The sequence below is a fragment of the Geotrypetes seraphini genome, chromosome 2, assembly GCF_902459505.1.
Source record: "Geotrypetes seraphini chromosome 2, aGeoSer1.1, whole genome shotgun sequence".
Classification (NCBI taxonomy): Eukaryota; Metazoa; Chordata; class Amphibia; order Gymnophiona; family Dermophiidae; genus Geotrypetes; species Geotrypetes seraphini.
The window spans coordinates 486648929-487195538 of record NC_047085.1 but is presented as its reverse complement, the minus strand read 5'-3'; the positions used below and the strand labels follow the sequence as shown (position 1 = coordinate 487195538).

The following is a 546610-nucleotide window of genomic DNA, read 5'->3' as shown; positions in this document are numbered from 1 at the left end:
GTTAAGTCTGAAGCCGTATTGAAGAATGTCTAGACATGAGCCAGTCGGTAGGAGTTAACTGGGTAGCAACCATGTTTACATAGATAATGTCCACTGAATATCAACCCCCATAGAGTTTGATAGCCAAAGGGTGTATCTGGATAACTTTTGAAGCTAAACATACCCCCAGCATTTAAAATCCCTCCAACTGATCACTGGCTAAATTTTGCCAGAAAAGAAAAAATCGTTCATACAAAATTTATCCACATAAAAAGAAGCACCTCCAAGGCCTTTATTGCTGCCGACTCTAAAGCAGGTCTGCCCAAATCCGGTCCTCGAGACCTACCGGCAGGCCAGGTTTTCAGGATATCCACAATGCATATGCATGAGAGAGATTTGCCCTCACTGCCTTCTTGGTATGAAAATCTCTCTCATGCACGTTCATTGTGGATATCCTGAAAACCTGGCCTGGCAGTAGGTCTCGAAGACCAGACTTCAGCAGCCCTGCTCTAAAGTTATCCAAATGCCTGATCAGAAATATAGCTGTCCAATTGAAAGGTCTTTTGGGTAATTTACAAAATCTAAAGTTTAAAAGAAGTGAAAGGAACTCCAATTCTGGATAGGAGAGAAAAAGCTGTTAATAAAACAAACATACATACAGTAGAAGCAGATTTAGGGTCAACTCTCCATGTATTTCTTGATTTATCTAAAAGTACATAATCCAGGAAGAAAAAAAATTCTTGGAGTTAAAACCGAGGATGCTTGCTCTGGACGGGACTTTTTTTTTTTTTCTTTATTTCACAGTGGAAATAATTATGTATTTTTTGAAACTAAACAACTCTTAAAATTTGTTGGCTAGAGAGATATGTCCAGTAGAAGTTAATCCTTTCTTAATCTAATCTGCAATTTCTGGGTTCAAAGTGATTTACAGTTCTCGGGAAAAACAATAGGGTTTAACAATGTGCTTAGGGTTGTATAGTGATTGAATAGAATGAATATCAGACAAACTGCAGATCATATAGTGCTGGGGAATAGGTATTACAATGAAAACAAAGAGGGGATTGGTTAAAAAGAAGGGCCAACATTTAAAATCCCGTCTGGACCAGTGAAGACAAAACATAGGTCTATTTATGACTATGGGCTCCTTTTACTAAGGTTAGCGCACGCAGATGAGCGCACGCTAACCCTGCGCTATGCGGCTAGAACTAATGCCAGCTCAATGCTGGCACTAGCGTCCAGTGTGCGCAGCATTGTAGCGTGCGCTATTCCGTGCGTTAAAGGCCTAACACAGCTTAGTAAAAGGAGACCTATGTTTTCAAATGAATTGTCAATGGAATACATTTCTTCAAAGAGATTAGTTTTTAGTCCAAATCTAAGGTAGGTAGTCTCGGCTCTGACAGTATCAGTGCAATTCTGCTTAGATGTGATATTTTTTTTTCTCCTCTGTATAGTTTACTAATTTCCATTATTGTGAGCTTAAGTATTGATACTACATTTATACTCTTGAATGAATTTTCTTTCTTACGGTTATTACCTTATTTCCTTGACGTTCAAGATGTGTTCAATTGAATTATAATTAATTTTTTTAATCTAGTCTGCGATTAATGTTCTGCTTGCAACAACAGGGTTACATGATCAAATTTATTTGATATTGTTAATAGTTTCATGACCCTATATTAGATCATCTGTAGCTGTTTACCCCTAGATTCTATACATGGCATCCACAACTGTGCGCCCAAATTTGAGTGTATGACCAAGTTGTGGGTGCCCAATCAAACTACTAGGTAAAGAGTTTTAACACTATGTTCCCAAAACGCAGAATCACTCAACTAACAAAAAGCGGAACTGTGGAAAATATTAAAACCAAGGTGGTGCTCAGAACCATGAAATGGTAGGAAAATCACGATTCGTGGACTCCTCCCCTGTAGTGTTTTCAGTCATCTATCATTGTATCTTCCTTTGGTAGGAAGGTAATTAACTGTGTCTCATAAAACTTAGTGTTCGTTGCTGTGTTAATGAAATATAATCTTCAATTGATTGAACTAATAATTATCTTGTGAAGGAACTTAACTTAGCTTTAATAAGGTGGTTAGAAGTCATTTCACTCCAGCGGGTCCTGACCAACAGGAAGTGGTGTAGTTATGGGTGAAGAGTAAGGGAGAAATTTTACTCACTGATTACAGCCAGCAAGTGGGGGTTCTCTGAGGAAGCGGGTCCTGACCAACAGGAAGTGATGTAGTTATGGGTGAAGAGTAAGGGAGAAATTTTACTCACTGATTACAGCCAGCAAGTGGGGGTTCTCTGAGGAAGCCACTGGCGAAATGCGTCAGGACCCGCTGGAGTGAAACAACTTCCTAACCACCTTATTAAAGCTAAGTTAAATTCCTTCACAAGATAATTATTAGTTCAATCAATTGAAGATTATATTTCTTTAACACAGCAGCAAACACTTTTAAGTTTTTTGAGACATAGTTAATTACCTTTCTACCAAATGAAGATGGTGCAATGATAGATGACTGAAAACACTATAGGGGAGTGCCCCCGAATCGTGATTTTCCTACTATTTCATGGTTCCGAGCACCACCTTGGTTTTAATATTTTCCACAGTTCCCCTTTTTGTTAGTTGAGCAAGTTGTGGGTGCAGCATAATTGAGTAATGAGCCATTAACTAACGATAATTGGGTGCTAACAACCAATTATTGGCATTAATTGGCAACAAAATGGATTTGGGTGCACATCTTGCTAAGCGCTATTCTATAAATATTCGTGCACACATTTTTTAGTATGCAACTCTAAAGGGTTCCCATCCAATTCCAGGTAATAGAACCTAGAATGATACTAGAACCTAGAATTGTACATTATGGGCTGGATTCTATAAATGGCAACTAACAGCACTTACATTTTAGGCACCGCTCAACGCGATTGTCAATCAACAGCAAGGCGCCATTTATAGAACCACACCTAGCGGTACATAAGTGAACTTAAGCATCGGCAGGTGTCCTAGACATAGGCACCACTTCATTAGGCCAACTTTTCCCTCGTCTAATTTGGCAGCGCTTATGTCAGATGCCTAACTCAACCACACCTATTCTCCACCCCTGACCATGCCTACTTTTTCAGATAGGTATCATTAGATGACCTTAGGCATTGGAGGGCACCTCCACCTAGGTGTCACTAGGTGTCCTAAGAATCCGGCACCGATCTCTTAAATTGATTAATTAATTAATTTTTTTTTTGATTGGTTGAAAACCGACAATAAATTGTGTCCAAATTTCCACGTAATCCCGAGATCTGCAGACAATTAAGTCAGATAATGAGCCGCTATGAATAATTGGATGTTAAAAAGCAATTAATGATAGTTGACCCCAATACGGGATTTGGGCACAGATCTGGCTGCACATAATTCAAGATCCACACTCATATTCTCTCATGCACAGTCACACAACCTAAAAAGGAACCTCACCATGAGATAAAGCCTATAAAAAATTTTATAAAAAAGGCATGGATCCCAAACTCAGGCGTCACTAGGAATTATAAAGCCCAGTGGTGCCTAATATAGGCATTATAGAATCAGGGCCTGATTCTATATATAGTGCCAACTAGCCCCATCCTACAAGATGTGTATACCTTTTATAGAATCGTGTAAGAAAATACAATAAAACCTTCCGCCCTTGCATAATGCCTCTGTGTCACTCCATGGTGCGACCTCACCTGGACTAGTGCGTTCAGTTCTGGTCACCTTATCTCAAGAGAGATATAACGGAACTAGAAAAGGTTCAAAGAAGAGCGACCAAGATGATAAAGGGGATGGAACTCCTCTTGTATGAGGAAAGATTAAAGAGCATAGGGCTCTTCAGCTTGGAAAAGAGATGGCTGAGGGGAGATATGATTGAAGTCTACAAAATCCTGAGTGGAGTAGAATGGGTACAAGTGGATCGATTTTTCACTCCGTCAAAAATTACAAAGACAAGAGGACACTCGAAGTTACAGGGAAATATTTCCTCCTATTGGTTTTAAAAGTATTTTTTCACTCAGAGAATAGTTATGCTCTGGAACGCATTGCCAGAGATTGTGATAAGAGCAGATAGTGTAGCTGGTTTTAAGAAAGGTTTGGACAATTTCCTGGAGGCAAAGTCCATAGTTTGTTATTGAGACAGACCGGGGGAGGGGGGAAGCCACTGCTTGTCCCTGGATCGCCAGTATGGAATGTTGCTACTCTTTCGGTTTTTGCCAGGAACTAGTAACCTAGATTGGTCACTATGAGAACGGGCTACTGTGCTTGAAGGACCATTGGTCTGACCCAGTAAAGCTATTCTTATGTTCTGATGTACCTGTAAAATGAGGCTCGTCTGGTGTTTTTTGGGCGGAGTTGTCTTACCCAAGCTATGCAGGGTTTCCAAATGATATATTTCAGCTTAAGATGTGCTTGTTTTTACTTACCAAATGCAGTAAATGCTTTTAGGCCAGACATTTTTCAATTCCTGAGGTTTGGAGAGTTAAATCCCCCAAACCCTAACTTTACTCTTCTGTTTGTTGATCCTGTTCTTCTGTGCTGTTGTTAAGTGGAAGTGTTTGAGGTTTGCTATGCTAGGCCAAAAGAGAGCACGACAGGAACTTTTAAAGGGGGGGCTGCAGAGCCCCGTGCTTAATCTAGTTACAGTTAATTGCTAAAAGAAAGAGTATACTGGGAATTTAGCTGAAGGAAACCAGTTTGCTAATAAACTGCTGAAAGCTCTGAGCATTCCCAGGAGAGCCATTCTCATTTGTTTATGACATGACGGATCCCAGATTTAGGCATGAAAGTAATAAAGGCATCAGTGTGTATTACATACCTCATAAATATGTTGCTCACTGATTTTAGTAATAAATCTTCCGTTTTCCTTTTTTTTTTGCTCACAGTATTGGCGGATTCACTAATCGCGTACACGGGTTTACCGAAGACTGCTTTGCCTCACGTCTCCACGTTTCACGCAGACGGCGAGGTAAAGGGCGGGAATATTCAGCAAAGATGAATCCTTCCCATAAAGCCACCTATTGTGCCTACGAAAAAATGCAAAGTCTGTCACAGTTGCACTTCTGGCTGCGTGCCTCGCTGGCTATCAACTTGATCGAAGATCGTCTGTAAGGGGATAGCCTCGTGCGGTGTGCTGTTGACACTGGGAAGAAAGAATTTGTGGCTGGAGTGCCCCTCGGGTTACAGATGAGTTAGAAAATCCGCCCCTTCCTCGGGGTGGTGACAGCTTTGTTTACCAACTCTTAAGCGGTCATGATGTCTAGATTGCAGGGGGGAGGGGGGTGCTGCTGGCCATGTGAGGTTGACAGGCAGGATCTTGACAAGAAGCAACAGGGCAAATCACTAAGAATGGATGACTAAGTGGAGGTCAGGGAGAGGGAAGGCATCTCTTCATTACACTCCAACACTCCAGCCATAGACCATACAGGATATATTAGCAAAAGATATACCTAAAAGGAAATGTATCTTTCTTTGGCTCTATTCATCTTCTCGGTGCCCCTACCCCCTCCTTTACACCTGCTGGTGCAGCAGTTTCTAAATACAAGCTCTATACTCATTCCAATTATAGGTCAAATATGAAAAGCTTCTCAAGCACTGACTTTTAGGTAGTTTCGTTCTTCCAATGTGTCAGACTTTTGGGAAATCAAACAATAATGGCTTTAAAAAAAAAAAAAAAAAAATGCAACACATCAGTCTATTTTGGGGTTTTTGTTTGTTTGTTGCAAATTAACACCTGTCCCCCCCTACCCTTTTGCAAAACCCTAGCGCGGTTTTTAGCGCCGGCCATGGCGTTAACAGCTCCAGTGCTCATCGGAATTCTATTAGCGTCGGAGCTGTTACCGTCACGGGCGGCGCTAAAAACCGCGCTACGGTTTTGTAAAAGGATGGTGGGGGGAGGAGGGGGGTAAATCTTTTTCTTCAAGTCAGAACCTGCCTGGAGATTTGAAAGTGAAACGCCATTGATCATCATTCTTACTACTATTGTGTTTCCCTGAAAATAAGACCTTCCCCAAAAATAAGCCCTAGCATGATTTTCGGGGTAGGTCCTATGCTATTTTTTTACTTTGGACGACTTGCGACTTGGATGAAAATGGACTTAGATGTTCCTTTCGATTATGCCCCTCCACTTCATCACTCGCATCTTCATCTTTAACTTCATTATTAATTACAGAGAAGGCTTTCACAGAGTTGAAATAATTGTCTGTTATTCTAACAATTTTTCGTCTGATGGTAAACTCTGAATCTTCAAGAACGTCAAACGTGTGGGAACCCTTCAGGCTTAAGGCCAGACTCTACCAATCCAGTAGACAGTCGCCAAATGTAAAAGTCTCCATGGGATGACCAGCAGTTTGTTGCGATAAGGCGTGTGCTTGTTCACCAAGAATTGCATCCAGTTTCAGCTTCATCTCTGTTTTAAAGTGACCCAACTCCTTTTTGTCCTGTTTGGCTGGAGACCAGTAACAGTTCAACAAAAACAGGCAACTGAACTGTAAAATTTAGGATGAGATGGTCCACTGTTTGCGTGAGGAAGTTTGCATTAGCAAAATCCTGTTCCAGGTTTTACTCTTTCATGTGAGTTACTGAGGAATCATCATGTATACCTTGCTTCTGGCTTTACTGATTGCTTTTAACTGCAAGCATCAGTTGTAATTTAGTAAAAGTGGTAAAAATTGGCAAAATTATTACTTCAGTAAAAGTAACAAATGTTATCTTGTGCATCTTTACATGTAAAAGAGTCAAGACTTTTACTTAGGCCCTGTTTTACTAAGGTGCGCTAACTGACTAGCACGCGCTATATGCGAACGCGTGCATGTTACATAGAAACATAGAAGATAACGGCAGAAAAGGGCTACAGCCCATCAAGTCTGCCCACTCTGCTTACCCACCCCCTGTCTATGCCCTAATGACCCAATTTCCTTATCTTGACCCTCGTAGGGATCCCACATGGGTATCCCATTTATTCTTAAAGTCTGGCACGCTGTCTGCCTCGATCACCTGCACTGGAAGCTTGTTCCAATGATCAACCACTCTCTCTGTGAAGAAATACTTTCTGGTGTCGCCATGAAATTTTCCGCCCCTGAGTTTGAGCGGGTGACCTCTTGTGGCCGAGGGTCCCTTGAGAAAGAAAATATCATCTTCCACTTCGACACGTCCCGTGAGGTACTTAAATGTTTCGATCATGTCTCCCCTCTTCCTACGTTCCTCAAGAGTGTAGAGCTGCAATTTGTTCAGTCTCTCTTCGTACGAGAGACCCTTGAGCCCCGAGATCATCCTGGTGGCCGTCCGCTGAACCGATTCAATTCTGCGCACATCTTTACTGTAATGTGGCCTCCAGAATTGCACACAGTACTCCAGATGAGGTCTCACCATGGCCCTGTACAACGGCATTATGACTTCAGGCTTTCGGCTGACGAAACTTCTTTTGATACAACCCAATATCTGCCTTGCCTTAGATGAAGCCTTCTCCACTTGATTGGCATTTTTCATGTCTGCACTGATGATTACTCCTAAATCTCGTTCTGCTGAAGTCCTAGTTAAAGTTTCTCCGTTCAAGAAGTACGTCCTGCATGGATTTCCGCTTCCGAAGTGCATGACCTTACATTTCTTAGCATTGAAGCCTAGCTGCCAGGTTGAGGACCAACTTTCCTATGTAAGCAGGTCCTGCGCCATGTAATTCTGTAAACTGCATTCACTTACTATATTACATAGTTTGGCGTCATCGGCGAATAGTGTTTTAGTCTATGGATGCGTTAGCATTTAGCGTGCGCTAATCGGTTAGCGCACCTTACTAAAACAGGGGGTTAGTTACTATCTAAAAAAAAACTGCCCGCAGATAATTTTTTTTGGGGGGGGGGGAGGGGGAGGCAAGGTCTATCAGTTTTGGATGTTTAGTAGAGGTGGCATCTCTGGACCAATATGCCTGAAGACAATGTTTTATTTGTAAACATACAGATGACATTTAGGGCTTCTTTAACTATAGTGCGCTTGTGTTTTTAGCGCATGCACAAAATTACCATGTGCTAAACCGCACGCTATGCTTCTAGAATAACGCCATCTCAATGCTGGTGTTAAGGTCTAGCGCGCGTGGCAATTTGCGCGCACTATTCCACGTGTTAAGGCCCTAACCCGGCTTAGTAAAAGGAGCCCTAAGTCCAGACTTGTAAAAACTAAGAACTTAACACTGTAGATCTCTTACAAAATCCACATCGTCAACTCTAGAATTTTCAGATGTTCCACCTATTCATGGTAGGGAAGAAGAAAGGCTGCATCAGAAATCCAGCTGTAGTACATGGCTCCAAGTACTAAGTATAGATGTTTGGAGCAATAAATGGAAAAACAAGAGGCTATACTATAACGATTGTCCACATTTTTCTATAGCAGCAAGAAGGATCTCCTAAGTGAAAAATGGACTAGTGTTAAAAGGAAGTAGATGGAAGAAAAGTACAGGATGTCACACACACCCTCACCCCCCCAGCAAAATATTACACTAGTAGCAAAACTAAAAGAAGGCATCTTACCTCGCTCATCAACAACAAAGGGGAAGAGGAGGAGACCAGCATAAAAACCATACAACATCCAATTGAAAATAATAGGAAACAGCGTAAGAAATGACAAATCAAATGCAAAATGCTGATACAAACATGATGGCAGATAAAGGCCAAATGGCCCATCCTGTCTGCCCTTCTTCAGCATGCACTATCTCCTCCTCTCCCTATTGGCTAAGGATTCTTACATCTGCATTGTGATGTCATAGAGCTTTATAGTTGTGGAAACACAGAAACATGATGGCAGATAAAGGACAAATGGCCCATCCAGTCTGCCCTTCTTCAGCATCCACTATCTCCTCCTCTCCCTATTGGCTAAGGCTTCTTACATCTGCATTGTGATGTCATAGAGCTTTATAGTTGTGGAAACACAGAAACATGATGGCAGATAAAGGACAAATGGCCCATCCAGTCTGCCCTTCTTCAGCATCCACTATCTCCTCCTCTCCCTATTGGCTAAGGCTACTTACATCTGCATTGTGATGTCATAGAGCTTTATAGTTGTGGAAACATAGAAACATGATGGCAGATAAAGTCCAAATGGCCCATCCAGTCTGCCCGTCCTCAGCATCCACTATCTCCTCCTCTCCCTATTGGCTAAGGCTCCTTACATCTGCATTGTGATGTCATAGAGTTTATGGTAACAGAAACATAGAAACATGATGGCAGATAAAGGCCAACTGGCCCATCCAGTCTGCCCATCCGCAGAAACCATTATCTCTTCCTCTCTCTAAGAGATCCCACATGCCTATACAAGGTTTTCTTGAATTCAGACAGTCTCTGTCTCCACCACCTCTACTGGGAGACTGTTCCACACATCTACCACTCTTTCTGTAAAAAAAAAGTATTTCCTGAGATTACTCCTGATTACCTCTTAATTTCAGCCTATGCCCTCTCATTCCAGAGCTTCCTTTCAAATGAAAGAGACTCGACTCGTGCACATTTACACCATGTACGACGTCAAAGAGATTGCTTTGGAGGCAAAAACACATAATAAAAACTTATTTAAGTTTACTAAAAGCAAGAAGTCGGCAAAATAATCATTTGGACCCTTAGATAGATGAGGGATGAAAAAGGCATTCAGGGAGGTCAGGGCCTTAACAGATACAATAAATGAATTCCTTGCATTGGTCTTCACTGAGGAAGATGTGGGGGAAATATGCGTACGATATAAACTTAAACAGACCCCACTAGCAAATTGTGATGTCTTGGGGCTTACGTAGTTTTATTTCATTGCTTTTCTTTACGTTGCTCCCTATAGTTTATAACTCGTAACATAACTTGAGGGGTAAAAAAAAAGTCTGATCATATGGAACTATATACCCAGTCTGGGTTCAAAATGTGATAAATCACTTTGCTCCTAATAAAGTCATAGGCAAAAAAAAAAAAAAAGTTTAAGTTTAAGTCTTTTTTTTAATCTTTTCCGCTTTCTAATAAATCTTATTTCTTATTTTTCACAAGCAATGTTGTAACTTGGAACGGCTGCATTCCTATATCTTTAATGAGTTCTCACAGTCAAGATAAACGTAGCAATCTCAAACAAGTGCCATATTGTACTAATTGCAACCTCGAGAACTATCACTGCATACACAGCCGTCAGATTTCAGGTTTATTTAAAATCTGATAATGTCGCTTATAATACTTCTAAGTGATGCACATTTTAAAAACTGGAGCCAAATATTACAAGAATTAAAACATAAACCATATCAATTACTGATTAACATGATACAGAAGGATCAAGGGTAGAACTACAATAATTATAGGAAAGAAGACAAATATGGGGAGAAACAAATTGTTTACTGGGGGGAATGTCTGAAGCCTCCTATGGTTGATACTTCTTTAAAAAGAAACATCAGTTTAACAATGGTTTAACATCAAATTGCATACTTCTACATGCTCAACCTGCATATATAATTCACGTATAACTGTTTAACATACACATTTATCTCGTACAAGCTGCATGCTCTCTAACTAACATAACTACATATACAACTTATTTTAACTAACAACAATTAACTATTCAATCCTCAGCAACTCAACTTTTTGTTCTCTGATTCCTTTCTTTTTTTCTGTCTCCTAGCTTTCTCCTTATCCAATTGCTCCTCCAGTTGCCCCAAAAATAACAATTCGGCTCCAAGCTCCTGACTTAACTCTGTCAAAATTGACCCCCATCAAACCATAACTACAACAGTAGGACTTAGCCCCGACTCGATAGCGAGACTCTCCTGAATTCCTCTGACCCAACGCCTCAAACCCCCCTCCTACCATGCTTCCAACTCTTCAGGCCACCACCCTCCCCATCCCCCCTCCCATCACTTTACAAACCACCTCCCCGCCCTCCCCCACCCTCACCACTTCCCCTACACTCCTTACAACACTATACTTCACCATCCCCATTATTACAGGCCAAGGCAGATACGGTGATCTCTCCCCCCAACCTAAAAAAAGCCGTACCAGAAACCCTGCCAACCTCATCCCCATTCTTCCCTCCCCACAAGCCCCTTCACGCAATACACTCAAACTAGCACTCATCAATGCAAGATCAGTTAACAACAAATCCTTCATCCTACACGACCTCATCTGTGACAAGACTTGGGACGCCCTCATGATCACTGAAACCTGGCTCCAAGACAATGATGGGATAACACTAGGCGAACTATGTCCTCCAGGCTACCAAGCCCTCGCCTGCTCACGTACCTCTGGGAAAGGAGGTGGCGTGACTACCATTGTCAAGACCTCCGCCACACCAAAACTGATAAATTCCATTAATATTCCCTCCCTAGAAGCAATTGCGTTCACCATAGGTCACAAACAAAAAATCGCCCTCATACTCCTCTACAGAACTCCCAACTCTCCAGCAGATACCCTAGAGACCCTCCTCGAATTCATCACCGAACTATCTATCTCACACAAACACGTGACAATCCTGGGAGATTTCAATTTCCCAGACTACCCCAACACTTCAGGACAAATTGACAACTTCCTCTCCTCCCTCTCTGACCTGGGATTCCACCAAGCTATTACCACCCCCACACACTCAGCAGGCAACATCTTAGACTTGCTCTTCACCCTCAGAGACCCAACTGCAGAGCCCCGACAAACTTATACCACCACACCTGTCCCATGGTCAGACCACCACCTCATTGAATTCGAACTCCCACTCGAAAATACCATAACCCTGCGTAAAGATCCTACCCCCCCCACCCTACGTCAACTCCCTAATTCGGTCAGCCCTCAAACCATGGCCGCGGGTATTCGCACCCTAAATGAAACCTGCACCCAACATCCCCACTCCATTGACCTGGCTGCCTCCACATGGCACTCCAACATTCAATCCCTCTATAATAGCCTTGTCCAGACAAAAACAACCCAAAAAATCACCAACAAAGCACCTGCCCCCTGGTACACTAATGACCTCCGATCCATAAAACGATCACTGAGAAAAGCAGAAAGGATCTGGATCAAACACCCGTGCACAGAAACCAAAGCCCACTGGAATAACATATCCATCACCTACAAAGCAGCCATTCTAGAAACAAAAAAGACCTACTACTCTCGCCTCCTACAACTAGCCCCTTCTAGATCTAAACAACTGTTCACCCTCACAAACCAACTCTTCACTAACGCCCAAAGAAAAAATCACAGCAACCAAACAGAACTCGATAGCGAGACTCTCTCGAACTTCTTCCAATCCAAAATACAAACCATTCGAGATAACCTTGACGCCAACACCAAACCCGCTCCTACTCAGCCCCAGCCGACTCCAAATACCACCTCTTCCGCTGCTCTCTCCCAATTTCATATAGCCACTCATACTGAAGTTCTTGAAACACTGAGAGAACTCAAACCCTCCAACACCATCCTCGACCCCTGCCCGTCCAGCCTCCTGTTATCCACAGAAGATGCCATGGCAGAATCCATCCTCCCCATCATTAACACCTCTCTAACCACTGGGACTGTTCCCCTCAGCTGGAAGTCAGCTATTATCAAACCCACTCTCAAAAAACCCACCCTTGATCCTAACGAACCTGGCAACTATCGCCCAGTCTCCAACCTCCCATTTGTCTCCAAACTCCTTGAACGAATTGTACTCCACCGACTACACCCGTTCATTGAAGAACAAGCTGCTCTATCTCCAGCCCAATCCGGCTTCCGAAAAGGCCACAGCACAGAATCAGTACTCCTCGATATCATGGATGACAGCTGGTCTATACTCGACAAAGGCAGTGATGCCCTACTAGTCCTACTAGACCTCAGCGCTGCCTTTGACACAGTCGACCACAATCTCCTCACATCCAGACTTTACGACATCGGAATCAAGGACACAGCCCTCCAATGGATCACCTCCTTCCTCCATCAAAGGACCCAGACCGTCCTACTAGGAACACATAAATCTAACCCCAAGCCTATCAAATATGGTGTTCCTCAAGGCGCCCTTCTATCCCCCCTCCTATTCAACCTCTACGTCAGGCCTGTCATCGATATAGCGAAGAAATATAACATTAAAATCCACTCTTATGCAGATGACATCCAGCTACTCCTCCCTCTAGGCGAGAACCGGTCGTCCCAAATTGCTAACCTCCAACACTGCCTCTCTGACATGAAAACTTGGATGTCAAACAACAAACTTCAACTTAACACCTCTAAAACCGAACTCTTATGGATCAGGAAAAAAAACACCAAATACCCACGTCCTACACTAGCATGGGACTCCACTCTACTAACGGCAACAGATCAGGTTCGCAGCCTAGGAGTAACCCTAGACGGACACCTATCCCTATCTGCCCACATATCCCAAGTAATCTCCACCTCTTTCTACTACCTTCGCCAACTGAAAAGGATCAAACCCTACATCTCCACACCGGACCTCGCCCAACTCCTCTACGCATATGTTCTCTCCAGAATGGATTATTGTAACTCCCTATTTAATGGACTAACCAAAAATAATCTCAAACGCCTTCAACGGGTCCAAAATGCAGCTATCCGCCTCCTACACAACCTCAACTACCACGATCCCATCTCCCCAGCACTCCGTGCTGAACACTGGCTCCCAATTAGCCAGCGCTGTGCCTTCAAGGCCCTGACAATTGCCCACAAGACAATTTATTCCTCCACCCCCTCCTACATAAAATCCAAGCTTCCCATCTACACCCCCACTCGCACCCTCCGCTCAAAATCGGAGATACGCCTATGCACCCCCCCCCCGGAAGGTCCCTCCTCACAGAAACTGCCCGCAAACGGTCCTACAGCCACTTCATTCCACACCTCTGGAACCAACTCCCCCCTCAACTCAGACAACAGAACTCATTATTAACATTCCGCAAATTGATAAAGACCCTCCTCTTCAACTAAAGATCACCCTCTGTCTTCTCCCCCCCTTAAACCCCCTCTCTCCTCTCTCCCCTGCCTATCTTCTCCCTAAATTTCAATATAGTCCTCTCCTAGTCCTTACACTGACAAACTGTATCTAAACTCATAGAACTGTTCTTAAACTAAACTACTTATATGTAAAGTCTACTCTTAATTTGCTTATTCTCCTTTTATTTAAATTACATCACATTCTTATAGTCCAAACATTTAAACCTGTTGTACTTCTTATATGTCAAATTACTCTCCATTGTGTATGTTCACTTGTAGACCGTTCTGAGCTACTGGGAGGACGGGATAAAAATCTAAATAAATAAATAAATAAATAAATAAATTAAAGCATATATCCCTCATAGCAAAAATCAAAAGGAGGAACTTACCTGAAGTCTTCTCTGCCGGATACTCAGTTATCTTCTCTGTTCTTTTTTTAATGGCTGCGTTGTGACTCTTTCGCCGCTACGCTGTTACCTCCGCGGCCGGCGTTTCGCAGAAATTCTTTCAGTTCTTCTCCATCAGGGTAAATGTCTAGCGGCAACCTCCATTTCAGCGGCGGTAACGGGGAATGAACTGCCCAGTTCCCGTTCAGCAAAGCCCCTCCCTTTCTAAGGCGCTGGCATGTTTTCGTGGGCGCCATGCCAGAAATGGTACCTAATGGTGATGAGGTGAAAGAAATGAAACAAATCTCTGTGAACTTGGAAGACGTAATGAGCCAATTTGCATGAGTCGAGTCTCTTTCATTTGAAAGGAAACTCTGCAATGAGAGGACATAGGATGAAGTTAAGAGGTGATAGGCTTCGGAGTTATCTGAGGAAATACTTTTTTTTACAGAAAGGGTGGTAGATGCTTGGAACAGTCTCCTGGAAGAGTTTCAAGTTTCAAGTTTTATTGAATTTGATAAATCGCTTATTGCATACTAAGCGAGTAACATTTAAAAATATATTGTATACAACCTTAAAAGGGGGGAAAGAAAACACTAACTGACAATACAGACGAACTTAGATACATAAGGATAGGGCAAAGGTGGGCAAAAAGTTACAAAATTGCTGTTTTTCAAGAGAAAAGAGAGCAAAAGCCGAGTAGAGGAAAAAACATTAGGATTAGGATAAAATGGATAAAAAGAGTTATATTAAAGATTAAAAGAAGCTTTGAAAAGAAGAGTTTTAAAATTGGTTTTAAATAAATTAAGATCTTTAACTTCTCTTATGTATAAGGGGAGAGTATTCCAGGTAAAAGGGGCCATAACCGAAAATATGTCATGACGTCTGGCTCCAATGATTTTCAAGGAAGGAATCATAAGCAGCCCTTGTGTTGTAGACCTCAGGGAACGAGTCGAGTTATATGGAACTAGAAACCGGTGGTGAAAAAACAGATGCTGTATCTGAATTCAAGAGGGTCTGGGATAGGGACATGGGATCTCTCAGAGAGAGAAAGAGATAATGGTTACTGCGGATGGGCAGACTAGGTGGGCCATTTGGCCTTTATCTGCCGTCATGTTTCTATGTTTCAATAATGCCATTAAGTACGTTAAAACTGTTTCTTATGGCATGTTTACAGAAAATTTGACTGTGTCCTATAGTTAGTGAAGGACCATGTTACACCTCATTAAAGATGGAAGCATTAATACAAACACGGCTTGTCAACTCAATTGGTGACATAATTGTTATTTAACATACTCCTGCTTGACTTCATGCTTAAAGTTAGCGGCAAGAAACATTGTTTCAGCTCATAAGGAATGAAAACATTGAAACAAAAGCTGCTTATGATCTCAATTAATAACATAATAGCTTTAAAAATATATCAGCGGCTTGGCTTCATGCCCGCCAATCACTATGATAAACATTGTTTCGACTTGTAAACAGAGAGAACGTTGATATTAAAGCAGCTTATGGACTCCATCGAAAAGAACATGAGAATAGCCTTACTGAAAACCTCTGAAAAAAAATGACACTGTTAGTTGTGTTGGTATTTGAACAAGACGTAAATGCAATTTTTCGTCTATACTTTTGATTTCCACAAATATTGTTCTATGGGGGGGGGAAAAGGTTTTCATGTACCCCAATGTTGCTAGACAAACAGGAACGTAGGAAATTGTTTCTTGTAATGAGGCCTGAAACAGTCTCTTTGGGAGCTACATTTCTATTAGCCTACCCCTGCAAATGTCTAGTTAAATATTTAGGGGTTAAATATGTGTTCTGTTCTCCTGAACAACTGCGAGCCTTCTTAGATTTGAAGAAATTGGCCGCAGAGAATGTTTAGTTGTAGTGAACAGCATTTAGTTAAAATGGGATTCATTGCTATTAAGCCTATTCCTTGACTGATTATTTGAAATAACAAGTTTCACTTATTTAGAATTCCTCCTCCGTTTAGTGGTCTAAGGAGCTTTAAAAAAATTTCTTTCAATATTACGTTGATATTGTATAAAACATTTTTTCCTTGTATATTCTATGCTGTATTACTGTAGCAAGAGTTTATTCTTCTAATATAATTTGAAAATTGAGAAATAAAATAACAACAACAACAACAACAAAAATGGTCCATCAAGCCCAGTAGTCCATTCTCACGGTGGCCAATCCAGGTCCCTAGTACCTGGCCAAAACCCAGGGAGTAGCAAAATTCCATATTTCTGATCCAGGGCAAGCAGTGGCTTCCCCCGTGTCTTTCTCAATAACAGACTATGGACTTTTCCTCCAAGAAATTGGCCAAACCCTTCTTAAAACCAGCTACGTTATCCGCTCTTACCACAACCTCTGGCAATGTGTTTCAGAGCTTGACTATTCTCTGAGTGAAAAAATATTTCATCTTGTTAGTTTTAAAAGTATTTCCCTGTTAACTTCATTGAGTGTCCCTTAGTCTTTGTAATTTTTTGATGGAGTGAAAAATCAATCCACTTGTAGCTGTTCTACTCCACTCAGGATTTTGTAGACTTCAATCATATCTCCCCTCAGCCGTCTCTTTTCCAAGCTGAAGAGCCCTAACCTTTCTAGTCTTTCCTCATATGAGCGGATTTCCATCCCCTGTACCATCTTGGTCGCTCTTCTGTGAACCTTTTCTCGTGCCGCTATATCTTTCGTGAGATAAGGAGATCGGAATTGAATGCAATACACCAGACGAGGTCGTACCTTGGTTGCTTTATCAGATCGTAACAATTAACTGCATTCTAGCATCTCACTGTTGAGAGACTCAACAAAGGTTCATTTAGACTACCAATTCTTATTCTACTTATTTTGAATGTTATGAACCATATTCCCCTCAATAACACATACTGTACATTCTCATATAAGCCATTCTATTTGGCCCCTTACTTTTTTCACCACTCTTTTATGATTTTTTACTGAAGCTTCCTACTGCAATGGCATCCTGGTTTAAACGGACACTGCGCATACACTTTTAAAGAGAAAATCATTCACCTTTCAGATGCATCTGGTGCATTAGCGCTCATAAAACGTACACAGTCACATGAACTTCATTGATCTCACCACTCAACCAAAAACTACTTCTGATGCCACGCTATGAAGTCAAAAAAAAAATTTTTTATTTTTTTTTTGGGGGTGGGGGGGGGTATAAACCATCAACAATGTTTAACAAGAGGTTCAGATAACCTCTTCGACTTTAGACTAGATTTATGTTCATATATACGTACCCTAAAGGATCGTGATGACAGTCCCACCTACACTTTTATTCTACAGGGACATTGTATGATATACACAATAAAACTATCTTTAGATAGTTGTCAATGGGCGTCCATATACGACTCTTTGAATGAATGGAAAGTGGATTAAGTTTTTCTATGGCATGTAGTTCATATTTTTTGAATAAACAAACCTAGTTCCACCAGAAAGTGTAGTCCAGAAGAGAAGCAGTTTTCCAATTTTGTAATATTTGTTGGATACCAATAGAAATTAAAGTGTCAATTAGTTATGGGCCGCATAAGCAATATTCTTTTCTAATGTGGGCTCCACTTAGTGACTTGCCACGAGATGAAAAAGATAATGGCTGAGGCAGAGCTGTGCAATTCTGAACTTTCTGTGCTACAGGAGAAAATTAAAGGCTGTCCTTTTTAACATTTTAATAAGCGATATTGCTGAAGAGCTGTCAGGTAAAATTTGCCTCTTTGAGGATGATACCAAAATCTGTAATAGAGTAGACACCCCGGATGGTGTGAATAACATGAAGAAAGACCTAGCAAAGCTTGAAGAATAGTTTAAAATTTGACAGCTAAAATTTATTACTAAGAAATACAAGATCGTGCATTTGGGCTGCAAAAACCTGAAGGAACTATATAGTTTAGGGGTTGAAGAACTTATGTGCATGACAGAAGAGCGGGACTTGGGTGTGATTGTATGTGATGATCTTAAGGTGGCCAAACAGGGTGAAAAGGTGACGGTGAAAGCTGGAAGGATGCTAGGGTACATAGGAAGAGGTAAGGCCAGTAGGAAAAAGGAGGTATTGGTATAAGTATAAGGTTCTCCATCAACCGTCAAAATTGCTCGATCTTTTTCCTTCCTATTGACTGCACTATTTATTTATTTCTTCCATTTGTGCGTTACACATACCTATACAAGCTCTAGGCGACATTACAGAGGAAGGGGTTAGAAAAGGGAAGGGAGGACTATGGAGGGCAGGAAGGAGTGGAGAGGAGAGAAGCATGTAGAATATTTCATAGAAATTCCTAACTTTACAGATTGGAGCACCATCTATGTAAATGATATCTAAATGAATTAAAGTAATATGTAAAAAGGAATAGAAGGGAGGAACCGTTAAACAATAGAATTCAGTGGTAAAAACAATGGAATAAAATTTAAAATAATTTATAAACTGGAAAAAAAAATTGAAAAACAAAATCATGCATTTCTTGTCAGGTTTTCTGTAAATTTTTAAAACTACAATGTTTCAACATTTTTTAGAATGTAATTTCTAATAATCTATCTTAAAATCAACACATCTTTGTAAACATATTTTTATTGTAAACCGAGTCAAGCCCTATATCTTTAAGAATGATCCAGTATATAAATTTAAGATTTAGAGCTCCTTTTACGAAGGTGCGCTAAGCGTTTTAGCGTGCACACCAGATTAGCGTGCGCTAGCCAAAAATCTACCACCTGCTCAAAAGGAAGCGGTAGCGGCTAGTGCACGGGGCAATTTAGCGTGCGCTATTCCACGCATTAAGGCCCTAGCGCGCCTTTGTAAAAGGAGCCCTTAGATTAGATTAGATAGACTTCATTTAGAATATTGTGTACAATTCTGGAGACCGCACCTTCAAGAAGATATAAGAAAGATGGAGTCAATCCAGAGGAAGGCTACTAAAATGATGCGTGGTCTTCATCATAGGGCTTATGGGGACAGACTTAAAGATCTCAATATGTATATATTGGAGGAAAGACAGGAGAGGGGAGATATGATAGAGACATTTAAATACCTACGTGATGTAAATGCGCATGAGACGAGTCTCTTTCATTTGAAAGGACTCTGGAATGAGAAGGCATAGGATGAAGTTAAGAGGTGATAGGCTCAGGAGTAATCTAAGGAAATACTTTTTTACAGAAAGGGTGGTAGATGCATGGGACAGTCTCCCGGAAGAGGTGGTGGAGATAGAGACTGTGTCTGAATTCACGAAAGCCTGGGATAGTCACGTGGGATCTCTTAGAGAGAGGAAGAGATAATGGTTAATGTGGATAGTCAGACTAGATGGGCCATTTGGCCTTTATCTGCCATCCTCAATTCAGAGAAAACTCAATTCAGAGAAAACCAAATTCTTCCTGGCGAATCCGAACGACAAAATCAAAGATTCATCAATTTCCTTGAATGGTCAAGTCTTTCCCATTACAGATTCCATAAAAATTCTGGGAGTGACTCTGGACCGCTACCTTACCCTTGAAGTTCACACCAACTCACTGGTCAGAAAAGGCTTCTCAACATTATGGAAACTAAGAACCATCAGGAAGTACTTCATTCCGATTACTGGTGCAATCCTCCATTCTAAGCTTACTCGACTACTGTAACATCATTTATCTGGGGTCTTTCAACAAAACCATCCAAAGACTCCGAATAATCCAAAATTCGGCAATCCGATTGATCTTTGGGTTAAAAAAATGGGAACCCATAACTCCCTACTACCAAAAACTCCACTGGCTGCCACTGGAAGCAAGAGTGCTATTCAAATTTGCCTGTCTCTCTTTCAAATCCTCTCTTGGTTCAGCCCGCACGTACTTGGTTCCCCATTTTAACTTAGATTGCCCATCCAGACCCACACGCAAAGTACATCTGTTCAACCATCCAACACTAAAGGCCTGCCATTACAAAAGATACCTGAACAGAACACTTGCCTTCCAAGCAGGTCAACTGAATGACTGGCTGTATAATATTATCACGCACTCCTCTTCCTACCTAAATTTCAGAAAATTAGTAAAAACAAACTTGTTTAACCGATTTGTAACCTAAGACCTCTTAAGCCTTATCTCTTCAACTCTAACTGAATTGTTTCCCAAGATCTCTTATTCCTTATCTCTGTATCCTACTCACCTGTATTTTGATGACTTTACATTGTACCTATATTCGCTGATTGTCCAGCCCTTCTTTGTTGTAAACCGCCTCGAACTACCACGGCTTTGGCGGTATATAAGAATAAAATTATTATTATTATTATTATTATCCTATTTTTATGTTTCTAAGTGCATAAGCCATTAGTAAGATGGACTTGGGGAAATCCATTGCTTATTCCTAGGATAAGCAGTATAAATCTTTTTTAGTCTTCGGGATTTTGCCAGGTACTTGTGATCTGGGTTGGCCACTGATGGAAACAGAATACTGGGCTTGGTGGAGATGAGCTCGGTCCCAGCATTGCAACTCTTATATTCTTGCGTTGTTTTTGGAAGCAGTGGCGTAATCATACAAATAACTTTGAAAATTATCCTCAAAATCACATTTTGCAACTGTTTTTCATTTCCTATTAGAAATTTTCATCTTGGGCTTCTACAGTGGCACTGTCTGACACCAGGCAAGAGCAAAAGTGGAAATGTCCAATCAGAACGGTGCACAAAAAAAAGTGTCTTTCAACTCATCTGATAAATCCAATGGTCTTTATTCATCCAAAGAAACTCAATGACTCGACATGATCATGTTTCGGCCACCCGGCCTGCATCAGGAGTCTTAGGAGTCTCTGGGCATCTAGTAGTCTTTGGGTATCAAATGTTTTAAAGCCAAACGATCATACCATTACTCCGAGTCTGTGGCGCTCTAAAACAACGCGGCCTTGTTTCTTTGGATGTATGAGTTATTTTGGATGAATAAAGACCATTGGATTTATCAGATGAGTTGAAAGACACTTTTTTTGTGCACCATTCTGATTGGACATTTCCACTTTTGCTCTTGCCTGTTTGATTTTTGTGGAATTGTTTCCCCTGTTTTATTGTTGGCTGTCTGACACCAGACAAGTCTACTGAAGTCCAAAACAACTTTTGACTTTATCTTTTAAGATGCTCCTTTAATCATGTCATTTTACATTACATTACGTTGTTGTTTTGCCTTCCAGTTCTCTGCGGTTTACAACTAGAAGACGCTGAGACAGTCTTAGGAAGTACAGATTAACAAATTATCCAGTTCTAATTTTTATTAAAAAAATTATCAAATAGATGTGTTTTCAGAAGTTTTCTAAAATGTGTATAAGACGCAGCTTTGACTATAGCCGGCTAAGTTCCTTGTCTCTAATTGCTGCCTGAAAAGAGATTAGCTTATCAAAGTATCTTTCTATAGTGACAGTTCTTAACAGAAGGAAAGGAAAAATATGTCTTTCGTGTTTTCTTGCGTGTGCATGTGTGCACGTGCCTGACCATTTCATTGCAAGATGTCTTTTCATTCTGACTTTTGACATAGTGCATGGGCGTGACTGAATTTTCACAGATTATGGAAACCAAACGTCTCCTCCTTTCAGGTCAACCACTATGAAGCGAACTTTGCAAAACGGATTCATTCTCCCTGCTCCTATGCATTCTCTTGCCATCAGAATTTGGAAGATTCCGGATCACAAGGTATCGGTGTGATTTTGCTTCTTATTCCCTTAATAAACCAACTAAAAACAGCAGTACGACATCTGTCTTTCAGTGACGTGCAAAGCCGATTTAACTGCCGCGGTGCTTGCCATCTGTAAGAATTATTCCCAGGAGGAATTGAATGGAGCCATTATATCTAGTGTGCCGTTGGCCGTGTAATTCCTACTGAGGTGAAACAGTAGACTGTAATAGGAAAACATAATACTTGTGTGACCAGTCTGCCACTGACTGACTGAAGCTGTGTGTACCTTGTTCACGAAATGAGGAGTCAGGCAGACAGCTTAAGGGGTGACAGCTAATATTCGAAATGCTTCCAAGGAATCAACTGCTGTAATTAAAGAACTCTGTGGAACAGAGAACTGTCTCAGGGAACAAGTTAAAGGTTCATTACTGATGGCTGAGACTATACAGAAACCAATGGCTAACCAAATATTTGTTAGGATCAAACTCTAATAAATTGTTGTTTTTTTTAAATTCTTTATTCATTTTTAATACTTTCATTAAGTGAATACAAGGAAAAGAATACATTTTACACTTTATACATCACCTAAAGTCTTTACAATATATAGTGAGATCAACATATTTCCCCCGTAAAAATTATTATATATGGTCAAATATATTTTTATTGAGCAAACAAGAGAGCAAAAAGCAACAGAGCAAAATACAAAACCAGCTCAATTGAGTATACAATAACCCCAAAACAGATTCCACCCCCCCCTAAACCACCCAAACCAAAATCCCCCCCTTTCTCTCCCACCCCCAATCCCACCCCTGGGTCCTCCTTCAAATACAATATAGCAAAGAACATGAGAAAAGAAATAAAAACACCGAGCAAACCAAAAGGGTAAATACAATCAAGAGCATCAATTGAGTATTCGGCTACGAGCCAAAGGGGGCAAAGTAGACCAAAAAGGTTCCCAAGTAGTCTGGAAAAGACGGCCCTGGTGAGAAGACATATCAGTCACATCCCTCCGCTCCCACATCAAAAGGGAAATCATTCGGCATCTCCAAAGGGAATAGTCCGGGGCGTCGGCCTCAAGCCACTGCAACAAGATGCATTTCAGTGCAATCAGTAGAGACCACTTAAGGAAGGCTGCAAGTCCTTTAGAGCGTGGGAAATAGTGGGGAACAGTCCCAAACAAAACCAAAGGGGAGCTGCGAATTTGGACATGCCAAAGATTCTCCACAAAGTCAAATATAGCAATCCAAAAAAGCTGCACCTTAGGGCAAGTCCAGAACATGTGTCCCAAGCTTGCTTCTGGAGCCTGACAACGAGGGCAGGTCGCATCAGGACGAAAGTGAGATAAGTAAGCCCTTCTAGGAGAGATATATAAACGAAAAATCAATTTAAAATGTTGTTCCCAAAATGTGGTATATTTACGCAAAGTAGACAGACGGCGAACCGCCTGATGGAGTAAATCGGGAGGCAAATCAACAGCAAGATCACCAGACCAAGCTTGCATCCCAAAGCCTGGAATGGTCAAACAAGGGGCATTCATCCTTCAAGTGGCGATGATGGAACTTAAGAGGGACCGGTTGTTGGGAACCAATAGTGAAAGCCGTGGATAACGACTCATGACAGGAGGCCTACAAGGAGCTAGAAGGCAAGGAAGAAAGGTAATGATGGACTTGCATATAAGCAAAATAGTCAGTAGAGGGAAGAGCAAAGTCTATTTGCAACTGAGCAAAGGGCTTAGGAGTACCATCAACAGCAACCAATTGGAATATATAATGAATGCCCCTGGTTTCCCACTGAGCAAAGCTCGGTCCATCAATCCCAGGCAGGAAAGACCCATTAAAGCGAAGAGGCAGAAAGGGAGAGACAGAGGGAGAAAGAGCGTGAAATTGGCAAACCCAGCGCCAAACCTTCTGCAAGGGTCCATGCAGTGTTTTCACAGAAAGAGACACAGGTTCAAGAGACGGGATAGAGTGCAGATAGGCACTAAAGTGAGCAGAACAATAACAAGAAAGTTCCAGGAAAGTGTTAGTGAACGCTGAAGTACCCCTAAAGAGGTCATTGATATGCCTCATGCCACAACTAACCGTTAAGTATCTAAGATTCAATAAACCTAAACCCCCTCGATACCAGGGAGTCGCCGCCCGCTTATAAGACAAACAAGGTCTTTTACCAGCCCAAAGAAACTTCTGGACCAGCCGCTCCAGTCGCCGCTCGTCACGAGAAGTCAAATAAAGGGGAAGAACCTGAAAAACATAAAGCCAACAGGGAACCAGGAGCATGTTATATAGGTGCACTTGACCCAGAAGCGAAAAAGGAAGATTTTCCCAAAGGAGTAATTTATTTTGTAGAACCTGGAACAAGGGCGTCACATTCAACCGGTAAAGACTAGATAAATCCAGTGGAATGGTAACCCCCAGGTATCGCAAAGCGGAATCAGCCCAACGGAGAGGGAAAGCACCCCTCCACGCAGTTCGTAAAGCCGGCGGAAAGGGTAAAGCCAGGGACTTATCTAAATTGAGAGACAGCCCTGAATAGAAACCAATTTCAGAAATGAGATCCAGAGCTGCCGGGAGAGAGTCCTCGGGTTGGGTGAGAATTAAGAACAAGTCGTCCGCATACGCCAGAGTCTTAAGTTCGCGGGCGCCAACCGAAAGACCTCGGACCTCCGCAAACCCCCGAAGAGTGCATAATAAGGGTTCCAAAGAAAGAAGAAACAGAAGGGAGGAAAGTGGGCAACCCTGCCGGGTACCCCGAAGAATAGGAAAAGAGTCAGAGCAAGTCCCATTGACAAGCAGTGAAGCCTGGGGATTGGAGTAGAGGGAACGCACAGCATCCAGAAAAAATCCCCCGAGCCCCACATACTCCAAGGTGCAAAATAAAAAGGACCAGTGAATGCTATCAAATGCCTTAGAAGCATCGAGACTAACAAACAGAGTTGGAATTTGGCGAGATTGACACTGAGCAAGAGCAAGAAGTACCTTGCGGACATTGTGGACAGACTGGCAACCCCGAACAAAGCCAACCTGATCCTCATGTATAAGCTTTGGTAAATGAGGAGCCAGACGATCAGCCAGCATACGTGCAAAAATTTTGAGGTCAACATTTATTAAAGAAATGGGGCGATATGACCCTGGTAAATCAGCAGCCTTACCCGGCTTCAAAAGCAATGTAATAAGAGCCTCATTCGCAAAGCGCGGAAAGGAACCACAAGCAGTAGCTGCATTATAATATGCCAACAAAGGACCATAGAGAGTATGGGAAAGAAGCCGGTAGAAGTCGCCCGAGAACCCATCCGGGCCAGGAGCCCGATCCGAATGGAGCGTTTTAATGGCAGCCTCCAGTTCAACCGCCCGAAATGGACTGTTAAGAGAAGAAATCACATCAGCCGAAAAACGAGGAAGACCAGAAGAATGAAGATAGTCCGTCAACAGGTCCGGTGAGGCATCATCCGGAGCATCATATAACCAGCGGAAAAAGTCAAACAGGACTCCAGATACTTCAGAAGTCTGGGACACCACCCCACCCGTCCGGGTCCGCAAAGATAGTATCGGCTTCCTGCCAGTCGTAGCAGAAACTAAACGGGCCATAAGGCGTCCAGGCTTGTTCCCATAACGAAGAAATATATGCTGATAGAAGGCTTTACATTTTTGAGAACGAGAGTGAAGAAGAGAATTCAAGGCAGCCTGAGTGGAAAGATAATATTCTCGAGTCTCCCGGGAAGGATGGAGAGAGAAGGCCCTCTTCGCCGAACGCAAGGCTCGTTCTAAAGTAACTATGCCTTGATTGATGCATTTGTTACGGGCGCACAAGAAAGAGATAATATGCCCCCGGATCACCGCCTTCCCAGCCTCCCAAAACAAGGTTGGGTCGTCCATGTGAGAAGCATTATTGGTAGAATAGTCATCCCATTGAGTCTGGAGAAAGGTCCGAAATTCCTCATCCCGTGCAAGAAAAAAGGGAAACCTCCAGGATGAAAGCCGGTAATATGTTGGGTCTAGGACAACATCCACCCAGATCGGAGCGTGGTCGGAAATGGATAGGGGGCCGATCTCAGCTGACCTAACAGAAGGAAACAAAGAAGAAGTAAGAAAAATATAGTCTAAACGAGACCAGGTGCCATTGGCACGAGAAAGATGAGTGTAGTCACGGACTTCAGGGTGAAGAAGACGCCAAGGGTCCACTACAGAAAGAGTATCACAGAAGTCAGAAAGAAGACGACCCTTAGCGCCAGAAGAAGAAACTGGGGAACTAGATTTATCCACATCAGGGTTCAGAACCAAATTAAAATCTCCCATAAGAAGAAGGGGATCCCGAGGAAACTGAGAACAAAGAGTAAGCAGGCGGCGTATGAAGGCCGACTCCCCGGAATTGGGGCCATAGACCACAAGAAGAAGATAGGAACAGTCCCCCAAGGTAAGGCGCAAAAGCAGGGATCTCCCATCAGGGGCCTTATCAAGAACTTGCACCCCAAGCGGAGAAGACTTCCAAACCAACACTGCAACTCCACCATGATGACCCTGAGAAGAAGCAAAGTATGCCTCCCCAACCCAGGAACGACGCAACTTAAGATGTTCCGCGTCAGTTAGACGAGTTTCCTGTAAACAAGCAACATCCGAGTGACCACGCTGCAAGGCAGCCAGGATTTTAGACCGCTTCTCGGGGGAAGTAACACCCCCAACATTCCAAGAGGTAAGTCTAAACGGGGTACTCAGGTCTGAAAATTAGAAAAAGGCATAGAGAAGAATAGAAAAAAGGCTGAAAAACTACCCCAAGGGCCCAGCCACCCCCCAGAGCAGGAACACACAATAGCATAAATCAAGGAGAGAACCTGTGATAGCATTCCAAACAGTAACAGAATAAAAACAAACGGAAGGAGGATCCCCCACCCCCAAATCCAACCCAACCCACCCTATCCCAGTACCCCTTCACCACCCAACCCATCCCAACCCCACTCAACCCCAAGAAAGAAAACCGCTCCACAGAAGTGGAACAGAAAGGAACCACACAAAGATGGAAACGGGGCCCCAAATCCCCAAACCCACTTCCCACACACACACCCCAGGCACCACTACACGCATCCAATCAATCAGACAAACCTCAGCAAAATCAGGAGAAACAAGTGCCACAAATGTGGCAGGGCAGCAAACCATAGAAACAGAGAATCCCTCAAATTGCCAGTAGAATAGCACCCCCCCCCCCACATCCAGTCAGCACGCCAGAGCCCCAACAAACAAAAGCTGAAAAGCGACCCCCAAACCATGCAAAGTCCAGTCAAACCAAGAAACAAGCAGTCTGTTCCCCCCTGCAGACACCCCAGTCAAACACACTCACAACAGGACCAAAGCCATACAAGACCCCACAAGCAGCCCAATCAGACAGGATCAGCATCCGTGCAGAAACAAGCAGGGAGCTAGAACCCAAAGGCCCACTAGAAAGGGGAAATGGTGAGCAGGCGGCTCGGGAAAGCCCTCCAAAAACCGATCCCACCACAGGGCAGGCCTGGGAGAGGTCAACCAGTGTAAGGAGGTATCGGGAACAAAGGTACGGCATTCGCCCCTTCAGGCCCCGTACCCGGGCAGGCGGCCCGCAAAAGCCCCAAGGAAACCCAATAGCATAGCAACCAACCAAACAAGGGGAATCGGGTCTGCCAAAAGTGCAGGGCTGGGGATACCAGGAGGCGACAACAGCAAATGACAAAGGGGCAGGGTAAATGCCATAATATGTAGCGACCCAAAAAATCACCAAACAAACAAGGGGGTAGACACACTCCAACAAGGGCCAGAGTGCCAATGGGTACAAAGGGAAGCAGGGAGCCATCCCTTAGTCACAAAGCGGAGACTCTCAATCAAGAGGAGAAGCGCTCCACAGATGAGGGCTAGGTCAGCGCAGCAGCCAGGACCGGAAACTCAGGGGGCCGAAGAAGGCCCTGCTTCCCCAGGTAGCGCATCAAGATAGGTTTGCGCAGCTTCAGCAGAGTGGAACATCCGCCATCCCGAAGGAGTCCAAATCTTGAGCTGCGCCGGGTAGAGAAGCTGGAATCTCTGTTTTCGTTCGTAGAGAGCCGAACACACAGGAGAGAAGCGCCTCCGGCGTTCCTGCAGTGCAGGGGAGTAGTCCTGGAACAGGCGCACAGGGGCGTCTTCAAACGACAAGGTATTCCTCTTCAGCCTGTACTGCCTCATTAACTCAGCTTTAACAGCCGAGTTATGGATTTTGAAAATAGTGACACGAGCCCGCTCTCGATCATCAGAGCGCCGGCCCAGGCGGTGCACGCGGTCCAACCGCAACGGTCCCACGCCAGTCGGGAGCGGCAGCGCCGCTTGGAGCCAGGATTCCAAAGTAGAAAGGAGTCGGGCGTCAGGGACCGTCTCCGGGAGACCCACCAGGCGCAAGTTGTCCCTCCTCGAGCGATTCTCGAGGTCCTCCAGCTTGTCGGCCTGACGCTGAAGCTGCGTCTTCAGGGATACTAAATCGGCAGCGGAGGCCGAACACGTGTCCTCAACTCCCGAGACGCGGCTCTCTAACTCGCCCGTGCGCCTGGTGGTCTCCCCCAATAGGGCTTCAAGCGAGGTTAACTGGCTCGAGAGGTGATCAAATCGGGAGTCAAGAGCTCGCACTACCGAAGCCGAGAGCGCAGCAATATGTGCCTCAGACAGGGGGAGCGCGGAACCCAAATCCCCCGCCGCCATTTTAGGATCAGGCCGCGCAGAACGAGTCTCCCTGTCTTTGGTGGCACAACTCGGTTTGCTACTCATGACCGGGCTAGTCTGCTGCACAAACCGGTCCATGCACGATCCCAGAGGTCCTGAAATGCGCGGGCCAACAAAAGCAAGTAATTCCAGGGTATGAGAGATTCGGGGCCCCGGAGCACGAGTAAGGCACGTCTCACTCGGCTCAGCACATCACGTGACCTCCAAAAATTATTATATATAAAGTTATTGATAAAGTAAATTCATACGCTTCCAAATATGCAAATATTTAATTGTGCAAACCCCAACCCAATCCTTCCCACCCACCCAACCCATCCCCTCTGGATGTGCAATTGATATAACAACAAATTCAAAACTATAATAGATCTACAAATGACATCAATGGGCCCCATATTAATTTAAAAATTTTTATGTTTCCAGACAAAGTTTTTGGAAGTCGATTTGGGGACATATTAATAATATCTTAGAAGCTGAGATTCCTTTATCTTATGAAGTTGTGATTTGTGGGACAATATTGTATGTTAAAGATCCCCTAGATAAATATAGAAAGAGATTATTTTTAATTATGACAGGAACAGCTATACAATTAATTATGAGAAACTGGAAAAATTTGGACCATTTAAATTTCACATTCTGGTGGGCAAATTTATGACTCTAATAAATTGTTATTGCTAAGAGTGTAGGGAGCTAACAACAGGTTAAAATGTCAGTATTGTATTATTCTTCATAAATTCAATAATTTATTTTTTTTTTTAAACCCAAAGCTAAATTGATTTGATAAACATCAGGATTCGAATCCTAACATAGGAGGAGAAACTGTCTTTGTTCTCAGTATCCTGCCTAACTAAATAGTCTAAATCTCTTTCCTTTATGAAGCAAATTGGGGAAAATTCTACAGTATAACTGGGCACCTCTTATTAGGCAACTGGAGGGTGCCCAGTAGGAACCAATATTATAGTGGAAAGTAGGCACTTACTTTCCATTATATGAGGAGGTACTGAAAAGTTCTCAGCCCAACCAACCAACGTCCTAAATTCTGAGCGTTATTTTGCCACTGTAGCTGAAAAGAGTGTTATCTTACTTCGTTAAGTACCAATTTACAGAAACAAAATATTTTTTTTTTTTTCCACATTTTTTCAGATCATTGATTGAACCATATCCACATCCTTCTCTTCTTGGTTGGGCTGAGAACTTTTCAACACTTTCTCGTAGTGTGAAGACTTTCAGTCTCTGGTAACCAGAGCTGATACTGTGATGTCATAATGCCTCATTCAACCAATAAATGCCAACCTCATCAGTGATGTCCTATACTCGGCTCACTTTAATTACATATGAGGGGCTGCTAAAAAGTTCTCAGCCCAACCTACCAACTTCCTAAATTCTGAGCGTTATTTTGCCACTGTACCTGAAAAGAGTGTTATCATTAAGTGCTAATTTGCAGAAACAAAATTCTATGTTTTTTATATTGTTTCAGATCATTCATTGAACCATATCCATGTCATTCTCGTCTTGGTTGGGCTGAGTACTTTTCAGCACCACCTCACAGATTACTGGTGTAGCTGGATATCCTTATGCCTATCACTTAGGTGCCCATATTTCCATCAGCCATAGAGTTGGTACAAATGTAAACACCTAAATGCAGAAAGGATGCATGTAAGTGGGAGCTCCTCCTATGTCCTGTTCCTGTGTATGCCCCCCCCATTCAAATGTGCTATGTACAATAAGTATAGCAGGTGTTTGCAGAAATACACTTAGAAACCATATATAGATACAAACATTCATGCATAAGTAGTGTAGACAGAGTAGTGAAGATACAGGGGGATTGCGAAGATCTACAACGTGACATAATCGGGCTCGAGGAATGGGCATCGACAAGGCAGATGAGGTTCAACGTGGATAAGTGTAAAGTGATGCATGTCGGTAACAAAAATCTCATGCACGAATACAGGATGTCCGGAGCGGTACTTGGAGAGACCTTCCAGGAAAGAGACTTGGAAGTTCTGATCGACAAGTCGATGAAGCCATCCACTCAATGTGTGGCCAGGGTGAAAAGGGTGAACAGAATGCTAGGAATGATTAAGAAGGGGATCACAAACAGATCGGAGAAGGGCCATGATGCCCTCTCACCTGGAGTACTGTGTCCAGCACTGGTCGCCGTACATGAAGAAGGACACAGTACTACTCGAAAGGATCCAGAGAAGAGCGACTAAGATGGTTAAGGGACTGGAGGAGTTGTCGTACAGCGAAAGATTAGAGAAACTGGGACTCTTCTCCCTTGAACAGAGGAGATTGAGAGGGGACATGATCGAAACATTCAAGGTACTGAAGGGAATAGACTTGGTAGATAAGAACAGGTTGTTCACCCTCTCCAAGGTAGGGAGAACGAGAGGGCACTCTCTAAAATTGAAAGGGGATAGATTCTGTACAAACGTAAGGAAGTTCTTCTTCACCCAGAGAATGGTGGAAACTGGAACGCTCTTCCAGAGTCAGTCATAGGGGAAAACTCCCTCCAGGGATTCAAGACAAAGTTAGACAAGATCCTGCTGAACTGGAACGTACGCAGAGAGGGCTAGTCTCAGTTAGGGCGCTGGTCTTTGACCAGAGGGCCGCCGCGTGAGCAGATTTCTGGGCATGATGGACCACTGGTCTGACTCAGCAGTGGCAATTCTTATGTTCTTAAATGTTAGAATTCTAAAAACTTACATGTATACTGTAATGACTAGGGTTAAGACATCCAGGAAAACCTGGACATGTCCTCTTTTTAAAAGACTGTGGGTGCCCGGACAGTCTTTCCAAAAGCTAGTATTTTGTCTGGGTTTTGGAAAGCCCGACCTCCTGGCCGCGTCTGGAGGGCCTCTGAGCATCCACGTATGTTCAGAGGCCCTCCAGACGTGACCCGGAAGTCAGAAAAGAAAGATGAGGCTTTGTGGGGTCGGGGCTAGAGGCAGAACGGGGCAAGGCTGGAGGTGGAATGAGGTGGGGCTCGGGGGCAGAACAAGGCAGGTTGGGGGCAGAATGGGGCGAAGCCATGTGTCCAGGTTTCACCGTGGAAAAATCTGGTAACCCTAATAATGACCATGTAAATGTGAGCAGTTGGGTTATAGACTTGCCTCAATTATGTGGGAAAAATGGACATAAGAACATATGAGTTGCAATATTGGGACAGACTGAAGGTTCATCAAGCCCAGTATCCTGTTTGCAACAGTGGCCAGTCCAGGTTACAAATACCTGGAAAGATCCTAGAAATAAGCAGTGCTTTTTCCCAAGTCCATCTTAATAATAGCATATGAAATTTTGCCAAATTTTGGAAATTAGCCAAACCATTTTTAAACCCTGCTAAGCTAACTGCTTTTACCACATTCTCTGGCAAAGAATTCCAGAGGTTAATTACACATTGGGTGAAGAAATATTTTCTCCAGTTTGTTCTAAATTTTCTACTTAGTAGCTTTATTGCTTGCCCCATAGTCCTAGTATTTTTGGAAAGAGTAAATACCTGTTCCAATTCATTCTGTATTGTATAGACCTCTATCATATCTCCCTAAGCTTTCTTTTCTCCAAGCTGAAGAGTCCTAGCCTTTCTTCAAAGGGAGGCCATCCCATCCCTTTTATCATTTTTGTCACCCTTTTCTGTACTTTTTCTATTTCTGCTATATATGTTTTGTGATTTGATGACCAGAATTGCACACTGAATTTGAGGTGCAGTCACACCATGGACAATACAAAGACATTATAACTCTCTCATTTCTATTTTCCATTCCTTTCCTAATAATACCTAACATTCTGTTTGCTTTCATAGCTATTGCTGCACACTGAGCAGAGGGTTTCAAAGTATCATCAGCAATGATATCTAGATTTTTTTTTCCTAGGCAGTAACTCCTAACGTGAAACCGTGCATTACGTGGCTATAGTTCCGGTTCCTCTTTTCCACATGCATCATTTTGCACTTGCTCAGTTTAAACATCATCTGCCATTTTGATGCCCAGTCTCACAAGGTCCTCCTGCAATTTTTCAAAACCCTCTTGCAATTTAACAACTTTGAATAACTTTGTGTCGTCAGCAAATTTATCACCTTACTAGTTATTCTTATAAGAACATAAGAATAGCCTTACTGGTCCATCAAGCCCAGTAGCCCGTTCTCATGGTGGCCAATCCAGGTCGCTAGTACCTGGCCAAACCCCAAGGTGTAGCAATATTCCAGCATCGCAAAGATAGCAAGGTTCTGGAATCCCAGAGAGTAACAAGATTGTAGAATCTCAAAGAGTAGCAACATTCCATGCTACAGATCCAGGGTAAGCAGTGGCTTCCCCCATGTCTTTCTCAATAACAAGTTCCTCCAGGAACTTGTCCAAAGCTTTCTTAAAACGAGCTACGCTATCCGCTCTTACCACAACCTCTGGCAACACGTTCCAGAGCTTAACTATTCTCTGAAAAATCGATCCACTTGTACCCGTTCTACTCCACTCAGGATTTTGTAGACTTCAATCATATCTCCCTCCTCAGCTGTCTCTTTTCTAACCTTTTTAGTCTTTCCTCATACAAGAAGAGTTCCATCCCCTTTATCATTTTGGTCGCTCTTCTTTGAACCTTTTCTAGTGCTGCTATCTACCCTTCTTCTTTGAGAATATTGACCATTTAACCCTATTCTTTCTTTTCTTTTAACCAGTTCTTAATTCACAATAGGATATTTCCTCCTATCCCTGGACTTTCTAATTTCCTTAAGCGTCTTTCTTGAGGTACTTCATCAAATGTCTTTTGAATCCAGATACACAATGGAGCTCATTTTCAAAACAGAAAGATGTTCAAAAAACAGTATAAACCGGCACTTGGGACATTTTTCACATCATTGAAATCAATTTTCTGGATGTCTTACTAGGCTTCTTGTCCACTGAGCATCAAAAGTTCAAATGGGTGTGTTATGGGTAGGCTGTGGTTGGATTTAGCACTTGCTACTCAAAGGCAATGGTATCAAGTTTAGCACTTGGACATCAAATCTTTCCCAAGACATCCAGGATGCAACTTAGCTGTCCAGAGCTAGATCTGCTTTAAAAGCTTTTAAGTGCCAAAAGGTTCCCAGACTGACCAGATGACTGCTGGAGGGATTAAGTAATGAGCCTCTGCACACACTCACCCAGTTGTGTGGGGGCTCATTACTTAATCTTGGATTTCTGAAGGGATGGGCTAGTGGCAGTAGCTACACTCCCAATGAAGTTTTAAGCTCTGCTTTTGGTGCCAAAATTGTCTTTTGGATCTTCTCCTGCCATCTGAGTATGTAAGCTGAAGGAGAGCCTCTTCATGATGCCTATTGCCTGGAGCTGAACAACTGAGAAAAGTACCGTAGAGATTCAAGCCTTTCTATACCACCCAGGTTAGACAATATAGGTACAGTCAAACCTCAGTTTGTGAGTAACGTGGTTTGAGAGTGTTTTGCAAGACGAGCAAAACACTCCCGCAAACCTTAACTTGCAAAACGAGCACTGTCCCGATAAATGAGCGTGCTTATATGTGATGCGTGCGTACATGATTGTTTAACAGAAGGTGCTCATTTCAAACTGCCCGCCCACCGTGTTGTATCAGAAGACCCCCCTCGCAATCCTCCATCGCCTCCATGCCCGCCTACCCCTTCCCGAGGGCAGCACCCTACCGGCACTCTGCCTTCATGCCAACCCCGAGGAGTGTTTGCCCGATGGCTACAGCAAGATGTGGGCCAGCCCCAAACTCATCTGTGGAGAGCAACGAACATGTCCCTGGCCAGCAGCTCCACGAACAGCACCCCTCCTGATTGCTACCTAAACCCGGCTGACGACCCGCACAAGCCCGTCCCTGTCTACTCCTACTTCTCCCTTTCCCGCTCCTTCAAGCACGTCCACCACCCTCTCCAGCCGCCTGATCTTCACTGAGGACTCCTCTTCCTCCTCCACCAGCAGCTATATGGGGACCCTGAGACAGGTACAGGTTGTGGAACGAATTGTCTGCATTGCCATTATTTTCTATGGGGAAATGTGCTTTGATATACGAGTGCTTTGGATTACAAGCATGTTTCTGGAGTGAATTATGCTCGTAAACCAATGTACCACTGTACTTGCCTTCTGAGTAAGGAACTTTAGTTGGAGGCAAGTAACAGAACTGAAACTCAGTGCTGATTTGCCAGGGTGGGAAGGTTTGGGGAACCCTTCACACATCCTTGGATTTAAAGTTCCTATATGCTTTTCCACCAATTCCTCTCATTCTCAATACCCTTGTTAAGCTCAAACAAGAGTTAGCCACCATGGTTCTCATAGCTCCTCGATGGCTCAGACAACACTGGTTCAATGGCCCAACAACACTGGTTCTCCCTTCATCAGTTCAATGTCAAGGATCCAGTACTCCTGCAAATTTTTCTTTCTCTTCTCAATCAGAGTCAAAGATCTCTTCTGCATCCCAATCTTCACTCATTGCACCTGACAGCTTGGTACCTCTCGGGATGACATCAGCTAATAGTCATCTTTCCGATCTTGTCCGACTTTATCCTGGAAGCATCAAGAAAATTGTCTACACAACAGTGCTACCAACAGAAATATACACGGTTTTCCATGTGCTTCTACCACTATATCTTCAGTATTGGATTACCTTCTACATTTAACCAACTCAGGTCTTAAGACCACTTCTATTAGAGTTCATCTCAGTGCTATCAATGCTTTTCACAGGAAAGTTGAGGGTAAACCTTTCACTGCTCATCTTCTCAAAGGCAAATTTATGAAAGGACTTTTCAGTGTCAAACCACCTCTCAAACTGCCTCTAGTGGTTTGGAATCTTAATGTAGTTCTTGCTAAACTCATAAAGCCTCCCTTTGAACCAATGTCTTCAGCTCATCTTAAATATCTCACTTGGAAAGTGGTCTTCCTCATCTCCCTTATATCTGCTCATCGAGTGAGCGAGCTTCAAGCATTGGTGGTGCACCCGCCTTTCACTCTTAAAGCTCCATGGATGACATCACCCACATGTGAGAATATTTGCCTGCTGTCCCTGGATAACACCCGTTACGGTAAGTAAATGTGCTTTACCTCCTATCCCATTACTTTCCAATTTCCTCATCCGATTTATCAGTTTCATTATCCTTCTATGTACCTTTTCTAATTCCACTATATCTTTTTTGAGATGTGATGACCTGAATTGTACATGGCATTCAAGATGCTATCACACCATGGAGTGATGTCAGTAGCAGGGACATTATTCTTTCATATTTTGACACCCTATAAATCACCCTTGCTGAAATATTTTTAGCTGTTGGAAGTTTTCTTAAAAAATTCTATTGACACCCTAAATAAACAATATTACAGTAATCTGTATTAGCTAGAACCAAGGTTTGAACCAGTAAAAATGATAGGTATTGATTGAAAAATAAGCTCTAATACGTCTTAATTTCTATAGCATTCTAAAAATTGTAGTGGTAGAAGCTACAGCTTGTTGTTCAAAAGACAAATGGTTATCAATCACAACCCCAAGTATTTTTAAGTTTCAGGTTTTAAGTTTATTTCTATTTAATATACCGCCTATCTTGAAGTCTAAGAGGTTTACAATAAAATTTAAAATATATACGGTATATTAAAAGGGTAATAAAAACAGAGACTAATACAAACCACAGAAGAACAATATAAGATACAAAAGGGATAAGGACAATAACTTTAAAATATTTAAAATAAAAGAGAGAGAGAGAAAAAAAAAAGGAAAACAGGAGAGGACAATGGGGAGAATGGGATAATAAAAGAGATTCCGGGTAAGCTAATTGACATCTATTTCATAATTGACTTTATCAATTGTAAAACCATCAATTGGTTTAAAATCAAAGGAGCCATTCACGACCAAGAATTTTGTTTTTCTCCCTATTGAGTTTCAGCCTAAACGATGCGGCCCACATTTACAAAGTATCCAGCCTCTCATTCCTTTTCCTTAAGTCTTCCATAATCAGTTATAATTCTACATATTTCATGGTCAGCCAAATATGTTTTCCAATTCTCTGCATAATGATAGGTTTTTGCTAACTTTTACTTCCAAATGGCCTTCTACGTAATCCAAACAAACCAAAAATGTGCGTAGATAACAAAAGCAAAGTTAATCCCTTGAGGGACAGCTCCCATTTTCCTCCTGAAGATAGAAACCGCGGGCTTTTCGAAAGTGTATGTTTACATTTCTAGGTATTTTTGTCCTGGTGTTTAAAAAAAAGAAGAAAAAAAAAAGACATCTTGGATGGACCAAGACATGTTGCCATCATGCTGGGAAGAAAATGAATTGTACACAATCACTTTTAAGAACATAAGAATTGCTGCTGCTGGGTCAGACCAGTGGTCCATCCTGCCCAGCAGTCCGCTCACGTGGCAGCCCTCAGGTCAGTGCTCTAAAATGAGTCCAGCCTCACTTGTGTATGTCCCAGTTTAGCAGGAACTTGTCCAGCTTAGTCTTGAAACCCTGGAGGGTGTTTTCCCCTACAACAGACTCCGGAAGAGCATTCCAGCTCTCCACCACTCTCTGGGTGAAGAAGAACTTCCTTATGTTTGTACGGAATCTTTCACTGAGGGACATAATCAATACCATTTTATCATTATTTTATAAACAACAAAAGTATTAATAATCAGCAGGAAATTTCAAAAAGACCCATCCTTAAGGGTATGGAAAACCTTTCATACGCAGACAGGCTAGAGAAACTGGGGCTTTTCTCCCTGGAGAAGCGGAGACTCAGAGGAGACATGATAGTGACATATAAGAATGTGGAGAGGGACAGATTATTCAGTCTATGGGGAACTACAAGAACAAGAGGGCACTCAGAGAAACTAAAAGGGGACAGGTTTAGAACCAATGCTAGGAAGTACTTCTTCACTCACAGGGTGGTGGATACCTGGTATGCGCTTCTGGAGGGTGTGATAGGACAGAGTACTTTACAGGGTTTTAAAGAGAAATTGGATAAATTCCAGAAAGTAAAAGTTATTGAATGATATAGATAGGGAAGATATAGGATAAAGAAGGGTACAGTTAGAAGGATATAGATAAGGAAGGATAAAAGGGATTGAAGGATTTAAAGGATCACTTACAAGTCATGGACCTGATGGGCCGCCGTGGGAGAAGAGTGCTGGGCGCGATGGACCTCTGGTCTGACCCAGCGGAGGCAAATTCTTATGTTCTTATATTATGTCAGATAGAGATGTGACCCCCCCAAATGACTCATGTGACCCCTAATCTCATGGTACTACCTCTGCAGGTCAGGATTATGAGCGTCAGCGTTAAATCATTTCTTCTATATAGGAAAGTGAGTTATTGTTTTTAATGTTAATGACTGACACCTACTGGTTTTAAAAAAATGGTTTGGACAAGTTCCTGGAGGAAAAGTCCATAGTCTGCTATTGAGACAGATTTGGGAGGAGCCACTGCTTGCCCTGGATTGGTAGCAAGGAATGCTGCTACTATTTGGCATTTTGCCAGGTACATGTGCCTTGGATTGGCCTTAGAGCTCATCTTACAATATAAGCTAGTTATAGTGATATCTTTACCTGGGACTTTTAATATGACATTCACTGAAGTAATCCTTAGAGTTCCCCTCTGCTTAGCTGTCTATGACAGTTTGCTAAGAATGCTGGCTGCTTGGATATCCAAAAAGATTGCTTCTGTGCGTTTTTCAGGTGGACGTCTTTATATTTGAGAATAGCCCAAAAAGATAGAAGCACTTCGAGCAGTGGAAAAGGAGGACAGAGAGGCAGAAAACTTCATGACATAGGAAACCGTTGAGGAAGAAGTCATGGAGTTAGAGAAGTTCATCGAGGAGGCATACATGGAGGCTATGGAAAATCACCAACAACAGTGGAACTGTCAAGATACACCTTACTCACCTACAGTGAGTGAGGAGCACCTGGAGGACAACCACAAGGACGGAATAGGTGACACAGCAGCGAGACCTGGAAACAGCGGAGAGAACCCACAGGAAGACGAGACTGGTGCAAGCTAACATCAGGATGAGGGAAGATGGAAGTGCACAGAGGACACAGACCTACGGCTGGAGAGATGGACATACACCGGGGACACGGACCTGCGGCTAGAGAGGCAAGAGAAGATAGAGAGGACAGCAATCATCGTTGGGGACTCCATCATCAGACAAGTTGACAACCACATAGCTGAAGAAAGAAAGGATTGGCTTGTGACCTACCAGGAGCCAAGGTAGAAGATATAGTGAGCCGCATCGACAGGATCATCGACAGTGTGGAAGAGGGAGCTATGGCGGTGGTGATCCATGTGGGGACAAACAACGTGAGCAACAGGAACTTCAGCAGGGAAGCACTGAAGGACAAGTTCCAGATGCTAGGAAGGATGCTGAAGACCAAAACGCCGAGGGTAGCCTTCTCAGAGATCCTGCCGGTACCCAGGGCTGACGAGAAGAGGCAGACGGAGCTGCAAGCAGTCAACACGTAGATGAGGCGCTGGTGTGAGGAAGAAGGATTCCACTTTGTGCACAACTGGACAATGTTCTGGGGGAAGAGCAAACTATACAGGAAGGATTGACTCTACCTCAGCAGAGATGGAATGAGGCTACTTGCAAGCAACATCAAGTGAGAAATTGAGAAGTTTTTAAACTAGGAAAAAGGGGAGAGCCAACAGTCAACCAAGAGTCGATGGTTCGGGAAACGGTATACCCAGAGGATACCATGCAAGAAGATTGTGGGGAAGACTCACCGGATCATAGGCAAGATAGAAATCCTGACGGATCGAAAGGGACACAAAAGGGAAGGAAATGCAAGAAAGTAACAGGCTGCAAACTCAAGTGTATGTTCATGAACGCAAGGAGCCTAAGGAATAAGATGGGGGAATTGGAAGCTATGGCACAAAAAGATAACCTTGGCATCATCGGCATCACGGAAATATGGTGGAAAAAGGAAATTGTCTGGAACACTGTACTACCGGGATACATGCTATACCGCAGAGACAGAGTAGGACAAAAAGGTGGGGGTATTGCCCTATATATCAAAGAGGGAATCGAGTCTACCGGAGAGAACACGCTGGAAACGAAAAATAAGGTAGAGTGTCTATGGGCCAAAATTCCAGGAACAAATGGAACGGAAACGAAGGTCGGCATCTACTACCGACCCCCAGGGCAGTCCGAAGAAACTGATGGAGAAATGACGGATGAGATTAAACTCAATTGCAAGGGAGGCAACGCAGTTATTATGGGCGACTTCAATTATCCAGGGATATACTGGAATCTAGGCACCTCTGGGGAGACCAAGTTCCTGGATGCTGTAGGCAATTGCAAGGGTACTAGATCCTTGATAGTAAGCTGAAGAAGGGAGACCAGTGTTGTCTGGGCCACCTAACCGGAAGACTGGAAAGTGGCAAATGTTAAGCCGATCTTCAGGAAAGGTTCAAGGGGAGATCCAGGAAACTACATACTGTTGAGTCTGACCTCGGTACTGGGAAAGATGGTAAAGGCACTGATAAAGGACCGCATCATTGATCACCTTGATGGACACGATCTGACGAGGACCAGCCAGCACGGCTTCAGCAAAGGAAGATCTTGATTGATGAACTTACTGCACTTCTTCAAAGGAGTATACAAGCAGATAGACAAGGGTGACCCGGTCGACATTGTATATCTGGATTTTCAGAAGGTGTTTGACAAGATCCTGCATGAACGACTACTTCGAATAATTGCAAGCTATGGAATCGAGAGTAAAATACTCACGTGGATTAAAAACTGGTTGGCGGATAGGAAACAGAGAGTGGGGGTAAATGGACAATAATCGGATTGGAAAAGCATCACGAGTGGAGTGCCGCGAGGTTTGGTGCTTGGACCTGTGCTCCTCAACATATTTATAGACGACCTGGAAATTGGTACGACGAGTGAGGTGATTAAATTTGCAGTCGATACAAAGTTATTCAGAGTAGTGAAGACACAGATGGATTGTGAAGACATGCTCGAGAAATGGGCCCCAACATGGTAAATGAGGTTTAAAGTGGATAAGTGTAGGGTGATGAATGTTGGTAACAAAAATCTTATACACAAATACAGGATGTCCGGTGCAGTATTCGGAGAGACCCCCCCAGGAAAGAGACTCAGGAGTACTGGTAGACAAGTCAATGAAGCCATCCACGCAATGCGCGGCAGTAGCAAAAAGGGCAAACAGAATGGTAGGAATGATTAAGAAGGGGATCACAAACAGATCGGAGAAGGTTATCATGCTGCTGTACTGGGCCATGGTTCGCCCTCATCTGGGATACTGCGTCCAGCACTGGTCGCCGTACATGAAAAAGGAAATAGTACTACTCGAAAGGATCCAGAGAAGAGTGACTAAAATAGGGGCTGGAGGAGTTGCCATACAGTGAGAGATTAGAGAAACTGGGCCTCTTCTTCCTTGAAAAGAGGAGACTGAGAGGGGACATGATCGAAACATTCATGATAATGAAGGGAAAAGACTTGTTCATCCTCTCCAAGGTAGAGGGAATGAATGGGCACTCTGTAAAGTTAAAAGGGGATAGATTCTGTATGAACGTAAGGAAGTTCTTCTTCACCCAGAGAGTGGTAGAAATCTGGAACGCTCTTCCGGAGTCTGTTATAGGGGAAAACACCCTCCAGGGATTCAAGACAAAGTTAGACAAGCTCCTGCTGAACCAGAACGTATGCAGGTAAGGCTAGACTCAGTTAGGGCACTGATCTTTGACCTAAGGGCTGCCACGGGAAAGGACTGCTGGGCACGATGGACCACTGGTCTGACCCAGCAGTGGCAATTATTATGTTCTTATAGATGAACTAAGGACCCAAACGTCTAGATAAGTTATTTTTTAAAAAAGATCGATGTCTTGCAGTTTTGAAAATGAACATTTTCTCTGCTGGATTTCTTGATGTATTTCCCCAAATGTCCAAAATCAGACTTAGATGTCCTAATGAAAATGCCCCTCCATGTGTACAGCCAGTTCAAAAGGCTTTGAACTTGTAGGTCATACCGGATCAAAATAGTGACTGATTTTTCAGATGGTTGTAATAATCTTTGTGGGGTATCTCAAAATTCGAAATCACTACTGTATATCCAAAGGTTATGGAGCACAATCTAATTAAACCCCTACCCAGCTCCACTCACCATCTAAAAAGGATATGTACATACTAGCATGAAGTACATCCTATATAATAAAACTATAAGCGCACATGCGCACTTAGGGTTTCGTGTTCCCTGCCGCCGTGGAGTGTGATCCGTGGCTGTGTTCCATTTTAGAACCCCTCCTCCTGCCCAAACTCACTATTTGGCCAGGCAAGCTCTGTCCCCGCCCGCGTTCATGGCAGGGAACACACCTCCTGCCCTCACTCGCCGCTGCCGCCGATCCTCCTCTTCAGAGCAGCCTGTCCTGCCCTCACTCACCACCACCGCTGCTGCCGCTGCTGCTCTTCTAGCCTGCAATCATGGTGGCCGGCTTTAGCGAACCTCACAGGCCGCTCTCCAACCTCGGTAGCACGTTCCCTCTGACGTATGGGATTGCGTCAGAGGGAACGTGCTACCGAGTTGGAGAGCGGCCTGCGAGGTTCGCTAAAGCCGGCCAACACGATCGCAGGCTGCTTTGAAGAGGAGCAGGCCAGAAGACGCCGGGATGGAGGGAAGGTAAGAAGCGGATCAATACCGGGGGCCAGGGGGAGAGGGAAAGGGAAAGGGGGCTTCTTTGGGGGGAGAGGTGTGCTGGGGGGGGAGACAGAAGGGGCCATGGAGAGATAGGGAGAGGGAAAGGGTGCTGCTTTGGGGGGGGGGTGTTAGGGACAGACAGCTTTGCTCTGGGGTAGAAGACAGAAGGGGCCATGGAGAGACAGGGAGAGGGAAAGGGGGCTGCTTTGGGGGGAGGGGTGTGCTTGGGGCAAACAGCTTTGCTCTGGGGGGGAAGACAGAAGAGGGCCATGGAGAGACAGGGAGAGGGAAAGGGGGCTGCTTTGGGGGGAGGTGTGTGCTGGGGGCAGACAGCTTTGCTCGGGGGGGGGGGGAGAGACAGAAGGACACAGACAGCGGCCAAGGAGAGAGAGATAAAGAAACACAGACAGACAGACACATCTATTCTAGCACCAGTTAATGTAACGGGCTTAAAGACTAGTAATACATAAACAGAGAAACATGATGGCAGATAAAGGCCAAATGGCCAATCTAGTTTGCCCATCAGCAGTAACCATTATCTCTTTCTCTCTTCAAGAGATCCCACATACCTATCCCAGGCCCTTTTGAATTCAGACACAGTCTCTGTCTCCACCACCTCTTCTGGGAGACTGTTCCATGCATCTAACACCCTTTACGTAAAAAAGTATTTCCCACCCTTTCTGTAAAAAAGTATTTTCTTAGATTACTCAGGCGCCTATCACCTCTTAACTTCATCCTATGCCATCTCATTGCAGAGTTTCCTTTCAAATTAGAGACTCGACTCATGCGCATTTACATTACATAGGTATTTAAACGTCTCTATCATATCTCCTCTCGCCAACCTTAGAAACAACAGTAGACCGCTCAAAAAACTTAACAGAAGTGCCCCACAATACTCGGGGTGGAGAAAAGGCTGAAGTTATAAAAATGTAGGTCTTGTATCTGTTAATAATTTTAAAAAATATATCGTGGAGGGATTTTAGCATTTATTCTTAAGTTTCTAGTGTATACTAAACTTTTCCTTGTCAGTTACCAATGAAAATAGAAATGCAACAGTGGAGATGGAAAGAGAACAGGCACTGAACAAATGGCCACCATTAAAAATATTCTCTCTGAAATTACTCAGCAGCTTTGCATGACCCATCAACGTGACTAACCTCAATCAGGCAATAAGAATAAACTGCATTTAACTGGTTAGTCTGAAGCAGATAAACAGAATTTCTTTGTGCCCATAAAAACATATTACAAATGTCAATGCTCTGAAAAAAAAAAGTTCTCTCTCTTTATTCAAATATTGTATATACTGTTTCTGGGCTTCCATTCAACAGTTCCTCAAAGTGTCTGGAAAACCAAAAGGCCAATTCTAATTTCCAGCAAATGGGTTCCAAAGTTGTCTGAAAGTTAACTCACTACTGAATCTCCTGATGACAAGGTGACCTGTTCAGTATGTTCTGAGAATTTGCCTTGCTTCATTCAGGGATTCCCTTTGGAGCAAATTGGTTCTTGAGGAAAGTTCATGGAATATTATTTGAGCCAAGAAAAGACCTAGTACTGTAATTTTATGCTGTCTGATTTTTTCTCTCTCTCACTCTTCCAAAAAGCATACAACTCAACGAGCACTGAAATTGACTGTCTGCAAAAAGTTGTCATAAATATCCTGGTACCCGTAGGCATCGGAATGGAGGAAGCCACAGGGGCCATGGCCTCCTTAAAAATTGGCGTTCTTAAGAGTCAGTTATGGCTCCACTCCCTACAGCAATGCTACACAGCAGATGCTCGCAGATTTAAAATTACCGCAGTCGGGAGGAGGTGATCCTCCCGACCGCTGTCATTTTAAATCTGCCTATACTCACATGTAAATGGACTCTTATATGGTTTATGGTCTATTTAAAACTTTTTATACTGCCTAATCTGGAAACACACGTCTATGCAGTCAACAAAACTAAAATCAATGTTTGAAAAGGAACACCATGAGTAATCACATACTAATGGAAAGGAGACCATGGCGCTCATTTTCAAAGCACAAGGATATCCGAATAGGGCCAAGGAAAAATTATTCTGCTGAAAACATCCAGAATAAATCACGATTTTCAAAAAGGTAGAATTTGGATGTTTTCCTCCGAGTTCATCCAAATAGCAAGGGGGTATGTTGGAGGTATGTTTGGGTGAGACTAGGGTGGGCCCAAAATTAGAATATCTTTCAGCAATAATGGAATGGGAAGAAAAGTCCAAGTCTGAAAAGAAGTGTGTTTTTATTTAGATCTGTTTCAATCACGTCCAAGTTGGGGGGGAAAAAAAAGAGATGTTCTGACTGACCAGTTGACCACCAAAGGGATTAAGGTTTGGTCCATCCTTAATTATTCAGTGGATGATCTCCCCTTCCCACCTCCTTAAGAACTGAAACTGAAAAGGGACGCCAGGCGCTGTAACAGCATCAGGTATTATGGGCATATCCAACAGAACAGGCAACCAGCTCCTAGGAGTAGCCCAGTGGTCTGTATACAAGGGGAGCCAGGTCCAAATCTCATTGTAAATAGCTCTCTTTTGTGGAAATCATGAGCACTCCAAACATGAAAAAATACCTAGTGTACTTATATATAGGAGACACCTGCAGTCTTGAAGGCTATTGTAGCATAAGGGTAATGTAAGCACTGAAATTTCTATTAGGTAGATCTACAAGACTGATTATGTGGAGGGCCAGTAATCAAAAGAAACGTCTAAGTCCGATTTGGATGTAGAGAGCTAGTTGGCTTTTCGGGGATTGAGTTCATTCCTTTCCAGATTTCGGCCCCATGTTGGTATGGGGAGCCAGTAACAGAGTCCTTCCCTGAGTAAGACCTTTCTCGAAACTCGAGTCGGGGGGACATGGACATAATAAGGAGGAGTAACAGCAGTTATTTTTAGTACATCACAAGCACGATAATTTATTCACCGCTGAGGATCATTACTGGGATCAAACCATCCGATTGACAGATAAGTTTCTTCAATCTGTATCTATATAACAATATCTAGTTGGATGGTAAGGCGACAGTGAAAAACGATGATGGTCCCCCAATGAACCCCAGTTTGGTGATATCACCAGTCACGGGTTTAGGGTCTGAGATTTTCACAAAAAATTCTTTAGTGAATGCAACTGTGACTATAGTATGCATTTGTTTGATTATATTATCACAGTTTATTAAGTAATTTATCTCTCCATATAAAAGTGATTATTGAGTACGTGAGAGCTAGTTGCCCAAAATCAGCACCGGTAAAATGTACATTCTTGAAAAGTACGTCTAGACTATTCTGTTTTTTGAAAATCATCTATCTCTACGTCCAGGCATTTGATCGTCTAGCAACCTGGATAGGCCACCGTGACCTAGTAAAGCTATTCTTATGTTCTTATTTTTATACCACATTCTCAGCCAAAAATTTGTCCAAGTCCCAAACTCCCAGAACGAGACCTTTTGGATGTGGGAGGGGCCAGTATTGTGATGGACTGGCCACCCGGACATAGCAATAGAACAGTGAGGCACCTTACAGGGCACTGCTGTGAACTTCACAAAAAGTGTGCCACAGAAACATCTCACCAGAACTCCCTTATAGGTTATGATGAGCCTCCCCACCCACCCCAAACCCACTATACAACCCCAATAGCCCTTATGGCTGCAGGTGGCACCTATATGGCAGTACAGTAGGGATTTGGGGTTTTTTGGTGGGCTCACATTTTCCACCATGAATGTAGTGGTTAGAGTGGCTTATAGGCCTGGGTCCTCCTCTCTATGGTTTACTAGCCCAGCCCCGAGACTTCTTAAGCCACCTATGTGCAGCTTTCCTAAGCTTTCCTATGCCAGGTGCTGATGTTCCGAAGGCAGGTATGTACGTTTTTATTCTGAACTTTGTGGGGATGCAACAGGGTATTTGTGGGGGGGGGGTGTCTTTACTTTGTCCCTGCAGTGGTTATCTGGTCACTTTGGATACCTTTTGGACACTTATATGTGTCTGTACATCATCTAAGTCACAGTTCTTCAACCGCCGGTCCGCGGACCGGTGACGGTCCGCAAAAAAATCTTGCCGGTCCACGAAAGATTCAGGACCCCGCCGCAGCAAAAGGTGCCGGCGTCAGCTGACGTGCAACTTCCTGTTGCCTTCGCTATGCCGGCACTCCTGCCTGCCACAACGGACTCCTGCCGCGTATGTCTTCGCACCCCCATTAAAGCAGCTTTTAACTTCGGCACACAGCTGCCCCTAGGCAGTATTTTAGCGTGGTTTCATGAGGCAGCCTCGGGGCCTTTGGTAGGCCGGCCCACATCGCATCATCGAAGCGGGCCGGCCTACCAAAGGCCCCGAGGCTGCCTCATGAAACCGCGCTAAAATACTGCTTAGGGGCAGCTGTGTGCCGAAGTTAAAAGCACACAGAGCTGCTGCTAGCCTACATCGAGGAAACATTTGCTGGAGAGGGAAGGAGGGAAGGGAGTAGAGGTGCTCCTAGACAAGGGAGGGGAAGGGGCTACTGCTGGCAGGGGAGAAGGGAAAGGGAAGGGATTAGAATTATTGTTGGATAAGGGGAGAAGGAAAGGGAGAAGGGGTACTCCTGGACAAGGGAGGGGAAGGGGCTACTGCTGACAGGGGAGAAGGGGAAGGGAAAGGGAAGAGAGTTACTGTTGGATAAGGGGAGGAAGAAAGGGAGAAGGTACTGCTGGAACATTGGAAGGAAACAGCTGGCAGGGAGATTAGAGGAGGGGAAGGAGTCAGGATGGAATGGAGAGATCAGATGAGGGAAAGGGGAGAGACAGAGGAATGACAAGGTAGAGAGAGATTGATGCTGGGAAGGGGGGTCAGATGAAAAATAAGGAAAGAGGGACAAAGTTGCTAGATCTGGTGTAGGAGAGAGGAGCATAGAAAGAACGCAGATACCATATGGGAGGGGGAGGGGGAGGGGTAGAGGGCAGACAGTGGATGGAAGAGGCAGATGCTGGATTGAAGAGACAGAGGGCAGACGCTGAATGGAAGAGAGTGAAAAGACGATGAAAGCAGAAACCAGAGACGACAAAAGGTAGAAAAAAATAATTTTATTTCTATCTTGTGATTAGAATATATCAGATTTAAAATATGTATCCTGCTAGAGCTGATGTTAGACATAACTGGGGAGTGCAAAGCCCAGGCAGTGCATCTTTAGCTTCCAGCTGGCTTAGGGCTTTCTCTGACCAGGAGGCAGTTGCCCTAGTTGCACTCCCCCTAACACCATTCCTGCCATGTGTGACTGCGGTATTCTGTTAGCATGATATTTGTGTAGCATTCTGTAATAATTTGGCTTATTCAGTTTTGATAGTAAAGGGGATATATGTGAAGGGGAGGGGAGACGGGGGTTTTGTTGATCCTTGCCCTGTATTATTTATATTTATAAAATGACAATTGTACAGAATATTGTTTCTTTTTATACTTTAATAAAATATGTTCAGTATAAAATCATAACTATTTGAGGCTTGTGCGGATGGGATCATATGGTTAACAGGACCGAGCTCGCGAGGACAGGGCGGCAATGGGGTTTTTTAAAATTTCAGTCTTATTAGTTTGCCGGTCCACGAAATAATTATTTTATTTCCGCCGGTCCATAGGTGTAAAAAGGTTGAAGAACACTGATCTAAGTCACAAAGTATAAGTTCTGTCTAGGCAGTCTTATCAAACCTTTGATTATCCTATGACTAAGTCTAGGCCGGCCCACATCCCGCCCTTACAATTACTTCAAAAACGCCCCTTTCAGCTCTGGGCACACAGTGGCATTCAGAGGCATTAAAGTCCCTAGATACATCTAAAAAGCCGTTTTGATTATTGGCACTTGGACAACCTGTCTTTTAGACGTCTTTTAGAGCTTGGTGCAGTGGTTAAAGCTACAGCCTCAACACCCTAGGGTTGTGGGTTCAAACCCATGCTGCTCCTTGTGACCGTCACTTAATCCCCCCATTGCCCCAGGTACATTAGATAGATTGTAAGACAGGGAAAATGCTTGAGTACCTGAATAAACTCATGTAAACCTTTCTGAGCTTTCCTTCGGAGAACGGTATAGAAAATTGAATGAATAAATAGATCATCCAAGTACCAACTTGGGCTGGTTTTCAGACGTATTTCAGTTTCGATTATGAGCTCATAAACATGCCATGGAGAGGAAAGGAACAAATAACAGTCTTTATTAGCAAAAGGCGATAATAAGCTGTGAAACTCTGGGGAAACCCCAAGCAACTATATACAGACAATATACAATGTTTTCCAATTTACAATATCTGTCAGAAAAGTCAGAGATGGAGCCTTCAAGTAGCATGCCATTCCTATCTACTGGAAAAGATATTATCAAGGAAAGAACCTAATCTCTTTTTCCAGGGCAATAGGAATGGTATACTGAACCAAGGGATGAACCTAAGCAGTTCTAGAAACACCGGGTGGGAAAGACAAGCCTGCCCTCAAAACTGAGGCTCCAAAGGAGGAGTCCTCATGAGCTGCTGCGTTTATCCTATGAAATCTGGTGAAAGTGTGAAGGGACGACCAAGTCGCCGCCTGGCAAATATCATTCGGAGGAATCATCCTGGCTTCACTCTAGGGAAGTTCCTCTCGTCGAATACGCTCGAAAAGCAAAGGGAGGCTGCCTCCTGCAGACAATGTAGCAGGACGAAATAACCAAGGCAGGGGGCAGCGGAAAGGAGGAGGAGGAGGTACTGAGAACAGTGATCAGCATCTCCTGGAACAAGACCCTTGGCTCAGCATACCATCCCTATTGCACTGGAATGTGGCTTTCTGCTAGTATTTTTTAACTGCTTAGGAGTTAAGCCGCTCTAGAATTGATGCATGCCCCTTTGTTGCACCTAAAATAAGGTGCCAATTTATAGATTCGCCATCCTAGTCTCTATGGGCATTCATAACTTCAGATACTAAAGGAGTCGGGGGGGGGGGGTAAGAGGGTTGTTTGTTTTAGAATGTATTTTCCAATATAGAGATTGCTTTCATTTTCATACAAACAGGGGTTCATTTAAATGAATCCTAAACCGTAATAGGATTTTGCTAAAATATGGAAAACGGTTCTCTTTCTACAGTCTGAAATGGGTCGAAGGGCTTCTTCTGATCATTTGATTTTATAATCACTTTGGGGGAGGGAACTGCTTGAGGTTAACTTTACGACTATCATTCTCATGGGAGATTAAAGCTTAAACCTCTGTGACAGCTCTGAAGAGCCCACATCCACATTTTTGCACTGTTTCCCATATTTCACCTCACAGAGCAATACATTCGAGGTCTGAGTCATAAAAAAAATAATCTTCTCTCTTTCCCACGGGATTCTTGCATACTTTAGTTAGGCACAAACATCATTTCCCCTCCACTGTCTGTATAAATCACACTACCTACAGTGTGTCAAAAAGTAAAGGCAGCCTCCTCCGTGTCTTCATGCTCCGGGACAAGTTGATATTTATTGGGATTTATTAACAGCCGTTATGAAGAGATTCATCCAAGGTGGTGTACAGCAGGTACCATAGACAAAGTGCACAGCACTGTGAGGGTAATCCCATAAGGAGTCGCGCTGATTCAGGCAGCAAGTGCACACACAAAAATCCAATATTCCAATCATTTCTGATGCATGTGAACAGGGCGGGATTAAGGCCCAGGCCAGGCATGGGCAACGAGGGCCGGAATCCAGTCGGGTTTTCAGGATTTCCCCAATGAATATGCATGAGATCTATTTGCATGCACTGCCTCCCATTGTATGCAAATGGATCTCATGCATATTCATTGGGGAAATCCTGAAAACCCGACTGGATTCCAGCTCTCGTTGCCCTTCCCTGGCCTGGGCAAACTAGGCACATGCTTAGCGCCTAAACATTTAGAAGTTGTCCCCTAAGATGCGCTAATTCAATGGCTCCCAAGGCAACCTTTTATTTTATTTATTTATATGTCGCCTATAAGGTTATCTAAGCCAGTGTTTTTCAGCTTGGTCCCGGGGTACCCACCCTTGCCAGTCAAGTTTTCAGGATATCCACAATGAATATGCATAAACTTGATTTGCATACACTGCCTCCATTGTATGCAGATTTCTTTCATTTATATTCATTGTGGATATCCTGAAAACATGACTGGCAAGGGGGGGGGGTACCCCAGGGCCAAATTGAGTAACACTGATCTAAGCGGTTTACAATCAGGTGCTCTGTCATTTGTCTCTATCTGTCCCGGTATCTAAAACCTTTTGTCCTGGTAAATCAACTTCTGGCAGAAAGAAGACTAGGGGAAGGGCCGATGGCGTAGCGAGGGCGAGAGGCGTCCGAGGCTGTGGCACCCCTCCCCCGCCCTCTCCTCTGCCCCCTCACATCCGCTCCTTCCCTGCCCCCTCCTGCCCTTCTCCCGTACCTCTTAAACGTTCCCGGCGTGAACATCAACCCCAACACGCTGCTCGTGCCGGCATCGGCTCTTTCTGGACCCGCGCCTAAGAAGTGGCGTCAGAGGAAGAGCCGACACTGCCGCGAACAGCGGGTTGGGGGTTGCTGCTCGCGCAGCGAATGTTAAAGAGGTACGTGGGAAGGGGCGTGCACGCGTAGTAGCGGGGAATAAGCAAGGGGGGCGGAGAGGAGGATGGGTGCTGGCACCCCCACCAAAATGGTGCTCAGAATGGGCTTTCCCCCTCCCCCCCCCCCACACACACACCTTACTTCGCCACTGGGAAAGTCCTTCTGCCCTTAGAGGTCTCTCTATTATCCCCTGTGCATTACCCTTCAGTGGATAAGAGGAGTCGGTGCTTTCACCCTGTTTTTTTTAGGGAAAATTACTGTTTGCTCTGTAATAGGGGAGGGGAGGTCCCCCCCCAACGGGAGCGTCAACATTTCTAAGTAAAGTGCGGGGGTTCCCCCCACCCACTCAGAGTGCTTTAAAATAGTGTTGAAATCCAGTGCGCTGACGTCCTGCGTGCGATTGACTGGGCGGGTTTGTCCGTGCTGCGATCGTCTCGCGCGCTTTTGACTGGACACCCTCCTCTGCTGGTTTTACCCTGCAGCAAGATCCAGGCCAAGCCCCATTAATGGGCATTTTAATGTGTACTAATTTTACAATTGGAGGCCTAACACGCTTATTGGCCTAGGGACCATAAAAATATAAGAGCAGAAGAATGGCCATACTGAATCATACCAATGGACCATCTAGCCCTGTATCCTGTTTCCACAGTGATCGATCGATGTTACAAGTACCTGGCAGAAACTCAAAACAGTAGCAACATTCCCTGAATCTCAAAGTGTAATCAAGATTCCGGAATGCCAAATAGGAGCAACATTCCCTGAATCTCAAAGTGTAATCAAGATTCCGGAATGCCAAATAGGAGCAACGTTCCATGCGGAATCTCCAAATAGCGGCAACATTCCATGCTACCCATCCCAGGGCGAGCTGTGGCTTCCCCTCTGTCTGTCTCAATAGCAGACTGTGGACTTTTCATTCAGGAACATGGCCAAAACCATGTAAACCCAGACACACTAACCACTATTACCACATCCCCCTGGCTGAGAGTTCTGGAGCTTAATTGTGCTTTGGATGAAAAAAAAATAATAAAATTTCCTCGAATTGGTTTTAAAGGCATTTCTATATAACTTCATTGAGTGTCCCCCTAGTCTTTGTAATCCTGCCCCCTATGTAAACACATATGTTCATAAATGCAATAAACCACCTATTCTGTAATAAAGTACCTATTGTACTGTGCAGGCAGGCATTCATATTGGATGGAGAATGGTCAGGGCACACATATGTTAATTATAACATAATATGGGGCTCATTTTCAAAAGAAAAAATGTCTAAAAAGTGTCAAAAAATGGGGCAGATGCATGTTTTTCTTGCCAAACCCTTTCAATTTGCCATTTTTGAAACATATATTCTAGACGGATCGGATATCTATGCTGTTGATCAGTAGTTTAGCTAAATCTCAAGGGGAGGTGTTAGAGGTGTGGTGTGGGCGGGACTAGGGCAGTCTTACGACTTGGATATTTTTATGACAAAAATAACAGCAATCAAGTTGAATACTCCTTATAATAAATCAAACAACAATGTATTCAGGAACACCCTGGTACATGAAGAAATGAATTGCAGTTCTCATTAGCCAGTGGCGAAAAGACCTCAGTGTCACCGTTGGATCAAAACTCAAAATCCTCTGGACATAGCATCTTCAAATATGAAATCATAATGTCGTTGTACAGGGCCATGGTGAGACCTCATTTGGAGTACTGTGTGCAATTCTGGAGGCCACATTACAGTAAAGATGTGCACAGAATTGAATCGGTTCAGTGGACGGCCACCAGGACGATCTCGGGGCTCAAGGGTCTCTTGTACAAAGAGAGACTGAACAAATTGCAGCTCTACACTCTCGAGGAATGTAGGGAGAGGGGAGACATGATCGAAACATTTAAGTACCTCACGGGACGTGTCGAAGTGGAAGATGATATTTTCTTTCTCAAGGGACCCTCGGCCACAAGAGGGCACCCGCTCAAACTCAGGGGCGGAAAATTTCCTGGCGACACCAGAAAGTATTTCTTCACAGAGAGAGTGGTTGATCATTGGAACAAGCTTCCAGTGCAGGTGATCGAGGCAGACAGCGTGCCAGACTTTAAGAATAAATGGGATACCCATGTGGGATCCCTACGAGGGTCAAGATAAGGAAATTGGGTCATTAGGGCATAGACAGGGGGTGGGTAAGCAGAGTGGGCAGACTTGATGGGCTGTAGCCCTTTTCTGCCGTCATCTTCTATGTTTCTATGTCTTAAAAACTCCGCATTAATTCATTCAACGTTTGAGCAAAAATATTGCATTAATCAACTAGTTTTCAAATTAGCTGGTTAGCAAAAGCATACATAAGAACATAAGAACATAAGAGTTGCCTCCGCCGGGTCAGACCAGAGGTCCATCGCGCCCAGCTGCCCGCACCCGCGGCGGCCCATCAGGTCCATGACCTGTTGAGTGTCCCTGCCTTTCCTATACCTATCTCTGTGTCTCCCTCTCTTTTCTATTGTTGTGTTCTTCCCTTCCCCATTAATGGTTGGAGGGAAAGAGAGATGTTGCATCTCTCCCTTCTTTCCATCCCCAGGTCCACCATCTCTCCCTTTCTCTTCAAGTATCTTTCCCCTTCCTGCACTCCACATCCAACTTCTCTGTTTCTCTTCTCTCCTTTCAGATCACCTCCCCCCCTCCTCTGTTTCCATCCCCTACTCTCACACTCAATCTGTCCCTTCTTTTAACGCCCTCCCCCAGTAACCCCTTTCCTCACATACAAAACTCAAAACAAAGAAACACATTGAAAAACTTATCTGCTGCAAAGATCTTCTTAGTATAGTGTGTAGGCAGAAGCTAAAGGTAATGGAAGGTCTGTAATTTATTCCATCTTCAATGATGTTTATCCAACGGACCCTTTCTAATATTTCAATAATATCCCGACAGGGGTCCTGGCTAATGAGAACTGCAATTCATTTCTTCATGTACTAGCGTGTTCCTGAATACATTGTTGTATGATTTGGATATTTTTATGCCATAATCGGACATTTAAGAATATGTACAGGACACAATTTGGACATCTGGGGCCGAAAAGGTAGACAGTCTGACCATCATGATCCCCCCCCACCACTCCCCAAAGATGTAAATGAAATAGTGCATGCCTCCCTGTATTACAGCTGCAGATGGTATTGCCCGTCCTAATAGAACAGCAAGCATGTTTATGGAGTAGCCTGGTGGGCGATGTAGTGACCAAACCAAAGAAATTGTCCCTGAGATATCCACAGAGATTCAGAAGAAACCAAAAATACACTGTGTAGTGACGATGTTCCTGAAATGGACTTTATTGAAAATTAAAAGTTCCGCAAGTCAGTGTAACCAATCCACCTAGAAATAAAACAATCCACCTAAAAACCCTGCGAACCTAATCCGCCGAGAGCTTGGGACCCAACACGGTCCGTGTTTCGACAAGATAGTCTTCTGATAATCCTAAGGTAGTAGATGCGTGGAATAAACAGTCCAAAAAATACAAATGCATGGCCCATACCTAGTGTGACCATATGGCTACAGAAAAAAGGGGACGGATTGAGACATCCGGGTTTTACTTCCATTGAAAGCAACCAAGATGTCTCAATCTGTTCTCCTTACTTCCATTGCTTTCAATGGAAGTAAAACCCGGATGTCTCAATCCGTCCCCTTTTTTCTGGAACCATATGGTCACACTAGCCATACCACACTCTAACGATTACACTTATGGTGGAATCTGAGTGATTTCCAAAATCTACCCAGATCCCATTATACCTACATATAGGTGACCCTTGCAGGCATATGAGCTATTGGTGGGGGTGTACAGTTGGGCCCAGTAGGTTTTTGGGTGGGTTTTGGAGGGCTCCCCATACATTATAAGGGGGTTACGGTGAGGTGTGTATCTGGGACCTTTTATGTGAAGTTCACTGCAGTGCCCCCCTGAGGTGCCTCGCTGCTCTGCTGGAATGTCTGTGTGGCCAGTCTAGTAAAAATTCTGGCCCCTCCTACATCCCAATGGTTTGTTTTGTGTGTTTTTTCTATTGGACATGTTTTGTTTTGTTTTTTCAGTGGTTCACAACGATAGATAACACCTCTGAGAAATGGCCATTTTAGAAAAAAAACAAGCTCAATATTTATTTATTTATTTGGTTTGTTTTATATTCCATCCTCCCTGACAAGCTCAGAACGGGTTACAAGTTAACATGCATAATGTGCAGACAGATTTATTATGTAGCAGTTTTGAAAATGGGCATGCTTGATACTGGATTTTTGTGCATCTTCCGCAAAATGTCTAAATTCAGATTTAGACGTCATATCAAAAATGGCCCGCCACATAACTTAAGGCTCCCTTTACAAAGCCGCAGTAGAGGTTTTTACCACAGGATGGCAAGGTAAATGTTCCGATGCTCATAATAATTCTATGAGCATCGGAGCATTTACCTCGCCATCCCGTGGTAGAAACCTCTACCACAGCTTTGTAAATTCTAGCTTTAGGCATTTATCTCCCCAATTTAGCCAAGGAGATTTGCACTTAGGCGCTATTTTATAATCTTACCAGTTAAGTTTTATAGTGTATAACTGCAATGGGGGGTGTTAACATGGGACATGGAGGTGGGAGGGACATGGACGGGTCAAGGGCGAGTCAAGGGCATTTCAGGCATTTATGTTCTGCGTTTATAGAATACTGTTGGTTACATGTGCAATTGACAGTATTTATGTGCGAGTATTTACACTAGACTTTGACATGGCATAAATACTTGTGCCTAAGTTAGACAATAAGGCTCGGATTCTATAAATGGCACTTTAGTTTGGTGCCACTAGGCACCTTTTTTTTAAAATAATAATAATTTATATTCCGCATATCCTACAATTCTATGCGGATTACAAATTATTCAGTTACTCAAGCATTATTCCCTAACTGTCCCAGCGGGCTCCCACTCTATCTAATGTACTTGGGGTAATGGGGATTAAGTGACTTGCCCCGGATCACAAGGATCAGTGCAGGATTCAAACCTTTAATTTAAGTCACCTAACTTCAATTAGCTTACATGGCGTTCACAGTAGTTATAAGTACCATAAAAAAATACTTCAATGACACCTCCTTCCGCCTACTAGTACAATCTTCCATTCTCAGCATTCTGGACTACTGCAATATTATCTACCTGAGCTCCATGAAGAAAACTACCAGGAGACTAAAAATGATCCAAAACACCACCATTCGTCTCATCTGTGGCCTGAAGAAATGGGAACACATCAACCCCGTTCTACCACCAACTTCACTGGCTGCCATTCGAATCCAGAGTTCTTTACAAGTTCGCATGCTTCTGCTACAAATCGGTAAATGGCCTTTCGCCAAGATACATCATTCCCCACTTTAACCTTTACTGCACCAACAAGAAACCCCACAGAATTCAGCTATTCGCCTTCCCTTCGCTAAAGCTAGATAAAACCCTCGCCTTCCAAGCAGCCAAGCTGAACCCATGGCTAGCCCAAATGATACTCGAGGCCCCCACCTACCTCGGCTTCAGAAAATTACTCAAAACCTACCTTTTCAGCAAACAAGACCCTTAACCGACCCTTCCGGTAATCTCCGGGCCCCTTGCTTGGCTCATCTCCTCCTTCATGATAGCTCCTATCTTCCCCTTCTTCTACCCTCTTCCTTCTTCATCTGCCAAGTTTGGCTAAATTTGTTGTAAATCCGATAAATTTGTTGTAAATCTACATGTCTTTGCGGATCCTAATCTAATTAATGTAAACCACCTAGAACTCGCGGGGTATGGCGGTATATAAGAATAAAATTATTATTATTATTTATTATTATTATAAGTGCTTTTTCAATCGAACATTAGCTTACCAAGCCGACCTCTAGGGTAAGAATTTTAGTAACTTAATATCTAATTTCTGTTCGTATCAAACTTTTCGAAGAATGCTCAAAACTCATCTATTTGCCAAATTTTATAGATATGTATCCTGTAATTTGAATATGTAATTTCCTGTGCAGGTACAGTTCTTGCATTTGTTAACCGCATCAAACCGAGAGGTTTTGCGGTATATAAATGGCTTGTTATGTTATGTCATGTAAATGATGATATAATAACATAGTAAATTATAGTAGATAAAGACCTGAATGGTCCATCTATTATAATTGTATTACTTTGAGTCTATTTTAGTATATTTTAGTATCTTCACCAACAGCAGATCCAATTATATTCAAATGCATTCAGTCTTACAAGTTATATTCACTTTTCAATTGTGTGGACCTTCTGACTGCAGCCGGGCACCACACTACCAGTTGCTAAACTTTTTGTCAGTCCAATCTTTATTAAAGTGCTTTATATAAAATGTACTATATCTAAAGTGTTTTATTTATATATTTTATCATTTCTCTTCTAATGGCACACAATGCACAACTGCAGTCATATGTCCAGGTTCAAACCAGTGTGTTGAAGAGTGAGGGCACTTATTATCTTACACCAGGGATAGGCAATTCCAGTCCTCGAGAGCCAGAGCCAGGTCAGGTTTTCAGGATATCCACAATAAATATGCATGAGATAGATTTGCATCTCAAGGAGGAAGTGCAAATCCATCTCATACATATTCATTGTGGATATCCTCAAAACTTGACCTGGCTACGAGTCTCGAGGACCGGAATTACCTACCCCTGGCTTACACTGACGACGTTCTCATTTATTCTACAGCTGAATCTATTCCATGTATACTGTACTAGATACCATTACTCACTACTCAAAAGTAGCTGGATACAGACTAAATCAATCCAAAACCTAAATTATGCCTCTTAATTGTCCTGAGATTGAGATAGAAATCTGTCAGTGCAACATTAAATGGGCTTCTACTAAACTTAAAGACTTGGGTATTTACTTTGGCCTCAGCATAGACGAGATGGTTCAATTAAATGAAGAAATACTGATCAAGACTGCTACAGAAATAACCACGAAATGGTCACCTCTGCGTTTATCCTGGTGGGGTAGACTGGATTCCATAACGATGAAGACCACACCCAAAGGGAAGTGTGTGGTGCAGTGGTTAAAGCTACAGCCTCAGCACCCTGAGGTTGTGGGTTCAAATTCACACTGCTCTTTGTGACCCTGGGCAAGTCACCTAATCCCCCCATTGCCCCAGGTGATTTAGACAGATTGTGAGTCCATCAAAACAGACAGGGAAAAATACTTGGGTACCTGAATAAATTCATGTAAACAGTTCTGAGCTCCCCTAGGAGAACAGTATAGAAAATTGAATAAATAAATAGTGTGAAAAGCTTCAGCCTCTGATAACCAGAGCTGGTATTGTGACATCATAATGTCTCATTCCACTAATGCCTATGAGCCAACCTCATCAGTGATGTCACAATGGCTTGATTGTCCCATACTTGGCTTACTTTTAGTAATTTTGATTTCTAGAGTGGTGCAGTGGTTAAAGCTACAACCTCAGCACTCTGAGGTTGTGGGTTCAAACCCACGCTGCTTCCTGTGACCCTGGGCAATTCATTTAACCCCCCCATTGCCCCAGGCACATTAGATAGATTGTGAGACCACCAGGACAGAGAGGGAAAAATGCTTGAGTACCTCAATAAATTCATGTAAACCGTTCTGAGCTCCCTGGGGAGAACGATATAGAAAATTGAATGAATAAATAATAGTGCTGTCAAACATATTGTACATCAGTAAAAGATCACATTTGAATATACATGGAATCCAGGGATGGTGCATCTAAGGTAAATTCAGATGTTAAGCAGGTACATTAGTAATACAATAACTGCAGTCAAAAACAAAAGTAGAATTCATTTGGGCTAGCTTACAGAGTTTAACTCAAAGGCTTCCATAGCCTATGCATAACAACGGGATCTGGATGGGCCCCTTTGTTCCCTATAATCCCACTCCCTTAACACCCTGATACTCGTCATGCCTATTCAACAAAAAAACACCAACTACTTTTTGGTAATTAGCCGCAGCTCAGTTTATTAATAATAAAATTAACATATTATAATTTCAATCACAACTTTAATTAACATAAAATCCAAGAGCTCCTCCCGAGCTACCAAAAACAAACATTCAGTGCCCTCGACCCTGTCACCTCAGCAAGGGTCAGAGGGGTGGCATGTCCCTCATACCCCTTTATCAGGGTCACCTGACCCCCCAGGCACGGCACCCCGCCGGCCCACCGCTCATCACCTGATGAGCCCCAATGACCCAGTAGCTTGGGAGATCCGCCCCCGAGCTACTCCCTAGAACAAGAAAAAACAAAGGGAGGGTGGGAGGGAAAAACGCCCTGGAGGACCCAAACGGTTGAGTCCTCCACTGCCTCCCCCCTTAAATCCCCTCGCCTCCGCGCGCACTCCGCCTTTCCTCCAATCAAATTTAAAGTTTGGCTCATGCCTTTTAGCAGGCCAATCAGCCACCAAGTGAATTCCTCCGCCCCCCCCAACCGCCCCGGCCGATGGGCGACACTAAGGCCCACCAGCCCCGTATTATATTTCGCCCATCGACACGGGGTCTCAGGCTCCCATTTATATCGCAAGGTCTAACCTTGTATGGCCCTTATGACTTACTGAATGTGATGGTAATATTTACTGGTGGTTATACTCCATAATATGCCTTGAACCGCAAGATAATGGCGGAATAGAAATCTCTAATGTAATGTAATATGCCACGTACACATGTATATTGTCTTCTGAGCCACTCGCTGAAGGAGCAAAATCTAAAGAAAAGGTGAATGGAAATACTGGAATCACTTTCAAATCTTTGCACAATTGGGTGAGTACCCACGCTGGGAAACGCCATTATATTTCAGCCCTCACACGGAGAAAGGAGGTGGAGGTATTTTGAGATTTTGTGGAAGTTTGTTACAGTTTAGAAAATTATTGCAGACACAAGTTTCAAGTTTATTAAAAAAAAAATATTTTTTTTTGAACCGCTTAATCGGGTTTCTAAGCGGTGTACAATATAAAATTTACATAAAAACAGATTAAAAATCAGGGCTACTAGATAAAACTCAAGTGGCTTAGTACACATAATAAGACATATGGACTTACTTCAAACAATAGGAAAGAAAGGGAAGAACTACAATTGTGAAAGAAAAAGCAAAACAAAAAAAGGAAAAAAACAATAGGTTAGGGTAACAAGTGATAAAATGTGTTTGTTTTTGTCCTTAAGAGGACAGTTATTGTCCAAAGGCATCCTGGAACAAAAATGTTTTTGCACAAGCATTGCACAAGCCTTTTTGCACAAGCATTGCACAAGCCTTTTTTGCTAGTAGTATTTTTCTCTGGTTACGATGACATAACTTTCCTTTCTGATATATATGGCAAGATGTACCCCTATTTTAACTTTGTTTTGTGTATTTAGTTTTGTTATTTAGCTATTTGTAGACCAAAAGGTTGACCCTGCTGATCCACAGATGAAAATCCAAAACAAACAACTGGAATAAAGTAGTCAATAAGACATCTACAACTTGATATATAGAACCCTACACGCTGGGCAGGATTAATTCATCGAGGGCCCCTAGGCACACAAGTACACTGGGCCCCCTGCCCCACCCCACCATACGCCCAGGCGGAAACAGAAAGCTGCGTCAGAGGTAAGCTTTGGGCAAGCAGCACCGCTTGCACAATTACAGTTCCTAATGCCTTTCTTACCTGCGTTGCTTGCTTGTCTTACTTTCCGTCAATGGGGGGGGGGCGCATTGCTGATCGGGGGGGGGGGGCGTGATGCCAATCGAAGCTGGAGGGCCCATCGCCGTTTGGAAAAAACAATGTTGACGCCCTCCTTCATCGGGCCCCCCTGACTATTTCGGGCCCTAGGCACGTGCCTACTTGGCCTATTGGTTAATCCTTCCCTTCCTACACGGATTGTATTTAGACATAAAAATCTTCCTCAAGGGTCCAAGTGTGGTTTCCTCACAAGTGTGTGGAAAAGCAAGAGGATATTTTGACCTACGCTCGGACTTAGCTTTTTCACATACTTGTGAGGAAACTATACTTGGACCCCTGAGGAAGACTTTTATGTCGAAACATGGTCCTTATAGCTGTGGATGTTTTATTGACTACTTTATTCCAATTAAATTTATATCAGGAACATCAGTCTCCACAATCGTTTGAGGCTGTGTGTGTCAATAGAGAGCCACTTTGATCAAAAAATGGATTAGAAATGTTTTAAATAAATAAATAAAATAAACCTGGAAACATCATAATCAAGCCTAACTCTTATGTGAAAAAGGTGGCTGAGGGAAGGCAAAGGGTGACTTTTGGGAAAGGAAAGAGATTTAAAGGGCTTCGGGGCCATTGCTGCCCAGCTTTGTTTTTTTTTTTTTTTAGTTCAATAATTTTATTGAATATTATAAGAATTATAAACAGAAAGCAGTTCAAACACATAGAATCATAATAAAAATCATGTATCAAATATTCGTATCTACAATCGTTTGAATAGAACTAGATTAATGAAAAGGATCGAGTATCTGGAACTGCTTAGAAAAGGAACAGAAAAAGACAGAGAAGCAGGAGGGATAAGAGAAAGAGAGAGAAAGATAAAGGAAGAGAGAGAGAAAGAGAAATAGAGAGAGATAGAGAGAGAGGCAGAAGTGTCTATAAAGCAGAACGAACATATGAATCTAAGAATGCCCAAGGTGATTTGTTTCGTGTCAAGTTTGTAGAGGATCGAGAAAACAATTTCTTCTCATAAGCATAAGATTCAAATTTGTGGTACATACTTTGGTACAGCTTTGTAAAAGAGGCAGATAGGTAGCAGGGGAGGAGATAATTAGGAAGCTGATAGGTTTTAAAAAGAAGAAAGAAAATGTATTTCCTAAACAGAAAATAAGAGACTGCTGCTAGGGGGGTCAGACTGCACCATTTTGAATCCATATGCTGGGGGTTTCATTAATGAAAATGTTGTTGATACAGGGAAGGTGGTTGGTGGGATGGTTCATTTTTAAGGCCTGGTCCCTTTAAGAGACTTTTGGGCTTGTCAGACTGCGCATCAAAGAACTGATTTTCCTAGGAAGAAAAAGTAACATCAGCTGAAAGCCGGCCTTATCTTTCCATGAATAACAGAGCTTACCACGTCAGACAGAAGCTGTGATATTCATTTTGTATGATAATGAACTGATTTGTAAGAATTTACGTGTTTGAGACATCTCATTATTATTCAACCTGCATTATGTGACGAAAGACTGTATCATGGGCAAATAATGCATGATTTTTTACCATTTAATTAACATGAATTATTTGGAAAAAGAAAATTATGCTTAAAATTATAGCCCTAAATGTGAAATTAATGGGTCATTAATTATATTGTATTGTGTCCAGTTGGAGCTGGAAGCTTCCCTTTAAGGCTTCTGCAAAGGTGCTTGTCCTCTGCCAGGTGAAGTGGGAGGGGGCACCCTCCTCCCCTTTTGGAAAAACCTCTAATACTTCAAGAGAAATTGAAAGTCCAAGAAATAGAAAAAAAAAAATAAATAACCCCAAAGGCTCCTGTGTGTCCAAGCAGGTCAGTCCCAGGTTCCCTTCTGAGAGTTAACACAATTCTCTGTCCCTTCTTCAGCACAGTCAGCATTTACAATTCTCCCCTTCTCCCCCACCCCCCTTTAATTCAGGTTTATTTCAAACTGCAGAAGCCCATAACAGTACCCTTTTCCTTCCAGATGCACAGTCGACTGAAAATGAGAGAAAAAAAACCAGGCAGAAAAAAAGCTGCTTGGTTGGAAGAGTGTGGCCATGCAGACTAGCAGACCCACCCTCAAATACTTCAAAAAGGGGAGGGTCTACCTTTGTAGTGCCCCTCCCCCCCCCCCCCCCCCCCCCCCCCCCGCTAGCAGCACCTGAGGCTTCTCTGTTTTTCTCTGCTCTCTGAATAGAGTTTGGAATCCAAAATAAAGCATAACCATCTCCTCTCCAGAAACATCCCCCCCCCCCAAAAACTCTGAGCTGAACTGTGAGGGTCTTTAAAACTGGACTTCCACAAGGTGGGCTTGTTGCCATTCCATGTCATCCAATTTCAGGGAAACATGGTTGGAACTCTCCTCAAAATCCATAATTTCTGTTTCTCTTTCTCTGACAGGACTTGCATTTGGCCACGGACTCCTCCTCTCCTGGGGAGATTCTATGACATACTGCCGGGTAAACCAGGGATTTTCAGAATCCCCCCCCCCCCTCGCTGTATAGCAACCCCATTTCCCCTGTGCGCGGCGCAGTGGATGGAGCTACAGCCTCAGCACCCTGGGGTGGTGGGTTCAAACCCTGCGCTGCTCCTTGTGACCCTGGGCAAGTCATTTAATCCTCCATATACCCAGGTACTTTAGATAGATTGTGAGCCCACCGGGACAGAGAGGGAAAATGCTTGAGTACCTGATTGTAGAACCACTTAGATAACCTTGATAGGCGGTATATAAAAACCTAATAAACTTGAATCTGTGTTTCTCCCTGCTTGCAACCTGATAACTAATAACAGGCTAGGTTCTGTCTCTTCCCCATGTCTGTTCCTAAAGGGGTCTGGTAGAAGGGAATTCTCAGCTCAGGAGGGTTGTATACAGACAAAGTTAATAATCCCCTGTGGTCTAGACCCTCCCTCTGAATAATCCCTGGCAGGTTCCTCACAATTGCTAATAAAATTAGGGAAGAACCTTTCTGTCTTTATTTGTGTGGGGGTGGGGGGGGGGTTAATATGAATATTATAAAACTATGTAGAAACCTATTAGTAACTACAGAAAAATCAGCACCAGAACCAGAAAGAAAAAAAAAAAATTACATCAGTCCTTCCTAAAAGGTATCATTCGTCTAAATACTAAGGGCTCCTTTTACTAAGCTGCGCTAGCGGTTTTAGCGTGCTTAGCGTGTGCTAAATTGCCGCGTGCGCTGGACGCTAATGCCTATCTTGAGCTGGTATTAAGTTTCCCCCTGTAGTGCGGGGGTTAGCGCGTGCTAATCTGCAGCCTACGCTAAAAACACTACCGCAGCTTTGTAAAAGGAGCCCCGAGTCTTCTTTGGGGGGGGGGGGGGTCAGGGGAAAGAGGAGTCTTTTCTGTTAATTATCCTTTCTGAAATATCAATTCCTTGACATCATAAAAGAGTTTACACTTTCAAAAAAGTAGTATTTAAATACATAGAATTTATTAAAATTCCAAAAGAATAAAGTAGCGTAACCCAGTGTTGAACGGTGTACACTAAGACCCATTATCAAAGCTGTCAAGGTTTGTCCTTTTTCAGATCTCCAGAGTTGATTTGGATGACAGTCACATCATGGTTTTCGCTATCTTCAGCTTACCAAATGTGTTCGAGCAGCCTTTGGTCCCTCCCTGACACACCTTGCATCTGCAAAAGCACCACTTATATTATTTTTGACTACTTTAGGACTTCAGCTTCATGCTTTATCTTCTGCATATAGACACTTACTCAATGTGAAATTCCGTAAACCACTTCAAGAATAATCATATTATGATTAGGGGAAAACCCTACCACTACCATCCACTATTAAAATCCTGGGAGTGACTCTAGATCAGTGGTTCCCAAACCTGTCCTGGGGGACCCCCAGCCAGTCAGGTTTTCAAGATATCCCTAATGAATATGCATGAGAGAGATTTGCATATAATGGAAGTGACAGGTATGCAAATCTCTCTCATGCATATTCATTAGGGATATCTTGAAAACCTGACTGGCTGGGGGGTCCCCCAGGACAGGTTTGGGAACCACTGCTCTAGATTGAAAGATGACCTTGGAAACCCAAGTAGCTGCTGTCGTTTGCAAAGGCTTTGTAGCACTCGTTCTTACTTTGACGCCCTTCCCTTCCAAATCCTATGCCAAGCCTTGACCATTAACGTGCTAGACTACTGCAATCTTATCTATTTTTCTTGCTCCCCCCCCCCCCCCGAAACTTTACAATAGACTCTGAACGATTCAGAATACAGCAGAGTACCTTATCTTCAATCTATGGAAACCCAACGATGTTACCCCTTACTACAAACAATTGCATTGGCTCCCCATCGAGGCCCGCTTATTGTTCAAACTCGGCTGCTTCATGTATAAGGCACTGTATGGCCTCCTACATGTCTGTTCTATGTCCAGTGGGACTTTCCTTACCTCTTACTATGGATCAGTCTTTATTCTGACATTATGATGACAGTGGCCATTAAGGCAGTTTTGCTATACAGTATTCCCCCGGTCATTCGCGGCTCTGGGTCATTCACGGTATTCTCCGACCGCCTCTTCCTGTACTAAAGTCGGGCTTCACCAATCAGGAGCTGCATGTCAAAGCAGCTTCTGATTGGTGAAGCCCGACTTTAGTACAGGAAGAGGTGGTCAGAGCATACCGCGAGCGATTTCCTTCACTTGCTGGCGCCCCAGCTGCCCTCTCCTGTTTCCCCAAGTGAAAAACCATATTTGCGATTTTTCGATATTCGATATATGCACTTCAGAAAGCTCCTACAAGCGTTCCTCTTTTTCAAACAGGACATCCCACCTTAAATTCTCCATGAAAAGACTCCCGGCCCTATGACATTCTACTCCATGTTGCTACTCTAAGACTATGAACCTCCTTACTTATTTATTTACCTCCCTTCTTACAAAATCCTGCATAAACTCTCTCTCTGTGATCTGTACAATTTTCAGTCCTTTCTCCATTGATGTAGCTCGCTGACTCTCAGCAATTTTTCCTGTGAATTGCCTCAAACAGAAGGCTTTTGCAGTATATCAATAAAGATTTATGTTATGTTATAGCTTTCCATATACATCTAGTGGTATTATTTGACTCACGTTGCATCGTTTGAATTCCATATGGCAGAGCAACATTTTTAGGTCTCCAAACATGATCGGATTTGGAATCCTTTTTATCCTTACATGTTATCTGATTGTGTGCATGATCTTCTAGTTCTTTTGATGTGGAAGGGCATTGTTGACTGACTTTGGATGTTTTTTTGAGAAAAACAACCAAAAATCAGGTGGAGAAAATGCCCATTTTCGAACCCGCAAGACATCTTTTTTTTTTCTTTCTAAAAATGGGTCAGCTAGACTCTTTGTCCAGCTACACTTCTAAATTTTTTTGCCATTATAAAAAAAAAAAAAATGTCCAAATTAAAAATGTCCTAAACAAGCCATTTGCATGTAGGAGGGGTCAGCATGACAGACATGCCATCAGAACTAGGGGATATTGCTGTGAACTTCACATTAAGGGTGCCATGTACACATCACACCATAAGCCCCATAAATTATATGGTGATCCCTCCATAACACCCCACAAACCTACTGTACTCCTGTCTACCACCCCAGTAGCCCTTATGCCTGCAGGTGCCACCTATATGGCAGCACAGTGGGTTTTTGGTGGGCTCACACTTTCCACCAGAAGTGTACTAGTTAGGGTGGCATATGGGCCTGGGTCCCCTTCTCTGCAGTCCACTGCACTGCCCACCAGGTTACTCCAGAGACCTGCTTGCAGCTCCGCTAGGACTGGCCATAGTATCTGCAGCTGTCATAGAGACAGATATGTACTGTTTAATGCAGATATTTGAGGGGTGGTAGGGAGTCAGTGACCACTGGGGGAATGTGTGCGGGCCATGTTTTCATTCCTCCAGTAGTCATCTGGTCAATTTGAGTAACCTTTTGGCCCCCATTCATTTTAAAAACAGGTCTAGCCCAAAACGTCCAAATTGTGCCCTGGATGTTTTGTAAAATGTTTACCACTGTAAAACATCCCAAGTGCTAATCCCACCCAAAACACGACTCTAACAAGTCCCCCCTATTGATTTAGACCTACTGGAGACAAAACGACCAGAAAGGCATCTAGAAAGTCAAGTTCAAAAATGCCCACTTGGATGTTTTGAGTAATAAGACGTCCAAGTGCCAGTTTATGCCGTCTTTTGGACGTCTATGTTTTTTGGAAAATGAGCCCCAAAGCGTTATTGCTCCACTGTGTTATCAACATTGTTACTGGTACTTTTGTGATACCTGAGCATTCCCTCTTGATGTGTATTGACAATAATGTACATTTGTAGTTTCTATAGGACCCAGTGGTGTAGTAAGGGTGGGTGCCGTGGGGGGGGGGGGGAGCAGACCGCCCTAGGCGTGGTCTTACTCGGGGCGCTGGCACTCGTCCCCCTGCTGCACACGCACCCCTTCCCTTCCCCTGTACCTTTTTTAGCTTTGGAGCGAGCAGCCACCAACTTGCTGCCCGCATCTGTGTCGGCGCTCTCTCTGACGTCAAGAGAGGGCGCCGAAGCTGACGCTGACAAGTGAGTGGCTGCTTATGCCGACGTTAAAAAAGATAGGAGAAAGGAGAGTGTGCGGCAGGGGGCACCACCGCCTCAGGCGCTGCTCACCCTCGCTAAGCCACTGATAGGACCTGTTGTACTTTTTCAAGGTTTAGATTTTTGTATTGCTTTATTACTGTGCATGTTCCAATAAAAATGATTGACCAACAACAACAACAACAAAAAAAAAATGCTTTCCTTGTTGGATTTACAATCCCAAATCCTCGTGTGAAATCCGCCATTAGTATTATAGCATCAGAGGCTTTTACAAAACTTGCTCCGAATACTGGTTGTCCAGTTAGTTCAGAAATTCAGTGAAACATCTCTAAGAAGGCAAAAGCTGAAATGAGCCCCTTTGTCTGAAACACTCTAGTAACCCTTCAGGAACCTTCTAAGTCTTTTCCTGAAAAGATGATGACAACCTCCCTTGTTAATTTTGGCAGGGTTAGCACAGTTGTCAAATTACCAAGTTCTAAAAAGGGAGATTTTAGGTCAGCTCTTGCTTCCTGATATGCTTTTAATGATGCATTATGGGAACATTCAAGGACTATCAATCCCACACTGCTTTGGAGTATAAATTCAGAAGCCCAGCAGCAGCCAGACTCTCGCTCCTAGAAATGGGTAACTTGATAGCGCTTACAGAAGAGGCCCAGGCAAGCTTAATTTTGCCCTGTTGGATGAAAACAGCCCACTTTTTTCGGTCTAGAAGACTGTAACTGCCATGATCCTCAGTTCTGCAGTGCCCTCGCCTGCTTTAAGCTGTGTTTCGCAGCCGTGTTCTTCCAAGATTCCAGCTCCTTGAAACCATTCCAGGTTATACCTACCTTTTCTTTATGTTTTCTGCTTCCAGAATTCCAGCTCCTGATATTCCCTATCTTTGCTCCCATGCAACGGAGCTGAGAGTGAAGGGGGGATTGCCCCTATCTTAACACTATAGTATTGGATATCCCTAGTAAGTGCAAGGGGAAATCAGCCTGTTGATGCAGGAGAGTGATGGGGGTCAGGGATAGGCTGCAGGTGTTTGGGATATAAAAAGGATGGAGTCGGTCCAGAGGAAGGCTATTAAAATGGCCGATAATCTTCATCATAAGGCGTTTAGGGATAGACTTGAAGATCTCAGCCTGTATACCTTGGAGGAAAGGTGGGAGAGGGGAGTTATGATAGAGACATTTAAATACCTATGTGCCATAAATGTGCATGAGTCGAGTCTCTTTCGTTTGATAGGAAGCTCTGGAAAGAGAGGGCGTAGGATGAAGTTAAGAGGTGATAGGCTCAGGAGTAATCTAAGGAAATACTTTTTTACAGAAAGGGTGGTAGATGCATGGAATAATCTACCAGAAGAGGTGGTGGAGACAGAGACTGTGTCTGAATTCAAGAAAGCCTGGGATAGGCACGTGGGATCTCTTAGACAGAGCAAGAGATAATGGTTACTGCAGATGGGCAGACTAGATGGGTCATTTGGCCTTTATCTGCCATCATATTTCTATGTTTTGAGTAGTTTGCCACAAACTGATTTTTTTTTTTTTTTTTAGATTTGTTTGAGGCAAAGCAAGAGGTGACGAGATGGATAATGGTCTTGGCAGCGTGATTAGAAAGGAAATTCTGGGTTGTATAATAGAATCAGTCCTAGATGTCATAAGAACATAATAGTCTTTCTGGGTCAGACCAATGGTCCATCAAGCCCAGTAGCCTGTTCTCATGGTGGCCAGTCCAGGTCACTAGTACCTGGCCAAAACGCAAGGTGTAATAATATTCTGTGCTACCAATACAGGGCAGAAATTCATTTCCTTAGAAACCCAGGGATCAAATGTTATGAGCAAGAAGTCAGAAAAATAACACTATCGTATACAAACAGACTGACTTCAATGAAACGTCTGAGGAATAATATTCCAGTGGGCCAGTTCTTACGTCTTCGACGATTGTGCACTACGGTCCAAGAATATATCAATAAAGCCAGCGATATGAAGCTTAGATTTCAAGAAAGGAGATACCCCTCGTCAGTTATACGTAAAGCCTACAAGAGGGCTTTGTATACTAATCGGTCTCTGTTGTTGCATTTTTCTCCTAGTCAAGAACAGCAAGAGTTAGTCTGTGTTCTCCCGTACTCCACTCTATCGTTCAAAATCAAGCGCGTCATTAAACAGCATTGGCACATCATGCAACTCCATCAAGAATTCCAGGATTTCCCAAGATTTGCATTTTCTAAGAGTCAGAATTTAAAACAGCGATTGGTGCGCTCTCAGTTTTTAAGTTATGATTCATCCTTACCCACAGGAGGGGAACACACTCCTTGCGGAAGCCGTAAAATGTGTGAATACAGCGTGAAGTTGCAACAGATGCATCTCACAGCTGCCATAGTAAATAAATCTAGATGTCCAGCTACGAATTGCAATTCACAGCAAGTAGTTTATATCGGTGTTTTTCAACCTTTTTTACACCTATAGACCGGCAGAAATAAAATAATTATTCTGTGGACCGGCATCGGTCCGTGGACCGGCGGGTTGAAGAACACGGGGCTAAGTCGTGGGCCAGACCCCGCCCATCTCTACCCAATCTCCACCCCAGACCCCGCCCCCATAATAGTACTAATTGCACCTTGCACGTCCCTTGCCTCATCTGACGTTGCAACATCAGAGAGAAGGCTTCCGGTTCAGGCGCAGGATGCCCGTAGGAGTCACTGCCCATGGCTTTGTGCACTGAATCAGTTAGGAAGAGGGAGCTGGCTCGAAGGTAACGCCGCATCGATTGCACCGTGGACCGGCGGTTGAAGAACACTGTTTTGGGTCTGATGTACGTGCTGGCCCTGTGGACCGGCAGGAAATTTCTGTGGACCGGCACTGGTCCATGGACCGGTGGTTGATGAACACTGGTTTATATTATTCAATGTCCTTGTGATCTTTTTTTTTTTATATAGGTTGCACTACTCGTAGTATTAAAATCAGGATAGGGGAACACATCTGCAGAATCCGATCTGGCATACAGGAAGCCTCTCTAGTATCTCACTGGCTTCAACAACATCATGATGTATCAGATCTGAAATTTTCAATTTTAGATACAGTTTTTAATACTAGGGGAGGCGATATCGCACACAGTTTATGGAAGAAAGAACAAAAAGTGGATTTACACCCGTAATACGCTTCATCCGCATGGTCTCAATAATGAAATCGAATGGCTAGCGTTCCTGCGAATCTTTTTGATTTGTCTCCTCGAGACCATCTCTGTAAGAGCAGGGTAGTAAACGTTTTCTCCTTCCTTTCACTATTGACCCGGTTTGACAGTTACAATAGCGTGTCACGCTATCTTCCATTTTGAGCTGATGTCATCACGCTTAAATTCACGTCAAGGGAGCCTCCTTTTGGATTGGGTTTAAATAAACCCCGCGAAAGTTCAGTGTCCCTTTGTCAGTTACGAACTTTAGAGTGAGAACGTATTACTTTAGCAGTGGTACGAACTTTAGCAGTGGTACGTATTACTTTAAACTAAACTAAACTAAATCTTGGGTTTATATACCGCGCCATCTCCACATTTGTGGAGCTCGGCATGGTTTACAGGAATTATAATGAGAAAGGAATTCCAAGGAAGGGTTGGGTGAAGATCGGAGAAGGAAGAGTGTTAACGGGCTAGGATGTCGGAAGAGGAGGGAGAGTTAGGTTTTTGAGAAAAGCCAGGTTTTCAGGTGTTTACGGAAGGGTTGGAGAGCACTCAGGTTCCGAAGAGGGGAGGTAAGGCTGTTCCAGAGCTCGATGAATCTGAAGAGGAGGGAAGTCCCCAGTTTTCCAGGGTAGGAAATGTATTTTAGTGAGGGGAAGGATAATTTCGATTTTTGGGTAGGTCTGGTGGTATTAAGATTTGAGGAATTCCAAGAAAGTGGAATTAATGGAGGAAGGATGCCGTGGAGGATCTTGAAAGTTAGGCAGATGCATTTGAAGTGAACTCTGGAGATTATTGGGAGCCAGTGAAGCTTGGAAAGGAGCGGTGAGACGTGGTCGAATTTACTTTTTGCAAAGATGAGCTTGGCCGCGGCATTTTGAATCCGTTGGAGTTTATGAAGGTTTTTCTTCGTTAGGCTTATGAAGATAGAATTGCAGTAGTCCAGTCTGGAGAGGATGATGGATTGGACGAGAACGGCAAAATGTTTTTGATGGAAACAGGATCTTACTTTCCTCAGCATGTGTAGGCTGAAGTAGCATTTTTTTTTACCATGGAGTTGAGGTGGTCATTGAAGGACAGTGTAGAGTCAATGATGACGCCCAGGACCCTGCTGGAGAATTCGAGCTGCAGAATGGAGCCAGAGGACAGTGGGATTGAGGTGGGTAGCTGAGCTAATTTTGGGCTGAGCCAAAGTAGTTTTGTCTTTACAGGATATGGGTTTCTTTTTTCTTCCCTTTTTTCCCCATGTAAGTTTTACAACATTGTTTGCAATGCAAGCAGCAAAACTTGATCCCTCCATTTCCAAACTATTAACCACTACATCAGACCTGAAAGCATTCCGAAAAGAAATCAAAACACTTCTATTCAAAAAGTACATTCAATCAACTTAATCTCCCCCTCATTCCCATCCCATTTTTATTATTTTTTTCTTCCCATGTATAGCTCTCTTCTTCAACATCCCAAAAAGTACCGGATACCCAAATAATCAACCAGTATCCTAATATCTCCAGATATCTACCAATATAAGGAAGCCGGATATTCATCAATGTAACGCAACCTGAAATTGTTTCCAATGTAATGCTAATCTGAATTATCTTTGTAATGTAGCCTGAAATTTTTCCAATGTAATATAATATGAATCCTCAATTTGTAACCTGTTCCTGCAATTTTCCAATGTAATGCAACCTCCTGGAAATGTCCAGTCCTCTTCCAATGTAATCCGCTTTGAACCGCAAGGTACAAGTGGAATATAAATCACTAATGTAATGTAATGTAATCCTTTTCTTCTTTTTTAGATCAAGTAATCATAGTTAGCACGGACATTTTGCAGTGACATGATTCCAAATCATCGATTGAAGTATTTTTGACAACTTATATCGGGTCTCCTGAAGCAGATTCCGAAACGGGGCCGCGTTGGGACCCCTTGAATCGATATCACAAGCTAAGTACTCTTTCATTACAACCAACTATCTCTGACACTACTATCCCTGCATACTATGGACTTTGATACATTCAAACTGAATGAAGACAATTAAGAGAGTTTGTTGAAAGATTTTTGAAACTATTTTGAAATTATTTATTGAACTATTAGATACATCGGTCCACCAAGTCTCAGAGAGTGATCTAACATCTAAATATTGCAATGACTGGAAGGTGAACTCTTATTGTAAGGGTGGCTTTTTAGCCTTCCTTTTGAGTTTCATATCTCTGAGCGGAGTATACATGTATTGATCACTCTCTGTAGATAGAATTTTTCATTGAAGTCAGTCTGTTTGTATACACCAATACAGGGCAAGCAGTAGCTTCTCCCATGTCTTTCTCAATAGCAGACTATGGACTTTTCCTCCAGATACTTGTCCAAATCTTTCAAATCAGAATGCGCTAGCTGGATAGCTCAGGCATGCTAACAATACAGGGTATATATAAATGAGAACTGACTATAATGTGAACCAGTAAAGAGAGAGTGAAAATTGCTTTGAAAAATATGCTCAGAAAAGTGAAACTCTGAAGAGGGGGTGAAAACCCTCTCTTAGGGTAAGAGTTTACCGTCCAGTCATTGCATGTCTTGTTTAAATGATCACTCTCTCTGAACACTGGTAAAAGTGTAAAACTTGTCTTGATATTTCAAAGTTGTTGATTCTAATATTTCAATAAATCTCGCTGGAACATTAATGCACTTATCTCATGGATATAACATGTAGATATGGATTTTCGATACTTTGATCTTTAAGGGGTCTCAACGTGGCCCCGTTTCGTGGTCTGTTTCAGGAGACCCAGGTCCACTCAATGGAATACGCTGTGACCTGTAGTACATTTCCATGCGATAATCAATTCCAATCTCCGTTCAAATGTTCCAAACCAAATGTTCCAAATGTTTATATATTCATAGATTTTTGCTGACTTTTTTGCTGAATTATTGTCCCTGTGTTTGGCCAAAACAATACAGGGTAAGCAGTAGCTTCCCCCATGTCTTTCTCAATAACAGATTATGGACTTTTCCTCCAGAAACTTGTCCAAATCTTTCTAATCAGAATGTGCTAGCTGGATAGCTCAGGCATGCTAACAATACATGGTAAGCAGTAGCTTCCCCCATGTTTTTCTCAATAACAGACTATGGACTTTTCCTCCAGAAACTTGTCCAAATCTTTCTAATCAGAATGTGCTAGCTGGATAGCTCAGGCATGCTAACAATACAGGGTAAGCAGTAGCGTCTTCCCCCATGTCTTTCTCAATAACAGACTATGGACTTTTCCTCCAGAAACTTATCCAAATCTTTCTAGTCAGAATGTGCTAGCTGGATAGCTCAGGAATGCCCACATTCCATGCCACATCCCCTTTACCAAAATATTTTTATTTGCCACAAAAAGCTTTAATCTGTTTTAGAATGGCAAACTTTTTCATATGTGCTAAATGTTCTTTAGAGCTTAACACCTTTCACAAAAGGGCATCTTAGTACATGTTAAATCAATTTAACACCCATTAACCTTCAACGTAAGATGTGTCCAAGTTAATGAGCACACATTAAAATGTGTTAATGCACACTGAAAATTTTTATTAAAATGAATTTGTGGAACAAAATGAGAACACGTTGGAAAATCAGGAAAAGGGCCAAGTAAAGCGAAAAACGAGCCAAAATCTTTTACCATGTGCTCATGCCTATGAAATACAACAGCCAGCATGAGGCCACATGAGGGATGCAGGACCTGCTCTGGATCTGAACGGTGAACTTTGGTTTCCAGGGTTGTCAATTAGCATTTTATTTTATTTTTTTTTAAGTCCACAAATAATCTTGCTGCCTTTAAACGGCCGTTCGCTGACATTGGAAAGTGCTTGTAACACAATAAAGGACAACAGATTTTTCACCTGTAATTTAAAATACATTTTATTGTTTTATTTTTTTTTTTCTTGCTTTTGTTATACAAAGGTGTTAAATAATTTAAATACATTCTCAACAGTCACTCAGAATCAGAATTTATACCTACAAGCTGTACACATGAGGTAGAGAAAAATAATTTAGGCTCCCATAAGACATTGAAATACAAAAAAATGCCTATCCTTCTTGTTAGTACTCACACTCCACCTCCTCTAGACAGGGCAGGATTAACCAATAGGCCCAGTAGGCACGTGCCTAGGGCCCGAAATGGTCAGGGGGGGGGGCCCGATGAAGGAGGGCAGCAACATTGTTTTTTCCAAACGGCGATGGGCCCCTCAAGCATCGATCGGCAATGCGGGCCCCCCCCCGATCGGCAATGCGCCCCCCCCACCCCCATCGACGAAAAGTAAGACAAGCAAGCAACGCGGGTAAGAAAGGCAACGGGAACTGTAATTGTGCAAGCGGTGCTGCTTGCCCAAAGCTTCCCTCTGACACAGCTTCCTGTTTCCGCCTGGGCACACGGTGGGGTGGGGCGGGGCAGGGGGGCCCAGTGTACTTGGGTGCCTAGGGGCCCTCGACGAATTAATCCTGCCCTGCCTCTAGATAGGAAAATGCTTTCTTAAGCAAATCCTAAAATTGGCCTTATTATATTTTAGGAGTTGCCTCTTTAGGCTTTAAGGCTATGCCCCTCTTTTACAAAGGTGCGCTATGCTTTTTAGCGTGCGCTTAATGCATGCTGAACGCTAAAGCGTGCATGTGGTCCTACAGATGCGTTAGTGGTCAGCGCACGCATCGATTTAGCGCGCGCTAAATCCACGCTAAGATGCTTAGCGCGCCTTTGTAAAAGAGGGCCTGTGGTGGCTTGCTGAGACTTGGCTTTTCTACACGTCGCTTCAGAGCCACCATTTTCAACCTGAGCGACAATGCGACAAGAACAGGGGCAGAAATACCCCTAAAGATCAGGTTGGACTGGGGGTGGGAGAGTGCAAGGAGGGTTTTTTTTTGTTTTTTTTTTTTACGCGATGGAAATTTTGATCAGAGGATGCTTTGCTCAGGGAATCAGGACATGGATCGAGGGTGGGTGATAACAATCGGGGGGAGGGGAAGCGTTTAGGATGGTTCATAGACAACGGCGCGAAAGACAAAGGCGCGCGCCGACAACTGAGCGCAAGACGGAGGCGCGCGCCGCTCAAAATTACAGTTTTTAGGGGCTCCGACGGGGGTTTTTGTTGGGGAACCCCCCCCCCCACTTTACTTAATAGACATCACGCCGGCGTTATGGGGGGTTTGGGGGGTTGTAACCCTCCACATTTTACTGTAAACTTAACTTTTCCCCTAAAAGCAGGGAAAAAGTTAAGTTTTCAGTAAAATGTGGGGGGTTACAACCCCCCACAACGCCCCCACAACGTGGCGCGATGTCTATTAAGTAAAGTGGGGGGGTTCCCCCCCACGCCCCCCGTCAGAGCCCTAAAAACAGTAATTTTGAGCGGCGCGCGCCTTCGCGCTGCGCTCAATTGTCTGGGTGCGCCTTTGTCCCGGTGCGCTTTTGACCTGACACCGTTTAGGATACCTTGCCAGCAATTAGCTTCTATATTGTTGGGGTTTTATGGAGACTGCCTGGCCTGGATTTGGAAGCCATTATAGTTATTTTTTTCTTGCTTTTGCTGTGGATGTTATGAGCTGGACTATGCTGCCTTTCGTTACATTCGCCCACTGCCTTTCATCTGTATTAGGCGTGCCGTTTCATACCACCTGGCAGGCTACTTTAGTTGCCTTGTTTTTGGACTATTTTTCAGCATTTACACATAAACAGATTAACAGCTTCTGTAGGAGTGGAGTTTTTTTTGGCCAGATAAAGCTGAACGGAGGCCTTATTCCCCACTTCTTTTCTTTTTACCCTTTTTCTTTGGGGAGTGTGAATGCTGTTGGTTGTATGTTTGAGGCCTTGTAGTGTTGCTGGGTGTGTGTATCGTTTGTCCGTGTGGGGCTTGTTTTGAGTTAATAGAGGAGCACTGACCCCACTTTAACGGTGTCAGGTGAAAAGCGCGCCGGGACAAAGGCGCGCCCAGACAATTGAGCGCAGCGCACGCCGCTGCGCCGCTCTAAATTACTGTTTTTAGCGCTCCGACGGGGGGGAGGCGTTGGGGGCCCCCCACTTTACTTAATAGATATTGCGCCGCGTTGTGGGGGTGTTGTGGGGGGTGTGGGGGGTTGTAACCCCCCACATTTTATTGAAAACTTCACTTTTTCCCTGTTTTTAGGGAAAAAATTCAGTTTACAGTAAAATGTGGAGGGTTATAACCCCCCAAACCCCCCATAACGCCGGCGCGATGTCTATTAAGTAAACTGGGGGGGGGTTCCCCAACAAAACCCCCCGTCGGAGCCCCTAAAAACTGTAATTTAGAGCGGCGCGCGCTGTGCTCAATTGTCGGCGCGCGCTTTTGTCTTTCGCGCCGTTGTCTATGAACCCACTTTAACGCATTGGCAGATATAGGCAGATAGCATGGATACAGTTCTATCTGCTGATGCATTTAACACCGGCCTGGATGATGTGTCTGTCCTATGTGGCAAATGCAGGGAAAATGCTTGCCATTACCCCTCGATATTTATGACATGCCCTGCTTTAGCAAACATCCCCCTTAGCTATGAATATAATTTAATATGAGCTGACCATCTTACTCACAATGAGAGAAACAGCTTCCATATAACTCAAATTAGCCCAATATACCGACCTTATATATATTTTTTAAAATTCCATATCTACAAAATGGGAGAATACCTTTAAAAGGTAAGTCTATACATTGGTGCCTCAGTCTAGGCACCCCAGCGCCATTATAAAAATACAGGCATACGGTCAGTTTACCAAGCTTCTCATCTAGAATACTAGCATGAGGTCGGCATTGGCAATGCCCATGTGTAGAGATGCCCTCCTATGCCATGCACACGATAGACAGAAGTCGGCACAAGTGCCATACGTAGTTTATAGCAATCATGCCCATGGTCTGCCTTGCTTCCACCCACTGGCAGACAGGTATTAGGTGCTACCTTGTCGAATAGCACCTCGTGCAAAAAGGTGCCTAACTGTCCATTTTAATGGTGCATGGGGGGCACTTACCTCTGGGCACCACTAGATAGAATTGCTCCCTTAGTAGATAGGCCCTTACGTCAAAAACTCTTGCCTGAATTCCAAGTCAACCGGTTGTCATTATTGTACAGTACCAGCCTCTTGTTGCCCGAGGAGTTACTATTTTCTTCACACCTAAAAGTTCCGTTTTCTGATGGCACCTGCACGGAGCATCTCCGCTCTTCACGCCTCCACCCTGTGGGACTCGACACATTGTAGCTATGGAAATGCCTTGCAGACTCGATGTGAGACTCGCACAACAACACTCGGCACTCGGAGACCTAACGCATTTGTTGCAAAATACTACTAAGGACGATGTCTAGGCTGGAAACCGCACTCTCTCTCTCTCTCGCAGTCTCATCCGCAGCTGTGTTGACATGCGATAAGACAGCCTGGTCAGGACAAGGCAATCAGCGTAACCAGAAATCGTCACGCCAGCTCAGTTTAAGGCGATGTCACGGGATATTGTGCAGCACGGCGCATTTTGGTACCAGTTAATTACAGTCATTTGGTCATTCGGAGCCGTCTGCCACAATGGCACCTTGCACACTCGCATGCTCGTGACCGTACTGTGCATGCTCAGTGTGAGACAGCGCAATTTCTATCTCTCGTTGATGCCTAGCAGCACCTCATACGCCTGCAAACACGCCATGCTTCACAGTCCCCAAAGTAGAAACATGATGGCAGATAAAGGCCAAATGGCCCATCTAGTCTGCCCATCCGCAGTAACTACTATCTCCTCCTCTCCCTATTGGCTAAGGCTCTTAACATTTGCATCTCCTCTCCCTATTGGCTAAGGCTCTTTACACCCGCATTGTGACATCATAGAACTTTAGCAACATAGAAATATGATGGCAGATAAAGGCCAAATGGCCCATCCGCAGTAACCATTATCTTTCTCTCTCCGAGAGATCCCACGTGTCTATCCCAAGCCCTCATAAATTCAGACACAGTCTCTGTCTGTTCCACGCATCTACCATCCTTTCTGTGAAAAAGTATTTCCTTAGATTACTCCTGAGCCTATCACCCTTTAACTTCATCCTATGCCCTCTCATTCCAGAGCTTCCTTTCAAATGAAAGAGCTCAACTCATGCGCATTTACATCACTTAGTTATTTAAACCTCTCTATCGTATCTCCCCTCTCCCGCCTTTCCTCCAAAGTGTACAGATTGAGATCTTTAAGTCTGTCCCCATACGCCTTAAGACGAAGACCACAAACCATTTTAGTAGCCTTTCTCTGGACTGACTCCATCGTTTTTATATCTTTTTCAAGATGCAGCCTCCAGAATTGTACACAATATTCTAAATGAGGTCGCACCAGTCTTATACAGAGGCATCAATACCTCCTTTTTCCTACTTGCCATGCCTCTTCCTAAGCCCTAAGTCATGGTAATTCTGCATCAAGAGTATACTGTATATGCCATATCAAGCCCTGTTACATTTATGTCTAGTTTCATTGTCATAGTTTTAAATCATTTCCCCCCACCATCCCCACCCCTCTAGTTAGGACCTGAAAAACATTCACAAATAAGAAGCAGGTAGGAGAAGTGGGGAAGGCATGCTGAAGGCTCTCCAGACGTGGCCTGGAGGTCAGGAAAAAGAGACAAAGCTTTGTCAGGTGTGGTTGGAGGTGGAACGGGACAGGTTGGAGGCAGATCTATGTGAGGCTGGGGGCAGAACTAAACAACCAAGATGGTAAAGGGGGTGGAACTTCTCTTGTATGAGGAAAGACTAAAATGGTTAGGGCTCTTCAGCTTGAAAAAGAGACGGCTGAGGGGAGATATGATTGAAGTCTACAAAATCCTGAGTGGAGTAGAATGGGTGCAAGTGGATTTTTCACTTTGTCAAAAATTACAATGATTTGGGGACACTCGATGAAGTTACAGGGAAATACTTTTAAAACCAATAGGAGGAAATATTTTTTCTCTCAGAGAATAGTTAAGCTCTGGAACGCGTTGCCAGAGGATGTGGTAAGAGCAGATAGCGTAGCTGGTTTTAAGAAAGGTTTGGACAAGTTCCTGGAGGAAAAGTCCATAGTCTGTTATCGAGAAAGACACGGGGGAAGCCACTGCTTGCCCTTTATTGGTAACATGGAATATTGCTACACCTTGGGTTCTGACCAGGTTCTAGTGACCTGGATTGGCCACCGTGAGAACGGGCTCCTGGGCTTGATGGACCATTGGTCTGACCCAGTGAGGCTATTCTTATGTCCCCCCCCATCTCTCATTCTCTCTCTCTGCTTTCCCCCACAGGTGACAGATGCTATCCCCAGTGAGCTTGGCTCATAGCCCCCGTTGAAGACCAGAAAATGTGGAAGAGGAGGCATACAGTCACCAATACAGGAGCGCCAGTGACATTGAGTGCCCCTTTGGTCATCTCAAGAACAGATTCTGATGTCTGGACAGTTCCGAGGGTGGGGGGGAGCTCCTCTATAGAACTGATAAGGTGGCCCAAATCTTCATGGCCTGCTGCATGTTGCACAGCATAGCCCAGAAAAGAAGGCAGACTCCGCCAGAGCCCCCTAAAGGAACAGCAACAACAGCAGTAGCCACCGGACCCAGAGGATGAGAAGCCCTACTGCCATGCGCTGACCAGGGTGCGTTCCGGTAGGGAGTCCAGGCCAGGCAACACCTAATACAGACCAACTTCACGTAAAGACGAGTGAACAGTTTATTTGTACGTTACAGCTCTCTCAAACCCCACCACCACTCCATCACTGGGCCTCCCCCCTTCCCCACACATAACCTCTCTATACCACAACATATACACATGCCCCTACCTCCTCCTATTCCCCAACACACAGAGATCCACATCTGGGGTTCTCTATCTACTTTGCCCTCCCCTTGGCCCCTTTCTCTCCCCTGTGATCTCTTTGCAGACTGCCCTGGGTGCCATCATCGCAGGGGCTCTAGTGCTTCTCCTCCTCTCTGCTCCCCCCCCCCCCCACCATGTACCTTTTTAAAGTTACTGGTGCAAGCAGCCTGGCCTCGGTGCCCTTCTGATGTTACTTCCTGGTGGCAGGACCAGGAAATGACATGAGAAGGGAGACAAGGCTGGCGCGATCGGCAGGTGGAAGACGCTGCTCGTGCTGGCAAACATTTCACAAGGTACATGGGGGGGAGGCAGAGGGACGCATGACATGGCAAAGAGTGGAGGGGGGTTGCATGGTGAGGCAATGCCGGGTGCCACCACCCCAGGCCCCCAACCTCCCTCATCATGCCACTGTCTCCTTGACCCCCCCTCTGTCACTGCGGAAGCTGGGGGGGGGCTACCCCTCCAGCCTCAGAGCCATGGTGCAAGGCCCCCCCCTGGTCTCCTGCGCCGCTGTCACAGATAATGCAGGGACCAGGTGCTGCCGCAGAATGGGGCTGCCCTTCTGAAATCAGATCATCTGGTGGCCCCTGCTGATGGCTAGCGTGGCCCTAGAGCCAGCCCCGACCCGGTTTGGCCAGTGGATGTCCCTTAGGAGGTGCTGGAAGCTGCGGATGGGTACTTGGCAGGTGGGTGGGGTGCCCCGCACATCCGTGTGTAGTCCCAGCAACTGGTGTCAGACACGACTCAGGCAACCCCCTCCCTCCCCCCCCCCCACCGGCTCAGTTGCCTAATAGTACAGCCACTGCAACTTGTTTTGTTGTAGGAGCTCCAGCGTCTGCTGCCTGTGGTCATCCAGGGACAGGTTGTAGCCCAGAAGCATCTGGGACAGGCAGATAAGCTACCACTTGTGCCACCGGGGCAACCCTTGCCAGCCTCATCTGGCTCCTCGCCTTGATCCAGCAGGAGAGGTGAAGAAAGGTGATGCTGCTGCTCCAGCTGTTTGGCCTCCCCTGTGACACCTGCTTCCTCCTCCTCCTCTGCAGGTGCTGCACAGAGCTCTTGCCCATCCTCTGGTGCCTGGCTTGCCTCCAGTTGCTGGGGGACTCTCCAACCCCCCCTCCATCCCCCGCTGCAGGTTGGGGCTGTGGCCTGGCCACCTGCAGGAGTGCGGGAACAACCAGGGAGCCGGATGACTAGATCCAATGTGGAAACAAAACAAGAAGCAGAACATATGAAGAAAAGGTGTTTTAGCCAATGACGTCAGGAAGTAGTGCCCGGTGTGGCTGGACTTCAACAACTCGGCTGCGTCAAGGGCATATAACCAGCTGATGACACACAACTTCCACCGGTACTGAAAGAAATGATCCCGGGTCCATTACACCACCAGAAGCCCAACAGGACACAAACACAAATTCATTGAAATCCCAAATACAGTGACCCCCGAAGCAGGTGGTTTGGCTCACCGAAATACAGCACTGTGTCGGGTCTACTTTGTTTTATCCTGCTGGCTCCCATAGATTTCACATTGTCTGTTCCCACTTCGTTCCTTGGGTTTTTTTCCTGGGTCCATTACAACAGACAACCCTCTCTGTCCTGCTATAGCTCACCAGCATTGCTTCTTTTGCTCCTTCAGGTACACTTCCAGTCCTCAGCTAAGCAGCAGTGCCAGAGCTATGCACCCCAAGGATGTCTGCCCCTATGCTCACACTCATGCCAGAGGCAAACGTGAAGGTGAACTGTGTCTCTATGATGGCAAGTGGCTGACAACAAAACACCAAGATGAGGGAAGACAGAAGGAATGTAATACGGTTCATAGTCAGTCGCGCGCGAGGCACCAGCGCGCCGACAATCGAACGCTGACAATTTGGCGCAAGAGAGAAGCGCGCCGTGGAAAAACTTAGTTTTAAAGAGCTCCAAAGTGGGGTGTGAGTGGGGACCCCCCCCTGACTTTACTGTATAGTGGTCGCACTACTGTTGGGGGGGTTTTGGGGGGTTGGAACCCTCCATTATAGAGAAAACGGAACACAGCAGAAAACACGGCAGCGCAAGCACTATGCACCTCCCTCCCTCCGTCGGAGCTCTTTAAAACTAAGTTTTCCCGCAGCGCACTTCTTTCTTGCGCCGAATTGTCAGCGCTCGATTGTCGGCGCACTAGTGTCTGGCGCGCAATTATCTTGTCATCATATAATATGGCTGCTAGGAACACAGAGGTGTTTGGGGAGGGGGAGAGAGGTGTTGGCTACCTATATAAGCCTCATCGACACACTGAGGGGAGGGACAGGTGGTGGTAGTACTTGAACCAGTGTCTGCTATAGCAGAGCATCAGGGCTTCAGTTTCCTGGGTGGAGTAGCTGGACTCCGTCCTGAACGACATGCTCCTATCTCTTGTCCCTCTCCTTCCTGCCTCTATCACCACTTCTCTCCGTCTTCCTTTCTCTGTCTCTCTCCTCTGTTTCTTCTGACCATCTGTCTTTATCTCTCCTCCTCTCTACAAGTCCGAACTCCCACAAATAAATGTTTCTCCACAGGTGGAGCTATATAAACATGTCCAGTACATCACAAGAGCATCGTTTCGCTGCGGCAGTACCATCCTGATGTCACTGGAGGGGCATTTTCAACGTGTGGCGACATTTATCGGCGAACAGCGACACAGTCCGTAGGTGCCAATTTTCCAGATGTTTGTTTTGGTGATCTTCGAAACACACCCTATACTTTAGGAGTTTTTTTCATTCGCGGTGTTAGATTTTGGACGTCTTCTGGGCGACGTCTAACTTCGGACTTAAGCATCATATTGAAAATACCCCATCCACATATTTTTGAAATAAAACTAAATCTCCGTGTCACAAAGGACAAGTGAAACCTCGACTGGCGTACCCTTCTGTACCTGCGTATAGGGTCTTCTTTAGGATATAGAGTTTGTAGTCAACCCTAAGTCAAAGTGGAAAGAAAAACTCAAGTAGGAATTTTTTTTTTCTGTTAAAATAGAACAAGATGGTCATGATAACAAGTTTGCTGTTAGTAGGTGTAGTTAGATCACTACACCCGACTATTTTCTGTGTTAACTCGTTCTAAGAAGCTACCGTACTTGCAATTCAGATAGTCTTACTGCATAAGCACTGAACTAATTGGCGTTACAATACCAACTCATATTCTCCATACTTAGGGCTCCTTTTACTGAGGTGCGTTAGCGTTTTAAGCGCACGCAGGAAATTACCCCGTGCCACACCGCGCGCTCCACTTCTAGAACTAATGCCAGCTCGCGGGGCAATGTAGCGTGCGCTGTTCCGCGCGTTAAAGCCCTAATGCGGCTTAGTAAAAGGAGCCTTTAAAGGAAACAACCTGCTCTCCTGATCTTCAAAGCTGTTGCCAAGGAAACCAAGCAGGAAATCTCTAGGTCACTACTACTAGTAATATGCAAAAATGAAAGTAAACTTGTCATGATAAAATTACCACATTGCCTCGGGCATAGATGCCATTTCAAAATGACTGGGGGGTGCCAAACGCAATACAAATTACCCCTCCCTGGACACAATAAAGGAACTTTCTTAATCTTGGGGGTGTTTAGGGAACTCCTAGAGCAGGGGTCTCAAACTCCTTCCTTGAGGGCCGCAATCCAGTCGGCTTTTCATGATTTCCACAATGAATATGCATGAGATCTGTGTGCATGCACTGCTTTCAATGCATATTCATTGGGGAAATCCTGAAAACCCGACTGGATTGCGGCCCTCAAGGAGGGACTTTGAGACCCCTGTACCTAGAGCATCAGTCAACATTATGATTTTAAGGTGGAATGAAAGTGATTTGGTCTGCATTTATATAACAGAAGCACGACAAACAGGAAAAACATGATATGGGTGCAACAATAATTATTTTTTAATAGAAAAAACTATTAGCATAGGTGACCTCATAAAAACAGTTTTTCTCTCTTCTAACATTGCTATAATGTACTCTCTGTTTAAAAAAAAATAATAATATAATCTTTTTCCCTCATTAAACCTTTTTTTTTTTTTTTTTTACAAATAGTGGTTGCACCTGCCTCTTAATTCGGAAAGAGGCTTCCATTTTCTGGGGAAAGGAGAAAAGAACAGAAGGTGGTTAAGAGGTGAACAGGTAGGGGGGCCACTGGCATTCCATTTCTGTCTGCTACCACCTCTCTTGTACCCAAAAACAATATTCTGCTTAGATTTGCTTATATTGTATGGGGGGGGGGCTGCTGAAAAGTTCTCAGCCCAGCCAACGCAGTTGCGACAGTCTCCATCGAAGGCTAAACACTTAGTCCAGCGATTTTCTGCTTTTTTTCGTTCCGTTGGAAAAATATGGAAGGAAAAAAAAAGCGGAAAATCGCTATATTAAGGGGTCCTTTTATCAAGCCGCGCTAGTGGGGTTAACGCGCGCGACGTTTTATCACACGTTAACCCCCACGCTGGCCTAAAAACTAACGCCTGCTCAAGGGAGGCGTTAGAGGCTAGCGCGGCTGGTGGTTTAGCACGCAGTAGTACACACGTTAAACCGCTAGTGCGGCTTGATAATAGGAGCCCTAAGGCGTGCTAGTGCATCTTAGCACGCGCTATAAATTAGCACGCACTAAATGCTAATGCGTCCATAGGATAATTTTTAGGCACTAGCGCACCTTCGTAAAAGGACCCTTAAGTGCCTGATGGAGAGTGCCCCAAATTTGTTGGTTGGTGCTAAGAATTTTTCAGCGGCCACTCGTAATAGCACTTCAGTGAGAGGTTTGAAGGTGTGCATATTTGTCAGACCATTTCCTTTCCAAAACAAGGATGCACAGAGAAATGACCTATGTGCATTATACCACCTGAAGTCTATAGAGAAGAGGACCCTGGAGATGTGGAAAATCACTTAAGAAAGACTTTCTATGTCCAAAAGCCTAAAAGTATAGAGAGTGAAAGGCCCATGTATACATTTATATATGTACAAATTAGGCATTCCTAGGGGTAGAACTGGGCCAGGTTTGGGATTTACTTGTACACGTATACCTGTATTTATATGTGCTCCAGGGCAGGCATAGATATAGATGTCTGCCTGCCGCCTCTCATTGCACGTGTAAGTGGAGATTTTAGAAGCCATGATTATATTCCCTTTCTAAAATCACCACTCTCTAGACATATTCTGGCCACATCCATTTATGCGGCTGGTTTTTAAAATTGCTTCCAATATGTAATTTAGCAGAATTACAGTTAGTGTTGAAAATGCAGCCTATACACTTCAAATATGTTCCTTACTATGATTTAATTTCAGTTTTTTTTTTTCCCTTTCTTTACCACAGGAGAATAAACCTTCCTATTTACAATATATATCAGAGAAGTAATATATCCATATCGTCATAAATACATTTTTAAATACTTACAGAAAGCATCCAGGCTTCAGTGCGTGAATTATAATACAGAGATGAGCTCGAGAGCTCTTTCACTCAGCAATTCATTCATCCTTTCCTTATTACATATGATGTTGCTCTTTCAGATCTCCCCAAAGATATCATACACCACGGGAAAGCTAATGTATCTGATTCAAACTACCATTCATCCAGTCCCCTGACACACTCACATCCAGAGATGCATCCTCATTATGTTTCATAAAGGCACAAAAATCTGTGTCCTACTCAAAAAAAAAAAAAAAAAAAATTCTTCATAAGAAATGATTATAAAAGGAGTTTTGAGACATTTATATTTGAACATTATACCACAATGAAACCATTAAAAAAATTTCTTTCAAAAATGCTTTAGAATAAATAAATGTTACGGTATATATTATTCAGTGTATATCCTTATATACAATGAATAATATAGTCTACCCTAGCTCGGGTCTTACAAACCAGTAACTAGTTACTGAATACTGGGTTTTGACATTATGCACACGAGTGTGTGAAATGCAAGGACTGTGTATTTGCTTACAATCATAGAAACATATTCTTGAATATGATGGTGAACAAGAGCTACGAGGTTTGACCAGTTTCTGAAGAGCATAATAGATGGTCGTATTTCCATTTTGCAAGAGATCTGAAAACATCCAAGAAAGTTCTGATGCTTTCAATTTGCACATGGACCAGTTTACAAATTAGTGGCTAATGCCTTCAAGAGAAATTTTGGCTTCTAACATTTGTCTATCCATGTTCCGTATGATGCAGCAAGGGTAGAGTTGCATCCTGCTTTCCACTTGCTGACGGCTTGAGTCTTGAGTTCATTGAGACATTCTAAAAGTGGCTCTGTGGCATATGGAAATGATGTTCAATACGAGCGGCATTCTCTTTCACGTGAATTCATCCTGTGATCCATTTAAATAAGACTGATGGCCTCGTTCAGTTCATGCCTTTGTGAGTTGACTGACTTTCCGGTTGCAGTTCATTTTAATGACAAATGCTGATGTTAATGCCGAAATCCAGAAGGATTTTTAAGAATAAAGTTTTAGATTCATCTTTTTTTTTCCCTTCAATATAGTGGTTTTAAGAGCATATACAGTATCTATGAGTATATCCTGGTAGGTATATAGTACAGTTAATGCATTCCTACCTAAGATTGACAGTAGATGGGATGACAACTTAGAAGCCATTGTCCAAGATGAAACATCTACTGTATTTGAAGCTCTAAGTTTGGAAGTGTGTCAGAATGTATGTTTAGTGTTAGCAGGATATTATACAAAGATATCGGCATCTGTTGTCATCAAGGTAAGTCTAAAAATATGATTTAGGGTAACCTCCACAGGCTGAAGAAAAAAAAAAAAAAAAGATTTTAAAAGGATATATACAACAACAAAAAAAACAATTTACACACGTTTTTAGTGGTTTTTAAGACAGTGATAGTGCTAAAATAAAAATAAATGAAGCCCAAACCTAATGCATAGGGAAATTGCTTTCATTGCTGTCTTGTTTCCTTCCTTCACCTGTTCTGCTGGCAACCGCACGGTGATCTGGACCCCTGCATTTCAGAAGCAACTTTTTGACTGTCTTTCCGATGCCTGCTAACGTGAACCTTCTTGCTTTTCCTTTCCTCTGTTAGAGCCATTGTTCTCGATGAGCAGAGAATGCTGCAAACACTCGTGTTCCTGCCGCACCCATTATCTCGTATTCAACTTGTCGGGTCTTCCACTTTGCGTCGGAGTCAAAAACATCCAGACACAGCAAAGCTAACAAACTCTAGATACCATCAATCTAAATTGCTCTCCGAGGTTGGCGAGGGTCAAGGGAAATATCAAACAGAATGGGCTAACCTGCGTCACTGATAAAAGTAACCTATTGCCCACTCAATCTGATAGGCATTTATTGTTTCCATGTTGTTGGACCTCTTGATTCAGCTTAGTTTATAGAGAAAAAAAAAAAAAAGAACACAGCTGGGTCGCCTGTACCCTACAAAGTGCTTACATATTAACATAGCTTTCAGATCCCATAATGTCAATCAAACCCTGTTTCTCTCCATATGCAGTTATGCCATAACGCATAATCTCTTGCCATTTTGGATATATGTGCCCTCTGTAGGCAAAGCATGGGTTAATCTTTACAGGTATACACCTCCTCTCTTTGAGTACACTGTTTGCAATCCACATAACAGCACCAGCGGACCTGACACTGACAAGATCTGGTCACCACCCTGCTTTGCGTATTATGGCCCCTCCCACAACAAATACTCTCACAGTTCTTGTCTTTGTAACATTTCCTCCCCGACGTGCCGGGTGAATACTTGCTCATGCGACAGAAGCTCGGGGAATCATCGATATAAATGAGATCTGTAGTCCTAGGGATTTGGTCACCGTGGCCAGGAATGGTTCTTTTGGGGGGTGAAATGTCTCCCTCTCCCGTAGCCTCATTGGTGGTGCTGCCCACTTTGAGTGACGTCTCGTACTTCTGCTTAAGCTGCTTGCCAATTTCGTGGAAAGGAGAGAGCTGCCTCCAACAGGTTCGCACCGTGCATGATCCAGATACACCGTGGCACTTGCAGGTCGTTTCCACTCCTGCTTTGATGACCTGAAAAATACAAATTGCATAAAAAAATTAGCTAAGATAGAAGTTGAAAGAGAAAGGCAGGTACATTTTATAAACATAGTACCATGTTTGATTGTTTATTTTCATACTTTTGCCCTAATATATTCCCTGCATTTATGAAATATTCATAATACGCTCAAGCCCCATATCTAAATGATATCTCAATAATTGTCAAAATGAGACAAAACTTTAGCTTTATTAATTTGCAAATAGCATCAATTCACATCATAACTGTGAAAACCTGCTCAAATTATCATGCTAGATGATATTGTAAAATTCTTTAATAATCAGCCTGCATGTCATAAGGTGGCCTCATATCCATGTCCCCATGATCCTTTTCCAGACCCAACCCCATTGGCTGAACAGGGGTGTCACCTGTGCTCGTTTTACTCACCACAAGCTAATATATGATATATAAGAACATAAGAATAGCCTTACTTGTACTTGACGTCCCTACAATGTGACTCTCACTCTCTCTCTTCCTCCCTATAAATATTCATGTATTCAAAGACTTCATTGTTATTTCTTCGCTGTTGCATTTTTTTTTTTTTAGTGTGTTCAAAAGTAATGGTAGCACCAAATAGTCATAGGCAACATTCGAAGGTAAATTTAACTCAATGGTGTACGGTGACGTCTATAGCAGGGGATTCAGTAGATGAGCTACACTAGGGGTAACCAACCTTGGCACTTGCCAAGTCAGGTTTTCAGGATTTCCCCAATGAATATGCGCGAGATCTATTTGCATATAATGGAGGCAGTGAATGCAAATGCCAGAGGCTGTGGTAAGAACAGATAGCGTAGCTGGTTTTAAGAAAGTTTTGGGCAAGTTCCTGGAGGAAAAGTCCATGGTCTGTTATTGAGAAAGACATGGGAGAAGCCACTGCTTGCCCTGGATCGGTAGCATGGAATATTGCTACTCCTTGGGTTTTGGCCAGGTACTAGTGACCTGGATTGGCCACCGTGAGAACGGGCTATTTGGCTTGATGGACCATTGGTCTGACCCAGTAAGGCTATTCTTATGTTCTTAATCTAATGTATATTCATTGGAGAAATCCTGAAACCCTGACTAGATCGAGGTTCTCGTCGACCGAGATTGTAAACTCCTGGGCTAAGCATGAATGCAATATGTACCCTTAAACAAGGCTAATGTGCTCATTGTTTGTGCTAACGATGTCACATCTTGGTCTCTTTCTGAGAATCACCAACTTCTCCTTTTGACTTCCACAATGATGTGAAGAAACTTAAGTTCTGTTTTACTACCACCATTCTGAAATCTGCCCTTCGGAGTAACACACAGACTAACATGTGGTGTAGAACTGCAGATACCAAACACAGAAGAGTAGAGATCGAGATGTTTCCACTGGGATCCTTTATTCATTGTAGTTCTGGGAACACAACTGAGTCAACACGGCCAGTGTTTCGGCATCAAAAGGTGCCTTCTTCAGGAGTCTCCAATGCTTAAATGTATACAGGTATAGGTAGAAAATTTCAGAACAAAGATCATCACCCAGAAATCACAAATTATAAACTATTATGGAGATAAACCAAGTGCATACAAGCAGTGTACCAGCAGTGTTCTCTTGCGAGCAGTTAAGAGATGACACCTTTTACACATGCTCATCCAGACTTTTAAAAAAGATGTAATGGTGGCACGCACTTGGTTTATCTCCATATAAGTTTATTTTATTTATTTTTTTAATTTTTATTTATAAATTTTTGCATTCTTACAATATTTCAATTGTACATATTATCTTCAATTAATACATGAAAATTGTGATTACAAATAATTCATCTTATCACATAAAATATAACCCTCCCCTTTTTTCATTTCTTAATTCCATATAATATACATTCCCCTCCCCATTCGAATATAGCTATTACTAATGTGCTATGAAATCTGATCATTGGAATAGCGAGTCAATGGTTCCCAAATTTTCTTAAAATTATGAATATTTCCCTGTTGTAATGCTATTGTTTTTTCCATTTTGTATATATGACAGACTGAATTCCACCAAAATGTAAGTTTATTTTAGATGTGGTGCAGGGTCATGTACTTGGGCTATAAAAAGTCAAGGGAGCGGTATTTCTAAACGACCTAGGCCTTTATAATAATAATAACAGTTTATATACCGCAGGACTGTGAAGTTCTTTGCGGTTTACAAAGATTAAAAGATGGTACAAATGGATTGAACTTAACTTAACAGAGGTGAAAGCTAGTGATTAACAGCTCAAGGGATCAGTTATTGAGGAGAGTTGTACGGGTCAGCTGTCTAGATACTTCAGGAACAGATATGTTTTTAGGTGTTTCCTGAATTCCTCATAAGTAGTAGGCGTAAGCAATTGTTCTAGATCTTTACCCCATAATGCTGCCTGATGTGAGAGAACGTGTTGATGGTGTTTTTTGAGTTTACATCCTCTAACTGGGGGGGGGGACACGAAATTCAAATGTGCCACTGAATGACCATAGTTAAACGGGGCATTTCAGGAGGAGTATCGAGGGCGGGATTTGGGTGGGACGTGGGAAGGCTTAGACTTAAGGCTCCTTTTACAAAGGTGCGCTAGCGTTTTTAGCTGCGTTACCCGAAAAACTACCGCCTGATAAAGAGGAGGCGGTAGCGGCTAGCACGCATGGCATTTTAGCGCACGCTAAATCCGCTAGCGCGCCTTTGTTAAAGGAGCCCTAAGTCGTACTGCATGTAAAACCGAAAGTTACACCGCACAGGATCGAAGGAACTTGGACGTTGTGACTTATACCATTTAAAACATGGTCTAGGTCACAAAAACCCACCTAATGTCATCAGAAAAGCACTGCAAACACATAAAACAGACCCCCACACACTACCCCAGTGATCACTGACACCCCCCACCCCTATAAAAATATTAATCACAACTTGAAAATTGTGCCTCCAGAACATCATCACCTGGCAGCCTGGCATAGGAAAGCATAGTCGTGCTGCACAGAGGCATCTTAAGCCGTCGTGGGGATGCCATGGAGAGGAGGCCCCATGCCCATAAGCCCCTGTAATCACTGCATTGATAATGAAACATGTGCACTCCCCTATACACCCCAAAACCCTTTTGTACCTCAGAATTCCCTCCACCAGCCAAAGCCCTAGCTGAGTTCTTCAACAGCAAAATCTCCACTCTGAGATCCTCCCTATCGGGCGCCACTGCCAACCATCTGAACTACCCAGTTGCTCAACCCTCTGATGTACCTAGAGCTGATCTTCTCTGGAACAACTTCACTATCCCAACCTGGCAACAATTCTGTACGCTCTACTCAAAATAAGCCAATTCCCACTGCAAACTATACGGTTGTCCACCTAACGTAATGAAAGTTGCTCCGGTCACCTTCAAAGCTAAGTTACACACCTGGCTCTCTTCCCTCCTACTATCAGGAACTTTTCCTGAGGACCTAGGCCAAATCCTTATTACCCCGATTGTAAAAAACCCCAAAGAACCCATTAACCCGACTTCAAACTACAGACCCATTGCGAGCATCCCCTTCTTTGCAAAACTAATGGAAGGTCTGGTCAATCAAGCCTTAGTAAACTATCTTGACAAATTCAACATCCTAAACGACAACCAGTCAGGATTCCGACCCGGTCACAGCACCAAAACCCTTATTGCCTCCCTACTAGACTCCCTCCATTCCCTGTTCAGCCAGGGCACAAGTGCACTAGTCCTTCAGTTCGACCTAAGTAGTGCCTTCGACTTAGTCAATCATTCCATCCTCTTAGACTGCTTGGAGTCAATCGGTCTCTCGGGCAATGTTTTAAAATGGTTCAAGGGTTTCCTAACTAAAAGATCATACCAAGTTTACAGCGACAACACACATTCCTCCAACTGGGTAAACGCATGTGGAGTCCCACAGGGCTCTCCCCTGTCCCCCACTCTGTTCAACATCTACCTGGCTGCACTAGGGAACCTATTGCAAAACCTGAAAATCAAATTCTTCATTTACGCTGATGACATTACCATAATCTTTCCCCTAACCAGCGTAACTCCTAGGACGAAAAGCCACCTGGCATCTATCCTCAAGCAAATCGAACTATGGATGTCCAACTTCAAATTGAAACTCATCTCAGATAAAACCAAATTCTTCCTGGCCAGTCCAAACGACAAAATCAAAGACTCATCAATCTCCTTGAACGGTCAAGTCTTTCCCATCACAGATTCCATAAAAATTATTGGAGTGACACTAGACTGCAACCTCACCTTTGAATCTTACACCGACCTAATAGTCAGAAAATGCTTCTCCGCCCTTTGGAAACTAAGAACCATCAGAAAATACTTTGATGCACCCTCATTCCGCTTACTGGTGCAATCCTTCATCCTGAGCGTACTCGGTTACTGCAACATTATCTACCTGGGATCCTTCAAAAAAACCATTCAAAGACTACGTATCATCAAAAATTCGGCAATTCGACTGATCTTTGGGCTGAAAAAATGGGAACACATAACTCCCTACTACCAAAAACTCCACTGGCTGCCCCTGGAGGCAAGAGTGCTGTTCAAGTTTGCCTGCCTCTGTTATAAATCCATCCATGGTTCGGCCCCCTTATACATGGTTCCCCATTTTACCTTAGATTGTCCATCCAGATCCACTCGCAGAGCTCATCTCTTCAGCCATCCAACTCTAAAGGCCTGCCGTTACAAAAGATACCTGAACAAAACTCTAGCCTTCTGTAAGTAGGTCATCTAAATGATTGGCTGAGCAATATTTTCTCGCGCTCCTCATCCTACCTAAACTGCAGAAAATTATTAAAAACTAATCTATTTAACCGATTTGTAGCCTAAGACACCTTACCCTACCCTTGCTCCCCAAGACCTCCCTCCGTACCTTCCTTCCCGATCTCCTTACTTTGACCCTTATTGTACCAGTTCCTTGCTTACATATATTAATTGTATCTGTATCTGCTGATTGTACACATTCGCTGACTGTATCTGCTGATTGTACCCTTTTGCTGATTGTCCAGCCCTTCTTTATTGTAAACCGCCTAGAACTATTACGGCTTTGGCGGTATATAAGAAATAAATTATTATTATTATTATATAAGTGGCTCCTGCAGCCATGAGGGCTATTGGGGTGGTAGATAAGTGGGTCTAGGGGATTCTGGAGGTGGTTTGGGGGGCTCACTTTGACCTACAAGGGAGCTGTAGTGAGATGATGACATGGCACCCTTTTTGTGAAGTTCACAGCAGTGCCCTGTAAGGTACCCCGCTATTTAGGTGCCATGTCTGAGTGTTCAGTTCTTCATTTTGTAGACCCCTCCCATGTCCAACAGGGCTTGTTCTAGGCGTTTTTGACTTGGACAAAAAGTTGGACAAAAATGTGGTATAAAAACGGATGATTTAGCGGTTTGGACGATCATATCAGCAGGATGTGTAGTTAGACGATTTTCGAAACGAAAAAAAATTTGGATGTATTTCTCGAAAATGTGTCCTAAGTTATTTTTTACTTTGGCAACTTGCAACTTGGACGACAATGGACTTAGACGTTCCTTTCGATTATGCCCCTCTATGTCCATCGATTTTCCACTTTTTTGGTTCTGTCAGAAAAATACGAAATGAAAAAAAAGTGGAAAATTGATGGATTAAGTGTATAGCCCTCGATGGAGACTGCCCCCAGCTTTATTGGTTGGGCTGAGAACTGTTCAGTGGTCGCCTGTAAATTAATTAGATACAATGACAGGAATCAATTAATGGAATAAAATTTCAATGACATGAAACGAAAAAAGTGTTAAGAAAAGTGTGGAATAACTTGTATGTTTCATGGCTCCACATCATTCTCTTTTTGGTTGGGCTGAGAACTTTTCAGCGGCCCTTTGTATTATGATGTCATAATATCTCATTCCACCAATGCTTAAGAGCCAGCCTCTGGTGATGTCACAATGGCTTGGTTTCCCTATACTTGTGCGCATTTGCTAGATGCATTTGCCTCATTGAAACGAAAAGTGTCAAGAAAAGTGTGGAATAACTTGTATGTTTCATGGCTCCACATCATTCTCTTTTTGGTTGGGCTGAGAACTTTTCAGCGGCCCTTTGTATTATGATGTCATAATATCTCATTCCACCAATGCTTAAGAGCCAGCCTCTGGTGATGTCACAATGGCTTGGTTTCCCTATACTTGTGCCCATTTGCTAGATGCATTTGCCTCATTGAAACGAAAAGTGTGGAATAACTTGTATGTTTCATGGCTCCACATCATTCTCTTTTTGGTTGGGCTGAGAACTTTTCAGCGGCCCTTTGTATTATGATGTCATAATAGCTCATTCCACCAATGCTTAAGAGCCAGCCTCTGGTGATGTCACAATGGCTTGGTTTCCCTATACTTGTGCCCATTTGCTAGATGCATTTGCCTCATTGAAACGAAAAGTGTCAAGAAAAGTGTGGAATAACTTGTATGTTTCATGGCTCCACATCATTCTCTTTTTGGTTGGGCTGAGAACTTTTCAGCGGCCCTTTGTATTATGATGTCATAATATCTCATTCCACCAATGCTTAAGAGCCAGCCTCTGGTGATGTCACAATGGCTTGGTTTCCCTATACTTGTGCCCATTTGCTAGATGCATTTGCCTCATTGAAACGAAAAGTGTCAAGAAAAGTGTGGAATAACTTGTATGTTTCATGGCTCCACATCATTCTCTTCTTGGTTGGGTTTGAGAACTTTTCAGCAGCCCCTCATAGTAAAAGAATATAAATAACCTGGCAAACAGCTGTAATAGACCTCGTGGGTTTAAACATCACCCAACAAGAAATAGGCAACCGATGAATGTTTTTTAAAAAAAGAGAAGTAATATGATCATATTTCTTATAGTTGCCTAATAAGTGGAGTGCTGTCTCCATTCAAGCTCCGCCCCAGCACTAACCAGACCATATCGCAGAGGTCAGAGACAATTTTCAGCAGCACCAACCACTTAACCACCACTGAATATTGTAGATGGCCAGCTGATGCATGAGCAGCCCAGGGAATCAATCCTTTTTGACTATCAGGCCTCATATTTTTATTTTTTCAAATTTTCTCACACCATTATGAATTGTAAAGAGCTTTGTTGTATTATTTTTAGGTACAGAGGTATAAAAAGCACCTGAAGAAAGGAAACGAAGCGTTGCTTTAATTTTTTTTTTTTTTTTTACATATGTAACTAAAACCATTTCAGAAACCCTCCGCTGTGAGTGAAAAGGTGCTTATTTAAAGGGGCCACTTCCCTGATACTGCTCCATAGTCATGGGACCTGACACTATGGGCTCCTTTTAGAAAGGCACGCTAGCAGTTTTAGCGCGTGCTAGCCTTTTAAGCAGGCAGTAATTTTTCGGCTAGCGAGCGCTAATCTTGTGCATGCGCTAAAAACGCTAGCGCACCTTAGTAAAAAGAGCCCTATGTTAATATACTGCTTTATGGGCCCCAAAATCTTGCATATTAATATAGAACATTTATATATATATATATATATATATAAATAAAGTGGTGAAGACCCTCCTCTTCAACTAAACTCCAACTGCAATCAATCCCTCCCTCCACCGCTAACTTCTATCCCTTAGAACCGTTTTTCTGCTCTCCCCCCAGGAATTCCCCCGAACACCCCCTCCCAAGCGGACCGGATGCCACTGCCCTTCTAAGCTTGGGTTCAAGATACTACATTGTCAACTTTTCAAGATACGTGGTTCCCTTAAATACCCCTTGCCAATCTGTCCTATATTCCCTGTTCTTCTAAACTTGTGCTAAGGTGCCGTATAGTCATTGTACCGTCCACAGGTATTCCACTGTGAATGCTGACTTGTAACCCATTCTGAGCTACTGGGAGGACAGGAAAGAAATCAAATTAAATAAATTAATAAAAGGATGGAGTTGGTCCAGAGGAAGGCTACTAAAATGGTATGTGGTCTTCATCATAAGGCGTGTGGGAACAGACTTAAAGATCTTAATCTGTATACTTTGGAGGAAAGGCGGGAGAGGGGAGATATGATTGAGACGTTTAGATACCTATGTAATGCACAGTAAGGCCCTGATTCTATAAAGGGCACCTAAGACATGCCTAAGTTAGATTGGACGCTTAAAGCATGCCTAAGCGGAGACAGAGACTGTGTCTGAATTCAAGAAAGCGTGAGATAGGCACATGGGAGCTCTTAGAGAGAGGAAGAGATCATGGCTACTGCGGATGGGCAGACTGGATGGGCCATTTGGCCTTTATCTGCTGTCATGTTTCTATAAGAGTTCCATAATAAATTCTGAAAACAAAAATTAGAAGAAAAAGCAAAAAAAATTCCCTTCCATTTTTTTGAGTAAAAATTTCCAAACATTTCCTGATGCTGTGCCTAGGAAGTCTGCTTGACTCGGGGCCCCTCTAGTGCTCTTTAATGAGTGACATCATGAAGCAGTCATGCATGAGAAGCAACTTTACATAATCCGTGATATATGAATCAAGGGGGAAAAATGTGTAATCAAGTTTCAAATTCACTATACAAACTAATGTATGAACAAAAACAAACAAAAAAAAATCCAGAACTGAAGCCAATCAGATATACAGTAATGAAATGACTCTACCAAATCTGATCAAGTGTGTAAGAGGAGAACCACAGTATGATCAAGTAACAGACGCTGGTCCAATGCAGCGTCAGACCATGTGCAGCAGCCCCTCCCCCCACCTCATTCCTCCTTCCTGATCATACGGCATGACTCCCAATTACCCAAAGGCTAAGAAAACGTATGATATAATATGTCTACCGAATGAAAGAAAAACTATACATACAGAGAGTCTAGAAAGAGTTCAGGGCACACAGTTGCTTAGCATGTAACCTTTTTTCATTTCCAAGCTGACCGGTACGACGTACAAGTGGCAGCCGGGAGGGACTCGGAGCGAGTCCTGGGATCGGCATGCCATGCTTTTGCTAGGGGGATTGCATTACTCTGTGCACATGTGTTTTTTAGGGATTGGTTTCTTTGGCACTGTGCCAGTTACACATGCTTAAACCCAAACCTCCCGCAGAGTCTGCTTCTTCTATTCTGCTGTAAAAGGTAAATATAATATAGTGATGCCACACAGAATTACCTACTGATTACTACGGAACAGAAATTTGATCGTTTTTCATCAGGAATCTGGAGCATTATAAAGTAGTGTTTTCATGATGAGAGTAACAAAATAACCCTTCTTCCTTTTTTTTTTTTTTACAAAACTGAAAAAAAAGCATTTTTTAGGGCAGGCCAGCGTGCTGAATGTTTTGCACTGTTCCCAAAACTCATGGAGTTCGGGAGCAGCACAGAGCATTGAACGCACTGGCCTGTGCTAAAAACCACTTCCACGGTTTTGTAATGGGGGGGAGGGGGGGGTATATGATGCAAAGTAAAACATGGGCTCTGAGTATGATAGCCAAAGACCTTTCTGAAAGATGCAGTAGAAAGGACAGTGCTATCAGGTATAATAATGAAATATAGTTTTCCTTATTAAAATATAGATCCTTTAGCTTTAGGGATGGACATTGGTTTGCAATGATGTGGGACATGTCAACGACTGTATTATATGATGGCTTAGGACACTGGATTTCAGTTGATTCTCATTGAGCTGGAGATAAAAAAATAAAGCACAAAAGTGGAAGTAAGGAAAAAATAGGGAATTACAGGCCGGTAAGTCTGACATCTGTGGTAAGCAAATTAAAGGAAACACTTTTAAAACAGAGAATGGTCAAGTTTCTGGAATCCTACGGATTACAGGACTGGAGGCAACATGGATTCACTAGAGGTAGGTCTTGTCAGACAAATCTGATCAATTTCTTTGACTGGGTGACCAGAGAATTGGATAGAGGACGTGCGCTGGATGTGGTGTATTTAGATTTTAGCAAAGCCTTTGACAGTGTACCACACAGACAGCTAATAAATAAACTGAGTGCCCTCGGGATGGGTCCCAAAGTGACGGGCTGGGTCAAGAACTGGTTGAGTGGAAGGCGAATTGGTTGAGTAGTGATCAACTCCCAACTCTACAGACTCTTTAAAAAGTCAGCGGAGCCACCAGAGCTTCCCTAAATTCCTTCAGCACCCTCGGATGTACACCATCACTTTGCCTACTCATGCACACCACTCTCTGAAAATCGATCAGGGTCTACCACTCCTCCATCCCTATTCATGTTTGTCTTCTGTGGATTTTATAATGGTGGCTACTCTTCCGCCTTTTTTGTCAATGTGCTTGATAGCCTGAGGGACATAGTACACCCAGAATAGAACCATCATTATCTTTTAGCCATGTTTCAGTGATCACAAAAATATCCCACTTCTTCTGTAAGGGCATCTGTTAGTGCAATATCCTTGTTATTCACTGATCTGGTATTGACCATAGCAGTTGAAAGTGTGTATGCCTAAGGCCTATAGGGATGGTAGGGATTTTTTGGAGGAATCTGGTTCTAGCTTTGGCTGAGGTCCTGTGGAGGGTATTTCCTAGGTCCCTACCCTAACCTGACCAAGAAGGGGAAACACATGGTGATTAATTTAAGTCCTATAATCAAGGAAATTACCTTTTGTTCCTTTGTTCGGTGCAGTCTCTGGGAGAATTTGGCATAGTGTCCAGCTTGGTCCTTATGAAGGGCCCACTGGTCCAGATACAGGCCCGCCGGCTCCCTGACCCTTTTAGGCCGTTGGGAGACTGAAAAATGAAGGGCAGGGCCTTGACCTGGCTGTGTGGTGTCCCGGATCCTTTCTCCTCTCCCTGCTGGGGCTTGGGTGCGGTGAGGGCCCGGAGGTAGTAGAGAAGCATTGAAAAGGCCACCCAGCATATTATGGACAAGCGGGGCGTATCATCACGAATCATAAGCGCTTCGGTCACGTTCAATCATCTATCAGTTAAATCACAAATTTTTTTTTTTTTTTTTTAAGTTCAAAAGTTTTTATTAGTTTTTTAGTACATAATGGTACAAACAGAAAAATAAGGAATATCAACAGGATAAATTTTGATCAGGAATTGATTGATGTATATAAGGCGTTAGTTACAGATTGATAGATCAAGAAACCGAGTACACAATCAGTGTTGATCAAAATCACTGAATAACTGATAGATGATTGAACGTGACCGAAGCGCTATATGAGTCGGAGGTGTGTTTTGACCTCCGCCGAACCCGCGAGACTGACTCACCAAATCCCTGGGGTTCGGTCGAACCCAGGTTAAGAACCACTGCCCTAGATGTAATGATAGGTGGTATATCAAATAAATAAGAAACTTGAAACTTGACAAGTTTCTGGATGAAAAGTCAACAGTTTGCAACTGAGACAGAGATAAGGGATGCTACTGGTTGCCCTGGATCGGTAGCATGGAAAGTTGCTACTATTTGAGTTTTTACCATAAGAACATAAGAATCGCCGCTGCTGGGTCAGACCAGTGGTCCATCGTGCTCAGCAGTCCGCACATGCGGCGGCCCTTGGTTTAAAGCTAGCTTTACCTGCGTACTTTCTGGTTCAGCAGGAACTTGTCCAACTTTATTTTGAATCCCTGGAGGGTGTTTTCCCCTATAACAGTCTCCGGAAGAGCGTTCCAGTTTTCTACCACTCTCTGGGTGAAGAAGAACTTCCTTACGTTTGTACGGAATCTATCCCCTTTTAACTTTAGAGAGTGTCCTCTCGTTCTCCCTACCTTAGAGAGGGCTGAACAACCTGTCTTTATCTACTAAGTCTATTCTCTTCATTATCTTGAATGTTTCGATCATGTCCCCCCTCAGTCTCCTCTTTTCAAGGGAGAAGAGGCCCAGTTTTTCTAATCTCTCACTGTAAGGCAACTCCTCCAGCCCCTTAACCATTTTAGTCGCTCTTCTCTGGACCCTTTCAAGTAGTACTGTGTTCTTCTTCATGTACAGTGACCAGCGCTAGACCCAGTATTCCAGGTAGGGGCGTACCATGGCCCCGTACAGTGGCATGATAACCTTCTCCGATCTGTTCGTGATCCCCTTCTTAATCATTTCTAGCATTCTGTTTGCTCTTTTCGCTGCCGCCACACATTGCGCGGACGGCTTCATTGACTTGTCGACCAGTACTCCCAAGTCTCTTTCCTAGGGGATCTCTCCGAGTACCGCACCGGACATCCTGTATTCGTATATAAGATTTTTATTACCGACATGCATCACCTTACACTTATCCACGTTAAACCTCAATTGCCATGTCGTGGCCCATTTCTCGAGCGTATTTATGTCTCTTTGTAGGTCTTCGCAATCCTTCTGCGTCCTCACTACTCTGAATAACTTTGTATCGTCTGCAAATTTAATCATCATCGTATGAATTTCCAGGTCATTTATACATATGTTGAAGAGCACAGGTCCAAGCACCGAACCCCGCAGCACTCCACTCGTGACGCTTTTACCAGTCTGAGTATTGTCCATTTACCCCCACTCTCTGTTTCCTATCCGCAACCAGTTTTTAATCTACGTGAGTATTTCACCCTCAATTCCATGGCTCGCAATTTTTCGAAGTCGTCGTTCATGCGGGACCTTGTCGAACATCCAGATATACAATGTCGACCGGGTCACCCTTGTCTATCTGCCTGTTTACTCCCTCGAAGAAGTGCAGCAAGTTCGTCAAGCAAGATCTTCCTTTGTCTCCTAAATATAGAACTTCAGGTGGGGAAGGAAGGTGTCATCATTCAGTTGCATAATGAATTGTGGGTATGCATCTACCTAAGATGAATGAATATCTACTGGAAACACTGGAAAGATAATTTTGCCCTTTATCTGCCATCGCTTACAGTTCTATATGCTACTATGGCCCAGTCAGGGCCAATGCTAGACATAACGAGGCCCAGGGCAGATGTTAAGGAAGGGGCCCCCACAACTTGCTTGCAGGCTATCTCTTTTTCAATTTCAAGCAGATCTGAGGCCCTTTGTAACATGGAGGCCTGGGGCATTTGCCCTGTTTGCCGACCTCTAACGCTGGTCCTGGATCCAGTCCGACTACTCTCCCTCCTGCCCAGTAGCTTCCAGTTTAAGTGTTTAGTGCCGCTGAATAGCATCGCAGATTTCTAAAGAGAACGCCAGCTATTTTGGTGGGCGGGCTGGAGATGGAGGCAGCACTTAAGCGCCAATATTTCAGCACTTAACCGACTAACCCCCTTGCTTTACAATGCCACACTAGCATCTTTAGCGCCGGCGGCAGCAGTAACAGCTCTGACGTTCACAGAACGCTTATGAGTGTCTGAGCTGTTACTGCCGCGGCCGGCGCTAAAAACGCTAACACGGCTTTGTAAAGGAGGGGGTGAGTTAAGCAGCCATATTGGATCACATAAAAGTCAGTCACTTAGGCAGTTAAATGCTGAATGTCTCACTTAACCACATAAAAGGTAGTCAGCTACATAAACCCAGATATTCAATGTCGATGTCCAGACATGGCCCAGCATTGAATATCCAGGAATAGCACAGTCAGCAACTAAAAGAACACTCACACCGCTGGCTGAATATCTACTCTTCTGTCTGGGGCATAGCTACTATTGAGCGAGCCTGGCAAGATGCCCAGAACTGCCCAACGGTAGGGACCACCTGCAGCTGAACCCTTCTTTCTGTGCACCAAGGCCCATCACCCCCCTCTCCCCATCGCTCAACTGCAGCTACAATATCGGAGACAACGCTAAAGGCTGCCTTCTCTGGTGGGTGAGACTTTTCCTCTGCTGATGCAACTTCCCATAGGTGAGACACGGCAGAGGAAAAGTCCCGTTAGCCAGAGAGGCAGCGTTTAATGATGTCTCTGATGCTGCTGCTCTGGAGGGCCTGGTAAAGGGGGAGGCGCTGAACCCGGAGAGGGGGAGGGGAGTGCACCTCAGACTGGGCTGGAGTTGCCGGGACCTGTGTGGGCACATAGCTCAGTCCTCCCGCCCAGGGCCCACTGAGTCCCAGTTACACCACTGCCTTCTGTGCTTTTTCTTTCTTGTGCAGGTCTCCTTCATTCGCCTTCTATACCCCTCTTTTTATATCTCCACAGTTCCACAGTTGTCACCAATGGTCGGCTCGGGGGCCCGTTCCAGCGGGGCACCCGACACTGTTTTCGCTCCTCCCCCATTCCAGCAGGGGAGAGCCGACGGAGGAGGGCTGCAGTCCGGCCATCGGACCAACGGTTGGCTCGGGGGCCCATTCAAGCTGGACTTCAGTTTTGACTGTTTTGATTTTATTTTCAATTCTTTTTAGTTTATGATATATTTTTTAATCTCACTTATTGTTTTACCACTTATTTTGTTTTATTTTATCATTCAAATTTCATTTAAATTTCCCCAGAATTCTATTGTTTCAACGGTTCTCCCTCTGCATCTATTCTTATCTCCCTTCTTTTTTCAACCTTTCAAAGTCCTTTAGATCATTGTAGTCTTATTAGAATGTTTATTTTCTTATTTTTCTCATCTATTCTCTATTTTATTTCTTCATTACTCTACTAATTGTCATTTTTCCAGGTACTTTAGTTAGATTGTGAGCCTTCGGGACAGTAAGGGAATTTATAAGTACCTATTTTACTTATAATTTTAATGCACCCTATTGTCTATTTTTCTGTAAACCGCTTAGAATCCTAACGGAATTTAGCGGTATATAAGAAATAAATTACATTACATTACATTACTTTGTCACAAACCAAAAGACCCCTTGGGGGGACGAGGGCATTGATCATGCTATGTACCCATAATCCCTTAGTCTGACCAGGTCAACATTGTACCACAGATAAAGGCTCCAAATTAGTATCAAATACACAGATCTGAAAGCAAAAGTGTTCCACTCACGTGTTAAAGGCATGCCGTCTCTATCCGTTCAATCAAAGCATTTACCCCCCTCTTTTACTAAGGTGCGCAAGCTATTTCAGTGCGCGCTAAACGCTAACGCATCCACAGAATATAATGGACGCGTTAGCGTTTAGCGCGTGCTAAAACGGCTAGCGTGCCTTAGGGCTTCTTTTACAAAGGCGTGTTAGGGCCTTAACGCGCGGAATAGCGCACGCTAAATCGTTGACCTGGTCAGACTATGGGATTATGGGTACATAGCATGATACATTATGGGATTATGGGTACATAGCATTAAGCTGGCGTTATTCCAGAAGCACACCGCGCGGTTTAGCACGCAGTAACTTTGTGCGTGCGCTAAAAACGCTAGCGCACCTTAGTTAAAAGGACCCCATAGTTTTCATGTCTTGTGCAACGGACAGACAAAATTAGCAAACTTCTGCATGGTGAGTATAATCTGTCATAATAGGACAGGGACAAGCAATGTAGTGGAAACGTCACATTCCCTGTGGCATCAGCCCTTGAAATCCGTCCTGCATTGCGCACTGCAAGCCGGAGGAAATACAACTGGATGCTACAAAGTTGTATCTTGCAGGGTAACTGCATCCCCTTCAAAGGCGCCCCTAAGATCTGTAAGACATGCTTGAGCAGACATACCTCAGAAACAAGGTCAGCCCCTCTGGGATTAAGAGAGTTAGCAATGCTCCCGCTAGAAAGTCATGTTTCATGATACTTTGCTGAGAAACATGTACAAATTTAATTAAAACATCACTTACTCCAGGCAAGCGGAACTAATTGAGCGCTTTCATATTCTGACTTTTCATTAATGGGTTACAAAAGACTTGTAGTTGGGGGAAGAGGACAGAGGAAGGAAGTTTGGATTTACTGCTTAATCATAACTCCGAGTCTCTCCTTTATGACCAGCCAATGGAATTGACTCGGATGGCGCTCTTTCCCCAAATAAATAACTGAATGGGCAAAAGCTGGTTTTGGCAGAGGAAGGGAAATTGATTTTTTAAATAAGTGCTCTATTCAAGACTCATGCAAAAAAGAGCCTGGAGAGGTTCTGACTCTAATTACCTCATCCTCACGCCAGAAGCTTGACCTTTCATTAGCCGCTGAGGTCATGTCAAGATTACTCAGCGAGACGTAATAGGCAGCACTAGATCAGTGCTAAATTTCATCACTGTGGTGGCAAGTTTGAGAAAATCATTCAGAGGACATGAATTATAAAAGGAAATGCCAAACCACTGAGAAAACTCAGAGAAAAAAACAAAACACCTAATGCCTCATCGGAACAATCATATCTTATATTTGTTCTGAAACCAACCCTACATCCAATTTTCTTATTTATGGAGGAGCATGTGGCGCAGTGATTGGAACTACGGCCTCAGCACCCTGGGTTTGTGGGTTCAAATCCCACGCTGCTCCTTGTGACCCTGGGCAAGTCACTCAGTCCTCCATAGCCCCCGGTACATTAGATAAATTGTGAGCCCACAGGGACAGATAGGGAAAATGCTTGAGTACCTGATTGTAAAACCACTTAGATAACCTTGATAGGCAGTATATGAACACCTAATGAACTTGAAACTTAAATCTCCGTGGATTGGCAAATTAGCAGGATGAAGACCAATGATACACAACTGAAAAATAATTTAAGGGGAAAAGAACATACTAATGTATCCGCTGCAGATAGAGATGGGGCAAAATAGTTTACCTTTTTGGAGATTGCATTCCGTTAGTGGGCCAAGCTACAGCCCCACAGTGTACCAACAGAGCAACGTATCTCAAACTGTGTGCCGCGGCACGCTGGGGAGAAGGAGAGGCACCGGCACTGGCTGACTGCCTACAGGGCGTGCCTCTCGTGGTGAGAGACACATCCCGTAGATAATCAGCCCGCAGCTCTGCTTCTCTCCGGCCATCTTTCTTGCTGGCAACCCCTTCTAGCGTTTCAGGACCCGTCTGGAGGGCCTTCGCAAGTGCACGGATGTCAACGTGATGGCATCACAGCATCGTCCATGCACTTCTGGATGCTTCGAGCCGCAGCCACTATGTTTAGCGTGCTGCGGCTCGAGAAAGTTTGCAGGACACTGCAATAGAGCTATCACTACCCTTAACTGGTCCAGTTGATAAGATGCATTGTTAATGCAGCACAAAGAGCTTGGCTAGCATGTCTTGAAGAACTATGTTTAAGTTTATTTGGAATTTGCTTTATTGCCTTCCTCTATTGGGTAGGCCAAAGCTTTTTGCAGAATGCCAGAAAAGGAAGCATGAGCTATGCTCCGAACACTGAACGAGCGAACAATGGTGAACGTGATAAGCGGCATTTCAACGAAAAAAGCAAGGCATTACCTTGATTCCTACATTGGTGTTATGCAGGTCGACTCTTGCCCGAAGGTCTTTGTTGGATTTCTTCCCGAGAAACTCCTTGACAAACTTGTTGCTGTATTTGAGGTTGTCGCCGCAGCCGCCCCACTGCCAGGCTTCCCGGTTTTCGAGATCAGGGGCCTCGTCGCAAGTGCAACGCTCCATACGTCCCGCACTGCATGCTTTTGCCATGGCATGGGTGAGCCCTGCTGAGGAGATGGCATACAGGAAGGCAGTTTCCTTAAAACCTAGAGGGGAAAAAGGAAAAAGAGCACCTTTAGATCCAGGGAAATGTGCTGCTTTTCTTGTGTTCATTTGGCAAAACAAATACACCATAGACTGCGCAAAAAAAGCATTCTTCCCACAGTGTATCAATGAAGAATTAACTGAAGGATAGGCGCTACTTTTAAGCTGAGTTTCCATCACAGAAAAGTGTTTTCATGGCTGCAAGGTGCTGAAATGAGCCAGAAATGATAGATCCATGTGAAAACACACATACCCATTGGTTGAATAACATCTAAGTGTTTCCGCATGAATCTGCAAAAGCGAGGGGCATAACGATGGTAGGCTTAGGGTTACCAGATTTTCCCGAAGGAAAATCCAGACCCATGACCACGCCCCCAAGCCCGCCCAGTTCTGCCTGTGTCACATCCTGTTCTACCCACAGCCCCACCCCCAGATGTCATTCATGCCCCTTCCCAATGCGATTTTGATGGAAGCTTTTCAAAACCCAGACAAAGTGCTGGGTTTTGAAATGCCGTCCAGACCCCCAGACATGTCCTCAAAAAGGAGGACACTGTATGCTTTTCAACATTCATTCCTACCAGAAAACAGATAACGCCATGCAAATGCAGGACTAAAAACTAAAAGTATTAATATTTACAAACAAACCCTAAGATGCAAGACTCTGCAAGCAGTACAACCCCAGAGGACAGTGGCGTACCTAGCATATGTGACACCCGGGGCCCATCATTTTTTGACACCCCCCCCCCATCTATATGAAAAATATGATTTTTAGTAACAATCCACATATCATACAACAAGAGTGTACCTAGGGAAAAGCAGCATCCCTGTAAGCTCGGTCCCCATCCCCGCAAACCACCTGATTCCATCCACACAAGCTTTGAATTGTTTATATAAGAGTATAAAAAGAAACAATATTCTGTACAATTGTCAATTTATAAATCAGCGTCTTCTCCCCACACTCTCTTCCCCGTTTCCCTTCAGCGTCCTCAGCCCACTCTCTCTCCACTTTCCTTCAGCGCACGCACATAAAAACAAGCAATTTCATTCTAGTCATTCATAGAAATTAAAGTCTAAATAATGCCAGTCATATAACAAAACATGATTTTACAAAAATAATTCCCTGCAGTCAAGCTTGCAAGGATTACTAGATATCTTTCAGCAGTTCCCCTCCTTCCCTCCCCCTTACCTTCGTGGCCAAGCCAAAATGATCTACCAACAATAAAATTTTTAAAACACAAAGCACACTGTACGCAGAGAAAATGTTAATTATCATTTATATTCCGTGGGTTTTCAAAGAGGTCAAGGCAGATGACTTTATGCAATGTTCACCTCAGTAACAACTATACAAAATAGTCAAATATACCTCCTCCCTTTTTACTAAACTGCGATAGAGGTTTTTAGCGCAGGGAGCTGCGCTGAATGCCCCAGGCTGTTCTCGACGCTCATAGGCTCCCTGCCTTAAAAACTGCTATTGCGGTTTAGTAAAAGGGAGCCATAGTGCAAAATTTAGACAGCATATATAAATTCTAAAAACGGACACACTTTGATCACTAAATTGAAAATAAAATTATTTTTCCTACTTTTGTTTGGTAATTTCATCAGTCTCTGGTTGCACTTTATTCTTCTGACTGTGCATCCAATATTTATTAATAATAATAATAATAACTTTATTCTTGTATACCACATTACCATGGAAGTTCTATGCAGTTAACAAATGAAGAGACTGTACATTTACAGCGAAGTTACAATTTCAGTAATGTTACATTTACATTTTAGACGATACATTTTCGGTAATGTTATATTTATATTTTAGACGATAAATTTATGGTGAAGTTGTTTTTTCAGCTAGGTTGACATATACTGAGTAGTTCTTTCTTCCCTTCTTTCAGCCTCCTGTATGCTTCCTCTCCTCCAAACCTCATTCCCTCCCCAAACTTTTTCTTTATTTCATCCTGCCCCCTTCTTTCTTTCTCTCTCCAGGCCCCCTTTCTTTCTGTATGTCTGTCTTTCTCTCTCTCTCTCTGAGCCCCATTTCTTTCTTTCTTTATTTCACCCTTCCCCCTTCTTTCTTTCTCTCTCCATGCCTCCTTTCTTTCTCTATGTCTGTCTTTCTCTCTCTCTCCTTGCCCTATTTCTCTCTTTCTTTCTTTCACCCTGCCTCCTTCTTTTTTTCTCTCTCCATGTCCCCTTTCTTTCTCTATGTCTGTCTTTCTCTCTCTCCTTGCCCCATTTCTTTCTTTGTTTCACCCTGCCCCCTTCTTTCTATCTCTCTCCATGCCCTTGATCGCACTGTGGACCGGCAACTGAAGAACGCTGTCTTGAGCCCGATGGACGTGCCGGCCCTGTGGACCGGCAGAAAATTTCTGTGGACCAGCACCGGTGGTTGAAGAACACCGTCTTAGATCCTTACAAGATTACAGAATGTTGCTACCCCATGTCTCAAGGGCACACTGGACAGCCACAAGGGAAAGGGAATTCCTTTGATTTGCATCCACCTTGTGGAATGATTTACCCAAAGAAATATTAAAAACCAACTTCTTTAAACATTTATTTATTTATTTATTTAAAATATTTCTTATTTGCCTAAAAACTAGGTAGCTTACAATGAAAAACTTCTACAATCACCAACAGACATATACAAAATTCAAAAACCATCAGTTACATCAATAAAATTAACAGAGCATCTTTAAGATTAATCTAATACACAAGTCTTCCTAGATTCAATCAACCCTTACTTCAATGAAATGCCTGGACATAAACAATTAAACATGTCTTCAATGTACAGCTTACAGAATGAGGGAGATTGCAATATCCACCAAGGGCCTATTTTTCTTTTAGCTTTGTTAAGGAAAGGGATTGGAACTTGTATGCCACCTTTTTTGTAGTGTCACAACCACACTCAAGCATTTTCCTTACCTGTCCTAGTGGGCTCACAATCTATCTAATGTACCTGAGGCAGTGGAGGATTAAGTGACTTGCCCAGGGTCACAAGGAGCAGCGCAGCACAGGATCAGCTTATCCGGCTGTAATGGGCATCCTGAGATGCACTGGGAGGGGGCCTAAGGCCCCTCCTATGGGCCAATCAGGGCCTTAGGCACCTTCCCAGTGCACCCTGGGATGCGATGGGAGTGAAATACTCATTTTAGTAATGACATGCGGTATTTTTGCTCACAGAACTTGAAGGCACTTTTGAATTATATGCAGCCCACATAAAGAGTGACCCCTGATGAAGTGGGTCAGTGAAACAGATCCCGTTGGGACTGGGCTGAGTACAGTGTAGTGCCAATTTGTTTGTATTTCAATTGGTGAGCAGAAAATGAAATAATTTGATGTTTAAAGTATATTCACTTTAATGCAGAAGATTTTAACTTTCAAAGCACACTGAGAATTGTTCAGTTTAAGTGCTTTATATTTATACAAGGTCTGACAATTAAGTTTGCGAATGCATCCTAGAAAAAGTGCTACATACCTTATTGCTGAATATCACTACGGTCACCTTCGAAGTACTCCCCTTGGGAAGCTTTGCACCGCCGTCAGTGCCTAGTCCAACCTTCAAAGCAATTTTGGAGCTCTTTTTCTGGAATGCTCATCAGAGCTAACGTCGTATTACCCTTGATGTCATGGAGGTCATCAAAATATCGTCCTTTCAATATTTCCTTTATCTTCGGGTTAAGAAAAAAGTCATTGGGGGCCAGATCAGGTGAGTAGGGAGGGTATTCCAATACGGTTATTTGTTTTCTGGCTATAAACTCCCTCACAGACTGTGCCATGTGAGCTGGTGCATTGTCATGATGCAAGAGCCATGAGTTGTTGGCGAAAAGTTTGTCCAGTTGGCACAAATTCTTAATGAACAATCCCTCCGATATCAAAAAAAGGTTAGCAACATCATTTGACACTTGATTTGGACTGGCGGAACTTATTTGGTCGTGGGGAATTGGCTGACTTCCATTGGGCACTTTGATGCTTTGTTTCAGGGTCACATTGGTACACCCGTGTTTCATCACCAGTGAAAACACAATCCAAAACATCGTCTTGCCTCTCCATAAGGTCTTGGGAAACTTCAACTCTCCTTTGCTTTTGTTCATCAGTGAGCTCCTTCAGGACTATTTTTGCACCCACCTTTCTCATGCCAAGATTTTCAGTTAAGATTTTCCTGTTTCTCCATTGATGTTTATTTTGTCGGCTATGCTTCTCACAGTCAACCGATGATTTTGACACACAATTTGACAAATGTTTTCAATGTTATCATCAGTTCTGCTCATTACCGGCCACCCTGCCCTTTCTTCATCAGTGACGCTTTCTCTCCCCTCAGAAAAAATGTTTGTAATTATGACAGGAACAGCTATACAATTAATTATGAGAAACTGGAAAAATTGGGACCATTTAAATTTCACATTCTGGTGGGTAAATTTATGTCTAATTTATAAATATGAGAAAGTGAATGTATGATTTGTCGGGAAACATAAAAAATTTTAAATTAATATGGGACCCGTTGATGTCATTTGTAGATCTATTATAGTTTTGAATTTGTTGTTATATCAATTGCACATCCAGAGGGGATGGATTGGGTGGGTGGGAAGGATTGGGTTGGGGTTTGCACAATTAAATATTTGCATATTTGGAAGCGTATGAATTTACTTTATCAATAACTTTATATATAATAATTTTTATGGGGGAAATATGTCGATCTCACTATATATTGTAAAGACTTTAGGTGATGTATAAAGTGTAAAATGTATTCTTTTCCTTGTATTCACTTAATGAAAGTATTAAAAATGAATAAAGATTTAAAAAAAAGGGAAAAATGTTAAATCCATTTGTGCATTGCTATTTTCTTCATGGCATTATCCCCATAAACTTGGACTAACGTGTCCCTGATTTCACTTCCACTCTTGCCAAGTTTAACAAGAAATGTAGGGCTTCTTTTAGGAAGGCGCGCTAGCGTTTTTAACGCACGCACCGGATTAACGTGCGCTATAGCGCACGCTAGCTGAAAAACTATCGCCTGCTCAAGAGGAGGCGGTAGCGCATATTCCGCGCGTTAAGACCCTAACACACCTTCGTAAAAGGAGTCCTTAATGTTTGTTCGCTCTAATTCAAGCTCCGGCATTCTCGCGACGGCACACCAAAAACACGCAACAACAATAATGAACACCACTCAGCAAGACCACCACACAGCGACATGAACACAGCTGTGAGACACCGATATACCAAGGTTAGGAAACCTTACCGAGCTGTTTGTACAGTGTTGCTAACATAAGCGCACGGAGGCAAGTTTGCAAACTTAATTGTCAGACCTCATATATGAAAGAGGTTTATCAGTGTCTATGATTGAGGTGTGTAACAAATAAGACAAGCTTTTGAATTTTTGGTTGGTTCTGAGACCCTTTTCCTCTCTTAAACTGATTATTTCAAATCAGGTACACAAGCATTTCCCCTATCTGTCCTGGTAGGTTCACATTCTATCTAATGTACCTGATGCAGCAGAGGATTAAGGGCCCTTTTAATCATGCTGTGTTAGTGGTTTTTAGCATGACCCGGCGTGATAAATGCTCTGACACTCATAGAATTCCTACGAGCATCAGAGCACTTACCTTACCGGCCTGCGCTAAACACCTCTAGTGCAGCTTGATACAAGAAGGTATGTAATCATTGTAAACTTTCTTTAGTTTTTATCTAATTGTTGTAAACCGAGTCGAGCTTCCTTAGGCTGATGACCCGATATATAAAGTTAAGCTTTAGTTTAGTAAGTGACTTGCCCAAGGTCACATGGAGCAGCGTGGGGTTTGAACCCACAACCTCATAGGGCTAAGGCTGTAGCTCTAACCGCTATGCCACACTCTCTGGGTTTCCCATGCACCGAGAGCACTTTTTAGCACAGCTCTAAAATGGTTGCAATTTCTAGTTTTAATTTTCAAGTTTATTTGTAGTTTGATATACCGACCATCACAAGTATCTGGTTGGTTTACAATAATAGAAATTAAGATATTTAAAATATTTAAAATTGCATAAAAATAAAAAAAATAGGGAAAGTTAAACACAAGACAAGGACATAATTGAGACGGGTGGGTGACGAGAGGGAGGTTTTTAATTACGTTATGAAAATAACTGAATAAAAGAAAATAAAAAATAATTTCTGTTTTTCAATTATGGCCATGTGCTAATGTCATTAGTGTGCAAGCCCTTACCATCACCTATTCTGTAGGCAAAAAGAGCTCTTGCACTAACCCCGCACTAATTGATCAATGGGCGGTGATTTACCCGCGCTACCCAATTAGCTCAGGGCATGCCTACTCCCTGTCTCCAAACATCCCCTTGTGCCAAAAAATCATTTCTATTTTTATTTTTGAATGGGGTTAGTGTTCCACAGAGAGGGGGCAATGACTGAAAAAATGGATTTGCGAGTGGTATCATAGAACAGTTCTTGTATTGATGGTATGGAAAGTAGGTTTTGGTTGTTAGATCGGAGGGCCCTGGATGATATACCACGGCCAGAACTCTTAGATCAACCCATCAAAAATCTTGAGGTTCCATCTATGCAACAAATAGTGTATGGCACTACAAAGAAAACAATTTTTGCTGTTGTTGCATCAACAATAATGAATGTCCTGTCCACCAACCTTAGGCACGAAGCTGACTTCCAAAATTTAAATCGGGTCTTAAAACCTTTCTTTTCAAAGATGCCTTTGGTACTTAAATTAGACCATCCTCATCTGAATCTTTGCAATTAACAATTCTTCTCTTCATTGCTTGTTTGCTCTCAGACCTTCTCTTTTATTTCTATCTTTTCGTGTTCCATTCCCTACCATACTCCATTTATGTTTGCACTTTCTCCCTTCCTTTTTTTATTTTTTTTATTTTTTACTATGTATCCATACCCTTCGTCTCCTACTGTGTCATGTTCCATGTCCCATGCTTGTTTATCCTTTGTCCTTCGTTGTTGTTTCAAAATACAAGCAAAAAACAAAAGGAATTGACCCCAAAATATCCACAAAGAAGAAAATCCAGAGAAAACAAAAAAACTCTGTGAAGTGACGATGTTCCTAAATGGACTTTATTTGAAAGTGTCAAAGTTCCACAGGTACACTGAAATCATTCACATAAAATAAATTCATCCACATAAAAATAAATTCATCCACATGAATGCCTTAAAGGACCTAGTCCGCTAGGGATACAGGAACCCCTGAAGAAGACTTTTTGTCGAAACGCGGACCTTGTTGGGTCCTGTATCCCTAGTGGACTAGGTCCTTTAAGGCTTTTATGTGGATGAATTTATTTTTATGTGGATTAATTTATTTTATGTGGATGATTTCAGTGTACCTTTGGAACTTTGACACTTTCAAATAAAGTCCATTTAGGAACATCATCACTCCACAGAGTTTTTTTGGGTTTCAAAATACAATGCATGCTCCCCGTATTAACCACATCTTTTACAAACGCACAGCACGGGTTTTAGCGCCGCCGGCGGTGGTAACTGCTCCGACGTTCATAGGAATTCTATCCCCCTCTTTTAATAAGGCGCACTAACCGATTGGCGTGCGCTAATCAATTTAGCGCACGCTAAACGCTAGCGCATGCATGTTAGTCTATGGACGCATTAGCGTTTAGCATGCGCTAATTCGATTAGCGCGCACTAATCATTTAGCGCACCTTAATAAAAAAAAGGAGGTATGAGCATCGAAGCAGTTACCGCCGCTAACGGCGCTAAAACTCACGCTATGCGCTCGTAAAAGTGGGGGGTACGTTTTTACTGTACATGTTGTTTTTCTCAGTTAATTATATGGAAACCGCTTAGGCTGTATAAGCGGTATATCAAATAAAAATAAACTTGAACCACTAGTGCTTACTGCAACTTAGTAAAAGGGTCTCTTTATTTCTGGGGGAAAAAAAAAAAAAAAAGATGTGTTAAAGCAGTGGTCTCAAACATGCGGCCCGGGGGCCACTTGCGGCCCACCAGGTCGTATTTTGAGGCCCTCGGTATGTTTATCATAATCATAAAAGTAAAATAAAACAGTTTCTTGCTCAAATGTCTCTTTAGCTATAAATTACAATATTATTATTAAGACTTAGCCAAAAGGAAATATGTATAAACTATAAAGAGTTTTACCTCATGCAAAATTATCATTTCTTTAATAAGACATTAACTATTTTTTTCTGAGGCCCTCTAAGTACCTACAAATCCAAAATGTGGCCCTGCAAAGGGTTTGAGTTTGAGACCACTGTGTTAAAGCATAAAAAAGTGAAGTACAAAGACAAGAAAAGAATGGTGAGCTATTGCATTCAAAGGAAGGGGTCATCATAGCCAAAAGGAGTTTCCTGGACGCTTCCCTACTCATAGCATTTCTTACATTCCTACGATTCCTGTATTAACAAAACATTGCAGAACAAGTGGTTTATTCAGCTAACCCTAGCAAGGTACACAAAATCTTCAACTCGCACGTGTTCCCATTTCACGGACTGTCTACGCAGAGCGAGCGTGGAATTCCAATTAGGCGGATTTCTTCTCCTGTTATGAATGGAGGTGAGTGGCGTATTTTCCAAGTAGTCACAATATTAGAGCTGACGTTTTATTAATGGTGCATACTCTGAAAAACTTGCCATATATGCAAAAGGAGAAGGAAGGTAACGGTATGGATTCAATTTATAAAAAAATAAATAAATTCAACTCAAACGTAAACCGCACAATGTTTTACTGTGTTCTTCAAGAAGGAGCAATAAGAATGATGTTTATAGTATTTAGTGGACAGATACCATCAATCTTTTTTTTCAGTGGGATAAAAGTCACTGCCCGATTCTTTCATGGCGTGTGAATTGTAAGACGGTTGGAGTATATTTGTATTGTTCATATTTATTGAATGCTTTTCCAAGGGCTGCCTGAAGTACGTTGCAACTCAATATAGCATACAGGGAAAAGAGAAACTATCCCCCTCTTTCACTAAGGCAACGCTAATCGTGCATGTTAGTCTATGGACGCGTTAGCGTTTAGCGCACGCTAATTGTTTAGCAAACCTTAGTAAAAGAGGGGATATAATGTTGAAGAATCCAACAGCATGGGAAGGAGCAACTCTTAATAGGTGATTTTTCAAAGCATCTCTCAACTTACTTACGATATCTTGGTAGGGCAATAACCCCCGCCTTTGCAAAGCCGCGCTAGCGTTTTTAGCGCCGGCCGCCACGATAACGGCTCCAACGCTCATGGAATCCCTATGAGCATCCGAGCTGTTACCGCCATGGCCTGCGCTAAAAACGCTAGCGCGCCTTTGTAAAGGCGGGGCTAAATAAGGATTCTCTCATTGCGCCGCTATGAGTAAAAGGCCATTCTGTGATACTCTGATAACAGGAAATGTACTTTAAAAAAATGCATTCTTTTCTTGCAAAAAGTATTACAGATGTGGAACCTGTTGCTGTATTTCTAAGAGGCCCTTTTAATAAAGTGCAGTAAAGTTTGGGGTTTAAAAAAAAATGTATTTTCTTATTAACTCCCCCATTTTACTAAGGCCCTCTTTTACAAAGATGCGCTAAGCGTTTTAGCGCGGATTTAGCAGGCGCTAAATCAACGCATGCGCTAAACGCTAACACGTCCATAGGATAACATGCACACATTAGCGTGTGTTTATCACGTGCTAATATTTATCGCACGATATAAAAAGCATTGCGCACCTTAGTAAAAGAGGGGGGAAGTCACGGTAGAGGTTTCTACCATAGCCCAAAGCTTTAAGGGGATGGATTCTGTATCCAACACCGATAATATCGGTGGCTGCCTTAAAAGAGGCCAATGGTCGGGTGTCAATCACACATTCACACATCGGTGCCGGTTTCAGAATCGCATCTAGGGGAAAGATAGGTACCAGAAATGTAGGCCAGGGTTTTCTGGGCCTACATTTTTGGTGCCTATCTTTGCATGAATCATGCCTAAATGAGTGCTTTAGGCCGCCTAATGCCACTTCCAGCATTGGCCAAGCCTATTTTGGCATTGGACGACCTAAAGCTCCTACACAGGCGTGATTCCAGCACTTTTATTGAGGCACCGGTAAGCACTTCAACCTTGTCATTTTTTTTTGTCATATCTAACAACATTCCTCAATTAACTTAGGCACCAGAAGGTCGTCCAGGGGTGTTATAAAGGGAGGCAAACCACCCCGGGCGCCATATTAAGAAGGGCGCTGTGCTCACCCATGGCCCGCCGCTCCAGTGCAAAAATCTAAACTTTTTTATGGCCGTGCCATGGCCCCGCACCTCCTCCAAGAGAAATACTCATCTCGCTCGCTCTGGCACGTGAAACTGTCAATGCCAAGCGTTATTAGTGGACTGGAGGCAGGGTAGGCACAGTGGGGTGGGGTGGGGAGAGAGAGCATGCAGGCGCCCAACCAAGAATCTTTAGTGGACTGGAGGCAGGGTAACTGGGTGGGGGGGGGGGGGAGAACATAGTGTGCGCATGTGCAGACTCAACAGGCCTGGCCTGCTGAGTATGCACATGCATTCTCTATCTCACCACCACCACCACCACCATGCCTGCCCTGACTCCAGTCCACTAATAAGACTTGGCTGCGGCGGATTTGCGCATACTAGAGAAAGCAAGATGAGTCTCTCTCCTGGGGCGGGACCATGGCAGTAAAAAAGTTTAATTTTTTACACTGGAGCGGCAGGCCACCTTTCCTAACATGGCCCAATGGGCCCAACCAAGAAAAGAGTCTTTAGTGGACAGAAGGCAGGGTAGGCATGGAGGGGGGGGGGGCGTGGAGTCAGTCAGAGGAAGAAAGGCCAGGCCCGCATGGAGAGGAGGGGACGGGGCAGAACTTAAGATATGGAATAAAAGAGAATTGCGCCAGGAGTACCGACCACTGACCAGCTTTCTCAAATGTAGGGGGAGGCGGTAAAGGGTGGCAGGCATGGGTCATGGGGGCGGTGCACATTTTCTTCCGCCCTGGGCGCCCTCTACCCTTCCTACGTTACTGAGGGTGCCAGCCGACACCTAAGTATAGGCGCCGGTTTTAGAATTCCCCCCCTAAATGCTCCAACGCTGCTCTAGTGCTCACAAAATTCCTATGAGCATCGGAGCAGCATTGTACTCAACCGTGGCTTAGTACAAGAGGGCCTAAATTTTGTCACAAGCCCAGCACTACAGCTAGCGTTGTTCCAGCTAGAAAGCATAGGAACTTAGCCCTGAAGCTGAAGAGAGCTGATCAGTGCAGCAGCTCTCCAACTAGCATGGAGCAGGACTTAGATTCTGGGGAGATTTCCCAAGAGCAGGAGCCCTGCGAGGAGTTGGGACATTATGAGAATAAAAACTCCTTTAAACCTAGGCCAGTCACTGGTAGGAACCAGCCTAAGAAACAGGCTCTAGCCCCTTTAGGCACACACCTGCTAAGACTAATTACAGAGCAGGAGAAAGCCCAGGGAAAGCTGAAGCCTGCCCATCCCCCACACAGTCTAGGGCGTGGCAAGAGCAAGAGTGAAGGATGTGTCCAACAGGATCTCCAGGATCATAGACAGCGCAGGGGGAGAGGACACTGCTGTGCTTATCCACGTGGGAACCAACGATGTGAGCGGACGGAAGTATGACAGGGAAGAGATGAAGGGCCAGCTCCGCTCACTCGGAAGAAAACTGAAGATCAGGGAGGTGAAGGTGGCTTTCTCCGAAATCCTCCCGGTACCAAGAGCGGATGGAAAGAGACAAGGGGAATTGCAAGCGATCAACGCCTGGATGAGACGATGGTGTGAAGAGGAAGGCTTTGACTGGACGCAACTGGACGGCGTTCTGGGGAAAAAGCAAGTACTAAAGAAAGGACGGATTACACCTCAACAAGGAAGGAGTAAGAGTATTGGCAGGCAATATGAAGAGGGCCATCAAGAAGGCTTTAAACTAAAGGACAGGGGAAAGCCGACAGTCGACCACCAGTCGATGGCCCGGGCGACAGGATGCCCCAAAGAAGGAACTACGGACAACTACTCAGACACGGGAGGGGAAGACCACAAAGCAAATAAGGGAGACGCAGGAGCAGAAAAGGTTACCATGAAAGAAACAGTAGAGACTGCTAAGCTTAGAAAGTCCAAGAAGGTAACACAAAGGGAACTCAAATGTATGTTTACGAATGCTAGAAGTCTGAGAAACAAAATAGGAGAATTAGAGACAATAGTAAGATACGATGAACTGGAAATCATTGGCATAAAGAAACATGGTGGAATGATGAAAACAAATGGGACACAGTACTACAGGGATACAAACTATACAGAAGAGATAGAGTAGGGCAGAAAGGTGGAGGTATTGCCCTATATGGTCAGGATGGAGTAGAAACTGTTAGAGAGGCTACGATGGAAAGGACAGAGAAGCTGGAGTCCCTCTGGATCAAGATTCCTAGACACAATGGTACAGACACAAAACTTGGCCTTTACTATCGACCTCTTGGACAGACGGAGGAGACAGACTCAGAAATGATAGAGGAAATTAAACAAGAATGTAAGACAGGTAATGTAATAATCATGGGAGACTTCAATTTCCCAGGGATAGACTGGAACCTGGGAACTGCGGCAAGGAGGCCAAGTTCCTGGAAGCGCTAGGGGACTGCTTCCTGGAACAAATGGTGGGAGAGCCGACGAGAGGAAACGTTACCTTGGACTTGGTCCTAAACGGCAATATGGGACCGACAAAAGAAGTAGAAGTCATGGTCCTGTTGGGGACGAGCGATCATAACATGATCAATTTTAAACTTGACATCGGGAAAGGGAAACGTACCAAAACCTTAACCACGACCTTAAACTTTAAAAAGGGAAGATACGATAGCATGAGAGCCATGGTGAAACAACGGCTCAAGAAAAAGATGGACAAAGTTAAAACGGTAGATGAGGCATGGTCCCTACTGAAAAATACTATCACAGAAGCACAAAATCTCTACATTCTGTGGATTTCCAAAGAAAGGAAAACTAAAGGCAAAGGAGAACCGTCATGGCTTACTAGAGAGGTGAAGGAAGCCATAAAAGAAAAGAAGGACTCCTTTAAAAAATGGAAATGCACGAAAACAACCGAAGCTTGGAACACACAAAGATGATCAGAAGAAATGTCACAAGGCGGTGAAGGATTCCAAAAAGGACTATGAGGAGAAAATAGCGCAAGAGGCCAAAAAATTTCAAGCCCTTCTTTAAATACGTAAAAGGAAAAAAACCTGCAAAAGAGGCGGTGGGACCACTGGATGACCAGGGAAGAAAAGGGTACATCAAGGAATACAAACAAATTGCAGACAGACTAAATTCCTTCTTTGCGTCTGTCTTTACGAAGGAGGACACCGCAATAATACCAGAAGCAGTGAAAGTGTTCAAAGGAGTAATAAAGGACAGCCTCACCACAGTAGAAATGGACTTGGACCAGATATACTACCAGATCGACAATCTTAAAAGCGACAAATCCCCTGGACCTGATGGAATTCACCCGAGAGTCTTAAAAGAACTGAAGGTTGATATTGTAGAGCTTTTGCAAAAACTTGCCAACCTGTCAATTAGAACTGGACAGATACCAGATGACTGGAAGATAGCGAACATCACGCCAATTTTCAAAAAAGGATCAAGAGGAGAACCGGGCAACTACAGACCTGTGAGTCTTACGTCTGTCCCTGGAAAGATGGTTGAAGCACTGATTAAAGATAGCATAGTCCGGCACTTGGATACACACGACCTGATGAGAGCCAGTCAACATGGCTTCAGGAAAGGGAAATCATGTTTGATGAATTTACTTCAATTTTCTGAGATAGTGAACAAACAAATTTATAGTGGAGAACCGGTGAACATAATATACTTGGACTTCCAGAAAGCGTTCGACAGGGTTCCACATGAAAGACTTCTCAGGAAACTACAAAGCCATGGAATAGAGGGAGATATACTAAGATGGATAGGCAAATGGCTGAAGAACAGAAAGCAGAAAGTGGGCATAAATGGGAAGTTCTCAGACTGGGACAAAGTGACTAGCAGTGTGCCCCAGGGCTCGGTACTTGGGCCCATCTTATTTAATATTTTCATCAATGACCTAGAAGAAGGAACATCTAGTAAGATCATCAAGTTTGCAGACAACACAAAGCTATGCTGGGCAATCAAATCGGAGAGGGATAGCGAGGAACTCCAGAGTGACTTGTGTCAGTTAGAGAAATGGGTGGAGAAATGGCAGATGAAGTTTAATGTGGAAAAGTGCAAAGTAATGCATTTAGGCAGAAAGAACAAGGTACACGAGTATAGAATGTCAGATGCAACTCTGGGTAAGGGCGAACAAGAAAAGGACCTGGGTGTACTGATAGATAGAACCCTGAAACCGTCGGCACAATGCGTGGCAGTGGAAAAGAAAGCAAATAGAATGTTAGGCATGATAAAGAAAGGAATCATGAGTAGATCGGAGAAAGTTATAATGCTGCTTTATAGAGCAATGGTCAGACCACACTTGGAATACTGTGTCCAACATTGGTCTCCCAACCTAAAGGATATAAAACTGCTTGAGAGGGTGCAGAGACGAGCAACGAAGCTAATAAAAGGTAAGGAGAACTTGGAATACGAGGAACGACTTAAGAGACTGGGATTGTTCTCCCTTGAGAAAAGGAGACTGCGAGGGGATATGATCGAGACTTTCAAAATACTGAAAGGAATCAACAAAATAGAGCAGGAAAAAAAATTATTTACAATGTCCAATGTGACACGGACTGAAGCTAAGGGGGGACAAGTCCAGGACAAATATCAGGAAGTTCTGCTTCACGCAACGAGTGGTAGACACCTGGAATGCTCTCCCAGAGGAGGTTATTGCAGAATCCACCATTCTAGGATTTAAAAGCAAACTAGATGCACATCTCCTTACAAGAGGGATATGGGTGACTAAAATTACGCCAGGTGTACACCTGGCTGGGCCTCCGCGTGTGTGGATCGCCGGACTTGATGGACCGAAGGTCCGATTACCTTTGATGGTAGTTCTTATGTGGCTCCCACAGAGAAAGGCAGTTGGAGCAGTGTAAGCCAGGGAGAGACAGGGCTGAGCAAGCAGAGGAAACAGACCCATGGCTAGGTGCTCCAGAGGTTAGGCAAGATAATGAAGTGGAAATGCAGGATTCAGAGGAATCTTTACTTGTAAACCAGCCAGACTGCCTGAGGCCGGAGGAAGCTATGCACATTGCACTGGAACCACTTTATGATCAGATGGATGTTTTTTTTTACTTGAAAGAAGCCAGTAAGGGAATTCCTGGACTTACCCTGAGGCAAGGGTGTGGCCAGCCATGTGCTGACCTGGCAGCCAGAAGGACTGCAGGGCTATTAGCCAGAACAGGTAAACTGTTTGGGGGTTTTTTTCCACCTGCAAGCAGAGACTGTGAAACCCTGATTTACAGGGAATGGAAGTAGCCAGGCCACTGGACTAATTCTAACTTTTGCTGTTATATGATTTGGACATTGGCTGAGTACACAAATAAAACCTATTTTATTTTCACATTGGCTGGACGGTAGCCTTATTGTGTTTGGGGAACTTTTGCCATTCTAACTATTATTTTCCCAATAGGACTTTCACCTTTTGAGGGCATGCCAGAATCAGCGACTGTGCTCAGCCTGGTACTCGCCTCAGGACCCGGTACCAGCTGCGCGACAATCTTATGTACATAAACAGGCTGTAGGAAGCAAAAACATCAAGTCCACATCATTGAGGAAAGAAGAGAAATTAAATAGAAACCAAATAAAGCTCTATCATAAATAATATATAGGTATAGTAACTGGGTTGATACAGCAAGAGTAAAACTATAGGCTTGTTCGAAATACCTCAGCCCCACCACTCCACCGCAATAATAATCTTTTCTAAAGCGAGAGAATTACGTGGTGCTTCATCATTGGTAAATCGTTTTTAGCGCTGTGATTGTATTTAATTTAATTTTTTATATAAGTTTATAAATTCAATAAATAAACAATTATGAATTGCATAAAATCGTATACTTAACGTCTATGCACAGCTAGACTTGGGAGTCCGACCCGACATGTTTCGCACTGATTGTGCTGTCTCAAGGGTCTCCCTGCATAACAGAATGAAAAAACATTTTTGAAAAAAACATTTTAGGGCAGTGATCATGATCTTTCTCAACCTATCACCGCTCCCATATTGAAGTTAAATTACAATGTAACTATCTCCTCTCATCAGGACTCACCAAGGAAGCCGCAGTCATCCGACTCACAAGTGTAGTGTCTGTGAAAGATGGCGGCGGCGTCCTCAGTACTGGTGTAAATAATCTTCTTAATGAGACACACCCCCCCCACGTGCAGCCGCCCATTGGTCCATTCACCCTCCAATCAATGTGATCCAATCAATCTCAACATTCAATCCCCGCGGTTCAACAGTGTCTAATGTAAAAATTGTTCTCTGTTCAATCTCATTCAATCTCCGTACGTCCTTCTCACCCTCCCTCCCCGTCACTCTCTGCACCACACGCCACCTCAATTGATCCACCCCATGTTTATATTTTTGCCAGTGGGTAACCAAGGGGGCCTGAACAACATTATCTCCCTATAGCACAGTTTCTACGCATTCGTAGGGTCTGTTCCTCTTTAGAAGAGTATAAAAAACAGGCGGATCTGTTAGCTAATAGATTCCGCAGGAGAGGTTACCCGGAAAAATCTATACGTCAGGCGTATTTAAGGGCTAGATATGCCCAGAGGGAGTTACTTTTGGGTATTCAAGAGGACGGTGAGGGGAGCACCCAAGACGTTCTGACATGTGTGCTTCCGTATTCGAAAGCCACTAGGATGCTGGTGGGATACATGCAGTATTACTGGCACATAGTACAGATTCATCCATCCCTTAGTGAATTTCCTCGTGTGGCATATTCTAGGGGTAGGACCCTGGGGCAGAGATGTGACCCTTTAAAATATGAGAAGAAGACTGTGAGGGAGGGAGGATCCCACAATCCTTGTGGGAGGTGCCAGTGGTGTTCTTTGACCATTATAGGGGATGTATGGAGACCTCCAGGCAGATCAGTATCATTATATTCAAACACTAATACAGATTGCACATCTGAGGATGTAATTTACGCGATTATATGTCCTTGTGAACTGATCTACATTGGCAGAACTAACCGTAAGATCAGGATCCGACTTAATGAACATAAATCACGGATCGTCAATAATGTTGTTCAGGCCCCCTTGGTTACCCACTGGCAAAAATATAAACATGGGGTGGATCAATTGAGGTGGCGTGTGGTGCAGAGAGTGACGGGGAGGGAGGGTGAGAAGGACGTACGGAGATTGAATGAGATTGAACAGAGAACAATTTTTACATTAGACACTGTTGAACCGCGGGGATTGAATGTTGAGATTGATTGGATCACATTGATTGGAGGGTGAATGGACCAATGGGCGGCTGCACGTGGGGGGGGGGTGTCTCATTAAGAAGATTATTTACACCAGTACTGAGGACGCCGCCGCCATCTTTCACAGACACTACACTTGTGAGTCGGATGACTGCGGCTTCCTTGGTGAGTCCTGATGAGAGGAGATAGTTACATTGTAATTTAACTTCAATATGGGAGCGGTGATAGGTTGAGAAAGATCATGATCACTGCCCTAAAATGTTTTTTCAAAAATGTTTTTTCATTCTGTTATGCAGGGAGACCCTTGAGACAGCACAATCAGTGCGAAACATGTCGGGTCGGACTCCCAAGTCTAGCTGTGCATAGACGTTAAGTATACGATTTTATGCAATTCATAATTGTTTATTTATTGAATTTATAAACTTATATAAAAAATTAAATTAAATACAATCACAGCGCTAAAAACGATTTACCAATGATGAAGCACCACGTAATTCTCTCGCTTTAGAAAAGATTATTATTGCGGTGGAGTGGTGGGGCTGAGGTATTTCGAACAAGCCTATAGTTTTACTCTTGCTGTATCAACCCAGTTACTATACCTATATATGACTTAATTGAGTGGGTTGACTACTAATCTACATAAAATACTGGTTTCTAACAAAACTATCATAAATAATGGCATTAATATAAAGTGATCATTAATTAAGGCCCATATAAGATCCCCCAAGCTGACTGACAATCGACATCAATATCAATTGGGAAAATGACTTAACTTCTTTTTCCATCAATAAACTCTCAATTGAATTGGTTCAAAGAAAACAAATAGAATCAGAAAATTTAGCTAAACACTTGCAGGAGAATTGCAAAAAGAAACTAGCTCCTGCCCCATAACTGAAGAAAAACTTTTCTATGTAGATGTGTAACACTAGCTACATCTGGAAATATCTGTACTTTAACACTACAGGAAAAGAAATCCGTTTTTATTTTTTAAGGTAAGCTTTCATTACCATAATTTTATCCTTTTTTCAGGTAAAAGAGACTAACCCCCTCTTTTACCTTTTTATTTGCTTTTTAGCGTGCAATAAATAGTAGCATGTACTAATCACACGCTAAAAGCTAACACATGCATGTTATCCTATGGACGCATTAGCAGTGGCGCCCAGCATTGCCGTGCCGCACACCCCTCCCCCACTCTTCCCTGCTGCTTGAGGGCCCCCTTCCTCCACGTACCTCATGAAATGTTAGCCAGCGCGAGAAGCATCTTCCGCCTGCTGCTTGCGCCGCCCTCAGCCCTCTTCTGACATCACGTCCTGGTCCTGCAACTAGGAGCTGAGACCGATGCAAGCAGCAAGTGGAAGATGCTGCTAGGCGCTGGAGAGCATTTCTAGAGGTACGCAGGTGGTGGGCGGAAAGGAGGAGAGGCACTCCCCAACCCCTCCTACTAGACCACTGCTCCTATGGGCCACTAATCTTAATTAGTTGGTTGTCTAGACTTCCTCAATAGTAACAATATTCTACAAAAGACATCATAGAAGACACAAGCAGTTCTGAGCCCAACATTACAGGGCAGAGGTAGGCAATTCCGGTCCTCGAGAGCCGGTGCCAGGTCAGGTTTTCAGGATATCCACAATGAATATGTATGAGATGGATTTGCATGCACTGCCTCCTTGAGATGCAAATCTATCTCATGCATATTTATTGTGGATATCCTGAAAACCTGACCTGGCTCCGGCTCTCGAGGACCGGAATTGCGTACCCTTGTTACAGGGTGTTCTTTCAGAGGGCTCAGATAACAGGGTGCTTTGGAAGTTAGAGGCAAAGTTGCAGTGGCTGAAACAGGTATGCACATCATGGAAATGATGGAGAAGAGGTAGAGGATAACAGAAGAAAGGATGAGGCAACAGAGGAAACACATCAACCTAGGATCTCACCAAAAAAACATCAGGAAATTGAGACTTATCCAGAACACAGCCATCCGACTAATCTTTGGCTTGAAAAAAATCTGACCATATCACACCCCAGATGACAAGAAACTCTACTGGCTACCTCTAGACTCTAGAGGCAAGAATAATTTTCAAATTTGGCTGCCTCTGCTTCAAGACTCTTGTCGACACCGCACTCACCTACCTCCTGAAACACCTCACCCTGCAGGACAAACTCCGCTTCTCACACAGAACACTGCTGTTCGCATTCCCTTCCCCCAATGGAAGCAAATTCAAGAGATTCCTCAACAGAACACTCTTCTTTCAAGCAGGGTTCTAGTCTAATCTAATCTAATCTAAGGCTTGACTTTATATACCGAGTCACCATTCTTTTTTTTTTTTTAATAATTTTTATTGAAAGAGCAGCCAGCACCGTAACAAGGAAACATAGGCTACAGCACTACAGTAGGAGTAAACAAAGAACAAATAACAAAACAGGCAGTCCCGGGAGGACGGCAGTAACGCTCAACCATAAAAGAACAGATGCAGTAACTCCAGCGAGTATATGCTGTGCAGAAATAATACAAACAGACAAGAACAATGCCGGGAGTAGCTTGAAATTGGCGTCCACCACAAGGATACAGGACAAAGGCAATTAGAAGACCTCCGTGGGGAACAAATCAAGGCTGCCTAACTTTTGGATAAATGGACTCCACGTCCCATGAATGCCTACCAGTCGTCCAACACATACCTTCCTGCAAGACACACCATACCAACCGCACCAGCCACACCCCATTCAAACCCCCCAAACTCACCCAAGTCATCATTCTAAGAAAGCTCGACTCGGTTTACAATAATTAACCTAACAAATAAAAACCATAAAAAATAAGACTAAATTTTGGGAAATTAATTTTCAAAGTGTTTAGCAAATAAAGTAGTTTTTAAAAATTTGCGAAAAAATTGAAGTGAGCCGGAACTCCTTAAAAGAAATGGAAGATCATTCCAAAGTTGAGAAAACTTAAAGATCAGAGATTGACTAAAAATCTTGACTCTTTAATCCCTTTTTTGGAAGGAAGAGAATTTAAATTGTTGGTTACCTCTTGCAAAATAAAAGTCTGTAAGCATTCCAAGATAAAGGAAGGAGAGGAGTAAAGATACCATATAGGATTTTAAAAAAGAACAGAAGCACATTTAAATTGAACTCTACAATAAACCGGGAGCCAATGGAGACTCTGGAGCAACGGAGTCACGTGATCAAATTTAGGTTTCCCAAAGATCAATTTCGCAGCAGTATTTTGAATCAGTTGCAATCTATAAAAACAAGTTTTTGTGGCACTGAGGTAGATAACATTGCAGTAATCAGGCGAGATAATTGACTGAACTAATATGGAAAAATGACGATGATGAAAGAGATGTCTGACCTTCCTCAACAAATGCAGGTAAAAAAAACATTTCTTGACCACAGAGTTAATTTGATACTTAAAAGAGAGAGAGAGGAGTCAAAGAGGACGCCCAAAACCTTGGCAGAAAACTCAATCTGTAAGGAGGATCCAGAAACCAAAGCTACAGAAAGGGGAAGACAATCCAATTTTGGGCCTAACCATAATAATTTGGTTTTAGTTGTATTAAGCTTCATCCAGTCCGACTGAGCCCAGGCTTGAAGTTTTGATATAGAGATTCACTTTAGATACTAGGTCAGTAGTATCCAGATCTATCTCTATAAATATGAAAATATCATCCGCATAAGTGAATAAAATTTCCCAGGATGACAGCTTAAGAATATTCAGGGTGGTCATGTAAAGATTGAATAAAATTGGAGAGAGTGGGGAACCCTGAGGAACTCCACAGGGAGGCTGCCAAGAGTTAGAAGTATTACCTTCAAAATTCACTGAATAGAAACGATACAAAAGAAATTTAGAGAACCAGTCCAAAACCACCTGGTGGAGACCAATATCTGAAAGCAACTGAAGGAAAATACCATGATGGACTACATCAATTGCTGCAGAAAGATCAAACTGGAGTAGAATAGAATATTTGTTTTGGAGAAGGATTTGTTGAATTTTTGAAAGAAGAGAAATCAGTAGGGTTTCAGTGCTAAAATTAGAGCGAAACTCATGTTAGAATGACTGAAGTAAAGAAAATTTCTCTAGATAGTCAGTAAGTTGACCGATCACAATTGATTCTAACAACACCTTAAGTGGAACAACACCTTAAGTGACCTAATCCTGAACTCTCTAACATACCACTCTTTCAGAAAATCACTAAAAACCCACCTATTCGACAAATTTACCTGATGTTTGAGCATTTCAAGCAATAAATCCACTCATGTGCATTTCAACACGCAAAATGTAGTCACAAGCAAAAGGTATATTTCTTTGTTTTTAATGCCATCATGCACTTCAAAATGCAGAAGACATAGCTGGATCAGGAATGAAAATAAAGGACAGTACCACAGTACATGTCCTTAGACATTGCTCTGACAATGCACAAACATTTCTCTGCATGTCTTTATATAGGATGCAGATGTTTCTGCTGCAGCAGTGACAAGGCTACAGAGATCAGGGGGAAACCACCAGTAGCCTTCTCCTACACCTCTGGTCCAGACCCTTCAGATATTACTGCCTGGGTGGCATAGATACAGTCCAAATAGCTTCTGTCTTGAGCTGCAAGATGCTGCTGGTGCCGAAGGTAAAACATTTCCTTACTGAAATATCATATAGGATAGGCTGTTGCCATTTGCATGCTTGGGTCACCTGATGCAATCAATGCTTGCCTGGATAGACCACATGATTAGGGTTACCAGATTTTCCATTTGGAAAATCCGGACCCCCTAGGCCCGCCCAGGTCCTCCCATCCCCACCCTGTTATGCCCAGTCCCGCTCCACCCCCCCTAGCTTCACTCCCCCACCCCTCCGCAGCCTGCTCGTATCGGGCAGGAGGGCATCCGTGCGTGCACAGATGCGACATGACGACATCGCACATGTGCGTGTGATGTCATCGCCTGGCATCCGCACATGCACGGATGCCCTTCTGCCCGACACGAGCAGACTGTGGGGGTGGAGCTAGGGTGGGATGGGGGCGGGACTGGGGCATAACAGGGTGGGGATGGGAGGACCTGGGCGGGCCTGGGGGGCAGGCCTAGGGGGTCCGGTGACATGTCCGGGGAAATCCAGACATCTGGTAACCCTGCACGTGATGCCTTTGGGGTTTGCCTGAAATGTATTTAATTTGTTTAAAAAATGTCTTACCCGCCTATTTCTAGGCAGTTTACAAGATACAGTCATACAATACGGGCACAAACAATAGTTACGCACAAACAAACATATACTCCAATTTCTTCAAAAAGATACATGGCCAACCCCATATATCAGTAAGAATATTCTCATAGATTGAGAGAAAACAATCGTTTAAATGCTTCCATGAGTAAAGTGTTTTTAAATACCTTCTTAAGTATGTTCATGGGTTGACTCTATCCAATGAACGTAGCAGGTGTTCAGAGACGTCTGCATTAGCAGCTGTCTGGGCATGTATGTCTTCTGTTAGAATGCCAGTTCCGAGTATTCTTTGGATTATTAAGTGCAGCTGTTTCTGTATTGTTCTAAAGCCCTCGTGGATGTTGGCGTTGTACTGTTGTTGCCCCAACCCCACAGGGTGGTCATAAAAAAGGCTACTCACATGGCACTGCCATCAAGCGTCGGGGGCTATCAGATTCCTGGCAGTCATGAAAGGCACAGACACATCATAGCCATAGGATCTACACCATTTGAGACTACCCCTATGCATCCTTCAAACTCTCTAGACTGGATGTCATCTGAGGGTTCAAGTTCAAGTTCACTTTATTTTTGATGAATCGCCTATTTAATACATTCTAAGCGATGTACATTTAAAAACAGCTTATAAGAGAACATACAATCCTATTAGTAAAACATTAAAAACAACAAAACAAATATTTGTTAGATAATTAAATAGTACATTAAAAACAAACATGAAAAGGGGGAAAAAGGGGGGAAAAGTTACAGGTTTTTCTAATGATGAAGAAAAAAAAAAAAAACATATATTAGGAAAAAACATAAATTGGGAAAAAAAAAAAAAAAGGGGAAGAAATTATTATTCGATAAAAGCATCATTAAATAAAAAAGTTTTTTAAAAGTTTTTTAAAAGAGATAAGATCTCTATCCTTTCTGATAAAAAGAGGCAAAGTGTTCCAGTTATGAGTCACGTTACCCCAACTGAATATGGTACACACTGTGGAACGAAACCCATCACCTGCCTGGTCCTATTTCTCTCCCTCTGCCTCTGCTGATATCCTGAAGCACACCCCCCCCCCCTATGTACACAGGAGTTCGGAATATTCTCAGAAAATATGTTGGCCCTGGCTACGCCTCATTTCTAAAAAAAGGCTAAAGCAGTGCACAACCTCAGATGACAAAAAAAGAGCGGAACTCCAAAAGGGAAAGTCTATTGGTCACAACTTTAAATTCTGGTGGGGGAAAAGAGGCTGGTTGGGCTGACTTGGGTGGGAGGAAGGAGAAGGGTTTTCTGAGGTCACATTCTAAAACTTCATGGGGGTAGAAGAAGGCAGAAGGCTAAGAAGACTCTTTAGCCTTTCCTCATGGGAGAGCCTTTATCATTTGGTAGCGCTTTCCTATCTTTCTTATAATTCAGTTATATATTTTTTTTTTTGATGTGGTGACCCAAATTCCATACAATTCTCAAGGTGCAGTCGGACAACAGAGTAATATGGAGGTGTTATGATCATTTTTTCCCCCCTCATAATTCTCAGCATTTTCATTTTTGGCCACTGCCTCACATTGAGCCTAAGATTTCAACTTACTCTCCATGATAACACTGATATCCTTTCTTGGGGTAAGGAATCTAAGAACATAAGAACATAAGAAGTTGCCCCCGCTGAGTCAGACCAGAGGTCCATCCTGCTCAGCGGTCCGCTCCCGTGGCGGCCCATCAGGCCTAGTGCCTGAACAGTGGTCCCTGATTAATTTTATAACTTACCTCTAATCCCGTCCCTATAATCTACCTCTACTCTTATCTGTACCCCTCAATCCCTTTGTCTTCCAAGTACCTATCCAAAGCTTCTTTGAACCCCTGTAGCTTGCTCCACATCCTCCGGTAGCGCGTTCCATGTATCCACCACCCTCTGTGTGAAAAAGAACTTCCTGGCGTTTGTTCTAAACCTCTCCCCTTTCAATTTCTCCGAGTGCCCCCTTGTACTTGTTGTTCCCCTTAATTTGAAAAATCTGTCCCTGTCTATTTTTTCTATGCCCTTCGTGATCTTGAAGGTTTCTATCATGTCTCCTCTAAGTCTCCGCTTAGAGGAGACATGATAGAAACCTTCAAGATCATGAAGGGCATAGAAAAAATAGACAGGGACAGATATATTTATTTATTTGAGTTATTTATATACCACTTATTAATTGTCTAAGTGGTTTACATTCAGGTACACAGTCATTTGTCTCTATCTGTCCCCGGTGGGCTCACATTCTATCTAACATACCTGGGGCAATGGAAGATTGAGTGACTTGCCCGGGGTCACAAGAGCAGTGCGGGGCTTGAACCTACAACCTCAGGGTGCCAAGGCTGTAGCTCTAACCACTAGACCACTCCTATGTTCATCACCTTTCTACTTATTAACATTAAACTTCACCTGCCATTTGGATATCCACTACTATTTATTATTTCTATAGCACCGAAAGGCGTACGCAGCGCTGTACTTTTTAACATACAATAGACAGACCCTGCTCAGAAGAGCTTACAATCTAATTTAGACAGGACATTTCAGGGTTGGGGAGATTATGGTAGAGGAAATGATACAGCAGTGAGTGGGAGTTAAGAGTTGAAAACAGATTCAAAAAAGTAGGCTTTTAGCTTGGATTTGAACACTGCTAGGTACTTCTGCAATTTCTTACCATCATTGGGGGGGGGGAGGGAGAGGGGGAGGAGGGGACCTGAAGAAAGAGCTCATGGGATGGAAGAACATGAGCGTGGTAGAGGGCTGTGGTTCAAACTGAGAGGAGCCATAAAATAGAAACATAGAAACATGATGGCAGATAAAGGCCAAATGGCCCATCCAGTCTGTCAATTTACAGCATCCACTATCTCCTCCTCTCCCTATTGGCTCAGGCTCCTTACATCTGCATTGTGATGTCATAGAGCTTTATGGTTACAGAAACATAGAAACATGATGGCAGATAAAGGCCAAATGGCCCATCCAGTCTGTCAATTTACAACATCCACTATCTCCTCCTCTCCCTATTGGCTAAGGCTCCTTACATCTGCATTGTGATGTCATAGAGCTTTATGGTTATAGAAACATGATGGCAGATAAAGGCCAAATGGCCCATCCAGTCTGCCCATCCGCAGTAACCATTATCGCTTCCTCTCTCTCCAAGAGATCCCACCTGCCTATCCTATGCTCTCTTGAATTCAGACACAATCTCTGTCTCCACCACCTCTTCCGGGAGACTGTTCCACCCTTTCTATACCACCCATCTACCACCCTTTCTATAAAAAAAGTATTTCCTTAGATTACTCCTGAGCCTATCAGCAACAGATCTTTTGTTATATGAGAAAAGTAAACAAGAACAAGAGAAAAAGGAAACTGATATGGTTCACCAAACAAGCCACTGACAAAATAAAGGCAAAAGAGGTGTCATTCGTTCAATACAAAAGAACACAAGAAGCAGAAATTGCCTATACATGTTTCGCCTTATGAATGCCAGAAAGAAGCTCTCTTCTGCACAATGCAAGCATTACAAGTACATTTCAGAGACAGAGATCATACTCCACATGCTCTGAATTAGGAGTGAGATTCATTCCTGTTATGGTATGCGCAAAACTAATTTATTTGGAGAAATTGCTCCTAAGAGGTTACTGGATAAGTCTGAAAGAAGTGAAGAGAGAAATACAGCTGGCAAAGGCTTTGGTGGAAGGACAAATGGCTAAAACCATAAAGAAGGGTGACAAGAAATGGGATTGTGAGAATGAAAGATTCTATGAACCACAATACCTGAATAATCCCTGACCCTGCGAACTTCGGATCAAATCTAAGACCTGCAATTAATTATTGTAATCTACTCTTCATCATGTAATTCACCTGGAAATGTCCAGATTACCTCTGTTGTAATCCACCTAGAATTGCAAGGTTACAGTGGAATAAAAGTCACTAATATAATGTAAAGTAATGAGCAGTGATACAAAACCAGATGTCCTTAACAAACACTTCTGTCTTCACCAAAATTCTGGAGTAGGACTTCCTTTGGCTGATAAAGGTACATAAAAAAATGAAATTGATATTGCATCGTTACAGAAAGCCTGGCAGGACAAGCTGTGCCTCAAGAACTGGGTTAAAAAAAAATATATATATATACATACTAGCCATGACATATGAAGCTGTCATACTGACTGGTATGTAATGTTTCTTTGGCATCTTAGGGGGGTTAAGAGGTGAGAGGGGGGTCAGGGACCACTGGGGGAGTAAGGAGGAGTCATGCCTTAATCCCTCCAGTTGTCATCTGATCAGATTTTGGGCACCTATTTGGCACGTGTTCATTATTGAAACAGGTCTAGCCTCAAACATCCAATTTTTGCCTTGGAGGTTTTCTACAATGTTTTATTATTGTAGAAAAAAACATACAGATCATAAGCCCACCCAAAATATACCCCCAACATGAAGACAAACAAGGTTTAATGAGACAGAGTCAACATGGGTTCAGCCAAAGCCTCACCAAATTGCTGCATTTTTTTGAAGGTGTGAACAAAGTGTAGAGTTAAATGACTATTTTTCTCATTAGAGGAGGGTAAATAGTAAATGAATATGATACCAATCCTTTTTTGGGAGGGTTGTTATAAACAGATTAATAGATTTCTTACCAAATTCATATGGTTGGGAAAGACACCTGCAATTGCTATGGCAAAATTACAAAAAGTTAAAGAATCAGGGGAGTCAACCTTCCTAATTTCAAACTATATCATCGTGCCTACATTTTAAGACGGTGATCAGGTGCCTGACTGGTTACAATTAGAATCTGCTCTGATGTTCCTACTATTTAGGTTTCTACCAGGTACTTGTGACCTGGATTGGCCAGTGTTGGAAACAGGATGCTGGGCTAGATGGACTATTGGCCTGACCCAGTATGGCTAATCTTATGTTATATTCTTACTAGTCTTATAGCCCGTTACATTAAAGGGTGCTAGAATATATGTGTGTGTGTGTCTCTTTATTTCTTTTTCTCTCTCTCTCTCCTTAGCCGCTTTCTTTCTTTTTGTCTTTCTTTTTCCTTGGCTGTCCATCACCACCCCTTGCCTGCTCCCCCTGCCCATTCTCCCTTCCTTTTACCTCCCCTGTGTCCACCACCACCCCTTCACAGCTCTCCTTATGCAGCAGCAGCCCTTCTCCCTTTGTTTTACCTCCCCCCTGTCCAGCAGCACCTTCCTTCTCCCCCTGTCCAACATAGGCCTCCATTCCTTTTTCTTCACCCCCCTGTCCATCAGCACCTCTTTACTTCTCCCCCTGTCCAGCAGTAGGCATCCCTTCCATTTTCTCCCCCTTCCTCCTTCTTATCCCTATGATACACTTACCTTGCTCTGCCCCTGATCAGAGGTTCCCGACAGCCACCCAGTTGCACCCATTGGAAAAGTTCCCTCTGCAGCATCCCGCACCCCTCCCGACGCGACTCCCGCTGTCTTTCTTTCTGTCTGTCTGTCTCTGTCCCTGACCCCCTTTGTCTGTTTGTCTTTCTGTATATCTCCCTGCACCTGTGTCTGTTCCCTGTGCACTTGCCCCTGTGTCTTTCTGTCTCCCTTCCTCCCTCTGTCTGTCTGTCCAAAGCAGCATTCCCTCCCCCTTCCATTTCCCTCCCCCCACACCAGTTCCCTGTGCAGCAGCATTATTGTTTCCTTTACCCCCTTTCCCTTCCCACAGTCGCGACTACAAACGCGGGCCCGAGTCCTTTGCCGCCCCCCCTTCCCTTCCCTTCCCGCGGGTCCGACTACACATGGCGATTCAAGCAGCGTGTCCAGCAGTCTTCACATGCTGCTTCGGGTCCTTCTACTGGTCTTATTTACTCTGGCACGTCCGGAGCAAATCAGGGCAGTAGAAGGGCCCGAAGCAGCGTGTGAAGACTGCTGGACACGCTGCTTAAATCGCCAGTCGGGGCCGCGGTAAGGGAGGGGGGGGGGCAGCAAAGGACTCGGGTGCCGGGCAGCGGAAATCTTCTTCTCCCTTGCCTCTCCTCCACCATCGGGAGTCAGCGCCAGGAGCTTTAACGGCTGGTGGTTCCGCGTTGAAACAATCCCGCGCCTCTTTGAAAACTGTCACGCCGCTGGAGCCGGGAGACGATGGAGAGGGCAGGGGGTGAGTCGCGCATGCGCACTTCCTAGCTACAGGGCTCACAATCTTTCTAATGTACCTGGGGTGATGGGGGGATTAAGTGACTTGCCCAGGGTCACAAGGAGCAGCATGTGTTTAAACCCACAACCTCAGGGTGCTGAGGCTGTAGCTTTAACCACTGCACCACTCTAGAAATCAAAATGTGGTAAAAGTGAGCAAATATAGGACAGTCAAGCCATTGTGACATCACTGATGAGGTTGGCTCAAAGGCATTAGTGGAATGAGGCATTATGATGTCACAATACCAGCTCTGGTTATCAGAGACTGAAGCTTTTTATACTATTTATTTATGCAATTTTCTATACTGTTCTCCCAGGGAAGCTCAGAACATTTTACATGAATTTATCCAGGTACTCAAGCAGTTTTCCCTGACTGTCCTGGTGGGCTCACAGTCTATCTAATGTACTTGGGCAATGGGGGGGGGGGATTAAGTGAGCTGCCCAGGGTCACAAGGAACAGTGTGGATTTGAACCCCCAACCTCAGGGTGCTGAGGCTGTAGCTTTAACCACTGCACCACAATCTACATATGCATCCATTCTGTTACCCTAGTATTCTACAAAGGGAGGTGCCAACTTTCCTTTAAAGAAAAAATTCCCTCTGTATGTATTTGCCCTTTAATGGACTTAATGCCATTAATTAGTATGGGCCCTTTTCTGTAACCGGTGCCGTTGTCGGCAGCCACCTTAAAAGCAGCCACCAATTGCGTGTCAATCATGTGACGGTACAGAATCGCACCTGCAGGAAAGAAAGGCGCCAGAAATGTTCTAGAATGTTGCCTGAGTAAGACCTGGGCTTCAGTGTCTCTCTCTTATATTTTTAAGTTTTTAGTTCTATTTAGTTTTATTTTGATGGTTTCTACTTTATTTTGTTCCTTTCATCTACCTTATTCATATTTTTACAGGGTTCTGTACTTTTTTCTTTTAATTTTCACTCGGGCGAGTCAGAAAACATCTTGGTAAGGAGGAGTTTGACAGTTATAGAATCACAGCATATCTGTCTACTAACCTAAAGGCCTGGAACGGTTCATTTTCAGCAGAGGCCCTTCCTCCCTGCGTGTGGTGACTGGAGATCGCTGCGGGGGAGATTTTTGCTGGAGGCGGGACCAGTGGAGGCATGGTTGATCGCTGCTGGTGGTTGCCTAGGATGGGGCGGCGTCTGCTCTCTCACTGGGGAGGAGCTGGTAGTGTCTCCGGATCCGTGGAGTGGGATCGTGCCGTGGACTCCTCCTTCTGGTTGTCCGATGGAGGCAGAGTGCTGTATTCTGGGCAAACCAGAACCATCCCTAACCAGGGCATCATGACCCTTCATTTTCATTTGCTCTGGGCTTTCCTTCATCTTTAATCGTGCTATTGCAAAAGCAATGATATGATAGAGACCTTCAAGATCATGAGGGGCATAGAGAGGGTGGATAGGGACAGATTCTTCAGACTGAAGGGGACAACAAGTACGAGGGGGCATTCGGAGAAACTGAAGGGAGATAGGTTCAAAACAAATGCAAGGAAGTTTTTTTTCACCCAAAGGGTCGTGGACACTTAGAATGCGCTACCGGAGGAAGTGATCAGGCAGAGTACGGTACAGGGATTCAAACAGGGATTGGACGGATTCCTGAGGAATAAAGGGATCGTGGGATACTGAGAGAGGTGCTGGGATGTAACACAGGTATAGAAAGCTAACCAGGTAATAAGTATAGAAACCCAACAGGTCGTGCATGTGCAAGACCGGAGGGTTAGGACTACGATGGGAAGATAGGACTTCAATGAGAAACCAAGGTGGCAAGGGAGCCCCTTCTGGTGATGCAGACAGGTCGTAACCTGTTTGGGCCGCCGCGGGAGCGGACTGCCGGGCAGGATGGACCTATGGTCTGACCCGGCGGAGGCACTGCTTATGTTCTTATGTTCAATCTTTGCAGTGGATTACAGATGTAGGGCTAGATTTATTAAAGCCTGTTAGTACATTAGCATACTTTGAGGCCGTTAATGTACAATATGAGTAAATAGTTCACCTAAGATGGGACCTGAAGTATATACTGCACGTTAACGTGTGTCAGCCCGAGCTAATGTAGTAGTGTCATTTGGTAGATCAAGTGCCCCTGCGCTATTTGGAATCTGCGGCAATTGGAATCATGCTACCCCTGCAAAATCTGAAGCCCTACTGTTCAGCTAAACAGAAACTGGGTGGTGATTAAACTGCTTCCACGTGGCAGACTGGCGGACCAACAATTGATGCTGTGCAAGAGTAGAATGGCTCATTTATCTTTACATCTCTAAGCAAGTAAACTTTTTTTTTTTTTTTTAGTTTAAAGAAACTTTATTTGAAGTTTGTGAGATTAACAATGAAACATAGGCCCTCTTTTACTAAGGTGCGCTAATCGATTTAGCGTGCACTAAACGCTAACGCTTGCATAATACCGCGCATTAAACCGCCTGCCGCGCTAGCCGCTAATGCCTGCATTGAGCAGGCGTTAGTTTTTTAGCCGGCCGCGGGGGTTAGCGAGTGATGAAATGTCCGACGCGGCTTGATAAAAGGACCCCACGGTGTTAGCAAGAAGATTATATGTTCAGTAGTATGACAATAGCTAAGTTTGTGTCAAATATTAGACTCAAGAGTTAAGTGAACTGTCTGACTAAATGAAGATTCCACAAGCTCTCAGAATGGAAGTGATTTTCTCCTGTCCCTGAGTCCTTTAAAGAAAGATAATCAAGCTCCAGGGTGAATGACATTCTTGGCATGTGCCCCGCTGTCCCAGAGGCTCTCAGCCAGTTCTACCAAGTCCATTTGACACTTGGCTTGGGCCGGAGTTAAAGCTGTCTCCAAAGTGTACTACTTGATTGCACAAGGTATTCTGTAACAAGATAATAAGATCTAAATCAATGCACGCATTCTAACCTCAGGTGTCTTGAAAGTCTGCCATCTATAAATATCTAGTTACAAGGGGGTTTTACATCAACTACCAGCTTGGATAATGAAACCACAGTGCTACGTTTTAATAGGCCACGCACTGGAACCCACAACCTATTGGCCTGTCTTAGTAGGGTTTGTGATCGCGGTAAGATAACACCGAATGCATGAAATGCAAGGTGGGCGGACGAGAACAGGCACGATTGGGAAAATAGCAAACTGTGCAAAAAGTGCACAGAAAATGGAGTGAGCTGAAGACACACCTTTTATAACAGTTGCTAAGCTGGGGCTTTTGTGATTTTTAGGTAAAGCAATACCCAGAAGCAGAGTTGCTCTCCTGCATGTATAAAGATCTTTCAATGTGGATAAATATAGTCAGGCGTAGGTGATGCAGTTACTAGAGATATAACGGTAGATAATCAACGTGATTGAAACATTCAGGAGAGGTTCTTGGCCATTGTAGTCATTTGGTCGAGGCTAAACGGGGATATTCAGCACTAATCGGACATAATACTCCGGCTAGTTTGTGAGCAGTACCAGAGAGAGAGTTAGGATGGAGAAGAAATTTAGCTGGTTAGTGTCAATTTTCAGTCTGCTAACCGGCTAAAAATCTGCATAACATTAGGACAGAAGAAAGACTAAACTGAATATTGGCTCGTGCCTGGTTAACTCTTCAGGTAGCAGTAGAGTTTAGAATACCCCCTTCCATCCCTCCATCTCACCCCAAGATTAGAGCACCCTCCCACCCCACCTCCCAAACTGTTCCTCTCTCCAACCCTCCAGGCTGTAACAACCTCCCCTCCAATTCCTTTTCCCACCCCCTAATACCTCCCATCCATCCTGATCTCTCTTCCCATAACCCCCCTTCCCCCCCACCCCACAAGAAAGATGAGGGCTGGTCTGAGCTCCCTCATCTCCCCCATACTTGTAGGCTCTCTCAGGCCTACCTTTAGGGTCCCTAATGGTCCAACAGGGTAAATGGGTGGGAGCGATGTCCACTCATCTGCCCAGTGCAGCAGCCTGTTCAAAATGGCTACCATGACCTCTAGAAACTTAGGTGTGCCCTAGCTGAATACCAGCTTGGACCCACATAAACAGCAGCATTCAGTATCTAAAGCAGGGGTGTCCAACCTTTTGGCTTCCCTGGGCCGCATTGGACGAAAAAAATGTTTCTGGGGCCACACAAACGCTGCAGCAAGACAGAGAGAGCGAGCAAGACGGTAAACACCCGGAAGCAGCAGAGGAAAACACTGCATCGCCCACCACCGGGGCTGCACAAAATACTTCACGGGGCTGCAGGTTGGACACCCCTGATCTAAGGTGTTAGTCATGGATACTCAAAGCTTAATATAACAATATAACTGAATATGGGCTGAATATAACAATTGGATAAGATCTAATGACCATCATTTAAAAAAAAAAAAGTTTATTTTAAAAATTTCTATACCGTTTTAAAACAAAACGGTGTACAAAAATGAATTTTGAAACCTAAGTCAATGCTTCTACAGTACCTGCAGTTTGTGCCCCTTTCCATGAGTCACTTCATACAAACCTCTGAGTATTTTCCTAACTGCATTTCCAACTATGTTTTTTCTATCTTTGGACCCCTTTTCCTAAAGTGTGCTAATGGATTTAGTGTGCACTAAATGGTAAGACTCCTATAGAAATAAAACAGGCATCTTAGCATTTAGTGCGTGCTAATCTTTTGCATATGCTAAATCAGTTAGCTCGCCTTATTATAAAAGCCCTTTATTATTGTTATTTTCCATCCTCTTTTGTTGTTATTACCTAATTCCCTGTGAGCTACAAATTTAATTCAAAACTACATTAATACTGTTGAGAAAGACAGTGTAGAAAAATGAAAATAAACAAACATTTTCCCTTCAATATTCCCTTCTTTCAAAGTTGTCATTTAATCTGGGTGTTACAAAAAGAATCAGCTCTATAGAATAATATCTTGTGAAATAGTTGGGTGGCAAAATTCATTTGGGGCTCCTTTTACAAAGGTGCGTTAGGGCCTTAGCACGCGGAATAGCGCGCGCTAAAATGCTGTGCCCGCTAGCCGCTACCGCCTCCTCTTGAGCAGGCGGTAGTTTTTCAGGTAGCGCTCTCTAAAAATGCTAGCGCATCTTTGTAAAAGGAGCCCTTTATTTATGAATTAGGATGTATTTACAACCTTTCTGAAGGTATTCACTCAAGGTGGTGTAGAGCAAGAATAAGAGAAACATAATAAAATTGTTTTCTATACAATTATTATTTAACTAGTCATTAAGCCCGTTACATTAACGGGTGCTAGAATATGTCTATCTGTCTTTCTTTCTTTCTATGTCTCTCCCTGCCCCTTTCTTCCTTCCTTTGTCTCTCCCTCCCACTGTCTGTCTTTCTTTCTGTCTGTCTCTCTTCCTGGCCCCCTTTGCCTGTCTGTGTTTCTTTCTTTCTTTCTGTGTGTGTGTTTTTCATTCTCGTGCGCTGCCTGCCTATCTTACTGTCTCTCTCCATGGCCCCCTTTTGTCTCCCCCCAAAGCAAACCAAGATTGCTCCCTGGCCCCCTTTCCCTTCCCCCCCTCCCCCACTTCCCTGTGCAGCAACAGCAGCATTCCCTCCTTCCCTGTGCAGCAGCATCCCCCCCTTCCCTGTGCACCCACCCCTTGCCTGCTCCCCCTGTTCCCTTCCTTTTCCCTCCCCCGTCCAGCAGCATTCGTTTCCTGCTCCCCCTGTGCATATGCCCCACAGAAATCTACTTGCCTCACAGAAAAGCCCTGCACCGCTGTTGCTGGCCTCGGTGTCTTCTCTACACTGCGGCCAAGCCAACCCTAGCGGAAACAGGAAGTTGTGAGAGGGCGGGCCGCAGTGGAGAGGAGATGGTGAGGCCAGTGGTAGCATAGCGCAGCGCTTTTCATTTAAACGCTGTGAGCATGCGAGAGGGAGGAGAAGGAAAAATAAATGCCGACAGGGAGGTTTGGAGGTCAGGGCGTGTGCGGCAAGCCGCCGCTCGCGCCTGAAGATTTTAAAAGGGCACTTGACGTTGGGGCACGTGCGGCAAGCCGCCGCTCGCACCTGAAGATTTTAAAAGCGATTCCAAGGTCGGCTGCGTGGGAGTTTAGGGGCAGAGCAAAGGGCGGATGGCTTGGCGTGGGTCCTGTGCAGCAGGAGCTGAAAGCAGCGCTGAGAGCTCGTGAGAGGAGCCGCCGCTGCTGACGGCCAAGGTAGGTGCTGGGAAGAAGGCTGGGGATTCGCGCATGGGCACTCCTGCGGCCACAGACCTACTGATCACAGAACACGCAGATAGGAGTGCGCATGCGCGACTAGCGTTTTATTATATATGATTATATTTTTTTTGTACTGAGCGGCCCGTGTTAATGTGGACTTGGCTTAAGTCTTAATTTGAATTTTAAGTTGTTTTCTTTGAATTGTTTTCTTTTTGCTTTTCTTGATTTTTGTTATTGATGTAACAAATATAAATTAAAATATAAATTAAAAAAAAGACAAACATAATAAATATACAATTACAGTAGTAAAAAAAATATTCAAATGACAATTCCAAGTATGATACAGTATGCTACATTGCAATGTCAACACAATACACAATAAAACATTTTAATCGACAATATAGAATACAAGCAGAGAGAGAACATATAGATGAGAAAACGGAATAACAGGAGTAAGAAAATAAGGGAACTAATTTAAAGACGCACACGAGGTCAGAAAGGTGCTTGAATATTATCTTAGCTAAGGTACTATTACTACTATTAATTATTTCTAAAGCGCTACCAGATGTACACAGTGCTTGGTGGTGTGAATAAACATGTGGATAAAGGTGAGCCGGTTGATGTAGGGCTCCTTTTACGAAGGTGCGCTAGTGTTTTTACCGCACGCACTGGATTAGCTTGCGCTGAAAAACTACCGCCTGCTCAAGAGGCGGTAGCGGCTAGTACGCACGGCATTTTAGCGTGCGCTATTCCGCACGTTAAGGCCCTAACGTACCTTCGTAAAAGGAGCCCGTAGTATATCTAGATTTTCAGAAAGCTTTTGATAAAGTTCCTCATGAGAGGCTCCTGAGAAAATTAAAGTGTCATGGGATAGATGGCATAGTTCAGTTGTGGATTAGGAATTGGTTATCGGACAAAAATGACAAAGACTAGGGGGCACTCGACGGAGTTACAGGGAAATGCTTTTGAAACTAATAGGAGGAAATATTTTTGCACTCGGAGAATAGTTAAGCTCTGGAACGCGTTGTCAGAGGTTGTGGTAAGAACGGAGAGCGTAGCTGGTTTTAAGAAAGGTTGGGACAAGTTCCTGGAGGAAAAGTCCATAGGCTGTTATTGAGAAAGACATGAGGGACGCCACTGCTTGCCCTGGATCGGTAGCATGGAATGTTGCTACTCCTTGGGTTTTGCCAAATTCAAGCACACAAAATTCTTCCAGCTTGAATATTCAAATATACAGCAATTTATAGTATATCACCACTTAGTGAATACTGGCTTTCATGCCGTATTTTCTTGGAACCTCAGAACACCACTCCGGGCTCACCACGTTAACAGCCCTAAGCTTAACGTGCACGTTCCTCACAGGTTCCAAATTTGCATTAAATGTAAACTTCAATTTTTTAAATATTAAATATTTTTTTTTATAGTGCAAAACAAGGCTTAATATTATTTTTATACCTATTTATTGCATATTGTGTTTCAACAGTAAAGAACTTAGCTTAGTGAGTGGTCTCAAGATATCGGGATCATTTTGGCCAGGCACTAGGAACCTGGATTGACCACTGTGAGAACGGGCTACTGGGCTTGATGGACCATTGGTCTGACCCAGTAAGGCGATGCTTATGTTCTTATGGTCCCTGCTTGAAGGAACTGACAACCTAAGCAGGCAAGCCAGACAAACAGAATGTCATGGATACAGTTAAGGGAAATGGTTGGCAGTGGAGGAGAAGGGTACAGCTAAGAGCAGCTGATCTGAGAAACGGAGTTCTCTGGGAGGTGTATAAGGAGAGAGGAGAGATATTAAGGGGCAGCAGAAGTAGAACCAGCGGGGAAATTTTTTAAACATCAGCACCGATACCAGCGGGCAGGAGAGAGAAGCAGGAGCCCAATCCTGCAGGCAAGCGAATTGATCCGCCCCTCGCCCCTCCCCCGAACTGGCGGGGAAATTTTTTAAACATCAGCACCAATACCAGCGGGCAGGAGAGAGAAGCAGGAGCCCAATCCTGCAGGCAAGCGAATTGATCCGCCCCTCCCCCGAACCAGCGGGGAAATTTTTTTAACATCAGCACCAATACCAGCGGGCAGGAGAGAGAAGCAGGAGCCCAATCCTGCAGGCAAGCGAATTGATCTGCCCCTCCCCCGAACCAGCGGGGAAATTTTTTAAACATCAGCACCGATACCAGCGGGCAGGAGAGAGAAGCAGGAGCCCAATCCTGCAGGCAAGCGAATTGATCTGCCCCTCCCCCGAACCAGCGGGGAAATTTTTTAAACATCAGCACCGATACCAGCGGGCAGGAGAGAGAAGCAGGAGCCCAATCCTGCAGGCAAGCGAATTGATCCGCCCCTCGCCCCTCCCCCGAACTGGCGGGGAAATTTTTTAAACATCAGCACCAATACCAGCGGGCAGGAGAGAGAAGCAGGAGCCCAATCCTGCAGGCAAGCGAATTGATCTGCCCCTCCCCCGAACCGGCGGGGAAACTTAAACATCAGCACCGATACCAGCGGGCAGGAGAGAGAAGCAGGAGCCCAATCCTACAGGCAAGCGAATTGATCCGCCCCTCTCCCGAACCAACGGCGAAACTTAATCATGAGCACCGATACCAGCAGGCAGGAAAGAGAAGCAGAAGCCCGATCCTGCAGGCAAGCAAATTGATCTGCCCCTCCCCTGAACCGGCGGGGAGACTTAAAATCAACACCGATACCAAATATCTGACTTTCTGCTATTTAACTAATTTAACTGTTAATTTACCTGTTGTTATTGAATCTGATCTAGGGCTATCTGATTCACTGCTAATTAATTATCCTAGAAACGGGAAGTAAAAGAAACATCAAATAGCAATTAGGACAAGAAGGAGTCAGTTTAACCTACAAGCATGCATCTCCTACTGATCTTACTAATCTATTTAATATGCAATAACATTAAGGATGTTAAGTCACTGTATCCACAGCCACACTCATCCCATTACCCCGATTTACTCATTAGGTTTATAATTAACCAACAGGAAGACAGACCAAACCATATTAAGGTAATCTCAAGCAACAGAAGACATCAACATACCCCCAAAAATAAAAGGATAAGGAAAGTTAAACCTATCAGAACCACTACTAGATTGGAATAACTACATCAAATTATATAACAAATACTCTAAATCAGTGTTTTTCAACCTTTTTTGGGCAAAGGCACACTTGTTTCATGAAAAAAATCACGAGGCACACCACCATTAGAAAATGTTAAAAAATTTAACTCTGTGCCTATATTGACTATATATAAAGTAATTCTCTTGAATAGGAATCAAATAAACACAAAGAAAGTATTTTATAATTACTTTATTATGAAATATTAAGTAAACAGAATAGTGAAAAATTATAAAATACTTTATTCAGTGCGAAACCTGGGCCTGTTTGGCTGAACACAAAGCTGATATTCTGTCTGGAATCGAAGAAAGACACACACGTAGCTCTTCGTCAACAGCTCTCAGTCTCTCTCTGTATTTGGTTTTTATAGCATACAAAAATAGACAAATATACCCTCCATCCTTTTTATTAAACCACAATAGCAGTTTTTAGCGCAGGGAGCTGCGCTGAATGCCCAGCGCTGCTCTTGACGCTCATAGGCTCCCTGCGCTAAAAACCACTATTGCGGTTTAGTAAAAGGTGACCATATTGTAAAATATAGACAGCAGATATAAATTCAGAACTGTGCATAGTAAGTGAAGGGAAGTTTTCATCTCTGGGAATTTACCCAGTTAACTATTAAGTTATTTGGGCAAATTCCTTTGAAAACTGTGGTAATACTGCCTCCAATTTGCTAAATTTAAAATAAAATCATTTTTCCTACCTTGTCTGGTGATTTCTGGTTGCACTTTCTTCTTCTGACTGTGCATCCAATCTTTCTTCCCTTCTATCAGCCTGTATGCTTTCTCTCCTCCACACCTCATTCCCTCCCCCAACTTTTTCTTCCTCTCTCCCTGACCTTTCTTTCTTTTTTTCTGTTTCTCTTCTTTCCTTCTGTTTCCCTGCCTGCCCCCTTTCTTTCTTTCTCCCTGCCGTTCCCCAAGCCACTGCCGCTGCCATCGGGGAACAGGACCCACCAATGGATAACAGGCCCCAAAGCCGACGTCGACGCATGCTCTCCCTGACGTCAATTCTGCAATCGGAGAGGAAGTTCCGCCCAGCCAGGCAGCGATTGGCTGGCCCGAACTTCCTCTCCGACTGCAGAATTGACGTCGGGGAGAAGAAGACTTATCGGCTCGATAGATTAGATCGCCAAGACAAAGTGAGTCCTGGGTGATCGACTCACTTTGCCTTGGCGAGCTACTGGCGCCCCTGCCTTAGAACACTGCCTAGGACCCTGGGGGAGCCCGGGCCCCCTGTCAGCTCCGGGCCCCTGAATGCAGGACTGGTAGTACTGCCCTGATGGCGGCCCTGCGGCACACCAGGCAACATCTCACGGCACACTAGTGTGCCGCGGAACAGCGGTTGAAAAACACTGCTCTAAATCATATTGTGTCCTGGACTCATGTCCCCCAGAGATTATGAAAGCAGTCCACTAGACTTTAAATCATCTCTATTGAATTATCTAACCAATAACCTAAACAATGGAAAATTCCTCACCAATAATGGTCATATTATAATAACCCCAATCCTAAAAAATTGTAAAGAATCAGCAACATCAATAACCAACTACAGACCAGTAGCATCTATCCCATTTATGGTAAAAATCATGGAAGGATTGGTACACACCCAACTAATGGAATATCTCAACCAATTCTCTCTTCTGCACGAAACTCAATCTGGTTTTAGGCCTCTGTTTAGCACTGAGGCAGTAATTGCGGCCATTCTGGACAACTTGCGTTACTTGTTCAGTAAGGGCCTCAACGCCCTAGTCATGCAATTTGACATGAGCTCTGCCTTTGACTTGGTGGACCATGGAAAACTCTTACAATGCCTAGATGCAATTGGAATCAGAGGAGTGGTACTGAACTGGTTTCGAGGTTTCCTTATATCACACACCTACCAAGTCCGTTTTAATCACGATCTCTCTGACACATGGAGCAATCCATCTGGCGTGCCAAAGGGATCACCACTATCCCCTTTGCTCTTCAATGTTTACATGTCCTCACTGGGTGCACAACTGTCCCAGCTGGGGATAAAACTATTTAGCTATTCTGACGACTTCACGATAATTATCTCATTCACCAACTCTGTCTCAGAAGTCACCCCCAAAGCAACAGAAGTTCTAAATCGGATGGAGCAATGGATGACCGAATTCAGACTAAAACTAAACTCAGAGAAAACAAAATTTTTCATAGCATCGCCACACCCACTTGACACTAAAGCACCAATGTGCATCAATATCCTTAGTTATCCCATTCAACCCACTATGAAGATATTGGGAGTAACACTGGACCAGAGCCTGACCATGAAAGACCAGATAGACTCCTTGATTAGAAAAGACTTTCTCACCCTCTGGAAGCTTCGGCTCATCAGAGCTTACTTCGATGTCTCATCATTTCAAATTCTGGTACAATCCCTTATACTGAGTCAACTTGATTATTGTAACATCGCCTACTTGGCACTCTCCCAGAAGAATATGCGGCGATTGCAACTAGTACAAAATGCAGCGGTTAGACTTCTTTCTGGACTGAAGAAGTTTGATCACATAACACCTTCCTACCGACTTCTACACTAGCTGCCGATGGAGGCACGTGTGAAATTCAAGTTTGGTTGTTTTTGCTTCAAGGTACTTTATGGCTTAGCCCCTAAATATATAACAGACCTTTTCTCTTTCACAGCCAACAGACACAAGAAAAGCTCTCACCCGAACTTTGTTTCTCCACCGGTTAGAGGTTGTAAATTTAAAAGTCATCACCAATATCTTTTCTCACATCAAGCAGCACTATGGGGTAAAGACCTGGAACAATTACTCGTGCCTATTACCTATAGGGAATTCAGGAAACGCCTAAAAACACATCTGTTCCTGAAATACTTAGGAAACCAACCTATACAATCTTAGTCCTCAACAAACGATCTCTAGAACTATCAATCACTAAGTCTGTACTTTGTTTATTCCATTCAATTTGTAATATTTCTAATCATTGTAAACCGCATAGAACTTCACGGTCCTGCGGTATATAAATTGTTATTATTATTAGATAGACATATCCTGCTTTTAGTATGTGTATCCTTATCATTCCTTGTGTGTGTGTGACTAGCAAGTTGGGAAGTATTACATATTGTGATGGTACCATAGCATACCACCATAGAGGTCTACTGTTACTGTGCATCAGAGCAATATAGCCTTTCCTATCATCATGATCACAACAGTTGCGTCTTCCATTCACTACACATTCTCCTTCAATGCAGTGAGCATCTCGAGGAAGTAATCAGATGTTAAGTATGGGACTTGCACATACCCCCAAAATTCTCTTCAGTGACCTTTGCTATTTCCTAGCCCATGGCTATGTGCTTCTTCATTTATATATGCAAATACTTCTTTTAAGTTACCTAGAGACTTTTGGAAATGTGCCCTTATGGGGTTGATTCTATAAAGCAGGCATTAAAATTGATGTGCCAGTGACATGGCAAATTGTTAGAATATTAGCACAAATATGAATATACATACTGGATAAGGGCCTCTACTATGTGTCAAAATGAATATACTTTATAATTCCTTTACTTATCCACCCTCTCCACCTCCAACTTTAAGGGTTTCTTTAGTGTCTAATGAACAAGGGAAGAATCAGTATTCATCCAGAAGAATGACCATGTGCTAATGATAATGTAGACTAGATCAGAGCAGTTTCATAATACCAGCCAAATGACCTGACTCTCCCCTTTCTGTGATCTGTTCATACACTGTCCAGGAAGAAACCAAATCCTAGGAGAAGAGCACAGATTTTGACAAGCTTGAATCCCTTACCTGACCTTGTGTTTTATGAACAGGGACAATAGAAACCTAGAAACATGATGGCAGATAACGGCCAAATGGCTCATCCAGTCTGCCCATTTGCCACATTCACTATCTACTCCTCTCCCTGTCCCACTCCCTGTCCCATGCTTTCTTGAATTCAGACACAGTTTTTGTCTCTACCACCTCTACTGGGAGACTATTCCATGCATCTACCACTCTTTCTGTAAAAAAAGTATTTCCTTAGACTCATCCTATGCCATCTCCTTCTGGAGTTTCCCCTCATTCAAAAAAAAAAAAAAAGACTCGTCTCCTGTACATTAATGACAAGGAGATATTTAAACGTCTCTATCATATCCCCTCTCACCTGTCTTTCTTCCTCAGGGTGGGGTTGAGTAAGTTTTATATATAGGGCTCCTTTTATAAACGCTAAAGCGTGCATGTTAGTCTATGGACGCGTTAGCAGTTAGCATGCATGTATATTTAGCATGTGCGAAATACGCGCTAAAACGCATAGCGCACCTTAGTAAAATAGGGGGATAGTTTACATATATTTAACATTAGATTTAATGCTTATAAGAACGTTTCGAGCTTGATATTGTTCAAAGGGGATCATTTATTTATTTTGCCGTTTTATTTTATTGTCGTGTCATAATATTCTGTAACCCCTCCTGAAGACGCCTATATGGGGAAACTCAGGTCTGGGTCGAGGGGAGCAAATAGAGCTTGCACTAACGAATGAGCATGGGGTGTGCACGGAGATGGGGGTTTTTCCTGCAGAGCCGCTTGGATTTCCAATGAGTATTATTTAGGAGCAGAGCTGGAGCGAGAAGTGACCATACACTTGCAGATAAGTGCTTCAGCCCTTTTTATTATGCATCAATAATATAATTTCAATGTGAAATCTGACTAAACAAAGGGACACTGAAGTGTGGTGATGGTCCCTAATTGATTCTTTTGTGCCCCAATGGCAGGAGAATTGGGTTCTGAACACTTTATACACATACCCCTTAAACCCCCCTCCCCTCTCCCCTCCCTTCTCCATTCTAAACGTCTACTTAAATTGCTGTATAGTCCTTGCATTTAAACTACTGTACTGTCTTAATATTGTCCAAATGTACTCCACTGTGAATGTTTGCTTGTAGGCCGTTCTGAGCTACTGGGAGGACGGGATAAAAATCTAAATAACATAAAATATACATTTGTACAATATTATTTATTATGGGACTATCCCATATTCTATTTTTTTATGTGATTTTCTTCCAGATTATACATTCTAAGGTCTCTAAGTCTGTCCCCATATGCTTTATGATAAAGGCCACTAGCCAGTTTTGTACTGGCCTTCTGGAAGGACTCTATCGTATTTATAGCTTTTTGAAGGTGGGGTCTCCAGAATTGCACACAGTATTCCAAATGGGGCCTCGCCAGAGACTTATTCAACAACACTATCACCTCATTTTCCTATTGGCCATTCCTCTTCCTATGCACCCGAGCATCCCCCTGGGTTTGGCCATCACCTTTTCGACCTGTTTTGCCACCTTAAGATCATTTGACACAATCACCCTCAAGTCCCTTTGTTCTTTCGTACACAGAAGTACTTTGCCTCCTATACTATACTGTTCTCCTGGATTTTTGCAGCCCAAGTGTAGGACCCCCGGCCAGGCTTAACATTGTATAAATTATAAAGATACCTAGAATTACGAGACTGTTTGGGTTGTGGCAGTTACAAGCAACGGGCCATGTCTTGCATCCTGTCAGCTACAGGCCTCTCTCAGAACATTTGGAACAAGAGACTGTTCTGTGTATGCCTGGCCCTGTGAAAAAACAGAGTGCAGGATTTTCCTTTCCTTTGAGTCAATAAAGAAGTTTCCTTTACCTTTTGTGCTTGTGTCTGGCTGTTTGTATACTGGCTCAGACCCAAACCCTGCTCACACTGTTATAGTCACCAAATGAGTTAGTTTTATACATTCCATGACAGGGATGAACTTTACTCCTATGCCAGGATATATTGGGAGATGATCTTAATCTCTCAGATTTACAACTAGTACTCTGCTTCTATGAGAGATTTTTAGTGCTTGAACACATTGGATCCGCTAATGCACTTAACATAAAACAGTTATTGATAACTAATTGCAAACCAGTAGAAATTCTCCTGTGCAATCACCATAAGTTAAATGATAAATGCAAAGTTCCACTGCCTTTGTTCTGCTACATGCTCAAACTGTGCCACCAACCTACCCCTCTTGAGCAAACTAGCTCTGTAGCGCCCCTCCAAGGTGCAGTTCCAGCGCTCAAAGCGAAACTGATATTGGCATTCTTCAGCGCTCATGCTTATGGCCTCCACGAGGGTCTCAGCAACACCTGGGTCTCTCCTGCACATCCTACGCTGCTTTCGCTCCAGCTTTAGCCGGTCACAAACTTTGTAATGGGCTTTAACTGCGGCTTCCTCCATTTCTGACGTCAGAGGGAGGATGGTCAAAGGTTCATTGCCCGTCAGCCTGAAGTAAAAGGGAATGGAAAGAAAAAAAAAACCTAGTGCTCAGTGTCATGTTAGCATGACATTCATGCACATTACCACTATGCATTACTTTTACAAAATCATTACAAACGGACATTGTTTTTCAGGCATTTTTAGAATATTACATTTGGACTAAATGGCATTTTACCTTCAGGCGGTGAGACCTCAAGGCCTGACTTTGAGGAAATCACTATGAAGGTAATTTTCCAAAGCATTTCTATGCATAGGAAATGGTTTCATGTGAAGAAATGCAATTGCTGAAAAACTTCTCATTTCCATAATGCAGATTTATTAATGTGTACGAGTCAACAGATATGTTACCGGTAATTGTACCTATGTATTAGAGAGACATTCCTAGGATGGGAGTTGGGCAGAGACTATACTTACCATCACTCATATTTATAACTTGATAAAAGAACCCAGAGAAGTAGTAGATGCCCATTTGTGCACACACATTATCCAATGCAATTTTTCCAAAACAGAAACTTTTCCCCTGTGAAAATTTGATATAAATTTTGTGGGTAAAAATTACCTAATGGACTTAGAGGGTGCTATGGAGGGGGAGTGGGGGGGGGGGGGGTTCTTTTACTTTGTAAGGAATGAGAAAAAAAAAATTCTCTTCAGTGACCTTTGCTATTTCCTATCCCATGGCTATGCGCTTCTTCATTTATATATGCAAATACTTCTTTTAAGTTACCTAGAGACTTTTGGAAATGTGCTCTTATGGGGTTGATTCTATAAAGCAGGCATTAAAATTGATGTGCCAGTGACATGGCAAATTGTTAGAATATTAGCACAAATATGAATATACATACTGGATAAGGGCCTCTACTATGTGTCCAGAATAGCACATATCTGAAAGGGAGAACTCTGGGCGCAGTAGGGAAGGGATACACACTCAAATGCATATTTTAGGTGGCCACATTTATGCCTGCTCTAAGATAGGCCTACATTACATGCGTGTATATCCCAGTTATTCGTGTGTTCTTTGAAAAATGCCCATCAGATGCCCTCTGGGTGTCTATATGTAGACTTACTGTTATAGAATTTTCTTCTATAAGGGCATTCTATAACACGCCTCCTATGAGGAACCTATTCAATAAAGGAAACTATGCACCTATGTTCCTTTATAGAAAACTAACTTAGCATGCCAGATGTGCATATATGTTACATAAGTAACATACTGTAGAAATTGACAGCAGATAAAGACCTGAACAGTCCATCCAGTCTACCTAATAGCACACACACACATTATGCATTCATGGTTAAATTGTATTTTTTTTCTTTAATATTGCTGGGCCTTAGACCATAGAAGTCCACCCGGTACCGTGTTTAGGGGGGAGGAGTTGGAAGGATAGAAAGAGAGAAGCACCTACAAAGGGGGGGGGGGGTAGAAGTACAGACAGAACCACTCTCTGGGGGGGGAGTGGAAGGATAGAAAGAGAGAAGCACCCATGGCTAGGGGGTAAGGAGAGATGCTACCACCACTGGTGAACTTTTGGGGAAAAGAGGGTGAAGACAAAGAAAGAAGCAGATGCTGCGATGAGGTGGGAGTGGAGATTGAGAAAGACGGTGGATCCAGGGAGGGCAAGAAAAATACAGTAACATGGGTTGGGGGTACAGGAGAAAGGGTAAAGAAGGAAGAGAATCTGGGTGGGGTGGAATATGGGGACAGGGATAGAAGAATGGCTTTGGAGGCAAGGGAGGAAAGGAGAGATAGGGATGGACCTGGGACTGAAAGGTGATGAGCTGCAGTGGAGGGTAGATGAGGGCAAAAAGGGTACTGAGGATGGGAAAGGGGACTAAGGAAATGGATGAAAGATGGAGGGGTGGAGCAGGAGTGGGACTAGCACTGGGACTGGTGGGAGGCGGGGTCGGGGGCAGGGTCATATGTCCTCTTTTTTTGTCCTCACAAATATGGTAACCCTAGATACAAAGATCTTTTTGCCTAAATTGTCCTTGCACTACCCTTGCTAGCATTAAATTGCTTCCTTCTCCCCCCGCAGCACATGCCTGGGGCACTTCATGTCAGGAGGGAGAGGATGACAGCTGTGCATGTGTTCTAGGACAGCATGATTGCTAAACCTGCTGCCTCAGGGAACAATGAGGGAGAGGGTGGAGAAAAGCTGGGAGGGGGCAGAGAAAGAAGGGAGACTGTAGTGGAGAAAAACCAGTCCAGGGAATGAGCTGGGAGAGGAGACATACACTATTTCTAAACGGATCCTTCCAATGGACGAGTTACTCTTCGCGTGTTCGTGCTGTGGTCATCCCTGCTTTCACTTCCGTGGTGTGAAGGAGTCCAGTACTTCAAGAAATAAAAGTGAAAAGGAACTGATCTGCAAACTTTTTTTTTTTTTTTTAATTTAATTTGGATAACTTTAGTGATGTTATTTTATTTATTTATTTTGGGGGGGGGGGGGTTATTTTATTTATAATCCACCTTTCCCAAGGCAGCTCACAATTTAAACGTACACAATAAAAAAAAATACATAAAACACATATAAAACACAAACAAATAAGCGACCAGCGCTTACACCATTGCAAATGCCTTAATGTCCATATTTCATGTTACAGAATAGATATCTCTTCAATGACTTCTTGAAAGCATCAAAATGACATTGCTTTCTAATGTACAAAGGTAGCCGATTCCATTCCTGGGGGACCCTGCAGGAAAACATGCTTACACGTGAGATTCAGTCTCAATTCCCTTACGGGTGGTACAAACAAGTCACCGTGATGGACAGAACATAACTTGGATAGCGGGACATAGGCCTGAATAATACCCACCAAACTTGCAGGAGCCAGACCGTGCATATGCAAATAAGCCATCACAAGCAGTCTACAGTATATATGGCCTTCTAACTTCTAAAAATAATAATTTTCTGTGACAACTAGACTCTATGAATTTTTAAGCATCTAGAAAAAAAAAAAAAAGAACGTGACTGTACAACAAAAGGACTTAAATAAAAACTATTGAAACAATTACGAGCAAATCCACAGAATCTCTCTTTCCTCAACAGAAAACCCCTATAGTCCTTTACAGACCCACATAAAATAAGAATGCCCTTCCTGTGGAACGAAAGGAGACACTGTCGTGGCATTTGTGTTTGTTTCAGATTTTTTAAAACTAAAGAAAAAGAAATGTTAACTTAAAAATAATTAAGCCAGTCTCTGCTACCCTACTCCCTCTTCAAGGGACAGGGGCGATCCTTGGTAGCTCCTGCGGTACTGTCCTATTGCAAATGTGCTAGGGTTAATATTTTATGGAGGGGAGGGGGTGGCATAGGGGTTAGAGCTGAGGATGTGGGTTCAAATCATTCGCAGCTCCTTGTGACCTTGGGCGAGTCACTTAGTCCCCTCATTGTCCCAGGTACACTAGATAGAGTTTGAGCCCACCAGGACAGATAGGGAAATATGATAGAGTACCTGAAAGTAAACCACTTACCCCCTCTTTTACTAAGGCGTGCTAACCGATTACCACACGCTAATCGAATTAGCGTGCGCTAAACACTAACATGCACACGTTAGCACACCTTAGTAAAAGAGGGCCTTAGGATATAGGTGATATATAAGTAATAAAAAATACATTTTCTGGACCCACCAAAGACTTCTAGGAAGAGGGTGTCTGGGAGAAATCTAGATAAAAATCCACGAGATATTTTTGCGGGGGCAAGATAAGTGGGGGGACCTGACCTTTTTTTGTTACTCTGTTTTGTCTTTTATTTAAACAATAAAAGAAACAAAAATCCTACCTATGCACCCCACTAACACAAACTCCATCTCTTTTGAAAGTAAAATGCCATGAAAACCGTCATCAAATCAACATGTCCACCGAGTAGAGCACTGCTTGTTTCTGAGATGCCATAAACATATGACTTGTCTACAATAAAAAAAAAAAAAAGAAAGAAATAATTCTGTTGAAAAATTGCAGGCTTTGCGATCCCCTCACAAAAGTCAAAGACTACAATTGACAGAAAATCAACGCTATAGGCTCTCTAATCCGTTGATTAAATGTAAAACCAGTTTGATCGCCTACTAGTGACATCATCTCCAAAAACTTCTACCACACATGACTGTTTAGTTTCAGCTGAAGAGAAGCTAAGAAAATGGATTTGGAAGAAAATCTTCTGGGTCTCAGTCAGGACCCCCCCCCCCCCACACACACACTTGCCTGGGATTAACATCTGGAAAGTCCGAAGACACTTGCAACGCTAGTGAACTTGAGCTCACATTCTTCGGCAGAGAGTTCAACTTGAGGAGGGTGTACCGAGGGCTGCCAGAACTGACAGCTGCGCTTTCTGATTCATCGCTGCGATGAACAGGACCAAATTGAGTGGGGTTAAACCACGCTCTCCATATTATTAGAACTGACAAGAATTTCTCCATTATAATTAGTATTGAGGGAGCAATAATCAAACATGCCTGGCGCTGGTGTAGAGTTTTCACTGATAGTCACAGTAACGTGATTACGAGGGGCTGCTGAAAAGGTCTCAGCCCGGCCAAGAAAAGAAGGATGTGGAACTCTGAAACTTACAAGTTATTCCACACTTTTTGTTTCATATCATCGACATGATAAGGATCAAGAAAAGTATGGAATAACATGTAAGTTTCATAGCTCCACATCATTCTTTCCTTGGTTGGGCTGAGAACATTTCAACAGCCCCTCATATTTCGAAAGCTTATTACGGTACTCGCAATATTGTACTTTGGCTTTCAATGGCATTTAATTTACGTTATTCGAAGTAGGGCATGCAGTTGCATAGCGAGGATGAGAGGTGCCTGGGGTGGTGGCACCCTCCCCCCCTCCACATGCTACTTCCCGGCCTCCTCCTGTTGCACGTGCCACTTCCCTTTCCCCATACCTATGTAACGTTCCTGGCACGAGCAGTAACCCCCAAGCTGCTGTCGTGCCAGCTTCGGCTCTTCCTCTGATGTCACTTCCTGGTAATGATTTATCAGCGCACAGTATTTTGTTTTGCATATTTGCAATCCATTGCTTGTGGTTTATAGAAGCACCGGACTCCGGAAGAAGGTATTTTGTGACCGAAACACGGCCCGTGTTGGGTCTATACCACAATCCATTTACTGGGTATTCTTATGTTGTTTTTTCTGGACTGCACCATGTACACTAAGATTGGTTTAATCATCAGTTCCACAGTTGTTCTCCTTGAATTTGCCTAAACGCAGCACAATAATCTGTAAGTTACATATATAAATGTTGAACACTCCTATGCCTTACCCATATGCCTCCCAACTGCATTCACATACTAAGGGAGTTGTGTGCTAAGCTATAGAAAACGGCTGAGTGACTTTAACAGTTCCATATAAGTGGTAGTATTGTATAAGTTTTGCGCACAGTTGGGCTCGAATTCTATGAATGGCGCTGCAATCGGCAGCTGCCCACAAAAGCAGTGCCAATTGTGTGTCAATCACAAGACAGGCGCGATTTATAGAATCGCAGGTGTGTCACAGATAGGCACTTGAAATATAGGCCAGGGTTTTTAAGGCCTACATTTCCAATGCCTACCTGTGATGAGAATGGTGACTATGGGCACTTCCTGTGTTAATCTATAGGGGACATGTTGTCTAGCTTGTTTTGCTACTATTATTATTCCCTATCAGGGCATATCCGGGAAAAGACCTCAAACGCCCGAGTGTTTGAAAAGTTCACTTTTGAAAAACACTTTAAAGGGGCTTGAACATCATCACTGGTCTAAAAACCCGGCAATCTTTTTTAGGCGTGAGATTTAAATCATTTTCATGTGCTTGTGCAAGCAGTGACGGTTGCAGTCATTGTACTAGCATTATATGGATATATCAATATTATTTCAATATTTCAAATTTGACCACTGTTTTTCTCAAAATATAATAAAGCATTTAGCTTGTGGCAGCCATTCAGGGAGCGACTCAAGGCCGGGCATGAGCGCAAAAAGCTTGCTCATGACCAGTACACTGCTGACTAGAGAATGACACGGTGACAAAATTCATCACCGTCCCCGTCCCCGCGGATAATCGTGGGAAACCATCTTCATGTCATTCTTTAAGGAGAGAGGGAAGAATCAGAGTATGAATGGCCACAACCACTGACCCGCAAGCTTTGCTTTGAAGAATGCTGGTGTAGAAGGACTGAGGTTGAAACAGACACTACAGAATGACAGTCTCTGGTATTCAGAGCAGATATTGTGATGTCATAATGCCTCATTCCACCAGTGCCTAAGAGCCAATCACATCAGTGATGTCACAATGGCTTTATTATCCTTGGCTCACATAAGAATCAGAGTATGAATGGCCACAACCACTGACCCGCAAGCTTTGCTTTGAAGAATGCTGGTGTAGAAGGACAGAGGATGAAATAGACACTAGAAAATGACATGGGTTTATTTCCCGCGGTTATCCGCGGGGACGGGAACGGTGAAGAATTTTGTCACCGTGTCATTCTCTACTGCTGACCCTTGCTGAAGCTGGTTGGGATCCCCGAGCACCGCCAGCTGAGGACCTCCTCCAAAGACAGCCAGAACTCCTCTCCACCAAGCGCAGCAGTCGTTGGCAGCATCCTTGAGCCACTGAGGTGCCAGCATCTGTGACTCGGAGACACTAATGTGCCTGCCAAGCTTGGCAAAAAGGACCTCCGGCCACCTTCATTGGCTGATTTACATTAGAGGCTCTGGCAGAGAGCCATTTACAAAGTATGTATTCTTCCCAATTAATATTTCCAAATTAATAAAGCGTCTTTGCTTATCTGTAAATGGGTCTCTACCAAAGCCTTTAATTCAGAAGCATAATTAAATGAAATAACTACTTCTGAAGTTTATAGGGGCGGGCGGGGACGGATTTGATTCCTTACAGCGATGGGCAGGGACATGTTTGATTTCCAGTGGGGACGGGTTTGATTTCAGCGGGGACGAGCTTGGTTTCTGTCCCCGCGCAACTCTTTATATTCTCTCTGAAAACAAAAACTTGATTCTTTTGGCACATACGTGACTGTCTCTGGGAATAAGTGACTAAAGTACCAAATCCAAAATGTTGAGAATGGCTGGTTTCTCACACCATATGTCCATATGCAGTTTGCAAAAATTGCATCTTTCAACTTCGGGGTAAAGACCTAGAACAACTCCTATTGCCCACCACTTATGAAATTCAGGAAACGCCTCAAACCCGAAAGACCTAGACAGCTGACCCACTTCCCTCTTTCCCCTCTCTTGTCCTTTCTCCCAATTGTTCCCCACATCCCTTAAGTTAATTCAACTTGTACGTCAACTCAACTTGTAAGCCACTAATCTTTTATAAACCGCATAGAACTTAACGGTATTGCGGTATATAAACTGTTATTATTATTATTATCTTTTTTATTTTTTTCACATAAAAGGGTGGGGTATGAATGGTTGTATTACAAATTGTTTTCGCTAATGAAATTCATTGAAACTTCATTTTTTGTTTCTAGTGACTTACACACCTTTTTCCTAGAGAAGATCACGTATGATTTTTGGAAGAAAAACAAAACACAAATCAAAGCATATAATTTTATCAGTTTTATGCCCCCCCCCCCCCCCGTGATCTCGGCTCATCAGACAAGCCCCTCTTATCTGTGCCCTTCTCTTCCACTGCCAACTCCAGACTCCGTCCCTTCTTTCTTGCGGCACCGTATTCCTGGAACAGGCTGACTGAATCAATACGTCGTGCTCCATCCCTGGCAGTGTTCAAATCCAAGCTAAAGGCCCACTTTTTCGAAACTGCTTTCAACTCTTAACTCCCACTCACTGCTGTCAGATACCTAGACCCACTGTATCATTTCCTCTACCATAATCTCCCCAACCCTGAAATGTCCTGTCTAAACTAGATTGTAAGCTCTTCTGAGCAGGGACTGTCTATTGTATATTAAAATGTACCGCGCTGTGTACGCCTTTTCAGCGCTATAGAAATAATAAATAGTAGTAGTAGAGTATATAGTGGGGGATTATCTTTAGAAAATGCATAAACTATAGCTTTTTATCCTATATATTTCTGAAACAAAGAGCTGATAGTAAAGTGATGAGGGTACATTCATGAATTAAGGTTTAACGCGTGCAGGTTATAGTTATCAAAGTCACGCAAGAAAAACCATAGAGCACAGCAGCTTTACAAACCAGCAGAAAGATTATTTATTCTTATCTTTAAAAAAAGAGCAAAATGTTTAAAGAAGCAAACGGTCGCTTTCCTAAAATATCTGCCACCTCTCCGTAAACAGAACTGGCCTAAATAGAGAAACAGTGAACATCCACAGAATAAAGATAAACTATTCTTCCCTATTGATATTCGTGTGATATTTATTTTTAGTACAACGATAGCAGTACAGTGCTGACAGATGAAAACGGCAGGAAGGATGACGGATCGGGAACTTTTGGGATGTTGCACTGAGGTAAATGTGCTGGAACTTCACCGCAATTTAAAATAAAAATTTATTAAAACATTGGGGGGGGGGGGGGGGAATGCAGTGCCTTTCATCATTAGGATACATGCGATGAAAGAAGTGTCAGTGTCGAAGCATTTTTACTTTCACTGAAGCTCATGTGGTCTGCAAGCATTATCCTTATTTACATTTCAGGACGATATCAAATGTTGAATAGAATTCTATCTAGATTTTTGTGGAGAAAGAACGGGGCCTCCTTGGAAAATGATGACTTCTGATACAGAAAGAGGATTTGCGTTCCCTAATGTCAAATTGTATAATATTTCTTTCTTATTAGGCATATTGGAGACTGGTAACTGAGCGACTCCGTTTCGGCAGCTTTGGAATCTGAGTTGGATCTAGCCCTGCTCGTTGAGTCAGAAGTTTATTTTACGTGTGTCTCAAGAGGACTCGCCAACTCACATACTTAATTGCTTTCAGCTAGAGAGACCTGATTTCTTATTGGGCTTTCTCCTCCTGTATCGCCGAACTTAAATCTAACTGGAAATTCCAACTTTGCTCAAACTTCCCTGCGTTCTCTGTTCAGTCTCTGCATTAAAATATTTAGAAGACGCCGCTTTGCAAAAGGTCGCTTAATTTTGAGAATTAGGCACCTAGATTTTTGATTTAAACATTTGGCATGCTTTTATTTACCCCAGGAAAATTATCTGCACGCATATTTACACCTGCTATTTAGGAGTGTATTTATCAACATGGCCTTTATTTTACTAACTCTGGCTCCTATTTTATTCCATAAGGCCTAGTTACACTGGGGTGAACAGTAAAATAACACATTTTAATGGCAGCCCATGTCTGATAACTCACCCCCCCTCCCTTTAATTAAAAGAAAAAAAAGAAAATATCTCTGGAAATTGAAATCACTGCTTTATGTAATACAGTTGAGTCAAGTATTGGACAATAAAGCCATTGTGACATCACTGATGAGATTGGTTCATTAGGCACTGATGAAATGAGGCATTATGACATCACAATATCAACTCTGGTTACCAGAGCCTGAGACTCTCCACAGTAAGCGGGGAAAGTTATCAATATGGACTACCATTAAAGATGTGTTATCTTACCACTACAATATCCCATCTTATCAGCAGCCCACATTGATAACTTCCCCTCCCCCTCTCAATGTGCATAATTTGTTTTATGTCATACTGGTATGACTTGTATTTATGCAGGGTCTTTATGCAATATGCAATGTTTGTTTATTATATGTCGAGACATGTTTTATAATATGTAGTTTTTTGGGAAACCGCTTAGATTCAGACAATATATACATTTTTAAAATAAATACTGTATAAGTGCAGACTTCAAACTCCTTTCTATGCCTATCTCTGGGAATAGCTCTTGAACCTTCAGGTAAAAATTCCATACCTGCAGTCTGTACATATATAACTTTGCCTGCTCAATGAGTAGACGATTATATAATAGCCCTTTTCCGCAGTTAAAACAAGAGGTGGGTGTAATGTTCAGGGCTAATGAGATAACTAGATATTTCCATGGGCGTTCTACATTAAGCAGCTTGTAAAGTGTGGAGAGAGGGGGCAGCAAAGGACAGCAAGAAGCAGCTGCAGTCAAAGCATTATAATAGATCCTGACAGCCAGACAAACTCGAAGAGCTGTCAGAGCAGAATATTACCTGTAGAAAAGGGGAGAGGAAGGGGGGGGGTGAAGAAGCAGTTTCACAGAGTCTATTTATTTGGGTAAATAACTTCTGGAAGTATCCTTTAATATAGATAAGGAACGACTACAGTAGTCTTTGGTTCATAGACAACGGAGCGAAAGATAAAGGCACGCCCAGACAATTGAGCGCAGCGCGGAGGCGCGCGCCGCTCAAAATTACTGTTTTTAGGGGCTCCGACGGGGGTTTTTGTTGGGGAACCCCCCCACTTTACTTAATAGACATCGCGCCAGCGTTATGGGGGGTTTGGGGGGTTGTAACCCTCCACATTTTACTGTAAACTTAACTTTTTCCCTAAAAACAGGGAAAAAGTGAAGTTTTCAGGAAAATGTGGGGGTTACAACCCCCCACACCCCTCACAACGCGGCGTGATGTCTATTAAGTAAAGTGGGGGGGTTCCCCCCCAAGCCCCCCCGTCAGAGCCCTAAAAACATAAATTTTGAGCGGCGCGCGCCTCCGCGCTGCGTTCAATTGTCTGGGCGCGCCTTTGTCCCGGCGCGCTTTTGACCTGACACCGTAGTCTTTGATGACAACCTCAATAGTTGGGAGGTTGGGCGGCTTCTATGGCCTGTGTTCTAAATTATACAACAAAAGTGAACTATCACCAAAACAGAACTTTGACGCTGTTTATGTTATATGTTGACTGTAAAATCGACTCTAGGGAGTTCCAATCAATGACGCTGTGAAATAACTAAAGTACTAGATAAGGACAGGCTGTTCACCCTCTGCAAGGTGGGGAGAACGAGAGGGCACTCTCTAAAATTGAAAGGGGATAGATTCTGTACAAACGTAAGGAAGTTCTTCTTCACCCAGATAGTGGTGGAGAGCTGGAAAACTCTTCCGGAGCCTATTATAGGGGAAAACACCCTCCAGGGACTCAAGACAAAGTTGGACAAGTTCCTGCTGAACAAGAACGTGTGCCGGTAGGGCTAGTCTCGGTTAGGGTGCTGGTCTTTAACCAGAGGGCCGCCGCGTAAGCGGACTGCTGGGCATGATGGAGCACTGGTCTGACCCAGCAGTGGCAATTCTAATGTACTATTTATGAAATCACAGTGGAGTTATACTAATATATTTAAAAGGGGGGTTTTCTTTGTGTAAAGTGCTCAGACCCGCAACCGTTTAGATTTAGGCCCTCTTTTACTATGGTGCGCTAACTGATTAGTGCGTGCTAATCGAATTAGCTCATGCTAAACACTAACGCGTGCATGTTAGTCTACGGACGCGTTAGCGTGTGCTAATTCGATTAGGGCGCACTAATCGGTTGGCGCACCTTAGTAAAAGAGGGGGTTAGTATAAAACCACACCGAAGTTGGCGCTGGGACCATCATTGCATCTCACTGTCCCGACGGCCATAACATTGAGCAAAATCAACAAAACAATGACGTGTAAAGCAGAACGCATCTGTGATTGTGTTGGCGGGCAGCTGGTCTGATGTACTTAGGCGAGAACTGAAGTTGTGAACTTACTCCCTCTTTTGCTAAGGTACGCTATGCTTTCTAGCGCGCGCTAAATATTAGCGCGTGCTAAACTCACTAAACGCAAACACGTGCATGTTATCCTATGGACTCGTTAGCGGTTAGCGCATGCATTGATCTAGAGGGCGCTACAAGTGCGCTAAAATGCTTAGCGCACCTTTGTAAAATGACTCCTTAAAGTGCAATGAAAATGGCTCCTATGGCCGAATATACCATACAGTCAACAAAGAGCTGTGGCACCCTGGAGGCCTCCCTCATCCACTACCCAAACTGTCCATCCACAGCTCACAGTTGGCTACTCAAGTCTATTGAGTGGGATCAGGACCCTTTTAAGATGTTACGCTGTTTTGACAGATTGTACATTTATGATAGTAAATATGATACGGAGGTGGGTTTATTTTTTTTTGGGGGGGAGGGGTTTGACTGAAGATTGAGGATATCCCACTCAATAGGCTTGCAAAGTCAACTGTGAGAGAGTTTGATGGGAGTCTGAGGTATTTTTTCCTCCTTTAAATACAGTCAACAAATAACAGACAGAGTCAAAGTTCTGTTTTGCTGCTACCTTACTTTTGTTGTATATTTTTATTATGTGGTCTGAGGTTTTCTCGTCTGTGTTCTAAAATGACACACAGATCACGATCCAGTTTATGAATTATTATATTATATTATATCCTTATCATATGCCATGAGTGCGGATGTCTTGTATCTCAGTTGGGAAGTTGTTGTTTTTTTTTAAATAATTTATATTCCGCATATCCTACAATTCTATGACGATTACAAATTATTGAGGTACTCAAGCATTATTCCCTAAGTGTCCCAGTGGGCTCCCACTCTATCTAATGTACCTGGGGCAATGGGAATTAAGTGACTTGCCCAGGGTCACAAGGAGCAGTGCGGGATTCAAACCCACAATCTCAGGGTGCCAAGGCTGTAGCTCTAACCACTGCACCGCACACTCCCACAAAGTTGAATCTAGCAAGTAAATAACATTCTTGGATTGCTAGTTCAGAGTTGACTTGGTAATGAATGTGATTGTTAGGTAGACCGGGTGGCCTACGCAGTTCTTTATCTGACATCATCTACTATGGTGCTTATTTTAGAAGTATTATTCATACTGTAGACATTCATAAACGGATTTTACAAAGCCAAGATGAGAACATCTAAAACTGGAAAATATGCATCTGGCAAGGGGGCAGATTCTGGGCAGGCTAAAAATATGGACCTTCATTCCCTATTGCAGAAGGTGAAAGAATGTCCGTGTCCATAAAGGTTGACATTGGGAGTTAAATCTGCTACCTGAAGCATACAATTACCCTGGGTTTTCTAAAAAAAGCATAGCTCAGGATAAGTGCAAAGCCTATGAGTTATGTATAGAGAGTGTACCCAGCATCTGTCCTACATGTACTGCATAAGGCATGTAGAGGGCTCCCAACCCTGTCCTGGAGGACCACCAGGCCAATCGGGTTTTCCTAATGAATATGCATGGAGCAGATTTGCATGCCTGTCACGTCCATTATATGCAAATCTCTCTCGTGCATATTCATTAGGGCTAGCCTGAAAACCTGATTGGCCTGGTGGTCCTCCAGGACAGGGCTGGGAACCACTGATGTAGAGCACCTATAACCCCACCAACTGTTCTGATCTCCACCCAACTCCCTTACATCCAATTTGTTTCCCAACTCTCCCCCTTAAGTTTGATCCCTCTACCGACCTCCCCTTTTGTCCGATTTCCTTCCCTACCCCATACCCCTCGGAACAAAGAACTGTGGCACCCTGGAGCCCTCCCTCATCCATTACCCAAACTGTCCATCCACAGCATCCACTCTCGATTACTCTCCCTAAGAGACCCCACGTGCCTGTCGCACACTTTCTTGAATTCAGATAGTCTTTGACACCACCACCTCTACTGGGAGACTGTTCCACGCATCTACCACCCTTTCTATAAAGAAGCATTTCCTTAGATTACACCTGAGCCTATCACCTCTTAATTTCAGCCTATGCCCTCTCATTCCACATGAGGCAAATCTCTTTCATTTGAACGAAAGCTCTGGAATGAGAGGGCATAGGATGAAGTTAAGAGGTGATAGGCTCAGGAGTAATCTAAGGAAATACTTTTTTTTACAGAAAAGGTGGTAGATGTGGTGGAGACAAAGACTGTGTCTGAATTCAAGAAAGCGTGAGACAGGTACATGGGATCTTTTAGGGGAGGGGAAGAGAGAGTGGATGCTGTAGATGGGCAGACTGGATGGGCCGTTTGGTCTTTATCTGCCGTCATGTTTCTGTATTGAATTATAAGTAAATTTAAAAAGTCAGTGCCTTCTCAAATGGGCATATTAGAAGCAGCAATACAGGATAATATCACATTTCAGAGGATGAGAACTGTTAGTCACCATACTGGAAAGTGCCCTGATGCCCTTAAGGTAGTCACAGAAGGCCAAATTCAGTAAATGGTGCTCAAATACAGGTACCATGAAAAATTGGCACCCAGTGCTATTCTATAAAGGGTGCTCCGGGATGAGTTACAAGATAAGTGCACTTTATAGAGCTCACCCTCTCCAAGGTGAAGAGAATGAGAGGGCACTCGCTAAAGTTAGAAGGGGATAGTTTCCTTACGAACGTAAGGAAGTTCTTCTTCACCCAGAGAGTGGTAGAAATCTGGGACACTCTTCCGGAGGCTGTTATAGGGGAAAGTACCCTTCAGGGATTCGTGATAAGGTTGGATAAGTTCCTGCTGGACCAGAACATACGCAGGTAAGGCTAGACTCAAACAGGGCACTGGTCTTTGACCTAAGGGCCACCATGTGAGCGGACTGCTGGGCACGATGGACCACTGGTCTGACCCAGCAACGGCAAATCTTATGTTCTTATGTTCATTGGTTGACAAATTTTGCATATAACTTTGGGCCCGAGGACTTGCAACCAACTGAAACCAGGTATAAATCCTGGCATGCAAGTTGGGCACAAATCTGCAATTATTCTATTATACTGTGGGCAATTTTCCAGAACAAGCACAGGAGCTCACTCAATCCAGTAACAAGCTGAGTGAGATGGAAGGGACGGATGGCGACCTCCAACCAACTACGCAAGCCTTGGCCACAGATCATTCTTTTCTACCTAGAAAAATGTAATATTTGGAAAATGCACTGCGATGTAACAATTTGCAATATTCGAACTGTCTCAGGCAGCACCTCTGGTTCTGATCAAGAGTATTGCACTGAGATAGATAAATTTTCATCTGACTCTTTGCCATCTACTACTTGGGCATAGTATTTGACTTTGGACAGGCCAAGCCCTATTGAAGGCCAAGGGGCAGAAAGGCCAAGTTTTTATTTGACTGGCTTTTTGGCATCCTCTTTGGATGTAATCACACAAACGCCTTTGTAGTTTCTTTTGCTCTAGAGATGGATCACAATAATGTTATGCGTCTTTATTATAGACATATATATGGCATGATCTCAGAAAAGTAAAACCTATTTTAAACCTTGCTATGCTAAGTGCTTTTACCACATTCTCTGGCAACAAATTCCAGAGCTTAATTACATATTCAGTGAAGAAATATTTTTCTGATTTGTTTAAATTTATTGTACTATGTAGTAGTTTCATGGCAACTCCCCCCCCCCCCATCCTGTTTTAAGAAAGAGGAAACATGTTCCTCTTCACTCAGGATTTTATAGATCTCTGTCACACATCCTCTCATCCATCTCTTCTCTAAGCTGTAAAGCCCCGTCTCATAGGGGAGTTGTCCCCTTCCCTTTATAATTTTCATTACCCTTCACTGTACCTTTTCTAATTCCGCCATTTTTTTATTTTTTATTTTTTAGATGCGGTGACCAGAATTCATCACAATATTCAAGGTGTGGTCACACCATAGAGAGATACAAAGGCACTGTGACATTCTCAGTTTTGTTTTCCGTTTCCTTTCCTAATAATTTCTAACATTCTACAGCATATGCTTTCTTGTGGGCCCTTTTACGAAGGCGCGCTAACTGATTTAGCACGCGCTAATCTAATTTCAGGAAGCAATCTTTCCTTAACTTCAAACAGCTACGTACAATTTGATCACAGATCATAATCATTCTGCTGAATTTAGTTCTTTTGTACCTTGACCTATCAATGATAGAAACCGTCTAATCTTAGAATAACGCTAATCTAGAACACTTCTGTCACTGCCCCAACATATCATGTTATTCTCATAATTTATCCAGAGCACTGGCTCCCCACTTTTTTTTTTACTGGATTCCGTTCAAAATTCTCTGTTTCATTCATCAAGCTTTTTTCACTGATAATTCCCCTTTTTTTCCAGCCTGTTCATACCCTACATGCCAGCTTGTTTACTTCAAATTAGAGAATGACCCGGGGACAAATTTTTCCCCGTCCCGTCCCCGCGAGTTTTGTCGATGTCCCCGTCCCCACCCCACTCCTGTAAGCTCTGCCTTAACCACACAAGCCTAGCACCCTTATAATTTTAAAGTGTTTGAGGCTTGTGCAGATGAAGACGGAACTTTCAGGAACGGGGCAGGGGCAGAAAAAGAACTAGCGGGCACGAGGAAAAATTTGTCCCCGTGTCATTCTCTACTTCAAATCTCTCAGCACAATCTTCTTGTTGTCTCAATTGCATATAGGCATTGGTTGTATTAGGCATTCCTGCTTCAACGTGCTCGCTCTCATTTTGGAATGTTCTACCTCTGGACATATGTCTCGAAGCTTCACCTAAAAACCTATTACTTTGCACAGATTATGTCACCTGTATTTTCACCCTGTAACTCAGTCCAGTTTGTAGTATTTGACATCGAGTCCAGAATCATTGTTGAAGTGTTCAGTTCCCTTTTCCTCCTTAACTTTTTCACTCATGTGTTACTTTTTATTTTTTTTGATTGAATGTTAAAAGGCTTGATCATGGCCTAGTTTCCTTATGTGATCTCTGGAGTCTGTTTTCAAACTGTAAACCATTTAGACTTATTTATATGACTGCGGCATAACAAATAAAGAAAAGACTTTCAAATTACATTAGCAAGCCAAGAGTAGTCGGGTATATCCGGAAGTATTTCAGAGATACAACAAGGCAGGAAGGAGTCAGAGAAATATATCAAAGAGATAGGTTTTAATTGATTTCCTGAAGGTTTGGTAGGAGGGTGAGTTTGAAATGAGGGTGGTTAGACATTTATTCCATTTGCCTGCTTGGAACGACAGTGATCTATCGAGGAATCTCTTGTAGATACAGCCCTTCAAGGATGGGAAGGCAAACAGACAGGCATTACGTGTGCGAGTGGTGCCTGGAAATTCAAAATGGTGCGACAGGTAGATTGGGGATGAACCTGTTATGGTTTTGAAGCAGAGGCAGGCAAACTTAGAGATGATCCTTGCCTCCATCGGCAGCCAGTGTAGTTTTCTGTAATAGGGGCTTACATGACTTTTTGAGACCATAAATGAGACGGACGGCAGCATTCTGAATGACTCTCAATCGTTTGATGGTTTTCTTAAAGGATCCCAAGTACATAATATTGCAGTAATTTAAGATGCTTAAGATTAGAGATTGAATCACTTCCTTTCAGCATCACTCTCGGGTTGCACAGCTTGCACTTCACCACCCTTTCATCACAGTTCCTTCACTCAAACAAATAATTTGTATTAATTGTACTGATTTGTGTTGATGTGGATGTATTTATTTCATGTAACAGTTTTAGTGGAAACGTTTTAGTAATGTTCGTTTCTTTGATGCTCTCAAGCTCTGCCAGTGACGGATCTGTGAAGTGGGCTGTGCTGGGAGTTGCATTAGGGCCTGCACTAAAATATGACTGTTTCCCATCAGGTCGCTTTAGAGACTTCTATTTCTTAAATTTGCTTTATTTTATTTTAAATTTTTTTTCTTCTTTCATTATTTCTATTTTCTATTTCTTTGATTTTTGATCTTGGAAATGTATTATATGTTGTTGTTACATATTTTTAGTTTATCAGGTACTTTAGCTAGATTGTGAGCCTTCGGGACTGATAGGATATTTTTTCTCAAGTACCTAATTTCAATTTAGTTTGATACATTGTAAACTGCTTGGGCCAGTAAAATGCAGGAGCGGTAGATCAAATCTTAAATAAACACAAACATATATATATAAAACAATTCACAAAAAATATATTCATCACTTTCACATACAAGTGTTTTAATCACTATTCGTCTTTTTTAGAAGATATTTTTGTATATTTACACTCTCACATATTTTCATAAGATCCCAGAAGAAGGTTATTCATAACTGAAACACGGACCATGTCAGGTCCATACCACTTTTATTTTACTGCGAGTTACATAGATTTGCCTATATTGCTTTTATTTGTGAAGACTTTTATTAAACTTTTAAATCAAGATCATCGTTTCCACAGTGTCCTTTGTTTTCTGCTTTCTCCTTTTTCCTGTGGACTAATTTGGTGAATTTTTTGTCTTGGATGATAAGAAAAAGGCAGAAACATCAAACAAATATTCTTGTTCAGTATTCAGAGGAAAAACCTGGAGAGGGGCTATGGATAACCAGCAAAGCACGTACCAAATAGTTTGGCACCATTTACGAAAAGATGTTTATGAAAATCTTGCAGGGCTGAAAGCGGACAAAACCATAAGACTAGGCAGAGCACATTCCAGGATAACCTTTGGCAAGCTCAGAAAAGTTTTGGTAGGACCCATGAAGGTTATGTTTGACAAATCCCTGGAATAGTAGAGGTTCCATCTGATTAAATAAAGGCAGATGTGGCTCCTGTTTACAAAAGTAGTAGCAAAGAACAGATGGGAAACCATAAGTCTGTAAGTCTCACTTCAGTGATAGGAAAAGTCAAGGAAATTCTGCTGAGGATAAGGATAGTGATATAGTCCAATGGGATGCAAGATCCAAAACAACTTGGTTTCACCCAAGGAAGATTTACTGGCTGACCAAGCAACTAGATAAACGGCATGTGTTGGATGTGGTGAACGAGAATGTGGTTCTTTAAAGGAAACTTATAAGCAAATTGACTAGCCTGTGGATGGGTTCAAGGTAGTCAACTGTATAAAAAATTGGTTGATTGACATACAGACAACAGATGGTAGTAGTAAATGGCACTCATTTAGAAATCTGCTTTAGCAGCATTTAATTTTCAAAATGCTAGTATTTTAAATTGGGAATAGATGTTATTTAAAAATGCTATCATGGAAGCCCAGACAAGATATATTCCATGTATTAACAAAGGTGAAAAGAAGAGTAAATGACAGTCAGCGTGGCTAAAAGATGAAAGAGGCTATTAGAACCAAAAGGACAACTTTCAAAGAATGGAAAAAAGATCTGAATGAAGCACTAGCAAGTTGGATGCAAGTTGATGGGGCGATTGTAGGGCGAGGGGATGAAATGGGACAATGGTTAGGCATGGGAGGAAAGAGAGAGAAGGACTGTTGGGGGAGAGATAAAGGTAATACTGGATGGAGAGGGGGTGAGAGACAGAGGGACAATGCACCCTAAAGATTTTAACTACCCCATATCGCCACAACCTAGCCCTAGCCCTGCCGCACTCCCACCCCACATTAGCTTTCTGAAAAATCTTAGTCACTGACTACCTATGAGCAAGGGAGAGACAGCATGAGAGAAATGCATAGAGAAAAGTAGAAAGAGAGGCAGCATTATTCTTTCTTTAGAAGAGCATGGGGACCCATGATTTCCATAATATATCACTGGAATTCATTATTCTAGATACAGTCATAGATTGCAGCTACCAGAAGTCAGCAGTAACTTAGAAACAGAGAAACATGATAGCAGATAAAGGCCAAATGGCCCATCCAGTCTGCCCATCCGCAGCATCCGCTTATCTCTTCCTCTCCCTAACGGATCACACGGGCCTGTCCCACATTTTCTTGAATTCAGACACCGTCTTTGTCTCCATCACCTCTATGGGCGACTATTCCACACACTCCCCTCATGTGCATTTATGCCACACAGGTATTTAAACGTTTCTATCATATCTCCCCCCTCCCACCTTTCCTCCAAAGTATACATATAGAGATCTTAAAGTTTGTCCCCATATGACTTATGACGAAGACCACTGACCATTTTAGTAGCCTTTCTCTGAACCAACTCCATCCTGTTTATATCTTTTTGAATGCGTGGTCTCCCGAATTCTACCCAATATTCTAAATGAGATCTCAACAGAGTCTTATACAGAGGGCATAAATACCTTTTCCTGCTTGCCATACCTCTCTCTATGCACCTTAACATTCTTCTAGGTTTCGCCGTCTCCTTTTCAACCTATTTGGCCACCTTAAGATTATTGCATGCTATCACACCCAAGTCCTGCTCCTCGTTCACGCACAAAAGTTCTTAACCCCTTAAACTGTACCATTCCCTTGTGTTTTTGCAGCCCAAATGCAAAGCCTTGCATTTCTTAGCATTAAATTTTAGCTGCCAAATTTCCAGACCATTCATCGAGCTTCATTAGGTCCTTCCTCATGTTATTCACACCATCAGCGATGTCTACTCTATTACAGATTTTGGTACCAATATTTCTTACAAAAATGTTAAAAAGAACAGGCTCATGAGCCAAACCTTGATGCATACCACTGATTAACATCCTTTTGCTCAGAGTGATCTCCATTGATCAATGCCCTCTGTCGCTTTCCACTTAACCAGTTCTTGACCCAGTGTGGGGCCCATACAGAGGGCACTCAGTTTTACACGCCTGTGTGGAACACTGCCAAAGGCTTTGCTAAAATCCACAGTAAATACACTACATCTAGTGCCCTCCATCTGTCCAATTCTCTGGTCGCTCAGTAAAAGAAATTAATCAGAGTTGTCTGACAAGATCTGCCTCAAGTGAATCCATGTTGCCTCGGGTCCTGTAATCCACTAGATTCGAGAAACATCATTATTCTCTATTTTAAAAATGTATTTACCACAGAAGTCATACTTACCAAGCTATTTCCCTATTCCTTCCTTACTTCCGTCCACTGTGCCTAACCATTTCATGTATTATCCCCTCCTCTCCCTTGCCCCCTCTTTTACAAAGGTGCGCTAAGCTTTTTAGCGCACACTAAACACGCACTAAACGCTAACGCGTGCATGTTATCCTATGGACGCGTTAGCGGTTAGTGCACGCGTTGATTTAGCGTGCAGTAAATCCATGCTAAAACGCTTAGCGCGCCTTTGTAAAAGAGGGCCTTAGTGATCTGATGTACTTGTCCCAAGCTTTCTTGAATTCAGATACACTTTTTGTCTCCACCGCCTCCACAAGGAGTTAATTCCACACATTCACTGCAAAGGTCCAATAGACAACCCATCAAATTACAGACCAATTGCTTCTATCCCATTATACGTCAAAATAATAGAAGGTCTAGTAGCACAACAACTCTCCGAGTACCTAGAAGCCCACAACATTCTTCATCCATCTCAATCCGGATTCAGAACAAATCACAGCACAGAAACTCTACTGGTATCTCTAATAGACATAGCCCGACAACACCTCAGCCTAGGAAAGAGGTCACTAATCATCCAACTCGATCTCTCAGCAGCATTCGATCTTGTGTACCACCCCATATTATTCCAGACACTAGACGCAATAGGAATCTCAGGTAAAGTTCACAACTGGTTCCAAGGATTCCTTAAAACAAGATCTTACAGAGTAAAGGCAAATGATCTTATATCTGAACCATGGTCAAACCCCTGCAGAGTCCCTCAAGGATCTCCCCTCTCACCCATACTATTCAACCTCTTCATAGCATCCCTAGGCACAACACTAGACGCCCTAAATATAACATCATTCAGTTATGCGGATGACATAATCATCCTCCTCCCCTTCGACATCCAAGACCCCATCTCCACTGGACGCCTGACAACAATTCTAGAAACAGCAGAAAAATGGATGGGGAACCACAAGTTGAAGCTGAACTCGGACAAAACTAAATTCCTGCTACTAGAGAAGGACAAAAAAACATCCATAACAGAACTGGAAGTAAAAACAATCAAGTACCCATTACAGAACTCCCTCAAAATTCTAGGAATACAACTAGATAAATGCTGCACTTTGCAAACACAAATCCACAAAATCATCCAAAAAGCATTCTTCACAATGCGAAACTTAAGAAAAATAAGAAAATTCTTTAACAAAGATCAATACAGGATCATTGTCCAATCGCTTGTACTTAGCATTGTAGACTATTGCAATAGTCTCTACCTACCATGCCCAATCAACATGATAAAACGGCTGCAGACCGTCCAGAACACAGCACTCAGACTCATCTACTCACTCAGCAAGTTTGACCACATTACCAATGCATACTTAGAATCTCACTGGCTACCGATAAAAGCAAGAACCCAATTCAAATTCTACTGTCTTCTATTCAAAATAATGCACGGAGTTGCACCCAGTTACCTGAACAACCGCCTACACCGTTACCTCCCACCTAGAAGAAGAAGAACTCAGAACCTCTTTACCTACCCTCCTCCCAACGGTACTAGATACAAGAAACTATACGACAACCTTCTAGCAACACAGGCAGCTAAAATAGACCCTTCCATCACCAAAATGCTAAACAAAACAACAGACATTAAAGAGTTCAGAAAAGAAAGCACAGTTACTTACCGTAACAGGTGTTATCCAGGGACAGCAGGCAGATATTCTTAACACATGGGTGACGTCACCGACGGAGCCCTCGGTACGGACCTTTTTAACTAGAAGTTTCTAGTTGGCCGCACCGCGCGTGCGCGAGTGCCTTCCCGCCCGACGGAGGAGTGCGTGGTCCCCAGTTAGTATAAGCCAGCTAAGAAGCCAACCCGGGGAGGTGGGTGGGACTTAAGAATATCTGCCTGCTGTCCCTGGATAACACCTGTTACGGTAAGTAACTGTGCTTTATCCCAGGACAAGCAGGCAGCATATTCTTAACACATGGGTGACCTCCAAGCTAACAAAGAGGGAGGGGGGATGGTTGGCCATTAGGAAAATAAATTTTGTAACACAGATTGGCCGAAGTGTCCATCCCGTCTGGAGAATGCATCCAGACAGTAGTGAGTAGTGAACGTGTGAACTGAGGACCAAGTGGCCGCCTTGCAGATTTCCTCGATGGGCGTGGAGCGGAGGAAAGCCACGGAAGCAGCCATAGCGCGGACTCTGTGGGCTGTGACAGTTCCTTCCAGTGAGAGACCGGCCCGAGCGTAGCAGAAAGCAATACAGGCAGCAAGCCAATTTGAAAGTGTCCGTTTGGAGACAGGACGACCCAAACGGTTGGGGTCGAAAGACAAAAAGAGCTGAGGGGCTGTTCGGTGAGCTCTGGTACGATCAAGATAGTAAGCAAGGGCACGCTTACAATCCAGCGTGTGCAACGCCTGTTCCCCAGAATGCGAGTGAGGCTTAGGGAAGAAGACGGGTAGCACAATGGACTGGTTGAGGTGAAAAGCTGAAACCACCTTGGGAAGGAATTTAGGGTGGGTACGCAGAACAACCTTGTCATGGTGAAAAACAGTGAAAGGTGGGTCGGCAACCAGTGCATGCAGTTCGCTAACTCTCCTGGCAGAGGTGATGGCAATTAGGAAAAGCACCTTCCAGGTAAGAAGCCTGAGAGAAGTTGTGGCAAGAGGCTCAAACGGAGGTTTCATGAGAGCTGAGAGAACCACATTCAGGTCCCAGACGACAGGAGGAGGCTTGAGAGGCGGTTTGATGTTGAAGAGTCCTCTCATGAATCTGGAAACCAGAGGATGAGCCGTGAGGGGTTTTCCGAGAATAGGCTCATGAAACGCAGTAATGGCACTGAGATGGACTCTGATGGAGGTAGTTTTGAGGCCAGCGTTGGACAGTGAGAGCAAATAGTCCAAGACAGTTTCCACCGCTAAGGAGGTGGGTTCTTGATGATGCCGGAGACACCAGGAGGAAAATCTGGTCCACTTCTGATGGTAACATTGGAGAGTGGCCGGTTTCCTGGAAGCGTCCAAAATGAGGCGGACCGGTGGAGATAGATTCTCCGGAGAGGTCAGCCCGAGAGAAACCAAGCTGTCAGGTGGAGCGAAGACAGATTGGGATGTAGCAGAGACTGATGCTGTTGCGTAAGTAGAGTAGGAAACACAGGAAGTAGAATGGGTTCTCTGGAGCTGAGCTGGAGCAGGAGTGAGAACCAGTGTTGGCGAGGCCACCGAGGTGCGATAAGAATCATGGTGGCGTGGTCTTTGCGGAGTTTGGACAAGGTCCGCAACATCAGAGGAAGTGGAGGGAAGGCATACAGGAACCGATCCCTCCAATCGAGCAGGAATGCATCCGGGGCCAGACGGTGAGGAGAGAAGAGTCTGGAGCAGAATAGGGGCAGCTGATGATTGTGAGGGGCTGCAAAGAGGTCCACCTGCGGAGTGCCCCATCGAGCAAAGACGGAGAGCAGAGTCGGGGGGTCCAACGTCCACTCGTGGGGTTGAAGGATGCGACTGAGATTGTCGGCCAGAGAGTTCTGCTCGCCCTGGATATAGACCGCTCTGAGAAAGAGATTGCGGTCCGTGGCCCAGGTCCAGATGCGCAGAGCCTCCAGACAGAGGGGGCGAGATCCGGTGCCGCCTTGCTTGTTTATGTAGTACATGGCGACTTGATTGTCCGTGCAGAGGAGGAGGACTTGAGGGCAGAGGAGATGTTGGAACGCCTTGAGGGCGTAGAACATGGCTCTGAGTTCCAGGAAATTGATGTGATGACGACGCTCCTGTGGGGTCCAAAGTCCCTGGGTGCGTAGATCTCCTAGGTGAGCTCCCCACGCATAGGGGGACGCATCCGTGGTGATGATCATAGAGTGAGGGGGTAGATGAAAAAGTAGACCCCTGGAAAGATTTGAGGAGTTCAACCACCATTGGAGAGATCGCTGAAGAGATGATGTCACAGAGATGGGATGAGAAAGAGGATCCGTAGTCTGCGACCACTGGTTGGCGAGAGTCCACTGAGGCGTGCGAAGGTGGAGACGTGCCAGAGGAAGGACATGCACCGTCGAGGCCATGTGACCCAGGAGGACCATCATCTGCCGGGCAGGAATGGAGGGATGCATGAGCACCTGACGACAGAGGTGGAGCAGGGTCCGCTGACGATCGGAGGGGAGAAAAGCCCTCATTAGTGTGGTGTCCAGAACTGCTCCAATGAATTGAAGTCGCTGGGTGGGAAGCAGATGCGACTTGGGGTAGTTGATCTCGAACCCCAGGAGGTGGAGGAGAGAGATGGTGTGATGAGTAGCCTGTAGCACAAGTTGAGACGTAGGTGCTTTCACCAACCAATCGTCCAAATAGGGGAACACCTGGAGTTTGTGAGACCTGAGGAAGGCCGCTACCACTATAAGGCACTTGGTGAAGACCCTGGGTGAGGAAGCGAGGCCGAACGGTAGCACCTTGTACTGATAGTGATGGTGCAGTACCTGGAACCGCAGGTAGCGGCGAGAATTTTGATTGATGGAGATGTGAGTGTAGGCCTCTTTGAGGTCCAGGGAACATAGCCAGTCGTGTTGAGAAAGAAGAGGGTAGAGCGTGGCAAGGGAGAGCATTCTGAACTTCTCCTTGACCAGACACTTGTTGAGGTCCCTGAGATCGAGGATGGGACGGAGGTCTCCCGTCTTTTTGGGTACCAGGAAGTAGCGGGAGTAGAATCCCTGCCCCCTTTGATCTGGAGGTACTTCTTCGATGGCATTGAGAAGGAGGAGGGATTGAACCTCCCTCAGGAGGAGGGGGGTTTGAGATGAGTTTGAAGCAGACTCTACGGGAAGGTTGTCCGGAGGAAGAGTCTGGAAGTTGAGAGAGTAGCCGTGGCGGATGATGTTGAGGACCCACTGGTCCGATGTAATGATTTCCCAACGGCTGGAGAAAATGGTGAGACGACCTCCGATGGGTTGTGGAAGAGGTAGCAAAGGTGGATGACTGGCTATGCCCTGGAGAGAAGAGTCAAAAGGGCTGAGTTTGTTTAGTAGGCTGAGGAGGCTTAGAGGGTTGAGAGGCCTGAGATCGAGCCTGAGCGTGATGTTGCTGTTGACGAGGCCGCCTAGATTGCTGGGGAGGCGGATTGAGTGGCCTGGCTGAGAATCTCCGTTGATAAGATGTTTGTGGCCGATAAGGTCGGGTAGGCGGTGCCTTCTTTTTCGGCTTGATCAGGGTGTCCCACCTGGTCTCATGGGCAGAGAGTTTCTGGGTGGTGGAATCCAGTGACTCTCCAAAAAGCTCATCCCCGAGACAGGGGGCGTTGGCCAGACGGTCCTGGTGGTTGATGTCCAGGTCGGAGACTCTGAGCCAGGCCAAGCGACGCATGGCTACAGCCATGGCAGAGGCCCGAGAGGTGAGCTCGAAGGAGTCGTATATCGAGCGGACCATATACTTGCGCATTTGGAGAAGGCCAGAGATGTGCTGTTGGAATAGCGGGACCTTGCGCTCAGGTAGGTACTTCTGGAGGGCAGACAGCTGTTGGACCAAGTGTTTGAGATAGAAGGAAAAATGGAAGGAATAGTTGTTTGCCCTGTTGGCAAGCATGGCATTTTGGTAAAGCCTCTTGCCAAACTTGTCCATGGTCTTACCTTCTCTGCCAGGAGGGGTAGAGGCATAGACACTGGAGCCCTGAGTCTTTTTTAAGGTGGATTCCACCAGAAGGGACTCATGGGGCAATTGAGATTTGTCGAATCCAGGAATAGGGATGACACAGTAAAGGTTGTCCAGTTTACGGGGAGCTCCCGGTACCGTGAGGGGATTTTCCAAGTTTTTGTAGAATGTCTCCCGTAGGATGTCATGCACGGGAAGTTTGAGGAACTCCTTAGGAGGTTGCTCAAAGTCTAAGGCTTCTAAAAAGGCTTGGGACTTTTTGGAGTCAGATTCCAGGGGAAGGGACAGAGCAGCAGACATTTCCCTCAGAAATTTAGAGAAAGAGGACTGTTCAGGTTTAGAGGTGGCATCAGGTGCCGATGGTTCCTCATCAGATGAGGAGGGATCCTCCTCGGTACCGAGAGGAGTCTCCTCCCATAAATCAGGATCCCTGACCTCTGGTGCATGTCGGGACACCGGGGTGGAGGGTGCGGTGTGGCGAGTCTTGGACAAAGATTTACCAGAGCGCACCGAAACGGTACCAGGGGAGGACGATCGGCGTCGTTCTCGGTCCCGAGAAGAGTGCCGTACCGCCTGGTGCCGAGGGGGATCCACTGTGGGTTGAGAATGAACCACAGGATCATCATGAAGTTGTTGGGCCGAAAGGATCGGCATCGAGGTGTTTACCGGTACCGAAGGAGTGGACACCGGGGGCTCGGTGCGGGGCTCGGGCCGGTCTGGTACCGGAAGGAGCGGTGCCAGGATAGAGGGTAGCAGTTGCTCAAGTTGTTTCTTCAACTGCTCCTGAAGCTGAGTTTGTAGAATGGCCGAGATACGGTCATCTAGGGGTGGCATCGGAACCGCTTTCTTTTTCTTCGGTTCCTTGGATGCCGCTCCACGCCCCGGCGATGAGGAGGCCGATGACGAGGCACTCACCGATATCGGGGCGGAGCGTTTACGGGACCGGTGCGATGCCGGTAGGGACGGTGTCGCCACCGTAGCAGGAGGGCGCTCGAGGGAAGAGGAAGGCTTCTTAGCCGGCTTACCTGGCGCCAGTGGCGCCGATGCGGGGTCGGTCGGTGTCGAGCTTGACGGTGCCGATTTTTGTGGTACCGCCGTTGAAGGTGAGGAATCCATCGCCGACTCGGTGCCGAAGAGAAGGGTTTGCTGGATTCTTCGGTTTTTAAGAGTTCGTTTTTGCAAAGTGGCACAGCGGGTGCAGGAGTCCGCCCGATGCTCCGGACCCAGGCACTGCAAACACCAATTGTGTGGGTCAGAAACGGAGATCGGGCGTGCACACCGCTGGCACTTCTTAAAACCGACCTGCGGGGGCATGAAGGGGAAGATAGCCTCCGCAAAATCGAAGTCCGAGGCCTGTATAATGGCAACAGGCCCCGCCGGGGCAAAAACGAAAGAAACAGGAAAAAATCAAAGTTTGTTGATTTTTTTTTTTTTTTTTTTTGCAATTCAAATAAAAAGGAAACCCGAAGGTAGAGGGAGAAAAATTTAGAACAAAAGCGCGAGCGGGAAGGCAAAAAGTGATTTCAACGGCCGTTGAAAAAATACACGCATCTTCTTCGCTCCGCGGAAACGAAGAAACTGGGGACCACGCACTCCTCCGTCGGGCGGGAAGGCACTCGCGCACGCGCGGTGCGGCCAACTAGAAACTTCTAGTTAAAAAGGTCCGTACCGAGGGCTCCGTCGGTGACGTCACCCATGTGTTAAGAATATGCTGCCTGCTTGTCCTGGGATAAATAAAAACACACCTATTCAAAAAATACTTCCCACCACACTAACCATTCTAACCTCCATAACATTATCTCAAGATTATACCCTCGGAAATACCACCCCTATTGTAACGCTAAATCAAAACCTCAAACTAATCTTCTCTTCAAACTATATCTCCAACTTATATTAAGAAATCCAAATAAATAATCTCCACCAGCAACCAGAGAATTCCTCCCTTAAAAGATGTATCACAAATTAAGAAACCTATGAGCTATCACCATCTGTAACCACTTCCATCAACATTATGTAACCATCTTCTGTAACCTGATATGTATCTCTAAACTGTAATATATTCACTTCCTTGTTATGTAATTCTACTGGAAATGTCCAGACATCTTCTAAATTGTAATCCGCCTAGAACCGCAAGGCACAGGCGGAATATAAATCACTAATGTAATGTAATGTAATGTAATGTAATTCACTACCCTTTTTTGTGAACAATAGCTAAATGAATAGTTAAATAAACCTGCAATAAAAATGTGTGATAACCGATTAGTGCGCACTAATGCACGCATGTTAGCCTATGGACGCATTAGCGTTTAGCATGTGCTAATTCAATTATCGCGCGCTTAATTGGTTAGCGCAACTTAGTAAAACGGGGTATATGTACTTTACTACTGCCTCACCACGCAGAAGTGCAATTTTGTAACTTCCACCAAACATGGCCGTCCTTGGATGCATTGACCCACATTATTATAATTCCATTAACACAAAGAACGACATTCTAGAAGCATGATTAAGACTGGCAAATGTGAAGTATGCTAATTGTAGGGCAATAGCAGACCTGAACCTTTTTTTTATCCATTTCCTATAAGCCCTGAGGCACAAAGGTCTAGGTTTAGAAGCTATTATTAGCCCACATTACAATGCGCTGCTAAAAGGTTACAGGCGAACTTTCAGGTAAAAAAAAACCAGGAGCAATATAAGAGACAGTGGACTTGTTCAGGATAGGGCAAAATGTCAAATGAAATAAATGTAGTAAATCTGTGTGCCTGAGGCAGGAAATTTCATTAACCTTTTAGTCAAGAATAATGGCAGGGTAGAGCGACCTGGAAACAGTCACAGACAGGGAAAGACACAGGAACAGTGAACTAAAGTTCTAAATATAACCCTGGCAAAATGGCTAAACTATAAGCAAAGGACAGAATGGGAGCAATACATGGGAATAACATAAAAACACAAAAACATAACAATATCCATACTGGGTCAGACCTTTGGTTCATCTAGCTCAGTATCTTGTTCCCAACAGTGGCCAATCCGGGTCAGAAGTACCTGGCAAAACCCCAAAAAGTAGCAGCATTCCATGCCACTGATCCAGGGCATGCAGTGTCTTAATAGCAGACTAAGAACATAAGAATAGCTTTACTGGGTCAGATCAATGGTCTATCAAGCCCAGTATCCCGTTCTCACTAATCCAGGTCACTAATATCTGGCCAAAACCCATCCAAAGAGTAGCAACATTCCATGCTACCAATCCAGGGCAAGCAGTGGCTTCCCCCATGTTTTTCTCAATAACGGACTATGGACTTTTCCTCCAGGAACTTGTCCAAACCTTTCTTAAAACCAGCTACGCTATCCGCTCTTACCACATCCTCTGGCAACACGTTCCAGAGCTTAACTATTCTCTGAGTGGAAAAAAAAATTTCTTCCTATTGGTTTTTAAAGTATTTCCCTGTAACTTCATCGAGTATCCCCCTAGTCTTTGTAATTTTTGACGGAGTGAAAAATCGATCCAATTGTACCCGTTCTACTCCACTCAGGATTTTGTAGACTTCAATCATATCTCCCGTCCAGGAACTCATCCAAACATTTTAAAAAAAAAAATCCAACTATGATAAAATCCTGGTACAACATCCTCTGGCAATGAGTTCTAGAGCTTAACTATTCATTTTTAAGTTTTTCAAGTTTTTATTCAAATTTGATAACATCGCTTATCCAACTTCTACGTGAGACAGAGATTAAAAATATACTGGGGAAGAGAAAGAAAAAAAATAAAATACGCCCCCTAGTTTTTGTAATTTTTGAACAAGTGAAAAATCAATTTATTTTTACATGTTCTATATCACTCTGGATTTTGTAGACCTCAATAATAACTCAGTCATCTCTTTTCGAAGCAGAAGAACTTAACCTCTTTAACCTTTTTTCACATGAAAGGAGTTCTGTCCCCTTTATAATTCTGGTTGCTCTTTGAACCTTTTCTAATTCTGCTATATATATTTTTTGAGGTATGACAACCAGAATTGAATGCAATATTCGCGATGAGATCACACACGGAGTGATATAGAGGCATTATAATATTCTTGGTCTTATTTACAATCACTTTCCTAATAATTCCTAGCACCCTGCTTGCCAGGTAGGATGATGTCAGTGTATTGTCTAAAATGACACCTAGATCTTCTTCTTGGGTGCTGACTCCTAAGGTGGACCCTAGCATCGGTGACTATAATTTGGATTATTAGCCCTAATGTGCATCACTTTGCATTTCTCCACATTAAGGGGTCCTTTTATTGAGGCGAGCTAACCGATTTAGAGCGTGGTAAATGTTAAGGCATGCATTATATTCTAGGGCGCCTAAGCATTTTATTATTATTATTTATTTATTCAATTTTAATTGAACATACAGCATATAAATGCATTAAGAAACAGAAATCACAGTGCCATGACAACAAGAAATCAATAAAGTATTTTCCCTTATGGAACCTAGCAAGAAATATATTTCATAGCAACTTTCTCTATAAGTCCTCAATTAAGAGTGGGGAAGAGGATAAGGAAAAAGAGTCACATCTCCAAAGAAAAAACTTATATAAAATAAATGATGACATCTCATCAGCTAATTAAACTACAATCTTCCATTCTCCTAATGATCAATTTCTACACCTGAACCTGTATTTTACGCTTATTCTCAAGAAAAGCCTCCGATTGTTTGGGATCAAAAAAAAAGATACCTATTTGACTCGTACAATATTAAACATTTACAAGGAAAACGTAAAAAGAAATGAGCACCCAGGGCTATCACCTGAGAACGTAGAGCCAAGAATTGCTTCCTTTTCTCCTGTGTATCTACCCAGACATCGGGAAAAACCCATACTTTTCCTCCCAAAAACAATTTATCAGAGTTACGAAAAAAACATTCTCATCACCCAGTCTTTGTCAGACTCAAAAACAAATGTAACTAAAAGTGTTGCTCTTATACACTCTTCTTCCAAAGATGTTTCTAACATTTGCGTTACATTCAAACTGTCCATAGATAGATCTTCCTGGGCAGAAGTTTGCCGTTTCTTCCCTGGCATAAAATAGACTCGAGAAAATGGGGGCACTGCTTCCTTTGGAACCCCCAGAACTTCCATCAGATATTTCTTAAGCAGTTCAATGGGGGCTATAGTCTTGGATTGAGGAAAGTTGATAAAACGCAGATTCAACCTAAGGGTATAATTCTCCATTTTTTCCACTTTATTTCTCAGTCCAACCATACCCTGACCATAGATTAGATTTTATCTCTTTAAGACTTTGTTGAGCATCCTCCACTCTTTTTTCGAGCTCAAAATTCTTTGCCTCCTGGGTGACAATACGTGTTTTACAGTCTTGTAAAGAATTATCCACCAAAACTTTATTTCCCATGAAAATCTTCTCCAAGCGCGCTACAGCATCCCAGATAGAATCTAAAGTTACATGGGGAGGTTTAACCAGTGGTGTAAAAGGCTGCTCACCAATATCCTGCCGATGGTCTAATTTCTCAGTCCTGAAGCTCTCTCCGTGCAACTCTTCTGCTCCTCCTACAGCACCTTCGAGCGCCAAGAGGAGCTCAGGATCCGCTCCCATATTGTCTCCCAGCTCTCTGGCTTCTCCTCGCATGCTCCGGACACTCCCCTCCTCCGTTGAAAAACCCGCCATGCCAATTGCAGCCTGCGGATTCATTGGTTGCTCCGGCCGCGTCACCATGCCTGGGTCAGTAGGTGGAAGTCTATCCTCCGGGCTTAGAGTGATGTTGAGCTCGGGTAAGGCCGTCCCTTCGCCAGCACCCGCTCCAGGGAAACGCATTGATCAGACCACAAACTTCTCAATGGTGGAGAGGGGAAGTGGTGAGGACTCGGAGGGGTAAGTCCTTACTTTTCCCTTTGTCTTACCCATCTTCTATACTTTTCAGAGCTATAAAGCAGACGAAAATAACTTCCAAATAATAGCCCTTCTCAGCATGACTGCTAACGAGGCGCCATCTTGAAACCCCTCGGCGCCTAAGCATTTAGGCCCCAATTCTGCAAACTGCGCCTAACTTTAGGCGTGGTTTAGACATCCGATTTAAGTGGTTAATGAGCGATTTAAGGGTCTTAACAAGAACTTAGACGGAATTAGGCATCAGGTAGGTGTTCTCAGAATATATAAACGTGAGTTTTTTGCAAAGTCATGTCCAAGTATGTAGATGTGGGCATGGGTGTAACGTGGGCGTGGTTAAGGATAGGCACCAGATAGATGCTAGTTGGGCGGCAGACTGCGTCTAACCATCGCGGAAATTGTAGGTGAATGACAAGCTGGTCTAAGTGTGGCTTCTGCTTGGGATGAACGCGAGTTTCTATGGGCAGAACATAGACGTGCTTTGGGCTTCCGAAATGATATTTTCTACATAGACTTCAGGAATCTGTTTTTTCCTCTTTTTTCCCCTCCTAATAGATTTAATAAGCCACCATATTAATAGGGCACATCAATACAAACATATTGCATGCAAAACATAGTACTTTTCTGCCTAAACAACAATATGATTTACTAATTACAGCACCTTTGGCTTTCCTGCTTAAAAAGAATCCCTTTTTTTCTCACCAAACTGTGCTTGCAATCCTGATATAATGAAGAAAAAGAATATGACAAGGCAGTAAGATGAAGCTTGTGTTGTCTCCTAGCATCTATCCTAGCAGAATTAACTGCCTATATGGAACAGTATAATAAAGCCAGAATTGCTATTCTTGTATGGCTCATTGTCTAACATAGCGGATTAGAATGAAGGTTAGTGTGTTAGCATGTCACATTTTTTTCAAGATTCACTCTGATGTTCCCAGTTCAAGTCCCACTGAAAATAATATATTATAAATATCCTTTTAAAGATGGTATATTGTGTTTATATTATGTTAAAGCTTACAATCCTGAAATAATGGAACAGAATCGGTAAAAAAACAACACATTTTTACATATAACTAAATACATTATAGCAGTGGTCTCAAACTCAAACCCTTTGCAGGGCCACATTTTGGATTTGTAGGTACTTGGAGGGCCTCAGAAAAAAACAGTTAATGTCAATTTTGCATGACAATTTTGCATGAGGTAAAACTCTTTATAATTTACAAATCTTTCCTTTTAGCTAAGTTTTAATAATAATATTGTTATTTATAGCTAAAGAGACATATGATCAAGAAATTGTTTTATTTTACTTTTATGATTATGATAAATATACCGAGGTCCTCAAAATAGTACCTGGCGGGTCGCATGTGGCCCCCGGGCCGCGTGTTTGAGACCACTGCATTATAGGGACGTCCACCTGGCGTCTAGAAGTGAAAAAACAATATTTTTGGAGATGCGTATCCGACGCCTATTTTACGTCTAAGTAACGTGGCATGCGAGTTGTGCTCCATGGACGTTTAAACCACACCTAAAGTTAGGCGCAGTTTGCAGAATCGGGGCCATCGTCTGCATACAGATGATATTGTAACTCCCAAAAGTTTAACAGTCTACATATTCATAAAGGGAAAGGGAAAATGTTAAACTATATAGGAGATAAATACGATCCCTGTGGAACTCCTGTATCACAACTAACTAATCCTGATTTTTGTCTTCCAAAGGAAACCTGGGATTGTCTCTCATTCAGAAAGGAGCCAAAACAATGCAGCACCATCCCCTAATGATTGTAAACAATTAAGCAATATTTTATGGTCCCACCATATCAAATGCTGACAAAATATCAAGAATCTAATATAATAAAAAGGTAAGCCGCACATGCGCACTTCCTATGTGTGCGCCAGTTTCCGTGAGCTGTAGCGACCCATAGGAAGTGTGCATGCGCGGCTTACGGTTCTGTTTTTCAGTCTGGCCTGCTCCCTGCCGTATTGCATTTTTCAGTTGAAAGACGCAGCGGTGGCTCCTCTCACGATCCCCGCCTGCGTCGGACTTCCGACGCAGGTGGGGATCATGAGAGGAGCCACCGCCGCGTCTTTCAACTAAAAAAAAAATACGGCAAGGCAAGCAGGCCAGACCAGACCAAAGCTCAAGGGAAGGGGGGGCCTACAAAGAAGAGGACTCCAGCCGCGAGGAGCTGAACGGAGCAGCCAGATCGCAGCAGGCCAGAACGCGGGGAAGGGGCCAAACGGAGCAGGCAAGATCGCGGTAAGAGAAGGGAAGGGGTGGGGGAAATGCTGCAACTGCTGCACAGGGACCTGGAGGGGAAGACAAATACCGCTGCTGCTGCACGGGGAAGTCGGGGGGGGGGAGGGGGAGGGAAATGCTGTTGCAGGGAAGTGGGGTGGAAATACTACTGCACAGGGAAATGGAGGGAAAGAATGACAGACAGACAGCAGGAGGGAGGGAGACAGACAGAAAGGAAGAAAGACACAGGGGCAGGGAGAGGGACAGAAAGACAGACAGAAAAAGGGAGCCAAGGAGAGATGGAGAGAGAGAGAGAGACAGAAAGAAAGACAGACAGACATGTCTGTAATGGGCTTAAAAGACTAGTTAACTAAGAAAAACCAGTAGTGTGGAAATGGGATCCTTAACTTTTTCCTACATATGAAATGTCACTGGTTCAGGGAACGTCATCGGTTTCTGATGAACACCTTCATGGAGCCCGGAAATATATAACCATTCTTTCCTCCATGAGGGAACAGCAGTGACCAAAGCTCTGGACAGCCTGTAAAAGTAAGCCTCCGGCAAGTAAGATGCTTGCCACATTATTCACCTTCAGATAAGTTTGACTGCATTTTATCTTTGGAGTCACCTGCCAAGGCATTAGTAACTGTATTTTCTGAAGGCAGGTGCCTATACATATACTCGATGACATGCTATTTTAGAGATGAGCGTATTGGTGTGGAATGCTTTCTTTCCTATTTGGTCTTGCATCCTTGTGTCTTTGCCCAGAGGCATATTAGAAAAATCTTTTGATCTGTTGACCTCATAGCCGACTCTACAATGACTGACTGATGTACAAGCTGAGGATTATTAGAACCAGGAGCCGGCTGTTCCCTGTATTTCATAACCAGTCCTCTGATACTGGGAGAATAGAAATTGGATTTTGCCGGTCTTCATTTTCAGATCTAATAGCAACATGTGACAAGGGACAGCAGACACTTCTATAGGGGCTTGAAGGTACTTGAGAAAGCCAAATGTGTCTGGTTTTGAGGGGGTTTTTTGGTTCAATTTCCTTCTGAATTGTGAAAACTATTTCCTTGGTAAATTTGGCAGTTATAATCTTTTTACAGACATGTTTTCAGAAGCAGAGTGGTGGAGTGGTCTCAAGGTTGGTGCAGTGGGTTGAGAACTTAGGGGACAGGGTTCACTTAACCCTCCAGTGCATTAAGTACAAAAACTTACCAACCCTCCCCCTTTTATGAAGCCGCATTAGGCTTTTTTTTTTTTTAAATCACCGGCCACAGCAGTATTAGCTCTGATGCTCATAGACGTCCTATGAGCATCAGAGCTAATACCACCGCAGCGGCAATAAAAAAAGCCTAATGCAGCTTTGTAAAAAAGGGGGGGGGGAGGGGAGTAAGAGTGTGAGCTCACTAGGGACAGAGAAAGTACAGGCATAAAAAAAATATAAATGTGTTGGTTGTATCACAGAAAATATAGTTGTTTTTTTTTTTGTATGAATGACTGATAGGTAAGAAAGAACAAAGGAATTCAAACAATAAAAAAATATTTATTGATAATGTATTAATTCAATTTGCTCGGAATAGTTTACATTAATTTATTCAGGTGCTCAAGCATTTTTACTTCTCTGTCCCTGTGGGCTTGCAATCTATCTAATCTACCTGGGGCAATGGGGGGATTAAGTGACTTAACCAGGGTCACAAGGAGTAGCATGGGTTTGAACCTACATCCTCGGGGTGCTGAGGCTTTAGCTTTAATCACCGTGCCACACTGTTTGGGTTCCTTTGTTCTTTCTTACCTATCAGCCATTCATACTTTAAAAAAAAAAACTCTATCTTTTTAGCTTCAGTGTTGGCATGTCAAAGAGCCTAATGCAGCCTGATTAAACTCAATGATGGCTAATGAAAGAAAAGACACAAAAGGATTAAAAAAAAAAAAAAAAAAAAAAGACATTTCTTTTAGAAAGACAAAAAAAAATTAAGAAAAATTAATGTTAAAAGATGCAGAGGATGAGAAAACTACAAAGAACATTCATTAGGCAGAGTGATAAGAAAACCACAGGGGTACAATGCCTGGCAAGGGACACACAGGTAAGAAGCCTTGTCTGTTTTTTTCTGAGCTCTGAGAGAACTGCTCCATTTCAGCACTCAGACAATTTCACCCACTTGTGTGGCTGATTCTTCCTACTCGCTTACAAAGAAGAATACTATAAGAAGCGACAATTTGTATTGTTTTTCCAATTTGAAGCATATTTTATTACGGCGATTATTATTTTGAATTGGGAATGTTTTTCAAGCTTCAAGTGTATTATAAATTTGATTAATCGCTTATTCAAAATTCTAAGCGATATGCAAAAATCAATAAGATTACAAATTTCTGGGGGAAACAAAACAAACGAATAGAACTAACCTGACAAAACGTAGTGAACAAAAGGAAAGGATGAGAAAAGAAATACAAGTTGTTGATAGTAAATAAGACACGTATGGGACAAAAACAATAGGAGGGGAGAGAGCAATGTGCTTCAAAAAAGTTTTTCTATCAAGGTTTATTAGATAAAATCCTAAAATCAGAAGTCTTAGCTATATTTTTCATTTTTCTCCTTGTACTATGAGGCATTTGCTAAGTGATACTGTAAGACATTTTCAAATTTATTCGTATTTATAATTTTAAATCCTCTCTCACTCCTCGCTAACATCCTATTTTACTAAAGGCGCGCTATGCAATTTAGCGTGTGCTAAATACTAACGCGTCCATAGACTAACATGCACGCGTTAGCATTTTAGCGCATGGTTAGCGCTCGCTAAAATGCTCAGTGCACCTTTGTAAAAGGAGCCTGTCTCTATCTATCCTCTGACTTCACTATTCTCCTCCATCTCCTCACTCCAGTAAAGAAACGTTTCTCCACATGTAGTGCTATATATACACATTAAGCAAGTCGCAGGAATGTCATTTTGCTACTGCGGTAATGTGTTGACATTATAGCTGATGTTTTCTACGTGTGGCAATAGTGAATATGTTTTCCATGGCGTACTTTCGACATGCAGCGACGTTTACGGGCAAACAGTGACACCGTCTCTAGACATTGATTTTGCAGCCATTTATCTCGCCGATTTTTAAAACACACCACATATTTACCCCTTTTACAAAACCACAAAAGTGGTTTTTGGCACAGGCCAGTGTGCCAAATGCTCTGTGCTGCTCCCGACACTCATATAGATCTATGAGCATCGGGAGAAGCGAATAGAATACACCGGCCTGTGCTAAAAAAAAAAAAAAACGCTTTCGCTGTTTTGTAAAAGGGGGGAAGGGGAGTTAGGGTTTTTTTCCCCTCCCTGATTATAGGTATTACATTTTGGACGTCATCTGGTGAACGTCTGTTCCCGTCCTTGGACATCATGTTGAAAATGTTGCTCTCTATCCCCTATTCAACACAGGAAAGCTGGAGATTCTTGGGTTAGTCAGCAGTGACCCTGAGATATCTATTCACTAAGGGCTCCTTTTACAAAGGTGCGCTAGTGGTTTTAGCACACGCTAAAATGCCGCACACACTAGCCGCTACCACCTCCTTTCAAGCAGGCGGTAGTTTACAAGCTAGCGCGCGTGATAATCATGTGCGTGCGCTAAAAACGCTAGCGCACCTTCGTAAAAGGAGCCCTGAAAGATGATTTAAAAAAACAACAACAAAAGCATTTAAAATTGGACCAGAGACAAATTTGTGGTATGTGGTATGATGAGATTTGGCTGGATGTGGTATGATGAGATTTTAGTAATCTTCCCTTAATTCAATTTTATATTCTTCTAGATTAAATAAAAGACCAAACATCCACTACAATAGCGCTGGACTTACTGTTTATCTTTTCTTATGCATAACAAGTAACATTAATACCATAGAGGAGTTCAAATCTCCGCCCGAGTAGTTTAACTCGATGTGGTTTTGTTCTTCATAATTCCCAGTATAGCATTATTTAGTTGTTAAATTTCCATATATATCTTTTTTTCTTTAGTTATATTCAATAAGTTAAATAACTTAGCTTTTTAGCAGGTTAGTCCCCTTGCCGACGCATTTCGCATGACTTTATCAAGGACGGGGGGAACTGCCAAAAAGGGAACAACAAACATATAATTTATGCATAACCATCTTATTCCAATAAGCATTATTTAAACCTTTATAATGAACCCCAAACCATTTTACCATTAACTCTAGTTATTAATAACTAGGACTCATTGCATCGAATTGGACCTGTGCTAAACTAGCATGTTAGTGGTACAATAACCTCCCATAATACTAGCCCACAATAATAACTGTGTCCCTTAGATAGGGTTACCGGAAGTCCAGATTCCCCCCCGGACATACCCTCCTTTTCAAGCGTTTTGAAAAGCTTCCCATGAAAATTGCGTCAGGAAGGGGGTATCCGCGCATGCGTGGACGCAATGTGGCGATGTCATGTCGTTTGGGGGAGGAAGGGAGCATGACATGGACGCAGTGGGGTGGGCCTGGGTCCGGATTTTCCTTCAGGAAAATCTGGTAACTCTACTGTTAGAGACGGTAAGATCTAAAAGAGAGCGTGGACGGTCAGAATGGTGTCGAAGAATGGAAAGATGATCTTAGACAGTTCAAGGGTTAGTCAAGAGTTTGGCAATGATGAGTAAAGTAATCCAGACAGCATTGTGGAAGGATAGTAGAACTGGAATGCACCAAACATGGACATTAGTAAAAATAGCCTAGATTCAAAAAAAAGGGAAAACAAAGATCAACCAAGATCTATCCAATATTTCTGCCAAATAACTTCTCAAGAGGACCACCTATATAGTATAGACTTATCAATAAGTATAGACTTAGGCCCTGTTTTACGAAGGTGCGCTAACTGATTAGTGTGGGCTAATCGATTTAGCACATGCTAAACAGTAACGTGTGCATGTTAGTCTATGGACTCGTTAGCGTTTACGCACACTAATTTGATTAGCACACGCTAATCAGTTAGTACACCTTAGTAAAGCAGGGGGTTAGTATAGTCTATATAGTATAGACTTATCAATAAGATGTCACTTAAGTCGCCACTTTTTTCCACCGAACCTCATTACACTGCTGTGAGCTTTACGTTTTAGTTCGTCATTGGTTCGTTTCCTTCTATCTTTCTTAATAATTATTTTCTATATTTTAAATATTTCGTAGGAGGAAACGAACCAATGACGAACTAACACGTAAAGCTCACAGCATTGAAATGATCGAGCTGTGAAGCGGTGTGGCTGAGGTTCGGTGGAAAAAAGTGTTGACTCAAGTGACATCTTATTGATACGTCTATACAGCCAAGATCTATGGTACTGTACCAGGAATGATACTGAGGAGATAGATGGAATCTACTGTCCTTATCGGTTCATAGTCAGTGGCGCACAAGACGTCAGCACGCCGACAATCCAGGGCCGACAATTTGGCGCAAGACAGAAGCGCGCGGGGGAAAAAGTAATTTTTAAAGAGCTCCGACGGGGGGTTTGGGGTGGCAACCCCCCCACTTTATTGGTTAGTCTTCGCGCTGCTGTTGGAGGGGAGTTCGGGGGGGTTGGAAACCTCCATTATAGAGAAAACGGAACTTTTTTCTGATTTTTTTCGGGAAAAGTTCCGTTTTCTCTATAATGTGGGGGGTTTCACCCCCCACATCCCCCCGCAACGGCAGCGCGAACACTAACCAATAAAGTGTGTGTGGGGGGGGGGGTTTGCCACCCCAAACCCCCAGTCGGAGCTCTTTAAAAATTATTTTTTCCCCCGCGCGCTTCTGTCTTGCGCCAAATTGTCAGCGCTGGATTGTCGGCGTGCAATTATCCCGTCACCGTCCTTATCTTCCTTCAGATTCACATTGTAAACCCTCCATTTTCAGGGAACTGCCATTCATGTAACATCTAAGCAAATTATCTCCTGTATAGCATGCTGAGGAGGCCTAGAACATGCCTATGTGTTTTATGTTGGTTTGCTTTATATGATGTATGTTGCCCTGCGAACTGCTTAGATTTAGGCGGTATATAGATTTTTAAATAAATAAATACCTACTCTATCTGAATATAGCTCACCTTGAGCTAGGATTGAAAAAAAAGCATGAATGAAATCCAAATCAGTCAATAAATATACATTCTGTGTTTCTAGGGGAGATATTTAAGGATGATGATCAAGGTTATCAAACAGTATGAAAAAGCAACTGAGAGACAGGTGGATGCTAGGGGGGCATAGAAAGGAGCCTAGGACGATCCATTGTGGCCAACTCAGTATGGCCAGTTTAGCACAGCCATTTTTGCGCTGAACTGGTCACGATGCTTGATCCTTTTCCTCTGTGCTTCTCTCTTCCGCTCTCCCTGGTCCAGCATATCTTTCCCTGAGTTCGCTCACCCCCCGTTCCCGCAGCTCGACTTCTCTTCCTCTCAGGCATCACATCGAAAGCTGCTACCACTGGGAGAGGGGGACAGCAGATGAATAGAAGATAACACCCCTCCCCCCCCAAAGAGGTTTCCATGCCCCCCACTCATCCCCAAAATTCTCAGTCTGCGCCAATTCAGCGTTTTGGGAGGGCGATGCCTCCTCACCCCCCAAAAAACTTCTACCCTCCCCCTCATCTCTTTGTGCCACGTCTCCTCTCAAAATGGGACAATTCAGCACTCTACTGCAGCTTCCCTTCTCCAGTGCTCATCCCCTCTTGAAATGGGATGATTTGTTGCGGCTGCGATGAAACATCCTGCAATGAACTGGCTGCGATAAATCATTTCATTCCGCATAGGGAGAGACATATAAGCAGAAAAAGAAATATAAGTGGGGTAAATACGCTTTACACAGCATTCACCTTCATCCCCTAATATGGTAAGAAGTAATAAATTAGGAAAGAATTATATATACTTGCTATAATCTTCCATGTTAAATACTACTATGACCTTTTGACTTCCAGAACTGAACCAGAGTGTATTTGTTGGCTGGCTGAAGAATGGGGGACAATGGCACATCTGGCTTATATTAAATAATTTTCCTGGAAAATCATATTTCGGTTGTTGGATGCTTTCCTGTCTTAACCTGGCACTCAGTCATCACCACTAATTAAATCAAAAACTCAAAAGAGCGATGTTAAGATACAAATCATTCATTATCAAGACAATGGAAACACGAGAGATCTACAGTATTAAATATACGTAAAACCGATATAGCGTTTGATTTATAGATCCAAAGGGTCCTCGCATAGTGAATCTAATAAAGTTTCTATGTTTCAGGGAATATTATCTTACATAGACCATGTAGGGAAGTAACTGATTCATAAGTAGTATGCTGGAAAGTTGAACAGTCATGACTGCTTGTTTACTCTGTTTGAAACTATTGTGTTCTTTTGTGCTCGCAAATTCCTGAGAAAACAGACAGCAGGGACTAAAGACAAAAATCACAAAACTGTCAGATATATGCGAAACCACCTTTTGCACATTTTATAAGAATATAAGAATAACCTTACTGGGTCAGAGCAATGGTCCATCAAACCCAGTAGCTCGTTCTCATGGTGGCCAATCCAGATCCCTAGTACCTGGCCAAAACCCAAAGAATAGCAGCATTCCATGCTACTGATCCAGGGCAAGAAGTGGCTTCCCCCGTGTCTGTCTCAATAACCGACTATGGATTTTTCCTCCAGGAAATTGTCCAAACCCTTCTTAAAACCAGCCACGCTATCCGCTTTTACCACAACCTCTGGCAATGCGTTCCAGAGCTTAACTATTCTCTGAGTGAAAAAATATTTCCTCCTATTCCTTGATTCCTATTCCCATAGTCTTTGTAATTTTTGACAAGAGTGAAAAATCGATCCACTTGTACCCGTTCTACTCCACTCAGGATTTTGTAGACTTCAATCATATCTCCCCTCAGCCATCTTGTTTCCAAGCTGAAGAGCCTCAACCGTTTTAGTCTTTCCTCATACGAGAGGAGTTCCATCCCTTTTACCATCTTGGTCGCTCTTCTTTGAACCTTTTCTAGTGCTGCTATATCTTTCTTGAGATAAGGAGACCAGAATGGAACGCAAAATTCCAGATGAGGTCGCACCATGGAGCAATACAGGGGCATTATAACATTCTTAGTCTTGTTAACCATCCCTTTTTAAAAATAATTCCTAGCATCCTGTTTGCTTTTTTGGTTTTATCGTATTGTCTACAATGAGACCCTGATCCTTTTCTTGGGCGCAAACCCCCACCGTGGACCCTAGCATCCGGTAACTGTGATTTGGATTATACTTCCCAATGTGCACCACTTTGCATTTCTCCACATTAAATTTCATCTGCCATTTGGACGTAGAGTCTTCCAATTTCCTAAGGTCTGTCTGCAATTTTTTTACAATCCGCATGCAATTTGACAACTTTGAACAGTTTAGTGTCATCTACAAATTTAATCACCTCACTCGTCGTTCCAATTTCCAGATCATTTATACATAAGTTAAATAGCACCGGTCCCAGTACAGATCCCTGTGGCACTCCATTGTTTACTCTCCTCCATTGAGAAAATTTACCATTTAACCATACCATCTATTTTCTATCCAATAACCAATTCCTAAGCCACAACTGAACTTTGCCACCTATCCCATGACTCTTTTCTAATAGTTGCTAGCATCCTGCTTGCTTTTTTAATCCCTATAGTGACTCCACTGTGAAAAAGTTGCTAAAAAATGACCTCACTGAGCGTTCAATTAACCCAGTTGGGGATAAAATTATTCAGTTACGCTGATGACTTCACAATTATTATCCCATTTGCCAACTTCATCTCGGAAACAATTCCAAAAGCATCAGAAGCCATAAACTTGATGGAACATTGGATGACAGACTTCAAACTCAAGCTCAATACTGAGAAGACAAAATTCTTTGTCGCTTCACCGCGCCCTCTTGACACCAAAACCCCACTAGACATCAACAAACATAACTACCCCATACAGCCCACCATTAAAATACTGGGTGTAACTCTGGACCAATGCCTCACCATGAAAGATCAGGTGGATTCCCTAATCAAAAATAGTTTTTTCACCCTCTGGAAACTTAAATCCATTAAAGCATACTTTGATAACTCTGCCTTCAGAATCTTGGTACAATCCCTCGTATTAAGTCAACTCGACTACTGTAACATCGCCTACTTAGCAATCACCCAAAAGAATATGCGACGATTACAACTAATGCAAAACACTGCGGTCAGACTAATCTTCGGTCTAAAGAAGTTCGATCACGTGACACCATACTTCAAACAGCTACACTGGCTGCCGATGGAAGCTCGTGTAAAGTTTAAGTTCGCCTGCCTCTGTTTTAAAGTTTTCTACGGTCTAACCCCTAAATACATCACTGACCTATTCTCCTTCTCAGCCAACAAACACAAGAGAAGCTCCCACTTGCACTTCGTTTCTCCCCCGGTTAGAGGATGCAAACTAAAAAAACACCATGAGCATCTTCTCTCACATCAGGCTGCTCTATGGGGTAAAGACCTAGAACAACTCCTATTGCCCACCACTTATGAGGTATTCAGGAAACGCCTCAAAACTCACCTATTCCTGAAATACCTAGACAGCTGACCCACTTCCCTCCTTCCCCTCTCTTGCCCTTTCTCCCCATTGTTCCCACATCCCTTAAGTTAACTCAATTTGTACGTCAACTCAACTTGTACCCCACTAATCTTCTGTAAACCGCATAGAACTTAACGGTATTGCGGTATATAAACTGTTATTATTATTATTTTTTATGGCATGTAGTCTACCATGACCCCCCATTTACTAATCCTGTTAGAATACAGGAATTTCCAAATTCTAATAATGGCTTGTGCTTACCATTGGTATGGTGCATCACACTGCATTCTGACTTAGTACTCATTTTACTAAGCTGCGATAGCGGTTTTAGCGCACGCTCAGGGCGTGCAGAATTGCCACGTGCGCTAGATGCTAATGCCAGCAATGAGCTGGCATCAGTTCTAGCCGCATAGTGCGGGTTTAGAGCGTGAGGCAATTCTGTGCATGCTAAAAACGCTATTGCAGCTTAGTAAAAGGAGCTCTTATTTTCCGCCAAAGCCCTTATGAGTTCAGGGCGGCGAATAATATATCTCTATTACTAGGAACAAACCTAGTTAAACATAACACAATGACAAATATTCAAACAGAACATTAAGGGCTCCTTTTACTAAGCTGTGGTAGCGGATTTAACGCACGCTGAATTGCCATGTGCGCTAGACCTTGATGTCAGCATTGAGCTGGCGTTAGTTCTAGCTGCTTAGTGCGGGTTTAGTGCGCGCTAAAATCCTGCGTGCGCTAAAAACGCTATCACAGCTTAGTAAAAGGAGCCCTAAAATTAGAAGACAATTCATGTCGGGAAAAAAAATTTTTTTTTAACAAGAATATCTTTAAATGTTTTCTAAAAACAATATACAGTGTTGCCTTGGAATCCGAACTTAATCTGTTCCAGAACCCCGTTCGAGTTTCAAAGCGTTCGACTTCCAAGACAATTATTCCCATTGAAAATAATAGAAACTGGATTAATCCATTCCTGGGTCCTACAAACTCAAATTTTAATAGTAAACACACTGGATTTTAAGGTAAAATATTAAATATTCCAAAGCAGCATTCAGATTCTGGGGCAGAAACACACACATACAATGTGCAGGGCGTTCGGATTCCAAAGCAGAGTTCGGATTTTGGGGAAAAATTTACTACAAAAATGAGTTCGGATTCCAAAGCGTTTGAGTTCTGGGGCGTTCGAATTCCGAGGTACCACTGTATTGACCTACTGATCTTATTAAGCCTTTTTGAATGATTTTATTATGCTTGTCTGTTATAATTTTATTGTGTATGTTTTATTGCACCCCCCTGTAGAATTGTTGGGCACTGCGGCTAACAACTTTTAAAATAAATACAAAATAAGATCATTCCAAATTAAAGGAGCCCGATAATTGTTAATGCATACTAATTCTCAGAGTCAGTAGTTACCCTGGGATTATATAAGGGCCCCTTTTAGAAAGCCGTGATTTTGATTCTTCTGCAGCAAATGTACCAGAGCCCATAGAAATTGAATGAACTTTGGTGCATTTGCCGTGGGGAATTACTACCGCAGCTTTGTAAAAGGGGCCCTATATGACACCCAATTTGGCCACCCAAAATCGTACGCGTTCCTGAGATCTGCATGCAATGAGCCATTAACATAATTGGCTAATTATAATTAACATAATTGACTGTTAACAATTATTGAGGCTGACAGGCTCTAATTTGGATCTGCATGCAGATCTGACTGCATGTGATTCTACAAAGCAGGGGTGCCCAATAGGTCGATCGCGATAGACTCCGTGATAGACTCACATTGCCTTGGCGATCTACCGGGCTGATCAGCCGTCCTCTCCCCAATGTCAATTCTGCCGTCGGAGAGGAAGTTCGGGCCAGCCAATCGCTGCCTGGCTGGGCCGGAACTTTCTCTTCGACAGCAGAATTGACGTCAGGGAGAGGAATGATGGCGGCGGCGGCTTGGGGGCCTGTTCCCCTATGGTGGCAGCAGTGGCTTGGTGGAGGGCAGGGAGAAAGAAGGAAAGAAGGGAAACAGAAAAAAAAAGGGGGCATGAAGAGAGAAAAAAAAGAAATGGAGGCAGGGAGAAAGAAAGGGCAGGGTGAAAGGAAGAAAAAGTTTGGGGAGGGAATGAGGTCTGGAGGAGAGGAAGCATACAGGCTGAAAGAAGGGAAGAAAGTTTGGATGCACAGTCAGAAGAAGAAAGTGCAATCAGAGACTCATGAAATCACCAGACAACAAAGGTAGGAAAAATAATTTTATTTTCAACTTAGTGATCAAAATGTGTCTGAATTTATATCTGCTGTCTATATTTTGCACTATGGCTCCCTTTTACTAAACCGCAATAGCGGTTTTTAGCACAGGGAGGCTATGAGCGTCGAGAGCAGCGCTGGGCAATCAGCGCAGCTCCCTGCGCTAAAAACTGCTACTGTGGTTTAGTAAAAAGGGAGGGGGGTATATTTGTCTATTTTTGTATGGTTGTTACTGAGGTGACAGTGCATAGAGTCATCTGCCTTTACCTCTTTGAAAAAAACCCGGAATAGGAATGATAATTAACATTTTCTCGGCGTACAGTGTGCTTTGTGTTTTTTAATTTTATTGTTGGTAGATCATTTTGACTTGATCATTTTAAAAGTAGCTCGGAAGCCCAAAAAGTGTGGGCACCCCTGCTATAAAGATTGGAGACCAAATCCTCTCATGTGACGTGAGCCAAAAGGTGTCCAATTGCAGGCGGTATAATAACCCTTCCTATTCAACTCAGATAGCAGGACTCCTTATCTAAATTCAAATCAGAACTTAAAAACCTTCTTATTCAAAGATGTTTATGATCATTAGGGTTCTGATGAGCTACTGTATATGAGACAGGCAAAAGAAGAACACCTCGCCTTCAGCAGGGCAGGATTAATTCGTCGAGAGCCCCTAGGCGCCCAAGTACACTGGGCCCCCTGCCCCGCCCCACCCCACCATGCGCCCAGAAACAGGAAGCTGCGTCAGAGGGAAGCTTTGGGCAAGCAGCACCGCTTGCACAATTACAGTTCCCGTTGCCTTTCTTAACCGCGTTGCTTGCATGTCTTACTTTTCGTCGATGGGGGGGGGCGCGTTGCCGATCGGGGGGGGGGGGGCCCTTGTTGCTGATCGATGCTGGAGGGGCCCATCGCCGTTTGGAAAAAATAATGTTGATGCCCTCCTTAATCGGGCCCCCCTGACTATTTCGGGCCCTAGGCATGTGACTACTTGCCCTATTGGTTAATCCTGCCCTGGCCTTCAGATACAGACAGTCCAACAAAAGGCAAGGGAGACGTCTTTTTCAACCAATGATAGAGTCTTTATTCAGCCAATGACAAGAGTCTTTTGCCCCAAAAAGGATCCTAGTTTTGGCGTAATCAAGACGCCTTCCTCAGAGGACAGTCTAATGGAGAACTTTGAAAAGCGCTGAGGAGTGGTCACTCGTGTAGTGGCTGAGAGGTGCGCTCTGAGCTGCAGTAAATGAAAGTAAAAAAAGACTGTCATTGGCTGAATAAAGACTCCATCATTCGTTGAAAAAGACGTCTCCCTTGCCTTTTGTGGGACAAACTACCATATATGGCATATTATATTTTCCCCTCCTTTTGTGTTTTCCTCTCCCCTTATCTTTTTTTATGCATACATTCCATTTCCTCCCCTTCTTCCCTTCCATCTCACGTGTAATGTTATTTTCTTATGTAATTAGGGGGTCCTTTTACCAAGGCGAATTAACCAATTTAGTGCACGCTAATCAATTTAGCAGGCACTACAGATTAGCTCCTCCCCATGATCTCCATTCATTGGGCAAGCCCCTCTTATCTGTACCCTTATCTGTGCCCTCTTATCTTCCACTGCCCTTCTTTCTTGCGGCGCCGTATGCCTGGAACAGGTTGCCTGAATCAATACGTCATGCTCTGACCCTGCCAGTGTTCAAATTAGAGAGTTGCGCGGGGACAGAAATCCCATCCATCCCCATCCGTCCCCACCAGGATCCTCTTAGTCCCCACCCATCCCTGCAAGGAATTACCTCCATCCCCGCCCGTCCCCATAAAAAGCAGCAATTACTTCTCAGAGGATCATCAATTCCAGTTTCTTTTGTGTTTGCGCTGCTGTTTTCCTTGTAGAATCTCTTTGGTGGAACCCTTTTTTTGTTTTCTGTTCAGGTAATTAACTTATAAACCCCCTCTTTTACTAAGGCTGACGTGTCCATTATATTATATGGACGAACCCTGCTTCCAAAGCCTTCCATCCCCGTGGGAGTCCCGTTGGCTAGAGGGGGGTCCCCGTGGGAGTCCCGTGGGCCAGAGGGGGGTCACCGTGGGAGTCCCGTGGCTTAGGGGGGATTCCCGCGGGACCCCCGCAGGACCCCCGCGGGATTCCCGTGATCCCCGTTCCCGTGCAGACCTCTAGTTCAAATCCAAGCTAAAGGCCCACTTTTTCGAAACTGCTTTCAACTCTTAACTCCCACTCACTGCTGTCAGATACCTAGACCCACTGTAACCTCCCCAACCCTGAAATGTCCTGTCTAATTTAGATTGTAAGCTCTTCTGAGCAGGGACTGTCTATTGTATGTTAAAATGTACAGCGCTGTGTATGCCTTTCAGTCCTATAGAAATAATAAATAGTAGTAGTAGCAGCAGCATTTAGCGCATGCTAACCTTTAGCGCACGCTAAATTGATTAGTGTGTGCTAAATCGGTTAGCGCACGCTGAATCGGTTAGCATGTCTTATCGCCAAGATTTTCTTAGATAAGCAGTTTATCAAAACCTATAATAAACATAAATAAAAATCAATTCTTAGACCGCATAACCTTGCAGTTCTATGCGGTTTACAAAAGACTAACCCTCTCTTTTACTAAGGTGCGCTATGTTTTTTAGCGCACGGTAAATATTAACGCACGCTAAACACGTGCTAAATGCTAACGTGTGCATGTTATCCTATGGACGCATTAGCGGTTAGCGCACACGTTGATTTAGCGCGAGCTAAAAATGCTTAGTGCACCTTAGTAAAAGAGGGCCTAAATAAGATGCAACAATTAGGGAATGAAGATGAAAACTAATTGCCTAAGAACCGAGAAAACAAATAGGTTTTAAAAGTGTCTCCTAAATTCTAAATAAGAAAATGAAACAGTAAGCAACTACTTAGGGCTCCTTATACAAAGGCGTGCTAGCGGTTTTAGCGCACGCTAAAATGCCGCACGCGTTAACCGCCACGCCTCCTTTTAAGCAGGCGGTAATTTTTCGGCGGGCGCTAAAAACACTAGCGTACCTTAGTAAAAGGAGCCCTTAATAAACTTGAAACTTAATAAACTTATAGTAGGTCATTTTCAGTGAAATTCACAACCATTTTTTGAATGCTTGTTTACACAGTTTAAAGAAAACCAAAAAAACTCTGTGGAGTGACGATGTTCCCAAATGGATTTTATTTGAAAGTGTCAAAGTTCCAAAGGTACACTGAAATCATCCACATAAAATAATTCCATCCACATAAAAGTTAATCATCCACATAAGAGCCTTAAAGGACCTAGTCCGCTAGGGATACAGGACCCAACACGGTCCGCGTTTCGACAAAAAGTCTTCTTCAGGGGTCCCTGGGAGTCCTATAAAGGTGAGTACGTGGGAAACAATTGTGTGGTGAACCGGAAGTGAGACACTGCTTGCATTTACACAGTTTTCCAGTGATAAAACAATACGAAACACTGACACACTTTTTTTGGTCCTTTTTAAATTTTCTACGGACTGAGAAAGAGAAGCGAAAGTGTTCACACAAGTTGTAAAATTCAGTTCTGTGCACTTACTTCACTTCTAGCTCAAAACATACCCCTGGGAACTCCCCTTTTTAATGAAGTTGAAAGTATGCTCGTTGTGAACCATATGTGCATTTTTTTAACCTTTGTGAGGGAACAATTTTCAGACCAGCCGGATTATAGAACTAACTTGCAATTTATAAATTTGTCCTCGGAGTACGAAGAAAAACTTAGCAAAACAGAGCACCTACATTTGACCAAGTTCTTTAATAAATTATTTTTCCACCTTAGACATAAGAATCTAAAAGAGACGAATATTCTTTCTGAGTCCGTGTGTGCCCTATTCTCAGGGCTGTTGGAGTTTCTGACGCCATAGAAAACAAAACGTGTGTTATTCATAGTGCAATAGTATTACTTTTTACCTATCTGAGCACCTTGAAATTGCTGGCCCCTCTCGTACTCGAAATACCTGCCTGTTTTCCTTTCCCTCCCCGAAGGGCTGCCTTTACAAAAAATTCCTCGACCGATCTCTAGCATTCCAAGCGGGCAAATGGAACAAATGCCTCTCTACTCTCATCTCCAATTCCCCCCCCCCCCCCCCCTATCAAACATTCAGGAAATTAATCAAAACCTACCTTTTTGACAAATTCCTCTGATCTACCCTCCCTCCTCCTTCCTCCTCCTTTGACCTCGACTCACCCCCAGACTCTTTACCTCCGTATGTAACACTGCCATTTGTAACACCGCTGTATGTAACTTATAGCGAATGTAACTCCTCCGAATATACAACCTAGCTGTAAAAATAACTTCACCGTAAAGTTATCGTCTAAAATGTAAATGTAACATGACTGAAAATGTATAGTCTATTAAGTAAATGTAACATTAACGAAATTGTAACTTCGCGGTAAATGTACAGTCTCTTCCATGGTAATGCGGTATACAAGAATAAAGTTATTCTTCTTATTATTATTTTACAGTGTCTGTCCTCAGAGTCCGATTTTTATGCTTCATCGTTATATGTATATTTGCTCAGGAACTAATCATGCATGAAATATTAATGTATCTTTTACCGTCAGGAGTTACTATTAGTTTTCCTTCTGTCAACGTGTTCAGAAAACAGGTTTGGATCCAGGATACAGATACGTGTGCTCTAAGTAGATTTTAACACACAATACCCAATTTCTGTTTTAAAAAGTCTCCTAAAAGTCTGCACCAACTTTCTTCGCACAACCTTGCGTGGGAAAAGCCGTACATGTGTGAGCATGCTGCTGCACGACTCATATTCCGCGAAGGTCGCCACGCTTACGTTACCCCTCTCCTCAAGTCACTTCACCGGCTCCCCATCCGTTTCCAAAGGTTCATAGTCATTTCCACGCAAGACAATTGTCGCTCACCAATTGTCCTGCGCTCAGTTGTCGCAGCGCGCAATTGTCATTCACGCAAATGTCCTGCGCTCAGTTGTTGCTGCGCGCAATTGTCGTTCATGCAATTGTCCTGCGCTCAATTGTCGCTGCGCGCAATTGTCGCTCGTGCAATTGTCCTGCGCTCAGTTGTCGCTGCACACAGTTGTCATTCGTGCAATTGTCCTGCGCTCAGTTGTCGCTGCGCGCAATTGTCGTTCACGGAATTGTCCTGCGCTCAGTTGTCGCTGTACACAATTGTCGCTCGCGCAATGGTCCTGCGCTCAGTTGTCGCTGCACGCAATTGTCGTTGGACTCATTTATCTGTGCGCAATTGTCTTGCACGCATTTGACTTACCACCATTTCCAAATACAGTTCAAATTCTTCTTAATGACTTACAAGTGCTTTCACTCTGTAGCCCCTCAATGTCTCTCCTCACTTAACTCCCCCTATGCTCCCCCCCATCGTGAACTATGTCTGTCAGGTAAGTCCCTCTTATCTGTACCCTTCTCCTCCACTGCCAACTCCAGACTCCGTCTCTTCTTTCTTGCCACGCCGTATGCCTGGAGCAGGCTGCCAGAGTCGATACATCATGCTCCGTCTCTAGCGGCATTCAAATCCAAGCTAAAAGGCCACTTTTTTAATATACTGCTTTCAACTACTAACTCACTCATCGTCCATTACCTCTACCCTCGGTATCATTCCTTCTGTTAGAAACACCCTAACTCCGAGTTGTCCTGTCTGTCCAAATTAGATTGTATGCTCTTCTGAGCAGGGACCATCTATTGAGTGGTAAATGTACCATGCTGCATACGCCTTTCGGTGCTAAATAGTGATAAATAGTAGTAGTAAAATCTGATAACCCTATTTGTTAGTATGCCTTTAATTAGCTTGCAATAAATCAGTTTAACATGTGATAACCTACAAATTGACATGTCATCAATTAGTATGTGATAAAAATACTGTTTTTTAAAATTTTATATTAAAACAAAGATTTATTTATTTTAAAAAAAAATTTATGCTGCCAAAAATCTCAGCGGTTTCCAAAATAGCATACATAAAAATGCACAGTAATCCAAAACTGTCATACATATAGCTACCTAAAATTACATACACGGATCAATTTATAAGTTGATGGAAATGAAATTAAGTCCTTCCTGATTTTTATTCTATTGTGCATATTATATCTATTTCTTTTTTTATCTATTTGTTTAGTTTTCATTTAAATTTCCTTAGAATGCTATTGTTTAACTGTTTCTCATTCCATTCTATTCATGTTCCTTCCTCTATCTTTTTTTCCTCACTTCTAATGTTTATTTTTATTTTTACATTTCTATATTTGATTTAATTCTTACAATTATTTTCTATTTAATTAGTTTCTTTCCATTATATTATTATTTTGGAATGTACATTTTGCTTTTAACAGTATGGTATTGAGAGTTCTATGTATTCTTGTTAGGATGCTTCATATCTCATTTTTTCCTCTATCTTTATTTTCCTCTCTATTATTTGCTAATTTGTTTGTTCTCAGGTACTTTAGTTAGATTGTGAGCCTTCGGGACAGTAAGGGAATTTCAAAGTACCTATTCTTTATTTATCTTATTTTTATTGTATCCTTTAATGTATATTTCTCTCTAAACCGCTTCGAACTTAACGGATTTAGCGGTATATAAGAAATAAAATTACATTACATTTAAATGTATACAGACTAGACAACAGGGATTTTTTTTTAAGGATAACTTGTAAATAGCTATATTCAACAATCTTATTTTAGCACATGCTTTAATTTTATTAAATAACTAATATATGGATTCATTTATATTGAACATGTGAACCATTACCTGATTCAGCAAATAGAACTCATCCCTATGATTAATAATGAGGTAGAAATATCATAGATATGCATAATTCGCAGTAAAGAGACCTCTTATAACCTAGATGTTATTTCAAGTCTTCATTCTGAATGCATGTGATGTAATCGTCTACTTCAAAACCTCCTCCCTACCCTAAAGTCTTTATTATTAATTTATTACTTTATTAGAAATAAAATAAAAAGAAAACAGAGGATATATATCTAGCTAGGGGAGTGCAATTTTCATTAATTGTGTGCAATTCTAAAAATATTGAGCACAAGAGCAACAACACTTATCTGAATGGCTTCTGAGCAAATGCAAGCAGTGTCTCACTTCCGGCTCACCACACAATTGTTTACCACGTACTCACCTTTATAGGACCACCAGGGACCCCTGAAGAAGACTTTTTGTCGAAACGCGGACCGTGTTGGGTCCTGTATCCCTAGCGGACTAGGTCTTTTAAGGCTCTTATGTGAATGATTTATTTTTATGTGGATGAAATTATTTTATGTGGATGATTTCAGTGTACCTTTGGAACTTTGACACTTTCAAATAAAGTCCATTTAGGAACATCGTCACTCCACAGAGTTTTTGTGGTTTTCTCTGGATTTTCTTCTTTGTGGATATTTCGGGGTCAATTCCTTTTGTTTTCTGAGCCAGAGCCAACGTTGGGAGACAATGTGCTAAAATAAGATTGTTGAATATAAGTATTTACAAGTTATACATATAGCTACTGCAACGGACGGCACAGCATTTGTGGTGTTTTTTGTTGAGCATTGTTGGGGCAGGTCGCGTCGGTTAGGATGGCCGAGTTGGAGCTGAAGGATGCGGGCAAGGAGATGCCCCCGGCGCAGTTGTTCACCCAGCCCCTCCACCCCATCATCGCCGTCACCCCCGTCACCGGGGAGAAGCTGGCAGCTGACCTGGTGCTCGCCCGCTGCTGGCGGCACCCGGCCCGGCCGCCAGCCTGGCTCTGCTGAGCAGCGTCGACCCAGAGAAGGCACTGCAGCTGCCAGCTTCGGCCATGAAGAGGAGCTACCCCCACGACCACCACCACCACCGTGAGGGGGAGGCCATTGTTGGCCCGGACAGCACGGTCGTCGAGGCGCCGCGCACGGTCAGAGAGGCGCGGTGCCTGTCCAGAAAGCAGACAGATTCATCGAATTTGGCATGCAGGAGGAGGGTGTGAATGTCTCAGACGAGTTGAGGACCGGAGACACTGGATCTAGGGCTTCCGGTATGCTGACTAGGATCGGATGACACCTGAAGAAGTTTGGCAGCCAAAGCAGTGAAGTCATTTCAAGCTGGACTTCAGTCTTGACTGTTTTGATTTTATTTTCACTTTCTTTTTAGTTTATGATATATTTTTTAATCTCATTCATTGTTTTGCCACTTGTTTTGGTTTTTATTTTATCATTTAAATTTCATTTAAATTTCCCCAGAATTCTATTGTTTCAACAGTTCTCCCTTCTGCATCTATTCCTATCACTCCTCTTTTCAACCTTTCAAAGTCCTTTAGATCATTGTAGTCTTATTGGAATGTTTATCTTCTTATTTTTCTCCTCTATCTCTATTTTTATTTCTTTATTACTCTACTAATTGTCATTTTTCCAGGTACTTTAGTTAGATTGTGAGCCTTCGGGACAGTAAGGGAATTTCTAAGTACCTATGTTACTTATAATTTTAATGCACCCTAATGTATATTTTCTGTAAACCGCTTAGAACCTAACGGAATTAGCGGTATATAAGAAATAAATTACATTACATAAGAAAATACCCTTAAAAATACTTTCAACAATTACTCATCAGCTACAGTAAAGGGAAAGCAGAACGATTTCAGGGGAATAATTGTCATGCCATATCATAGGTAAGCATCAACGAATAGCTTACCCCCCTTTTACAAAGGTACGCTAAGCTTTTTAGCGAGCACTAAATATTAGCGCACGCTAAACACACGCTAAACGCTAACGCGTGCATGTTATCCTATGGACGCGATAGCAGTTAGCGCACGTGCGCTAAATCTGTGCTAAAATGCTTAGCGCGCCTTTGTAAAAGAGGGCCTTAGTTTTAAGCAGTTTTTTTAAAAAAAAGAATGTTCCACACATAAGTCCTCTTTTACTAAGATGTGCTAATCGATTAGCGCGTGCTAAACATTAACGCATGCATGTTAGTCTATGGACGCGTTTAGCGTGTGCTAATTTGATTAGCGCGCTAATCGGTTAACGCGTGCTAAACATTAACACATGCATGTTAGTCTAGGGACGCATTTAGCGTGTGCTAACTTGATTAGCGCGCGCTAATAGGTTAACGCATGCTAAACATTAACGCATGCATGTCAGTCTATGGACGCGTTTAGCGTGTGCTAATTTGATTAGCGCGCGCTAATCGGTTAACGCACCTTAGTAACAGAGCGGGATAATCTTATTTGACCGGATAAGTTATTCCATAAAAACATCCCAGCAATCGTAAACATTTTTGTTTTTGTAGACACATATCTTACATTCACAGTTGATTGACATACTAACTTCGTACTACCAACCGATCCCAAAAACACGGTTCATAGTCAAAAGCGCGCACCGACAAAGGCGCGCCGAGACAACTGAGCGCAAGGCGGAAGCCCGCGCTGAAGAAAAACAGTGTTTTAAGGGGCTCCGAAGGGGGGTGATAGTGGGGAACCCCCACACACTTTACTGAATACAGATCGCGCCGGCGTTGTGTGGCATTGTGGGGGGGTTTGGGGGGTTGTAATCCCCCTCATTATACTGGAAACTTAACTTTTTCCCTGTTTTTTAGGGAAAAAGTGAAGTTTTCAGTATAATGTGGGGGGTTACAACCCCCCAATCCCCCCACAACGCTGGCGCGATCTGTATTCAGTAAAGTGGGGGGGTTCCCCCCACACTCCCGTTGGAGCCCCTTAAAACAGTGTTTTTCTTTGGCTCGAGCTTCAGCCTTGTGCTCAGTTGTCTCAGTGCGCCTTTGTCGGCACTCGCTTTTGACCTGTCACCCAGAAACACAGACAACATATACCCAAAAATGAGAAATAAGGGCCAAACAAATTGAACTGAAAATATCTGCCTTGTCCACAACCTAGCAGAGAGAGGAAACAGACCACCATGGGGCATTTTTTTTTTCTATTTAGAGAATGGAGGGAAGAAGAAAGAAGGAAGAGGACCAGAGCAGTTACCGTAGACCCAAATTCGCTAAACGATGCGGTAAGTTAGGTGGTGGCAAGCACCCAACCGCCGCCTAACTTGTTTTAATTGGGAGTAATCAGTGTGGTAATTGACCATGTTGTTTAAAACCAATTAAAAAGTCATTTTTAAAAATATAGGCACCCGTAGGCGCCTACAATAAAGGACACTGTGATGACGTCTAAAGAGGTGCCTAACAGCACCTAAGGTCAAACTAGGCATGGTTTACGCCAGACGTGACCTTAGGTGCTTTTGTAGACATGATTCTTGTGAAACATAGGGCGCCGGCAATATAGGCCTGCAAAACTCTGGCCTACATTACTGGCACCTATGTTAGACATTAGCCATGAATCTCTTAACAGCACCTAGGCATGACTGACACGTGGCCATTTTAACATAAGAACATAAGAATTGCCGCTGTCAGACCAGTGGTCCATTATGCCCAGCAGTCCGCTCACGCGGCGGCCCTCTAGTCAAAGACCAGCACCCTAATTGAGACTAGTCCTACCAGCGTATGTCCCTGTTCATTATGAACTTATCTAACTTTGTCTTGAATCCCTGGAGAGTGTTTTCCCCATATGACATACTCCGGAAGAGAGTTCCAGTTTTCTACCATTCTCTGGGTGAAGAAGAACTTCCTTACGTTCGTACGGAATTTATCTCCTTTCAATTTTAGAGAGTGCCCTCTCATTCTCCCTACCTTGGAGAGGGTAAATGTGTCTACTAAGTCTATTCCCTTCAGTACCTTGAATGTTTCGATCATGTCCTCTCTCAATCTCCTCTGTTCGAGGGAGAAAAGGCCCAGTTTCTCTAATCTTTCACTGTACGGCAACTCCTCCAGCCCCTTAACCATCTTAGTCGCTCTTATCTCGATGATAGAGGGTGTTACAATAGTCCAATCTCGATATCTCTCCCTCCCTTCTCCTCCCCCCCCCAGGTATTCAGGCACCTGTCAACTGCACCTCATTCCCCTTAATCGCCATACCATTTAATCCTTTCAGTTCTTTGCTGGTAGTGAACAGTGACTCATGCCTGCTGCTCACAGGTCCCTCTGCAGAGGCAGAACCAGGTCAGAGGGAAGGTTCAGGGCACTTTTCTTCTGTCTAAAACTAGGTAGTACCTTATAGAATTACTCCCTGTGTGCATTAACCTATGAATTAACATGTTAAATCAATGTGGCTAAAATGGTTAGAGCTCTTCAGCTTGGAAAAGAGACGGGTGAGGGGAGATATGATTGAAGTCTACAAAATCCTGAGTGGAGTAGCGCGGGTGCAAGTGGATCGATTTTTCACTCCGTCAAATATGACAAAGACTAGGGGGCACTCGATGAAATTACAGGGAAATACTTTTAAAACCAATTGGAGGGAATTTTTTTTCACTCAGAGAATAGTTAAGCTCTGGAACGCGTTGCCAGAGGATGTGGTAAGAGCAGATAGCGTAGCTGGTTTTAAGAAAGATTTGGATAAGTTCTTGGAGGATAAGTTCATAGTCTATTATTGAGAAAGACACAGGGAAAGCCACTGCTTGCCCTGGATTGGTAGCATGGAATATTGCTACTTCTTGGGTATTGGCCGGGTATTAGGGACCTGGATTGGCCAACATGAGAACAGGCTACCGGGCTTGATGGACCATTGGTCTGACCCAGTAAGGCTATTCTTATGTTCTTATTTAAATTAACTTTTGAAATGAACTGAAAAAGATGTTCAAAAATTGGGGAAAAGCCAAATAAACTGAAAATGAAACAAATTAAAAAAAAAAAAAAAAGTTTGCTCTAGGTACCTCCCTGCCTGGAAATAAATGAGTGTTTAGATGTTACGGTTTTCAATCCAATAATGCCGTTTTCTCAACATACTAGCATGACTCCTCTCAAACCTGTAGCTTTCGACTTTGCAGCAATGATTTATTCATGAATGTTTGACTCCCCTGGAAGTCTCAAATTTGCACAGGCTTATGGCCAAAAGACACATGTTGCTGCATTGAGTAAGACGGGCCAGAGGCATAGTTTGGAAAGCAGCAGCAACTCCCCTGTTTTACTGCAGACACCCTTTTAAAATCAGAGCCCGGGTGAACTGTCCTCCTCTGAAGAATTTCCTCAGCTGCACTACAGTGACAGGTCTGCTGAAAATAGCATTCCAGAGAGCTTCCTTCTCTGTATTTCAAAATGTTCTTATTGTTGTTGCTCATAATAATCACATTTCTTTTGCACAATTGCACAAAGCCCCACCTGTCATGAAAATAGTTTTGTATTTACTGAGGGTAGGACGTGTCGCAAATCTTTTGAGAGGTGATCTAAGCAAATTATTCTTTTGTTGCCACTGGAACCTCAGCTTCAAATCTGAGTTGGTTTAAATTATGGAAAATTATAAAAAAAAATTGCAGACTAGGGGACACTCGATGAAGTTACAGGGAAATTCAAAACCAATAGGTAAAAAATGTTTTCACTCAGAGAATAGTTAAGCTCTAGAACGCATTGCCAGAGGTTGTGGTAAGAGCGGATAGAATGGTTTGAACAAGTTCCTGGAGAAAAAGTCCATAGTCTGTTATTAAGACATGGGGGAAGCCTCTGCTTGCCCTGGATTGGTAGCATGGGTTATTGCTACTCCTTGAGTTTTGGCCAGGTACCAGTGACTTGGATTGGCCACCGTGAGAACGGGTTACTGGGCTTGATGGACCATTGGTCTGACCCAGTAAGGCTATTCTTATGTTTTTAAATTTGGTCTGATAGCCACCCCCTACTGCTCGGTGCCTATTCAGAACATGTCACACACTCGCTGCCACACATGAAGGGTCTGCGGTTCAGAAGCCAGGGCTTGCAGCTAGACCGGAAGTGGTTTTGCTGTTGCGGTTCAGGTATTAATTTTTTTCCCTCTAGCTAAACTGGACATAGCTACAGCAGTCTTTCAACCAGTAGGGGTACAGACAAAGGAACAGAGAAAAATGAAGGCAAATAAAGACCATATGGCCTATCTAATCTGCCTATCCACGCCTATCCCTTCCTCTTCCTTAGAGATCCAATTTACTTGTACCTAAGCTGTCTCAAATTCAGACCCATTTTTCATCTCCACCAGGAGGCTGTTCCAAGCAATCATCACCCTTTCCATGAAAATAATTTTTTGCGGTTACTTCTGACTCTGAGTCTGTCTCCTTTCACCTTCATCCCTTGCCCCCTCATTCCAGAGTTTCCTTTCAACTGAAAGAGACACGCCTCATATTCATTTATGCCAGGTGTTTGTGACCTTGGGTTGGCCACTATTGAAAGCAGGATACTGGGCTTGATGGACCTTTGGTCCATCCCAGTTACGCTTTTATATTCTTATGCCATATAAATATTTAAATGCCTCTTCCACCTTTCCTCCAAAATATGCATATTGAGATCTGTAATTCTATCCTCATAGGCTTTATGACGAAGCCCTTCGACCATTTTAGTAGCCTTCCTCTTGACCAGCTCCATCCTGTTAATATCTTTATGAAGGTGTGGTCACAAGAATTGTATAAAATATTGTAAATGAGGTCTCGCCAAAGTCTTATACAGGGGCGTCATTATCTCCTTTTTTCTAAGGCCTCTCCCTAAGCCCCCAAGTATCCTTCTAGCTTTTGCCCTCACCTTTTTAACCTGTTTGGCCACCATAAGATCATAAAACCCAAGACCCATTCCTCCACTTTTCTTCTCTGGAACCTAACACCTCAGTGCAAGTCAGAAGATGTCACTACAGAGTAATGGCTGGGTGGGGTTTTTTCCCCCCTTGGAGTTATGGCTGTCTTATATTACTGTTACTGTCATATTACAAATGTTAGAAGCCTAAAAAATGAAATAGGAGAGTTGGAGTATATAGCACTGAATGATGAGGTAGATACAATAGGCATCTCAGAGACCTGGAGTAAGAAGGTCAATCAATGAGACACTGTATTTTTACCTGGATAAAAATTAAATCACAAGGATAGAGTAGATCAAATTGGGGGGGGGGGGGAGGGGAGGAGCTATAAGTTAAAGAGGGAATTGAATCAAGCAAAATAAACATTCTGCATGATATAGATAACAGTGTGGAATCCATACAGATAGAAATTCCATGTGTGAAAGGAAGGGTAGGGTAGGGTCATTCTATTGTCCCCCGGAACAGAATGAGCAGACAGACGAAGAAATGTTTTAGAGATTAGGAAAGCTGGCAAATTGGGCAACAGCATAATAATTACCCCAACACTGACTGGTTAAATGTTACATCAGAGAGTGCTAGGGAGGTAAAATTCCTAGACATCATAAATGACTGTTTCTTGGAGCAACTGCTCCAGGAACCAAGAAGAGGGGGAGCTATTTTAGATTTGGTCTTTAGTGGAATGCAGGGCATAGGACAGAAGGTCTGCTGGGAAACAGTGATCATAATATGATCAAATTTGAGCTGATATCTGGAGTGATGTCACTAAAGAAATTTACCGCAGCAGCATTTAATTTTTGAAAGGGTGACTACGATAAAATGAGAAAAATGTTTAAAAAGAAGTTAAAAGGATTTCACATTAGAGAATGACACAGTGACAAAATTCATCACCATTCCTGTCCCCGTGGATAACCGCGGGAAAACAGCTCCATGTCATTCTTTAAGGAGAGAGGGAAGAATCAGAGTATGAATGGGCTCAGCCACTGACCCTCAAGCCTTGCATTGAAGAATGCTGGTGTAGAAGGAATGAGGTTGAGAAAGACACTAAAGAATGACAGTTTCTGGTATCCAGAGCAGATATTATGATGTCATAATGCCTCACTCCACCAATGCCTTAGAACCAACTTCATCAGTGATATCACAATGGATTCATTATCCCATACTTAGCTCACATAAGTCTGGAGTCTGGAAATCATTGCATTAGTTTTGGACGTAAAAGTGAATGGAAAATAAGTCCCTCAGAATGGCACAGGGACAGAATTTGTCCCCGTTCCCGTCCCCGCAGATAAACGCAGTAAACCATCTCCGTGTCATTCTTTAAGGAGAGAGGGAAGAATCAGAGTATGAATGGGCTCAGCCACTGACCTTCTAGCCTTGCATTGAAGAATGCTGGTGTAGAAGGACTGAGGTTGAGATAGACACTAAAGAATGACAGTTTCTGGTATCCAGAGCAGATATTATGATGTCATAATGCCTCACTCCACCAATGCCTTAGAACCAACTTCATCAGTGATATCACAATGGATTCATTATCCCATACTTAGCTCACATAAGTCTGGAGTCTGGAAATCATTGCATTAGTTTTGGACGTAAAAGTGAATGGAAAATAAGTCCCTCAGAATGGCACAGGGACAGAATTTGTCCCCGTTCCCGTCCCCGCAGATAAACGCAGTAAACCATCTCCGTGTCATTCTTTAAGGAGAGAGGGAAGAATCAGAGTATGAATGGGCACAGCCACTGACCCTCAAGCCTTGCATTGAAGAATGCTGGTGTAGAAGGACTGAGGTTGAGATAGACACTAAAGAATGACAGTTTCTGGTATCCAGAGCAGATATGATGATGTCATAATGCCTCACTCCACCAATGCCTTAGAACCAACTTCATCAGTGATATCACAATGGATTCATTATCCCATACTTGGCTCACATAAGAATCAGAGTATGAATGGGCTCATCCACTGACCCTCAAGCCTTGCTTTGAAGAATGCTGGTGTAGAAGGAATGAGGTTGAGAAAGACACTAAAGAATAACACAAGATTATTTCCCGTGATTATCCGCGAGAACAGGTTAACATACCTCATTTTAAGAAAGGTTTGGACAAGTTCCTGGAGGAAAAGTCCATAGTCTGTTACTGAGACAGAAACAGGGGAAGCCACTGCTTGACCTGGATCAGTAACATGGAATGTTGCTACTATTTGAGTTTTAGCCAGGTACTAGTGACCTGGATTGGCCACCGTGAGAACCGGCTACTGGGCTTGATGAACCTTTGGTCTGACCCAGTAAGGTTATTCTTATGTTCTTATGATCTACAGTAAGAAGTTGAGACCTGGTTTAAACTTTCAAATTTATATTTTTACTCTGATCATAGTTAGCTTGACAAGCATTAAAAGTTTAGTACTGCAATCAGAAAAATAATGGTTGGTCAATGAAAGGAATTTACAAATATATCAGTACTCATGAAGCCAGCCCAGCATCCAATAAAATTATAGCATTTTCTGAAAAAATATATGAGGAATAAATTAATCAAACCCTGTGCAATGACAGATACACACAGAACCATTTTCCTAAGCAACCAGGATAAAAAAAAATCTCTTCTAAGGATTACATGATCAGAATGATTTATACTGCACATACCTTCCAACATGCTGATTTAACAATAAAGAGAATTTGGTGATGTTCCAGGCAGAAATGAGAACCAACTGTAATGAATTAATTCTGCCATTAATGAAGGAGATAATAGACAAGTCCCCAGAGGCAGCAGAAATGCAAGACTCAAAGGACAACTTGTAGAAAGTATACCTACATGTAAAGTCTTTGAGTAATATTTACCAGCACATTGTGCATCAGTTTTCCAAAGGAAACATTTCCTTTTGAAAATGAGCTTATGCAAAGTGTGCACACAGAATCACACCAGCTATTTGTGAGGGTACTTTCTTAACAGAATTTAAATGCATATTTTTGGAAGTTGGGTATTTGGGGGAATTCGCTCCATAGGACGCACCCATTTTTCCACCCACTTTTTTGGGGTGAAAAAGTGCATCTTATGGAGTGAAAAATACGGTAATAACTGTCATTAACAGATATTTAATTGGCAGTCATTAGGAGTTACAAGCGGATCTACCTGCATATCTATAATAATAATACCTTAGTTATCGCATGCGCACTACGTGCCTCCGTGTTTCCGTGCCACATTAAAACGCAGGCGCAGTACAATAGAACCACCGAGCATGGAAGCGTCTCAGCGCACGATATGCTGTCAGGGGAAATGGAGAGGGAGTTCTATGGAGGTGAAAATAGGAAAGGTAAAAGGGGAAATGTGAGCCTGAGTACGGGGGTAAGACATAAGAAAAATAGTCATACTAGATTTCATTGGACCGATGGGTGCTGGACATAAGCAGAGAGGGACTTCAGAGGCAAAAGGGCTCAAATAGGAGAAAAAAAAACTAGGGGCTGAAAAAAAGGGGGTAGGTGGGAGAAGGGGGCTGGAGCTGGGGTCAGTATTGTAAAAAGGGAACATGTTAGAGAAAGGAGCTGGGAGCTGACAATGGGGCTGTGTAAGAGAAGGGGGCTGGAGGCAGAAAAGGGGACATGTGAGAAAAGGGGGTGGGGCTGGAGGCTGAAAGGGAAAATATGGGAGAAGGAGGCTGGGAGGCCAAAAAAGGGTTTGGAGTTGGGGCTGGGACTGAAACTGGGGGCTAAAAAGGGGGCATGTGTGAGAAACGGGCTGAAGATAGGAGCTGGAAGAATAAGTGAAGATGCAGAAGCAAAGGTTGATGGGGAAAGGGGGAAATGGAGAGGGAGTTCTATGGAGGTGAAGGACAGAGAAAGGGGACAGATTTTTAAGTTGGTGGAAATAGGGAAGGTAAAAGGGGAAATAGGAGCCTGAATATGGGGGTAAGACATAAGAATAATAGCCATACTGGTTCAGACTAATTTATTCTAGCACCCGTTAATGTAACAGACTTAAACACCTAGTTATTCTATAATACATGCAGCTAAATTTTGTAGCATTCAACTCCAAAGGGGTGTGGCTACGGGAGGGGCATGAGCAGGTCAGGGATGTTCCCAGAATTTAGACGCAGTGTTATAGAATACCTGCAGGTCCACGCCTAACTTTCATTCGTTGGATGCCAGCATTTAAACTAGGTTTTAGCAGGTCTAAGTGCTCACACCCAAAGTTAGTGGAAATTGCATACCATTAGACCGTACTTTGATACTCTTGCATGTAAAATCTTGGGGCAATCACTGTTACTAAGCACTAACGCGTCCATAGGATAACATGTACGCATTAGCATGTGTATAGTGCACGCTATTTATCGCGCGCTAAAAAGCATAGCGCACCTTAGTAAAAAGGGGGGGGGGGTAAGTCGGTCAGATTAATGCAACATCATTTATCTTGCTAATACCAAGAATAATATTACCACACTGAGACTTATTCAGACTACCATGGTAAGACTTATTTATGGATTAAAGAAGTTGGACCATGTAACTCCCTTTTATCGGGAGTTGCATTGGCTTCCTGTGGAGGCCCGTATAATTTTTAAACTGGGCTGTATATACCGTATTTTCGCGGATATAACGCGCACCTGTGTAAAACGCGCACAGGGGTATAGCGCGCAGAAATCACGATGATATGTACCAAAACTTTTCTATACCGCGCTCAGGCATATAACGCGCATGATGCCCGACGCTCCTTTCGCCCGCCCTGACTTTCCGTGCGCTGTCCCGACTCTCCGTTCACCCCCCTGACTTCCGTGCACTGCCCTGACTTTCCGTGCGCTGTCCCGACTCTCCGTTCACCCCCCCTGACTTTCCGTGCACTGTCCCCCCTTGAAGTCCTGTCCCCCTTGAAGGTCTGTCCCCATTCTGAAAGCCTGATGCCCCCCCCCCGACGTCCGATACATCCCCCCCCCCGGCAGGACCACTCGCACCCTCACCCCGAAGGACCGCCGACTCCCCAACAATATCGGGCCAGGAGGGAGCCCAAACCCTCCTGGCCACGGCGACCCCCTAACCCCACCCCGCACTACATTACGGGCAGGAGGGATCCCAGGCCCTCCTGCCCTCGACGCAAACCCCCTCCCCCCAACGACCGCCCCCCCCCAAGAACCTCCGCCCGTCCCCCAGCCGACCCGCGACCCCCCTGGCCGACCCCCACGACCCCCCCCACCCCCCTTCCCCGTACCTTTGGAAGTTGGCCGGACAGACGGGAGCCAAACCCGCCTGTCCGGCAGGCAGCCAACGAAGAAATGAGGCCGGATTGGCCCATCCGTCCTAAAGCTCCGCCTACTGGTGGGGCCTAAGGCGCGTGGGCCAATCAGAATAGGCCCTGGAGCCTTAGGTCCCACCTGGGGGCGCGGCCTGAGGCACATGGGCCAAACCCGACCATGTGTCTCAGGCCGCGCCCCCAGGTGGGACCTAAGGCTCCAGGGCCTATTCTGATTGGCCCACGCGCCTTAGGCCCCACCAGTAGGCGGAGCTTTAGGACGGATGGGCCAATCCGGCCTCATTTCTTCGTTGGCTGCCTGCCGGACAGGCGGGTTTGGCTCCCGTCTGTCCGGCCAACTTCCAAAGGTACGGGGAAGGGGGGTGGGGGGGTCGTGGGGGTCGGCCAGGGGGGTCGCGGGTCGGCTGGGGGGGCGGTCGGAGGGTCTTGGGGGCGGGCGGTCGTTGGAGGGAGGGGGGTTTGCGTCGAGGGCAGGAGGGCCTGGGATCCCTCCTGCCCGTAATGTAGTGCGGGGTGGGGGTAGGGGGGCGCCGTGGCCAGGAGGGTTTGGGCTCCCTCCTGGCCCGATATTGTCGGGAAGTCGGCGGTCCTTCGGGGTGGGGGTGCGAGTGGTCCTGCCGGGGGGGGGGGGGGATGTATCGGACGTCGGGGAGTCGGCCGGGCAAGAGGGCTTGGGCTCCCTCTTGCTCCGATCGTGGATGCGGGTGCGGGTGGGAGCGCGTGCGAGCGGTCGTTCGGGGTGGGGGTGCGAGCGGTCCTGCTGGGGGGGTGAATCGGGCGTCGGGCGGGGTGGGAACTATGTTTAAAAACTTTTCTATACCGCGCTCAGGCATATAACGCGCGAGGGGTATGCGCGGTACGTAAAATCACGTATAACGCGCGCGTTATATCCGCGAAAATACGGTACTATAAAGTTGCTTTTGGTCAGGTTCCTTTATATTTGGCTAACATATTCTTCATGACTTCTCAGAGAAATAGCAGAAGATCTCATGCCCTTTTTGCATTTCCGCCCATTAAGGGTTGCAAAAAGTAAGAAATACCGTAATCTCCATTCAAGCAGCCTCTCATGACAAGGTCTTCTGTCACTTTCTTCTTACATCACACTCCTACTTCCATTTCAGAAATCAACTAAAAACTTATCTCTTTTCAAAATTTATAATCAATTAGATTTTTTGGATTCCTTCTACTTTGTTAATTAATCTTTTGTAAACCGCATTGAACTCCGTGGTTATGTGGTATAGAAGCCTGATTTTATGTTATGTTATGTTAGATATGAGATGTGAGCTAAGATACTATGCTGTAAAAGTATAAATATGCATGTATAAATATGCATGTATCTTCCTAGCACCTAACGTTACTGAATTTCTCCCTTAGGTTTCAGGTTTTATTAGATCTGATTAATTGCCTAGAGACAAATTTCCAAGGCCGTCTACAAATAAAATATTAAGAAAGATCAGAGAGAACTCCAATCATAAAATCGGATAGGAAAGAATAAAAGTACTACCCACTCATATTCCCAATCCAATCAAGCCAAATGTGTAGGCAAATAGCAGTTCAAAGATCAACATTAAGGGCCTGATTCTCTAAAAGTGCGTCCCAATTTTAGGCAGCTGTAGGCGTCCTACAGCTGTCTAATCAGCCAATCGGGATGCACGTTTTTTAAAAAAAAAATGCTCCCCAGGCAGGCCGCCTATATTGAAGGCGAGGCCCGCAAGACACCTAGGCCCTGATTCTGAATAGGACGCCTATTCAGAATCGGCCTAAACTAAACCCCGATTCTGTAACTGGCGTCCATGTTACAGACGCGGGTTAGAGAAACGGGATAGATTAGACACGGCCCGCTACACTTATCGCAAGGGAGCTCTCTGCCGCTATAAGTCTAATCTAATCTAATCTAAACCTTAAGTTTATATACCGCATCATCTCCATGAGAATGGAGCTCGACACGGTTTACAAGAACTTAAAATAGTGGGTAGAGAAGAAGAAAAAGGATTACATGAACTTATGTGTAAAAGGGGGGAGAGAAAGGGGGGAAGGATAGAGCTACAATTTGCTGAAAAGCCAGGTTTTCAGTTGTTTGCGGAATAACTGAAGGGAGCTCAGGTTCCGCAGCGGGGTGGTGAGGTTGTTCCAAAGACCTGTGATTTTGAAGAGAAGGGATTTTCCCAGTTTGCCTGAATAGTGGATGCCGCGTGGAGATGGGAAGGCTAGTTTAAGCCTTTGGGCAGTTCTGGAGGAGTCGGGACTGGAGGAGTTGAAAGACAGTGGGATAAGAGGAAGCAGGATTCCGTGAATGATCTTGAAAGCCAGGCAGGAACATTTGAAATGGATTCTGGAGATTATTGGGAGCCAATGAAGTTTGGCAAGGAGTGGGGAGGCATGGTCAGACTTTCGTTTTGAGAAGATCAGTTTGGCTGCAGTATTCTGGATTAGCTGGAGTCTTAGAATACTTTTTTTTGATAGATTTAAGTAGATGGCGTTGCAGTAATCTAGTTTGGAGAGGATGATGGATTGGACAAGGATGGCAAAGTGTTGTTGGCTGAAGTAGGATGGGATGGGCGGACCCGCTATGCCTAAAGCCTGATTGGTCCAGGCTTCTAGAGCCTGGGCCAATCAGGCCTTAGGCTTCGGCGGGATGGGCCGGGAAGGGGCGGGCCCACTTCATTTCGACGAGGCGTGCCTGCCGGCTCAAGACATGCAAGACCCATCTAAGAACAGGTTTGGTGGAGTGGAGGTTTGGGGGTTGTTAGCGCCGGGGGGGGTGCGTCTTCGGGCAGGAGGGATTGGGCACCCTCCTGCCAGCTATCGATATTGTCGGGGGGGGGAGATTGGTAATGTCGGGGGGGCGGTCGGTAGTGTCGGGGGGGGTGCGTCTTCGGGCAGAGGGTTTGGGCACCCTCCTGGTCAGGGGGCCGCGGCCCGCTATACTTATAGCGGCAGAGAGATCCCTTGCTGCAATAAGTATAGCGGCCGCGTCTACTTACAATGTAGGCCAGCATTTTGCTGGCCTACATTTTAAGCTTCTCCTCTACTAGGGAGATGCATAGGGCCGCCTAGGTTCAGCCTAAGGCCCGCCTAAGGCCCTTAGACGAGCTTAGGCATCTTGCAGGTCTCTCTAGGCTCCCGGAGGCGCCTTCAGGCTTGCCTGGGGAGCATTTTTTTTTTTTAAAACGTGCATCCCGATTGGCTGATTAGACAGCTGTAGGACGCCTAAAATCGGGATGCACTTTGGAGAATCAGGGCCTAAATGCTTCCTGAAAATAGGTTTTAAGTACGGTGGTTTCTTAAAGGCAGGCAGAGAGAACTGTGACCGCAGGAAGCTGGTTCTACAGCTCAGAAGTCATCATGTTAAACAAGGACCTCCTATAAGTTGTCATAGGATATTTGGTGGAAGGACGGAACTGTTAACAAGAGCTGCTGGGCCATTAGGGCCTGCCATTGAAAGCAACACGCTTGTGGCAGCCCCATAACCTGCTCACTGCTTGTTTGCAGCAGAGCAAGATGCAGGAGTACTTTTGTAAAGGTTTTTTCAACTTGTAAAGACTTTTGTATATGCAGAAAAAGCTTTTTATAAAAATCAGCCACAATGCACACGCGTATAAATATGCATGGAAATAAAATGGTGTGCACTTATATGCCTGCTATGTTTAGAGATTCCAGGGGATAGAGTTTGGTCAGAGCAGAAGGAGAGAGGTGATATACCTGCGCATTTGATAAAATATGCAATCATACAAGTAGAGGAGCTGCCCATATTTGCACCTGTTTTCAAGGTAAACGAAAAGATGTGTCGGCATTTCTACTACTGGGACTAGATCTGGGAGGCACATAGGTGTCTGCGTTGCCTTACGGATTCAAGGCAAAGTTGGACAAGTTCCTGCCAAACTGGAACGTACGCAGGCGAGGCTGGACTCATTTAGAGCTCTAGGTCTTTGACCTGGGGGCCGCCGCGTGAGCAGCACGATGGACCACTGATCCGACCCAGCAGCGGCAATTCTTAAGCTCTCTTATGTATAAAGTGGTGGGCATAAATTCTAATGCAGGGATCTCAAAAGAGGCGCAGCCATGGGTGTTCCTAAAAATTACATGCAATGTCTTTTAAAACACTATCAACCAAATCACCGCAGTTTATTGAAAAACTACTTACTCCATATATGCCTGTTTGTTCCCTTAGATCTAGAGGCCAGCATTTACTTGCAGACCCTTCACTGAAGATAATTAGTACAAGACGTCAAGAAATCTTTTCTATTATCGGCCCACAACTTTGGATCGCTCTACCGTTTTACATAAGAGAGGAACAAAATTTAGACAGATTTAAAAGCAACCTGAAAAGTTTCCTTTTCAAGGATGCCTTCAGCTTAACAATTTGTGTTTACCTTATAAGTTCCTTTTCCTATAAAGATTGTGTTTCTACCCCCCTTGTCCTTCTGTTCCAGTTGGCCTGTTTAACGTCGCACCCTGTAAATTTTGATTTTTAATATTTTGGTACTTGTTTTTATGATTTTGTAATTCGCTTAGTAAAATTGTGGTAAGCGAATGAATCAAATTTTTAATAAAGCTTGAAACTCTTACAGAACATGCCAGATCTGCACTGAATTTAGACACAGGCATTTTACACCAGGTTTTAGTTGGCATAAATGGTCATGCCAACTACACCTATTCTATAAATGGCTGACCACTACACGCATTCTATACACCATACCTAACTTTAGATGGTTTATAGAATGGCGTTAAGCATGTATTTATTCCATGCCAATTTTTCCAGTGCCTTGTATAGAATATAGTTCATTATGTCTAAAAGTGGGCCGTTGCACGGGGAATTTCAACACTCGTAATCTCCCTCAAAATCAGATTGATCATCTTATCAAGTCTCAAAACCTCAACGAAAGTCATCATGGCATTCCCATCTCACCTCCAACCCCAAATCACAGCTTATCTAACATCAAGGAAACCCCATTCTGAAGGTGAGCCCCTGCAATATTCACAATAAATCTCCATAACATCAAGACAACCTTTACCCCCCCCCATGCAACATCCAGATCTATTCCTACTCCATCAAGATAACACCATAAGAACAGCCATACCTGGTCAGATCAAAGGTCCATCTCCTGTTTCTAACAGTGGCCGATCTAGGCCACAAGTACCTGGAAGAAACCCAAATAGTAGCAACATTCCATGCTACCGAACCCAGGGCAAGCAGTAGCTTCCGCTGTGTCTGACTGAATTGCAAACTATGGACTTTTCCTCCAGGAACTTGTCCAAGCATTTTTTTAAAAAATCCAGCTATGTTGACTGCACAACATTAAGCTATTTAACTAAGAATGTCACAAGCGAATTAAGAATGTCACGAGTTAAAAGTAAAAATTCAAAGAAGATTTAATTATCTCACCGGGCCACAAGGATCAATGAGGAGTGCTGTCACGCTGAGTTATATTACTTGGTTGGCATTCTGAAGATCCATTATAGCAGGGGTGTCCAACCTGTGGCCCGAGGGCCAAATGCGGCCCTGTGAAGTATTTTGTGCGGCCCCGGTCAAGGGCGATGCAGTGTTTTTCTCTGCTGCCTCCAGGTGTTTACCATCTTGCCGGCTCCATCCTCTGTCTTGCTGCAGAGTTTGTGCATTTGTGTAGCCCCTGAAACATTTTTTGGGGCCAATGCGGCCCAGGGAAGCCAAAAGGTTGGACACCCCTGCTTTATAGTGTGACATTTACACTGAGAATTCAGTGCTACTGATTAAAGATTTAGTGGCGTTTTTCATACCTACGTCAACATGCTTTCCAGTGGCATGTTCAAGCAATTCCAACATTTTTACAGTGACAGTCAAACTTCTCAGCAATGGTATCATTGAGGGGTTAGAGCTCACCATTGCCAAGAACATCTAAAAAATATAGTACCAATATATATTCAGGAGAGATATTAAAACCATACTCTTCAAAAAACACATAAAACCTATCCAGCACAACCAATCCCAACCCAATATCCAATATTTACCCGTAGATCTCTCTAATACTCTTCTATCTACCAAACGTTATCTAAAACTCATAATTTCACCCTATTCTTATCTCCTAAAGACCTCCACTTCCCTTTGGTAACTCTTTACCGAATATATATTACCTTAAAAATTCTATGTCATCGCTTATTCTATTCCTTCAAATTTTGAATGTAATTTTTGTTTTAGTTTGGATGTAATCCGCCTTGAACCGCAAGGTAATGGCGGAATATAAATCACTAATGTTTTTTAATAGAAGCATTTGGGGTCTTTAGGCAAGGCTTACAAAGTCATGGCTGCTAAAGAGAAAAACACAGTCAGCAGCAGTATAACAATGCTGCCATTTTTTGAGTACTAGGCAGTCTCTACATGATGATGTCACCAAGAGGTCAGAGCTCATTACTTTTCGCTGCATATTTTAACTATTGTATGCCACTTTGGGTATGTTGCCATTTGGAAAATCGGGATCAGAAATCAAACCAGACATTAGGGCTAGAGAGTGAGATGCTAAGCTCTGCATGTTCTGTCTGGAAAATGTCAACATTTATGGCAAATCAGACTGCGGGGGGGAAAGTTGATGAGGTCATGCCATTTTTACTTTATCTGGAAAAGGTATTCTGGCTAAAAGGTATTCTGGCTAAAAAAGGTATTCAGTTACAAAATCTAACCCCAGATTCATTACTAGTAATGGCAAACATGGACTGCTACCGGTCTCAAAACAGAAAGGAACTCTATTGCTTTCGAGAGGATAACATTTGATTTCTGTTTTTTTCAACTACACACAGCGCAGTTGATGGTCAAGATTTGTCAAATATATACCCAATTGTTTGCTTGATCTCCGAGAATGAACCTACCCTTTATCAAAGTTTAATATGTACGTTTATTTATTCTTCCGGATTCTAATATCTAAGAACAATACACTTAGCAGACTTGCACTGCTTCCAAAAGGGGTTTTTTTTCCTGCATGAACCAGGCTCCTCTTTAATTACTTTGTTCATGTATGGCCTTCCTAAAGTATGCATGAAACAAACCATTTGTTCATGTCAGTCTCATCTCTCTGCTTCAGTGCCAAGGAACACATATGACTGTAATGAATCATCCGTTTGTCTCTCTGACACCTCACACAGTCTTTTGTTAAATCTCACCTCCAAATTTAACTTCTCCCGTGATGGGCGTCATGTGTTACACGTTCATTTCGAAGACTAGTCCGTACAAGGGGGTGGCTGAAAAGTTCTCAGCCCAACCAAGAAGTGAATGACGTGGATATGGTTCAATCGATGATCTGAGACAATGCCAAAACAGAAATTGGCACTTAACGAACTAAGATAACGCTTTTTTTCAGCTAGAGTGGCAAAATAATGCTCAGAATTTAGGAAGTTGGTTGGTTGGGCTGAGAACTCTTCAGCACCCTCTCATATGGACAATCGAGCTATTGTGATATCGCTGACGAGGTTGGATTTTATTGGTTGAATGAGGCTTTATGACATCACAGTATCAGCTCTGGTTACGAGACTGAAAGTCTTCACACTTCGAGGGAGTGGTGAAAAGTTCTCAGCCCAACCAAGAAGAAAATGATGTAGATATAGCTCAATCAATGAGCTGAGACAATGTCAAAACAGAATTTCATTTCTGCAAATTGGCACTTAACAAAAATAAGATAACACTTTTTCAGCCACAGCAGCAAAATAATGCTCAGAATTTAGAAAGTTGGTTGGTTGGGCGGAGAACTTTTCAGCACCTTCTCGTATAATAAATATACTGTCCCATTCCTAAGCTCCCTAACAAGCTCTTTCTAATTAATACACAAGTAACAAAAAGAAACTTTGTAGTGGTTTAACCAAGCAGGAGAAGCTAAACCATGTTGTCAGGGTGTGAGTACTGTAGATATTTGCTCTGGCAGCCATAGCACTTTCTGGGCATTCCAGGGGTGCAGTTGGGGCAGATTTGGAAGTTATATAGGCACGGTAGATAACTAACCAGGCAATTAGTACTGTGTCAAATGCTGTCTGAACTCTGCCCAGTTGGTCTTCAGGGTACAGCACTGAATATATTGGCCTGGAGTGTGCAGCTTAAAATTTTTTATGCCATGTCGTTTCCTGTGTCATTTCAGAGAAGCAAGCACTATTCACAGCATACTAAATACCACAAAATATTGTGAGTTTTGTTGTTGTTTTTTCCAATGATATGGGAAATGTTGTTGGTGTGGTTTGTTGGTTGTTTTTTTTCCCAATGATATGGGAAATGTTGCTGATGTGGTTTGTTTTTTTCTGAGCGTCACACATTGTCGGAGCATTTGTGTATTGTTCCGAGTAGAAATCTGCGGCTTGACCAAGCACATTTACGATTGAGAATTGTTATTCACTATATGGTGCTTGTTGTGAATAAGCATTGATTTTTTAAAATTTTCATAGACCCCTGGTGCAGGCAGAGACACCGAAACATGTCCCGTGTCGGGTCTTATAATTAAAACACCTCCACTATCCAGAATTTGAAGGCCCTTTGTGCTTTATTCTTTTTGTTCTTGGATTGGAAATGTTGCGCGGTGCCCTAACCCATGTGCCCTTTTGTTTCATCCTTCCCCTTCTATATTTTAAAAAAAAATTTAGGCAATGTAATCCCACCCTTTTCCCTTTTATGTCTCGTGAAGTTGTCCTTTTTAAATATTTTAATCATGTATGTCTAATCCCTTTTTAATTTTCTTATAATTTTTAAAATTGCATTATGAAAACTTCTTAGGAAGGCCAGGCAGTATATCGAGACTTAGGGCTCCCTTTTACAAAGGTGTGCTAGCAATTTTAGCGCATAGCCGCTGCCGCCTCCTTTTAAGCGCACGCTAATCTTGTGCGTGCGCTAAAAACACCAGCGCACCTTAATAAAAGGAGCCCTTAATAAAACTTGAAGACATAGGGCTCCTTTAAAGTGCTCTAGCATTTTTAGCGCACGCACAAGATTAGCGTGTGCTATAGTGCGCGCTAGCTGAAAAATTACCGCCTGCTTAAAAGGAGGCGGTAGCGGCTAGCGCGCGCATTTGTAAAAGGAGCCCATACACTTGTCATTTCTCTTTGAATATGGCATAGATGGAGAGAAAGTGGAGCAGAATCCATCTGTAGGCTAGAAGTGGATGAAACAGACTGGTGCACGGGTGCTTTGATGGCCGTTACCGCTGCGCGGACACATTCAGACTTTGTTGGGCTTCAGGCAGCAGGTCTGAACTGGTGCCATCAAGCGATGAGGTCACCAATACGTGGCCGGCTTATCCTGCTGTCGACGGAGAATTATGGTCCGAGCATGTTTTAGGCAGGCCATAAAAATAGACATCCATTTCATACTTCATAACTCTGCATGAGTACGTCCAAAATGATCGATGACAGGATTTATACCTAGGTATGTCTAGGTTTTGGAAAAGGTCTCATTTTGTGCAGTGCTTCACTGGAGGGATTAAAGAAGGTCACTACCCTGGTACCTGTATGTAGACTGCTTTGAATGTGGTTGTAAAACTACAAAAAAGGCGGAATACAAGTCCCAATCCCTATCCTTAATTCCCCAGTGGTTGATATCCTTCTCCCCCCCCTCCCCCCCCGAATGTGTAACTGCCAAGGGATATCGGACTCCGAGACAGTTTAGGTACAGTAAATGTTTGTTTCTAGCATAAACATTTACGTTCTACCACATAAATGTGTATGTTGGGTTTCAGAGCTTAAAGGTTTCTATGCCCCTTTTGGCCTCATTGATATTTGCATCTTTATGATTCTACAATGGAAGCTCCTACTGCATTTAAGTAGTGCATAAATGTCCATTTCTCTATATATCTTAGAACAGGCTCTACATCGGCAGAAGCTGATCTAAAATGCTAGCTGAATGTGACACATCTTGACCTGGACTTCACATTTCCAATTTGTATGTTCTTTCTGAAATGCCGCTCAATTTGTTGTACAGTTAATAGCGGTTTCTGTGGCTTTGCTTCTATTAGAGAATGACACGAGGACAAATTTTCCCCGTCCCCGAGGGAACTCATTTTCTCATCCCCGTGAGTTCTTTTCCTGTCCTTGCCCTATTCCTGCAAGCGCTGTCCTCATCTGCACAAGGCTCAAACACTTTAAAATCATAAGTAGCGACATTCTAGAGCTCAGATTGTGATGTCATAATGCCTCATTCCACCAATGCCTAAGCTCCGTCCTCATCTGCACAAGCCTCAAACACTTTCAATCATAAGTAGCAACATTCTAGAACTCAGATTGTGATGTCATAATGCCTCATTCCACCAATGCCTCAGCTCCATCCTCATCTGCACAAGCCTCAAACACTTTAAAATCATAAGTAGCAACATTCTAGAGCTCAGATTGTGATGTCATAAAGCCTCATTCCACCAATGCCTAAGCTTCCTCCTCATCTGCACAAGTCTGAAACACTTTAAAATCATAAGTGCTCAAGGCTTGTGCAGTTAAGGCAGAGTTTACAGGAATGGGACAGGGACAGTGACAAAACTTGCGGGGACGGGACGGGGAAATTGAGTTCCTGCAGGGACGAATTTGTCCCCGTGTCATTCTCTAGCTTCTATAATTGCTTATATTTGATTTGAAGAAGAAGGATTACCTTTAAAAGTTAATCTAACCATGCTCTAGCTAGTCCAATATAAAAAGTGTCACTTGGATTCTTTTTGTTTTGCTTTATTTCTTTTAATTTCTACATATTATCTTTAAGAGTGGACTAACACGGCTGCCACACCATTTTAATAATTTGAAATCCTTGCTACAAAATAATACAAGACACCATCACAATATGAGGCTTTATGGAGATAAAATTTAAGAGAATTTGAAAATGCTACTTCCTAGTAAGGATGGTGGACGCATGACCTAGTCGCCTAGTGAAGGTGACAGAGGCAAAAGCAGTACCATGTTTAAGAAAGCCTGGGAAAAGTAAAAGCCAGAAATCTATCTGGGTCTTCAGCTCTGTGACAGGGAGTAATGTGAGCAGATTAGATGAGCTTCACAGTCCTCATCTGCCACGGTATTTTCTGTTTCGCTGTTAAGAGCAATTTCTCTGCATGGAATCTGAATTTGGACAGTGCAACTGTTTTTCTTCACCTATTTTAATAGACCTTCTTACTATTCCTCGACAAAACCTACGCCTTCCAAGCCGCCAAACTAAACCTTTGGCTGGCCCAAATGTCCTCAAAGCCCACAACTACCTTGACTTCAGAAAAGTACTTAAAACTCACCTATTCCGAGACCAAGACCCCTAATGCCCCTCCTTCGATCCTCCTCCTCCCCCCTACCGAAACTTCCCCCCTCCCCCGTCTCCCTCCTCTCCCCCCTTCTTCCTCCTTGCTGTTCGCAATTCTATGATCAATTTGGTACGTTAACACTTGTAACTACTTTCTCTTTGTTGTTCGCAACTCTATGATCAATTTTGGTCTCGTATCTTTTTTCTCCTTGCTGTTTGCAACTCTATGATCAATTTGGTATGTAACCACTTGTAACTTTGTCTAACTAATGTGAACCGCCTAGAACTCTTCTGGGTATGGCGGTATACAAAAATAAATTTATTATTATTATTATTTCAGCAACAGTCCTGAGGCGGGAGCCATGCATCAGGCCCCTATACTATGGGATCTACAAGCAGCCACCTTATGGATAACCATGACCCTTTCCTCTCCCAAGAGCTGAGAATGCTGCCTCCAGAGCATCCCATTTCCCAACCAACCTGGGGTACAGAAGACCTAATAAGGAATGAAACACCTGAAAGTAGGCCCCACTTGCCACTAAGTGTGAATGTTTTCAACCTTAGCACGTATAAAAACAGTATAACAAGTAGGAAGAAGTGGTGGAAACAGACTGTGTCTGAATTCATGAGGGCCTGGGATAGGCACGTGGGATCTCTCACAGTTCAGCACTCACACAGGAGAGTTTTACGCTTGTTTCGTTCAATTTTGTTTTTTCCAATCTGGTTTTTTTTTTAAATATTCTACATACCACCATCCTGGACCCCTGAGGAAGAAGTGTTTTTCGAAACACAGACCGTATCGGGTCCGGTACACAAGAATATTAGGACCAAGTTTTGGATTTTTTTTAATTGTATATATGTTATATATGTTTTTATGACTTTTTAATAAATTCCTGCTCCTTGTACGTTCCACTGCAGTTTTGGTTTTGTTTTGTGCACTTATACAATAGCATATGTGTTCAGAAACACACATAAATGACTAAATACAAGCATTTAATCATAACAAGCATGTAACATAATAGTAAATGACAACATGTGAAATGGTCCATCAAGTCTGTCCAATATTTCTACACATTATAAATTCATAATCAAATTTCTTAGTTATTTCTGGGCCATTAACTGTAAAGTCCTCCCTTAGGTTTCAGCTACTGGAGTTGCCATCAAAACTCAGTCCAGCCTATCCAAACCATCTCTTTGTTTGCGGGATACAGACTGTAGAGTCTGCCCAGCTCCGTCCTCGTGTTCCAGATTACTGTAGCTCCTGTCGAATCTCTCCCCAGCCCATCCCTTGCAGGCTGCCATTGGCCTGTGCAGCACGTTCCCTCTGCCATGGCCCGCCCCTCCTCTGATGTCAGGAGCAGGATCGCGGCAGAGGGAACGTGCTGCTGTGGACGACAGCAGCCTGCAATGATCGCTATAGTACCGGCAATCCTCCCTGCAGGCTGCGGTAATTTACTGAAGGTAAGAGCTGGAGGCCAGGGTGGAAACCGGACGATACTGCAAAGAACGGGCTGCACTAGTACAGACCGCGGGCCGCAAAATAGTACCTGGCGGGCCACATGTGGCCCCCAGGCCAAGAGTTTGAGATCACTGGTATAAATGGATGAACTAAGCAGTTTTCAAAACTGAGTTGCCCTATATGGGACACAGTCCCTGAATACCCTTTTCATCCCTCAGTTATCTAAGGGTCCAAATAATTATTTTGCCGACTTCTTGCTTTTAATAAACCTAAATAAGTTTTTTATTATGCGTTTTTGCCTCCAAAGCGATCTTCTTTTCAAAGTCTCTCTTTGCCTTCCTTATCAGCACTTTGCTTTTATTTATTTACTAGCTGATGACCCGGCGTTGCACGGGTATTTAATTATAGCAATAACACTGTAAATGGATTCAAATAAAGATACTTTATATTGGTGAATGAAATTATTGTTTTACAGCTTAATAAAAAGTACAATATTCAAATAATAATGTGAAATATTTGACAAAATGAATACAATACAACTAACGCAAAACGTGATTAAAACAACATTTTTAGTTTCACCTCCAGGAGCAAGAACATATAAATTGTTACCCACCCTTGAGCAAGCAACATAAAGTTGTGGGCCGAGAGACCCCCCAGAACATATCACCCCAGGTAGTGAGGGATCTGCATACCAAGTTTCGTTCAAATCGGTCAAGCCGTTTTTGAATTACTGTGAGAATGGCAGCTTTTTACATTTTTTCCATTGACATGAATGGGTGAAATCTGATTTTATGTTTGTAGCTCCGCCCACATGTGCAGGTGGGCCGCGAGACCCCCAGAACATATCATCCCGGGTAGTGAGGGATCAGCATACCAAGTTTCGTTCAAATCGGTCAAGCCGTTTTTGCGTGATCGCAGCATATACATACATACATCCGATTTTATATAAATACTGTAGATTAAAAAAAAAATTTGTAAACCGCCTAATTTCTAAGCGGTTTCCAAGCAGCAAACATTCATAAAATTAAATAACTTTCAGTCAGCTTATCCACATACACCATTCAGGATTCTCTACAACCTATATACAAGCAATAACAAACAGCTTGCGTAATAAAGTTTCCAAGAACTGAAACTTAATGCACCCTCTACATATAGGTTTTTAATAATTTCTTAAACTTAGGGCAGTCTGTGCATAGCCTTAATTGTCCAACCAGAGCATTCAATAAATTCACTCCGGCTACCGAAAACATTTTAGATTTTGTGCCCACATAGCGTACTCCTCTTTCCATGGTAGCTATTAATTTCATGGCTCCCACTGATCTCAAAAGCTCTTCCAGCCTTGTAAACCTCCCACAGTGATAGAAACCAGACAGGGGCAATCCCATAGAACACCTGGTGCACTAATGATAACACCTTGTATTGCACGCGTTGTTTTATGGGTAGACAATGTAGTTGTTTTAGAATTGGAGTATTGTGAGCCGTTCTTGGGGTGCCACTGATTTGCCGTTCCTTACACTCTTTCCTATGGTTCATAGACAACCCCGCAAAAGACAAAGGCGCGCGCCGACAACTGAGCGCAAGACGGAGGCGCACGCCGAAGAAAATTACAATTTTTAGGGGCTCCGACGGGGGGTTTTGTTGGGGAGCCCCCCCAGTTTACTTAATAGAGATCGCGCCGGCGTTGTGGGGGGTTTGGGGAGTTGTAACCCTCCACATTTTACTGTAAACTTAACTTTTTCCCTAAAAACAGGGAAAAAGTGAAGTTTTCAGTAAAATGTGGGGGGTTACAACCCTCCAAACCCCCCACAACGCCCCCACAACGCGGCACGATCTCTATTAAGTAAAGTGGGGGGTTCCCCCCCCCGCCCCCTCCCCGTCGGAGCCCTAAAAACAGTAATTTTCTGCGGCGCGCACCTTCGCGCTGCACTCAATTGTCTGCGCGCGCCTTTGTCCCAGCGCGCTTTTGACCTGACACCCTTTCCTATTATCTTCAGTTGTAACAAAGGGCTCCTTTTACTAAGCTGCGATAGCGTTTTTAGCGCGCACTTATCGTGCGCTAAATTGCCGCACGCGTGAGACGCTAATGCCAGCATTGAGCTTGCGTTAGTTCTAGCCGCGTAGCGCGGGTTTAGCGTGCGCTAAAATTCTGCGCGCGCTAAAAACGCTATCGCAGCTTAGTAAAAGGAGACCATAGTAAATGACAGCAGATAAGTAAATTTGACCACATCACCACTGCCTACCTAGACTCACACTGGTTACCAATACAAGTTTCAAGTTTCAAGTTTATTAAATTTTGATTTTACGCAATATCCAATATTTCAATGCGTATTACATAATTGTAAAAGCCAGGGATGACAAATACAAATACAAATAAGACTATTATACAGACTAATCATTATATTCTATTATTACAAACTGAAACAAGTAGGTAAAAGGGAGAAATATTATTTATACAATTTATAAAATTAATTAAAAAAAGAATTTAAAAAACAACAACAAAAAAAAACATTTAAGGTTTGTACATAAGGGTAGGGTCAATTTAGAAAAAAGAAAAAAAGTATGAACAAAATTAATTGATAGAAAGAGCTTCAATTATTTTAAAATGATTCATGGAAACAGGTAATGTTAGAGATAATTAATCTGTTTAAAAGTAGATAATTTTAATATAAAGAATAAATAAAGATCTTTGAATGAAGAGAAAAAGAGGATTAAGCACGAATTCAATTCAAATTATACTGTCTATTATTCAAAGCAATAAATGGCACTGCCCCCACTTACCTAAACAACCGCCTAAATCAAAACCTCACTACTAGACAAAGGAGAACCCAGACCCATAACATAAGAACATAAGAACATAAGCAGTGCCTCCGCCGGGTCAGACCATAGGTCCATCATGCCCAGCAGTCCGCTCCCGCGGCGGCCCAAACAGGTCACCTGTCTGAATCACCAGAAGGGGCCCCCTTGCCACCCTGGTTTCCCATTGAAGTCCTATCTTCCCATCGAAGTCCTAACCCTCCGGTTTTGCACATGCACGATCTGGTCGGGATTCTATACTTATTTCCTGGATACTTCTCTCAGACCCCATTTACCTTCCCCCCATTCAAAGGCACTCAGCGCAAGATGTTTGACAACCTACTAGCGACGCAAGCAGCGAAACTTGACCACACCATCTCCAACTTACTATTAACAACGAGCGACTTCAAATCATTTCGAAAAGAAACTAAAACCCTGCTATTCAAAAAATGTATCCAGATGTCTTAACTCTACCCCCTGTTCTCCTCCTTCCTTACAAATTCCCCCTCAAAGTCTCTCCCTCTCTGTAATTCTTTCTCCTCAAAGTCTCAACCATGTAAATAGCTCCCCAAACAGTAAATTTCCTGGAACTGTCCAGTCATCTTTTTGTAATCCAAAACCCTAAATTGTAATTTTCCTGGAAATGTCCAGCTAGTTTCTTTTGTAATCCGCCCAGAACTGCAAGGTACGGGTGGAATAGAAGTCATTAATGTAATGTAGAAACATAGAAACATAGAAAATGATGGCAGAAAAGGGCCACAGCCCATCAAGTCTGCCCACCCTAATGACCCACCCTCGTAGCTTCACTCCGCTAGAGATCCCACATGCGTATCCCATTTTTTCTTAAAATCTGGCACGCTGCTGGCCTTAATCACCTGCAGTGGAAGTTCATTCCAATGATCGACCACCCTTTCGGTGAAGAAGTACTACCTGGTGTCGCCATGAAATTGCCCGCCCCTGATTTTCAGCGGATGCCCTCTTGTGGTCGAGGGTCCTTTAAGAAAGAAGATATCGTCTTCCACCTCGATACGGCCCTTGATATATTTAAACATCTCAATCATGTCCCCCCTCTCTCTACATTCCTCGAGTGAGTATAGGTGCAATTTATTCAGTCTTTCCTCATATGGGAGATTCTTGAGCCCCAAGACCATCCTGGTGGCCATTCGTTGAACCGACTCAATTCTCAGTACATCTTTTTGATAATGTGGTCTCCAGAATTGTACACAATATTCCAGATGAGGTCTCACCATGGATCTGTACAAAGGCATTATGACTTCGGGCTTCCGGCTGACGAAACTTCTACAGATACAACCCATTATTTGTCTAACCCTGAATGGTCCATCCAGTCTGCCTGATAGTTACATGCTTTATAAACTCATGATTAAATTAAATTGTGGTTTTGTTTCTTTGATCTTTCTGGGCCATAGATTATAAAGTCTATCTGGTACTATCCTTACGTTCCAACTACTGGAGTTGCCTTTGAAGCGCACTCCAACCTATCCAAACCGTCCCTTTGTTTACAGGATACAGACCGTAAAAGTCTGCCCAGCATCGCCGTCATGTTCCAAATTACTGTAGTTCCCGTCAAAGCTCTCCTCAGCCCATTCTAAACCGAGTTGCCATACGGAATACAGAGCTGCCTGGCCTTAGTTCATCCATTTATACCATTCATTTTCTAATTAGAGATCCACTGTGTTCATCCCACTCTTTTTTGAATTCCATCACCGTTTTCCTTTCTACCACCTCCCTCGGGAGGGCATTCCGGGCATCTACCACCCTCTCCATGGAGAAGAATTTCCTAACATTGCTCCTAAGTCTTCCTCCCTGCACCCTCAGATTATGCCCTCTAATTTTTCCCTTCTCTGGAAAAGATGTGGTATTTAAATGTTTGCATCATATCTCCCCTATTCCTCCTCTCCTCTAGAATATGCATATTCAAGTCTTCCAATCTCTTCTTGTACATCTTTTGGTACAACCCCCTACTATTTTTGCCATTTTCCCTTGGACCATTCCAAGTCTTCTTATATCCTTCACCAGACAGGGCCACCAAAACTAAACACAATACTCCAATTGTGGCCTCATCCATGACCTGAACAGGAACATCAGCACCTCCTTGTCTGCTGATTACATCTCTCTATATATACAGCCCAGCATCCTTCTACTACAGCCATTACGTTGTCACACTGTTTCATTGCCTTCAAGTCCTCAGGTACTATCACTCCAAGGTCTCTCTCCCCTTCCGTGCATATCAGCTTCTCACCTCCCAGCACATATGGCTCCCTCAGATTTCTACTCCCCAAACGCATCACTCTGTACTTCTTTAATTTTAGTTGCCAGATGTTAGACCATTCTTCTAACTTTTGCAGATCATTTTTCATGTTTTCTGCTCCCTCCAGGGTGTCCACTCTGTTACAAATCTTGTTATCATCCGCAAAAATGCAAACCTTACCTTCTAACCCTTTAGCAATGTCGCTCACAAAAGTATTGAACAGAATCGGCCCCAGCATTGATCCTTGAGGAAGCGATTCCCCCTCAGTGCTGCCTTGGTGGTGCCCTCTAGCAAAATTATGTTATCTGACATGTGAGAGTAATTTTATAGTAGTATCACTAGAGGTCAGTATGTCAAAACTCTACTGCTAGGGGTGAGGTGGCACCATTTTGACAGAGGAGCAGACATAAGTGGGAATTGCTCCTCACCCCATCTTCCTCTGGACCAGTGTTTCTCAAGTCGGTCCTGGAGTATCCCATTGCCAGTCAGGATTTAAGGATATCCACAAGCTTATGCATAAACTTGATTTGCATATACTGACACCATTATATGCAATTTTTTTTCATGCATACTCATTGTGGATATCCTGAAAACCTGACTAGCAGAACCGAGTTGAGAAACACTGCCCTGGACCCTCTGGTTGAATTAGGATCCTGTGAAGGAAGTACAGCTAGCCCTTAGGTCTTGACAGATTAAGGGACAGGTCCCAGAGGAGGCGGGGTTTCCAAGAAAAATTTTTTTTAACATTTAGGGGGAAATTATCAAGGTATATAGTAAAAGGCGGGCTTTTACCACACCTTGATTCACCCCATTAGTCATTAACCTGCTGTACTTCAGAACCGCAGGTTGCTGACTCCCAGAGGAGCCAGGATTGGTACTGGGACTCCACTCACCCTTAAACTGAATAACTGGTATGCTACTCTGGAAGTGGAGGAGATGAGAGCATTCCAGGAAGAGGAAGGACCAAAGCTTGAAATCTCAAAAATTGCTGGATCCATGACCACTAGGAGGCGTAAGGTATTGATGGTTGGCGATTCCCATACAGAAGCGTCTATCTGCATGATGTCCCAGGAGGTATGATGTCTCCATGGTGCTAAAATCCAAGATGTTATGGAGAGATTGATCACCCTGACCCATCACGTCCAGTTTAAAGTCCTCTGCAGTAGATTAGCCAGTCTGCCGCTGAAGACACTTCTTCCCTTCTTTGATAGATGTATACCAGGGGTCTCAAAGTCCCTCCTTGAGGGCCGCAATCCATTCGGGTTTTCAGGATTTCCACAATGAATATGTACGAGATCTATGCGCATGCACTGCTTTCAATGCATGTTCATTTGGGAAATCCTGAAAACCCGACTGGATTGCGGCCCTCAAGGAGGGACTTTGAGACCCCTGATGTATACCATCCCTGCTCAGCAGCTCTTGGAAAACCCAAAACAAAGATCAGAGATTTCATCTTACTCCGTTTCTGGATAGACTTCTCACGAAAGAGCTTCAGGCAAGAATTTCAACGCATGCTGCTTCTTCCAGCCTTTCCAAGATGCTAGGATTTCACAAGCTCATTTCCATACAAGCATCCTACTATTATTAACTTTAGCCTGAAGCACCGGGATCATGATTCTCATTTTACCAGAACCAGCATTGGTATATCTTATTCGTACTTCAGAGATGTGACGCAGAGTAAAGCTCTGGGATTTTAAAGCTTGTGGCAGAGTTTTCCATGAAATGATTCTTCTTATTCCTTCTCGTAAGAATAGTTTTCCCCATAGCAGAAAGGAAAGGACAGCAGAAACATATTAAATAGGCCCAGAGAGTCTGATCAGGTACTTCTTTCTAATAATTCCTCCACATCCAATTTTATTTATTTGGATTTATATCCTGTCCTCCCATAAGAGCTCAGAATGGGTTACATAAGAAATAAGAGAGTATGCATAAGAAGGGATAACAGGGTTTACATAATAAGGTAGAACAGAGTATCTAATATAATAAAACCCTAAGCCGCGCATGCGCACTCCCACCTGCGTGCTCCCGTTTCTGTGAGCTGTAGGGCACCGCAGGTAGGAGTGCGCATGCGTGCAAATCTCTCTCTTTCTTCCCCCGAGGCGGATGTCGGCTGTGGCAGCTGTCGGTGGCTGCAGGCCGCGGTGGCTGTCGGCGGCTGCAGGCCATGGCGGCCGAGCACGGAGCCCGAGAAACCCCTGATCTACAGGCCGGGCTGAAGTTTAAAGTACTGAGTGTAGGAGGGGCAGGAGAAGCTAGACTGAGGGAAAAAATGATGATGCACAGGGAAATGGAAGGAGAGGGAATGCTGCGGCTGCTGCACAGGGAAGTAGGGAAGGAGATAGGAAGAGAGACAGTAAGACAGACAGACAAAGAGGGCCAGGGAGGGAGAGAGACAGAAAGAAAGACAGCGGGAGGAAGAGAGACAGAAAGAAAAAGACAGGGGTAGGGAGAGAAACAGAAAGAAAGACAGACATATATTCTAGCACCAGCGGGAGGAAGGGAGACAGAAAAAAAAGAAGAAAGACACAGGGACAGGGAGAGACACAGAAAGACAGACAGACAAAGGGGGCCAGGGAGAGAGACAGACAGAAAGAAAGACAGTGGGACAGAGAGAGAGACAGAAATAAAGACAGACAGACATATATTCTAGCACCCTTTAATGTAACGGGCTAAAATACTAGTAGTAATATAGAGCAGTGGTCCCCAACCCTGTCCTAGAGGACCACCAGGCCAATTGGGTTTTCAGGCTAGCCCTAATGAATATGCATGGAGCAGATCTGCATGCCTGCCACTTCCATTATATGCAAATCACTCTCATGCATATTCATTGGGGCTAGCCTGAAAACCTGATTGGCCTGGTGGTCCTCCAGGACAGGGTTGGGGGACCACTGATGTAGAGCATGACAGTACATTTTAGCTCATGACATGATAGGACAATACATAGGGGAGCATGATAGCAGTCAAAAAACATGGAAATACTTAATAGGATATGACAGGGCAAGACCTCAATCAGAAGGAGAAGAAAGACTGCAGAATTGATGTTCTTGATTGTAGCACACAAGGTTGCAGATGTTTCTGCAATCAACAGTATCCACGTTAACTTGAAAAAGATGGGACCCGACACGGGCTGTGTTTCAACTTGACCGTCTTCCTCAGAGGTCATAAGGCAGGTGGAAAGATAAGGGCAAATGTGGATGCTAGTAGAATTGGTAATCAAACTTGGTCTGTAGCGTCTCGAACAAAACAGAGTGACCCTAGCGATGCATAGGGTGAGTAAAGAGGACACGACCTTATACAGCATAGGGTGGTGATGTTCTAAGTTTGGTATGACATTGCGATAACTGATAGAGCTTGATAGTACTTTGTAGTGCCTAAAACTACGAAGCGTGGCGAGGCAGTACATAACAGAGAATGGCAGTGAATTAGGATGTGTGACAGTACATGTCATGGGCAGTACAACACATACTTTGAATGATGTGCTAGATGCGGTATAGCATGGAATGTCTGGCAACGGGTGGAAATATCAGCAATGACAGTGCATGGACATTATGTGGCATGGCACAATGGGGCATAACAGCGCAGGATAATACGTATGGCAGGGCACGGTAGTATCAGTGATGGTTGATCTTGTTGCGTAGACAGTGGTATCTAGATTGGGGCAATTTTATAGAAGGTTAGAGGAAGAGTTGAGTTTTTATTGCCTTCCTGAAGGTCAGTGGTCCTGCTGGTGATCTAATGTGAGGTGGTAGTTGCTTTTCCTCCCCCCCCCCCCCTACCACTGCATACTGAGCAGATTTCAATCCTATTGTCCATGGTGCCACCTGGATCTTTTTCCTGGGGGATAAAAACTAACATGAAACCTAGCCTCACGCAGCTATAATATGGGCCATTTTTTCCTAGCGCGCATGATTTCCACTTGTCCGCATTAAGGACTCCTTTTACGAAGGCGCGTTAGCGGGTTTAACGCGTTAGCGGCTTTTTATCACGCGCTAACCCCCCCCGCGCTGGCCGAAAAACTACCGCCTGCTCAAGAGGAGGCGGTAGCGGCTAGCGCGCACTATTACCCGCGTCAAACCTCTAGCGCGGCTTTGTAAAAGGAGCCCTAACACCTCATCTGCCATTTGAATGCCTTGTCTCCTAGTCTCACAAGGTCCTCCCTCATTTTATCCCCGTCCTCATATAATTCAACAACTGTGAATAATTTGCAGGAACGGCACGATCTTTTTAAAAAAAGAAGAAGAAAAGGCTTTCATAACCATTCTGTGGATGAGGAATAGCAGAGGCACCTTGCAAAAACAAGTTCTAACACACCACAATATATCATTTGCCTTTTGTGGTCAAGCAATGTTTCATGAATGTCAAATGTAACTTTAGGCCCGAGTTTAACATTTGCGTTCACAGCAGCTATAAGAAACCCTCTGATTATCGCTGCTTCCTTTTCCTTGTACTTCCACCTGGGGAACGAGGTGAGTTTTACGTATTATGCTAGTAAGGGAACAGAATGCCGAGTCCTTTATATTAATAAAAGAGTTACTGTAGTGTAACAGTATGCAAATAATATGCACTTTATGTATGTGTGCATATATTTCACATGTCTGCTCACAAACGATTTTGCTCATTATCAGTGCTGTGGTTCTTCTGCAGCCTTAGCTGTTTGCATCCCTAGTAACTCTTGTCTGTTTTGTTTCTGCTTGGAGGTCTAGTCTGCACTAGACGGCCCGATTCAGGGAAAAGTTTTTCAATTTGGGATTTGATTTTTCGGTTCGATTCACTTTCGGGCATTTTTTTTTTTTTTTTAATCAAACGACCTGGCAGGTTTATTTTGTAACCTCTTCATCCACTCCACCCCCCACCCCCCCTCTTTGCTCTTGCCAACCCTATGCCAGTGCTGTGATGTAAACAAAACAAAAAAGACTTTTCCTCCCTCTGTTAGGTCCTAGCTCATGCTCACTGTCTACCATCAGCTCTGGCAGGATACACATTGCAAATCTGACCTTCCCTTCCACTGCCATATCCAATATTTCTGTTTCTTTCCCACTGTCTACCATCTCTCGCCTCCCTGCCTTGTGCCCTGGGTCAAACCTCTCTTTTTCCCCGCATGCAGCATCTCTCCCTTCCTTCCCTCATTATCATGTGCAACATTTCTTTCCCTCTCTCAATGCACCATCTCTACCTGCCCTCCACCTCTATGTTCAACATTTCTCCCTCTCTCTTCTCCATGCATGTCTCCCTCCCCTCCACCATATGCAGGATTTCTCCGTCTCACCCCTTTCTACCTCTTTTGCATCTCCCCCTTCCTTTCCTTTATCTCATGTACAATAATTCTTCCTCCCCCCCCCCATGTACAGCAGCTTTCTTCCCTCCTATCTCCTTGTGCAACACCTCCCAATTGACCCCTCCCCCACCAACCATGAGATCGGACATATTTTCAGGCATTCCAAAGCAGCAGCAGTGATGGTGGTGTCTGGTGGGCAGAGGCAGCGCAGTGAACAATTTGCTTCTGGCCTGCCCCACCAGGGCTTCCCTCTGCTGCATCATCAGTGATGTCAGTGCCTTAGCAAAAAGAAGACCCCGGTGGGGCGGGGCAGGGCGGGCCAGGAGCAAGCAGCCTATTCACTGTGCTGCCTCTGCCCGCCAGACACCACCACCACTGCTGCTGCTTTAGCAGACCCAGAGGCATGCCAGGACTCACTGAATCGGTGAGTCTGATTTTTTTTTAGAAAACAAATCAATTCACCGAAGTGAATCAGTGAATCAATTCGAATCGGCGAATCGGGCAGCACTAGTCTGCAGCTCTTGAGCTGGGGCATTTCAAAGGAATTTGATACAATGTACAGACCTGTTGGATCCAGGAACTGATAAAGCCCAGGTCAACGGTTCTGGTAAATTCTACAGTAGAAGCAGATCCTAGTTAGAAGCCAAGGCCTCTCTTTGAGTTTCTAAATAGGTGGGCTAGCTGTAGCAGATACACCCTCCAAGAGGATTTAAGCTCTGTTTTTGGTGCCAAATTTGGCTTTTGGATTCCGTCCTGCAATCTGATCATCAAATCTGAAGGAGAGCCTTTTTCATTTGCCTCTACAGCCTGAAGCTGAAGACCCGAGAGGAGTATTAGAGGTTCAAGTCTGTCTATACCACCCAGGTTAGACATTATAGGCATTTGCCTCCTGAGCAAGAAATCTTAGTCTGGGCTAAAGTAACAGAACTGAAACCTGGTGCTGACTTGCTACAGTGGGAAGGATTGGGTCACCCTTCCCACACCGAAGAAAGCCTCAGGATTGTTAGTATACAGCACTACTAACCAGGTAGTCCATACTCCAGTCCTACATCTCAGGCAGAAAGGAGTAAACATCTGAAATTAGCCTACCCAGGTAGAGCTTCCTATCTCATAACATCTGGGTCTGGAAGTAACAGAATAAAGAAAATGGATGTATTCAAATCCAAGCTAAAAGCCTACTTTTTTGAAAGCGCTTTCAACTCTTAACTCCCACTAACAGCTGTCAGAAGCCTATAGCCAGTGTATCATTTCTTCTACCAGAATCTCTCTAACCCTGAGACGTCCTGTCTGTCTGTCCAAATTAGATTGTAGGCTCTTCTGAGCAGGGACCATCTATTCTATGTTAAATGTACAGCGCTGTGTACGCCTTTCAGTGCTACAGAAATGATAAATTGTAGTAGTTCAAGCCAATTGTACCTTTCATCACCTGAGAGAGTAAAGTTTAATAGTTTGGAGTTTAAAATCTGGGATGGCTTACCTTTTTTGGAGTGAGTGGACAGTCTGATCTATGCTTGCAACAGCCTACCAGCTTTAAAGTTGGTCCCGGCCTTGGTCCTGACAAATAAATTCTTTACGTACCTCTTCTGCCGCCATCCTGGCAGGGTCTAAGCAACTGCCTAGTACCCCATACAACTAAGGGGCTTACAGTAGCCTTTGCAGACCATACATTTACTTTTTAAGATATGTCTTTCATGATATCTCCTGGACTTATTTAATAGTAAAGATTCTTTTTAAAGCTCTTCAGGCTTTAATTTGTATATTTTCTTGTCTCATAGACTAAACAATCTTTTAAGCACACTGTCCGCAGAAACCAAGAGAGAGGAATAAAAGATTAAATTCTGCTCACTTTGGAAAGCCTGACTGTTATGAAAATTCATCACTGTTTCTGCTGTTTCACAGGGTGTGAATTTTTGTTTTATTTTAATGCACATTTTGACTTTGCAGAGGAGACCTGTCCAAAAAGTTCTGGATTCTGTCCAGCCAAGATTTTCTTTCATTTTGTTTTGATGGGAAAATTTCTCGCTGAATGAGTCCCATAGAGAATTGTTATTAGTGGCATTCAGCTCGTGAGCGGTGTGCAATAAAGTAGCACACCAGGGAAGCGCACTGTCAGAAAAGACGAAGGCGTGGAGCCAACTTCAGCCCTCCTCCCTCAGCAGCGACAGACAACAAGTTAATTCATGGCAAGACTAAGACACAAAAAAGCTAAACAATGCTGTTTGTTTTCCTTTACAGTAGATTATCCTAATAATATATCATATTTGGTGAGCATTACCGTAAACACAACAGTTTTCTAAAGACCACAAGCCTGTCCTGCTGGTTTCAATATTGGTCTGAATGAAAACTCCTCCTCCAAGGAACCCTTATTCTCTTTTAGTCTCTAGAGCAATGCCAAAAACATGCATTGGGCTAAAACTGGGATTAGCTATGAAAGGGTGGTCGCAACTTGACGTGAATTAATTTGGATCATGCCTGGTCAGCAGATCCTGTCCTGTGTCTTTCCTCATAAAAATTCATGAATAAAGTAAGATACTATAAAGATGAATAATTTAATTTATTATATAAACAAGGAACGTACACATCCTGGGGGAGGGGGGTAAGGGAATGGAATGGAATTTTATGATTTTTATGCATGGTTTCATGAAGGTTTGATTTATTGATTGTATATTTGTTTGGAGGGAGGAAGTTACTTTAGGCTCCTTTTACGAAGCCGCCTTAGCAGTTTAAGGCGCATAATAGCCCACACTAATATGCCGGCCGTGCCAGCCGCTACTGCCTCCTTTTGAGCAGGTGGTAGTTTTTCAGTTAGTGCGGGGGTTAGCGCGTGCTAAAAATGTGCTTGCGATATAAAGCCGCTAATGCGGCTTCGTAAAAGGAGCCCTTTGTTGCAGTAATATTTGAAAGTTCGCTGCGCTTATTTTACAATTGTACATATATGTAATTTATTTATGGCGCATTTGTAGTCTGAAAATCAATAAAGAATTTAAAAAATCAAGATTCTGTGGTTGCAGGGATAGTCGACTTGGATACACAGAATTAAAGGTCAACAATTATTTAGTTTTACATTTTTTGACGCACTACCACCGTTTGTTGTTTAAGGTGATGTATAGCATATTTAAACCAACATCGTTTTAAGTCATATTAAAAAAAAAAAAAATCAGATATCATTAGACTTCTTAGAAACCAAAATAGTCCATGCCTAACCGACTGTTATTTTTGATGAAAATAACGGAGCGAGCGCAGCACTGTTCCCTCTATGCTGAGCGGGAGTCCTCTACCTATAGTCCTGGCAGTGGGGGGGAGGGGTGGGTGCTATTTCATCATCACATATTCAGTAGTGAGGGACAGGTCAGATCTGCAGAGCTCCAGGGAATCTGCCTTTCCCTAGTGATTGCAAACATGATATCGAAACACCGCCCCCCGCTGGCAGCAACACAGTTGGAGGACTCCCGCTCAACTTAGAGGGAACAGTGGAGCACAGCATGGAAAATGCCATCATCAGTTTCCGTTTTAAAAGAAAAGGCATTCTGTGGCCATGTTTGGAAAACCCGGTGATGCTGTAAGAGCAACAGTGTGAACAAGCTGGCAAGTACTTGATTTTCTAAACTGGTTTTGCATGGATTACTGTTTTTTTAGCACAGACTTTAATTTGCACGTTTGTAAGTTTGGACATTGTATGTTATATTTATATATACTAGTCTTTAAACCCGTTACATTAACGGGTGCTAGAATAAATGTGAGTGTCTGTCTTTCTTTCTTTTTCTCTCTTTCCTTGGCACAAGCCCACCACCACTCCTTGCCTGCTCCTCCTGTCCAGCAGTAGCCCTTCTCTCTTCCTTTCCCCCCCTCCCCCGGTCCAGCAGCACCTCTTCCCTGCTCCCCCTGTCTAGCATCCGCTAGCCCGGGTAGCCTCGGGGCTTTTGCTAGGCCGGCCCACCTCGCATTATCGAAGTGGGCCGGCCTAGCAAATGCCCCACAGTTGCTGTGTTTGCTGGTTGGGGGGTGAGAAGAGGCATCCCGGCAGCGCAGGATTCAAACCGCCGCTGAAATCACCATCGCAAGCTGCCCCACACGCCGGAAATGGAATTTGGCACGGAGGGACACAGCATGGTGGCAGGGATCACAAAACCCTAACTGCGCATGTGCGCTTATGGCTTTATATATGTATATATTTTTATTATTGATCTGTGACACCGTGAAACAGTCATAGGCAAACCTATGGCCAGACTCAGTGGGATTTGCAGTTTTAACATTTTCAAGCACTTTGATTTTCTACCAGGTACTTGTGACCTGGATTGATCACTGTGAAAACAGATACTGGGCTAGTTGGACCATTGGTCTGACTCAGTCTGGCTATTCTTATGTTCTTGTATATTATTTTGTTAATTGAACCATTGCATTGTTTGTGAGTTACCAATAAATCTAATGCATTGCACATAGTTTTAATGGTTGGAATAGAGGATTTTTTTTATGCCTGTGACATGGTGAACCTTGAATAGAGTTACCATATGGCACCAGAAAAATGAGGACGGATTGAGACATCCGGATTTTACTTTGATTGAAAGCACTGGAAGTAAAACTCGGATGTCTCAATCTGTCCTCCTTTTTCTGGAGCCATATGGTCACCTTGAATTCTTATCACCACACAGAGTGAAGGTGAGGTTCTGAGGCTCCCTCACCCCCCAATAATATTATACTCTGTTGCTGTTTGTTTGCTATACAGTGTTCCCCCGCGAATTCGCGATTCGTGGACTCAGTTATTCGCAGTATTTTCCGACTGCCTCTTCCGGTCAGAAAATACATGGAATGAGTCCGCGATAGAGAGTTGCACGGGGACAGAAATCCCACCCATCCCCGCCAGGATCCTCTCCGTCCCCACCCATCCCCGCAAGGAATTACCTCCATCCCCGCCTGTCCCCATAAAAAGCAGCAATTACTTCTGACAGGATCATCAATTCCACAGTTTCTTTTGCTGTTTTCCTTGTGGAATCTCTTTGGTGGAACCCTTTTTTTGTTTTCTGTTCAGGTAATTAACTTATAAACCCCCTCTTTTACTAAGGCTGACGTGTCCATTATATTATGTGGACGAACCCTGTTTCCAAAGCCTTCCATCCCTGTGGGAGTCCCATTGGCTAAAGGGGGGTCCCCGTGGGAGTCCCGTGGGTTAGGGGGGGGTTTCCCGCAGGACCCCTGCGGGAACCGCGGGATTCCCGCAATCCCCGTTCCCGTGCCGACCTCTAGTCCGCGAATCAGCCTTCTGCACAGCCGATTCCTCCTCCTCTCCCTCCCGGAGCATACCGGATATGATTTACTGCACCCCCCCCCCCCCCCTCCCGGTACACCAGCTGCCCTCTCCTGCCTTTTTACAGACTCAAAACCACATCTGCGGTTTTTTTTAAATTCACAGGTGTTGCTGGAATGGAACTCCCGCAAATTTTAGGGGAGTACTGTATATCTAAAGTGGAATTTTGCCACAATTAAGAAGAATATGTATAATAGTTTTAGATAAATACCGATTTCAATAAAACGATAGCCTTAACATTTCATTAATGCCAAAATTACCGAGAATTGTCTTTCCTGAAAGAGCTGAAGTGCTTATGATAATGAAAACCTAACCTCTCAAAAATTCAAAGCTTTCTTGAAGTTCTAGATGACAAGCTGACTAGCTTTCAAGAGCTAGACTCTTTCCATCAGGTCAAAGCATGATGATTAGATGAACTCAAAGCAGGACAGGCCCGAATATACAAGTAAATCACAATTTGCATTACCATGGTGGTAGGATGGAAGTAGAGCAGTAGAAAGACCAACAAATTATATGTGGCAATGGGTAGGGTTACCAGACATCTGGCAAAACCCAGACATGTCCTCTTTTTAGAGGACTGTCCGATTGCCTAGACAGTTTTAAAAAAAATTGGGGAGTCTGTTTGGGTTCAGCCAGCTCTCCTGACTCCCCTACCTATCTCCTCCCCAGCTGCTGCATTGAATCTTTGGGCAGTCGATGGCAGCAGCAACAAGATGAGCCTGCTGCTGTCATCCTGACATGAAAGCCACTTCTCTGCAGCGACTTCCTCTTCCCACATAGGTGGGACTTGCAGAGAGGCTGTTTCTGGGGCAGGCCATGGCAGCAGGACTTGCAGAGAGGCTGTTTCTGGGGCAGGCTATGGCAGCAGGCTCATCTTGTTGCCGCTGCCATTGGCTGGCCGAAGATTCAATGCAGCAACTGGGAAGTCGGTAGGTGGGGGAGTTAGGAGGTGGAGAGAGAGAGGCCGATCTCGCTGTTGGGGAGTAGAAGGAGAAAGAGACACAGAAAGACAGAAGCACCTGCAGAAGCGGGTTGAAGGAGAGAGAGAGAAGCACCCATGGCTAGGGGGTAAGGAGAGATGCTATCATAGGAAGCTTTGGGGGAATAGATAGTAAAGAATTAGAAACAGGTAGATACTAGGATGGGGAGAGATTGAGAATGATGGATCTAGGGAGGGGGAGAGAGAAGCATTTTGGCAGAGGAGATAAGAGAGAGATATTGATCCTGGGGTGGGGGTACAGGAGAAAGGGTAAAAAAGAAAGAGAAGCCGGATGGGGGTGGAATATGGGGACAGGGATAGAAGAATGGCCTTGGATGCAAGGGAGGGAAGTAAGGAGAGATAGAGATGGATCTGGGACTGAAAAAGTGATGAGATACAGTGGAGGGCACATGAGGCTAAAAGGGTACAAAGGATGGGAAGGGAGACTAAGAAAATGGGGGAAAGGTACGGGTGGGGTAGGGCTGGGACCTTTGGAAGGCAGGGCATAAGGGGTGAGGTAGGGTGGGGCCAGGGTTTGGGTGGGGCTGGAGCTGGAGTCATGTGTCCTCTTTTGGGTCTGTGTCTTCACAAATATGGTAACCCTAGTAATGGGTGTAAACCCCCCCCCCCCACCATGGGAAAACGTCTTCAGTTCCAGATGGATGCGGGTTTTCCTGGGACTTACTGAATAGGCAGCCTCTCAAATAGACTGACTAGACTGAGATAATGGGAGTGATACGCTGCTAGGGAAGAACCCAGAGAACTTGGAGTTGGATATCTCCATCACTGAGGGGGTGAAGCTTTAGTTGAGTATCCAAATATGCCCTTAATAGACAAGGAAAATGATTTAAAATGAAAAGTTTCTGGCTGCCCATCCCTACCACATATAATATAATGGTGGATTTCACAAAACTAGATATCCAAGAGGAGATATACTGTATTTGGACCCAACATACAAAACTCTAGTTTTGGATTTTAAGGTGTTTCTGTTAAACACTAGAAGTATGCACAGTTACCCCGCAATTATTTCTCCAAAATCCAACTCCAAACAAGCAGTTAGTTTTGACACTTAAGTATGTTGAAACAGATATGGGACGGGAGCATGAAATGCTGCTACTATTTGGGTTTGTGCCAGGTACTTGTGACTTGGATTGGCCTCCACAAAGATGGGATACTGGGTTAGATGGACCATTGGTCTGACCCAGTAAGGCTATTTTTATGTTCTTAGGTGACTTGAACCAGGTATAAAATGCAGATGGCAAATTTTCATCTTCACACTAAGAGCGGCGCTCATCGCAGGCAGCGTCAGAAAGGCATTACTGGCTACCACTTGTTTTCCTTTACCATTTGGTGTATGCATATTTAAACACTGAAGACTGAATACCTACATAAATATCATCACATCATATATTCAAACTCCTGAGGCAGGCCCATTTGGGGCTGCAACACAAGTCTTTCTATCCAAATAAACGAGATTGAACACCATTCAGTCACCTTTGTTGTTTTGCTTCTGCCTTCAAATTTATTATAGTATACATGAAGCATTGTTTCAAATTAGGAAATACATGCATAATTTCCACCCTTTACTACTTTTGCTGCTTTGGTCCTTGCAATGTCTTTAATGCTCAGGAATGACCCACATAAGCAGTGGCATAGCAAGGGAAGGAGGCTCCTGGGGCGATGGCGCCCCCCTCTCCACCCCCTCCCCCATGCCACACTCGTGCCCTCTCCTCCCCCTGTACCTCTTTAAATCTTTGCCAGTGCAAGCAGCTTCCCTGACCTGCTCGCACTGGCATTGGCTTTTCCTTTGACATCACTTCCTGGCTCTGCGACCAGGAAGAGATTTCAGAGGGGAGCCAGGCCGGAGATGTTGCTTGTGCTGGCATAGATTTAAAGAAGTACAGGGGGATGGGAGGGTCAGAACATAGTGTGGGGGGGGGGCAGAGAGGTGCCAGCGCACCCACCAAGATGGCGCCCGGTAGGGTCCACCCTCACCGCCCCAACCTTACTACGTCACTGCACATAAGGATGCGCGAAGGCTACTTTTTACCACAGTTTGGTAAATGATCTCCAAAGATAAGACAGCAAAAAGGTTGTCCTAACTTTAGTCTGTTATCCAGGCACCAGTTTAAATATCAACCAGGACCTGTATAGCAGATTACACTTGGCAATGAATATTCAAGTTACAGATTCAGCTTCAGCTCTTTTAAATTCACTGACCGTCATGGGCTCTATACTGGGGGTTGAATATCCCACATTTTTCAACTTCCTTATATTACAATTTACATTCCTCAGCCATCACATCTAGTCTCCAAATGTGTGTGTGTGTGGAAGGGGGAGGGATGTTAACCAAATAAAGTATTTAATACCTGAAGTTATACATTTAAAAAAAAATCTCTTCATTGCATCTGTCAGACTGTACAGAATTGAAACGAGTACATCTCAGAGTCACAAAATCCCCAGACAGCTAAGAAAAATATCTCTATTAAAATAAATAAAAGGCAGAGCTGTCAAACACTGGTAATATAACAACAGAGCATACTTCCCTTTGTTGAAACTTCTTGGAATGCAAATAATCCACCCTAAAGTAATCGAAAAAGTGTTGTATCCCAGGGAAGACTGAACACGTGTGACTCCCAACCAGTAGCTGTCATATCTGAGCTCTTAAGCTTTATGCCAAAGTACAATAAATGTATTTGCTTTTCCATCTATCATTCATGAATTTTAAAGTCAGATTCCCCCCATTCAGTGCCTTTAGCCATTATCTTATTCAGTCAACAAGAAAAATCAACCAGATGTTGGAGTAAAAAAAAATTAGGAAAAGAAAGACATTTCATCTTGATCACCATCAATCAGTTCTGATCATTTCCCTAGATCTTTCCTCAGCATTTGACATGATAGACCATAAACTTCTATCGTATCTTCAAGAAAATGGTATCACAGATCAGGTCATGGACTGGTTATCCTTTTTTACAGAGTGGTCCTCTAAGGTAACTTTCAATGCAACATCCTCAGATTCCTTTAAAAAAGAATACGGCATTCCATAAGGGTTCAATTTTATCTTCATGACCCCTCTTCTGACTCTAGGTCAATTGATCAGCTTCATAATGTTCGCTTTTGCGGATGATGTTCAACTAATCCATCCCATTGACTTAAACAACCCAGATAAGATAAAACATTATAAATCAAAAATTTGAAAAAATTACATTCTGGTTAGATTCCAACATGTTGTCCCTCAACATTGAAAAGTCAAAATTAATGATATTTCCCTTCAAAGAGGGACTATCTATTCAGGCTCCACTTAAATTCAATTCTCTACCCATCAAAATCGTGTCCCCTTTAAAATTGCTGGACACCTTGGACAGCAAATTTACCTATCACCTTCACATCAGCACAGTGGTCAAATGTTGCTTCTATCACCTAAGAATGATCAGATCTCTCTCCAAATTATTTGACCCGTCCTCTTTGAATACGCTGATTCACTCATTAGTGATCTCCTGCATAGACTATTGCAACACCCTTTACAAGGACATAACAAAAAAAGAAATAAGACTCCTCCAGATCGTTCAGAATACTACAGTAAAAAATCATATTTAACACAAGAAAATTTGACCACGTCTCTCCCTTATTGCACAAAACGCACTGGCTTCCAGTAGAACATAGAATCAGTTATAAAATCTTGCTATTAACATTTAAAACTCGTCAAAATAATCAACCCGAATTTGTAGACAGACTCCTCATTCTACATAACTCCTCTAGAACTCTCCGCTCTACGACCAAGAATCTGCTCTCGGTCCCATCCCTGAAGCATATAAACCAGTGGTCTCAAACTCAAACCCTTTGCAGGACCTCATTTTGGATTTGTAGGTACTTGGAGGGCCTCATAAAAAATAGTTAATGTCTTATTAAAGAAATGACAATTTTGCTTGAGGTAAAAAACTCTTTATAGTTTATAAATCTTTCTATTTGGCTAAGTCTTAATAATAATATTGCAATTTATAGCTAAAGAGACATATGATCAAGAAACTATTTTATTTTACTTTTGTGATTATGATAAACATAAGAGTACCTTGTGGGCCGCATGTGGCCTCCAGGCCGCGAGTTTGAGACCACTGATATAAACACAATGAGATCAAGTATTTTCACATTGACTACTCTTTCCCTTTGGAATTCCATTCCTAACTATTTATGCGTAGAATCATCTCTAAATCAATTTAAAACAAAGTTAAGAACTTTTTTATTTCTCGATGTCTTTGAAACCTAACTGTCCTTGTAAGGGCGAAAGCACGCTGTCTTCCACCACAGCAACCCTTCTCAGTCTACATTCCTTTAAGTGTTCTTCTGTTCCTGTTTGTCCTTGGATAAAGCGTTCGTGGATATATTAACTACCCCTAAAGATGTCTAGTAATTTTAAGTTTGTATTATAGTCAATATATGTTTTTATTATTATTGTACACCGCCTAGAAGTCTGATTAGGCGGTATAAGAAATTTTAAATAAACTTGAAACTTGAAGGCCCAGTAGCGGTACAGTTGGCCTTTGTCCAATTCTTGCTGTACATTCCTGGTGGCACCATATTTAATGACAATGACATTTTTGTATTTTTAATTTCAGCATATTACCAGTTTAATTTATTTATATATTGCCTATCAGTAGAGGTTGTTTACATTCAGGTACTCAAGCAGTCTTCCCTATCAGTCCTGGTGGGCTCACAATCTATCTAATGTACCCGGGGCAATAGAGAATTAAGTGACTTACCCAGGGTCACAAGGAGCAGTGCAGGGCTTGAACCCACTACGTGAGGATGCTGAGGCTATAACTCTAACTACTAGGCCACTCTTCCCTCAATAGTATCATCCACATAAAAAGGTTATTAATGTCATGTGTCTAGTCTTTCTGTTAGATTCAATCTAAAAGAGGTGATTTAGTGGTTACAGTTACAGCCTCAACACACTGAGGTTGTGGGTTCAGATCCCATGCTGCTCCTTGTGACCCTGGGCAATGTCCCAGGTACATTAGATAGAGTGTGAGCCCACCGGCACAGGTAGTGAAAAATGCTTGAGTACCTTAATGTAAACCACTTAGGCTATAAGTGGTATATAAATACTAAAAACTAAATCAAATATTTTGCATCCTCCATCAGTCTGCCTTATGTGAGGTCAACTTCAAACCTTTGCAGTTTATGTATATTTTCTACAGAGCACTGTAACAGCAGGGATGCTCATGATCTTATGGCACCCCAGATTCACTTCTGTTTTGGCGTCTCCCATGCCCCGTCCCCCCCACTGTCCTCTCCCCCCTCCCCACTCCGAGGACATTTCCATCCTCCCTCCTCTGACGCTACTTCCCAGTCCTAACAGGAAGCAGCTTCATAGGCCACCTGTCAGGAGGGAGGGCCTAACAGGAAGCAGCTTCATAGGCCACCTGTCAGGAGGGAGGGCCTAACAGGAAGCAGCTTCATAGGCCACCTGTCAGGAGGGAGGGCCAGCATCAGTATCAAGCAGCAGAGTCAAGGGGGAGAAGTGTTGATGACCTTCTGTGGTAGCTGTTCCCAACAGGATGAAGCCCGCATTCTGTTGGGAACATGCAGAAGCATTGGAGTTGGGAGGAGAGAGTTCAAACTGCATCCTATAGCTTAACCTCTGGGCTGGTGACATCGTGATCCTGGGCGCTGGCACCCTTTAGCACCGGCGCCCTGGGTTAGAAGCTCACCTGGTCCACAGGTTAAACCAGCCCTGAGATACAGAAAAAAAAAAGTTCTTATCAAAACTGAACTATTTTGATCTGTTTAACCTGTTCTGGTGAGCTGCTTCCAGCTGCGGTTTGCCCTTACCCTGGATATTCAATGCAGGAACATGTGCAACTCCTGGCATTGAAGTTAACTAAGCATTGGCTGATATTTGGACTGATGTACGGTTAACTCACCACACAAAGCTAAGACAGCAGTTTTACTGTCCTGATTAGTTAGCCGGCTAGCAGACTGAAAATCTCCAATAACTGGCTAAATTTACATTAGAGAATGACACAGAGACAAATTTTTCCCCATCCCCATGGAAACTCATTTTCTCGTCCTGTCCCAGTGAGTTCTTTTTCTGTCCCTGCCACATGCCTGCAAGCTCCATCCTCATCTGCACAAGCCTCAAACACTTTAAAATCATAAGTGTTCGATGCTTGTGTGGTTAAGGCAGGAATGAGGCAGGGACAGGGACAGTGACAAAATGCACGGGGACGAGAGACAGAGAAATTGAGTTCCTGCGGGGATGGGGAGAAATTTGTCCCCGTGTCATTCTCTAATTTACATTCCGCCTGAACTTTGCCCCCAAACTCCTAGTGGAGGTATTGCTACAAACCGATTGCAGAGTCTAGTTACCATTGTTACTTTGAAATGTATTTGCAATACTTTGGAAATGTGGAGTTTTTTCTAACCAATGATGATATGAGCTTGTATGCTAAGGTTACCAGATTTTACCTTCGGAAAATCCAGACCCGCAGCCACGCCCTCAGGTCTGCCTGGTTCCATCTGGCCCCACCCTGGTCACGCCCCATTCTGCCCTAGCCCTGCCCCCAGGCCCCCTCCCTCAACCTAATCTCTTGCTTGGGAGCCGCTTTGGGAGGGCATCTACCCATGCACATGACATCACCGCATCACACCTGTGCATGCACTGATGCTCTCCCAATGCAGCTCCTGAGCTGGAAGCTTTTCAAAACCTAGGCAAAGTACCGGGTTTTGAAAAGCCATCCAGACGCCTGGAAATGTCCTGTATAAAGAGGACATGACCGGGTAAATCCAGACGTCTGGTAACCCTATCGTATGGTATCATTACCGATCAAGCGATTGCTTATATTAAGGTCCTTTTCTCCACTTAATAATATTATATAAACAGCCCACATCTCCTTACTTAGGGTGTTTGAGCTTTATGCCTGTGAACACTTTTTTTTTTCATTTTTGTTTTTTGAAGAGGAAGTGGGTATAGCTAATGTCTTATTAAGAACATAAGCCGTGCCTCTGCTGGGTCAGACCAGAGGTCCATCTTGCCCAGCAGTCCGCTCACAAGGCAGCCCATCAGGTCCAGGACCTGTATAGTAACCCTCTATCTATACCCTTATATCCCCTTTTCCTTCAGAAAATTGTCCAATCCCTTCTTGAACTCCAATACTGTACCCTGTCCTATCACACCCTCTGGAAGCGCATTCCAGGTGTTCACCACCCGTTGGGTGAAGAACTTCCTAGCATTGGTTCTAAATATGTCCCCTTTTAATTTTTCCGAATGCCCTCTCGTTCTTGTAGTTGTCGAAAGTTTGAAGAATCTGTCCCTCTCCACTTTCTCTATGCCCTTCGTGATCTTGTAAGTCTCTATCATATCCCCTCTAAGTCTCCGCTTCTCCAGCGAAGATAGCCCCAGTCTCTCTAATCTTTCAGTGTATGAAAGGTTTTCCATACCTTTTATCAAACGTGTCGCTCTCTTCTGAACCCTCTCGAGTATCGCCATATCCTTCTTTAGGTACGGCGACCAATATTGGACGCAGTACTCCAGATGCAGGCGCACCATCGCCCAATACAACGGCAGGATAACTTCTTTTGTTCTGCTTGCAATATCCTTCTTGATTATTCCCAGCATTCTATTCGCTTTCTTAGCGGCCGCTGTGCATTGTGCCGACGGCTTCATTGTCATGTCCACTATTACCCCCGAGTCTCTTTCTTGGGTACTCTCACTCAATAACAGCCCTCCCATCGTGTAACTGTACCTCGGGTTTCTGTTTCCTAGGTGTAAGACTTTACATTTCTCTACATTGAACTTCATCTGCAATCTCGTCGCCCACTCCCCTAGTTTGTTCAGGTCCCTTTGTAAATCTTCGCAGTCCTTGCATGAGGTAAAACTCTTTATAGTTTATAAATCTTTCCTTTTGGCTAAGTCTTAATAATAATATTGTCTTTTATAGCTAAAGAGACATATGATCAAGAAACTGTTTTATTTTACTTTTGTGATTATGATAAATATACCGAGGGCCTCAAAATAGTACCTGGCAGGCCGCATGTGTCTCCCCCCCCCCCCCTAGCTGCGAGTTTGAGACCACTGCCCTAAGGCGTATTGTCCCTGAACAATAGACACTTCTCCCTCCGTATTTGCGGTGGATGCGGGCGGAATATAGCCGCAAATACCGAAAAACCGCAAATAACTTTTCCTATGTTTTTGCGGGTTTCTGTCAAAAAGCCCTAATAAAGATTTAAAAAACCGCAAATAACCTGACCTGCAGCGCTGTAACTTAAAGCAGACTTAGCTTGCTGATGAAATCCAATAGCTAGAACACAAGGCACGTCAAGGTTTTGAAGTATTATCCGCTCCCTTCTGCTATCTAACACTCTTACCTCTAGACCGTTCCATGCGCGGTACCCTGAACACCCAAAGTATCGATCTAAATTGAACAGTTTTGCTGGCAGCTAGAGACAATCGGACAGTACAGGGGTTATGATTCAACAGTCTACTTCTCGGAACTTCAGTTGGGAGAAAGATGGCTGAGGGGAGCAGTGATGTAAATTTGGGGGCGGAGCCAGGGAACAAAAAAACCATGAATAATCGAACCCGTGGTTAACGAAACCGCGAATACAGAGGGGGAAGTGTAGTGGTTTCAAGGGGGTACTCTGGGACCAACTTGGGAGACACTAGGGCTAGAGCAAGGCAAGTCCTCTCTGTTAGGAGTTATGAGAGTAATGCTTTCCCCCCCCCCCGTTGTTGTTGTTTCTCTCTTGTTCTCTTTCTTTTCCATTCATCTTCTTTTCTTCTTTTTTCCCCACCCTCTTGGTTTGCTGCTTCCCCATCTCCTCTTATTTTAATATGATGTATCCTCTTATCATTTTCCCTTTTTGTGTCCAGTTTGTCCGCTAGTGAGTTTTAATAATCCTTGTAAGTTTTCCCTAATTTTATGTTTGTAAGAATTTGGATGGAAACCGCGTTAAGATTTAATAAGCGGTATATCAAAATATAATAGACTTAAAACTTGGAAGTGAAAATCATGGCCTGGTGCAAAAAACAGCTTGAAAAGGAAGGGGGGTGGTCTTGAAAAGAGATTTAAATTTGGTGTATATAATGTTTACATAACATAGTAACATAGTAGATGACGGCAGATAAAGACCCGAATGGTCCATCCAGTCTGCCCAATCTGATTCAATTTAAATTATTATTTTTTTATTTTTTTTTTTTCTTCTTAGCTATTTCTGGGCGAGAATCCAAAGCTTTACCCGGTACTGTGCTTGGGTTCCAACTGCCGAAATCTCTGTTAAGACTTACTCCAGCCCATCTACACCCTCCCAGCCATTGAAGCCCTCCCATGCCCATCCTCCTCCAAACGGCCATGCACAGACACAGACCGTACAAGTCTGCCCAGTAACTGGCCTAGTTCAATCTTTAATATTATTTTCTGATTCTAAATCTTCTGTGTTCATCCCACGCTTCTTTGAACTCAGTCACAGTTTTACTCTCCACTACCTCTCTCGGGAGCGCATTCCAGGCATCCACCACCCTCTCCGTAAAGTAGAATTTCCTAACATGGTAGAACATGCCTGGTCCTTTTTCAAGGACACGGTGAGCGAGGCGCAAAATCTATATATCCCCAGATTCAGAAAAGGGTGCAACAAGAGTCGAATAAAAGACCCGGCGTGGATAACTAAAATAGTGAAGGAAGCGATAAGCAATAAGAAAAATTCATTCAGAAAATGGAAAAGGGACAAAACTGAGGTAAACTGGAGAGAGCACAGGAAGTATCAAAAAGAATGTCACTGTGTGGTTCGAAAAGCCAAAAGAGAGTATGAAGAGAGACTAGCCAGGGAAGCACGAAATTTCAAACCGTTCTTTAGATATGTTAAAGGGAAACAGCCGGCTAGGGAGGAGGTGGGACCACTGGATGACGGAGACAGGAAGGGAGCGGTGAAGGAAGAGAAAGAGGTCGCAGAAAGACTTAACATGTTCTTTTCATCTGTATTCACAAACGAAGACACAACCAACATACCGGAACCTGAGCAATTCTTCAATGGAAATCAAGCACAAAAGTTAACATCCATAGAAGTGAGCCTTGATGATGTGCGCAGACAGATAGAAAAACTAAAAACTGACAAATCCCCGGGTCCGGATGGAATCCATCCAAGGGTGCTGAAGGAACTAAAGGAGGAAATAGCGGAACTACTACAGCAAATTTGCAACCTATCTCTGAAAACAGGTGTGATTCCGGAGGATTGAAAGATAGCCAACGTTACGCCCATCTTTAAAAAGGGATCAAGAGGAGACCCGGGAAACTACAGACCGGTGAGTCTGACCTCTGTTCTGGGGAAAATGGTGGAAGCACTAATAAAAGAAAAAATTGATGAACATTTTGAAAAACACGAACTTCTGATAACCAGCCAACATGGTTTCTGCAGGGGGAGATCGTGTCTGACCAACTTATTGCACTTCTTTGAGGGAATTAACAAACAGATGGACAAAGGAGACCCCATAGACATCATATACCTAGATTTCCAGAAAGCCTTTGACAACGTGCCTCATGAACGTCTAATCCGGAAACTGAAGAACCATGGGGTGGACGGAGACGTGCATAGATGGATCAGAAACTGGTTAGCGGGTAGGAAACAGAGGGTAGGGGTGAAGGGACACTACTCAGACTGGAGGAAGGTCACGAGTGGTGTTCCGCAGGGCTCAGTGCTCGGGCCGCTGCTATTTAATATATTCATAAATGATCTAGAAACAGGAACAAAGAGTGAGATAATAAAATTTGCGTACGACACCAAACTATTTAGTGGAGCTCGGACAAAGGAGGACTGTGAAAAATTGCAAAGGGACTTGGACAAATTGGGAGAATGGGCAGAGAGATGGCAGCTGAAGTTCAATGTTGAGAAATGTAAAGTATTGCATGTGGGAATCAGAAACCCGAGGCACAGCTATACAATGGGAGGGATGTTATTGAATGAGAGTACCCAAGAAAGAGACTTGGGGGTAATGGTGGACATGACAATGAAGCCGACGGCACAGTGCGCAGCGGCTGCCAAGAGAGCGAATAAAATGCTGGGGATAATCAAGAAGGGTATTACAACAAGAACGAAAGAAGTTATCCTGCCGCTGTACCGAGCAATGGTGCGTCTGCATCTTGAGTACTGCGTCCAGTATTGGTCACCATACCTTAAGAAGGATATGGTGTTACTCGAGAGAGTTCAGAGGAGAGCGACACGACTGATTAAGGGGATGGAAAGCCTTTCATACGCTGAGAGATTGGAGAAACTGGGTCTCTTTTCCCTGGAGAAGAGAAGACTTAGAGGGGATATGATAGAGACTTACAAGATCATGAAGGGCATAGAGAGAGTAGAGAGGGACAGATTCTTCAAACTTTCAGAACATAAAAAAACAAGAGGGCATTCGGAAAAGTTGAAAGGGGACAGATTCAAAACGAATGCTAGGAAGTTCTTCTTTACCCAACGTGTGGTGGACACCTGGAATGCGCTTCCAGAGGACGTTATAGGGCAGCGAACGGTACTGGGGTTTAAGAAAGGATTGGACAATTTCCTGCTGGAAAAGGGGATAGAGGGGTATAGATAAAAGATTACTGCACAGGTCCTGGACCTGATGGGCCGCCGCGTGAGCGGACTGCTGGGCGCAATGGACCTCAGGTCTGACCCAGCGGAGGCATTTCTTATGTTCTTATGTTCTTATTGCCCCTGAATCTACCACCCCTCAACCTCAAATTATGTCCTCTGGTTTTACCATTTTCCTTTCTCTGGAAAAGATTTTGTTCTACGTTAATACCCTTTAAGTATTTGAACGTCTGAATCATATCTCCCCTGTCTCTCCTTTCCTCTAGGGTATACATATTCAGGGCTTCCAGTCTCTCCTCATACGTCTTCTGGCGCAAGCCTCCTATCATTTTCGTCGCCCTCCTCTGGACCGCCTCAAGTCTTCTTACTTGTGATCTAGGCGCCTACCTTATAGGCATCTTATAGAATTCCTCAGTTAAGGCCTCTGAATTGCTATCCATAACATTGATTTGCATCCATTAAAGCATTTTACCTGATATGCTCAAATTCCCCCCCATTAATTTCTGAAACAAACTGAAAAAAGATTGACTAAGAATCCCCAAAGAGACACAAAAGTGAGCTGAATTTTTTTCCTGTAACTACTAGCTGACTAAAAATCGTACAAAGTTCAGCTATTCGTTTGATTTTTAATCTGAAAGAAACACGATCATATCAGTGTATATAATCAAAAGCTTCACTGGCTACCGTTTGAGGCTAGAGTGTTATTTAAATTTGGATGTGTTTGTTTTAAAATTTTATTTGGCCTAGCACAGGCTTACCTTGTTTCTCATTTTAGTTTTTATATTTCTAAGAAAAATATTCGTAGATCTGGTTGGTTTTATTTTCCTTCAGCAAATGCATGGCGTTACAAAAAAATATTTGGATAGGACCTTAGCATTCCAAGCAGGATTCATGAATTCATGTTTGAATCTTTTCGTTTCTCCATTTGTTACTATCAATTTCGAAAAGATCTTAAAACCCACTTATGTAAACAATATAGGGCTCCTTTTACGAAGGTGCGCTAGCGGTTTTATCGCACACACCGGATTAGAGCATGCTATAGCGTGCGCTAGCCGAAAATCTACCGCCTGCTCAAAAGGAGGTGGTAGCAGCTAGCGCGAGGGGCAATTTAGCATGCACTATTCCACGTGTTAAGGCCCTAGCGCACCTTCGTAAAAGGAGCTCATAATATGCATTACTGATTTTTATATTATCATGTACTTTTAATCTTTTTATCTGTACTTATTTTAGTTTATATTGTGTTTTTTTTATTCATTAGTTTAATGCTTGTATTAGTTACTTAGAATTTTATTATGTATGATGTTATTATTATATTGTATGCCGAGTACCTATTGTGTAAACCGCTATGAACTGCTGGTTAAGCTGTATATAAAAATAAATTATTATTATTATTGACTAGTCTTTAAGCCCATTACATTAACAGGTGCTAGAATAGATGTGTCTGTCTGTCTGTGTTTCTTTATCTCTCTCTCTCTTTGGCCGCTGTCTGTGTCCTTCTGTTCCCTCCCCCTGAGCAAAGCTGCTGCCCCCAGCACACCGCTCCCCCCAAAGCAGCCCCCTTTCCCTCTCCCTGTCTCTCCATGGCCCTTTCTGTCTTCCCCCCAGAGCAAAGCTGTCTGTTCCCAACACACCTCCCACCCAAAGCAGCCCCCTTTCCCTCTCCCTATCTCTCCATGACCCCTTCTGTCTCCCCAAGCACACCCCTCCCCCAAAGCAGCCCCCTTTCTCTCTCCCTGTCTCTCCATGGCCCCTTCTGTCTTCCCCCAGAGCAAAACTGTCTGTCCCAAGCACACCGCCCGCCCAAAACAGCCCCCTTTCCCTCTCCCTGTCTCTCCATGGCCCCTTCTGTCTTCCCCACAGAGCAAAACTGTGTCCCCAGCACACCTCCCCCCCAAAACAGCCCCCTTTCCCTCTCCCTATCTCTCCATGGCCCCTTCTGTCTCCCCTCAGAACACCCCTCCCCCCAAAGCAGCCCCCTTTCCCTCTCCCTCTGGCCCCCTGTATTGATCCCCCTGCTTACCCTCCCTCCATCCTGGTGTCTTCTGGCCTGCTCCTCTTCAAAGCAGGCCGCGATTGTGGTAGCCGGCCCCAGCGAACCTTGCAGGCCACTCCCCAACCCGGAAGCACGCTCCCTCCCGACGCGATCCCGTGCGTCAGAGGGAACGTGCCACCGAGGCCGGAAAGCGGCCAAAGCCGGCCAAGATCACAGGCTGCCCCGAAGAGGAGGATTAGCGGCAGCGGCAGCGGCAGCAGCGGTGAGCGAGGGCGGGAGGAGGCTTGCTTCGGGTTGGTGAGCGAGGGCGGGAGGAGGCTTGCTTCGGGTTGGTGAGTGAGGGCGGGAGGAGGGGAGTGGCCAGAGTGATCCCTGGCCGGGTTCTAAAATGGAACACGGCCACGGATCACACACCACAGCGGCAGGGACCACGCTTTTTTTAAAAGCGCATGCGCCGCTAATGTTTTATTATATAGGATGCTATTGCACAAAGAACTTCATGTTTTTCCAAATTCACAATAAGTCTCTAGGTTTTAAATGCCACCCAATTCATTGTCACGGAAGGAAAAGCCTGTGTCAATCCTCTGTGAAAACAAGCGAACTGTCCTGGGTTTATGCATGTGTGATCTAGGGCCAGCCATTGAAGCACCATATTCAGGTATCCTTTCTCCCCTTTTCACAATATCCCTGTTCTGAAATCTCCAGGTTTTCCACTCTTAATAGCTGTAGCCTACAAATTAGCATAGACTACAATCATAAAAGATGATAGATTAGGCTGCTGGCCGTCCCCGACATCATCTGCCATTATATAAGCTTTCCTCTTCTCTTCCATCGCTTTCAGGAGGGGGTGTAATTTCTCGCTGGAGTTTGTTTTGGCAAGCCAGTAAAGCCCAGGTGCCAGGGGATGCAAACACTACCCCCAATTCATTGTGGTTTTCCTTTTCCTGTTGCCACACCCAGTACCTAATATGTTGAAATAAAATGGTCTTAAATTACAGAAAAAAAAAAAAAAAAAAGTACAGCCGCAAAATTATTATTGATACAGCACTGCTTGGCTTTGACACAAATCTCCTTGCTCGGATCCAACGTGGATTACTCAGCTGTGTAATAATCTTAGGGAACTCAATATTCAGTGAGCCAAGGAACGGGTGAGTTATCTGAATAAAGTTATTGAGAACCTTTTATATAGATAGTAGAGAATGACACGGTGACAAAATTCATCACCGTTACCGTCCCCGCGGATAACCGCGGGAAATAATCCCATGTCATTTTTTAGTATCTATTTCAGCCTCGGTCCTTCTACACCAGCATTCTTCAAAGCAAAGCTTGAGGGTCAGTGGTTGTGGCCATTCATACTCTGATTCTTCCCTCTCTCCTTAAAGAATGACATGAAGATTGTTTACCGTGGTTATCCGCGGGGACGGTAACGGTGATGAATTTTGTCACCGTGTCATTCTCTAATAGATAGTCAATGTGACTTGTCCAGATAAAGCTTTCTGGATAACTTTGGTATTGCCTTTGTTGCAATGCTCTTTATTGGAAGACTGGAGGGGGGGAGTGGGCAGTGGTTGCTCCTGACTCTTTCCCCAATACACAATGTCCTTCCATCTCTTCCTCAGACTTGCAGAGGAATTCCTTTATTTATTTATTTATTTTCATTTTCTATACTCTTCTCCCAAGGGAGCTCAGAACGGTTGGACATGAATTTATTCAGGCGCTCGAGCATTTTCCCTGTCTGTCCCGGTGGGCCCACAATCTATCTAATGTACCTGGGGCAATGGGGGGGGGGGGATTAACCCCCCTCTTTAATAAGATGCACCATGCTTTTTAGCGTGCGGTAAATATCAGCGCGGGCTAAACATGGGCTAAACGCGTGCATGTTATCCTACGGACACGTTAGCGGTTAGCGCACGCGTTGATTTAGCGCTTAGCGCGCCTTAGTAAAAGAGGGCCTAAATGACTTGCCCAGGGTCACAAGGAGCACCGTGGATTTGAACCCACAACCCCAGGGGGCGGAGGCTGTAGCATTAACCACTGCGCCACACTCCATAACAGTTATTATGTTTAATACCTGTACCAACAAAAAAAAAAGAGAGAGCAATGGCATAATTTTACAATCTACCTTGTCCAGCAATTATTCTCAAACTTTTCCCAGCTCAAAACCAACTTACGCCCAGCCCCGCCTTTCCTCCTCTGCCTCTTCTCCTCATACTCTTCTACCACTACCTCCTAATGATCAAAAATAGCCCGTTACAGCACCTTGTTCCCTGTGACAGTGATGCTAATGTCCAGCCTTTGCTGTGTGTTTTTTCTGCTGCTGGGGTTGTGAGCACAGTTTGGGTACCCAGCGCAAGAAAATGTTTGACAGTCTACTAGCGACGCAAGCAGCGAAACTGGACCATGCCATCTCCAACCCTGCTGATAACAACAAACAATTTCAAATCTTTTCGCAAAGAAATCAAAACCCATCTATTCAAAAAATTTATACAGACGTCATAACTCCAACCTGGATTCCCCTCAGTGTAACTCCCCCTTCCTCCCTCCTTCACCAGTTACCCTTCCCCTCAAAGCCCAAGCTTGTCAACTGCTTCCCTAACTATATAAATACTGAAACTGCACTATCTCCTATCTGTACAGCATCCCGAATTGTATATCTACTGGAATAGCCCTATCGTCCTTGCTGTATCCCATTCCCTAAACTATACCACACCATTCTTCTTGTAACTCTTCTGGAAATGTCCAGAAGTCTCTTTGTAATCATCCTGGTAATGTCCAGATGTCTCTTTTGTAATCCGCCCAGAACTGCAAGGTTGAGGTGGAATAGAAATCAGTAATGGAATGGAATGGAATGGAATACACTTCTTCCTCCGTATCTGTGGATTCGCTTATTTGCGATTTTTCGGTTGCTGACTCCGTCCCCTAATTTTCGTCACTGAACCCGGTGTTTCACATTGGAAATCGCTGCTCCCGGCGTTGTACGGAGCAAATTGCACGTCGGGTTATTCACGGTTTATTATCTTTTTCAGGTCTATTTTACCAAAAAACCACGAATAACATGCAAAAAGTTATTTGCGGTTTTCGGTATTCACGGCTATGTTCTGCCCGCATCCCCCGCGAATACGGAGGGAGACGTGTATATCTTTCTGTATATGCAGAGGGGCATTTTCGATAGGATATCTAAGTCCGACTTTGAATGTTTCCCACAAAACGTCCAAAATTGGACTTCCAGAAAGGTCAATTTTCAAAAATGCTAGATGTCCAAATTTTTTATTTTTATTTTTTTTGAAAATCGTCTAGTTGGACGTCTTGGCCACTAGGACGTACAACCTCAATTGAAAATGTCCAAATGAAGTCTATTTGGACATGGGAGGGGCCAGCTTTCTAATGGCCTGGCCACACAGACATGGCAACAAAACATTGGGGCACATTAGAAGGCACTGCTATGAACTTCACATAAACAGTGCCAGAAGTATATGTCACCATAATCCCCTTATAATGTATGGTGAGCCCTCCAAAACTCCCCCAAAACCTACTATACCCACTTGTCCACCCCCCCCCCCCCCCAATAGCCCTTATGGCTGCAGGTGGCACCTATATGCCAGTATAATAGGGTTTTGGTGGGCTCACACTTTCCACCATAAATGTAGTAGTTAGAGTGGCTTATGGGCCTGGCTCCTCCTCTCTATGGTTCGCTAGCCTACCCACCTGACTATTTAAGACACTTGTGTGATGCTCTACTAGGATTTCCCATACCAAGTGCCGCTTTTCTAGAGCCAGGTATGTACTGCTTCATTCACTTTTTTGGGGGGGTGGGGCATGGAAGGAGGTCAGTGACCACTGGGGCTCATTATTTAATTCCTCCTGTGGTCATCTGGTCTGTTTGGGTACCCTTTTGGCACTTAGACGCTTCTCAAACAGGTCTAGTTGAAAATGTCTAAGTTCCATCTAGGATGTCCTGGAAAATGTCCGATTATAGCTGCAGGACGTGCAAGTTTAAGCCCATTCAAAATCTGTCCATGCCCTGCCCATGGCACACCTACCAATACGCCCATTTCTACTCTGGATGCACACTGGATAAGAAGTCCTGCTAATGTCCAGTTTTGAAAATTCCCACTTGGACATTTTGACTAGTAAGATGTCCAAGTGCCAGTTTATGCTGTCTTTTGGACATCTATCATTTTTGAAAATGAGCCCCTAAGGGTGCTATGTACATAAAACCTTTGAAAAGTATTCATACCATACTCTCATGCCATAGTGGCTTCCAGAAAAGCTGGTAGGGTCAAAGCATTGTAAGAAATCAAGTATGCTTAACATAGTCATAGAGGATCCTTAGCAGAATTGAGGGGGGAAAAAAATCCTAAATCAAATATGAATGGGTGGGCCCCAGCTGACCCATATTTGCTGACATCCTCTAGGTTTTTAGGTAACTGTGATTACAGAAGGGTGCACTCCTTTTAAGCTATACGCAGTCATCATAATTGCTTCCTCTGGCTGAAAATAATTACATCTCACGTTATCCAACAATAAATTTCTGGTCTTTGATGCCAGGGAACTATACATTCAGTCCAACAAGAGTCCTTAAACAAATGACTTGGCTGGTCTCAGTATATGCCCTGATCGAGAACATTTTCTTTCTCAAGGCTAACCACACATATAATATAGCACACTTTTCCAAGGAGACTTAAAATTGCTGGCTCCGAGAGCAAATAAGTGATTCTTTCCAAGGGATGATGGCCTCTTTAGTTTCAGGGCTGAGGTCATGCAATTGGCGAAACACAAAACGGAGAAAGCTGCAGACACAGTGCTGTCCCATACGGTAGTCTACACCCAGTTAAACTAGATTTTCCTTCCAATGGGCTGCAGCTAAAAAACAGTTGTCAACAGAAAAACCCTCCGGTAGCAAAATGCTATTCAAAAAGGAAGTGTCCAGCTCAGTTTTCCTTGCGTTGCACCTGATGGAAAGCTGGGTCACTGGCAGGTCAATAAGGCAGAGCTCCAACGCAAGTAAAATTAACACTCTTTCTTGAGCTGATCCAAAATAAGCACATTCCCTCTTTTATATTGATGTTTTTCTCCTCCATTTACTCCAGTCTTTCTCTCCGATAGTCAGCCGATTGCCCACCCCACTGCTCCATCACCAGCTGGAACAAGGGTAACATACCAGATGGAACCGGAGGAGAAATTACGCTTGGCTAAGAGCTGGCTCCGTCCTCCTATTTCATAGTTTATACACACTAAGACATATCATATCCCCTTTACTACAGAAAAACAATCTATTCCACAATCTGGGAGTGTGTGGCACAGTGGCTAGAGCTACAACTTCAACACTCTGAGGTTGTGGGTTCAGATCCCATGCTGCTCCTTGTGACTTAATCCCTTCATTGCCCCAGGTAGATTGTAAACCACTTAGGCTATAAGTGGTATGTAAATGCTAAAATAAAGTTTCAGCTCTCCAGAGCTCCCTACAGAATCTTGGATTGATTGCATATGACTTTCATCAGTGCTGGTACAGTCTATTGCACTTGCCCAGTTGGATTATTGTAATTCTGTATATCTAGGTATCAAACAGGGTAGTTTAATAAGACTTCAGTTAATACAGAATACGGCAGCTAAACTCATCTTTGGGAAGAGAAAGTACAATCATATCTCTCCTCTTTTGAGAAAGCTTCATTGGCTCCCAATCCGTTTTAGGATCCAGTTTAAATGTACCTGCGTCATTTTTAAGCTTCTCTATAGAATATTTGGCCCTTTGGTCCCTTTATACTGGAACTAGTCATTAAGCCCGTTACATTAACGGGTGCTAGAATATATATCTGTCTGTCTTTATGTCTCTCTCTCTCCCTGGCCCCCTTTCTCTGTCTTTCTGTCCCTCTCCCTGCCCCTGTGTCTTTCCTCCTTTCTTTCTGTCTCCCTCCCTCCTGCTGTCTGTCTGTCATTCTTTCCCTGTATTTCCCTGTGCAGCTGCAACAGCATTTCCCTCCCCCTCCACTTCCCTGTGCTGCAGCAGCAGGTATTTCCCTTCCCCTCCAGATCCCTGTGCAGCAGTAGCAGCATTTTCCCCCACCCCTCTTCCCTAATCTTACCACGATATGGCCTGCTTTTTTTGGCCCCTCCCCCTTCCCTCCCGCAGTCTAGCCTGCTCCAAGGGCCCCCCCCTTCCCTTATCGAGTTTCCCTCAGGCAGGCCCAGCTTCTTTTTGTTTTCATTCTGTTTCCCTCCTTTGCGTGGCTGCCTGCCTGGTCCCATTCAGCGGCTCGCGGCTGGAGTCTCTTTTTGTTGGCGCTTCCCTGCCCGGCCCGCAGTCTGGCCAGCTCCGGGCGAGTGTTGCAGCGGCTCCTCTCAATCCCCGCCAGCGTCGGAAGCCTTCTCCGATGCTGGTGCGGCTCATGAGAGGAGCCAACACCGCAATCTGGAGAGCAGGGAGTCCAACGCTGGCGGCCAGTCCTTTGTAGGTAGGTGCTGAGAAACAGAAAGGCTGGGGACTCGCGCATGCACACTCCTGCGGCCACGGACCTACATCTCACATATCAGAGATCATGGAAGCATGCAGATTTGAGTGCACATGCGCGGCTAGGGTTTTATTCTATAGGATACCCTTTTGATTTTGCCATTCGAGGAATACACAGAGATATAAACTACTGTTCCTTTCCTTCAAAGGAATTAAATCGGCTGGGAAACTCAGTCAATCAGGCACTAGCAGTATGGTACAATATTGTGAGCAATAGTCGGGCCTGAACCTTGAAGGCAGTATAAAGACTGTCAACAAGTGACAGCCGATAACACAGAGAAGTCAACAGGCAAAAAAGAACCACCATTCAACTTGCATTTCCAAAGCCAAAAACTCGTCTGCTCTCTTCTCAATTTTAAAATCTCTGACGTAATTTAAACCAAAAAAAAAAGATACACAATCACATAGTAATCTTACAGCCCAAGACCTAGCAAACTACTTCATAAAAAAAAGTTGTCAAAATCAGGGAACGTGTCCAAACATAGGCCACTCCTGCCCCTTTGGAAGAGGAATCCTAAGAATAAGTCACTCGTTGTTTAAAAATATCTAATATATTCTTGAATGCCTTTACTGAATATTTCTGTAGGTTTCTTTTTATAGTTTTTAATTGGATTTTCAATTCAATTTCTTCATTCAATCTTGTAAGACCAAATATGTGTATGGACCTTCGGACTGCATCCAGGCATATGGTTGCTATATTCTTCGTGAGTCCAATCTTTATTAATTAAGTAATGTACTTGTTATTTATCATTTGACTCTTCATTTTAAATTCGTAAAGATACTACATATAATACTTAGAAGAACATCACTTAGCTTATCGGTGATTTGTTCTTCTGTTACCCCTACCGACATGCATGTTTCAAGGAAACATTTCTTCAGGGCTGAGGTCAGCGATTGAGGGAGCTTTTTTTCATCGTGTATCAGGCCTCGAAATTACCAACTGCAAAGTGTGCCAATTTCAACTTACCATTATTAACCCCCCTCTTTTACAAAGGCGCGCTAAACGTTTTTAGTGTGCACTATATCTACACGTACGCTAAATGCTAACACACCCATGCGCGCTAAAACGCTTAGTGCACCTTTGTAAAAGGAGCCCTAGATGTCTTAAAAGGCTTCTCCAAAGCATCAACATCAAGCGATCAAGCTCTGACTTGATTCCTCTCTTATTAATAAAATGCATCTTATTTATTTAATTCATTTTCTATCTCGTTTTCCTCAAAGAGCTCAAAACGGGTTACAGGTTAAACATACAAAAAGTACAGTTTACAAGTTACGACTTTGTCATAATTACAGTACAAGTTTACGATACAAGTTTTTTATCCTAACTTGAGACACACTAGGGATCCAATACCAATGTACATAATGTACAATTTACAGATTAAATCTTCTGTGCAGTTAGCACACATAGGCAAATTTCTCTGTGTTAATTGCTTGAAGGCATCACGAAAACGTGAGGAAGGTCCCCCCCCCCAACAGTTATTGGAGAGGTTTTACAGGTAGAAACATAGAAGATGACGGCAGATAAGGGCCATAGCCCTTCAGGTCTGCCCACTCTACTGACCCACTCCCAAGTCTACTATCCTAGGGATCCTACTCCTGGTGACAGGTTCCCTTGGCTTAACCCTCTAAGGGATCCCACATGGGCATATTCATGTTTAACTATGTCAACTTTTGCATTTAACGTGAATTCCTTGTGAAATCTTAGCAAGCATAAACGAGATCCTTCGGCAGCAATTCTATAAACTGCCACCTCATTGCAGGCACTGTGAAGAGGCACAGTTAGGGTCAATTTGATAACAGCTTAAGGGCCCTCCTAAGCCATTATAGGTTATTAGAGCAAAGCCGCATCAGTGCACCAAATGTTAGGCCAGTCAATTTGTGGCATAAGTGGGCATTCCTAAGCGCAACATGCAATGCCCGAACCTGGGCAATTTGGTGACACACTCGTGTAAGTGCACTGGGGCTACTCTTTGGGTTTTAGCCAGGTACTAGCGACCTGGATTGGCCACCGTGAGAACGGGCTCCTGGGCTTGATGGACCATTGGTCTGACCCAGTAAGGCTATTCTTATGTTCTTATGATATGCAGACCACAGAAGGCAGCCTGCATAACTCCCACGGTTGGCTCTGACCCCAGATCTTCAATGTCAGGCCATTTCCGCTGACTGTGACTAAATATCTGGGAGAGGGGGGGAGGAAGGGGGTTAGCCAGTGCTAATATAGCCAGCTAAGTCAATATTCAGTGTTGGATGGTTAATTTAATAATGGCCAAAGATAGACTTGCTGCTTACATAGCCCGATTTGGCCGCCCAACTTGGCCAGTCAGTGCTGAATATTGCCGGCGATTGTGCGACATAGCCATTAACATTCAGCCGCTGTGAATATTCAGCAGAGTTATCCAGTTATCTCGCACGAATATTCATGTTTAGCTGATTGAACGCTATTTAACCGATTAGCGTCCATTTTGGGCCAGTTAAATAGCATTAAATATCAGGGGGACGTAGTAACATAGTAAATGACGGCATGGTCCATCTAGTCTGCCCCAACAGTTACATTCATTATCAAGTCAATGCTGAAGCAACGATCCAGTACATTATTACGTTTTACTTGCTGCGTTCCACCATAAGATGTCATCCCCTTCCCCCTCCTGAGATATGCAAGACCTGTACTCAGACAATATGAATGTGGTATAAGATACACATACTCTCTCCTGATCCATCCTTGCCGTCTTCAGGGCTCGGACCAGAAATAAGTCCTACTTCCCAGCTACTGAGGTACCATCAAAGCCTACTCCAGCCCATCTTGATCCGGTGGCATAGTAAGGGAGGGGATCCCCATCCCCCTTCTGCCCTCCTTCCCACTCCTCCCCCTGCCGCGCACGCCTCTTCCCTTCCCCCGTACCTTTTTAACTTCGGCGTGAGCAGCCACCAACTTGCCACCTGTGTCCGCTTCGGCTCCGTCCCTGACGTCGCTTCCGGGATCTGCGCCTAGGAAATGACATCGTAGAAAGTGCCGAAGCTGGTGTGGGCCGCAAGTTGGTGGCTGCTTGCGCCGAAGTTTAAAACGGTATGGGGAAGGGGCGCGTGCAAGGGGGGGAAGGGCAGGAGGGAGGGGGGCGCCGCTCACCCATGCTACGCCACTACACAGGCCTTCCAGTGTCGGCTTTGCTTCCCGACCGCTGTACAGTAATAACTTTATTTTTATATACCGCCATACCACAAACTGTTCTACGCGGTTTACAAGGGAAGAGACTGTATACAGACAGCGACATTACAGAGAACTTTCAAAGCTACATTGGCATGCTAAGTTTAGTCAGGTTTATCTGGAAGTGTTTTGGAAGTACATCAGGTTGAGGTGGGGGTCGGAGAAATTTGTCAAAGAGATAAGTTTTTATTGACTTCCTAAGCCTTTGGTATGAAAGTGCGTTTTGAGATGAAGTTGGTTAAACATTTGTTCCATTTGCCTGCTTGGAACGATAAGTGTTCTATCAAGGTATCTCTTGTAGGTGCAGCCCTTTAGGGATGGAAAAACGAAACAAGTAGGTACGGCGTGTATTAATTGTGCCTGGGAATTCAAATTACGTATCTAAGCGCCATTATTCTACAAACTGGGCACTCTACACTGTGTCTATTACTCTGACTTTCTCCCTCTCTACTTGTATCTGACGACTTTATTATAATTATTTTCGCTGATTATCCAGCTCTTCTTGTTGTAAACCGCCTCGAACCACTATGGCTTTGGCGGTATATAAGAATAAAATTATTATTATTGATGCCGAAATACAGGTAGCGGCTTGTAGAACTGCCTTCTTCTTGTTTCACAGAACTAAGGGCATTCATACATTTCAGTACAGCTGTGTGCATCCATCCAATTTTCTTAAAATAAACGTTTGGAAGCAAGTTATTTCCGCACGCTATTTCCTGAAGGTTTCTTTTAAGAATTAAATCACCCAAGTGTTAAACTATAGCCCTACACCTGAGTTTTTGGCAAGCTCAGAGGACTTCATTGTATAAACCCAGTGTATTGGTTGCATAACTCTGCACTAACACGCTGCCCTTTTAACTTCCTTTGACGTTTCAACCTCTGGAAGAAAGAGCGATCAAATTCTAACTCCAGGAACCCTGAACGCTGCATGCCAAAAAGTAAAGAGGCACTAGAGTTCTCTAGACCATTAATAATAAAAAAAAAAGAGATAATAATAATAATCTGCAAGAGAGAGAGAAAGTGTTTGGAGGATGTGGTCACCATGGCTTCGAGGGCCAGGCACACACATTGCATTCTGGCTCAGGTCCCGGCGTCGGATGGAGCCTGGAACCACTGAAGCGCAAGATATTCCGGCACTTTCTAAATAATGGGGTTCAAATGGGGAAGCAGCAAGCACTGAAACGAATGAAAAGAAAATCAAGGGGAAAATATATAGAGAGAGGGAGTTAGATGTGTACAGACGTACACTGAACACTTCCTATCACTGTCCCTTCAAATAAGTTTGAAATACAATTTTTTATTTTTTTTATTTTTAATCATGAAACAATACAGTGATGTAGAAATGGGTTCATAGACAACCCCGCGAAAGACAAAGGCGCGCGCCGACAACTGAGCGCAAGATGGAGACGCGCGCCGAAGAAAATTACAGTTTTTAGGGGCTCCGACGGGGGGTTTTGTTGGGGAGCCCCCCCAGTTTACTTAATAGAGATCGCGCCGGCGTTGTGGGGGGTTTGGGGGATTGTAACCCTCCACATTTTACTGTAAACTTAACTTTTTCCCTAAAAACAGGGAAAAAGTGAAGTTTTCAGTAAAATGTGGGGGGTTACAACCAGTGCTCCCTCTAAGCGGGCGGGTGTTGTGAGCAAACTTTTTTCGCTTTGAGCTAAAAGCCAGCAAGTTATGAGCCAACTCGCCCGATTCTCCTCTCGCCGCCCTGCCATCTGCCGTACGCCGTGCGCTGTGACGAGAAACTTGTGCGCTGCGATGTAATATTTTGTGCGCCAGCGCACGCCAGCGCAGCTTAGCGGGAACACTGGTTACAACCCCCCAAACCCCCCACAAAGCGGTACGATCTCTATTAAGTAAAGTGGGGGGGGGGTTCTCCCCCCACCCACCCCCGTCGGAGCCCTAAAAACAGTAATTTTCTGCAGCGCGCACCCCCACGCTGCGCTCAATTGTCTGCGCGCTTTTGACCTGACACCGTAGAAATGAATGCTAGCTCTGAATTGTCCACCTTAAACCCATTTGATTTATAAAATCAAAATGCTGGAGGGTTCCCCGGTACTCTTTAATACCTTATTTTAGGGGGGGGGGGGGAAATGGATGCATCTCCATCATGGAGCAGCACAGCTTGTGAGTCTCCTTGATAAGAATTGACACATATTACTGCTGCCATATAAGAAGCATAAGGGGGAAAAAAAAATTAATAAAGAAAAGCTTGTCTGGGAGTCTTGGGCAACTGAAGATGCAAACCTTGGAGGTATTCTTTCAGGGCCAGTGCTGGACTACAGCTGTGTACAAGTCCACATACATTTTTAGGCTGGTCCTGTGAAAGATAGCCAGCTGCTCCAACCTTTGGGCTACCAACTAGGGAAGCCGGGGCTCAAATCCCACTGGCACCTTGTGATCCTTGGCAAGTCACTTAGGGCTCCTTTTACGAAGCCGCGTTAGCAGCTTTATCGCACGCGACTTGTATCACGCGCTAACCCCCCCCCCCCCCGCCGAAAAACTACCGCCTGCTCAAGAGAAGGCGGTAGCGGCTAGCACGGCTGGCAGTTTAGTGCGCATTATGCACGTTAAACCGCCAGCGCGGCTTCGTAAAAGGAGCCCTTAATCCTCCATTACCTAAGCGTGTGTGTGTGGGAGGAGAGGGGGTACTTTATGCACGATATCATGTATTCTATGAAACAGACTTCATAAAAAGATCTATTAAATTTCAATAACAGTTTACAATAAATGCACAAAATTTTTATAGAGAAATTTAATATACTTATATTTATAAAATAATTAACACACTACAATCATTGTTAGTACTCATAAACACGTACACCCAGGGCTAGATTCTGTAAAGGACATCTAACTATTTAGACGCATCTAGACTCGCTGTGCGCGATTCTCTAAAGTGTGTATATGCATTATAGAATCGTGCTCGGTTGCGCGTCTAAACCACGCCTAAATTTTAGATGTCCTTTACAGGATTTGGCCCCCAATGTCCAGAGAACACCTTGCCCTGGGTCACAAGGAGCTGCAGTGGGGATTGATCCCGGTTCGCCAGGAATCAGGATCTCAGTCCACTGCACTAACCATTTGGCTATTCTACTTCCCACCTCCCTATTTGTGTTCCTTAACCATCCAGTGCACCCCTCGCCGGACACTTCGATCAATTAATGACTATGGTATAGTCCTGCCCAGTCCACGAGTGTCTCAATATGAGTCTACGTGCCGTAATGTGTTCTGTTGTGGGGTTTTTTTTTTTTATGGCCTCTGCGTTCTAGAATTCTCTGTCTTTATTAATCCTGCACCATTATTCCAGTGTTTTTGTACACTGAAGCTGAAGGGTGTGTTTTGAGGTCCTGGATTCGTGGTGGTCTTTTTCGAGAACAAAATCCCTGACGTAGCTACGAGTGAAACAGGGACTTCCCTGTCGGGTGTTTAGCTTGCAATGCCCTGAACTGGAGTTTGTTTCGGAGGACGACCTGAATGTTTCGGGATTGCACGTTTTACAAGCTAAGTTCATTGTTCTTTCACCTATGCAGGATTTTGGACTTGTGTTTCTTGAGTGCATTTATTTTTGCTAGGGGGGGGGGGCCCTTCCGCAATGGAACTCCTTCACCAAGAGAGACTGTATTTTCCATGATATGGGAGTGCATGAATAACGTATTTGCTGTATCACACAAAGTGGGGCTTTTTTTTAACCAATGAAGCAAAACTGAATTTTTTCCCTACTTTTTCACCTGTTGTGTGTGTGTGCATGTATGATTGGGGTTGGGTGTTTAGGTAGTGGTTGTGTGAGTAGGGGGGGCTCCTTTGTTTTTGCTTATTGGAGTATGATGAGTTTAGGTGGTGATTGAATGTACTCTCTTCCTTTTTGTATGGTAATTGAAATCACCCATTATTATACTGTTGCCCAATTCTCCAGCTTTCCTAATCTCTGAAAACATTTCTTCATCTGTCTGCTCATTTTGTCCTGGGGGACGGTAGTTGAGAATGACACGGGGAAAAAATTTATCACCGTCCCCGTGAGCTCAGTCCCTATCCCCGCCCCGCAAGCTCGGTCCCCGTTCCTGCTTCTGCAAACCGTCAGACCCCATCCGCACAAGCCTTGAAAAGTTATGATTTTATACTGAACTTACTTTATTAAAGTATAAAAAGAGATAATAATCTGTACAATTGTCATTTTATAAACACAAATAATACAGAGCAAGGATCAACAAAATCCCTGTCTCCCTTCCCTTTCACAAATATCCCCCTCCACTATTGTGAAAACTGAATAAACCAAATTACTACAGAATGCTACATAGAAAAATCAAGCTAATAGAATACTTCAGTCACACATGGCAGGAATCGTGTTAGAGGAGAGCAACTAGGGCAACTGCCCCATGGTCACAGAGAGAGCCCTAAGCCAGCTGGAAGCTAAAGAAGCACAGCCTGGGCTTTGCGGTCCCGTTATGTCTAATATCAGCTCTAGCAGGATACATATTTTAAATCTGAAATATTCTAATCACAAAATATAAAATAATTTTTTTTTTCTACCTTTTGTTGTCTGGTAACTTTATTCTTCAAATCACATTGGTCTCAGGCTTTGGTTTTGGGTTCCTTCTGTCTTCATAGTGGCATGGTTGGCTCCTGAAGGTAAAATAGGCGCAAGAGGAGCTGGGGAGGAGATGCCAAGTCTGACACGGGCACAATTTTTTTTACCATAGGAGCAAAATTATTCACCGCACCTAAGGGGTAGTAAAAGGTCTTGTCCCCATTCCTGCGGCAAACCAGTCTTGTCACCATTCCTGCGGATTTACTGCGGTGACCATGGTTTACCATGGTAAACAGTCCCCGTGTCATTCACTAAACGGTAGTATAATCCTACCTTTATATTCCTTCCCTCCACACATGGAATTTCTATCCATATGGATTCCACACTGCTATCTATGTCATGCAGAATGTTAATTTGATTTGATTCAATTCTCTCTTTAACAAATAGTGCAACCCCCCCCCCTTCAATTTGATCTACTCTATCCCTGCGATATAATTTGTACCCATGTAATACAGTGTCCCATTGATTGTCCTCTTTCCACCAGGTCTCCGAGATGACTATTATATCTACCTCATCAGTTAAGCAGTATAAAATCATTTTTACTACTTGTGATCTATCTAGATACTTGGGACCTGGGTTGGCAACTAATCTAATCTAATCTAAAACTTAGGTTTGTATATCGCATCATCCCCAAATTGGAGCTCGATTCAGTTAACATAAGAGAGCAAACAGATTCATAATCTTTGGACAGAATATGAAAAAAACATGAGCTTGAACCAAAAAAATGTAATACTACCTGAATGGCAAGAATCGCTATCGGCAATATACAAAGATTATTTTCCTATCCTATGGCAATTAACATAGAAACATGATGGCAGATAAAGGCCAAATGGCCCACCTGCAGTAACTATTATCTCTTCCTCTCTCTAAAGAGATCCCACGTGACTATCCCAGGCTTTATTGAAATCGGACACAGTCTCTGTCTCCACCACCTCTTCCAGGAGACTGTTCCTTGCATCTACCACCGCCTATCACCTCTTAATTTCATTCTATGGCCTCTTATTCCAAAGCTTCCTGTCTAAATATTGTTGAAATAAGGTTTTCAAAGTCTTTCGAAAGATTTGAAGGGAAGTGAGAGTCCTAATAGAAGATGGAATTTTGTTCCAAATCTCAGTAAATCTACATACGTAAGATCGACAAAGCTTACCAGTTGATCTAATCCCTTTAAAAGAGGGGAAGGAGAGTTTATACCGGTATGAGAAATTTGTTGAGCATTCAAAGATACAGGATACTGGGCTTGATGGACCTTTGTTTTGTCCTAGTATGGCAATTCTTATGTAATTTGTACCAGCTTCTGGCAGGCGTACCCAAGATTAGATCCAAAATACATACTAAGCTAGTACACTATTCATATAAAGGCTGTTCCATTCAGAGTGTCCTTTAATGAATACTAGGTTAGCGCAGATCATCCCAGTGCCTAACTTTGGATGCTATTTATTGAATTCTCCTCTCCCTCCCCCCTCCCGCCATTCAGTTTATATAAGCATGCGGCTGCACAATTTTATTTCACTGGCTCCCTATCTGCCATCGCATAAAGTTCAAGATCTTATTGCCGACCTACAAGTGTGTTCATTCTGCTGCCCCTCAATATCTCTCCTCGCTTCTCTCTCCTTATACACCTCCTAGAGAAATCCATTCTTCAGATAAGTCACTCTTAACATTACCCTTCTCTTCCACTGCCAATTCCAGACTTTGTTCCTTTCATCTAGCTGCCTCCTATGCCTGGAATAAATTACCCGAGTTTGTCCGTCAAGCCCCTTCCCTTGTTTAAAAGCAGACTGAAAACCCACCTTTTTGATATAGCTTTCAATCCTTAACCCTACTCCTTTGCCCTCCAACCCAGCCAGCAGATTAACCGTTCCCCTTAACTATCCCTGACATCCTGTTTGTCTGTCTTGCCTGTTTAGATTGTAAGCTCTTTCGAGCAGGGACTGTTTTCTTACTCTTTGCGACTCTGTACAGCGCTGCATGCGTCTGGTAGCGCTATAGTAGTAGTAATAGTATTTTTTTTAAAAAAATTATATATTTCTGCTTATAAAGCAGGTTTTATCTGCAGAAATACATTTTGTAGTTATGCCCACGATGACTTAAAAATGTGTACATACCACAGGACACTTGTGAAAAGCAGACACAAGGATCCTGCAGCTGCGCCCTCCGTCATGTGCCTTTCGCTTCCCCGCTCCACTCCTTGAAGGCAGTGGGAGCAGCCGATATGTTCCCATCGCCCCAGGAATTGTACCAGTGCCAGCTGCCATGACCACCCAGACCGTAAACCTCATTTGCAACGGTGCTGAACTAAGTGTAGCTGTTTCAGCATGTGTGCGCTGAGGGGCAAGAGAAAGGAGGGGGGGGGGAGAGGGAGCGGGAAAAGAGCAGCAAGCTGTTTGCACAGTGCAGCAGTTCAGTCCGATTTAAAGAAACGGCACGGTGGTGATGCTGGGATGGGGGGGGGCAGGGATGGTGGAAATGTTCACACCCCTTTCCCCCTGGTGAGAGAAATCTGCAGACGCTGTCATAAAGCAGTAGTGTGCCGGTTGCCCTTGTCACTCCGGACAGCTGGAATTCCTTCCAATCCTGATTTTGGCTTCGCTGCCTTTTTCTGTCGCGTTGCACATTTTGTGGGCGGAAGTAGCATGCTAGCAGGCTAGAGCCGCCTCGTGTAACTTCTTGTTCTCAGATCCCTTAACCCCGAATTAGGATGCATCCAAGAATCAGAAATCTGGGGTTGGAGTGGCTCACCAACCAGGTTGCAGATAAATTTTGTGTCCCAAAGTTTAACTCTAGTCTTTACCAGTGGCAAATTGCAACGGGAATGCACCCAGCCGTGCATTCGTTTGAAATGACATAGGAAACGTCAGCAACATCTCTTATGTCCTTTTCATTGGTTTCCCCTCCCCCCCCCCTATTTTTTGTGGTATGTAACTTTTCTTCTTTTTTTTCCCCTGGCTTTTCCACCTTACAATCCGTTGAAATATCCGAGATCAAACGAACAGCACCTATTTACCACCCCCTCTTTAAAGGTTATTAACACACGACGCACCGACATTTTTTTCGGCTACAGCCCCTCAAATCTGGAACTTACTACCTATCTACTTACGAGAGGAATCCTCATTGAGAAAGATTTAAAAGTTCGCTGAAGAGTTTTTCCTCTTCCGAGGCGCTTTTGGAGACTAAGGGCTCCTTTGACTAAGGTTGGCTAAGCATTTTAGTGCGCCCTAACCACACGCTAAACGCTAACGTGGCCATGTTAGTCTATGGACGTGTTTGCGCGTGTGCGCGCACGCTAAACACGCGCTAAAATGAATTGCGCACCTTAGTAAAACAGTTGATTGGCAATCGTTCTTATAATTTTTAACTCAGCCCACATTCCCCCCTCCCCCGTCCCGATGTTATTACCTTACATGACTTCCATCCTATTATGAATTGTAGTTCCTCCCTCTTTCCTTTTGTTTTGGTTAGTCATTTTTTGTTGTTTTGTCCATGAGATATTAATTCTTTATATTACTGTATCCCTTATTTTACTTGTGACTCGCTTAGAAACAGTGATAAGTGTTCAATCAGATTTTAATAAAACTTGAAACTTCATCTACAATCTGTATTTTAAAGCTCTTTTCGGGCTGGCTCCAGGTTACTTAGCCTTGCAAGTTACTTGCTATAGATTATTTAAAAATACCTGTAATGATTTTATATTTATGAACCCATCTATTAAATCCTGTCGATTTAAAAGATTTTTAAACAGGTCATTTGCTTTTCAATTAGGAAAATTGAATTCTTGGTTGACGCCTTTGATTTTTCAAATGTTTTCGTATACTGAGGGGCTCATAATAAAAAAACAAAACAAACCCCAAACGTCTAAAAAGTGGCCTAAATGGATACTTGACGACCAAAAAGCCTGATCGTCCAAGTACCCATAACCAAAGCTGGTTTTAGACGTATCTAAAACCAGCTTAGGCCTTTCCCCTGCCCCTAAACGCATAGAGCGAAAAGAGGTGTTTTTAGAGGAGGGGAAAGGGTGGTATGTGGGCGGGAGGTGGGCCGACCCAGACATAGGCGTACAGCAGGTATAACCAAAACTTTAGGCAGGTTGCTTAGTTGGCACTTAAACGTTTTGACTTAGACCAAGTCAAAACAGGTATAAGTGCAGAAAAAGGGCCCGCTGAGGTGATGGCGGCTGTCGCGATCAGTTCAGTGGCCCAGCAACCTATTCCCCCCTCCAGCAACCATCGCGGCAGGAGAGATGGCTCATCTCCCCTGCTGCGATGGTGATCACCCCGCTACCCGAACTGCCACGACCCGCGGCAAGAAAGATGCCCAATCTCTCCTGCCGCGGTTTGTGGCAATTCGGGTAGAGGGGTGATCGCATCATGGCAGGGGAGAGAGCCAATCTCTCCTGCCGTGATGCATCACCCCCCCCCCCCCCCGCCCCACAAAAATCCGGGCAAGAGGGAGCTCAAGTCCTCCTGCCCTGGCGAGCCACGATCCCGCCGACAACATCAGGGCAGGTGGAAGCCCAAGCCCTCCTGCCTCATCAAGCCGCAAACCTCCCCCCCTGACAACATTGTTGTCAGGGGGGGGGATTCTGTAACCGGTGTTGTTTTTGACAGACACCGGTTACAGAATCCAGCTTTTAGGCGAAGAATCGGCTCCTCTTTCACCTAAAAGCTCTTGTTTTGGGTGTTTGAGAGTTAGGCTTTTTTTAGGTTGATTATATGTTGTTAGTGTAGACGTGGTGGTGGTCTGGGCGTTTAAACAGCTCAACGTAGAGACAGGTCATTATTTTTTTTAAAAAACCTCCTTTTGGACGTGTTTTTTGATTATGGACATTTTCCCTGCTTCTACTTTCAATGTTTAGAGCCTTAGGCCAAATGGGGACTTAGATGTTTTTTTTATTATGCCGCTCTGATTTTAGAAGGATTTTAAACACATATTTGTTTGATAAATTTATTACATAATTGTTCTTAATTTTAACTTTATTATGTTCAATATGTGTATTTCACTGATTGTCCAGTTCTTTTCTGTGAACCGCCCGGATCTTTTGTGGGTGGGCGGTATACAAGAATAAAGTTATTAGTATTATTTTATTGTTAAGCTGCCTTGATGGTTTTGTCTGAAAGGTGACCTATCACATAAAACGCAAACCTGAAACTTGGAATTTGATGTCACTGGAAAAATGAATAAATAACGCACTGAGATTTTGTTCTTGCAGAGTCAGCCAAACGTCCAATCATACCAAAACACCACAAAAATAAAAAATGTGGAGAAAAGCAGACCTCATACACAGACCACTGGGGCTGCACTGTACCCTAAGCAGTCTGTATCATCATAGGTCTGGAAAAAAAAACTCCACACATAAATAGGAATAAATCTCTCATGCATGTATATCTTTCAATTTCAAGTAAGTATGGTTATAATACTTACTTGAAATTGTATTATATATTATAATACATATACATATATAATACATATACATATATTATACATATATAATACATATTATAATATATTATAATACCATATTATAATATATTATAATATGGTTATAATATAGTACAAAAAACACAGGCTGCAGCTGGGAAATTCACAGTTCGTTTTGAAATATACTGTTTTCAATGTCATTCAAAAAAACTTATCTGAAACGGTGGTACCATACAACTTCAATCTTAGCGTGCCGCAGACTAAATTTCTCCTAACAGCAAGTACTACTGTTTCGCAAACTTTCGCTGCTACTTCAGGGGGGAAGAATCAAATCTTTCGCAGTAAGGGGAGTATCCAAAAGACTTGCCGGACCCCTAGACCTGCCCCCCAGTCCCACCCATCCCCACCCCATCACGCCCCCGATCCTGCCTAACCCCGCCTCCAATCTCGTCCCCCGCTGCCTGCTCTCGTTGGGCAGGACATCTGCGCATGCATGGAGTCCAGGCGGGATGATTTATTTTCCAGGTTGTTGTAGTCACCGTGCCCCCAGAAACGGCGAAAACCGGATAAAAGACAGTAATTGAAAAAGTTGCCTGGACACCTGACGGGAGTGCCAAAGGATGCCAAAGGACCCTAACTTTGATGCCCCTCTGTAATCACTATAAGCTCCTGAGAGAGGAAGGAGACAAGGTGGATGGTGTCGTATTACAAGGCCTCTGGATCAAGCCACAGCATTTGCAATTTTTGAATAACCAGATGTTGTTACAGATGTCACAGCACGAATCCATAACGCAAGCGGCTTTTCCATGACTTTCAGAACCCAACACCATGACTTAGCTGCGGTCTTCAGAGCAATCTCTGAAACTTCCTGAAAAAGGGCCTTACAATAACATGAAAGGTTGGCCATCGATCAAAACAAATAAATCACACACTGTGTGCAAGTAGCAGAGACCTTCATCTGCTGAAAAAAAAAAAAGCACTAGCAAAATTGGAAACCTACACATCGCTAGTTGGAAAAAAAAAACCCTAGTAAGAATACAGTGACTACACTTCCCCCTCCGTATTAGTGAATTCCATATCTACAGATTCGCTTATTCGCGCTTTTAAACCAATAAAAAGCATTTTCATTTTTCAGGCTATTTTAAGCCCTGTAAGCCCCCCCACCCTTAAGCCTTACCTGGTGGTCTAGCGGGTTTTCGGGGCAGGAGCGATCTTCCCACGCTCCTACCCCGTGCAGATCTCTCACAGGAAATGGCTGTCTTGAGCGCCTGTCGTAGTCATTTCCTGTGAGTGATCTTCACGGGGCAGGAGCGTGGGAAGATCGCTCCTGCCCCAAAAACCCACTAGACCACCAGGTAAGGCTTAAAGAGGGGGGGGGGGCTTACAGGGCTTAAAATAGCTGGGGGAAAGCGGGGGTTAGGGGCAGAACCGGCCCGAATATTATTCGCGGGCCGGCTCTGCCCCTAACCACCACGCATACGGAGGGGGAAGTTGTTAAACACATTACACATCTTCATGACAAAATTCAGATCACCTATTGGGCAGCTATTAACCACTAGAACAGCGATTCTTAACTTTTTTTTGAGTCACGCACTCCTTTAAGAATCTGATGAAAGCTATGGACCCCCTTCCTCAGAAATAGTCACATAATCACAACTTTGCATGCAATGAATATAATTTATTTTATCGATCAAGATTTGACTGTCTCATACTTATATGACATACGCAACCCCCCTCCTCTTTTACAAAGGTACGCTAAGCTTTTTAGCACGCGCTAAATATTAGTGTGCGCTAAACAAGCGCTAAACGCTAACATGTGCATGTTATCCCATGGACGTGTTAGCGGTTTGCGCATGCATTGATTTAGCGCACGCTCATCTGCGCTAAAACGCTTAGTGCGCCTTTGTAAAAGAGGGCCAAAGCATTATTAAACTTTATAAAGTAAACAATCTATAAAAACACTCCGTGTTGTGAAAGTATTCAGGACTTTTGGGGGGGGCTTTGGCTTCGTTTCTTCAGGGCTTGTTGCGTGTTCCTGTCGGTCTCTCCGTATTCAGTGGCGTACCTAGCATATGTGACACCCGGGGCCCATCATTTTTTGGCACCCCCCCCCCATCTGTACGAAAAACATGATTTTTAGTAACAAGCCACATGTCACACATGAGTACCTAAGAAAAGGCAGCATCTTACATACTGCAGTGAGCAATACATCAATAAACCCATTGTAAAACTAAACAAGCCAGACCAGTACAGATCAATCCTACATCGTCAATCCTAACAGAAAACCATGTCTTTCGAACACACAGAACACAGAAAACACCTTCGCCTAGTATGGAATATGTCATCACAAACTAACCCCTCCCCCTTTTACAAAACTGTAGTGTTGGTTTTAGCCACGGAGGTAACAGCTCTGACGCTCATAGAATTCTGAGCATCAGAGCTGCTACCACCACGGCTGGCGCTAAAAAACGCTCCACAGTTTTGTAAAAGGGGGGGATAAAATAGAAATACATAGACAAAGGTTAAATTGAACCAGTAAGAAGCTGGACTCTGCATACAATGCAACGCCACAGAAACAGTGACACATGTCTCCTAAAGCAATAAATAAATAGAAAAGTTTTGTTCTACATTTGTCTTCTCTGGTTTCTGCTTTCCTCATCTTCTTGTTACTCTCTTCCTTCCATCCACTGTCTGCCGTCTCTCTGCCCCTATATGGCATCTTCTCTCCTTCTATGCCCCTTCCAGAAACTGTATGCCTCCCCCTTCCATCTCTCCTTTCACCCCCATTGGTCTGGCATCTCTCTCCTCTCCTTCCCTCTCCCACAACTCTCTTCTGCAATCCCTTTCTTCCCTCATTTTCCTTTTGAATTTATTTTCTGCATCCATCTAGATTACGTTCTCACTACCCTCTCATCAATTTCCTTTTTTACAGTCTACCTACAGCTCGCCACCTCTTTCCCTCACCCCCTCCAGTATTTCCCTAACTCAATCATTTCCCCCCCCATCATGTGCCCTTCTTTTATTTATCCCCTCCTTCCATCATGTGCCCTCTTTCTCTACCCCTTCCATCTAGCTAAAGAAGTGCTGCCTGGGCTTTGCAGTCCCCAGTTATGTCTCTAGCAGGATATATATTTCAAATTTGATATATTCTAATGACAAAATAGAAATAAAATGTTTTTTTCTACCTTTTGTTGTCTCTGGTTTCTGCTTTTATTTTATTTTCACTCTTTTCCTTCCAGCGTCTGCCCTGTCTCTTCAGTCCAGCATTTGCCCGTTCCATCCACTGTCTGCCCATTCCAGAAACTGTCTATCCCTGCCATCTCTCCTCTAGACACCCCCCCTTTGGTCTGGCATCCATCATCTTCCCTCTGTTCCCTCATGGTCTGGCATCTTTCTCCTTTCATCTCTCTTTCCCTCCCCCCTGTGGCTTTTAGCATTTCTCTCTTCTCATTTCCTCCGCTCAAATCTGATATCTCTGTCTCCTTCCCCATTATCTAGCATCTCTGTCTCCTCTCTCTCTTTCCTTGCCTTCTCTGGTCTTCCTTCTTTATTTTCTGCCACCGTCTAAATTAAATTCTTTCTTACTATGCAGTCCTCAGTTTCCCTCTTTTCACTGTGTCTACCCACAGCATGCCACCCCTTTCCTTCACCCCTCCACTATCGCACTAACTCTATCTTCTTCCCCCATCCAGCATATGTCCTTTTTCTTTATCCCTCCTTCCGTCCAGTATGTGTTGTCTTTCTCCACTTCCATTCAGCATTTGGTCTCCCTTCTCCCCATTTCCATCATCTGCCCTCTTCTCTCTCTCCACTTCCATCATCTGCCTTCTTCTCTCTCCCCCTTCTCTCCACTTCCATCTGCCTTCTTCTCTCTCCCCCTTCTCTCCACTTCCATCATCTGCCTTCTTCTCTCTCCCCCTTCTCTCCACTTCCATCATCTGCCTTCTTCTATCTCCCCCTTCTCCCAACTTCAATCATCTGCCCTCTTCTCTCTCCTCCTTCTCCCCACTTCCATCATCTTGTCTCTTCTCTCTCCCCCTTCTCCCCACTTCCATCATCTGCCCCCTTCTCTCAATCTCTCCATCCACCACAGACCCATCTCTCTCCCTTCCTCTCATCTTTCCGATTTTGGCAACAAGATCATCAACGATCCCCCTCCCCCACCCTGACACTTAAGATAGGCAATGGGCCTCCTTCTACCCTCAGCATCAACAGAACATGAGATCGGCAACGCGGTGCTCAGTCCAAAGCTTCCCTCTGACTCAGCTTCCTGTTTCTGCCCAGGAAGTTCAGTCAGAGAAGCTTTTGACTGAGCACCGCGTTTCCGATCTGAAGTCTTGTTGATGCCGGGGGTAGAAGGAGGCCCGTTGCCAATCTTATGTGTCATCGCGGGAGGGGGGGGGTGTGCCGATGCTGCTCATCGCCGTTGCAGCCCAGACGCTGTCGATGGCCCCAATGTGATCTTGCCAGCCCTGCGCGGACCGGCACTGGACGACCCGGACCTGGCCGGCTGTGCACCCCCCTAAGGTGGACCGCCCCCCCCCCCCACTTGGTACGCCACTGTCCGTATTTCATATGCTGTTTGCTTATTTCTCTGAGTTTTCTATTTATACCTCGGCTGAGAAATAGTTTTTAAGCAAATGTTATATTCTGGGGAAATAGTGCATATTGAATTATTGGTTGGCTGATGTTCCTCCCTCCTTCTGATATTGGAGGAATAAATTATATGAACTTTTGGGCTGGGAGGCCGCCATGGCTTATACCTCTCACCGCAGAAGTAGAGACTTTGTCCGTATTTGGTCTCCTTATTTGGACATTTTGCCTCCCCGGAGTCGTAGTCGCATTTTGAACAGACTGGGTTGTATTCTACCCTGCCTATCTGACCTTGCTTTTTGGAATTGGGGGGGAGGGGGAGGGAGGGGTTGGGGGGGTGGGGATGTAAGGGGGGGTTGTTTGGGGGGTTGAGGGTAGGGATGCCTTTGTACCCTAGAAGGACATCAGAATCCAGTCCTCTTGGGGGGGGGGTCCCTGTTTTGTATAATTTCAATCCTTGTCTGCCGTTTTGCATTTGTTGGTGTGTGGTTTTTTTTCTTGTTAATAAAAACAGATTTAAACATAAAAACACTCCTTTTTATGAAAAAATAAAGACCACTCATTATAAATATGAAATATAATCCTCTTGTGCAAATTAAAATAGATCTACTGCTACTGCATTTTCTACCACTATTACTACTACATCTACTCTCTCATTATCTGCGAGAAAAATCAACAGTACCGGGTTGTGCAGTGAATATAAATGTTAATTTTTATCTGACCCTCATGGACCCCCTGAAACCCAGGTTAATAATCCCTGCACTAGAAGACTGCAGAATACTGTGCCAATAGTGTTTCTGCTTTTTGGCAGCGTAGCACTCTGAACCAGACAACCAAAGTGTATGAACCGCATTAAGGATGTTCTCTGACTACCGAGCAAGAAACTTCTAAGAGGATGGGGTTCGGGCTTTCCAGAACTCCAAAATATGTAGGGCATAATTTTATAATAGACTTCCTATGTGAAAAAAAAATCTAAATAAGTGACTTTTTAGACCATACCATGTTCCCTGGGGGTGGGGGGAAAAGAAAAAAAAAACATTTAGGGCTCCATTTACTAAGCTGCGCTAGCGGTTTTAGCGCACGCTGCAATGCCGCGAACGCTAACACCACTATTGAGCTGGCATTAGTTTTTGGCACATAGCGTGGGGTTAGCGTGCGCGGCAATGTAGCGCGCGCTAAAAACGCTAGCGCACCTTGGTAAAAGGAGCCCTTAGGGCTGGATTCAGTAAATGGTGCTCAGAAATAGGTCAGAACAAGGAACGAGTGGGGGAGCGGACTGTACACTTCAACCTATAGGCCAATTACCGTACTATTTAGTGAGCATAATTATAAAAACATATCATATATGTATAACACCAAGCCTTGTTTAGAATCCTTTTTTGCTTAGATCTTTGGACCCAACATGGTCTGTGTTTTGGCTTCCACTAGAACACCTTCCTTAGGGGTGGATTTGTCATCCAGTAGATGGCGCTAATATAATGTATACTTCACCCTCCGAATCCAAGGTTTCAGCATCTGCAGATTCGGTTATTCACGATTTTTTTTAAGGGGAGGGAAAAAAGCTTCGTTTCAGACCTTCCCCGCCTCCCTCCTGCCTTCCTCCCGGCATCCCAGCCTTACCTGGTGGTCTAGCGGGCTTTCGGGGCAGAAGAGATCTTCCTACGCTCCTGCCCCGTGCAGATCGCCAATAGGAAATGGCTGCCGTGAGCACCCGTCGTAGTCTCGAGAGAAAGCTACTGGTCCTGCCTCACCCTACAGTCTATTGGTTAGCTAAGGAATGTCTGAGCAGTGAGCTGATAGCAGGAAGCAGAAGAGAGCAGCAGTGTAGGTCAGACAGACTTCCTGCCTTTGGTCTGCTATAGAGTTAATATCTGTTGAAAGTTTGAAAATAGATAATACATGTAGAATCTTAGGTGTAATCCTGGATTCTGGTTTAGAACTAAATTATCAAATGAGAATGCTCTCCAAAAAAATTATTTTTCCGTCTTCGACAACTGAGAGTTATAAGTCACAATCCAGTTTTGAAGTACTTTGTCAATCAATATTACTACTATGGGGTCCTTTTTATCAAGCCGTGCTAGCGGGGTTAGCGAGTCGGACATTTCATCACGCGCTAACCCCCGCGGCCAGCTAAAAAACTAATGTCTGCTCAATGCAGGCATTAGCAGCTAGCTTTGCAGGCGGTTTAATGCGCGGTATTACACGTGTTAAACCCCCTACTGCAGCTTGATAAAAGGATCCCTAGGTTTAGACTACTGCAATTCTATTTCCTGTGGAGCATCTGAAAAGGTTCTTACTAGATTACAGTTTCAAAATACAGCTGCTAGACTAATTTTTTTCAGTTAGAAAATTTGAAAGGGCTTCACCTCTTTTGCGTAAATTGCTTTGGCTTCCAATTAGATACAGGATTAAGTCTAAGATATCATGTTTAGCACATAAGGCTTTATATGGTAATGATCCAAAACCATTAACATCTCTTTTATGAATGCCAGCTAATTTTATTACTACATAGAATAACTATAGCTTTAAACTTCAATTTCCAACTGTTATTAGCATAGTTAGGAAGACTCAACTGGTACAATTATTTTCTTATCAGAAAGTTCAGACGTGGAACAGTCTTCCTTTAGAAATAAGAAGCCTGAATTTGTATATTACTTTTTGTAAAGTTTTAAAGAACTACTTTTTTCGATAAATGTTATTCTTGATATTTTATCTCTTTGTGCAATAATTTTTTAAGTATATGTGCTCCCCTTAATGTAGGATTCTTCTTGTAATTCGCTGTGAGTCTGAATTGGAAAAATAACAGAATATAAGACTACTGATTAAGATTCCAGATTTTACATATATAAAATCCGGACCCAGGCCCTCCCAGTTTCACCCATCCCCGCCCCATTATGCCGACACCACACCCAGGGCCGGATTTAGATGAAAAGAGGCCCTAGGCTATTCCACTTATGAGGCCCTTTCACCTCCCATTTTTAAGTTTGTAAATTACATGAGAGATAATAAAATATATCATTACTGTGATATATATCAATATGTTAAATGAAACATGTTGTTATTGGTACTAACCTTTATAAAAAATGTGACACGGATAATAAATAAAAAAAAGTCGAGAACACTTATTTGGACATTTATTCTCAGCACCATATGTAGTACTTGTAACAATAACTAATCAAACGTAACACACAACATTGCCCCTTCCTATGTCCATTGTGCCCCCAGTGCGTCCTTCCTCACCTCACCCCCCCCCTCCGATGCCCACCTGCCTCCCATCCCCCTTCCATTGAACACCCCACCATGCCATCCTGCCTGCCTGCCTTCCATTAAACCCCCCCACCCCCCTCCGATGCCAGCCTGCCTGCCTCCCATCCCCCTTCCACTGAATCCCCCCCCCCCCCGATGCCAGTCTGGGCCGCCCTGTCCTGACGGATCCACGTTTTGCCTCTCTCCCCGCGGGGCTGAGCTTTGCCCAGCTGTTTTCGGACTGACGTCTTTCCCTCCCCGATCCTCCTCCCAGGGCGAGAAAAAGAAAAGGAGAAGCCGAGTCGGCACCCCATTGCGGCCGGAGCCGGTTCCGATCCCGAAGCATAGAATTTCTCCTTATTTTCGGTTCAGTGTTTTAGTGTTCACTGTTTTTAAAATAGTGTAATTTTAATTTTGCTAACAATTTGAATGTAGGCCCCTCTTGATCTTGAGGCCCTAGGCTGAAGCCTAGTTAGCCTATAGGAAAATCCGGCCCTGACCACACCCCACCCTCACACCTAACCCCACCCCTAACCCCACCCCCCTCAGCCTGCTCATCTCGGTCGGGAGGGCATCCACGCATGTTCAGACGCCCCTCCCGATGCAATCTGCTTTTCAAAATCTGGACAAAGTGCCGGGTTTTGAAAAGCCATCCAGACGCCTGGATATGCCCTCTAAAAAGAGGCCATGTCCAGGTAAATCCGAATATCTGGTAACCCTACTACTGATTAGATTAGAGACGGGGAAGTGCTGAGAGAAGCCCAGGGAAAGGAATGAGGAAGTGATAGAGAAACAAGGAAAGGAGAGTAGACACAGGCAGTGAGAAACTGTGAGAGAAAAAAATGCTGAAGGAAGAGATATGGAATGTGAAGGGGAGAACAGAGCTCAAGCGAATGTAAACTGCAATACAAAGACAAGTGGGTGAGGGATGGCCTGAAGACAGATGAGGACAGGGAGAGGAATTGTGTGGGATTCAAAATGGAAGGGGCTGATAGGGGAGATCGACTGAGAAAAGGGTTCTGAGAAGAGAGATCAGGTTGCAGGGAAGAAGCACTCAGGAGTGAAGAATGACGATGGAAGTGACAGGAGGGGTGAGACTAGGAAGAAAAAAAGAGGGTAAAGGGAACGATATATTGCTTTTTCTGGGTGGATTATACAATCAAAGCAGCTTACATCTTTTAGACAGGTACTTATTTTGTACCTGAGACAATGAAGTGTTAAGGGACTTGCCCAGAGTCACAAGGAGCTGCAGGGGAAATTAAACTCACAACCTCAGGGTGTAGAGACAGCTACTCTAACCACTAGGCCACTCCTCCACTCAAACAAGCAACACCAAGATGACACTATAAGAACTTAGTCAATGGTTCCCAAACATCCATAAATTTCTTATGCTGTTCCTGTTGTACGGCCATTTTAAAAGTATAACAGAGAGATTCCCACCAGAAAGTATAATTTAATCTATCACAATTCTTCCAATTCCTCAAAAATAAGCTGTATGGCAACTCCTGTCATTATAAAGAGAAGTTTATTATTTCAAGCAGATATTTGGCTTTTAGCCCTCTTTTAACGTACCAAAAAGTTGCATTGGAATTTCATTCGGGGAATATATGGAGGGTTTCCTGTAGGTATGTACTTTTTCTGATTATTTGGTGGGGGAGGGGAATAGTTGTACATTAATGTCTATAAGTTTAATGTGCATTTTGTGTAAACTTATGTATATTGAAATTGTTTGTTTGCACTATGGTAGTTTGGAAATTTAATAAAGATTTACAAAAGAAAAGATGACACTATAGGGCTCATTTTCAAAGTACTTCTACGCTGCATGTCTAAGCGTTTTGAAAATGAGCTTCCTTATTACACAATTTTTGTTCCTGGGCAGTAAGTGTAGTTTCCCTAATTGCTCATGCCTAAAAGGTATAGAAAATGTCTGTTATTTCCCTAAAACTTTGCTTTTGTGACCAGGATAGGCAAAGTTTGCAGTTTACCAACGTAAAAACGCTGAATTTTCATCTTTTCATTCTTATGGATCACAATTAACGTGTGTTTATATTAAAGTTATACAAAGATGACCACAGAAGATTTAGAATGGAGTAGTTTAATGAGATTTGCGATTATATTGTCAGTCACTTTCACTAATCAGCCTCCAGATAGTTTCACATCATGTTCTCGTTATATTGTCCTTTGTAGCGGCATTTGAAGTCCAGTATATCCTGATAGAAGCGCTTACCTTGTTCCTCTGAGTATACGCCCATATTCTCCTTGACTGTCTCAAGATGAGCACCAAAGACATGGACTTTGAGAGACATCCTACAACCAATTGTACTGTAATTCTTCACCAGATTCTCAACCATGTTGTTTTTGGTCTTGTGATCGTCCAGGAAGCCCCGAATCTCTGCGTCAAAGCTGTTCCATGCTGCTTCATTAAGGCACTTTAAATTTCAGTGGCTCTTTTACTAAAGCATATTAAGCCCTAATGCATGTCTAGTGCTTGACAAAAGGCTTGTTGCATATCAAGGGCCAAATTCTATATATGTCACGTAAAAAAAAAAAAAAAAAAAATCAGCAGTAAAAAGGATGGCACTTACCATGATTCTATAGAATCACGCGTGGAGGGGCATTTTCGATAGGACGTCTTAAGTCACAGTTTGGACGTTTTGAGAAGGACATCCAGAAATTCAGTAGTAAAAATGTCCATTCTCAAAACTGCCACATGTCTATTTTTTAAATAAACTATCTAGACATTTTAACTCTTAGTATGTCTATTATTTTTTGACATTCCCAAATTTAAAGACGTCCACATGAAAAACACATAAAAGCAAGCTGTTCGGATGTGGTACCCAATTGTCCTTCCCCATCAGAACAGCTTGCCATCAGCTGACTGCGGCAGGGGAATCCCCATCAGCGGAGCCGGTTTTGGGGATTTCTGCTGGTTCCAACTGGGAGATTCCTCTCTCCCTCCCTCCATCACAGTCACTGATCCTCCCAACCTCCTCCACTGAGAGCTCCCACACTATACAACCTCCCCTCCTGAAATCCCCCCACACCCTCTGTACTTTTGATACAAAAAGCAGCAGGAGGGATGTCCATTCCCTCATGCCACTGGGCCCCATCGAACCCTGACACCCCCCCCAAACTATGGCACCCCCCAAACTCATAACATCCCACTTTGACACCCCCCCAAATCCGTGGTACTCTACTATGACACCCCCCCCCCCAAACCCATGGCACCCCACGGGTACTCAGCAGTAATTTTTACTGGACTGAGCATGGAATACAGGAAGATACAGGATTGCAGATGACCAAACTGTTATCAGTGTGGCTCCCAGTGCTGCTCCTTATGACCCTGGGCAAGTCACTTAATCCTCCACTGCTTTGAATGGCAGTATATAAGTCCCCATTCCCTTGACGCATCCCGGAGACAGAGAGCCCTGATAATGTAGTCTCAGTGGAAAACAGAACAAATGATGAATTGGGCAGCAGCACTACCTCTCCCCACATCGCTAAAGTAGTGCAATCAAAGCATGCATGTGTGTGTTCTGCAGTAGTTATATTAGGGTTCTGTATGGTTCAATCTGTTTTGCCTGCTGGTATATTTATTGCCCTACTTTATGAAACCACCGGTTTTCAACAGAATCATAGATATTATTTATCCTGGCCAGTTCCATCTGGACAAACTAGCGCATGACACAAATCTGTTCCCAGCCGATGCCTGGAAACATCAATCTTCATTCAAGCCTGGTGGGAATCCTAGGTTTCAATTTCTCATGCTCTGGGGTTGTTTTTTTTCCCCTGCCACCACGAACGGTGTTTACTGTGCTCATTTTGTAGCTTTGAGATGCCTTGGTGACCAAAGCAGAGCATGTGGTACAAAATCAGTCTCCCTCCAATGCTCTCTGGAAGCAATATGCTCAGACAGCACCAGCAATGCCATTTAAGGAGGGAATATGGTAGGAAGTGGGAAAGACTGGCATAGAAGTTAGAGCAACAGTCTGCAAAACAGATATCAAATTCCACCTTTCCCAGTAGCACTCTGTAAACAAGTCACTGTTTCATTAGCTCAGACCCTTATGCAGGAACAATAGGCGCCAGCTCTGTGGGTGCTCAAGCACCCCCAATATTTTAGGGACATCACGTGACCGCACATGCACTTGTTGCTTTAGGGGGGGGGCATCCCGAAGACTGGCATGCTTCTCCCTTATCTTCACCCTCATCTGGTGTCCCCCCGGCCTTCTCAGCCTGCCTTTAAAAAGTAATTACGGCCTGCACAGGATCGCCAACACTGCTGCAATTCTAACAGCCTGCCCATGGCCTCCGCTGCACGTTCCCTCTGCCACAGGCCGGCCCAGACCAAAACAGGATGTCACAATCAACACTAAACCAGTTTTAACCGGTTTAGCGTTGAAGTATTTTAAGCTGCCAATGCACATAATGCCCCTGTGCAGTCTTTTCCATGCTTCGTAGCATTTACCGATAATACTATGTAAATGTAGTACAGCAAGCTCACTTAATATTAAAATGAGCACGCTGGATGAAGCCCAGATATTGCCTGGTGATGAGCGAAATGAAGCGCTGACCTTTAACGGTCCAGAATTACCAGCAGGTCTGGTGGTGCCGGTACTGTATTAACAGTAAGAACATAAGATTTGCTGCTGCTGGATCAGACCAGTGGTCCATTGTGCCCAGCAGTCGTGCTCACGCGGCGGCCCTTAGGTCAAAGACCAGTGCCCTATTTGAGCATAGCCTTACCTGCGTATGTTCTGGTCCAGCAGGAACTTATCCAACCTTTTCTTGAATCCCTGAAGGATACTTTCCCCTATAACAGCCCCTGGAAGAGCGTTCCAGATTTCTACCACTCTCTGGGTGAAGAACTTCCTTACGTTTGTACGGAATCTATTCCCTTTAAACTTTAGCGAGTGCTCTCTCGTTTTCTTCACCTTGGAGAGGGTGAGCAATCTCTCTTTCTCTACTTAGTCAATTCCCTTCAATATCTTGAATGTTTTGATCATGTCCCCTCTCAGTCTCCTTACTGGTCTCAGACGTGTGTGTTAAAGGCATGTCTCATGCGTGTGCGTCAACATGCACACTGATTGCATGAGAGATGAGAATATATTTATCATACTTGATGAAGGGTACAATTTAAGTGTGCCTTAAAAGTGTGTCTATTAAAAGCATAAGCCAGCAGGTCTGGGGCTGCCGATTGCAAGAGAGGTGGAGGTTCAAAAAAAATACAGGGGCAACATATATGTCGTGCAGAAGCAGTGTAGAAAAAAAAATTTGCATCTCCACAGTTTGCTGGTAGTTCTCCCTTCCTCTCCTCCAGCTATGGCATCGACACAATAAAGCACGCCTATGATTCACGCTCATGCGTGCCTATGATGTAGCATTTCCTGGCGCATGCACTCATTTAAGCCTCTTTCCGTGGACTATTCTGCGCATACGTCAGTCGCTTTCTCCAGTGACTGACTGGATGGAATTTCCGCGGACCTCTGCAGAGCTCATTTGCGTGCAATGATTTTTGCAGCATTGCTCGTCTTTTTCAAATTGGAAATGTTACCGACATTACAACAACCCACAGGTAAGTTTAGAACATCAGGGCCTAAATCTTTCCACACTCCAGTTAGGGGTTTTGCTGCTTTGGAGTCTTGAAGTCCTGCCCGCTGAAAAACTCATTTAGAAACATGACGGCAGCTAAAGGCCTAATGGCCCAACCAGTCTGCCCTTCCCCACCATCCATTGTCTTCTCTTCTCCCTAAGAACATAAGAATTGCCGCTGCTGGGTCAGACCAGTGGTCCATCGTGCCCAGCAGTCCGCTCACGCGGCGGCCCTCTGGTCAGAGACCAGCGCCATGAGACTAGCCCTACCTGCGTACATTCCGGTTCAGCAGGAACTTGTCGAGCTTGATCTTGAATCCCTGGAGGGTGTTTTCCCCTATGACAGAGATCCCACATGCCTGTCCCACGCTATCTTGAATTCAGTTACAGCCTTTTGTCTCCGCCACCTCCACCAGGAGACCATTGTGATGTCAAGTGCTTGTGTGCGACGCCATCGCGTCACACCAGCGCATGTGTGTGATGTATTGCATCACGCCAGTACATGAGCGAATGCCGTCCAACATCGCTCGCTGCTCATGGCAAGGCCAAGTGGTCCATCCAGTCAGCCCATCCACAGCATCAACTATTTCCTCCTCTCCCTATAGGCTCTTTGTTTGTTTGCGAGGTCAAAGAGCATTATTGTTATAAGCTAAAGCTCTTAGCATTTGCATTGTGAGGTCACAGAATTATAATGGCAACTAAAGGCCAAATGGCCCATCCTGTCTGCCCATCCGCAGCATCCACTATCTTCTCCTCTCCCTAAGATATTCCAGGTGCCGGAACCACGCTTTCTTGAATTCAGATACAGTCTTCATATCCACCACTTCCATAAGTTGAGGGGGGTGGGGCATGGGGGGGGGGCTTGGCTGGTCAGAATGAGGAAGGTCCGGGGGCAGGGCCATGGGTTCGGATTTTCCATTTGGAAAATCTGGTAACCCTAATTCCACACATCTACCACCCTTTCTGTAAGATACAACTTGGCGTGCGCACCAATGAATAGCATAAAATATTCACACGTGCCCATCTTAAGCCCACCCATTTTAAACAGCATTTCTCTAGGGCCTATTGTAATTCACGCCTGGCCATGTCTGCTGCTGTTCTTTCTGCAGTTCGCGACAGTTTGTAGAAAAAAAAAGTAACTGCAGTACTTTACCTCTGAAAAATGTCTGACTTCCATTCCTTCCCCTTCAGTAGCTCCCTGTCAGTGCTTTGAGCCATCTGCACTGGCAGCCTTTGGCGGTTACATCACTGCGAACTTACCAAGGACCAAGCCTGACGGAGCTTGAGGAACCAGCCAGTGTCTTATGACTGAACTGCAAGGTTAGATAAGCACCTTATTTCCAAGGCTAATTCTTGCTTAATCTATGATGGAGGGAAGGGAGAAATAGCCCCCCTCCAAAGCCTTCCCTTTCCTTTTGTCTCTTGAAAACTAGCTAATACAAATTTTGCACAGTTCTGCACTGTAAATATGGCAAGACAATGCACCATTTACCAAGGTACAGTGTCTTAGTCTCTCATGATTCCGTAGGGAAAAGTGGCAAACTCCAGTCTCTGTTGTATAGTTCCTGCCAAAGGGACTGAGGGCCAGATTCAAGGAGAAGAAACTGTGTTGTCATGAACATCTCTCCCCCTCCTTACCCTGCACCAGTCCAAGATTGCCCGTCAGTAAAAGGCAGCAGTAGCACAGCACCTTATGTCACTCCTTCCTCTGCTGCCCAAGCCAAAAGTATCATGCTTTGTCCTGAATCCAAGTCATATTCCAACCTGGTCAAAGCCAACTTCAGTTCTCCAAGTACACAGATCAAATGTGCACGTGTTTGTGCTAGGTAGGGGTGATCACAGAAATCCATGTCCAGGGAAAGTAGCCGAGGCAGTTCTGTTTTTTAACAAATTAAGGGCCAGATTCAGTAAATGGCACTCAAACACCAGCTCCAAAAATATCAACACTCAATGCAATTCTATACTGGATGAGGGGTATCTCTTTCATTTGAGAGGAAGCTCTGGAATGAGAGGGCATAGGGGGAAGTTAAGAGGCGATAGGCTCAGGAATAATCTAAGGAAATGCTTCTTTACAGAAAGGGTGGTAGATGCATGGAATAGTCCCCAGATGAACATTCTCATGTTCTTAAAGGTTAGGACAAATTCCTGGAGGAAAAGTCCATAGTCTGTTATTAAGACATGGGGGAAACATAGAAAAATAGAAATAGACGTCAGATAAGGGCCACGGCCCCTCTAGTCTGCCCACCGCAATGACCCTTCCCCACCTAACTCAGTGAATAGATCCCACGTGTCTATCCCATTTGGCCTTAAAATCAGGCACGCTGCTGGCCTCAGTGAACTGAAGTGGAAGATTATTCCAGCGGTCAACCACTCTTTCAGTGAAAAATAATTTCCTGGTGTCACTGTGCAGTTTCCCTCCCCTGATTTTCCACGGGTGCCCCCTGGTTGCCGTGGGACCCTTGAGAAGGAAGATATCCTCTTCCACTTCGATGCAACTCGTGAGATACTTGAACGTCTCGATCATGTCTCCCCTCTCTCTGCGTTCCTCGGGTGAGTAGAGCTGTAACTTATCCAGCCTTTCCTCGTACGGGAGATCCTTGAGACCCGCGACCATCCGGGTGGCCATTCTCTGGACCGACTCTAGTCTCAGCACATCTTTTCGGTAATGCGGCCTCCAAAATTGCACACAGTATTCCAGGTGTGGTCTCACCATGGATCTATATACAATGGCATAATGACTTCAGGCTTACGGCTGACGAAACTCCTGCGTATTCAACCTATGATTTGCCTTGCTTTGGAGGAAGCTTGCTCCACTTGATTGGCAGCCTTCATGTCCTCACTGACGATCACCCCTAGGTCACGTTCTGCTTCAGTTCTTGTTAGGATCTCGCCATTTAGGGTGTAAGTCTTGCATGGATTTTGGCTGCCCAGGTGCATGACTTTGCATTTTTTGGCATTGAAGCTGAGTTGCCAGGACCTAGACCAGCGCTCCAGTAGTAGTAGGTCGTGCATCATGTTGTCGGGCATTGAATTTTTGTCTGTTGTACTCTTGGCCACTACATTGCTTAGTTTGGCGTCATCAGCGAATAATGTTATTTTACCTCGGAGCCCTTCTGCCAAGTCTCTTATGTAGATGTTGAACAGGATCGGGCCCAGGACAGAGCCCTGTGGCACTCCACTGATCACCTCCGTCGTTTCGGAGGGGGTGCCATTCACCACTACCCTCTGAAGCCTACCCTCAAGCCAGTTCCCAATCCATTTCGTCAACGTGTCGCCCAATCCTATAGAACTCATCTTGCTCAGCAACCTGCAGTGTGGTACGCTATCGAATGCTTTGCTGAAGTCCAGGTATACGATGTCCAGGGACTCCCCAACATCCAGCTTTCTCGTCACCCAGTCAAAGAAGCCGATCAGGTTGGATTGGCAGGATCTCCCCTTAGTAAATCCATGTTGACGGGGATCCCGTAGATTCTCCTCGTTCAGGATCGTAGCCAATTGGCGTTTGATTAGAGTTTCCATTAGTTTGCTCACTGTTGATGTGAGACTCACCGGTCTGTAGTTTGCTGTCTCCATCTTGGAGCCTTTCTTATGAAGTGGAATGACGTTAGCCATTTTCCAGTCCAACGGAACGTTACCTGTACTAAGGGAGAGATTGAAGAGCGCGGATAGCGGTTCCGCCAAGACATCACACAACTCCCTGAGCACCCTGGGGTGTAGGTTGTCAGGCCCCATTGCCTTGTTAACCTTGAGCTTTGACAGCTCGCAGTAGACACTGCTGGGCGTAAACTCGAAATTACTAAACGGATCAGCTGAGTCAACCCTTGTTTGCAGCTGAGGACCAAGTCCCGGTGCCTCGCGGGTGAAGACTAAGCAGAAGTATTCATTTAACAGTTGGGCTTTTTCCAAGTCCGTTTCTGCATAGTCTCCCTCTGGTTTCCTGAGGCGTACTATCCCACCTGAGTTCTTGTTCCTGTTACTGATATACCTGAAAAAGGATTTATCTCCTTTCTTTATGTTCCTTGCTAAAGACTCCTCCATGTGGAATTTGGCCTCCCTAACTGCTGTTTTGACTGCTTTTGACTTGGCCAGATAGATTTCCCTGGAGTCCTGTTTCCCTGATTGTTTGTAAGAGATGAATGCTTTTTTCTTCTCCTTGATGAGGTCCGAGATCTCCGCAGAGAACCACTGTGGCTTGTTGTTCCTACTCCGTTTACTTACCGATTTAACATAGAGGTTTGTTGCTTCCTGTATGGTGGCTTTCATAGTTGACCACATTTCTTCCATGTTATCGGTTTCTGCTTGGCTTTGTAGCGCCTGGTGAACGAAGTTCTCCATGTCTTTGAAGTTTGTGTCCTTGAATTTAAGGACCTTGGTCAGTGTGGTAGATTTAGTAAAACTTTTCCTGAGATTGAACCATACCATGTTGTGGTCGCTGGAGGCCAATGTGTCGCCCACCGAGACCTCTGTGACACTTTCTCCATTGGTAAGTATCAGGTCTAGGATTGCCTGATCCCTTGTTGGTTCCAACACCAGTTGCCTTAGTCTTGCTCCCTTCAAGGAGTTTAATAGCCTCCTGCTGCTGCCTGAAGCAGAGGAAAGCGTGACCCAATCCACATCAGGCATGTTGAAGTCACCTAACAATACTGTGTCCCCACGCAAGGTGATATTCTCTATATCTCCGATTAATTCCATATCTTTGTCATCCTGTTGTCTTGGGGGTCTGTATACTACGCCAAGATACAGGCATTTGTCCTTCCCTCTGGCCAAATTTACCCAAAGGGATTCCCCAGTGTACCGTACATCTGTGATTCTGGTGACTTTAATGTCATCTTTAGTATATAATGCTACACTTCCTCCCATTTTGCCCTCCCTGTCCCGGCGAAGCAAGTTGTAACCCGGTATGACCATGTCCCACCCGTGGGAGTCTGTGAGCCAGGTCTCAGATATCGCCATCACATCCAAGTCGGCATTTGTCATTTCTGTTTCCAGTTCCAGGATCTTGTTTCCCAGACTGTGGGCGTTGACGAACATAGCCCTCCATGTTGTATGTTTGTTACGTCTCAGTGGGGACATTCCTGCTATAGCACCTAGGCCACTTTTAGCATTATTTGCATGTCTCGTACTCTTCCTAGACCCAGAGCTGCAACGTGCACCTTTCCCGGACTCCCCATACCCAGAACTACAGTTTATGCCTAACCCAGACTCAGAATTGTGTGTACCCTGCTTGCCCTGGATTGGTAGCATGAAATGTTGCTACTCTTTGGGTTTTGGCCAAGTACTAGTGACCTGGATTGGCCACTGTGAGAACGGGCTATTGGGATTGATGGACCATTGGTCGGATCCAGTAAGGCTATTCTTATGTTTTTATGGAGGTGGTGGAGATGAAGACTGTATCTGAATTCAAGAAAGTGTGGGTCAGGCACCTGGAATCTCTTAGGGAGAGGAAAAGATAGTGGATGCTGCGGATGGGCAGACAGGATGGGCCATTTGGCCTTTAGCTGCCATAAAGCTCTATGACCTCACAATGCAAATGTTAAGAGCCTTAGCTTATAACAATATGTTCTATGACCTCACAATGCAGGTGTAAAGAGCCTTAGCCTATAGAAGTGTATCGCAAACTGTGTGCCTCCTGAGATTTCTGGTGTGCCGCAACACACTGGTGAGGAGGAGAGTCGTCCATGCTGGCTGCCTGCCTACAGGACTTGCCTCTCGCGGCAAAAGGCATGTCCTGTAGGAAGTCAGCCAGCCTGGATGACTCTCCTTCTGGCCGGTGTCTCTCCTCTTCTCCCTGCACCTCCTGGATCCCTCTAATGGCAGGTTTGTGGCAAGACGGGCCTCCGCGCATGCGTGGACGTTGACGCGATGACATCACACATGCATGTGACGTGATCGCATCAACTTCTGGGTGCCTTCCGGCCAGGGACCTATAGGGAGAAGAGGCGATAGTGGATGCTGCGGATGGGGAGATTGGATGGACCACTTGGCCTTTATCTGCCATTATGTTTCTAATCAAAGATGAGTGTACATTACAGAATTAGCACTGAGTGCCAATTTCAATGCCCAAATTTGGGCCCACATCCCAGGTATTTTAGGAACGTCCCTGATCCTCCCAAGTATCTCCCATGGGATTTCGATGCACATTGTTGTAGAATAGCCCATAGCAAGATATGCACCCAAATCCAAATTGGTGCCAAATAGAGGGGGCCCATTCATCAAAGGGAGCTAACTGATTTAGCACGCGCTAATCAATTTAGTGCGTGCTAATAATTAGCATGCTCTGAATACTAAGACATCCATTGTAGTTCTATGGTTACCTTAGCATTTAGTGTATTCTAATTGTTAGCATGCTAAATGTTAGTGCACGCTAAATCGGTTAGCGTCCCTTGAATCCCCCCACTAATTAGCTCCTTAGCCAATTTGGCTAGGCACACATCTTGGATCAGCACCCAGTTTGGAGCACCTTAAGGGGGTTAAATGCAAAGTTCCAATTTTCTAATTGAGCTCAAGATTAGTAAAACTACAACTCCCAGCATGCAATGTGCTACTAGCAGGACTGAATCGTTTGTTTTCCCCCCATGGACACAAAGCTATTTTATCACCCTAATATTATGGTCATAAGAGGTTTGCCCACTCCTATTTGGTTCCAAGACACAAAAGTCCATGAATAGTCTTCTTATTCTTGTTGTTTCCTATAATACTCTAATAGATATTCTCTAAATGATAAATCAGGGGAGGTTTTCATTCCCAAAACTGGAATACAGTGAACTAGCAAGCCTTGCATAAGTTCTCTTAATATCTCTGCCAAGTATTACATACGGATGAGCCGAGACAACTACTCGTTGGGACTCAGATAAGTCTATCTTATAGACCGAATGAATTGTGATTTGACCTGAATTGTGATCCCTTTTTGGGGGGACATTGAATTGAATTGAATTCTTCTGAATGAATTGGGATTTGAATTGGGATAACCACCTGTTGGAATTCAGATAAAGTTACTCACCGAATCATTGAGCGTTTTAGTGCGCGCTAAATCAACGCATGCGCTAACCGCTAACACGCCGATAGGATAACATGCACGCGTTAGCATTTAGCGTGTGTTTAGCGCCCTACAAAGCTTAGCGCACCTTTGTAAAAGACGGGGTTTGTCCCAACTGGCAGCCTGATATGAAAGCATACACGTTTGTGAAACCTTTTGAACGTACAACCCTTCACCGATGGGGGGAAAAAAAAAAAAAAAAAGCATGAGCTTTACGTGAATGTTTTTGAGTAGCAAAAGAAAATGAATTAATCAAATATTCAGTTGAACAGCACATTATACATGTTATCGTCATTACAGCAAATTTCTATTACATTTACTGTCTAATAAAATAAAAATTGGTTTAAATTGGTTTTTAATCACACTGTTCAATTAACAGCACTGATTGAACCATTAAAAAATTAAGGTAGGCACCTAGGCTCTCTTTTACTAAGGTGCGCTAAGCGATTCTCGTGCGCTAAACGCTGGACGTGTTAGCATTTAGCGTGCACTAATTCAATTAGCGCGCACTCATTCGATTAGCGCACCTTAGTAAAAGAGGGGGATAGATCAGCTAGATGCACCGATCTAGGCGCTAAATGCTGGACGCGTTAGCATTTAGCGTGCACTAATTCAATTAGCGCACGCTCATTCGATTAGCGCACCTTAGTAAAAGAGGGGGATAGATCAGCTAGATGCACCGATCTAGGCGCTAAATGCTGGACGCGTTAGCATTTAGCGTGCACTAATTCAATTAGCGCGCGCTCATTCGATTAGCGCACCTTAGTAAAAGAGGGGGATAGATCAGCTAGATGCACCGATCTAGGCGCTAAATGCTGGACGCGTTAGCATTTAGCGTGCACTAATTCAATTAGCGCACGCTCATTCGATTAGCGCACCTTAGTAAAAGAGGGGGATAGATCAGCTAGATGCACCGATCTAGGCGCTAAATGCTGGACGCGTTAGCATTTAGCGTGCACTAATTCAATTAGCGCGCGCTCATTCGATTAGCGCACCTTAGTAAAAGAGGGGGATAGATCAGCTAGATGCACCGATCTAGGCGCTAAATGCTGGACGCGTTAGCATTTAGCGTGCACTAATTCAATTAGCGCGCGCTCATTCGATTAGCGCACCTTAGTAAAAGAGGGGGATAGATCAGCTAGATGCACCGATCTAGGCGCTAAATGCTGGACGCGTTAGCATTTAGCGTGCACTAATTCAATTAGCGCGCGCTCATTCGATTAGCGCACCTTAGTAAAAGAGGGGGATAGATCAGCTAGATGCACCGATCTAGGCACCTAACTGAAGGCAACTTTTATAGAATCAGGCCCTTTGTCCTCATGGGAGTAAAGCTCCTGCAGGCACACATTTTCAAGAGTATACACTATCCCCTGGATAAAGATGGCCAAAGTTGGGCACGGAGCCCAGATGAGTACGTCAACTAGTCAATCGGCTGCTAATAATCTAATCTAATGCAAGATTTATAAATCGCACTAGTGCCAAGGCGATTTACATCAAAAGAAGCCACACACAATCTGTGCGAAAATACAAAAGTGAATCAGAACATACTGTATAAAATCAAGGGAGAATAAAATTCTAAGCAATAGTTTTCAGCTTTTTTAACGGTCCTTTATTTGTACAGGTAAATTATTCCAGACAGTAATGACAACATGAATAAATGAGGAGTTAAACTGGTGTTTAAACCGTACTCCTCCAGTTTGTAGTACATGCAATAAGAGTGTACCACTTAACCTACTAGAAAAGTAATATAACTGACAGGAAGCCAAAAACAATTTGTCAGAAGGCTCAGTTTGTAAACTATGAGTATGGCACAGTGGTTAAAGCTACAGCCTCAGCACCCTGAGGTTACATGTTCAAACCCACACTGCTCCTTGTGACCCTGCCAGGACACACAAGGAAACATGCTTGAGCACCTGAATAAATTCATATAAACCGTTCTGAGCTCCCCTGGGAGAACGGTATAGAAAACTGAATGAATAAACAGTGTGAAAAGCTTCAGCCTCTGATAACCAGAGCTGGTATTGTGACATCATAATGCCTCATTCCACCAATGCCTAAGAGCCAACCTCATCAGTGATGTCACAATGACTTGATTGACCTGTACTAGGCTCACTTCTACTACATTTTGATTTCTAGAGTGGTGCAGTGGTTAAAGCTACAGCCTCAGCACCCTGAGGTTGTGGGTTCAAACCCACGCTGCTCCTAGTGACCTTGGGCAAGTCACTTAATCCCTCCATTGCCCTAGGTATATTAGATGGATTGTGAGCCCGCCAGGACAGACAGAAACATGCTTGAGCACATGAATAAATTCATGTAAACCATTCTGAGCTCCCCTGGGAGAACAGTAAAGAAACCTGAATAAATAAACTTGATTCTCTTCTTACATAGTAACATAGTAGATGACGGCAGATAAAGACCCGAATGGTCCATCCAGTCTGCCCAATCTGATTCAATTTAAATTATTATTATTTTTTTTTCTTCTTAGCTATTTCTGGGCGAGAATCCAAAGCTTTACCCGGTACTGTGCTTGGGTTCCAACTGCCGAAATCTCTGTTAAGACTTACTCCAGCCCATCTACACCCTCCCCGCCTTTGAAGCCCTCCCCTGCCCATCCTCCTCCAAACGGCCATGCACAGACACAGACCGTACAAGTCTGCCCTTGATAGCCAATTAAGTCTATTGTATACTGCAGAAACACTGCCATATCACTAGACCAAAATTTAACCTCACTGCAGTGTTTTGAATCAATTGTAATTTTTTTTTTTAGCCAGCTTCAAATTTAGAATCAAGTACAGAGAATCAAGTTGAAGTAACACTGACATTTGCACTAACGGGCAAATTCTATAAATGATGTCTTGATTGTAGGCAGCAATAGGTGTCCTACCGCTGTCTAACCAGCCAATCGGGATGCATGCTTTCTAAAAAAATATTTTTAAAAAATCATGAGGCAGGCGCCTACGTTCCAATCTTTCCGTAAATCTTTAAAAACTTTCCTATTTGCTAAACATTTTGAAAACTAATCCTCTTGTATTTTAGCTTATCTTTTAATTTATTGTTAACCGCGTTGAGCTTTCTCTGGTTGAAGCCCTGGTATAAAGTTAAGTTTTAGTTTGGTAGGCTGTGAGCGTGGTTTCGCCCGGAAGTGGCCTTGGACGAGCTTAAGCTTTCCAAAATCCAGACAAACTGTTGGGTTTTGGAAAGTCCATCTAGGAACCCGGACTGTCCAATAAAAAGGGGACATTTATTTATTCAGTTTTCTAGACCGTTCTCCCAGGGGGGTTCATAGACAACGGCGCGAAAGACAAAAGTGCGCGCCGACAATTGAGCGCAGCGCGCGTCGCCACGCCGCTCTAAATTACAGTTTTTAGGGGCTCCGATGGGGGGTTTTGTTGGGGAACCCCCCCAGTTTACTTAATAGACATCGCGCCAGCGTTATGGGGGTGTGGGGGGTTGTAACCCTCCACATTTTACTGTAAACTGAACTTTTCCCTAAAAACAGGGAAAAAGTGACGTTTTCAGTAAAATGTGGGGGGTTACAACCCCCCACACCCCCCACAATGCGGCGCGATGTCTATTCAGTAAAGTGGGGGGGTTCCCCCACACACACCCCCGTCGGAGCACTACAAACAGTAATTTAGAGCGGCACGGCGGCGCGCGCTGCGCTCAATTGTCCCGGCGCGCTTTGGACCAGACACCCTCCTAGGGGAGCTCAGAATGGTTTACATGAATTTATTCAGGTACTCAAGCATTTTTCCCTGTCTTTCCTGATGGGCTCACAGTTCTGTGTGAATTTCCTTGTATTTGATGGAATTCTCAGGTAACTAGCAGTAAAGCTATTTTTTTTTTCTGCCTGTCCAGAATTCCCATATTATTGTCTCTGCTAAAAACTCTTTTAAGGTTTGCAGAGTTCCCACCATATCCTTAGTGAACTTAAAATCTGTCTTTTCCTAGAATGTGGCTTACTTAGAATGATCATATGAAGAACAGAGCTGCGTCATGTTTTACAAGAAGGATCAGATAAAACCTGACACTGTAGACAGGCCTGCTGTCACCAGAATTATGTGAATGATTCCCCAGTGTGATTGTTTTCCAGGATTGCTTGCCACAGTGTTCTGGAATTGTCCTTTAATTCTTGGAGACTCCGGAACAGTTCTGAAGAGTTGGCAACTCTGTGCACTTTCCACAGACAAGCAGATCCCCTCGGTACTCAGATTGCAGGGGGAAATCCAGGGTATGCATACAGTGTATGCTTAAGAAAGTATTTGTATTCTAGCAGATCGAAGGCTGAGTGGACACTCAGAGTTGTTGCTAAGAAGCACAGAATACTTCAGCCTCTGGCATACTCAGTTTATACTAGTGCTGCCCGATTCAGGAAAAAAAATTTTGATTCGATTCAGCCTATTGAATCAATTTTTCAATTCGATTCGATTTTCCTGCCAAATTGGGTGTTTTTTTTCAAACATCCTGGTGGATTTATTTTATAGCCTCTTCACCCCCCTTTGCCTTCTCCTAACCACACTGGCGCTGTGGTGTAAACAAAATAAACAAACAAAAAAGACTTTTCCTCTCTCTGTTAAATCCTAGCGCATGTTTGCGGTCTAACACCAGCTCTGGCAGAATACATTTTTCAAATCTGACATATTGTAATCACATAACAGAAAATAAAATTATTTTTTCTACCTTTAGTTGTCTGGTCATTATTCAAATCTTGTTGGTCCCAGGCTCTGGTTGTCTTATGATAACTTGCTTGCCAGAGTCTCCTTCTTTCTTCTTTCTCCATGCTAACCATCCATCTTCTATCTTTATCCTCCCCTTCCATTTTCTTTCCCTCCCTTGGAGGTCTGGCATCTTTCCTTTTTTTTATCTCTATCCACAGATCCACCTTTTCTCAACTTTAATCCAGCATCTCTCCTTCCTTCCCCACCACCACAGGGTCCACCATCTCTCCCTTTCTGTTCCTTTCATCCCTAAATAACATGGTCCACCATCATCTCTCTCCCTCTCATCTGTTTTTAGACCCATTATTTCTTCCCCCCAAAGTCCGGTATATGCACGTCTCTTTGAACCCCCCCTCTTCCCTCCCTCCCTCCATCTACTTCTTAACCAGGGCTCCCCTGAAGGTCTATACCGCATCCCTGAAGGCCTGCACCCCACCCCTGAAGGATCGCGGCGGGGGAAGACAGCTCCTGAGGCCTATGGCAACCTGCAATGATCGCTAAAGTATCGGTGATCATCTCTGCAGGCTGCTCTCTGCTGGAATCAGGTAAAAGGAGGCGCGGGAGGCTAGGGGGGAAGCCGGACACTGCAGCACTTTACGAGTGACTCTCCCCCCTTGCCCTCTAAAGGAGGAGCGGCAGCGACCGGACAGCAAGAGGCAGCGCTGCCGATCCTGTTTTAGGGGGCGAGGATCTGTGTGGGTGGAAAATCCGCAGTTTGGCTTGTGGGAAAAGCAGTGTTATTGTGGCTGCAGATGAGAGCACAATCAGCTGGGGCCCTTCTCCAATCTTCGGTGAACTGGGCTACGGAGACCATAAGCCCAAATCTTCCCCTTCTGCCCAAGAAGTAAAAACGCTGGATGGACTTTACAGTGAGCAGGTTGCCATGGGATACGCGCACTCTCTCGTGATTGTGCAAGATGAAAGTGAGCAGGAGCGAGAGAAGTTGAAGAAACTGCCAGAGTATAATCCGCGCACGCTCTGATAACACCTGCAGAAACCAGGAACCCTTTAAAGCCTGGCAGCTCTCGGCTTTCTAAACTGCACTATGACATGAAGTCTTGCGAAAGGGATTTAAAAAAAGACTCCCCTTCAGTACTTTTTCTTATTTTTGAGGTTCAAATATCATTTTACTCTGTTTTATCTACCTTGTAGCTTTCCCCACACAGACAATGAATCGGAAGGCCGATTTTTTTTTTTTTTTTAATCGATTCGAATCGTGAATCGGGCAGCACTAGTTCGTACTTCTCAGAGAAGTTTCAAGTTATTAATTTGTTTCATCAAAGAGGGGTTCTAAAATCTGCTAATCATTATGATGAGTTGTTATACCAGATTTAAAAAAGAAGCCTACACCCTCCCCCCCCAAAAAAAATAAAAAAAACAACAAGATGATCCTGACTGCAAAAAGGTACAGTGTGAAACATTTTCCACCTATATCTCCAGATCAGCAGAATCAGCACTTTCCAACAATGGTTCTCAAACCTCTAATCAGGGACCCCCTTCAGACTGGGTTTTCAGCATAGCCACAGCGCATAGGTTTGAGATCTGAATTCTCTAACCTCTGTTGCATGCAGATAGGTCTTATACATATTCACTATAGATATTCTGAAAACCAGACTGTCCAGGAGTCTTGGAGGACAGGGTTACAAAAGAATCTAGGCAACCAAGCAATTCTGTGTGTTTGATCACAATCTCTTTTTCTGTACTTGAAGCAATACAAAGCTGATGATTTATTTTTTTTTTTATAACGCGGAACAGAGTTTCATAATACTTTGAGATGGACTGACCTTACGCTATGAAGCCAGAGGATGGGTACCATCCGTTTGCCAGAGGAAAACGGTGACAGAGTTTAAAAAAAAAAATAAAAAAAAAAAAGGAGCATGGGATGAACACAGAGTATTCTCTAATCAAAAAATAATGATATATATTGAAGAACTAAGGCCAGTACTGGGCAGACTTGCATGGTCTGTATATGGCCTTTCATTTGAGGATGGGCTGGGGAGGACTTTGACGGCTGGGATGGCTTAGGTGGGCTGAAGTGAGCTTGGCCTGAGACTCCAGTAGATGGAATCTGAGCACAGTACTGGGCAGAGCTCTGGGTTTCTGGCCCAGAAATATCTAAGAAAAAAACCCCAATTTAATTTAAATCATGAATTTATAGAGCATGTATGGTTGGGCAGACTGGATGGACCATTCGGGTCCTTATCTGCTGTCATTAACTATAAAGTTAATATGTTACCATATTGAAATGATAGCATTTTTTTTTCCCAAAAATGCCTATGAGCTTAACAATACTATTTTGGGGACATTTCATTGCACATTTTTTTGAAGATGCAGATCTTATACGCCTGTGCTTGAATTACTAGAAAAACATGCAATACCATACTACCAAGAAAAAGACAGGCTAAACTGTGGACCCACTATAAGGGCAGATTCTTGATTCCGTTCGCTGGTTTGTACAGTAATATGGCTGGTAGGGAGAGTAGGGGTGTGTGAAATACTCATTTATTGGAAAGTTAGGATTTTTGTGTTGCCAGTGCTGGCTCTGCTGCCGACAGCACTGCCAACCTAAATTGATGCCATCATGAGATTTTGGACGCAGTCATTGTTTTTTTGTGCCAGAAGGGATGGGAATTGGAAAACCTGGAGTCGGCTCATTTTACATGATGATGGGGAATTAGGCTAGTATTATTTTCATGTGGCAACAGTACTAGTAACCCCATACCTTGTTGAGTTTAATGTACCTCCCCTTTACCCCAATATAAATAGATGGTTATATTATTTTTTTCCCCCCAATCAACTTTTAGAATACCATCATGTTAATGACATAACAACATACGAATTGCCGCTGCTGGGTCAGACCAGTGGTCCATGGTGCCCAGTAGTCCGCTCATGCAGTGGTCCTTAGGTCAAAGACCAGTGCCCTATTTAAGTCTAGCCTTACTCGAGTATGTTCTGTTCCAGTAGGAACTTATCCAACCTTGTCTTGAATCCCTGAAGGGTGTTTTCCCCTATAATAGCCTCCAGAAGAGCGTTCCAGATTTCTACCACTTGCTGGGTGAAGAACTTCCTTACGTTTGTACGGAATCTTTTCCCTTCTAACTTTAGCGAGTGCCCTCTCATTCTCTTTACCTTGGAGAAGGTGAACAGTCTCTCTTTCTCTACTAAATCAATTCCCTTCAATATCTTGAATGTTTTAATCATGTCCCCTCTCAGTCTTCTCTTCTCAAAGGAGAAGAGGCACAGTTTCTCTAGCTTCTCTTGTACGGCAACTCCGCCAGTCCCTTAACCATTTTGGTCGCTCTTGTCTGGACCCTTTTGAGTAGTACTATGTCCTTTTTCATGTACGGCGACCAGTGTTGGACGCAGTATTCTATGTGGTGGCGTATCATGGCCCGGTATAATGGCTTGAGCGGTTAAGGCAGAGCTTACAGGAATGGGGCAGGGACAGAACTCATCGAGACCGGACGGGGATATTGAGATCCTGCAGGGATGGGAAAAATTTGTTCCTGTACCATTCTGTACCGAGGGCTATGTGAGCAATGTGACTACAGGGGCACAAAAATCACTTCCAATCCATTTTCTTCCATGCGGTGGTCACAGTTCAGTGGATGAGACAGGAGAGCTAGGGGGCATGTCACACAGGGCGCGATTACAGCTCTGGACACTCCTGCTTGAAGGGAGAAGATAGAATATGGGAGATGTCTGTCAGCTGTTCAGGCCAGAGTTTATTTTAAAGCTTGTGTTATCATTTTCATCCTCAATATATGCTTTCATTGACGAGCAACGAAGCTAATAAAAGGTATGGAGAACTTGGTATACGAGGAACGACTTAAGAGACTGGGATTGTTCTCCCTTGAGAAAAGGAGACTGCAAGGGGATATGATCGAGACTGAAAGGAATCAACAAAATAGAGCAGGAAAAAAAATATTTACAATGTCCAATGGGACACGGACAAGAGGACATGGACTGAAGCTAAGGGGGGACAAGCCCAGGACAAATATCAGGAAGTTCTGCTTCATGCAACGAGTGTTGGACACCTGGAATGCTCTCCCAGAAGAGGTTATTGCAGAATCCAGCGTCCTAGGATTTAAAAGCAAACTAGATGCACATCTCCTTATGAGAGGCATAGAGGGATATGGGTGACTAAAATTACGCCAGGTGTACACCTGGCTGGGCCTCCATGTGTGCGGATCGCCGGACTTGATGGACCGAAGAACCGATTACCTTTGATGGTAGTTCTTATGTTCTTATAACCCATGATGATGTTTAACCGTCATTTAAAAAGAGTCAGGTTTAAAAAGATTTTTCTCTTTGCGACAATAAAGAGGTGGAATGACTTACAGGCAAAATTTAGATACATTAACAGATATCTTTTGTTTCCAAGAATTTTAAAAACTTGTAGGTCCTTTTACTAAGGTGCGCTAACTGATTAGCGCACGCATACTGATTTAGTGAGCGCTAAACGCTAACGCGTCCATAGAATAAAATGGATGCATTAGCGTTTAGCGTGCGCTAAATCAGTTTGCAAGCACTAATCGGTTAGCGCTAGTTCAGAGAAAAATATTTTGATTCGATTCACCCTATTGAATCGATATTTAAATTCAATTCCATTCACTTTTAATGACACAGCTTTTTAAGTTTAAACATTTTATTTAACCAAGGCAATATTATGTCAAAAATAGGAACATCCAAACTATAACACAGCTGTAAAATTAGTTAGAAACATAGATTCACAACTTCCCCAAAGCAAATCATCCCCAAAGTTTCCCCAGCCTTAAAAGTTTCCCCAACCCCCCTGTCGATTCTCAACTTCCCCAGCCCCCCTGCCAATTCTCAGTTTTACCAGCCCCCCTGCCCTATTCATATACTTACAGTACACTGTGGATGTGGAATTACGGGGAAGAGAGGAGAAATGCGCGAAGGAGAAAGGAGAAAGCCAGCCAAAAATACAAATATCTCCTTTGCTGCCGCCGGCACCGATCTGCCCGAAGTCCTTTTGTTTCTTCTGATGTAACTTCCAGTTTTGCAAAACAGGAAGTTACATTCGATGGAAATGACTCCGGCGGGCGGCGCAGAGGGAAAGCCTGAACAGGTCTGAATCGGCTAGTCCGGTTTTTCATAACAACCAACCAATTCAAATTGATTCATCTGATTCAAATCGGTGAATTGATTCAAATCGGAAATCGGGCAGCACTAGTTAGCGCAACTTAGTAAAAGAGGGGGTTGGTTATTTGAAAGATATTTGCTTCAGCATCAGTCAGGTTATGCCAAAATATTTATATGGGTCTGTATATCATGAAAAGGTCAAATCTATATTTTTCCAGCTATTTATGGCTTCTTCTTATGGGTTCCTCATAGAATTTATAAGATATTTGCGGAATAAAAGCATTGGATTAGATTAGACTAGATTAGATTACATTATCTACTACTAGTCTTTAAGCCCGTTACATTAACGGGTGCTAGAATAGATGTGTTTGTCTGTCTGTGTTTCTTTATCTCTCTCTCCTTGGCCGCTGTCTGTATCCTTCTGTCTCCCTCTCCCCCCCCCCCCCCCCCGAGCAAAGCTGTCTGCCCCCAGCATACACCTCCCCCCCAAATGTCTCTCCATGGCCCTCTTCTGTCTTCCCCCCTGAGCAAAGCTGTCTGTCCCCAGCACACCTCCCTCCAAAGCAGCCCCCTTTCCCTCTCCCTATCTCTCCATGGCCCCTTCTGTCTCCCCCAGCACACCCCTCCCCCCAAAGCAGCCCCATTTCCCTCTCCCTGTCTCTACATGGCCCCTTCTGTCTTCCCCCCCAGAGCAAGCTGTTTGCCCCAAGCACACCCCTTTCCCTGTCTCTCCATGGCCCCTTCTGTCTTCCCCCCCAGAGCAAAGCTGTCTGTCCCCAGCACATCTCCCCCCCCCAAAGCAGCCCCCTTTCCCTCTTCCTGTCTCTCCATGGCCCCTTCTGTCTTCCCCCCCCAGAGAAAAGCTGTCTGTACCCAGCACACCTCCCCCCCAAAGCAGCCCCCTTTCCCTCTCCCACTGACTCTCTTTCTCTCCCTGGCCCCCTTTCTCTAACTGTCTTTCTGTCCCTCTCCCTGCCCCTGTGTCTTTCTTTCTTTCTTTCTGTCTCCCTCCCTCCCTCTCGCTGTCTGTCTGTCATTTTTCCCCATTTCCCTATGCAGCAGCAACAGCATTTCCCTCCTAGCCCCCCCTTTCCTGTGCAGAAGCAGTAGCGGTATTTCCCTTCCTCTCCAAGTCCCTGTGTAGCAGTAGCAGCATTTTCCCCACCCCCTTTTCTCTTCTCTTCCCTTACCATTCCCTGCTCCATTCGGCCCCTCCCCCTTTTTACTACCGTTGTCCTGCCCGATCTGGCCTGCTCCTGCCCCTCCCACCGCCGACAAACCTCAGGGCTCCAGCCGCGTAGGCAGCACTTTAAACACGCTGCTTCGCGGCCTTCTACTGCCGATTTCCTCTGCCGCGTCTGTCTCCGATGATGTCATCACAGACATGGCAGAGGAAATCGGCAGTAGAAGGGCGCGAAGCAGCGTGTTTAAAGTGCTGCCTACGCCGCTGGAGCCGGGAGGTTTGTGGAGGGTCAACGGCCGGAGCGGGGCTGCTGTCCACCACTCAGTTGCTGCCACTGGTGCTGCCTACGCCGCTGGAGCCGGGAGGTTTGGAGAGAGCACAGTCGCGCGCCTTCAGCCACCGCACGAGCCTCCAGCCCCTGCAAGCGCCGTGAGGTGTCAAATAGAATACTGCCACAGAAGCACACCTCACGGCACCAGGAATCACGAATTTTCAAGAGCGCATGCGCGCTCTAGGGTTTTATTATTAGTGATGGGCTCCTTTTACTAAGTGACTAAAATGGTTAAGAGGCTGGAGGAGTTGCCGTACAGTGAGAGATTAGAGAAACTGGGCCTCTTCTCCCTTGAAAAGAGGAGACTGAGAGGGGACATGATCGAAACATTCAAGATAGTGAAGGGAATAGACTTAGTAAAAGACAGACTGTTCACACTCTCCAAGGTAGGGAGAACGAGAGGGCACTCTGTAAAGTTAAAAGGGGATAGATGCCGTACAAATGTAAGGAAGTTCTTCTTCACCCAGAGACTGGTGGAGAGCTGGAATGCTCTTCCGGAGTCTATTGTAGGGGAAAACACCCTCCAGGGTTTCAAGACTAAGCTGGACAAATTCCTGCTAAAATGGGACATACACAGGTAAGGCTGGACTCATTTAGAGCACTGGGGGCCGCTACGTGAGCAGACTGCTGGGCAGGATGGGACCACCGGTCTGACCCAGCAGCGACAATTCTTATGTTCTTATGTTTAACGCGCAGAATAGCACGCGCTACGTTGTGGCACGCGCTAGACCTTAATGCCAGCATTGAGCTGGCATTAGTTCTGGAAGCGTAGCGCGGGTTTAGCACGTGCTGCAATCCTGCGTGCGCTAAAAACGCCAGCGCACCTTAGTAAAAGGAGCCCTTAGAGTTACTACTATAAAGATCATAATTGTTTCTCAGTTTTTAGTTTAATAGCGTGGCTGTTTCACTTCAATAAGAAATAAAAATAATAAAAAAAAAGAAATTAATAAGTAGTTTTCGTAGTAGAGGTCAGTCTTTTGGTCTTCTAGTTAGAGACATTTGCAACTACTGTTAAATTGGACACTTCAGTTTAAAAACAAAACAGATAAACCGAGAGAAGCAAGAAATAAGAGTGTCTAACTATTTAACAATTTTAATAACGCTTTGATGGATGGAGATTTCCAGTCTGTGATGGATCATCCTGCTGCCCCAAAAGAATATGACTCATTCCAGTTGGCAAAGAGTGCATTACTGTCTAGACAGCTGGGCTTTTTAAGTTTGGGGGGTTAACACGTCTACTGGTGGTCCACGATGAGGTTGTTACATTTGAGAAAGCGTGCAGAGCAGGTTGAAGAGATGAGAAACCGTGGAAAGGCGGCACTTGGCTTATTAGCCATGTTCTCCCCCTTTGTGATATATTCCAGGGCAACAGAAAACAGCAAAGGCCATAAAATCTGATTTAACCGTGTTGTCACAGAACTTCAGAAAGGAATTCCTTCGACCCTTTTGTAAACCCAACTACTTATTAATTAAGCAATAAATCATAATAGGATATGTGTGGGATTACTGCACAGCTCAGTGGAATTGTAAAGCACAAGGGCCGATGCCAAAGCGGTTCCATTTGGTTTGCATCGTAAACTTTTTTTTTTGTCTTCTAAAAATGCCGAAAGTGACTTGCTGAGATTCTGAAACAGTTAAGAAATGCAAAGCATTGCAAACATGAACGATACTGAGGAGAGGCAAATTCTGTTCGCGTCACGTGTTATTTTATTTTATTTTTTTTATTATAATTTTGAATACATTACAATATCCAATAATTCAAGGAAAAAAAGAAAAATCTCACAAAACAATTCATAATCATTCATACATACATAATTCCTTTTAAACCCACATTATGAGGAAACATGTTACATTTCTAATCAAGCAAATTTACAAGAAAAGATAAAAGGACAATAATTCTCAATTCGTCCTAACGAACCTTGAATCATTCCTTACTGATTGGGATTCTAAATTGCTCCTCTTATTTCTCAGCAGATGAAACAACTCCTTTCTATTCTCTCGCAACTTATCGCAAAATATTACTGTTTGAAATAGAAATATCATGTATTACGGTATAAAAAACAACAACAAAAAAAACGGTTTCATGTGAATGGGCCAAGATCAGGAAGGGTCAGAGTTTTAGGATTAAAAAGCAATCTCAGTGGACCAGAAAGGGAAAGAATAGCAAGCAGTATTAGCAGGCAGGAGGTGATAGCCTTGTTGTATAAGTATCTTTGTAAAAAGGGGAGTGGGGGGGGGTTAGAGTACTCTGTATAATTCTGGAGATTGCACCTTCAAAAATATATAAATACAATGGAGAGGGTCAAGAGGGTGGCTATAAAAATGGTCAGTGGTTGTCGTTATAAAGGGCCAAATTCTGTAAATGGCGCCTGAAGTTAGCGAGCGTTACGATCCATTTTGCACCTAACTGGGGGTTTTTTTTTGGGGGGGGGGTTTAAAATAAATTTTATTATTTTCCAATACGAACAGTGCAACATCTGAAACATATCAAACCATTACCAAGCACTTTTGAACTACAGAAATTAAGACATCATTACCCCAACCCTTATAATTCAGAAATGTAAACATACATCAAATATATATGCGGTATCCCCCCTCCCCTCCCCCGGATGTGTATGGGAATGAAACCTAATTTAAAAGAGATATAAGACATAAATATATAACTACATATCTTAAATAGATGCAACAAAAGCTGCTAACGGGCCCCACACTAACTTAAATACCTTATTATTCCCCAAAAATTCTGCATTCATTTTTTCATATTTGTACCGGTCAAATGGGGGGTTTAACATTTAATAAGGTACCACATATAACCATCTCATATGACAATGGAATTGCAGAATCAAGTATTACAATTTCCAGAAGCTGAGTATCAGAGGACAAAAAAACAGCAGATGATCTAATGTCCCAATATCTGTATGACAATGCCAGCATCTATTAGATCTGGAACTATCTATTTTTTTGTAAACGCACAGGGGTCCAAAAGCTTCTATGTAAATTTGGGTGTGAGCACCCAAAAAAAGCTGGTGTAAACGTTCGCTCGTGCCCAACTGTCGCCGGGTTAGGTGAGCAAATGCAGGTCCAAGAATGCCACCGGGCTGCACATATCCCTCCCATGGCCATGCCTTCTTTTGAACTGCATGCTCTGAAATCTAGGCATGCCTGTTATAGAATAGGGTGGAAGGCATGTCCGCACTTAAATCCTAATTGCTGACAATTAAGCGCTTGCGAACACCGGTTACTGATTGTTTAGTCCTTAATTGGCTAGTGTGTGTGCACAGATCTGGGATCCATGACCAAATATGGGCACCCAATGATTCGGAATCCAGGGGGAAGTATATGGGAAGTCGGGGATACACTTAAGAGAGATCTCAGTGTGTACATTTTGGCAAGGGAGATACGATAGAGACGTGCAAATACATTTGTAGCATAAGTGCACAGGATGTGAGTCTCTTAATGGAAAGGAATGAGGAATTGGTGAAAGGGGACAAAAAATGTATCTGAATTCAAGAAAGCTAAGTTTGGGGCACAGTAATTTATTTAAATTGGTTTGGGGTCCATTGACATCTTATATTTCTTCACTATAGTAGGTTTTTGATTAGGAGTCAGTTTTAGTTTGTTTTCATACACATCCAGGGAAGGGGGGATTATTTCTGTCTTAATCTTGTTCTTTGAGTATTTACACTTGGGGTGGGTGGGAGGATATTATTAATTAAAACAGGGTAAGGTTTTTGCAATAATCTATGTTTTTGTGTTTTATTGAATAATCATTGGGTGGATTGGGGGGGGAATGGTTGGTTATATATACTTGTAAGTTGAATGTGCTTTTATTGTATTATATGTTACATTTTTATGTATTGCACTATTGAAGTTTGGAAAAATCAATAAAGAACCTAAAATAAAAAAAAAAGAAAGTTAAGGACAAGTACAGTGGATCTGTAAGGGACAGGAAGGGATAGTAGATGGCATGGATAAGCAGACCAGATAGGCATCTGAGTTCATTTTTCTAAGATTTGCTGTTTCTGTGTAACATGGGGACTCGGGTCAATAGTGTCCTAAGACAGAAAGCACACACTGCAGAGGCAGCAATGGAGAAGAAGGGGGCAAGAAAAATCACCAGATATCACAAAAAAGAAAGGGAAGGGTTTTTACAATCACACTCAAAGCAATTCTCATATAAGTACTTCAAGCACTTTCCCTGTCTGTCCTGTGGCCTTACAGTCTAACTAACGTACCTGGGGCAGTGGAGGATTAAGTGGCTTGCCCAAGGTCACAAGGAGCAGCGCGGGGTTTGAACCCACAACCTCAGGGTTGTGAGGCTGTAGCTCTAACCACTACGCCACACTCGCCTCCAATACAAGGGCAGAAGTGAGCCAAGTATAGAACAATTAAGCCATTGTGACATCACTGATGAGGTTGGCTTTTATTGGTGGAATGAGGCATTATGACAACAGGGAAAGGATTGGGACTTGTAAACTGCCTTTTTGTAGTTTTACAACCACAGTTCAAAGTGGTTTATGTACAGGTATTTTGAGCATTTTCCCCATCTGTCCTAGTAGGCTCACAATCTATCTAATGTACCTGGGGCAGTGAAGGATTAAGTGGCTTGCCCAGAGTCACAGGGAGCAGTGCAGGGTTTTGAACCCACAACCTCAGAGTGCTGAGGCTGTAGCTCTAACCACTGTGTGTGTGGGTGTAGATGAAAGTAGAGGCAGCAAGGAGGTACAGAGGAAACACACTTTGAGGGGAGAAACAGTTTGACCTAAAAGCAGAAGTATTCAAGAAATTAGTGCAGACCTGTGAACAGAAGCATGACAATTATAAAATGTATTAGTACATTCATCACCTGTCTAATATAATAAAACCCTTACCCGTGCATGCACAGTTGAAATGGCATGATCCCTGCCACCATGATTTGTGCCTCCGTGGCCGTGTTCCATTTGCGGCACGTGCTGCGGCTTGCGGCACGTGCGACAGTTTCAGTGACGGCGAGAGCAACGGCAGGAGGGTTCACCACTGAAAGCAATGGCAGGAAGGTTTCCTTCGGCCTGGACAAAGGCCGATAGGGTGCGGGTGCTGTGAGGCATCCAGCTGCTACTGCTGCACAGGGAAGTGGAGGGGGAGAGGGAAAGGGGTCTGATTTGGGAGGAGGGGTGTGCTGGGGGGCAGGCAGCAATCTTGGTTTGCTCTGGGGGAGGAGACAGAAGGGGGCCATGGAGAGACAGGCAGGCATAGCGCAACAGAGAGAGACAGCCAGGCAGGGGGCCAGGGAGAGACACAGACAGAAAGAATGACAAAGATAGGGGGCCAGACAGAAAGACAGACAGCGGCTAAAGAGAGAGAGACAAAGAAAAAAAGACAGACAGACAGTGGCCAAAGAGAGAAAGAGAAAGACAGACAGACAGTTATGCACCTGGGCAGCCAAAATCCATGCAAGATTTATACCCTCAATGGCTAGATCCTAACAAGAACGGTAGCAGAACGAGACTTAGGGGTGATTGTCAGTGAGGACATGAAGGCTGCCAATCAAGTGGAGCAAGCTTCATCCAAGGCAAGACAAATCATAGGTTGCATACGCAGGGGTTTCGTCAGCCGTAAGCCGGAAGTCATTATGCCATTGTATAGATCCATGGTGAGGCCCCACCTGGAATACTGTGTGCAATTCTGGAGGCCGCATTATCGCAAGGATGTGCTGAGACTGGAGTCTGTTCAGAGAATGGCCACCCGGATGGTCTCGGGACTCAAGGATCTCCCGTACGAAGAACGGCTAGACAAATTACAACTATACTCGCTCGAGGAGCGCAGAGAGAGGGGAGACATGATCGAGACGTTCAAGTATCTTACGGGCCGCATCGAGGCGGAGGAAGATATCTTCTTTTCAAGGGTCCCACGGCAACAAGAGGGCATCCGTGGAAAATCAGGGGCGGGAAACTGCGGGGTGACACCAGGAAATCTTTTTCACTGAAAGGGTGGTTGATCGCTGGAATAGTCTTCCACTGCAGGTGATTGAGGCCAGCAGTGTGCCTGATTTTAAGGCCAATTGGGATCGACACATGGGATCTATTCACAGGGCAAAGGTAGGGGAGGGTCATTAGGGTGGGCAGACTAGATGGGCCGTGGCCCTTATCTGCCGTCTATTTCTATGTTTCTATGTTTCTATAGACAGAGGGCCTGGGAGAGACACAGACAAAAAGAATGAGACAGACAGACAGGGGGCTAGACAGACAGACAGCGGCCAAGGAGAGAGAGAGAGAGAGAGAGACAGACTGGGGGCCTGGGAGAGACAGACAGAAAGAATGACAGACAGACAGGGGGCCAGAGAGACAAACAGAAATAAAGACAGATAGACAGCGGCTAAGGAGAGAGAGAGACAGAAAGACAGACAGACAGACAGAAAGCGGCCAAGGAGAGAGAGACAGAAAGAAAGAAACAAAGACAGACAGACAGCAGCCAAGGAGAGAGAGAGACAGAGTCCTCATTTCAGTATACCGGATTTTAAGCCACCACAAGAAATTTATCAATCCGGAATTCTCTTGATTTTATATCATTTACTAGTCTTTAAGCCTATTACATTAACAGGCTAGAATAGATGTGTCTGTCTGCCTTCTACACACATTATCAATGAATAAATAGCAGCATTTGCAAATGTACAATACTAATTCGAGAAACCCACTATTGACACGTGGAGATCCCTACCACACAGATTTCAAGGGACGTTGTGTGGGCGTGGCTGTTACACGGTTGAAATCTACACATGTATTCTCGATTTTAGAAAGGAAACACACTCATTTACACCAGATCAAAGGCATGTTGAAAAATGGTTTTGCATAAGGGATCATTCTCCTTCACCCCAAGCGGTTTATGTCCACTTCTAAAAGGACCGCTCCGGCTCCATTCCTCCAGAAATGATGCCGCTTAACATTTCCTTACAGGCTGTCCTGTCAGCGTGTGTCAGCCATCTTTATGAGGAGAGCACACATCGTTTTCGATGCGTTGAAAGTCAGGTTTTTTTTCCAAAGTAACACTGGAGTTTCACTGTTTCGACATAAGAAGTTGCCTCCGCTGGGTCAGACCATCGCGCCCAGCAGTCCGCTCCCGCAGTGGCCCATCAGGTCCATGACCTGTAAGGTGATCCTTGTCTAAATCATTTAATCCCCCTTGTCCTTCTATCTATACCCTATCATAACCTATCTCTATCCCTATCCCTATATGTATCCCTCAATCCCCAAGTCCTTCAGGAATTTATCCAATCTCTCCTTGAAACCTCGTAATGTACTCTGTCCTATCACACCCTCCGGAAGCGTATTCCAGGTGTCCACCACCCTCTGAGTGAAAAAGAATTTCCTAGCATTGGTTCTAAACCTGTTCCCTTTCAGTTTCTCTGAGTGCCCCCTTGTTCTAGTGGTTCCCACTAGGCTAAAGAATCTGTCCCTTTCTACCTTCTCTCTGCCCTTCATGATCTTGAAGGTCTCTATCATGTCTCCTCTTGAGTCTCCGCTTCTCCAGGGAGAAGAGCCCCAGCCTTTCAAACCTGTCTGCGTATGAAAGTTTTTCCATACCCTTTATCATTTTTGTCGCTCTTCTTTGAACCCTCTCAAGTATCGCCATGTCCTTCTTGAGGTACGGTGACCAATATTGGACACAGTACTCCAGATGCGGGCACACCATCGCGAGATACAGCGGCAAGATAACTTCCTTCGTCCTTGTTGTAATACCCTTCTTAATAATACCCAACATTCGGTTTGCTTTCTTTGAGGCTGCTGCGCATTGTGCCGTTGATTTCATTGTTGTGTCTACCAGCACGCCCAAGTCTTTTTCAAGGTACTTTCCCCTAGCACTGATCCCCCCCCCCCCCATTTTGTAGCTGAACATCGGGTTCTTTTTCCCTATATGCATGACCTTGCATTTCTCTATATTGAAGTTACTTTGCCATTTCTTTGCCCACTCTTCCAGTTTGTCTAGGTCCCTTTTTGGGTCTTCACAATCTTCCGCGGTACCTTTTTATCGTTGTTTATTTGAATCATTGTGCCATTTAGGGCGCAATGCTTGTCTTCACAGCCCGACGCAGCTGGAAATGTGAAACGCTGCCCGACATCGGTGTGATCGATTCCTCCAACGACAGATAAGCACTTAAAACCTCAAAACTAAGGCCCTCTTTGACAACGGTGCGCTAAGCGCTTTTAGCGTGGATTTAGCGGGCGCTACATCAACGCGTGCCCTAACCGCTAAGGCGGCCATAGGATAACACGCACGCGTTAGCGTTTAGCGCATGTTTCACACGCACTAAAAAGCTTAGCGCACCTGTGTAAAAGAGGGCCTAAGATTAGTTAAAGTTTGTTTTTGCATTGCATGAAGCCACCCTTGTATTCATAGCAAATGAGATTTTTTTTTAATGCCAGTGAGCACCCCAGTAGCCACCCATCTATATTCAAACAGGGAGGTGGTGGGGTTCCGAGGCTTTTTCATTCTCACATTAACAACTTGGGTGGCTTTAGATTTGCTTATAACTACACTTTATTCACAGTAGGATTGTTGTATTTATTCACTTCTGAAATAAAACCACATTAAAAATTGTGGACCTCCCTAATTAGTGGTAAGTAGGTTTGTGAAAGGGCGCTGGGAGAATGTTACTAACTAGTCTAAAATGGTAAAAGGGCTGGAACACTGCCCATACGCCGAGAGATTGGATAGGCTGGGGCTCTTCTCTCTGGAAAAGAGGAGGCTCAGGGGAGATATGATAGAGACCTTCAAGATCATGAGGGGCATGGAGAGGGTGGATAGGGACAGATTCTTCAGGCTGAAGGGGACAACAGGTACGAGGGGGCATTCGGAGAAACTGAAGGGAGATAGGTTCAAAACAAATGCAAGGAAGTTTTTTTTCACCCAAAGGGTCGTGGACACTTGGAATGCGCTACCGGAGGAAGTGATCAGGCAGAGTACGGTACAGGGATTCAAACAGGGATTGGACGGATTCCTGAGGGATAAAGGGATCGTGGGATACTGAGGGAGGAGCTGGGATGTAACAAGTATAGAAAGCTAACCAGGTAATGAGTATAGAAACCAAACCAGGTCGTGCATGTGCAAGACCGGAGGGTTAGGACTACGATGGGAAGATAGGACTTCAATGAGAAACCAAGGTGGCAAGGGAGCCCCTTCTGGTGATACAGACAGGTCGTGTCCTGTTTGGGCCGCCGCGGGAGCGGACTGCTGGGCAGGATGGACCTGTGGTCTGACCCGGCAGAGGCACTGCTTATGTTCTTATGTTCTTAAGATAGGATTCATTATGTGAAATCTAAAACATCTATTATTGCTGGTAAAAAAACCCTCTGGAATTCCATCCCAGGAACAATGAGATTATGTAAAGATCGTACGTAGAGAATGACCCAGTGATTGTTACCCGCGGGTAACCCGCCAAAACGGTGACCAAAAAAAAAGGTCACCGTGAGATCGGGAACAAGTCCATTCTCCGCCCCGTGGAGCGGTGAATGGTTAGCACGTGCGGTGAACGAGCGTTCGATCCGGCAGCTCCCTCCCTCCCTCCTTTTCCCTTACCTTTTCTTGTTGAAACTGGCGATTTCTATAAGGCTATGAGCTGTATTACAGCCGGAGCCTTGAAGTTGCGTCGCGTTGCCTGCTGGGAAAAAAAATCTCCTCTGACGCAACTTCCTGTTTCCGGTTGCATCGGAGGAGACTTTTCTAGCAGGCAACCCAACGCGACTTCAAGGCTTCGGCTGTAATACAGCGCATAGCCTTATACAAATTGCCAGTTTCGCCACAAGAGAAGGTAAGAGGGAGGGAGGGAGAGAAATGCACGGCTGGCCGGGGGAAGGGAGCTGCTGGACCACGTTTAGGGTGCTGGGGGTGGGGGGATGGAGAGGAGAAGACGCTGAAGACAGGGACGGGGCGGTGAAAGGGACAGCGGGGATGGTGACGGGGCGGTGAAGAGGATGGTGGTCCAGGGACGGGGACAGAATTTTTCCCCGTGTCATTCTCTAATCGTACGTCATTTAAGAGATTATTACAAACACAACTATTCATAGAGACATTTCTCTAAACCCAGTGGCCTTCACTTTTTCTAGATTTCAGTAAAATTTGGTATTAAGAAAAATTGGAAAGATTAGCCCCCCCACCCCTCTTTTACAAAGGTGCGCTGTGCTTTTTAGCGCGTGGTAAATATTAGCGCACGCTAATCATGCGCAAAATGCTAACGCATGCATGTTATTCTAAGGACGCATTAGCGGTTACTGCACGCGTTGGTTTAGTACACGCTAAACGCACGCTAAAACACTTAGCGCACCTTTGTAAAAGAGGGCCTAAGTTAAGTCAATTGTAGTATTTCATAATGCTTTGTTTGTGCTTATTATTTATGTATGCATGATGTTTTGTACACCACTTAGATTCAAGCAGTATATAATTTTGAAAATAAATAAATACACATGAAACACTTACATGCAAATTTGTGAAATCACTGTTTCCTCGTTTATGTGCCAACAGATCCATGTGGAAGCTTGCTTTGTTCGTGCCATTCATCTTTTGTTTTGATTCAGCTAAAAATTAGAGAATGACAAATTTGTCCCCGTCCCCATGGGATCTCAATATCAACATCCCGTTCCCATGAGTTCTGTCCCTGTCCCATTCCTGCAATCTCTGCCTTAACTGCACAAGCCTCGAACATTTATGATTTTAAAGTGTTTGAGGCTTGTGCAGATGAGGACGGAGCTTAGGCATTGGTGGAATGAGGCATTATGACATCACAAATCTGAGCTCTAGAATGTTGCTACTTAGGATTTTAAAGTGTTTGAGGCTTGTGCAGATGAGGACGGAGCTTAGGCATTGGTGGAATGAGGCATTATGACATCACAATCTGAGCTCTAGAATGTTGCTACTTATGATTTTAATGTGTTTGAGGCTTGTGCAGATGAGGACGGAGCTTGCAGCAATGGGGCAGGAAAAGAAAATGAGTTCCCGCACAGATAGGGAAAAATTTGTCCCCGTGTCATTCTCAAGTTTAGGGCTCCTTTTACAAAGGCGCACTAGCGGGATTAACATGCACGACTTTTCATCACGCGATAACCCCCGCGCTGGCCAAAAACTATCGCCTGCTCAAGAGGAGGCAGTAGCGGCTAGCACGTCCAGCAGTTTAGCGTGCGCTATTGCACGCGTTAAACCGCTAGCGCGCCTTTGTAAAAGGAGCCCTTAGTGTTATTGGTTCATCTTTATGGAATGAAGTGTCGATAGATTCAAAGCAGAACTAAAAAAAAAATCCCTATATACAGATGCCCTCCCTAACTACCAAATATTTGCCCTTTTTAGCCTCTCAATCTGGGTGAATGATGTGGACTTTTTTCTAGGCCTGCTTTATGGCATCTAATCTTTGCCTCTGCCTATGTCAAAAAATGGGTTTTCCTTTTTTCTCTCTTTGGACTAGTTAAGTTTTACCCCCTCTTTTACTAAGGTGCGCTAACCGATTAGCGTGCGCTAAACGCCAACGCGTCCATAGACTAACATGCACGCATTAGCATTTAGCGTGCACTAAATCAATTAGCACGCGCATATCAGCTGGCGTGCCTTAGTAAACAAGGGCCTTAATGTCTGCTGTAAACCACTCTGAGGAAGACACACGAGAATCCAGCGTTGTTCTTCAACAGCGCCGTCAGAGAAACATAGCACAGAGAAACACAGCAACTAATGCTGAACACTAACTGTATGCAAATGATAAGCGCACTGTTACTGTTAAGTGTTGATCGCAAAAGTGGTTGGAACTTCCTGAGGCATGGCCACAAAACATTTGTGTGCATGTCTAGGGGGTCCCCTTCCCTCCTTTCCTCTCACTACATAAAATTCCTTGTGGGTCCAACAGACTCCTTCCTAACCTCCCCCAAAGCTATAGAAATCCCTGGTGCTTCAGTGTATCTCCTCCCAAACCTCTACCAGCCCCCCCCAAAAAAATTATCGGAGTGACGATTATATTGCGGTTAATTAAAAATGCCAAAGAATCTACCTCATTGCCGTCTAATTATAGACCGATAAAAATAAAAGATCTATTAAAATTATAGGGGTTTCATAGACATACTGAACTAACATGAAACCAAGAGATTAAAAAGGAAAAAAAAAAAAAAAAAAAAGAGAAGGAGGGGAAGAACACAATTGGAGGGCGTATCTAAATACGATCACATCTCGCGATTGATAAAAGGTATGGAAAACCTTTCATATGTTGAGAGATTGGAGAAACTGGGGCTCTTTTCCCTGGAAAAGCGGAGACTTAGAGGGGACATGATAGACTTACAAGATCATGAGGGGCATGGAGAGGGTGGAGAGGGACAGATTCTACAAACTTTCAGAAACTACAAGAACGAGAGGGCATATGGAAAAATTAAGAGGGGACAGATTCAGAACCAATGCTAGGAAGTTCTTCTTCACCCAAAGGATGATGGATGCCTGGAATGTGCTACCAGGGGGTGTGATAGGACAGGGTACGGTATCGGGGTTCAAGAAGGGATTGGATGAATTCCTGAAGAAAAAAGGGATAGAAGGGTATAGATAGAGGATCACTATACAGGTCCTGGACCTGATAGGCCGCCGCTTGAGCGGACTTCTGGCCATGATGGACCTCTGGTCTAACCCAGCAGAGGCACTGCTTATGTTCTTATCTCCAACAATTGCACTGGTTGCCTGTTGTTTTTAGATCTCAATATAAAGCAATAATGATCTGCCATCAAATCTTGTATGGAACCATACCCAAATTGTTTAAAAAAAAAAAAAGTCAAACTATTTACCATCTAGGTCTCTGCGTTCTAAGAATTTAGCGTTATTAAAAACAAATGCTAATCCAAAACATACTGAGCCCAGTAAAATGGCCTTTTGCTTTACGATTATAAATGCAGCAAGAAAAGAGACTGCTACCAAATATCTGTCTTGATAGTTTTTTAAAAAATTATTCCAACCTGTGCTTTCATGTACCTAATCTTTGTGCTCACACTTAGAAGCCTTGGCATTTGTATAACCCCCATAAGCCAATTCAATTATCTGCCGCTGAATGAGCCCGAAGGCAGTCCTTGATAAGGCCATGATAAAGCACGGCTCCTTTAATGATTAAGCCCACTTATGGTCCTGCTGCGCAGGGGATGTGTAGCTGAACTTCATTTAGCTTGTTAGCAGCTTCATAAGATGGTTAATCATTGATCCTTCCCGTGGCCACCACGCTTTCCCTGATTTCATGCTCTTATTTGCTCTTGTCATGGTAGTCAGCTACATGAAGGAAATCTATGAAGGCAAATATTTTCCTGCCTAGACCTAAGCCATCTAATGAAGTGGGAATACCTTTTAAAGCCATCATTTTCTAATGCCCTGATCTCTATGGATTGCACTGCAAAGGGGATGTAAGATTTAAAAAGAACAGCTAGGAAGGAGAACCGCTTTCTATCAAACTGCAGCGCATTTAAGTAGTTACACTGGATTGCTTACACACGTTAGCTCTTGCCTTTGGTAGTTCCAGGTGAATAACCTTCAGGAACAGGTTCCCTAGGGAGTTTATACTCTTAAATTTGTATCTTGAGACAAAGGTCCCAAGATCAGAAGGAGATTAGGTGAACCCTAATTTCTTTGCTTCTTAGACTACTGTACCTTCTATGTTGAACAGGAGTCTTCTGCCTATAGTCCTGCCGGGGGAAGGGGGGTGCTGTTTCACTATCACATTTTTAATAGTGAGGGACAGGCAAGCTTTGCAGGACTCCAGAATAGAGAATGACACGGTGATCCGTTCCCACGATAAAACTGCGGGAATGTGTAAACATTTGAGCCATTTACCGCAGGTGGAGAATGAAAAAAAAACACCTTGATTATCGCTCCCTAATTTACCCTCCTGCCAGTGGGTGGTGCTGTTTCACTATCACATTTTCAATAGTGAGGGACAGGCAAGCTTTGCAGGACTCCAGAATAGAGAATGACACAGTGATCCGTTCCCACGATAAAACTGCGGGAATGTGTAAACATTTGAGCCATTTACCGCTGGTGCAGAAGCAAAAAAACAAAACAAAAAACAACCAACCCTTGATTGCCATTCCCCAATTCACCCTCCCTGCTGCTGGCACACACCTTTTACGAGAGCGAGCCAGACCTTACACAGGCCTGCTCAACAGTGATCATGGCCTTCCCTCTGCCTGGCTCCTCCTTATGATGCAACTTCCTGTCTTTGCGAAAAGAGGAAGTTGCATTATTAAGAGGAGCCCAGCAGATGGAAGGTCACAAGAACCGTCGAGCAGGCCTGTATTAGGGATTGTCTTGCTCTTCTACAAGGTATGTTCCTGCAGCATGGAGGGAAGTACTGTGATATGCTGGACACTTAGGGGTCAGTCAGGAGCAATTAGACCTGTGAGGGGGATATGATTGGAGCCATTGCACCCGAGGGATAAAGGGAGGGAATGCAAGGCACAGCAGAGAGATGCTGGGGCTGGGGGAAAAGGCACAGGAGTTGGGCTGAATTTGGAGAGAAGGGCACAGGAGGGGGTGGAGCTGGAACTGAAGGGAAGGGAGAGAGCTGCAGGAGGGGGAGCTGGAGGGAAGGCAGAGAGGTGCTGGACCTGTGGGGGGGGGGGGGGCTAAAGAGAAGGGAAATAGAGTTGCCATACTAAGGAGGTGAAGGAATGAAATACAATGTTCCCCTGGTCATTCGCGGTCGGCGGTTTGCAGTCCCAGTCATTTGCGGTATTTTCCGACCGCGAACCGCCAACCAGGAGAGGACAGCTGGAGAGGCAGGAGAGAGCAGCCAGAGCACTAGTTAGTGAAGGAAATCACTCGCTATATGCTCCGACCGCCTCTTCCTGCACTAAAGTCGGGCCTTACCAGTCAGGAGCTGCTTTGACACGCAGCTCCTGATTGGTAAGGCCCGACTTTAGTGCAGGAAGAGGCGGTCGGAGCTTACAGCGAGTGATTTCCTTCACTCGCCAGTGCTCCGACTGCTCTCTCCCGCTGCCCTCTCCAGTCTTCCCTATGAAAAACCATATTTGCGGTTTTTCAAGATTTGCGGGGGTTCCTGGAATGGAACCCCCGCGAATATCGGGGAGTACTGTACTGAACACACAGCAGAAGGAGGGAGAAAGGGAAGAGAGAGGGAGAGATACAAAGGTATACAGAAATAGAAGGGAAATAATGGGCATGGAGAGAATAGGGGCAGGGATACAATGGGAGATGCTGCATGGGAATGATCCATGGACACAGAGGGAAAGTACTAGATATGAGAGAGAATAGGAACATAGAAGGGAGATGCTGGACTCGGGGGGCATAAGGACATAGAGGAATGATGCGAGGCATAGATTACAGTAGTGATGATACAGGGAAGGTGCTGGACAGGGAAGTATAAGGAACACAGAAGGGAAAAATAGGTACACAAAGATGGAAGATGGATGGTAAGCAAAGCGAAAGAAGAAATGTCAGTTGAGCAGGAGACCCTGGCAAGTGAGTTAAGAGAAGACAGAGAGAAACAGAAACCTGAGCCTGGGACTAAGATGATTTGAAAAATAAAATGACCAGACAACAAAAGGTAGAAAAAATCATCTTATTATCTATTTTATGATTAGAATATATGAGAATTGAAATGTTTAACCTGCCAATGCTGGTGTTAAACATGGCCAGGGCAGAAATTTTGGAGGGGTCTCCAAAGCCCATGCCATCTTCAGCTTCCAGCAGGCTTAGCGCTTTCTCTAGCCAAGAGTCAGTTGCCCTAATTGCACTCTTTGGCATTTGCAATCCTTGGCATTTGTGATTTTTATATTTTAAAATAAAGAATCCCTTATGAAAAAAACAAACTTATTGAAACCAAATACAAAATTGGTGTAATACACTAGAATAATCTAATTTATAAGTAATTTAAACACTTTATTAATTTCATTCTTATCATCAAAATTACATTAAAACACTCGAGACACATACATGTACACAAACTAAACAGATAATAAGCTCAAAGGCATATATCAGTGCAAATACAAAAGACAGCCAAAGGGGTTCACTCTGTTCATAGGATAAATGTTCAAAAGATCACTTAGCTTGAAACTCTGATGAAACAGCAGGTGAGCACCCCGGCCATCTCAAAGTTAAGTGAGGCAAATCTAAGTCAAATCCAAATTCAAGGCCAAACCAAGTCCTAAAGTGCTGAAGTGCAGTTGTGAATCCAATGAAAGGGCAACAATATTTCAGTATAGTGCAAAAACAGACTCAAAAGATGTTCCACAGTATTTCCAAATGCAGGATAGAGGCCAAAAGGCAGCCAGTCTTCTTACCCTTACACAATATAGGAAGAAATGGATATTTCTATTTATTTGGTGTTGAACTACATAGGTGTGGCTTCTTGGGATTTTGGTTTAATTTATGTTTATCATTTTTGGTCAGCTATTATGTATTTGGCATTTGTGTTTTGTGTGTGTGACCGAAGTATTCTATTAGTATGAATTTTCTATGTAGCATTCAGTTTTCCCAATAGTGGAGAGGATATTTATGAGGGGAGATAGGTTTTGTTGATCCTTGTTCTGTATTTGTGATTTATAAAATGACAGTTGTACAGTATAGTGTTCCCCGCTCATTCACGATCTGCTCCGACCGCCATTTCCTGTAGTAAAGTCGGGCTACACCAATCAGGAGCTGCGTGTCAAAGCAGCTCCTGATTGGTGTAGCCCAACTTTACTACAGGAAGAGGCGGGGCAGACTGCGAGTGATTTTCTTCACCCGCCGGTGCTCCAGCTGCCCTCTCCTGCCTCCCCTGATTTTTGACAGGCGAAAATGCGTTTTTTTTTTAAATTCGCGGGGGTTCCGTTTTTGGGAGAGTGCTGTATTGTTTCTTTTTATACATTAGTAAAATGATTTAAAAATAAAATCATAACTAAGAGGCTTGTGTGGATGGAATCAGACAGAGCTCTTGGGGACGGGGCAGGGACAAAATTTGCCCCCGTGTCATTCTCTAAACTTGCCTGAAACTAGTGACTGAAACACAGTATGGAAGCACCAACTTCACAGGCATGAGTGCAGTTAGAGCAGTGGTTCCCAACCCTGTCCTGGAGGAACATCAGGCCAATTGGGTTTTCAGGCTAGCCCTAATGAATATGCATGAAGCAAATTTGCATGCCTATCACTTCCATCATATGCAAATCTCTCTCATGCATATTCATTAGGGCTAGCCTGAAAACCCGATTGGCCTGGTGTTCCTCCAGGACAGGGTTGGGAATCACTGAGTTAGAGGACCCCTGCTGAGCTACAGGAACAGTGCTAATAACAAGGTTACTCCTCCACTTCTTACAGAGTTATCAGTACTTTTCTGAAATAGTAAAAAAATAAAAATAAAAAAAGAGTACCTTTGCAAAAACTAGGATACATTTAAAGTTGTGAGATTATTCAGAAACTGAAGCCAGTTGTCTGGGTTCCATTCTGTACTGGAAGGAAATTTAACTTGCCTGCAATGTGCTTATGGTATCTGAGCTAGGGATATACACAGCGAGCTCCAACTCCAGCATGTACATTGATTTACTGCAGTACCACTGAAATGGCCATGTTCATCACCGAAGAACCATTAAAATGCTATCAGTTAAATATTTAATGATCCCTCTGTGGAGAAAAAGTAAATGCGTGGTATATTTCCTTTTAATTAAATTTTGAATGCCGATAATGTAATCTAATAAAAACAGCTTGTTAGAACTTCTGATCTTAGGCATATCATCCCTAAAACCCAAAAGGAGGACACTTTAAAGGGAAGTCTGACAAGAAGTCAGTTGATTATTTGGGATCATTAATGTGTTAAAGCTCAAATACTGATAAGATTGTTCTTCAACACAGTGTGTTATAAAGCAGCCCCTACGTGATTTATAGTCCTGGGCTTTGTAGGAACCGATGAGAGAGAAAGAGCAATGGAAAGATTTGATTCACACTGGAGGAAACTAAGGGGACCCTCTTACTAAAGCTTAGCACATACTAACGGACATTAGCATGTACCTAGAGCCATGTGACTCACTGGTATAAAAAAAGGACATGTGGAGGGGCATAATTAAAAAAAAAAAACGTCTAAGTCCTCTTTTGGCCTAAGGCCTTAAATGCTGAAAGTAGAAGCAGGGGAAATGTCCATTATCACAAAAAAAAACAAAAAAACGTCCTAAAGGAGGTTTTTTTTGATAATGGCCTGCCTCTACGTTCAACTGTTTAAACACCTAGACCACCTCTACGTCTACACTAACAGCATATAATCAACCTAAAAAAAGCCGAAGCCCCAAACGTCAAAAACAAGGGCTTTTAGGCGAAGGAGGAGCCAGTCCTTCGCCTAAAAGCTGGATTCTGTAACCTGTGTCTGTCAAAAACAACACCGGTTACAAAATCCCCCCCCTCTACAATGATCCGGGCAGGAGGGAGCCCAAGCCCTCCTGCCCCGCGGTACCCCCGAACCCCCGACACAATTGGGGCAGGAGGGAGCCCAAGCCCTCCTGCCCCGCAGAAAACCCCTACCCCCACCCCCACTAAATACGGGAAGGAGGGATCCCAGGCCCTCCTATCCTCAACGCAACCCCCCACGACCACCCCCCCCTCCCCGTACCTGAAAATCGTTGGTCAGATGGACGGGTGCCAAGCCCATCCGTCCAACAGGCCAGCCATCCCCGGAATGGCTGGCCTTAAGGCCCAGGCAACTCAAACCCCGCCCACAGGTGGGGACTGAGGCGCCTGGGCCAACTGGAAAAAATGGATGTGCTCAGTGACATAGTAAGGGGGTGGGGGCAGGGGGGCGGTCCACCCCAGATGCCATGTTGGTTGGGGTACCTGCACCCCTCCTCCTCCTCTCTGCCCCCGCCTCGTCCCACTCATCTCACCACATGCACTCCCCCCACTTCCCAAAGCCGTGAGCAACAACTTCAACGTGCTCCTCACGACTGCGTCATCTCTCCCGCTGACATCACGTCTAGGTGCTGCGCATAGGAAGTGACGTCAGGGGGAGAGCCAACAAAGAGAAAGCTGAAGTTCTTGTTGCTTGCAGCAGTGAACAATTAGAGGTATGAAGGAAAGGAAGGGGCAGGGGAGACTGGGGAAGAAGCAGGGGGCGGAGACAAGGGTGGGGGAGGGGCACCACCGTCCCAGGTGCCCCTTACCCTCGCTACGTTACTGGATGGGCTAGAAGGGTCTTGCACTCCTATCGGCCAATATAGATCCAGGAGGATTGTAAAGGTTTGGGACCTTAAAAGGATGTTCCTGATGTTGAAGGTTACAATGTGACGTTCCATGCCAGTAAATATCAGATTGTGCATGGTGTTCACCAGGCCAAGCCTATGAAAAACTGAATGTTTTGATAAAGGTTGCTAAACCCCCCCCCCCAAAATATTGTCAAGATTAGATTATTGCAACTCGTTTTATCTCAGAACTAAACCTTAAGTTTGTATACCGCATCATCTCCATAAAGATAGAGCTCGGCACGATTTACAGGTAAATTCAATAAATGAGGGAAGGACATAATAAGAAATTAGAGGTTATGAAGAGGATAGCTAGCTTTACTTTTTAAATAGATAGCTTTACATTTTTGAGAAAAACCAGGTTTTTTCAGATGCTTTCGGAATAATTGGAATGAGCCTAGGTTCAGCAGTGGGGCAGGGAGGTTATTCCAAACCTCAGTGAATTTGAAGAAAAGGGATTTCCCTAATTTACCTGCCTTTTAACGAGGGGGAAAATAGTTTGAGTTTGTGGGCGGATCTGGTAGTGTCAGGTCTCGAAGAATTCCAGGATAGTGGAATTAGGGGAGGAAGAATGCCATGTAGGATCTTGAATATTAGGCAGGTACATTTAAAGTGAATCCTAGAAATCGCCAGAAGCCAGTGAAGTTTTGACAGAAGCGGGGAAACATGGTCAAATTTGCTTTTTGCAAAGATTAACCTAGCCGCAGTGTTCTGGATCCACTGAAGTCTTTGAAGATTTTTACTGGTTAGACTTAGATAGATGGAATTACAATAGTCCAGTCTGGAAAGAATGATTGATTGTACAAGGACAGCAAAATGTTGTTGGCGGAAGCAGGATCTCACTTTCCTCAACATGTGAAGCCTAAAAAAACATTTTTTTACCAGAGAGTTGAGATGGTCATTAAAGGAAAGTGTAGAGTCAATAATGATGCCCAAAACTTTGCTTGAGAATTCGATCTGCAGTGTGGGACCAGAAGCTAGTGGAATGAGCGTGGGTAACTGATCTAATTTTGGGCCAAGCCAGAGTAGTTTTGTTTTGGACTTATTCAGCTTCATTTGTACAGAGAAGGCCCAGGATTGGAGTTTCGTTATGCAAGCTGTTACATTTTCGGTGAGGTTAGTGAGGTTCAAATCTATCTCGAAGGACAAGGATGTCATCTGCATATGTAAATAGAGTTTCAAAGGGAGATAGATGGAAGAATTTCAAAGAAGACATATAAATGTTGAAAAGAATAGTGAACAGAGGTGATCCCTATCACCAAACAGCATCATGGGGTAAAGACCTAGAACAATTACTTCCGCCCTCTACTTATGAGGAATTTAGGAAACGTCTAAAAACACACCTGTTCCTAAAACATCTTGACAACTGATCCACTTATCTCTTTCTTCTCAATAGCGACCTTACTGTCCTTTTGATCACTTTTCTCCTCAACAATGAATTTCCTGTCTAATTACTTCTCTTTCTTCTTCCCCTCTTGAAGTCAATTTGTACCTTTGCTTAATCTTTTGTAAACCGCATAGAACTTCACAGTATTGCGGTATATAAGCTGTTGTTATTATTATTATTATCCCTGGTGAGCACCACATAGCAGACTCCAAGGAGAAGACATGGTGCCATTCATGTTAACAGTGTAAGAGTGGGATCATAAAAATTTCGAGAACCAGTCTAAGACTGTGGAATCAATGCCTATCTCAGAAAGTTGGTAAATTAGGAACAACCAAGACAAAATGCAAGGCATTACAATTGCTGTCGAATTTAGCCGCAAGGCTGATTACTGGAGTCTCTAGGATTACCGTATTTTCACACATATAACGCGCGCGCTATACACGATTTTACAAACCGAGCATAACCATGCGCGTTATATGCGTGAGCGCGTTATACAATGTGGTTTTTACATTGCTGGTTCCCCCCCCCCGACGTCCGATTCATCCCCCAGCCCCCCCGCACCGTTTGCGGTGGAGAAGCAGCCTACCGTGGGTTCGTGATGCCAGTGAGCCCTGGCGCTGCTTCCTCTGCTGCGGTTAGAGAAGGGGCGGGACCGCGGCAGAGGAAGCAGCGCATCCACAGTAGGCTGCTTCTCCACCGCAAATGGTGCGGGGGGGGGGGGCTGGGGGATGAATCGGACGTGGGGGGGGTTGCGAGCGGTCATTCAGGGTGGGGGGGGCAGCGGTCCTTCGGGGTGGAGCATCAGGCTTTCAGGGTGGGGCAGCAAGACAGGAGCAGGGCGGTGATTCGGGGCAGAGGGCAGGGCGGCGAGAGGAGAGTCGGGGTGGCAAGGCAGGAAGAGGTTTTAACTCAATGAGCAGCATGCGCGGTATACGCATGTGCGCGCTATATGGCAATTTATTTACATAAATGTTGTTTTCCCGTGCGCTATACCCATGTGCGCGTTTTACACGGGTGCGGGTTATATGCGTGAAAATACGGTACCCATATTACACCTGACAGGTTTTGAAACAGTTACACTGGCTTCTGATACAGCAGAGAGTGCAATATAAGGTGTTGTCCATAGTACATCAAGTTTTATATCAGATGGCCCCAGTGTATTTTCAAACGTTATTGGAAATATCGACCAGCAAGAATGTTGAGGTCCGAGGGTGGGATGAGATTGACACTGGCTAAGGAACTGGGAGTGTGCTATTCCCCTCTTTTACAAATGTGCGCTATGCATTTTAGCGTGTGCTAAACGCTAATGCATTGAATCAGGTTGGGCAGACTGGATGGACCATTCGGGTCTTTATCTGCCGTCATCTACTATGTTACTATGTTACTATGTTATCCTATGGATGCATTAGCGGTTAGCGCATGCATTGATTCAGCATGCACGTCTTTGTAAAAGAGGCCCTATGTTGTGACGAAGGCTACAATGTTCTCAATAATTGGAGTGAAAATGTGGAATGCAGTAACAGGGAACTTGCGACTCTGTGCTGATCGTGTACATTTCAAGAAGTTGACAAAAACACAGTTATTTATTAATGTATTTATGTACTATATCTTAGCAGTTAGTAATGAAGATGTAAAGTAAGATGTTCTTGTCTTCGTAATGATATTTGTCGTAATTGTATGTATGTTTAATTAATTATAAAAGGACGCACAACACATAATATGTTCATATAATGAGTCAAAATGTTGTGTGATCGTGGCACAGAGGTACCCCCCTCTTCAAACCCATCATGCACCCAAAAAGAGGGAGAAAAAGCCTCAGACTAAAGTAGCAGTTTAGAACCAAAAGGTACAAATCAAAACTGCTTGAAATACTTTCACAGAACAGCTCAGGTTTAGAAAAGGGCAAAGTCACCTGGAGGCACGTTCAAGGACTTAGCTGACAAAAGACGACTTGAGCTCCAACGCTGTCACGTCTTCTCCAATCTTAACAACAAGCGACCTTGTTTCACCAATGTTTGGCTCATCAGGGGAACAAACAGTACAGCCTTGAAAAGTGCAGCCGCGCTGAGACCAGCCCCAGAACAAAGGAGACAGACAAGAGCACTTAAAGCCCTCCCTCCAACACAGACCTCACTTCCGGTCCGATTCAACCAATCAACACTCAGCTCAGCTCTTCTCAAACACAGCTGATTGAAGTAAATCAAAACATCAAAAAAGAAAAAGCAGCAATATAAAAGATTTCCACCTTAAAAAAATGCTTGCCACTCCACTCTCTGATTAAGACCCAATGGCCACACTGTTTGTAAAGAAAATATCAAACGTTGTTCAAGTTGGTAAAGTTTTTTCTTCATATCTCCCCTGCACAACGAAGGAACCAAGGAATCTATCACTGTACATTTGAAATCTTCAAATCTGTGCTTAACTTGCTTGCAATGCTTTGTTAAGACATCCACTACATCTTGATGAGAAATATTGTGCTTGTGTTCCGAAAGCCGAGTTTTAAAGTAGGCAATTCCGGTCCTCGAGAGCCGGAGCCGGAGCCAGGTCAGGTTTTCAGGATATCCACAATAAATATGCATGAGATAGATTTGCATCTCAAGGAGGCTGTGCATGCAAATCCATCTCAAACATATTCATTGTGGATATCCTGAAAACCTAACCTGGCTCCGGCTCTCGAGGACCGGAATTGCCTACCCCTGGTCTAGTTGATGAGTTCATCTGAGATCAGTTAGGCTTGGTCTTTTCATGGAGCTGGATTTGTGAAGAGGAAGGTTTTTATGGCCTTCCTGAAGTTCCATAGGTGATCCAGCCCTCTGATAGATGGAGGGATAAGGTTCCAAAGTTTGGGTACGAAGTGCGAGTAGGCTGATTCAGTTCTGAGGACACCTCCAGGGGGTAGAGACAGCCGTCTTTCTTTCTGAGATCTTAATGATCGGCTTGGGTTATAGATTAGCAGCTTGGGGATCATATAGCCTGGTTATTCCTTGAAGGTTTTGGGCTTTGAAGATGCAGCGCTTCTTGATAGGTACTCAATGAACCGATGCTAGCGCTGGGATGACATGGCCACAGGTGCTCTGGTTTTTTAATAGGCAGACTGCTGCATTTTGGACCCAAATACACTATGATCAGAAATGTATTTTTCTCCCAAACCTGACAGTTCATTTGTCAATCAGGCCAAAATAAAAATGCAGCTAAAGTTCATCTGCTGTGCTTTCACATATTGTTAATCAAAATCTTTCCTTTGCTCAGAAAAACTAAGACCCCGGTGCCCCCTGGGGACCTTTACGCCGCTCTCTTATTTCTTAGCTCTGGAACTGTCCCACCAGTGCTACACTAATGATGTGCTGACACAGCCTTGTTAACATGTGTCACGGACGACGTCTTTGCACAGAGCTCATTTCACTGGCAGAGTTGAACCCAACGAGACCACATTGTAGGGGAAAAATGTCTTTTCTGGTTCCCTCCATGGGTCTCCTCTCCCTGCAGAAGGAAGAAAATTACACTGGCTCTGTTGAATGAGGGGGGCAGCCATCCTGGCTCCAGATTTTCAAGACACTGTAGGCTGAGCATCTCCTGGTTTTACTCCCTTGCATAAATGGGTTTACAGTCTTGCCTTTGTTAGGTGAAACACATCTCAAGGTTTACAAGCTCAAGGTTAACAAAGCAATGGGGCCGGACAACCTGCACCCCAGGGTGCTTAGGGAGCTGAGTGATGTCTCGGCAGAGCCACTGTCCGCGCTCTTCAACCTCTCCCTTAGTACAGGCAGCGTCCCGTTGGACTGGAGGACGGCTAACGTCATTCCACTCCACAAGAAAGGCTCAAAGATGGAGACAGCAAACTACAGACCAGTGAGTCTAACATCGATAGTGAGCAAACTAATGGAAACTCTAATCAAACACCAATTAGATAAGATCCTGGATGAGGAGAATCTACGGGATCCCCGACAACATGGATTTACTAAGGGGAGATCCTGCCAATCCAACCTGATCAGCTTCTTTGACTGGGTAACGGGGAAGCTGGATATTGGGGAGTCCCTGGACATCGTGTACCTGGACTTTAGCAAAGCATTCGATAGCGTACCACACCGCAGGTTACTGAGCAAGATGAGTTCTATAGGATTAGGTAACACATTGACGAAATGGGTTGGGAGCTGGCTTGGAGGTAGGCTCCAAAGGGTGGTGGTGAACGGCACCCCCTCCGAAATGACGGAGGTGATTAGTGGAGTACCACAGGGCTCAGTCTTGGGCCCAATCCTATTCAACATCTTTATAAGAGGCTTGGCAGAAGGGCTTCGAGGTAAAATAACATTATTCGCCGATGACGCCAAACTGAGTAATGTAGTGGGCAAATGCACAACAGACGAAGATTCAGTGCCCGACAACATGATGCACGACCTACTCCTACTGGAGCGATGGTCTAGGACATGGCAACTCAACTTCAATGCCAAAAAATGCAAAGTTATGCACCTGGGCAGCCAGAATCCATGCAAGTCTTATACCCTTAATGGCGAGATCCTAGCAAAAACGGTAGCAGAACGAGACTTGGGGGTAATCGTCAGTGAGGACATGAAGTCTGCCAATCAAGTGGAGCAGGCTTCGTCCAAGGCAAGACAAATCATGGGCTGCATACGAAGGGGTTTCGTCAGTCGTAAGGCGGAAGTCATTATGCCATTGTATAGATCCATGGTGAGGCCCCACCTGGAATACTGTGTGCAATTCTGGAGGCCGCATTATCGCAAGGATGTGCTGAGACTGGAGTCGGTGCAAAGAATGGCCACCCGGATGGTCTCGGGACTCAAGGATCTACCATACAAAAAACGGCTTGACAAATTACAGCTATACTCGCTCGAGGAGCGCAGAGAGAGGGGGGACATGATCGAGACGTTCAAGTATCTTACGGGCCGCATCGAGGCGGAGGAAGATATCTTCTTTTTCAAGGGTCCCACGACAACAAGAGGGCATCCGTTGAAAATCAGGGGCGGGAAACTACGAGGTGACACCAGGAAATTCTTTTTCACTGAAAGAGTGGTTGATCGCTGGAATAGTCTTCCACTACAGGTGATTGAGGCCAGCAGCGTGCCTGATTTTAAGGCCAAATGGGATCGGCACATGGGATCTATTCACAGGGCAAAGGTAGGGGAGGGACATTAAGGTGGGCAGACTAGATGGGCCGTGGGCCCTTATCTGCCGTCTATTTCTATGTTTCTACGCATCAATAGGTTACCATTATGTCTGGCCACTGCAGGTCTCCTCCCTTTTCTTTCCAATCCCCCTTAAAACCTTTTTTATCATTTGTTTACCCCCCCCCCAAAGCTACCAGATTTTGCATCTAAGAACATAAGAATTGCTGCTGCTGAGTCAGACCAGTGGACCATCGTGCCTAGCCTTAGGTCAAAGACCTGTGCCCTATTTGAGTCTAGCCTTACCTGCTGATGTTCTGGTTCAGCAGGATCTTATCTAACCCTTTCTTGAATCCCTGTAGGATGTTTTCCCCTATAACAGCCTCCAGAAGAGCGTTCCAGCTTTCTACCACTCTCTGGGTGAAGAAGAACTTCCTTACGTTTGTACGGAATCTATCCCCTTTCAACTTTAGTGAGTGCCCTTTGCCCTTTCGTTCTCTCCATCGTTCTCTCCACCGTTCTCTCTTTTCTCTACTAAGTCTATTCCCTTCATTATCTGGTAAAGAGGACACGTGGCCCTGCCCTATTCTGCCTTCAGGCCTGATCCATTTAGCCCATAGGTTTGCCCTGCTCCGTCCCCGGTCCCATGCCGCCTCCCAACCCCAGTCCCACGCACACCTTGTCTCTTTGGGCCGGGTCTGGAATGCATCTGCGCATGTGCAGATGCGACATCATGACGTTGAACGCACGCGTAGGACATTGCCGCATTGCATCCGCAATTGTGGAGATGCCCGCCCGACTCGGCCCCAATCTTACCCACTTTTCAAAAGCCGGACAAAGTGCCGGGTTTAGAAAAGCCGTCTGGACAGTTCTCTGAAAAAAGGACATGTCCGAGTAAATCCAGACGACTGGTAACCCTACGCACGCACGCACACACACACACACACACACCCTGCTCCCCCCCCCCCCCATTCTGTGGTCTGGTCTCTTTCTTTTATTCACTGTTCCACATTATTTTACATATTTTCTTTCAATTCAGATGTCTTAAATTTGTTTCTTATTCTTTTCTTTTATCGATTTTTAAATTGAAAACCACATAGTGTAATGAGTACATTTTGCAGTATATCAATAATAATAATTTATATACCGCAGGACCGTGAAGTTCTATGCAGTTTACGATTAAAAATTCTACAAACTGAGTAGAACTAACAAAGTTAAAAACTAGTGACTAACAGCTCTAGAGATCAGTTATTATGGGAAAGATTGTACAAATCAGCTACCTAAGTACTTCAGGAACAGATATGTTTTTAGGTGGCTCCTAAATTCCCCATAAGTATTAGTGAGCATAAGTAACTGTTCCAGATCTTTACCTCATAATGCTGCCTGATATGAGAAAAGATGTTGAAGTGAATAATCCCTCCTTTTATCAAGCTGTGCTAGAGGTTTTTAGCGTAGGCCAGCAAGGTAAGTGCGCCGACACTCACAGGAATTCTAAGAGCATCTTAACATTTTTATTTTTATAGGCCTTTTTTTTTTTTTTTTTAATTTATTAAACAAATATGCTTCTGCTTTTATTCTCTCCACATTATTTGGCCCTTCAATGTTATCTTTCTCAAAAGTTTTGGAGTTCTACCCCCTTTCCCCATTGTTTTTTGTAAGTCTGTCTATTATTTTGTTAATATATTTGTGAAATGTTCTTATTACCCCTTTTTATATTGTAATTCTCTTTGAAACATCTTTGGAACATTTACCTCTCCGGCTCGTGCCAAAAACCTCTAACGTAGCTTACATAAGAACCTAAGAATAGCCTCACTGGGTCTGGTCAGACCAGTGGTCCATATAGCCCAATAGACTGTCCTCGCGGTGGCCAATCCAGGTCATTAGTGCCTGGCCAAAAACCAAAGAGCAGCAACGTTTTTGGATTATTAATAAGACAAAGAAGCAGAGACCACGAGTGGAAAACCTAACGAAATTACAACAGTGGCCAGGGTTCTCTCCGAGGCAGCGACCTGCGACACGCGTCAGGACCCCCATGTTTGAAGACACTGTGCATAAGTTAAGTGCTTTAATTGAAATTAACAAACAATAGTATCAGTGCAATGACTGAGAAGGGAGCCGTTTAAAAGCGGGCACTTTTTGCTCGCTCAACAGTCTCACTATACAGAATCTCTGAGCACAGAAGAAAAAAACGTATTTATATTGTTGTGTGGAAAAAAATATTCTGGTGTTTTCTATTGGATATTTTGGCATAATAATTTTCTGCACCAGTGAATATATACAGTTTGTATCTTATTATTATTTGGGTATCCTACAGTCAGCATACGGCCATGTCTAAACCATCAAGCTTTGCAATCAAGTACTTAATGAACGGTGTCAGGTCAAAAGCGCGCCTGGACAAAGGCGCGCGCAGACAATTGAGCGCATTGCGGAGGCGCGCGCCACACAAAATTACAGTTTTTAGGGGCTCCGACGGAGGGGTTTGTTGGGGAGCCCCCCCAGTTTACTTAATAGAGATCGTGCCGCGTTGTGGGGGCGGTGTGGGGGGTTGTAACCCCCCACATTTTACTGAAAACTTCACTTTTTCCCTGTTTTTAGGGAAAAAGTTAAGTTTACAGTAAAATGTGGAGGGTTACAACCCCCCAAACCCCCCACAACGCCGGCGCAATCTCTATTAAGTAAACTGGGGGGGGCTCCCCAACATAACCCCCCGTCGGAGCCCCTAAAAACTGTAATTTTCTTCGGCGCGCGCCTCCGTCTTGCGCTCAGTTGTCGGCGCGCGCCTTTGTATTTCGCTGACTTGTCTATGAACCTAATGAACAATAGCCACATAGCCTCCTAAGAGGCAAGAGGTACTATTTTGAGGCCCTCAGTATGTTTATCATAATCACAAAAGTAAAATAAAACAGTTTCTTGATCATATGTCTCTTTAGCTATAAATGACAATATTATTATTAAGACTTAGCCAAAAGAAAAGATTTATAACCTATAAAGAGTTTTACCTCATGCAAAATTGTCATTTCTTTAATAAGACATTGACTATTTTTTTCTGAGGCCCTCCAAGTTCCTACACATCCCAAATGTGGCCCTGCAAAGGGTTTTGAGTTTGAGACCACTGCTTTAGAGGTTACTGGACTTCCAATCTGCTGGGCAAACCAGGCTGCAGACTTGCCAATGTTCCCACCAGGACTGCTAATATCCTCTGAAAGTATCAGTGAAGCCTTTAGGTTTCCTTCTGCTAATTGCCAGTTTTTTTTAGTAAGAATTCTCTGCAGCAGCCTAATGCAGAGTTCTTCAACCTTTTTACACCCGTGGACCGGCAGAAATAAAAGAATTATTTTGTGGACCGGCAAACTATTAAGACTGAAATTTTTAAAAAAACATTTCCGCCCCATCTCCGCGAGCTCGGTCCCCACAAACCATCTGATCCCATCTGCACAAGCCGTAGTTATGATTTTATATTGAACGTATTTTATTAAAGTATAAAAAGAAACAATATTCTGAACAATTGTGATTTTATAAATACAAATATACAGAGCGCGGACCAACAAAACCCCTGTCTCCCCTCCCCTTCACATATATCCCCTCTACTATCAAGAAAACTGAACAAGCCAAGTTATTATAGAATGCTAAACAGAAATATCATGCTAACAGTCACCAGTTATATCTCTAGCAGGATATATATTTCAAATCTGATATATTCTAATAACAAAATAGAAATAAAATTATTTTTTTCTGCCTTTTGTTGTCTCTGGTTTCTGCTTTCATCTTCTTTTCACTCTTTTCCTTCCAGCGTCTGCCCTGTCTCTTCAATCCAGCATCTGCGCGTTCCATCCACTGTCTGCTCTCTCCCCCTTCCATATGTATCTGACTTCTTTCTATGCCTCTCTGCCCTGTCCATCCAGCCTGTGTCTCCTCTCTCCTTTTTACATTATTCATTCCAGCTTCACTGCTTTCTTCATTTTTATCTCTCCTACACCAGATCTAGCATCTTTATCCTGCTCTCATTTCTCTGCTGACCCTCTTTCCAGCATCAATCTCTCTCTATTTTCTCATTCCTCTCTCTCTCCTTTACCTCATCTGATCTCTCCATTCCACCCTGACCCCCTTCCCCTCCTGTAATCTCCCTGCCAGCTGTTTCCTTCCTTTTTTCCTTCTCCCTTCCCTCCTCCCCCTATCCAACATTAACTCTCTTCCCGTCCCTTTCCCTCCTCACCTCCCAGCAGCATCTCTCCTTCTACCTCCCTCAAGGTCCAGTAGCAGCTCTCCCTTTATCCAGCAGCTTCACAGCCTCCTACAGTGGCTTCCTCCCCTTCCAGCAGCTCTCAGTACTTGCCTGCAGCAGCGATTTACTTAGGCAGCCTTGGGTCAATTGCCGCTTCTGAGGAAAGAGGAAGTTGCCGGTGAATCACTGCCCTGGCAAGTAGGAGAGCTGCTGGGAGGGGAGACAGCCACTGTCGAAGGCTCCCCAGGATCTTGCTTGCACACGCTGACCATCTCCCTTGTACCTGCAGCTCTCTCCCTTCCACTTGCACCTTCCCCGCGGCCCTCTTCAGCAACTTGGCAGGGGCGGTGATCAAGACAGGCTACCGACGTCGGGACCTTCACTCTCTGAGTCCCGCCTAATTTGTTTCAACTTCCTGTTTCCAAACAGGCGAGACTCACAGAGGGAAGGCCCCGACATCGGCAGCCTGTCTTGATCGCCTGAGGCTGGGAGGAACAGCAGTCGGCAGGAACCGCAGTCGGGAGGAAATTTAACTGCCGACTCAATCTCGCCAGCCCTGTGTGGACCGGCAGAAATTTTCTGCGGACCGACACCGGTCTGTGGACCGGCGGTTGAAGAACAGTGGCCTAATGGTTAGTGCAGTGGACTGAGGAACTGGGTTCAGTTCCCACTGCAGCTCTTTGTGACTCTCTGGTCAAGTCACTTAACTAGGGTTGCCAGATTTTCCAACTGGAAAATCCGGACCCACTAGACCCACCCCAGGCCTGCCCAGCTCCGCCCATCTTTGCCCTGTAACACCCTAGCCCCCCCCCCCCCCCCCCTACTGCCTGCTCTTGAGCATGGAGGAAGTCCGTGCATGTGCCGATACCATGCGTTTGCATGATGTCACCACGTGGCATCCACGCATGCGCGGACTTCCTCCCTGCCTGATGCGATTTGAGGAGGCTTTTCAAAACCCAGACAAAGCACCGGGTTTTGAAAAGCCGTCCAGAGAAATCTGGACGTCTGGTAACCCCACACTTAACCCTCCATTGCCCCAAGTAGAAAACAGGCACCTTATAGAATACATCAACTGCTTTGATTGTAACCACAGAAAGGCGGTATATCAAATCCCATTCCCTTTGTGCTATTAGGGTTTGTGCATTTGTTTGAAAGGTGACATTTTCCATGTCATGCTTTTGGCCCAAAATTACAGGGAATTAAATCAAAAATTTTGTTCCCCCTTGTCAGAAAGAGCACATTCTCTCGGGAAAGTGTGCACACACTTGCAAAGAGTGCACACTATTTACTGGGATTTATAAAAACCACTTTTCTTGAAGAGATTCACCCCAAATGGTTTACAATACACTGAATAGTAATCAGGTACTCTTTATGTATTTTTCCCAGTTATCTGTCCCAGCAGGTTCACAATCTAACCGGTACCTTGGGCAAAGGAGGGATTAAGGCCTGGATTCTCTAAATGGTGCCATTGTGGGCAGCTGCCGATCGCAGGTCAATCATCCCTCTGGCAAACGTAGGTGCCGGACATGTAGGCCAGGGTTCTCAAGGCTTGCATCTACCATAGATGTGAATCACGCCTAAGTAGGCACTTTATGGCACTTAGCCCCACTTCTGGCATTAGCCACGCCTACAGTGGCATTAGGCACAGTAAAGTGCCTTCGGAGGCATGATTCCAGTGCTGTTTTTTAGGCGCTGGTAGGCGCCTTGGAAGGTCTTTTAAGTCCTCTTTTAAACAGGGTTTTGGACTTAAAATAGGCACCAGTAGGAGACAAGACATTTTTTAGATATATTAGTGATAGGAAGAAGTGCAAAAGTGGCATTGTGAGACCCAAAGGTGAAGGGGAGGAATATGTAGAAGTTGATAAAGAAAAGGCCGAATTGCTTAACAAATATTTCTGTTCTGTGTTCACGGCTGAAGCACCGGGAACAGGACTGCAAAATACAAATGTGAATAGTGATGGAGCAGTAATAGACCCTGATTGATTTTCAGAGGCTTGAGTTCGTGAGGAGCTAGTAAAAATAAAGGTAGACAAATCAATGGGGCCGGATGGTGTAGATCCGAGGGTGCTGAAGGAACTTAGGGAAGTTCTGGTAGCTCCACTGACTGACCTTTCCAACGAGTCTCTAGAGTCAGGAGTGATACCGGAGGACTGGAGAAGAGCAGATGTGGTCCCTCTCCACAGAAGTGGCAGTAAGGAAGAAGTAGGGAATTAGAGGCCGGTAAGTCTGACTTCTGTGGTAAGCAAATTAATGGAAATGCTTTTAAAACAGAGAATGGTCAAGTTTCTGGAATCCTGTGGATTACAAGACCAGAGGCAACATGGATTCACTAGAGGTAGGTCTTGTCAGACAAATCTGATCAATTTCTTTGACTGGGTGACCAGAGAATTGGACAGAGGATGTGTGCTAGATGTGGTGTATTTAGATTTTAGCAAAGCCTTTGACAGTGTACCGCACAGACATCTAATAAATAAACTGAGTGCCCTCGGGATGGGTCCCAAAGTGACGGGCTGGATCAAAAACTGGTTGAGTAGAAGGCAACAGAGGGTAGTGATCAATGGAGATTGCTCTGAGGAAAGGGGTGTTACCAGTGGTATGCCTCAAGGCTCTGTTCTTGGGCTTGTTCTTTTTAACATTTTTATAAACAATATTTCTAAAGGTTTTTTTTTAATGGAACTTTTAATTAATGACACCAATTAAGAAAATTGAGTTAGATACCTAGATCGTCTAGTGCTTATCCCATATCTTCATGAAGTCTTTTACTTCAGAGTCCCTTACTGTCTGATCTGTGGAAGAATGTCATCAATCTATCTTCCTTACTTTGAAAAAAAATGTGTTCTAAATCAACTCCCCTGCACCCTCATTTCTTGACTTCTTATTCCAGAAGTTTCCTTCCACTGGGAGGGGGGGGGGGGGAAAGGTGTCCTTTCTTGTGATGTTTAATGTCTTTTTGGCATTTACGTGCACCTTTTTGGTAGTCCCTCTGAAGGTATGAGCTCCAGAAGTGGACAGAGTGCTTCAGGCAAAGTTTAAGAACATAAGAATTGCCACTGCTGGGTCAAACCAGTGGTCCATCATGCCCAGCAGTCAGCTCCTGCGGTGGCCCCCAGGTGAAAGACCAGAGCCCTAACTGAGATCAACCCTACCTGCGTACATTCTGGTTCAGCAGGAACTTGTCCGACCTTGTCTTGAATCCCTGGAGGATATTTTCCCCTATAACAACCTCCGGAAGAGCATTCCAGTTTTCCACCATTCTCTGTCCCCTTTTAACTTTAGAGAGTGCCCTCTCGTTCTCCCTACCTTCAGTATCTTAAATGTTTCTATCATGTCCCCTCTCAGTCTCCTCTTTTTGAAGGAGAAGAGGCCCAGTTTCTCTAATCTCTCACTGTACAGCAATTCCTCCAGCCCCTTAACCATTTTAGTTGCTCTTCTCTGGACCCTTTTGAGTAGACCCGTGTCCTTCTTCATGTACGGCGACCAGTGCTGGACACAGTATTCAAGGTGAGGGCGTACCATGGCTCGGTACAGAGGCATGATAACCTTCTCCAATCTGTTTGTGATCCCCTTCTTAATCATTCCTAGCATTCTGTTCGCCCTCTTTGCCACCACCGCGCATTGCATGGATGGCTTCATTGACTTGTTGACCAGTACTCCCAAGTCTCTTTCCTGGGGGGGTCTCTCTAAGTACCGCCCCGGACATCCTGTATTCGTGTATAAGATTTTTGTTACCAACATGCATCACCTTACATTTATCCACGTTAAACCTCATTTGCCATGTCGCAGCCCATTTCTCGAGCGTGTTTATGTCCTGTTGCAGGTCTTCGCAATCCTTCTGCGTCTTCACTACTCTGAATAGCTTCATATCGTCTGCAAATTTAATCACCTTACTCATCGTACCAATTTCCAAGACATTTATAAATATGTTGAAAAGCATGGGTCCAAGCACCGAACCCTGCGGCACTCCGCTTATGATGCTTTTACGGTCCAAATATTGTCTATTTACTCTCCCCTCTCTGTTTCCTATCCGCCAACTAGTTTTTTATCCACATGAGTATGTCACCCTCGATTCCACAGCTCGCAATTTTTCGTAGCAGTCGTTCATGCGGGACCATGTCGAACACCTTCTGAAAATCCAGATATACAATGTCGCCCTTGTCTATCTGCCTGTTTACTTCCTCGAAGAAGTGCAACAAGTTCGTCAAGCAAGATCTCCCCTTGCTGAAGCTATGCTGGCTGGTCCTCATCAGATTGTGTCTGTCAAGGTGATCAATGATGTAGTCCTTTATCAGCGCCTCTATCATCTTTCCCGGTACCGAGGTCAGACTCACCAGTCTGTAGTTTCCCGGATCTCCTCTCAAACCTTTCTTGAAGATCGGCGTAACATTCACCACTTTCCAGTCTTCCAGAATCCTTCCCGATTTGATCGACAGATTGGCTATCAGTTGAAGCAGTTCAGCTATAGTCCTTTTCAGTTCCTTGATTACCCTCGGATGGATGCCATCCGGTCCCGGGGATTTATCATTTTTAAGCCTATCAATCTGCCTTTGCTATGATGCATTAACTTCCTGGTCTACCAGCTGTTCCTCTCATTCTGCATCCAGGTATCTCCCCGGCTCTGGCGCCACCTTGTCAAACTCTTTCTCTACCTTGAAATTATTAAATACGTACTCCACTGTGATCTGCTCATCAGTCCAGCCGGTATGCCAAAACTTTTTTTATTTTTTTATTTTTAAGCATAAATGTATACAAGGGTTCTTCAAAAAAGTTTCCGCACTTTCATATTTTCACGGGAAATGGTTGGGGGTGTGAGAAGCGGTATGAGGATGTGTCATAGAATGTCATGTGACTAGTCAGCCAGGCAAGCCGGCTCACCTTGCAGGTCGTGATGTAATTTGCTTTTGAGATATTGAATAGTGTTAAAAGAAATAAACAAAAGTGCGGAAACTTTTTGAAGACCCCTCGCATTTACCCCAGCATCCTCTTTAACATCTCCCTCACCTTTGCCAAATATCTCCCACTGACTCAGAGTTTTGCACATAGAGAGCCTCACTGTTTTGCTTGGAACCATGCAGGAAGAGGAAATGCCAGGAAAGTAGCCATTCACTTGTTCTGGCAAGATGTCTTTGATGATCTCAGTCAAGCCACATTTATTGCACCATACTGTTGGTAAAGTGCCCGAAATCCAGAGAGCAAGCTGCCAATGAATAGAGCGAGGCCGAGTACAAAAAAACTTAAGATTGTGAGCCCCCACCGGGGACGGAGAAAGTACCTTAATATAATAAATGTTAACCGCTTTGACTGTACCACAGAAAGGTCCCCGAGTTATAGACACCTGACTTAAGTACGACTCGTACTTAAGAACGCGGTTGCGGCTTCCTTTGCTTTCACCAGGCAGTATTTCCAGTGGCACAGACTCCTGCACTTCTGTAGCAGATTCAGCAATGATGCATGGCCACATTAAGAACAGTGTGTGGTTGTGTATGCTGTACCTTTAGAGGAACGCTACTGGGATGGCAGACTGACAATCTCAAGTGGAAGAAAAGTACAAAAGTATACAAGTTGCAAAATCGTTGATTGTGTTGATGAGGAAGTATTTGGACTGTACCACTGATTTTTGACCTGGATATCATGAGAGAGAATTTCAAACGCATATGACAGACACAGACATATGAACTAGGCTGTGAGATATATTTATTTGGTCACCTATTAGGACATTATTTTGATTTTTTTTTTTTTTTTTCACTATTTGTGCACTTAGAAAAGTTCTGGGATGTTTTACAGAAAATAACCCATATGGGTTAATGAGAATCAACAACTCTTATATGTAGGGTAGGTCCCTTTGTGAATTGTGAGAACTGAGGGCTCTCTATTCACATTAAACTTCCCCTTCCCCATTTGCACTTCCTGCACTCGCGGTTTCATATAATCGCAATTTTTTTCTGGGGAGGGGGAAAATTTAAAAAACAGTCTTTTTTCCTTCCTGCCGCCTTCCCGGCCTTACCTGGTGGTCTAGAGGGTTTTTGGGGCAGGAGCGATCTTCCTACGCTCCTGCCCCGTGCAGATCGCCATCAGGAAATGGCTGCTGGGAGTTCCCGTAGTCTCTCGAGACTACGTCAAGGAGGTGGGGGTGGGTCAGAGCTGGATAATCGCGGTTTTTCGGCATTCGCGGTCCGGCTCTGCCCATATCCCCCGCGAATGACGAGGGAGAAGTGTACACTTCTCCCTCTGTATTTGCGGTTTCAGCATTCGCGGTTTTGATTATTCACGGTTTTTAGCTTGCTGGCTCCTCCCCCACAATTACGTCAGCTTGCACAGAGAAATCGCCGATTCCAAGCATTTACAGAGAAAAATTGCCGATTCCCGGCACTTGCCTCTCCTTCAGGACAGGACAGGTCTCCCACCATGTTATTCGTGGTTTCACCATATTCACGATGGTTTTTAATAGAAAACAACATATGAAAAAGTTATTTGAGGTTTTTCTATCTGTTAATCCCCTATCACAGTGAATACGGAGGGAGAAGTGTAGAATATATTTTTCAAAGGTTACATTGTGTCCTGTTAAGGTTTTTTGGGGAGGGTAGCTTGTCTACATTTATACAGTATATGTGTCCAGCTAGTTCATGTTGAAAGAATTTCTAATAGGTATTAGCTCAATATTCTTTCATTTTGGGTTTCTCAGTGTAAAGTACCTTAGAGGGAACACTAGGGTCAGTTGCCCCTTTTGTCAGCTGGGAGCAGAGGCAAGCAGCAAGAACCTTAAAATCTACACGGTCTGAGTTGCATGCATGCATGAGCTGCTTTAAAAGCGTACCTCGTTCTTAACCTGGAGATTGCCTGTATATCAAATCCCCAACCTTTCTTGTACACCTAGACCATTCAGTGCTTCGCTATCTGAAAAAAAAGCGCCTGGCAGGAGGATCTCGTGCGGAGCAAACAGAAAAAAAAATGCAAAACACAACTGCACGCTCAGATGCCATACTAAACCTGGCACAACAAATGCAGTGAAATGGTGAAAGGGAGAGAGTACTGTCACAAAATGAAATTTATGTTCAGATCACAGTTTTCTGATGGCAAAAACTAGTGCGTATAAGAGATTTAAAAAAAAAAAAAAAAAAAATCGGAACATATGACCCAAACTACTGGAAGAGGCATTTCAGTCTGTTCGTGGCAACAGAGCGAGAACAGGGAATAGTAAATTGTATTTCTCCATCTCCACCAGGGCGCAGGAAACTGCCAGCAAAGAGCTCACTCGCCCCAAAGCTGTTCTAAAGGTCAAAAGAATTCTTGCTCATAAGCCCAGATCTGAGGACAAGCCTTCCAGAGCCATGCTCCTTTGGCCAATGGAAAGCAGGTGCCCAGGATTCTAGGAGGAATCAGTGTAATATCGATTCAAAGACCATCTAAACAGCTATTGATTTTTTTTTAAATTATTATTATTATTATTGTTTCCAGCTGTAGCACTTTGCACCACTTTTAAATTCACTCCCTCCTGGCTCCAGCGCACTCCTGCAAGCTTCCGCCCCTGCTGCAAGGAGCTAGGGTTCATTTTCTTATCCTAGGAGTTGGGAAGCAGTTTTCAAACTGCTCTTACAGTTGAAATATTGCAGAGGAGGTTTTTTTTCCCTTATTTTCTTGTTGCATGCCTAGGTTTTGCATTTGAAAACAAAACCAAAACCCTCTCGTGACTGCAGCTGCAGCTGAAATCAAGCGCAAGCAAATAAAACACGTCAGCACTATGCAAACTAGAAATGCACTCAAAAGTACTTCTACGGGGAAGCTGGACCCCCATCCGCATATTTTTCCAGTATCCAAAGAGTCATTTTTAGCTTCTGATTGAAATGACAGTGTCTCCAAATACAAAAATGTGAACCAAATCCGTTCGCTCTGAGCCATCGCGAGCAACACAGGCTGAGTTTCACAAGTACTGTGGCTCAGGGGTGAAAGGGTTTGGAGAACTAACTTAAAGGTTTTATTAAAATTTGATTTAATCGCTTATCTAATTTCTAAGCAAGTTTACAATCTATATAATAAAAAGAGCATGAACATAATAAAAATGCCATTCACAAATACCATTAATACTTACAAAAAGAAAGCAATTACAAAGAACTAGTTCCCTAATGTGAATGACTGGAGGGTTCATTTCAGTGTGTTAGCGTTTTCATTTACAGGAATAATCCTCTTTAACATGAAGTGTACTGCCATGAGACCGGTTTAAAATACTTGATTTATTATCAGAAAGTTAATAGAATGCTGTATGGTATTAAAACTAGAAATCAATGACAACATCGGCTTATCACAGGGTCCCTGAACAAGAGCACCACATTTATGACAGTATCCTCTAAATCAGTGGTCTCGAACTCAAACCCTTTGCAGGGCCACATTTTGGATTTGTAGGTACTTGGAGGGCCTCAGAAATAAATAGTTAATGTCTTATTAAAGAAATGGCAATTTTGCATGAGGTAAAATTCTTTATAGTTTAAAAATCTTTGTTTTAGGTTAAGTCTTAATAATAATATTGTCATTTATAGCTAAAGAGACAGATGATCGAGAAACTGTTTTATTTTACTTTTGTGATTATGATAAACATACCGAGGGCCTCAAAATAGTACCTGGCGGGCCGCATGTGTCCCCCCCTCCCCCTGGCTGCGAGTTTGAGACCACTGCTCTAAATAATTACTGATTTTGATAAGCAGACATGCACATGCAGTAAAGCCCACGTAAGCATGCTCCAAAATCCAGAAGCTCAATCAACAAGACAGCCAAGATGAATCAACATTCAAGAAATAAAATAAATGGACAGTAGATGTTTATCTATGAAGAAAACAGTAACTCCTATCAGGTTGTATCTCAAGTGCCCCCTCCTTTTTTTTTAATAACAATAAAATTAATTCCCTGAGAAGACAATAATAATAAATAAATAAAAATAAAGCCTGACACTTGAAAAACATATAAAAAGGAAAAGTTTTCCACGACAAAAAAAAGTTGCATTTTTGTGTAAGAACGGGACAGACCTGCAGGACTTCTGCAGGCTGACTCCCTAGGAAAGGCAGAAGATCCTCATTAATGGGTTAATGGATCCCCCTGCTGGTGACTTCGGGAAACTGCGGAAAGAATTTAAATCTGGGGGCAGGAAAAAAAAAAAAAATAGGTAACAGGTGACGGTGGGAAGAGAAATATTTTCAGTGGCTCGGGCTCCACAGCAAAACTAAATCCATACAGCGTAAGAAAAAGCAAAAGGCAGAATCCAGGATAGTCACCCTTATCTTCTCAGACATCGAACGAAAAAGAAACAACTGAGAAATGACTTTTCTAAAACCACAGAGCTGCTGTTGCAAGGACTTCGGGGGGGGGGGAGAGAGGGGGCAGCAGGCGGAAGGAAAATGTGATACCTAGAAAGAGCTAAGTCTGATGTTTAAATAAAATACTTTATCAGCATTCCTTAAAATATACAGAATACACCAAAGCAGTAAGATGCCCAAAGGTCAGTCACTTGGCATGTACGTTTAAGAAACGGAGAGGGGGAACAAGCATTTTGTTCATACATGCATTGTGTAAATCAGTTTGGGATGCAATATAGCAAAAGCTTTTACAGTATAAAGTGCTTTTTCTTTTCTCAAAATCATAAAGCAGGGTGTGAAAAGTCAGAAAGTGGCATATCTCTGCACAGTTTTCCACTATCGTGAACTTCCGCCTTATAATACATTCAAGGGGGGGGGGGGAACCACACCTAGGCGACTATGCAATAAATTCCCAGCAAAAACTGATCTGTCACTGAACACTCAGCAGATTTTTCAATTCAACCAAACGCTTTGGGCTCCTTTTACGAAGCTTTTACCGCGCTCGACTTTTCATCACGCGCTAGCCGAAAAACTACCCCCTGCTCAAGAGGAGACGGTAGCGGCTAGCGCGGCTGGCGTTTAGCGCGTTAAACCGTTAACGCGCTTTCATAAAAGGAGCCCAAATGTGTTGTGGCTGTTGCATATGGACCTACACAAATACTCCCAAAAGTTACAACGTCTAGACCACGCAACCTGCTTGGGATCATTTCTTCTGGCTGCAGACGTGGGGGGGGGGGGGGGGGGGAGACTCACAAGACAAAATGACAGCTTAGAAAGGGAAGCACAGCCCACCACTGAGATTAACAGGAAAAGCTCAAAAAAAAATTTAAAAGGCATGACTCAGTCATTTCAGGGAGGCTCAGAGAATATCAACCCTCTCCTCTGCCCCCCCCCCATGAGTATCAAAGCTATCTAAAAAAAAAAAAAAGGGAAGGGTGTAAAAAAAAAAAAAAAAGGAACAACCACCTTGCACACGCTAAATAAACAAATATTGACTCCAGGCAACAACTTGCCTCCAAAGGACTGATTGCAACCTGGCCGGGCTGAGCAGAGAGAAACTAGCCACTAGTACAATGAGTGCAGACTAGGAAGAGTCCTACCCAGGTGAAAGCAGAAGGTTGCCAGCATCGGAGTTCAGTGGCCACTCTTCCCCACCGCCTTGCCCGAGTGCCCTTCTCAGCCCTGGTAGAAAGCTGAGCATCATCTCCATCCCGAAATAGTAATTAAAAAAAAAATGCAAATTAGATTAAATGGAGAAGCATCACGGGAAACTATTTTGTAACTCCAAGACATGGCAAAAAGTTTGCACAGGTTTTTTTTTTTTTGGGGGGGGGGCGGGAATAATTGTTTTCTGCTCCCCATGAATTCATATTCTTGCTGCTTTTTTTTTTTTTTTTTTTTCTGGAAGCGCCTCTGAGCTGGCTGCACGGGTCGGCTTCTGCCACTGCCCTCCAGATGCAAGGAAAAGGTATACAGAAAAAGAGGATTGCATGGAAATATTGCATGCCAACAAACAGAAACACGGCAGAATGAAATATCTGCAAGGCTGCACCAGAGCCTGAACCACTCCAAAAAAAAAAAAAAAAAAGTTTTGCTAGTTTCAATTGCTTGCTTGTTTCTGTAGGACCTACCCAAAGTAAGCAGCCGTTGGCCCAACAGAGGTAAAGGCTATAAATGTAACTGATAGCCATCCCAGAAGGAAGTGTCCATCCAGCATTTTGCTGCAGCGCTAGGGCTGATCATTTCGTTGCTCTGAGTTTCTGATGAGGACTCCTGAGCTCTCAGCGACTCTTCTCATAGAGCGGTGCTGAGAGGGGGCGGGGCCGAAGGGCGACAGGCTCCGCCCACACAGACAGCCTGCCCGGGCCGTTGGGGTGGGGGGGGGGGAGGCGACCGAGCACCCGGCGGCCGCAACCTCAGCACCAAAGAACATGGGAAGGGGCTGACGGAAACAAAAGTCAGCAGCTTTGCCTTATACTAATAAATAGAGACTCTGGCTCTGCAGCAAGATCAGGGACTGCTGCAGGTCTCACCCCCTCCCTCCCCCCCTCCTTCCCCTTTGTGATTACCGGAGCAGGCTGCAGGTCCCAGTAAAATCAGAGGCAGAGTCGGGCAGTGGAGCAGCTGGATTTAGAACGCTGAGGTTTTAACTCTATATAGTGTGACTCCTTTCGAATCAGTGTCCAGGCTGATTTTCTTAGCAGTGCAAGAAAGACTCATTTTAGCGGCTCTTGCACTGCGAGTACAATGATGGCCAAAATTCTGATTAATGAAAACTATGGTCTTCAAGCCTCTCTGGCTTCTCGATGCATCTGGAGCCTCAAAGTTCAAACAAGAGTGCTTTGCCTCTGATTTTTTTACTGGAAAGGTATAGAAGTCAGGACATCACATCAAAAGAAGAGGTACTGCTTTGGTGTTGAGCCTTAAAATAGTCTCAATATATACAGACAGCATTGCTTTATTTTTATTTTTTTTTATTATTATTATTTTTTAAGGAGAACCCAGTGTTTTTCTTAGGAGTGAGGAATAACCGGCCCCTATTTACAAATCAGTGGTAAAGTTTTTTTTTTTTAGTTAACCACCGTGGCAAATGTCAAAAATTAATGTGGGCTAACTGCAAAACCTCTGCATTAACTGTTGGGGCTTTCCCAGCTTTTTTTTTTTTTTGTGAGGGCTGTCATGCAGTTAACCAAGAGAAAAAAAATTGCTAGTGTAGGTTACCTGTATGATACATGCAGTTAACTATACCGCTCAAAGTGGCATGCTCAGTGGTATTTATTTATTTATTCAGTTTTCTATACCGTTCTTCCAGGGGAGCTCAGAACGGTTTACATGAATTTTATTCAGGTACTCAAGCAGTTTTCCCTCTCTGTCCCGGCGGGCTCACAATCGATCTAACATACCTTGGGCAATGGGGGATTAAGTGACTTGCCCAGGTAGCTACTTTCATTAACTGGAAACTACAGTTCACATCTTTTCTGTACCCCGAAATGCTATTGTCCACATTTGCTGTTTCATGCAGGAATTACTGTGTGTTAACAGTTAATAGTGTGCAGTAATTCTTAGCATGCACCCGCACTGTTCGTCCACCGTATTTCCTGCATTGAAGAGCTAATAGACTCCAAAGTGTTTGGTTGTCTAGGATATATTGCACAAGGGAAAATATAAATTAGCATAGTACAGGCAAGAATTAATTTCCAAACTTTCTTCTCACAGAGGTTGTTGCTTTTGCCTACACAAAAAAAAGGGTCAAAGAAAACACAGGAGACAATGCTGAGAAGAGTAAAAATTGATGCATGTGGTGTTGGGGGTGGTAAATGTAAGGGAATGAAAGTAAAGATAATGAGCAAAGGGAAGAGATTTTGTTCGTGTCTTTCTCAGTCGTAGCTCAAGGTGAATTAGCATTCAGGTTCACGAGGGATTTGCCTGTCTCCCAGGGACTTATAGCCTAGGACAGGGGTAGGCAATTCCGGTCCTCGAGAGCCACGGGCAGGTCAGGTTTTCAGGATATCCACAATGAATATGCATGAGATGGATTTGCATGGACTGCCTCCTTGAGATGCAAATCTACCTCATGCGTTGTGGATAGCCTGAAAACCTGACCTGCCCATGGCTCTCGAGAACTGGAATTGCCTACCTCTGTCCTAGAAGACAATTCTATGAAATGGCACCCAAGGCTGCTTCCATCAAAAACATTTTACCCTCCTTGTCCAATCCATCATCCTCTCCAGATTGGACTATTGCAACTCTATCTACTTAAGCCTAACTAAGAAAAACCTCCACAGACTCCAACGGATTCAGAATGCCACGGCCAAGCTCATCTTCGCTAAAAGTAAATTTGACCATGTCTCCCCCGCTCCTGGCCAAGCTCCACTGGCTTCCGATAATCGCCAGGGTCCACTATAAATGCGCCTGTTTAACTTTCAAAATCCTACATGGTATCCTCCCTCCCTTTATCCCTCTTTCTTGGAATTCCTCAAACCCTAATACCACCAGATCCTCCCACAAATTAAAACTATCCTTCCCCTCGCTAAAAGGCATTTCCCACACTGGAAAGCTAGGGACCTCCCTCCACTTCAAAATCACTGAGCACTGGAACAACCTTACCTCCCCTCTTCAGAACTTGAGCTCTCTCCAAGTTTTCTGCAAACATCTGAAAACCTGGCTTTTCTCAAAAAATGTAAGTCTCCCTCCAACTTAGGAATCAAGGAAACTCTTATATCTTGGCATCCCAAGTCCTCTAAATTTTCTTCACGCTTCTACCTCTAACCCTCTGTTGTAGTTCCTTCCTATTTCTCCTACTGTAAACCGCGTCGAGCTCTACGAACGTGGAGATGATGCGGTATACAAACCTAAGGATTAGATTAGATAAAGATAGACGTACTGGCGGTCTGGATGATCAAATGCCTGGACGTACAGAGAGATGATTTTCGGGGAAAAACCCCCCAACAATTATAGACGTTCTTTTCGAAAATAGACATTTTGCCGCTGCCGACTTTGGGTGACTAGCGACCTATATCCAAATCGGACTTAGACGTTTCTTTTGATTATGGCCCTCCACATGTACACCAGACTTAACCCCAATCTTCAGTTTTCAACTTATCAGGTATTATTCACATCATCATAGGTCCATTGGATACCCTTAGTATATATCATACTTTGCGGCATATTTGTTCTCAAATTATAAACACTATAAATAACATTTATCTGAATTTAGTCGAATTCTTGCAAGTAAAAGTACAGTCAAACCTCGGTTTGCGAGTAATGTGGTTTGCGAGTGTTTTGCAAGACGAGCAAAACATTCTCGCAAATTTTGCCTCACAAACAGAGCGTTGACTTGATATGCGAGGCATCGCCCCCCGTGAACCGGCATCCCCCCCAAACCTGCCTACCCAAACCCTTACTGCGATTGGGCACCAGCACAGAACAACCCATAGGATGTGCCAGTGCCCAAAGAGCCTGCCACTTACCACTGATTCCGCTATGCCTTAAGCATCTTTGCATCTTCTGGCTCCCGCTCTCTCCAAAATTCTAGTGAGACACCAAGAATCTCATTAGAATCGCGGAGGGAGCGGGATGCTCAAGGCACAGCAAAATCAACGGCAGGCTCTTTGGGCACCGGCACATCCTGTGGGTTGGTGCTGCATGCTGGTGCCCAATCGCGGTAAGGGTTTGGGCGGACAGAGGGAGGCGATGCCAGTTCTCAGGGGTGGGGTGGGCGAAGCCGATTCCCGGGAGTGGGGTGGAAGTGCGCCAGTGGCCTCGGGGATGGGGTCTTTTTGGGATGTGGAACGAATCATGCGAGTTTCCCTTACTTTCTATGGGGAAATCGCTTTGATATACAAGCACTTTGGTTTATGAGCATGCTTCTGGAAAGAATTATGCTTGCAAACCAAGGTTCCACTGTACTTTCTTTTTTAAGAAGCTCAATCATTCCCACATGCTTCCAATATCTACAATAATAACTGCGTGATCCCTGATCTGTGATCCGTAGGTCTGTGGCCGGCAGGAGTGCGCATGCTTCGACTCCCCCATCACTCACTGTAAGGCAGCACTCACTGTAAGGCGGTTCGTCGTCGTTGCCCCCCCCCCCGGCGCACCCCTCCACGGTGCACCCAAACCCCCATTGACTACTGCACAGGGGGAGGGAGGGAGGCAGGCAGGCTGGCTTCAGGGCGTGCGGTGGGACAAAGTCTAAAATTCAGTGAGGGGGACATAGGAAGGAGGCACTGAGGGCACAAAGGACACAGGACAGAGGCACTGGGGGCACTAAGGACATGGGAAGGAGGCACTAAGGACATAGGAAAGGGTACTAAGGACATAGGAGGCACTGAGGGCACTAAGGACATAGGGAGGGGCACTAACGATATAGGAAGGAGGCATTGAGGGCACTAAGGACATAGGATGGGACACTAAGGACACAGGAAAGTGGCACTGGGGGCACTAAGGACATAGGATGGGACACTATGGACATAGGAAAGGAGCCACGGAGAGACAGGCAGGCATGGCGCAACAGAGAAATACAAGCAGGCAGGGGGCCAGGGAGACAGAGACAGAAAGAAAGGCAGACAGACAGGGGGCCAGGGAGAGACACAGACAGAAAGAATGACAGACAGATAGACAGTGACAAGGAGAGAGAGACAAAGAAAAAAAACCAGACATACAGACATCTACTCTAGCACCCGTTAATGTAATGGGCTTAAACACTAGTAATGTTATGTTTCGCCAGCAAACTCCTTTCAAATCTATTTACCAATAAAAATCATAATTTAAAAATAAACTTTTATAGGAAATTATACTTGAATTTTCCCCTTTCGAAATTAAGCACCTTCCATTATAACCATCATAACTTCAAATACAATCAAACACCTTCAAGTAGTTCAGATGGATTAAAATAATAGACCCTGCGATTCTCTAATAAACTGGAATGCCGTTTTACGTTCAAGCAAGCCGCCAAACGATGTTCCTATTCCCACTTCCTACCAAGCCACTAGAATCGACTGCCCCTGCAGATCAGGTCCTTTGAAGGATTCCTCAACTTTAGGAAAGCAATAAAAACATACCTCTTTACCTAACTTCCCTGCTCATGACTGATGGATTACAAAGAAACACATATTGATACACGATCCTTGATATGTGTCGCGTTAGGATAAAAACTTTTATCGAAAATTTTGTTTTTTTGTCTTTAATTCTGTGCCATCTCCTTGCACATCCAGGGTGGGAAGGAGGGAGAGGGGGTAGGATTGTGTTATTGTATTTTTTTTAAATAAGTGTAGATTATTGAAAGAGTATGATTAATCAATGGGTGGGTGGGATAAAATGATTGATTTTGAATATCTGTAAGTTGAATGTGCTTTTCTTGACTTGTTATATGTTCTTATACCTGTGTATCGCACTGTTAATATTTAAAAATTAATAAAGATTTATAAAAAAAGAAAATCTTGCATTGTAACTATGGCAAATTTAACCTGTAATCTGTATAATATTGGTGTTAGACCCCCGCCCTAGAATGTGTCGAGTTAGGATAGAAACTTGTATTGATAGTTTTTCAAGTTTTCATTAAAATTTGATGTGCACGCATTGTCAATTATTTCAAAGTGTATTACAAATTTAAAAATGGGGGAAACATTATGGTAGATTAATACAGGTACAAAAGGAGAGAGGGGATGAACTACAATAATTAAAGCAAAAAGAGAGCATATATGGGTAACACTTCGGGGGTGGGCAAGAAGTGAAAAAAGGGAGGAAGATAAAAAAATTAAGTCCTGCAAATGAGGACTGATTAGAAATTGGATGTTAAAATATAAAATTTTAAATATAGACTGGTCTTGTCTATATCTCAAAGATATGCTTATACAGAAAACCTTTTAAAGAGCCTTTGAATTTTTCTAATGATGTTTCTCCACGCAAATAACTTGGTAAAGTATTCCAAAGCTGAGGAGCTTTGACCTGAAAAAAATAGTAGACCTCCTTGTACCAATAATTTTTAGGGCGGGGATAGTCAAAAGATGCTGCGCTGTCGATCTTAATGCCCTAAATGGAGTATATGGTATAAGAAGACAGTCGAGAAATATTGGTGCATTTGATAGCCGGATTTTAAAGGTCATTAAAGCAATTTTATATGTGATTCTAGGGGGGATTGGTAACCAATGTTCTTTTTTCAGAAGTGGTGTCACATGGTCATAGGCCTAGCACTGTAGCTATTGCAAATCATAACGTGTAAACTATATATTATGTGTATTGGTATTAGATCCCTAGTAAGTTATACTTGTACTGTAACTTTGGCATACTTCAATACTACAAGTGGGGCCTCACCAACAACTGGCACAGGGGCATCAACACCTTCAACAATTTGATTACTGTAACATCGCCTATTTAGCAATTTCCCAAAAGAATATGCGACGATTACAACTTATACAAAATGCAGCGGTCAAACTGATTTTCGAACTGAGGAAGTTTGACCACGCGACACCTTACTACCGACAGCTGCATTGGCCACCAATGGAGGCACGTGTAAAGTTTAAGTTCGCCTGTTTCTGCTTTAAAGCGCTATATGGCCTAGCCCCTAAATACATAACTGACCTTTTTTCCTTCTCAGCCAACAGACATAAGAGAAGCTCACACTTGAACTTCGTTTCCCTCCCAGTTAGAGGATGTAAACTCAAAAGACACCACCAATACCTTCTCACACCAAGCAGCATTATGGGGCAAAGATCTAGAACAATTGCTTACGCCTTCCACTTATGGGAATTTAGGAAACGCCTAAAAACATATCTGTTCCTGAAGTATCTAGACAGCTGACTCGTACAATTCTTTCTCTTCAATAACGGTTCCCTTGAACTGTTAAACATTATCTTTCACCTCTGTTAAGTTCATTCAATTTGTACCTTCTTTCAATCTTTGTAAATCACATAGAACTTCACGGTCCTGCGGTATATAAAAAAACTGTTATTATTATTATTCTTTCTTCTACCGATTACTGCATATACTCGAATATAAGTTGATCCGAATATAAGTCGAGACCCCATTTTTCCCCTCAAAAAAGAATTCGCAGAAACCATTAAAGAAGCCGCTCACCACTGAAGAGCAGCGCAAAATCACGCGCCTGCTCGTGCGTCTCAGCGCGGGCGAAGACCACACAGAAGCCTATTAACAGCGGGGCAAGAACTTGGAAAGTTCGCTCCTGCCCGCTGCACCTCCACCGACGATCATCAGTAGAGGTATGAACCTGAGTCTAGGACAGGGAGGGCAGCAGGGTGAGCAGCAGCGGCGGTGGCAGCCTGCAAAAATTTTGGAAGGGGGGAAGTGTATTGGCTCAAATATAAACTGGGACTCCCATTCCCCAAATTCCCAGTTTATATTTGAGTATATACGGTATGCCTCTCTCTATACAGCCTAGCATCCTTCTGGCAACAGCCACCACCTTGTCACACTATTTCTTTGCCTTTAGGTCTTCGGACACTGTCACCCCAAGGTCCCTTTCCCCATCCGTGCACATTAACCTCTCACCTTCCAGCACATACGTCTACTTCCGATTTTTAAACCCCAAATGCATTACTCTGCACTTCTTTGCACTGAATTTTAGTTGCCAGATATTAGACCATGCCTCTAACTTTTGCAGATCCTTTTAAAATATTTCTTTAAAGTATCTCTAAATTCACAAATCTTAAATTCAGAAGTCTAATCCTATTTTCAATAGATTCCATTTCCAAGTAGACACCAGACGATCTTGAGTAACAGAACTTGCCAGGTTAACCTGTTGTTTTACACACTGCTCTAAACTCACCACCCTTTGAGTTTGAGAACTTTTAAGTCCAATTTAGTTGAAAATGTATTCACTTCATTGGAACATTTCATTACTGAAGATTCTAAATGCGCAAGAGATGCCCAAACTAAGTCCAACGTCACCAATGAAGGTTTAATACTATGATGGACAGATGATCCTGGTTTAAAAACTAACTCCACTGAGTCAGTCTCTATTCCTGCCATCTTAGATTCATTAACAGAAGTTACAACTGTTAACGCCTTCCTAGCTATTTCTGTTCCAGAGAAAGCTGGTAATGCTACCTGCAACAAAGCCCAGGAGCTAACTGCTTCCTGGACTTCCTCTCCGAGCTGCATCACCTCGATCCACTTTTTGGCATTCGACTTAGTTCCCTGTACCAGTGGAACTCTGGAGTTAGGTGGAGGTGTGGAGGCGGAGTGCTTTGAGCAATCGGAGTCAAAGAAGCCTCAAGCAGATGTAGGGCCAAATCCTCCAGCAGCAGCTCAGAAGTTGCTGATAACTATGAAACTGGGGAGATCAATGTGAACGCCGATATCAGCTGCTGCTTCAATTCAGGCTTGGGTGGAGGCTCAGAGGGATAGTTCCGCCCCTTTCCTTTCCTCTTTGGAGGCATAACAAATTTTAAGAAAACAGGAAAAAATTCCAAGGGAAAATAATCCACTTAGAAGAGTCTGGAGCTCAGCTGAACGCGTCCGCACAGGTAAATGCAGAGTCTGTACTGGGACCGGTGCTATTTAACTTATGTATAAATGATCTGGAAATTGGAACGACGAGTGTGGTGATTAAATTTGCAGATGACACTAAACTGTTCAAAGTTGTTAAAATGCATGCGGATTGAGAAAAATTGCAGGTGGACCTTAGGAAATTGAAAGACTGGGAGTGATAAAATTTAATGGCAAATGAAATTTAATGTGGACAAATGCAAAGTGATGCACATTGGGAAGAATAACTTGAATCTCAGTTACTGGATGATAGGGTCCACCTAGGGGATTAGCGGCCAAAAAAGCAAACAGGATGCTGGGAATTATTAAAAAAGGGATGGTTAATAAACTAAGAATGTCCTAATGCCCTTATATCGCTCCATGGTACGACCTGATTTGGAGTATTGTGTTCAATTCTGGTCTCCTTATCTCAAGAAAGACATAGTGGCGCTAGAAAAGTTTCAAAGAAGAGCGGCCAAGATGGTAAAGGGGATGGAACTCCTCTCGTATGAGGAAAGACAAAAACGGTTAGGGCTCTTCAGCTTGGAAAAAAGACGGCTGAGAGTAGATATGATTGAAGTCTACAAGATCCTGAGTGGAGTAGAACGGGTACAAGTGGATCGATTTTTCGCTCCGTCAAAAATTACAAAGACTAGGGGACACACGATGAAGTTACACGGAAATACTTTTAAAACCAATAGGAGGAAATTTTTTTTCACTCAGAGAATAGTTAAGCTCTGGAATGCATTGCCAGAGGATGTGGTAAGAGTGGATAGCATAGCTAGTTTTTAGAAAGGTTTGGACAAGTTCCTGGAGAAAAAGTCCATAGTCTGTTATTGAGAAAGACATGGGGGAAGCCACTGGTTGCCCTGTATTGCTAGCATGGAATATTGCTACACCTTGGGTTTTGACCAGGTACTAGTGGCCTGCATTAGCCACCGTGAGAACGGGCTACTGGGCTTGATGGACCATTGGTCTGACCTAGTAAGGCTATTTTTATGTTCTTATGGATTAATTATAATAGAAACAATTATAAAAAAATAAAATTGTAGAACATGTAGACAAACATGATTTAATGGGACAGAGTCAGCATGGGTTCAGCCAAGGGAGGTCTTGCCTCATCAATTTGCTTGACTTCTTTGAAGGTGTGAATAAATATGTGGATAAAGGTGAGTCAGGTAATGTAATGTATCTAGATTTTCCGAAAAATTTTGACAAAGTTCCTCATGAGAGGCTCCTTAGAAAATTAAAGAGTCATGGGATAGTAGGCAATGTTCAGTTGTGGATTAGGAATTAATTATCAGACAGAAAACAAAGGGTAGGGTTAAATGGCCATATTTCTCTAGGGAGAAGGATAAATAGTGGAGTGCTGCAGAGATCTGTGAAAACCAGAGGGAACGGTACAGTTTAGAAGATAAAGAACTTATGTTCTTATGAATGGGACTTGGGTGTGATTGTATGTGATGACCTTAAGATGGCCAAACAAGTTGAAAAGGTGACGGTGAAAGCTAGAAGGATGCTAGGTTGCATAGGGAGAGGTATGACCAGTAGGAAAAAGGAGGTATGGATGCCCGTGTATAAGACTTTGGTGAGACCTCATTTAGAATATCGTATACAATTCTGGAGGCCACACCTTCAAAAAGATATAAAAAGGATGGAGTTGGTTCAGAGGAAGGCTAATAAAATGGGGTGTGGTTTTCATCATAAGGTGTATGGAGACAAACTTAAAGATCTCAATTTGTGTACTTTGGAAGAAAGGTAGGAGAAGGGAGATATGATAAAGGCATTTAAATACCTACATAATGTGAATGCGCATGAGTCAAGTCTCTTTCATTTGAAAGGAAGCTCTGGAATGAGAGGGCATAGGATGACGTTAAGAGGTGATAGGATCTGCAGAAATCTAAGGAAATACTTTTTTACAGAAAGGGTGGTCCTCCCCCATTGTCCTAATACTAAAACCGGATGGCTGTCTATGGTTTTGCATTCTAAGTTTCCGAATTTGTTAGTCCGTTTATCGTACTTCTAAGCAGAGTACATATAATTAAAAGGGTGTTACATAATAATTAACCAAATAGATAAACTGAGACAAAAGGGAATGCGGTGAAAGTACATCGAATTATAGGCCAGTAAGACAAAAAAGGTATGAGATGGTGCTGAAAAGTTCTCATCCCAACCAACTTCCTAAATTCTGAGTGTTATTTTGCCACTGTAGCTGAAAAGAGTATTATTTTATTTTGCAAAGTGCCAAGTTGAAGAATCATAATGATATGTTTTGACATTGTTTCAGATCATTGATTTAACCATGTCAACAAAAAGTGTGGAATTTTCAAGGGTGAAACTCCGAGCAGTCATGAAGTTCCTAGACTCCTAGAGCAGTCATGAAGTAGGTTAGACTACTGTAATTCGTTGTTTCTGGGGTTAACCAAAACTAAGCTGAGAGCTTTACAGGTTATGATGAACTCCGCAGCCAGATTGATTAGTAGGATAACAAGAACATCTCACATTACGGTACCCCTATATTAAAAAGTCTAAACTGGTTACCAATCAAATGGAGGATTCATTCTAAAGTATTATCTTTGGTGCACCAAACTGCATCGAATGGTACCATATTGATTTCATCTGGGAGATATACAGACCCAATAAAGCCTTACGATCAGTTGGTAGTATGAAGTTAGTATGTCAATCAGTTATGAATATAAGATATGTATCTACAAAAACAAAAATGTTTATGATTGCTGGGATGTCCTTATGGAATAACTTATCCGGTCAAATAAGATTATGTGTGGAGCATTCTATTTGTAAAAAACTGCTTAAAACTAAGCTATTCGTTGATGCTTACTTATGATACGGTATGACAATCATTCCTTTGAAATTGTTTTGCTTTCCCTTTACTGTAATTGATGAGTATTTTTAAGGACATTTTTCTTATGTCATTGGCTATATGTATGTCAATTTTGGATTATTATGTTTCAGTGTATGTGTATTTTTATGCTTTATGTGTTACTTTGGAAATCGCTGAGACTTTTGACAGTATAAAAATTTTTTAAAATAAATAATAAATATTCCTGCAGAAGAAAACCCCAAAGGAAATCCATGAATATATGATGTAATCATTGAATGACAAATGCCTATAATGCTCCACAGTGAGGAAGTGGTGTGCAAACCTTTAACTTGGAGATTTAGGGACCGAAGATGCAGCAGGGTCTGGAAGTCCTCAAACGGTGTCAGCTCCTAAAATTATTGACCATGTCCATGACCTGATTTTGGCAGATCAACAAATTAGCTAAAACAATTGCTGAGACACTACAGCTGTCTAGAGAACATGTTGGGTGTATAATCCACACGTAGCTGGGTATGCAGAAGCTGTCAGCCAAGTGGGTGCCTAAATGTTTGAATGCTGACAAGAAACAATGTCATGTGGACCTTTCCAAGTTGATTTTTCAGCATTTTCAGTGAGCGGATAACAACTTTTTGGAACTAATTACTGTTGATGAAACATGGTTGCACCTCTATGAACCTGAGACAAAACAGCAGTCTGTGGAATGGCAGCAATCAGGTTCTCCAAGGCCATGGAAATTCAAGACCCAAAAGTTAGCAGGAAAGGTCATGGCCACAGTGTTTGGGATCAGGAAGGTGTTGTAATGGCTGACCCTCTTCCAAGGGGCCAAAACAGTTAATGCAGAATACTACTGTAACTTTCTGTACTGATTAAAGGAGATATTTAAAGAAAAAAAGAGAGGAAAGCTACGGAAAGGAATTCTCTTTTTGCTCACAAGGCTGGCAAAATGATGGATGTTTTGACACAACTGGGGTTTCAGTGCATAGACCATCCACCTTGCTCACCAGATAATGCTCCATCGATTTTCTGTTTCCAAACCTTAAAAAGAATTTGCAAGGGTAACAGTGTTTGAGTGATTCAGAGGTGATTGCAGCAGTATTTCAGTGACCAGTCCTCAGAGTATTTTTTGGAAGGGTTACAGAAACGTCAGAAATGGTGTGTCAAGTGTGTTGAACTTAAGGGTGAATATGTGGGATAACTTGTAAGTTTCATGGCTCCACATCATTCCCTTCTCGGTTGGGCTGAGAATGCAGTATCTGAGCTAGAGGCATATCCCATGCCTATGGTTGATGAATTTATTGAATGACTGGGAGCGGCCAATTTCATTTCCACCCTAGAATTGACCAAGGGACACTGGAAGGTAATCTAATCTAATCTAATCCTTAGGTTTGTATACCGCATCATCTCCAAGTTCGTAGAGCTCGACGCGGTTTACAGTAGGAGAAATAGGAAGGAACTACAACACAGGGTTAGAGGTAGAAGTGTGAAGAAAATTTAGAGGACTTGGGATGCCAAGATATAAGAGTTTCATTGATTCCTAAGTTGGAGGGAGACTTACATTTTTTGAGAAAAGCCAGGTTTTCAGATGTTTGCGGAAAACTTGGAGAGAGCTCAAGTTCCGAAGAGGGGAGGTAAGGTTGTTCCAGAGCTCAGGTCCCTAGCTTTCCTGTGTGGGAAATGCCTTTTTAATCACTAAGGAGAAAACAGCTTTTGCTACCCCACTCAGACTTTTCCAATTTACAGTACTTCCCTTCAGTCTTCATGGGGTTCCTAGTACATTTTAGCGCTTGGTGGACTGCCTATTAAGACCCCACAGAGCATATTCCACTGCCTATCTGAATGACATAGTCATTTACAGCTCCAGTTGGAAGTTCCATCTAATACATGTGTAGGCCATCCTACACAGTTTGAAGCTAGCCAGGTTGACCGTCAACCTGAAGAAGTGTTATCTGGGGGACCACGAGGTATCTCAGGCCACAAAGTATCGCAGATATACTGTAGGAAGATGGCAGGTTAAACCACAACTCATGAAAGTAGAAGCAATCACCTGTGCCTACAACAAAAAAAAAAACAAATGCATGCTTTCCTGGGACTAATCAGACATTATGGATGGGTCATACTGGACTTTGTGGAAAATGCCAAACTACTAACCCAACTGTTACAGAAAAGGGCCCCAGAAGTGGTACAATAGACATGAGAACTAGATAGAGCTTTTGACAGCTTGAAGCAAGCGATCTGCTCCAAATCAATATTGGCTAACCCAGACTTTAACAGACCATTCATAGTCTAAACAGATGCCTCTGAAGTGGGATTGGGGCAATCTTAGCCCAAGCACTGGCAAGCGAAAAACACCCCATTGCATTTATTAGCTGTAAACTCCTCCCAAGAGAAAACCAAACACTATGCCATGATTGAGAAAGAGGCTTTGGCCATCAAATGTACACTGAAAACCTTCCAATACTATTTTCTGGGGTGCCTGCTGACTGACCATGCCCCTCTCCAATGGATCGCTCGTCACTGGGAGTCCAAATTGCCATCTCATGCGCTGGTTCCTGCACTTCCAAGCTTTCAACTTCGAAGTCCAGCATCAGGGTGGCCAAGCCCATGCTAATGCAGATTTCCTCTTGAGAGTGGAAGAACTGAATAGGCAACTTCTCAACCTGGTAGGGTTGAGCTGAGGAGGAGGGGGGGTATGTGATGGAGTGCATGAACCTCTCTCTTTAGTAGACACTTCCCTACAGAGTCAGAAAGCTCTACCTCCCACTCTAGTGGATACTTCTCTGCAGAGAATCCCTCAGCAAGCTCTACCTTTCCCTCTCCTTCTAGTGTACACTTCCCAGGACACCTGGAGGAAAAGGAAATGAACAGGAATAAAATGGGCAGGGCAATAGAGAGGAAAAGAGAATCCTGAAGGAAGCAGGCTGGGTAGGGGCTTGGAAGGAGATTTTACTGGCAACTATGAACTGTTACTCCAATAGTTGACTCGGACTTCTTGTAACTAAACTAATGCTGTTTTCCTGAGACATAGGATGGGTCCCTGGTAACCTTCCAAGCTAGTTTGTGATTAAGAAAAAAACAAAGGCAGCCCAGCCTGAGGCTGATTTCTGAACCTTCAACAGTTGTAAGAACTCACGTGTCTCAATCCGTCCTCTTTTTTTCTGGAACCATATGGTAACCCTATCAGAAAGCAGAATTGATCTGCTACAGAGCATCACCCAAATGAGAACCTGTCTGAAACCAAAGCTGATCGTTTCTTGAAATGACAAATTATAGGAGGTGAAACCAGGGGATCGTTCCAATTCAGCAATCTTTTGCGGCATGGACAGGGTTACCACTTATATGCACAAGTTTCAGAATATGGTAAGTTATGCACACCCTTTCTGCATTTAGGGACCCACAGTTGCACCAGGGCTATGGCTGGTGTAACCGTAGACACATAAATGTAAGGCGCATTGATACCGGGCTACACTAGAGTTCTGTAATAGAATTTAGGCACCCAGATGCCTTCATAGAACTGGGAAGTGGGATGATTCATCTTGGCCGTTTCATCGCAGGAAGTTTCATTATGGCTGTGATAAAATGGTCGCAATGAATCCTCCCATCCAGACTGGGGTTTAACTCGATTTTGGTAGGGGGGGGCAGGGTACGAGGCTCTGCGTTCTTCCTCCCCATTGGATTGGCAGACCTTCAAACCTGTCTTTGACAGCAGCTTCTCCCCCAGGGCCCGGGCTCTTCCCCGTGGAGGTGCCACTAGGGAGGAGAGGGGGAGAGTATGATTTTAGGGGTTGGTGGCAAACAATGAAATTATGGGTGGGGGGGGGGGAGAAGAGGCATCACCTCGCCAAATGCAGACATTGGGTGTTGGGGGGCATCGGGAATTTAACACGTGCTATTGCGCGCGTTAAGGCCCTAGCGCACCTTTGTAAAAGGAGCCCTATGTGTCATAACGTCTCCCGGTCTTGGACTATGTCGTCTAACTATTGTATTTCTCAACTATGGGCTCCTTTTACTAAGGTGCGCTAGGGCTTTAGCGCACGGAATGGCGCGCGCTACATTGCCCCGCGCGCTAGACCTTAACGCCAGCATTGAGCTGGCATTAGTTCTAGAAGCATAGCGTGCGGTTATTTCCTGCGTGCGCTAAAAACGCTAGCGCACCTTAGTAAAAGGAGCCTTATGTATACTTAAGGATCACCTGTGAGGTGACTTGCGACACTAATTTATTATTTTACACACACGTCTGACCTGTTAATTAGTTTGGTTGTAGGATGTTTCCTACTTTTGTTATACCATGTTGTAGTTATTGATCGCACATTACACAATTGGCCTCTTTTACAAAGCCGCGCTAGCAGCTGCGCTGCGCTAACGGCCCCGAAGCCCATAGAGATTTAAAGGACTTCGGGGCTGTTGCCGCGCAGCTTTGTAAAGAGGCCGAATGTGTCATGTACCTGAATATGTAATGGTCAATTAGAGAATGACACGGTGGCAGTTACCCGCGGCTGGGGGGGAAAAAAAGTGTTCACTGCGGGCACAGGGACAAGGCCATCCACCGCCCCATGGAGCGGTGAATGGCCTTGTCCCCGCAGTTAAAAGAGGGAAGGCGCGTGGTCACCGATTGCTCGTGGCCCCCACCCTTCCTCCCTACCTACGGCCAAATTCATCTCCCTCCCCCTTACCTTCGCAGCGCTTTAGTAAAGAAACTTATTGAAGCCAGCAAAGCCTGCCTGCCTGCAGTCGCGCGTGTGTGGGAGGAAGCTTCTCCTCTGACGCAACTTCCGGTTGCGTCAGAGGAGAAGCTACCACCCACACACCTGCGACTGCAGGCACAGGCAGGCAGTCTTCCGCCGGCTTCAGAAAGTTTCTTTACTAACCGCGCCGCGAAGGTAAGGGGTAGGGAGGGAGATTCTTAGGCCGCTGAAGGGCGGTGAGGTGGGAGAAGGAAGGGTGGATGCTGCGGGGACGGGGCAGTGAAGGGGACAGCGGGGACAGGGACAGGGCGGTGAAGGGGACTGTGGTCCAGGGATGGGGCAGTGACGGGAACAGATTTTTTTCCCCGTGTCATTCTCTATGGTCAATAACTCACTGTATGTTATAAAATGAAAATACCAATAAAGATGATTGAATTAAAAAAAAAAATGTCACAAAGTAATGAGAGAGTTCTGATGGTGCAATGAATACCACTTATCTTGGCCTATTGGGTCCCAGCTGGAGTTCCTATCTAGTGATCAGGTTTGTACCCCCCACCCGCACCCCAGTTCCAGGCAAGCGGAAGATCCCAGCTCTTTCTTCCTATTGGAATCCAGACAATGGATTTTCTACATAGCCTCTTCAGAGTCCTTTTTAAACAAGGGATCTGCAAGTTAGCTTGACTCGGAATCAGATTAGGCAGATTTTATCCTGGTTTGATTTTTTTTTTTTTTTTTTTTTAATTACTAAGAAGCTGAAGATTGTCAGTATCAGCAGAAATCCAGTAGACTTCCACAACTCCTGATTTTTTTGTGTGCAGGATTGTACCACATTTTTCCATACGATCCAGCATCTCAGTTTCCTTAGGCATCCGTCAAGTTAGATTTGCAAATGTATTTCTACAATTTGGCCATCTGTGTTGCTGGCTTATCACCAGGCTTGAAGAAGGAGTGAAACTGATATCCTGATTTCTCCTTCCCTTGCTTAAACTGGAGTATTGCTCTTGGCCTCGGGTCGGCTAGAATCCAAGTGCAGGGTCTGACTCACCAGCTGCGACCAGCCCCTTAGCCTGTCGACAGTGATTGAAAACGTGAACCATGGGTGGTACTTAACACTTTGCCGTTTGACCTCACTGGGGCCTGATGGGTCGACCACCAGTGCCAGGAGGATTAAATATTTTACAAAGCCAAACAAAAATTAAACCTGTCTCAAGTAAAATGCTGTAGGTGTGTCTATCTAAGGCAGGCTCTATCTCCTGTGTCACTGGATAGATTCTGCCTTGGTTATTAGTGTCCTTTTAAAACAAAACAAAACTGTCTTCTGATGCATTCACTGTTTCCAGAATGTGAGAATCAGCCTTTAAAGAAATTTAGAAATGAATTATAGTTCAATCTGACGTTTTGCTTCAGCAGATCTTGAGACGGGGATTGGCTCCTCACCGAGAGGTTACATACACTATGTGAAAGGTAAATAAATAAAAGAAGAATGTGAAAAACTAAATTTAAAAAAGAAAGAAAGTAAAAGTGCCAAAGGTACTTTCCCATGGAAAAGTTGTATTTTCTCTGAGAACAGGATACACCTGCAAGACTCCTCTGGCTTTTCTCTTTGCAGTGTTACAGGGTAATGGAACCCCCTACTGGCCAAGTTGAGACATTGACAGAACATGTTTAAATTTGGGGGGGGAAAAAAGCAATAGGTAACAGATGAGGGGAAACTTCAAAGGGCTTTAACTCCGCAGTAAGCCAAAACCACACCGAGGGTCAAATGTACTTAAACATTGTTCCCAGAGGTGCAAAACGTGGAAAAACGATTTAGCACATCTAGGGAAAAGCAGAGGAGAGGTCCGAAATGTGATTGTAGAAAATAAAACCACAGGAAGAGTGAAAAAGGCAAAATAAAACGGAAAAAGGTCTACTCCAAAGGCATAGAACTACAAGACTGATTTTGCAAGGAATTGTTGCAGGAGGGCACGGGGTAAATTACCTCAACATGTTGGACACTTTTGAGGCGAGAAGTACAATGGCTGTGCACTGTTATATCACAGAAATCTTTTCCACCATTCCCTAAGGGAGGAAATTATCAACGTGGGCTACTACTACTATGAATTATTTCTATAGTGCTACCAGATGCACGCAGTGCTGCACAGAGTCACAAAGAGTAAGAAAACAGTCCCTGCTCGAAAGAGCTTACAATTTAAACAGGCAAGGCAGACAAACAGGATGTCATGGATACAGTTAAGGGGAACGGTTATTCAGCGGGCTGGATTGGAGGGCAGAGGAGTAGAGTTACGGATTGAAGGCTATATCAAAAAGATGGGTTTTTAGTCTGCTTTTAAACAAGGGAAGGGGGCTTGACGGCTACTGTTTAGATGGGTTATTTTACTATTGACCTGGGTTATTAGCAACTATGTCTTATTACATAAAATGACACCTGTGCAGTGCTAAAATAGCACAAGCCAGGGGTAAAATAACCTGCCTTTAACAGTAGCCCAGGTTGATACAACTTTTCCCCTCAAATAGGGTTACCATATTGCTCCAGAAAAAGGAGGACGGATTAAAACATCCGGGTTTTACTTCCATTGTTTTCAATGGAAGTAAAACCCGAATGTCTTAATCCGTCCTCTTTTTTCTGGAGCCATATGGTAACCCTACAAAGTGTCTGTCATGTTGAGGCAGGGGTGTCAAAGTCCCGCCTCGAGGGCCACAATCCAGTCAGGTTTTCAGGATTTCCCCAATGAATATGCATGAGATCTATTTACATGCACTGCTTTCAATGTATGCTAATAGATCTCATGCATATTCATTGAGGAAATCCTGAAAACCTGACTGGATTGCAGCCCTCGAGGAGGGACTTTGATACCCCTGTGCTGAGGTAATTTACCCCATGCCCTCCTGCAACAGTTCCTTGCAAGATCCAGGTCTTGTAGTTCTATGCCTTTTTTTCACTCTTCTTGGACCTCTCCTTTGCTTTTGATAATTTCACCCTAAATAGACTGCCATGTGGAGGTAAGTGTAATAAAAATCCTACTATGATGAAATTTATATCCAGTGTTTCAGGATAGATAGATAGATAGATGCTGTATATAAAGAGGTTAGGTATCTTTTCTAGTAGATAGGTGTGTCATTCTGGATGAGCGAGTTATATCCCAGTGCCTGCAAGCCTTGCAGAAGGAATCCACTCTGGATTTTGAATCCCTCCTACTTCACAGAGGGCTCTGCTGCCCCCTGCAGTTAATTCCAAAGCAGGCAATAGCTTTTTCAAGAAATAAATGTGAAGGAGGGGTACGGGAAATTCTCAAAGAGCAAGTCTGTTCTGCTCTGAAATATAAGAAATATGTTAATTTTTTGAATAATTAAAACAGCGAAACAATCATGCCAAACAGAAACATTAATGGAGCTCAAATAATACCCCCAAAGTGTCCTAGTACCGGTAATAGACTGCTCTTCATATCCTTAAGGTCTGTCTGGCATCCAACTTGCAAGTTTGGATAAGAACATTCTGAGTAAGACAATAGGCAAGCACAGGAAATAAATGACAGGGTGGGGATCCAGAATGACCTCTATCATCTAGAAAAGATATTAGCAAGATAAGAACCTAATCTCTTTTTTTTTCTAGTACAATAGGTGTGTCATTCTTGACGAGCAGGAAATACAAAAGCAGTCCCAGAAATCTAGGGTGGGACCACTGTGCCAGCTTGTAAAACTGAGGACTCAAAGGCAGAATCCTTCCTTGCCGCCACATCCACTCTGTAAAACCTGACAAATGTATGGAATGTGGACCAAGTCTCCTCCTTACAAATCTCCTCGGAAGAGACCGCCCGAGCTTCTGCCTATGATGAAGCCACACTTCTAGTCAAATGTGCTTTTATGGAAACGGGACTGTTTCCCACAGACAATATGGGCCTGAGGTAAGGGCCACCAAAAAAAAAACCATGGAGCTTGGTCGAGTCCCAAGAAGAAAATGGATGTTTTACCAGGGGCCTGATACGCAGTGCTCCCTTTAGGAATCTGGCTATGTCAAGATAAGATACCAGTGTAGATCTGGGGTTTCAAGAAAGTCCTGCTACTTAGAATCTAAGGGATGCCACTGTAAGCCCCTTGTCAAGGCTGGCCTGGAGGAAAGCTAACACCACTGGAGCAGAGAATGGCTCCTCATTTTCCTGGATGCACCAGTGCTGGAAAGTTTCCCAAGCCTTAGCATAAGCAGACACCGATGTTGGCTTTTTAGACCTGAGTAGAATAGAAATTGCCGGGTGCTGGGGACCTGGATTGGCCACTGTGGGAATGGGCTACTGGGTTAGATGTCCCATAGGGGCTATTCTTGTGTACTTCTGAATACACCATGCGCACTAAGACCTCACACTCAAGAGCCATGCCATAAGAGCAAAGTAATCCAGATCTTCTATGACTACTGAATCCTGAGAAAGAAGGTCTGATTGCACTTGTAGCCTGAGACCTGGGCCTGTCTGAAGACGCACTAGATCTGCATACAACGGTCTGTGTGGCATGTGACCTTTCACCCAGGGAACTGCATCTATTGTGGCCATCATAGAACCTAGTACCTGGAGATAGTGCCGAACTGATGGAATTGGCTTGGCTAGCAAGCTTGTTATTTGAGAGCAAAGCTTCTGTCTTTGTGCCTCTGGCCATCCGTCATACTGAACAAGACACCCAGATATTCTTGGGACTAAGTCGGAGTCAAATGGCTCTTTCAGAAATTTACTATATAATCCAGGTTCTGTAGAACATGGATCACCTGAGACACCGTGTGCTGTCCTTTGGAGAACGATGGGGCCCTGATTAGCCAGTCATCCAGGTATGGATGAACTTGTAAGCCCATCTTTCACAGGTGCGTAGCCCCTACCACCATCACCTTGATGAAAGTACAAGGGGTAGTCACTAGGCCAAAGAGAAGGGCCGAGAACTGGTAATGGTTTAGAACATGAAACCTCAGGAACTTTCTGTGGTCCAGGAATATAGGAATATGCAAAATAGAAACTAAAGACATATCTCTTCTCTCTATAACCAACCTCCTATCCTTTCACCTCTTCCCTTTAACAACCACAAGATCTGACTTTAAAAAAATATATAACTTCAAGAACTTGATCTAATTCTTATAGTAAACCCTATAGATTCCTTGTAGAGAACTGCGGTATATAAGACACTGTATTGTATTGTATATAAGACACTGTATTTGTGCTGTATTGTACATTGTTGTTGATAATTAGACCACAGAAATGCTTTTCTGATTTGCTGCTCCTCTATACTAATATCGGTTGTAAATATTTTGCTTATAATCAGTTGGCTGGGGTGTGGTACAGACACAAAGATGTCAATTTTCCCAAAATCCACTCAATGACTAAACACCTAATCCCTCTTTCAGCAAATGCATATTTCCTGCTGAATAGTTTATATACGGCATAGAGAATGACACGGTGGGTTGTTACCCGCCGCGGATAACCCGCTGAAACAGGAAGAGAAAAATTAGTGGTCGCTGCGGGGATTGGGACAAGACCATTCACCGCCCCGTGGAGCGGTGAATGGTCTTGTCTCCGCATTGGAGCCAGCACGTATCGCGCGGTCCAGCATCCCCACCCGATCGCCGCATCCCACGTCCTGCCATCTCCCTCCCTCCACCTTACCTTAGGTGCTTGTCAAATCCGACTTTAATTCTTCTCCCAGCCAGCACGCTTTCAATAAGTCGCGCGTGCGCAGCTGCTTGAATTGTTGAATCTCCTCCTCTGACGCAACCGGAAACAGGAAGTTGGGTCAGAGGAGAAGATTCAACAGCTCAAGCAGCCATGCGCAAGGCTTATCGAAAGCGTGTGGCTGGGAGAAGAATTAAAGTCAGACTCGGCAGGCACCTAAGGTGAGGTAGAGGGAGGGAGATGGCAGGAAGCGGCGATCGGGCGGGAGGGTGCTTCTGGACCACGCAATCAGTGATTGTGCATGTTCCCTCACATTAGGAAGGAGGGAGTGGACAGCAGTCGGGGGGGGCGGGGCAGGCACAGTGATCGCGGTGATGGGGCGGGGACAGTGATCGCGGTGACAGTGACGGGGCAGTGACAGGGATGGCGGTCGCAGGGATGGGGGCGGTGACGGGGACAAATTTTTTCCCCGTGTCATTCTCTAATATGACATGCAACTCTAACGTATGATCAGAAAAAGAATGCAATTGCTTATCTGATACTTGGTAAAAGACTCCTCTCCATTTTGCAGCCCCTCCCACACACTGGTATCATAAAATTCTCTGGAAAGTCATGTATGGAAATTATAGTATTATAATACTGTTGTAAATCTGGAAAGGGAAACACCTGTAGCCGTGTGAGCCAGTATAAAAATCATTTTATAACTTGCTGATGAAGAATCTAACCACTTCCTTATTGCCTTTACTAATGAATATTTTTTTTTTATTAGATTATTCTTATGCTATGAGTTGTTTCTGCCAGCCTTGCATTTCTAAACAGGTATTGGTGGCTAAGTATTTTACATGCTTCAAGACCTATTTGGCAGACAGACAACATAGAAACATAGAAAAATGACGGCAGATAAGGGCCATAGCCCATCAAGTCTGCCCACTCTACTGACCTACCCCCCATAGTCTGTTCTCCTAGAGATCCTGCTCCTAACGACCCATCTTTAACTCCACCCTCTTAGGGACCCCACATGGGCATCCCATTTACTCTTAAAATCTGGCACGCTGTTGGCCTCGATTACCTGTACCAGAAGCTCGTTCCAATGATCAACCACTCTTTCGGTGAAGAAATACTACCTGGTGTCGCCATGAAATTTCCCGCCCCTGAGTTTGAGCGGATGCCCTCTTGTGGCTGATGGTCCCTTGAGAAGGAAAATATCTTCTTCCACCTCGATACGTCCGGTGATATATTTAAACGTCTCGATTATGTCTCCCCTCTCCCTGCGTTCTTCGAGAGAGTAGAGCCGCAAATTGTTCAGCCTCTCTTCGTATGAGAGATCCTTTAGCCCCGAGACCATCCTGGTGGCCATACGTTGAACTGATTCTGTTCTCAGCACATCTTTACGGTAATGTGGCCTCCAAAATTGCACACAGTATTCCAGGTGTGGTCTCACCATGGTTTTGTATAATGACATCATGACTTCAGGCTTCCGGCTGACGAAACTGACAATAATCAGTTTTGTTCAGCAATACCGCATCATCACCTTGGGCACTCAACTACATAACATAACTTTATTCTTCTATACTGCCACGATCTTACGACTTCTAGGCGGTTTACACTGAAGAGAAATGGACAATCAGCGAATTACAGAATACAAATAGTAAAAATACAACATGTTTCTCAAGAATAGTCAGGATAGAATTATTAATTTTAAAATGATTTCTGTTTAGGAGATAAATCTGTCAAACAATGCAGTCTTAATTTCTTTCCGAAATGCGCCATAAGTCAACCTGGTTCCATTGATGTAATTGCCTAACCAAGACTCCACAGGGATCTATGGAGGGGCATAATAATAATTTAAAAAACGTCTAAGACCTCTTTTAGCCTAAGCCCCTAAACGCTGAAAGTAGCAGCAGGGAAAATGTCCATTCTCAAAAAAAAAAAAAAAAAAGTCCAAAATGAGGGGTTTTTTGAGAATGGCCTATCTCTACATTCAGCAGTTTAATCGCCCAGACCACCACTACATCTAACCTTAGAACACATTATCAACCAAAATATCGCCCAAGTCCCAAACGCCCAAAACAAGACTTTAGGCAAAAGAGGGGCCAGTCCTTCTCCTAAAAGCTGGATTCTGTAACCGGCATCTGTCAAAAACAACACCGGTTACAGAATCCCCCCTCCCCACCGCAACGATCACGGAAGGAGAGATGCCTAATGTCTCCTGCTGCGATCGCTATCACGATCCGCTCTCCCCCAAACTGCCACGAACTTGCAGCAGGAGAGATGCCCAATCTCAACTGCTGGCACCCCATCCCTCCCGACAATGCCGGCAGGAGGGAGCCCAACCCCTTCTGCCAAGGTACAAGCCCCAGAACCCTCCCCCCGACAATAGCAGCAGGAGAGAGCCCAAGCCCTCCTGCCGAGGCGCACGCCCCTGAACCCCCCACTCTCCGACAATACTGGCAGGAGGGAGCCCAAACCCTCCTGCTGTCGGCGCACCCCCTTTGACCCCCACAATTGCCCCAACCCCGATTGAACTCCAAACATCCCCCCAACCCTGACACCCCAAACCCCCGACACCCCCCTTAACTTACTTTAAGTTGGACGGACGGGTCCCAAGCCTGTCCAGCTGGCAGGCCCGCCAGCCTCCAAATAGCGGGCCTAGGGCCTGATTGGACCAGGCGCCTAAGGCCCCGCCCATAGGAGGGACCTTAGGCGCCTGGGTCAACCGGAATTGGCCCAGTTGCCTTGGGCCTGACCTGTGGGCGGGCCTTAGGCACATGGACCCAATCCTTCGGTCTGTCCCAGTATGGCAAGTCTTATGTTCTTATGTTCCTTCAGCCCATCCACTCCACACTCTATTCCCCCCTTTTTTTTATTTCATCTTCCTATTCACTCCTCCTTGTCCTCTTCCCTCCTCCATCCTCCCTCTGTACTTTTTAATTTTTCTCCTCCATAGGCATAAATTGATGCTTTATATTTGGGGGCAGGGAACTTAATTGCTCTTGACCTGTTCTACTCCCTAAATCTTTTTAACTTGTTCTGCTTCACAATTTTCCTTTTCCCAGCCTTCTAGTTCCCTCCACTCCCTAGCAAGGTCCAATGCACTTTTCCCTAGCTAGTTGCCATTCCGTGTTGGTTTGGCTCACCCATCCCTTTATTTAATTTAATTTTTTTTAAATGTATGAATTGCTTACATCTAAGCACTGTACAAAAACATTTACATCCACAATTTCAAACACAGACATTGTAAAATACAGTAAACAAATACGTCAGTCTCCCCCGCAAAATTGCCTTAATATAGAATTATTCAAATCTAAAACAAATAATAACCACAAAGTTAGAAAAAGGCATCCACAAATAATTGTGTTTTTAACTATTTCTTGAAAGACATACGATCTTTGCATCATCTCATTATACCCAAGTCTCCAATTTCTACAGCTCAGAATATACTACACTTCTCCCTCCGAGTTCGCGGGGGATGCGGGCAAACCATGGCTGCGAATAAGAAAAAAACCACAAATAACTTTTTATATGTTATTCGCTGGTTTTTGTAACAGCCAGTGTTTTTGCAACTGAAACCGCGAATAACTAGAGCTGAAAATACCTGGGAGTGTGCCAGATACCGAGCATGTGAGCAAGTTTCAAGTTTATTATAAAATTTGATTAATCGCCTATTCCAAATTCTAGGCGATGTACACTAGATAAAAAACCAGATATGGGTAACAAATCACAGAAACATGAGTCTAGACAGATTAAGTCAACAAATATAAACATTCCTCTCTCTCTCGATCTCGCTGGTTGGGCTGGCTGGGCTTCGTGCAGGCTCTGCTTCCGCTCCGTGTCGCAACGAGAGGGGGGCGGGGTGGGGGCCTGCGTGAAGGAAGCGTCTGTTTTCAAAGCGCTCGGCACTTGCGTTTTCTGCGCTGTCTGCTTCAGTTCTGTGCTGTGAGAGGCGAGAGCGGCTGGCGGAGGAGATGATGTGCTGTTTTTGGGTCGGAACTTTAATCATGATGTAATTGGGGGGGGGGGGGGGGATGGAGTCAGCAGCCGAAAAATCTCGAATAAGCAAATCTGCAGATATGGAAACCGCGGATACGGAGGGAGAAGTGTACTTCTTGTTATGACTAGGATTGCTATACAGATGATCACATAAAACTGGAAGCACTGGGATGGGCTGAATCATACCTTTTGGTGGGAATCCCTGTGCTTATTTTATCGATATGAACGTATGAATTCGGAATTAACCGGTCATTGTAAAAAATTTAATGAGATTAGCAAATTTTGTAACAACCATTCACTAGTACAAGCTTTCCATTTTTAATAGAGTTTCATACATATCTGGGATGAGCGGAAGGGGGGAAAAAGGTATTTTTATTACTATTTGTTAGTTACAAGTGCTGTTTTATTGTACCAATTGTATTTTTTTATGCACTTTGTGTATGTTTTTAAATGAATACATAATAAAAAAAAAAAGAATTCCAGAAATTCTTACCAGCAATTGAGAAAATAGATATTCCCGCTTCTCACTCTTCTCTGTAGGCGAGACTTGCTTTTATTTGTAGATTTAACTCATCTTTAATTTGTGACTTCCCATTGACCGTAGGCTTGGATCATTTCCTTGCGCTGCTCTCCTTGGCTTCAGTATTCTGGGACTGGTTCCTCATCCCCTTTTGCACTCGCAAATTCCAAACCAATGACCACCTTTCTGCCTGCAGAGTCCACATCAGGACCTTTGTAACATGTTCACCCCAAGCTTTGGAAGCCCAGCAAGGATCATAAAATGAAACTACAAAGTTTACATGCTGAGTGAGAGAACATTTTCTAGCTGCCCAGGACACAGGAACATGCACTCATAACAACCCTCTGTGCTCTGGGCTGCAGGATATTGCTCCAGTAGACAAGGAACGAGCATCCATCTTAAAGAGTTGAGTTGAGACCTGGGAGATGGTTGCAGAGTTCTACCAAGAGCAAAGAGGGGAGCAAGGATTCAGCAGCTAAGCAAGTAGGCAAACCAGGAAACACACATGCCCAGATTCTCTAAAGTCATACTACATATGTATAGTACAATCAGAAGCTGCTAAAAAGTACAGTGAGCCGTTTTGATCATCAGGCAGTAAAACATGTACATTTAACAATAGTCTAGCCTGGGGGTCGGCAACCCGCGGCTCCAGAGCCGCATGCGGCTCTTTTCCACCTTTGCTGCAGCTCCGGTAGTGTGTCACGCAGGCATGCAGCTTACAAGTCCGGCGTCGCGGCGGGAAATAGCCATGCTGAGCAGTGAGCTCAGCACATACACAGATGAAAGCCTTGCTTGCTGATTGGTCCGGCGGCACGGTGGGGCGGGGCCGCCGGACCAATCAGCAAGCAAGGCTTTCATCTGTGTAGTGCTGAGCTCACTGCTCAGCATGGCTATTTCCCGCCGCGACGGACTTGTAAGTTGCATGCCTGAAAAAGAAATCATCCTGGCCGGGGTCGGTGTCATGCTCCGGAGATCTACAGCCTTCCTATCTCCCTCTCCCTTCTACCTGCTTCCGGCCACATCCCCTGCTCCGCGGCTCTCTTCGGCAACTCAGCAGCAGCGATCGACACAAGCTTCTGACGTCGGGGCCTACCCTCTGCGAGTCCCGCTTGTTTCAACTTCCTTTTTCCACAAAGGCGGGACTCGTAGAGGGAAGGCCTCGATGTCGGCAGCTTGTCTTGATCACTGCTGCTGATGAGTTGCTGAAGAGAGCCGCGGAGCAGGGGGGTGTTGCCAGGTGCAGGTAGAAGGGAGAGGGCCAGATGCAGGACTCGTGGGTGAGGGAGCAGAAGAGAGAGGGGAGGGAAACAAAAGGAAATATTTCATACTGGGCTGGGCCGGAGTGGAGGGAGGGTGGAAAGATTCTGGCTACAGGGTGCATTAACAAAGGAAAAGGGGGGAAAGCTGAAAATGGAGATAGTGACACAAAGAAGAGAAAGAGTAAGCAGGACCTACTGAATAAGGATAGAGATACAGAGGGAACATGAAGAGGAGGTGAAATAGAGACATAGAAGTAATACTGAAAAAGTGTGTGGGGGGGGGTAGATAAAGACATTGAAAGGGCAAATGGTGAACATGGGGTAAAGACAAGGACAGAGACAAATGAAGATTCTGAAAAAGTGGTGAGATAGGGATATAGGTGAGATGGACACAAAGAAGGGTGATGCTGGAAAATAGGTGGAATGGTAATTCTGACAGACACAGAAGGGAAATGCTGGATCAAGGAGAGATGGGGCTCAGGCTGGATGGAATGAGGAGAAATGCCTTGTTGGCCCGGAACTTCCTCTCCTACGTCAGAATTGACGTCAGGGAGCGGAATGCTGGTCAGCGCAACACTTCTGCAGGGAAAGCTTGGGACGGCAGTGGCTTGGGGGCTGTTCCCCGATTGCGGTGGCAGCAAACCGAGTGGCTTGGGGGACGGCACGGAGACAGAAAGAAGGGGGAACAGGGAGACAGAAAGAAAAAGTTGGGGGAGAGAATGAGGTCTGGAGGAGAGGAAACATACAGGAGGCTGAAAGAAAGGAAGAAAGATTGGATGCACAGTCAGAAGAAGAAAGTGCAACCAGAGACTCATGAAATCACCAAATAGCAAAGGTAGGAAAAATGATTTTATTTTCAATTTAGTGATCCTGTATATAGCATTAAGATAAGAAACAATATATGCAGTGTTAGATTTGTTTTATAATGGTTTTGCGGCTCCAAGTTTTTTTTTCTTTTCGAAAACGGGTCCAAGTGGCTCTTTATGTCTTAAAGGTTGCAGACCCCTGGTCTAGCCTGATGGTCTAGCGCCTCCCCCCCATCCCCCGACAACCCCTATCACACTAAGCCCCTAAGATGAAACCCTGGTGGTCTATTGGGCTATCGCCCCTCTGACCCTCCCCCACACCTTTTCTAGAAGACTGGCAGGAGGGGGACGCTCACCCCCTCCTGCCTACAGACCCACCTCTTCAAAATGGTGGGCTTTCCCCTTCCCAATGCACCCTGAGATGATGAACTGGGAGGAGTCTAAGGCTCTGATTGGCCAGGTGCCTAAGACCCCTCTCAAGGCCACTAAGGGGAATGGGTCTTAGGTGCCTGGCCAATCAGGATGCACCAGAAAGGGAAAGGCAGTGGTAAAAGCTGTGACGTTCATAGGAATTCTATGAATGTCGGAGTTTTTTATGCAGTGGCCGGCGATAAAAAACCCTAACGTGGCTTCATAAAACAGGACCTTAATACCTTTAATTTGACTGTATTAAAACTTAAAATGACATTCTGATGTATCTGTTTGTTTCTTTTATCTAGATGATATAGGTCTCGGTGGGCGACACATTGGCCTCCAGTGACCACAACATGGTATGGTTCAATATCAGGAAAGGTTTCACTAAATCTACTACACTAACCAAAGTCCTCAAATTCAAGGACACAAATTTCAAAGAAATGGGAGACTTTGTTCACCAGGCGCTACAAAGCCAAGAAGAAACCGATAACGTGGAAGACATGTGGTCGACTTTGAAAGCAACCATACAAGAAGCAACAAACCGCTATGTAAAATCAGTAAGTAAACGGCGAAGGAACAATAAGCCACAGTGGTTTACTGTGGAGATTTCAGACCTGATCAAGGAGAAGAAAAAAGCATTCATCTCTTACAAACAATCAGGGAAGCAGGACTCTAGAGCAGACTACCTGGCCAAATCAAAAGCCGTCAAAACAGTAGTCAGGGAGGCTAAATTCCTCATGGAGGAGTCTCTAGCAAAGAACATCCAGAAGGGAGATAAATCCTTCTTCAGGTATATCAGTGATAGAAGAAAAAACTCAGGCGGGATTGTACGTCTTAGGAAACCAGATGGAGACTATGTGGAAAAGGATTCGGAAAAAGCCCAACTATTAAATGAATACTTCTGCTCAGTCTTCACCCGAGAAGCGCCGGGGCTCGGCCCTCAGCTACAGACAAGGGTTGGCTCAGTTGACCCGTTTAGTAACTTTGAGTTTACGCCCAGCAGTGTCTACGGTGAGCTGTCAAAGCTCAAGGTTAACAAAGCAATGGGGCCGGACAACCTGCACCCCAGGGTGCTTAGGGAGCTGAGTGATGTCTTGGCGGAGCCACTGTCCGCGCTCTTCAACCTCTCCCTTAGTAAAGGCAGCGTCCCGTTGGACTGGAGGACGGCTAACGTCATTCCACTCCACAAGAAAGGCTCAAAGATGGAGACAGCAAACTACAGACCAGTGAGTCTAACATCGATAGTGAGCAAACTAATGGAAACTCTAATCAAACACCAATTAGATAAGATCCTGGATGAGGAGAATCTACGGGATCCCCGACAACATGGATTTACTAAGGGGAGATCCTGCCAATCCAACCTAATCAGCTTCTTTGACTGGGTAACGGGGAAGCTGGATATAGGGGAGTCCCTGGACATCGTGTACCTGGACTTTAGCAAAGCATTCGATAGCGTACCACACCGCAGGTTACTGAGCAAGATGAGTTCTATAGGATTAGGTAACACATTGACGAAATGGGTTGGGAGCTGGCTTGGAGGTAGGCTCCAAAGGGTGGTGGTGAACGGCACCCCCTCCGAAATGACGGAGGTGATTAGTGGAGTACCACAGGGCTCAGTCTTGGGCCCAATCCTATTCAACATCTTTATAAGAGACTTGGCAGAAGGGCTTCGAGGTAAAATAACATTATTCGCCGATGACGCCAAACTGAGTAATGTAGTGGGCAAATGCACAACAGACGAAGATTCAGTGCCCGACAACATGATGCATGACCTACTCCTACTGGAGCGATGGTCTAGGACATGGCAACTCAACTTCAATGCCAAAAAATGCAAAGTTATGCACCTGGGCAGCCAGAATCCATGCATGTCTTATACCCTTAATGGCGAGATCCTAGCAAAAACGGTAGCAGAACGAGACTTGGGGGTAATCGTCAGTGAGGACATGAAGTCTGCCAATCAAGTGGAGCAGGCTTCGTCCAAGGCAAGACAAATCATGGGCTGCATACGAAGGGGTTTCGTCAGTCGTAAGGCGGAAGTCATTATGCCATTGTATAGATCCATGGTGAGGCCCCACCTGGAATACTGTGTGCAATTCTGGAGGCCGCATTATCGCAAGGATGTGCTGAGACTGGAGTCGGTGCAAAGAATGGCCACCCGGATGGTCTCGGGACTCAAGGATCTACCATACGAAAAACAGCTTGACAAATTACAGCTATACTCGCTCGAGGAGCGCAGAGAGAGGGGGGACATGATCGAGACATTCAAGTATCTTACGGGCCGCATCGAGGCGGAGGAAGATATCTTCTTTTTCAAGGGTCCCACGACAACAAGAGGGCATCCGTTGAAAATCAGGGGCGGGAAACTACGAGGTGACACCAGGAAATTCTTTTTCACTGAAAGAGTGGTTGATCGCTGGAATAGTCTTCCACTACAGGTGATTGAGGCCAGCAGCGTGCCTGATTTTAAGGCCAAATGGGATCGGCACATGGGATCTATTCACAGGGCAAAGGTAGGGGAGGGACATTAAGGTGGGCAGACTAGATGGGCCGTGGGCCCTTATCTGCCGTCTATTTCTATGTTTCTATGTTTCTATATCTTTGAGAAAGTGTTTATGGCCAAGTTCAATTTTTCTAGAAGCCTTTGTGCCCTTGAATAAAGTTTAACTGCTCAGCTTCGGATAATCAACAACCTGTACAGATTAATGCCTTGCTAAATCAATATAACACATAGTCTGTGAGCAAGGTAAAAACTACAGTTGGCTATAATAAAATATAATCATTGCAGCCATAAAAAAGTATGCCCTAATTTAGTAATCTACTTTCACTTTGCAATCCTGTAAAATTATTTACACTTAAAAGGCAGCCGCACCACATAAAAATACTATGAACAGAGAAGGACGAGGAAATTAAATGAAAACTTAAAGGCAATTTATATAAATGTAAGAGGGGTCATGCCATGCAACTGAACAGTAAGAACCTGCATCTTCTGAGTTCATGGAGCCTCTCTGACCTTTAGAACAAAAGAATAGCCTTACTGGGTCAAGCCCAGTAGCCCGTTCTCACGGTGGCCAATCCAGGTCCCTAGTTTCTGGCCAAAATCCAAGGAGTAACAATATTCCATTATCTAAGAGTAAACAAGATTCCAGAACCCCAAAGAGTGCAACATTCCATGTGGAATCACCAAAGAGTAGCGACATTCCATGCTACTGATCCAGGGCAAGCAGTGGCTTCCCCCTTGTCTTTCTCAATAACAGACTATGAACTTTTCCTCCAGGAACTTGTCCAAACCTTTCTTAAAACCAGCCACGCTATCCACTGTTACCATAACCTCTCATTTGGAATCCCTCAAATTCAAGTATGATTGCCCTCAATGGATGGATATGATAGTGAAGTTTTGTAAGTATATTGTATAGATGGCTAAGGGCCCCTTTTACAAAGCCACGGTAGCGAGGCACCGCAAATGCGACATAGCTCATTCAAATCTTATAGACTGTGATTCATTTACCATGCTGGGACTCGCTACTGTAGCTTTTTAAAAAGGGGCCCTAAGCAGTGGCGTAGTGTGTGTGTGGGGGGGGGGGGGAGCAGATCGCCCTGGGCGCCATCTTGGTGGGAGCGCCAGCACCTCTTCTCCTGTCCATCCCTGTATCTCTTCGGCTCTTCACCGGCACAAGCAGCATCTCCAACCTGGCCGGCACGGGCAGTAGGTTGAAGATATTGCTTGTGTCGGCAAAGTGTTAAAGAGATACAGGTGGGAAGGGAAAGGAATGCGCGTGCATGGCAGGGGGCAGGGAAGAAGCTGGGGTGGAGAAGAGGGGGGGGCGCCACTGCCCTGGTGCCTCCTACTCCCCAGTATGCCACTGACCCTAAGGCAGCAAATTCTGGATATCCATTTCCCTGAGTAGATTTCCTGTCAGACCCTGAATAAGTCCTAGGAAGGAAGTAGCCAGTAGCCCCAGAGCTCGAACTGTCACTTAGGGGAAGATTTGGCCCAGGGAACAAGGAATGAGATCATGGTGGGCCAATGAGGAAACAGAGGGGTGGGCTAACCCTGAGGCAGACAGGTTGGAACCCATGGTACTGGAAGAGTCAAACAGAGTGAGTTGCTGTTGGAAGGCATTGACCTGCAGGAAAATCAGCCTGTGGACTTCTCTTTTAGCAAATTATCCAAACCTCTTTTAAACCCTGCTAAACTAACTGATTGGCTTGCTAAACACTGAGGTATTGAGATATTTGAGCAAAAGTTGTGTTCATACATTGAAAAGTTTCCCCCCCCAAATCCCAACATTGGAAAGATGACCTGTACATCCTCTGCATAAATATAGTTTTTCAGGCCCAGTGATCTTAGTTCTAAAGCTAGGGAACTAACAAAAATATTAAATAGTACTGGTAATAATGGGGAGCCCTGAGGTACTCCACAGCCTGGGTTCCAAGTAGTTGATGTTACACCGGACTTTATAACAGCACAATTACAATTTTTCAAGAAGCCAGACAATACCCCACCAGTAATCCCTAGAGACTCATATTTTGTCCACAGTAGAAGATGCATGGACTTCCTCCAACTGTGGGTGTACTTTTGTGGGCAAAAATAGTTTTCTGCAATTGTAGGTAATTAATTTGCATGCTACTAGAATTTGGCATCAAAGTGGTTTGCCCAAGGTCACATTGAGGTCAATATTTAGTAAGGCACTGAGAAGTAATGTTATCCGCAAAACATTCAGATATTCAGCAGAGTTTATCCAGATAAGTGTTCATGTTGGAAAATGTCTAGTTATTTATTTACTGCCTTTTCATGAAGTTCAAAAGTTAGATGAATGTTTGACCCCCCTAGCAAGCAGCATGTGGAGCCCCACAAGGATCTCTTCAACATCTACATGAGACAACTGGGTGAATACATGTTATATGTATATGACATCTTTCTGCTATGGCCCGCATTGAACTCAATCAGTAACACACTTGATATGTTATCAGAGAGCGTCAACACCATAGACAACTGGGCTAAGGACAATTTCCTTAAATTGAATAAATTGAATAGACCAAAAAAACTAAGGTGGTTTGGCTTAAGAATAATGACACAGTTCCCTTCCAGGACCTCAACAGCCGATGAATCACTTCCTATAGAAAACAAATCTATAATACTGGGTATTTATACTTGACACTAGACAAACCAAGTCACATCCTTGGTCAAGAAAATGTTTTTTTCTTAAATTAGACAGTTAAGGACTGCTTGATCCTCTTTAGTCCTCAAACTTCTAGGATTACAGAGCAAACCATCCTGCTATCTCTTATTGACTACTGCAACTCCTTAGATGAATGTATCCTTATAAAACTCTTGAAAAAATTGCAACTCCTGCAAAACATCGCTGCAAAATTGATTTATAAAGTAAGAACATTAGACAAGGTAACCTCACTGTTCAAGGAATTACACTGGCTACCTGTCCATAGTAGAATCCTATTCAAAATCGCCCGCTTTGTCTACAAATCACTAACAGGACAAAGTCCAGAGACAATCAACAAGAATTGCCTACTTCTTCAAACTCAGAATAAAGTAAGGATGGGTAGGAAACGTCATTATTTTCTGCGATAAAAAAGTGAAATTAAAAAAGACCCATCATCAACTATCCTTTGAATACCAAGGAGTGAAATTTTGGAATGAACTGCTAGTTACAATTAGATCCTCACCAACTTATACCATATTTCAGAAGACTATGAAGACATACCTATTAGAGAGTGACTCTGGGACAATTTTTTTCCCATCCCCGCAGGAACTCAATTTCCCTGTCCCATCCTTGCGAGTTTTGTTCCTGTCCTTGCCCCCATTCCTGCAAGCTATGCCGTAACCGCACAAACCTCAAACACTTCTGATTTTAAAGTGTTTGAGGCTTGTGCGGATGAGAACAGAGCTTGCAGGAACGGGGCAGGGACCAAAAAAGAACTCTCCGGGACAGGAAAATGAATTCCCGCAGGGCCAGGGAAAAATTTGTCCCCATGTCATTCTCTAATACCTATTCGATAGATGGTCTTCCGATTAATCTTGTTCATCCCTAATTCTATGACAGCTGCAGCGGCAATAAGGGCAAACAGAATGCTAGGAATGATAAAGAAGGGGATCACGAACAGATCAGAGAAGGTTATCATGCTTCTGTACCGGGCCATGGTGCGCCCTCACCTGGAGTACTGCGTCCAGCACTGGTCGCCATACATGAAGAAGCACACGGTACTACTCGAAAGGGTCCAGAGAAGAGCGACTAAAATGGTTAAGGGGCTGGAGGAGTTGCCGTACAGTAAGATATTGGAGAAGCTGGGCCTCTCCTCCCTTGAAAAGAGGAGACTGAGAGGAGACATGATCGAAAACATTCAAAATACTGAAGGGAATAGACTTAGTAGATAAAGACAGACTGTTCACACTCTCCAAGGTAGGGAGAACGAGAGGGCACTCTCTAAAGTTGAAAGGGGATAGATTCTGTACAAACGTAAGGAAGTTCTTCACCCAGAGAGTGGTGGAGAACTGGAACGCTCTTCTGGAGTCTGTAGTAAGGGGAAAACACCCTCCAGGGTTTCAAGACTAAGCTGGACAAGTTCCTGCTAAACTGGGACGTACGCAGGTGAGGCTGGACTCATTTAGAGCATGGGTCTTTGACCTGGGAGCCGCCGCGTGAGCGGTCTGCTGGGCAGGATGGACCACCGGTCTGACCCAGCAGTGGCAATTCTTATGTTCTTAACATTCTTTGCCTACCTCATTTTATGTAATTGCCGTTAGCATAGCATAGCATGAAGAGATTCACTCAAAGTGATTTACAATACATTGGATAGTAACTAGGTGCTCTTGCATATTGTCTCTATCTGTCCCAATAGACTCACAATTTTAACTGTGGTACCTGGAGCAATGATGAGTTAAGTGACTTGCCTAGAGTCTCAAGGAGCAGGCTGGGATTGAACTTGCAACCTCAGGGTGCTGAGGCAGCAGCTCTAACCCCTAGGACAACTTTCAGACTGACAAAGGGTGTCAGGTCAAAAGCGCGCCAGGACAAAGTCGCGCCCAGACAATTGAGCGCAGCGCGCGCCGCCGCGCCACTCTAAATTACTGTTTTTAGTGCTCCGACGGGGGGGAGTGGGGGGGAACCCCCCACTTTACTTAAGACATCGCGCCGCGTTGTGAGGGCGTTGTGGGGGGCGTGGGGGGTTGTAACCCCTCACATTTTACTGAAAACTTCATTTTTTCCCTGTTTTTAGGGAAAAAGTTCAGTTTATAGTAAAATGTGGAGGGTTACAACCCCCCAAACACCCCATTACGCCGGTGCGATGTCTATTAAGTAAACAAAACCCCCGTCGGAGCCCCTAAAAACTGTAATTTAGAGCGGCGCGGCGGCACGCGCTGTGCTCAATTGTCAGCGCGCGCTTTTGTCTTTCGCGCCATTGTCTATGAACCCTGACAAAGCCAGAAGGCTTTATCTGTTCAGTGCTTTCAGTTTCATACTAAATAATTTAAAATACCACTTTTTTGCTGAAGGATCCTTAGATATTAATCATTTATCATTTATATTAATAGGGGAGAAAAAGCCTCAGAGCTTGGGCAATACGCACAGTTTTAGCGTATCTCAATCATCGTCGCTCCTTAGTACAGTCATCGGCAAAAAAAAAAAAAAAACACCCTTTATTTTATTTTACTTCTTTTTTCTTTCTCTTTATGTTTTTTTAAAAAAACATTTTTTAATTTTTCAGTTTTTCTATTTTTTACTTAACTAATAATCACTATATCAAAATTCACCCACAACTCGAAAGCGCCAAAGGACTGCTTTTAAAAGTTAACAGCGCTTATCTTATTTCATCTCGGCTGTTTAATCTTATCGCTTGGTGCCATTAGGAAAAAAAAAGCCGGGACTAACGTGACTTCAGGGCCAAGAGTCAAGGCACGCTTTATTGGCAGTAATTTTGCTCTGCTGATGTCTTCAGACGCCGGCAAAATGGCGGCGGCATTGTCTTTGAATGCTCCCTCTTTTATGACACCAGAGAATACCCCCAGCACTGCATGTTTTATATGGCTAGTATGGGGGGGGGGATTAAAAGGTTTGTCTTTAACTGGCTATAGCCAAAGAAACACCAGTTTTGTGAAAAGTATTTGAACCGAAATGTTCTCGTTCCCAATCTTCATATTGTAAGTACCATTACACCACTTGCTTTAAAAAAAAATGCATAGAGGTTAGCAAATTCCCACCCTCCTCCCAAATTCAGATCGCTGGCACGGCTTTTGGTCAGTGGCGGGGGTGGAAGGTATGTGTTTTCTACCTACAGCACAACTGAGGTCAACAGGATGGTGAACCCTTCCTCCCGAACACAGAGTTCCTTGATTAAGAAAAAAAAAAATAAATGACTGTTTCTAACCTTCTGAATTAGGACAGGACTCTCTGCCTGCCAAGCCAGGGAAATAGGACAAATCTCCAGGGTCCAAACCACACAGCTCCATATTTGTACTTCATAAAGAGAACTTTGTGATCACCTTTAAAAAAGAGAGAAAGAAGAAAACACCTTACTTCAGTCATAAATATAATATCCCTTGGGTAAAGAGCTTTTTTTTTTTTCCATAAAAAGATTCTAATCGTATGATTGCACCTGATTGGAGGTCATTTTCCTCCGATTGGATGCATGCATGCATGTAGAAATAGTGGCTTTCTTTCCAGAGTGTTTCATGGAAAGATGATTTGTTGGTACAGGTGAGCGAGAGCATATTTTGGTTGCGGAGTATAGGCAGACTTTTATAACACTGCAGATGGCGAGGTGAGCTGAAGAACGGCATGAAGCCCTGAGGCCACTGAAACCCTTGTGGTTTGCGCAGAAACTCAGAGGGGCAATATTCTGAGTCAACAAAAAAAATGACGAAATTACGTTGGCTCGTGCCAACATTACAGGTTAACTGAAAAATGAACTGATTGATTTATGTTGGCCCAGGACTTGCAGAGAAGCATGGGCTGATCTTTAAAGGAGCAGCCAGTCTACCGAAAGCTCTTATTCAGTGCTCCAGGCTGCAACACTTAGGGCTCCTTTTACAAAGGCGCGCTAGGAAATTAACGCGCGGAATAGCGCGCACTAAATTGCTACGCACGCTAGCCGCTACCGCCTCCTTTTGAGCAGGTGGTGGATTTTCGGCTAGCGCGTGCTAATCCGTTGCGTGCGTTAAAAACGCTAGCGCACTTTTATAAAAGGAGCCCTTAGGGGTGCGCCTCTACGGACATCTGATGCAGCCAAGCATTTGCCTAGCCTTTGTTGAGGCTTTCTCCACCTGATTTGCAGCCTTCATGTCTTCACGGATGATTACTCCCAAGTCCCTTTCTACTTCAGTTTTTGTTAAGTTTTAGAGAATGACACGGTGACAAAATTCATCACCGTTCCCGTCCCCGCGGATAACCGCGGGAAATAGTCCTATGTCATTTTCTAGTGTCTATTTCAACCTCGGTCTTTCTACACCAGCATTATTCAAAGCAAAGCTTGCGGGTCAGTGGCTGTGCTTATGTGAGCCAAGGATAATGAAGCCATTGTGACATCACTGATGTGATTGGCTCTTAGGCACTGGTGGAATGAGGCATTATGACATCACAAGATCTGCTCTGGATACCAGAGACTGTCATTCTTTAGTGTCTGTTTCAACCTCAGTCCTTCTACACCAGCATTCTTCAAAGCAAAGCTTGCGGGTCACTGGTTGTGGCCATTCATACTCTGATTCTTCCCTCTCTTCTTAAAGAGTGACATGAAGATGGTTTCCCACAGTTATCCGCGGGGACGGGAACGGTGATGAATTTTGTCACCGTGTCATTCTCTATTAAGTTTTCTCCATTTAGGGTGTATGTAGTGCAAGGATTCCCGCTGCCAAGATGCATCGCCAAAAAATGTAAGGTGATGCATCTTGGCAGTGGGAATCCTTGCACTGCATACACCCTAAATGGAGAAAACTTAACAAAAACTGAAGTAGAAAGGGACTAAATGCTAACGTGTCAGTTATATCCTATGTACGTGTAGCATTTAGCGTGCGCTAAGACACACTAGGGTGCCTTAGTAAAAGGACCCCTTAGTGTAAACTCTTGCACCTAAATTAGGTGCACATCCCTGTTATTCTATAACTGTGCACATAAATTGAAGGAATATCCCTTATCTGTCCATGTCCCTCCCCTGGCTGGCACTGTGCATAAAATTTAAGCACATAAATGTGTATTAAATCCAATTAGCACCAGTAATTGCTTGTTAAGATCTGAATTATCTGCACTAATTGGCTTGTTATTCACTTAAATTGTGTGCGTGCCCAAATTTGTGCACTCAGGTTTTAGCACCTTTCATACAATGTGAGGGAGAATGTCTTCATAGGCCTGCAAGCCCCGCAGCCAGTCTGAAAATTGCTCTTCAATATTATGGGCCTGATTTTATTTTATTTTTTTAAGTTTTGTTCCTCAATTTGTGCCCTCTTTTCAGTCAAAATTAGAAGCGGGGAGGGGCATAATCAAAAGGAACGTCTAAGTCCGTTTTCATCTAAGTTGTAAGTCGTTCAAAGTAAAAAAAACAGCCTAGGAGATATTTTTGAAAAATACGTCCAAAAATTTTTTTGTTTCGAAAATCGTCTAACTATACGTCCTGCCGATCTGATCGCCAAGTCGCTAAATCGTCCATCTTTATACCACATTTTCGTCTAATTTTTCATCCAAGTCAAAAACGCCTAGAACAAGCCCTATTGGGCGTGGGAGGGGTCTGCAAAGTGATGGACTGAACACTCAGACCTGGCACCTAAATAGTGGGGTACCTTACAGGGCACTGCTGTGAACTTCACAAAAGGAGTGCCATGTCTTCTCCTCACTGCAGCTCCCTTATAGGTCATAATGAGCCCCCAAACCACCTCCAGAATCCCCTAGACCACTTATCTACCACCCTAATAGCCCTTATGGCTGCAGGAGCCACTTATATGGCAGTACAAAAGGGTTTTCGGGGTGTATAGGGGAGTGCACATGTTTTATTATCAATGCAGTGATTTCAAGGGTTTTATGGGCATGGGTCCTCCTCTCTTTGGGTCCCTAATCCAGCACCCGCCTCTGTGCTGGATGACTAGGCTTTCCTATGCCAGGTGATGATGGTCTGGAGGCTGAATTTTAAAGGTGTGATTATGATTTTTATGAGGCTGGTGGGGGGGTCGGTGATCACTGGGGTAGTGTGTGGGGGGTCTGTTTTATGTGTTTGCAATGCTTATCTGGTGACTTTAGGTGGGTATTTGTAACTTAGACCATGTTTTAAATGGTCTAAGTCACAACGTCCAAGTTCCGTCGATCCTGGCTGTATAACTTTCGGTTATACATGCTGGACGACTAAGTCTAAGCCGGCCCAACTCCCGCCCTTGACACACCTCCCAAAACGCCCCGTTTAGCTATGGTCGTTCAGCAATACGTTCAGAAATACGTCCAAAACCCGTTTTCATTATCGGCACTTGGATGTATTTTGACAATGTTCATCCAAGTTCTGACTTAGCCAGTTTTTGGACGTTTTCCTCTTTCGATTATGAACCCCATAAATTTTAAGTTGAACATACATCTTAATTTAGGAGTTTGCAAATGATTCCCTAACGATGCTCTTCACTTTTTCAAGGTACTTTCTCATTCCAAAAATTCAGGAGATTCGTACCATATAATGGATTTCAGAGAATTCGACAGTTTCATTAACAAGGAAAAATTCAGAATGACCGCTCTCTCCATCATTCTTCTACTGCTCCACAAAGGAGATAGGATGTGTACCCTAGATGTCAAGGATGTATATATGCATATTCCAATCCAAAAGGTATCTTAGGTTTGCACTTCAAACCCACTGTTTTCAGTACAAAGTTCTTCCCTTTGGCCTCTTGTCAGCTCCTCAAGGTTTTTTTATTTTAAAGTTCCATGTGATGGCAATTGCTTACATTCACAAAGAAAGCATCAGGAATTCCCATACCTGAAAGACTGGCTTCTACTGGTTCATTTACAATCACAGGTTTGAACTCTTTACAATAAAGCCAACACGTATACTTTTCTGGAAAGGCAGGAGAGGGGAGATATAATAGAGACGTATAAGTACCTACATGGCATAAATGCGAATGAGGCAAGTCTTTTTCTTTTGAAAGAAAGCTCCGGAATGAGGTGATTGGCTCAGGAGTAATTTAAGGAAATACATTTTTACAGAAAGGGTGGTAGATGCATGGAATAGTCTCCTGGTAGAGGTGGTAGAGACAAAGACTGTGTATGAATTCAAGAAAGCATGGGACAGGCTTGCGGGATCTCTTAGGGAGAAGAGGAGATAATTGATGCTGTGGATGGACAGACTGGATGGGTCAATTGACCTTTATCTGCCATCATGTTTCTATGTTTCTATCACTGACTGTAGTTCCTGGGATTCCTTATCAGCTTTCAGAAGTCCATGCTATATCCATTCAACATCCTTTATTGTGGTAGTCATGGACACTCTATGATCTATAGCCTTTTTCTAAAAGATAGAATCCAGATACTAAGGGGCTCATAATCAAAAACTAAAAACATCTAAAAACCTGCCCAAGTCAGCACTTGGACGACCTAAAAGACAGTTCGTCCAAGTGCCAATAATCAAACCAAATTTCTGGATGTATCGAGGAACTTTTTACACTCTGAATCCCGCAGTGCAACCAGAGATGAAAGGAGTGTTTCTAGAGGAGTGGTTAGGGAAATATAGAGCAGGATGTAGGCCGACATACACTTAGTCGTCCTGCAGGGATAATCAAATGTTTTACTAGAATTCCTGGACAAAACTTATATGTTGTGAATTAGACGATTTAAGGATAGGTATAAGTGCCACAAAAGTATCAAAAGTGACCAGATAACCACTGCAGAGACAAAGTAAAGACCCCCCCCCCCCATATTCACTGACCCCCATTGCACCCCCACAAAGTTCAGAATAAAAACGTACATACCTATCTCCAGAACATCAGCACCTGCTATAGGAAAGCCTAGTAGAGCTGCACTCAGGTGTCTTAAGTAGCCTAGGGGGTGGGCTATAGAGAGGAGGACCCAAGCCCATGAGCCACTCTAACCACTACATTTATGGTAGAAAATGTGAGGCCACCAAAATCCTACTCTACTGCCATATAAGTCCCACCTGCAGCCATAAAGGCTATTGGGGTTGTAGACAGGTGGGTATAGTGGGTTTGGGGGGACTCACCATAACCTATAAGGGACTTCTGGTGAGATGTTTATGTGGCATAGTAAACCACTGAAGAGATCTAAGAAGATAGTTCATGGGATTGTTTAGAGACAATCTCAAATATACATCAAAATCCCGCTTCAGAGAATTTTCAAGAAAATGGAGGATTATGGGTCTCAGAAATCAACCTGGCTCAGGAATTAATTCCAATACCAGGCTTCAATGGTTTAATGTTGCCATTACTGACCCTCTAGCCTCCAACTCCTATTTTTATAATTTGTATTCAATAATGTTATATCTTTGTGCTTTGAGTCAGAAATTCACTTATGTTTTAAATAGCAGAGTTGCTGACAAGCCCGACAGGGACCCGTTTCACAAATTACATGGCTTTTTCAAGGGTTCTCAGGACGCTCTGCCACTCTACAAAAACACAAACATTTAATCACCCAATTTGAAAATTCATTAAAATTTCTCTACAACAACCCTAGAATGTGTTATAACTACTCTCATTAACTATCATTTCAAAACCGCCCCATATTAATGTTTGGTTTGTGAAGGAGCCCTTATAAATCATTCTAGATAATCACCATAAATCATTTATCATTTTAGAAGATCCAGTGTTTACCCATACATTAAAAACCAATAAAAAGCACAGCTCACCTACAGCACCAGGGCTGGATTTAGATGAAAAGAGGCCCTAGGCTTTCACCTCCCATTTTTAAGCTTGTAAATTACATGAGAGATAATAAAATACATCATTACTGTGATATATATCAATATGTTAAATGAAACATGTTGTTATTGGTACTAACCTTTATAAAAAATGTGACACGGATAATAAATAAAAAAAAGTCGAGAACACTTATTTGGACATTTATTCTCAGCACCATATATAGTACTTGTAACAATAACTAATCAAACATAACACACAACATTGCCCCTTCCTTTGTCCATAGTGCCCCCAGTGCATCCTTCCTCACCTCACCCCCCCCCCTCCGATGCCCGCCTGCCTCCCATCCCCCTTCCATTGAACACCCCCCATGCCATCCTGCCTGCCTGCCTTCCATTAACCCCCCCCCACCCCCCCCTCCGATGCCAGCTTGCCTGCCTCCCATCCCCATTCCACTGACCCCCCCTGATGCCAGTCTGGGCCGCCCTGTCCTGACGGATCCACGTTTTGCCTCTCTCCCCGCGGGGCTGGGCTTTGCCCAGCTGTTTCCGGACTGACGTCTTTCCCTCCCCGATCCTCCTCCCAGGGTGAGAAAAAGAAAGGGAGAGTCCGAGTCAGCACCCCGTTGCGGCCGGAGCTGGTTCCGATCCCGAAGCGTAGAATTTCTCCTTATTTTCGGTTCAGTGTTTTAGTGTTCACTGTTTTTAGAATAGTGTAATTTTAATTTTGCTAACAATTTGAATGTAGTTTATAGTTTATAGTTTATAGTTTATTCAATTTTTGATTAAACGCTTTTTCGTTTCTTCAAAGCGTTGTACAGAATAAAAATAACTTTACAGATAAAAAATAAAACATTTAATACAAACTTTTAAGATCGACGTGACTGACGGATTAGGTAATTATAGACAGGCGTACAATAGACACGATTGGTAAAGGGGGTAAGAAATACAATTGATAAAATAAAAATAAGAAACATTTAAGGTAAACACAAAAGGAATTAGGGGGAAGGGTATAAAGTAAAAACTAGTATTAATGATTTGATGTCTGAAATGTGCCTCTTTATTTATTTATTTATTTATTTATTTATTTATTTTTTTTTCAGTTAAAAGCTTCGTTAAAAAGGAAACATTTTAAGTTACTTTTAAATTTTTTTAAGTTTTTTTCCATTTTTAAATATAGTGGAAGAGAGTTCCAGATTGTTGGGGCTGTGACTGAAAAAATTGAGGTACGGCGTGTGCCGATATTTTTTAGGGAAGGAATGTTGAGGTTAAATTGAGATATGGACCTTAAGGATCTTGGTGGGTCGTATGGGATCAGTAATCTGTCTATGAAGGCTGGGGCATTTGACTGCAGAGTTCCGAATGTTAAAAGGGCGATTTTATATGTTACTCTTTGTGATACTGGCAACCAATGGGCATTTTGGAGAAGAGGGGTTACGTGATCATACTTCTTTGCTCCTGAAATTATCTTAATAGGACTCTCTTGATCTTGAGGCCCTAGGCTGAAGCCTAGTTAGCCTATAGGAAAATCCGGCCCTGTACAGCATTCACTTGATATGCGTCCCGCCTTGCGAAGGGCTGGTGTACTGCTAACTACAACGTTCTAACTACGATGCCGTTAAAGGTCAATTTAAGCCCCTGCACAGTTCCTCTAAGAACTTGACGCATGCATGCTCCACATCCTATATTTTGACGCCATTAAAGGTCATCTTACGTCCCTGTGCCATCTACAATTTGGGTTCCCTGCTATTAGGTTAATTACTTCCTGCACATGTGCTGAATTGTAGATGAACGTAAGAAAGTTCTTCTTCACCCAGAGAGTGGTAGAAAACCGGAACACTCGTCCGGAGTCTGTCATAGAGGAAAACACCCTCCAGGGATTCAAGACAAAGCTAGACAAGTTCCTGCTGAACAAGAACATACGCAGGTAGGGCTAGTCTCAGTTATGGCGCTGGTCTTTGACCAGAGGGCCGCCGCGTGAGCGGACTGCTGGGCACGATGGACCCAGCAGCGGCAATTCTTATGTTCTTAACCAAGCTTGCTATCATTTACTGAATGGTCACCCTTATTTTGGACAAGCACTTATATATGCAGAGTCACTTTAAACCGTAGAGCAGTTCACTCACACCTAAACCCAAAAAGTAAGACAATCAGAACTCGAGGGAAGATCAATGGTCAACTATTTGAGGAAAGGTTGAAAACCTATCTATAGACAATCCAAATCCCGACCTAAATTGGAAAGAGTGGCTGAAATCAATTGAAACCACACTAAACTCCACGGCTCCATTAATCAACCCCCTTCCCCCCCAAAAAAAAAACCCCACTCAGAATTGAACAGAGAAAAAATGAGAAGTCAGGAGACCTACAGCTTAGAACAAAATGGAAGAAACTATACTCACAATATAACCATATCAAATACACATGCAAATACTTCTCAGAAATGATAGGGACAAACAAACCAGATCTAATAAAACTATTCTGACTTCTGACTACATTAACTAAATTCTCCCACACCTAACACACCGGCCTAGTATTTCTCAAACAAAATCAAGTCTTTAAGTATTTGAAAATAATGCAGACAACTCATCACTATACCCACTTCCTCCCCATAATATGCAACTTCCTGCCCACGCAGATAAGGTCTCTGGATAGCCTGATGGACTTCAGGAAAGCAGTAAAAACCTTCCTCTTCCAATGACCTAACCACAGATCTGACATTTTATATGTGGCCTAAAGACCTATATGAGATCTGACTCATATATGTTTTCTGCATGATCATTCATTATATGCCACCTGATTGTCTTGTCTGTTTTGCTCTGCGCCTATGTGTTATAGACGGGTCCCCCATTGTTTCTTGACACTATGTAGGTTCCTGGGTTGTAAATAGGTTCCCTACAGTATTTTTAAAACTATGGCCCTCTTTTACTAAGGTGCGCTAAGCGTTTTAGCATGCGCTAAACGCTAACGCGTCCATAGGATAACATGCATGCGTTAGCGTTTAGTGCATGCTAAAAAGCATAGCACACCTTAGTGAAAGAGGGGGTATGTATGTTCACCCGTAACCCATCCTAAGCTTTCTGGGAAGATGGGATATTAATCGAAATAAATAAATCAATAAATCAGACGTTGCTATTTCTGAAAGCAGTCTAGCATGCCAACAGACAGGATATGGACAAATTTTAATACAGTTACAGCAAAGAATTAAGAGCTTTCGTAAGTAGATTAGAAAGGGCTGCCAACTGGATCTCTGCCCATCATATCTACATTATATCGTGATAGTCAGAGGAATTTCTAGTTGCAACCCAGCTAAAAAAAATTACATCATACGCTGGAACCTACTCTTATCTCTCAACACAGGTTCAGAAACTCACACAGTACAGAGACATGCCTAATAGACCTGGGAGCAAATTCTATAAACCGCGTCCTGATTGTAGGTGTCGTAGGCAACCTACTGCTGTCAAGCCAGCCAATTGAGACGCACTTTAAAAAAAAAAAAAAACCAACACCCCAAGGCAGGCAGCCTACATTGTAGGTGTTTTCACGAGCCTAGGAAGACGTGTAGGGCCACCTAAGCTTGGGCGTGGTTTTGCCTGGAAGTGGCCTTAGGCGAGCTTAGGCGGCCCTAGGCATCTACCTAGGTGGCTTACACGATAGGCATACAAATAGGATAGGCACCTACAGCATAGCCATACAAATAGTTTTCATTATGATATTTCAATTTATTACATATACTGTATAAAAAATGTACATTTTATTTATGTTTTATATTTTGGTTAAATGGTTGGTCATCTTTATGTTTTATACTATTGTATTATTTTATCTTATACTAGGCCATTGAATGGTTCTATTTATCTGCGCTTTGTCCATCGCCTTAGGTTATTAGGATAGGCAATAAATTAAAGGGAAATAAATAAACCTCAGCCCTTAATGGCCAGGTGGTGAGTCACACTGGAAATATCTTTGAGCTGTTGCTCTTCTAACCACAGAAGTTGCTATAATGTTTACTCTGTGGGAAGCAGGAGGAGATGTAGGAGAAAAAAAAAAAAAAAGGATGCATGCAGGCTCGTTCGTGGAAGTTACTGAGGAAGTCATAAGAAGAGAAGCTTCACATAGACGGATACGGAAAGGTCATGACTCTGGTTTACCAACCCAAGGGCTGTTTGGAAGATGTAAAAAAAAAAAAAATATATAAACCACGTGGGAAAATTGTGCAGATCGGACCTAGCATCTACTTTTTTTTCTTTTCCGTTGAAGAATAAAGACTCTGTTCATAAGGGTGCAAGCAAAACCGTAGGATTTGTACAGAAATTACTGATCTGGGTAAGGTGCCAAAATAAGTGAATTCAGTCTTCCTCACCTGGGCAAATGCTCTGGTGCCAAAGGCAAGTACTGAAAGTATTGGGGGGGGGAGGGGGGCAGCATTTCCAAAGCAGAGAAAGTTTTAGGGTCCGGGGATGTTTTACAACTTGTTACCCGTTTGGGTGAATGAGAATCAACAACTTGCCTAAACAGGGGTTCCTGGGCAGAGTTGTTAAGACCGAGGTATATCTTTAATTATTTTGAGCAATTGAACCTAGATCTCCGTAGCCTATTTTGGAAGATTATATATAGGCTATATAGACACATACACTGACATGAGCTATAAAAAGTAATATACAAGGCAAAAAACACTAAAGAAGTCAAAATAGGATGTAGAAAAAAATTTTCTTAAGCTTGAATTAAACCTTAATTAAGCAAACAGGAACCAGCCTCAGATTATGGAGTAATTTTTCCCATTCTGGGATTTCTTCCACGAGAAAGAAAACTTCTTTTCTTTTACTACTGATAACATCACCGGTTTGAACCCATCCTCCCTACCATAACTAAAACCATTAATTTAATACTTATTTTTTATTAATTTATTATATATTCCTCAAGTTAATAAATCTCACTAACTAATCTTAATCTTGATCAATTCATTCTCCAGTTTAATTAAATCAAGTATAGAAATCTAAAATTCTTAGAATTCAATAATTTCTCATAGCTGGTTGGGGATTTTTTTTTCTTTAGAAGGCTACAGTTCATTTCAACACTCAAAACCCACAGAAAAGCAGTGCTGTAACTTTAAAGTGCACTGGCGCTTTAAAATGCTTTATAGAAAGTGCTTATGTGCTATAAATACTTTCCTAAATTCCTAAATTCAATTAGTTCAGGTCTGCTCGGAACTTAAAGGACTTAGCTTTTTGCTTAAAAGTAATGCCATATTTTGACATTGGTCCCTGTGCTCCATGAGCAGGTTGCATGAGCTGGGAGGACCGAAGACTGTCTGCAAGGCCGCCGTGTACATGTAATAGCAAGACGCATATGAAAAAGAGGGTTTGCACTATGCTCCAGATTTATTGCTGATGAAACAATAGGAGCAGTGTTAAGTACATAAGTACATAAGTACATAAGTAGTCGCCTCCGCCGGGGCAGACCAGAGGTCCATCCAGCCCAGCGGTCCGCTCACGCGGCGGCCCATCAGGCATATTGCCTGGTCAGCGGTCCCTGACTAATTTTATTGCCTACCTCTACACTTATCTCTAAACCTTCCACTGCTCTTATCTGTACCCCTCAATCCCTTTGTCTTCCAGGAACCTATCCAGGTCATCCTTGAAACCCTGTACTGTGCTATTTCTTATCACGGCCTCCGGAAGGGTGTTCCATGTGTCCACCACCCTCTGTGTGAAAAAGTACTTCCTTGCGTTTGTTTTAAACCTGTCCCCCTTCAATTTCATCGAGTGACCCCTTGTTCTTGTGGTTTCTTTCAAATTGAAAAATCTGTCTTTGTCAACCTTTTCGATGCCCCTCAGGATCTTGAAGGTCTCTATCATATCTCCTCTGAGTCTCCGCTTTTCCAGGGAGAACAGCCCCAGCTTCTTCAGTCTGTCAGTGTATGTAAGGTTTTCCATACCCTTAATCAGTTTAGTTGCTCTTCTCTGGACTCCCTCAAGCATTGCCATGTCCTTTTTGAGGTACGGTGACCAGTACTGTACACAGTATTCCAGATGCGGGCGCACCATAGCCCGGTACAGTGGCAGGATGACTTCCTTCGTTCTGGTCGAGATACCCTTCTTAATGATACCTAACATTTGGTTTGCTTTCCTCGAGGCTGTGGCGCACTGTGCCGACGCCTTCAATGTCGTGTCTACCATCACTCCCAAGTCTCTTTCCAGATTACTGACCCCTAGCATTGATCCCCCCATTTTGTAAGTGAACATCGGGTTCCTTCTCCCTATATGCATGACCTTGCATTTCCCTACATTGAAGCTCATTTGCCACTTTTTCGCCCATTCTTCCAATGTCGTAAGATCCCTTTGGAGATTCTCGCAGTCAACCGTGGTTTCAACCTTGCTGAATAGTTTGGTGTCATCTGCGAATTTGATGACCTCGCATTTTGTTCCCGCCTCCAGGTCGTCAATGAATATGTTGAACAGGAGCGGTCCCAGCACCGATCCTTGAGGAACCCCGCTCGTGACCCCTTGCCAGTCCGAGTAATGGCCCTTTACACCAACCCTCTGCTTCCTGTCTGCCAGCCAGTTTTTGATCCATCGGTGGACCACCCCGCGCACCCCATGATTCCATAGCTTCCTGAGCAACCGCTCATGTGGTACCTTATCGAAGGCTTTCTGGAAGTCTAGGTAAATTATGTCTATGGGTTCACCTTTGTCCACCTGGTTATTTACCCCCTCAAAGAAGTACAACAAGTTTGTGAGGCACGACCTACCCTTGCAGAACCCATGCTGGCTCGACCTTAGCTGTCCATTTTTTTCGATATGGTCACAGATGCTGTCCTTAATCAGTGCCTCCATCATCTTTCCCGGGACCGATGTGAGGCTTACCGGCCTATAGTTTCCCGGGTCGCCCCTCGAACCCTTCTTGAAGATGGGCGTGACATTAGCTATTTTCCAGTCCTCCGGGATCTCTCCAGTTTTTAGGGATAGGTTGCATATTTGCTGAAGTGTCTCTGCTATTTCATTCCTTAATTCCTTGAGCACCCTTGGGTGAATGCCGTCCGGACCTGGTGACTTGTCGCTCTTTAGCTTGTCTATCTGCCTGAGGACATCTTCCTGGCTCACCTCTAATTGGACCAGCTTGCTATCTTGATCTCCATTTTCTATTTCCTCTGGTTCCGGAATGTTGGATGTGTCCTCCCTCGTGAAGACCGACGTAAAGAAGTCATTTAACTTGTCAGCTATTTCTTTTTCCTCCCTCACTACTCCCTTTCTATTCCCATCATCCAAGGGCCCCACTTCCTCCCTCGCTGGTTGCTTTCCCTTTACGTACCTGAAGAATGATTTGAAATTTTTTGCCTCTCCCGCTAGTCTCTCTTCATATTCCCTCTTTGCTCTCCTAACCACTCGGTGGCACTCCTTCTGGCTTTCCTTGTGTTCCTTTTGGTTGGCCTGCGTTTGGTCCTGTTTCCATTTTTTGAACGATGCTTTCTTGTTACTGATCGCCTTTTTTACAGCTGCCGTTATCCATGCTGGGTTCTTTATTCGATTTTTCTTGCACTCTTTTCTGAACCTGGGGACGTACAGGTTCTGTGCTTCGTGCACCGTACGCTTGAGCAGGGTCCAGGCGCTTTCTACGGACTCTACCTTCCTTGTGCTGCCGTTGAGTTTCTTCCCCACCATTTTCCTCATTGCATCATAATTCCCTTTTCTGAAGTTGAGCGCTGTTGTTGTGGTTCTTTTCACCCTGGATGATCCCAGTTCTAGTCTGCACTGGATCATGTTGTGATCGCTGTTCCCCAGTGGGTCTAATACCGCTACTTCCTTTGCAGGTCCCCCCAGTCCACTGAAGATTAGATCAAGAGTAGCTTCTCCTCGTGTAGGTTCCGTGACCAACTGTTCCAGGAAGCAGTCCCTCGTGGCTTCCAGGAATTTGGTCTCTCTCTCGCAACTTGAGTGCCCGATACTCCAGTCTATCCCAGGGTAGTTGAAGTCCCCCATCACCACCACACTTCCATTCTTGCATACCTGCCGCAGTTCCGTCTCCAGGTCCCGGTCGATTTCTTCCGATTGGCCAGGCGGACGATAGTATAGACCCAATTTGATGTCTGCTCCAGATCCTCCTGGTAGCTTAACCCATATTGATTCCAAGCCTTCCGACCTTACTGCTGTTTCCATTTTGGTTGAGGGTATGGAGTCTTTTATGTATAGCGCTATTCCTCCACCCTTCTTGTGTGTCCTGTCTCTCCTGTAAAGTTTGTACCCTGGTATGACCACATCCCATTTATTGTCATCAGCCCACCACGTTTCTGTGATTCCAATTATGTCCAGGGCTTTTTGACTGGCTATAATTTCCAGCTCTCCCATTTTGGCCCTGATTGCAAAGTTACAAGGCATTGCGGCCTTTTAGAGCACTATAGATAGTTGCCAGATTTTCCAGTTGGAAAATCCGGACCCCCCTAGACCTGCCGCCAGGCCTACCCAGTTCCGTTCATCCCCGCCCTAATCCCGCCCCCGGTCCTGGCCTAGCCCCGCCCCCACCATCTGCTCTTGTCGGGCAGGGAGGAAATCCACGCGTGGACGGAGGTCACGCGATGGTGTCACACGCACCTGATGTCATCTGCGCGTGGGCGGACTTCCTCCCTGCCCGACACGATTCAAAGAGGCTTCTCAAAACCCGGACAAAGGGCCAGGTTTTGAAAAGCCATCCGGACCCCCCGGACATGGACTCAAAACGAGGACATGCCCGGGGAAATCTGGACCTCTGGTAACCCTAAATACAGAAGTAGTATATACACAGACATGCCAAGACCGGATGAGCCCACGCAAGGCCAGTGTGGAAGGCTGGTGAGATGCAGAGTCTGAACCACACGTTCAGCAGATTTCTACCCTCCACTCTGTTTCTGCATTTTATGTTTTAGTTATATTGGCAGATGGTGAAACGGCTGCTTTATGTAACTTGATGTTGAACGAGAGCAAAGGTGCCAAATAACGGGCATTTGGAGATGCAGATCTCCCATAAGAGCCATAGAAGAGCCATGTTGCTTCGGTGCAACAATGCCAAACAAAAGGTTAAAAATAAAATGGTGGAACTATTATTTATCGGCAGACATTTTTAAATAATATCATAATTCGTATCACAATTTTATAAAGCACTATTCTTGAGTCATCAATCCCGTTAACCTACGGAGCCATAATTTGTGGTACAATTTTGCATATTAAGCCTTCTTTAGATAGATATAAAAGCCGGCTCTTCTTGATTATGACCGGAATAGCCATCCAGATGATTACGCGTAACTGGAAGAGTTCCGTCAGCCTGAATTACACATTTTGGTGGGCAAATATTTGTTCCACGTATAAATATGAAAGAATGAATGCGGAGTGTTTGGGGTCTAAGATGATATTCAATAAGGTGTGGAGCCCATTGACTGCATATGTTGAATTGCAACGAATGTCAGATTTTTCCCTTTTTACAGATTCCATACCCATCCGGGGGGGGGGGGGAGGGGAAGGTATTTGGTATTGCTAAAGGTATTTATCTATAATATTGCAATAATATATGCATATGCAGTGTAATAGTTATGTGAGGAAGGGAGGGAGAAAAGGATTGGTAATGTATTCATTTTGTGTATTTTAAGTGTGTTATGTATAATGCTCCTGTTTAATATAATTGTATTGCACTGTCAAAATTTGCAAATCAATAAAGAATTAAACAAAAAAAAAGCACTAGTGAAAAAAATGATACAATTGCGATAGTCTAATATTGCGAATGTCCAAAAGAAAAACAAGCCTGCAAGTTTGGACTCATTTATATAATTTGCTGGGATCAGGTAGAGAACTACCTGTAGCTGTCAGGAATCTCTGTAGATGTGGGTTGTATATGAGAGGCATGAGTGAACAAGGCAGATGAAATTACAGCACTGATGAACTGATAAGTGACCTAACGACTGGATGACTTGCTCAGTGGTTCAAAGCAAATCGAAATGCAGTTGTCCTGTCTTAAACAGCCATGTTAGGATTAAAGCAGAAGTTGAAAGCTAGCAAAGTTTCTGTGGGCAGAGCAAAACTGGAGGAGAAAGAGATTTATAGAGAAGCTCGACACACTGATAGACATACTTACCTGCAAGCAGGGGCAGCCCTATAATGAAGCCATCTGAGGCGGCAGCCTCTTGAGGGTATGGCATCTTGCTGCCAGCCCTCTCTGCCGCTCCCCTTCCCAGCATCAAAGGCTTTCACCCTTCTCCCTACAATCTGCATTTTTCCCATTCTACTCCCTTCCCCCCACTGCTGCATTTGCCCTAGTTTTCTATAAAAATCGGCAAGCGTTGGAATTCATGTCCTGCCGCCAGTCCCTGCTTTCATCTCTCTACTGTGGCCCACCCTCTCTGACAACTTCCTATTTTTGCTGGGATGGGTCACAGTGGAGAGAAGATGCAGAGACTGACAGCAGACGATCACTACCGCTGCATGGTAACTTACAGAAAACTAAAGGTAGATGTGTGTGTGTGTGTGGGGGGGGGGGGGTGTTAGAATGGGAAAATGGGAGATGGATGGGGAGAACAGAGGGACTAGATGGAGGACAGGGAAAGATGGCAGAGGGGGAGAATATGGAGGGGGCAGGAGAGCGAGAGATGGCTTTCGGGAAGGACAGAGGGGACAGAAAAGGGAGAGATGACACAAGGTTGTGAAAGGAGGTCAGGGAGAGATGGTAGAGGGTATGAAAGGGGAAAAGGAAAATATGGACTTGGTGAAGGGGGAATATGGGGGGAGGGAGGGATGCACAGGGGGGAAGGAGGAAAATGGGGGAAAGAGAGAGAAGGGAATAGGAGGCTGGGGAAAGATGGGAAATGGGAGAACTAGGGGTGAGAGAAAGAGATAAAGTTGATAGGTAGGTGAAAAGTAGAAAGGAGTAGGATGAAATTTGAGTGGACAGAGGCAAAAAAAAAAAGGAAAGAAAGAGCTAAAAAGGAAGAAAATCTGTATGTCAGAAACAGATACTGTATATTGAGGGAACAAAACAGGAGGGATAGGAAATGGGGACTTGAATACCACCTTTTTGTGGCTTTGGAGAGAGGAGAATTGAAAAAGAGACAACAGCCACTGTGGACAAGTAACTGGAACCAGCATAATAGAACATGAAACCGTCCAGGAAACAAAGGTAGAATAGTGTTTTATTTGGAATATATTAATTAAAATATGTTAGCTTTGGGAAATATTAATTGCAGATGTCTTTGTACAGTATTCAATCAGTACAAAATATGAAGCTTCTTTTCAGGTTTTGTATTTCACTGTGTGCCTGGTAGTGGAGAGCATTGTGTTGCTATTGCTCAGATAATATGAAAATCAGAATTTTTTTTTTGTATGTTGACTTCCAAAGAGAGATGTTCTAGTTTTGATCTGCATGTTGTGAGAAGGTAGAATATCGCCTCTCATATAACTAATTTTATTATGGTGTGTTAAACTGAGCTTTTCTTTTGCTTTCTTTGTCATTTTGCTTCTTTGTGTTTTTGCTGAAAAGCAGTTAAAGTATGTGTGGTGAGAAACATGGTTCTTTGAGATTGTCTGGCAGGATCTATTGTTTTGCTTTAAACATGGGTAACCTGGGCCTAAAAGGAGTGGTACGCCAGGCTCTGCTGTCATTTACTGTGTTACTAAAGCTACTACACTTCCCCTTCTGTATTTACGGTGGTTAGGGCAGAGCCGGCCCGCGAATAATATTCGGGCCGGTTCTGCCCCTAACCCCCGCTTCCCCTGGCTATTTTAAGCTCTGAAAGCCCCCCTTAAGCCTTACCTGGTGGTCTAGCGGGTTTTCGGGGCAGGAGCGATCTTCCCACGCTCCTGCCCCGTGCAGATCGCTCACAGGCAATGGCTGCCTTGAGCTCCCGTAGTCTCTCGAGTCATTTCCTGTGAGCGATCTGCACGGGGCAGGAGCATGGTAAGATCGCTCCTGCCCCGAAAACCCACTAGACCACCACGTAAGGCTTAAGGGGGGGGGGGGGTATACAGGGCTTAAAATAGCCTGAAAAATGAAAATGCATTTTTTTTATTTAAAACCCCGAATAAGTGAATCCATTGATATGGAATTCATGAATACGGAGGGGGAAGTGTACCCTCTAAGAAGCTACTGCTATAGGCAGCTGGCTAGTCTTGTCTAATAGTTGGGGCAGCCCTTGTCCCACCCCAATTTTGGATGATTGGGGGCGGGGGGGGGGGGGGAGGGTGCCAGCTTATTCCTTGCCTCAGGCAGCAGATTGCCTTGAGCTGCCCCTGCCAGCAACTTTGAAATAAGCAGTTGTATTGAGTTGGGATGCAATTCTGCCTCTCAGTGGAATACATTTACTTTGTGACTAGAGCGGAGAAATGATTCCTGTGATTGAGGTAGCCTTTATAACAGATTAATATATCTTCCTTGTGTAGGGTCATGAAATAGTTAACTGTTGTTTAAAATATTGCTCTGGCCTACATAGCTAAAAACAGTGTATAATCTATTGACTGCATCTGCCTGAAATGTATGTCCTTGCCCTACCACATTGTAAGCTGAATAGATAAGAGTTTGAGCCATGATGTGCCCTGCCCTTCTGTACATGTAGCATTTAGACCTGTAAGATTTAGATAAGCAGAGAAATGAGCTAGTTTCCTATAGGACTATAAGTTGTATCCCTGAGCCTATCATAAGTGCTGGCTTAGGACCAATAATAATTGTAGAACGTTATAGAAGTAACAAATGAAAATTGTAGTTTTTGCATATATTAGTTTGCGAAAAGGGCATAAAAGTCCGTGTATTTCCTGTTTCTGACACTCTAGTAGGCAGGCTATTAACTGCACTAGAGTCCCGGCATGCTGTGAATAAAAAACTCTTGTACTTTCTTCACGCCTCTGACTTTGTGTATCCAAGTGACCTTTCATTTGGCGCCCGAACAGGGACTTGAAGGTCTCTTGACCACTGGTTACTCGATTGGTCACTTGTTTCTGGTCCTACGGCTGATATGTCTGCTTAGCCGGCTGCCTTCCTTTTGGGGGGTTGGCAGACCTCAGGACGTTGGACCGCTTCAACTGACTTATCTAGTCTCAGTTTAAAGTACAAGAATCTGTATCTGTACCTGGAGTGGCCACTATCTGGTAAGTGGGGATTGATCATCCCTATCCTGTCTCTCGTCTCCTGCCTAGTAAGCCACGTGATCTGTCGCTGAAAAGTTGTGGGGAAGGATTCTAGGAACTGTTATTTTCTGGTTGAGTAACTGAACTGAAATCTGTTGTGTTTTGTGTGTTTGAGAGTGTCTGAGACGTCCTTGAGGACGAAGCGAGTGTGGACCTGTTAGTACTGCGTTTCCCTAGTCCGGAGACGGGCGGGGCCAGGAATTCAGGGAAGTGTTTTTTGTCCTCCATTGCACAATGGGGGGATGTCTGTCTACCTGTGGGGATCCCTTGATATGTTAGCTAATTTTAAAAAAGGAATTTGTCTTTGATTATACTTAACAAATCAACCCTTATTTGTCTGTGCCAGTTAGAATGGCCGATATTTGGTGTGGGCTGGCCCCCTCTGGCTCCCTGGAAGAGGACATAACCCGTCAAGTTTTTATGCATTCGTTTGCTGTCGGTTCCTCTTCCAGTCAGCCTATTTTGCATTCCAATTGGAAAATCCTTCACCGTCCTTGCTTCAGACCTTGCCAAATTCTTCCCTTCATCTGATTCCCAAGTCCTGCAGTATCCCGGGTTCTTTATGACTTCTGTCTGTCCTAATGTATTAGTGAAGTTTAAACTGTCAGTTGTTCACAGCATGAGAGGAGAGTACTTTTCCTTTTGTGCTGATAAGGGCCATGAAGTGTTTAGCACTTCAAATGTGGTTTCTCCTGAAACAGATAAGTGGTTTTGCATTTGAAGTTTTTGGCTATGTTATAAAATGTATATGCATATTCAGAAATGCATATAAACGAAAAATATGATTTCTGGAACTTATATTCCATGCTAAAAAGAAGTTCTTTGTCTAAATTTAGACGTTATTTGTCTAAATTTAAAAGTTCTGAAAAGGACTACATCTGTAATTTGATCTCTTTGATCTTTATGCACTTCTCTCTCTCCTTTGTGAAATTCTGTAGGAAGGGGGAGTAAGTCTCTACTGAGACCCATGTTGATTGTAACAAAAAAAGAAAAAAGAAAAAAATGAACAGTGTTTAAACTTGTGAGTACAGTAAAACTTTGGTTTGGGAGCATAATTTGTTCCAGAAGTATGCTTGTATTCCAGGGCACTAGTGTACAAAAATATACATACTTGTATTGCAAGCCCTTGCTCGTTTGGAACAGTCACTGCATTCCTGCAGCGTCATATAGAGAGGAACCATTGGCTCAGTTGTGAAAATGTGATGCTTCTATACTGTATGTACGTGTATTGCAAGACGTTGCTGGTATAGCAAGTTAAAATTTAATCATTGCTTGTCTTATAGAACACTTGCAAACCAAGTTATTTGCAATCCAAAGTTTTACTGTATATTCCAATCTTTGTTTTGTATTTCTGTATATAAAAAATGTAAGTTTAGGTATAACAATGTAATTTTTAGGAATGCTTTTGTATTGAAGTAAATATTTTTGCCAGTCAGCTGATAGTGAAGGGACTGCTGCTTTAGAGAGCGCTTGTGTCAGACTTAAAACACTGGGATTGTTCTCCCTTGAGAAAAGGAGACTGCGTGGGGATATGATCGAAACCTTCAAAATACTGAAAGGAATCGACAAAATAGAGCAGAAAAAACTATTTACATTGTCCAATTTGACACGGACAAGAGGACATGAAATGAAGCTAAGGGGGGGCAAGTTCAGGACTAATATCAGGAAGTTCTGCTTCACACAGAGAGTGGTTGACATCTGGAATACTCTCCCAGGGGAGATTATTGCGGAATCGACAGTCCTAGGCTTCAAAAGCAAACTAGATGCATATCTCCTTGAGAGAGGCATATAAAGATATGGTTGGCTATAAAATAACCAAATATATGTGGGAATTCAATCGTATAAATCAAACTCTATATAGCAAACGCATTGAAAATACTGTTTATCGATAGCAATAGGATCATTCATACCACACTAACACAAAACACAAAACACTCACTGACATAAGAAATTATAAAACAACGGAGAAAAATAAACCTCAAGTGTGAGAGACCGGGACTACACAAGTACCCGAGTCTACTCACATCATCACTGGTTTATAAAAAAACTCCGTGTACACTTAAATCAATACTTTTTCAATCATACTCAATAATTTCTTAGGAGTTTTCAAAGAATTTTTTCAACGGTAATTCAGAGTAATGTGTAAAGACAGTTTCATGGCATGAACAAGATCCTAAACTAATCGTGAACAGCACGAGGGCTACAGCTCAGCTAGACAGGTGTGTGCAATTGTTAGGGCATGGAATTAGGAACAAAAAATGAGAACAAACAACAACTCATCTGAAAAATGGAGTGTATCCAACGATTCTCAGTCCTTTATCCCGACAGAAAAGTCCTTCTGTTTCGCCTGAAAGGCTACTTCAGGGGAAAAACCTAATGTCCAAAAACTCCTGCTTCTTCCAACGCCACGAATCTCGAGCTGGCTCCTCTCAAAATAGTGCTGGGACACACCTGTCTAGCTGAGCTGTAGCCCTCGTGCTGTTCACGATTAGTTTAGGATCTTGTTCATGCCATGAAACTGTCTTTACACATTACTCTGAATTACCGTTGAAAAAATTCTTTGAAAACTCCTAAGAAATTATTGAGTATGATTGAAAAAGTATTGATTTAAGTGTACACGGAGTTTTTTTATAAACCAGTGATGATGTGAGTAGACTCGGGTACTTGTGTAGTCCCGGTCTCTCACACTTGAGGTTTATTTTTCTCCGTTGTTTTATAATTTCTTATGTCAGTGAGTGTTTTGTGTTTTGTGTTAGTGTGGTATGAATGATCCTATTGCTATCGATAAACAGTATTTTCAATGCGTTTGCTATATAGAGTTTGGCTATAAAATAAGCCAGGTGTATACCTAGCAGGGCCTCCGCGTGTGCGGATCGCCGGACTTGATGGACCGAAGGTCTGATCCGGAGATGGCGCTTCTTATGTTCTTATGTTCTTACCCTGCTTAGTGGGTGGATCCAGAACTGCTTTTAGCTTAATTTTATAAGTCAGCTCTTTGGGATAGGAACCTGATATAGAATAGGGATTGAGAACAATTCCTATGTGTTAGTAGACATCTTAAGTTCAATTATTTTGTACCTTCTCTAATCTTTTGTAAACCACATAGCTCTTCACGGTATTGCGGTATATAAACTGTTATTATTATTATTTATCTGAGTCTTTCAGATAGTGGGTCTGCCTTTTAAATTTTCCTGTGGCCATATTTAGATTGATTTCAAGTATGCCTTCCTCGTGTCACCTACCTTGGCTTTCAAATCTCCCAGGGTACCAGGTCCCTTCCTACACCTGTGTCCAGGCTGTCTGTAGTCTCCCTGTCCCTGATAACTGCAAGGCTCTGAGCACCTTTCTCAGTATTGCAGGATACTGTCCCATCTGGATCCCTGATTTCTCTACTATTGCTCGTCCTCTGTATGATTCCACCAAAGGCGCTGACTCAGCCCCTTTTGTCTGGACCCAACTTCAGGAGCGGTCTTTTCGCTGCCTCCAAAAACTTCTGACTCAGGCCCCTGCCTTCTGGCCCTTCTGCCCAAGAAGCTGAGCTTTATGCCCTCACTTTTGCCCTGCGCCACTCTGCCTCTCAGTCTTGCAATATATATATACTGACTCCAAATATGTTTTCCTTAACTTGCATTCCCATAGGGCCATCTGGAAACATCGAGGTTTTATTACAGCTTCCGGCCGACTGATCCATCATGCTCCCCTCATTCTTGACCTTCTTGAGGCCGTACAACTACCCTCACGTGTTTCTGTTATGCTCTGCCATGCTTACAGACGCGTGATGGACCTTGTCTCTCGTGGCAATGCCCTTGCCAACCGCACAGCCCGAGCTGCCAGTCTCTGCCCCCTCTTTCGGCTCCTCTGTATACAATCATTCCTTTTCTGGATTCCCTTACACCCCAGTACGCTTCTCAGGAACAGACTTGGGCATGCATTATTTTGGGCCAGTCTGTCCTGAAAGGGGGATGGATACAAAATGCGCCAATTCAAGTGCCAATCCAGACCCACACACTGATACTTCAAACGCAAGCACAACACCCTCATAGTTATTCCTCAACACCTGGCCCTCACGATTGTCAAAAGATGCCATGATCTGGCACACTCTGGAGAACCCGCTATGAAAATTGACTCTCAAGAGACATTTCTTTATCAATCACCTTGATCAGCTAGTCCGGAATATGGTCCGACAGTGTGTTGTCGGTTCTAGAATAAAATTCCCAATCAGATGACTGCCACCTCTTGGATACCAACCTATTGGAACATATCCGATGCAGGTTCTGTCTGTAGATTTTACCCACATGCCCATTTCCCGTTCCCTCAGTCACTTCCTAGTCTTCACAGACACCCTGACTAGATGGGTCAAAGCCTTCCTTACTTGCACTGAACGCGCCAGGGAAGTAACCAAACACCTCCTGAATAATTCCGTGCTTTGGTCTCCCTGTTTTTATAGGCAGTGACAATGGCCCTGCTTTCATTGCCGATGTTGTCCAACAAATTGCTCAGGCCCTCCAAATTGAATAGAAATTATATGCTGCTTACCATCCTGAGAGCTCTGGTCAGGTCGAAAGAATAAACAGAACTCTTAAGACCCTTCTCACAAAATGAATTGAAGAAACTAATCTGTCCTGGCCTGTCCTGCTGCCTTCTGTTCTTTTTCAGATTAGATGCATCCCATCTAAGCCCCATTTGAGCTCATGTCCGGCCGGCCACCACCCATTGTGAACCCAGATCCTGGTTCCTTTGCTACTCTGGGATCAGATATCCTCCAGAGTCAGGTCCAGTCTTTAGCTAAAGCCCTTCAAGAGCTCCATAAATGGGTCCTGGAAAGGGCCCCACTACCGATAGCTACACAAGTCCATGGGTATGTCCCTGTAAATACAGTATGGCTAAAACTTGGAAGTCAGACCCCCTGAAACTTAGGTGGATAGGTCCTTTTACTGTAATAATTTCTTCTCTTACAGTTGTCAAGGTGTCCAGACATGAAACTTGGTTCCACTACAACACGGATCTTCAGCTGAAGCTTTCTAAGACTTCAAAAGTTCTGAATATTTACCACTGTACTTAGCAGGTGTTCTGAATATAATTCTTTATAAGTGTTTGAGTTTAATTGACTGCCTGTGGTTCACCACTGCCTTTAGCAAGTGTCTTGAGTATAACTGTTTGAAGTTTTCTAAGTTGTGCCTGAAAGAAAAATGAGTTTCCTATGTTAGTATATATATATATATATGATATTTGTGTTGCCCTCACTTATGTTTCTTTCTTCTGTATTTTGTACTTAACAAGTGCCCCTAGCCCTTTGCCTGATGTTTGTTTGCATGAAGGAGTTAAGTACAGTGTCAAACATTTGAGGGTATTTTCTGTTTCCAACCTACTGGTGATGAAGTTTAAAAGTGGGCGGAAATCTGCATTTATAATGTTGAGGGTCCACTTATCAACTAGGCTCTTATTGTAGACCCCACTCACCCAGTGTCTTTGTATTGTGATACATGTGTGCTATTTGATGTTTCTCAAGGTCATGGTACTACCACTAATACAGTTTTGTGTGGCTCCCTAGATTAACTGTGTTATTGTAACCTGATGCCTTTAAGAACTGCCCCTATGAGGAAACCTTCACTAATGGTGGAGCCTGTCCTTTATGAGAAAGTGTCTTGTGGGCCACCTACAATAACCCACACAAATATCCTCCTAATACCCCGTCTGCCTCCCTTACTATAGGTCCTAGCTCCGGCCCCTTGTGTACTACAGGCTACTGTAATCCCATGGTTTTCACTATCACTGACCCATATAACTGGAATGCCAATGTCCAAGTCCAGAAGGCCAGAGACTGCATGGCATTGTATATTGATGGTAAAAGGTGAGACCCAGGTACTGATGTATATGTCCGAATTGTATCCCACTCATGTGCTCCTGTCTGTGGTGTTTCCCCAGTTTTATGAAATTATGAAAGTAGATACTAATATCCTGTAATCACTAGAAATCTGTTTATATAGTTTGCTGAAACTATAGGTCAGATTCTTAATGTTAGCAATTATTTTGTATGAGGAGGGACTGGTATGGGAGAACAGTGGCTATGGGAGGCAATGCAGCTGGACATGTTAAACCTGACTTCACAGACCCTCACTTTTACGTCAGGTCCACGACCTTCACGATGGGCCTTGTGAACCTCCATTGTTGCTTCCCACTGTCTTCAGCACCCTTCAGACACTGCTTAATGGAACTTCCTATGAATGATGGTCAGCTCCTGATAGTTGATACTGGCTCTGTGATCTGTTTGCCTACTCTTGATTGCCTGCTAACTAGACTGGTACATGTGTGCTTTGCATGATTCGTCCCAGCTTCTTCCCGATGGTGAACACCTGGGAGCCCCTGTATTCAACACCAGAGGTCGCCAAAAGCGGTCTACTTCCACCAATTCCCTTAAAATAGGTGAATGGGGTGATGACTGGCCTGCAGAACGGATCATTGCTGCTTATGGACCTGCCACATGGACCGAGGATGACACCTGGGGCTATCGGACCCCAATCTATATGCTGAACTGCATTATTTGTCTATAAGCTGTACTTGAACTGATAACCAATGAGACCTCCCGAGCTTTGAGTACCATTGGCAGAGCGAATGCTAAAATGTGCACTGCTATTTATCAGAATCGTCTAGCTTTGGACTATTTACTAGCTGCTGTGCCTGTGATAAATTCAACCTCTCCAACTGCTGCCTTGAACTTGAGTAAAGTGATTGAGAACGATGTGGATCGTATCACCAAACTGGCTCATGTTCCTGACCAGACCTGGCGTGACCTTACTGCAGACTGGATCTCTGGTACCTTCAGCTCCTGGTTGCCCTCTGGTTCAGCATTGAAGATCATCTTGCTGGTTGCTGCCCTGTCTTCTCTGCTCCTTTGCTGCCTGCCCTGTATGGTCCCCATAGCCATAAAGCTGCTCCACTGAACTATGGACTCTGTTGTCAAACGTTCCACTGCTGCATTGGCCCTCTCCCAGTATCGTCCCTTACCCACTGGGGACCCCGACTTTCCTGACCCCTAACTTTATTTTGTCAGGCTTGGCTCCTTAGGTACGCCAGCCTGAAAGGGGGGAATGTAGGGTCATGAAATAGTTAACTGTTGTTTAAAATATTGCTCTGGCCTACATAGCTAAAAACAGTGTATAATCTATTGACTGCATCTGCCTGAAATGTATGTCCTTGCCCTACCACATTGTAAGCTGAATAGATAAGAGTTTGAGCCATGATGTGCCCTGCCCTTCTGTACATGTAGCATTTAGACCTGTAAGATTTAGATAAGCAGAGAAATGAGCTAGTTTCCTATAGGACTATAAGTTGTATCCCTGAGCCTATCATAAGTGCTGGCTTAGGACCAATAATAATTGTAGAAAGTTATAGAAGTAACAAATGAAAATTGTAGTTTTTGCATATATTAGTTTGCGAAAAGGGCATAAAAGTCCGTGTATTTCCTGTTTCTGACACTCTAGTAGGCAGGCTATTAACTGCACTAGAGTCCCGGCATGCTGTGAATAAAAAACTCTTGTACTTTCTTCACGCCTCTGACTTTGTGTATCCAAGTGACCTTTCACTTGTCCAGCCACTATGATAAAACAACTCCAGACCATACAAAACACCGCCCTCAGATTGATCTACTCACTCAAAAAATATGATCACATAACAACTGCCTTCTTAGACTCTCACTGGCTACCCATACAAGCACGAATCCAATTCAAATTCTACTGCCTGATATTCAAAGCATTACACGGCTCTTCCCCCTCCTATCTAAATAACCGCTTAAACCAAATCTCCACCTCAAGACACAGAAGAACCTCGAACCCTTTCGCCTTCCCCCCACTCAAAGGCACACAACGCAAGAAAATGTTTGACAACCTTCTAGCAACACAAGCAGCAAAAATCAACCATTCCATCTCCAATCTTATGACAATATCAGACAACTTCAAAACATTCAGAAAAGAAATCAAAACCCTGCTTTTCAAAAAATTCATCCAAATATCTTAACCCCTCCTCTTTTACCTCCAGAAGATTCACTTACCTTCAGATAACCTTCCCCCAAATTACCCACCTTAACACCTTCCAATTAAACAAATACCATAAATAGATTGTAACCTACCCTCTCTAACTGCATTCCATATGTATTTTTCATACAGTTCTTCACAGTCAGTTTAATTTCCATCCCATAAGTTCACATAGAATTTTTCTTTTTTCAACCATCTTTATTTTCTCTTCTTTATTAATTTCCAGGTACTTTAGTTAGATTGTGAGCCTTCGGGACAGTAAGGGAATTTTTTAAGTACCTTCTTACTTCTCATTTATAATCTTAATGTATATTTTCTTCAAACCGCTTAGAATCTAACGGATGTAGCGGTATATAAGAAATAAATTACATTACATTACATTAAAGAGAAAGCTGGAGTGTTGGACTTCATCAGATTGGAACAGTCCACCTCCTTGAGACTAGAAGACAAGACCTACAGAAGGAAAGGCAGGCCAAAAGGAAGGAGGATGAAGAAATTTAGAAAATGAAGAGCAAAAAAAAATCTACGGAAGAGCAAGAGATGATGGAGAGATCTGTGTTTAAAGTGAAACATGGAGATTCAGATTAAGTGGCGGAAGAACCAATGGTCCTGTTGTTCTAGGGAAAGCTTGAAAGAGGCCAAAATGTAGTACTGAGGATATAAACAACATAGCCCTTGACGATTTAACACACAATACTGAACTGAGAGAGACAGCAGCGATTACTACTACTACTACTAATAATAACTTAGGCTTAAGGAAGATGGCCGCGGGTAGCAGGAGTTAGATGCCACGGAAGTTCCCGGGCTGCTTTTACCTTTGGTATGGTGAAACGAAAATCCAAACTTCGGGTTTTTCCCAATGAATCTTTGCCAGCAGCATCGGGCCCGATGGACGCTTTTCTTCAGCGAGGGACGCTAACACAACCGGAGGTTTTCTCGGCTGGGAGAGACACGCCGGCTGAAGCATTACAGCTCTCCCTCGAGGCAACATCAATAACCCCGGAAGAGCGAAGTCCTCCGAGTCGCCTGGGGGCGTTTGACCAGTCGATGGAAGAGCGAAGTCCTCCGAGTTGTTCGGGGGCATTTAACCAGTCGATGGTGGAGAGAATGTCCCCGGGTGTTCCCTCTCCTGACCTGCTGAGATCGGGAGTCGGCCCAGCAGGAGGAGTCGTGAAGCCAAATCAACTATCAGAGCATTCGGAGGAGTTGGGACAGAAACTGCCTCAGGATTTCCTGACACTGACTTCATCGCCTGCTGAAGTTCCAGGTACTTTTTCACCAGAGGTTCTGGGTGCTGAACTGATACCAATGCAGAGGCCCAAGGTTTTCAATATGGAGACAATTTGGGAAGCAATATCTAGTTTGCAAATCTCTTTGGGAACTCAAATGCAGCAACTTACCACACGTTATACCTCTGTTGTGTCTGAAAATTTGGAAATGAAAAACAGGATATCCAGCGTTGAAAATAAAGTGGATGGACATGAAACCAGAATAAAAACAGTGGAGTCCCAGGCTTCGGTCTGGGTAAGAGATAGTGGAAACCTTAATTTTAAGGTGGAAATGTTGGAAAATATGACTAGAAGAAGTAATCTTCGGATTATCAACTTTCCAAAATTACCACTTATTTCAGCGCAGGATACATTTAAAAAGTATTTGAAAGAAGTTTTGAAAGTTCCCGAAACCTCCTATCCGCCTCTCACTAAAATATATTATTTACCAACCAGAGCATCTGTTCAAAAACCAAACCAGCAGAATTTGTCTGCTGATAGTTTGGATTTGACAAATTTCCTGGAGAGGTCAGGTGAAGAGATACCGGCAACTGCTACGCTACTTGTACAATTTGCTATAGATGCTGACAGGGAATGGATGCTTAAAATGTTTTTTAAGTTTAAAGATGTTCCATTTATGACTAGAATGTATCCAGACGTGTCACGAATGACCCAAAAGAGAAGAAAACAATTCCTTATTTTGAGACCTAGGGTTCTGCAGTTAGGTGCGACGTTTGTACTCAGATTCCCCTGTAAATGTGTAATGACCTATCAAGGGAATAGATTTATTTTCTTTGAATCTCAGCAGTTGACAAAATTTATTTCTGCTAAAGAGCAAATTTAAAATTCTTGAGAGAACTTCAGTCTCAATTTAGCTCAATTATAAGGTTCTTGTTCTCCCTTGCTACCATATTTTATTTTCTTTGTATTATTTGATAAAGTTTTCAGCTATTGTATAGCTTTCTCCCCACTTAATTGAGGTCTAATGATACAAGCCAGTAAAAAATTTACATTTGGGTCTAATGTTTTGCCTTATGAGAAAAGAAAAATTTTTGCTTTGTTTTTGTATTTCTAATGTATATTTTTTCTATTGATTATTGTCTCACTTTAAAGTTTGAACTAGTGTTGTATTATTTTCTTTGTTTTGACTAATAATATGTCAATACTATAAAATGAAAATAAAGAATTAAAAAAAAAATAATAATAACTTTATTCTTCTATACCGCCATAGTTGTGAGACTTCTAGGCGGTTCACACCGAAGAGAGCTGGACAATCAATGAAGTTACAATGTGTTGAGATCCGGGATACAGTATACAGACACTTACAAAAGCATATAGAGGAACCTCCCTCCACTTCAAAATCACTGAGCTCTGGAACAACCTTACCTCCCCTCTTCAGAACTTGAGCTCTCTCCAAGTTTTCCGCAAACATCTGAAAACCTGGCTTTTCTCAATAAATGTACCGTATTTTCGCGGATATAACGCGCGCGTCATACGCGTTTTTACCTACCGCGCATACCCCTCGCGCGTTATACGCGTGAGCGCGGTATACAAAAGTTTTTCTACATAGTTCCCACCCTGCCCGACGCCCGATTCCCCCCCCAGCAGGACCGCTCGCACCCCCACCCCGAACGACCGCTCGCACGCGCTCCCACCCGCACCCGCGATCGGAGCAAGAGGGAGCCCAAGCCCTCTTGCCCGGCCGACTCCCCGACAATATCGGGCCAGGAGGGAGCCCAAACCCTCCTGGCCACGGCGACCCCCTACCCCCACCCCGCACTACATTACGGGCAGGAGGGATCCCAGGCCCTCCTGCCCTCGACGCAAACCCCCCTCCCTCCCTCCAACGACCGCCCCCCCCAAGAACCTCCGACCGCCCCACCAGCCGACCCGCGACCCCCCTGGCCGACCCCCACGACACCCCCCACCCCCTTCCCCGTACCTTTGCTAGTTGGCCGGACAGACGGGAGCCAAACCCGCCTGTCCAGCAGGCAGCCAACGACGGAATGAGGCCGGATTGGCCCATCCGTCCCAAAGCTCCACCTACTGGTGGGGCCTAAGGCGCGTGGGCCAATCAGAATAGGCCCTGGAGCCTTAGGTCCCACCTGGGGGCGTGGCCTGAGGCACATGGGCCCAACCCGACCATGTGCCTCAGGCCGCGCCCCCAGGTGGGACCTAAGGCTCCAGGGCCTATTCTGATTGGCCCACGCGCCTTAGGCCCCACCAGTAGGCGGAGCTTTGGGACGGATGGGCCAATCCGGCCTCATTCCGTCGTTGGCTGCCTGCCGGACAGGCGGGTTTGGCTCCCGTCTGTCCGGCCAACTAGCAAAGGTACGGGGAAGGGGGGGTGGGGGTGTCGTGGGGGTCAGCCAGGGGGGTCGCGGGTCGGCTGGTGGGGCGGTCGGAGGTTCTTGGGGGGGTGGTCGTTGGAGGGAGGGAGGGGGGTTTGTGTCGAGGGCAGGAGGGCCTGGGATCCCTCCTGCCCGTAATGTAGTGCGGGGTGGGGGTAGGGGGTCGCCGTGGCCAGGAGGGTTTGGGCTCCCTCCTGGCCCGATATTGTTGGGGAGTCGGCCGGGCAAGAGTGCTTGGGCTCCCTCTTGCTCCAATCGCGGGTGCGGGTGGGAGCGCGTGCGAGCGGTCGTTCGGGGTGGGGGTGCGAGCGGTCCTGCTGGGGGGGGTGAATCGGGCGTCGGGCGGGGTGGGGGTAGGGGGTCGCCGTGGCCAGGAGGGTTTGGGCTCCCTTCTGGCCCGATATTGTCGGGGAGTCGGCGGTCCTTCGGGGTGGGGGTGCGAGTGGTCCTGCCGGGGGGGGCAGGGCAGGGCGGGTAAACGGAGAGTCGGGACAGCGCACATAGAGTCGGGGAGGGCGAAAGGAGAGTCGGGGTGGCCAGAGGAGAGTCGGGGCGGGCGAAAGGAGAGTCGGGGTGGCCAGAGGAGAGTCGGGGCGGGCGAAAGGACAGTCGGGCAGCATGCGCGTTATACCCGTGAGCGCGGTATACAAAAGTTTTTATACATAATATTGTGGTTTCTGCGCGCTATACCCGTGTGCGCGTTTTACACGGGTGCGCGTTATATCCGCGAAAATACGATAAGTCTCCCTCCAACTTAGGAATCAAGGAAACTCTTATATCTTGGCATCCCAAGTCCTCTAAATTTTCTTCACACTTCTACCTCTAACCCTATGTTGTAGTTCCTTCCTATTTCTCCTACTGTAAACTGTGTTGAGCTCTACGAACGTGGAGATGATGCGGTATACAAACCTAAGGATTAGATTAGATTAGAATCTTACAAAAAAGTCCGGGATACAGCGTGTAGGGTCTTACAAAGAGCATATAGAGTTTTACAAAAAGGCAGAGAGATACAGCATACGGAGTCTTACAACAGGCAGTGAAAATACAGCAAACAGAGTCTTGAAAAGGCAGCAGAAAAAAATATTATACATTTCAGATTTGAAAGCAGGAGTGGACATATGTAGTGTTGGGTGAAGATACTTTTTTAGGTGACAATTCTGTTGAATAAGGCAGTTTTTATGGCTTTTCTAAAGGCCTTATATGCAAGACTCATCACTCACTTGGACACTGCTTTGGCAAGCGGAAGTGCAGCAGAATGGTATCTTTGATGTTACATAGTAACATAGTAACATAGTAGATGACGGCAGATAAAGACCCGAATGGTCCATCCAGTCTGCCCAACCTGATTCAATTTAAAATTTTTTTTTTTTTTTTTTTTCTTCTTAGCTATTTCTGGGCGAGAATCCAAAGCTTTACCCGGTACTGTGCTTGGGTTCCAACTGCCGAAATCTCTGTTAAGACTTACTCCAGCCCATCTACTCCCTCCCAGCCATTGAAGCCCTCCCCTGCCCATCCTCTACCAAACGGCCATACACAGACACAGACCGTACAAGTCTGCCCAGTAACTGGCCTAGTTCAATCTTTAATATTATTTTCTGATTCTAAATCTTCTGTGTTCATCCCACGCTTCTTTGAACTCAGTCACAGTTTTACTCTCCACCACCTCTCTCGGGAGCGCATTCCAGGCATCCACCACCCTCTCCGTAAAGTAGAATTTCCTAACATTGCCCCTGAATCTACCACCCCTCAACCTCAAATTATGTCCTCTGGTTTTACCATTTTCCTTTCTCTGGAAAAGATTTTGTTCTACGTTAATACCCTTTAAGTATTTGAACGTCTGAATCATATCTCCCCTGTCTCTCCTTTCCTCTAGGGTATACATATTCAGGGCTTCCAGTCTCTCCTCATACGTCTTCTGGCGCAAGCCTCCTATCATTTTCGTCGCCCTCCTCTGGACCGCCTCAAGTCTTCTTACGTCTTTCGCCAGATACGGTCTCCAAAACTGAACACAATACTCCAAGTGGGGCCTCACCAATGACCTGTACAGGGGCATCAACACCTTCTTCCTTCTACTGACTACGCCTCTCTTTATACAGCCCAGAATCCTTCTGGCAGCAGCCACTGCCTTGTCACACTGTTTTTTTCGCCTTTAGATCTTCGGACACTATCACCCCAAGGTCCCTCTCCCCGTCCGTGCATATCAGCTTCTCTCATCGTGAAGATACCAGGGTCACGTTAAAGTAGGGTTACCAAATGTCTGGATTTCCCCGGATGGCTTTTCAAAACCTGGCACGTTGTCTGGGTTTTGAAAAGCTTTCCTCCGCATCGTGTCGGGCAGGTGGGCATCCGCGGGGGTGAGACTGGGACGCAACAGGGTGGGGATGGGTTGCAGGCCTGGGGGCAGGTCTAGGGGTCCAGATTTTCCCAATGGAAAATCTGGTAACCCTATGTTAAACCAAAGAAAGGCAAAGCCGATGTCTCCATACAGCACAAAGGATTTTATTGAAAGTTCCCATGGGAAGTCCCAACTAGGATCCTGGTTTCGGCAGAACACTGCCTTCCTCAGGGGACATAACCAAACTGAAATAAACATAATAAACAGAACAATTATTAAAATGATAAAACATACAGAATATGATAAACAAATCATATAAAAGATAAACACGAACAAAATAGATTTAAAACATCTAAAGTACAGAACCATAGTTATACTTCCCCCTCCGTATTCGCGGTTTCCCCACTCGCGGTTTCGGTTATTTGCGGGTTTTCGTTTGCAGGCTCTGCCCTCCCCCCCCAAATTACTTCAAAGAAAATGGCTGGGAACAGTGTTGTACAGAGAAAATCGCTGCACTTTCTTTACAGGTTATTCGCGGTTTTTCGAAATTTGCCAAGTTGTTTCTTCCCCCCCCCCATCACCGCGAATACGGAGGAGAAAGTGTAGTATACATGAGGAAATCATTGGTATACATTTAAAAAATGTGGTAAATATCATAAATCATGGTCAAAGACGATCTTTAAAAATGTTAAAACAAGGATAACATGCCTGATGACAGGACATTACAGTGGTATCTCTATTTCAGGTATTGGCGCCGTTTAGAGAATCGGGGCCTTTCCATCATCAGTTCTTTTGGTGTCGAGCAGTAGCTCTCATGAAACTACGGGCTGTGCAGAATCTTTACCCAAGACTTCACAGGCAGCTTCAGCACCCCCACAGTAGAGAATTACACGGGAACAAATTTGTCCCCGTTCCCATCCCTGTGTCATTCTCTATTCCACAGACAGTGGGCGCCATATTGCTGGGGGCGCCAGAACCCCTCCTCCTCTCTACCCCCACCTCTTCCCGCTCATCCCCTCACCATGCATTCACGCCCCTTCCCCCTAGTTGAAGTGGTTTGCGCCGGTCAACAACATGCTCCTCCGCGAACCCATCGGCTCTCTTGCAGCATTGTTACCGGGTGCCGCACACGGGAAGTAACGTCAGAGGGAGAGCCGACAGGGTCGCAAGGATCACATTGACAGCCACAAGCAACAACTTCAACTAGTGGTACGGGGGAAGGGAAGGAGCGGAGGGTGGAGACAAGGGTGGGGGAGAGGCACCACCTCCGAAGGCGCCTCTCACCCTCGCTATGCCACTGTCCACAGAGCTGATTCGGAGAAGAGGAGCTATTTCAGACAAATCTATTTGCTGCTGAAGTGCAGTGCATATGTGGAGAAGTAGCACCACCTAGTGGCAGTAAAGCAACTATCAACAGCATTTTTACACTTAAAAGGTGGAATTCCTGAAGCTACTCATTCCCCCTTCATTTTTTAAAAACATTTTCTGATAAAATTCACCTTAGAGAGTTAGAACTGTTATTCTAACTGTTCCTGGAATCAGGGCTGGATTAACACTATATTGGGACCTAGTTTTAAGGTTACCACATGGCTTCAGAAAAAAAAGAGGACATTTTGAGATATCCGGGTTTTATTTCCTTTGAAGTAAGGAAGATGGATAGAAGCATCTGGGTTTTGTGTCCATTAAAATCAGTGGAAGTAAAAACCCAGATGTCTCAATCTGTTTTCCTTTTTCTGGAGCCATATGGTAATCCTAGGTAAACATATATTTGTGCCCCCCCTACCAGAGACCTCCTCCCCCACCATTATTTCACCTCTCCAGAAGTAGCAGGGAAAGTGTAGGGCCCAGCTGTGGGTATGATAGCAGTAATAGTTTGTGAGTGAGCCTGGGGACTATGCAAGCACATGCTTTGAATGGAGAAGCTTAAAGGGCAGAGCTGGACAGCAGCCAAGTTACCCAGTTCAAGAGGGAAACTCAGTCCTGGATTTCTGTTACTCTATCCTGGTCCATTATGGGACTTGAAGTGCTGATTTCAATTGGTGGTATCAGGGACTTTAAATAGAACAGTGAATTGGGAGAGAAGTTCAAAAACAGGTCTGACCAAAAAGTCTCCCGCCTGGGGCTGGTAAGTTGGCAGCTCTGTAGCAGTGGGCTGAGAATCGGGGAAGCTGGGCATAAGAGCCTAAAAAATAATTTCTCCTGTTTGTTTTCAATCTGGAATGAGAGGGCATGGGATGAAGATAAGAGGTGATAGGCTCATGAGTCATCTAAGGCAGGGGTCTCAAAGTCCCTCCTTGAGGGCCGCAATCCAGTCAGGTTTTCAGGATTTCCCCAATGAATATGCATGAGATCTATGTGCATGCACTGCTTTCAATGCATATTCATTGGGGAAATCCTGAAAACCCGACTGGATTGCGGCCCTCAAGGAGGGACTTTGAGATCCCAGATCTAAGGAAATACTTTTTTTGAGAAAGGGTGGTAGATGCATAGAACAGTTTCCCAGAAGAGGTGGTGGAGGCAGAGGCACGTGGGATCTCTTAGAGACAGGAAGAGATAATGGTTACTGTGGATCGGCATATTGGATGGGCCATTTGGCCTTTATCTGCCATCATGTTTCTATAACCATAACACTCTATGACAGAGGTAGGGAACGCCAGTCCTCGAGAGCCATATTCCAGTCGGGTTTTCAGGATTTCCCCAATGACTATGCATGAGATCTATTTGCATGCACTGCTTTCAATGCATAGTCATTGAGGAAATCCTGAAAACCCAACTGGAATACGGCTCTTGAGGACCAGAGTTCCCTACCCCTGCTCTATGACATCACAATGCAGGTGTAAAGAGCCTTAGCCTATAGGGAGAGGAGGAGACAGTGGATGCTGTGGATGGGCAGACTGGATGGGCCATTTGGCCTTTATCTGCCATCATGTTTCTATGTTTCATCGCATGTCCCCTAGTCCTAGTATTTTTGGAAAGAGTAAACAAGCAATTTACATCTACCCATTCCACTCCACCCAGGATTTTATAGATCTCTATCATATCTCCCCTAAGCCATCTCTTCTCCAGGCTGAAGAGCTCTAGCTGCTATAGCTTTTCCTCATAGGGAAGTCTTCTTGTCCTTTTTATCATTTTTGTTGTCCTTCTCTGTACCTTTTCTAATTCCGCTGTATCTTTTTTGAGATGTAACAACCAGAATTGTACACATCTTTGTTTTCCATTCTTTTCCTGATAATTCCTAACATTCTATTTGCTTTCTTAGCTGCTGCCGCATCTTGAGCCGAGGGTTTCAACGTATCCTCAACAATGACATCTAGATCCTTTTCCTGGGCAGTGGCTCCTAACATGGAACCCTGCATCACACAGCTATAGTTTGGGTTTCTCTCTCTCTATCTCTATCTATATATCTATATACAGTATCTATATATAATCCACAGTGGCAAATGTTTAATAAACTACTGGTTGCAAGAGGAGATTATCAGGGGAGATGATGCTTAATTACAAAATTTAGGACACTGAAAATTCTCAAAGATAAAGGGGCCCTTTTACCAAACAGTGGTCAAAAGTAGCCTTAGCCTATGCTTCCGTGAGTCATTCCTGCAATTTCTCACAATCCATATGCAATTTGACAACTTGGAATAATGTTTTATCTGCAAATGTGATCACCGTACTCATCATTCCCACTTCTGGGCCCAGTACATATTTTTGTGCTGCTCCACTATTACCCGTGCTAGGAAAAACACCACGCAGACCACCATTAGGGAGAGAAGGGGGGATGGGACTTTTACACCACCTTTTTGTGGTTACAAATTTGAAGCGGTTTACATATAGAAACATAGAAACATGACGGCAGATGAAGGCCAAATGGCCACAATAACCCTTTTGTACCTGGGAAAATAGAGGATTAGAAACCCAGACACAGTTTCAATCATAACATGTTATACTGTGTGTGGCACAGTGATTAGAGCTACAGCCTCAGCACCGTTGGGTTGTGGGTTCAAATCCCATGCTGAACCTTGTGACCCTGGTCAAGTCACTTAATCCCCCATTGCCCCAGGTACATTAGATAGAGTGTAAGCCCACCAGGACAGATAGGGAAAACTGCTTGAGTAGTTGAATGTAAGCCACTTAGACTATAAGTGGTGATCATTAGTAGAGACATGAAAACAGCCATCCAAGTGGAAAAGGCTACATCCAAAGCTAGACAAATGCTGGGTTGTATCCGTAGAAGCTTTGTTAGCCAGAAGCTAGAAGTCATAATGCCATTGTACAGAACCATGGTGAGACCTCATCTGGACTACTGTGTGCAATTCTGGAGGCCACACTACCGTAAGGACGTACTGAGAGTTGAGTCGGTTCAGCGCATGGCCACTAGGATGATCTTGGGGCTTAAGGATTTCTCATACGAGGACAGGCTGCACAGATTGCGGCTATACTCTCTCGAAGAGTGTAGGGAGAGGGGAGACATGATTGAGACATTTAAGTACATCACTGGCCGCATAGAGGTGGAAGACAACATTTTCTTTCTCAAGGGTCCCTTGACCACAAGAGGACATCCGCTAAGAATCAGGGGCGGGAAATTTCATGGGGATACCAGGAAGTGCTTCTTCACAGAAAGAGTGGTAGACCATTGGAACGAACTCCCGGAGAAAGTGATCATGGCCAGCAGCATACAAGATTTTAAGAAAAAAATGGGATACTCACGTCGGATTTCTACGAAGGCAGTGTAGAGGTGATGCCACCTGTGAGTGACACCTTGGGGGGTAATTTGGGGAGGGTTAATAGAGTAGGAAGACTTGATGGGCTATGGCCCTTTTCTGCCGTCATCTTTCTATGTTTCTAAATACTAAAATAGATTTATTTATTCAATTTTCTGTGCCATTCTCTCAGGGGAGCTCAGAACGGTTTGCATGAAATTATTCAGGTACTCATGCATTTTTCCCTGTCTGTCCTGGGCTCACAATCTATCTAGTGCAGTGTTTCTCAACTCGGTCCTGGAGTACCCCCCTTGCCAGTCAGGTTTTCAGGATATCCACAATGAAGTTGCATAAACTTGATTTGCATGCACTGTCTCCATTATATGCAAATTTATTTCATGCATATTCATTGTGAATATCTTGAAAACCTGACTGGCAAGGGGGGTACTCCAGGACCGAGTTGAGAAACACTGATCTAATGTACCTATCTAGTGCATTCATCTCAACCCTTTCCCTAGGTTTCAAGGAAGGAAGGGGAGAAGATGAAGATGTAACTTGAACTCTCTCCTTGGATAACAAGAAAGCAAGTTTGATACAAAAATATACGTATCTTACATCATATACAGTTCTCCCACAAAATTCACGGGGGTTCATTTCCAGGATCCCCCACAAATTTTGAAAACCCACTAATGCGGTTTTTCGCCTGTCAAAAGGCAGGGGAGGCAGGAGAGGGCAGCTGGAGCGCCGGCGGATGAAGAAAATCACTCACAGTGTGCTCTGGCCGTCTCTTCCTGTAGTAAAGTCAGGGGCGCTTTGACACGCAGCTCTTGATTGGTGTAGCCCAACTTTACTAGAGGAAGAGATAGTCAGAGCAGACCATGAATGAGCAAGTCCGCAATTTACGAACCACGAATTCGCGGGGGAACACTGTACTTAATAAATTTGAGAAATTCAACCAAACCTGAGCCCCCGGCTGAACAGCCTGCAGCCTCATGCATGAGAAATATTGCCTTATTTTCTTGGTTACCTTTGCTAAATCCAGGAAAACACAAATCTTATTACTCATAAATTGTTTATCTCTTTTGTGAAGAAAAAATTACCAGATGCTAGAGTCCACCTTGGGGGTTAGCGCCCAAGAAAAGGATCTGGGTATCATTGTAGACAATATGATGAAACCTTCCGCCCAATGTGCAGCGGTGGCCAAAAAAGCTGGGAATTATTAAAAAAGGGATGGTTAACAAGACTAAGAATGTTATAATGCCCTTGTATCACTCCATGGTGCGACTTCATCTGGAGTATTGCATTCAATTCTGGTCTCCTTATCTCAAGAAAGATATAGCGGCACTAGAAAAGGTTCAAAGAAGAGTGACCAAGATGGTAAAGGGATGGAACTCCTCTCGTATGAGGAAAGACTAAAATGGTTAGGGCTCTTCAGCTTGGAAAAGAGACGGCTGAGGAGAGATATGATTGAAGTTTACAAAATCCTGAGTGGAGTAGAACAGACACAAGTGAACCGATTTTTCACACCGTCAAAAATTACAAAGACTAGGGGACACTCAATGAAGTTACAGGGAAATACTTTTAAAACCAATAGGAGGAAATTTTTTTTCACTCAGAGAATAGTTAAGCTCTGGAACGCATTGCCAGAGGATGTGGTAAGAGCGGATAGCGTAGCTGGTTTTAAAGATTTGGACAATTTCCCGGAGGAAAAGTCCATAGTCGGTTATTGAGAAAGACATGGGGGAAGCCACTGCTTGCCCTGTATTGGTAGCATGGAATGTTGATACTCTTTGGGATTCTGGAATGTTGCTACTCTTTGGGATTCTGGAATGTTGCTACTCTTTGGGTTTTGGCCAAGTACTAGTGACCTGGATTGACCACTGTGAGAACGGGCTACTGGGCTTGATGGACCATCGGTCTAACCCAGGAAGACTATTCTTATGTTCTTATATTCTTAACTCATTATCGTAAAATCCGGACTCATGGTCCCTACCCCCAGGCCTCCCCTGTTCTGCCCATGACCCGCCCCATTCTGCCCCAGCCCCGCCCCCAAACCTTTTCTTATGCTCAGAGCCACGTCGGGAGGGTATCTGCGCATGGGCAGATGTGACACAACGGTATCACACATGTGCGCATGTGTGTGATGTCACTGCTTTGCATCTGTGCATGCGCAGAGGCCCTCCTGACGCGGTCCCGAGCTGGAAGCTTTTCAAAACCTGGACAAAGTGTCGGGTTTGGAAAGGCCGTCCGGATGCCCGTACAATCCTCTAAAAAGAAGGCCTGTCGGTAAATCCAGTTGTCTGGTAACCCTAGAAATACCTCTTCAGCATCTTCACCAGCTTCCTTTGTACATTTATCTAGTATTTTCCCTGTCCCCAGAGGGCTTATAACAGTGGTTCCCAAACCTGTCCTGGGGGACCCCTTAGGCAGTCAGGTTTTCAAGATATCCCTAATGAATATGCATGAGAGAGATTTGCATACCTGTCACTTCCATTATATGCAAATCTCTCTCATGCATATTCATTAGAGATATCTTGAAACCTGACTGGCTGGGGGTCCCCCAGGACAGTTTGGGAACCAGTGGCCTTATAATCTAATTTTGTATGTGAGGCAAGAGGGTTAAATTACTTCTCCGAGATCAGAAGAAGCAACAAGGAATTTGACCCCCTAACTTCCCTGCTTATCAGCCCCTTACTCTATCTACGAGGTACTCCTTCACTTGTAAAGCGGTCAAAAAATACACCTACAAAATCGAAAGACAGGCAGACTTCGGACGTTTTAGTATCTCCTAAAATGTATTTAACTTAGCCTAAAGGACACATTAATGATGTTTATGGAAAATTAATAAATCTTAGTGAGGTAGTTTAAAAGTCAGGCACTTTAATATATCACTTTATAATAGCAGGCCAGACCAGAAATAAGAAATTCTATTGTGCCATGGAAGTCATTCTTCCACCAAAGCTCCACTGGGTGGCAGCAATGTCCAACTAAATAAACATTTAAATGGTTCCCACTCTGCTCTTCATGACACAGAAGCATAAATGTAAAAACAGAAGGCGCATCAGAGTGGGCTTGGAGGCGGTACTGTTGAGGAAAGGGCGACATCGGAGGGATCCCCAGCATGTGCGGCAGCGTGGTGGAACAGTTGTCCTGCTTGGAGAGTCGTGTTGTTCGTTGGAGGGTCTCCGGGATCCTGGGTGGCGGCCGTTGGATCGGAAGATGATGGTAGTTGGTCGTTTAAGGCAGCGATTACATCGAGTTGTTAGCGGCGGCTGTCCGGCTGTTCCTGTGGTCACCTAATCCTTACAATCTCGCCTGCATTTGGCATCGCCTTTCCTCCGTTGCAAAATGTCAAGTCTGTATTTAACATTGCCCAGAATCAGATTCAATTTGTCTATCCTGCAATTTGCTATTTCTCTGACTCTGATCCGTCTGTTTAGACTGGCATATATTCTTTATGATCATCTTCATCAGATCATATTGTTTGATTTGACTTTATTTTATTTTATATATTGTTCATTTTTTTTTCCATCTCTATTTTATTATTTTATTTTTTACTTTTTCTTCCCAATCCTTATTAATTTACTAGCTGATGCCCCGGCGTTGCACGGGTATTTAATTATAGCAATAACACTGTAAATGGATTCAAATAAAGATACTTTATAGTGGTGAATGAAATTATTTTTTTACAGCTTTATAAAAAGTACAATATTCAAATTATAATGTGAAATATTTGACAAAATGAATACAATACAACTAACACAAAACTTGATTATAAACAACATTTTTAGCTTCAACTCCAGGAGCAAGAACATATAAATTCTTGGGTGAACCCACCCTTGAGCAAGCAACATAGAGTTGACCATGGGAAAAACAGGGGGATCTTAAATCCACTGCACAGTATGTAATAGTCTGTCCCTGTGATTTGTTGATTGTGATAGAGAATGCAAGTCTCACTGGAATTTGCAAGCTCTTAAACTGAAAAGGAAGATGTGTTGCAAGTTTCGTTCAAATCGGGCAAGCCGTTTTTGCGTTGGCAGCTTTTTACAATTTTTCCATTGACATGAATGGGTGAAATCAGATTTTCTGTTTGTAGCTCCGCCCATGTGTGCAGGTGGGCCGCGAGACCCCCAGAACATATCAACCCAGGTAGTGAGGGATCTGCATACCAAGTTTAGTTCAAATCGGGCAAGCCGTTTTTGCGTTGGCAGATTTTAACATTTTTGCCATTGACATGAATGGGTGAAATCTGATTTTCTGTTTGTAGCTCCACCCACGTGTGCAGGAGGGCCGCGAGACCCCCAGAACATATCACCCCAGGTAGTGAGGGATCTGCATACCAAGGTTCGTTCAAATCGGGCAAGCCGTTTTTTCGTTGGCAGCTTTTTACATTTTTGCCATTGACATGAATGGGTGAAATCTGATTTTCAGGTTGTAGCTCCGCCCACGTGTGCAGGTGGGCCGCGAGACCCCCAGAACATATCACCCCAGGTAGTGAGGGATCTGCATACCAAGTTTCGTTCAAATCAGGCAAGCCGTTTTTGCGTTGGCAGCTTTTTACATTTTTGCCATTGACATGAATGGGTGAAATCTGATTTTCAGTTTGTAGCTCTGCCCACGTGTGCAGGTGGGCAGCGAGACCCCCAGAACATATCACCCCAGGTAGTGAGGGATCTGCATACCAAGTTTCGTTCAAATCGGGCAAGCCGTTTTTGCGTTGGCAGCTTTTTACATTTTTTCCATTGACATGAATGGGTGAAATCTGATTTTCTGTTTGTAGCTCCGCTCACGTGTGCAGGTGGGCTGCGAGACCCCCAGAACATATCACCCCAGGTAGTGAGGGATCAGCATACCAAGTTTCGTTCAAATCGGTCAAGCCGTTTTTGCGTGATCGCGGCACATACACACACACACACATACATACATACCTCCGATTTTATATATAGATTTATTGAATTACTTGTTGGAATTTTCATATCTCATCTCAATCTCTTTCTCTGTTTTTATATATTATATTTTCTTATTCATTAATTGTTCCTCTGGTACTTTAGTTAGATTGTGAGCCTTCGGGACAGTAAGGGAATTTCTAAGTACCTATCTTTACTTATCTTATTTTTATTGTATCCTTAATGTATATTTTCTGTAAACCGCTTAGAACCTAACGGATTAGCAGTATATAAGAAATAAAATTACATTACAAAATTACATTACATTTATGTAGTCTGCCCAATTTACTTTTTGTTGCAATGACATAGAATAGACCACAAGTGATCACTAGGGGTTTTTCCCCCTTTACTTGTTCAAATGTAGACAGTTTTGTATGTAAATTTCTCATGTACCTAAAAGTTATACATGCAGGACAATTCTTCCACTTAGGTATTCACGTTCAAGTGGGCATTACCTCCCTCATTCTTAAACAGTGCTTAAATTTATAGAATACTAGCACTTGAGTTATTTTATGATTTAAGTGTTCAAATTGCTTAGTGTGTAAATGCAACGGGGTATTCTCAGGGGAGGGGGCAGGGTAGCTCTACACATTTACATGCATAACATAGAACACTATGGGCTCCTTTTACTAAGCAGCGGTAGCGTTTATAGCACACGCTACACGCCAAAAACTAACAGCTTAGTAAAAGGAGCCCTATATAAGTATCGTATTTGAGCGTATCCACTTATGCTGGCCATAGACCAGGCACAATTGGGAGAGCTTACATGTAGATGCATTGAAGCTGACTTACGTTACATTACATTTGTGATTTCTATTCCGCCTGTGCCTTGCGGTTCTAAGCGGATTACAGTTAAAAGAGATCAGGACATTACCGAGAGAATTACATTACAACGATTTAAGTAAATTACATGTTGTGGTATAGAAATACAAGTATAAGATATCTGGATTTATCGATAGAATAACTTGACAGGGTTCAAGTAGTTACAAGGTTCAGTGGGGAAAACAATATAGACAACTGAAGAAAGATACCTAACTTTGAAGGAATCAGTTAAGTAGATACCTAAGGGAGATGCTTATTTAGGAGAAGGTTAAATGGATACCTAAGGGAGATGCTTATTTAGGAGTTTGGATATTTTTCGTAAATGAGGTTCAAGGGGATGACTAGTGTGTTATTTGCTGGGGAGAGTGCATGTGTGATTGGGGAGGGGAATATTAAGTAAGGACGTGTTTTTTGAAAAGAAATGTTTTGATTTCTTTCCGAAACACTTTGATGTCTGTTGTTTTGATCATCAGTTTGGTGATGGTGGGGTCAATTTTCGCTGCCTGAGTTGCTAGAAGGCTGTCGTAAAGTTTCTTACGTCGGGTACCATTATGAGGGGGGAAGGTGAAAAGATTCTGAGTTCTTCTTGATCTGGGTAGTCGGTAGCGGCAAAGACGGTTGTTCAGGTAATTGGGGGCCATACCATGGGTTACTTTGAAAAGTAAGCAGTAGAGTTTGAATTGAGTTCTTGCTTTTATCGGAAGCCAGTGAGAGTCTACATAGGCGGGTGTGAAGTGGTCGAATTTGCTGAGCGAGTAGATGAGTCTGATAGCTGTGTTCTGAACGGTCTGTAGTTGTTTTATCATAGTATTTGGGCAAGGTAGGTAGAGGCTGTTGCAGTAATCTAAGGAGCTGAGTATGAGGGATTGTACAATGATCTTGAAGTGTTCTTTGGAAAAGAATTTTCTTATTTTTCTTAGGTTTCGCATGGTGAAGAATGCTTTTTTTATGGTTTTGTGTATTTGTGTTTGCATTATGCAGCCTCTGTCTAGGTGTGTTCCCAGAATTTTGAGAGTATTCTGTATTGGATATTTGATTGTGTTTACATCTAGTTCTGTTAGGGATGGTTTTTGTTCCTTCTCTAGTAGTAGGAATTTGGTTTTCTCCGCATTCAGTTTTAACTTGTGGTTCGTCATCCATTTTTCTACAGTTTCCAATGTTAGTATTCTATAAGAACCAGGGGTGTAGCCAGTCCTCAAACCTGGAGGCACCCAGAGGGACAACGCATCCCTCCTTCCTCTCTCCCCTCCCCCCCCCCCATATGTATTACACATACTTTTGCAGACAGGGATGCCAAAGCCCCACCAGCCAAAGAAATACAGTGCCCTGAGACACTCCCCTCCTCCTTGCATTTTTACTGAAATATGGAAGTTAGCAACATGCCTCCAGCTGTCAGCTCCAGTACTATTATGCTTTAAGAAGGTAGACCCAGTAAATTCCTTGAAAAAGCCTGCGGTGCAGGGCGAAACGGGTCCCGTCACATGCTTTATGTGAGCTAAGTGCTTTTTGGTTTACTTTTCTTTCACTTGAATATTTTGTCACATTTGATTATATTTTTGAAAAAATATATTAATATTTCATTTGGGGACACATTAGTACTGAAAAATTTGAGTAATACTGTGCCTCGGAGGTGTTAAGTTAGATTGTGGCTTAAACAAATCATGGGCTGTATCCGTAGAAGTTTCGTCAGCCGTAAGCCCGAGGTTATAATGCCATTGTACAGATCCATGGTGAGACCCCCATCTGGAATTCTGGAGGCCGCATTTTCAAAAAGATGTGCGGAGAGTTGAGTCAGTTCAGCGAATGACCACCAGGATGGCCTCAGGTCTCAAGGATCTCCCGTATGAGGAACGACTGGGTAAGTTGCAGCTGTACTCACTCGAGGAACGCAGAGAGAGAGGGGAGACATGATCGAGACGTTCAAATATGTCACAGGCCGTATCGAGGTGGAAGAGGATCTCTTTTTCCTTAAAGGACCCATGGCAACAAGAGGGCATCCGTTGAAAATCAGGGGTGGGAAATTTCATGGCGAAACCAGAAAATATTTCTTCACTGAAAGGGTTGGTTGATCGCTGGAATAATCTTCCACAACAGGTAATTGAGGCCAGCAGCGTGCCAGATTTTAAGAAAAGATTTTAAGGCGCAACTCTGGGTAAGAGCGAACAAGAAAAGGACCTGGGTGTACTGATAGATAGGACCCTGAAGCCGTCGGCACAATGCGCGGCAGCGGCAAAGAAAGCAAACAGAATGTTAGGCATGATAAAGAAAGGAATCACGAGTAGATCGGAGAAAGTCATAATGCCGCTTTATAGAGCAATGGTCACACTTGGAATACTGTGTCCAACATTGGTCTCCCAACCTAAAGAAGGATATAAAACTGTTGGAGAGGGTGCAGAAATGAGCAACGAAGTTAATAAGAGGTATGGAGAATTTGGAATATGAGGAACGACTCAAGAAACTGGGACTGTTCTCCCTTGAGAAGAGGAGGCTGCGAGGGGACATGATCGAGATGTTCAAAATGCTGAAAGGCATCGATAAAATAGAGCAGGAAAATAAATTATTTACATTGTCCAACGCGACACGGACAAGAGGACATGGTTTGAAGCTAAGGGGGGACAAGTCCAGGACAAATGCCAGGAAGTTCTGCTTTACACAGCGAGTGGTAGACGCCTGGAATGCTCTCCCAAAGGAGGTTATTAAGGAATCCACTGTGCTAGGATTCAAAGGCAAATTAGATGCACATCTCCTTACGAGAGGCATAGAGGGATATGGGTGACTAAAACTACATCAGGTGTATACCTGACTGGGCCTCCGCGTGTGCGGATCGCCGGACTCGATGGACCATGGGTCTGATCCGGAGATGGCAGTTCTTATGTTCTTATGTTCTTATGATGGGATTGGCATGTAGGATCTCTTCATGGAGGTAGTTAGGGGGTGGGCCATTAGTGTGGGCAGACTAGATGGGCCGTGGCCCTTTTCTACCGTCATTTTCTATGTTTCTATGTAAACTTCTGTTGGGAAATGATCCTCTTTCTTCCCCTCCTTTCCTTCTCCTCCTTTCCTTCTCCTCCTTTCCTTCTCCTCCTTTCCTTCTCCTCCTTGCCCTCTGGTGGCTTCTTATTGGGACCCAGGAATAGGGTTACCAGATTTTCAGGAACGAAAATCTGGACCCATGGCCCCGCCCCCCCCAGGCCTACCCCATTCTGCCTGAGTCATGCCCCATTCTGGCCAAGTCACGCCTCGTTCCGCCCCCCAGCCCCGCCCCCTGCCCCACCCCCTCAACCCAGTCCTTGTCGAGAAGGCATCTGCGCATGCGCTGGTGTAATATGATGACACCGCGCACATGTGCGTGACATCACCGTGTTGCATCCACGCATGAGCAGAGACAAAGTGCCAGGTTTTGAAAAGCTGTCCGGACTCCTATATGTTTTACATCTTTGGACCGTTCAAGGGGAGAAAGGCATGCAATACCTCCATGCACTTGCTTTTATTCTTCTCTCCAAGTCTGAAGAGCGCCTTCTACTGGGGGAATGTTGTTCCTGTTACTTCAAGGAAGGCATATTTTAGTGTCCTGCTACAGAAGTCTAATAGCAGCAGTGACTGAGCATTTTATTAAAGATGGTCACAGCCAACTGGGTGAGTGGTAGAAATCTGGTGACTTCTACCATTGTCTCTCTTGCCAGTGGACCCATGCTCAAAAGATTCACGGTAGAAGAAACTCTGGAATCACAGAGTGAGATGTACAGTAGAGAATGACACGGTGGTTGTTACCCGCGGCTAGCCGCGAGTAACCTGCCAAAACGGTGACCAAAAAAAAAGGTCACCGTGAGTTCGGGGACAAGGCCATTCACCGCCCCGTGGAGCGGTGAATGGTAGCACGGGGCGGTGAACAAGTAGTGAACGCGCGGTGAACGAGGGTTCAATCCGGCAGCCCACTCTCTCCCGCCGGCCGTCCATGCATCTCCCTCCCTCCTTTTCCCTTACCTTTTCTTCTTGAAACTGGCGATTTCTATAAGGCTACGAGCTGTATTACAGCCGGAGCCTTGAAGTCGCGTCGCGTTGCCTGCTGGGAAAAAGTCTCCTCTGACGCAACTTCCTGTTTCCGGTTGCATCGGAGGAGACTTTTCTAGCAGGCAACCCGACGCGACTTCAAGGCTCTGGCTGTAATACAGCTCGTAGCCTTATAGAAATCGCCATTTTCAAGAAGAAAAGGTAAGAGAAAAGGAGGGAGGGAGGGAAATGCATGGCTGGCTGGCGGGAGGGAGCTGCTGGACCGCGTGAAGGGTGCTAGGGTTCGGGGGATGGAGAGGAGAAGACGCTGAAGACGGTGATGGTGACGGGGCGGTGAAAGAGACAGCAGGGACGGTGACGGGGTGGTGAAGGGGATAGCAGAGACAGGGACGGGGCAGTGAAAGGACCAGCGGGGACGGGGCAGTGCAGAGGATGGAGGTCCGGGGACGGGACGGTGACGGGGACAGAATTTTTCCCCATGTCATTCTCTAATGTACAGCCTCAGCTTCAATGAGACAGACTTTATACTATTTAATGTATAGAGTATTTTGGACTCCAGTGTGATTACAAAAAACAGACTCTACATAAGAACATAAGAATTGCCACTGCTGGGTCAGACCAGTGGTCCATCTTGCCTAGCAGTCCGCTCACGCGGCGGCCCCCAGGTCAAAGACCAGTGCTCTAAAATGAGTCCAGCCTCACCTGTGTACATCCCAGTTTAGCAGGAACTTGTCCAGTTTAGTCTTGAAACCCTGGAGGGTATTTTCCCCTACAACAGACTCCAGAAGAGCGTTCCAGCTCTCCACCATTCTCTGGGTGAAGAAGAACTTCCTTACGTTTGTAAGGAATCTATCCCCTTTCAACTTTAGAGAGTGCCCTCTCGTTCTCCCTACCTTGGAGAAGATGAACAGTCTGCCTTTATCTACTAGTACAAGGGGGCACTCGGAGAAATTAAAAGGGGACAGGTTTAGAACAAATGCCAGAATGTTCTTTTTCACCCAGAGGGTAGTGGATACATGGAACGCGCTTCTGGAGGCTGTGATAGGCCGGAGCACGTTACAAGGCTTCAAAGAAGGTTTGGATAGGTTCCTAGAGGATAAAGGAATTGAGGGGTACAGATAGGAGTAGAGGTAGGTTATAGGGATAGTCTGGGACCACTGCTCAGGCAATGGGCCTGATGGGCCACCGCGGGAGCGGACCGCTGGGCGAGATGGACCTCTGGTCTGCCTCAGCGGAGGCAACTTCTTATGTTCTTATGTTCTTATGTACTAAGTCTATTCCCTTCAGTATTTTGAATGTTTCGATCATGTCTCCTCTCTGTCTCCTCTTTTCAAGGGAGAAGAGGCCCAGTTTCTCTAATCTCTCACTCTAATCTCTCACTGCACGTTCTAATAGGTGCTGGCACTGCCAGTTAGAAATTGGAACGTTAGATCATCTTGTATTTCACTGTACTTTAATATTCGGATTCTGGAGGTCCACATGGAATAAAATAATTTCGATTTTTGAAGTTCCAATTCCATTGTCATATGGAATTATAACGTTTGGTACCTCAGTTATGCAAAATAACCCGCTAAATAGTTCCAAAGATAAACTTCTTCTCGTTATGACAGGTGTGGCTTTGCAAATGATTACTAGGCACTGGAAACAATGGGACAGGTTGACTATGCCGTTTTGGTGGGAGACCCCAGGTCTGTATTACAGATATGAGAAAATGATTACAGAAAAAAAATAAATGAATCACAAAGATTTATAGGAATCTGGGGTCCATTCGATTCTTATGTTAAACAACTTTAATAATACCGTGTACCTGCCATATTAAAGATTTCATATTCTACGCACAAATCCAGAGAGGGGGGAGGGGATTGTTTATTTTGTATTCATGTATAGTGCATAAGTGTTTTTCAAGAATGTTATTGATGAATAATCTGTTACACTTAGGGCTCCTTTTACGAAGCGGTAGCAGTTTAACGTGGGTAATAGCGCACGCTAAACTGCCGGCCGCGCTAGCCGCTACCGCCTCCTCTTGAGCAGGCAGTAGTTTTTCGGCTAGCACGGGGGTTAGCGTGTGATTAAAAGTCACTTGCATTAAAGCCGCAACCGCGGCTTCGCAAAAGGAGCCCTTACTGTAAGATGTGTTTTATAAAAAAAAAATTTTTTTAATTCTTTATTGATTTTCTAAACTTCAACAGTGCAATACACAAGTATATATCATATAATAAGTTAATAAAAGCACATTCAGCTTACAAATATGCCTAACCAACCATTTTCTTCCCCCCCCCCCCACACCCAATGATTATTCAATAAAACACAAAAACATAGACTATCCCAATAACCTTACCCTGTTCAGATTAAAAATATCTTCCCACCCTCCTCCCACCCCAGGTGGACATACTCAAAAGTAAATTAGGACAGAAATAGCCCCCCCCCCCCCGACCCTTTCCTGGTTTATTTTGTTTTTATAAAATTAATAAACATGTTAAATAGGAAAGAAGAAACAAATCCAGGACTGAAAAATCAGCATAGCACGTTCAGAGTAATGAGCATGCAAATTCATGTTGTTTTAACACTGACACGGCTTTAGCGCTTTTAATACTTTGTGCAACCAGATTGGACCAGTTGGACATCAAGTCCTGCTCAAGCTACTCACTAGTCCCCTGAGGAAGGCTTAGCCGAAACTGGGATCCTAGACGTTCTCCAATTGTGCTATTATTTTTATGATGTATCTCTATTTATGGACTTCAATACAATAAATGCAACTATTTTGGTAACATTTGCATCTCACTTGCCTCTCTCTGGTGCTTAGTTTTACTTTTCCTCGAGGCGAGTTTTTGTTTTCTTTCTTCTCTTTGGGACACATTAAAATCATGGGCAGTAATTTGCTGCTCACTACTCTGAACTAACTTTCCTGTCAGTGCCTGAGCGTTGATTTGTTCAGGCACTGACAGGAAAGTTAAAAACAAAAAAAGCATGCCACAGCACGCTGGCCCCTTCCCTGAGCCTGAGAAGACCTACCCAGGCCTGGCCCAACCTCCTAATTATCACTGACTCTGGTAGTCTAGTAGAATCCCAACCCAACCCAACCAGACTCCCCCTCTACCCCCCAATTAGGCTAGACCCAACTCTCTAGATACCACTGGCCCTGATGGTCTAGTGGAATCACCACCCCTTCCTAGGGTTACCAGATTTTACTATTGTAAAATACAGACCCATGGCCCTGCCCCTGGACACACCTAGTCCCACCCAGCCTTGGTCCGTTCTGCCCAGGTCATGCCCCGTTCTGCCCCAGCCTCATCACCAGCCCCCCCCCCCCCTCATCCTGTTCTCGTGCTCTGAGCCACGTCGGGAGGGCATCTATGCATGCATAGGTGTGACGTGACATCACCACATTGTATTCGCGCATGTGCAGATGCACCCCCCCCCTCCCGATGCGGTCCCAAGCTGGAAGCTTTTCAAAATCCGGACAAAGTGCCGACTGGTTGCGGCTTCATTTGATTTCACTGAGCAATATTTCCAGTGGCATAGACTCTTATACTTCTCGTGTAGCAGATTCAGGAATGATGCATAACCACATTAAGAAGTGTATGGTTGTGCATGCTGTACCTTAGTGGGAAGACTGGTAGGGACAGCTGGCCTTTTTGGCAACCGGGAGCAGAGGTAAGAAACAAGAATCTTAAAATCTACAAGTTCTGAGTTACATACAAATCTGAAATAAATGCATGAGAGAGATTTGCATATAATGCATGAGAGATTTGCATATAATGGAAGTGACAGGCATGCAAATCTGCTCCATGCAGATTCATTAGGGCTAACCTGAAAACCCGGTTGGCCTGGGGGTCCTCCAGGACAGGGTTGGGAACCACTGATATAAAGGTGCCCACATTTATGAGTCCCATGGGCACATAAATGTGTAGAAGACTAGTACTTACACGAATAACTGATCGCTTACCTATCAGTGGCGTAGCGAGAGGCGCCCAGGGTGGTTTTGCCCCTCCCCACCCTCTTCTCCGCCCCCACCCCCGTCCGTTCCTTCCCTGCGCATGCCCCTTCCCTTCCCCCCATACCTCTTTAATGTTCCCGGCGCGAGCATCAACCCCAACCAGCTGCTCGCACCAGCGGCAACTCGTCCTCTGACATCACTTCCTGAGCACGGATCCAGGAAGTGGTCAGAGGAAGAGCCAGCGCTGGTGCGAGTAGCAGATTGGGGTTGCTGCTCATGCCGTGAATGTTAAAGAGGAAAAGGACGTGCATGCATGCTAATGGGGGATGGGGAAGGAACGGGGGGGGGGGGGCAGAGAGTAGAGAGTGAAAGTCTCTGAGAGCACCAAAGGCAGGATTTACCTTAGTGGAAGGCAGCGATGCAGAAAGCAGGAAGAAAAAAGTACCAGATCCTTTGGGGAAGGGGGTTATGCCAAATCCTGCAGGGAGCAAAGAAGTGCAAAAGAGCCACCACATCACTTGGAGGGAGGGGAAGGATAGAGATGCCAGACTATAGGGGAAGGGAAGGAAAGGAGAGATGCCAAACCGTGAGGGTCACAGTTGCAGTGGGCCATAGATGCGAGGATCATCCATCAGGTTGAGAACCACTGCTGTACATGAGCAAGTCTATGGCTGGTTTAATTGCAGGTAAGTCAATGCATGGCATTCCAATACTAGGTTGCACTAGCATTTTATAATATAACCTAGTGTTTTATAACAGAGAAGATACGACTCAGGGGTAATATTATAGAGGTCTATAAAAAACTGAGTGGAGTGGAAAGGGTAGAGGTGAATCACTTGTTCACTCTTTCCAAAAATACTAGGACTGGAGGCCATGCAATGAAACTACTAAATATTAGATTTAAAACAAACCAGAGAAAATAATTCTTCACACAATGTGTAATTAAACTCTGGAATTCATTGTCAAAGAATGTGGTGAAATAAGTTAGCTTAGCTGGGTTTAAAAAGGCTTGAATAATTCCCTAAACAAGAAGTCCATAGGCCGTTATTGAGATGGCTTGGGATACTCCTAGGATAAGCAGCATAAAATCTGTTTTACTACTTGAGATCTGGGTTGGCCACAGGATACTGGGCTTAATGGACTTTTGGTCTGTCCCAGTATGGCAATTCTTATTTATTTTTTTAGTATTTATATACCACTTATAACCTAAGTGGTGTACATTCAGGTCCTCAAGTATTTTCCCTGTCTGTCCTGGCAGGCTCACACTCTATCTAATGTATCTGGATGAAAGAGGGGATTGTGTGCCCAGGATCACAAGGAGCAGCAAGAGTTTGAACCCACAACCAGAGGGTGCCAAGGCTGTAACTCCAACCACTGTACCATACACTCCTCGCATTGCTCTTTTGTGAGCCAAGTATAGGACAATCAAGCCATTGTGACATCACAGATGAGGTTGACTCTTAGGCATTGGTGGAATGAGCCATTATGACATCACAATATGAGCTCTGGAATGCTGCTACTATTTGGGGTTCTGCCAGGTACTTGGGACCTGGGTTGGCCACTGCTGGAAACAGGATACCGGGCTTGATGGGCCTAGTATGGCAATTCTTATGTTTGTATGTAACCTATAGAATAGACTCCCATTGTACATCATTGGAGTATTTACATGGAGCACCCACTTATCAAATTGCCCCCTTCAGGCACTCACGCTTCTCAATACATGTAACCCCTCTTGATGACAGATATGAGTTCACAGTGATAAATATCTCTTATATGTTGTGCAGGCACAAATTTAATGAGCCTTAATCTATAGGAAAAATATATATTATATAAACAATTACTGTATGTGATGGGGGGAGATGAGAGAATGTTAATGAACTGAGCCTAGAGGTCTCTCACTGACTCCGTGTGTCATGACTAACAAGTGTCTTACTATGACTTTACTTACCTAAACTGCATTCTTTAAACTGTGGTTTGGTGTAAGAAAAGCCCCACTACATTTGTGGGTAGCTAAGCCTTTCCCTTAGTGTAATGCTCTGCATGAGTCACTGCTAGATCATATAAGTACGGTGTGCATGCGTTGCATTCTTTCTGACACTCAGCTGCGGCCACTTGCTTAATATCTTAATGTGTGTAATAGTTCTAGAGCACCCCATCCATCATTACAGCACTGTCATTTTCTGTACCTCTATAGAAGTGCACGGAACCATGTAATGGAGCTGGAATGATGTCACTAAGCCTGTAATCAAGCATTAGTGATGTCACTAATCCCATAACGAGGCAGTTTTAGAACAGACCGCAAAGCAAACAAACAAAACAAGAATAGATTGTCTACTTGCCAGAAACCCATCTTCTCGTAGTGTAAACCTCAATGCAAATATGCAACACAGGTACATTTCAGGACAAGCTATTTGCGTAGAATAGAATAAGGAACCTGGGATCCGCATGGAACAGGCGCGCATGGGAGAAATGCCTTTGTGGGCTCTGCCATGACTCCAACGACATGACATGCTACAATATATTTATTTATTTAATTTGATTTCTATCTAGTCCTCCCGGGAGCTCAGAACGGGTTACAAGCCAACATTCACAGTATGTTACGTTGGACAGTACGTTTGGCAACACAATACAATACCATAATGACAAGTCTGGACAGTACAGTAACTTAAGAACACCTTGGGTGGGGACATTCATAGGAAATTCCTGGGGAGGTAATATAGTAGATTGGACCAGAGGGTCAGCAACTAGTGGTTGGCGGGAGAGTTGAGGGGATTGTTCGCAGCTGGACCTTTAGTTGAAGAGAAAAGTCTTCACAGCTCTTCGGAAGGTCATTAATGAGCAGCATTATGAGAAGTCCCATATGCACCTGGGTGGAAGTACGGGCCACCTCCTTCCCTGAGCGACACTTTTTTCTTGCCCATAGCGATATTTGCACCTGGGCATATGGATGATGCATATAAAATACGGGCGCAGTCTTCACTGTGCACACTTGATCGACTGTGGGCCGATAACCACATGGTGGCCTTTCGTGAACTTTCGTGGAGGAACATGGCCTCTTTAAATACCTATAATTTATTTCACATAAACTGTATAAATACTTTCCACAAAAACAAAAATATGCTGGCTAAAAAACATATCAGGAGATTTTCCAAAAATGTTCCCAACTCCCCTTCCCAACTCACAATAGGGCAGCAAATACTGTCCCGTTCAATGGGTTGTCTTGTCCGTCACCGGTCCGCCACCTTCCTCCAATCAAAACTTAAGTATGCAGCCAATTGATTCCACTTTTTAAGATTTAATCAAAATAGGAGCTTAGCTTTTAATCAATGAACCTCTGATCTCGACGGGGCCCGTTTTGCTCTGAGCTTCTTTAGGAGATCAGGGACTAAGCAAGCCCCATTTAGCCTTGTTCCAAATGAAAATCCACAGTGCATACTGCACAAGACGGCCTCCAATCACGTAGGCTCAAATTGCAACTCTTGAAGCCTCACTAGCGCTGCGGTACAGCATGGAATCCTATCTCGAATGATGGCGAATAATACCAACAAGTTAAAGACTATGTACTTTGAAAAGCTAGCAATTAACCTTTTTGGAGACAGTACTGGAAAGAGCGCTATGATCAGTAGCAAGCAGAGGTGACATTTCATGCCTTTAAAGTGGCAAATGAGTTTCAACATAGGGAAATGCAAGGTCATGCATATAGGGAAAAACCCCCCGATGTTCACTTACAAAATGGGGGGATCAGCGCTAGGGGTGAGCGACCTTGAAAGAGACCTGGGAGTGATGGTAGACACAACATTGAAGGCGTCGGTGCAGTGTGCCACGGCCTCAAGGAAAGCAAACAGAATGTTGGGTATCATTAAGAAGGGTATCACGACCAGGACAAAGGAAGTCATCCTGCCACTGTATCGTGCTATGGTGCGCCCGCACCTGGAGTACTGTGTTCAGTTCTGGTCGCCGTACCTCAAGAAGGACATGGAGGTACTTGAGAGGGTCCAGAGAAGAGCAACTAAGCTATTAAAGGGCATGGAGGACCTCTCATATACTGACAGACTGAAAAAGCTAGGGCTTTTCTCCCTGGAAAAGCGGAGACTTAGAGGAGACATGATAGAAACCTTCAAGATCATGAAGGGCATAGAAAAAATAGACAGGGACAGATTTTTCAAATTAAGGGGATCAATAAGTACAAGGGAGCACTCAGAGAAATTGAAAGGGGAGAGGTTTAGAACAAACGCCAGGAAGTTCTTTGTCACACAGAGGGTGGTGGATACATGGAATGCGCTACCAGAGGATGTGATAAACAGGAGTACGCTACAGGGGTTCAAAGAAGCTTTGGATAGGTACTTCGAAGACAAAGGGATTGAGGGGTACAGATAAGAGTAGAGGGATGGGATTAGAGGTAAGTTACAAAATTAATCAGGCACTGTGCAGGCACTAGGCCTGATGGGCCGCCGCGGGAGTGGACCGCTGAGCAAGATGGACCTCTGGTCTGACTCAGCGGGGGCAACTTCTTATGTTCTTATGTTCTTATCAAGCTCTGCTGGGGCAACATCTTCCTATCTTAGCTTATACATCGATATGGTTTGTTGTTTACCGAAAGCTTCTATACCGTTGCTAATGACTGGGGGAGACAATTCAGAGCGGTTTATATGAGCTTCTATAATGGTGTTACAATACAGAGATTGTGTATCCTGGGATGGTTTCAATACAGACATTATTAAACCATAAACAATACATTATTAGACCGTAATCAATATTTGTGCTTTGTAAAGGTGTTAAAATACAGAGTTAGTGTTTTCTGAGTTGGTTCTCATTACTGCCCTTTTAAACCAAATCAATCCTCTTTCTTATTTCTACCTATAATATATAATCAATCTATCTACTTATACATACCTATTATAAAATATATCATATATTTCTTCATATTATACCTTGCTATATACACACATAAATATATATATCCATATTTAGTATTGTGTAATCTGTTCATACTACTCCTTATTTCAATTCACACTTGGGGGTAAATTCTCTATTAGTACGTCTAACTTCGGCGTGCTTTAGACGTCCGGCAAACGCAAGTGTCAATCAAACGGTACTTAGGCGTGCGGTAGACGTCCCTACAACCTCTTGGCGCAAGATAGACGCAGGTTTCTGAAACGTCATTAAGACGTCTCCAATGGACCCGTGATAGACTTCGGTACGATGTTTTGTTTTTTTTTAGATTATACTTTTTTTATACTCTTTATTATCAGTCATTCAGCATTGTAAGTATAAGATGATGAAAAGGATAACCAAAACACAGTATACCATTTTGTAAACTATATATTAGTTGATCTGGCAATATCAGTGAGGTAGGGAATGGCAGACAGAGAACACTTCTGTGTTGTATCTTTTTCCTCTAGGATATCAGAATTGTACAGTTTACCATTAATACAAGGAAAAAAAATATGTTATGTTTCAAAGGAGAACTAGAAGATGAAACGTACCGAGTGGGTGTTAAACTTACATTATCAGTATGGAAGGTGGGAACCGGTAGATGTATGCTACACAGAAAGCTGTACAGGAATGTCATACTCACCTCCTATTAGAAGTGGAAAGGATAGGACTTTGAACACCATATAGACTTCTTATAAACTTCGTTTAAGTTCCACAAAGACTGGCAGGAAAGGCACCCTAAGTCATCCAATAAGCTTTCTCTCGATTTCCCAGAGACATTATTTCAGAGAGGATAGTTTAGAAGTGATATCTTGCTCGAAAGAACACTCTCCTGGTCTTAAAACATTGCTACAATCAGCTCATTCTTCACAACAAAGGTAAATCCCATAACTTACACTGGCCCAACTTAGAAACAGAATCAAAACACAGATCAGACCTGAATGTGGCTTCTAGTTCACAGGAAGAGGAAGTAGCCAGCAACACAATGCTGACCTCATTGTGACATCATCAAGGTGCACCTGGAAGGTAGATATGCCACAAGTAAAAGACAAGCCGGGAGTTGAACTCACAACCTACGGATGATCGATATAGTGCTTTTACTCACTGACCTACACCTGTGTCTCTGGTTCCCCTGTCATAGCATACCTTACTGATGTGCTAAAGTATACTCTACTTAGCTATCATATCACAGTCAGTTGAGGCAAAAGACTGGTAGCTCAATGGTGTAAAGCACCGCTGTCACGGATGCAACACCCTTATTCTTAAGTATGGTTCAATAAATATAATACAGAGTTAAAATTATGCTGTTTATTTTATCAAACCCAAGCTCAACTTTGTAATGTATTGTGTATAGTCTCGCTAATGTGTTTGTGATGAAAATGAGATGCGATAGGTATATATCCTATATAATAAAACCCTAGCCGCGCATGCGCACATACCTGCGTGCTTCTGTGATCTCTACTCTGTGATCATTAGGTCTGTGGCCAGCAGGAGTGCAGATGCAGCAGGCAGGTGACTCCCCCCTCCCGCCCTCACCACCAAAACCACCATCGCCAAAGCCTTCTCCTTTTGCCCAGCCGGGAGGAGGGCTTTGAGTCGCTGAAGACTGTCCCAGATCAGCTTACACGGTCCCTAAAAAATGAACCTTTTCATCTGAGGCGCGAGGCTGCGGTGACCTCCCTCCCCCGGCTCACTAAGGTTCCGTCTTAAGAAATTCAAATGTGTTGTTGAAAACGCAAGTGACTGTTCTCTGTCATCCTAGACACCCCTGCAACACCCCAACAACACACTCCTGCAGCATAAACCCCTCATGTTATAATCAAGTAAAAGACAAGCCAGGAGTTGAACTCACAACCTATGGATGATTAGTACAGCGCGTTTACTCACGGAGCTACTGAGCTACTTAACTCTAGCCCTAACCCTAACCATAAAGTAGCGTCTGACGTCATAGAAGCCGTTAGAATTTTGAAATCGTTTTGGACGTTCATTGGGTGTTCTCAGATCAAATACACCTGTAGATACTTGCAATAATTGCCCCTTGTCAAAGCTTGTACCTAAAGCCATTTCTGGAGACTCCCATTCCCAAATCCCCAACATAGCTCAATGCTTAAAAGCACTGCATGTATCTTCCAAAGGTCAGGGGTTCAAGTCCTGACTAAGGTTACCAAAGACATAATATTATTTTGTTTTTCCACCCACCCAAACATGCATAGCTAAGCTAAAATATGTGAACCTCCTACTTCCCGATCTTCATTTATTTCATTTATAACTTGTCATTGTGTTTGGGGGAGGTGAAGTTTCATTAGGTTTACATGGTAAGCTTCAAAGCGTTCTGCTATACTTTTTTGTATAACAGCGATATCGGCGTGGTTTAGGATGTAATCAACAGTGTTGATGTAGCGTGGAGCGGCCGCTGCAAGCACGCCCAAGCGGCACAAAAACGTCATCATGTTTTTTTGCGTTGTGACGTCATAGAATCACCCGTTCTTCATACGCAGTTATTTCTCCTAAAATGGCTGCCAGGAGACAGCCAAACTTCAGCACTGAAGACTCCAGGCTGCTGGCCAGGCTCTTTTTGGTCCATGAGCACCACTATTTTAGAGTGGCAGGCCATCGCAGGTCATACCTGCAGTTCAGGAACTCCTGGACACGCCTGACCCGGCGGTATAACAGAAGAGCCTCATGTCCCAGGGAAGTAAGTATTCCAAGTCAGGCCCTCACAAATAATCATGTAATGATGATGGAAACCTGTCTCAATCAAATTGGTCATGTTATTGTGGGTAAATCTTGATTCCTTTTAAAAACTACAATTGTGCATAATAAATCTTTTACATTGAATACTGAAATTAAAGCACATCCCAAAGGAGCAGTAGTAGGATTTCAAATGACAAATTCAGCTCCTAGAAGGCATCTATTCCATTCACAACATGCAGACAACTAATTTTTGGGTCACGAGCTTCGCATTTGTAATAGAAACATCTTGAAATCAACTTTGCCAAAGGAAAACAAATATATTAAAGTGCTGCTATGTCATTTCAAATACCTACAACTTTCCTGTATCAATCTGCTGGTCTAGGGAGATAGTGGCATGACGTTTAAAGTGACAGCGTCAGTACCCTGACGTCAGGGGTTTCAAGCCACGCTGCTCCTTCTGACCAAACTATTTTATTGCCCCTGCTGCATGATTGTAAGCTCACCAGGACATGCTGTAATGTGGGGCAGTGCTGATAGGCTACAGCCTCAGCACCCTGGGGTTGTGAGTTCAATCCCACACTCCTCCTTGTGATGCTGGCCATGTCACCTCAACCCCCCCCCCCCCCCCACTGTCCCAGGTACAGTAGAGAGATAGCGATGCCTCCAGCACAGAAAGGGGAAAATGCTGGAGTACGTGAATACATTCATGTAAAACATGTGGCAGAAGGGGGTGGAGGCAGGCAGCAAAGCGTATAGGGGCTCTTGGAGGGCAGCATACTCCAATTTTATGTGCTTATAGAGGTCAATACTTAAGTAAACATGTTATGCCACAGTGCTAGATGGCACTCATCATATCCCTCCCTCTCTGTTCTTTCTCTCTCTATATTATCCAGGTTGAGGATCTCAGGAAAAGGGGGTGGCTGCTGAGGCGCCAGGAGCGTGCCTTCCTTGAGGGGGTGATGGAGGAATTGCGCGCTGAAGCCGGTGAGTAATGAGTCCAGCGTGTGTTTCTTTGTGATCAGCCTACCAGAATAAATAGATGAAAATGCTTGAGTAGCTGTAAACCATTCTTAATCATAAAATCTGCAGTAAAGCTGCTATTGTGATATCATGTCACAATGGCTTTATGGTGTTCTACTTGCCTCACTTACTTACGCTACATTTTGATGTTTACAGTGGAGTAGGTGCTTTGCATCCTGTTATTAGCATTTGAAGAAAATAACGTAGTAAAGAATGTCATGTTCAAAAGTGTTGTGTACATATCTGACTGTATCCTATTTCTCTCTTGTCAAGCAGCAGCGCAGGCACCCCCTCAGGAGGCACCGCAACTAATGGAGGGAGCCCCACCCTGGTCCTCTGCGGAGGAGGAGGAGGAAGAGGAGAGGGAAGAGGAGGAGGAGGAGGAGGCCTGGCAGCCCTCAGGACCACCCACACCGCCTGCCCCACCACTGCCCCCTGGACCTCCACCGCCTGCCCCACCACTGCCCCCTGGACTGCCTGCCCCACCGCCTGCCCCACCACTACCTCCAGGACCACCACCACCATCCCCTGTTGGACCTTCCCCTTCCCCCACCCATAGCCTTTCCCCTCACTCTCCTGCCCTTCCTGTTCCCATCCCACCCCCTTTCCTTGCTGTTCCCCCCCAGGAGCAGCCTGACCAGCCTCAGGAGGGGACGGTCAGGGAGATAGAGCCCTACTCTGCCCTCTTGGAAGAGTGCAGGTATTGAGAGGGTGTGTTGAGAGGATGGAACATGCCCTCTTGCGGCTGGTAGCCGAAAGAGGGCATGGTGCCAGCAGCCATACACCCTCTCAATAACTGCACCTCTTCTGCCCCCCTCACCTGAGGTAGCTCAAGCTGCTCTTGGGGGGCACCCACCCTCTTTCCCTGCGTTATGTGTTATATGTAAATAGTTATATTTTTCAAAAGTTTAAATTTTAAAAAGTTTTATACTTGAATTAAAATTTTTTTTATAGTTTAAACTTTCCTGTGTGGTTTTAACCTTGTAGCATCAGCAGTTTAGTGGACAGAGTCCAAGGTAGATAGGGGTTCAGGAGAGACTGCTGAATGGGCCCTTTTCAATATAACAACAAGGTGACATATAGAAAGTTTGACAATCTTTATTGAGGTCTGTCATTCATTCTATTACCTGCTAGCCACTCTGATGTCAAATCATTGCAGAATCTAGGAAAGCAGCAAATGAATGCAAGGGTATATGCAACTGTAGGTAGATGACGACATCTCAGCTATGATGTGCAAAGTAAGCCAGTCCCTGTTCCAAAGTAAATGGCTACATAAGGAAGAGAATATAAGTCACTGTGGTAGATTTGTTGTTGAGGAATAGGGTTACTGCTAGTAAGAGTTGGCTCCACCCCAGGAGAATCCAAATGAGACATGTGGGTTTTTCTTCCTTTCACGGAAGGTGATGGAAGTAAAGGCCAGATACCTCAATCTACCTCCTGGTTCTTGAGCTGCACTATTTTGGTTAAGCAGGTGTGGAAACCACAAAGATGCTCACAGCTGCACTGCTCTCAGTAATACAAAACTCCATCTGACAATACTGCAGTTGCCTGTCTAAGACACCTGAAAACAGAAAAGAGGAGAAGCTGGTTTACACAAGGTTCACAAACAGGGGGTTCAACCCCCAAGGTCCATATCTGTCCTCCCTTCCCTGAAGCAATGTGTTAACCTCATTTATGTTGAGCTGCTTAGATGTCACCGTGGTATAGTTGTTAAAGCAATAGCCTTAACTCGCTGATGGTGTGGGCTAATATCACCTGTAATCCTCCACTGCTACTGTTTAGAACTCATGTGAGGGAATAGACTAACTGAAAACAAAAAGTTTGTGTGCATATAACAGCAGGAATGCGTGCCATGGTGTTCTATGAGGCCAACATTATCAATTTACTATTGTTCCTGAAAGTCATCAAGGATACCTGTGTGAAGAGAACAATAGAAGTGTGAAACATTTATTTCACTCATCAGAAGAGTGACTCAAGTGAAGAATATTAGAGTAAGCAAATAAAGGTTACCATATATCATTCTCACCTACAACTGTTTGGCTAGGTGCAAGCTGGTGTGCTGAGCTGCTCGTCTGGTCTCTCTCTGGCAAACACATAGGTGATGAGCAGAGTTAATCTGAAATGAAGAATAGAGAGAAACTGTTAACAAAGACCTATGTCTCCAAAATTAAACACTGAAGTTGTGGCAGAACACACACCTAGAAGTAACAGAGGTGATAACATAACTTTAGACTCCTTATTAAAAATGGCAGCCATTAGGCACTCACTAGGAGTTTTCCACCTGAACCATGTACACTGATTGGATGTCCACTGAATGGCAATGTTCCCCCCCCCCCAACACACCCGACCTATTCTTATCAATGAGTTAGTACACAGAACCATTCCTCACCTGATTTTAACTTGCCTGTAATTTGATTCTACAAAGAATTAACTTTAACTCTATGAGTAAACCTTCTCAGATGTATGAACACATCCATTTTACTTACATATCCATTTTTCTACCAGCATAGTCTTTATCAGTCTTCTCAGTCATTTTTGTCAGCCCTGTGGAATGGAGAGTAGGAGATATCAGAAATAAAATAACTATTATAAACAATAGCACACAATGAAAGCCCATAAAGAGAAGTCAGTTTTTGCTGGTTGGTTTCTTTAGTTCTATCATAAGGACACCTAAGTAGCTTACAAAATATCATTCTCACCTGGACTTACTATCTGAGCTGCTTCTAGAAAAGATAAAACAACATATTAGAATGACATGTAGCTTGTTAATGGCTCTGTGGAATAGAGAGAAATGGGAGGCAGAGATAGGAAAAAAAATGTAAAAGACTAAGACAGAGTAAAGTCTCAAACATCTGCATAAGCAATAGGACAGAATAGAAAGGAAACACTGCTCACCTGGACCTTCTTATACCCATGCACGCCTATGTAGCGTCTGACGTCAGCATGGCGGGAAAACTTTCTCTATGCCTATTGGGCGCCGTTCGGGTGCGGTTCCTTGGCCTGCTTCCTAACCACGCCCATCACACCTCATTGGGTATTCTATGGAGGGGGTGTTTGAACGTGTTCTACAAGTAGCCTGAAAAGATGGCTACACCTTGCAACATGGCTCCAAAGCGAAAATCAAATTTCTTGCATGGAAAGTTGCAGATCCTTGTGGCCCAAATCGGGGCCAACTATGATTCCCTCTTTGGGAGGGAAGCTGATAGGATTGGGATAGAAGGCCAGCATGCTATCTGGAGAAGAATCTGCAGTGACATAGATGCTGTACACCATCAGGGCCGTGATATAGAGGCTCTGAAAAAACAGTGGCGTGCCCTGCGGAGAGAGGTCCGGCGGAAGCAGGAACGGATTGATGCGCAGGGTCCTTGCGGCAACCTCCAACTGACTGTCCTGGAGAGTGAGGTGATGGACATAGTGGGTCCTGGAATAACACCTGTTGTGGGAGCCATTGATACTTCCCTGGGGCACCAAGGTAAAATCACTTTACATAGAAGCCATTGACTTGTTGGTGTTTTAAACTCATATTTTATATCTTTCTAAACTACAACAGTACTATACAACCAATGCAATTCATAGTAATATAATAAAAGCCATTGCCTGTTTTGATACTCTTGGAAGCCTAACATGTGGAATACGTTGCTAATGTTCCATATGTTAGCCTGCATAATACCTTGTAAATGACCAGATGTACAGTATTGTGACCTGTGATGCAATTCAAATGATGTTCTCAGATGTTACCGCTTTCAACTAATACCAATGTGTATTTTCTTGTCTTTTTGCAGAGGCGTCCCATCCTCCTTCTGCTGCTGATAGGGATGAAGGGGATGAGGAGGAGGAGGAGGAGGTAGCAGTGGCTGGCACATCATACGCCACCCCTCCTCCTCAGAACAGTGATACGCAAGCTGCACCGGCGCCCCCCCCTTCATCCCCACGATGACAACAGGGCAGTAGAGGAGGGGGAAGAGTTGGAGGGGGAAGAAGAGGTGGATGAGGTCGGAGCCCTGGGGGAGGAAGATTTCCATCAGGGTGATGAGCTGGAGGCCCCCCCTGATGAGCTCCACCGTCAATTGGTGGAGGTGGGTGACCACATCCACCAGAGGCAAACTTTGCTCATCAGGGAGGTGGCTGAGATAAAAGAAGCCACACATGTCATGAACCAGCACCTGGCCTCCCTGGTGGCCGAGCAGTCTGCAACACGTGCCCTGCAGGCTGCAATGCTGGAAGAGCAGGCAGGGACACGCCGGACTCTGGAGGACATGTGTGGCATTCTTTCACACCTTCTCCCCCAGCTCATCACCCAGACTGCCTCCCATGGGGATCCTGGAGCTCAATCCACCTCCCAGACCTCCCCCAGCCAGGCTCCCACCAGGCAGGGTTCCCCCCCGGCCACCCGTGGCCGGGGTCGAGGCCGTGGCCGGGGAAAGGGAAAAGGAAAGGACCCCCATTAGGACCCACTATGTCCTCTGAACACTCCCAGGCCAGTCATGCCGCATGGACCCTGGGGCTCCGCTGGACCTCCTCTGCATGTACACGCCACAGCCTCTATATCATGGTTCAGTCACTGCAGATCTTTCATCCAGATAGCCTCCTGGCCTGAGTGCCAATCTTCATCGGCTTCAACTCCCATCGAGGGCATCATAGTTGGATAATAACTATTACACCCTTCCAAGGATCTGTAGCTCTCCAGGAGCCATGTTGCTACCTTCATTCACCACTCCAATTGTAAGCAGTGCAACCTATGCCATCTGTTGGCAGCTTGGACATTTGCCTGACTTCATCTTAAGATGCAACCCGTGCCATCTGTTGGTAGCCTGGACATTTGCCTGACTTCATCTTTGTCACAGGAAATGAAAGACTTCTTCCTTTGAACCAGGAAGCATTTAATTTTGAATTGCACACAGCACAGCGGGTTCTCTGAAGAAGCCTCCTTGGCAAAACGCGTCAGAACCCTGCCGGACCATCGCTGTATGGACTTTGAAGTTAAGTTTGCTTGCACTTTTTGAAACTATATTTTTTTTGAATCATTGAATACTCACCTATGTTATGGACATGCTAAACAGAATGAAGCACTTTCAATGACCAATCTCTTTAGGGGTTTGTTCCCCATCCTGAGTTTTTTCTATTCCATCCGTGGATTCTGAGCACCATCTGAGTTAAATAAGGTATTAAATACTTCTTCAGGCTTGTTCCCTTTTGTTTTTTGTGGTTGCATCCTATATTATGCATATTTCCATCTATTATGTACAACAGCAAGTCAATGGATTTATGTTTTACAATAAAATCCATCAAATAAATGAAACATATATAGCTGACAGTGTGTTTGTGTTTCAGCTTATATTGTATTCGTTAGGTGCTTCACGGAGCTACATTGCTGTATCATGTGGTTTACAGAGGTATGTCCCAACAGTGTCATGAACGACCACTAGGCCAGTTAGGGTTTGAGGATACCCCTAATGGATATGCATAGTGGTAGATTTGATGGCTGACACCTCCATTAGATGCAGGTCTCTCATGCATGCTCATTAGGGCTATCCCTTACAATCCTCTTATCCCACCTTTCACAACCTAGCTCCCTATGCATCAACATCTGTCCCTCTCTTTTCTGTTATTTTCCTTGATGCATACCAGGGGAGGGGAGGGGAGGGCTGGAACCTACATGCCATCTCTCCATTCCACCTCAAAACCTAGTGTTTCTCCCTAATCTCCTTCCATCCCCAGTGTCAACCTTTCACCCTTTCTGTTTGCAAATACCCTTGCATCCCTAATCTCTCCTTGCCTCCATGACATTCTCCACCTCTTGCTTTTATCTTTTCTCATTCCAGACTACTATCCAGCATATCTCTCCCCCCCCCCCCCCCCAAGTCTGGCCATATCTAGACACCTCTCCTGCATTCAACTTAAGAATCTCATTAATATGTATCCCATCTGGTGCAGTAGCTGCCTTGGTTGATGACATATTTCCCATATTTAAACACAGGTTCCCATCCATTCCACTTGGAGTTAATTGAAAGTTGTAGGCCCCCTCCGCTCTTTCTTTTTGGTGTACTCTGCTAATATGGAAAATGGAGGTGGGGCAGACCATGACATTATGAAAGCAGGGAGAGTGGTGGGTGTGGGCATCTGTGTGTAACCTGACCTGGCCCCTTCTTTTCCCTAACAATTGATTCCCCTCCACACTTAACACAAAACCTAAGTCCTCAACAATCCCTCACACCAACACCCAGAAAAATCCATAAACTAAAGAAATACAGATAATGGGGGTGGGGAGGAGTGTCAAAGGCAGAAGGGAGTATAAAGGAGAACAGGCAAGTCATAGCACAAAGTTTCATCATTGAGGAAACGGAACACCACAAACACCAACTCACATGAGGAGGTCTTACATAGGAAAAATGGCTGTGCCAAAGCTTTCTATATACTAAGCACGCCTAATTAGCGTCTGACGTCATAGGAACTGTTAGGATTCAAATCTACTTGGATGTGCATTGGATGCCGTTTTGCCATATACAGCTGTAGTGACGTTGTAGTCATTTCCTTCACATCTCTAAGCTTTGATACGAAGCTCTATGTTCTAAACAAAGTTACCTCTATAGCTCTATGCCTTAAGGCATTGCTTTTCATCTTCCATACATCAGGGGGTTCAAGTCTTGAGTAAGGTTAGCAAATAGTTTATATTCATTTCTCAGCCAGGACACCTGGTAACTCTTTAGCCTTGCCTTTACATATCAATATTTTGCTTCAGCTTTTATTATGTGCAGCCATTGTCTAATATTTAATGCAACCTGTTCTCTCTCATGCTGAACACCCTCCCCCACCAAAAACATCCCCCCCTAACTGGATCATTCTTCAACACCTGTCCAAGCCCTCTGAAGTTTGATTTAACTCATAGCTGTTGGCCAATGCCTACATTGCATCAAAAGAAACACATTCCTACTAGAATGGTTTGTAGTTAGGAGTAAATGAAAGCATCTCATGCACCTGTGGCTGCAGAATGCTGAGGAGAAACAGCAAATTCCACCACTTCTGAGAACTGTTAGGATGCAAGGAAACAAAAGTGAACAACAAACAGCACTGCAATCGGCTCTCTTTTGAAAGCAAAGAAAAATCAGCACACATTATCAGCACTTAAAAAGAGAATAAACAGATACACACCTTAACATTCAGCTTCCCTCATTGCAAAATGGAGGTCTTCAGTTGCACAAAACTGACCTCATTGTGACCTCATCAATCTGCACCTTCAAAGTAGTATGCCACAATTAAAAGATGTGCTGGGTGTAGAACTCACAACCTCTGGATGTTAGGAGCACAGGCTGGCTCCTAACACATAGAGCTACAGCTGCTTCTACTTAGGTCCATCTCACCACCCTTTCATATCATACTTGACTGAGCTGTCTATGCTCATTAGCTATCATATCAGGATGAACTCAAATAAGTTTAAGCAAAGGAATGCCTAAAGATTTGGAAGGTTTTCAAGTAGAAAACAAATATCAAATATGTATTAAAGAATTGCAGCACAAATGATGCTGATCGGTAAGGGCAAAAAAACACCACTTTTCCGGGTATGACGCCTAAACGGAACAGTTTACTTACAGTCATATATCCATTAGTACAGTGCTTAGAATGAAGATTAGCGTGTGAGAAAAATGGAGCTCCACCTCACATGCATTCCAGCACACTTGGGAATATGGGTTTGGGGCTCAGTGAAAGCAGCGCTTTTAACCATTGAGCTACCACTCTTTTGTCTCAGCCTACTATGACATTATAGCTAAACTCCTTTTCCCTTAGCACTTCACTAAGATATGATATGACAAGGGAGCCAGAGACATTGGAGCAAAAGGTGCTGTAGGTCAGTGAGGAAAGGCACTCTACCAATCTTCCGGGCTTTGAGGGTTCAAATCCCAGCCTGTATTTTACTTGTGGCATATCTGCCTTCCAGGTGCACCTTAATGATGCTTTCCACTTCTTATAGGAGTTGAATATAACATTACTGTACAACTTTGCTGTGTAGCAGAAAAATAAACTTTTCCCCCTTCCATGCTAAGAATTTGAGTTCAACTCATCTTATATTTCTCCTTTTAAACATGGCAAGTCAGTTCAGCGAAGGGCCACTAAGATGGTCTCAGGACTCAAGGATCTCCCATATGAAGAACACCTAAGCAGGCTACAGTTATATTCTCTTGAAGAACGCAGAGAGAGGGGAGACATGATAGAGACGTTCAAATATCTTACAGGCCGTACCGAGGTGGAGGAAGATATCCTTTTTCTTACAGGTCCTATGGCAACAAGAGGGCATCCGCTCAAACTCAAGGGTGGGAGATTTCATGGTAGCATCAGGAAGTACTTCTTCACCGAAAGGGTGGTCAATCGTTGGAATGGCTTTCCACGTCAGGTAGTTGAGGCCAGCAACGTGCCCAAGTTCAAGAAACGATGGGATAAACATGTGGGTTCACTTAGGGGAATTGCTTAGAGGGAGTGTTCTTTTAAGGGGAAGGTTCTTTTGAGTGGGCAGACGTGTTGGGCCGATGGCCCTTTTCTGCCATCATACTCTATGTTTCTATGTTTCTAAGGCAGGTCTGCTTGTTGACATTGCACGGCAGCTGCCTGAAGATTTAAAACTGTAGTGCTGGGATGGGATGGGATGGGTGGGCAGAAACCAACTGGCGACCGCCAATTATTGGAGAAGTCGTGGCCCATGTGGCCTCACTGTTCTGATGCCCATGTAGAATCAAGACCCTAGAGCTCCTGCACTAACCCCACACTAATCAGTCAGCATGCAGCAGAACTGCGTTGACCCTGCCAGCCCATCTCTCTGCACAGCACCTTTCCATTTTTCCCTCTCATCCCCCACATGCAGCAGAACCCTGATGACCCTTTGACCGCAAGGTCGACATACCTCCATTCTGAAAAGCAGCAGCGGTGGCAACCCTGAACAGGCTGCTTTGCTGCCAGGGTCTTCCCTCTTCTGCCGACAGAAGGAAGGCCCCGGCATCGAAGCAGCCTGTTCAGTGCTGCCGCCGCTGCCGCTTTTAAAAATGGATGTATGTTGGCCTCGTGGTCAGCGGGATTCTGCTGTGCAGGATGGGAAGGAGGGATGGATAGATGTTGCACAAGGGGATCTCTCGTGGCCTGGCTGTCATACAGCTGCGGTTGGGGGACCCCTGATCTAGGAGGCTTGATATTTGAATTCTCTCAATGAAATACATATCCTCCATATCCTCAAAAATTGCCAAATAGGAAAGTTGATTTTCTCAAATTGTATGGATGGAATCTTGAAAAATGCAATCATGAATTCCGCTCCACTGACTTCCTATAAAGAGTAGTACAAAAAACATCCTAGTTTTACGTACTCATATATTCAAAATGTCAATCTATACCATAACCCTATTTTCTCATAGAAAGTTGAACTATACACAAAATATTTTATTTTTCAAACTTGTCCATATATAAAGTAGCAACTGATTGGCCCCCATTGCCACTCCTGAATTTGCTGGTATATTTCATCTTGATAAAAGAAATAGTTCACAAAGATGACCCACTCTGCCAAACGCATCAGGAAATCAGTAGAGATACGTTGATCTCCACTCCATTGTTCTAACGCTTCTTGAATCACTTGTAACGCACCTTCCTGAGGAATTCATGTATATAAGGAGGTAACATCCAAGGTCGCAAAATAAACATCTCGTGTGGAGCCTGAATATGTTTACAAAATCCTCAAAAAATGAGATGAGTTTTTCACATAAGATTGTACCGTCATAGCTTCTTATCACAACAACAATCTGTAAACTTCAACAATGGTTTCAACACTGATCATCTGGTATTCACAATAGAACATCCTGGTGGACCCACAAGCATTTTATGTATCTTAGGGAGCAAATATATCCTTGGTTTCCTAAGATGATTCTCAATTAAAAATTGATACTCTTTTAATGTCAACATCCCTAGATTATAAAACTGGTTAACCAATTCCAAAATTTCTCCTGATAATCGGGCAATAGATCCTTTTCCAATTTTTTATAAGTCACTGTGTCCATAAATTGATGTCTCACGTCCTTTTCATATTGACTTCTACTTTGAAGAACCGTGGTTCCCCCCTTGTCAGCTTTCATAACTACAATATCATTATTTTCAATAAGTTGTTGTAATGCTATATATTGTTCTCTTGTAATATTACTTCAATGCCTATAATTAGATGGTATATTTTCATATTCCTCCAGATCTTTCAGAGCTAAATCTTGAAATGTGATAAATATAGGATCCATAGGGTCCAGAGGGACCCATTGTGAAGGTAATTTACAAATACAGAAGTCAACAGAACAAGAATTTATTTTATAAAAACAACAAAAAAACCCTTTAATTGAAGCTTCCTATTAAATCTAAAAAAAATGCAACCCTTAGTTGAAAAAAAATCAGAGCATTCTTCTATAACAAAACCTAACCCTAAGTTCAGAATATGATGCTTCAATGCAGTCAATTGAACAGAAGAAAGATTAACTATTGTTCTTGTTGCATAGGTTGTGTTTTCGTCCCTTTTCTGTTGGAGGCTCTGCCACTTTCTCGTTGCATCTGCCGGGACTGTCCTCTGGATACTACCACATTTTGGAGAAGTCGGGGGGAATGTGGTGAAAGCATTTAGCTTAGCGGGGTTTTAAAAAAGGTTTGGATAAATTCCTAAAAGGGAAGTCCATAGGCCATTATTGAGATGGCTTGAGGAAATCCACTGCTTATTCTTAGGATAAGAAATGAAATCTGTTTTATTACTTGGGATCTAGCTAGATACTTGGGGCCTGGGTTGGCCACTGTTAGAAACAGGATGGACCTTCAGTCTGTCCCAGTATGGCAATTCTTATGTTCTTCTGCCTGTTAATGGCACCTATATGATGGTCCAGTAGGTGCATAAATGTAGTAGTTAGAGTGGGATATGGGCCTAAGTCCCCATCTCTATGGTTAAAAATATAGAAACATGATGACAGATAAAGGCCAAATGGCCTATCCAGTCTGCCTATCCATAGCATCCACTATCTCCTCCTCTTCCTATTGGCTAAGGCTCTTTACACCTGCATTGTGATGTCATAGAGCTTTATGGTTATAGAAACCTAGAAACATAAAGGCAAATAAAGGCCAGATAGTCCATCCAGCCTATCAATCCACAGCATCCACTATCACCTCCTCTCCCTATTGGCTAAGGCTTTTAAACCTGTATTGTGATGTCATAGAACTCTGTGGTTATAGAACATGATGGCAGATAAAGGCTAAATGGCCCATCCAGTCTGCCCATCCGCAGTAACCATTATCTCTTCCTCTCTCTAAGAGATCCCATGTGCTTATCCCACGCTTTCTTGAATTCAGACAGTCTCTGTCTCCACCACCTCTTCTGGTTGACGACAATATCCAGTAAGCTACTCCAAGAACCTGCTTGCTGCTCAAGGACTAGCCATAACATTTGAAGCTGTCATACAGACATAAATGTACTGTTTAATTCACATATTTGACATGTGTGTTGTGTATGGGGGGGGGGGTCAGTGACCACCAGTGAAGTGTGTGGGGAGGGACATGTTTACATCCCTCTAGTGGTTATCTGGTCAATTAGGGCACCTTTTTTGACACTTATTTGTTATTAAAACAGGTCTAGCCCCAGACGTCCAAAATGTGACCAGGAAGTATTCTTAAATGTTTGGTTATGGCAGAAAAACGTCTATCACAAGCCCACCCTAGTCACAACCCCCTTGAGATTTGCATGAACTACAGGCGAACAGCATGGAAAATAGGTTTGTTTGTTTTTTATATATAATATTTCTTTATTGAGCAAACCAGTACACACATAACATAACAGAGTAAAGGGACATCCATCAATCCAGAAAAAACCGCCCTACCGGGCATACAGAGAATCAAATTAGAATGGTTTGGTGAGAAAAACATCCATTTGTCTCTTTATGCCACTTTTAGGACATTTTTCTCTTTTGAAAATAAACCATTCAATAAGTTACATGTGTAAGTCCAGGCCATACTCCATCAGACTCTCCCTATGTGTACACCTAAACTAAACTAAACTAAACCTTAAGTTTATATACCGCATCATCTCCACGGATGTTGTGGAGCTCGACACGGTTTACATCCCTCTAAAACATGACTGCAGATAAAGGCCAAAAGGTCCATCCAGTCTGCCCATCTGCACTATCCACTATCTCCTCTTCTCCCTAAGAAATCCCACATGCCTGTCCTATGCTTTCGTGAATTCAGACACAGTCTGTTTCCACCACATCTATTGGGAGACTATTCCATGCATTTACCACCCTTTCTGGAAAAAAAAAGTATTTCCTTAGATTACTCCAAAGCCTATCACCTCTTAACTTCATCCTAAGCCCTCTTATTCCAGAGCTTCCATTTAACTGAAAGAGAATCGCCTCATGCACATCTATGCCACGTAGGTATTTAAACATCTCTATCATATTTCCTCTCTCCCATCTTTCCTCCAAAGTACTGTACTGTTCCCTCGGGTTCTTGCAGCCCAAATGCATGACCTTGCATGTCTTAGCATTAAATTTTAGCTGCAAATTTCAGAACATTCTTCAAGCTTCGCTAGGACAGGTTGTTCACCCTCTCCAAGGTAGGGAGAACGAGAGGGCACTCTCTAAAGATGAAAGGGGGTAGATTCCGTACAAACGTAAGGAAGTTCTTCTTCATCCAGAGAGTGGTGGAAAACTGGAACGCTTTTCCGGAGTCTGTCATAGGGGAAAACACACTCCAGTGATTCAAATCAAAGTTAGACAAGTTCCTGCTGAACAAGGACGAACGCTGATAGGGCTAGTCTCAGTTAGAGTGCTGGTCTTTGACCAGAGGGCTGCCGTGTGAGCAGAGTGCTGGGCAGGATGGACCACTGGTCTGACCCAGCAGCGACAATTCTTATGTTCTTATGTTATTCACACCATCAGGGGTGTCTATTCTATTGCTGATTTTGTTATCATCTGCAAAGAGGAAAATCTTATCCGACAACCCTTCAGCAATATCGTTTTTAAATATGTATTGCACTGTTACTACTTGAAAATCAATAAAGATTTATTAAAAAAAAAAAAACAAAAAAAAAGTTAAAAAGAACAGGCCCAAGAACAGAACCTTGAGGCACACCACTGGTAACATCCCTTTCCTCAGACTGAACTCCATTGATCACTACCCTCTGTCGCCTTCCACTCAACCAGTTCTTGACCCAGCTTGTCACTTTGAGGCCCATCCTGAGGGCACTCAGTTTATTTATTTTGTACATGATATTGCTGAAGGGCTAACTGGTAAGATTTGCCTCTTTGTGGATGATACCAACATCTGTAATACAGTAGACACCCCTGATGGTGTGGAAAATATGAGGAAGGACCTAGCGAAGCTTGAGGAATGGCCTGAAATTTAGCAGCTAAAATCGAATGCTAAGAAATGTAAGATCATACATTCAGGCTGCAAAAAAATTGAGGGAGTGGTGCAGTTTAGGGGGTTAAGAACTTTTGTGCATGAATGAAGAGCGGGACTTGGGTGTGATAGTATGTGATGATCTTTAGGTGGCCAAACAGATTGAAAAGGTGACAATGAAAGCTAGAAGGATGCTAGGGTGCATTGGAAGAGGAATGGCCAGTAGGAAAAAGGAAGAATTGATGTCCCTTTATAAGACTCTGGTAAGACCTCATTTAGAATATTGTGTACAATTCTGGAGACCGCACCTTGAAAAAGATATAAACAGGATGGAGTCAGTCCAGAAGAAGGCTGCTAAAATGGTCAATAGTTTTGTCATGAGGCATATGGGGACAGACTTAAAGATTTTAATATGTTAGATTGTGAGCCCACTGGGACAGACAGGGAAAAATGCCTGAATAAATTCAAAACGAATGCTAGGAAGTTCTTATTTACTTAATGTGTGGTGGACACCTGGAATGCGCTTCCAGAGGACGTAATAGGGCAGAGTACGGTACTGGGGTTTAAGAAAGGATTGGACAATTTCCTGCTGGAAAAGGGGATAGAGGGGTATAGATAAAGGATTACTGCACAGGTCCTGGACCTGTTGGGCCGCTGCGTGAGCGGACTGCTGGGCACGATGGACCTCAGATCTGACCCAGCGGAGGCATTGCTTATGCTCTTATTCATGCAAACCGTTCTGAGCTCCTCTGTGAGGACAGTATAAAGAATTGAATAAATGAATGTATACTTTGGAGGAAAGATGGGAGAGAGGAGATATGATAGAGGTGTTTAAATACCTATGTGGCATAGATGTGCATGAGGTGAGTCTCTTTCAATTGAACGGAAGCTTTTCCTCCTTCAGTGCAGGTTTGGCACAACAAAGAACAGAACATAAGAACATATCATACTAGGATAGACTGAACATACATCAAGTTCAGTATCCTGTTTCCAACAGTGGCCAACTCAGGTCCCAAATACCTAGCTAGATCCCAGGAATAAGCAGTGGATTTCCCCCAAGCCATCTCAATAACAGTCTATGGACTTCTCTTTTAGGAAATTATCCAAACCTTTTTGAAACCCTGCTAAGCTAACTGATTTCATCACATTCTCCGGCAACAAATTCCGGAGTTTAATTACACAGTGTGTGAAGAAATATTTTCACCAGTTTTTTTTTAAAACTACTACTTAGTAGCTTCATCACATGCCCCCTTGTCCTAGTATTTTTGGAAAGAGTGAATAAGCGATTCAAATCTACCCTTTCTACTCCACTCAGTATTTTATAGACCTCTACCATATCACCCCCGAGTTGTCTCTTCTCCAAGCTTTCCTCATAAGGAAGTCGTCCCATTCCTTTTATCATTTTCTAATTCTGCTATATCTTTTTGAGATATGCAAACCAGAATTGCATACAATATTCGAGGTACGGCTAAAGCGGCTAGAGCTGCATTGTGACATCATGACATTATTATTTCATGGCACAAACAGAACCTACGAGGGATCTTCAAAAAATTTCCACACTTTCATATTTTCGTGGGAGAAGTAGTACAAGGGTGTGTTAGTAGGATGCTGGGGAAAATTTACTGGAAAACAGGGTGACTATGTGGTAAAGTGATGTAATTTGCTTTTGATATATTTAATAAATAGTGTTAAAAAAAAATAAAATTGCAGAAACCTTTTGAAGTTCCCTCGTATATTCTGACATTATCTTTCAATTAATTTGTAATCAGTCTGAAAGGAAAGCTACCTTCTCTGTCCCCACCCCCAACACCTAAAAAGACCCTGTGGCCCTGATTCTATATGTGGTGCCTAGGAAATTGGCGCCAACTAGTGGCGTAAAGCGCAATTGCTTAAAAGGTACACTGTGTAGAATCATGTTTAGGGCCGCCTAAGCGGCATTAGGTGTCACTGTTGTTGTTTGGTGCCATCAACTCATGCTTGAGTCCTGGCGACTTGATGAACTCTGGATCTTAAAGGAAATTGGTTTTGTGCTGGTCTGGAAACGTGCCCAGCCATCTGATTGCAGGTCGTCGTCCTCTTCGCCTGGTTCCTTCGATCCTACCCAAACATGACGTCCTTCTCCGGTGATCTCTCTCTCTTCTGATGGTGTGACCAAAATAACTTCATCTGTTGGTCTTCGAGTGATGAAGCATCTTAAATTTTAGGTGCACCCTATTTATGCTAGGGGTTTCTTGGCCTAAATGCCAGCGTCTAACTCAAAAATTTGCCCAGATCCACCCCCAGTTTTATCTATGCACTTTGCACTAGGCACCAATTGTGCCTAGCAAGTTGTGTGCCTAACTTTCAATTAACTCCAATTAAGGAGGAGTTACGTTCCAATTGCTGGCTTTGATTAAGCCTATTAGTCAAGTTAGGTTACCTACATCGGTTAGACGCAATGTACAGTAGGGGCCTGAATCTATAAAGGCCGCCTAAATTTAGGTGCCTCTTAGATGCTTAACTTAATTGGTAAAATACTCTTAATAGCTTCAATAATTGGTAAAATAATAATAATAATAAATGGGCGGTAGGCGCCTATCCGATTCTGTAAAAGAGAGGCACCCATCGCAAGGCGCTTTGCGGTGCCTAATGCCTAAGCGGGCGTTTCTGTGGGTGGAGTGTGACCCAGGCACTGCTAAGCACGATTCTCCAAAGACTTAGGCACCTGAAATGTTAGGCCTTTAAAACCCTCGCCTACATTTCAGATGCCGAAGTTTTTACATAGGCGCCACTCGCCGTGATTAGGTGAACAACACCTAAGTGCGATTGACATGCGGCCAGCGCCATTTTTTTCTAAGCGCCAGCTAATTTAGGGGCCGTTTGTAGGATCAGCCCCTAGGGGAGAAATTCTGTATAGGACGCCGGTCTCCGCTGCCGCCTAAGAAGCAGCCGAGAATTGCGTACTGCCGAACTGTACAGAATCGCGTCTGCCCTAATGGACAGATGCTTAACCCAGCCTAACCACCCCGATTATTTAACCAGCACCCATGTCACAGGCGCTGGTTAGAGAATCGCGCCTAATCCCTTGTCATCAGCTGATCGTGGCAAGGAAATCTCCCTGCCCTGATCAGCTGAGTGCCCACGGGCAGGGAACCCCTGAACCCCTCTGTGAACAAATCCAGCAGAAGCCCATTTCCTCCCGCCGCCACCCCCCGCAAAACCCCCGCAAATGTCTGAGGCAGAAGAGATACCCACTCCATCCTGCCACCACCTCATCCTCCCTGACAGTGCCCATTCCCTCCTGCCGGAACTGCTGACACCCCCTCCTCACTCACAAATCCCTCAGCAGGAGGGATGCCCACTCGCTCCTGCCACCACCCCCACAGAACGTCCCCCCCTCCCAGCGACAACCCCCCTCCAGAGTCCTCCCCACCTGTAGACCTCCCAGCACCCACTTAACTGGTAGACCCCCCCCCCCCTAGCACCTTCCCCAGCCCACACCACACCCCTATACCTTTTAAAATAAAAGTCCGGCCAGAGGGATGCATATACCCTCTGGCCTGTAGGCCTACTACTCCAAAATGGCAGGCCTTCCTCTTCCCATTGCATCCTGGGATGCAGTGGGAGTGGCCTAAAACTCCAATTGGCCAGATAACTAAGGCCCCTCCCGTGGAGGTGGTGGCAAGAGGGAGTGAGCATCGCTCCTGCCATGGACATTTGCAGGGAGTTCGGGGTTGGTGGTGGGAATGGGCATCCCTCCTGCTGCGGACATTTGCGGAGGGTTCGGTGTTGAGGCGGGAGTGAGTGGGAATCCCTCCTGCTAGCCAACTTCAAGGTGGGAGATTCCTACCATGGCCTCTCACCTGATCAAGGCAGAAAGATTTCCTTGCCACAATCAGCTCAGCAGCCATATCTATTTAAAATGCAGGCCAGCATTTTACTGGCCTACATTTCCGGCGTCTATCATGGCCCTAGGGAGATGCTTATGGTCTCTTAAGTTCACCCAAGGCCACTTTCGGGCAAAACCATGCCCAAGCCCAGCCTTGGGCGAGTTTAAGTGTCCCGTTGCGTCTCCCTACACCCACGACAGACACCAACATTGTAGGTGGCCTGCCTTGGGGTTTCTTTTTTCTAAAATGTGTCCTGATTGGCTGGTTAGATAGTGGTAGGAGGCCTACCGCTGACCGCAATTGGGACACCATTTACAGAATTTGCCCCTAGGTGCCTAACTTTAGGTGGACTTTATAGAAACAGAGCCTGTGTTTTTATACCCTGGGGATATGGCCTCCTCTCTAACCAGAAAAAAAGGAGGGGGTAGGGAACCAAGAAAGCAAACTTTCCCTTTGTGATTTAAACTGGCAAAAAAAAAAAAAAAAAAGTATTGTTATGCATGTTTCTGCCTTTCTTTTACGGGTTCAGAATCCTGTGTATTTACTGACTTTTTGTTCTCTTCCCTGGTGAACGCTTCTGCTTGTTTTCATGCATCTTCACAACTTTTACTTTCTGCAGCCTTTAACTGATCAGAGGAGACAACGATTTCATATTAGGTTATTTTGTTTCATATGGATATCTATAATTTTATATAAAAGCGTTTTTCACATGCATAAAAAGCTTTTCTAAAGCGATCCCATGCAGTGACCCATCTGTAAGGGAAAGGGAATGGAACCTAAAATGCCACCTTTCCGTGATTATAATCAAAGGGAAAGGGTTTGGGACTTGTAGACTGCCTTTTTGTAGTTTTACAACCAAATATATACCCTTTTGCAAAACTGGGCAAGAGGTTTTAGAATTCCTATGAGCATTCCGTGGGTGACGGGACTAAATCGCGCGAGACAACGGCGCGCCGACTACTGAGTGCAGACAACTGAGCGCAAGGTTGACGGCGCGCCGAAGAAAAGCACTATTTTAAAGGGTTCCGACGGGGGGTGTTGGTGGGAAACCCCCCTATTTTACTTAACAGACATTGCGCTGGCGTTGTGGGGGGTTTGGGGGGTTGTAACCCCCCACATTATACTTAAAACTGAACTTTTTCCCTAAAAAACAGGCAAAAAGTTCGGTTTCAAGTATAATGAGGGGGGTTACAACCCCCCCAAACCCCCCCCAACGCCAGCGTGATGTCTGTTAAGTAAAATAGGGGGGTTCCCCACCAACACCCCCCGTCGGAACCCTTTAAAATAGTGCTCTTCTTCGGCGCGCCGTCAACCTTGCGCTCAGTTGTCTGCGCTCAGTTGTCGGTGCGCCCTTGTCTTGCGCGATTTTGTCTATGAACCCATTCAGTGTGCTGGCCAGCACTAAAAATTTCTTGCACGGTATTATATACTGGTACTTATTTTGGGGCAATTAAAGGTTAAGTGACTTACCCAGAACAGCAGTGGGGGGAAGAGGGTTGGGTAGGGGATGACTTTGGGATGGGCTGCTGGCCTGGGGGGGGGTCTCCTTTGGCAGGAGGGAGTGGGCATCCCACCTGCCATTTTTGCAGCCACGGGAGGGGGGGGGGGTCGATTCCCAGGGGCATTGGGGAGGTCATTAGTGGGGGAGGGGGGCTTTTTTTAATGGGGCAGATACTATGCATGTGTAACATGCACAGCATCTGTGTCCATTAAAATTAAAAGGGCTGAACTATGGTTAGACAGGTAAGAAACTGGTCATGACCTGCTTTTTTTGGATAGCTAAAACCCCCGGGGGGGGGAGGGGGGGAGGTTGTTCATAGCCAAGCGATGTTAGTGCATCAATCGCTTGGCTAGTTTGCTTGGGGTTTTAGCTAATTTGCATGGCCGGATTGGAAAATGGGCAATTAAGGGGAAAAACACACTGTGAGCCATTTTGTGCACCGGGTCGGCAAATGTGATCGTTGCTAAAGCAGTCAAAACTGGTTTAGCGACGATCGCTGACTTTAGTGCATCTGGGCCTGAATCCAGTTCATTTAATATGTTCAGGAGTGGAATTTGGTAGATCAATGATGGAGAGTGCTCATTTATCTGCATTGTTTCTGTAATGATGAGGCCGAGCAGCAAATGTCAAAAAGATGAGCCAGTTATCCTCAGACTAAAATCCTTATAAAAATATGAAAGATGATAAATATGGCACATGTAAATGTCCATGACTTCAAGCTAGGTGTGTTTCTGCTAGGAATAGACAGCTGGAAAATTTCCAGTTTATGTCTTTTCCTGTGCCATTTATGGACGTTTTTGGTCATTTTTTTTCAATACATTTTATTGAATTTTATAATAAATTCAAATTGAGCAAATGCTAAATTCAAAGCAAACCGTGGCAGTAATAGAATACACGCTGCATAATCCAAATTGAGAGTTCAGTTTAGCATAAAATCGTGTTTTGAGGATTGAACAATATTACAAAATTGGTCTAGAGGTGACTAATAATGGCAGGGGGACAAATTTTTCACCATCCCCGCGGGAGCTCATTTTCCCATCCCATCCTGTCGAGTTCTTTTCCTGTCCCTGCCCCATTCCTGCAAACTCCATCCTCATCTGCACAAGCCTCAAACACTTTAAAATCATAAGTAGCAACATTCTAGAGCTCAGATTGTGATGTCATAATGCCTCAATCCACCAATGCCTCAGCTCCGTCCTCATCTGCACAAGCCTCAAACACGTTAAAATCATAAGTAGCAACATTCTAGAGTTCAGATTGTGATGTCATAATGCCTTATTCCACCAATGCCTCAGCTCCGTCCTCATCTGCACAAGCCTCAAACACATTAAAATCATAAGTAGCAACATTCTAGAGTTCAGATTGTGATGTCATAATGCCTCATTCCACCAATGCCTAAGCTCTGTCCTCATCTGCACAAGCCTCAGACACGTTAAAATCATAAGTAGCAACATTCTAGAGTTCAGATTGTGATGTCATAATGCCTTATTCCACCAATGCCTCAGCTCCGTCCTCATCTGCACAAGCCTCAAACACATTAAAATCATAAGTAGCAACATTCTAGAGTTCAGATTGTGATGTCATAATGCCTCATTCCACCAATGCCTAAGCTCTGTCCTCATCTGCACAAGCCTCAGACACTTTACAATCATAAGTAGCAACATTCTAGAGCTCAGATTGTGATGTCATAATGCCTCAATCCACCAATGCCTCAGCTCCGTCCTCATCTGCACAAGCCTCAAACACATTAAAATCATAAGTAGCAACATTCTAGAGTTCAGATTGTGATATCATAATGCCTCATTCCACCAATGCCTCAGCTCTGTCCTCATCTGCACAAGCCTCAGACACTTTACAATCATAAGTAGCAACATTCTAGAGCTCAAATTGTGATGTCATAATGCCTCATTCCACCAATGCCTAAGCTCCATCCTCATCTGCACAAGCCTCAAACTCTTTAAAATCATAAGTGTTAGAGGCTTGTGCCGTTAAGGCAGAGCTTACAGGAATGGGGGCAGGGACAGCGACAGAGACAAAACTCATGGGAACAGGACAGGGAAATTGAGTTCCTGCGGCAACGGGGACAAATTTGTCTCCATGCCATTCTCTAGTGCCTAAGCCTTTTGAAAGGTGAGAATGGTCTCACGGCGAAGAATGTACGACGGCTCCAGTGTGTTCAAAACGCGGCAATCAGGCATCTAAAAAACCTCCGTGCCCGTGACCCTGTCTTCCAGGCTCTAGCGGCGGCTCGCTGGCTGCCTGTAGCCAAACGTGTCTTCAAGGGCCTGATGCTAGCGTTCAAATCCTTGCACCACATGGCACCGGGCTACATGATGGCTAAACTTCCTCTGTATGTGCCAAACCGGTCCTTCCGCTCCCAGGATGAAATACGCCTCAAAACGCCCTCCCCCCGGTCGTGCCCTTCAACTACAAACCCTCAAACAACGGTCCTACTCCCACTTCATACCGAGCCACTGGAATCGACTGCCACCACAGATCAGATCTCTTGAAGGACTCTTCAACTTCAGAAAAGCAATAAAAACGTACCTGGATCCATGGACTACAAAGAATTATATTGGTAACTGAACCAGTCTAAGTCACGTAAGGATAACTACACCTAATATGTGCCAACTTAGGATAATAACTTGCATTGTAATCTTGTACTGAAATTATGCATGTTTAACCTGTAACCTGAGCTTCTTGGGGACAATGAGATAGGAGACGAATTAAATAAATAAATATTATGGTTTTTGGTTGCAATGATTCCTTCATTTTATTTATTTATATTTTTTAGCCATTCCGTCATTTGGTCAGTTTCCGATCACAGTGCACATTTTGCAGGAAAAGGGCTCACTTTTCCCAATAGGTAGTGCATGCAATTTTTTAAATATCTTATATATTTTTTTGCTTTCTCAATTTTTATTATTGTAAACCGACCAGGTACTTGTGATGGCCTGTATATCAAATTACAAATAAACTTGAAACATGTGCAGTGGCATGGCAAAGGAAGTTTGCATCCGGGCCAGAGGCACCCGGCATCGCTTCTGCGCTGTGTGCTCCACATGCGCCTCCCTCCCCCCCACGCTGTGCATCCCTCACAATACACCCTTACCCGCAGCCCTCTCCTATCTCTCTTGAAATCTTCGCCAGCTATGAGCAGCATCTCTTCCCCGCTGCTGATGCTAGCTTCATCCTATGATGTCACTTCCTGGTTCCCACACACAGAAGGGACCTCAGAGGAAGGGATGAGTCCGGCATGAGGAGGGATGTTATTGAATGAGAGTACCCAAGAAAGGGACTTGGGGGTAATGGTGGACATGACAATGAAGCTGACGGCATAGTGCACGGCGGCCGCTAAAAGAGCGAAAAGAATGCTAGGTATAATCAAGAAGGGTATTACTATTAGAATGAAGGAAGTTATCCTGCCATTGTATCAGGCGATGGTGCGTCCACATCTGGAGTACTGCGTCCAATATTGGTCTCCGTACCTTAAGAAGGACATGGCGTTACTCTAGAGGGTTCAGAGGAGAGCGACGCGTCTGATAAAGGGGATGGAAAATCTTTCATACGCTGAGAGACTGGAGAAGCTGGGTCTCTTTTCCCTGGAGAAGAGGAGACTTAGAGGGGATATGATAGAGACTTACAAGATCATGAAGGGCATAGAGAGAGTGGAGAGGGACAGATTCTTCAAACTTTCGAATAATAAAAGAACAAGAGGGCATTTGGAAAAATTGAAAGGGGACAGATTCAAAACGAATGCTAGGAAGTTCTTCTTTACCCAACGTGTGGTGGACACCTGGAATGCGCTTCCAGAGAGCGTAATAGGGCAGAGTATGGTACTGGGGATTAAGAAAGGATTGGACAATTTCCAGCTGGAAAAGGGGATAGAAGGGTATAGATAGAGGATTACTGCACAGGTCCTGGACCTGTTGGGCCGCCGCGTGAGCGGACTGCATAGCACGATGGACCTCAGGTCTGACCCAACGGAGGCATTGTTTATGTTCTTATGCCTCCCTTATACCAGGGTGCATGTATGTAGATGTTGCACAAGTGCACTAGTTTATGCGTGTACAATGGTTCACACACGCATGGTGGTTCCACTCCTGAAAAAGGGTGCACTCTTTCTGAAACAGTGCACCTTTCCAATTTCCTAGCACTGTTTTAAGCAGGCCACAGCTATTTCAGCCAAGGGACTTATCAATGTTGCGAGTGGATGCTTTGGGGTTTGTTTGGTTTTTCTAAGGGCTCCTTTTACAAAGCGCGCACTAGCCGAAAATCTACCGCCTGCTCAAAAGGAGGCGGTAGCGGCTAGCGCTCGTGGCACCCTAGTGAGGCTTTGTAAAAGGAGCCCTAAATAAAAACATCCTCTGGGTTATTTTTAGCATGCAAACATTAAAGAGCCACTTTCTGATGTGACCTCAATAATATAAATTGGTCAATCTGACGTCAGAGGAGGGGGCGGGACCGCGACGGAGGAAACAGCTCCGAAGCGGTACTAAGATCGCTAGCAACGCGATCTTGTTTGCAGGCTGTTCCTGGAAGGTAAACAGTGCGGGGAGGCCAGGGGGGGAAGTGGAAGGCCAGGGGGGTGGAAGCCAGAAGCCAGACACCGGGGGGGGGTGGGGGGAATTGAGCAGTCCTTCGGGGTGGGATAGGCAGGCAGGCCTTCAAAGGGGGGGGGGGGGAGACACGTCTTCAAGGGGGGAGGGACAGGCAGGCCTTCAGGGGTGGGATAGGCCTTCAAGGGGTGGGATAGGCCTTCAAGGGGAGGGGACAGGTCTTCAAGGGGGGGACAGGCCTTTAGGGGGGGACAAGCAGGCCTTCAGGGGGGACAGGCAGGCCTTCAGGGGTGGGATGCAGACCTTTAAGTGGGGGGACAAGCCTTCAAGAGGGAAACAGGCCTTCAGGGTTTGTGGCACAGGCCTTTAGGGGTGGGGTGTAGGCCTTCCGGGGGGGGGGGACAGACTTTCAAGGGGGGACAGACTTTCAGGGGATGGGGGCCCTGGTATAGAAGTACATGGAGGGAAGGAAAGGGGTGGGGTTCAAAGAGATGTGCTTATGTCGGACTTTGGGGAGGAAGAAATGGGTCTGAAAATAGAGGAGAGGGAGAGAGTTGATGGACAATGCGATTTAGGGAGAGAAGTTGGACGCAAGGGATGGTGTGGAGGGGGGGGGGGAATAGAGATAGTGGATAGGAGGGTAGTTGGGAAAAGAAAGGGAGAGATGGTGGACCTGGGGTGGTGGGGAAGGAAGGAGAGATGCTGGATGAAAGGTGGATCTGTGGAGGGAGACGAAAAAAAGGAAAGATGCCAGACCTCCTGGGGAGGGAAGAGAAACGGAAGGGGAGGACAGAGATGGAAGATGGATGGTTAGCAGGGAGAAAGAAGAAAGAAGAAGACCCTGGCAAGCAAGTTATCAGAAGACAACAGAGCCTGAGACCAACAAAATTTGAATAATGACCAGACAACAAAAGGTAGAAAAACTAATTTTATTTTCTGTTTTGTGTTTACAATATGTCAGATTTGAAATGTGTATCCTGCCAGAGCTGGTGTTAGACCACAAATGTGAGCTAGGATTTAACAGAGAGGAAAAGTCTTTTTTGTTTGTTTATTTTGTTTACACCACAGTGCCAGTGTGGTTAGGAGAAGGCAAACGGGGTGAAGAGGCTGTAAAATAAACCCTCCAGGATGTTTGAAAAAAAAACAAAACACCCAATTGGGCAGGAAAATCAAATCGAAAAACCAATTCAATAGGCTGAATCGAATCGAATTTTCTTTTTCCTGAATCGGGCAGCACTACTGTATACCAGGTTCCTCAATGATTACAGTGCAGGATTTAGTTAGTTAGTTATATTTGACAGGTTAATCTCAGACCAAAATCCAGGTATAATTCCTAGAAATGGTAATGGTGGCCTTTCGAGTTTAGCACTGATTGAATTTCCCTTGGGTAAAACAAGCCTATTTGCAGCCCCTTCGGGTGTCTCTTGGCTCTAACCTATTTGGTTGCTCCAGGAGCCGAGCCTAGCTCTAGCCAGGGATCATTCACACCCGAACCCTTGAATGGGACGGTTTCCCGGACAACTCAGCATCTCCTGAAGCCCTCCAGTGCCGGACAGCTTCCTCCCTCCATCGTCAACAGCTACTTGCCAAACAAAAGAAGAAACACCCCGTCACTTTTCATCTACACGCTAAGGAGGCATCAAACAGAGTGGCTTTTTTTTTTTTTTTTTTTTTTTTAATTTGTTAGTTGCTTCTTCATGTCTTAGGCCACTAGGTGTGCCAGTGTTACACCAGGTTAGGCTAAGTGCAGTCAAGTCTCCTCATTTCAGCCTCCTGCTGCATCGCCTTTTCTCCACGGAAATTGGAACCAGAGAGGACACATCCTTTTCTGGGCTGCTTGTTTTAATTCATTCTGAAAAGAAAAGATGGGGAATCTCAGAATTCTCTGGGGCCCGGTCTTAAACATGCCCATTTCGGGGTTCACATAGTTCCGTGGAGTTCTGCTTTATCTGCTTCTCTCTCTCCTTATACACCTCCCAGAGAACTCCGTTCCTCAGTTAAGTCACTCTGCGTTTCCCTTCTCCTCCACTGCCAATTCCAGACTTCGTTCCTTTCATCTAGCTGCCCCCTATGCCTGGAATAAATTACCCAAGTTTGTCCATCACGCATCTTCCTTTCCCTTGTTTAAAAGCAGACTGAAAACCCATATTTTTTATATAACTTTCAATCCTTAACCTATTCCTTTGCCCTCCAACCCAGCCAGCTGATTCACTGTTCCCCTTAATTGTATGCATGACATCCTGTTTGTCTTTGGGAAGCAGAGCTGAGATTGTGATGTCATAATACCTCATTCCACCAACAAGAGCCAACCTCATCAGTGATGTCACAATGGCTTCATTGCCCTGTACTCCCCTCTGCCCTCCAACCCAGCCGGCAGATTAACCATTCCCCTTAAATGTATTCATGACATCCTGTTTGTCTGTCTTGTCTGTTTAGATTGTAAGCTCTTTCGAGCAGGGACTGTCTTTTTTGGGACTCTGTAAAAGTGCTGTGTACATTTGGTATGCCCTATGGAAATAATTCATAGTAGTAGTGTGAAGAGTTTCAGTCTTTGGGAAGCAGAGCTGAGATTGTGATGTCATAATGCCTCATTCCACCAATAAGAGCCAATTTCATCAGTGATGTCACAATGGCTTTATTGCCCTGTACTCCCCTCTGCCCTCCAACACAGCTGGCTGATTAACCGTTCCCCTTAACTGTATCCATGACATCCTGTTTGTCTGTCTTGCCTGTTTAGATTGTAAGCTTTTTGGAGCAGGGACTGTTTTCTTACTCTTTGCGACTCTGTGCAGCGCTGCGTGCGTCTGGCAGCGCTACAGAAATAATTCATAGTAGTTTAATCTTCCCGGTTTGGGATTAATGAAGATATCCGTTCATTGACAAATAGGAATGCAGGTGTCTGAACTACAGTAGCTGCTCAAACAGAAGTTAAGGAGCGCCCCCCAGGATTAGCCCCCCTCCCCCTGCAATATAACAAAAGTAACTTCATAATCTATCTTTCTGCAGCCTCTTCTGCATGAATGGTTGCGGGCCTGTTTCGTCCTCGTCGGGCGGCCTTAAACTCTCCAACTTTGTTTTGGGGACAACAAAAACACTTTCACTTTGGGCGCAGACTTTGTCCTTAGGTGTGTCTGGTGTTTCTTGAACCTGATCTGTGAGCAATTTAACTTGAAAAGGAAGGAAAAAAAAAATCCTTACCTTGAGCAGACTAAAGCCTAGTTCTTTACATTAATGCCATAATTGGACGGGATTTTCACGACGAAAAGAAAAAGACGAGGGAGGGGGAAACAGAAATGTAGTCTCTGGGACCCCCATATGAGTTCAGTGTTTATTTGGTGTATTTAACGGATGAGAGAGAAGAGCCAAGTGCAGAGGTTTGTCAGAATAGAGCAGGGAAAGTGTCCGAGGGCTCCGGGGTGCAGCGTTGAACGTTCCAAGCGACCTGATCCGAGGCTCTCGCCAGTGAAACCGGTTGCTTTAAAGGGGCCCGAGCTGGAGATGCGGAGCAAAAAGTCGGTTATGAAAAGCGGCCAGAACGTCTTGGGGGGAAAGTGTGGCGTAATGAAGAAGGTCCAGAGAGCCGAGGGTCTGATTGGGGAAAATACAGCCCTTTGGTCGCAGATCGCGACGATCCATCAGCAGAAGTAAACGTGCAAAGTGGTCTACGGAGACAAGTTTCCTTAAATCGAAAAGTGATTTAAAAAAAAAAAAAATATATATATATACACATATATAGAACTGATCATTTTGCAGGGAGTAAATTTTAAAGATTTTACCTTGTGCAAAATCACTTGGTAAGCGTCTGCAAATTTTAATTTTATTGGGGGGAGGGGGGGTGCAAAATCCCAATTAGTTGAGCTGCTTCTGAAAATAAAAGACACCTTGGACGGCAATTATTCGTTTTTTTAAACCATGCTCTCTATTTTATTTCTCATGAAAACGACTCTGGGGACTTCTTTTGTATTTAGAAGGAAAAAAAAAGTACGTTTCAGCCCTTTCCTTTTTGCGGAGTGCAAATTTTGCACGAAGAAATGATTTACTGATTCCCGATGCAGGATCTTGTTAGTTCTCCACCCCAAATTTCGGTCTCCTTTCCCACGGTGTTCCCCCCCCCCTCATCTTCCTTTGCGGAGAAGCCCAGAATCAGTGGCTGATACAGAGAGGTAACGAAAAAAGGGACAAGCTAAATCGTATTTATCTCCCAAACATATTTTTTTAAAAAAATCGTGAATCGAAAGGATTCCTTCCGAATCTACAAACACTGCAAAAAATTCAACAACCAAAGCTCCCCCTCCCCTCCCCCCCAAAAAAAATTCATATGAGAGTAGGAAAGTTCACACTTTTCTAGATTTTTTTTTGTATTTTAGCAACTTGTACCCTGGGAGTGAAATCCGGGCAGGTTGTTATAGCTACCCAATCCCCAGGGGTCCGCGTGCCTATTTAAACCCCTCTAAATCTTGCTTCCCCTTTAAACAACATCTTATCGCTGCTTGTGGGCCAACATGTCTCTAATGAGTTTTAGAACACTATCGCTTTGCAATTAGCTCATTCCCGACTCGGCTTTCCTGATTGACAGAGCAGGAGCAGCAGAATTCCCCCTTTGGCAAAATGTGCTGATTGGGTCTGTAAAGAGAGCTACTGCAAACCTCTTTTTTTTTTTTTTAATTTGCCTCCTTGTGTCTTGGCTGGAAGAAGAGTTACCTGAGTTTTCTTTTTCAAGAGTGGGGGTGGGAAACTTACCTTCCTGGACTGTGGTGTGGTTTTTTTTTTTTGTTTGTTTGTTTGGTTTTTGTTTTGTTTTTCTCTCTTTCTAAGAAAAGGACAATTTTTAAAAAACTTTTATTATTATTATTATTTTTTTTTAAATAAAGTTTTCACAACCTTTGCTGGAAATGAGATCCTTGGGCTATTTCCTTTTTATCTGTGGGCTGAGTCGAGCTATGTCAAGTTACCCAATCTGGTGGTAAGTTTTCCTGCCTTTCTTTTGTATTTTAAGGGTTTATTATGATTCGTGTACATTTCCAGATCTAGGTTACTGTTGGACCAAATGCATTGGTACAGACATTAGCCCCATTCCTCGATTCCCTGTATCTTAAACGTTTTGGCTTTTTTTTTTTTTAATTTTAATTGAGCTACTTGATCTCAATTCCCTGCCTTGTAGAGGTATCAGATGGCTTCTAAAGCGATCCCCGCGCTTTGAACCCTCGCAAAGAACAAAAGGCACTGATTGAATTAAGGAGATAATGACACAGGATGACAGGAGTTCTTCAAGGTAGTTTTGAATTAGTCGGGTGGAAGAAAGGAGAAAGGGAATCAATCTGTTTTGCTTCTCTCCCCCCCCCCCCCCCCTTTTCGCTTTAAGGAATATTTTTTTTTTTAAAAAGGGCAGGTTAGACAAGACTGAACAGTTTGGGCTCGTACTGTATGCGTGAACAGGCAGGGGAAACTCTGGAAGCGGTTCCAGCCCGAGATGGAATGATTTAGGAACCGGTTTGCAAGGTGGAAGAACAGCCTGTTCAAAGAAAGGGAGGATCTTGCTCAGAGAGAGTCCAAAAGAAAAAAAAAGATTTTGCAGGCAAAACGAAGTGAACAGACGGGAATCTTTTCTGGTCGGTAGATGAATGACAAAACTAGCAAACTTTTAAAAAGGGAGGGTTTCCCTCCCCAGCCAACCCTTCTGCGCTGTTTTCTCCCTCGTTCTCGTCTAAAGCTATTTTTAAAAGCTTGAGGTGAGCCTGTGGTCTGGGCGGAAATAAACACCCCAGTCATTTCATCTGTTTGGCTGAAAAGGAAAACAATAGCCAACAACCGAACAAAAAAAATTAGACATTTCCTCTTTTCGTCTTAGTTATGAAACATTAGTAAATCAACAGGCACGTTTAATTAATATTATATATTATATACATACATACATATATGGCTGACTACTGAAACAAACTAGTATGTCTAGACTCGTTTCTCATTGTAACAACATAAAAAAAAATATCTTTAATCTGACGTTTTTGCAAATAAATCCAGTTTAATTTTTTTACCGATTCATGCAAGAATCTTGTCTACCTTTTTTTTGTTAAACGTGTTGGTTTCTCTGGCCACTAGGAAAATAAAGTGCAGAATTAAAAAAAAAAAACAAAAAAAAAAACAAAAATGCAACACGAGAGAGAACTGGTAGCAAAGTCGAACTTAACTAGATCTTGACTATCTGTCCTCCGACCTAGCCTATCTTGAGCTACGGTCAAGAATGTAACTCAAAGCAGAACAGGTGTGCCATGCAAGATTTTTTTTTTTCCCCTCCCCTTCCTTCATGAACACAGGACTGAGGACTGCCACAAGAAACAGATGTGAGAGAGTGCATTTTTTATTTTCGCGTTTTGGAAGACTCCCGGTCGAGAATCTGCAGTAAGTCGAGGGTCTAAGCGCAGGTTAAGGAAGAGAGACGCAGAGGATCAGTTGGTGCGCTGCACCTTTAAGACACCAGCATATAATTATAACGCTTACCACAGAGCAAATTAAGCAAATGGTGCTTGACAAGGCATGTAGATGCAGATATAATTGCTAAGTTTAGATAATTGGGATGATAGAAATCCCAGTGGAAAAGGGGACTTGCTAGCAAGGAGGAGATAAATAAACGAGCATTTCGCAAAATTCCAGGGCCCTTATAACCTATATAGGTAATCCCGCCAGATCTTTTACTGGACGGATTGCAAAAGTTGCAGCGGAAGATAACGCGCGCGCGGTAGTTCGCTTTTGCAACAGGGCTGAACGTTTTAATAGTTCATTTGCAGTGGATCAGGGCCATCTATAGGGGACGGAATATACAGTATATGCGAATTCGAGCCCTGCAGTTTTTCTGTGCAACTGTCAGAAAACATTTCTTCAGATGTGAGCTTCTTTTTTTACCGTTTCATATCAGCCCTCCCTCCTATTAACGCGAATAATTTTATTTCCTGGAATCCGTACAAGATCGGCAAAAGAAGCCGGTCCAGGGGATGAGAAGGGGGAGGGTATTGGAGGAGTCGGTTTATTTTCCAAGCCCGGCAGATAATAAAAGAAAGCATCTATTCTCAAGGCTCCTCTTTTAATAGGGGGGGGGGAGGAGGGGGGTTACAGGCGTAGAAAATTCTAGGTATGTCAGAAGAGAATTAATTTCGGTTAGGAGGAGGTAGTAAATTGCTAATGTACCCTCGATAAGACGGGCAGCCCGGAACATCTGCGCTGCAGTCATTAAAAAGCGATCTTTTCTATTCCGTCACTACGCGGCTATCATTACGCAACTTGTCCCGCATTCTTTATGCGCTAAGGAAGCGCGTTCCATCCACCGCAACATAAATATCCCGTTGTCAGTTGCGGGCCTTCTTATCGCCCCCCCTAAAGAGAAGCAGCTGATCCGTTTCCCTCCCCCCCCACCTCCCCCAAGTGTAGCACTGCAAAGTTTGTCGTTATTCACTCACCGACCCCCCCCCCTCCCCGCATGCCCTATAGCTGTTCCCTGCTACTGAACGTGGGTGGCAGGTGGGAGATACCCCCATTTACAAAACTGCTCTTAGGCTTTGGTTTGCCATAATCGAGGGGCGGACAGAGGCAGCCATCCCCCACTTTTGCTCATCCGGGGCCACTAGGGCATTATTATATTGGTAGGATGACACTCCTGGCAGGTCGCTTGCTTCTTGAGAAAACTTCTGTACCGCTGCTAAAGAGTCCATTCAGAGCCGTTTCCTATCAATATTGTATTTCTCCCCTTAACTCCTCATAAGCAATGTCGGTTTATATGGGCCAATATGTGTCATGTAATATTTATCATTTAGAACATTACATTACTGATTTCTATTCCGCCTCAACCTTGCAGTTCTGGGCGGATTACAAAAGAGACAACTGGACATTTCCAGGATAATTACAGAGAGAATTCTGGTTATTTCCAGGAGAAGTTACAAGAATAATGGAGCTGTATATTTCAAGAGCTACAAGATGCTGTACAAATAGGAAATAGTGCAGATCCAGTATACATTATGTTATTATTTTATACACGTAAGTCGCTTAGAAATCTGATAAGCAGGGATAACACATTTTAAGAAAAACTTGGATACATGAGCTTCTGTAAAGGTGTTACAATGCAGACGTAGCATTTTCTGAGATGGCGAGAGAGAGATAGGTCATATGATATCTGCATTATCTCCATGGGTCGCATTTGAAAGAAACATTCCTTCGAGCATCATTCTCTTTGGTTCACGAAGCTCTCAATAAAATGTTATAATTTAAACTGGAATGCAATTGTTGACTTGCGTTTCTCTAGCGGCGCTTGCATCCCAAATTGGTGTTCACAGATAGTGAAGTGAGACTGACAAATGCTCTCGGTAGTGACACCTACTTTGTGGAATTCATCCCAGCTGAGGGAATTTGCAAAAGGGGTAAAAACTTGAGCTTTCCAGGAGTGCTTTAAAATGGTCCTAGTTTTCGGCATTGGCGGAACCAACTCCATCGTTTCATTTGATTTGAAGTTAGGGACGTTTGTAAGTTTCCAAGACGTACAAGTTTCTTTTTGAAAATTTGGGATCCATATATTCAAAATCTTTCCTCTAGAGCACGAAGCATGATTATTAATATTTTACATTGAAGCTTTGGGAAACATATATAACTTTGCAATACCTGGTAATATGTGTCATCTTCCATTTGGGGGGGGGAGAATAGGGGGTGCAGGGGTAGGATGAAATAGGTCATATGGAAATGTATATTGAAATAATAATAAATTTCCTATTTTATTATAATTTCATTAATTACTTCAATACAATGTGAATAGGAGGGGGGAAGGGGAGGAGGGAAGTGGGGGAATGGAGGTGAGGGTAGTAGGGGGGTTGATATGGGTCTTATGGAAATATATTTTGGAGGAATGATAGAAATATGTATGAATATATCATAATTGTGAATCTATTTGAAATGAAATCTGTTTGTATTATATTTAATTATTTCCTTCAATAAAATGTTATAAATTAAACTGGTCCCTTTCAAGGCTGGGGGTGGGGATGGGGGTCAATGTTATAGAGTATAGATTATGTTTATTTTGGTAATGAGTCCTTAGGAAAAATGCTTGAAGTACCTGTATGTAAACCGCTTTCAATTAAAAAAGCGGTATACAAGTCCCAGTCCTTTTCCCTTTCCCATAAGTGTTGTGATTCGCACCTATATCATTCTTTTGCGCAGCTGTTTTCTGTTCTGTTTTGTAAATCGTGAATGCCTTGATGATTAAATTCTATAAATATTGCCGGGAAGCCAAATCAAGGGGGCTGGCAGTGGCCTATGACAGCCAGTGACCTCCTTATCGGCCACGTCCTGAAAGTTGCCTGTCTCTGGTGATGTAGCCAGTCATTGTTGTCTCCGTTGAGGTAACAAATTGTTGGGTTTTTAGATCCTCCTCCTCCCACACTTCCCCAAATCCCAATTGTACTCTACACAGCTTCTCAGACCAGTTTTCCCCCTAATGAGGGCTAATCTGAATAGCCACTTTTGAGTCTTCCCAGGTATTGCTAGCCAAAGAGCCTCTGATCTAAGGGCTTTGCTTTCTGAAGAGGGCGAGACAATAGCTTCCAAAGCAGAACAAAAGGCATGGAACGATCAAAAGATTCCAGACTATTAGACATTCTACTGTAAATGCCGGTGAGTTGCAAAGAAGCAGCTGTAGCAGTCCAAGAATAATTTTTTGGGGTAGCAATGCAAGGTCAATCATGAGCTTTTCAGACCCCCATTAAACTTTCTTCTTGACATGTGAATGTATGTGTGGTCTCCAAACCTCATCTTTGGGATTTTGTTTTGGTTTTGTTTTGTTTGTTTGTTTGTTTTTTTGGTCAAGTCTCAGCATGCAAAGAATTCTAAGCCACGGGAAAGCATCACATAGGGTTCCAGCTGTAAGTCAACACCTACTGGAGCAATTCATCTGGCCAGAAGCTAGCATGTTAACTTTATTCAAACAATAACAATCTAAACCAAACAAAAAGCATAAATATCGCAGTAACGCCCGATTGCTCGTTCCAGTTGGTGAAGCAGGTTGCAGTTGTGCCATCGACACTGAGGGCTAAATTTGGGTGCTGAATAAAATCAGTATTACGCACTATTCAATAAACAGCACCGTGAGTTGGGTATAATTTATAGAACAGCGTTTAGCACTTGGATCCATGCCGAATGTTGAGTGCGAGGCTTTACACCAACTGAAAACTGCTGTAAATCCTTGCACGTAAATTAGGCGCGGATCTGCCTTATTCTTTCAGATTCGCACTTAAAATATTAATGCACATGCCTTTATAGAATGCCGACTAGGAAGATATGCACCTAAGTTCTAATTTCTTGCCAATTAACACCAAGAAATGATGGCGCTCGTTATGCAGTTAAATTGCACACGCTAGTTGGACGTAGGCCCAAATTTGCACTTCAATTTTCAGCGCCATTTGTGGAATTCTCCTGAAATTCACTCCGCCGTAACATTTTTATCTGTGCTAAAGATAAAAGAATTTTTAAATATGCAAAATTTGAGAATCGTCTTTTATTTTTCTAGATCCTTTATCTGTTGAAAGAATTGACACAAGGACACATCATCTCATTGTTTACTTAGGAAACTTGTATTTTCCAAATATATGCATCATTTTAAAAAAAAAAAAATATAGGCAGCACATCAAATAAAGTGAACATGAACAAATATAAAGTCTAAGTAATTTATATAAAACATATACCAAGGGGTGCTGAAAAGTTCTCAGCCCCACCAAGAAGAAAATGTTGTGGATATGGTTCAATCAATGATCTGAAACAATGTCATATAACATAGAATTTTTTTTTTTTCTACAAATTGGCACTTACCAAAAAAGATAGCACTCTTTTTCTGCTACAGTGGCAAAATAATGCTCAGAAATTAGGAAGTTGGTTGGTTGAGCTGAGAACTTTTCAGCACTCCCTCATATGTAATAAAAGTGAGCCAAGTATCGAACAATCAAGCCATTGTGACATCACTGATGAGGTTGGCTTTTATTGGTTGAATGAGGCATTATGACATCACAGTATCAGCTCCATTTACCAGAGACTGAAAGTCTTCACATTAGAGGGAGTGCTGAAAAGTTCTCAGCCCAACCAAGAAGAGAATGATGTGGATATGGTTCAATCAATGATCTGAAAAAAATGTAAAAAAAAAAAAAAAAGAATTTTGTTTCTGTAAATTGGCGCTTAACGAAATAAGATAACACTCTTTTCAGCTACAATGGCAAAATAACGCTCAGAATTTAGGAAGTTGATTGGTTGAGCCGAGAACTTTTCAGCAGCCCCTCATATATGCGAGGTGGGGTGCTGAAAAGTTCTCAGCCCAGCCAAAAAGAGAATGATGTGGATATGGTTTAATCAATGATCTGAGACAATGCCAAAACAGAATTTCGTTTATGCAAATTAGCACATAACGAAATAAGATAGCACTCACAATAACGCTCAGAATTTAGGAAGTTGGTTGGCTGGGCTGAGAACTTTTCAGCAGCCCCCTCATATATGCGAGGGGGGCCGCTGAAAAGTTCTCAGACCAGTCTCCATCGAGGGCTATATACATTTAGTCCAGCAATTTTCCACTTTTATTTGATCCATATTTTTTTCTGAAAGAATGAAAAAAAAGGAAAATCACAAGACTAAGGGGATGATTCTGTAAAGGGCGTCTAAAGTTAGGCGCCTAACTTAATTGGCAAAATACCCTTAATAGGCTTTGTAATTGCTAAAAAAAAAAAAAAGAAAAAATTAATTGGACAATAGATGCTTCTCCGATTCTATAGGATAGGTGCCTATCGTATGGCGCTTAGCAGTGCCTAATGCCTAAGTGGGTGTTTCTTTGGGTGGAGTGTGAGTTAGGTGCCGCTAAACGTGATTCTCCAAAAACGTAGGTGCCTGAAATATAGGCCTTTAAAGCCCTCGCCTACAATTCAGGCACCTAAGTTTTTACATAGCTGATGCTAGCGGCAATTCTGTAAACAGCACCTAAGTGTGATTGGCCTGCAGCCAGCACCATTTTTTTTTTAGGTGCTGATTTAGGCAACGTTTCTAGAATCGGCCCCTAATTGTACAGCCCTCGATGAAGACTGCCCCAGCTTTATTGGTTGGGCCGAGAACTTTTCAACGGTTAGGGCTCTTCCACTTGGAAAAGAGACGGCTTGAGGGGAGATAGGATTGAAGTCTACAAAATCCTGAGTGGAGTAGAACGGGTACAAGCGGATCGATTTTTCACTCCGTCAAAAATTACAAAGACTAGGGGGGCACTCGACGGAGTTACAGGGAAATACTTTTAAAACCAATTGGAGGAGATTCTTTTTCACTCTGAGAGTAGTTAAGCTCTGGAACGTGTTGCCGGAGGATGTGGTAAGAGCGGATAGCGTGGCTGGTTTTAAGAAAGGTTTGGACAAGTTCCTGGAGGAAAAGTCCTTAGTCTGTTATTGAGAAAGACATGGGAGAAGCCACTGCTTGCCCTGGATCGGTAGCATGGACTATAGCTACTCCTTGGGTTTTGGCCAGGTACTAGTGACCTAGATTGGCCACTGTGAGAACGAGCTACTGGGCTTGATGGACCATTGGTCTGACCCAGTGAGGCTGTTCTTATATATATGTATATATATATATATATATATATATATATATATATATATATATATATATATATATATATATATATATTACATTACATTAGTGACTTCTATTCCGCTCGAACCTTGCAGTTCTAGGCGGATTACAAAGAAGCTAACTGGACATTTCCAGGAACATTACAGTTTAGGAATTAGGATATATACAGGAATTAGGATTACATATATATATATATATACACAGGGTGCCCACAAAACACTCCTTGATTTTAAATGGTTACAAAACCAAAATTTATTGGAATATTCTTCCACCTTTGAGGCTACAGATTCATCAACTCATAAAGTTTCATATGGTATCTGCTGATTACATACACTCAATGTGCGCCCCACCTGTTACGTGGCAAACGTTGATGCGATAATCGAGCTCGGATCAGACTCTCCGAAGCATATCCAAGCGTGATCGCGTTTATAGGTTCAGTGCTGCGTTCCTGCAGATCATCCCTAGCTGCGGGTAGTGGAGGTACGGACACTCTGTCTTTCACGTACCCCAAAAGGAAAAAGCCACAAGCAGTAATGTCCGGTGATCTCGGGGGCCACTTGAGGAACACCTGGTCATTCTGTGGCGTTGCATTGTCCGAAGGTTGTAACTTCTGCACCAATTGCAGCTTTTAAGGGTGAAAGTGCAAGTGATTGGGTAAGATCTTGCTCACCGTGCTTTTGGGGACTTGTATTTGCTGTCATCTTATTTAGAAACATATTCCAATAAGTTTTGATTTTGTAACCATTTAAAATCAAGGCGTGTTTTTTGTGGGCACCCTGTATATATATATATAGGGGGAGGGGAAATAAATCATTCATTCATTCAATTTTCTATACTGTTCTCCCAGAGGAGCTCAGAACAGTTTACAAAGATTTATTCAGGTATCTAAGCATTTTCCCTGTCTGTCCCATCTATCTAATATACCTGGGACAATGGGGAACCCAGTGACTTGCCCAGGGTCACAGGGAGCAGCATGGGTTTGAATCTTGAACCTCAGAGTGCTGAGGTTGTAGCTTTAACCCCCGCGCCACACTCTCAGACGTACCCCCTGTTTTACTAAGGTGCGCTCACCGATTGGCGTACGCTAATCGAATTAGCGCCTGCTGAGCGTTAACGTGTCCGTAGACTAACATGCATGCGTTAGCATTTAGCGCGTGCTGATCGGTTAGCGCACCTTAGCAAAACAGGGCCATAGTATGGTAGAAGACGGCATGGCAAAACATTGTCTGAAAGAGATGGCAAACTATAGGGCTCTCTTTACGAAGGTGCACTAGGGCTTTAACGCGCAGAATAGCGCGCGCTACATTGCCACGCGCGCTAGACCTCAATGCCAGCATTGAGCTGGCATTAGTTCTAGAAGCGTAGCGTGCGGTCATTTCCTGCGTGCGCTAAAAACGCTAGCGCACCGTAGTAAAAAGGAGCCCATAGTTAACAGAACATGATTAAACATAATATGACAAAAACATGGTGTGATGAAACATAGCAAATAATACAGCACAAGAACAAACCAATAACACTGTACTCAGATGAAAATAGGAATAAAAAGTTCACAGCAAATAAGTAGGCAAATGACAAGAGAGACAAATAGACAATCCTACAGCAGATTCTGTACGGAAACTCAGCAGCCCCTCTCATCCAACTATTCTCTACTGTTTGGTCGACATCAAGAAGAATCCTTAACAGAATTCAACTAAACCTGCCATCCACAAAATACCTCCACTACAAGCAAATTTTCCACTCTATGCTAACTTATCTGGGTGTAAAAGCCTGGAATGACCTCCCAGATGCAACCAGGAAAGAGACAAATTATACTGCATTCAGGAAAAACCTAAAGACCCACCTCTTTGACATTGGTTTCAGCTTCTGTATTGCACCCCCTACTTCTAGGCGCCTCCCCTTGCTTCTCCATGTCCCCCTCTAATTTCCCACTTCCTCTTTGATCTGTCGCCTTGAGCTTGTATAGGTTTGTACGACTCACAAATGGAAAATTAGATTAGATTAAGGAACTCTCCATTCAATTCAAGGGTCAACATTTCGAGATAGCAAGTCACATCAAAATCTTGGGAGGTACTCTAGACCGACACCTAACGTTCGAGAAATACACTGACCAACTGTCTAAAAAATGCTTTGCTATTTTATGGAAACTAACAACCATAAAAAATATTTTGACACAGAGTCCTTTAGGATACTAGTTCAATCCATCATCCTATCTACCATAGACTATTGTAATATCAACCAAGAAAATATTGCTAAGACTTTGCCTGGTTCAAAATGCGGCTGTTCGTCTGATGTTTGGATTTAGAAAGTTTGACCCTTTTTACGTGCAACTTCATTGGCTCCCTTTCAAAACTAGAGTTATTTTTAAATTTGGCTGCATTTGTTATAAAGCACTCTTCAGACTACTACCATCATACTTATCCACCCAACTAAAATTATTCTCATCAAATAAGAACACAAGAAACTCGGGTATGTTTATGTACCTCAATCTGAAAGCCTGTCGTTTTAAAAGTGTCAAGCAGGGAAAATGAACTCTTGGCTGTGTCCTCTAATTGTCCATTCCCAATCTTACCTTGAGTTCAGAAAATCGATAAAAACCTATTTGGTAAAATTATGCGACGTTTTCACATTATATTACATTGTACTGCATCATATTGTATTTCGCTGTATTGTATTCCACTGAATTCTACTGTATTTTGTGTCTTCGCTGATATGTCTCAGTTCTCTTGCTGTGAACCCGGAACTTCTGGTTGGGTGGTATATAAGAAAATAAATGATTATTATTATAATAGATAACCCTCAAATTTTATAAAAAGCGTCAAAAATTGTGCATGCAATTTTGGTCGGGTACCAAGTTTCCAAATATATTTGTCACTTGATATACTATCTATCAATGGATAACTAAACGGTTTACAGTATTATAAAAAATTTTTAAAAATATCAATTAAAATGATAGTAGGGGATAGCGAATCAAAGAATACATACTAGAACCAACAGGAGTGGAGGGGAAGGGGAAATAAAAAAATACATCTAGATTAAAAAGAAAAGGGAGGAATGAGAGGGGGAGAACACAGTAGGAGTGGGCGGGAGGTCTCTAATAAGCTAATTAACACCAATAATTGGCTTTTTATTGAACAATCATAGGTGCTAATTAAAATCAATTATCAGATATGCGCATAAATTTAGGCCCAGGATCCGCACCTGAATTTTACACGTGGGTCAAAAGGGGTACAGAAATGGGGCGGTCATGGGTGGAAAATGGGTTTCAGTGCCTATATTTAAGTACAGACATTAGTACTCATTTTCCGTGGTTGCGGTTCCCAGGCATAAGTGCTATTCTACCATATAAACCATGACTAACTTTAGGTGCAGTGTATTTTTTTTTTGGGGGGGGGCAACAATTTTTGCTATTCTATATACAGAACATATAGTCCTAAAGCCAGAGACGGAGACAAAACGATAAATGGGGAGATGAGAAGATTAAAATTGAAAGCAAGGAGAGTTGGGAGGGAATAGCATATAAGGTAGGGTGTATAAAGCCCTTTGTGTCTTCGAAGAGTATTGGACAAAAGATGTTATAATGTCTGATCCTGGCAGGAATTTGTGAAAGTGAGCAAAAAGTAGTAGGTCTTAAGCTGGGACTTAAATTTGTCAAACAAGGATTCTAGCCTGAGATAAAGAGAGACATTGTTCCAAAGGGGGGGAGGGGTGGAGAGGGGGCTAGGACATTAAAGCATGATGATCTATTAATATCCAGATATATGTGGTGGAAAGAAGGGGCAGATAAGAGACATTGCTGGGATAAGGGGAGGATCCTAGCTGAAAAATAAGGAATGAGAAGACTAGCCAGTAATGAGGGCATCCCGGATAATTGAATCCGGATGACAAAAGGTTAGTAGCTTATAGGAGATCTTATAAGAGACTGGAAGCCAGTGTTCAGTAATGAAAAGAAGAATTACATGATTATATTTCTTTCAGTTGTGAATATGTGTAATAGCAGTGTTTTGTATTATTTATTTATTGCCTTTTCATGGCTTTCAGTATCACTTCTAAGCTGACGACTCACAGATCTATCTCTCTACACCTGAAATCTTGACAGATGTTCCGTCCCATGTTCCAACCTGCTTGTCTGACATCACTACCTGGATGTCTCTCTGCCATCTAAAATAAAACATGGCCAAGACTGAGCTCCATATCTTTCCACCTAAAACCGTCTCTCCTCTTTCCCCATTCTCTATTTCTGTGAACAATGCCCTCATCCCTCCCCCCCCCCCCCTTTGTTGTCTCGCAACCTTGGGGTAGTCTTTGACTCATTTCTCTCCTTCTTTCACTTATCCAACAGACTGCCAAAACCTGTTTCTTCCTCTACAATATCACTAAAATCAGATCGTTCCTTTCTGAGCGTACTGCCAAGATCCTCATCCATACTCTCATCAACTCTCACCTAGACTACTGCAACCTGCATCTCACTGGCCTTCTGCTAAATCATCTCTCTCCCGTTCGGTCTGTTCAGAACTGCTGCATACCTCATATTCCACCAGTAGATAACATGCACGCGTTAGCATTTAGTGCACGCTAAAAAGCTTAGTGCACCTTTGTAAAAGAGGAGGTGTATGTCATAATAAAACGATGATTTCAAATGTCATGGAGTTTGTTTGTTGTTTTTTGCTTCTCCCCTTTCAGAGACACCTAAACTCATCTCTTACCTGGTGGCAACATTAAGAATTATATGTCACATTCTTTCAAATGGAGTGTGCGGCCATGACTTATGAATCAACCCTTTTTGAATTGTATTTAATATATTGCATTAATGTATTTTCTCAGTTATCTTATGAAACCACATTATTTATTATTTTTGTCCTTGAATTGTATTCCTGAATTGGTTTTTTTTTGGGGGGGAATATTATATTGTGCTTTCTAGTTTTTGTATATGAAATTATGGCCCCCTTTTTACAAAGGCGTGCTAAGCGTTTTAGTGTGCGCTAAATCTACGTGCGCTAAACGCTAATGTGTGCATGTTAGTCTATGGGCGCGTTGGCGTTTAGCGGGTGCGTAGATTTACTCCCCTCTTTTACAAAGGTGCGCTAAGCGTTTTAGCGCAGATTTAGCGTGCGCTAAATCGACATGTGCGCTAACTGCTAATGCATCCATAGGATAACATGCATGCATTAGCATTTAGCATGTGTTTAGCGTGCACTAATATTTAGCGTGCTAAAAATCTTAGCGCACCTTTGTAAAAGAGGGGGTTAGCGCGTGCTAAAATGGCTAATGCGCCTTTGTAAAACAGGGTTTATATTTCCATGGGGTTTTTTTTTTTTTGTAAACTACTCTGGGTCGTCCTAGAGGATTAAAAGGGCAGGGTATAAGATTAGATTAGATGTTAAGATAAAATAAATTAAAGGGCAAATTTTATAAGAAGCGCCTAAAAGTTAGGCGCCTACTTAGGCACTGTTCAGCGCGATTCAGGTAAAATTGGGTGCTGTTTAGTGAATTGCGCTGAGCGGCACCTATTTGGGCACCTAGTTTGGAGGCGCCCAATAATTAGGTCAACTTGCGAGCGCTTAAGCACGCTTAAGCGCAGAGATTCTGTAAGAAGGTGCCTAATACAGAGCTACGCCCACGCCTAACATGCATAGCGCCTAATTTTTTGAAGGCCGCCTAAATTTTTAGAGGCGTCTTGTGACAGAATCGTGCTTTCTCGGTAGGCGCCTAGGTTTCGATCAGTGCTGACTAAAAAAATCCTAATTGAGCTTGTTCTTCAATTTAGACAGGCGCCTGTCTAGGTAGGCGCTTACGAAAAAGGTGCCTAATTTTAGGCGCTGGTTACAGAATTTGGGCCTAAGTGCTAATTTGGGATACTAGCTTAGACACTGGCAACAGATATTAAGAGCAAAGCATTATATTTATTTTTTTTTAATGATGAATTAATACGTTCTGTATCAGAGTACAAACACAGTGATTGCTAGTGAAATCCTATAAGCCTTGCCCTGGCAGTTATTGGCTTGTAAAATTAATGGAGGAAACAAGGTCTTTCCCCTCTTGTCTTTACCCAACGTGTGGTGGACACCTGGAATGCGCTTCCAGAGGATGTAATAGGGCAGAGTACGGTACTGGGGTTCAAGAAAGAATTGGACAATTTCCTGCTGGAAAAGGGGATAGAAGGGTATAGATAGAGGATTACTGCACAGGTCCTGGACCTGTTGGGCCGCCGCGTGAGCGGGCTGCTGGGCACGATGGACCCCAGGTCTGACCAGCGGAGGCATTGCTTATGTTCTTATGTTATGTTCTTATAGCTACTCACAACCTTAGGAATCCACGTAAGTATGGGGGAAAGGATTTTTTTTTTTTTTTTGCCAATCCTTATCAAATTTCTCATTCAGGCATTCAATTAAAGCATGTAAGGCAGGGTTTCCCAAATGGGTCCTCGATAACTTGTCTTATGCAGGGCTAATAAAGGATGTAAGATGGCATGGTTACTAGTAACAGAACAGGCAAATGCGTTTCATGACTATTGCGAATGAATATCCTAAAAAAAAACAGACCACGTTACACCACTTTTACAAGCTGCACATTGGCTACCAATCACACATAGAATAACTTTCAAAATCATACTGTTATCCTTTAAAATTCAACAATCGCATGCTCCGGTATTTCTGGATCGTCTTTTAATACCGTATTCTCCATTTAGGGCACTCAGATCAACACAATAACATTTATTAACTATTCCTTCTCTAAAAATAATAGGGACCAGGAGATCCAATATTTTCTCGATCATAGCACCCCAGCTTTGGAACAACTTACCACTATATTTATGTAATGAACCTTCTTTAGAAAAATTCAAGCGCTCTTTAAAAAGCTTTCTGTACAAGGACGCTTTCAAAACATAGAAAGCATAACTTACCAAGTACTAAATCTTTAGTCTTTAATGAGTCTTATGAGTAGGTCGCCAAATTATTCTTTATCTTACTCTATATGCTGGTTATGTGCTCCCACCGTATGTGTTCTTCCCTAAATATTTATTTTTCTTTCCTTAAAGATTGTAGTTCATCCCCCTTGCCTTTTGTACCAGTTTGCATTAGAACGTAAATAATTTGTTTACAATGTCTTGTTTTGTCCTCCCCATTTTTTCTTATTTTTATTTTTTTTAAAAAAATTGTTATACGCATTGAAGTATATGATATTGCGTAGATAACAAATCTTAATAAACTTGAAACTTGAAAACTCAAAAGGATCAGAGCTGGGAAACCTTGAGATGAAAAGACACTAAAAGTGACTAGGGGTACGTACAGAAGGAAATGTAAAAAGTACACGTCTATAATAAAAGACATAAAATTTATTATATAATGCAAATCTAAGCTTTTAACAACATACATTCGTAGAATAGATACAACATTAAAACACTACTTTTCAAGACATACACCCCCTCTTTTACTAAGGTGTGCTAACCGATTAGCGCACACTAATTGAATTAGCATGCGCTAAACACTAATGCATGCATGCATTAACGTTTAGCGCATGCTAATCGATTAGCGCACTTTAGTAAAAGAGGGCCGCAGTATTCAAAAATCTGAGCAATGTCTAACATTTCTGTTTTAATTCACAAAAATGCAGATGTGCTTTTAAAATTTCTCTAAATGAACTCAAGGACTCAACCTTTCTCAATTGCTTTGGAAGGGAGTTCCATAACTGAGGTCCCACGGCCATAAAGATCGAATCCCTATACATCTCCAACCTAATTTGCCTAAAATCTGGAACATCAAGAAGTGCCCGATTACTTGAACGAAGGGGACATCCAGGCACATGAACCTTTAGAGCTGCAGCCAAAGTGGTGGTTGTTCACAAAGAATTCCAAAAATTAGCGTTAAAAATTTAAAATGAACACGCCATTGAAGAGTCAGTCAATGAAGTTGCTTAAGAATTGGCATAATGTGACTATACAAAGGACTTCCGGAGATTAAAGCTCTTAAATCTTTGTTAGGCAAACCAACTAACAATGAGTTGCAGCAATCAAACAACCGTACAACTGGAGTCTTGCGCCCAATTGTCTGTGCTGAAATGTCGGCGCGGCTTTGTCCGGCGCGCTTTTGTCCCGTCACCGCCTGGAACAGGCTGCCTGAATCAATACGTCATTCTCCATCCCTGGCAGTGTTCAAATCCAAGCTAAAGGCTCACTTTTTTGGAACTGCTTTCAACTCTTAACTCCCACTCACTGATGTCAGATACCTCCCCAACCCTGAAATGCCCTGTCTACATTAGATTGTAGGCTCTTCTGAGCAGGGACTGTCTATTGTAAGTTAAAATGTACAGTGCTACGTACACCATTTACAGCGCTATAGAAATAATAAACAGTAGTAGGAAGACAAGAGGGTGCATCCCCCCCACCCCACCCCATCCGGATTTCTTAACTGCTACTCCCCTCCACTCAATCTTTCTAAAATAATCTATTCTACTATATATAAAGTAATTCTCAATGGCATAACCCTCCCTATTTGTACCTGCTCTGTAGATAGCTCTGATGAGATAATGTAAAAAATTTACTTTGCACCCCTCTTGGAGAAATTCCTCCCTATACCCCTAAGAGTTAGAAGTCAAAAAAATAATTGCTCTGCAAATTGTGACTAGTTTTCACATACTAATGGATTCAAAGACCGTCACTTTTATACAACTATTAATCATTTATTTTGGAAGAATAACCACTGCCTGCCTATTTTTCATTAGAGAGTTGAGATCAAATAGAAATTTGGCTGGCCTGTATAATGTAATTAGTTGTCCTTAGTAATCATCTCGCCAGGGTAAGCAGTTATTTTCCACTTTACTGTAGCATGTGGCTCCCTGTTCATTTCTATTGCTTTTCACAGAGCAAAACTGAGAAGTTGTGGAATGTGGAGGTGGATAAGGACCAGGATGTGTTAGAGATTACAATTTCAGCAGGCTCGGGGTATAAAACTCCCACCCTACTCCAATATTCTTTAGGGGCGGACAGCTGAAAATGTTCATTTTGTGTTGTTTTTTGAATGTCAATGGGGATTTTCATTTTATTCAGGTTTTCCTGTCCATTTGCCATGACAGGAGCAATGCCATTAAAAGTGCACATAATTTGCAAAGAAGGCACATCATTTCTTGATGGCGCATGTGTGTGTCAGTGCGTTGCACATATATGATGGTTTACGCAAGTGTGATGATATGCACATACATGCACTAGTGGGAAAGAGTGCACACTTTCTCCAAGGGCACCCTCTTTGTAAATACTGTACACAGTTATGGGCAAATGAAAACAAAACACAACCCCCCCCCCCTTCAAATTCTATAACCAGTGCCAAACGATCAGTGCCAGAATCTGCATACAGATTGGAGATCCATGCGCAATCTAAATGCTTAATTGAGTCAATTATTAGTGCAGATATTAGTGTTAATAAGCTCTTAATGGACCCAATTGAGAGTTTTGCGTAAATTATCGATCTGCATGCTTCTCCTCCAACACTGCCTAACTGATCTCATGTAGATCTCAAAAGGGGGAGTGGCCATGGGAGGGGCGTGGGTGGGTCAGGGACATTTCTTAAAGTTAGGCACGGTTTTACAGAATTAGGCCTATCCTTGCCTAACTTTGGGCATGGGGGTTACACCTGTTTTTATGAGGTGTAAGTCCAGCACCTAAAGTTAGATGTGACAAGGTCCATATGCTCAAAACTCACGGTGCCTTTAATGACCGATGCTAAACCACTTTTAACTGGAGCATCAAAGTATTTCAGCTATCAGTGACCAAAATGGCTAATTGCAGTATTTTAACTGTTATAGAATCGTGCTTGGTGCCACACTAGTTGGGATCAAATTTTTTTAGATGGCATATATAGAATCAGGGCCTTAATGCAGATAATTTCTGGCACTGCTCTTTCAGCACCATGTATAGCATCTGACCCAAATTGTGTGTGTGTGTGTGTGTGGGGGGGGGGGTTTCTTCTTATTTTCTTTTATATATGACATACAAGAATATGAGGTTATTTTTACCACTTCTCATGTCATTACAAATGAAAGCTTACCTCTAGTATCTTCTAAAACAAAGAAAGACAGACCATTGCACGGCAAACTGCTTCATGATTTGCATACCCATATGGATCTTTCTGCTGCGGTACCGCTGCTTTAGAAATAACAGGGTTGTATTAGTATAAAAATGAGGAGGCAAGAGGAAAGTGAGAGAAGGAGAAAGGACAGAGAATAGAAGAGATTCTCAACTATATACACTGGTCAACGCTAATTTTGGTGCCTCAAATGTTAGACCTGTTTCTCAGTATATTTGACCTGCTGATTAAAAAAAAATCTCAGTCAGTACTTTGGCATTGGTAAACCATTCATAATACCACAACTATATCTCTCAATGCCGCTCACTCTTCTTAATAAATTGCTTTAATCAAACTATCAGGGCTTCAGACATGCCATTTGGTCACCACACAATTTTTTGTGTTTGCTTGGTTGCCAAAATTCTTCTCACTGGCTATGGCTTCTTCACTAGCCCCTACTCAATATGTTTCACAATTTTTTGGTTTTTTTTAAAGTGCTTCATTATATCTCAAACTTATTAACGTGCTTAATATCAATAACTTAACCGTTATAAAAACTGGTTAAAACTTATCTTATTATATTCTTTTTCTTGATGATCTTATCTCATCGGGAAAGGGACCTGTCATATCCGACATGTTTCGCCGACAGGCTGCTTCAAGAAAAGGTCCCCCCTTCACAACTTATTCTGCACCATCCCGATCCACATAGATCGGGATGGTGCAGAATAAGTTGTGAAGGGGGGACCTTTTCTGCTCGCCTATTAAAAATTCAGGATATTTTAATATAGTGTTTAAATTAATATCTTTTAAGCATGCAGGAAACATATTGCAAATTAAAAGAGAAGTATACAACATGAATATCTACTTATTTCATACCAAAAGCACAACTTTATGATACAAACTTTCCAGTCATTTGACACACAAGAAGCTCCTTTTGTAAAACTTCCGATCTGCCAGGACAAGATTCCAATAATAGTCTGCCATCATGTGTGCATCCCATCTTCCTTGGTATCTGACTTCCATTGTTTTTATGTCTTGGTGAAATCTTTCACCTTGCTCTTCACTTAAGTCACAAAGGTTCTCTGGAAAGCGATCTAAGTGACTGTGCAGATAATGGACTTTAACACTCATGTTAAAGCCAAGCCTGTTGAAATGAAAGAGCATATCCTCTACTAATTGTGTGGAGTTGTCTGCTTCCTTGTTTCCAATAAAGTTTTTCACAACAAGAACAAATGAAGACCAGGCACATGATTCAGTTTCATTCATTGTTGCTATGAAATGTGGGCCATTTATAAGTTGTCCGATCCATGGACCATCGAAAATTCCTGCCTTCAGTTTTTCCATTGTAAGTCCAGGTAACACATGCGCTAAGTATTCAGTGCGTGAACCATTTTTATTCAAAACCTTTACAAATTGTTTCATCAAGCCTAGATTTATATGTAGTGGTGGCAGTATGATTCTATCTCATGCTACCAAAGGTTCATTGATTACATTTTGTCCTCCAACCACCCTCGGAGGCCAATCTTTTTTTGCCCAATGTTCATGTTTGGCTCTACTATTCCAAGAAGAAAATTAACCATCTTCTAGTCTACACAAATCACCCATTGATGTTCTTGGTAATTTATCTTTTCCAAGACTAAAGAGATGGCCTTGTATTCTTCTTTCATCCTGGTGGAGTGACCGATTGGAATAGAACTATATTTGTTGCCGTTATTTAAAAGAACACATTTCAAACTACATTTCGAACTGTCAAAAGACGCCACTCACTTGGGTTATATTCTGAAAGACCCATTTTCTTCAGAAGGCTTCCGATGTCATTGCAGAATACTAAGTTGTTGTCTTCAGCAAAGAATGGCAGCATGTTCTTTCTCTCCTTCGATAAAATGTAATTTTCATTCCAGGCTAAAGTACATTCTTTTCCTTTAGTCTGGAGGCAAGCAATTCAGAAGGCTCCTTGGAAAGATTTAAGTCCCTGATCAGATCACTCAATTCATTCTGGTCAAAATGTTCACTATGTGGTTTGGGGGGTCGCTGCCACTACCCCCACTTTCTTTACCTTGTACGATATCAGACATGCAAGGCTCAGCCTCTGAGAGCTGTAGTAGTTCACGGAAAGGTGGAGCGTGTACAAAATCCGAGTGTAGAACAGGCCTCCTGGCTGAAGGAAGATCAGAGTAAGACTACGTCTCATGATCATTTCAATTGATGTCCATGATATTAACAATACAAAAATAACAGTCATCAAAGTTTCAAGTTTATCAAGTTTATTCATGTTTTTTGATTAAACGCTTATCCAAAGGTACAAAGCGTTGTACAAAGAGTAAAAAATAAAAGGACATTAAACATTTTAAGAAATTAAATATACATGATTCGTTAAAGGACATACTTGGGTAACTGCTTTGTAAAGCCACAAGAAACAATAGGAAAGTAGGGGAGAACTACAATTTTTAAAGAAAAAGTACATAAAAGGAAAGTACATAAGGGGGGGGGGGTGGTAAGAAAAGGATTGCTGGCAAAGATACATGTCAAATTTGGAAACTGCTAAAATTATTAATTTTAGAAACTGCTAAAATTGATAAGTAATATATTTTAATTAAAGGCATTGTATTTTCAGTTAAAGGCATCTTTAAAAAGAAAGCTCTTTAAACTGCTTTTAAATTTCTGCAAATCTCATTCCATTCTTAGATATAGGGGAAGAGAATTCCAAGTCATTGGAGCAGTTACAGAAAAAATAAGAGCACGGCGAGTTCCGATTATTTTCAGGGAAGGGACGTTAAGGGTAAACTGTGAAGTAGATCTAAGAATTCTCGAGGGGTCATACGGAATCAAAAGTCTATCTATAAATGCTGGGGCGTTGGTTTGTATAGTCTTGAAAACTAAAAGAGCAATTTTATATGTTATCCTGTGTGTAACAGGCAACCAATGAGCTTTTTGTAGTAATGGGGTGACATGGTCAAATTTTTTAGAGCCTGAAAGTGGGTTTTCCATTCCCTCCAAACCACTGGTACTCAAATTTCAGGCAGCTTCTCTTTCCATTTGTCCACTGGCGCAAATGCTCTGTACTAGTTTTGCATACAATATGAGGAGCTCATAGCTTATCTTGATCTCAAAGCATGACACCAAAATAACCTACCTGTACTCATTTTACAAACTTAGGGCTCGTTTTACGAAGCCACGTTAGTGGTTTAACGCACGTAATAGTGCGCGCTAATTTGCCGGCCGTGCTGGCCGCTACCGCCTCCTCTTGAGCAGGTGGTAGCTTTTCAGCTAGCGTGGGGGGTTAGCGCACCCTAAAAAGGTGCGTGCGATAAAGCCGCTAACGCGCCTTCGTAAAAGGAGCCCTTAGAAATAGGTTTCCTACTTGCTTTCACTGTGTGCTTCCCACAGATATAGCAGAATACATCGGGATGATTCAAGCAGCTCCGTCTTGAAGTAGCTATAACCTCTACAGTGTTCGATCTGCAAAAATGAAATTATATGAGTGGGGATATACGCACACACTCCCTTTTCGACCAAAACTATTAGACAGTTAAGTTACTTACCTTTTACAATCCAGTGTTTTGGATGTAAAACTATGGGCTCCTTTTATCAAGCCGCGCGTGACTTTTCATCACGCGCTAACCCCCGCGCTGGCCTAAAAACTACCGCCTGCTCAAGAGGAGCGCGGTAGCGGCTAGCGCGGCCGGCGGTTTAACGCGCGCTATTACGCGTGTTAGACCGCTGGTGCGGCTTGATAAAAGGAGCCCTATAATTGGAAATATTTAAACACTCTCACTATATCTGCTAACTTGTACGCAAAAACACAGACCAAGTAACAGAAGCCAAAGTTGAAAAACCAATAGAATTTAAATCTATGTGCAACTGTTTTAAACAGATCAGGTTGAGAAACCTTTGAAATACAAATTTATGTAGTCTAAGGAAACCATGTTTACCATCTAATTTTTTTGCACATAATCTATATATATAAAATCGGAGGTATGTATGTGTGTATGTGCCGCGATCACGCAAAAACGGCTTGACCGATTTGAACGAAACTTGGTATGCAGATCCCTCACTACCTGGGGTGATATGTTCTGGGGGTCTCGCGGCCCACCTGCACATGTGGGCGGAGCTACAAACATAAAATCAGATTTCACCTATTCATGTCAATGGAAAAAATGTAAACAGCTGCCATTCTCACAGTAAATCTAAAACGGCTTGACCGATTTGAACAAAACTTGGTATGCAGATCCCTCACTACCTGGGGTGATATGTTCTGGGGGTCTCTTCACCCAAGAGTTTATATGTTCTTGCTCCTGGAGGTGAAACTAAAAATGTTGTTTATAATCACGTTTTGTGTTAGTTGTATTGTATTCATTTTGTCAAATATTTCACATTATAATTTGAATATTGTACTTTTTATAAAGCTGTAAAAAAATAATTTCATTCACCACTATAAAGTATCTTTATTTGAATCCATTTACAGTGTTATTGCTATAATTAAATACCCGTGCAACGCCGGGGCATCAGCTAGTTATGTAATATAACAGAACAAAGGCAATTTTGTCATTTGAGCTTTACATTTGTATGCCAGTGTGCATTGTAGGAAAGGAAGTAGACAAATAGTTGTGAAACAAAGGTCATTATACACAAAAAAATAATTTAAATGCATAAATTTCCCATTCAAAAAAGAAAGCTTGTTATGACATCCTGATTCTGCAGAAGAGATCTTTTAAATAGAGGTAAAAAAAAATTAATAAATTCAACCATATCTAAGAAACTAGAGCTGATACAGTCTATCCAATGCAATATTATGAATCAGCACCCCAAATAGCCAAATGAACAGGTCAAAAAACCCAAGGCCCTGAGAAATTTTTTTTCTTGACCTGTGATATCATTTCCCTCCATCTAGCACATGCTGTATATTTTTTTAGAACATGTGTAGTGTTTTATGATGCATATATGTTTAGCAAATAGTACACCCTGAAATACTTTAGCACACCTGATATGATTTAAACAGTATTACCTAAGATTTTCTGTAGAGGGTCAAAGTGCAAAGAAGCAAATCAAACAAAAATGCACAGAGGGAATAAGTACATTTTATAGAACATACATAGGTGCTAACATTTACATCCTGTGCTTGATCAATTGCAATGTCCGTGCCTTCCATTCAGGACCTACTTCTTCTGGAGTTGTGCTTCTAGTTTATAAAGTTACCCAGGAGTGGCTCAAGGCAATCTGCTGCCTGAGGCGAGGGATGAGCTGCCCCCCCCCCCTCCACCAAGCATCCAAAATGTGGGTGGACAAAGGCTGCCCTATTAGGCTATCTGCTTTAACCCATCTCTGTTCCCCTCATTGGCATTTTTCCCATTTCCCCCTCCCCCTCCCGCATCTATCTTTAACTTGTCGTAAAAGTTGCCGGGCGGTGGTAGCAATTCACAGAGCTACCCTGCTGCCGGTCCCAGCATATTTTCTCCACTGCTGACAACTCTCTCTGACAACTTCCTGTTTCTGTTGGGGCGGGTTGCAGTGACGAGAAGACACCGGGAAGCAGGGTAGCTCTATGAATCGCTACCGCTGCCTGGCAACTTTTATGGCAAATTGAAGGTAGATGTGGGGGAGGGGGGTGAAATGCTAAAAATACCGATTGAGAGGGGAGAAATGTGAAAGCATTAGAAGGGGAGTGGCAGAGAGAGCCGACTAGCAGGTAAGCTAGCTTTGAGCAAGATACTGCTTCCTCAACAGTGCTGCCTGAGGCCGCTGCCTCAGATGGCCTCATTATAGGGCCGCCCCTGAAGTTGCCTGTGTGTCGTCACAAAATAGGGCCAACATAGGTAGCTTCATGCTCACAAAGGGATCCTTTTACTCAGGTACGCTAACCAATTTACCCCTTCTATTACAAAGCCTGATGGCGCGGGCTGCTGCATTAACTGACCCCCAAGCCCATAGGGATTTAAAGGGCTTCAGGGCTTTTGCCAGGCGGCAGCCCCTAGCGTGGCTTTGTAAAATGGGGAGGGGGTAAGTATGTCCTGATTAGTGTACGCTAAATACTGAGACACCCATGCAAATATAATGGACAACATAGTATTTAGCGTGCACTACTAAATCATTAACGCACTTTAGTAAAAGGACCCCTTAGCCTAGGGTCCTGTTAATTCCAAAATGTGGTATGCTGTCATTCATTAATGCAAGGGGGACGGAGGCAACTGACCAAGAACCAACCGAGCAAGGGGTAATGAAACCTGTTTCCCCCTTCCTTCCTCATTCCTTATGCCTTAGTAACACTTGCTTGAAGTGACTGCACTTTCTCTGGCATCCAGATAAGTTCCCTGCAATTACATCCACAAGGCCTTTTGGTGATCATTATGGAAACTGGAACTTCAGGTCTTATTAACTGATACTTGAAGAAAACTCATCCCTTCCCCCTTGAAGCCACCTCAGGCAGTGACAGACTCCTTTCCACCTGCTTTGTGCACCTCGGGATCCTGAGGCTCTCCCACTGCTACAAAGAGGCCTAAATGGCCAGTGAAAGTTACAAGAAATACAAAGACAAGACTTGCAGCTTGCTTGGAAGGTTTTAGAAGATTTCCAGACGGAAAGACAAAGCTTGAGGGCTGAAAATAGAACATTTGAGCAACGCGGGGCACGAATTCACAAACGGTTTGCAAATCTGGTTGCAGAGTTCTGGAAGAGCAACGCGTCTTCTGCTCGAGAGTTTAATTTCCTGCAATTTTGAGACGGAAGAAACTTTTGTGGCAATTAAAAAGTTAAAAACAAACAAACCCTGCACAAAATGCTTTAGTGCAATTCTTGTGTTTTTGTCATTTTCAGACAAAAATGTATGAGTTGTTTCAAAACTGTGGAGGAGGCAAATGGACTTTCGCGGTTTTATTGTTCTAAATCTCAGATCTGATCTCTAAGTTCCTATTTATCAGGGTGGGGCCACTGAGGTCCAGGGAAGAGAATGAAATAAAGAGAAATGCGTTATATTTTTTTGGTTTTTTTACTTTTATTTATTACTTAACCGTGGGGCTGAGTGCCGTGTGGCAAATGCTCTGACGCCCATTCAATCCCTATGGGCGTCGGAGCATTTAACATGTCGGCCCATGCTATCAGACATAGTAAAAGAGAGGATAAGTTTGAAATATCATAACAAGCAATACATATGTACAATGAAAAACAAATATGAGAGGAAAAAAGATCTCCAAAAGTATACTTACCCCCTCTTTGACGAAACCGCGCTAGCGGTTTTTAGCATGGAGAGCCACGCCGAATGGCCCGTGCTGCTCCCAACACTCATTGAGTTCCAGTGTGCGTCGGGAGCACCGCAGGCCATTCGGCGCGGCTCCCCAAGCTAGAGACCGCTAGCGCGGTTTCGTAGATGAGGGGGTTATATATTGCAGTCTCATAAATTGTAGTGTAAAAAACAAAGGTAGCATCTTATAACCAAAGTGACAGATTTCAAAAATACATTTTCATTAGACCACCATAAACAGGATAGATGGCTAATTATTAGGGAGAAAAGCAATAGGATATAGCGACACTCGAGAGGGTCCAGAGAAGAGCAACAAAAATGTTAAGGGGAATGGAAGGCCTCTCATATGCTGAGAGGCTGGAGAAACTGGGGCTCTTTTCTCTGGAAAAACGGAGACTTAGAGGGGACATGATAGAAACTTACAAGATCATGAAGGGTATAGAGAGGGTGGAGAGGGGCAGATTCTTCAGACTGGCGGGGGAAACAAAAACAAGAGGGCACGCAAGAAAACTGAAGGGGGACAGATTCAGAACAAATGCTAGGAAGTTCTTCTTCAGCCAGCGGGTGGTGGATACCTGGAATGCGCATCCGGGGGAGGTGGTAGAGCAGAGTACGATTTTGGGTTTCAAAAAGGGGTTGGACATGTTCCTAAAGGAAAAGGGGATTGAGGGGTATAGCTAGAGGGGTACTATAAAGGATAAAATGTCTTAAGTGAAAGAACACTACAGGTCATGGACCTGAGGGGCCGCCGCGAGTGCGGACTGCTGAGCACGATGGACCTATGGTCTGGCTCGGCAGAGGCGATGCTTATGTTCTTATGAAAAAAAATATTAATAAGCAGAAAGGCATTTAACATGACAAACCTTACTGAAATCTTTTACACAGTAATTAAGATTTCTGCAGGAATAGCAGTGCACAGATATATGAGCGTTTAAAAAAAACAAAAAACAAACCTGGGCTATACCTGTATAATATGCATGTAAATGTATGCTCGGATATCTCGGATTCTATAAAATGTGCCTAAACTTAGACCGGCGGCCTAACTTACTCCCCCTTTTACAAAGCGGTGCAAGAGGTTTGTAGTGCTGAATGCTCCGTGCTGCGCCAACATTCATTGGAACTCTATGACTGTCGGAGCAGCGCGGAGCGTTCTGCGTGTCGGCCGGTGCTAAAAACCTCTTGCGTGGTTTTGTAAAAGGGGTGTGTGTGTGTGTGTGTCATTTTTTAAAAAAATTGGCATAAACGGCGCTGAGAATTAAAAGCGCCGTTAAAAACCAATTAAAAATGATATTAAAAAAATGAATTAGCTGGCAGGCACCTAACTTGGGAAGCACCTACCACCTCGCGGTAGGCATCTACACTGAGGCACCGACCAGCAAGCAGGCGTGGTTAGGGGCAGATTCAGAGCAGAGCTTGGTGCATGGATTGACATAGGCGCACTCATTTAGGCCAAGAAAACCCTGGCCTGAATGGTAGTGCACCTAAAGAATCAATGCCTAACTGCGCTTAGGCCCCACTAGCTCAGTTCTACAAATGGCACCTAGTGGTTGATTGACAACCACGATGAACAGTTCCTAGGAGTGCAACGCTATTTATAGAATATTGCATCCTGGTGGTGAAACTCTCTAACCCCCTACTTGGAGGTCATATCATCATAACTCCAATTTCCAAGGATCCTAAGGGATCTGTATCCTTGGTGGCTAATTATAGGCCCATTTCGTCAATCCCATTCTTCATAAAAATTATGGAAGGTTTAGTAAATAACCAAGTGTTGAATTATTTGGAACATTTCTCCATTTTGCATGGATCACATTCAGGATTTAGACCAGGGGTGTCCAACTTTTTGGCTTCCCTGGGCCGCATTGGCCGAAAAAAAATGTTTCTGGGGGCCGCACAAATGCGCAAACTCGGCCGCAAGACAGAGGAGGGAGCCGGCAAGATGGTAAACACCCGGGGGCAGCAGAGGAAAACACTGCATCGCCCTAGAACGGGGCCGCACAAAATACTTCACAGGGCCACATGTGGCCCTTGGGCCGCAGGTTGGACACCCATGATTTAGACCATCATATAGTACAGAGACAGTTCTGGCATCACTAGTGGATAATCTATGTAGTCTAATCAGCAAGGGTGTTAGTGCTCTGATTTTGCAGCTGGACTTAAGCAGTGCGTTCCACCATGTGGACCATGATAAACTGTTGGAATGTCTGGATGCTTTAGGCATACATGGCCAAGTTTTGAAATGGTTTGAGGGTTTTCTTAAATTTAGAACTTACCAAGTAAAGCTCAACAATGAGCTTTCAAAAAGTTGGAGTAACCCTTGTGGAGTACCCCAGGGGTCTCCTCTGTCTCCATTGTTTTTTAATATTTATTTGGCCTCTTTAGGCAATAGCTTTTAACATAACATAACATAACATAACTTTGTTCTTCTATACCGCCACAATCAGACGATTTCTAGGTGGTTTACACAGAAGAAAAACTGGACAATCAGCGAAATACAGAATATTAATGATAAAAGTACAACATGTTACCTAAAGACAGACAATATAATATTTTTGTTGTAAAAACAAAACTTCAGTTAAGAGATGAATTTGTCAAATAGTACAGTCTTAATTTCTTTTTAAAATGCGCTATAAGACAGCATGGCACCACTAATATAATTACCCAACCAGGACTGTTGTTTACTTGCTTGAAATGCAAACCTCCTATCCAAATAAGACCAGTGATCTTTGGGTAGGCAAATAAACTAGTTTAAAATTAAATTATTTAGCTATGCAGATGTTCTTGTGTGGTGCCCGCCCTCCTACCCGCTTCCTAGTGTTCTAATTTTATATCTTTGGGCAACTGCTGCGTCAATGAGCAAGCCTGCCCCAGAGCACTTCATTCTACTTCCGGGGCAGGTCTGCTCGCTGACGCTGCGCAGTGGCTGCCTGAAGACTTACAATTACAACACCGGAAAGAGGTGGGTGGGGAGTCGGGAGCAGGGGAGAAGCTGAGCATGCACTGTAGGGTTCTACCGGGGCTAGGGCGGAGTCCTGGGCCTCCCCAAACCATGAAGTGTTCCGACGTCTCTGCCTAGATTTATGAGTTTAGTGATGAAAATCAGTGCTAAGCTCATAACCTCTTTTCCCTGAATTCTCTACCCTTAATTTGCCTCTAGTAGTACCCACTTTTTATGCTCCTAAGTGAAAAAAATTATTCATTCAGTTCCAGTGGCGTAGTGGGGCAGACCACCCCGGCACTGTCTTGGCAGGAGCGCCGACAACTCTCCTCCTCTCCACATACCCATCTCTTCAAATCTTCACAGGCAGTGAGCAGCATCTATCTGCTGCTTGCATCGGCCTTGGCTCTCCTCCTGTCCTCTTGCAGGACCAGGAAGTGACATTAGAGGAAGAGCCGAGGTCAGCACAAGCAGCAGGGAGGAGATTCTGCTTGCTGCCTGTGAAGATTTGAAGAGGTATGCAGGGAAGAGTGTTGGGGGGAAGGGGGGGTGCACACCAGGCACCACCACCCTGGACACCTTCTTCCATTGCTATACCTCTGCTCAGCCCTAATACATTTTCAAAGAGGGCAATTTATGATGATAACTCTCAAAGTTAGGAGCATAAATCCTTTGACTTTTGGGCCTCATATACGCATAACTTTCTCAAATCATAATGGGGATGCTTGGGTGGGGGGACAGCCTCTGCATTTTTACTTGTATGAAAAGGAATCTTCTATATATATAAAATTGGAGGTATGTATGTGTGTATGTATGTATGTGCCGCGATCACGCAAAAACGGCTTGACCGATTTGAACGAAACTTGGTATGCAGATCCCTCACTACCTGGGGTGATATGTTCTGGGGGTCTCGTGGCCCACCTGCACACGTGGGCGGAGCTACAAACAGAAAATCAGATTTCACCCATTCATGTCAATGGAAAAAATGTAAAAAGCTGCCATTCTCACAGCACGCAAAAACGGCTTGACCGATTTGAACAAAACTTGGTATGCAGATCCCTCACTACCTGGGGTGATATGTTCTGGGGGTCTCGCGGCCCACCTGCACACGTGGGCGGAGCTACAAACAGAAAATCAGATTTCATCCATTCATGTCAATGGAAAAAATGTAAAAAGCTGCCATTCTCACAGTAATTCCTATATGGATCACGTAGCAAAACAAGAAGGCGCTATCCTTTTCCTGGATGCTTCTGGGGGTACAGGGAAAACATTTTTGACTAATTTAATTCAGGCCACAATCAGGGCTCATGGAGAAGTTGCTCTTGCCATTGCCTCTTCAGGAATTGCTGCAACATTAATGGAAGGGGGCAGGACAGCCCATTCAGCACTCAAATTGCCACTTGACATTGTCAGGCAAGAAAATCCTACCTGCAACATAAGTAAGGCAAGTGGTTGTGCACAAGTGCTCAAAACATGTAAATTGATTGTATGGGATGAATGCACCATGGCTCACAAGAAAGCTCTTGAGGCCCTTCATGTCACTCTGAGAGATCTGAGAGGAAATGACAACCTGATGGGAGGAGCTCTGGTACTTCTATGTGGAGATTTTCGTCAAACTCTGCCTGTCATCCCAAAGTCAACACCAGCTGATGAGATACATGCATGTTTAAAACACTCATTTCTGTGGAGACATGTGCAACAAATAACTTTACAACAAAACATGAGAGTAGATTTGGGGGATGAAAGTGTGCAAATTTTCTCAAACCAACTACTCGAAATTGGAGAAGGTAGATTACCAGTTGAGTCTCTGGCAAAATAAAATTGGCTTATAATTTTTGTAATCTGGTGTCATCAGTTGCAGAGCTAATAGATGCAGTCTATCCAGCAGTTAAAGAAAAATATTTCAATTTTGCGAGAGAGGGCCATTCTTGCTGCTAAAAATTAAGATGTCCATGGAATAAACAATCAACTACTTGCCATGTTACCAGGCGCAGTCACTGACTACAAGTCTATTGATACAGTAGTAGATGCTGATGAGGTCATCAATTTCCCAACAGAATTCCTAAACTCACTTGATCCAGCTGGATTACCACCACATCGTCTTTTACTTAAAGTGGGATCTCCAGTTATTTTACTTCGCAACCTTTACCCACCAAAACTTTGCAATGGCACAAGGCTTTGTGTAAAGAGGTTACTGGCCAATGTAATTGAAGCAACTATCTTAACCGGAAAGGGACAAGGTGAAACCGTATTTATCCCGCAGATACCACTTATTCCAACAGATCTTCCTTTTCAGTTTAAGAGATTTCAAATTCCAGTGAGACTTGCATTCTCTATCACAATCAACAAATCACAGGGACAGACTATTACATACTGTGGAGTGGATTTAAGATCCCCCTGTTTTTCCCATGGACAACTCTATGTTGCTTGCTCAAGGGTGGGTTCACCCAAGAATTTATATGTTCTTGCTCCTGGAGGTGAAACTAAAAATGTTGTTTATAATCAAGTTTTGTGTTAGTTGTATTGTATTCATTTTGTCAAATATTTCACATTATAATTTGAATATTGTACTTTTTATAAAGCTGTAAAAAAATAATTTCATTCACCACTATAAAGTATCTTTATTTGAATCCATTTACTTAATTATTGCTATAATTAAATACCCATGCAACGCCGGGGCATCAGCTAGTATAAGAATATAAAATAAAATGGAAAAGTTGTGCCCAACTAGAGCAGACCCAACCACTAGGTAAGACTAGGTGGTTGCGAAGGACAGCAGCTTATTAGGAGACAGCATGCTTTATCTATAATAATAAAAACCCTAGCTGCACATGCACACTTGAAACTCCGTGCCTCCGTGTCTTTGCATGCACAGTAGAATAGAACCACTGAGCAGGGAGGAACCGCCGAGCCAGGGAAGCGTCTCAGCGCAGTGGAACCACCGAGCATGGAGGAACCGCCGAGCAGGGAAGCGTCTCAGCGCAGTGGTAGCGGCCCTGACCTGCCAAACCACCATTCCTTACCCAAATTTATTTATTTATTTAGAATTTTAGCCCATCCTCCCCGAAGCCCAGAACAGGTGACATCAGGACATTCACAAATGCAGACATTATACAAAAGCCGGGACATGACAGGTCTTATGGAAGAGGGTGCGATGGGGAAAACTGTTGAAATTTCACCGAGACTAAGTTAGAGGTTGGCCATTAAATACAGGGTACAAAGGTAGGTTACAGAAAAGGGGGGGGGGGGTATTCTGTCAGAGTCTGTTTGGATGAAAAGAATGGTCTTTGCTATTTTTCGCAGATCAGCTGAAAGTATGGTCTTCACTGCTCTCCGGAATGTCATCAGTGAGTTCTGGGATCTTATCTGATTATGCAACTGGTTCCAGAGCTGGGGGATGATATGACTGTATGAGCGTTTCTGGGCCGTTTCCATCTGGAGGGATTTTCTATGGGGGATGCACAGTCGTCTTCCCGTAGGGGGCGATTGGGGATGTACTGGTGTAGTTTGGAAGCTATGTATGTAGAGGTTATGTTTTAGAATCTTTTGTGGGCAGTTACTAGAACTTTGAAAATGCAGCGTTTCCTGATAGGTAGCCAATGTTCTGCTTGGAGAGCTGGAGAGGTGGGGTCATGGAAGTTGAGGTTGTGTAGGAGTCGGATGCAGCATTTTGGGCCCGCTGAAGCTGTTTAAGTTCCTTTGTGGTGATGCCGTTGAAGAGAGAGTTTCAATAGTCTAGTCTAGAAAGTACATAGGCATGGATGAGCTGGGTTAAGTCAGGTTTGGAGAGGTAAGGCGTAAGGAGGTAAGGAGGTAAGGAGTTGTCGTAAGTAATAGAAGGAGGTGGAGACTACTTGTGAAATGTGGGTTGAGAAGGATAGGTAGCCATCCAGTATTACCCCAAGGCTGTGTGCATGGTTCTTTGCTGTTAGGGAGGTTGATTCCCAGGTTAATGTTGGGCGGGTGAAGTTGGTGCTTCTCTTTCTGATCCAGAGAAGTTCAGTTTTAGAAGCGTTCAAAGCAGCACTTCGGATGCAGTAGAGGAAAGGCCCTGTCGGGGCTGGCTGCAAACAGCCTGTTTACAGCGCTGCCACTGCTGCTTTGAGTAAGGAATGGAGGGTTGGCGGGTCAGGATTATTGCCGCTGCTACTGCTTTGGGGCACAGAGGGAGGGAGGAGGGGTTGGTAGGTCAGGACCGCTGCTGCTGCCTCGGGTAAGTAATGGGGGTCCAGGAGGTCAGACCCATGTGGAGGAAGGGAGGGCAGACCTGTGGGGGCAGTGGATCAGGTGTGTGTGTGTGGAGGGTTCATCAGGGTGAAGGGCTGGGGAGGGGCAGCCTGCCCAAAGATTCAGTGCAGTGGCCAGGGAGGAGGTAGGTGGCAGAGTCAGGAGCTGGAGAGAGTGGTCTGAGGATACCATTGGGGGTGGTGGTTTGAATTGGTGTTGGAGTGCGGTTGGCTGAAGAGGGTTAAAGTGGCAGATGTTGGAATGGGGAGGGGGAGAGTTGCAGTACCATGGGGAGGAGCAAGGTCGAGATGAGAGAGAAATTGGTCCTGGGCTGGGGTACAAGAGAAAGGGTAAAAAAGGAAGAGAAGCTGGGTGGGGGAATATAGGTACAGGAAGAATGGCCTTGGAGGCAATGGAAGGAAGGATAGATAGGAATGGAGCTGGGACTGAAAGGGTGATTAATGCAGTGGAGGATCGATGAGGGCCAAAAGGGTACAGAGGACTAAGGAAATGGTGACGGATAGTGATGGGAGCCAATAGAAGAAAGAAAGAAAGACATACAGACAAACAGGAGGCAGGGAGAGAGACAGAAAGAAAGTAAGGGGGCAGGGAGAGAGACAGAAAGAAAGATAGACAGCTGGAGGGAGAGAGACAAAAAGAAAGACATTCTACACATCTATTCTAGCACCCATTAATGAAACACTAGTATGTAATAAAAGTCTGATGGCCAACTATGCACTTTTATAAGATTATTGTGGGATGATCCTGATAAGTTTAATTATCAAACTCTTGGGAAAAGAGAAATGGACTATAGGCTGGAAATTTAATTGAATGGACACAAGGCCGAAGATCTGCCTAGGATGACTAATACACTTTCCAAATGGTTGAGAACAGCTCAGGGCAAGTGGAACTCCTATGTGGAGGAGAGGAAATACCTTATTTTATGATGCCACTTATGCAAATATGTTTCCTTTGTAAAATTCTGTAACCAATGTGTGTTATCCGTTGCACAATTTAGACAGCGTGTTATAAAGTTATCCTCTGAATAAAATTTCTTGTAGTCAGAGAAATGAAAAACTTTTAAAGACAATTTAAGATGGAGGGGTTGGTACATATGTGACATCTCTTAGAACAGAAAGGTTGTGAAACCCCTGGAAAGTTACAAGCTTTAAATCCATCATTTACTCTTTAAGAACAGCATGCATTAAATAGAAGGGAACACACTATTGAGCCCTTTTTACTAAGCTGCACGATGACTAACGAGTGAGTTTCCTGCATGCTGAGGCTACTTTTACCATGGCTGTAAACTGGCCATAATTTCCATGTTTGCATAATGGCCATGCTTTAATTTTCCCATTACCGTGTGGCTATTAGCATGCGAGCCCTATTGTCTAGGCCAGTGTTCTTCAATGCAAGGCCCGGGGGCCACTAGCATCCCCCAGAGACCTTTGGGGCAGACCCCATTGTCTTTCTGGAGGGTGGGGGAGGTCCTGCTTACTCTGCCTTTCTACTCAGGTTCAGGACAGAAAGAGGAAAGCCACATGTTTGAAGGACAAGTCATTTCTCAGTAGACAAAAGAGAATGCCTTTGGAAATGCGCACAACCTTGAGGATACCCCCTAACGAAGTTTGAAGGTGGGCAGTGTCTTGGCCCCCATGGCAAGATATTTGTCGACTCCCTTTCAGCTCATCAGAATCCAAAATGGCTCCAGCTTAGAAATGAATGAAGACCACTGATCTAGGTAGTAAGGACTTCTGCACTAGCCCTGTAAACAATTAACATAGCCACACCCACTCTGTTTATTGAAAGTCTACATGCGGCAGTGCATAACTGCGCTATAGTAATTTTCATCATTTTTCTTTGAAGGACAGTTTACCCTACAGTCAATTTTTGAGGTCAAGGAGACTTTGTACAGATCTATATTGGATTTCAAACACAAGCACAGAAGATGCCTAAAAGATTTCCCACTAGAGGATACTCACAGTGGTATTTGCAAAAGAGTTACATTAAGGTCACAAGTAGAAATAGAGACAAATTATTGACAAAATGTGTAGACAGAGAGGTGCCCGACATTGTAGGCACCTTATGATTCTTGCATTTGGCAAGTAACATACATAAAATCATTCAGAGACATTGGTATATTTTTAGAAGAACATGTCTGTTTTAAAGGGAATTGTATACTATCTTTATGTGGTTACATATTCAAAGTGGTTTACATACTTATTTTGTAATGGAAGATTCCTTCCCCCTTCATTTTACAAAATAGCATAAGAGATTTTAATGTTAAATAATTTTTACTGAGTTTTAAAAATAAAATATACATAACAAAAATCTTACAAAGAATATCATCTCAACTCAGTTAATACATTGTAGATATATAAATTCAAAGAAATCAACAATCAATTATCATCCCAATACAAACACGATAAAGTACCTCCCAACACTCCCTTCTCCCTTCCCATCCCTTCTTCCCCCCCTCCATCTATCCCATTTCCAAATATTACTAATAAATAGTGTTTCATTTTATGATTACAAATGTAATGAGTTCACTACAAAACTGCGTGCTCTGACTGATAATTGCTATATATAAGGTTCCCAGGTCATCCAAAATTTATTCTGTGTTTTAGCATGAGATTTTTAGCACTGCACTGCGCTGCTCCAATGGTCATAGAGTTCCTATGAGCATCGGAGCAGCGCAGAGCATTCAGAGCGCCGGCCATCTACAAAGTTTAAACCTCTTGTGTGGTTTTGTAAAAGGGAGGGTTAGTGAGTGCCAAGGGTCACAAAGAGCATCCTTGGGATGGTATCCTTGTGGTGGTATGTTCTAAAGAATGAAATCTTAAAGAAAGACCTGACCCTTCAGCCTTGCCATCTGCCCTTGCAATTTAAGAGCCATTGAATAGCGGTCCTTGGCCAGCTCAGTTTGGTTTAAGTAGGCACAGTCTTTAAGGTGTCCTATTTTATGCATGCACATCTCCTCACAATTTGGAAACAGCCCGAAAATGTATTTTAAAATTATCCCCATTGTGTCATTAAACCGCACAATAGAAGCTACATTCAAAACAAATTTCAGAACTATTTTTAAAATCAGAATCTGGAATCTCAATGTTCTTAGCTTCAACTGCATTAATGTGCGCAGCAGCTAAAGCTACAGCCTCAGCACTCTGAGGATGTGGGTTCAAACCCACGCTGCTCCTTGTGACCCTGGGCAAGTCTCTTAATCCCTCCATTGCCCTAGATAGATTGTGAGCTCACTGGGACAGACAGGGAAAAAATACTTAAGTAACTGAATAAATTCACGTAAACCATTCTGAGCTCCCCTGGCAGAATGGTATAGAAAATCGAATAAATAAACAGTGTGAAAAGCTTCAGCCTCTGATAACCAGAACAGGTATTGTGACATCATAATGCCTCATTCCACTAATGCATATGAGCCAACTTCATCAATGATGTCACAATGGCTTGATTGTCCTATACTTGGCTCACTTTTGCTACGTTTTGATTTGTAGAGTGGTGCAGTGGTTAAAGCTATAGCCTCAGCACACTGAGGTTGTGGGTTCAAACCCCCGCTGCTCCTTGTGACCCTGGGCAAGTCACTTAATCCCCCCATTGCCCCAGGTACATTAGATAGATTGTGAGCCCACCAGGACAGACAGGAAAAAATGCTTGAGTGCCTGAATAAATTCATATAAACCATTCTGAGCTCCCTTGGGAGAACAATATATAAAATTAAATAAATAAATATCTTGCACTTTAATTAGTTCATGCTGCCCATATTAAAGATATATTACTATAACATGGGCTATCCTTAAAAATATATTTTACTACTCTCTGATGCTATTTTAGCACAGGTCCCATTTGATGCAATATGACCTAGTCACCAATAACTGGGGATAATAGTAAAATAACTCATCTTAATAGCAGCCCACATCATAGGTTATGGATTTCATATGCTGCCGTTCTGTGGGTACAATCAAACTGGTTTACATATATGCTACGTGCAAGTAATTTTTTTTGTCCATAGTGGGCTTACAATCTAAGTTATGAGGAGGCTGACGGATGAACTCTGGTTTTCTAGCAGCAGGCAGTAGGAAGGACGCCATCTGTGTTTGGGACTTCGGCTGAAGCCCCTCCATCTTCAAAAGAGCATCCCTGTCACGATACATAGCTGTGGACATGTGCCCATGGTTGCAAGCCCAAAGGGATGTAGCCTAAGGGGCAAGTCCTGCCCCTTTGGAGCACCAGCTGAGCGAGGAGCCAGAGAACTTTCCGTGCCCAAACCACGGCCACTTGCATAGTGCATTAGATTAAAATAAGGTCAAAGCACTGTTACCTTAGGAGCCCTGCACATGGGGGTGTAATAAATCGTATTAAAATTTGCAGCAATTATCATAATTTGTGAAGGAAGTAATGAAATAGATAATGTAAACTCCATTAAAGTTAAGTTTTCATATCATTATTATTAGTAATAGTGGTAGTTTTAGAGTTTTTCTGCCTCACCTCTCGTTTCAGTTCTACATAAGCAGGAGAAAGACAGATAGCTTTTAATTTTGATTATTGGAGATTTCCAGTCTTGCTGTACACTGCCTTGAGTGAATTCTTTCAAAAAGGTGGTAAATAAATCCTAACTCTGATTGGTTCAGGCATCTAAGGTCCCTTCCATAGGATGCACTGGGAGGGGCCTAAAACCACCAGAAAGAATTGAAAACAGTTTCTATGATGATGCTGCAATCAAGTTCAAACAAAAGTTATAATTATCAATTGCACCTTAGTCTCAGCTTGATTCCTTCGATAAGAGAATAAAGTGAGAACTGAGTGTTGTGATTGAACCCTGGGTCTGTGATCCTACGGCCTACCAAATTTTAACCAGCCTAATCCTATGTCCAGATCATAGACTTTAAAACTGTTCCCAAATAAAGATCTTCTTATAAGAACCGGTCAAGGGTGCCTGGCCCAGAGAGTTGTCCAGTGCCTCTGGATTGTGTGTGAGTGAGACCAGGGTTACACACGGTTGTGAGGTAACTTGTTTCCAGGTGTTAACCGCAATCTGGAAAGACGAGCGCATGTGACAAAGAATGCTGCTGAGGCAGCTTTGACTCCTAAAGCCACTATCTCAAAAAGTCACTTGAGAACTACATCCACTCAGCAGTCCTGCATGTCCTTGAGCATCACGCCGCCTTCGCTCAGAAAGGAGATGCGCTTAGTAACCTGTACGACCAAGGAATCTACGTTAGGCTAAAAAGCTGCCGACACTCCTGTGCTATAGGATACAGCTGGGCATAGTTTCACCACCATAAATGAATACCCTTGTCAATAATTTTGATACAATTCAATCTTGATGTTTTGCTTCTAAACTGTGATAATCTCATTAGGAATAGTTAATAGATATGTACTGTACTCTAGAGACGCTCCAAATTATCCTGTCGGGAAAACATCCAGCCAAGATACCACAGTGGATCAGAGGAAGAGCAAATGGAGTAGTAAGTTATTACCTGCCACAGCTTACCTGGTATAAATTTATCAGTGCAATAAGAATGACAAAGATGACCCTGAAAACACTAGCAGCTTCAAATAAAATCAGAAGAAGTAATATTGAAAGCTGGGTCAGGATTCTACTTGGGTGAAGAATTACAGGCCTATTTCTTTGACTAATGCCCCTCCACACATCCCTCAGAGCGCTAATGGGAACGGCAGAAGTGGTGGCACGCATTTGTCCTACACGCAAATGTCGCTGTGGGATTGTCGGCGTGCCAAAGTCCTGCACGTTTTAGTTTGGGTATTTGATTTTGGGTAGAAAGTGGTTGTGGTTAAGAGCAGATCATGGGCGAATCTTGGGCATGTTTTCCGTGTAGGCACCTAAAATGGACTTAGGTGTCAGTAGGCCCCTAACTTAGGTGACTGTATTTAGGCCATGAAAACGGAGGTATAAATCGGGGGCACTTTCACTTATAATATGGGAGTATTGTATCTTTAAATCCCAGATATATAATTCAGATGTTCTTGATTAATCCCAGAAAACCATATATTTTAAATACTAAAATATCTCCAAAGCATCAGAATTCTCCAATAGACAATTAATAATCTCCAAGATATGGGCACCTATAGGGAACTTCTCCTCATGACTGTTGACATCTCCACTATTTACCTTCATCAGATATTCCAATTTCAATATTTAATACATAACGTGATATCTCACAAATAATTATTATATAGTAATATAATCTTATGCTTGAGATGCGCTCTGTTATTGATATGCATTGCTTCTGCTCCAGACATATTATCTCTTCTTTTTTCTTTCACTTTTACCTCTTCAGGTTATCCTAATGCCTCTTATGGGATTGCCATGTATAATTACCATGTTATATACTTATAGATGTCTGTAATTTTTCTCTGTGCAGTTCGGTTGTCCAATACTGGCACCTCCCATATCTGTTTTGCTGTTATATCATCTATCTGATAAAATTCCAATAAAAATTTTTGAAATCGAAAATATCACTTACACAAATTCACATTTTCTCATTCATATAGGCACAATATATAGTACAAAGTGCTCAGAAAATGGCTACGCCGTAGCTCATTGTGCAATTAGCTCTTCTAGTTCATAACACATTAAAAACCAATACTCCTGCTTTTATAGATAGGCTCCTGATTCCTTACAGTTCATCCAGAGTTCTCAGATCAGCCTCCCAATCTACTCTTAACGTTCCTTCACTGAAAATTATTGGAACCCGCCGTGCTTCAATTTTCTCTGTTACTGCCCCAATGTTATGGAATTCTCTCCCTTTGTATTTAAGACTAGAAAAAGATTTGCAAACTTTTAAAAAGAACTTAAAATGTCTTCTTTTTAAAGAAGCATTCAACTGATATTTCACTTTCTTAATTTTATCAGTTAATTCCTGAGCAATGATATCAGTTAACTTCTTTTCCCTTAAATATAAACTTTTATACTTCTATAATGACATTTTTAGGCCTTTCTATAATCCCTACCTCCCTAATGTGTTTTCCTTTTATGTTCTCTTTAAACAAAAATTGTATTTCGTCCCTATTTTCCCACTGTTTCCAGTTTTCTTTTGTCCAAAGATGTTACCCTAGTTTGTGTAGTATAACATTATGTATAAGTTAGTTTTGTTTTTTAAACTCTGTTTTTAATTTTGTAAAACGCTTTGAAATTGGAAAAGCGTTAAATCAAACAATTTAATAAACTTGAAACTTGAAACTTAAACTTGAAACTTGATTCAAAGACAAGGCAGCACACTTATTTCATATGCCCCCTCTTTTACGAACGCATAGCTCGGGTTTTAGCGCCGGCAGAGGCGGTAACAGCTCCGATGCTCATAGGTATTCTATGAGCGTCGGAGCAGTTACCGCCGCTGTCGGCGCTAAAACCCACGCTGTGCGTTGGTAAAAGAGGGGGATAGTGTTACACGAGAAGGGAATAAAGTGCACTTAACTTACCAAATTAAAACGCCTTCGTCTCTTGGACAGCGCGATGTATTGTATGGTGCTGGCAAAACCTTTTTTTTTAAATATTTTTTTCTTCACCATGCATGTATATTTTATGGCACTGCCGCGCACTCCCAACTAAGATCCTGGTTTCGCCTTAAAAAGGCTTCTTCAGGGGGTGAACTAAAAAAATAATAACGTGAATTAGCTTAGATCTCATCAAAAAATAACACATAACATAAATCCAACACAAAGATTCGTCCCACTCCCAATGCAATAAGTAAGAAACATTTTTTTTCCTTTGAATTTGATTTCTTATCCTCCTAAAAGCTGTTTCAGCCTTAACGTACGGAATAGCGCACACTAAAACGCCGTGCGTGTTAGCTGCTACCGCCTCCTCTTGAGCAGGCAGTAGTTTTTCGGTTAGCGCACGCTATAGCATGCGCTAATCCGGTGCGTGCGCTAAAAACACTAGCGCACCTTCGCAAAAGGAGCCCTTAAGGACAAGTTTCCTCTTTTTCTTTTGTTTGGATTTCCTGCCTGAATGTATATGTATGTAAATTAGTTATGGTTATACTAAATCAGGGGTGTCCAATGTCGGTCCTCGAGGGCCGCAATCCAGTCGGGTTTTCAGGATTTCCCCAATGAATATGCATGAGATCTATTAGCATACAATGACAGCAGTGCATGCAAATAGACCTCATGTATATTCATTGGGGAAATCCTGAAAATCTGACTGGACTGCGGCCCTCGAGGACCGACATTGGACACTCCTGTACTAAATGGTATAACAAATAAAAATAATAAAAATCCAACACAGTCATCTTACAAGTTTTCATGGTGCATGCAGTGGAGATACCTAAAGGTAGCATCTAAAGTTCAGGTGCTTACCGTGGCCTAAGGCCGTTATGGGCACCACCAGGCATCATTCTATAAATGTTGCTTAATTGAAGATTGAGAGATGCTATGCACCACGTTCCTCAATACTTAGACCCCCTTTTGTCAAGCCACGTTTGGGAGGCTTTTATCACCAGCCGCTGCAATAAAAGCTCCAACACTCATAGGAATTCTATGAGCGTCAGAGCTTTTACTGCTGCGGCCAGCGATAAAAACCGGCAACGTGTCTTGATAAAAGGGGGGGGGGCTTAATTTTTATGCACCGTTTATAGAAATTTTTTAAATAAATAAGGGCCGAATTGTCTGCAAGAGGGTTACAGTCAAGTAAGTATATGAACCGGCAGGGGGGCTGAGAATCAGCAGGGGGGGCTGAGAATCAGCAGGGAGGGTTGAGAATCGGCAGGGGGGACTGAGAATCAGCAGGGGGGCTGAGAATCGGCAGGGAGGGCTGAGAATCGGCAGGGGGGCTGGTGAGTCTTGGCTGGGGATGGAAGCTGGGAATCGGCAGGGGGGCTGGTGAGTATTGGGGCTGGGGATGGAAGCTGGGAATCATAAGGGGGGCTGGTGAGTCTGTGGGGCTGGGGATGGAAGCTGGGAATTTTTGATATGATATTGTCTTGGTTAAATAAAATGTTTAAACTTAAAAAGCTGTGTCATTAACAGTGAATCGAATCAAATCGAATCGAAATATTTTTATCTGAATCGGGTAGCACTAGTTAAAACCAATAGGAGGAAATAGTTAATCTCTGCAATGTGTTGCCAGAGGTTGTGGTAAGAGAAGGTAACATAGCTGGTTTTAAGAAAGGCTTGGACAATTTCCTGAAGGAACAGTCCATAGTCTGTTATTGAGACAGACATGGGAGAAGCCCTGGATCGGTAGCATGGAATGTTGCTACTCTTTGTTTTTGGCCAGTTATTAGTGGCCTGGATTGGCCATTGTGAAGACAGGCTTCTGGGCTAGATGGCCCATTGGTCTGACCCAGTAAGACTATTCTTTATGGTCTTATGTTCTTAACCATAATAGTCTCTTCTTCCTCTTACCTTTCTGTATTTTCTAACTAACATGATTATTGCAACGGGGCTCAGTACTTGGACCGATCCTTTTTAATATTTATATCAATGACTTGGAAAACGGAACATCCAGTGAGATCATCAAGTTTGCAGATGACACAAAACTCTGCCGGGCAATCAGATCGCAGGAGGATAGTGAGGAACTCCAGAGCGATTTGTGTCGGTTAGAAAAATGGGCGGAGAAATGGCAGATGAAGTTCAACGTGGAGAAATGCAAGGTAATGCATTTAGGCAGTAAGAATAAGGAATATGAGTACAGAATGTCAGGTGCAAGTCTGGGAAAAAGTGTACAAGAAAGGGATCTGGGTGTACTGATAGATAGGACCCTGAAGCCGTCAGCACAATGCGCGGCAGCGGCAAAGAAGGCAAATAGAATGTTGGGCATGATAAAGAAAGGAATCTCGAGTAGATCGGAGAAAGTTATAATGCCGCTTTATAGGGCAATGGTCAGACCCCACTTGGAATACTGCGTCCAACATTGGTCTCCCTACCTAAAGAAGGATATAAAACTGCTGGAGAGGGTGCAGAGACGAGCAACCAAACTAGTGAAGGGTATGGAGAAACTGGTATATGAGGATCGACTTAAAACACTGGGATTGTTCTCCCTTGAGAAAAGGAGACTGCGTGGGGATATGATCGAGACCTTCAAAATACTGAAAGGAATCGACAAAATAGAGCAGAGAAGATTATTTACATTGTCCAATTTGACACGGACAAGAGGACATGAAATGAAGCTAAGGGGGGACAAGTTCAGGACTAATGTCAGAAAGTTCTGCTTCACACAGAGAGTGGTTGGCATCTGGAATACTCTCCCAGGGGAGATTATTGCAGAATCGACAGTCCTAGGCTTCAAAAGCAAACTAGATGCATATCTCCTTGAGAGAGGCATATAAAGTATGGTTGGCTATAAAATAAACCAGGTGTATACCTGGCAGGGCCTCCGCGTGTGCGGATCGCCGGACTTGATGGACCGAAGGTCTGATCCGGAGATGGCGCTTCTTATGTTCTTATGGCTCACTTCAGCAGGTCTAATTAAGAATATAAGGCATTACTGATAAACCTTCAGCATTTCACACTCCCAAAATACTGACTTACATACTGTAGCCAGAAGGATATTAGGTATAACCAGAAGGAGAGAGATATAACCAGCAGAAGAAAAGAGATGTTGATGCCCCTCTACGGGTTGTTCGTGAGGCCCCACTTGGAATATTGTGTTTAGTTTTGGAGGCTGGATATAGGGAAGGATATAAGAAGATTTGAAGCGGTCCAGACAAAAATGGTAAGAGGTTTGAGCCAAAAGATAAATAAGAAAAGGCTGGAAGAGCTTAATATGTCTACTCTAGAGGAGAGGAGAGAAGAGACAGGGGAGATATGATACAGATATTTAAATATTTGAAAGGTATTAAATATAGGACCAAATCTATTCCAGAGAAAGAAAATTGGTAAAACTTGAGGGCATAATTTTAGGTTGACTTAGGAGTAGACTTAGGAGTAATATTAGGAAGTTCTTTTTCACGAAGAGGGTGGTGGATGCCTGGAATGCCCTCCTGAGGGAGGTAGTGGAGAGGAAAATGGTGATGGAATTTTTTTTTCAAAGTGTGGGATGAACATAGAGGATCTCTAACTAGAATCTGAGTGGGCAAACTTTCACGGTCTGAATCCTGCCAAGAAGATGGTTTGGATAGGCCGGAGTAAGCTTCAATGACAACTCCAGTGGTTGGAGCCTAAGGACAATACCGGGTGGACTTCTAAGGTCTGTGGCCTAGAATAAACAAAGAAAGAAAAGAATTTAATCATGAAATTTGAATGCATGTAGTTACAGGGTAGACTGGATGGATCGTTCAGGTCTTTATCTGCCATCATTTACTATCTGAGCTGCTCCAGCCCAATGCTCCATCCGATATCCCTTTCTCCCTTTACATTCTTCTCTGTCTCTCAGACCCTACAGCAGCATCCACTCCCCTTTTTCTCCTCCTCCCCCATCACATTCTGTTTGTAATTATTTATTTATATGATAGAGATGTGTTGTCCTTTACAGAAAGGGATTGGGAGCAGCTGCATTGCTACCACTAGGGGGTGGAATATTTTCAGTCGCTAAGGACAGGTATGTTCCCTGGAGTCCTGCAGAACTTGCCTGTCCCTCACAATTGAAAAATGTGACAGTAAAACAGCACCCTCTATTGGTGAGACTGTGGGTGGAGGACTCCTGCTCAGCTTAGAGGGAACACTTGTACACTGCCTTTTTGTAGTTTTATAACCACACTCAAAGTGGTTTGCATACATTTTCCCTCTCTGTCCCAGTGGACTCACAATCTATCTAATGAACCTGGGGCGGTGGAGGATTAAGTGACTTGCCCAGGGTCACAGGGAGCAGTGCAAGGTTTGAACCTACAACCTCAGGGTGTTGAGGCTGTAGCTCTAGCCCCACCCTCTCCTCAAGTAGACTAACTGGGCCAGGATGATAGAGGCAGGTCTCATCTGATTCCTAGAAGGGAGCTGCGTTCCTCCAATCAATCCTTACTGACCATCCCATCGATTAGGCAGCATTTTCTGGACATTTACAGAGATTCTGGTTTCTCCGTAATGGCCCCAAAGCTCTGGAACTTCCTTCCGCTATATCTGCGCACAGAAAAATCTCTTCAATCACATTTGAAAGCCTATTATTTCAAGCTGGTGTTTTGACCCTAGTTCTTAACACTTCAGTTTAGTTCTTCCTTTGCTTTCTTCTTCTTGCATTTTTCCCCCCTATATCCTCCTGTTTTTATCTTATTTGTTTTTACCTCTTGATATTGTAAATCTTTTCTGCCCTTGATTGTCATTTTGAGCTCCTTTTACAAAGGTGCGCTAGCGTTTTTAGCGCACGCACGGGATAAACTACCGCCTGCTCAAGAGGAGGAGGTAGTGGCTAGTGTGCGTGGCATTTTAGCGTGTGCTATCTCGCGTGTTAAGGCCCTAAGGCACCTTTGTAAAAGGAGCCCTTTATGTCTAGTATTGTTAATGGTACAGTATACATTTCCCCGTTGTGTTTATTTTATTGTTGTTTTTTAATTATTTCCCTCAGATTTTTATCCATTTTATCCAAGGCTTTGATTTGCCTTTTTTTTTGTTAATAATGGCGGTATATCAAATAAAATAACTGTAACAATAGTAAAAACAAAACAAAACCCTAAAAACTTGAAAAAAGCCAGCCACCTAATTAAATATTGCCCTGTTAGGATCAGGGAACGGCTATCGGTAGATAAAGAGTGCCGAATCAGCATTTCTTGGAGCACTGAATGACTGTTCCATGCTGGCTTCATTAGAGAGAGGTATTTGGGAGAGGGAAGGGGATGGTAAGGGACAAGGTGGGGATAGGCCCGCCCAGTTATGCCCACCGCCGCCCTAATCCCGCCCCCAAGCCCGCCCTAGCCCTGTCCCCCACTGCCTGCTCTTGTCGGGCAGGGAGGAAGTCCGCGCAGGCAAGGACGCTACGTGATGACGCCATCGCGTGACAGCTGGGCACGCGCGGGACTTCCTCCCTGCCCGACACAGCTTTTCAAAACACGGACAAAGTGCCGGGTCTCGAAAAGCCGTACGGACCCCCGGACATGTCCGGGGAAATCCAGACGTCTGGTAACCCTAAGAAGGGGCACGGGAAAGAAATATGTGGCACAGTGGTTAAAGCAGTAGGTCACAAACTTTTTAAAGCTGTGGCACACTAATCTCGGGGATGCAACTCAAGAGCACCCGGAAATGCACGGACGTCGACATGATGACATCGCACGCATGCATGACATCATCATACATCATATGTCCAGGCATGCGCGGATGTCCTCCAGCTGTGGCCCTGAGCCTCCTATAACCAACTGGGGGGGGGGGGGGAGGGTGCTGCAGAGGGAGAAGTGAGGAGGAGGAGCAGAGGAGCAGAGGCACATCCTATAAGCAGTCAGCTGGCACCTCTCCTTTTTGCCGGCATCTTGGGGCACACCTAGAATCTGCCGCGGGCACACCGTTTGTGACACACAGAGTTATAGCTACAGCCTCAGGACCCTGAGGATGTGGGTTCAAACCCACGCTGCTCCTTGTGACCCTGGGCAAGTCACTTAATCCTCTACTGCCCCAGGTACATTAGATAGATTGTGAGCCCACTGGGACAGACAGGGCAAAATGCTTGAATACCTGAATAAAATCATGCAAACCATTCTGAGCTCCCCCGGGAGAACAGTATAGAAATTAGAATAAATAAATAGTGTGAAAAGCTTCAGCCTCTGATAACCAGAGCTGGTATTGTGACATCATAATGCCTCATTCCACTAATGCCTATGAGCCAACCTCATCAGTGATGTCACAATGGCTTGATTGTCCTATGCTTGGCTTACTTGTACTGCAACTTGATTTCTAGAGTGGTGCAGAGGTTGAAACTACAGCCTCAGCACCCTGAGGTTGTGGGTTCAAACTCATGCTGCTCCTGGGACCCTGAGCAAGCCACTTAATTCTCACATTACCCCAGGTTCTTTAATAGATTGTGAGCCCACTGGGACAGACAGGGAAAAATGCTCGAGCACTTGAATAAATCCGTGTAAACCCTTCTGAGCTCCCCTGGGAGAATAGTATAGAAAATTGCGTAAATAAATCACACCCTCCCCAACAGCTTGGCTCTCTGCTTTTAAAATGGCTGTAAAAGACAATACAAGATGCCCAAAAGGTCTTTAGAACAATAAAGATTCTCCCTACCCCAGGCAGTTTCAACTGGCCAGTAAAATTACCATACAAATTATTTGATAGCATCATGCATCCAATTTTATTATATGGGAGTGAAGCTACCACAGAAAAGGCATGAGTCTAATCTGAATTATCTGTCTGGAGTATACGCAGACAGGAACAAGAATTTCCAGTTCTGAAGCATCCACACAAACTCCTTCAACAATGGGTGCAGAAAAGAGCTAGGATGTTCCACTTATTCTAATAGCATCTCGGTAACAACAACCAAATTCCTCCACTGCCATCTTAGAAAACAGCTGAACAGAAAGAGAACTAGAGAGATTTAGAAAGGAATGCAAAGAGAGGTGTCACGACATCCAGAGCACTTAGAAGGGTTAATAAAGGAGGTACCAATGATAGACTACCACAAAGGGTCAACTGGTACCACTTTGAACAGAGTCTGATGCGGTAGTCACTAGAAGCCATGAAAACCCCCGGTAGTCCTGGAGGATCTTTAGCAAGTGGCGTGGGGGGGAAAGCTTGACTGGGTTGTCAGGAGATCTTTGGGGGGGTCCAGGGGGCAATTATTATAGTCTTATAACTTCCCAGTGATCCGGTGTTCCCAGGGAACAAAATAATATAATTTGAGAGGTTGGTGGTAAGTTGCACCATTTATATACACACAGAAGCTACAAGACCTACTGTCAATCCACCTATACATCCGTATGCTTCAGCTTTTATCTTTAAATGGGAGGATTGAGATGAATAATATCTGCTCATCTATATTTATTTATTTAACCATTTATATCCCGTGTAAAACTATGCGGTTTACACATTGGTTACATACATTTTATCCTGGTCGCCCTTTCGTCGCTAAACACACGATACAAACAATGGACACACATAAATTTCCCATCCCCCCAGGGAAAAATAATACAATATCAAAAACAAACATTATCAATTCATAATATCAATAGGCATTTATATGGGTCTTCATCTCTCCAAGAACCATGAAGGCCTGGATTTTGTATATGGTGTAAAAAGGGGCTTTTTATATTAGGATTTTGAGAAGGTGCTTGACAAGGTCCACCCCCCCCCTGAAAGTCTCCTTAGGAAATTAAAAAGTCATAGGTTTGGGGGCCATGCCTAGGGTTACCAGATTTTACGATTGTGCATTCCGGACCCATGGACCAGCCTCCAGGCCCGCCCTGCTCTCCCCCCTCCCCTAATCGGTTCTGGTGCTCGTAGCCACGTGTGACATCACCTCGTTGCATCCAGGCGTGCGCAGATGCCCTCCTGATGTGGTCCCATCAGTTGGTCAGATGTTTGAATTCTGCTGTGACTTTCCTGCCAAAATTCAAATTGGTGGACCGCCTTGCTCCCAATCAGGTCAGTGAACCCACTATTTCCAAAGCCACGCTGCAGACTTCAGAGCATAGTCTGAAGAAAGCCACAGCATGGTTGCTGAAACGTCGGTTTCTACCTGACAAAGACCCAGCGAGACCCGGAAACCCGCAATAAGAACTTACCCAATGTTTCATTCCCATTGTCTTGCCACTGGAATTCTATGATTATATCACAGGCTTTTTTGAATCCTGTCACTGCTTTTGTGTCCAACACCTCCTCTGAAAAGTCATGGAGGGGCATCTCCCACCCTTTCCATAGAAAAGTAGTTTCTGATGTTATTCTTCAATCTACCCCCAAGGGAGCATCATTTCTTGACCTTAGCTATAAAACTTTTCACTGGACGATGTTTGCTTCTGCAGGAAACAATGCCTCGCGCGCTAATGCCAGCATTGAGCTGGCGTTAATTCTAGCCACGTAGCGCGGGGTTAGCAAGCCCTAATCTGCTGCATGCGCTAAAAACGCTAGCGCACCTCAGTAAAAGAAATCCCAGATTTCAGCTCTAGAAAATATAGTTTTATGAGGCATTTTTTTAATAGAAATATGGATGAAAGAAACACTTATTTCTAGGTAACACATCAAGGGAGAGCTCGAAAAAATTTCCTCCCTCCCGTTTTCCCAAAAACGGGCTACAATTTGGACTTAAGATACTCGGTAACACTGGCAGCTGCATCACAGAGAAGAGCTGAACTGTGCAAGCTCTTGCTACATCGCCAATACTCTCTCTTTACCCAAAACAGTCGCTCTCTTTACTCAAAACAATCTGTCTTTTATTGAAATATCTACAGAAATACTCACTATAACTGCCCTCTCTATGTCAGTGACTTTCCACACAAGTGACAATTTCTCCTCCCCCGCATTGATTTAAGAATGAAAAGCTTAATGCGCATCACAAACGCTTTTCAACTCAAACTTGTCTGGCTGCTGGCCACTTAGAATGTCCGTATTCGACAAAAGCTTCGTTTTGAATCCTGCCTCAAGGACGTATTGGGACTCAAGCACATCAACATGCTGAAATTCACCGAAAAAAAAAAATTAATTAAATGCAGCCACACTTGAGCAGCTGCGGCTGCCAATGTTCTTCAACTGTCTACCAGTTATCTCTTTTACTACTGAAATAAAAAATCAGATCATCTTTATCCTAAACCAGATTGAACAATGGACTATTGAATTTAAGTTGAAATTAAACACTGAAAAAACTAGATTTTTTTCTGGCGCGTCCTAATGATAAAATCACGGATAAAACTCTTCATTTAAGAATAGCCAATAGTCTCTTCTCTTGAAATTTTAGGAGTCACATTAGACCGTCATTTAACTTTGGGGGAACATATTGATATGCTTGTTAAGAAAATAATGTTTCTTTGCATTAAGGAGACTGTGTTCCATTAAAAAATATTTTGACCCTACTTCTTTTAGATTATTAGTTCAGGCATTAATCTTGTGTATTCTTGATTATTGTAATATAATCTATTTGGGATCTTACAAAATTATCCTAGGAAAACTAAAGCTAATCCAAAATACAGCTGTCAGCCCTTATTACCGTCAGCTACACTGGTTGCCAATAGAAGCTAGAATACTTTTTTAATTTGCCTGCATTTGCTATAAATTGTTATTTGGATTAGCTCCATGTTATCTTCTCTCTCATTTTGAATTGTATAGTCCAATTAAGTCTACTCAACGTTCTGGTTTATTCACTTTTCCTAATCCCAAAAATTGTCATTATAAAAGTTTTTTGACCGATCCTTGGCCGTAAAGTTCATGCATAGTTAGATGATCTCATTTGACAGACTGCATCATATTGCACTTTTAGAAAATCAGTTAAGACTTATTTGTTGAAAAAATGTGTTACTTGACCAACGACTATATCGTCATAGTTTTCATGCTGTAGTCTTACAAATGGAATGTTGTATTGTACCTTCTTAAGTGTTCTGTTTTATCACTGAAATGTTCAGTCCTCTTACTCTGTGAACCGCCTAGAACTCTTTGGGTGTTGGCGGTATTGAAAAATAAAGTTATTATTATTATAGTTATTATTAATATTATTATTGAACTTTTTATGACGTTTTAAAGTGTTCTTTCCACATTATTGAATTTTTTGAAGGCGTATAATTTATCAAGTTTCAAGTTTTATTTCATTTTGATTCAGTCGCTTATTAAATTCCTAAGCGATATACAAAAGTTAAAAAAGGGAGCAGATAATTTAAAACAAGCAGGCACAAAAGAATATAACAAAATCTCAATATAATCAAACATGGTGAAACCAAAGGGAAGGAGGGAGAAATACATTCCTGATAGCATAAGAGAACATTTAAGGCGAAAGCAAAAGGGTAGGGGATAAAAGATGGATAGCTGAGAATAAGAAATGGAACGTCTCCCTTTAAATATTATCAATTAAAGGCATCCTTAAATAAAAAGCATTTCAGTTTGTAAAGCACCCAGATTTAATCCCTCTTTTACTAAGGCGCGTGTGCTAAACGCTAATGTGTCCATAGAAAATGGTTCATAGTCAGTGGCGCGCAAGACGCCAATGCGCCGACAATCCAGCACTGACAATTCGGCGCAAGACAGAAGCGCGCGGGGGGAAAAGTAATTTTTAAAGAGCTCCGACGGGGGATTTGGGGTGGCAACCCCTCCCCCCCACTTTATTGGTTAGTGTTCGCGCTGCTGTTGGAGGGGGGTTCGGGGGGTTGGAAACCTCCAATATAGAGAAAACGGAACTTTTTCCGATTTTTTTCGGGAAAAGTTCCGTTTTCTCTATAATGTGGGGGGTTTCACCCCTCCCCCGCAACAGCAGCGCGAACACTAACCAATAAAGTGGGGGTGTTGCCACCCCAAACCCCTAGTCGGAGCTCTTTAAAAATTATTATTTCCCCCGCGCACTTCTGTCTTGCGCCGAATTGTCAGCGCTGGATTGTCGGCACGCTGGCGTCTGGCGCGCGATTATCCCGTCACCATAGAAAATAATGGATGCATTAACATGTAGGGCTCCTTTTACTAAGGTGCGCTAGCGTTTTTAGAGCACACACGAAATTACCGCGCGCTAAACCGCGTGATACGCTTCTAGAATAACGCCAGCTCAATGCTGGTGTTAAGGTCTAGCGCGCGTGACAATTTAGCCTGCGCTATTCTGCACATTAAGGCCCTAACGCACCTTAGTAAAAGGAGCCCTTAGCGCGTACTAATATTTAGCGCGCGCTAAATCAGTTAGGACCCCTTAGGGAACTATATACTGTAAATGTCAGAATAAAAATAATAGGTGACTCAAGGGTATTTTTAGTAATTGACTGCCTCTGATGACATCAACTGTACATAAGGGGTATTGTTTCAGGGAGACAGAAACAGTCATCTCTACTTCCGGCAGCAGTACAAAAGTTTTTTCCTTATTTTATAGGCCTTCTTACCTTGACAGACTATGTGCCAGATTTAAGGATAGAGAACATGACCTGAAGCTTTTTTTTTTTTTTTTGCACACCTTTTTTCAATCATATAATTTTTCCTCCCACAAGTTTTGACTCATGATATACTGTATTTTAGCCTTAGGTAAAACTTTTGTTATTTCAAACCTGCACAGGCAAAGTAAGTGACTTGTGGACGTTCCTGTTGCATTTTTCACAGTGAATATTAATAGTGAATCTTCATTTTAGGGATGAATTTATACTCAGTAGCCAGGTAATTTTTAAAAGAATATAATAACGCATGGGGAAAGTAGCCTGCACTGCATGGCACATAGAACTGTGACGGCCTTCTTGGACAGACTCAACTGGCTACATTAGTCTTTGTCGCAATCATTTTCTGTTACTATGCAAATGGTTTGAAACCAGGAATAAGATAGCAAGGATGAATTACAAAAAAAACCCCAAACAAACTAAAATTATATTGAGTAGGTTTCCATGATTCAAGTATATGCTCTTACATCAGACGTGGAAGATAATAATAATAATAATAACTTTATTTTTTCTATACCGCACAATCTTACGACTTCTAGGCGGTTTACACTGAAGAGAGCTGGACAATCAGCGAATTACAGAATACAAATAGCGAAAATGTCACTGAAGAGTCAGCGAATTACAGAATACAATTAGTAAAACTACACATATTTCTCAAAGTTATCAGCATGGTGTTAATAGTTTTAAAATGATATCTGATTAGGAGATAAATCTATTCAACAGTGCTGTCTTAATTTCTTTCCGAAATGCGCCGTAGGTCAACCTGGCTCTGTTGATGTAATTGCCTGAGCCAGGTTGACCCACGGCGCATTTCGTAAAAAAATTAAGACAGCACTGTTCGATAGATTTATCTCCTAATCAGATACCATTTTAAAACTATTAACACCATGCTGATAACTTTGAGAAATATGAGATGAGGGTATAGAGTTGTTCTACAAACAAGTTCAAAATGAAATACAGTGGTACCTTGTTTTTACGAGTGCACCGGTTTGCGAGTGTTTTGCAAGACGAGCAAAACATTCGCAAACTTGGTGCCTTGTAAACCGAGCTTGCCTCGCTGTACGAGCGCCCCCCCAACGAACCGGCACCTTCCCCCCCGCGATCCGGCACCCCCCCGCCGCCATCGGGCACCTCCCCTGCCGCCATCGGGCACCACCCCCCCCCCCCGCTGCCATCAGGCACCCCCCCCCCGCCGCAACCTGAGATCCCCCAACCCACCCGAACCCTCTTCTTACTTCCAGTGTAGCCTCCGCATCGGCATCAGCATGTCCTGTGCCCGAAAATCTGCTTCCTGTGCCGGGCCTTGAGCATGCACGCATGTACCTGAATAAATTCATTTAAACTGTTCAGAGCTCTCCGGGGAGAGCGGTATAGAAAATTTAATAAATAAATAAATATGCATTCCCTATTTCAGAGTGTAAATTATATGTGTTTGTGGAAAAATTTGCATGTTGGGAGTTACACCTGCAACAAAGAATGTATAGGTTTTTTTCAGAAGTGCTCATTTCTGTCAGCTTATTTGGAAAAAAAAGATGGTGGACTCTATAATGGGCGAACAGAAGAGTTCCTCACCTTAGGATACGAGCGAAAACAACAAAAAAAGGCAACGAGGATGTCTTAACAACCAAAACAAGTCTTTATTAGGAACAATAGGTCCCAACAAGGATCCCAGTTTTGGCGTTTAAAAACGCCTTCTTCAGGGGACACTATAGGAAGGATTATAATATACAAAAAGAATGTAATTAGAGACATGACATAAAATATGCAAAATTTACATATACATTTAAAACATGAAAGCATGACTTTAAAACATATAAGTACAAATGCTTAAAAACTTGTAAAACATATGGCAGTAGAAGCATGTAAAACAAAGGGATAACCATTATAAATAATGTAAAAAAAAAATAAATTCCATAGATCTTATTATTTTCCTGTTGATTTCGTCTAAAATTGTGGACTGTATAATGGTTGAATTACTTATATTTTACTTCTTTATTTTTGTGTTATGGAATTATTGATCTTTTTCAAGTTTGTATACTTGATGTAATATGAAAAATGTTATAAATAAAGAATTAACAAACAAAAGGATATCCCTCTTTCTTGGAATTCCTCAAACCCTAATACCACCAGATCCTCCCACAAATTAAAACTATCCTTCCCCTCGCTAAAAGGCATTTCCCACACAGGAAAGCTAGGGACCTCCCTCCACTTCAAAATCACTGAGCTCTGGAACAACCTTACCTCCCCTCTTCGGAACTTGAGCTCCCTCCAAGTTTTCCGCAAACATTTGAAAACCTGGCTTTTCACAAAAATGTAAATCTCCCTCCAATTTAGGAATCAAGGAAACTCTTATATCTTGGCATCCCAAGTCCTCTAAATTTTCTTCACACTTCTACCTCTAACCCTCTGTTGTAGTTCCTTCCTATTTCTTCCACTGTAAACTGCGCCGAGCTCTACGAACGTGGAGATGATGCGGTATACAAACCTAAGGATTAGATTAGATTAGATTAGATTAAAAATAAAAAAACTATACCCACATGAATAAATATGTTAGATCAAGCTACAACATGTGAAAACATAGTGCTATGTCATAAAGCACTTAAAATATAATGAACAGCAGTCACACATTTAGGGCTCCTTTTACTAAGCCGCTTTAGCGTTTTTAGCGCACGCAGCATTTTAGCGTGCACTAATCCCATGCTACGCGGCTAGAACTAACGGCAGCTCAATGCTGGCGTTAAGGTCTAGCGCGTATGGCAATTTAGCGTGCGCTATTCCGCGCGTTAAGGCCCTAACATGGATTATTAAAAGGAGCCCTTAGATTTGCAGCCGCCATACATACGTGTAAGTTCGCCTGTAGATTTTTTTTCCATGTGTATAGTTGTAAAATGGATGTTCCCAAGGCATATGCTGACACATACACATGCACTCCTGCTTGTATTTTAGGGGAGAAATAGCCACCCTTTCTCAGCAGATCCTTTTCTAAAACACCAGCGGAACTTTGCACTTCTTGACCGGGACATCTCAAGACTGATTTCTCTGTTCTATCTAAGACGGAGCTCTGTTTTTGTACTATGTTCTAAAAATTGTTATGAAAAGAAATGTGTAAAGCTTCCAGAAAATGGTCAAAAAGGAGGGATAAAGAGGAGCATTTTCGATATGACATCTAGGTCAAATTTGGATGTTTTTGAAAAAAAAAAAGTCCAGAAATCCAGTACAGAAAATGTCCATTTTCAAAACAGCCAGACGTCTATCTTTTATTTTTGAAAATGACCTATGTAGACATTTTGGTCCTTAAGGCATCTATCTTTTATGGCCATTTTCAAAAATAGAAAAATCCATATTAAAAACGCAAGAAAAGCAAGTTTTGCAGACTACCCAACTACCTACTCTGATTGTGGCAGGGGAATCCTGATCAGCTGAGCAGGTTTCGAGGAGTCCTGCTGACTCAGTTGAAGGGGGATTCCCCTGCTAGGATCAGCTGAACTAGCAGGGAAATCTGATTCCTCTCTACCTCCCTCCCTCCCTCTCACCAATCTCGCAGCCCCTATACAGTGACCACCACCCTACACCTCTCCCCCCAACATCCCCTGACAACCACCACATCCTCTGCACCTTTCCTCAGCACAATCGGCAGGAGGAATGCTCATTCCCATTGAACCCTGACACCCCACTCCAAACTGTGGCACTCCCCAAACTCCTGACACACCATCCAGACACTCTCCGAACTTCTGGGCGGGGAAGGGCATAAGGGGCCCTGATTGGCCTAGGCACTTAAGGCCCTACCCATAGGAGGGGTCTTAGGCACCTGGGTCAATCAGAGCATTAGGCTCTACCCCGGTGCATCCCAGGATGCACCGGGAAGAGGAAGGTGGCCATTATGAAGTTGGGCCTGCTGGCGGGAGGGAGTGGGCATCTCTCTCGTTGTATTGTCATTGAAGGTATGAGGTTGATATCGGGATGGAATGCCAGGAGTTTTGGGGAGTGCCATGGTTTGGAGTGCGGAGTTGGGGTTCGATGGGGCCAAGCGGCAGGTAGGAGTGGGCATCCCTTTGCTGATTGTGCTGATGAGAGATGCAGAGGATTGTGGGGGTTGTCAGGGGATGTTGTGGGGAGGAGTGTAGAGCAGGGATCTCTGTGTAGGGGGCTGCAGGATCGGTGAGTGTGAGGGAGGTAAGGAGAGAGGAATCGGATCTCCCTGCTGGTTCAGCTGATCCTGGCAGGGGAATCCCCCATCAGCTGAGCCACCAAAACTCCCCCAAACCAGCTCAGCTGATCAGGATTTCCTACTCTTTGGGTGGTGGGAAAGGGTTCTGATCACTGGGGGAGTAAAACGTGTGTGTGTGGGAGGGGGGGGGGGTCATGCCTAAACCCTCCAGTGGCCATCTTGTCAGTTTGGTCACCTTTGGGGCATTTAGACTAACTTAATTTAATCCTGAGATGATTTTATATATATTTCATTGTCTTTTTAATTTTCTTATAAATTGCAAGTTATTCTATTTATTGATTCTACAGCATGTTATTGACTCTGTAGCGTGTTTATCTCTGAAAACTGTTGTGCACGTATCCTATGTAACCTGTTCCGGGCTCTTGGGGAGGAAGGGCTATAAAAATAAATAAATAAAATAAATAGACGTTTTACATTCATCTAAGTCCCGGCGTGTAAATTCCGCCTAGGATATCCTGGGAAAACTTCAATTATTGCTTCAGGACATCCATGTTTAAGCCTGCCCGATGCCTGCCCATAACACACCTCCCAGCACGCCCCTTTGAGCTCTGAATGTACAGCAGCTTAGAAATGCTGCTGAACATCCAGAAAGTTTGTTTTGATCATCAGCGCTTGACCTCCCTGCTATTAGGACGTCCAAGTGCCGACTTTGGCAGGTTTTGGGACATTTTAAAGTTTTGATTATGCCCCTCAAAGTCTGAAAATAAACTAAAATGTTTTTGCTAGTATACATCCCTCCTAAATTCTAATATCAAGATCAGCATTGTGTACCTGTCCAGGTCAGATTACATATCTCATTAAAATAATGGCATATTCACATATATAGGAGGGTAGTTATCTCCATACATTAGGGCCGAACAAAATTTAGATAAATTCAAGGGAAACTTTAAAAGTTTCCTTTTTAAAGATGCATTTGATCTCAGACGCCTTCCTAGATGATAACTAAATTGATCCTTTTCATCTCATTAAATTACCTTCTTCACCTCCCTTCTGTTTTTCCCTTATTTGGGGTTGTTGTTTTTTAATTCTTTATTGATTTTCTAAACTTCAAAAGTGCAATACATAAATATATATCATATAATAAGTTAATAAAAGCACATTCAACTTACAAATATGCATAACCAAATATTTTCTCCCACCAACCCCACACTCAAATGATTATTCAACAAAACACAGAAACATAGACTATCCCAATAATCTTACCCTGCTCAGATTAAAAATATCCTCCCACCCCAGGTGGACATACTCAAAAGTCCTTGCCAAACTTCACTGGCTCCCAATAATCTCCAGAATCCATTTCAAATGTTCCTGCCTGGCTTTTAAGATCATTCATGGCATCCTCCTTCCTCTTATCCCACTGTTTTTCAACTCCTCCAGTCCCGACTCCTCCAGAACTGCCCAAAGGTATAAACTAGCCTTCCCCTCCCTACGTGGCATCCACTTTGCAGGCAAACTGGGAAAATCTCTTCTCTTCAAAATCACAAGTCTTTGGAACGACCTCACCTCCCCATTGCGGCACCTGAGCTCCCTTCAGTTATTCCGCAAACAACTGAAAACCTGGCTTTTCAGCAAATTGTAACTCTATCCTTCCCCCCCCCTTTTTTTTCTCCCCCATTCTTCACATAAATTCATGTAATCCTTTTTCTTCTTCTCTACCTACTATTTTAAGTTCTTGTAAACCGTGTCGAGCTCCATACTCATGGAGATGATGCGGTATATAAACTTAAGGTTTAGATTAGATTAGATTAGGACAGAAATACCCCCCCCCCTTTCCTGGATGTGTACGAAAATAAATTAAAACTGACTCATAATCAAAGACCTACTATAGTGAGGTAATATATGATGTCAACAGCCCCCAAACCAGCTTAAATAAATTACTGTGCCCCAAACTATCGGCATTCATTTTTTCATATGTATAGCTGGAGCACAAATTTGCCCACCAGAAAGGAAAATTTAGGCGATCGTAGTTCTTCCAATTTCGGGTTACCATCTGCATGGCTATCCCGGTTATGACAAGAAAAAGACGACATTTATGATGATCCATAGGGAGTTTAACATGTAATAACGTTCCACATATGACCGCCTCATGTGTCAGTGGACTTGATGATTCCAATATGTTGTTAATCGTATCCCATATTGATCTCCAAAAGTTAAGTATCAAAGGACAATAGAACAACAGATGATCCAGTGTCCCTTTGTCCAGTTGACAATGTCAGCATCTATTAGATTTAGAACTGTCTAACTTGTGTAACCTAAAAGGGGTCCAAAAAGATCTATGTAACAGAAAAATCCATGTTTCCTTTTGTCTTCATGTATGTCATGTGTTCCAGTCAATAATAATCTAATCTAATCTAATCTAATCTAAACCTTAAGTTTATATACCGCATCATCTCCATGAGAATGGAGCTCGACACGGTTTACAAGAACTTAAAATAGTGGGTAGAGAAGAAGAAAAAGGATTACATGAACTTATGTGTAGAAGGGGGGAGAGAAAGGGGGGAAGGATAGAGCTACAATTTGCTGAAAAGCCAGGTACATTAAATGTCCCCCCCACCTTTTTATATTCATCAAATTTTAATAACTTGGTATGAAAAGTTTGGTAAAAAAGCAAGTTAGTTCTCTTAGTCTAGTGAGTTTCCAGTGTTGTCTTAAGCTATTTTTCCTATGATATGAAAAAATATGGAAACTCGCTGGACTAAGACCCCCCTCCCCTTTTATTAAACTGCGTTAGCAGTTTTTAGCACAGGGAGCCGCGCTGAATGGCCCGCGCTGCTCCCAATGCTCATAGAGTTCTTAGAAGCATCGGAAGCAGCACGAGGCATTCAGCGTGGTTCCCAGCGCTAAAAACTGCTAGCGCAGTTTAATAAAAAGGGGCCTAAGTGTATAGCCCTTGATGGAGACTACGCTGTTTAACTTTCTTTTTTACCAAACTTTTCACAAACCGCCCTCATATGTCAAAATTCCACCTAAGCATTATTCTATGAATATACATATATCTCACATACCTCCAGATTCTATAAATGGTGCCCAAATTTGGACACTGAAAATTGCATGTGATTCTGATATCAGCATGAAAGTAAATTAGTTAATGAGCCATTAACAATCAATATGTTCCTGTTATCAATTGATAGTAATTGAATTTGCAGATGACACTAAACTGTTCAAAGTTGTTAAAATGCAAGCGGACTGTGAAAAATTGCAAGAAGACCTTAGGAAATTGGAAGACTGAGCATCCGAATGGCAGTTGAATTTTAATGTGGACAAATGCAAAGTGATGCACATTGGAAGAATAATCCAAATCATAGTTACCTGATGCTACAGTCCACAGTAAGAGTCAGCACCCAAGAAAAATATTAGACCATGACACGGAGACAAATTTTTTCCCATCCTGGCGAGTTCTTTTCCTGTCACTGCCCCATTCCTGCAAGCTCCGTCCTCATCTGTACAAGCCTCAAACACTTTAAAATCATAAGTAGCAACATTCTAGAGCTCAGATTGTGATGTCATAATGCCTCATTCCACCAATGCCTAAGCTCCGTCCTCATCTGCACAAGCCTCAAACACTTTAAAATAATAAGTAGCAACATTCTAGAGCTCAGATTGTGATGTCATAATGCCTCATTCCACCAATGCCTAAGCTCTGTCCTCATCTGCACAAGCCTCAAACACTTTAAAATCATAAGTAGCAACATTCTAGAGCTCAGATTGTGATGTCATAATGCCTCAGCTCCGTCCTCATCTGCACAAACCTCAAACTCTTTACAATCATAAGTAGCAACATTCTAGAGCTCAGATTGTGATGTCATAATGCCTCATTCCACCAATGCCTAAGCTCCGTCCTCATCTGCACAAGCCTCAAAACACTTTAAAATCATAAGTAGCAACATTCTAGAGCTCAGATTGTGATGTCATAATGCCTCAGACACTTTAAAATCATAAGTAGCAACATTCTAGAGCTCAGATTGTGATGTCATAATGCCTCATTCCAGCAATGCCTCAGCTCTGTCCTCATCTGCACAAGCCTCAAACACTTTAAAATCATATGTGTTCGAGGCTTGTGAGGTTAAGCCAGAGCTTACAGGAATGGGGCGGGGAAAGGGATAGTGACAAAACTTCTGGGACGGGATGGGGGAAAATTTGTACCCCTGTCATTCTCTTAAAAATATCTAGGTGTCATCATAGACAATATGCTGAAATCTTCTGCCCAGTGTGCAGCTGTGGCCAAAAAAGCAAACAGGACACTAGGGATTATTAGTAAATGGATGGTAAATAAGACCAAGACTAATATAATACCTTTGAGTATTGCATTTAATTCTGGCCACTGTATCTAAAAAAAAAAAAAGATATAACAGAGTTAGAAAAGGTTCAAAGAAAAGCAACCAAAAGGATAAAAGGGATAGAACTCCTCTCATATGAGGAAAACTAAAGAGGTTAGGGCTCTTCAGCAACACATGCAAAATATCTGTGCCATTGAAAATAAAAAGAAAAAAAACAGGCTGACCTGTCAGTAACACAGTTACCGATAGGTTTAGACCAGTCAGTTTTTCCTTTTGCTAAAACCCGTTTTTTCTTTGGGGGGGGGGGGGGTGGGAATAGTCAAGCGATGTTAGTGCATCAATTGCATGGCTACTTTGCATGGGGTTTTAGCTAATTTGCATGGCCGGATCAGAAGACATACGGTGTGCCATTTTGTGCATCGGGTTAGGAAAAGCGATCGTTGTTAAAGCTGTGGAAAACAGGTGTAGCGAAGATCGCTGACTTTAGTGCATCTAGCACTTGGTCCTCAGATACTGAATGGCAGGGCTCCAGTACTAACTGGTCTACTTACTTTTGCAATATTCTCTTTCCTACTGCCTATATTAGCTTAGCCCAATCTATGTTCTTTGTAAACTATAAGGCACTGTGGATACCCAGTAAAATGCATAGAGCTGGGCTTAGTGGGAATAACTTTTGTTGGCATTGCAATTCACACTTAGGTGATCTTATGAATATGCTATCCTCATGCCCTTATCTTCATGATTTTTGGTTTTCTGTATGGGAAGCCTATGAACATTGGGTACCCTTTCTGAATGCGATGCTTGCCCCTTACAGTTTCCCGTCTTTTAAAAGAAATACAGCAGCATAATATGTGTCTTCCCATTCCCTGTGTTTGTTCCTTTTATATTTTCTTTCTTAAGAACATAAGAACATAAGAAATGCCTCCGCTGGGTCAGACCTGAGGTCCATCGCGCCCAGCAGTCTGCTCACGCGGCGGCCCATCAGGTCCAGGACCTGTGCAGTAATCTTTTATCTATACCCCTCTATCCCCTTTTCCAGCAGGAAATTGTCCAATCCTTTCTTAAACCCCAGTACCGTTCGCTGCCCTATAACATCCTCTGGAAGCGCATTCCAGGTGTCCACCACACGTTGGGTAAAGAAGAACTTCCTAGCATTCGTTTTGAATCTGTCCCCTTTCAACTTTTCCGAATGCCCTCTTGTTTTTTTATGTTCTGAAAGTTTGAAGAATCTGTCCCTCTCTACTCTCTCTATGCCCTTCATGATCTTGTAAGTCTCTATCATATCCCCTCTAAGTCTTCTCTTCTCCAGGGAAAAGAGACCCAGTTTCTCTAATCTCTCAGCGTATGAAAGGCTTTCCATCCCCTTAATCAGTCGTGTCGCTCTCTTCTGAACTCTCTCGAGTAACACCATATCCTTCTTAAGGTATGGTGACCAATACTGGACGCAGTACTCAAGATGCGGACGCACCATTGCCCGGTACAGCGGCAGGATAACTTCTTTCGTTCTTGTTGTAATACCCTTCTTGATTATCCCCAGCATTTTATTCGCTCTCTTGGCGGCCGCTGCGCACTGTGCCGTCGGTTTCATTGTCATGTCCACCATTACCCCCAAGTCCCTTTCTTGGGTACTCTCATTCAATAACATCCGACCTCGGGTTTCTGATTCCCACATGCAGTACTTTACATTTCTCAACATTGAACTTCATCTGCCATCTCTCTGCCCATTCTCCCAATTTGTCCAAGTCCCTTTGCAATTTTTCACAGTCCTCCTTTGTCCGAGCTCCACTAAATAGTTTGGTGTCGTCCGCAAATTTTATTATCTCACTCTTTGTTCCTGTTTCTAGATCATTTATGAATATATTAAATAGCAGCGGCCCGAGCACTGAGCCCTGCGGAACACCACTCGTGACCTTCCTCCAGTCTGAGTAGTGTCCCTTCACCCCTACCCTCTGTTTCCTACCCGCCAACCACGTATAATCAGTATGGTCTGTCCTCAGTCTGTAGATGTCTTCGTTTTAAATTATTGTATCCCCTATTTTTATTAGTATTGTATTCTCACCTAGAATTTTGATAGCGTGTAATCAAATTTTAAATAAACTTTGAAATTATGAAAACACTACTGCCAATTTCTTTCAAACTCTTATGATGTCATCATTTTTAGATCCCTAGCAATTGCAGACACCTTAGATATCTGGCAAAAGAAATGATTAAATGTTTTATTAGCCTTAACCTTACAAATGATATTACATAACTGGAAATCTGCTCATCTACTTAATATTACTCTTTGGGAGATGACTATTTTAACAATTCATAAATACGAATGCAAAGCAATCGAATACACTAGCAAGCAATTTTCTAGCCATAAAATCTGAGCACCATTGTCTTTCTTATCATAGTTCTTTTGATACCCTAGGTTTTATTTCATAATTTTATTTATTTAGATAGTTGGCTTTATAGCCCGTCCTCCCCAGGAGCCCAGAACGGGTTACAAGGATACATACACAGAAGTTTTCAAGATCAATAACACATATGCTATAGAATCAATAACGAGCTACAGGATCAGTACAAATGTGTTACAGAAAATTGAGATGGTTTCGATCACACACATGCTTTAGTGAATCTAAGAGTATACAAGCTTTGTAGAGTTTCAGAATGGTATTTACATGACTTTAATAAGTAAGAGCACAGTATTGGCTGACAGATTAAGAGCCCCGAGTTATGGTATGCCGGGTCCTGGTCGGTTAAAGTTTGAGACCAGGAGTGAGTTGGTTCTTGAACAGTAGCGTCTTTACTGCCTTCGGGAAGGGCAGTTGGTTGTCAATTTCCCTGATGCCAGGAGGGAATTGGTTCTGTAGTTTGGGTATGTTGTAGGAGTATGATCGCTTCTGGGCTGTTTCCAGGTGGAGGAGGTTTGCTGGAGGGTTGGACTGCCTGAGTTCAAGTTGCAATTGGAGGGGCCGTCGAGAGTGTCAGATTGGGAGCTTCCATGCTATGTAGTCGGAGATCATGCCGTGGAAGCATTAACATTAGTTGTTTGTAGATGGAGCGCTGGTGTATTGGAAGCCAATGGGCCTGGTTCAGCACGGGGGAGATGTGGTCAAAAGGGCCAAGGTTCTGTAGAAGTTTCATTGCTGCATTCTGGACTTTCTGTAGTCAGTGTTGCTCCATAGCCAGTAAACCTATATAAAGATCATTGCAATAGTCCAGGTGGGACAATACGAAGGCATATAACAGCTGAGTGAAGTCTGTTTCGGAGAAGTAATGGCGGATGGGTTTTAGTTGTCATAGGTAGTAGAAGGAGGTAGATACTACCTTGGGCTGATAGAGTCAGGCCAGCATCCAGTGTGATACCCAAGCTGGACATTTGGTCTTTGGGTTCCAGAATGGTACTGTCCCTGGAGATATATGACCGAGAGGAGATGCAAGACTCATGGCAAATCCATAATAGTTCAGTCTTAGATGGGTTCAGTTGGAGTTTGGTGGCTGTCATCCATACTTTAACCTTCACAAGGCAGGTCTGCAGAGTCTCAAGTTGTGTAACCTGTGCTTTGCCCAGTGGGATGTAGACACATCTTTATGGTAAAGGTAGTTGATGCCTCCTGTCTGAAGAGGTGGAATCAAGGTTAGTAGTATCCGAATTCAAGAAAACATGGAAGAGGGACAGAGGATCTCAAATGGTGATAAGAAGACTGTAGAGCTGAGTAGTTGATGCAGATGGGCAGAGCTGATAGAATATGATGGCAGAGGAATAGTCCATGGCTTAATTTTTCTCTGGATGGACCATGCTGGTCTTTATCTGCCATTATTTACTACTGTATGTTACTATATCATAGGGGAAAACACCCTCCAGGGATTCAAGACAAAGTTAAACAAGTTCTAGAACCAGAACGTACGCAGGTAGGGCTAGTCTCAGTTAGGGCGTTGGTCTTTGACCAGAGGGCCGCCGCGTGAGCGGACTGCTGGGCATGATGAACCACTGGTCTGACCCAGCAGCGGCAATTCTTATGTTCTTAAGTTGATTAGCCTGACACTTAAAAATGTAAAGAGGATAATTATGTTGTTATACTAACAGTTTAAGGACCTACTAAACTTCAGTAAGCAACCAACAATAGCCCTTATTTGGAAGACTGACCTTAGCAATAGTACCATGAGTAGGGTTACCCAATGTCCGGATTTCCCCGAACATGTCCTCCTTTTGAGGACATGTCCAGGGATCCAGACGGCTTTTCAAAACCTGGCATTTTGTCCGGGTTTTGAAAAGCTTCTAAGAAATCGCCGTCGGGCAGGAAGACATCCGCGCATGCATGGATACTCTCCTGCCCGACGAGAGCAGGCAGTGGGGGGCGGGACTGGGGCAGGGCTAGGCCATGATTTGGGGTGGGACTGGGGTGTAACAAAGCGGGGATGGGTAGAACTGGGTGGGCCTGGGGGCAGGTCTAGGTGTCTGGATTTTCCAAATGGAAAATCTGTCAATCCTAACCATGAGACTACCTCTAATAGCATTTTTAATCTAACACTGGAGAGGGCAGGAGCAACAGGGGATCACTCCTGTCCTGAATCTCTAGATACCAGGACCCCCCCCTCCCAGCGGGTACCAGGTGGTCTTTTGGGAGAAGGTGCCTCTCGGTGACCTTTCTAATGCGCTTTGGAACGAGGGGGAGCATAATACTGATATGCTTTAGGAAGGGGGGGGGGCATGATGCTAATGCTTCATGGGCTGAGGAAAATGAGTGGCGACATAATTCTAGGAGGTTCATGGGGTTCCCTACAACCTATGGGGCCATGGTAAATGCATTGAGAAGCCATTTGGCAGGATGCTAGCCACATCTCTAATATTTCCCCCACGTGTCTTTATGATCTTCTAACATCAGATCCTATTGTCTGACTGGAATTTACTTTAATTTTTTTCATTTTATTTGTTTTTTAATCCTAATTTAATTTATTCACTGAATTCTTGTTGGAATGTTCATATCTTGTCTCTATTTATGTTTTTTTCTTTTCTATCTTTACCATTTTAATAATTGTTTTCTCAGGTACTTTAGTTAGATTGTGAGCCTTCGGGACAGTTAGAGAACTTCCAAGTACCTATCTTTATTTATTTTTATTTTATTGTATCTTTAATGCATCTTTATTGTAAACAGCTTTGAACACGGTATAGCGGTATATAAGAAATTAAATTAAATTAAATTAAAATGTTCACTCATCACGTTTTTGTAAACATTCCCCTTAATTAGAAGTTGACAGACATAGAGAAATTGCTGACACTACATACATTTAAATTCCTTTGGACGGGAGAATATGGATTAGGTCAAAAAGTTTTCTGCTAATGATTGCAATGCTATTGGGTCAGGAAACTGGATCACTCAAGTTAGCATACAGTTTGGTCTATTTGTCTCCAGCTGAACAGGTAAATAGCTAACCTGCTCCAGTATTCATGACTTATTAGATATCCAGTTTGCTGACAACACTTGAAAAGCAGAGGTATGCAACGTTTAGAATTTCTGCAGGATTTAGTTATTAAAATCAGAAATGTCAATCCTTAGGGCAGAAACAAAAACAGTAAATATAATAAAAGTGACCAAGTTCAGCAAATTGAAGATCAAAGTCTTGTTCTTTGCAATTGAAATCAAACACGGGTATTATCTATTCTGTTCTAAAAGGGGAAAGGGGAAAGGGTCTCGGTTATGATATGCCACCTTTCTGTGGTACACCAAAAGTGACCATCTTTTGGAAAAGGTGACTAAAAGTAGCAGATCCAAAATGTTAAGAATGGCCAATTTTTCGTGTCACAGGTTTGCTAAACTTACATGCTTATGCTTCTGTAACTTTAAAAAAAAAAAATTTAAATAACGGGGTTTGGACTGTACTGTTATATATTTTTTGCATGAAATGTTGCTAGTTTGTTTCTGCCAGGTACTTGGGACCTGAATTAATCACTATAGAAACGATACTGGGTTAGATAGTATATTTGATCTGACCATGTATGGCCATGCATATGTTCTAATGAATTCATTAAAACCACATTTTTGTTTAACTTAACATAAAAATAGCCATACAGAGTCAGACCAGTGGTCCACCCAGCCCACTGGCCATCCCGATATCAATCCCAGGGCAAACAGTGGCTTCCTCGTATGGTCTCAGTAGCAGACCATGAACTTTTCCTCCTGGAATTTTCTAAACCCAGCTACATTAACTGTTGTAACCACATCCTCTGGCAATTAAGTTCCAGAGCTTAACCATTGAGCAAAAACATATTTCCTCCTATTTGGTTTTTCTGGTGACTTGAGTCACGTTTTCCCACAGATGGCCACATTTGATCTAATGAATCTCTCGAGGTACATTTTGCATCTTAGTCTTGGTTGTGGGTTGCTCAGATTTAATTTGCAGTTAATAAAAGCACGGAGCATGCAGAGGCGTGAAATACTGCAAGCATATGCCACTGGTGAAATCGGAAGGCAGCAAATGCCTCCTCCCATGGAAGGATGTTTCATGTACTGAGGTGATCTTGAGAACAGAACATCCCGCTGGGTTGAATCCAAAGCTTATTCTACGTTATTTAATTCAATATTCTCATGTCTTTCCATTGATGCTTAAGTTATATTTGAATTGCCCTGTGCAGCTTAATCTGATTTACTAGAAGTTCTTCCTTCAGGCATGCTTTTCTCATATTTCCTTCTTTGCCTGCACCCAGATTTTCTGTATCCCTTGTAAATCAAGTTTCACTTAACCTGCCCACAGAAAGGATGGACTGACCATCTAATGTGGGCAGAAAATGTCCTCCTGTCTCTCTCTCGCCCTCTCTTTTTTTTTTTTTTTTTTCTGAAGCACTCCATAGTTAGATAAATAGCTTCAGGTGAACGCCTGTACATTCTTTATGGGGGAAAAAAAGTGCTGTCGATGTAAGAAAGCAAATCCATGGCCCGAGGCGGTATGTGCAAAGTGAAATGTCTCGAGTCCCTTGCATGGGCTTGTTAGAAGTATGCATTAATAATACCAGTAGGAAGCTCCTGTTAGGAACGTAAAAGTGGGTTGGTGCTACAGAAAGCAGGGTAAAAATGATATTAATATTCATTCCCAAAATTTTGTGTTAAATGCTTTCAATATCAATAAAGTCTCACAAAGGTAGCTCCAAATCATTCCTCTCCTTCGTTCGAGATATTCAGGATGGCATTCGGGGAAAAGGGGCTATCAAAGAGAATTGGACCTACAGACAACGATGAGAAAGATTTGGTCGTGTTTCCTTTCATCGGTTTACCAAGTTTCAGTTGAGGTTAGGGCCTATCCCTTTGGGGGGGAAAAAATTCAGTTCCACAACAGGTACAAATTAAATGGTACAGAACTTTGCAGGATGATGTAAGGGCATGCATGTTGCAACAGCCACGATGATGACTGCGTGGTCTTCGATGCATTGGGTAGATTCAAGGTGAAGTAGCCTTAAGTTAAAGTTGGCCTTATGACATGATGGGAGGAGTTCCTTTTAGGGGCAAAGGCGTTGTTTAGGAATGTACCCAGCTAGACTTATTGATGACTGCTTATTCTTTCAACTGCAGGAAGCTGATTAATAGTGATTTACTTTCATGAGGCCGACAAGTTGCTCGTGAGCACATGGTTTAGAATGATGTATCTTTGACAGATACTAACAAAACAGAGAAGCTAGAACTTCCCAAATGTGAAAGGAGGAAAAGCAATAGGATAATGTGATAACCATGGTAGACATGACACTGCGGCTCTAAGGTGGATCAGAGTGGTCGGGTGGTGGTGCTACTTGTTAATCAAGGCACTGAATCAAGAAGAAAAAAGGTTCTATAGGAAACAAAATGCAATGTGGAATCTTTTCAGGATGGAAATTCTATGTCTGAAAGGGAAGAGGACAGCAGAGTACCACCGTCCTGAGAAGATTAAACAGACAGGAAATGAAATTCTAACAAAAATTGGGGAATCTTTAAGAAATTTGCAACACAGTGATAATAGGTGATCTCAGTTACCCTAACATTGACTGTGCATGCATGATTTCAGCACATGCTAGGGAAGTAGCGTTTCCAGATGAAAGAGCCAACATTATCAGTAAGGCCCTCTTTTACAAAGGTCTGCTAAGTGTTTTAGTGTGGATTTAGTGTGCGCTAAATCAACGCATGCGCTAATCACTAATGCATCTATAGGATAACATGCACGTGTCAGCGTTTAGTGTGTGCTAATATTTAGTACGTGCTAAAAGTCTTAGCGCACCTTTGTAAAAGAGGGGATAAGTTTTTTAATGGCAAAATTAGCGCATAGCCATTCATTTGGAGAATGGGCCACTTTCCACCTGCAGCGCACAAGAAAGACTCAATATAAGGGGCAAGTTAAGGTCACTTTTGCCACAGCCTTAGAGGTGTATTTATCAGTGTGGGCTGCTGTTTAGACGTGTCATTTTACTACTAACTCCAGCTATTTTATTTAGGGATGATTAGGGAGTGGCTTACACTTCAATGTCCATGTCCCAGTCACTTCCTATTTTAGAAGGTGAAGGAAAATCAATGTCCAGAAATATGGACGTTGGTATTTAGACCAGCTCCCTGGAATGTCCATTCCATGGAAGGATGCTCAGACCGAGCAACACTTTATTACAGGGTATCAAGAAATCACCTCCATAGTCCTCTTCAAAAATGAAATCTAGTGAAAAAAATGTGGCAATGACTCATCTCTTGGAATGATGGGCGTACATGATATTAAAATGGCTGGTATGAACATTTGTGTCCCATACATGGGCATTTTCGGGCATTTTAAAACAAGAAAACTTCAAAATAAATACAAGGAATCAAATTTTGCACAGCAAAAACAAATAATGGGATCTCTTATCTACAATAAAATGGAAGGGGAAAAAAAAGCCTCAGAAGTCCAGAGGTTGTTCAAAGCTATAAAGGAATTTGTATTAACACCTCTAAAATGGACTAGATTTCCTTCATTGGCATTAAAAAAAACACCTCCATCATAAGAACATAAGAACATAAGCAGTGCCTCTGCTGGGTCAGACCAGAGGTCCATCGTGCCCAGCAGTCCGCTCTCGCGGCGGCCCAACAGGTCCAGTACCTGTGCAGTAATCCTCTATCTATACCCCTCTATCCCCTTTTCCAGTAGGTAATTGTCTAATCCTTTCTTAAACCCCATTACTGTACTCTGCCCTATCACGTCCTCTGGAAGCGCATTCCAGGTGTCCACCACACGTTGGGTAAAGAAGAACTTCCTAGCATTCGTTTTGAATCTGTCCCCTTCTATCTTTTCCGAGTGCCCTCTTGTTCTTTTATTTTTTGAAAGTTTGAAGAATCTGTCTCTCTCTACTTTCTCTATGCCCTTTATGATCTTGTAAGTTTCTATCAAATCCCCTCTAAGTCTCCTCTTCTCCAGAGAAAAGAGACCCAATTTCTCCAATCTCTCAGCGTATGAAAGGTTTTCCATACCTTTTATCAGACGTGTCGCTCTCCTCTGGACCCTCTCGAGTAACGCCATATCCTTCTTAAGGTATGGTGACCAAAATTGGACGCAGTACTCCAGATGCGGGCGCACCATCGCCCGATACAACGGCAGAATAACTTCTTTCGTTCTGGTCGCAATACCCTTCTTGATTATACCAAGCATTCTATTCTCTTTCTTAGCGGCCGCTGCACACTGTGCCATCGGCTTCATTGTTGTGTCCACCATTACCCCCAAGTCCCTTTCCTGTATACTCTCCTTCAATAATATCCCTCCCATCGTATAGTTGTACCTCAAGTTTCTGCTTCCCATATGTAATACTTTACATTTCTCAACGTTGAACTTCATCTGCCACCTCGTCGCCCATTCCCCTAGCTTGTTCAAGTCCCTTTGCAATTCTTCGCAGTCTTCTATAGTCCGAGCACCACTAAAAAGTTTGGTGTCGTCTGCAAATTTTATTATCTCACACTTTGTCCCTGTTTCTAGATCATTTATGAATATATTAAATAGCAGTGGCCCGAGCACCGAGCCCTGCGGTACACCACTCGTGACCCTCCTCCAGTCAGAGTAGTGGCCTTTCACTCCTACCCTTTGCTTTCTACCTTCCAACCAGTTTCTGATCCATCTATGTACATCTCCTTCCACCCCATGGTTCTTCAGCTTCTGGAGTAGACGTTCATGGGGCACCTTGTCAAAGGCTTTTTGGAAATCTAGATATATGATGTCTATGGGGTCTCCTCTGTCCATTTGTTTGTTAACTCCCTCGAAGAAGTGCAGTAAGTTCGTTAGGCACGATCTACCCTTGCAGAAACCATGTTGACTGGTTATCAGTAGTTCGTTCCTTTCGAAATGTTCATCGATGTTTTCTTTTATCAGAGCTTCTGCCATTTTTCCCGGAACCGAGGTCAGACTCACTGGTCTGTAATTTCCAGGGTCTCCTCTTGATCCCTTTTTAAAGATGGGCGTAACGTTGGCTATTTTCCAATCCTCCGGGATCACGCCTGTTTTTAGGGACAGGTTGCAAATTTGCTGTAGTAGTTCCGCTATCTCCTCCTTTAATTCTTTCAGAACCCTTGGATGTATTCCGTCCGGACCCGGGGATTTGTCAGGTTTTAGTTTTCCTATCTGCCTGCGTACGTCTTCAAGGCTCACTTCTATGGATGTTAATTTTTCTGTTTGACTTCCATGAAAGAATTGCTCAGGTTCCGGTATGTTTGAAGTGTCCTCATTTGTAAATACAGACGAAAAAAACATGTTTAGCCTTTCCGCCACTTCTTTCTCCTCTTTCACAGCTCCCTTCCTGTCTTCGTCATCCAGCGGTCCTACCTCCTCCCTAGCCGGCTCCTTCCCTTTAACATATTTAAAGAATGGTTTGAAGTTTCGTGCTTCCTTAGCTAGCCTCTCTTCGTACTCTCTTTTGGCTTTTCGAACCACACGGTGACATTCTTTTTGATTTTTCCTGTGCTCTTTCCAATTCTCCTCAGTTTTGTCCTTTTTCCACTTCCTGAATGAATTTTTCTTATTGCCTATTGCTTCCATCATTGAACATATAATAATATTATCCCAATGTGCAATTCAAAATTCATCAACTGGAAAGCACTTATCTCCTAACGGGGACCCGTTTCACTAAAACTTCTTCCGGGGATCCAAGTACTGCGTCGGACATAAAAAATCAGTATGTCAGCACTCCCTTTGTGCTTCTCCACAGGAAGGGAGTACTGAGATACTGATTTTTTTTTCTGATGCAGCATTTGGAAGTGACATCAGAGGGAAAACCAATGCCAGCATCAGGCTGGAGAAGCTGCTCATGCTGGCAAAGATTTAGAGAGGTAATAATTCCACTAACCGAAATGGTAAGATTCAAAGCAAAAAGTGGAAATTGACTAAAATTAACTTATTAAAATCGAATACACTGGTAGGTCATCTATGGAAAAAAGGCAGGACCTCAGACCGTATTGCTACTTCTCATATCAGCCAATGGCCGTTTGACAAATGTAAATTGTGATTTTTAATCATCGGTCCGCCTCCATTCCTTCCAATATATATGTGATGTTTTTGATAATGATAAATATTGTGCATAAAACAGCAAATACTTTATAAAAATTAATTTAAGTTAATAGAATTGTCAAAAATTCATAAATGAATAGGTATAAAAAACTGACTTTGACCACCAAGATAAGTGGCTCTTTCTTATACCTATTCATTTATGGGTCAGACCAATGGTCCATCAAGCCCAGTAGCCCGTTCTCATGGTGGCCAATCCAGGTCACTAGTACCTGGCCAAAACCCAATGTGTAGCAACATTGCATGCTACCAATACAGGGCAAGCAGTGGCTTCCCCCTGTGTCTTTCTCAATAACAGACTATGGACTTTTCCTCCAGGAATCACTAGGCCACTTCACTATGAAATAGAAATTTATTTAATAAATTAATGAATAAATCTATTTGTGGGGTCCTTTTACTAAGCTGCAGTAAAAATTGGCCTTAACATGCCCTTATTTATTTAATTTATATATTTAAAAAATTTATATTCTGCTCTATCAACATTTCTAGACAGATTCTAATCTAATCTAATCTAATCTAATCTAGTTTTGTATACCGAGTCCTCAATTTGAGAAAGCTCGACTCGGTTTACAATAGTTAGATAAGATAATAAAAATATGAAACGGTGATTAAATTAAGCAAGTAACAACATAGCAAGAATGAAAGAGAAATTAATTGCCAAAGTGTTTGGTAAACAGAATGGTTTTCAAAGACTTGCAAAAGGGTAAAAGAGAACTAAAACTTTGCAGAAAAAGTGGAAGATCATTCCAAAATTGGGTGAACTTGAAGGACAGGGATTGACCAAAAGCTTTGATTCTTTTGATACCTTTACTAGATGGACAAGATAGCTTAAATTGTTGATCGCCCCTTGCAAAAGAGAATCTATAAAGATTCCAAGATAGAGGGACTAACGGGGAAAAAATCCCAAAGAGAATTTTGAAAATGACACAGATTCCAACGAACACACATAATTCATTACGGACAAATACATTAAAACAGCAAATACATAATAACTTCAAAACACAATTAAAAAAAATAAATCTAGAAAATCAGCATTGATATACCTCCCTCAACAAAAATGTTTTCAACAGAATCTTGAAGCAGTCAACATCATCAAGCCCAGTTGCTCAGGCAATTGGTTCCATAACTTTGGTCAACACACATAGAATATATGCTAAGGCACTCTAGCCGATTTAGCAT

The 546610-nt window shown here is 43.6% G+C and overlaps 1 protein-coding gene across 2 annotated transcripts; it reads right to left on the bottom strand.

Moving 5' to 3' along the window:
• Positions 1-85174: 85174 nt before the first annotated feature.
• Positions 85175-349671, bottom strand: WNT9A (Wnt family member 9A). 2 transcript variants are annotated; one of them, XR_004538197.1, is made up of 5 exons: positions 349553-349671; positions 149177-149436; positions 105026-105288; positions 86804-87931; positions 85175-86676 (listed from the first exon to the last, which is right to left on the bottom strand). XR_004538197.1 is itself a non-coding variant. In XM_033931833.1 (4 exons), the coding sequence occupies exons 1-4, from the start codon at positions 349636-349638 to the stop codon at positions 87458-87460; spliced, it is 1083 nt and encodes a 360-aa protein (XP_033787724.1). In that variant the 5' UTR covers positions 349639-349671; the 3' UTR covers positions 85175-87457. The 2 variants fall into 2 exon arrangements, 1 of the variants encoding a protein (XP_033787724.1); XM_033931833.1 differs by having other exon boundaries at positions 85175-87931.
• Positions 349672-546610: the final 196939 nt, after the last annotated feature.

What these genes read in the sequence shown, in the direction of transcription:
- WNT9A (XM_033931833.1), bottom strand. Translation starts at nt 349,638, where the DNA reads ATGCTGGATGGACACTTCCTTCTGGGATGGCTATCAGTTACATTTATA. An exon ending in AGCTAGTTTGCTCAAGAGGG is followed by an intron (nt 105,289 to 149,176) that starts GTAGGTTGGTGG and finishes TTTCCCCTCTAG; the next exon opens with GTTTTAAGGAAACTGCCTTC. An exon ending in ACACCAATGTAGGAATCAAG is followed by an intron (nt 87,932 to 105,025) that starts GTAATGCCTTGC and finishes TGTATTTTTCAG; the next exon opens with GTCATCAAAGCAGGAGTGGA.